The sequence below is a fragment of the Galleria mellonella genome, unplaced genomic scaffold (genome assembly GCF_026898425.1).
Source record: "Galleria mellonella isolate WM207_F2 unplaced genomic scaffold, CSIRO_AGI_GalMel_v1 utg117, whole genome shotgun sequence".
Classification (NCBI taxonomy): domain Eukaryota; kingdom Metazoa; phylum Arthropoda; class Insecta; order Lepidoptera; family Pyralidae; genus Galleria; species Galleria mellonella.
In genome coordinates this window covers 1739406-2302760 of record NW_026441980.1, presented here as the reverse complement: position 1 = coordinate 2302760, position 563355 = coordinate 1739406, and the positions used below count along the sequence as shown (strand labels likewise).

General features: G+C 33.8%; 2 protein-coding genes across 4 annotated transcripts; both read left to right on the top strand.

Annotated features, from left to right (window-relative positions):
* Positions 1 to 86272: 86272 nt before the first annotated feature.
* On the top strand, positions 86273 to 551357 carry LOC113523102 (glutamate receptor-interacting protein 2). 3 transcript variants are annotated; one of them, XM_052894828.1, is made up of 18 exons: positions 86273 to 86345; positions 227233 to 227448; positions 282566 to 282685; positions 505287 to 505496; positions 508382 to 508626; positions 511552 to 511844; positions 517416 to 517591; positions 531805 to 531906; positions 535799 to 535955; positions 536572 to 536798; positions 538396 to 538541; positions 539356 to 539716; positions 539788 to 539943; positions 540581 to 540709; positions 540792 to 541307; positions 541817 to 542016; positions 545748 to 545855; positions 548615 to 551357. In XM_052894828.1, exons 2-18 carry the CDS (start codon positions 227343 to 227345, stop codon positions 548684 to 548686), a joined length of 3324 nt encoding a protein of 1107 aa, XP_052750788.1. In that variant the 5' UTR covers positions 86273 to 86345; positions 227233 to 227342; the 3' UTR covers positions 548687 to 551357. The 3 variants fall into 3 exon arrangements, with proteins under 3 accessions (XP_052750788.1, XP_052750783.1, XP_052750796.1); XM_052894823.1 differs by lacking the exon at positions 86273 to 86345 and adding an exon at positions 111636 to 111830; XM_052894836.1 differs by lacking the exons at positions 86273 to 86345; positions 227233 to 227448; positions 282566 to 282685 and adding an exon at positions 454601 to 455291.
* LOC128201201 (uncharacterized protein K02A2.6-like) lies at positions 216671 to 218557 on the top strand. Its single transcript, XM_052897433.1, has one exon. The coding sequence runs from the start codon at positions 216671 to 216673 to the stop codon at positions 218555 to 218557; it is 1887 nt and encodes a 628-aa protein (XP_052753393.1).
* Positions 551358 to 563355: the final 11998 nt, after the last annotated feature.

Here is a 563355-nt window from a genome sequence, read left to right as displayed (position 1 = left end):
TTGTTTTCGTAAAACTGGCTCACTAATGTAATTTATATTTGTAAATCACCGTGTCTTGGTAATCTATTATGGACTCCCGCGATACAGGTTCGTCTAGTGCGGGGTCCAATGTACTCGCCGTTGTAAATTTCTTGTATTTAATAAATAAATAGATGAAGATTTTTAAATTATATAATACTTACGTATCGAAATCTAGCTATGTACCTAAACACAGAGGTCGATTCTCCAAACGTATCTCTGAAATTTAAATTCCAATTAGTGACGACCTGTATCTTTCTTTCCTGTTTTCTTTCAATTTACAGTCTTGGGATCCTTTTAAACGAATGGGCGAAATACGAGCATACAGTTTACCTGATAGTAAATGAACACCACAGCCCATGGACTCTAAAGACGTCAGGGGAGTCACTAAAAGAAAATAAAATGGAAAGAAGTACAAAAGAAGCGTGAAAAGTAGCTAATAAGCCGATATAGTGAAGACAAGCGGTGAGTTAGGTACACCTAGTTTTCCCTTTGATTCTGTTCATGGATTATGCACCGACTCTTGCTTCCGCAGACATTTGTTGCATCATCATATGTCAATATGTTATAATATATGGTCGTCATCAGCTCAGCCATTATCTGTCCACTGCCGAACATAAAATCAAAGCCACTTCGGTTTGATTCTACTTCGGGCTAGCTCAGTAACTTTGGTTCTTTTGCGGATATCCTTATTTCCGATTCTGTCACGTAAAGAAACTCTAATCATATCGCTTCCCATAGTTCACGGAGTAATTTAAAGCTTTTGTATACGGGCAATCATGTAGGAGCATGTTTCTGTTCCAAAAGTCATCACTGGGAACACGCATCTTCGTCTTCAAACTGAGGTAATTTGGTTGAGAAAGTGTGGCGTAGTTTTCCGAACGCTACCGAGCGGGGTTAGATTCATCGGTTGACCTCTCGATCAAAATTGGACTTACCTAGTCGGACAAGTTGTCCCAGGTATACATGATCGTCGACAACTTTTTAATATAGTGTTACAACCGGTATAGGTGTGTCATGAACATTAAACATGATTTTAATTTTGTCCATGTTATTAGGACCTACCTATTAACGAGTTGTTATAATATATACGTCTCATAGCAAAATTTTTATTGTAACAACAAATATGAACTAATTTTCTAATAGGTTTAAATCAAAATTACTATAGTTTTAGTTAATCATCATTATCATCATATTAGCCCCTAATCGTCCACTGCTGAGCATAAGCCTTCCCCTTGGGGTGTTTTGCCAGTAGTTGCCATACTTGGTAGGTGGAATGGCAACCGTAGTCAGGCTTTAGAGATTTTTAAAGAGAATCGCTGCTGTTCATCCCTCGCCCATCTTTAATTGGCTCTTACGACACCCATGGTAAAGAAAAGGGTAGCCTTTTCTATGCTGGGACCATACAGCAATAGTTTAAGTTAATGATGGTCGTTTTTTAATTTTATTTAACTCCAATATTAAATTAATATTAAATATTAAGTTAGAGATATGGCACCTCAGAATTGGTCCTACATAAAGGAAGTCGTATTGCTTTAGCTGCGCAAGGTCTCGTATTGCAAATTCATTGCTCTTTAAAAGTATTTACTGTTGCTAATTAATTCAAAGTTTAATGGGTTCACAATATAATTAAATTACTTATAGTTTAATAATATATTTTTTTTCATATAATACGCCTGAGGTAGCGATACAAACATACGCTCCACCTGATGGTAAGCGGTTACCGTAGCTTATAAACGCCTGCAATACCTGGGGTATTAAGCGTGAAGAACCTTTTTATCCCTTTTTTAAGAACCTCATACTCAACCTCTCAAATCTCGACAAGGAGCTCATTCCGTAGCTTGAACGTTCTTGGCAGGAAACATTTCTGAAACCGTGACCATCCAGGCTTTAAGGTTTGGGGTAAACTCCCTGTCAATATATATATATATATATCATCATCATCGTCATCATTTCAATTATTACCCGTCCACTGCTGGACATAGGCCTCCCCCACAGACTGCCATAAGGAACGGTCCTGAGCCCCCAGCATTTACTGACTTCCTATAACGCATTTGTGGTCGCCACTCCATCTAGTAGGGGATCGTCCTACACTGTGTTAGCTCGTACGGGGTCGCAAACAAGAACATTTCTTCCCCATCGATCGTCGGTTCTTCGAGCTATGTCGATTGACACTTCAGCTTGCTTATCCTTCGAACTGTGCTGGTTATTTTAATTCTTTTGCGGAATATATATTACAAAATATATTATTTGAGTAACAAACAATTATGCCTTGAGAAATAAAATACGTACCAAATTATTGATAAAGGCTTATCCACACATATCAGTGACGGTACGTAATACTGTTGTAACAATTAATATCGGTGAAAAATATTATTGTGTCATAGATACATTTTACATGGCTGTGCTCATATTTATACTTTACAATATCAATGAGGAAAGATATGTCAAAATTTTTTGTCACGCACCGTGAACATGATTGCTTGGGTACCTCTGTCCCATTCATGCTTCTACCGTGAAGCAGTTTTTTTTTTTATACAACTTAGAATGGTAAACAAGCTGACGGCCCACCTGATGGAAAGTCACCGTCGCCTATAGACATGAGCAGTACCATGGACATAACAGACTATACTGTTTCGCCCATGTTACCCCCCATTGCCATTCCTGAGGACTCAGATGTTATTCCTCTGTACCCTGTAAATTCACGCCATATCCCACCCTTCAAACCGAAACACAGCCGTGCAAACACAACTGCTTCACGGTAGAAACACAAAAGGAACAGAGGTACCCAAGCGATCGACTTTTGTACAAAGTCTCCCTCTGGTAAAGACATATGACATTCTGATCAATACGATATTGACCAGCAGGTCTACTCTTGAATCCAATTCCAATATCAATCCAATCTATTGCCAATGACAATTTGATATTGCACTTATGGAGCAACAATTGGAGATTAGGCGAGTATTGTAATCAGTTTGAATTGGCAATTTACACTGTTATCCATGTATTTTTTTTAATGGATGATAATGCTATCCTAAGGGTACTTTTTTTTTTTATTGGATGAAAATAGAGTGATAACCCCGCCTGCGCTAATGGGATACGCTGGCGGGGCACCAGTGAAGGGTGATCGATGAGGATGAAAACAGGCCAATTAGCCCATCATGATGAATTCATCAGGAATTAATCATGATAGTTTCCAGGGGGAACCGCGAGGAGGTCGACCTGGTTGGATATATTGCTAGCAATGGGATTCTCAGTCTCCATTACTAACAATCCCTTTCCCCCTCCTAAGGGTATTTGCGGACCGTCCAGACAGCCAGTATTTGAATCATTGCAGAATGATTCATATACTGGCTAACATACAAAAAAAATGTAGGTTAAGTCAATGTTTTTTTATAAAATGTATTTATAAATGTAAAAAAAAGTAATTTAAAAATTGATTTAATATTTTATATTGTTGGTGCAAATTAATATTGTTAAAATTTTGTGGGCCCTGGTTGCCTTTATTAAAGAATTATTATTATTATAATGGAATGGTAACCCCTCCTGCGCTAACGGTATACACTGGCGGGGCACCAGTTAGGCATAATAGATGAGAATGAAAAGGCAAGTCTGTTGGCCCATTGTGATTAATACACCAGGAATTCAGCACAATGATTTAAAGGGGGGACCACGTGGAGGTCGACCTGTTAGGGTATATTGCTAGCAATGGACTGGTTAGGATGGATTGGATGGGATTGTTAGTAACACGGACGTGTTACTAACAATCCCTCCCCCCAATATCCATCTATCAGAACAATATGGAACCATTATGTCGCTAGTAGCAATTCAAGAGGGCAAAACGTCTCAATTACAATATCGATCTGTTGAAATTTATTTCAAGAGTAATTCAATTGATCTATGTATATCAGGGGTTACCAACCTTTTTTTGGTTAGGAACCATTTTTATATTATTCTTGTTAGTATTTTTTTTACAACATAGGGGGCAAACGAGCATGCGGCTCACCTGATGGTAAGTGACTACCGCCGCCCAAGTAGGGACCACTGTGTAGGTATAATAAAAATACACTGTAATAATCAAATTGAAAACTCAATAGGAAATTAAATAATAAGAAATAACTCATTGCACGGCGACCAACGTCTAACCGCCAGCTAAATTTAAAATCATTCGCGGACCACATTTTAGCTTCTGCTAACCACTAGTGGTCCATGGACCACTGGTCGGGAACCACTAATGTATATAGAGCTTCAATTATTTAGTTATTTTTAAACATGTTAGTCAAACATTATCTTTCACCTTTATCTACAATTAGTTCCTTTTTATTCGAGTTATTAATATCATTGTCAATGCGAGTAACGAGATATATTTAGACATAACAAGGACTTCAACAATTACTTTATTAAACGTTATTTGTTTTAGCATAAAACTAATTTAGAACACTGCCAAATTTTTAATTTAATCACTTCGAGTTTTGTCAAACAGTGTACATAACAATTTTAGATTATAATAGATAGAGTGATAGATTTACAACAATTACTTTAATAAACATTATTGGTTTTAGCATAAAAATAATTTAGAAACACTGCCAAATTTTTAATTAATCACTTCGAGTTTTGTCAAACAGTGTACATAACAATTTTAGATTATAATAGAATGATAGATTTACAACAATTACTTTAATAAATATTATTGGTTTTAGCATAAAACTAATTTAGAACACTGCCAAATTTTTTATTTAATCACTAACTAATTTTTATTTTAATCAATAACAGTGTACACAACAATTTTAGATTATAATAGATAGAATGTCTCCATACAAATATTTCGAGAAAAAAAGGTCGACTTTTTCATACAATTTTGCTTGATAAAAAGTTATGAGTGTTTTCTTTATAACTTCTATATTTATTTTGTTTTATAATTTTTACATCTTTTTAATGCGTAAAAACTCTATTTATTAAATATTTGATTATAGATACGTCAAGATACATTGTGTGCGTAAGTATATAGAAAACTGATTAAAAAAACGAGTTAGCTAATTTGACAATTAGCTGACAAAAAGTTGACTTGTTTTTAAGACTCGATGCTCTATCTATAATATATATATCTAGACAACAACGTACAAAATACCAAGACATTCCACTTGAGCTTGGTTATCTTTCGGACTATCCTTTGGCTACACAATTCGAAGAACCGATAACCGATGGGGAAGAAAAGTTCTTGAGTGGCCACCCTGTATGGAAATGAGTTACGACCTCAAATACATTGTAGGGAGTCAGTGGACGCAGGTGGCTTAGGATCATTCCTTATGGCTATCTAAGGGTGAAGCCTATGTTTATTAGTGGACAGATAACGTCTAATATGATGAAGACGATGATCATAATGACCTTAGTCCATTTAAGAAATATTACTTTATAAAATTCATTTATCAATAGTAGATTTCTTTTGTCTATGCTTACCTAAATAAATATCGATACTGCAGCGTATAATAAAATAAAAAAAATCTTTATACGTCTAGGTTGTTACAAAACGTTTACGCAACAAAATTCAACAGCAAAAAATGCAAGTCATTTCATTGAGTAGCCCGGGTCGTCAACATGCGGTATTTATTATTTAGTATTTACAATTCCGCCGTCGTGTACTTGATAAATATTTTGTAGATGGTTAAACTAGTCAACGAATCATCGTATTTAAAATTATGGAAAGAACTTTATTTTAGGGTCTAGTGAGAAAATCTCATAATAATATACTGCATAAAATATTTGTTGCAAACAATATTTTATATATAAAGCAACTACAATATTAAAAACAATTACCACTACATGAATTTTATATATATATATATATATATATATATATATATATATATATATAAAATTTATAGGTGGTAGAGCCACGCTGTAATACCATATGGTATTGCAGCATGAATGGGCCGGCTCGACCGGGGAAGTACCACACCCTCACAGAATACCGACGCTAAGTGGCCGCACTTTTAGTGCGACCACATTCCGTATGGTGAGTGAGGGAGTCCGGAGGCCCATCCTATACCCATCCCCTTCCTTATCCTAAAATCCTCCCCCAACTCCGTCCCCCCATCTTTCAATACCATGGCAGTGGAATTTAAAAAAAATAACGTACCCCAGGGAGGTACCAGCAGCCATGTTGCTGGAGAATCCTCCCTCGAGCAACCACGCTCGGGCTGCCCTGCGTGTTCTGGGGGGGGCAAAATTCCGCTCTATGGGACCAAGGGCAAACAGAGCAAGACTTCTGCGGCATCCCCTTTGCTCAATGTGAGCCTCTGTAATATTAGGGGAATTCATTCAAACCTGAACGCTGTCCACCACCACCTAGAAACGGCGCGGCCGGCATTCACGGAGACACAGATATCCCCTCCTAACGAAACATCATACCTGACCTACCCGGGGTATAAGCTTGAACATTGTTTTGTTTCGCGTGCCGGTGTATGTGCGTATGTCAGAGAGGATATCTGCTGTCGACGCCTTGGGACTCTTGAAGGTACGGACCTGTCCATTCTATGGCTGCGCGTAGATTGCAATGACCATCCCCGCATCTATGCGTGCCTATACAGGTCCCACAGCGGTAACACTGAAACCGACCAACTTATTGAGCACGTCCAAATGGCTACAGATTCCCTGCTTGAGCAGATTCCTTCCGCTGAAGTCGTGATTGTTGGCGACTTTAATGCCCACCATGCCGAATGGCTTGGTTCGCGTACAACCGACTATGCGGGAAGATCTGTTCATGACTTTGCTTTGGCTTATGGTCTGACACAGCTTGTTTCCTCGCCTACGCGAATCCCTGATGTGTTGGACCATTCACCTTCACTGCTGGACCTTCTGCTGACCACCCACCCAGACAACTATGTGATCTCCGTCGAAGCCCCGCTTGGATCGTCGGATCACTGTTTGGTGCGGAGCGAAGTGCCTCTTACGAGTCCGACTCCACCTCGTTCTACGGGTAGACGTCGCATTTGGCACTACAGGTCGGCAGATTGGGATGAGATGCGGATTTTTTTCGCATCTTACCCATGGAGGCAGGTTTGCTTCACACTGGATGATCCCGACGCCATTGCCGATTCCATTGCTGATGTGGTGCTTCAGGGAATGGAATTATTTATTCCTAACTCTGTGGTGCCCGTCGGCGGGAAATCCCAGCCCTGGTATGGAGCCTCCTGTAGAACAGCATCTCGTCTGAAACAGGAGTGCTTCCTAACCTGGGCTAAAGGTGTGGCGTCGTGAGATCCTAACACCAGTGCTCTTAAAAAGAAGTATAACTCTGCCTCTAGGTCCTTCAAAAGAGTTATAGCCACAGCGAAGTCAGAGCATATTAGTAGAATTGGCAAGAGATTGGCTAGTTTGCCCTCTGGGACTCGAGCTTTCTGGTCTCTTGCCAAAGCTGCACAAGGGAATTTCTGTAAGTCATCTTTTCCACCTTTGCGCAGGGAGGATGACTCGTTGGCCCAGAACGCTAAAGAAAAGGCCGATCTTCTTGGATCCATCTTTGCGTCAAACTCGACATTGGATGACGGGGAGAAACCACCACCGACCATCACGTGTTGTAGGAGCTCTATGCCTGACATTAAATTCACGCATAGCTCAGTGCGTAGAGCACTTTTCTCCCTCGAAATCCATAAGTCGAGTGGGCCTGATGGTATTCCTCCAATTGTGCTTAGGACGTGCGCACCAGAGTTGGCTCCGGTTCTTACGCGTCTTTTTCGGCTTAGCTACTCATCGGGCATAGTCCCAAAGTTTTGGAAGACTGCTCTGGTGCATCCGATTCCTAAAAAGGGAGATCGCTCAGATCCAGCTAACTATAGGCCCATAGCTATCACTTCCTTATTCTCGAAGGTTATGGAATCCATCATTAACCGTCAACTGCTCCGGTACCTAGAAGAGCACCGGCTGATCTGTGATCGCCAGTACGGCTTTCGAAAGGGACGTTCGGCCGGTGATCTTTTAGCTTACTTAACACACCGATGGGCAGTGGCAATTGAGAGTAAGGGAGAGGCCTTAGCAGTTAGTCTGGATATTGCGAAGGCCTTTGATCGGGTGTGGCATAGAGCGCTGCTTTCAAAGCTACCTTCATTTGGGTTGCCTGCGAGACTGTGCATTTGGGTCGCCAGTTTTCTCAAGGAACGTAGCATTAAGGTCGTAGTCGACGGTGCATGCTCTGATTTAAAACCTTTGAATGCTGGTGTCCCGCAAGGCTGTGTACTATCTCCGACTCTGTTTCTTCTGCATATCAATGATATGTTACAGATAAGTAATATTCATTGCTATGCGGACGACAGTACAGGAGATACATTATATACCGGTCATGCAAAGATCTCGCGGGCACATACCGATGAGTGCCGGAATAGACTTGTGTCTGAAATCGAAACTTCACTTCATCAAGTTTCGATCTGGGGTGAACAAAATCTTGTCCAATTTAACCCCAAAAAGACACAAGTCTGCGCGTTTACCGCAAAAAAGACGCCGTTTGTCGTATCTCCTCACTTTCAGGGCACTTCCCTCGATAAAAAGTCAAGTCTAGGAATTCTGGGCGTTGATATATCTTGCGACGTCCAGTTTTGCGGTCATCTGGAGGAGAAGGCTAAGATAGCTTCCAAAAAGTTAGGAGTGCTCAATAGGGTGAGACGATATTTCATGCCAGAACACCGCCTGAAATTATATAAAGCCCAAGTCAGGCCGCATATGGAATACTGTTCTCACCTGTGGGCAGGAGCGCCACAGTACCAACTCCTTCCGTTAGACCGCATTCAAAGTCGGGCGGCTCGAATTATCGATAGTCAACGCCTTACTGTCCGACTTGACCCATTGAAACTGCGCAGAGATGTTGCATCTCTGTGCATCTTCTACCGAATTTATCATGGGGAGTGTTCTGAGGAATTGTTCGGATTGATACCTGCTGCTGATTTTCACCACCGTACAACCCGCCACAAACTAAAGTTTCATCCCAATCATCTGGACGAGTGGCGGTCTTCCACCGTGCGTTTTTCAAGGCACTTTCTTCCACGCACAACCATTCTTTGGAATCAACTTCCAGCAGCAGTATTTCCGAACCGATACGACAACATAACCTTCAAGAAAAGAGTATATTCCTTTTTAAAAGGCCGGCAGCACACCTGCAATGCCGCTGGTGTTGTGGGTGATCATGGGCGGCGGTAGTCACTTACCATCAGGTGAGCCGCATGCTCGTTTGCCCCCTGTGTTGTAAAAAAAAAAAAAATATTCTTTATTGCACTTGTAAATTACATTATTAATGTATTTATAAATATTGTGAGCAAGGGTGGATTTATCTCTGACATAGATCTCTTTCAGTCAACCCAATGCAGTTAGAAAGCATCTTACTATCTGAAAAGAAAACGCAGATATAAAAAAAAACTTTCCTATCCGATTGAACACATGGATATATATCACGAATGAATTAGGTTTCTTTAGAAACCTAATTTACTTTTTATACAAATAAAAATGTTTTTTTCTTTTCTTTTTTGTCTTGAAGACAATTGAACTTATTAAATAAGGAGAGATGCTGTTAATTTTTTAATAATTTTATTTTTGTCAAAGAAAAACAATCTTCTTTTTTGGCCAAAGCGTTTAAAATGGACACTAAACTTATTGTTTTTATATAAAAAAAAAAAAGTTATAGAATTTTTTTTTATAAATTAACAATAATGTTCTTTTATAAATTCTGAACGCCACGAAAATGTTGACGATACCTGAAGTAATTTATACACACCATCAATGAACGCATGCTCGACGGGTCTGAACTATCGGTGACCTTGATATTAGATGTTTGCAAAACTTGTGCATCTAGGGGCTAACATAGAAAAATATTTGTTAATAGATTTATAATATATAAGTCCGCCTATATGTATTATATATGTATTAAATAATAAATAAATAAATAAAAATTAATGCTGAAAGTTATGTTGATACATTTTGTGAAAGGTACTTAACTAATATGCTAAATCATGATTTAAAAAAATCGTATGAAATTTTTGGAATAACGATGTAATAATATATTATACATGACATGACATAAGGTAATAAATATGATAGTTTCGAGGTAAGGTAAGAACTTTTTTTTAAAGGGTGATGATGAAGCAGGTCAGTTAGCCCATCGTGACGAATTCAACAAGAATTGTTCACGATGGTTTCCAGGGGGAGCCACGTGGAAGTCGACCTAACAGGACACATTGCCAGCAATGGGGCGGTCAAACTCCATTGCTAACAATCCCTTTCCTCCCGGTAGAACTGCGTGGAGGTCGACGTGATAAAGCATATACGAGTAGGTAGCAATTGGGCTGTTACATCTCTTTTGTAATACCAAAAGTGGGGAGTGGGAAAAGGGAACGATGACATTAAATGCATTGCAGGGAATCAGTGGATGCAGCTGGCTCAAGATAATCTCAAAGGTATTGTTGGGGAGAAAGGGATTGTTAGTAATGGAGACTAAAAATCCCATTGCTAGCAATATACCTAACCAGGTCGACCTCCACGTGGTTCCCCCTGGAAACTGTCATGATGAATTCTTCATGATGAATTCATCATGATAGGCTAATTGGCGTGTTTTCATTCTCATCGATCACCCTTCACTAGTGCTCCGCCAGCGTATCCTGTTAGTGCAGGCGGGGTTACCAATCCATTTTCATCCAACAAAAAGAAAGTCCCAAAGGTAGTCCAAGGGAGGTAGGGGGGGGGATTATATGTTCAGCAGATAAATGTTAAAACGTTGGTAATGATTTGTCCTTACCTACCAATAACAAATAAATAGACAAATTTTAACATTTATAATGCTATTTCGAGCTACTTCGATCACTTATGGATGAATGAATGAGTATACTTTATTTGCATTATACAATATAGGAAATAAGCAAGACAATTTACAAACACAACGATACAGTTGTATAAGTACAGTAAGGCGGTCTTATTGCTGAGAGCAATCTTTCAAGGCAACCTTAATCAAAACTACTATCAGTACATAAATTATCCTGTGTATTAAATTAGGATATTACGTACTTGTGTACCAAATTTCATTCAAATCCGTTCAACAGTTTTAGTGTGAAAGAGTAACAAACATTCATCTATCGTTATAAACTTTTACATTTACAATACCATCATTCTTCCACGCACAACCACTCTTTGGAATAAACTTCCAGCAGCAGTATTTCCGAACCGATACGACAACATAACCTTCAAGAAAACAGTATATTCCTTTTTAAAAAGCCGGCAGTACACCTGCAATGCCGCTGGTGTTATGGGTGATCATGGGCGGCGGTAATCACTTACCATCAGGTGAGCCGCATGCTCGTTTGCGCCCTGTGTTGTAAAAAAAATCCTCATAAAATTATATATTTCAGACTAGCTGTATCACGTGGCATAACCTGTATAAATCAATACATATAGTATCCTGTATCCTAAGTAAAGGTATAACCTAGCCATGTACCAAATTTCATTCAAAAACCACCTACGTGACTGGTATATATTTATTTACCGGGACAAAAAGTACCTTATATTCTTCTTCATTCCATACAATACATGTATACCGAATTTCACAGTGATTTGTCAAGCTGTTAAGACGCTATAAGTTAATAAACAAACAAACAGAGGAATAGTAAGTGTTGATCACGAGGATTGTTCAGATGTTCAAAACGATATTTATTTATATCTGGACGAGTGGCGATCCTCCACCGTGCGTTTTTCAAGGCACTTTCTCCCACGCACAACCACTCTTTGGAATCAACTTCCAGCAGCAGTATTTCCGAACCGATACGCCAACATAACCTTCAAGAAAAGAGCATATTCCTTTTTAAAAGGCCGGCAGCACACCTGCAATGCCGTTGGTGTTGTAGGTGATCATGGGCGGCGGTAGTCATTTACCACCAGGTGAGCCGCATGCTCGTTTGCCCCCTGTGTTGTAAAAAAATTCTTATTTATTATTTTTAAAGGCAAGCTTACGACTTATATATTTAATAATTAAATTTATGTATATGACAACAATAAACTAATTAAAAGTTATAGCATACAGTTATCTATTACAACGCATTAAGTTATATTATAATAAATTAATGACGCTGTGGTCCCAGCATAGAATAAACCGCCCCTTCCTTTCCCATGGGTGTAGTAAAAGTCGACTAAGGGATGGCGAGGGGTGGGCAACAGCGTCCCTCTTCAAACATCTCTAAAGCCTGACTGCGGTTGCCAATCCGCCTGCCAAGCGTGGCAACTTCAGACAAAACCCAATAGGGAAGATTATGTTCAGCAGTGGACAATTAAAGTCTAATATTATGATGATGATGATGATGATGATGATGATGATGATGAGGTTATATTATAAACAAAACAACAAAACTACGATTTTGCACTGTCATAATGTAAATTGTTTACAAATTAGCTCAAGGGCTCAAGGGCTTCTAGTAGAACCGGTTTGATGTTACTTCTTACCGGTTTTCTAGTATGTAAATGAGATTTAAACGTCCATTATGAGAATAGATCTTTAATTGGCTTTTTTAAATAAGCAAATATATATAATACTAGTGCTCCAGTCCGGCTTTGCACGGGTAGATATAATTTTCGATAATGAAATATATATCCTATATTACTCGCTGACAATTTTTTTTATGCAACTTAGAATGGCAAACAAGCTGACGGTCCACCTGATGGAAAGTGGTAACCGTCGCCTATAGACATGAGCAGTACCATGCACATAACAGAGTACACTGATACCCCCTATGCGTTGCCATTCCTGAGGACTCAGTTGTTATTCCTCTGTACCCTGTAAATTCACTCCCATATCCCACCCTTCAAACCGAAACACAGCCATGCAAACACAACTGCTTTACGGTTGAAACACGAATGGGGCAGAGGTGGCCAAGTAAACGACTTTTGTACAAAGTCTCCCTCTGGTAAAATAATAGTAAATATATATCAATAGTTTACAGTCATTGCGATGGTACTTTAATTTTAATTAATTAATTTTTTTTGCATTATTACATTATACAAACTATTATTATACAAACTACTACCAGAGGGAGATTTTGTAAAGTCGTTTGCTTGGGCACCTTGAGTTCGATTTGAAAGGTGGGATATGGCGTGAATTTACAGGGTACAGAGGAATAACACCTTAGTCCTTAGAAATGGCAACACAGGGAGAGGGGGTATTATAGGCGAAACACTATACTCTGTTATGTCCATGGTACTGCTCATGTCTTTTGGCGACGGTTACCACTTTCCATCAGGTGGGCCGTCAGCTTGTTTGACATTAAAAGTTGCATAAAAAATATTAATTTATACATTAATTAATAAAATACTAATTGAAATAATTTTATTATAAATTCTTTGGTCATCAGGTATACAGTGTCAGGAATACTGTCTGAACAATAGGATTACTTATTTTCATTAATCTTTCATGAAATTTTGCCTTACATTTACAGCACACCTGCAATCCCGTTAGTGTTGTGGGTAATCATGGGCGGCGGTAGTCACTTACCAACAGGTGAGCCGCATGCTCGTTTGCCCCCTGTGTTGTAAAAAAAAAAAAAAACATAAAATAGCAAAGATATCATTGATCCTGTTCTCTACGAACATGCCAGATGCACTACACCGCCATGGCAAGTTGAACATCGCTCGGAATGCGTTACTATTGCACACAAAGTGTGTTATAAGCTCTCTTCGTATAACTATACCATAATTAGCTGGTGTAGAAAGCCTGACAATAGGAATTAAACAATGTCAATATGTCTAGCTCCGAACAGTGGTTAAATTGTCTAGCCAGCAATATGCTAGAATAAAAATAGATGACTATAGAAAACATATTAACCTACATAAGGTCTAGACGAGAAACGTTAGTAAATTAATAACCGTGCAGCGAACACTTAGTAAATCAGTTATATGTAATAAATTACCTGACTGTAACTGCAGGCAAGTGGGGGGAAGGGATTGTTAGTAATGGGGTCAATGGATAATAATGGAATGGTAACCTCGCCTGCGCTATCGGTATATGCTGGCGGGCACCAGTGAGGGATGATATGTGAAGATGAAGTAGGTCAGTTAGCCCAACCTGACGGATTCAAGTAGAATTAGCTACGATGGTTTTCAGGGGGAACCACATGGAGGTCGACCTAATAGGGCATATTGCTAGCAATGGGGCTATCAAACTCCATTGCTAACAATCCCTTTCCCCCCTAGTAATGGGGTCAAATAGCCCTGTTAGGTCGACCTCCACGTGGTTCCCCCTGAAAACCATCGTAGCTAATTCTAGTTGAATTCGTCAGGTTGGACTAACTGACCTACTTTCATCCTCATCAGTCATCTATCGCTGGTGCTCCGCCAGTGTATAATTTAAATGTTAAAACCAACAGTTCATATATGGTGGGTACTTCTTTTGTATGTCAAGAGTGACCGTAACTACTTGTGGTCAATTTTAACTGCAGCGTCCCTTTAACTCATTGTGAAGTGAACGGTTGCCCTTGTAATATTAATGATAAATTGGTTTCTATATTCAACATCTTGTGATGTGACTTCTTGATGGGACGTCATTATACTGATTACATTATTAAAAATACTTATATTTAGTTCCACTGTTTTATTGCAAAATTTTCATCTGACTCCAATAAAGAGGTAGTCAATTCGGTTATATTTTTTTAGGTTTGTTACCTCATATCTCTGTCATTTGTAAACGGATTTGGAAATTTCTTTTTTTCTTAGAAAGTATATACATACAGTTTTGTTCTATAGAAGTTTTATAAAAATCGGTTTAGTAATTTAGTTTTGAAACCAAAATAACCGGTTTTACTACATTTGAAATTGGTCTTTATGTATGTCTCCAAAGATTTCAATTTTAGTTTTACGACCGGTCGCCAACCCTCCTTGACGGGAGGCAAAGGATTGTTAATAATGGGGGTTAACCCCCATTGCTTATAATATACTTTATTAGGTCATTCTCCACACGGTTCCCCCTAGAAACCATCGTGACTAATGTATCTTTGAATTCATCACGTTAGGCTAATTGACCTGCCTTTTAATCCTCACGAATCATTCCTCACTAGTGCCAGCGTATACCGATAACGCAGGTGGGGTTACCGTTCCATTATCACCCATTAAAAAATACCTCCTTGGGCATGCATTTATTGATGATATCCGCCAACTACGGTATGAAGAAAAGCATTTAGGAAAAATACGGGAGGCTTTGGGAGTGAATAAAGGGCGTTGGTAAAAAAGGAATAAAGGGTTTATGGGGAAAAGACAAAAAAGGACACTGCGGTTGCGGAGTGTATACTGTTTAGAAACTACAGTGGTTCGGACATCTCACTAGAAGACATTACCCCTGATATATAATAGCCTACGAAAAGTAACTAGCAATTGTAAATATATTGTTTTTATTGTAAACGAGCATTCCATCATATTTACATCAGACGGTCTGTCTGATGAAAAGCGGCTACCGTCGTCCATGAACACTTTTAACACGAGAGTTACTTATGCGTTGCCAGCCTTTTAATTGTTTGTAAGCAAGTTATTTGAAATCCTCTATATTATATTGTAAGGAGAAAACTAAAGATGGGAGCTCATTCCATTACCCAAATAAATAAAAAATACTTTTATTTATTAAGGGAACAGAGCAATAAATATATATTTGTTTGTCTGGTTACTATTTGTATTGATGACTAAAACACAGTCTGCACGTTCTTACCTACTTTCGTGCACAGCCATAGAAAAATCTATAAATTTTAATGACTTTGTCTGGTGATCCGAGGTAGGTATATCCGATAGAATAAAAACCGTTTCAAAATATTTTCAATTCTATCAATATTCGATTTTAATAACAGATGCCAGACAATACATAAAAATCCGAAATGACTACGAATAAAGTCGTTACATAAAATTTTATGAATCAAACACTTTGAAAGGTTTTTGCGTTCTCTGTAAAAATCCGAATCTTGTCTTATTGATATTTATTTATTTATGTATCTATTTATTTATTTACTCAATTATTAAAACGAATATAATAAAAGTGCAACTAAACGATGTCTGTACATAGAAAATATTTAAGAAAAAATAATATTTAAATAAAAATCAGCGTTCGAAAGAACATTGCATATACTCGTAGCTGAGTGACACCATTTGGTTGCTTATCCTTTTTCATTATTTTTTGTTTATTGTTAAACTTTTTTTTATTATTATGTGTGTGTTTTTAATGGGAAATTAAGCATTAAATAAATATTTCTTTCTTTCTTTCTTTCAATGAGATCAATAGATGCCGAAATATTTTTTTTTTATAAATTTTGTCTATCTCTCTATACGTATATTTATACAGGCATCACGCAAAAACTACCACACCAAATTTGTTGCAATTTTCACAGTAATGTTCCCAACGATCTATTTTAAAATCTAATATATGTTTTATATTGATACTTTAATTAAAAATAGTATATTTCATTAGTTATCCAACTTATTAAATCCAGTCGTACGAAGTAGCGGGAAAAGAGTTGGTTATTCATAATACCAGAGGGAGACTTTGTACAAAAGTCGATTGCTTGGTTACCTCTGTCCCATTCGTGTTTCAACCGTGAAGCAGTTGTGTTTGCATGGTTGTGTTTCGGTTTATTAAGGGTGGCGTGAATTTACAGGGTACAGAGGAATAACACATGAGTCCTCAGGAATGGCAACGCATGGGGGGTATCATGGGCGAAACAGTATACTCTGTTATGTCCATGGTACTGCTCATGTCTATAGGTATATATATGTCATGTATATGACAGTTACCACTTTCAATCAGGTGGGCCGTCAGCTTGTTTGCCATTCTAAGTTATATAAAAAAAAACTTATTAGTAATAACATCTATATAAGGAACAAATATTAACTTGGAATCCATAATAACATCTGGGTCACGAATCTGTGTTATTTGATTAAGAATTTTGCTCCTTTGTCCCACATAAATATTAGGTTTTGTTTTATTTTCGTTGTAAATTCTATACTAAATGTAATTGTAGAGGCAATAAAGTTTTTATTGTCATTATAGAAATAGTGATCGTACGTGGTTGTGTTTAATTTCCTACTATAATTTATAACATGACATTTATCTACATTTAAATCCGAGTACATCTAATTTTCAATGCAGTTGTAAAATTTTTTTAGATCATGTTTTATTGTTTTACAGTCACCAAGGTTAAGAAAATAAATATAGTAGCTCAAAAAAAATTATATTTGTTTTATACCACTGAGGTGGCAAACAAGCATAAGGCCCACCTGATGATAAGCGCTTACGAATATATATGCCTGCAATACCAGGGGTATTACGCGCATGTTGCCTACCCTGAAGAAACCTCTTCCCCCTTCTGAAGAACCCCATGCTGTAGGCTCTTGGGAAAACCTCGGCAGGAAGCTCATTCTTATATCATCAAAATATAATATAAAAGATTTTTATATAATATTATTAATGTCATCAAAAGAGGACCCAAGTGTGATCCCTGAGGAAACCCAGAATTATATAGTATAATATTGTGTTTTATAGCCATAAAGAATAACAGATCGAATCTTAATTTTTATATATGATTTTAATCGAAGCAAAAGTATCTCCATGTAAATCAAAGCCCGAAAATTTTTGCATTAAATCTGGATGCTAGACTTTATCGAAGCATTTTACAAATTCAATATATACCGTACTTGATTGAAAGTTATCATTCATTGCATTTAATGTGTGGATTTCAGAAGTAGGAAAAACAATTAAATAGAGAATTTCCAGATGGTATATTCAGATAAAGTCATACATCAGTTTTTATGTTAGACTTTCAGGAATACAACAATGAAAATCGCATCCAATTTTGTATAGTAGCTTTAGCGTTATATCAGAACAAATAAAAGAGAAGCAAGGTTTTGCTTTGCAAAGAAAAATTTAAATCAAGGTTTCGATCAATATGTATACATAGATAGCTAATAACGCGTGATGTTTAACGCTTATGTAAAAGCAAATTGATCGTTTTTTTTTTCCGTGAAGGTTGTCGGAAAAGCACTGCAAACATTTCGAAAATGCCGGTCATTCTTTTAAAACTGTGCTTAAACGTTTGCATTGTACTGTATTGTAGAAAACCATGTCATATCAGTTATTTACTGTCCACTGCTGAACATAAAGAACGCAGACAGTTTAGTAGGCGTCGTAGAAGGCGACTAAGGGAACTTAATGGTCGAAAAATGGGCAGCAGCACCCGTCTTAAAACAACCAAAACTTAATTGCGGTTGCGAACCCGCCTGCCAAGCATGTACTACCATATACCAACTACTTGCCAAATTGCCCAATAGAGGAAGGAATCTTGTTTAGCCGCGGACAGATAATGGCTGAAACGTAGAGAAAACATCGCGCTTTATTTACGCTCATGTATTGCTTGGGTACCTCTGTCCCATTACCACCTGAGTCCTCAGTAATGGCAACGCACGGGGAGTATCATGGGCGAAACAGTACACTCTGTTATGTCCATGGTACTGCTCATGTCTATAGGCGACGGTTATCACTTTCCATCAGGTAGACCGTCAGCTTGTTTGCCATTCTAAGTTGTATATAAAAAAAAATGTTTTTTAAAATAAAAATTTTAAAAATAAAACACATGAGGATCTTTCATATCAATTCATTGAGAATTAATAACTTTAGAATTAGAACTAATGTTAAAGTTAATCGACTCTATGGGACCAATAGACTGAAAAAAAAATATTAAAATCTAATTAAATAATTGCATATGCAATTAGGTAAATTCCCAATTCTGAATCATGACACGTCTCTAATTTGCGTATTAACAATCACCTGCTTTCGGAAGTTTTTAAAAAAAATACCTCCCAGTGCATTAAGGAGGTCGCCATTTGGTACTATTTATTCGTGCCCGCTTAGCACAATAAAATCAAACAAATTACAAACAAATAAATCGTGCGTCGAATGTGTTGTGAGTAAATTAGACTATTAGGTATTCCGTGGTAATGTACAAATATTAGTTTCAACAAATTTCTGCCAGACGTTTATGGTCAGTTCGTACTGCGTATGCGCATGGCGGCCTTGCAACTCGAAAACTAACTTTAAACCGCAAAATGGTTGAAGTTTTATGAATGAATGAATGAATTAATAAATGAAAATTTATTTCAATAATCAACCACACTTACACACCACACTTAGATTGCAAGTAATAACAATATTAAAAAAAATAGAAAAAAAGTTTACATTTATATATAAAGTTAGTTCTTTTTTTTTTTAATGAAAATGGAATGGTAACCCCACCCGCGCTATCGGTATACACCGACGAGGCTCTAGTGAAAGATGATAAGTGAAAACGAATGCAGGTCAGTTGGCCCATCATGATGAATTCGACAAGAATGAACCATGATGGTTTCAATGGGTGCTGTCAAGATCCATTGCTAACAATCCTATTCCCCTCGTTTAAATACGGTTGCCAATCTGCCTGCCAAACGTGGTAACTACTGGCAAAACCCCCCCTAAGGGGAGGCTTATGTTCAGCAGTGGACGGTTAAGGTTTGATACGATGATGATGAATGGAGTAGTAATCCCGCTTGCGCTGACAGTATAAGCTGGCGGAATACGAGTGAGGTATAATTCATTTTAATGTATGAAACTGGAATGGTAACCCTGCCTACGTTATTGGCTTACGCTGGCGGGACACCAGTGAGGGATGACAGGTGAGGATTAAGCAGTCCTGTTGGCCTATCGTGATGAATTCATCAAAAATTAACCACGATAGTTTCCCGGGAGAACCGCGTGGAGATCTACCTGTTAGGGTTTGCTAGTAAAGGGCCTATTAAATCTCGTTACTAACAATTTCTTTCCGCCATATATAAGTATATAAAATCAGGTCAATTAGTCCATCTTGATTAATTTACCTAAAGATAAACACTATAGTTTCCAGGGACGACCACTAGGAGGTTGACCTGACCGTGTTAATAGCAATGAGGTTGGTAGTCCCCATTACTAATAATTCCCATCCTACCTCCTTATGGTGTGCTGTAGTGGAAGAGAATATTTTAGAAGCAGGATTTAATGGCATCATTGCTGTCAGGTCAACCTCCACACGGTTTCCTCTAGATTACTTACTTGTATGGGCTGCTCACATGCTAATTGATGTTGCTAAGGTGCTATAATGATGTAGACCAGGCTTTTGTTACCAAACCGTTGCTTGCCTCAAACACAAATCACTGACATAAATGTTCATATATTGACACTAGTAAAATGACCACTTCACTGATAGTTAAAAGTCTAATGATATTAAGAAATGGTAGTATAACCGACTCGCGATTGGTTTTGCTTTTGACCACACCGCACGCTAGGTCAGAAGGCTCGAAGGACCAAAACGTACGGCTACTGCTGTTCGTACATTAGACGCTAATAAAATATGTTGATTTAAATGTAATAATGATGATACAAAAATAGCATGTTCACTATGCAATAAAGTGCATTAAATATATATTTCATTGCAAACCTTTTCTCAAATTACATCCGTTTGAAAAACAAAATACGATTGCGAAATTGAAATTATGCATTAATCATAATAGCAAATAATGCTGTTCTGAAAACCGCTGTCGTCTGTGCCAAGATCAGCATAATCCATTATTGCCATTTGGCTTTCATGTCCGTGTGTTTCTGGCATAGAATAGGCCACACTTTTTTCCTATGGGGGTTGTAAGAGGCAACTAAGGGAGACAGATGCAGGAGAGAAGATAGATAGATACTCTTTATTGTTTCCTCTAAAAGATTACAATAGTAAACTTATTATAAATATAAACAATTACAAGAAATAATCGCAGTGAGAAAATAATGGGCGACCTTATCACTATAAGTGATCTCTTCCAGGCAACCTTTGGATGGGGAGGAGTAATTATAAACAGTTTGATCGGAGGCACGATGAAATTCTATTATTTCTTAATATAGAGATATGATACAGAATATTTATATCTCTACTCATTATATACACTTATATATATATATATATATATATATATATATATATATATATATATATATATATATATATATATATATATATATATATATGTGTACAGACAGATACATAAAAATATATAAATACTGCTTACATGTATACATAAAACACAAAGTTATAAAATTTTTAGATATCTCAAGAAATAAGTATGCTAACCAGACAAATAAATTAAGATGACAACTTGCTCAAATAAATATCCTTAAGTTTCGTTTTAAAACTAGGCAGACATTTTATACTTCGTTTAGAGACTGATAAGGTACTTGGTAAGATACTACTCGAATCACAGATGATTTCAAATCGTCATTTGTCAACATGAAAGTTATATTATCACGATTGGGGTCATCACGTCATCATCGTGATGCCCCCAATCCAAAAATAGTGTCGTTGCAATATCGTCGTGACAAACCTAGTGTTCGCACTTTATACTACTTTCTGTAACAAGTGAAAATTGTGACTTCAGATCTTTACAGATACGCAAGCATCATTTGGTAGGAGCCATCGGCCCTTTTTACCTATACCTGAGCGGTTGCTAGTAACACTTCAGACATGTTACTCGATGCATTTTGAGTGACGTTCCTCACGTGCTTTTGAAAGTTTGAAATCTGTTGTTTTTTTTTAATGCATGATAATGAGGTAGTAACCCTGCCTGCGCTATCGGTATACATTGGCGGAGCACCAGTGAGGGCTGATTGGTGAGGATGAAAAAGCAGGTCAGTTAGCCCATCATGACGAATTCAATGATAAATTTGTCACAATGGTTTCCAGGGGGAACCGCATGGAGGTAGACCTGATAGAGTATATTGATAGCAATGGGGACTAACCTCCTCATTACTAACAGTCCCTTCCCCCCGATCGTGCTGGTTTGAATCATTATCATCATTGGCAACCGCAGTTAGGCTTTGGAGACGTTTTAAGAGGGATGTTGCTTTACATCCCTCACGATCTCTTAGTCGGCTCTTACGGCACTTACGGAAAAGGAAAGGGCGGTCTATTCTATGCCGGGACCACACGGGAATTATATCACCAGAGGGAGACTTTGTACAAAAGTCGATTGCTTGGGTACTCTGTCCCATTCGTGTTTCTACCGTAAAGCAGTTGTGTTTGCATAGCTGTGTTTCGGTTTGAAGGGTGGGATATGGCGTGAATTTACAGGGTACAGAGGAATAACACCTGAGTCCTCAGGAATGGCAACGCATGGGGGGGGGGGGGTATCATGGGCGAAACAGTATACTCTGTTATGTCCATGGTACTGCCTCATGTCTATAGACGACGGTTACCACTTTCCATCAGGTGGGCCGTCAGCTGTTTGTTTGCCATTCTAAGTTGTATAAAAAAATATCAACATTTTTTTTTTGTATAGATTGTACAAGCAGCGGTAGTCCGTACATAACTTAACATAGACATTACCACAAACTACATTACTCTTATGCCATTAACAATGCCTCTATTCTCTGTGAAGGAGGCGTTAAGGTATCCGAAATGGGCGTGCAAGCAGACGTGTTGTGAAAGTTGATGAATAATAAAGACGTTTGCAAGGCAATACAAGTACAACATTAAACACTATTTAAACAAAGCATGAATTTAACAAAACTCTGACAAAATAACTAATCTTTAGTCAGTGTAACCATTTAATTTGCAAATCTAATAGGTGTATTCATTTTTTTTTTTTTACTTTGTCTTTTATTTAACTTACATTTAAATAAAAAAAAATGTATTTTTGATTTGTATTTTTTTTTTATAAATCTATCGCCCAATACTGGAATTCAATTTCAGCTGAGAAGAACGTGCAAGAAACTCAACTGTTGCTTTTCACAAAAATTGAATGTACAGAAAAAATTTGTATGGATACAATACAATGAATATCACGAACTTCATGCACATGAAAATTACAACTAATCGCAATATTCTTGAATAGACCAGTCCCTACTAGAGGCACCCGTTCACGAGTATGACGGATGAGCCAGCCATCGTTGTGTACAACCATATCAGTGAGTCCAACGACTTGACTCAATAATATTTAATAATTAATACATTACTCGTTTTAAAGTTAAAATATCATATATATATAAACTTCAGGGATTACTAATTATTCAATTAATAAAAGTGTCACAATTTTAATAAAAAAATTACTTTAGCAATTATTCCACATTTATGTAAATTTTGTTGAACTAGAATTTATTATTTATTTACTAATATATTTTTAGCCAACTTATTAATAATTATTATTACATAAAACAAGTACTTTCTGTTAAAATGAGTTAATTTTGGTGCCATCTATCGGAACTTCCTTTAAATTTCAATGTAATGTTCATCTTCACAAAGCGTCAACTTTCAATTTGTAAAAGTTTGTCATTATTGTAATAGATGGCGCTTAATCTACAAATGTTTTAAAGTTGTATTAAATAATAAAATTAAGAAATTTTTAAACTAACTTAATATTTCAACAGCATCCATTTTAAACAATTATGATTTTATTAAAAAAGGCTTGAATGCAAATTCATCAGGAATTAACCATGATAGTTATAGAATGAGCTTCCTGCCGAGGTTTTCTCAAGAGACTACAGCATGGGATTCTTCAAAAAGGGGGTAAAGAGGTATCTTTAGGGTCGACAACGCGCGCGTAATGGTATTGCAGACGTTCATAGGGTACGGTAACCGCTTACCATCAGGTGGGCCATATACTTGTTTGCCACCTCAGTGGTATAAAAAAAAGTCTCCAGTGAGAACCGCGAGGAGGTCGACCTGGTTGGGTATATTGCTAGCAATGGGATTCTCAGTCTCCATTACTAACAATCCCTTTCCCCCCAATTTAGCTAGTTTATAATAAAATGATCCACCTGCCCCGACGTTATACGGGTGAAAATTGTGTATACAAACATTCTAAAATTATTACAGTAAAACCCGTCACAAATTTCGTTGCATGGTTTAGAAGATATAAGTGAAGAAACATGCAGACACCGGCAGCGACTTCGTTTTAAACTATTTATAGATTTGTTTGTATGTCTTTTATCAGACATCGACCAAAGTAACTTGATAGAAACAAGCGTTATTACTCGTATATATTACAAGACAAAGCATTCTACCCCGTTCTTCTAAATAATATTAAAAGATTAATAAAAAATAAATGTTATTAAAAGATTTTAATTTTTTTGTTTGTAATAGCTAAATTCAAAAAATACTTTAGTAATTTTAAAAAGTCTGTCATTTATATCAAGTTATATACATAAGAAAGATGGGAGTTATTAAAAAAAGAACTGCGCAGAGGTGAGTCGGGTCGCTAGTTATAATGTAATTGTAAATATGCAATTTACATAAGTACATTATAAAGAATATATTAAAGTGAAAAGATCTAATTGTATACTTGATAAACTCAAAAAACAACTGATTTTATCCATTGAAAGCTAAATTAGGCTGTTGCAATTTAAAAACTGAAAATCTCTATAAAAAAAGTTATAATAATGTGATCCATGTAAAGTATATATTTCTTTTGCGCAAAAAAAAAAAAAATAAGTATTGGAACACATCAACGATTATGTTTAGAATTATTTTAACGCCTGATATTTTACGAATAGCAATAAATTTTGTAGTCACAAATAGCAACCCATTTGGGGGCAGGCGTCGACACGTAAAATCTAGTTTAATAGCACGTTATGTACCATTTGTACACTGAAATCGCGAATACATTAAAATGAATTGCTTGAATTTAATTTCGCAGTACTCTGCGGGTGTAGAACTGAAATTAGTAGCTTTGATTAAGAGTTGTTTATTTGAATTTACCAGGCGTTGGGTTTCAACTTTTCCACGGCGCTTTAGTTACGAGTCAGCTAGAGTAATTTGGAGTGGAGAGTATATACCTACATTAAATAGAGTCAAGTAAATAATGTAACCAGGGTATGGTATACTTGTATTGTAATATATAATATGTATTTTTTTTTTGATGGGTGAAAACGGTATGGTAGCCGCCTGCGCTAACGGGATACGCTGGTGGAGCACCAGTAAAGGGTGATCGATGAGAATGAAAACAAGCCAGTTAGCCCATCATGATGAATTCATCAGGAATTAACCATGATAGTTTCCAGGGAGAACCGCGAGGAGGTCGATCTGGTTGGGTATATTGCTAGCAATAGCAATCCTCCATTACTAACAATCCCTTTCCCCAGTTATAACATGTATTTCGTCTGAAATTTGTGCCATTATTCCAAATCAATTTTCACTATTCCTTTTGCTAACAATGTTTAGTTTACTGCGGTGTTGGTCGTATTTTAATTTTGTACCGATTGTAATCACTTTTTTTCTGCGAAGTAAAATATTAAACCATAATAAAGACGGTATCATAATTAGCATAGCTTTGTATAGATGTAAGACGTGGACATTAACTCAGAAGGAAATGGATAAACTTTGCCTTTGAAATGTGGTGCTGGAGAAGGATGGAGAAAATTAGCTGGAGGGATCGAATTAGCAATGAGGAGGTCCTGCTTAGGGTTAAGGAAAAAAGACAAAAGGGGAAAAATGTTGGGACACTTGATACGACACGACGAACTTATGAACATTATAATAGAAGGTAAGATAGAAGGAAGGAGGGGAAGAGGGAGACTGAGACATAGTTACATCAGGCAGATCAAGGAAGGAGTTGGTGTCGTGTCGTATCAAGAGGTGAAGAGACAAGCTGAAAATCGTAGTGAGTGGCAAGAGCTCCACCGACAAGAGCGCAGCTCTTAAGTAGAATAGATAGATAGATCATAATTAGCACATAACTGAAAAACAGCTATGTTTTTCAGTTTGTAAGGTGGAATATGGCAGTAAAAATACAGGGTACAGAGGCATAACATCTTAGTCCTCAGCAATGGCAACGCATGGGGGGCATCATGGGCGAGACCAGTATACTCTGTTATGTGCACGATACCGTTCATGTCTATAGGCGATAGTTACCATTTTCCATAAGGTTGCTATTTTAAGTTGTATAAAAAAATCTACACTCTCGTGAATATACTCAGTATTCATATATTTAACATCTGACTTAAGTTCAAGAAGAATTTATATTTTACATTTACTGGTACCACAGTGTAAGGAGTTGCTATAAAGTAATTTTCCGCCCATAGAAATCTGTAAATCATGCCACATTCGTCTTTTTTGTCAAACTCCAGAATATATGTTTTATACACCATTCACACAAAGCTGTCATCATTATAATTTCAGCCACTATCCGTCCACTGTTGGACATAGGCCTACCCCATAGCCTCCCATAAGGAACGATCCCGAGTCACCTGCATTTACTGACTCCCTGTAATGTAATTGGAGTCGTCACTCCATCTGTGACGGAGTCGTCCAACATTGCATATATACACCGAAAATGTTCAAAATAATAACATAGTTAAATAGTAAAATTCAAAAGTATTAATTTGGTGGGTACCGAACGAATGTACGGCAGTTTGGTACTCCCTCGCCCCCCGGTTCTCCTCAAAAATTACCTTATATAGATTCCTTCGTGAAACTACTGTATGAGAAGTAGTTTCTTTACACTGTGGTGGTACACATTTGAAAAATCTGATCCAGTAGACATTTCCAGCGTAGAATTTAAGTGCTAAAAGCATTGCAATAGTACATTTCGAGTAGCGGACGTGATTCTATGTTCGCACTTAACAATTCTAGAATAGTGCTAAGGGAAACAGAAAAACATTTGTCTAAAATAAGATTTGGGATTACAAAGGCCTACTCTAGCCGTGCCATTACCCGGAATGATTTATCGATTCCTAGTATAACGGGATCCATCTTGTGAAGGTAGGTATAAGCTATTATGATTATACTTATGGAAATACGACGATACGATACGATAGTCCAAGAAATAGTTTGGAGTAAGTTTTTTTTCGGTGATTTATTACACGGTCCATTAATAATTTTGGTCTATTTAAGCCGGACTGGCAGATTATCAATCGGTTTTTTAACCTTCTGACCGCTCGACTTCGTGGCAGTTGCTATGTTCTTGTGTCTCTAGTGCTTGTCTCAAAAAAGCAACTTTAAGCTGTAGGTACTTGGTTTTTTTTTAATTAATACACCGTCCACCGCTGGTCCAATGTAGGGAGTTTTGCCAGTAGTAGTTCTGCTGTTAGTAGAGAAAGTGTTTTTATATATTTATTTATTTTATTAGTTTTTTTAATGGGTAATAATAGAATAGTAACCCCGCCTGCTCTATCGGTATGAGCTGGCGAGGCACCAGTGAGGGATGATAGGTGACGATGAAAGCAGGTCAGTTAGCGCATCGTGATGAATTCCACTAGAATTAACCACGAAGGTTTCCAGGTGGAACTACGTGGAGGTCGACCAGATAGGATGTATTTTTGGTAATGGGTCAGTTAGACCTCATTACTGACAATCTCTTTCCCCTCCTATTTGATTAGTTTATTTAATTAACATTAGCATAAAAATACAAAATAAGTTTACAATAAATGCACCAGCACAGAATGGGCTATTGCTTACTTTCTCATAGGTGTCGTAAGAGACTAAGGGAACTTAATGACCGAGTGATAGGTAGCCCCTCTTAAATCATCACGTAGGCCAAACTGCGATTTTCAACCCGTGTAAGCAACTACTGCAAAATCCCCCAATAATGGGAAACCTATATTCACCAGTGGGCAGTTAACGGTGTAATGATGATGATGACGATATTAAATGATTAAATATTTTGCTCCCCAAAAATAAATGGAGATTTTAAACGTGACGAAAAGATCAATCCTCTATAATTATTAAAATATTATAAAAAAAATTATAATAATAATCCTTCCTAAAATCTTAACAAATTCAAAATATATCTCGTTGAATCACTTTTTAAAATTTTACATGTAACATTACATTATCCGTTTATCCATTGTGTTCATGTAATATCGGCAGCTTTTGTTTCACGTTTGACGTTGTATTACCTACGTTTATGCCATAAACCATTGTAAGAAAGTTCCAGATTGTTCCCGAAACTCAATATCAGAGTTGGACCCAATGATGGCAATCGATTCCCCACAAAAGGCTTTAGACTGGATCTGAGATTAAAGAGCTAAATATAGAAATGTTTATAAAACATAGTACTTAACTGGTTTATGGCTTAGTTAAATTATCAATTTCCATCCAACCAGTGTAACCACTTACCATCAGGTGGGCCGTATGCCTGTTTGCCACCTCAGTGGTATAAAAAAAAAATATATAAAAACCAACCGAGTACAATTTTGCGTGATAAATTATTATACCTAAGTGGTTCCTTTATAACTTCTATATTTATTTTGTCTTACAAATTCTGCATCTTTTTAATGCGTAAACACCCATTTTATTTATTAAATAACATGTCAATTTACATTTTATGCGTAAATACGTATGGAATACTGATAGAAACGAGTCAACTAATTTGACAATTACTACGACGACTAAGGGAACTTAATAGTCAAGGATCTGGTAGCAGCGTTCCTTTCTCACAAAAGTTTCTATATCACGAAATATCACACAAATATCACGTTCTATATCACAAAAGCCTAGCTATGGTTGCCAATCCACCTACCGAGTGTGGCAATTACTGGCAACCCCCCCCCCCCCTTCGTATGGGGGAGGTTTATGTTCAACAGTGGGCAATTTTTTTTTTTTGATGGATGAAAATGGTATGGTAACCCTGCCTGCGCTAACGGCATACGCTGGCGGAGCACCAGTGAAGGGTGATAGATGAGAATGAAAACAGGCCAGTTAGCCCATCTCATAATGAATTCATCAGGAATTAACCATGATAGTTTCCAGGGAGAACCGCGAGGAGGTCGACCTGGTTGGGTATATTGCTAGCAATGGGATTCTCAGTCTCCATTACTAACAATCCCTTTCCCCCAACAGTGGGCAGTTAACCAGTGATAAGATCTGCTGATACGATATTAGGTAATATGGCTGTATGGATTTTTCTACTAAGAAATAATAAATATGCTTACCTAAATACAAATTAACTTGTATACTTACATTCAAAATACATACATATCTGTATATAATATGTAGTATATACATACACGAACATGCTCTTTTAAATTAAAATATTCAGCGATAGATATTCGTGAAGGTGTAGTGGAAGATTATATATATATATATATATATTATGTAAAATAAATACAATTATGTAAATTAGCATTTTAATATATTAGTTTCAAGATACATTTCTGTTTGGTATGCATCGCCTCCTTCGTATTTGATGCTACGACGCCTGATTGTTTGCGATGAGTGGGATATTCGTATCCGAGCGAATTGCCAATCGAATAGTATCGAATGGGACTCGATTTATTTAGGCACTTACGAGCGACTCGGTTACAGGGCTGTTCAATTTCGGTGTAGAATAATTGCACTGAGCCCTGTGAGTTTTGCTAAAGTCAATGAAGGCTTACAAACTCTGTCGCATTTCAGTGGCGAACTATGTAGTTATGGCATGTTATTTTGTATGAACTCTCTGATAGATTTTTTTTTTGAACGGAAAAAAAAAATCTATCAGAGAAATGAACGGAAAACCTACGTGTGTTTTGCAATGTTATATATTATTATGTCATCTGTTAATTGCCAACTGCAACTCGGCAGTTGCCACGCTTGGCGAGCGGATTTTCAACCGCTATTAATATAGGAAAAGGGAATACCTCGGCAGAAGCTCTACAGCCTAAGAGTTCGCGGTAGGAAACTCCCTCTGAAATCGCACTGTACGCGACCATTTAGGTTTTAGCAAATCAAAAGGTTTACGTACTCCTATATGACTGTGAAATTACATGGTATTTGTGACGGTTCGCCTATAGTACAATAGGTTTAATACCATAAGTACATAAAAGAAACAGGGGTTCCTATGGGTGACCGCTACGAAAACTGAGCTATTTAATATAAACAAACTTTAAAGTCAAGGTTCACAATAGCGTACAGAGAAGACGTTACCATGTATGAAATATTGACACAGAAAGGAAACTCCTTTGATGTGTTTCCAAAGTGTAGTGGATGTCACAAGAAAATTTAATAAATTAAACAAAAATATATTATATTTTATATATAACTAAATTATAGTTTACCTTTTATCATCAGATGTAAAAAAGGATGCATACAACACAGTTTAATAAGGTTTATGAGAGCCTTTAAAGTTTTATAAATTCGATAATCAATTTAATATAAAATACCAAAATACGTTAACATATAATTAAATTGAATTTAAAGAAAAGTTCAGTTCGAATAATAGGCTAAATCTGATTATTGAAATATCTACCCTTCGGTGACATAATCTATGACGTTATTAGAGAAAGAATAGAGAAAAAAAAAAAAAAAGGAGAGCCGGGAGATCGGCGGACGCGCGGGAGTCGCTTTTTAGGAATTGCGCAGTAAAAAAAAAAAAAAAAAAAAAAAATGAAAAGGAAGAAAAAAAAAAATGGCGCGGGAGTCGTGTTTTAGGAACTGCGCAATAAAATAAAAAAGATAACTGGGATAGAGAGCTAGGAGTGACTGGATCTATGAAGGGGTTTAAGATCTTAGTGTATCACTATCGATTAAGTGTGTGAAAAGAGTCAATGGAAGACTGGAGAATCCGGTGAGCTTGTTCCATTTATTACTACGTAGTTAGATTTTTGACTGTGATCACAGGCAAAGTTTATACTTAATATTTTTCCCAACAACTATTAAAATACGTATTTAATCGAGTCCATATACCTTTAGGTAATGCGTATATAGTTAAATGCAATCACATTTGAACAAAGATCTACATCAATATAATTTACGTAATAATAATACATACTTACGTTATTCTACTCATATACAAAATTCAATTATATGGCTGTTTGATAGAAATTCATCGATTTGACTCAATATTCTAATTGTCCAGTTTTGGCAAATACTTATTGAATCATCTATAAAACTATTATAATACTAACTAAATTCATATCTAGTTACTATAAATTATTTATTTATTGAGGATAAATAGACTGAGGTGGCTGTGGTCTGGTCTCATTGCTGGGGAAACAACCATTGATGAGACAGAGGGGTTATTGAGTGGCGACTCTGTATATGCAAGTGTGGTGAGGGCTGCCTCCATTGGTTGGAGTGACTGTTTTATGTGTATTATGGAGACTCGGTGGGTGCAGGAGTTTGGGGCCGTTCCTATTGGCAGTCTATGGGGAATTGCCTGTGTTCAGTCGTGGATTGGTGATGGTTGAGACGATGATGATGATGGAATAGTTGTATTTATTACACTATTACAGTGTTGATTTGGAACACCTGCTCATGCTTAACGTCTCATGGTAAAGTGTTTTCATACCATTGCTCGGTCAACTGTACTAATGATTCTTTTGTATACTTTTAATTACCCATGATTACATGTGGGAATTTGTTTTACACCAGATGTACAGAGAAACAGCTTAGCTGTTGCAGGTGATTTTATGTGAATGTATTACTTTAATACATTATTGTGTTAGTAGATAAATTCATGTAACGGTGGGATGTTTTGGTAAACAAGCCTGTATTGTTTAAGTAGATATTTTGTCTTGATTTATTATAAACTTTAATATTGATTTTATTGTAGTGAGCAAGCTGACAATAACAACTCTTTGTATATTACTGCTTTTAATAATATTTAATTATATTGATATTATAGGTGTGGATTTATTTACTAATGGTAATAAAAGTACTACAAGATTCTCTGACTATAGTTACTCTTAACTAGGTATGAGGTTCAGTATAAAATTGGTACTGTATGACACTTGTGAAGCTATGTATTTTACTCATATTTAGAAAGGAAGTTGTCCTGGCGATAAGGTTTGTGTGTTGTTTGTTCATGTTGTATTGACTAGACAAGTTCAGACAGGGTTAATATTAGTGAATATTTACTGGATTTATATTTAATATACATGTTTTGAATATTTTATGGGAATAGTATGGAGATATACAAGTAGTAAATATAATATTAGTATTTTATAAATTTAATTATTGAGTTATATGTTTATGTCGAACTGTATCCAAGGAGATATTATCCTATTAATATCAAGTTAGGACAATTAATTTAGATATTAATAAAGCAAACATTAACACTGATTATTCACTTCTTTAATAAATTTACATTAGTGGTTAGAAATCAAATAGATAGCATATTGGGAAAATCTTCACCACACATGTATTTGAGGAATGTTCTTGATAATTAGTACTGTATGTATGTATTATTGCAGGTACAATTGCAATAAGAATGTTAAACTTCTAATCTTCTGTTCATTCTTGAATGTGAGAGTAAGCTTGGCTACTGATATCAATATAAAACTGCAGCATTACTGGATACTATTAATTATTTCTGGTGTAAACCATGATTATTTATATCACTGATAATTTAGTTGTATATTACGGTTGATATATGATGATTTTATATTTAATTATATTAAACAAATACAAATAAACAAACTTGCTAGTATTTGTTACGTTGACAGTTGTGATAGATAATCAAAATTCAATTCAATACATCAATACGTCATTCAATACGTCATTAATGTGACAGATGTCAAACAAAAGGAGATTATACACGTTATGATTCTATATCTAAGTCTATAGAAAATTTATATAATTTTCTGTTATTTTATAATAACTGTAGGGGAAATATTGGAATTATTTATATGAGAAATTTCACTTAAATGATATGATAATTATTTAAAGACCTAATTTCTTAGGGATTTAATCATGATGATTTAAACATTAAAACACTTGTTTATCTGAGAAATCCTCTTAGTAAATAGGTTTACTAAGACACTAAAAGGAAGTAGATATAGTATAACTATAGTACAACTACAATAATTGTATGGGACTTACTGTCCTTTCTATACAAATATATATTTAATCTATATCTTTCACATTATAATTATGCAATATATTGCCTCTACTACTACAACATACACAAATAGGACTTATTGTCCTTCCTATATACCTATATATAATAATTGACCTGGCACTTTAATGTGTAATTTATCAGTACTTATGACAACAACCAATTAGGACTTATAGTCCTCTCTATAAAGCTACATAATTATTTAATCTGATTATTTCACAATGTGATTAATCAAACCTCTACAAATATTACAAAAGATCTCTATTACTCTCAACACAATAATAGCTTGTTGGACTTAGTGTCCTCAAACTTATAGAAAACCCAACTGGTTATTTCACGAGACGTTGTTAACTTGTGATTAATCAGTGTCTTTTAAAGGACTTATAGTTCCTTTAGATATATCTCTCTGAATAAATAATTGGTTAATTCACAATGTGGTTAATCAACAATAATATTATATATATTTGACTGGACTTATAGTTCATTCAATAGCACTCATTACTTTTAGTAGCTCTCGACCTATGGGTTGGACTACTCATTCTTAGGCTCCGGCCTAATCAACAGATTTAACTTGAACCTTGAGTATTCTTGGTATTAAGTAAATAATATTAAATTGACAATGCTATGTTATGATATAGCAATTATCAACATTATATGGCTTGGCCAATTCCAGGGTGTGGAAGGTATCCCCTATCACACAAATCTTCATCTCTATCGGACTGTCTTCACAGGTGATCTCTAATGTCACATTATAGAGCCGAAGGGTTATGTCCCAACAAAGTAAGTTCTGGTGTCTGGGTGATCTCGCTTCTTGGTCTGATCTCTTGTGGAGCCAAAGGGAAACCCCCATTGAGTAAGCTCATAACAGGGTGACGCTGGGAAACAGTTTCGTACTGTTAGTGGGTGATCTCTATGTCGCCATATAGGACTGAAAGGGTCATCGCCCATGAGTAAGCTCTCGTGTCGGAGTGATCCTGGGATTTCAGTTCCGATCTTTTTGCCTCTGGCAAACACCAATTTATACTGGAAGCATCGTGGGGCTGGTGGAGCCACTGTAATGTTGAAGTAAATGTACTTATGTTTGGTTTGGAACTGAGAATACTCATTCCCTTATTACCATCAGAGTGCATTAATAAATAGTAATACCCTTCCCTACCTTTTTGGAGGAAGAGTTATAGATAGTTGGAAAGTCTTCCACTGGTCCGGGCGTGTGAGGGGCCCGACCGCTCCCCATTTTTTTATCATTACAGTTATTCTGTAAATTTACTATTAAATTAATATATTATATTAACATAACTTCCTTGTTACATGAATTATAAGTATAATTCATTAATTATTCTTAATCCTTAAAGATTTATCAATCATCTTCATTATTTAACTCCTATCATATACCAATTAAAGAACCTTTTGGTTATTACACACACAACGGGTCCTACATTACCAGACGATCACACATTTATTTATCTGGCCAGATGATCAAGTGTTCTACTATAAGATCTGTTCAATATTATGTGTTTATTGTAAGGGTTTATATGATTCATAAGGGTGTTTGGGGTATATAAGGCAATATAGGTATGGGGTTATATTGAGGGTGTTAGGCCATTCCTTAGGGTAAGTTTCATTAGATTTTCATGAGTTTTCTTTAGGTTAAGCCTTCGTAGGCTTTTCTTAGGCTTTGTAGGTTTTCCATGTGTAGCTTAGTTTAGAGGGTTATTATTATAAGGGGTGCAAAGGGGGGGAACATCACAATTGGTGCCGTGACCAGGATATAATTGGTTCATGGCTATTTACATATCAGATCAATAAGAACACTTGGTCACAATTGGAGCTTGTGACTTCAGGGATTGGTTATTAAAATATGAAGGAGTATAAAGTTAAACAGTAATATCTGTTAATAGTATAACTCAAAACAACTTTGATGATTATGACTAAATAATTATACCGTCATAGATCTAGGATTTGGACCTAATTTCATGATTTCATGTCTATAGGTAAATAGCCTGTTTAACTGTTATCTCATGTTCTTAGGATTTAATTTACCAAATTCATTCAGTGGTTACCTATTGTAGTCGATTATACAACCAATTTACATGATTTGGTTTATATTTTATTTTACTCTATATCAATTGAGTAAATAATATTAAGTATTACACTCATAGGTACATAACAATAGCAGCAAGGATAGTTTGCTAGGTTATATTCAGTTCACATTGATCTAAGTTTATGCTATAGGACACATTTATTATTCTTTTGCTTCATTAATTCTCAATACTTACTGAACTATTAATTTAACATTATATTAAATTTATAAACAATAATTATCCTATAATGACTTATACATAAAATTTATTAATCTCATTTTATCATTAAAGAAATAATTTAAGATGAATTAATGACATTATTTATTTATGAGAAAATGTCCAATTGACTTTTATTTCATAAACTTTTATGATGCAGTGAAAAAAAAAAAATATATGATTTGATTTTGATCTAGGATGTTTAAATAGCTTATATAATGTTTTATAGGGGGTTTCAAATTGAAAGTTAGACGTTTCATAAAATATCATTAAGGTTAATTAGGGCCTTTAGTTACTATATATGATTACCTAAGTTTGAAAATTTAATTAGGTGTTTTCATGTTGTTAAATTTAATTCCAACAATTTATTAGGATGCTATTATAATATTTTATTTATGGTTCTATACATAATTTCTTTATTCCACTTTACAATTATATTTCAGATTTTATTTGATTATTCGCTTATTTTGACTTAGACACTTATTATAAAAAAAAAAAAAAAAAAAAACTTTATACTTATATCACAGGGAGATTTTGTAGGTTATTTATACATATACACTCTTTACATGCCTAAGCATTTTACATACTTAGATGTTGCGCACACTTAGTTTATTTTGCTCTTTGTAATTGCACATAACACAAGACATTTGTATCTTTTTAAATGATAATTTATTGTACAAAATAAATTAATTGATGTATCTAATATAGTTGGTTGTATTTATGTTGGGTTTGCTGTTGTGATCTTTTGGAGGAGGCGATGGGGGGTGTCTATCTACCTATCTAATGGGGTTACATAATATTTTATTATAAAACTTATTGATCATGTTATTTCTGAGAGTATTAAGAAATAGTCATTGGTAATTTAAGTATATTAAAGGAATTTCTTATAATAAGAGTTTTAAACTATGGGGGCCGTTTGTATTATTTTATGCAACATATTTATAGGAGTCTTAAAATTGGGGGGCCGTGCAAAATTTGTCAGACAGATAAGAGTTTTAAACTATGGGGGCCGTTTGTATTATTTTATGCAACATATTTATAGGAGTCTTAAAATTGGGGGGCCGTACAAAATTTGTCAGACAGGGGGCCGGTGGTGATAAATTATTATTTATATAAACTTTACGTCTATGATTAAAATTAATAAATAAAATTAAATTTATTTGAATTTTCTTAGGGACTGTTATATTTTTTATTATTATTCAATGAATACTAGGTTTATTTCTTAGATAAAATATGTATTCATATTGCTTAAATTTATTTTAATAAATTTATTTGAACATCTTCACTTTAATATTTAATTATGTGTCATTAAATAATTAAAATATTTTCAACTATTGGAATATTCTAGATATGCTTAGTTACATAGCAATTATCTTTCAATTGAATATATGTATTTGGGATTTTATCTAATAACTTATTTACACTTAGACAATTATTTTAGGATTCGTTTTTTTTGTATTTATTACATTTTAATGCTTAGATTCTTTCACTTCATTTCGCTTTAGGTTTTTTTACTTAGGCTCTTTCGCTTGTTGATATGTTATACTCATACATTTAAGCTTTTAATTATGAACTTCCATTTAGATGTTTTAACTCGTATCTTTTAAATAGATACTTTATCTAAATTTACTGATACAAATAACGTATCTATTAGGTTCTTTACTTGAAGCTCTTCACATATTTAGGTTTTATACATTTAGACTCCTCACATACTTAGGCTTTTCATACATTTAGGTTTTATAGACTCCTTTACACACATTTAGGATTGTATTCATTTATGCTGTTTATGACATTGTAATTACATGCATTGAATTTATTACATATAAATAAACGAGTATAAAAATTTTAATTATAAAATTTAATGGATTCACTCTATCATTACAGCGTATGCAAATTAATTATAAATAATTATTTACAAATCTATTCATAAATAAATATTATGCTTAATTATTAATATATTGAGTAGAAATTTTAAGGCTATTCATACACATAACATTCAACAACACATAACTTCGGGTTTAAAGATCTTTTTAATACTTTTATTGTTTTGAGTCTTAAGAATGTCAGAGTGTTAGGCTAGTATCGATGAATCAATGAAAAATTTAAATGATGATCTTAAGCTCTGTAAAGTTAAATTATATACACATATGTGAAGTACATTTTTAGGGTTGGAAAAAAAAATTGTAACAATAAACTTATCTTGTTATAATTATCAATCCGGTAAACTCCTTGATAATTAGGGGGCCGGATGTGACGGTTCGCCTATAGTACAATAGGTTTAATACCATAAGTACATAAAAGAAACAGGGGTTCCTATGGGTGACCGCTACGAAAACTGAGCTATTTAATATAAACAAACTTTAAAGTCAAGGTTCACAATAGCGTACAGAGAAGACGTTACCATGTATGAAATATTGACACAGAAAGGAAACTCCTTTGATGTGTTTCCAAAGTGTAGTGGATGTCACAAGAAAATTTAATAAATTAAACAAAAATATATTATATTTTATATATAACTAAATTATAGTTTACCTTTTATCATCAGATGTAAAAAAGGATGCATACAACACAGTTTAATAAGGTTTATGAGAGCCTTTAAAGTTTTATAAATTCGATAATCAATTTAATATAAAATACCAAAATACGTTAACATATAATTAAATTGAATTTAAAGAAAAGTTCAGTTCGAATAATAGGCTAAATCTGATTATTGAAATATCTACCCTTCGGTGACATAATCTATGACGTTATTAGAGAAAGAATAGAGAGAAAAAAAAAAAAAAAGGAGAGCCGGGAGATCGGCGGACGCGCGGGAGTCGCTTTTTAGGAATTGCGCAGTAAAAAAAAAAAAAAAAAAAAAAAAAAATGAAAAGGAACAAAAAAAAAAATGGCGCGGGAGTCGTGTTTTAGGAACTGCGCAATAAAATAAAAAAGATAACTGGGATAGAGAGCTAGGAGTGACTGGATCTATGAAGGGGTTTAAGATCTTAGTGTATCACTATCGATTAAGTGTGTGAAAAGAGTCAATGGAAGACTGGAGAATCCGGTGAGCTTGTTCCATTTATTACTACGTAGTTAGATTTTTGACTGTGATCACAGGCAAAGTTTATACTTAATATTTTTCCCAACAACTATTAAAATACGTATTTAATCGAGTCCATATACCTTTAGGTAATGCGTATATAGTTAAATGCAATCACATTTGAACAAAGATCTACATCAATATAATTTACGTAATAATAATACATACTTACGTTATTCTACTCATATACAAAATTCAATTATATGGCTGTTTGATAGAAATTCATCGATTTGACTCAATATTCTAATTGTCCAGTTTTGGCAAATACTTATTGAATCATCTATAAAACTATTATAATACTAACTAAATTCATATCTAGTTACTATAAATTATTTATTTATTGAGGATAAATAGACTGAGGTGGCTGTGGTCTGGTCTCATTGCTGGGGAAACAACCATTGATGAGACAGAGGGGTTATTGAGTGGCGACTCTGTATATGCAAGTGTGGTGAGGGCTGCCTCCATTGGTTGGAGTGACTGTTTTATGTGTATTATGGAGACTCGGTGGGTGCAGGAGTTTGGGGCCGTTCCTATTGGCAGTCTATGGGGAATTGCCTGTGTTCAGTCGTGGATTGGTGATGGTTGAGACGATGATGATGATGGAATAGTTGTATTTATTACACTATTACAGTGTTGATTTGGAACACCTGCTCATGCTTAACGTCTCATGGTAAAGTGTTTTCATACCATTGCTCGGTCAACTGTACTAATGATTCTTTTGTATACTTTTAATTACCCATGATTACATGTGGGAATTTGTTTTACACCAGATGTACAGAGAAACAGCTTAGCTGTTGCAGGTGATTTTATGTGAATGTATTACTTTAATACATTATTGTGTTAGTAGATAAATTCATGTAACGGTGGGATGTTTTGGTAAACAAGCCTGTATTGTTTAAGTAGATATTTTGTCTTGATTTATTATAAACTTTAATATTGATTTTATTGTAGTGAGCAAGCTGACAATAACAACTCTTTGTATATTACTGCTTTTAATAATATTTAATTATATTGATATTATAGGTGTGGATTTATTTACTAATGGTAATAAAAGTACTACAAGATTCTCTGACTATAGTTACTCTTAACTAGGTATGAGGTTCAGTATAAAATTGGTACTGTATGACACTTGTGAAGCTATGTATTTTACTCATATTTAGAAAGGAAGTTGTCCTGGCGATAAGGTTTGTGTGTTGTTTGTTCATGTTGTATTGACTAGACAAGTTCAGACAGGGTTAATATTAGTGAATATTTACTGGATTTATATTTAATATACATGTTTTGAATATTTTATGGGAATAGTATGGAGATATACAAGTAGTAAATATAATATTAGTATTTTATAAATTTAATTATTGAGTTATATGTTTATGTCGAACTGTATCCAAGGAGATATTATCCTATTAATATCAAGTTAGGACAATTAATTTAGATATTAATAAAGCAAACATTAACACTGATTATTCACTTCTTTAATAAATTTACATTAGTGGTTAGAAATCAAATAGATAGCATATTGGGAAAATCTTCACCACACATGTATTTGAGGAATGTTCTTGATAATTAGTACTGTATGTATGTATTATTGCAGGTACAATTGCAATAAGAATGTTAAACTTCTAATCTTCTGTTCATTCTTGAATGTGAGAGTAAGCTTGGCTACTGATATCAATATAAAACTGCAGCATTACTGGATACTATTAATTATTTCTGGTGTAAACCATGATTATTTATATCACTGATAATTTAGTTGTATATTACGGTTGATATATGATGATTTTATATTTAATTATATTAAACAAATACAAATAAACAAACTTGCTAGTATTTGTTACGTTGACAGTTGTGATAGATAATCAAAATTCAATTCAATACATCAATACGTCATTCAATACGTCATTAATGTGACAGATGTCAAACAAAAGGAGATTATACACGTTATGATTCTATATCTAAGTCTATAGAAAATTTATATAATTTTCTGTTATTTTATAATAACTGTAGGGGAAATATTGGAATTATTTATATGAGAAATTTCACTTAAATGATATGATAATTATTTAAAGACCTAATTTCTTAGGGATTTAATCATGATGATTTAAACATTAAAACACTTGTTTATCTGAGAAATCCTCTTAGTAAATAGGTTTACTAAGACACTAAAAGGAAGTAGATATAGTATAACTATAGTACAACTACAATAATTGTATGGGACTTACTGTCCTTTCTATACAAATATATATTTAATCTATATCTTTCACATTATAATTATGCAATATATTGCCTCTACTACTACAACATACACAAATAGGACTTATTGTCCTTCCTATATACCTATATATAATAATTGACCTGGCACTTTAATGTGTAATTTATCAGTACTTATGACAACAACCAATTAGGACTTATAGTCCTCTCTATAAAGCTACATAATTATTTAATCTGATTATTTCACAATGTGATTAATCAAACCTCTACAAATATTACAAAAGATCTCTATTACTCTCAACACAATAATAGCTTGTTGGACTTAGTGTCCTCAAACTTATAGAAAACCCAACTGGTTATTTCACGAGACGTTGTTAACTTGTGATTAATCAGTGTCTTTTAAAGGACTTATAGTTCCTTTAGATATATCTCTCTGAATAAATAATTGGTTAATTCACAATGTGGTTAATCAACAATAATATTATATATATTTGACTGGACTTATAGTTCATTCAATAGCACTCATTACTTTTAGTAGCTCTCGACCTATGGGTTGGACTACTCATTCTTAGGCTCCGGCCTAATCAACAGATTTAACTTGAACCTTGAGTATTCTTGGTATTAAGTAAATAATATTAAATTGACAATGCTATGTTATGATATAGCAATTATCAACATTATATGGCTTGGCCAATTCCAGGGTGTGGAAGGTATCCCCTATCACACAAATCTTCATCTCTATCGGACTGTCTTCACAGGTGATCTCTAATGTCACATTATAGAGCCGAAGGGTTATGTCCCAACAAAGTAAGTTCTGGTGTCTGGGTGATCTCGCTTCTTGGTCTGATCTCTTGTGGAGCCGAAGGGAAACCCCATTGAGTAAGCTCATAACAGGGTGACGCTGGGAAACAGTTTCGTACTGTTAGTGGGTGATCTCTATGTCGCCATATAGGACTGAAAGGGTCATCGCCCATGAGTAAGCTCTCGTGTCGGAGTGATCCTGGGATTTCAGTTCCGATCTTTTTGCCTCTGGCAAACACCAATTTATACTGGAAGCATCGTGGGGCTGGTGGAGCCACTGTAATGTTGAAGTAAATGTACTTATGTTTGGTTTGGAACTGAGAATACTCATTCCCTTATTACCATCAGAGTGCATTAATAAATAGTAATACCCTTCCCTACCTTTTTGGAGGAAGAGTTATAGATAGTTGGAAAGTCTTCCACTGGTCCGGGCGTGTGAGGGGCCCGACCGCTCCCCCATTTTTTTATCATTACAGTTATTCTGTAAATTTACTATTAAATTAATATATTATATTAACATAACTTCCTTGTTACATGAATTATAAGTATAATTCATTAATTATTCTTAATCCTTAAAGATTTATCAATCATCTTCATTATTTAACTCCTATCATATACCAATTAAAGAACCTTTTGGTTATTACACACACAACGGGTCCTACATTACTAGACGATCACACATTTATTTATCTGGCCAGATGATCAAGTGTTCTACTATAAGATCTGTTCAATATTATGTGTTTATTGTAAGGGTTTATATGATTCATAAGGGTGTTTGGGGTATATAAGGCAATATAGGTATGGGGTTATATTGAGGGTGTTAGGCCATTCCTTAGGGTAAGTTTCATTAGATTTTCATGAGTTTTCTTTAGGTTAAGCCTTCGTAGGCTTTTCTTAGGCTTTGTAGGTTTTCCATGTGTAGCTTAGTTTAGAGGGTTATTATTATAAGGGGTGCAAAGGGGGGGAACATCACATATTGAAGCATAACATAATAGTCCTCAGGAACGCGCTAGAGGTACCGTGGTATTACAGGATTTTCTGTTATGTCCATGGTACTATTCATGTCTATAGGCGACGATTACCACTATATATTTGGTGGGCCATCAACTTATTTATTATATACTATTACTAAAAAAGTACAGGTGCTAAGCTAGTTATTATTTTTGTAAGTTTTCGTATATATATATATCTAATTATGGGTGTAAGTTTAAGCAATGCCAGAAGACCAAAATCAATAGTTTGGAATTCTTAGAAGTAACTAACAAGCAAATAACTTTAGCAAGTTTAACAATTTGAACTGTCATCAACATTTGAACGCTAAGCAAGACATCGATAAATTGAAATTTCCCAGTAAATAATTTCACTAATAACAAATAAGTTTTATCATAAAGTTATAGAATCTACGAATTTGTATTAACTGCTCCAGTTATTTCTTATAGCCTATGATGATATATGTGAACTAATATTATAATGTGGAAAGATTTGATTTTTTATTTGTTTGGACCATCATCGTCATTTCAACTATAAACAGTCCACTGCTGAGGGCCTACCATGAAATGTTTTCCGAAATTTCGGAGCCAAACGAAACACAAATTTGATGTTAAAATTACATAATACATGCCGTTTAGAAATATTAAAAATGTTAAAATATTGTTCCTTTTGACTTTTATGATAGGACATATGACGAACGAAATGTTAAACTCCATTTATTGGTCCGATTTTGGTATAAACATAAACACGAAATTGAGTCCAAAATTTCGGAATTTCATTTCATGGTAGACCCGCTGAGCATAAGGCTTTCCTATAAGAGTTTTGCCAGTAATGATCACGCTTGGCAGGCGGGTTTGCAACCGCAGTTACGCTTTTAGAGGTGTTTTAATAGGGACGCTGCTACTCATCCCTGTAGCATTAAGTTCTCTTAGTCGCCTCTTACGACACCCACGTGAAAGGAAGGTGGCCTATTCTATGCCGGGACCACACGGCAATTGTTGTTTGTTTGTAAAGGATAAATTAAATCCTAACATTAGAATTCGCTTTAATTCAGGCCTCCCATTGTTTTCTCAGTGTGAATATTTCTTGAAATTGATCTATTTATAATAACTCCATTACTCTAATCTTATGGAGGAAACAATAAAGATTATCTATTTATCTATTTTTTTATGCAACTTCGAATGGCAAACAAGCTGACGACCCAACTAATGAAAAGTGGTAACCGTCGCCTATAGACATGAGCAGTACCGTGGACATAACAGGGTATATTGTTTTGTCCATTATACCTCCCATGCGTTGTTATTCCTGAGAACTCAGTTGTTATTCCTTTGTACCCTGTAAATTCACTGCCATATCAAACCGAAACACGGTCATGTAAATACAACTGCTTCACTGTAAAAAACCGAATGGGACAGAGGTGTCCAAGCAAACGACTTTTGTATAAAGTCTTCCTTTGGCAGATCCATCTTCTCCGTCATGTGCTTCCTTCTACATATAATCCTGCGGCATTTAAGCAGGGCGTTCGATAGGGATCGCTAACAGAGTATAAATTGCTGTGATGGCAACTCGCACTGCATTACCTGCTTACCATCAGGCGGTGTGAGGTCATTTTGACGAACCCCTTTAAAAAACTTCAAGAAACACACAACCGACTTTAAAACATCTTTTACCTATAGAAAATTACATTATCAGCGAGTAACGTGGGCTGTAGGAGGAGGGGGGGGGGAGATTGTTATCAATGAAGACTGAAGAGTCCCATTGCTAGCAATATATCTAATCAGGTCGACCTCAACGTAGTCCCCCCTGGAAATCTTCGTTCTGAATCCCAGATACATATATTTATTACGATGGGCTAATTTATTTGCCATTTCATCATCACCTTTCATCCCACACTGGAGTTCCGCCGGCGTATACCGTTGGCTCGGGTCATTTCATTCCATTAGCATTGGCATTTATTAAAAAATGTCGACTGTTTTTATTTGAAAATCACCGTGCAAAGTCGGGGCGGGTCGCTAGTCAGTTATAAGTTCAGAAGATTTCTTTCTTCATTGAGTCATGTTCGCGGTCGCAACGCTTACTATTTTTTTGGCAAACAAGCATTCGGCCCACCTGATGGTGAACAACTACCGTAGTCTATAAACGCCTGCAATACCAGGGGCATTACGCGCGCATTGCCGATCCTGAAGAAACCTCTTTACCGCTTTTGAAGAACCCCATACTGTAGTCTTGCCAGCTCGTGTTACTGACAAATTCAATATGCCTCAAACATATTAATCATCGGAAACATTGTATATTACGTTACCCGATATTGTTTCCAAGTTAACGGCCAGCTATCATAAATATCTTGCAAGAATATTTGATCAATCGCGTGTCGACATAAGTTATGGGACGATCTGCTGGGCTCTACAAATGGGGTCGGCGAGCCAATGCATACAGATCCAGTGTGTTACGGACGAGATATACGTGCTACTGGAAATGGTATCTTGTATTAGAGATTAAAAAAGGTAAGGCTCCAGTGAGGATAAAGTCTGATTATTTAGCCCATCGTAATGTATCCTCTAGGAGTTAACCAGGAGGGTTTCCAGAAAGAACTCGTGGGCGTCGACCTGACAGAGTAAATTAGCAATGGAGTTATTAGTCTCGGCTGCTATTAGATTGACCTTGTGGCCTCGTTATAGAATGGGTCACCTCTTACTTTCTCATTCTTGTCGTAAGAAGCTACTAAGGGAACATAATGGTCGAGATATGGACAGCAGCGTTCCTCTTAAAACATCACTAAAGCTTAACTGCGAAATACCATACTGGTTGTCAAGCCTAGCAACTACTGGCAAAACCTCTCAATAGGGAAAGTCTCATGTTCAGCAATGGACAGTTAAGGTCTTAAGAAGAATTTGGAAAAGACTAAACTTTTCCATATTCTTCTTAAGACCTACCTGTTGCGAAACACTATCGAAGTCATTGAGCATAGTATTCAAGTCCTCCAGCTTTTCCACCAATATTATTTTTTTCATTGACAAATCAAAGGTGAATAATGTATTCGCCATTGATGTTTTTACCATATCTTTTTCAGTGCAAGACTTTGAACATATCTTTCAATTCGGCTGTGAAGAGATTCACGGATATGACGTCATCCTGTCTTACACCTTTCTGTACTAGGGTGGGTTTCGTTCTTTGGTTTTGTACTCAGAGAAACATCGCAGCTTTATTGTATATACTTACTTTAATATTTCGATATACTTATAGCCAATAAGGCGCAGGACTACTAGGAGGGCAGATCCCAAATAAACTGAGATAATAGCCAGGAGAAAGAAGAAAAGGCAGAACAATCTTGCACCGCTGGAGGGACTATAATACTCAGAGGTTCAAATATCGATGATTAAATATTTCTCTGGCCACATCTAGACTATTCGAGGTTGACATGCGGTTGCTCTTGGATGGTAATATATTATTACGGCCAATTGTGGTATCAATCTTGGACCTCCTTCTCGATGCGTATTTGCGTAAATAAAATAAGAAAAAGATAGATACACTATATTCACTTTGTATATTATTCACGTTCCTTTTTTGAAAGGTTTCATGCCAATTTCTACTGAGTAAGATACTGTATCCAACCAATGTTATAAATATGACAGTATGTCATATATGTTTGTATATTGTTTTTTTATTTAATTTGTTACACAATCACATTTTTTTTTTAACACAGGGGGCAAAAGAGCATGCGATTTTTTTATATTTATTTATTTACATTCATAGTCAAATATGGAACAAATTGGCATATAAATACCTTTTAGGCACTGTTATGGACGCGAGAGAGATAGACACCTATTAGGACAAGACTAAAGGCTTTTATCACTAAGAAAATATTTTAAATTGTAATAGGTCTTATTTTGTAGAAGAGTTTTTAATAATCTATCATATTTACCAAATTTATTTAAATATATGATGGTAGTTTATTATAAATTAATACCGACATTGAATAAGAGTCGAAATTGTGTATTACTAAATTGGACTTTAATTTGACCAAATTGTTTTTATAAAACACAAACTATATGGGTTTAAAACTATTTAAATATAAGTGAAAAAGTAATATTAAACAAGAAATGCGGGTAAAATTTACATTACATCAGCTTAACTCTTATAACTTAACAAAGGGTACAACTTAGACAATGTAGGTGGGCCGGAAACCTATTTCAAGCAACTTCTAACGTATCAAAGTTATGTAAATTGACTAAGAGACGGTAAAATATAACTTGGAAGTTATGTCGTTCTCAGTTTGTATGGGATTTTTTTTTCTAACTGGTCGTTTCATGATGGGTACAATATATGGATTGTTGTAATATTTATTTATAACTATATGACCCCGCATTACAATTAAATAAGTCAATATGGACTTCAAAGCCTAACTACTGTTGCTTATCCACTTGCTAAGCATGGCAACTACTGGTAAAATCTGTATTCAGCAGTGAAGATCTGATGACTAATACAATAATGTGAAAGAAAAGGTATTGTTAGTAATGGTTTCCAATAACCCCATTGCTAGCAATATACCCAGGCTGACCTCCACGTGGTTTCCCGGTAAAACATCGTGATTATCTCTTGTTAAATTCTTCACGATGAGCCAAATGACCTGCATTCATCCTCATCAATCATCTATCACTGATGCACCGCCAGTGTATACCGATATCATAGGCGTAGTTACCATTCCATTTTCACCTATTAAAAAATTAAAAATAAATACGGTGAAGTTGATGGTATATAGTATAAATTTAGTATAATTTTTAATATTTATTATTACTGTTCTTTTTTAAGAGACTAAAACTTAAATTGAGCTCTAACCACTATTTTAATAAGCTTATGTGCTAGATAAAAACCAACGCTGTCTGCAGCTAATGCTAATCTCGCCTGAATCTAGTGTTTATCTTGTATTTTATATAACACTGCTGTGATACCGCTATAAGAGACGGTAGGTATATTTCCTGCCAAATATACTGATATTTTTTTATTGTTGCTCCTTTTAATTGTAATAATTATTATTGTGTTTGTGTAATTAATATTGGGTGTGTGTAATTATTACTGTCTGTAATTATTATTGTGTGTGTGTGTGTGTGCGTGTGTGTGCTTGTGTGTGCTTGCATGCGTACGTGTGTCCGTGCGTGTGTGCGTGCGTGCGTGCGTGCGTGCGTGTGTGCGTGCGTGCGTGCGTGCGTGCGTGCGTGCGTGCGTGCGTGCGTGGGTGCGTGCGTACGTGCGTGCGTGCGTGCGTGCGTGCGTGCGTGCGTGCGTGCGTGCCTACCTAGCGTGGAAACTACAGGTAACACCCCCTCCCCCTCCTTATGGGGGAGGTTTGTGTTTAGCAGTGGACAGTGGAAATATCCCTCGCTCTCCTTTAGTTCTTCCTTACGACACCCACGGGAAAGGAAGGGGTGGCCTAATTTATGCCGGGACTATACAGCAATATGGCATCGTAAAAAACGTAATTTTCTTAATATGGTTGTAATTTTTTCTCTCTAAAGTCAGTTAAAAAATTATCAGTAAGAGATAGTGAGTAACATACATTCAAACATCTGTACAAACTCACATTTATCAGTACAATTAGTAGGATTTATACGCTGTAAGGGTACATTGCAGTGTTTATTCAGTATTACGAGTAAGACGTTGCTTCCATTTCAGTGAAGCAAACTAAATGTAGGCTAAACAGTAGCTGAAGAAGTTTGTCGGCTCTCTCACAGTTTCTGGCGTTTCAAGGTGGAAGCGGCATGAACCATTTGCAAGTAATATCTGTGTCGAGAATTACAGGATGGAAGTTTCTCGATGCGCCTATAATCTTTTTGATATTATAACTAACAACTTGCTACGGCTTTGCGCAGTTTTGTGTAAATAATTTAAGATTATGTTCCACAAACTTTAAGTCAACTTAAATTAACGTATTAAAACCAATTATTTTGTATACAAATCTAAACTCAGACAGATTTTTATAATTTTTTATCGAACCAATCTGTAAGTATATCCTTTTAGATAAAAAAAAATTAATATCATTTCATAATTAACTGAGTTATATATATTACTTTATAATTAATAACTAACAAATTAAAGCAACTTATACAATAATTGATTCACGGCAAAAACGTGAATAGTACAGAGGTGCCCAAGCAGACGATTTCTGTACAAAATCTCTCCCTCTGCTTTGTTTTTTTCTTCTTCTTATAATGGCAAACAAGCTGACGGACTATCTGATGGGAAGTGGTAACCGTCGCCTATAGACATGAGCAGTACCATGGACATAAAAGAACATACTGTTTCGCCCATGATACCCCCCATGCGTTGCTATTCCTGAGGACTTAGGTGTTATTCTCTGTACCCTTTAAATTCACTGCCATATCCCACCCTTCAAACCGAAACATAGACATGCAAACACAACTGTTTCACGGTAAAAACACGAATGGGACAGAGGCGCCCAAGCAAACGACTTTTTTACAGTCTCCTTCTGATATTTACTCCAGGTATAAGACAAAAACGATCAAACTTCATAGTTTGTAAAATACCGTTTTTTAGTATTCAAAATGGCACTTCTTTTGTCACAAAGGTGGATTCCGTTGAAAAAATTCAATAAAGTCTTTTGAGGGAGCAGTAAACGGGTGAAATTAAACGTTCCTACGTCGCTCTTTAATTATGCCAATTTTCCGACTGCTATTTCACAGATTGTATAACAGAAGTCTGCAGTACAATTATAAAGAATTTTTAATAAAATTCAAATTTACTCTTCTTTGAAAATAAAATATATATATATATATATACGGTAATAGACGGAGCGTTTTTACAAGCCGTTTGCATAGATTCCTCCGTTCTACAAGTATTCTACCGTCGTGCACTTTTGCTAGCATCGCAATTTCGTAGACATTTTTCCTATAATTTTACTTATTTATTTTTATTAAAAAAATTAAATTAATTAAATATAATGTAATTAATTTAATTTTGTCTAGTTTCTTTGTTTAAAAATTGTCACAATATTGTACACTGCTTTACCCGCTGATATTGATGCTCCTTTCCACTTTGGGTGTTGCTGGAAGAGAACTCTATTAAAGTTAAGCTCGCCTTTGTACATTTACTTACCTATGTCATATTGTTATTAATAACTGGAGTGTACAATAAGTAATTAAATAAAATAAATTAAAAACAAAATAAAAATTTGGTAGTTTTACTAAATTTAAATTAGCAACACTCTCAAAAAAAATTTATCCAACGAACGAGTCGACTCGATATTAATAGTCGGACGACATTAGTAGTTAGCTAACATTAGTATTTGGATGAATAAATGTAGTAGTCGAATGATTTGAACATCATTTGAATAATCCGAATGATATGCTCAGTCGAATAATTAGCAATCGGATTAGTAAAGTCGCGCATCGCTACTCACCAATCTACGTTACTTTGTTTAAACATAAAACACATTTATAAATACTGTACTGCAATATACATTAAAACGCTTGCAATTGCTGGAAATCTCCCTCATAATTTATATTCATGTTATGTACCAAAAAGAACATGAATAACGACTCATGGCTGTGGCCAAAATAAATAACAAGGCTTCGGTTTGCTAAGCACCTATATTATTTGCTAACTCTGACATTTATTAGGCGCCTGCCAACTACTTAATTCATCGGGTGAATAATATAAATGACCTTTTATTGAAATATTCTCATTACCAAAATACCACATATGTATATATATATATATATATATATATATATATATATATATATTCTATGTATTTAGTTAAGTATATATTAATAACTTAAAATGTACATTTATTTGTTCACATTATTGTTCGTAAGCATATCTCTATATTTTAAAAAGGAACAGAGTTTCGTGCCTCTAGACAAACTGTTTATAATTACTCTTCTCCATCCAAAGGTTGCCTGGAAGAGATCGCTCTTAAGAATAAGATCTTTAAGATAAGGCCATCCATTGTTTTCTCAGTGTAATATTTTCTCGTAATTGTTTGTATCTATAATAAGTTTACTATTGTAATCTTATGGAGGAAAAAATAGTATTTTTTTCTTTCTATACACGTATTTGAAATAGCATCGTACGAGGGATAGGTAGGGGCTTCGAGGCGGACCTGTTTGCCCTGGCTTCTACTCCGGGGGCGACTATCCTCGAATCATTGGGTGGATAGTAACGGCTGATCTCGTCATCATCATATTCTAAAGAGTCGTAGAAACTAATTCAAATCCCATATTATTTTACGATTTGACACATATGTATGTATGTCAACTAAAAAGCAGGAGACAGCTGTAAACCTTCGTACAATTATCAATTGACACGTGTTAGACACGCATGAAGGAATATGAAAAAAAAATATAAGAAAAAAGTTTAGAAAAAATCATTTATACAAAGTGGGTATTAGCCACACATGTTGTGCCGCCAATGTGTTACTTCTTTTTAAAGTAAGACGCCCTTAGAATTGTTTTTGAAACAAACATTTTGATAGTTTTAAGGTGTACGTTTGTTATTATAGTTTAGTGCATGCAACGATGCGGCAATAGTTAGAGACATATCATATTTTTTACTTTGAACTTGAAGATAGTGACTTCTTGTTCGTCAAGCAGAGTTTAGACAGATTTGTATATATATACTCGTATATATATATATATATATATATATACGAGTATATTACGTAGAATGGCAAACAAGTTGACGGGCCACCTGATGGAAAGTGGTAACCGTCGCCTATGGACATGTGCAGTACCATGGACATAACAGAGTATACTGTTTCGCTCATGATACCTCCCATGCGTTGCCATTCCTGAGGACTCAGGTATTATTCCTCTGTACCCAGTAAATTCACGCCATATCCCACCCTTCAAACCGAAATACAGCTATGCAAACACAATTGCTTCACGGTAGAAACACGAATGGGACAGAGGTACCCAAGCAATCGACTTTTGTACAAAGTCTCCCTCTGGTAAAATATATAATGTATACTCATTTAGGATGACAGAAAGGGGTTGTTATTATTGGGGATCTAACAGCTTCATTGTTAGCAAAACACCATTTCACACCAATTTACCTGTTTTAACTTCATTGTACAGGGGGGATTGTTAGTAATGGGACCTAACAGCCCCATTGCTATCAGGAACATCTCCCCCTGGAAACCATCTTGATTAATTCTTTATGAATTTATTACTATAAGCCAAATGACCTATGTTATCCCATCTGTCATCTATCCTTCTTGTCCCGCCAGTGTATATCGATAGCAAACAGGGTACCATTCCTTTACCATTCAATAAAAATTAACTCATTTAGGATTGTCATTATGAGCATTTTTTTTTTATTTTAACTTACTGATATTTTCCACATTTAATCAAATGTCTGATTTAGTCCAGAGTGAGACTTCGTACAAAAGTCGATTGCTTGGGTACCTCTGTCCCATTCGTGTTTCAACCGTGAAGCAGTTGTGTTTGCATGGCTGTGTTTCGGTTTGAAGGGTGGGATATGGCGTAAATTTACTGGGTACAGATTAATAACGTCTGAGTTCTTAGTACACAGTTAGACAGTATTCTCTATTATGTCCATGGTACTGCTCATGTCTATAGGCGACGGTAACCACTTACCATTAGGTGGGCCGTCAGCTTGTTTGCCATTCTAAGTTGTATAAAAAAAAAAGTTTACAACTTAGAATGGCAAGCAAGCTGACGGCCCACCTGATGGAAAGTGGGTTCACTTGTACATAGATAAAATAAAGTATCTATCTGATAAGAAATATTCACATCGTACTTAAGGGTGCTCAATACAGTTAGAAGTGGTTATAAATCACATCCAACTACCCAACAAATCTTGAAATCAACCGACAAAAACCCGAAATGGCTACAATATGAACACCTAAAATCATATTCGCGTAATAAACTTGCAAATATGTGTGTTTGTGTACGCTCCATTGACTGTAACGACCGTGGTTTCCTCGCCGTGTTGGATTCTAGTATTTATCTTTTATAATACCGCATATATATATATATATATATATATATATATGGATACTAAACTATTTCTAGAGCTATTAAAATAAATGTTATAGTAATTTTAACTTTATTACAATGGTATAGAGTGCTAATTAATTTCGCGACATCATTACGTCTGCTGTGTTGCTGTAAGGAATCATAGTTGAATTGAGCGCGCAATGTACTACTGCTTATTATTTGGCACAAAAACAAATGAGGTTACTGTTAAAGTTTAAAGTGCTGTAAATTGTTCGGGGAGTTCTCCAAGTATGAACGTTTTAGTGAATGGCTTTTTTGGTAAGTAGAGATCATGTTAGATGCTTAATGGTACGATAAAGTAACATGTGTATTGATATATAATCTAATATGAAAGACTAATAGTTTTTTTTTGGCTTTGTTTGCGTAAATCACTACACAATATAAGACAAAGTTCTGCTGTCTAAAATGTATATACAAATTATGTAGAGCTTGGAAAGCTATTTAACTGGATACAAAAGTAATATTATTTTATATAAGCGATATTAATCAATCCACACGGACAGCACATTGTTTCTACATTGCACCCATGCGAAGCCGCAGCGAGTCACTAGTCCTGATAGTACCTGATGGAAAGTGGTAACCGTCGCCTATAGACAGATATAACAGAGTATATTGTTTCGCCCATGATACCCCCCATGCGTTGCCATTCCTGAGGACTCAGGTATTATTTCTCTGTACCCTGTAAATTCACGCCATATACCACCATTCAAACTGAAACACAGCCATGCAGACACAACTGCTTTACGGTTGAAACACGAATGGGACAGAGGTACTCAAGCAATCGACTTTTGTACAAAGTCTCCCTCTGGTAATCTTAAGATTTTAATTTTTAAATCAAAATTTTTATGCTATAATTATAGTTTGCTTTTGGAGAACACAATGTTTACATATCTATTTGTTTAAACACTACAATTTGATTACAAATCTTAAGATCTTTTTGTTTGAAAAATTTTACCCACCGACAGTTCAAATAGATAAAATCCAAACCCGCATTTAAGACGTTACATATCTCGACCTAGTAAGTTTTAGATTCACAGATGTAGAGTTAATAATTCTAATACTTTCAACCGAGTACAAAAAGGGCCTCCATCTTTCGTTCACATTTTAGTGGTATTTTTCTTATCTTTATGTTTGTTACCTTATTACTTTGTCATTTATAAACTGATTTTTTTTTTATCACAAAGGATATACTTTTAGATTGGTCTTTTAGATATTATTTACTTATTCGTGGAATACTTCACGATGGGCTAACTGATTTGCTTACATTCTCACCAGGGGCACAAATAATATAAAACTATACTCCTAAGTTTACCATTCCATTTTCATCCATTAAAAAAAGAACACTTCACATAAATAATTACTATTTATGTGTATTATACGTTTCATACTGAACAAAAAAATATTATTTCTGAATTATATTTTCATATATCGTATCGCAGTCTCGACCATGAACCAAACATATTATTAGAGTCCACTACCTTTTACAGCAATCGTAAAAATATCTGGACTTATTCTCACTTTATTTCATCATTTGACAGATAGTGTAGGAAACATTGTTCTATTCGCAAACTTATATTTCCACCTAGCAGATTATTCTGCCGTGCGATTTTCAACCCTAAGGGTAGGGTCATTAAAATTTTTAAGTGAAATTTTCACACTCGGTCTACTGTCGTTATATGTTTGCCGTGTAATAGTTGGTATTCCGACCACGTACGCTTGGCATAGCTCCTGAATAGATATCTTACGAAATGATACGGCCCTCTCGATGCCAATAAAGCTTGATTTATATAAAACGCTTGCAAATCCAAGAGAATTGTCTAAATTTCCACACTGTTTTATGATAGGTGATCTGATCTGATTGCATTCGAGGTTTAATGTATCTTTATTGGTTTTAAAGAATCTATATTGACCGTTTTAACGACTTTGATTAATATTATATATATATATATATATATATATATATATATATATATATATATATTCAATATATATTATTGACTTACTTAAAAAAAATGATAATCTCATTTCGGTTGTATTTTTTTTTTTATAATTGAATGTTTCACTATGATTGTGTACAATAAAAAAGAGATATTAAAAAAAAAATCGATGCCAGAATTCTTAACTAGATCAATAGAAGCTAAAACTATAATTTTCACAAATTTATTTATTTAAACTTTATGCACAGTAAAAAGCATTAAGCAGTAGTTGATATATTTATATAATATAAACATATAATTAGACTAATATATATATATATATATATATATATATATATATATATATATATATATATATATATATATATATATATAAATAAATATATATTCATACAATAAATACATACATAAAAATTATAATATAAAACAACTGTAATAGAAGAGCAAATAGCAATCTATAACTCAATCAGTGTAACCAGCAGGAGAAGTTTAAATTTATTTTAAAAAATAATGTATATTTAATAAGTGTAACATAAAAATTGTAATTAGAAATAGCTAAAAATATAACGCAAGGATAGTAGTTGGGAGGCGATAGAATTTTCTCAATGTTTAGATATCAAATGTTCGTATTTATATAAGACGTCTAATTTATACATAACTATAAGAATTCATGTTACAATAAAATGATGATGAAGATGATGACAGGATACAACCGTTTAATGAACGTCATATTCATATCGCGAAGTCGTAGAACTTGTTCAGTTTCCACATTTCACAGTTCAAGTCACTGTGAAATGAAGGAATAAAATGAGATATGTTACATCCGTCAATCCAATATATGTACATCAAAAGATTTCAAATAAACTATATGTTTGTGTATTTTTTATACTATCGAGATGGCAAGCAAGCATATGGATACGAGATTGAGTTAAAACGTCTTCATTCTTTACTAGTTGTATCACCTCTGCCTACTTGAATTTCTAGGTACATTTACTCATGTTATGGAATAAGCTCCCTGCCGAGGTTTTCCCAAGAGACTACATCATGGGGCTCTTCAAAAGGGGGGTAAAGAGGTTTCTTCGGTTTCGTCGGCAACGCGCGCGTAATACCTCTGGTATTGCAGGCGTTCATAGGCTACGGTAAATGCTTACCATCAGGTGGGCCGTATGCTTGATTGCCACCTCAGTGGTATAAAAAAAAAGGTACATAAAGTACCTTATTTTTTATTATTATTAAATGTCCACTGGTGAACATAAGCCTTCCTCATAAGGGGAATTTTGCCAGTAGTTGCCACGCTTGGCAGGTGGTTTGGCAACCGCAGTTAGGCTTTTAAATATGTTTTAAGAGGGACGCTGCTGCCCATCCCTCGCCCTCCCTTAGTCGCCTCTTACGACACCCATGGGAAAGGAAGGAGTGGCCTATTCTATGCCCGGATCACATGGCAATAAAGAATCCTATACTCGTAAACATTTATTCATTTACTAGCTTTAAACGCTATAACTGTGATACGTTTACTAAATAAAAATACGTTAAAAATCAACCTATATCCTTCTTTGTCCAATAAAGGATGTATATACTAAAGTTTGTAGTGACTGATTAAGCCTTTATGGTGCTATAAGGTAAGAAACCTGATGATGTATACCTATGAAAAAAGTCACAAGTCCTTATGTGTATACCCAAGATCTACAGATATCTAAATCTATCTGATATATAGATAAATATAGATCTAATATAGTCTTGAAGTTACAGGGAGTTGGTTCTTTTTGGTAAAACCTTCACTAAACGAAAGTTATTTCCTATAGAACAACATAGGGTTTAAAATTGGGGCCTTCAAAAAAAATGGGCACAAGTAACGGGTTGCCATCTATAAATTTGGTTAACTACCTAAGCAGGCAATCTAGGTGCGTTTTATTATATTTTCGCTCATATTTAATTTAAACCAAGCTTCATTATAAAGTTTTTATATGCAGAATTCAGCGACAGAATCTTAGGCTATCGTTTGTTATTCTCTTCTTTAGTTTTTGTCTTTTATTTTTATATTTACAGCGCCATCTAGGTCAACAATAGGGTAATACATACCACTAAAAGCATGAACTTAAATGAATTAAAAATAATTTAATTCCCTTTAACGATATAAAAATATCCCGTAGTTCATACGAATGACAAACACTTGCTGATCTTAAAGCTGGCATATTTTCTCTTCTTCTATAGCCCTATCTATTGGTGTTAACTAATGGAAAAGTTACCTTAACTCTTGTCAATAAAGATCAAACTTATTCGCATTATGACCACTGAACATTATATCAATGCAGAAAATATTGAGATCATGTACAATAAGCAAAGCGATAAATTAATTATTATATAAGTATATATATTTTTTTAATTTTCTAATATTATAAAGAAAAAAGATTGAATAGTTTGTCTGTTTGCAATGGCTTTACTCAAAAACTACTCAATCGATTTAAAAAATTCTTTCACGTATAGAAAACTACATTATCACCGAGTAATATAAGGTACATATTATTAAAAAAAAATACAAATCCCTATGAAAATTACAGTATTAAAAAATTTACTTATTAAAACTAATATAAAACACTGAGTTATCTTTCTATCTGTCTACCCGTGCGAAGCCCTTATTAATATTATTAATGCAAAAATATGTTTGTTCGTTTACCTCTCAGTATTGAATTAACAAATCACAATTTTTTTATACACGTGATAGAAAGGATGGATAAGGGCATAGTGCCAGTGAAAATCCAACAGTGCGTAAGTCAAAACTTGACACTTTACAGGCGACCAAAAATACTGAATAAATCTAATAAAATTTTGTTTTTATTATTATATTTATTAATTGTTTATTATATTTACCAAATAAGACAGCTTTACAGTTTATCAGTTCGCTCCCTTAGCAATCACAAAATTTAATTATTGGACGCTTTCTAAATAATTTATTGCTATTATTCTGCGAAACTCAATAAGTTTAGAAGTCAATATATCCGGAGGGGGAGGGGGAAGGGATTAGTAATTAAATTTAAAAGCCTTATTAGTACCTGTCAGGTCGACTTCCACGCGGTTCACCCTGAAAACCACAGGGTTCAATTGTTGTTCAATTAGTCTCTATGGGCCAACTGACCTACCTTTATCCTCACCACTCACTGGTACTCCGCAAATACCGATAGCGCAGGCAGGGTTACCATTCCATCTTCACTCATTAAAAAAGCCAGAGCAGAGTCTAGTGGAAGAGGAGCCTGTTTTGCTAGTTCTATTCTTCTCAGCAGAACATGAAAAATGTCCTTTCGAAAATTCATTTCATTTAAAATCTCTTAACAATTCAAATTTAAACATGAAAACGGGCAAAATTGGTTTACTTACGCACTGTTAGATCTTCACTGATGATAGGCTGTATACTAATCGACATATTTCAGTTAGGCGGACAAAGTCGCATGTAAAAGCTAGTTTATAATATTAGTAAGGATATGTGATCATTGCTCATAACTATACACTCTCCGTTCATCACTAAAGCCCCTCAGTAACTTAGTGACAGTTTGAGATCAAGTATGATAGCAATTTCCTGGACGCATCGAGTTTTAATATAAACGTTGTATCGAAAGGGGGTCGCTGTGAGCCACACTAGTACATTAGTATACAGCGGTCGGATGAGTTTGATATTTTTAAAAAAATAATTTATAAAAGTGGTATTTTTAAAATAAGCTAATATTATACATACATATCTGTCACACCTGTTTCGCCTTGGGGTAGGCAGAAAAAATGGAACGCTGAATGATTTGAATCGCCACTTCTTACCAGAGGGAGACTTTGTACAAAAGTCGTTTGCTTGGGTACCTCTGTCCCATTAATGTTTCTAGCGTGAAGCAATTATGTTTGCATGGCTGTGTTTCGGTTTAAAGGATGGGATATGGCAGTAAATTTACAGGGTACAGAGGAATAACACATTTGAGTCCTTAGGAATGGCAACGCATGGGGAGTATCTTGGGCGAAGCAGTATACTTTGTTATGTCCATGGCACTGCTCATATCTATAGGCGACGGTTACCACTTTCCATCAGGTGGGCCGTCAGCTTGTTTGCCATTTTAAGTTGCATAAAAAAATCACCTAAGATTTTTTATTAGCCGCAACTTGGTCCTGTTATTCGGTAGACCGGGATATGTTTACTGATCGAGATAAAAAGTGGATTTTATAGTGATTGTTTAAGCCGTTAAGTAAGGCGTTGTAAGGAGACAAACAAACTAAATCACTTTCACATTTATAAGTAAGGATTTATATATTTTATAGTTTAACAAAAAGATCCACACCAATACTTTTTTTATGTTTACAAGTTTAAATTAATTATTACCTTATAGCCGTAATTTAACTTAATAGTACAGTATGGTCGAACAATGTGACTGTTCGATACCTAAATTATTTTCCACAAAAAAGACTTTAATTGTCAATAAACAACTTATTTAGATTTAAAAATTAAATTACTAAAGCCGATTTTGATAAAATTTTTATGGAATCAACCTGTAAAAGTAATTTTCTAAATCGATTTACACCTAACGGAGTTATGAGTTATAAACATTAAAAAAAAAAACAACCGAATTGAGAATTTCTATTGTTATCTTCTAGTGTTTGTAATATATAGTGATCTATAAACATTTGCGCATGTTCAGAAGTTGCTTATTTATAGAATAGTGAGAACCATTCCCAAGGATCACTTCGTTATTTTATATACGAAACGAGGTCGGAATAAAAAATCCTATATTCTATAAAGTATCAAGACCATATAAAATTAGATCGGCATTATTGTCGACTCACGAGCTTGCAATACCACATTCATACCAACAAAGGGATGCTCATCCGTAGAGTGGTCCATTTATAATAAAAATAGTGGAACAATTCTTTATTTAATTTTACTTATTGCTTTTAGAAACTTTTTTTTATTGTAATTTAATAGAATGTATTTAGTAAAATAAAAAAAAAAAAACTAACTGTGCAAAAAGTTAATCAAATGGCTAAAAGTTGCCAGATCTGAACAAAAAGTGGCTAAGTTAGCACATTATGTCTGAAGACATCGATTGATCTTGATATAAGTTACAACATTAGAGGGCTGATCTTTGACTTAGAGCTTTCATAACGTAGTGGGGCTTTAAAAACAGTTTAACAATTTTCAATGTCTGTGTCAATTAATGATTGTTTAAAAAGTATTCTGAGAGCAAAGTAAATAGTTTGATTAAGGTTATAATTAAAGTTAGATAACTTTAATTATAGAATACGTTGCATATAAATTTAGTATTAAAAACTATGCACTTACTTCATATTCTGTTCTGGAATTTTCCACATAGTTTTTTGTTAACAAAATTCAACTTTTCAGCTACATTTGAGAAAATAGTTATATTATTGCATGATGAACGTTTTAGTTTGCTTTTAGAGCACTTTAAAAATAATCAGGCATAAATATTGAAAATCATTAGTTTTTTAAAATTTACAGGTACTGGTTATTTGATTATAATTATTTTGTTTAATCAACTATTTGTGTGCCAACATTCAAAGATTGACTACTATTACTATAAGCTCTACAACTTTCAATCTCCGACTACTAACGAGGCGTCAAACTACGTTCTTTTTATTTCGAATCCCTAGAATCGTATGTTTTGTTTTGTCCAATGCTGGTACGAGTATATCATCCCTTGTGTTTGAGTAGTTTTTTGTCCAACATTTATTTATAAATTATTTTTTTTTTTTATTAATTATTCCTGTCTACGCACGACTGGTAGATAACGTCATATGGTGTTAAGTCTGCTATTTACACTATGTAGATGTATTAAACAAATAAATAATATTGAGAGATAATAGTGTCGTTGCAATACTTTGTTCAGTTAAAATTATAAACGCTCATAATCGAATTGGGACCATATTTAAATCATGTACATCTTTATCTCTATGATATCTAATGTATATGTTTATCTCAAATCGATTGCATTCGATTTGTTCGAGTCGGCATGTTATTTTCAGAGGTATCTACAATAATTCCCGATCGGTTGTACGACTAAATAGTTGGATTTGATATCGTCGTCCACGTGTAATCCTGGGTGTTAAAAAGTCTACTTTATATAAAACATGATAAGGATCGATTTGCATTTTTTACAACAACCTATACGTTATATTCATTGCCCATTGCTGTACATACACAGGTTTGCCTCAAGTTATACTTCAAAGTATCTTGAGATCATCATTCCATATCTCAGGGGGAGGTCGCCTAACACTGTGCTTGGGGGGAAAGGGATTGTTAGTAATGGAGACTGATAATCCCATTGCTAGCAATATACCCAACCAGGTTGACCTCCTCGCAGTTCCCCCTGGAAACTATCATGGTTAATTCCTGATGAATTCATCATGATGGGCTAACTGGCCTGTTTTCATTCTCATCTATCACCCTTCACTGGTGCTCTGTCAGCGTATCCCGTTAGCGCAGGCGGGGTTATCATACCATTTTCACTCATAAAAAAAACACTGCTTGTCTGTACGAGATCATTATTCAATAACCTTTCTTCTCCATTGTTATCGATTGCTCGATCTTTGTGGTCAGTTCATTGCCTCTTGCCAACATTGCTTTACATGACCTTCCCCAAATATGAAATAAATAAGCGATTATCTTTTTATTTAAAAATTGAGGTGATGTAATTAAGATAATTGCAAACGGGATCTCGTAAAACTCGACCGTCCGAACAAGAGTGAAAGATTCAATTTAAAACTTTACCAGTCATTCTAAACTAAGTTAGAGTGCTTAGAAATTTGTTGCTGGTTTACAAAATCCTTCGCGGAAATTTCCAGTTAAAGGTAAAATAATTTTGTGAGTTGTGCAGGCGTCTAAATCTAATTTCGTTAAGTGTGACCAGCGTTGCTAATAAGAAATTATAGAATATAAGAAGTTATAGTGGATGCATCTTTCGTCTTTTTGTCTCCAAAAATATCGGACTAAAAGTATGTATGACCAGAGGGAGACTTTGTGCAAAAGTCGATTGCTTGGGTACCTCTGTCCCATTCGTGTTTTAACAGTGAAGCAGCTGTGTTTCGGTTTGAAGGGTGGGATATGGCGTAAATTTACTGGGTGCAGAGGAATAACACCTGGGTCCTCAGGAATGGCAACGCATGGGGGGTGTAATGAGCGAAACAGTATACTCTGTTATGTCCATGGTACTGCTCATGTCTATAGGCGACGGTTACCACTTTCCATCAGGTGGACCGTCAGCTTGTTTGCCATTCTAAGTTGTATAAAAAAAATTGTATAAGAATTTATTTGTCATTCAAAGTATATAGTATATTTCAATAAAACTTCATAAAAATGTAAACAAATTTTCATAGAATTATTAAAAAAAAAACACTAAATAAAATCAGTAACAAATCATAATATTTCAATAATTAATATGTTTTTATTTGTTTACCATTGCAAATCAGCAGACTGTCTCGTGATCGGATTGTTTGTTACATTTTTCTATTGAGCCAGGATTTGGTGTTCGTCATTCTCCTCCTATCCTCACGATTTCTTGCCATCTCTCTCTCTGTTGGTTACCAGTATTAATTATTGTATGTAATTTGAGTATGTATGTATTTAAAAATGATAGAATTTTTATCGTGCCTCTGACCAAACTGTTTATAATTACTCCTCCCCACCCAAAGGTTGCCTTAAAGAGATAAGACCGCACACTGTTTTTATTATATCACTTAGGTGGCACACAAGCACACGGCCCAAATGATAGTAATCGGTGACCGTAGCCAATGAACGCCAACTAGGGACATTACGTGCACGTTATCGAAGAAACTCCTTTATCCATTTATTGAACAATCCCATGCTGTAGTCTCATGGAGAAACCTCGACAAGGACCTCCCTCCATAACCTGAGCGTTCATCGTAGAAAACGTCTCTGAAACTGTGCTGTACGTGACATTACAAGAATAATTTATTACCAAATTCGGTGTAATAACAATTTTAATACTTTATTATGTTTAAAAAGTAGTTACTTTGATTTTTATTAATAAATGTAGGTACACATTTTGACACAAGATGTTTAAGAAAATTAATATAATTTAAAATAAATATCTAACACACGCAACGGATGTCTGAAACTTTGTTGACGGTAATAAATAATTATTTCAGTATCGTATTAGACAACCATATATTTGCGGCCATGTTTTCCGTGATATAGTGTGTACTCTTGTAATATTAAACTAAAATTTGCATGCAATATGTATTATTCATAATACGTTATTTGCAAGGCAAATCTGGTATATGTGGTTAGCGAATTTGCGATCAAATGTTTACGAAGTGGCTGCTTTAAGGCTGGTATCCACTATCACGCTGAGTTGCCGCAATGGGATCGTGATCGTAAAATCAAAAAGGGTGTAATAAACTTTTTTAAGGGTTTGCAATGCGCACGTGACATCCTTGGTTTACCATCTCCAAATATGGCCTACATACAGCCATACATATATCATACATACACATCAAAAATGCGTTGTACGTTTGTTTGCAATTAGCAGAGGGAGGCTTAGTACAAAAGTCGATTGCTTGGATACCTCTTTCCCATTCGTGTTTCAACCGTGAAGCAGTTGTGTTTGCATGGCTGTGTTTCGGTTTGAAGGGAGGGATATAGCGTGAATTTACTGGGTACAGAGGAATAACAGCCGAGTCCTCAGGAATGGCAACGCATGGGGGGTATAATGGGCGAAACAGTACACTCTGTTATGTCTATGGTACTGCTCATGTCTATAGGCGACGGTTCCCACTTTCCATGAGGTGGGCCGTCAAGAAAAAAGATCGAATCGAAATCACGTCCAATTGACGTTTTTCGTCATTATTCATTATCAGATCGTACACTTTTTTAAATACACACAAATAATGAAAATATGCTATTCAGATGGTTATTTAACCAAAAAGCTTTCTTTTGTTTTATATTAATTAATTTCTTTAATATTAACAACAGTTTTATTTTTATGAAAAACATCTTTAATTAATTAACATTACTTGCTTTCATTTTAACGAGAAGATACAGTAACTATGTCGGAGTGTGTACATACCCTATTAATATGAGTTACATACTTTGATTCGTACAGGGTTGTTATGTGTCGATTTTGAAAGTATCTTTCTATATTATATTTGGTGCTTCAAAAAAGATATATTAAGGTTTGTTCAGGATCAGCAACGTGTATGTGACACACCTAGTGTTGCAGGCGTTCATAGGCTACAGTGACCTATACTATCAGACGGGCCGTATGTTTTTTTGCCACCTTTGTGGTATACCAGAGGGAGACTTTGTACAAAAGCTTGGGTACCTCTGCCCCATTCTTGTTTCAACCGTGAAGCAGTTGTGTTTGCATGGCTATGTTTCGGTTTGAAGGGTGGGATATGGCGTGAATTTACAGAGTACAGAGGAATAACACCTGAGTCCTCAGGAATGGCAACGCATGGGGGGTATAATGGGCGAAACAGTATACTCTGTTATGTCCATGGTACTGCTCGTGTCTATAGGCGACGGCTACCACTTTCCATCAGATGGACCGTCAGCTTGTTTGTCATTTTAAGTTGCATAAAAAAAAATCTTCTAGTTATTATTCATTACTTTGACAATTAGGTTCACGTAGCTACCATTCGAGAATCTTTATTACAATATTATAAATGTGTAAGTAAATTTGTTCGGTATTGTACTGAGCTATGCAGTCCTGGCATAGAATGGGATACCCATTTGTTCCCGTGGGTGTCGTAAGAGGCATCTAAGGGAACTTAATAGTAGAGGGATGGGCAGCAGTGTCTATCTTAAAACATCACTGAAAGCCTAACTGCGGTTGACAATCCGCCTGCCAAGCATGGTAACATCTCGTAAATATTATTATTTCTTTATATTACAACAGAATATCATAGATTACATGATTTTAAACGAAAAATTAAAAACAGGTATAGGATATATAGTATGAATAGGTAATAGGTAATTAACGTTTTTAATTTGTTGTCAAAGAGTTCTTTTTTATATATTTTTTTTTTTTTAGTATACAGTCAGAAGGCTTATTTTTTCCTAATTTTTTTATTCTAAATTATTATAAATTTTTTTTAATGGTTATACAGGTATTATTTTCATATACCTAATGTGTTTTTCTGAAAAAATGTTTTATTAACTTCTGAGTATTATTATTGACAATCTTGCTGTAGTTTTCAATAGTATTTGTTTGTTTAATTTTGTTTATATTTGTTTAATTTAGTATTGTCTAAGTTTGTGTTTCGTTTACTTGTATTTTATTTTGTGCAAATTCTAGTGGCTACCAAATTACTATTTCTGTATATAATTATTTGAGCTGTTTGTTTGTCTTAAATAAATAAATAAATAATAAATATAAAATAAAAATATATAGTATATTCATAACAATAATCCCTATCACTTCAGAATGGATTATAGGCATGAACGTGTCATTTTATTTATTTATACTTTATTAAACTATTTAAAAAATAATAAGTACAATTAACTTGAATAAGAAAAAAGGGGGCCTTATCGCTAAGCAATCTCTTCCAGACAACCTTTGAGTAGAGGATATTGAGAAAAAAAATACATCCCACGTTCTTTTAAGGGTTCAAAAGCATTTTTTTGATGGGTGAAAATGGTATGGTAACCCCGCCTGCGTTAACGGGATACGCTGGTGGAGCACCAGTGAAGGGTGATAGATGAGAATGAAAACAGGCCAGTTAGCCCATCATGATGAATTCATCGGGAATTAACCATGATAGTTTTCAGGGAGAACCGCGAGGAGGTCGACCTGGTTGGGTATATTGCTAGCAATGGGATTCTCAGTCTCCATTACTAACAATCCCTTTCCCGCCTAATTCAAAAGCATTTATCGACTGTTGCTGTTATGGTGAATGAATACAACACGTCACGACCACAATGCACCGTGCGTTATTAGCCAACGTGGTAGGATGCGATTGTACCGCCACCTCTCGGATTAAACGGTAATTAAACTTTTTGATAATATCGCTCAACATTAATTATGATGGGTATTCTTAATTTGTTTCAAACAAATTTATTTTCCACGAACAAGAACAGCTCGTTAACAATATTTATATTGTAAAATATACACTCGCGAGCAACCAAATCGACTCGACCCTTGTCGGCGCACATATGCATTGATTTCACTAAAACGACAAATGTCAATTACGGGGGGGAAAGGGATTGTTAGCAATGGAGTTTGACAGCCCCATTGCCAGCAATATGCCTTATTAGGTCGACCTCCACGTGGTTCCCCCTGGAAACCATCGTGAACAATTCTTGTTGAATTCGTCACGATGGGCTAACTGACCTGCTTCATATTCATCTATCATCCTTCACTGGTGCACCGCCGGTGTATACCGATAGCGCGGCCGGGGTTACTATTCCATTATCATCCAATAAAAAAAAAATTACAATTACGAATGTCAACTTGGGCGGCTTCTTCTGGTGTGGTATCCATGGTTTCACGAAAACAAGGAATGGAATTTACTGAGATGTGTACCGGTCAACTTGTGTTCAGCGAGTCGATTTGGTTGCTCGCGAGTGTAGATTAACAGGTGAATATAATTTCACGTCCTACACACATATATATCCAGCCTTTGATTAAAGAGATATATAATTATATTTCCGTATAATGAAATAAGCTGCGAGTGCAAAATTTAATTTATACATGCTACTAAAAGTAATGAACATTATAATAGAAGGTAAGATAGAAGGAAGAAGGGGGAGAGGGAGACCGAGACATAGTTACATCAGGCAGATCAAGCAAGGAGTTGGTTTCGTGTCGTGTCGTATCAAGAGGTGAAGAGACTCGCTGAAAATCGTAGTGAGTGGCAAGAGCTCCACCGACAAGAGCGCAGCTCTTAAATAGGATAGATAGATAGATAGACTAAAAGTAATTTAAATCGTCATCACATCAGCTGTTAAATATCCATTGATGGACATAAGCCTCTTTTTATTGGTATTGGGGAGGGTTTTCCAGTAGTTTCCACGCTTGGCAGTATCCTCAAAGAAATGTGAAAAAAGTTATCTGTCTTAGAAATAGTGTATTTTTTTCTATACGACTTAGAATGACAAACAAGCTGACGGCCCAACTAATAGAAAATGGTAACCATCGCCTATAGACATGAGCAGTATCATGGACATTACAGAGTATACTGTTTTGCTCATGCGTTACCATTCCTGAATACTCAGTTGTCATTCCTCTGTACCCAGTAAATTCACGCTATATCTCACCCCTCAAACCAAAACACAGCCATGCAAACACAACTGCTTCACGGTTGAAACACGAATGGGACAGAGGTACTCAAGCAATCGACTTTTGTAGTCTCCCTCTGGTAAAATTATATATATGTAAATAAATAAATTGGCTATGTGGTCCCGGCATAGAACTAGTTTTAGCCTTGCATGTACACTATCTTTGTATTATTTATGTATATTATATATTAGTATGTTTTATTCATTTATTTGATGATGATGATGATATCAGCCGTTAACTGTCTACTGCTGAACATAGGCTTCCACTATAAGGTAAGTTTGCTAGTAGTTGCCACGCTTGGCAGGCGAGTTGGCAATCGCTTTGGCAAGGCTTTAGTGATATTTTAAGAGGAACGATGCTCCCTATTCTTCAACTATTCAGTTTCCTTTGACTAGATGTCTCTTACGACACCCATGGGAAAAGAAGGGGTGGTCCATTCTATGCCGGGACCACAAGCTAATACTGCTTACTAGTAAATGTTAAGTAAGACAAACAATTCTCTTTCACATTTACAAAATTGGTAAGATTTAAAATGATTATGTTCGCAAAATCTACCTTCAAAGTTTCGACACATTTTTGAGGCGAAACCCGTGGAAAATTTACTAACAAGCTGACTGTACTAAAAGTTCAGACGGTACTGTTCACGTTGGATCGCTTTATTCACATATTCCAGCTGTTTTTAAAAACTCCTTTATGTATTATGATGTTTGATGGAGTTACGGTAGTTTTTAGGATTTAATGGGAGCATATATTTATTTATTTATTTAAGGAACACCAACTGCATATTGCATTATAACATATAGGTATATCAAACATTAAATATAATACAATATTAATGCACATGCCTATTATAGGTAAATATATATATGTATGTGTATATATGTGTTACCAGAGGAAAACTTTGTACAAAACTCGTTTGCTTGGTTACCTCTGTCGCATTCGTGTTTCAACCGTGAAGCAGTTGTGTTTGCATGGCTGTGTTTCGGTTTGAAGGGTGGGTTATGGCAGTGAATTTATAGGGTATAGAGGAATAACATCTGAGTCCTTAGGAATGGCAACGCATGGGGAATATCATGGACGAAACAGTGTACTCTGTTATGTCCATGGTACTGCACATGTCACAGGCGACGGTTACCACTTTCCATCAGCTAGGCCGTCAGCTTGTCTGTCATTCTAAGTTGTTGTTAAAGATATATAATTAAATATAATACAATTAATTATATTTGCCTAGTTCTTTTATTATGTTATTTAATAAATAAATAAAATAAATATGTTCATAAATATATCTATGGCAGTGACAAATTGTGTTTGAATAATGAAAAGTTGTCCTGAATCTCAAGCGAAACACGCCAGTAATACTCAGCAGAACACGAATTTAAATGCGAGAACAGCGTAAAAGCATTGAAGTTATTTATCTAAGGAGCAACGGTGCTAACTTTTTTCATTACACCAAATGAGTAGACCTCAGCGTCAGCTGGCTAGCACACGAGTAGATTATACTTTTGTTTGAGGAACGTTGACTTTTTCGAATTTTAAATTAAGGACGTTATAATGATTCATTTTAAGTAGAGACTTTGTACAAAAGCCGCCTGTTAGTGAACGGGGTTACCGTAATCTATAATATAGTATTAATTACTATCACACACACACACACACACACACACACACACACACACACACACACACACACACACACACACACACACACACACACACACACACATATATATATATATATATATATATATATATATATATATATATATATATATATATATATATATCATATATATCTATGTATCTATGTATGGTTACATTTTTTTAAACTACGCAACAGATTTTGAAGTTTATCTTCCGCAGCATTCCTCTTTAAACATCAACAAAATCCAACTGCGGTTGCCAACCCGCCTGCCAAGCATGGCAACTACTGGCAAAATTCCCCTTATAGGTAATGCCTATGTTCAGAGGTGGACAGTTAACGACAGTTACGATGACGATAATTCTAAGTTAGTTAAATTTCCTATTTAACGATAAGGCCCACCCGTTGCTGCCTTTTTACCTTGCTTCCTATAATGCTGTTTTTTTTTTCTACATTTTTTATGTAATAAATTTTTTTTTGAGGGAAAAAATAAAGATGCAAGTTTTCATTAATTCATTCGACATATATATATATATATATATATATATATATATATATATATATATATATATATATATATATATATTCTTTATTCTTCTATCGTACACAAAACATACTGTTAATCACTATTCATTATAAACATAATGTACAAAGGCGAGCTTATCTCTAATAAGAGATTTCTTCCAGCAAAACCTTTCCATGTTAATTGTTTTATTATTTTGTTTATCTTTTTCTATATTATAAACCCGTGACTTTATATAAAAAGTTACATAATATTTACGGCACTTACTTTTTGAAAAAGAAGGAGTTTTTCAATTTGGATGTATTTTTTTTATGTCTGTTACTTCATCACTCCGTTAATTGCAAATCGATTTGAAAAATTCTTTGTTTTTATGGAAAGATATACTTACGGATTGGTCCCACAGGATTTTTATCAAAATCGGTTCTGTAGTTTAGTTTTTAATTTAAAATAACTGGAATTGAAGCCTTTTTTTTGTAGAACTGTCATTGACGGAGAGTTCACCCCCAAACCTTAGAACCTAGAGGATCGTGTACAGCGCGGTTTCAGAGACGTTTCCTTTACGAAAGCTCAGGTTATGGAATGAACTCTTGTTGAGGATTTTTCAAGAGATTACAGGGATAAAGAGGTTCCTTCAGGGTTAGTAACGCGTACGTAATGCCTCTAGTATTGCAGGAGTTTATGCGGTAACCGCTTACCATCAGGCGGGCGGTATGCTTGTTTGCCATTTTAGTGGTATAAAAAAAAACACAATTTAATGCTTCGAGTATTAAGGCATGAAAATCAATGTCTACAATTTTTGTATTGTATTGTAAAATATTATGTTGGGGAGTATGATGAATTTCCCAGTTTTATGGTGAATGATAAATAAATCCTTAAAAGGCCGGCAGCGCACCTATGGTGTTGTGGGTGACCATGGGCGGCGGTAGTCACTTACCATCAGGTGAGCATTAGCTCGTTTGCCCCCTGTGTTGTAAAAAAAATGTATAATTTTTTTATCAAATATACGGAAGCAATTTATATTAAAATATTCTACTCAATCGACATATCCCGGTCACTAGACAAGTTTAACTTTCACAAAGGCCCAAAAACTAGTCAATAAATAACTTTTGGGTGTTATGTTGGTAGCGATATACTCAGTTTTCATATACATAAGTTGAGACACTTGCGACATCTACAACCATCTACGTCTGTGGTTAGAATAAATGAAGTTTCTAAACACTATCTGGAGCCAGCTTGTTGAATGCAACTATATTAACTGACTGACCTCGAAACGTCAGCGGCAGTAGTTGGAAAGTTTTTAGATATTGTCAACTAACTTAATCTCGTGGTTTTGTCTGCATAAATTAATAAATACATAAAATATCGTATGTGCTAAATTAGGGTATAACAATCCGAGTACTAATTATCATTCAAAACCATTTAGCAGTTTTTGCGTGAAAGAGTAACAAACATGCATCTATTTATCCTTACAAATTTTCGCATTTATAACATTAACTAGCTTTACACGTGACTTCGTCTGCATCACAAAGTTGTGCTAGCTGACCAGGAGAAAAGGTAGCTTCTAACTGTCTCTAGGATCTTATCTGTATAAAATATATCAACCGTAGCAAATTTCATCAAAATCGATTCAGCGATTTAGACGTTAAAGCGTAACAAACAAAATCACTTTCACATTTATAATATTAGGTAAGGATAGGATAAATAACCCATGACATATATCACAGATGCATTTAGTATAAAAAAAACAGAGTTTGCACTGTTTTACTAGGCAGCTAATAAAAATATTATATATATAAAATATTTATATCAATGTAAACAAACACATTAGTGTATTTTGTAAAAATTGAGGTTGAGAATCGTATCCGCTACCATCAGAAAGTAAATATTAACTTTAAAACTTTTAAAACCTAACCTACTGGTTATTCAAAGCTTTTTGAGTCATAGATTGTTTTATTTGCTCGTATAATACAGTTAATTGTTTGTTATAGTAATATTTTATGTTTTGATAATACATAATGTAATAATACATTTGATACACATAATATATTTAATATATTATGTGTATAAGTCTATTTATATATTTATATGTATTTGATATTTTTGTGCATTACAGGTTTTTCATATTTTATGCACGAAAAATTATTAATTCACTCTCGCGCCACCTGCCTATTTCTATCTGTTCTCGTTTAACCAAAGGTTGTCTGTAAGAGATTGCCCTAGCGATTAGACCGCCTTTTGTACCTTTATGTGTATATTTCAATCTGTATTTATGTTACTGTATTTCACTTGAATTATTCACTTGTCATTGTATATTTTTATTTATGGTACAATAAAGAGTTAAATAAGAAGGAAAGATACTGGGCAAAAGAGGAAGAGGAAGACCGAGGATTAACTACATGGGACAGATAAAGGAAACACTAGGCGTCATGTCGTATAGGGAGATAAAGGATATGGCCTGGGATAGAGCTGGCTGGAGGAAGATGCATGAATTAGTTGCACCGACAAGAGGAAACTCTTAAATGAAAATGAAAAAGAGTTAAATAAATAAATAAATAAAGCATATGAATATATTAGGGACTATTTTATGTTTCCTCAATTCGTGAATGCACCACCTACTAATGTTTGCTCAATGGATGAATGGCAGAAAACACCGTCTGGAGTTAAATCCGCCAAATGTACATAAAATTTCACTATGCATATAACTTTAAATAAATAAATAAATTAAATAAAAACGTTAAACCGTTAACTTTTATTTTAATTAAATTAAAATTACTAATGTCGTTAAAATCAAAATAATATATTTGTTTAAATACCATTATTTATAGCTTGAACAAGATAGAGCAAAAGAATATTGTATATTTAAATTTAAAGAAAATGCAATGATAAAGAAATATTTTCGAATGTTAATTTATATACAAAGAATTCTAACGGAATCTATTTACTCATCATTTAATTAAGACCAGAGTGTTTTCCACTTTTTTCATGATTTTGCAGACACATTACATGTTACGTCTCAACTATTGCCTCTGTTGTATCTCCCATTCGCTGCTCCAATTTATTTCATCCGTCCTCTTCTATCTGTATTTATTTCTCTCTTATATCTACTTATTATGTTGCACATAATGAATACGTCCTCAAAATGGACTGATTCTGAGAAACATAATAAATGTAAAGGGCAACGCGAATGTCTTCCTTTGGTATTCCTTTTGGATCGCAGTCTTGATGCTTTTAGAATATATTACAAAAAAGACAACGTTCAGAAAGGAAATATTCATTTCATACAGGTAATCATTATATTAGCCTTTTAATTGTCCATAAGCTTCATCCTTGTGAGAGTGTTGCCAGTAATTGCCACGTTTGACAGGTGAATTAGCAACCGCAGTTAGGGTTTTTTAATGGGTGATAATGGAATGGTAATCTCGCCTGCACTGGCGGAATACCACTGACGGATGATAAGTGTCAATGAAAGCAGGTCAGTTAGCCCATCATGATGAATTTCACTAGAATTAACCATGATGGTTTTCAGGGGGAATCGCGTTGGGGTCGACCTGATAGTGTGTATTGCTGGCAATGTTTCAGCTAGACTTTATTACTAACAATCCTCGCCCTTTTTTAGTCGCCTTTTACGACACAGGAAAGGTGGGGTGGCCTATTCTATGCCGGGACCACACGGTAAACAGGTAATAAACGAATAAAAAAACTATTATATATATATATATATATATCGATTTGTAAAAATAATTTATCGTTTCATAATCCAATTATTTGCATGTGTAGAAAATATAACACACTGTATAAGGAACTTGATATCTTCCAACGATCTTTGCAATGTTATATTAAAACTGGCGAATTTTTTATGCAACATAGAATGGCAAGCAAGCTGACGGCCCACCTCATGGAAAGTGGTAACTGTTGCCTATAGACATTAACAGTGCCATGAACATAACAGAGTATACCTCTCATGCGTTGTCATTATTGAGGACTCGGGTATTATTCCTGTGTGCCTCGTCAATTCACTGCTATATCCCACCCTTCAAACCGAAACACAGCCATGCAAACACAACTGTTTCACGGTAGAAACACGAAAGGTACAGAGGTGCCCAAGCAAACGACTTTTGTACAATGTCTTCCTCTGGTAAGTAATAATTTAAATCTTTAATCACTTTTATTCTAATGTTTATAATATTGAATTGTTATGCAGAGTAGTTATTGGAGTATAAATTTGATGCTGTTTTATGTAATATTTATTTTGAATTGGTCAATGTAGTGTTTTCATTCATCGTATTCTGTTACTTTTAGCGTAGGCGGGGTATCAATAAATAAATATATTGAATATGCAGAGTACAAATTTGATTTTTTATTTAATATTTATTTTACTAATGTATTGATATGTACTTGTATTCTGTTACTTTGCTATAAATTAATAAATAAATATTCCTATTTTTTTTAAGGCGCCACCTATTTCTGCTTTAATTCTTTCTACCCAGAGGTTGTCTGGAAGAGATTGCTTAACAATAAGAAAGCCTTTTGTACTACAATATATTTATTGAAAAATGTTCAACAAATCCTGTTATGTTGGTGCAATAAAATGTTAAATAAATAAAAAAAAATCCTAATTAATCTGTATTTTTTTATCTACTTCAATATAATTATTATTGTTATTCTTATGTTTCTCTTTTGGTAACATTATGTATATTTTTTCTATATTTTTATTTATTTAATGTGCCAGTTATTTGTAGAAACTTTCTGATTTATATTATTGTTATATTTATTATTTATATGTTCTAGGAATTGTATGTTTCCCTATTAAAGTTAAATAATACAAAATAATATAGCAAATAAGTTTGTTTTGAACGCTCAAACTTTAGTTACCAAAAAAGAAAAGGATTAGAAAAATTGTTTTTCGAATTTGATAGCTCATTACTCGAGGAAAGTAATAGGCTTAATTAATATTACGACACCACCACAGGCAAAGCTTTTTTTTATACTACTTAGAATGGCAAACAACCTGACTGCCCACCTGATGGAAAGTGGTAACCGTTGCCTATAAACATGAGCAGTACCATAGACATAACAGAGTATATTGTTTCGCCCATGATATCCCCCATGCATTGCCATTCCTGAGGACTCAGGTGTTATTCTTCTGTACCCAGTAAATTCACGCCATATCCCACCCTTCAAACCGAAACACAGCCATACAAACACAACTGCTTCACGGTAGAAACACGAATGGAACAGAGGTACCCAAGCAATTGACTTTTGTACAAAGTCTCCCTCTGTTGAAGGTTAATTTAATAATTAAAGTTAGTTAAAAGAAGAAAAAGTTGAGGGGTATAGTTAGTATGGTATAAATTGCTTGCATGGCCAATCTCAACCGGTTTTAATCATTCTTTTTACAATCGATAGGGATCGCTACCGCGTTGATCCTTGTAATTTTATCATGATTTGCTTAACGGACAATAATGCTAATTGCGAAGAGAAATCTATTTTTAAACATGATTCACCACATTTTGAATCTTAATATGTTTAATGTAATATATTTATAAAATATACCAATGATATATTTTATTTATTTCAAAATATAAAATGTAAAATTACCAATCGATATTAATTTTGTCTAAAAATTTTTTTTTTTACAACACAGGGGGCAAACGAGGATGCGGCTCACCTGATTGTAAGTGACTACCGCCGCCCATGATCACTCACAACACCAGCGGTATTGCAGGTGTGCTGCCGGCCTTTTAAAAAGGAATATACTCTTTTCTTGAATGTTATATTGTCGTATCGGTTCGGAAATACGAGTACTGTTGCTGGAAGTTGATTCCAAAGAATGGATGTGCGTGGAAGAAAGTGCCTTGAAAAACGCACGGTGGAAGATCGTCTATAAATACGGGAGATTAATAAACTCACTGTGTTTTTGTCATTTCTGACAATTGTTACGACTTCATTCGGAAGTCTTCTTCAGGGAGCGTTTAGTACTATGCGTCACAGCATTTCGTATCGCACTGCGAGTCGTAGCAGAATCAGTAGTCGATTTTTTACCTCTTAGAGCCTTGATGGCTTAACTAATCACTATGAAAAGTGGTATATATTTTTTTTTTATTTTATTTTATTGACACATAATGTTTTATCTGTGATCACAATCATAAAAAAACTTAAATAGTAGTTATATTTGTGATTCGACTTGGTTATAATCCAATTACATTATGTGCACAGCTTGAATAATTCATGTAAAGCAAACACATAAAATAAAGAAAATATATAAAATGATGAAACTATATATATATATATATCTTATATATAAAATTCTAGTGTCACGGTGTTTGTTACCAAACTCCTCCGAAACGGCTTTACCGATTTTTATGAAATTTTGTGTGCATATTGGGTAGGTCTGAGAATCGGCCAACATCTATTTTTCATATCTCTCAATGATAAGGGTGACCCTCCCCAATTTTTTTTTTTAATTTTTTAAACAAATTTTTTCATTTTTATTTTATTATGATTTAGCATTGAAAAATACATATAACTTTAAATTTTCATCGTTTTACGATCAACCCCTGTCTTTTTATCGCGATTTTTATGTTTCGCAATAAGTGGTAAAACAACGTTTCATAATTTTTTCAATCATATTTTACAAAATAGAAAACAAATTTTTCCTAAACAGTAAATATTTTGGACTGTCCGCTGCTGCTGCTGCTGTCTGCTGCTTGACCACAGATCCATCGACATATTGTTGATGGATCTGTGATCGAGCAGTAAGTCGTTATAATGACGACACATCCTTACCACAGGATTGTAATAAGAAGTGTTATTTCTGTAGACTTGTAATGTAAACAATTTATGAGTTATATTACATGCTTTGTATCTCGTATTAAAATTCAAATGAAGCTGTAGAGATGGCGTATCTGTTACATTATGAATGATTTTGTACAGACATAGTATGTCACTATGTATATATATATATATATATATATATATATATATATATATATATATATATATATATATATATATATATACTATATGGTGTGAAGACATAGACATAGGCTATATTTTATCTCGGTCAGTGAACATGTCCTGGCCAAAGTCGCGGGTGAAAGATAGTAATGTAACAGGCATCGATGGGTAAACTGGCAAAATATCCTGTTACAAACTCGACAGGAGCGAAACTCTTAACATTGTAGTGCTATCCAGTTTTCAACTTTACTTTCACTCTGAACCCTTCTCTGCCTTTTACTGGACTCCCGAAAACTTTTTGTGGCAAATATGTTTTTCGCAGCCGACACGGTGTGGGGAAACTTGTAGGAATGTATTTATGTTCTACGTAATATGCATATGTCTGGGATTGTTAGTAATGTGGACGGTAAGGCCCATTTTATTATAAAATACATCGTGATGCATATCCTGATGTATGTATTTACAGGTTTCTATTTTGCAGCTTCATGCCATTATATGCTGTAATTTAGTTATCTTCAGAAGACCGAGAGAGAATAAACCGGATTTACTTATTGTCGATTTAGTTTAGAAAAAAAATACATCATAAGACATTATAATACGCACAAAAAGGGGGGAAAGGGATTGTTAGTAATGGAGACTGAAAATCCCAATGATAGCAATATACCTAACCACGTCGACCTCCTCGCGGTTCTTCCTGGAAACTATCATGGTTAATTTCTGATGAATTCATCATGATGGGCTAACTGGCCTGTTTTCATTCTTATCCATCACCCTTTACTGGTGCTCCGGTGGTTATTATTATTTACTGGGTACAGAGGAATAACACCTGAGTCCTCAGGAATGGTAACGCACGGGGGGTATCATGAGCGAAACAGTATACTCTGTTATGTCCATGGTACTGCTCATGTCTATAGGCGACGGTTACCACTTTCCATCAGGTGGACCGTCAGCTTGTTTGCCATTCTAAGTTGTATAAAAAAAAACTATAAAAGTGTATTGAAGTGAAACGAAATTTACGGACAATGATTTTACGATTGATCATCTTCGTGCAGACTACGAGGGTTCAATGTGAGCGAGTTCCCGACATCTTGTAACTCGAGTTACTTACGTATAAATAAACAAAAACTTTTTGTCGTTATGTTTTATTTTCGGCCAAACGTCCCCAGATGTGAGCTTTAGAGGAACATTTCCGAGGCAAGAACTTAGAGGCGAAATTACACAAGTTCCAACCATTTGGGAATGAATTATGATCTAGACTGTTAGCCTAATAGCAACAAATACTCGAGTACTAGTGCTCTTGATGGCAAATTGATATTGACTCTTTCGCTTCGTATTGGAATCTACTTTGGAAATATTAAGGGCTTTAGTTACAAGCAAATAGTAAATAAAATTACTAATATTAAAAATCTAAAAGTTATATTTTAATGTAAGTATATTCGGATTGACTTAAGCGTATTTTACTCAAGAATGCTTGACTAGTTTAAGTAAGTAACATGTAAGTAAATTCGAGTACTCTTACATCGAACTTACGAAATTTTATTTTTTAATTTTCGACTTTCACGTTGCACGGTTTATGGTTTATAAGATATGGGACTTAACGAGATCATTTAGGTAAATTATAATAATTTAAAATTTTGTAAAAGTTCGTATTTTGTAATTAGATTAAGATGGAATGGCATATATTTTTTTACAATACAATAATCACTTGATGGTAAGTGACTACCGCCGCCTATGATCACCCACATCACCAACGGCATTGAAGGTTGTCGTATCGATTCGGAAATACTGCTGCTAGAAGTTGATTCCAAAGAGTGGTTGTGCGTGGAAGAAAATGCCTTAAAAAACGGACGGTGGAAGACCGCCACTCGTCCAGATGGTTGGGATGAAATTTTAGTTTATGGTGGGTTGTACGATGGTGAAAATCAGCAGCATGTATCAATCAGAACAATTCCTCAGAGCACTCCCCATGATAAATTCGGTAGAAGATGCACAGAGATGCAACATCTCTGCGCAGTTTCAGTGGGCCGAGTCGGACAGTAAGGCGCCAATCGTCAACAATTTGAGCTGCCCGATTTTGAATGTGGTCTAACGGACCGATAACGGCAGGATAATAGTGGAGAATAAAAACAGTTGACTCATGGTGGCGATTATGGTTTTCAGAGCGACTGTTAGATGACCCAGTCCAGCAATGGGGATCAACGATTCAATTAATGCCAATCACTTCCTGCTTTCTCCCATGTGTGGATGTAAGTTATTTAAATTGTTCAATTACACTGATGTAAATGAATTGGTAATATTAGCTACTAGTTTATGTTCTATTCTAGTGAGGGATGATAGGTGAGGACGAAGTCATGTCAGTTGGCCCGTCGTAACGTATTAGGAATTAACCGTAACAATTTCTAGGTAGACCGCATGGAGGTTGCTGTAACACAATATTATATTACTGGTACTGTGACTCCTAGCCTATATTACTAACAAATCTTCCTCTCTAATTTAACTTTAAATACCTGAACGCATTTAATACGTAAATTTGGTACGTAAATGAATAAACCTATATATAAACCACAGTTTCATACACATCTTAAGTCGGATAATTTTGGTAAAATGACGGATAAAGCGATAGGCTACTACTTTTTTTTTTTTTATTTTGGGTTAAAATGGTATGGTAACCCCGCCTGCGCTAACGGGATACGCTGAGCACCAGTGAAGGGTGATAGATGAGAATGAAAACAGGCCAGTTAGCCCATCATGATGAATTCATCAGGAATTAACTATGATAGTTTCCAGGGGAACCGCGAGGAGGTCGACCTGGTTGGGTATATTGCTGGCAATGGGATTCTCAGTTTCCATTGCTAACAATCCCTTTCCCCCCAATAGGCTACTACTAGTAATATTACTGATATCAAAGTCTGTAAGCATATGTATATATGGATACCAAAGATACTTGGATGTTTGTTACTCAATCACATTTAAACGGTTGAATGGATTTGAATTGAATTTGGCATACAGAAGGATCATAATTCTCAGTATACGCTTTATCACCGTTAAGGCATATAAAATCGATTGTAAGACAAAAATCAATAAAGTATTGCAATAATAATATTGAGAATATATATTTCTGCGTAAAAAAGAACAAACAAGACTGATTGAAAAATCACTTAGACATTTCGTAGACACATATGGAAAGAAAAGAAAATGTTACTTGTTTTATATTTTTTTCTTTCTTTCTTTTTGTGCATATCTACTTATGTATATGCAAATACACTATATGTATCTATCTAGATACTTTATATTGTAAAAATCGTATGTTTACATAGATTTTGCTTCGAATCAAGCAGTTTTTGCTCCGCAAAGTTAAACAGCAGATTCAATCGTCACAAAATTAAAATGGCACCAACAATAAAAGAGTAAACCATATCAAAAAAAAAAATAGAGAGAAAAGGAAGAAAAAAGTAAAAAAAAAATCGCGAAAATAGATCTGCAATCGCGTAATGTAATAGCAAAAAAATCGAACGAATTGAAAACTTCCATGCTTTGAAAGTTGTTTTAAAACTGAGAATAATTTTTGTGTGAATTTTCCACGATACATCCGATACGAATTTGTAAAGAGAGAAAAATTTGACAAAAACTTATGACCTCAACATGTGTGCACAGAATAATAAGGGCGGACCCTTTCTATTGTATTATAATATTCTTTTCGTACTTTCGTGAGATGTTCTTTTGCTCTTTCTGTTAATGTTTCTTTGACTTTACTGCTTAACTGACTTGATAACATTTTCCGAGTTCTTTTCATAAGATACAGATATTTTTACGTTAGTATTCATCATATCAGCTTTTAACTGTCCACTGCTTTTAACTAAACCTCACCTTAGGAAGTTACCACACTTGGCAGGCGGATTGGCAACCGCAGTTAAGCTTTGTTTTGTTTGAGATGTTTTAAGAGGGACGCTGCTGCTCATCTCTCGCCCTTCCTTAGTCGCCTCATACGATGCCCACGGGTAAGAAAGTGGTGGCCTATTCTATGCCAGGATCACACGGCATTATTTGTTCGTTTGTTCGTTAGTATGTAGATCTACGAAACTACTTATAATTAAACCATAATTTTAACATCAATATTTCAAAATAATACACAGATCTGTGCCTATTACAAAATATTAGGCATACAGGAGTAGTACGAAAACAATTTTTTTATATGTAACACAGGAGGCAAATTAGCATGCGTCTCACCTGATGGTAAGTGACTGTCGCCGCCCATGAGCACTCACACCAGAGGCCTTGCAGGTATGCTGCCAGCCTTTTAAAAAGGAATATGCGCTTTACTTGAAGGTTATGAATATAGGAAAATATGTAAATAAAATTGTGTTCAAAAAATCGATTTCACTTATGACAATACCAGTTATTTTGATTTAAAATATAAACTGTACAATTTGTATGTATGTACTATGTATATAAACTGTAAGTATATCCTTTTAGATAATAAAAGAAATTTCCGAATCGGTTTACAACTAGCGGAGTTATGAAGTAACAAGTATTAAAAAAAAATATAAAACCGAATTGAGAAGTTTCTTCTTTTTAAAGTCGTTTGAAGAAGCATCGACTTCAAAAAGATGCGGTCGATTTTGAGACAACATTTTTTTAAAACCCTCTCTAAAATTAAAATTTGATTTCATAGTGACATTTGTATTCTAAAGACCAATATGAAATAAAATTCTAATAAGTTTACATGGTAAGTATTATATATAAGTAGGTTACATCGTCACTTAGCACGTAGAATACTTTATGCATGGTTTAATAAGGGCGAATAAGTTGCTAAGAAACTTTTTCATTTTGGTAATATTGTACCTACTGAAGTTTCATTATGATATTATTTCACCTACTGAATTGTGTGCTCTGTGGCTAAACCAGATTAATGTTACATTGCTAATCGTATAATTCATACATATTCGTTAGAAATAGATATTAATATATTATTAATGGTTAAATGACCCGACACAAGGTGTTCTATTGTTCTTGTTTTCTTCTTTTGCATTTAAACTTGTAGTGTTATTTGTTTTTTTTTTTTTTATACCACAAAAATGGCAAACAAGCATACCGTAAAATGGTAAACGATTACTGTAGATTAGATTAGATTTGTTTATTTGCCAGAACATTGTTTTTACACACTTTAATCTATTGTGAAGTAAAAATGTTCGCCTTATACTCTAAAGCATGCAAAATTATTAATGGTACAAGATACATTACATTTAATAAATACATATAATATAAGTGACTTAACATTACATCAACTATTTATTCAAGTAATTCTCTCCCTGAGGCTCTGAACCTCGACCGACTGTGCTTCTGCCGGGGGTTAGTTGCCATCTCCTCTCCTTAAGAGGGGAGATGAGAATTTTAGTAAAATAAAAATAAAATTAAATAGTATGTTAAAAAATGAATCAATAACAATACATTAGATTCAGTTCAATGTCAGTAGTCTATAATTTGTCTCTTATAATCTTAATACAAGCAGTAATGTTGTCACTATATACATGTATATAGTGACAACGTTACATATAGATGAGTAGATTTTTAACTTAACAAATAATTTTGAAATTTAGTTTGCACGTACTATGTGGAATCGAAAAGGACATAGGCTACTTTTTACTTCGGTCAACAAACAAATCCTGAGTTTGGGGTTTTTAATTTTATAATCAATAATTGTCGCAATATTATTTTATTACTCATAAAAACTGATTTCAATTTTATTATAGAAGTTAGTATAGAATAAATATATACATACAAAATTCTACCGTAGAATTTAAATGCTCTTTTTTAAATAGATTATAACAAGTCAAACCAAGGAAGCCAAAACAACAATAGATCTGTAAATGTAAGGGAGAGAGGCAAAGTGAAAACGCAAATTCCACTCAAGTTCAAGTAAATCCATCATTGGTTATCTTAAGGCGAAATTACTTTGTGAATAATGGAGTTTTGGAGCGATCTTGGTGTTGGTACAAATGGCCTGCAGGTCGGGGGTGCATTTGTTTATTAATTCCTTATAGACTAGCGACGTCCGATGCTGCCGGGGCCTGAAGATATAATACCAATTCCTTCGACATTTTACCGACTGTTTTGACTTATTTTGTCTTTGCTGTAAGGTAAAAGTAGTTTTAAACAGGAGAAGATTCTCAATTTCTCTATATTTATTTTTATCTATCTTCGATATACGGTTTTCGGGTATTCTGAATTGATTTTGATACAGATATCAATCTACAAGCATTCTTTCTGCAACCGCGAGGGTTTTTATATTGCTCTCATTTTAATATGGTCTCGATATCAATATATATATATATTTGAACCGATTTTGATCCCAATAATTGATGGAATTTACTCCCAAATTACTTTTGTCTTTCAAATCAAATAGGTGAATAAGAACTATGTAACTTCTATGTTATATAATTTTTATTTACTTATGTAAATTCTTACACTACAAAAGTAGAACTTTATTTATATAAAGTCACTCGCTGTAAGTTTTAAGTGCTTTGTGCAGATTTACAGTGCATAGCACCTCTAACGATCGATATAGAAGCGTACAGATATTGCAGTTTATCTAGCAATATATTTGGTTGAAACATTTTAGTGGTACTTGTAGGATCTGTTCATAGAAGTATAAAAGTGATCGATACAGCCCGAAGGATATGCAAGCTGAAGTAGTGATGGGCCGGTCAAAAAGATCGAAGTACTGACAACAAATGTTAAAAAGTTTTTGAGTGTCGATTCTGAACAAACATAGTGTGGGATGAATCTCAAGTAGATGAAAGGACAATCTCGAATATGTTGCAATGAGGTAATAGGTAGTTCAGGACTAATAGATAGATTTCCATGGAGGAGGTTTATGTTCAGCAGTGGACAGTTAACAGCAAAAATGATGACAATTGATGATTGGAAGCAAGATCTTCACAAAAAGTACGAGTATATTCACAGTACTTAAAGAATAGTCTCCATACTGAGGAGATAAAGAAAATTGCTGGTAGAAATATATTAAAATTCTTGTCACAAACATAAGCAGTGAAACCTAATACCAAGCAAAATGAAAGGTAAACCTTAAAAGTCACACTTCATATACTGTGTATGTGTCTGTGTGTGTGTTTACAGATTATACCGAAAATATCGTAGAACTAGCCAACTATTTTGTTTTTTGAAGGGCATGTTATTCCATTTTTTAGTAATCCAGAGGAAGATTTTGTACAAAAGTCATTTGCTTGGGCATCTTAGTTCCATTGATGTTTTAACCGTGAAGCAATTATGTTTGCATAGCTGTTCGTTTTGAATGATGGCATATGGCAGTGAATTTATTGGGTACAAAGAAATAACACCTGAGTCCTCAGGAATGGCAACGCATAGGCGTATCATGGGCGAGACAGTATACTCTGTTATGTCCATAATACTGCTCATTTCTATAGGCGATGGGTACTTTCCATCAGGTGGGTCGTCAGCTTGCTTGCCATTCTAAGTGGCATAAAAAATCCAGGTCAGAGACATTCATGTGTAACAAAAGTGACTTATTTTACCATATTTTTTGTGGCTCACCATCAGAGGGCAACAACCTTAAAAGAATACAACATTGTATTAATATTATATTAATATTACATTATTAGTTAGCTAGCAACTCTGAAAATAAAAAGGATTAACGGCCTTTATAACTTTTATTGAATAGGAACAATAAGTTTCCTACAAAAGACTTTCCGAGTTAAAGTAAAAATATAGAGAAAGCAGTACATTGCCTTTAATAGTTGAAAGTTCAAACTCTTGCCAGTGCAAGAGTTGCATTTTTATGGTTTGTATCAGGCTAGTTGAATTTTTCCCATTTATTTTATAGTTGTTGAAACTTTTAAGCGCCGTGTTCATCTTTAACGTCAAAGTCGTTTTTGTCTACAACCACTTCAACTAACTTTAGAAAATTCATTTATTAGACATTCAATGAGTATATCCAATAAATAAATAGCCCTGGACATTTTTATTCCAAAACTAAGCAAAGTTTTAAATAAATTTATTTGCAAACCATCGTATCAGCTGTTACCTGTCCACTGTTGAACATATGCCTCCTCCATGGACAGCCATAAGGAACGAGAAGTGACGTTGTATTTGCAAATCTCCATACTCTCTACCCAATTATCTCTGGGGAAAACTTTGACAGGAATCATTCGGAATGATGCCCGTGACCACCTGGTTGCGGGCATCATTTCGAACAGTTCAATCCCATCAGAAGTAAATGTAGTAAATGCATATAGACTAGTACGTCAGAAGTGTTTCTTACTTCTCTCGAGATCTCGAGATCTATATTCAGCGGATACAAAAGATTACTTCTATAAATTTATCTACACTTAACCAAACGGACGAATCGTGCTAAACTCTTAATCATCAGCTTAAGTGAATGTGTACATATAATTCAAACACTTCCTTACACCAAAGATATCTATTATAAGCCCCAATGGCTTGCGGTGGACAAGACGAATGTCCGAGTCTGTCAATATCACAGCGTCGATAGATGGGGATACTGTCGAGTCTGTTGTCCTAATGGGATGAAATTAGGGAACGGTCTGTTTTTTAGATATGCTATCGATGGAAACAAATTTTAGAAACTTTATAGGTAATTCGGACTGGATAATTGGAGATATTTTTTGCAATAATTTATTTCAATGTTAGACGATGAAGTTTTATCGAATATTAAAAAACAAAAAGATTTAAAATACAAAACTCAGTGTGTACAAAAAAAAATTAAAACTTGACCAATTTATATAAATGGAATATTTCAATTTATTAGTAATTTCATATAGAGAGTACCTCTGTTTCATTTAATTGTATTGAAACAGTTTATAGCTATTGGTTTAATATTTTATGTTACAGCAGTGCAGTTATTATAGTCGTTATTTTCTTCAATGTGAATGTGAGTTTGTTTGTTGTACCACCTAACAGCTTAACCAGGGAAGGGATCGTTAGTAACGCGGACTACTAGTCCAAGTGCTAGCAATATACCCTATCAGGTCGACCTCCACGTGGTCCCCCCTGGAAATATTTCTTCATCATTATAGTCATCAATCTCTGACTATTATTTAGAGTTGCACGTACGCTAATTGTAGCGGAATTAAACAAAATAATTCTAATTAACTAACCAGTATATTCCGAAAGTTGCGGAAGTCCGCGAAATAACATTTATTTCAATAAAAATATTTTTCCCGGAAACATGTAACACGAAAATTTTGAAGCTCTTTGAACACGGCACGTTCTCTAGAACTAGTAAGTGAAGTTCAAAAATTTTAATCGATTTTTTACCTATATTTCTTTGAGTACAAGGTTCAGTTTCGCTCGCACCGTTCTATAGGGATTCGAATGACTCCGATTTTAATATCTGTATTCGTGTGAAGTCCAAAAATTTTAATCGATTTTTTACTCATATTTCTTTGAGTACAAGGTTCAGTTTCGCTCGCACAGTTCTATGGGGATTCGCATGACTTCGATTTTTATAACTGTACTCGTTATTCGCATATACTCGAATACGTGTGTATTACTTACAGGTAAAATCAACATCATTCATCAATCAGTCAATAACATTATAGAAATAAGGAAGTCGTGTAAGCCTGTGATAAGCTTGTGTTTCTTATTCATCAATGTTTTACCCTAGTATAGCCAAGTCGACACGAGGCTCATCCTCCGTGCCTCCACTCGTACATGGAGAATAAATATACTGAATAGAAGTGACACTCATATCCTTTTTTCTGTAGATAGATATATAATTTATTTGCATTAGTTAGATTACAGAAATAACTACAGATATTGTACGATATGTATATTATAAATTATTATTTTAAAATTCTCATCTCCCCTTTTAAGGAGAGGAGATGGTAAACTAACCCCCGGCAGAAACACAGTCGGTCGGGGTTCAGGGCCCCAGGGAGAGAAACCGGCGTACAATGCGGGCAGAATCTAAGAGCACCGCTTTCTGCATCTTTCCCGAAATTGAGCCGCCTCGGAATCCCAACCGTCGGAGATGTTGTTCCAGACTGGTTGGGATAAGACCGTTCACCGACAAAACGATTGGAATGATTTCGGTAGACGCCACCCCCCACATTTCGGTCACCTCGTGAGCCAGGTCGAGATATTTTCTCTTTTTCTCAGTTTCGGCTTTCACGAGGTTCTCGTCATGCAGTGTGGTGACATCCACCAAAAACACCCTCGAAAGTGCCCGATCCATCACCACGATATCAGGTTTGTTCGCAAGAACGGTCCTGTCCGTGATGACGGATTGGTCCCAGTAGAGCCTGACGCTTATTATTATTTTTTAAATTTCACTAAAATTCTCATCTCCCCTCTTAAGGAGAGGAGATGGCAACTAACCCCCGGCAGAAGCACAGTCGGCCGGGGTTCAGGGCCCCAGGGAGAGAAACCGGCGTACAATGCGGGCAGAATCTAAGAGCACCGCTTTCTGCATCTTTCCCGGGAGTGAGCCGCCTCGGAATCCCAACCGTCTGAGATGTTGTTCCAGACTGGTTGGGATAAGACCGTTCACCGACATAACGATTGGGATGATTTCAGTAGATGTCACCCCCCACATTTCGGTCACCTCGTGAGCCAGGTCGAGATATTTTCTCTTCTTCTCGGTTTCGGCTTTCACGAGGTTCTCGTCATGCGGTATGGTGACATCCACCAAAAACACCCTCGAGAGTGCCCGATCCATCACCACGATATCAGGTTTGTTCGCAAGAACAGTCCTGTCCGTGATGATGGATCGGTCCCAGTAGAGCCTTACGCTGTCGCTTTCGAGGACCGGCTGGGGCTCGTACTTATAGTACGGCAACCTCTCATTCGCGAGGCCGTACTTCAGAGCTAGCTCTTGATGGAGTATTTTGGCTACCTGGTTGTGTCTGTGCAAGTACTCAGTGTTGGCAAGAGCTGAACAACCCGAAAGCACATGTCTGAGTGACTCTCCGGGATGGCGACATGCCCGACAGATGTCCTCAGTGCCATCCTTCAGAATGTGCTTTCGGTAATTGTTCGTCTTAACCACCTGATCCTGTATTGCACAGACAAAACCCTCGGTCTCTCCGAAGAGATCACCGAACTGTAGCCAGTGCACGGAGGTCTTCGTGTTTACGTACGGCCCGTGAAGGGCTTTGAAGAACCTTCCGTGCAACTCCTTCTCTTTCCATACGGCCTCCCGCTGAGAGGTACCCAAAACTTCGGGTTTTCGCCAGTCCTCTTTAGCCAGAGAAAGAGGGGTGAATCCTTTGTCACATTCTATGACCTCTCTATGCAAACCCTCGTCTATTTTCTCCAGAAAATATGTCCTGAGGCTGTCAACCTCGCGGTTGTGCATGGTCTTAACACTTAACAAGCCTCGACCACCAGCCTTCCGCGGGATATACAGCCTCATGACTGACGATTTCGGGTGATGCATTCTATGGAGGGTCATAGTTGTGCGGACTTTCCGATCCAGGGCTTCGAGATCGGTTTGAGACCATCTGAGCACGCCAAAAGTGTAAAGGAGTACGGGTATGACCCAGCCGTTATAAGCTCGGATTTTATTGGCGCCCGACAAAGAACTTTTCAGTACTCTTGTAAGGCGCGCAAAAAATTCCTCGCGGACTGACTGTTTCATATCCGTCTCCTTCACACCGATGTTTTGTGACATGCCCAGATACCGGTATGTTTCAGCCTCGGAGAGGGTTTTAATATTAGAGGGATCTGTGGCGATCCCTTCAGTTTGAGTGACCCGTCCCCTCTGCATATGGAGGACCGCGCACTTGTCTATTCCGAGCGCCATCCTAATAGAGCTGCTATAATCGTTTACGATATTTAGCAGCTCCGTCAGGCGTTCGACGCTCGGAGCTAGCAGTTTCAAGTCATCCATGTACAGAAGGTGAGACACTCGTGTACCTCCTCTCCGATACTGAAATCCAGTCCCCGAATTCTCCAGTAAAGTACTGAGTGGATTCAGGGACAGGCAAAACCAAAGTGGACTCAAACAATCGCCCTGGAATATTCCCCTCTTTATCTCTATCCGGTCAGCGGTATCCGTCAATCGCTCGCCCTGGATAGTCAGGATCGTCGTCCACTGCCCCATGCATGCCTCCAAGAACACTCGAACTGTACCGTCGATCTTGTACAGCTCGAGTATCCTCCGGAGCCATGAATGGGGCACGGAATCGAACGCCTTTTTATAATCTATCCAGGCGGCGGAGAAATTCCGACGGTTCCGCTTGACCACGTGGCCAGCGACAGCATCAATGAGGAGCAGCTCCTTCGATCCGCGGCTACCGCCCCTGCATCCGTTCTGAGCGCTAGATAGGATCTTATTCTCGTACACATGACGAGAGATCTTAGCGCTCAGAACGGATGTTAACGTCTTATATATTGTCGTAAGACAAGTGATGGGGCGATATTTAGATGGATCCGCGGTATCGTCCGTCTTAGGAGCTAAATAAGTGATCCCGGTTGTAAGGAAGTTCGGGAGCGTCCTGTTTTCGAGGGCACTCTGGAATTGCACGGCTAAGGTCGCATGGCTGGCCGAGAACGCCTTTAACCAGTAGTGCTGCAATCCGTCGATCCCCGGACTTTTCCAGTTCGGAGCCCGACGGATCGCGGCAACCACGTCTTCCTCCGTAATGGCAATGGCGTTCATCGGCGTTATTCGAGCACATGCTTCCTCAACATCGTGCATCCATGCGCCCTCCTCATGTTCCACAGGTACAGACCACAGCTGTCTCCAGAAGGCGACGAAATTGGCTGTTTCGGGTCTTTGTCCTGTGGGCTGTAGTTTTGGGCGCTCCAAGTTCCTATAAAACTTCCGTTGATCACTCATAAAGAGGCGATTCTGTTGATACCTCTCAACCCTCTCAGAGTACCGTCGGAGTCGCTTCCCCCATGCAGCGATCTTCTGCTTCAGTTCATCTATGCGCTCCGTAAGTTTGTGCCCGAAGTCCGGCTGGAACAGACGTACACCTGTCCCAGCAAAGGCCTCTTTTATGGAGCGCATAATTCTCGGGCGTGTGTTGCCCTCCCTGAAGCAGAGCAGTCTACCAATGAGAACTCTGGCCTGGGCGATCCGTCGTTCAATCCTTCTTTTCCAGGCTGGTTTCATATTATCCCTTTGGATATTACGTCCAGCCCGGGGCATTTTTGCGCCGGTATATCGGCATACTGCCAACGCAGCGCCAAACAGGATTGAACTCGTCTCTCCTAGGTCACCGCTGCCCTCAAGGTACTGAGGCAGCAGTCCATTTGTGGCCTCAATGGCATCCCGCGTCGCCACATTTAGATATATCCGGGGAAGCTTCGGTCTCTCTTCGAGGGGAGTTCTTCGGATCTCTAGAATCGCCTCGTCTAGTATGCTCCTCATATGCTCTATATCCTGGGAAGTTGTTCCGTCCGCATCCGCTTCTGAAAGCGTTTCGGCAACCACCTCTACGCTAGGTAGCACGTCTGAGATGGGTTGCTCTACGGTCGCGGAGTTTGCTTCTGGAACAACTTCACTTCGCAATCGTTCGAGTTCGGTCGCGCTAAACATACCAGAGCGCTGTATGTACCGAACTCTGTCGGCTAGGTTCTGTTCCGAGACGGTTAGATCCGGTAAAAGACGCAGAAACTCGCGGTGCATTACTGCCCGGTATCCTGTTCTGCCTGTTTCTGTCCCTGTAGCCCTGAAGAACGCACGCATGAGGTCCTCATTCATGGCTCTTGTCCACCTCATGCGACGTGTACCACCAGTGGCGGGCACCGATTGCTGGGCCTGTGACGGCCCTGCCGGCGCCAAGCCAGCTGATGTCGATGGCGAGGGGTCGGACCGGCCAGGTGGTGGGGCCGGTCGGCTGGCTCGCATTCTGCCGCGCCTACCGCCAGTTGTAGACGCGCCCCGGCGACCCCCGGGCAGCGACCCTATACTGTCTCCATTATAATTATTCACCATCTTTATTTTTGCCATTGCCCCTTTAGCCGCGTAGGTTTTATTTATACGCGTGACCGCCTTCCACGTGAGCTAGATGGTGAGCTCGGACGCGGGGTTGGACTTTGGAAGGCTTATTATTATTATATTATTAGTATTATCAATGCAAGAGCGTTACGACCGCTCATTTACTAACATAGGTTAAGTAATTTATAACTAACAAAATGGGCCTTATGTAGTCTGATTAAATAAATATTATTATACACAAAAAATAAATGGATACATACATACTCGTATATGTATATACAAAAAAAGGAAAATACATAAAAGAAGTAACATAATTTTTCATTTCGTGAGTGTGCCACAGTAACACAAAATTTTGATACAGCTAAGTTTTTTGCTTTGCCCTCAAAAGAGCAAAACACTGGTATTTTGTTGTAAATTGTAATTCGCTTTTAGCTAAAAGCAATTCAATACAGCAAATAACATTCCGAACCCAATAGTAAAATCATAAAAGATTACGATTTAAAGCTTGTAAACAAGTTTATTTTTGTTATACTCGTACAACTTAAAATGACAAACAAGCTGACGCTCCACCTGATGGAAAGTGGTAACTATCGCCTATAGACATGAGCAGTACTATGGACTTAACAGAGTATACTGTTTTCTTCCATGATAACCCCATGCATTGCTAGTTCTGAGGACAGTCCTTTGTACCCTGTAAAGTCAAACTAAAACACAGCCATGCAAAAATAACTGCCTCACGGTAGAAATACAAAAGGTACAGAGGTGGCCAAACAAACGACTTTTGTACAAAATCTCCTTTTGGTAAAAAATAAAGACGTGTTTGAATCAAGATGATTTTAAATCCGAATTGAATTCATGTCGTGTCGATTCTACCCGATAATTTACTCTTTGCCTCTACATCGTACTTCCACACCGTGATTAGAGGGTGGCCGACATGGCGTTTGATTGATGAGTGAGCGAATGTCACTCGATCGGAACAAATGACAGCCCAATCGAATGATCGATAATGTCGCCTCTAGACCACTATGCATATGTAGTAATGCTAATGTTGAATGTACAAAATGTAATTGTAATGGGTACAGTGTATTACATAGTATTTGTTTAATGTATAATTAATTAATTTTATTTAACTTTGTACAGTCATAATAATGATATGTATGACGAAATTTTGATGTACATGCAAACTTATGTTTGATTTTCAAACACAGATATCATTATTTATCCATACCTAGGTATGTTTGAAGAACTATCAAACAAATAGTTTCTGCTTCGCTCAACTAATGAGTATGTCATTTCAGACAGTATTAATTAATAATATTACCAATTTGAATAAAAAAATAATAATAAAATGCAATAACGAATGATAAATTGTTTCAATTAATAGATGCAATACATTTTAAAATATTAGAATTTAGAACGCAAAATTCAGTATCACAAATAGCGTGCATTGCATTTGATGTCGTCACTGCGTCTAATGGGGGATCCTACACTGCTCGTACGGAGTCGTTACTCAAGAATCTTTCTTCCCCATCGGTTGTCAGTTCTTCGAGCTATGTGATTAGCTCATTGCCAATTTAGTTTGCTTATGCTTCGGGCTAGACGGTAATTTTAGTTCTTTTGTCGACACCTTCATTTTGGATTTTGTCACGCAAAGAAACTCCGAGCATAGCCCTGTCTATAGTTAGTTGAGTATTTTGAAGCTATTGCATATGGGCAACCGTGTAGGATGAGAATAAATCGTATACACTACACTGTTAGTGCCTTGACTGGTTTGGATCGTTTCCTAACCGCATAAAGCGATGACCGCGCCGTTTATGTGCGCCACTTTTACAGCGCGAATAAAAATAATGCTCCGTATATGTCAAGTGCCGCCATAACCGTTAACTTAACGACGATAAATATTCAAGAAGGGGAATAACTTAGCTGAATTTCTACAGGACGTGATTCTTTGTCCGAAATATTTAATATTCGCGGACTCCAATCTGGGTTAATCATATTATCTTTACTTGCTGGATCTTTGTTATCTTCAGGCTCGTGATGAATAGATGAACAATGAATAAAACGCGTGAGGAATGCTTAAAATAAAGCTATGTATAAGAGTTTGTAAGATTTAGTCTTCTTTTCATTTAAAAGTTTTCTCTTGTCGGTGCAACTAATTCATGCATTTTCTTCCAGCCAGCTTTATTCCAAGCCATATTTTAAATAAAAAACTGTGAAAGCAGTTCATCATCGTCTTCATCATCATAACCTTTGAGCTCAATCGTTAGTTTATTGGTATTTGTAGTATTTGGTATTGATAGTAATATATATATATATATATATATATATATATATATATATTTAAATTTGTATTATGATTCAATTGCCAATCCGTCTGGCAACCGTAGCAACTATTGGCAAATCCCCTACGTGGAAGCTTATGTACAGTAGTGGACAATTAAAGGCTGATCATCATGAATTACATTTCTTTTTTGGCAAAGATTGACTTAGAGAGAATGCTATGTAGCATTAAGTTCGTGTTTTATACTAATAACTAAATAAATAGTTAGTTTATCTTAATTTAAATTATTTTTCCTTCAGTATCATGCCGTAGTTAGTAGTTACAACGTTTATACGTCATCTGTAACATGGATTTCATATAATAAACACTTACTTTAAGTCGATAAAGTAAAATTGATGTCCATCTTTATTGGATATCCGAACGTGATTTATTTATTACGGATCGCGTCACTTCGTGATATCGATATGGAAAATTGTATCACACGCCCAGTGATTATTGCGTACTGTCAAATACATACACAGTAGTGCGTGATGGAAAACATGATCGATAAACTATTACGATCTATTCGGTAAAACTTACTGAAAACATGTCCTAGTTTAGTTGAATTTATCTTGTTTTATGCAGCTTAGAATGGCAAACAAGCTGACGGCCCACCTGCTGGAAAGGGGTAATCGTCGCCTATAGACATGAGCAGTACCATGGATACAACATAGTATACTATTTCGCCCATGATATTTCGCAAGCGTTGCCATTCCCTCAGGTGTTATTCCTCTGTATCCTGTAAATTCACTGCCACATACATATTGTATAAATACTCTCTTTTTTATATACATATACCACGAATGTGGCAAATAAATATACATCCCGTCTGATGGTAAACGGTTACCATCGCCTATGAACGTCTGCAACACTAAGGATGTCACGTGTGCGTTGCCGATCCTAAAGAAACCTTAATATATCCTTTTTAAAGAGCCTTATGAAAAACCTCTACAGGGAGCTCATTCTACAACCTGAGCGTTCGCGGGAGAAAATTCCTTTGAAACCGCACTGTACGTGACCATTTAGGTTCAAGAGCGTGTCTCTAAATGGAATTAATAATAAATAGAAACATTCAATCATACATATCTGTCACGCCCGTCTCCCATTGTGGTAGACAGAAACAATGGAATGACAAATACTTCGATTCAAATAGACCTTTCTCGCTTCTTTTTGAATATGATTTGTAGTACTATTGGACATTACTTTTTTGCTTGTTTACATTTTCATTAAATTCTATTAAAATGGACTATACTATTATTCGTGTGAATCATCACCATCGGATGAAGAATTAGATTTAATACAAAAAACGATATTTTGTTTTCTAACTTTATGGAATGTAATTTTTTATATCATCATCATGTCAGCCCTTGACCGTTTACTGCTGAATATAAGCCTCCTCTTGGGAGATTTTGCCAGTAGTTGCCATGCTTGGCGGGCGGATTGGCAACCACAGTTAGGAATTAGAGATGTTTGAAGAGAAACGCTGCTGTCCATCCCTCACCTTTCTTTAGTCGCTTCTTATGACATCTACGGAGAAAAAGAAGTGTCCTATTTTATGCCGGGACCATACCACCATTTTCAATACTAATTTCAACAATGAAAAAAATAAAAGTTTATTACGTTTCATGTTAATAAACAATATGTACCCGTGTGATCTCGGAATAGAATGGAACCACCCTTTCCTTTCCTGTAGTTGTCGTAAGAGACGACTAACGGAACTTAATAGTCGAGGCATGGGCAGCAACGTCCCTCTTAAAATACCTCTGTCCCATTCGTGTTTCAACCGTGAAGCAGTTGTGTTTGCATGGCTGTGTTTCGGTTTGAAGAGTGGGATATGGCGTGAATTTACTGGGTACAGAGGAATAACACCTGAGTCCTCAGGAATGGCAACGCGTGGGGGGTATCATGGGCGAAACAGTATACTCTGTTATGTCCATGGTACTACTCATGTCTGTAGGCGACAGTTACCACTTTCCATCAGGTGGACCATTAGCTTGTTTGCTTAACTTTAAGTTGTATAAAAAAAAACTACCAAATACTAACTGCGGTTGCAACTACTGGCAAAACTCCCTTTAGACGGACATCTATGTTCAGCAATGGATAGTTAAAGGTTGATATTATGATTATATACATATATATCACATATATCATATATTTATGTTAATATGGAAAATAATATAGATTTAAATAGAACACAAACAACTGTGATATTGTTATTTTATTATCAACACGTATAGTGGATAAGAAAAAATAAATACCTACAATCCCTAACACAAATATTTCTCTTGTAAATAAAAATATCTCGCCCTTAGATCAAACCCCATACTTTAAGATAGAGAGTGCTCACTGTGGGAAGGGTCACAAGTATTATATCAAGAAAATTTTATGTATCGTATTCTGATGTTATACTTATTCACTACACTCGTAGCGGAGGGCTTGCTTCCCCTTGTAAAATCATCACCCCATGGACAAATATCAATCATAAAAATACACTAATGAGGCAGTTGTTACAGAGTATACGCTATAAAATTCACCGAAATAATGTGTATTTATTTCTGTTTTGCACTACTGTTTCTCTCTCACTTACTACTTTCTGTGTTGTGTCTTTCTTTTAAAACTATATAAACTATGAAATAATATTATAGATCTAGTAAATACTACACGAAGCACCCAGGCATGGTGAGTTTCAGCGCAAATGGGTTTATGTTTATAAATTGGCATCGATATACGAAAAGCAACTTACGGGAGATCCGCTACGTATATCAAGTAGAGATAGCAAAATGAACCAGCAATATGCTCTTGCATATTTGTTTTTAAAAAGAACTGTTATACAATGAATTACTACGAAATAATCAGGTAACTTTCCAAAGGAGACTGTATGGAGTTGGACTTGGTTGAGATTTAGTGCCTCTTCCTCACGTCACCAGCTGTAATTAGTAATCAAAATTAATATTAGCGTGCCTGCGTAGCAATAATTAAATAGTAGTCTAACCTAATTAATTGTTCTCCAACTTTTTCATCGAGATGCATACCGTCTACACCCATCATTTCAAACCAATCCATTGTACTAGTCACTTATTTTCTTCCTACACTTCGTATATCCAATCACCCGTATTAAATAGCAAGTACGGAATTAGTAAACCAAATGTCGTTAAAAAGAGATGCTGTCCATACCTTTTCCTAGAGACTAAAGTATAGGATTCTTTAAATACACCCTGTATTAAGGTTTCATCAGGATCGGTAACGCGCAACTGACATCCCTATTTTTGCAGGCGTCTGTAGATGTTTGTACGATTGTTTATGCCTTCGTCGTATAAAAAAAATCTATAGACAATGGTTACAAGTTTTGTCAAGCGAACTGTCAGTAAATTTGTCATATTGCATAAAAAATCATATTATGTAAAATACTGTGTTTGCTTTCGCTGCTGACGCTACAGCCAACCTTAATGATTGGCTACGTTCAAGTTCCACGCCACTGGCTTCAACTTGTATCGTATATCCGTCAGTTGGTGTCCATCACAAATAATGAGGAAATAAGTAATATAGCGATTATTAGGTATATTGTAAAAATTAATATCAATACATATATTTCTTTATGATACATAGATTTAATGGGAAGTAGCTACTATCGTCTTTAAACATAAATAGTACCATGAAAATCGTAATATGATGCTCACGGTTGCTATTCCCGAGGACTATGGTGTTATTTCTTCATACCCTGAAAATTTTCACTGCCTGCCTTAGAGAAAATGGAAAGAAAATGTAATGAAATAAATTACAAAGAACTAACGATTAGCGCTTGAATAAAAACCTAAGCGCTACAGTATTGTGCTTTGTGGTAAGTAAAAAGTGTAAGAATCATTAATCTTAGAACACATTCCGCTCCTTTTATAATATCGAACTACTTGAGTACCTGTAAAGCTACAGTTTGACTTTATGGTACAAAGCGATTTTTGTCAGGTATTTATGAGCATTCATAAATTTAGTTTACCGAATTGTGTCAACATCGCAATTATCTGGCAATTAAAAAAAAAGTCAATTTAACAATTTTTAATGTTTCTAAAATGCAGTGCTCTGACAGAAGAACTAAAACGTTAATCATGGAATACGTTGCATATAATAAGTTCATTAAATTAACGATCATTTCGGTCCAGGTAAGAACAAATGATTTAAAAGCGTTTATACCACAAAATAATTACTATATCTAATATCTGTAATTCATACTGAAGTTAAGAATAAAACCGTAGAAATATAATGAACCATTGACTGTTATATAAATACCAAATAATAGGTAGATAGAATATTATGAATGATGTATAAAAATGTTGCATGCCAAATTGGCTGAATGTGCAAACAATTTTTTATTGTTAATTCTGTCCCATTATGTATCACATTCACAGCAAATAAATCATCATCATCATCAGCAAATAAATATTTCTCAAACATGCTTGGAAATGTGAGCATTATTTTGACAGTCTTCTTCGAGATAAATCAAAATTGCCGTACTGGCCAGATACATGCGGGCAGTGGCCGGCAAAAGTTGTATGAAAATCCATATCTGTCGTGTTTTGCAGCCAGATAAATTACTATGTAAACTCATATCTGTCCTATAATTTAAAAATGGAATGATCTTTTACTTCGAAACATGGCTACCAAGGAGGTAGCTAACAAAAGGTTTTATTTAAATTTCGAACTGGCTTGCAAATAGAAAGCTGTTTATTGAAAAAAAAACAAAGGAACATTATGGCGCGTGAAAAATTATTATTGTTCGTTATTCGTCATTGAACTTAAAAAGTAAAATTGTGTTTTTGATTTTCGCGCATTGTTTGAGAAAAGTACTATACAAACCTTGGCCACAACTAGGCATTGATGGACTCACGTATGTGTGCTTCGGCTACGCCTCGGCCTACATTTGCAAGTTCGTCGCATCAATGCCTCAGTTGCTGGCCGCTGCAGTAATGTACTATAATTTCATAATTTAATTTGATTTCATTTAGTTTAATTTCATTGTAATGTAATGTTGGAATTCCTGTTAATTTAAAAAAATATATACAATTTAATAATATATTATATTTCTGATTGATTAATTAAAAGGTGTTGTGATAGCGAACTATAACATTTACTATAGAATATATAACATACAAATGTACTTCTAATAATACACATATGTTCAAGAAAGTCACATTATGGGGGAAAAGTAGTTAGTAATATTATAGCAAAACAACGTTTAATTGGCTGGTAATTTCTAACATGGACAAAATTTTGCAGGTATCATCGAAAATATCCTTACATCAAATTTAATCCAAATAAGACAAAAAAATATTGGTTTCAACATAATGTCAAGGCACTTTCTTCCATGCACAACCACTCTTTGGAATCAACTTCCAGCAGCAGTATTTCCGAACCGATACGACAACATAACCTTCAAGAAAAGAGTATATTCCTTTTTAAAAGGCCGGCAGCACACCTGCAATGCCGTTGGTGTTGTGGGTGATCTTGGGCGGCGGTAGACACTTACCATCAGGTGAGCCGCATGCTCGTTTGCCCCCTGTGTTGTAAAAAGAAAAAGTATATCAGCCATTATTTGTCCACTATTGAACACAGATCTCCTTCATAGACTGTCATAATGAACAGTTTGGAGCCACCTGCACCCATTGCTTCCCTACAATACATTTGAGGCCGTCACTCCAACTAATAGCGGGTCGTCCTAAATTGCGTTTTTCCATACGGAATTGTCATTCAAGTAACCTTTCTATCGACTGTTAGTTCTTCGAGCTATGTGATCAAATGTTTTATTTTTTAGGTTACAACATATTTTTTTATGAATATGTCGAGGTGAAATTATTTCCCTATGTAATACATAAATGGCGATAAAGAAGTAAATAAAACTGTTCACAAATATTTTATAAATGTTAGCTAGAAAGTTTTGGTAGTTAAACGTAGAAAAGCTTTCCGCTGGCATTCGAACCGAATCTCGGCTACGGCCTCCTGTCGAAGTGTCGATACCGGCCGACGGATTCGAGTGGTCTCTTGATAACTCCACAACAAGAAGCTAATTTAAACTTAGATTACAATCGACACTAGTTATGGTCTGTGATAATTCTGTTATTGAACTAGGAAGTACCATTGACTTTGTACTCCTAGATCTATTATGCACTACTGGTAATCGTATGGCTTGAGTTGGTTTTTGGAAGTTTTGTTTAACTTACAATTATATTATTTATTTTGCTTTAATTTTAACGATCTGGTACTTAACTACTACAGTTTGTATTTACACAAATTCACTTATTGTGAATGTATATGATACATAAATTGAATGTATGTGATAAATAATTGTAATTGTTATATAATGTAGACTTAAAATCATTTTAACATTTGCGTACCTCTGCGGGGTGCTGCATGTTATGTGCCTGTATATGTATGTAGCTTCTTATTTTACCATGTAGCAAGCGAATAAATATGATTTGATTTGATTTAAATTAACACTTATAAAATTCTGTTTTTTTTTTTTCTCATAGAAAAGCAACTTTTCAGCCGTTCTTCTTAACTTGAATTTCAAATGGGTGGTAGAATTATAAAAAATGAATACTTGAATGAAAATATTTTTCTTTCTTTCTTTCCAGTATCGTAAGATGAATTAAAACTAAATGCTTCCGAGTTCTTTTGCTAATCTTTAACAAAATGGCCGCCACAATGCTATATATTTTGTCAAACTTATTAGTCATCATCTTCCTACTTTTGTCCCATTTATATAAATTTTGGAGTCCGTGTAATATGTTTTTTTTATTCTATATTACTCAAAGTTTGGGGGTTCTATGTTATTTAGTTAAAATAACTAAAATATAATATATGTTTAAGTTGCAGCCAATAATTAACACTATCTGAATTATTTTCATGAGATAAAAATTAAAATCATTGTGGATATTTTATTGGTCACCTCTAATAAATAAATATAGTAAAATAAAATTATGGTAAATGCTTCTAAAAAAGTGGATCAAGTTTTACATACAATTTTGCCTGACAAATAGTTATGAGTAATTCCTTTATAACTTCTATATTTATTATGTCTTATCAGTTTTGACTTTTTTAATGCGCAAAAGCTCATTTTATTTATTAAATAATTAAATATAGATATAAATCAAGGTATATTATGCTCGCAAATATATGGGACACAAATAAAAAAAACTAGTCAGCTAATTATAAAGACAAAAAGATGACCCATTCTTCAGGCTCGATGCTCTATCTTTTATACGTATATCTATTAACGTATTAATAGATATACGTATCCTATCCACCCTTTAAACCGAAACATACACACAGGGGGAAAGGGATTGTTAGTAATGGAGACTGAGAATCCCATTGCTAGCAATATACCCAACCAGGTCGACCTCCTCGCGGTTCCCCCTGGAAACTATCATGGTTAATTCCTGATGAATTCATCATGATGGGCTAACTGGCCTGTTTTCATTCTCATCTATCACCCTTCACTGGTGCTCCGCCAGCGTATCCCGTTAGCGCAGGCGGGGTTACCATACCATTTTCACCCATCAAAAAAACACACACACCCACAGCCACGCGCGTCAAACACGAGTGAGTCAGAGGTACGTGTGTTGACGTGTTTCAGATGAAAACTTGATTGCCGCAGCTGCATGTAAAAGAAATGTAATAGAAAAAGCCAAATATAGAAAATGTATATTTATTATTCAGAAAAAAACACTGAAAGGTTGCTACAGAACTGAACACTTTCATCTCCATCCGAAAAGAGGAGCCTACGCACGAATAAAACATGGTACACCGTGTTAAATGAATGTCGGCTCACCACATAGAATATGTATGAGTGATACATTGAACGTCATATAAAAAACATACAGATAATTTGTGCCCTGTCATACATCGCGTGATTTGCCACGGATATCATAACGGTCGGTCGCTTCTGATCAATATTGACCGTACGGTTTATTGAGACCACGAACACTGCGGAGTTGTGTTATTTTATGTACGTATTTTACAAAGTTTTTAGTTCTCAAATGACAATAAATGCAGTTTGATAATTTAAAATATATTACAAATATTTTGAGATTTTGTTATACAAAAAACAGACTGACTGTAGCAAATCGGTTATTTTATTTTAAAAAGCAAGCTACTGAACTGATTTTGATAAAATTTCTATAAGAGCGATCTGAAAATGTATCTATTGTTTAAGAAAAAAAAAAGAATTCTATATCATTTTAAAATTGACGAACATATGAGGTATTAAACATAAAAAATACCGATTTAAAAACCTTCTCTTTTTCGAAATCGGTTAAAAAAGAGTCATTTGTATTATTTGAAATCTGAGGTATTGTAATTCTTTAATATATTTTTTTAATGTCATTGATAGGTATGTTGTATAAACCAACGATACTAAAAATATACCTATATACTAATCTTTATTCCTTTACTAATCCAATAACAGGGTACAGAGGAATAACACCTGAGTCCTCGGGAATGGCAACGCATGGGGGGTGTCATGATTGAAACAGTATACTCTCTTATGTCCATGGCACTGCTCATGTTTATAGGCGACGGTTACCACTTTCCTTACTACTTACTTTATTAATTATATATTCTAGTATTGTTCTCTCTGTCTACTCTGCACAATATATTCATTTCAAATTAATATAAGAAAACCATTTTGCAAATTACAGAAATAAACTGGAATAATACATACATACATACATACATATCTGTCACGCCTGTCTCCCATTAGGGTAGGCAGAAACAATGAAATGCCAAATGCTTCGATTCAAACAAACCTCTTTCGCTTCTTCCACATTCATCAATCTTTTCATACACGCTCGCCGGTTACGGGTACTTTTAATTTGGCCCTTCTTCAGCACGTCGCCTATTTGGTCAAATATAGGTATGCGATATTAGTTGAAAAAATTAATAAATAAAGAGATTCTTTTTTACAAGAAAAAATATAAATTATAATTTTATTAAAAAGACCACCCTTTTCTTTCCCGTGGGTGATGTAAGAGGTGACTAAAGAAACTTAATGGTCAAGGAAAGGGCAGAAGTGTCTCTATTAAAACATAAACAAAATGTAACTGCGTTTGCCAACATGCCTGCCAAGAATGGCAACTACGGGCTAAATTCTTCTTATAGAGTAAGCCTATTTTCTGCAGTGAACAGGTAACGGCTGATATAATAGTAAAACAATAATTAAAATTTGCACAAAATTTTAAATCCGCATACTTTACCGCAGTTTTTCTCAATAATTATATTATGTATATAATAGTAAAATATGTATATATATAAAAATGGTATATGAAGACCCTTAGATTATATAGATAGAGTGTCTCCATACAATCGCTCCGAGAAAAAAAGGATCAACTTTTTCATACAATTTTGCGTGATAAATAGTTATGAGTGTTTCCTTTATAACTTCTATATTTAGTTTGTTTTATAATTTTTGGGCCTTTTTAATGCGTAAAAACGCATTTTATTAAATAAATAACTAAATATAAATACGCCAAGATACATTATGTGCGTAAACATATGGAACAGTGATGAAAAAACAAGTCTGCTGATTTGACAATTAGCTGACAAAAAGTTGATCTGTTTTTGAGACTCGATGCTCTATGAATCTATCTATATAATCTAAGAAAGAAAACTTATTATACTCTATTTGGCTTCTTCAGATTCAGCTACACTCACGTGATACCCCTGTGTTGCAGGCGTCCATAGGCTACAGTGACCGTTTATTTATTATCAGACGGATTGTATACTGGTGGCTGTGGGCTGTATTTTTATTGTACAAAAAAAAAAATATAAATACATACATAGATACAGAACAACTAGGTACCGTGAGTCAAAAATCTGCTATCGATGGTGTCAAATAAAACAACCACAATTCAGTAGGAATGATAGAAAAGTTTGATTAATTCTCTGTAAGGGCAGATCATCAAAACACAGGAAAACCTTAACAGCGAATTTTACATTGGTAACAACGCTATCTAGTATGTGTTTTCAAACTAAATTTTTGATATGAATATAGATAGATAGATAGATACTCTTTATTGTTTCCTCCAAAAGATTACAATAGTAAACTTATTATAAATACAAACAATTACAAAAAATAATCACAATGAGAAAACAATGGGCGACCTTATCGCTAAGAGCGATTTCTTCCAGGCAACCTTTGGATGGAGAGGAGTAATTATAAACAATTTGGTGGGAGGCACAATGAAAAATTTTGTTAGTTCTAAATATGGGAGATACATTTCTTAAACTTATACTATATATCAATATTAATACATATATTGAAATTGAAATTGAAATAATTTATTTGCTGGAATAAGGTACATTTTTAGGTGTTACTTTACAAGAAAAATAGTCCAGTCTTATTCTGCCACACTGTGCGAGGCGTGCAAATATAAAAACTTATTAAACAAAACATTAAAATAATTTTATCATAATAACATAAATATTTGCAATAATATTTTGTCACTTTTTGTATCTATTCTTGTCAATTCATTGTAATATAAAATCATTATACACAAAACAAAGTGAACACATAACATATCTAATCATTTATAATTATTTTATCATTTAAAAACTCATTTACTGAGTTTATATATTAACACATAGACGTTAACAAACGCGATCAAAGCTGTCAGATACAGTTAGTAATTAAAACAGATAGATTAGGGCATTTATCCAGTATACAAGACATGGTAACGTTGTAATACAATATATTAGAAGCACAATAGGATATTTTGTATTAAACTAGAAGAACGATTGGATTGTTTGTCAGCATTCCTAAAGATAAACAGCTGTAGAACTTGTTATCAAGCACACTACTTCCAGTTTGTAGTTGTTTTGTTTGAAAACTACGTCGCTTCAATACTCTATTAAAGTGCTAATTTCTTAGTGTTATTACTATCTCTTAGATTATATAGACAGAGCATCGAGCCTCAGAAACAGGTTGACTTTTTGTCAGCTAATTGTCAAATTAGCTGACTCGCTTTTGTATCAGTATTCTATTTATTCACGCATAAAATATATCTTAACTTTTTTTTTCTTTTTTTATATGACTTAGAATGGCAAACAAGCTAACGGCCCACTTGATGGAAAGTGGTAACCGTCACCTATAGATATGAGCAGTAACATGGACATAACAGGGTATATTGTTTCGCTCATGATACCCCCCATGCGTTGCCATTCCTGAGGACTCAGATGTTATTCCTCTGTACCCTGTAAATTCACGCCATATCCCACCTTTCAAACTGAAACACAGCCATGCAAACACAACTGGTTCACGGTAGAAACACGAATAGGACAGAGGTACCCAAGCAATCGACTTTTGTACAAAGTCTCCCTCTGATAAAATACAATTTTGAGTGATAAGTACCTAGTTATGAATGATTCCTTTATAACTTCTTTTTACTGTGTAAACACTTATTTTATTTATTAAATAGTATTATTTAATAAATAACCTGTTTTTCTCGAAGCATTTGTTGTCTCCATACAAATGCTAAAATAAAAGATAAGCACATATAGAAAATATTTAAGAAAAAGATATATGAGAAGTCTTCTATATATAAACACTATCTTATATATATATATATATATATATATATGTATATATATATATATATATATATATACATAACATGTTCTGTAATTCATTATGGATACATAACCTGCTAATACTATGCCGGTGGAGGGAGAAAGGATTGTTAGTAACGGGGATTAGTAGCCCTATTGCCAACAATATACCCTGTCAGGTCGACCTCCTCGTGGTTCCCCCTGGAAACCATCGTGATGGATTTATTGTTAGATTCGTCACGGTGGGCTAACTGACCTGCTTCATTCTCAACTACTCGTATCATCTCTCACTGGTGCCCCGCCTGTGTATACCGATAGCGCAGGCGGGGTTACCATTCCATTATCATCCATAATAAAAAATACTATGCCGGTGGGGGGAGGGGATTGTTGACAATGCGGACTACCAGTCCCATTGCTATCAATATACCCTGTCAAGTCGACCTCCACGCGGTTCCCTTGGAAGCCATCGTGCTGAATTCTAAATGTATTCATCACGATGGGCTAACTGACCTGTATTTTCGTCCCTCACTGGTGCCCTGCCAGCGTATACCGTTAGCGCAGGCGGGGTTACCATTCCATTATCACCCATTAAAAAAAAACCCGTAACAAAATCTGAAGCGTAGTTTAGAAATAACCATAGAAACAGACATACGATGGTAGTGGCTTTATTTTATTCAATTTAGAGATATTTCATGCCATTGTACCTACCACATGTTACGTTAATTGCATATATTTGTACAAGCGACGGCGGTATGCATTTCATTATCTTGGTGTATTTAGTTGATTATTTGCATCTGTTACCTCACCTTAGAGTGCAGTAACTCATCACAGAATAGTGTATTTAGTTGTATACAACTATTGCTAACATGTACTATAATGTTTGGTAAGTTAATATATATCGGGAGGGGGGAGGGATTGTTAGTAATGGGGTCTAACTGCCCCATTGCTAGCAATATACCCTATCAGTTCGATCTCCACGTGGTTCCCCCTGGAAACCATCGTGGTTAATTCTAGTGCAATTCATTCTGATGGGCTAACTGACCTGCTTTCATCGTCACCTATCATCCCTCACTGGTGCCCCGCCAGCGTATACCGTTAGCGCAGGCGGGGTTACCATTCCATTATCTTCCATTAAACAAAAAAAGTTAATATATCTAAATTATACGGATTTTTACCTATCTATATAATAATAATAGTTATTGAATCCAAAAATACATGTCACAACTTTACATTTGTTCCCAGGACTTCACACTACAGAATATCACTGTTTTGCTCTTTTGAGGGCAAAGCAATAAACTGAGTTGTGACCATTTTGTGTTACTGTGACACACGCATGATAAAAGGAAATTGTTGTGTCATATATTTTGCTTTTTGTTTTTTTTTTCGTTGCTTTTTTGTTTTTCATTTTTTTATCTCTTTTACTGTGTATGTCTGTATTATGTGTATGTTTGTATTGTAATTTGTGTGCTGTAAGTAATGCAAATAAATTACCTATCTATCTATCTAGTAATCCCTGTGACGTGAAGTCATGGTCCCTCTTCAGCTTATAAAACTTATTAACTAATATATAAACTTTAGATACATAATCAGTTATCTTATAACATATACATTTAATCTTATACACATATACATTTACAAAAATTACGTATTGGTACATATTCACATATAAATATAAGAGCTAATTGTAATATATATATATATATATATATATATATATATATATATATATATATATATATATATAGTTAATAAGTTTTATAAGCTGAAGAGGGACCATGACTTCACGTCACAGGGATTACTAGATAGATAGATAGGTAATTTATTTGCATTACTTACAGCACACAAATTACAATACAAACATACACATAATACAGACATACACAGTAAAAGAGATAAAAAAATGAAAAACAAAAAAGCAACGAAAAAAAAAACAAAAAGCAAAATATATGACACAACAATTTCCTTTTATCATGCGTGTGTCACAGTAACACAAAATGGTCACAACTCAGTTTATTGCTTTGCCCTCAAAAGAGCAAAACAGTGATATTCTGTAGTGTGAAGTCCTGGGAACAAATGTAAAGTTGTGACATGTATTTTTGGATTCAATAACTATTATTATTATATAGATAGGTAAAAATCCGTATAATTTAGATATATTAACTTTTTTTGTTTAATGGAAGATAATGGAATGGTAACCCCGCCTGCGCTAACGGTATACGCTGGCGGGGCACCAGTGAGGGATGATAGGTGACGATGAAAGCAGGTCAGTTAGCCCATCAGAATGAATTGCACTAGAATTAACCACGATGGTTTCCAGGGGGAACCACGTGGAGATCGAACTGATAGGGTATATTGCTAGCAATGGGGCAGTTAGACCCCATTACTAACAATCCCTCCCCCCTCCCGATATATATTAACTTACCAAACATTATAGTACATGTTAGCAATAGTTGTATACAACTAAATACACTATTCTGTGATGAGTTACTGCACTCTAAGGTGAGGTAACAGATGCAAATAATCAACTAAATACACCAAGATAATGAAATGCATACCGCCGTCGCTTGTACAAATATATGCAATTAACGTAACATGTGGTAGGTACAATGGCATGAAATATCTCTAAATTGAATAAAATAAAGCCACTACCATCGTATGTCTGTTTCTATGGTTATTTCTAAACTACGCTTCAGATTTTGTTACGGGTTTTTTTTTAATGGGTGATAATGGAATGATAACCCCGCCTGCGCTAACGGTATACGCTGGCAGGGCACCAGTGAGGGACGAAAATACAGGTCAGTTAGCCCATCGTGATGAATACATTTAGAATTCAGCACGATGGCTTCAAGGGAACCGCGTGGAGGTCGACTTGATAGGGTATATTGATAGCAATGGGACTGGTAGTCCGCATTGTCAACAATCCCCTCCCCCCACCGGCATAGTATTTTTTATTATGGATGATAATGGAATGGTAACCCCGCCTGCGCTATCGGTATACACAGGCGGGGCACCAGTGAGAGATGATACGAGTAGTTGAGAATGAAGCAGGTCAGTTAGCCCACCGTGACGAATCTAACAATAAATCCATCACGATGGTTTCCAGGGGGAACCACGAGGAGGTCGACCTGACAGGGTATATTGTTGGCAATAGGGCTACTAATCCCCGTTACTAACAATCCTTTCTCACATATACATTTACAAAAATTACGTATTGGTACATATTCACATATAAATATAAGAGCTATATATATATATATATATATATATATATATATATATATATATATATATATATATATATATATATATATATACAATTAGCTCTTATATTTATATGTGAATATGTACTAAAAAATGTGTATAAATCTAATTGATTATGTATCTAAAGTTTATATATTAGTTAATAAATTATTGCTTCACGTATTGTAATTTGGCGCACTTATGGTTTATATAGAGAAGGTGTGCAGATAGCTATTTTTTTTAAATGCGCATTAAAAATACATTAAATAAAAAAATATAATACACACACCACCATGTATTTGACACACACAGCAATATATACTGTTTTGTTTATTGCTAAGAAAAAGGAATTACATAGAATGAATGATAAAATTGTCAGTTCATAGCAGGCTAGTGTATACAAAATGTTATACGGCCATATAAGCCCACCAAATTCAGATACAACCTGATTGCATACTTTCTACACAAACTGTGTCAAATATATAATCTAGTAATGTAAAATTTGTCATTAACGAATAATTGACATATCAAACATTTTTTATACACTAGCCTACCATGAATTAAGAAAAATAACAACTGATGGTGTATCTTTAGTCCTCTTTTTACTAATTATATTTGCATAAGAAAAAAAAAGACAACCATATGATTCACAGTTTTTATTTTATCATTCCTTCTATATAATCCCTTGTTCGTAGGTTTATTGTTAAGGTCTGTGGTCAAATCGAGAATAGATTAATAATGTGTTGATTAAATATCGTACTATAATAAAAAGAAAAAAGTTTCTAGTGTATTTAGAGTGACATAAGCAGGGAAAATTATTCCTCTTTGTTGAGTAAGTTTGTGAGTGACCGAATTACAAGGGTCCTTTGATAACAGAGTCTGATTTCGTTAAGTTGGCCCGCACGTATAGCTATATCGCCCTTAAGGCCGATATTCGTTTATTTTTATTACAATTCTTCACTTTCATTGCAATTTTTCCTTTGAGGCCACATTCGCTGATAGTTTCGCTTTGTAAGGAAAAAAGAGACAACGTCAGTGAATTACATATATTTATCTATTAAAAAAATATATACTAGAGTCATGATTGAATTAATTAATAAGTAATAATAACAGTAAATAACACTGGATATTTAGACAGTGTCATCTTGTGACCACCAATTCCTTTCCCGTGGGTTTTGTAAGAAATAAAAAAGAATTTTATGTTTTCGTCATTCTATTATTGTTTAGTTATTCTGCTATTCGGTATGGTGCCAAATTTAATAATTCAAAAACCATTAAAATCGGTGCAATCGTTCTCGCGTTATAAGTGTTCGAACAACCCCGAATATATGGGGGGAAAGGAATTGTTAGTAACGGAGACTGAGAATCCCATTGCTAGCAATATACCCAACCAGGTCGACCTCCTCGCGGTTCTCCCTGGAAACTATCATGGTTAATTCCTGATGAATTCATCATGATGGGCTAACTGGCCTGTTTTCACTCTCATCTATCACCCTTCACTGGTGCTCCGCCAGCGTATCCCGTTAGCGCGGGCGGGGTTACCATACCATTTTCACCCATTAAAAAAAAAACCCGAATATATATAATAATATAATTTACATCATTTCAAAATTTAAATTTTTGACACAAATTTAAGGAAATCGTCACTATTATATATCAACTAAATATATTAATTTAAAAGAATTTTAATAATACCATCTCTTAATATATTTACCACAACTTTGTATCTTAGTGTTTTATCTTGAATCTTTAGATAAATAAAATTTCCCCTTCGTACATTTATTTGTAACTCCAATACAGCAGAAGGTACGTAAATAAAAACAACTTCAGCAATAAAAGGAGAATCCGTCACTGACACGACGAGTCAATACCCTCAAGTTTTGTATAGTCCGCTTATACTGTGTCGCTGCATATTAGTCAGAGATGGAAAAGTAAACATGATAGAATAGGGTAATTTCCAAATTATTAGTCTTTTAAAAAGATGCTAATGATTTCAAATTCGACCTTGTCCGACCAAAAATAGAGTTTAGAACGGTTTATTCAGTAAACATTACAGTACAGAGCTTATCAATAATAGCATCGATTAGATTTAGCTAAATTGTCCATTTTATTTGTATGTTGGTCCAAATTTGAATGGCACCTTGAAACCGTAATGGCAAATGTTTGAACAAAGTGCGGGATCTGGCTAGCCGCCAATACACATGAATCATCGCACTCGACGCAAACCACCAGAGATTTGTCAGCATTACAAGACTCGGGACGCGACATACATCCAGTGTATGGCTGAAGTTACTTAAAATATATCATTTAATTTTATTAATGAATTAGCTGACTCGGTTTAAGTTTCGCCCTCTACCGCCATCTACCGGTTTTAGTTTTTCATATAGTGATAAAAAGTATCAAGTTGAAACAAACAATACTCTTTCATAAAATTTCATTAAAATCAATTCAGCCGAAGTTTTTTTTATACCACTGAGGTGGCAAACAAGCATATGACCTATCTGATGGTATGCGGTTACCGTAGTCTATGAACGCCTGCAATACCAGAGGTATTACGCGCGCGTTGCTGACCCTGAAGAAACTTTTTACCCCCCTTTTGAAAAACCCCACGCTGTAGTCTCTTGGGAAAACCTCTTATTCCATAACCAGTTTTCTTTAATGGTGAAGATGGAATTGTGTACCTGCCTATACTAACGGTAAACAACAGCAGAGAATTAGTGGAGGATGAAGCAGTGAGGATGCCAATGAGATAGGTTCACTGCAGGTCAGTCGGTACGCTAGTCCAACTGACCAGCTGTTGGCATATCAACGATAGTTTACAGGGGGACAATAATGGGCGGCCTTATCGCTAAATAGCGTTCTCTTCCAAGAAATCTTTTTACCAGAGGGAGACTTTGTACAAAAGTCTTTTGCTTGGGTACCTCTTCTATCCCATAGGTATTTCAACCGTAAAGCAGTTGTGTTTGCATGGCTGTGTTTCGGTTTGGAGGGTAGAATATGGCAGTGAATTTACAGGGTACAAATGAATAACATCAGCAAAGCATGGGAGGTATTATGGGCGAAACAGTATACTCTGTTATGTTCATGGTACTGCTCATATCTATAGGCGACGGTTACCACTTTCCATCAGGAGAACCTACGGCTTTTTTGCCATTTTAAGTGGCTTAAAAAATCACAAATGACAAATAACAATAATAATACAGAATCTACAACAAATAAATTCGTCTCAATACCAAACTACTTTTCTTCCAATTTCACACGTCCATTTTCTGTTTGGAAAACTAGGATAGTTACTTCCAAGTATACTATTACGTGTGTTTAGTTTCTACTTGTTCCTATTTATCGGGGCCCTCAATGACCTCTGTAAGGTCACAGGGGTCAGAATAAAGGATAATGAATTCCCTACGACCCCCGGGACGAAGATAGGATAACCTTACCCTTTGCAATTTATCACTGAGTAACTCGGATTTTTTCCATGTCACTTCTCATTGTAATTTTATTTTTTGAAAGTTGTAATAATTGGCAACTAAGTAACTTAAGCAGTTAATAACAGTTTGTAGACAAACTTCAGATCAAAATTTTCCTTTTGCAGACACAATTATTTTCTTTGCAAAACTGATAGATATACAAGAAAGTTTGATAGAAAATTTTCCGCTTGAATAAATTTAAACGCTTCTTTGAAAATATCGTGGAACGCGAACTAAAAGTTACTTTTACATAGATTTTTTTCACTAATGTATAATAATTTGTACATTTTATATTAATTACACTTATAGTTTCTTTTTTATGCAAATTATAATGGCAAATAAGCTGACGGCCCACCTGATGGAAAGTGGTAAACGTCGCCTATGGACACGAGCAGTACCACGGACATAACAGAGTATACCGTTTCGCCTATGATACCCTCCATACGTTGCCATTCCTGAGAACTCAGGTGTTATTCCTCTGTACCCTGTAAATTCACTGCCCCTACTCTTCAAACCGAAACACAGCCATACAAACACAACTGCTTCACGGTAGTGACACGAATGGGCCAGAGGTGCCCAAGCAAACGACTTTTGTACAAAATCTCCCTCTGATAAAAAAACACTTATAGTGTTTAAGTTCTAGTGTTTAAAAATAATAATTATTAAAAAAAATTCTAACATAAAAAGACATATATTTATTATATATGTTACAATTTATTACATTCATCTTAAAGAATTTTTATGCATTTTTCGTCAGTTTGCGGTGTTATATTAACAAATAAATTTATATTTTAATATAATAACTACTGGTTTAACTTACGTGTAATTAGATCGAAAAAAACTCGACCAGTTAAGGAATCATTAATCCGACTGAAAAAAATAATATGCGCTTACGAAACGTTTAACAGTTAAAGTAAAAATAAAAATTGATAATTTGATAATTTTTACTATTAAAAATTTTATTATTAAATTTATAAAATTTTAACAAAAAAATACGATGTTTTTTTTTTAAATTAAATGTCAAATTTTTAATATGCGTATAAGAGTTAAATAAACAACATTGTTTATTATTTAATATATATTTACAATTAAAAAAAAATCATTTATTGTAAATAAATAGATTAAACTCATTGTAAACAATTGAATTAGTAACTAAACACTATAAATGTTTACATAAACATATTCATCCATTACAGTGTTATCATATTCATTAAATTAAATCAACATCCACAGATCAGAGTTCGTCACACTAGAAATGTGCCCGTATGACCTCAGATTTATGGCATTATCCTGTTTATGCCTCAATGATTTTGATACTTGACTGAACAGGCGCGGGATCTTTATTTCTGTGCAACAGTAACGCACAAAACAACCACGCCAGACATGTCGTGGTAGTGCCAACTGCCAAGCCAAAAGAGCACCTAAGCGAAATATGATTGTAGTAACGCGCTGGCCGTCGACATAGGCGGACGTGTGCGTGACGTTTCTCGCTGTAACGAAGTTGAACTACGTAATTATTACCGTGCGTTACGCTCTTACAAACGTTATACGAGTGACGACTGTGAGTGCTTGTGGTAACTGTGATTTTTAAAGTTCGAATCAAATGAGATTGTAATTGGTTGTTTGGAAAAGAGGATTTTTGTGTGCCGGTGAGTAATTACTTTGAAATAAGATTGTCTATCAAAATATTTTTTTATTTCATTGAGAAAATTTCTGCGTAAAATTATAGATCCATTATGTGAATTATTATATGTATTTATAGATAGAATATTCTCATTGTTTAAAGTAAATAGAAAAAATACAAAAAACTTATATATTAACAAAATTATCATGAAACCAACATGCAGGCAAAATTTTTTAATAGGGTACATAAAAAATTAAAAGGAAATTAAAAATATTTTTTAGAATTTGGTTGAAAAAATAAATACTTGTAATTTCAACTTGTAGAAGAAAAATGGTAATGTAAAATATTTTCATATTTATTTCATAAAGGTATAAGATTAAATTTATAAAGTTAAAAAAAAAACAACAAAAAATAAATAAAAATTTTAGAAAAAATAATTATACCGTCTTTCAGATGTTGTATCGACACTGCAGTACATAGTCTTATTCCAATTTTAAATATTAACATCAAATCTATGATTTTTTTGTACATAAAAACAAATATAGTCAATAAATCAAGAGTTCCAATGAATTCAAACAACGTGAATATATATTTTATTGAAGATTTTAACAATGTTAGCGAAATATTTTTTTTCTTCTGACACCTTTTCTACGGTAAATTACATGAAATTGACATGCAAATAAAAATGTCAGTGGGAGAAAAAATGTGATCAAAAGAGGCGAGCGACCCTTCCGGAAAGTTCAAGGATCAAGACTATTATAATTATGTTCTCGTTTTATCCTAAAATTTGATGTGACAACCTAAGTGTAATTACAGGACTTCTTTGACATTTTAAAGGGCATTTTATCTTAATTTAGTGTTTCCTTTTAACAGTACGAGTACATATAATAAAATCGTAACTGGTCTCTGTCTGTACATGGAAGATATACAAAAAAAACTATTATACGGGGGCTTTATGAATACAATAGAAACCAAAACAATGATTTTTAGAATTTTTGTCTGTATGTTTGTGCACGTTAATTTCAGAAACGGCTTAACTGATTTGAATGCGGTTTTCACTAATACGTTGCGGCTTGTTGAGCTCAGCATTTAGTGTATGTTTTATTTCAATCGTTTCAGAAATAGAAAAAAAAATAAATCTAAAGAATCACATATAAAATGCTATAAAATAACTGATCAGTTGAATTGGCTGAAACTATTTTTATTGTATTTGTTGATGTTCGAAAATTTTGACTACTCGTGCGAAGCCGGGTCGGATGGCTAGTGTTATAATAATTACTTTATTTATTTTCTGTATATATTTCTTTATTAATATTATTTATTCAATATACTTCTACCCAAAGGTTGTCTGGTAGAGATTGCTTACCAATAAGACCTCCTTTTGTACTACACTATACTTATCGAAAATTGTTCAACAAATCCTGTTATTTATTGTACCAACCTTGGTACAATAAATTGTTAAATAAATAAAAAATAAATAAATACTGAAATAATATACATTATATATATATATATATATATATATATATATATATCTTTATTCAATATACTGAAATCTAGTGTATTTTTTACACAATTATTTATACAAACACACAGATAGTTAAAGGGTAATAAGTAATAAACACTAATTAAAGTATGTAACAAATGTCATATATATTTATATGTAAAAACATGTTAAAATTATGACTTACTCTTGGAAGTAAAACTTAATAAAAAGCATTTTTTAGTTAGACACACACACAATGCAAACACACACACAAAGTTTCGGCGCGGCCGAAAATTTCGGCAAGTTTTTGGCCGAAACCTAAACTAAGGCCGAAAGTGAAATTTCTGACCGAAACTAGCAGAAACCGAAACCGAAATCGAAAGTTCGGTCGGACACCAGTAATTATGCGGTGAAAAAATTTGAAAATTGTTACCAGATAAACAATTATTATTAGTTTTCTTGGACAATAAAAACTACTCATTGCACGTACATTTTATGAGACCCGATAAAGTGACGTACAAAAACATCCCTTTCACACAAACCGGGAATACATTCGCACTTTGTTTTTGCACCATTTCACTGCGCGCTCAAGGGCTTGAGTGCTGGCGGTGCGGTGGTGTCAATACGGGAATGACAAAGCTTTCCACTATTTTTTCCCCGTATTTTGCTTGAGTACAGTTTAGTTCCATCAGTTGATGTTGGCGAGTTCAATGAGAGTAAATATTATACGGTTAAGATTGAATATATTCTCTGGCGAATAGTTTTTGTTTTTATTTTTTTTTTTGTCACTAGCGACCCGCCCCGGCTTCGCACACTACATCATTACATCACGTCACATTAGAAACCCCTAAATTTATCAGTGTTTCTCTACAATACTATGCATGTATTATACATATAAACCTTCCTTTTGAATCACTTTATCTATTAAAAAATGAACCGCTTCAATAACCGTTGCGTAGTTTTAAAAACTTAAGCATACATAGGGACGGACAGATAGCGACAGCGTCTTTGTTTTATACTATGTAGTGATTATTAAAAATATATAAATTTTATATATATAAATTTTTTTATATATAAATTTTTATATACCTTAACCTATACGAGAAATGTTCAAGGTTGTCTGTAAGAGATTACTCCAGCAATAAGATCGCTTTTTATATCTTTATGTATATATTTTAATCTGTACTTTATGCTAGTGTATTTCACTTGAATTGTTTATTTGTCATTGTTTATTTTTATATTTCTGATGCAATAAAGAGTTAAATAAATTAATAATACTAAAAAAAACTTTCAAAAGATTAATGCGTATTAGATGGGTCGTTTATTTAACTTACTACCGACTTCAAAAAGAAGGACTTTCAAATTTGGTTGTACTTTTTAATGTTTGATACCTCATGACTCCGTCAGTTGTTAATATACAGTTTTATCGTTTTGTGTATTTCTATATTTGCAAGTTTGGCACTGGTTAGATTATAGCTTATATATATATATATATATATATTCGTTTCTTTATAATGTTAAAGATAATTAATATGTACTTGTATATTCCATAAACTTTCCATATTTAGGACTTATTCCTGGGCACAGAAGCCTACTCAACCTTACGTATGCCACAGAAGACTTAATTATTTAAGGTTATACAATTATTTAACTATTTGCTTACGATATAATTATCGAATGCATGTTATTTATTACTACATATATTTACAATTGTTTAGGTTTTCTAATTTTTATATACATAAGTCGCAAATCCTTATCTTAACTAGCTGTATACCGCGACTCCACCCACCTAAATCAGTACATAAGGTATCCTATATGCTAAGTTAGTACATAACGTACTCGTGTACCAAATTTCATTCAATTCCGTTAAATAATTTTTGCGTAAAAAAGTATCAAATCACACCCATCCATGCAATCTTTCTCTTTTATATTAATAATAATGATAAAAAAAGACACATTAATACAAAATATGTGAGGGAAAACATGAAAATATGTCGATAAAGTAAAAATGTACACTCAAACCACTCAAACGCTATCTGTTTAACATAAAATTGAAGAATATTCCGTTACTTTGTAACGTTATATTTCACTGTACTCATTTCGTCAGCTTTTATGTGATGAAACGTCTTTACGTACTCGGAGCAAAGTGGAGATGTTTCAGTGAAATTATTTCTACCTATATTCTGAATAAACATGTTACGTTTACAATTTGACAAATTTACAATTATACAGAGTATAATTATAAATAAATAAATAAATAAATCTTTATTTTACTTATTGTTACAATAAGTTGTTAAGTCCCTAACTCCCGAGATAGGTATGAAAAAAACCTGTGTTTCAGAAGTTAGTGCCCTCTTCCATATGTTGATATATTAAATTTTTAATGAAACAAACAATATGAAACAGAGTAGTGCTAAATACAAAAAACAAAAATTACAAAGGAGCCTATAGTTTTAGAGAAGCAATAATTTATGGGTTCAATGGAATTGTGTGTTTTTTTTTTTTTTTTAAATGGATGATAATGCAATGGTAACCCCACCCGCGCTATCGGTATACACCGGCGGGGCACCAGTGAAGGATGATAGATGAGGATGAAGTAGGTCAGTTAGCCCATCGTGACGAATTCAACAAGAATTGTTCACGATGGTTTCCAGGGGGAACCACGTGGAGGTCGACCTAATAAGGTATATTGCTAGCAATGGGGCTGTCAAACTCCATCGCTAACAATCCTTTTCCCCCCTGGAATTGTGTGTGATGGAAATATGTATGAGTGTTTGTGTGGGTGTGTACACATGTAGTAATGACATGTGAATAGGAAATGTAAAAGTGTATGTATGTGTGAGAGAAGATGGATGAGTAGGAGTGTATGTATGTAAATTTAATAATAAGTTGAAAAAAAAAACAACGAAATAATATATAAAGAAATAATCAAAATTACTAGGTTTAGTAGCATAAAAAGCACTATGGTTTTTATATAATGGATAAATCATAAGGAGATAATAATATTATATATGCAACTAAATTCTTAGATTCTTAAGATAGAATCATCATTATTATGTCAATCATAATCAGTCCATTGCTGAGCATAGGCCTCCATAGACTGTCATAAGGAACGGTCCCAAATCACCTACATCCACACCTCTAAAAGAATCGTCAGGGGCATTTGTTGATTGCCTTTGTGGTGTACGTAAAACTCTGCATACCCACATTTCGCCTAGCATATTATTAACTAACTTTGCCGTGTGATCCCGGCATAGAATATACCACCCCTTCCTTTCCAACTAAGTAAGACCCGGGATGGACAACAAGGACCCTTTAAACATCTTTAGACTACGGTTGCCAAGCGTGGCAACTACTGGCAAAACCCCCTAACGGTAAGGCTTGTGATCAGCAGTGGACAGTTAAAGGCTGAAATGATGACGATGATTATTAAATAATGTTTCAATTGGGCGAGTTTACTGCCGTTACTCACAGTAATTTGGTTTGATAATATTTGCTCGTTTGTTTCAGTATTTTTTGTTTACACTTCACAGAAGACTTAGTCGGAAATTTAAATTGACACACAAAATTTATGGTGTCTGCCAGATTTAAACTTACGACCATTGCAGTCTATAAATCAGGGTAGTAAATTGCGCCATGATACTCTCATTTCGTAAGCTCTGACTTCTGCATAGATAAAGCTACTGGAGTAGCTAGTACTGAAACTCTTGACAAAGTCATCTGTGTGAGGCTTTAAATGAAGTTGACAGCTCTTAATGAGGCCAATTTAGATAAAGAAGAAACTTTAGGTTGATTAATCATACAATGTCATTCACATAGAATTGAAACAATAAAAAAAATAGGTAAACAGGTAAGATAAAACAAAGCAAGTAGTACTTTACAAGAGTTCGACAAAAAAAGAACAAGAAATAATGATACATACAGCAGTCACAATGTAATGCGTAATAGTGCTAGATTTTTAATGTATATTTGTAAGTGCTTTCGAATGCAAAGATGTGTATTTTAAAATATCTGCAGAGGATATTTTACAATTGATCTTAACAAAATCTTTAAGGCAGAGTAGGACTACGTTCACACGAGTGCTTTTTAACGCATTAACGCGAGGTATTTTTAACGTCTTAAAGGGCTTTATAACTTCTTTCGGGTGTTCGCACGTGAGCGCTTTTTTACGTTGAGGGATTATTATCAGCCATTCTCAATTTTAGAAAAAGTGCGCAAAGCGCTGAATGCGACCAAGATCAATACGATGTGGGAAAATATATGATGATATTTGCACGAACGCTTTTAAAATCGTCGAATGCGTCACACACACCAGTTTCACATAAACATTATATCAATGTAAAACCAACTTTTTACAGGTGGCATTGCCAAACTCATGTTTGTGTATTGGAATATTATTTTGGAGCCAAAAATAGGCAGTAATAGTAGTACTAGTTTTAAATTTTTCTTATATTGGTCTTTCAATCTTTATTAGGTGAATCCAAAACTTGTCTTTTCTTTTTCTTCTATCTTATAGGAAGTCCGTAAGCAAAGTTTTAAGTTGACATTCATATTTGAATTATTTAAAAATGATTACCTCCTGATTTTTACTTTAAAGTGCACTAGAGAGTAGTAATAGCACAATGTGATAATTACAACACTCCTTTAAATGATCCTAATTGTTCAGGAGCAAAATGTAAAAAAAAAAACACTCAACGCGATGCTATTTTAAATTTCCACGTGAACAAAAATTCAAAGCAGGAAAAGCACAAAAAAGATTTCAATTGTATCGAAGTACGGAAAAAGTTTCTAAACTTAGAAGCAGAATATATAGGATAGAACTTTACATAGATAATACTGTGTAATTTTTGATTAAAAATTGCCTTCACGTAGATTTAGTACGAGTAATTGTATTACTAAATTACTGGTTTATTCGTCTGTTACATTACAAAATCTAATAGATGCCATATATACATATGATTTTAATATCATAAAATATCCCAAATATAACGTAATTATACATATTTCATAAAGTACATCATCGTCATCATCTTCCTATTCTTATTCCAATTATTATTTGGGGTCGGCGTAATACGTTTTTTATTTCTCATAAAGAACATTATCAGAAAATCGAAGTACGTATCGCATTTTTGCTAGCTAAGTAAAATTTCTACTGTATGATTTTCTTTCCGGTTTGTACGCGACGTTAAATTATGGTAACGAAGTTATATCGCCCTTGTTGGCGATATTGGCATCTTACTGGATCTCCAGATGGATTCAGTTTTAAAGTCTTTTGTCAAATAATTCATTTGGAGTTGCAAAACTTGAAACTTTACAAAAGGAAATCTTGAGTAAGGAGATAATTTTTTAAGTTACTTATCCTTAGTATCGAGTTTAAGATTGGGATTGTCTCATTTTTAAATTGTTGATTAATATTTTATTAAGAGAAATTATTTATATGATCCATTACTAAAATTCATGGTGTTCAAATCTATGAGCGATTATTGTTACTCGCAAGTCTACGTCTTTCAGAATTAATAAGTATAATTTTTATTTGCGAACACGTGTGTTTCAAAATATCGATAACCAGCACGTGTCTACGTCTCAATGGATACTAGCAAACTAAACTCGCAAGGAGCAATGCAATTCCACCGCTGGACTATCGCATCTAAACTTTTTTTTTTATAATAAAACTACGAAGTTTGAGCACGTCGCTGACAAACATTATAATTTGAAAATTTGAAGCCATTTGCGTCTTTGATATTTGATCTCAAATAAGCATGTAACGTAAAAATATATTTTATATAATGTAACAAATATTTTATATCAATGTTTACAAAACAAACATAATAATAGGCAGTTCCTTTGCATCCGCGTTCCCTTTACCGATTGAATAAAGAGTACAAAAATTACAATACGCATCTAACTCCATCGGTATCGATTGAACGGTTATAAAGTTACAAAGAAAGAGCTCTGTGCTCACAATAACGAGAGTTCTTTTTGAAGTCAGCAATCGTTGAAGACTTCTGAACCGTATCCGATCGACTTGTTCCTTTGGATGACTCGTTACGTGTTGAAATTTTTTGATGTTACACGATATTCAAAAAAATATTTTGAAATTATACTCGTATTATAACAGCTTATAAAATATCGCTTCAGGTTGAGCATTTCCATAATTTGCTGTATCATGATCTTATACCGTACTATAATAAAACTCATGGTAAACTGTATTTTACAGTTATAGAAAAAAGAATAAAATTTAAAAGCAAATAATTTGGCTTCACTGACATGTAACAAGATATTTCTCATTGCAGTGGATTTTACTAAAAAAATCTACGTTATTAAATGCATATCCATTAATTTTTGCTGTAGCTTAATTTCTAGATTTCATGTTTGTTTTAGAGGATCACATTTATTCGTCTCTTAGTTATCATTTTCGTTAATTAACGTAATAATTTGTATATTAACATCTAAGTTGGAAACTAATTTAATTCTAGCATCGTCTAGACCTTGAGTTTTCATTAATTATCCTTAAAGTATTTTCTTCATGCTTGGAAATTTTGTTAGCGTTAAGACCGCTAAGACCTACGTTTTAGAGGAACAAATATTTAAGCATATTATCTGGTACGCATAGTGTCGTATTGTCAACCCTTGTCAGATAAAGTGGTTTAAGGTATGAAGGAGAAGCTTTTAATAACTACTTAACTGATTACGAATTTAACATAAAAGAGTTATTTGCATATTATAATAAGATGAGAGGATATTGTCGTTAATTATAAATGTAATATTAATTTTAAAATGTATGATAATTTTTTACTACATTTTCATTAATTTACAATACATGTCATTTCCAACAATTATTTCAAACTTCGTCTAGAAGTCTTCTTCTGGATGAAATTTGAATTAAGAAGAGATTCTATATAAGATATATGAGATATAAGAGATGCTATGCACGCTATGACGGCTTTTCTCATTCTTACGACGCCGTACGCGGCTAATAGAAGGAGAGCTGTATAAGTGTGACCAAAATCGTTCAGCGAAACGCGAATGGAGCTGAATAAGTGTGAGTAGTCCCTTAAGGTTTCTTTAGGCTGGGCAACGCACACGTTACACTCCTAGTTTTGCGAGCGTCCATAGATTGTAGTGACCGTTTACTATTATACGGACTGGCTGCTTGTTTGCCTTCATTGTGGTATAAAAAACAATATTTCACGTCACGATTGAAGTCGTTGTTTTGTGCAAAAATCCCGCTCGCTCGTCACTTGTACTGTCTTATTGAACACTAGCCTACCCTTATAAAGTGGGCCCAAGCACAAAAACCTTGTGAAATGTTAGGAGCTCAAATGACATCGCGTAAAGGGCGAAACTACGTGTTTTAATAATTGAAGGGACACTTGTTTTTCTATCTTGAAAAAGGTCAACGGTGATGTTTACACGTACTGTACAGCATACATAATATCCAACGGATTGTCGACGTTCCCACATAAAAGGAAAGTTTAGATTTTAGAATTACAATTTTATTTTTCTTGTATAAAATAATTAAGATTGTGTTCCAGTAAGAAACCAGAGGGAGACTTTGTACCAAAATTGTTTACTTGGCCACCTCTATCCCATTCGTGTTTCTACCGTTAAGCAGTTGTGTTTGCATGGCTGTGTTTTGGTTTAAAGTGTGGGATATGACAGTGAATTTACAGGGTACAGAGGAATAACACCTGAGTTCTCAGGAATGGCAACGCATGGTGTGTATGGCGAAACAGTATATTCTGTTATGTCCATGGTACTGCTCATGTCTATAGGCGACGGTTACCACTTTTCATCAGGTGGGCCGTCAGCTTGTTTACCTTTCTAAGTTGCATAAAAAAAAAGATATTTGCAGGCAAATTTTTGATCGCTGTTCGGAGCCTAGTGTTGATCGTTCAGCAAGCAAATTGCGACGACATTACGCAAGTAAACAAAAAAATTCTAAACAAATAACCAGTGATATGGACTTCCGCAAGATAACACCTAGTTCAGTATAATATATAGATATATAACAATGGATGATAGTCGGCAGAAGTATTGTTCTTAGAAAATAAAAGGTGAGTTTGTTACAAGGAAAAAAAAATACAGGATACGTTATGAGTACATTTCGTGCCCTGATTTATTATATCTGGCGCGTATTTCTCAGAATATGAATATATCATTACATACTCCAAGTGTATGTTGACATTACTAAGAAAAATGTCTTTTAACCAACTATTAAACATATATACCTAAGCAACAACAACAATTAACACATAGAAAGGCCATGTAGGACAATAATTTTCGACACTTGTGTATGTATGTGTGTGGGTATGTGTGTGTGGGTATGTGTGAGTGGGTATGTGTGTGTGTATATGTGTGTGTGTGTGTGTGTGTGTTTAGTGTATATAAATTAAGCATTTTAATCTCTGAAAGTTAGGCTTTTAGAGATGTTTTAAAAGGAACGCTATTCCCTCTACTATTAAGTTTCTTTACTCGCCTCTTACAACACCTACAGGAAGGAGGGAAAGGGATTGTTAGTAACGAAGACTAAGAATCCCATTGCTAGCAATATACCCAACCAGGTCGACCTCCTCGCGGTTCTCCCTGGAAACTGTCATGGTTAATTCCTAATGAATTCATCATGATGTGCTAACTGGCCTATTTTCATTCTAACAATCACCCTTCACTGGTGCTCCGCCAGCGTATTACCATTCCATTTTCACACATAAAAAAAAACATTTACAGGAAAGGAAGAGGTGGCCTATTCTATGCTGGGACCTCACGGCCAATCTCAAAGGTTCACAGTTAGAGAATGCTACATGCATTAAATCCGCCCTTTGTATCATATTATCATTTAATTGAAAAAATTAAATAAATAAATAATATTGTATTACTCGTAGCTAGAAACCAATTGATCAAACACCTTTGGATTTGGATTCATAGACTGTTTGTATGTATTTATATTGATATTAAGTCTACATTTTACGCAAGCAAAACTAAAGGGAAATCCCTCTAGTTTTTACTCTGGTTTTCAGTAATTGACTTTTTTATACAACTTAGAATGGCAAACAAGCTGACGGCTCACCTGATGGAAAGTGGTAACTGTCGCCTATAGACACGAGCAGTACCATGGACATAAGGGAGTATACTGTTTCATCCATGATACCTCCATGCGTTGCTATTCTTGAGAACGCAAGTGTTATTCCTCTGTATCCTGTAAATTCACTGCCACATCCCACCCTTCAAACCGAAACATAGCCATGCAAACACAATTGCTTCACCGTAGAAACAACGTTTTTCTTTATTTCTTTTACTATAGCTTCTATCGCTTTATGTGCGTTGAACTAATTTATTGTATTACTATTTGTGAGAACCAATTAGTGGCTTAGTTTGTAATGTTTGACCAGGGGTGCTCAAACTTGATCTATGTACCTTAATATTGTTAGATTACGATCGATCGACTCTGGGAGGCTGCAGGTATATGTGATGTAGGATTGTCGTCTAGGTAGAATGTATCGTGGTATAGATATTAATTTTTTGCACAATATACATTTTTTAGTCAAGGTCAAACTGTTTATCGACAAGTTGATAGCGATCGACACTTTGAGCACCGCTGTGCTAGACTATATCTGCTTCTACTAGTGTAACCATAGTTTTGCTTTTATAAATAAATAGATACAATATAGAATTATACATCTTTATTTATATGTAAATTCAAATCTATTCATGTAGTTTGACAGTATTTTTCTAGTAACTCTTACACCCTGTCAGTTTTATTGAATTCCAAAACAGAGAATCGAGTGAAACGGCATACATTTTAATCAATTAACAAGTGTGTACCAGTGTAACGTGCTCACGAAACAGAATGCGTAATTAATTTACAATTTAAGAGATTTTGGCGCGTCGCAAAACATACACTCTTAATTAAGTTTTACGTTTGCAGCGCGCTTGAGTTCCTTAGAAACGACTACAAGAATTTATTATCAAAGCCAAAACAAATGTTATTTTACGTCGTGTTTCGTTAAGATGATTCTCACTCGTTATCGCACGGAAATCTAATGTGGACGATAATTACGACTATATTTAGACATATTGGTACCTAGAAATTAAATATCAATAGAAAAAAAATTATAATGTAATTTTCTTCAATTAATTTTACTCAAATTTTATTTATTTATTTATTCATTAGTATAAATATGTGCACATGGCGGACTTAATGCTAAAAGCATTCTCTCCCAGTCACCCATAGGGAAGTGTCAGAATACTCGAATGCGGTACTACTAATTATTGATATACACACATACTAAAATTACATATATAAACGAATAAATATATATGAATAACAAATATACTTACACATGTATGATATATACTATATTATACACGAATTTGGGAATAATATAAAGCACTTACTTACTTTATTTTATTTTTAAGAAACTTTAACATGATACTTATTTCGCGCTACACTTATTAAAAAATTAAAACAGTAAATATTAATAATACCGTATATTATATTATGTTGTTAGTTGACCTAATAAATTTGCATCCAAAAGAGGAAGGTCCCATTTTATTGCAGTTAAATTGGTACAGATTTGAATTTTCTCAAAAGGTTCACTTATTACAGTCACTTAAAAATTAGACACACACAAAATCGTACGCACATACTTATTCATACACGCATAAACACAAACACACACACAGGTACGCACGCATACATTCACGCACATACACGCACACTCACAAAAAGAGATAAAGAGAGATAACCTCATGTTAATCTCCAAAACCACTGTACTCATTTTAATGAAATTTTATAATAGCGTATTGTTTGCTCCAATTTAAGAGACGACATAGTTTTTTTTATCCAGATAAGAAAAAAACTACCCCAATAAGTAGTGGTATGGGGCAAAACAATTTTTTGCTGGTACAGCCAGTGTTATATAAGTTCACCACGTCGCCTACATTCACGATATAAATGTATATTATACTCCCGATGTACTGAATGCATTTCAGTTTTCTCAATATTGTATTTCAGTCACTTTTATTAAATTCCTATTGTTGTCTCCTACAATGGGCGAGTGTACAATGATGTTCGAGAAAATGTTTTGTTATGCGGAACTGCTCAGTCTTCGGTAGGTCATTCTTTGGTCTTATCCTTGCTATTCAACCAGCAATAATCTGATCCGTGTGTAATATGCATAATATATATTTATACTGGCTGGATACTGCAGCTTTACCTGCTTGAATCCCTATAATTATTCCTAAAATTTTTATACTACAGGGAGATTTTATACAAAAGTCGTTTACTTGGGTACCACTGTTTCATTCGTGTTTCAACTGTAAAGCAGGTGTGTTTACATAGCTGTGTTTCGGTTTGAAGGATGGGATATGCCAGTGAATTTACAGTGCATAGAGTAATAACACCTGAGTCCTCAGGAATGGCAACGCATGAGCGCAACAGTAGACTCTGTTATGTTCATGGTACTGTTCATGTCTATAGACGACGGGTACCGCTTACCATCAGGTGGGCCATCAGATTGTTTGCCATTTTAAGTTGCATAAAAAATATATAAATGTGACAATAAATTTGTTTGTTACCTTACTTGCCTTAAGTTGCTTTCATCAAGGTCGCGATATTTAGAATACATATTTGGAGAAGGACATAGGGTACTTTTTGTCACTGTTGAATAATATATCCTGATCAAAGGGATGATATGGAAGAGAACTCTTACAGCGTTAAGCTCGCCTGTTGTACATCTTTACTTAATATATATGTTTGTATTTTTTTGTGTACAATAAAGTATAAATAAATAAATAAATATTTCGAGTAAAAACTAGTAAAAAAATCTATTGATTATATATTATTACGCAGCGCCATCTAGTTGCAAACCAAGTAGACGTCTAACAGAAAAAATCTCATACACTTATCAATTATCAACCTTTTCTTCGATTATTCCCATTCGTCCAGAATTTTAGAATTCTCTAACATTAATTTTGTTTATTAAAATATATTAATTAGATTTTCCCATAGAAATTGGAGGTCAGGTAAGAGCAATTTGTTCTATGGTGTTTACTCTCCCCTTGTGGTTGCCACTCATAATTTTCTCATTTGTAATAATACTAGTAATTGCACAAGTATTTGCTTTTCCTCTGCCGGCACTTGACTCTCACTCGTCTTTAAGAGGGTATGTTAATATATTATACTTAATATAATAAATGATCTCTCCTTCGTGCCCTCCCTAACAATCCACACTAATGTTACACACATATTAGATGCATATAGTTAATTTGTATATATTTACGTTTAAAAAATAATTATGTATAAAAAAATACATCAATTTTATGGTTAATATAAAATTGTTCGATCAAAAACAATTACCATATTTGTTAATATTATTGTATGTATTTTATTATAAAAATAAATATTATTATTAGTATGATGAGTATTGCTTTTAATACATATTTTTTTATACCATTGAGGTGACAAATAAGCATACAGCTCACCAGATATTAAGCGATTACCGTAGCCAATGAACGCCTACACCAGGGGCATAACGCGCGCGTTGCCGACCCTGAAGAAATCTCTTTACCCCTTTTTTGAAGAACTCTTATAGAAAACCTTTATTTTTTATCAAAATATTAGACTGCAAATAAACCAGCAATGTCCTAAAAGTAAACTCTTTTTATTAAAAAATAATCATTTCAATCGAACTAAAGATTTTTGAGGAATCTGTGTATTTAGACATGAAAGAATCAAAATTAATATCCACCATTTTACTGAACTTACCTCTTGTTTTAAAATCGGTAAAATGTAACTGAAAACTAACTAAAACTACATTAGTCCCAACTTGGATCTAATAAAGATTTGATGCGTATATAATGAAGATCAATATGATAAGACCGCACGAAAGAGATTCCTACAGAAGGGATGCGGCATACATAAAGTTCACTTATCCCTTATGTCCCACGGCACAAAGTCCCAAATCCAATAACGAATTCGTAAACCTCTGTCGATGAGGTTTTAAAATATTCATAAGGAAAAAACTGATGTTTGCTTTTAGTTTGAATGTTATAAGATTTTTTCTGAGCATCAGAAAATAGGGTGATATTTCGCAACTGGAATTATTGAGGTCAAACGTGTTACAGTCAATACGTATTTTATGGAAGATAATTTCTTTATGGGAATATTAAAGGGACTTTCAAAACGGAGGTATCTCTTATTTCATCTGTAATTCATTTATGTATATATTTTATGCTATATTTTTTATATACATGTGACCACACCATCCTGACATAAGAACAGGATAGTCCATGAATGCAATCAAGCGAAAAGAAATGACAATTCTTCTGTCAACGATGGCTGCACTTTGCTGGCCCACTAAGCGCTTTTTCACGCTACGTTTGAAAGATCCTCAGTTATAGGTTATATTACACTGCCAATTCTGAATCTATCTTCATAATTATTATTGTAATCGATGTCGGTTTACTTCCGTATTGGTTCATATTAATATTGTTACCAAGCAAACTCTAGTTTGTTAACATACGACTCCGCGTTCCGCGTTTAAATAAAGCTTATAAGATATTGGGTCTCAATTTTCGTCAATATTCAGCTTTTAGGGATATAAATACATATCTAATTTTATACAATTCATTTCTAAGAAGTCATATTCTATGAGTGAGAGTATAATATGGAATTCTAAATATAAGGATCAATTAGAGAAAGTTCAGGGCAGATTTCTTCCTGGATATAAGTTTAGGAGTGATATATTTGTACCTCAGTTAATTTCTTTACAACTCTACCGGGAGCACAGGGATCAAATATTTTATTATAACATCATTTATCACGGATTCGCCGTCTCTGTTGGAGAATATTTTGTTTAAATGTCCCAGACTGAGTGCTCGTTCGGAATCCATTTTTTTTAATTCCAATTTGTAAAAACAATTATACCAATTTCTTCGTGGACTGAGATATAAATTTAGAAATGATGTACTTGTACTTCAGTTAATTTCTTCAGAACTCCTCCGGGAGCACAGGGTTCAAATATTTTTATATAACATCATTTATCACGGATTCGCCGTCTCTGTTGGAGAATATTTCGTTTGAATGTCCTAGATTGAGTACTCGTTCCAAACTCGTTTGTTCAATTCCAATTTCTAAAAATTAATTTTTCCAAAAATCGTACCCTAGTTAGAGTCTGTAACATGCATAACAATCATTATTGTCATATTGACTTACTGAATTGTAGTCTTGGTGTTTATATTGTATCTGTTAAAAAGGTTCATCATGACTTGGTTGTTTGAAATTTGGTGTGGTTGCATTATTGCTTTAATTTTCAATAATAGTATTTCTTTTCGTGTTTTCTTCATTTGCACAAACCTTATTGGCTGATGTATTTTTTAATGTTAAAGCTGCATGTTTGCCTTAAATAAATAAATATTTTGAATCTAACATGTCGTCGAAATAGTTCTTCTCCATTGGTTATATTGGTAATCATAATCAGTAGCATACAGTTACGCCAATTGCCTGGTTCCCAATCAAAGATACTCATAATATCTGATACAAGTATCTCACAAATTAAAAGATACTAAACAGCAAACATCTGAGGACACAATCTAGAATACCCAGATCCGGGCCAATTCAGAAAAGTTTAGACCCCTATTCATAATAATTAATCCTACAAGCCTATTTTAACTATTACAGTGTTTTGTTACTAACTTTCAAATTGATAAATTAGTGCAAAAGAATAAGTCAAAATGGTTCAATAGCTAAAATAAATTTATAAGAGGTTTGACATTTTCAAGAATAATTTTTAATAAGAGTAGTGAAGTTATTAGCATGTGCAATGAACAAAGATGAAAATAATCTTCTTAACCTCACACAATTAGGGAACGTGCTGTTAACTATCAATTTTCTTAAGCAATTTTTAATAAAACACACATCAGTTTTTAAGTTATGTCTTGATAAGGACTGTTCTGCCTTGATAGCGGTGTAGTCCCGGCATAGAATGAGCTACCCCTTCCTTTTCCGAGGTTGTCGTAAAAAGCGACTGAGGGAACTTCATGATCTCTTAAAATATCACCAAAGTCTAACTGCAGTTGCCATTCCGCATGTTAAATCTGACAACTACTTGCAAAATTTCCAAATAGGAGGAGGCCTATGTTCAGCACTTAACAATTAACAGCTGATATAGTATGGTATACTTATTTATTTATTTATAGGATTACCAACATAAGATACAGCTAAACATTTCAATACAATACACTGGTAGATTAGATCTTACTGTTCTTACATTTATAGACAACCACAGCATGCCTTGTATTTGATAAACATTAAACATTACAGTATACGCATCAGTTTCTAAGTTTTGTCTCGATAAATTAACTGCCATTAACTCTGATTGGAACTATATCGGTCGCTCTATTTTCTTTACGTATATTCAGTATCTGGACTTTATCACTCAGTGAAACTCCAAACATTGTCCTCTCCATAGCTCGAAGAATAACTTGGAGCGTTGTGTGTGTTGCAGTTCTACGAGAGATTATTAGCAATGTTAGAAACTAATATTAATTTATTTTATTTGTATCTGACAACTAGGAACTTAGAAATTAATATATTAATTTGTATATGGCAACACTACAACTTAACCTGTAACCGTGTCTCAATTAAAATTGCAATTAATCACTCCATTAACGTCTTTAAATTTTGCAGTTCTTTTTTGATGAAGAGCCCTGGGACTTTTACAAGCTCATATTACACAAATCATAGTAAAATTTTCTCTGTGTAATTCTCCGAGTTTAATATACCTCTTACAGTAAGGGTGTAATATTAACAGACTAGATTATTTACATCGATGGGTTATGCAAAACTAATCCTTTTATGTATGATTCGTGTACAATGAAGTTTTAAGCCTCCTGGCAGAGTTTCCCGAATATTGTCTAGCTGAGTCGAATTTGTCAACTACATTGTCGCTAGATCGGGTACATTTTTCATAACTGTGGATAAATAAAATAGTGTTTGAGAAATTTTGGAGAAAAGAAGTAGTTAGAGAAATGTATGGAAAAAATGAAATGGATGTGAAGAAATTGGTTTATACTTTTACTTGAATCCAATTTGAATTTAAATATCAAAAAGTAAAAAAATCTGCGGGAAAACAGTATAAAAAATCGTCATCTTACAACATACCATTGAAAATATGAACATGGAAGACGTAGAAGAAGGCTTTTTTTTGTCGTTTGCATAATATGTAGTTACATGTATAACCGTATTGGAAACTGACACAAGTAAATGATTAATTAAACAATTAGAAGTAGAAAAAAAGAAAATTATACTAATATGGAAATAAAATATTTGGCATTTGGGTAAAAATAAAAAAAAAATGCATTTAGTAACCGTGGTCGACGATTTACAACCTACGCTTACATAATATTTATAAATACTGCACGAAACAAAACCTCTCAAGTCGCTCGATTTTTAAAATGAGAATTCTCCAGCCACTATGGTCGCCTGGCTGAGTGGCACGGCGACATACGCTTTATTAAACCGCGCTCCGTTCAAGTAGCGTCGTGAGCTCGCTAGCTTGTAAGTAAAATACTCGAAGTAGTTGCATGAACTCGAATAACTATTTTCTCTGGTTACAACGTAAACTGTAACGTTCACTGGAAATTTAGTCACGTAACTGTTCAGAAGTTTATTAAAACTTATATGATATGTTGACTTTGACTTTACTTAATTAGTAATATAACAATTTTGTAATTTAAAATTTCTTAGAAACTTACTGACAATATAGAAGACAAGTGACAGAATAGAACAGAAATAAACTTTATTCAAATAGAATTGTTTACAAGCTCTTTAAGCACTTAATGTACAAAGCTTATTACACTCTAAACGATTACTTAAATGATAAGCGTGCATGGTGTTAGTCGATCTTGCATGGGCTTTTTAATTATCATGTAATTTTAGACATAGTACATTTAAATAAATACGCATAATGTTAACAGATATTTAAAAGATTAACTGTTGAGTTTCTTGCGAGCTCTTCTCAACTGATAATAACTTTTCGAACCTTGCAATAGGCTTAAAAAATGACTATTTAAAAGTGCTTGTAAACAAGTGTATTTGAATAAAGATGGTTTGAATTTTGAATTTGAATTCTTCAAATTTTAATTTGCATGTCTTCTACACGATCATATAGGCAATTCATTATACAATTAGGTACTTGTACCGTGGCCGCCTATTGATTTTATAATAAAGTAGCGTCTTTGCACGTGTAGTCTCGTATTTCTCCTTTAAGTTGAAATTTTCAAAAATCTTTTCTTAGCAGACTTGCTTTATAAAGTAAATCGATGTTCAAAATATTAGTTTTAGCCTTACCCCCTTATTCACAAAAACTAAAACCTGCTACATATCTATTTTAGTTATTACAGTATTTTGTCACTGTCTTTCAAATTGAGAAATCAATGTAAAAGAAAAAGATAGAACACTTGAGAAATAAGAGGTTTTATGTTTTTATGAATAAAAGGGTTGTTAGTTTTGAAAGTCGATTGGGTTCAACAATTTTATACGTATATATTAAAGGCTGCTACATTTCTTTGCGAAGCAGAAAAATTGTTTATTGCATGGCAATATTGGCTTATAGACTCACGAATCTGCGTTCCAAATTAAAATATTTTCATTAGAATATTTCCACGAAACATCTCGATATTCGTCGTGTGTTTTTCTACGATCGAACATGTTATATTCTTACAGAACAAAATATACTTTATTTTTTTTTATTATTTTTCACTTTGTACAAATGGCGAGGTTAATGCCATATGGCATTTATATGTTCTCTTATATTCTTAAGATTTATATTTTTCAAATAGCTATTAACTGCAACTTTGCATGCGTGTTATCATTCTGACGTCATCCTCTTCGCAGTTAAAAGTTGAAATTTTCAAAAATACTTTCTTAGCCGGTGCGTAGGTTATAAAATAAACTTACGATTCGCAGTTTGGGCGCCGAACGGTTAACACTAGGCTCCGAGCAACGATGTATAAATTTACCTGAAGATGCTTTGTGTAGAGGTGAAACACAGAAACCAGAGGGAGATTTTGTACAAAAGTCGATTGCTTGGGTACTTCTATCGCATTCGTGTTTCAACTGTGAAGCAGTTTTGTTTGCATGACTGTGGGTTTGGAGGATATGGCGTGAAATTACTGGGTACGGAGGAATAACATCTTAACCCTTAGAAATGGCAACGCATGTGGGGTATCATGGGCGAAACAGTATACCCTGTTATGTCCATGGTACTGCTCATGTCTATAGACGACGGTTACCACTTTCCATCAGGTGGGCCGTCAGCTTGTTTGCCATTCTAAGTTGAATAAAAAGAAAGATATTGCAAAATGTGTGTGGACGAAATGGTAGTCGGAGATTGATGGCTAATATGGGAGGTTGTGGAACTTTAGGTAATGATAATGGTGATCAATATTCGAGTTAAATAATTCTAATCAAATAACCAATGATATGGAGTTCCTCAAAATAAGAAGAGGTGAAGAGACTCGCTGAAAATCGTAGTGAGTAACAAGAGCTCTACAGACAAGAGCGCAGCTCTTAAATAAGATAGATAGATAGAATTCCTCAAAATAACACCTAGTACAATAAAATATAAAGCTATATTCCAAATTTCAGATTTCTAGACTTAGTAATTTTCAAACTTCCTTCCCACATACAAGAGAGTCCCTCTATTACCTCTTTCAAGAAGAGGTTAAAATCACATTTTCTTTCCCTTGAGTAATTTTTTTTTTTGTATTTTTCTAATTGAACTCTCAAATCTTAAAATCATTAAACGAAATTTCTAATGTAAGTAGTATATTAATTTATTTTAACATATATTTTATAAGTAGGTAGGTATTGTATGTATTTATAGTGTATGTATTTATGTAATATTTTATTATATATTTTAATATTTTATTTAACTGTATATTTGTTGATGTATTAATAGTTGAAGCACTTTAGTTGCCCGCTAATGAAATGCTTTCTTACTGTACTGGGTTGACTGGAAGAGATCTCTGTCAGAGATAAGTCCACCCTTGCTCACAACATTTATAAATAAATTATTTTATATGTAACTTACAAGTGCAATAAAGAATATATATATATATATATATATATATATATATATAATTTTTGCTGTGCGTTAATAGGCAGTCAAGACAAATGATCTTTATAGTATAGATGGTCACTGTTTACACAAATATATTTAAAAGGTTATGGGACATATCCAGCGCAACAGAGTCAATGTTCCTGCCAAGTTCCCAGCGGACGATTTCCTGCTATTGCATGTGAAGTTGAATAAAACATGGAACTAGTTTTATCACGCTTTGTATTCCTTTTCACTTGATGTTTACTCGGAAAATAGCTGGTTTCCATTTAAAATGAACTTATTATTGTATTTACATTTGTAATAACGTTGTACGATCAAACATAATAATATATTTACCAGAGGGAGACTTTGTACAAAAGTCTTTGTACGGAGGAATAACATCTGAGTCCTTAGAAATGGCAACGCATGGGGGGTATCATGGGCGAAACAGTATACTCTGTTATGTCCGTGATACTGCTCATGTCTATAGGCGACGGTTACCACTTTCCATCAGGTGGGCCGTCAGCTTGTTTGCCATTCTAAGTTGTATAAAAAAAAGAAAAAAAAAACCAAACTACTGAAGTGAGTAGGTTGTAAAGTATTGGGAGAATCAACTTTTTGAAGTCTCACTCTTATTATATCTAATAAACCCATATATATATATATATATATATATATATATATATATATATGGGATATGGGTAGCAGCGTCCTTCTTAAGTCATCGTCATAGGGTTGGCAACTACTGGCAAAACTCACCTTTTTGGAAGAGGCTTATAGTTAGCAGTGGACAGTTAACGGCTGACATGAAGTAAATGAATCGATGTTTTTTTAAACTGACAACAACTGAAATTGGTGATATTTAACGAGTAATCAAATTAGAAATGCCTAAAATCAAAGAACTATGTATTAACGTTTGGAAAAGTGGATAAATAAATATTATTTTAATAAAATTATATTATAACTAAATTACTATATTAATGTAAATAAATGAATGTTGCGTTGGTTTTGGATATTTGGAGAGGACGGATGAAAGAGGATTTACGAAAGAGATTTATTGAGCATGATTGAATGGGAGATGTTGGTAGGGGGCGTTCTAAACAGACTTAGGTTGACTAAATAAGCAACTTTTTGAAGAAGGGTCAAATTAAAAGTACCCATAACTAGCAAGGGACTTTAACTCGAAGCATTTAGCTTTCCATTGTTTCTCTATAACCCAATAGAAGGCAGGCGTGACAGATATATGTTGTATATAAGCAAATAGATGATTGATACTCATAGATAGGCGACGCATTACCCAGTTAAGTAAGTAGCAATCTGTTCTATCACCAAAGCGCAAAAGGCGTGATAATATAATTGAGATATTACTTGAATTCATAAGTACAGATACAGAGAGGAAAGGGATTGTTAGTAATGAGGTCTAATTTCTCCATTACTAGCAATACACCCTATCAGGTCGACCTCCGCGCGGTTCCTCCTGGAAACTATCGTGGTTAATTCTAGTGGAATTCATCACCTCTTTTATCGTGACCCCTCACTGGTGCCCCGCCAGTTAATACCGATAGCGCAGGCGGGGTTACCTTTTCATTATCACTCATTAAAAAAAAACTGTAGATACATTAGTACCGTTTTTAAATTAAACGGAATCATGAAAAGATTAATAAAAATAATATTATACATATTATTTAATAAGTTACACAGATATATTAGGTAAATGGATGCGATCAATCCTTGTCACAGAGAACAATACGTCTTTCGGATACCTGCGATATAATTACTCGACCTACAATCTGAGACTAAATAAGTTATAAATACAATAATGAAAAGAAGAAAATCTAAAATGGTCGTTGAATTTATCAATACTTATTTTAAAAAGAACTGTATTTGTTATCATAATATTGTATTATGTCAGACTTTTTAAACATCTTCGACAGTTTTTGATTTCACAAAATTTTTTTTTTTTAAATAGGTTCAGAATATATGAAGATATAGCGTACAAAAATATAACAATAAAAATGAATTGGGATTTCTTCCATTTTGAAATCACTTAAAATGTAAAAGGTTTTTAATTCGCCGATTAATACTTTTGGTTCAATTGCAAGCTTAATTGTAAATGGTAAAGCTCAGATATGCTTATAACGAAATAAATAAAACTAATTTGAAATAAGACCCCACTAAGTGAGATGTTATTATTTTGGGGTATCTACCAGAATTATAATTGATCCATGTACGCAGTACAGTCTTAACAATAAATCTTTGTTAGGTTTTAAACCTCTTATTTCCAAATCATTTAGATTACTGTAACAAATTTTACAACTTCTTAACCAAGTGCACAATAAAGTGATGTATGAGATCGTACGGGGTGGCTATTAGATAAAGCTAGGGTTTGGGTGCCGAACGGTGGAAAGATTGATCGTATAGATATACAAGGGACAAAAATAGCCAGGATAAAGCGAAAATCAGACAACGGATGCTAGCAATTGGTTTGAATAAAAATAATAAATCATATGTATTGTGTTAAAAATAATATATTTATTATAGAAAAAAAGATAAAGATAAATTTATTTGCAAACATGTGTACATAGTAAGTGCAAAGACATACTTGTTGTTCATTGTAGGATTTGTATAGTCCTAACATGTTTTGCTAACATTAGCGTGCAAAATATTATTTCAAGGACAGTGGCAATTTCAAGTGCCTTACAAAGCAAATCCATGCCTTCTATCTATCCATGCCTTACAAAACATATTAATATTTTGTAAAGATTAAAAAAACTGTATTATAAGACATTTTGTAGACATATAATCATACATAGTATCAATCTTGTAAAAAGAGCAGCTCTCTTTTTTAAAACTACTAGCTATTTCCTATGGCCTCTTTCGTGTGATATAAATTATTCTGTATTCTAAGTTCGATGTAAAATAACATAAACAAGTTTTTTGTTGTTGTATTCTTGTATTTCTAGTGTTAGCTTTTAAGTATTATATAATTTATTATATATACATATGTGTGTATACCATTGCCCATTTGAAGCGTTCGTTTTATATCTATTTCTTATTATAATTTATATTTACTGTTTAAAAGCTATTGGTCTTCTAAATGAATAAATAACCTGTCCATGTACCAAATTTCATTCAAATTTGTTGAGTAGATTTCGTGTGAGAGTAATCCACTATCCATCCATCTTCACAAATTGTCGCATTTAGAAAATTAGTAAGATAATAAAGTATTCAAAGTTAATCTTAAAATTACTAGAACAAGTACAGTATTATCATGTCTATGCTAAAATTATAAAGAGGTAGGATTTTATTGATTGTTTCATAATCATCATCATATCAGCCTTTAACTGTCCACTGCTGAACATAAACCACCCCTTTGGGGGGTTTTGCCAGTAGTTGCCATGCTTTGCAGGCGGATTGGTGACCGCAATTAGGCTTTAGAGATATTTTAAGAGAGACGCTGCTGGCCATCCCTCGCTCTCTCGGTCGCCTCTTATGTCACTTACGGGAAAGAAAGGGGTAGCCTATTCTATGCAGGGACCAAACAGCTAAAATAGATTGTTTGTTTATAATAAATTAACTTAAAAACTATTCAATTGATTTTAAAAGAAATTCTTTCACCTATAGAAAACTAATTTATCAGCCAGTAACATAGGCTACATATTATATTTGGAAAAAGGTGCGAAGTCAGCCCAGAGCACTAGTCTATAACAAAATTATACTTGACAGCATTCGAATTGCCCTCTAACAGTCTTGCTAATAAATTGTTTATTATCTCTTAGAATCTTAACATCCTAACTAATTACTATGAAATTAGATATATAGATACTATAAGGGCTGCAGAAGAACATTGGCTACATTTTATCCCGGTCACGTGAACGTGGTCGCGGGTAAAAGGTAGTCTGTGATAAGGTCATGCTTTATTATATTAGGCAGGATTCGAATTTGTATGTATTACTATTGAAAGACAGACTTTTTTCAGATAAAAAACCTGTGACACTGTGACCTTTCTCTAATCATTTGAGCTCGCCCTTTTTTAAAGTTCGCTGCTAATTCCTATCAGTGATAAGAATTTTTAAATGTTTTTTTTTTTTTTTTTGTAGCTATGTTTTTAATCTACTCAGGTCGTAAAGCGTATTTTTCAAAGGAGATATATTGTCTATTTATGAGTGGGCTACAACCACAAAGTGCTGCGGTGATTCTCCTTATGTATCATTGTATGTTTTTTTTTTATTAATTAATAAATTTTTTTTGCTTCTCTATTAACGTGGTAACAAAAAATTTTTCGAGGTAAACGTTCGTAGAACAGTTCTGTTTCATAAATTCACTTCAAATTTCGTCGTCCACAATTAATAAGACATTAAGGCCGCAGCTTACTAGTGGAAACAATTCTTAAATTAGAAATTAAGTTGACAGCCCCCGGCTTTCTCTAAACTCGGATTAGGCTCGGCGAAGAGAAAGAATTAATTATAGTGAACGGTTCTTGGAAAAAAATGTGTAATCTAATATTTGGTGTAAAGTTTTATTAATTTTTAAGTAGTCAAGTACTAATAGCTTTCTAATTGACTTCAAAAAGTAGGAAATAAGTAATTCGCCTCCTTTTTTTTTGGTATGTTACGTAATATCTTGGACATTCATTTGATAGGGTTTATTCTTGTTTTGATTTCATATTAATTTTAGAACGATCCGAGTAGCTGTTTTATTTCCCGGAAAAAATTGCTTTTATACAACTCTGTTCATTGATAAGATAGAACGTTCTAAATTTAAATGTTTAAATTAAAAAAAATATAATTTTATTTAGTTTTTTTTTATCTGATTTTTTTTTATTTAAGCTTTATTTTTTAACTTCTAAATAGAAGTTTATATGAAATTCCTTGTAAATAAAAATAAGTTAATAAGTATGCTTACGACTATATCTTCTTATGGAGTATTAAGAAATATTTGTCAGATTTTACTGTTAAATGCTCAACATATAAATTATGATTCCGTTGCCTAATTTTTGCATGTTAAGGCTTTTTGATGTAACTTAGAATTAACAGAATTTTCCATCATGCCTCCGACCAAATTATTTATAATTACTCCTCTCCATTCAAAGGTTGCCTGGAAGAGATCTGGTCGCTTTTAGCAATAAAGTCGCCCATTGTTTTCTCACTGTGATTATTTCTTGTAATTTTTGTATTTATAATAAGTTTACTATTGTAATCTTTTGGAGGAAACAATAAAGAGTATCTATCTATCTATCTTGAGGATTAAATCAATGAATCTGTTGCTATGTTTTATTAATTCTCCTTACTAATAATATGAATGGGAAATGGAATTTGTTTGTTTATTTGTCACCTTTTAGTGCCTTAACATTTTAATCACTATGAAATTTGGTATGCAAATACAATATAGGATGGAGAAAGACATAGGCTACTTTGATCCTGTAAAAATGACAGGCAAAGTTGCGGGTAAAAGCCAGTAATGAAATAAAATATTGTACCAGCGTCTATTGTAATACTGTACTGAGCTATATTATCTCTACTTTGACCGTAGTTTCTTTAACAATAACTGAAGTGTTTTCTAATACTCCCGATAGTCGAGTATTATTGTGTGTAAACTGTCACATACACGAATCGTTTATGTTATATCAATATTGAAGTATGTTGTACTTCAGTCTTGTGTTCTTGTCTTGTCTTGTCTTTTGTAACTTTTTTAGTTTTGTGTGGTTCCTAAATTTTATCTGATACCAATATTATCCCAAAGATGGTTGACGTCAGGCAGGCGACCGGTCGTAAAACTAAAAACCAAATCTTTTGTAATATGGATAAAAACATCACACCGACCCCATACAAAATTGGGATAAGGGTAGGAAGATGATGATCAATATTATTCTGGTGTGTTGAGCTATGGATATAGCTGTAAATAAAACTTAAGAGCAGCAATCCAAAATTATTTTATATTGGTCTTTACGAATTTGATACTAGAAAGTCAATATATGTCTGCACTCTAGTACAACTCGAATAGAAGTGAGGCGGCAAAAGTTTTTTTGTATGCAACTTAAAATGGCATACAAGCTGACGGCTCACCTAATGGAAAGTGGTAACTGTTGCCTGTAGACATGAGCAGTACTACGGACATAATAGAGTATACTGTTACGCCCATGATACCCCCATGCGTTGCCATTCCTGAGGCCTCAGGTGGTATTTCTCTGTACCCTGTAAATTCACTGCCATATCCTACCATCACTACTGCGTCCAGAAGTTTCACAACCTTCCATTTCAGCCATCAATCTTCGATTGACATTTTATTCGCGTACATATTGCGTATTTTACTTCTGAACTAAGTATCTTTAGGCAAATTATTAGATTATTACTCGGAGCCTTGTATTAACCGTTTGGCTGTCTGTTCTGCAGTTCAGTACCGAAAGGTTAACACTAGGCTTCGAGTAGAAAAAAATAACAGTCGTAGATTGATGGCTAAAATGGAAGGTCGTGGAACATTTGAAACTAATAGTGGGGGTCAATTTTCAAGTGTTGGCAGTCACACACATACTAATGGTAGCGGAATTAAACAAAATAGTTCTAATCAAATAACTAGTGATATTATCTTTCACTTAAAATAGGTTTGAAGGAGCTTTTAATTTTCATGAATAACAGGAAGTTATATCTGAATATACAGAAATGCCGTGACACGCTAATGTTGTTCACGCTAATCCCCGAAACCGCTAAACTGATTTTAATGAAATTATGTAAATGTGTATTATTTATTCCAACTCAAGATATTAAGATAGTTTATATGCGATTATAAATGCAAATTTAAATCATCTTTATTCAGACATACTTGTTTATGAGCATACTTATAAGTAGTGATTAAATTGATATAGAATAATTTTTGCAGGAGGTAAAACGATATTTGCAGAGTTATTTAGTATTTTTAAATTAAATATTTATGACATACGATTAGTGCATATATATATATATATATATATATATATATATATATATATATATCTGGGTATATGATTACAATTATTTTATTTAATTATAGCATAAACGATCCCCAATTAGATGGAGTGACGACCAAAAATGCATTGCAGGGAGTACTGACTCCTGCATCATCATCCACCTGCATCCACTGGGATGTAGGTGGCTAAGGACTATTCTTTATGGCAGTCTATAGGCTTATGTCTAGCAGTGGATGAATAATGGCTGAAATGGTGATGATGGTAGCAAAAATATCCAGTGATATGGACCTTCCGCAAAATAATAACTATTTCAGTAAAATATTTATATATCTCTTATGGTTTCATGTTCTCACGGGAACTTGATCTAATCTTCTTATTCTCATCATTATATTAGCCGTTATTTGTCTCCCCCATAAATTGGGAGGTTTTACCAATAGCTTCGACGCTTAGCTTCTCGGGGGAAAAGGAAATATTAGTAATGGGATCTACCAGTCCTATTGCTAGCAACATACTCTATCTGATCGATCTCCACGCGGTTCCCCTTTGAAAACATCGTGGTTAATTCTTATTAAATTCGTCACGATGGGCTAACTGACCTGCTTTATCCGATACCCCGCCTGCGTATACCGATAGCGCAGGCGGTGTTACCATTCCATTATCATTCATAAAAAAAACTTGGCTTAGCTTGACTACTTATCCTCGAAGGCGATGCGAAAGTTTCTCTCTGGTAAAAGTTCTTTTAATATAACATAAGATAATCATCCATTTCTCCTAAATTCTATTGTTCGATACTTTATCCATATATAGAAATATACTAAGTAAAGCTCGGATACATTTCGTCTGCTATAATTGTATATGTCACAACAAACATTCTCAAACCTGCATTCCGGAAACGAATTCCGGAATGCCACTCAGCCGGCCGGTGGGTCATTAATCTATGTCTTCTGGTTTTGCGAAACCTGTGTTGCCGCTGTATATAAGAACCTATGCGAAACGAAAGCACTCTGTAATTTAGATAAGGTACAGCAGTACAGGGTGGAAATGAAAATATTACTTCATATTTGACTGAACTAGATGTTATCTTGCGGATGTCCATCTCACTGGTTTTTATATAATTATTTTGTTTAATTTGAATAGAATTATTTTGTTTAATTCCGCTACCATTAATGTGTGTGACTGCCAACACTAAAAAATTGACAACCACTATTTTTACCAGAAGTTCTATAGCCTTCCATATTTTTTCCTCTTTTCCCCGAGCATCATCTATTTGGTTGGCATACGTCTATCAAGGGTGATCCCCTACCGATATTTCCACGCATTCGAAATCTTTCGTAATTTTCCTTTCATCTATTCTTTCCACACGATTGAGCCAACGTACCTAATGTTTTCAATCTTTGACATTATGTTTTGCTGTTTCTTTATTATGTATTTTTTTAATATTACACATAACTGTTTATTTTTAAATATATATTTTTTTATTGCAGTAATAAATTATATAGAAAATATATAAATACTGTGGGCAAGGGTGAACTTATCTCTGAAAGAGATCTCTTCCAGCTAACCCAATACGGTGGGAAAGCATGTCGTTAGCGGGCAGCTAAAGTGCACGAGTGCTGTACGAAAAAACATTAATACTAATCAATACATAAATTACAAATAAAGAGTTAAATAATATGTTAAAATATATCATAATATTACATTGTAATCGATTTCTATAAAGTGGGATTTTATATACATAAGTTCAGAGAAAAAAATGCACGTGAAGACTAAACAATATCTGTGTCTCCTTTACTTCCAACTATAAAAACCGCATCCAATTTGGTGAAGTAATTTTTGCGTGATACGAAACAAACATACGAACAAAATATTGAAAAATTACAATTTTATTATATTAATTAGCTTTCGCCCGCGGCTTCGCTCGTATTGTTGTTCAATTTCTGGCTCAAAAGATTTCATATGTGTAACATTTAAGTTATTGAAATTCCATACAAATTTTCAACGCATTGTTTTACCTTTTTAGCGGTTGCATTTTCAAAATTCCTTTAATATTATTCGCCTACGTTATATAAAGAAACTATCTGCAAAATATAAATATTCTAGTTCTAGCGGTTTTACTTGTGCGTTGATATATGAATTAGTCAATTAATCAGCATCTTCTTTTACATCATCATCATCATACCAGCTATCATCTATCCACTGATGAACATAGACCTCTATCATAGATTGCCATACGGAACGGTTCTGAGCCACCTGCATCCACTGACTCCCTGCAATGGATTTGATATCGTTATCTCGTCCAGAGTATGATCATCCTACAATGCGTTTGCCTATCGTCATTCAAGAGCCTTTTTTCCCCATCGGTTATCGGTTCTTCGATCTTTGAAGTTAGCTTGCGTTTTCTACTATTATGTATACGAGTATAAATAACATGAGATATATAATTATCTAAGATAGCAAATCAAATAGCAAAATAGCAAATAATCAATATATTCAAAATTCAAATTCAAATTCAAATCGTTACTAAATTTACTATATTCAAGATAAAAAAAAGTGAAATTAATGAATAGCATTATCTGAGCTGTTGCTGTTGGGCCAGAATTTAATTTGTTTTTCTACTTTGTTGAACTGTCGGTTGTAGTTGCGAACTGTCTAAGCTCGGCAATTTTCTTTTGTACTAATTTGATTGAAACACTCCTTTTAATATACAGGGTACTGACCGGACAGATGGAAAAATCGATGTTGTTAAGGCGGAGTTAGATTAAGAATAATCTTTGTTCTTTTCGAAGACTTCGAAATGGAGACGGTTTGTATTGAAATATATATATATATATATATATATATATATATATATATATATATATATATATATATATATATATATATATATATATATATATATATATATATATATATATATAGCATGTATATAACTTCGTAATGGAGTATAATATATGTGTTTTATTTTATTTTATACGACTTAGAATGGCCAACAAGCTGACAGTCCACCTGATTGAAAGTGGTAACCGTCGCCTATAGACATAAGCAGTACCATGGACAACAAAGTATACTGTTTCACCCAAGATACCCCCTATGCGTTGCCTGAGGACTGAGCTATTATTCCTCTGTACCTTGTAAATTCACTGCCATATCCCACCCTTTATACAGAAACACAGCCATGTAAACACAACTGCTTCACGGTAGAAACACGATTGGGACAGATGTATCTAAACAAATAACTTTTGTACAAATTTTCACTCTTTTTTTATAATACAAAAGTGGCAAACAAGCGTATAGCCCGTCTGATGGTAAACGCTCACTGTAGCCTACGGACGCCTACAATACTAGGGGTGTCACGTGCGCGTTACCGTTCCTGAAGAAACTCTTTTTGAAGAATTTTCTGGTTAAATCAACATTTACTTTTAAACTTTCGCGTTCTTTACACATATTTTAAATACACAATGGGGACTCAATGCGATGTCGTACCCACGACGCTGTGCAATCCACGTCGAAACGTCGGCAATAATGAAGCAAGCGTGTGTTGTGGGTCATCAAGGTAGTCACTTACCATCAAGTGAGCCGCATGCTCCTTTGCCCCCTGTGTTGTGAAAAAAAGTATGTAAGTACTATTTACCTGCAAAGATTTTTTATCACGTTATTTTCTGATTGTGTATTTAAAATAATTAACATTTATTAGTCAATAGTCACTTACCATCAGGTGAGCTGCATGCTCGTTTGCCCCCTGTGTTGTAAAAAAAAAGTATGTAAATACTATTTACCTGCAACAATTTTTTATTGCGTTATGTTCTGATTGTGTATTTAAAATAATCGACATTTATCTTTAAAAGTTTCACATTAAACTCATTTTGTTGTACGGATATTTTCGCTCCACGAGCGAAATCGAAAATAATTTTCGACAGTGAATACTCGTTCGATGGGTAGCAATAACGGATAACAAATGGTGATCTGTCCGAACATCGCGCACTGACGAATCCATTTGTGACTTTTTTTTCGGTACAAATATGTTCGACTCCTTTCAATTATCGGAATAAAAATATTTCAATAAATGGAATTCGTTCGTCAGAAATTAATTAATTTCTGTTATACGTTTATACTGGTGTAGCTTTTTACCCATTACTTCGCGTGTGTGGATTTCGGAAGTAGGAAAAATAATTAAATGAAAGGTCAAGGAAAATGAAAAGGTTTATCCTTCTAGATGGCATATCAAAAGAAAACATATACCAAACTTTAGATTTTTTTTTTGATGGGTGAAGTGAAGGTGATAGATAAGAATGAAAACAGGTCAGTTAGCCCATCATAATGAATTCATCAGGAATTAACCATGATAGTTTCCAGGGGGAGCCGCGAGGAGGTCGACCTGGTTGGGTATATTGCTAGCAATGGGATTCTCAGTCTCCATTACTAAAAATCCTTTCTCCCCCCAAACTTTAGGTTAAACCTTTAGAAATACTACTATGAAAACTGCATCGAATTTGGTGCAATGCGAGTAATTTTTGCGTGATTTGAACATTTCTAAAAAATATTATTTGTCATATATTGGTCTTATTAAGACCCTTCATATTTTTTTTATACAACTTAGAATGGCAAACAAGCTGACGGCCCACCTGATGGAAAATGGTAACCGTCGCCTATAGATATGAGCAGTACCATGCACATAACAGAGTATACTGTTTCGCCCATGATACCCCCCATGCGTTGCCATTCCTGAGGAATCAGGTGTTATTTCTCTGTACCCTGTAAATTCACGCCATATCCCACCCTTCAAACCAAAACCCAGCAAACAACTGCTTTACGGTTGAAACACGAATGGAACAGAGGTATCCAAGCGACTTTTGTACAAAGTCTCCCTCTAGTGGTCATATCAATTTTTCTTGAATATCTCCCATGTACATTGCTGTGTGGTCCCGACATTGTATGGGTCATCTCTTCCTTTCACGTAGGTGTTGTAAGAGGCGACTAAGGGAGGAGTATCAGCGTTCCTTTTAAACTATCACCAAAGTCTAACTACAACTGCCAACCCGCCTGCCAAGCGTGGCAACTACTGGCCAACCCCTTCTTATGGGAGAGACTTATGTTCAATAGTGGACAGTTAACGATTGATATAACCGTTACAGATATCGCCTAGAAATAATATCGCAAATGTAATATACTTTTATTAGTAAAATATGTACATTTTGAGCGAGAATTATTACGCTTGACTACGCTTCGGAAATCCGGTTCGAATCTCAGCTTTATTTGGATGATTAGTCGAGCCGTCAGAGGCAAGTGCTAAGAGTAAACAAAAAAAAAAGAAAACAAGCAAACTCATTTTCTCATTTACAATATACTAGTCTTTACCTACAACTTTATCTTCGTGATTCGTCTTGGGGGTCTACCATTAAAATGAAATTCCAAATTTTCGGACTCAATTTCGTGTTGTACATACCGAATTCCGCTTAATAAATGGCGCTTAGCATTTCGTCAATCATGAATACTACCATAAAAGTCCGAAGGACAGACATTTTTAATTCTTTTAAGTTGTTATGTATCATATATTTTTAATATCAAATTTGTGTTTCGTTCGATATCGAAATTTCGGAAAACAGTTCGTGGTAGACCCTCTGATTACTGTGTTAATTGTCTGAAGAACTTAACTGAACAAAGAAATAAGCACTTAAAGGTAACAAAATAACAAATCTATATGTAAGTATGGATTTGTGAAGAAAAATTCTTGTTTTCGGGTTTTTTGTTTCTAATTTTTTTTTTATCTGTTCTTATCCTAGCCGGGAGCAAAATAATTACGATAGGAAATATACTGGAAGGTAAATCATATCCTTGAGCATAAATGTTAGTATTGTAATAACTACTAGCTTTCTAATCCAAGACAAGTTACTTTCTGTAATTGTGAAGCAATTAAGATTTGCTCACGAAAATGCCCTCTAAAAAAAAGAAAAGTATTTCCCGTAACGTGGTCTTTTTATATAACTACTAGCTGACCCCGTAAACGTTGTTTTACCACTTATTGCGAAATATAAAAATCGTGATTAAAAGACAGGGTTGATCGTAAAACCATGAAAATTTAAAGTTGTGTGTATTTTTCAATGCTAAATCATAATAAAATAAAAATGGAAAAAATTGTTAAAAAAATAAAAAAAAAACACCAAGTCACTCTTATTATTGAGGGGTATGAAAAATAGATGTTGGCTGATTCTCAGACCTACCTAATATGCACACAAAATTTCATAAAAATCGGTAAAGCCGTTTCGGAGGAGTTTGGTAACAAACACCGTGACACGAGAATTTTATATATAAGATATTATATATAACTATACAACTATATTATATATAACTATATTATATATAACTTGTTATATAACTAGGTTTGACAGGTTTACCATGAGTCATAAAACGAAAGGCAGAAAAAAACGAGCATCCGTTTACCTTCGTCTTATTCCATCGATTGTTTTGCTACCTTTTATTTATATCGTCATAGTCGTAGAATACTGACGGATCTTTATATGTAATCTTTGTCAGATCCGTCAGTATTCTACGACTATGACGATATATTGTATATATCGCTATACTGTTTGCTGTGTGGTCCCTGCATAGAATAGGCCACCCCTTCCTTTTCCTTGGCTGTTTTAAGAGGCGACTAAGAGAGGGCGAGGGATAGGCAGCAGCGTACCTCTGAGATAGTTTATATATCTAAAGCCTAATTGCGGTTGTAAATCCGCCTGCCAAACATGGCAACTACTGGCAAAACCTCACTTATATCATTATCACAGATATTGTCAAGTTCTAGTTTTATTATATATTTTTTTAATCATCTCCAGATAATGAAATGGTAACCCCGCCTGCGTTATTGGTATACACTGACGAGGTACCAGTGAGGGATAATTGGTGAGGATGAAAAGGCAGGTCAGTTAGCCGTTAGTAATTAAATCAGTCACGATAGTTTCCAGCGGGGACCGCGTGGAGGTCGATCCAATAGATTATACGAGGTCTGTCCGGAAAGTTCGTATAAAAGTGTTCTGGAATGCGAGAAAGAGGAGTGGGGAGGCCAGGTAAGCGCAGGACCCCTTCCTTATGTCCCTAACAATGCTTCAGTTCTGGTCTGACCGCCGTGCGGTGCGAACTGGCTTGTCACGCCATCTGTGAAGTTACCTCTTAACGAAACCCCGTCGGCATGGAGCCCGCTTCCGTTGAAGAGCAGCGCGTCGTAATCAAGTTTCTCTCGAAACTCGGCAAGAATGGCCGTGAAATTTTTGCCGATCTCAGAACAGTTTATGGGGATGATGCTGTGAAGGAACCAACCGTCCACAAGTGGCTAAAAAGATTCAGAGAGGGCCGAGACAATGTTGATTGTTTTTTTCGATGTTCGGGGGATTGTCCATCAAGAATTCGTCCCTCCAGGCCAGACAGTTGATGGAAAATTCTACGTCGATGTGCTCAAACGCCTCAAAGCTCGTGTGGCACGAGTTCGTCCAGAATTGGCGCGAGAGGGGCGTTGGATTCTTCACCACGACAATGCCCCTGCCCACACCTCTCTTGTTGTCCGTGAGTTTTTGAGTAAAAATTCCATTACGGTGACCGAACACCCCCCTATTCGCCGGATTTGGCCCCGTGTGACTTCTTCTTGTTCCCAAAAACCAAATTGGTACTTCGGGGGCGGCATTTGGGGGACATAAATGAGATAAAAAAAGCTACGACGGGGCAGCTGAGAAACCTACAACCAGAGGACTTTCAAGGAGCCTTCTCACAGTGGAAACGGCGTTGGCACAAGTGCATTATGTCACAGGGGGAGTACTTTGAAGGGGATAAAATTGATTTACCTGAATAATTGTAAAATAAAATTTTTAAAAAACTTTTATACGTACTTTCCGGACAAACCTCGTATTAATCCTGCAATAGATATAGACAATCCTGCAACTCTTAGCCGTTGTTCTTTGTAAGCACCCCAACGCTTCATGCGATTGCGTGCTTGTCGACCACTATCGGCACCGCCGGTTCGCACCTGTACTGCTCAGTTTGCTCCCACTTATCAGGCTATTTCTCTGCTCAATTCTCTGATTGTTCAGCAGCCAGATATTGATATATTTAATGACAAAATAGATAAATTTTTTAGAATGTTGTACAAAATTTGTAAGTTTGTAAAATAAACCTGTGGCTCACTACACGTTTTGGGAGACTGTAAGTGTGGTGAGTAATTTTCAAATAAATAAATATTGATAACAATAGGGACTAGTCTCCCCATTACTAACAATCCCTTCGCCCAGTTTTGGGACAGAGGTACCCAAGCAATCGACTTTTGTACAAAGTCTCCCTCTGGTATAACAGACGACTTTTGTATAAAGTCTCTCTCTGGTATTTTTAATAATATTACTTAGCAATTAATAAACATCTAAGTGTCTAATTGTAAATTAATCTGTAATGGTGAGAATATTTAATTTATTAATGAATTAATGAATATCACTAATGAAAAAACTAATGAAGTTCTATAATATTATCTACATTAACTTACGTTTATAATAGAATAGCTTAATTATTATTATTATATGAGCCATTAACTATCCACTGCTGAACATAAGGCTCCCCCATAAAAGCAGTCCCCCGTAAAAACAATCCCTTCGCCCAGTTTTATTATATTAGTAACATTTAACACGCAAATATATTTCAAATGCCTTTTAAATTTTTAAATTCACTATTTACTCTCTTAATGGATCACGTCCTACAAGTATAGTCCTGATAGTGCAACTTGGGGCGGATTTGGTAGACAATTGAAGTGGATTTTAAAGTTTTTACATGAGTTCGAGTTTCAGTACTTAGTTGTTTGTTTTTGGCGTTTCCTCGCTAATGTTGTATGCGGGTGGAATGATAACCGGCTCTCGTATTATTCACATTGTTTTTAAACTGTCAAGATAAATGTAGAAGAAACAATGTAGTTGTAATGCTCTTCTCGTAGTTTTGGCATAATTAGTTCACGACTTACGGTTGTGTATTGGTTCTTTCTATTATTTGTATATATTTTTTTATACAACTCAGAATGGCAAATAAGCTGACGGACCACCCGATGGAAAGTGGTAACCGTCGCCTATAGATATGAGCAGTACCATGGACATAACAGAGTATACTGTTTCGCCCATGATACCTTCCATGCGTTGCCATTCCTGAGAACTCAGGTGTTATGCCTCTGTACCCAGTAAATTCACGCCATATCCCACCCTTCAAACCGAAACACAGCCATGCAAACACAACTGCTTCACGGTTGAAACACGAATGGGACAGAGGTACCCAAGAAATCGACTTTTGATAGATATTTGAAGTATTATGAGTTACTACCTTATTATTAGTAATAAAGAGCATTAAATTACTCCTCTCCATCCAAAGCTTGTCTGGAAGAGATCGCTCTTAGCGATAAGGTCGCCCATTGTTTTCTCATTGTGATTATTTCTTGTAATTGTTTATATCTAGAATAAGTTTACTATTGTAATATTTTGGAGGAAACTAAAGAGTATCTATCTATCTATTTAAATTTGATATTAAAAATAACATTTTTTGAAGTCTTTTAAAATGTTTTCAATTCTGTTGTATTTTTTTATATATTTATTTATTTATACTTTATTACACTTATTAATAATATATAAAAAATATGACAGATATAAACAAATTTGCCAAGGCTAGTTTGACTTATAGTTTATATATATATATATATATTTTTTTTTAAAAAGAATTATTCAAATTATATGACTATATTCATATAATTTGAATAATTCTTTTTAAAATCACTAGAATTTATACCGCTGTTGGTATAATGAAAGTAATGGAAGTTTAAACATTATTAACGTTTTTGTCTGTCTATCTGTATATTTGTTACGGCATCACGCAAAAACTATTGCATCAAATTGCATACGATTTTCACTATTGTAGTCCTGCAAGTTGAAGTTAACGTTTATTGTATATTTTATTACCTTCTAAGATCTACGCGTACAAAGTCGCTGAAACTATAATTCGAGTGACAACGATCTCTAGCATCCATTCACTATACATATTACATTATGTATCTTGTGCGTAAATATTGTAAATCTATACTTAAAATAAATCTGTAGAGAGGTCAATTTTGTACATGAAATGTATTTCCAAAATAACTATCAGGGGGTGATTAGTGATCGATACTGATGCCAAAAATGCAATCAGTAAAATTTTTGTCTGTCTCTCTGTATGTTCGTATAGAAATAAAAACTACTCGAGGGATTTTAACGAAACTTGGTGCAATTAATCTTCATACTCCTGGGCAGGTTATAGTATACTTTGCATCACGCTACGATCAATAGGAGCAGAGCAGTGAAGGGAAATGTTGGTAAAACGGGAGAAGTTACTCCATTTTTAAGCTTCCATCGCGTGTGCAGCCTTAATGGCCACTTTTTAAAATGTAAAAATGTCCACCCGTGCGAAGCCGGGATGGGTCGCTAGTATTATAATATAATTCGGGGACCCACTGTCTGACCGATCGTCTACACAAACCGCAAAGGCTAATCTGGATATAAAATGGGCATATTCATAAATTCATTTTGATTTGGAAAGTGGTTCACCTTGGGACCGTTGTGGTCGTCCGTATACATAGGCGGTCGTAAGGGATTTATCTAAAATAAATTATAAGCCATTTCACAATTCTAATACTTGTAGAGGACGTTTGATTTATTCAAGCGTATTTTTTTTTCATTCACGAACGAAGATAACGTCGGATTGCTATGAGAATTCGTGATCAGATTTTTATACCATCTTACGAGATTTGATATAAAAAAAATATATTGTTAAGATGTTGTATTAAGTTACTAAATATATAATAATGAGTAGGGATAATTTTTATATTATTATATGTATTACATCTCCCATATCTAGAACTAACAAAATTTTTCATCGTGCCTCCTACCAAATTGTTTATAATTACTCCTCTCCATCCAAAGGTTGCCTGGAAGAGATCGCTCTTAGCGATAAGGTCGCCCATTGTTTTCTCATTGTGATTATTTTTTGTAATTATTTATATTTATAATAAGTTGACTATTGTAATCTTTTGGAGGAAACAATAAAGAGTATCTATCTATCTAAATATACTATAGACGTTTGTTGATATTTTAGATTCAATTCCACGAGTGCTGCTGTTTTTGTATATTTCAAAATCATAATATTTAATTAAAAATAAGTTATTTAATTAACTCTCCATCTGTATTGTATTGTATTATAAAATCTTTATTGTACATAATTTATGTTGGATACATTAAAAGATTTAATATACAATGGCGGACTTATCCCGTAAAGGGATCACTTACAGTCAACCTTTGAGAAGCTGAAAGAAAACTTTAGAATGTACGAGGGTAACAACCGTACAGCTAAAGAAACAAAATAAAGGAGAACATAACTATCGGTAGTATCTGATCCTCAGTATGATATTTTACTTATGTGTGTATGTATATGGATATATGTATATGGATAAATGTGAGTGTATAATATATATAAATATTCACAATCACTAACCTAATAATTATCAGAATTGGATTTATTTTATGCAACTCAGAATGTCAATCAACTAGCGGCCCTATAGGGGGGAAGGGATTACACCCTATCAGGTCGACTTCCACGCAGTTTCCCTTGGAAACCATCGTGACTAATTTATCGTTGAATTCGTCACGTCGTCACTAACTGACCTGCCTTTTCATACTCACCTATCATCCCTCTTTGGTGCCCCGTCAGCATATACCGTAAGCGCAGGCGAGGTTACCATTCCAGTATCATCCATTATAAAAAAAACCTGGCCTATAGACATGCACGTAAAAGTATACTGTTTCGCCCATGATACCCCCCATGCGTCGCCATTCCTGAGGACTAAGGTATTATTCCTCTGTACCCAGTAAATTCACGCCATATCCTACCCTTCAAACCGAAACACAGCCATGCAAACACAACTGCTTCACGGTTAAAACACGAATGGGACAGAGGTACCCAAGCAATCGACTTTTGTACAAAGTCTCCCTCTGGTATAACAGACGACTTTTGTATGAAGTCTCTCTCTGGTATTTTTAATAATATTACTTAGCAATTAATAAACATCTAAGTGTCTAATTGTAAATTAATCTGTAATGGTGAGAATATTTAATTTATTAATGAATTAATGAATATCACTAATGAAAAAATGAAGTTCTATAATATTATCTACATTAATTTACATTTATTACATTACATTAGCTTAATTATTATTATTATATGAGCCATTAACTGTCCACTGCTGAACATAAGGCTCCCCCATAAAAGCAGGCTTTGCCAATACTTCCCACGCTTGGCAGTCGAATTGGCAACCGCAGTTAGGCTTTGACGATATTTTAAGAGGGGCGCTGCTGCCCATCGACCATTAAGTTCCCTTAGTCGCCTCTTACGTTACTTACGGGAAAGGAGTGGGTGACCCATAGTAGTAATGGGAGTTAATATCGCTATTGCAGGGGAAAAGGGATTGTTAGTAATGTGGATTAACATTCCTTTTGCTAGCAATATACCCTATCAGGTCGACCTCCACGTGCCCCCCCCCCCTGAAAACCATCATGTTGAATTCCAAGTGTATTCATCACGATGGGTTAATTGACCCGCCTTTTCATAGTCACCTATCATCCTTTACTGGTGCCCCGCCATCGTAAAGGATTACCTTTCCATTATCATCTACTAGCGCGGGTGCAATGCTGCACAGCTATGCCCCTGTATTTTAAATCTGTAATATCTTCGGAAAAAGGCATTTAAATTACATGCTGTAATTAATCTATATTAAATGGACAATGTATTTAAGGTACTTAATTGGATAAAAATTAATCCTGTATTGCTTAAAATCACTTCGTAAAAAAGCCATTTTTTCCCGTAAAATGTAAAGGATAAAAAATGTTTATTGTGGGTTATCCTTAAGAGATAGACATATACCATCGCGGACTTTTTTGTTGACCTTTTTAATATGTACAATATTGTAGTACATTATTTTGATTTATCTCGTGAGGTTCAGCCAACGTTTGCAATGTAAGCGCAAAAAATGAGTTTATTTACGATATCATATTAGAAACCTCTAAATTTATCTGTTTTTCTACAATATTATACATGTATTATACATATAAACCGCTTCAAAATCCGTTGCGTAGTTTTAAAGATTTAAGCATACAGAGAGACGGACAGACAACGACGGCGACTTTGTTTTATACTATATAGTGATTAAAAAAATATATAACTATTTCTATATATATTGTTTATTGTAACATGATATAAAGCTGTTGTTAAAACTTGCTCCACACACACAACCCATAAAACTTCGGAATTGTTCAAAAACATTTCGCAACTTCAAACGTTTTACAAGTACCCATAAAAACAATGGTCCGGAACAATGAATCCGATAGCCAGTTTTACTGTCACCGTATTATGCAATAACTCAAGTGGAGAATGCAAGTGTTGGAAAACTTTAAACTCCAACTACAGTGTAAAGTTTCCAAGTTGAACGTTAGTCGTTCGTCGTACGTTCGTGACTTGCGACCGGCCGTTCGAATTTCCAACGGAATGAAGTAATTTCAACAAAGTTACCAGTATAAAGTCTCGTCGTTGTAGTATAACTATTCGGAGTTTAACCCTCCAAATTATCTGATATGCTAACGAATCTTTAACCTGATATTAGCTGAGGGACGGATAAATAAAATAAAGAAGATTAACGCATAGTCTGTTTCAACAGAATTTAATGTAACCTAATATTATGAATAAAAAAGCCTTGATTTTTTGTTTGTAATAGAGACACTTATGGTATAAATTTTATACCATGTGGTCTCATATAGAATAGGCCATAACTTCTTTTCCCATAAATGCCGTAAGAAGCGACTATTTTCGACCCAATACGACAACATAACCTTCAAGAAAAGAGCATATCCCTTTTTAAAAGGCCGGTAGCACACCTGCAATGCCGTAGGTGTTGTGGGTGACCATGGGCGGCGGTAGTCACTTACCATCAGGTGAGCCGCATGCTCGTTTGCCCCCTGTGTTGTAAAAAAAAAAGGGAACTTAATAGTCGAGGGATGGGTAGCAGTGTCCCTCATAAAACATCACCAAAACCAATTTGCGGTTCCAAATCGCTTGTCAAGCGTGACAATTACTGGCAAATTAAGATAGATCGCTAGTAAACGTGTAAACGAACAAAATTGATACTTATTATAGTCTAACATAGTCTTGTAGGGGAGAAAGGGATTGTTAGTAATTTGGTCGAATAGCCCCGTTACTAGCAATATACCCTGTTAGGTCGACCTCCACGCGGTTCCCCTTGGAAACCATCATGGGTAATTCTTGTCAAATTCATCATGGTGGGCCAACTGACCTGCATTCATTCTCACCTATCATCTTCCACTGGTGTCTCGTCGGTGTATACCGATAGCGTGGGCGAGATTACGATTCCATTTTCACCCATTAAAAAAAAACATAGCCTTGTATGATCTAGGATAGTCCGGTAAAGTCCATTGTTAGATTAAATGTTTCGGTTGGTTACCAATTTAAATTTAAAGAACGTTTTTGTAATAATTTCAAAAACTCTCTACTAATTTGATTAATTTCTATTGAAATAAACTGCAGAGGCAAATGCAGTCTTGTTCAGTGTTCCGTTTAATACAGCAATGAACTCATTTTATTTTTCAAGATGGACGCTACTGACTCAAGACTGTAATTACGACTGAAATAATGGTCAGGATAATTAAAATATATTATTAAGATAACTAAAACTGTTTCATTACACATTAACATCGTTACAGACAGTTAACAACTCAGAAGAGAAGAGTCCCAAGGATTCTAATTAGCAAGTTAAATGTATTTATAATTTATCTTTATAATTTATCATGGAGAGTGCTCTGAGGAATTGTTTAGATTGATACTGGCTGCTGATTTTCACCACCGTACAACCTGTCACAAACTAGGTCCATCCCAACCATTTAGACTAGTAGCATTCTTCCACTGTGCGTTATTCAAGGCACTTTCTTCTACGCACAACCACTCTTTGGAATCAACTTCCAGCAGCAGTATTTCTGAACCGATACGACATCATAACCTTCAAGAAAACAGCATATTCCTCTTTAAAATGCCAAAAGCACACCTGCAATGCCTCTGATGCAGGCTCGTTTGCCTCATGTTAAAAAAATTTATACATAGGAATAAGTTATTTTTACTGTCACTGATATTGTTTATAATGTAAAATACATATACAAATACATAATATATATATATATATATATATATATATTGCCACTAATTAGTCTATTAATTTTTTTTTGTTTCTAAGCACCTAATTATAAGTGTAATGACTGTTTTTGCCACAATAAAAGAAATTCCAACCCTCCCAAGATCATGTAAGTGTCGTGTTGTCAGAAAATGTCTAACATTATAAAAGACATCATATTTGAGTGATAACCTAATGTTATGTGGAAAACAGAAGTCAACACGTAACGTAGAAAGAAAAAATATGAATAAATCATGTTGAGTATCATACTAAACTGTCCTGTTTTCCATCAGCAATATTTACGACTAACTTTTTTTATACAACTTAGAATGGCAAAGAAACTGATGGCCCACCTGATGGATAGTGGTAATCGTCACCTATAGATATGAGCAGTACCATGGACATAACAGAGTGTACAGTTTCGTCCATGATACCACCCATGCGTTGCCATTCCTGAGGATACAGGTGTTATTCCTCTGTACGCATTTTTGCGTGATACCAAAACAAATATACAGACAGACTACCAGAGGGAGACTGTACAAAAGTCGTTTGCTTGGTCGGTCCCATTCGTGTTTCTACGATGAAGCAGTTGTATTTGCATGGCTGTGTTTGTCGGTTTAAAGGGTGAGATATGGCGTGAATTTACAGGATACAGAGGAATAACACCTGAGTCCTTAAGAATGGCAACGCATGGGCGAAACGGTATACTCTGTTATGTCCATGGTACTGCCCATGTCTATAGGCAACGGTTACCACTTTTCGTCAGATTGTTTGCCATTCTAAGTTGTATAAAAAAAGACAGACAAATAAACAAAAATACTAAAATTGTTTTGTCTTCTATTGTCCTTATTAAGACCTCTCATATATTTAGTTTTCTTAAATATCTCCTATTTAAAGACATTGTTTAGTTACAATTTCATTACATTATTAAAATAAGATCTAAAAATAAATCGTATTAGTTTATATAATTTATATAAAAAAAAGAAATATTGTAATCGAATTAAAAATAAATTAAAAGAAAAATTGGAAATCTGTAATTACATTTTCTTTTAATATTCTGACTTTTTTATTGTAAATAACTAAGTCATTCCTCATGAGAATACAGAAAATAACAATTTTATCCGTAAGAAAAATACTACGAATAAAATAAATCTAGACAATTGAAGGTTGGAAATAATTACTCATAAATTATAGTAATTGTAATAAAAATATATATATATGTTATTTATAAAATTTATAAGGCAATTGAGCGGAAAACCTAATATGCCTATTTGAAATTCCAAGTTAACAAACAATCTCATATTTCTTACTGAATAATATTTCCAACTCTGTTTCCCGTAACACAGATTATGAAATAAAAGGAACGTAATTTGTAAGCCTTCGTATCTATTTGGTATCTTTTTAATATTACCGCCGCATCTGATTCGTTGTAATTTAATAATATTACCATGAAATTGAAAACGATTTCAAGGATGAAATAAAAGTAAGCGTTATCTATAAAAATGTGTAATATTGTTCCGGAGAAAAGCGAGTTATATTATAAACACACCATATATACCAACAAATGGCGATATTTCGCAGTTTGTATATCGAACCGTTAATATTAGGTTTCCAGCAGCGGTTTACTAATTTGTCTGAAGATGCCTCGTTTAGAGATGAAATGCGTTTCGCAAACCCTGCGTGGACTGAATAGCGGTCGGAGATTGATAGCTTATATGAAAGGTTGTTGAACTACTTCTGGCAATGATAATAATAGTAGTCAATCTTCTATTGCTAACAGTGGCACATATGACAATAACAATGTTACTAATGGTAGCGGAATAAAACAAAATAATTGTAATAAATTATGAAGTCGCATAAATTTTCACAAAATAACACATTCGTTAAATTGATGATATATCTATTTTATAAATATGTTATAGAATGTGAAATGATATATTTACATATAGACTTTACTTCGCAACACGCAGTTTTTTGCTCCTCAAATTTAAGGGAAACAATAAAAGTTACATACAAATATATACAAAGTCCCTCGATGCGTTCAAGTGACAAGTGAAAGATTATCTTTTCTCTATCTGATTGGTTCTTTATTTGATAAATTGGTATTCTTTATTTATCTATTTATATAATTATTTATTTTATGTTAATTTGTTTTCCTTATACCTATAATTATCTATATTTTCTAATATTAGGTACATATTTAACATGTCTGGGATTATATATTATATATAGTTATTCACTTTATTATATTTTTTTTAATTTGACTATTATACTTATATATATATTTAATACTTATAATTATTTTCCTTAGTGTTTTATTCTGTTAATTTTCTTAATTATACAATACCCACTTGTACAACAATTAGTCCATTATCCTAAGGTTGTCTTGAAAAGATCGCTCTCAGCAATAAGACCGCCTTACTGTACTTATACTATTGTATCGTTATATTTATTAATTTTCTTGCTTATTTCTTATATTGTATAATGCAAATAAAGTATACTCATTCATTCAAATATATTTTTTATATTAAAATAATTTCTACGGGCATCCAATCCATAAACAGAAGTAAAAGACTTCCAAAGAAATTAGAAATACCGATACAGAGACTTGACATGTTTCAAAGGAATTGTTAATGCATAACTCTTAAAATATATCATAAATTATCTGATAATATTAAAAGGTTTAATCTATGCACAATTTAAAAGAAAACTATTTTACTATTTAATTAAAAATTGAAATTTAAAGTCATCAATTTTGTTAATGTTATTTCTTGATATTATGTTTTTATTATATTATTAATTGTAAAAAAAAAAACAGTTTCACACCTATGTGACGGTAAATATTGCTGAACAATTGTAATAAATTTTAAGATCTGCTACTGTAGCAATCACCAATATTTAGTAAATCAAATTTATTCATTCTTTTATTCAATCATCTTTTATTCATGAATTTATTCATTCTTTTATTCATCAATGTTTATCTTTTATTTTTCTTCCTTAATATTTTATTTTTTAAAAGTACACATGTATGTTTTAAATTAATACTCGTAAGTATCTAGATATAATTGATTTATATTAATACTAATAAATACGTAATAAATTATAATTTTATTACGTATTTTATAATAGTATTAATCTTGCAATTAATGAATTTTATCACATAAACAATCATTTTATACATTTATATTTACAGTTTTATTATTGAATTAATTTAATTTTTGAATGAAATTTTCTTTGTAAAATCTGAAAAAAGATTTGCAATCTCAGTATAAAAATAGTCATCAACAAAGTAAGATGAGCTGTATTCAAAGGTATTCAGTTTTATACTCACTGACACTTTCTACTGCTGAACAGCTCACCATTGATAGGAAGTTCATCCTCTTACCTTAGAGCCTAGGTGGTCGCGTACTTCGCACTTTCAGAGATGTTTACTTCCTCAAACGATCAAGTTATAGAATGAATTCTCAGTCGAGATTTTTTCAAAAGACTGGGGTTCTTCAAATAAGAGATAAAGAGGTTCCTTTAGGGTCGGCAACGCGCCTTTGGTATTGTAGGCATTTATAAGCAACGATAATTGCTTACCATCAAGAGGTTCGTTGTTTGCCATCTCAGTGGTATAAAACAAAAAGGTTTTTTTTTTATTTTGATGCTCTATCTTAATAGAGGTATGTTTTAAGAAATAAACTACATTTATATCAATGAAAATATGTGGTTTGGAACTTTTCAAGTAAAACGCTGTTTCATAGAAATGGAATGACGCAACAGTTATGAATTATTAAATGATTATTTAAAAACACGACACCCTTACTTCCTCCTTGAGGATCTTTGGCGTTCTAATTAAAGTTAATAAAATCTCTTTGTTACGGAGCTAAGAGATATTTTAAGCTATGCCAGTCAGATTTAAAGAAAGCATTATGAAGGCAGTGAATTTATTTAATAAAAGATGGAGAATTTTAATTAATTGCTACATAATTAGAATTTAGAAACACAGAAATTAAATTAAAAGCAACAGTGAAATTAAAAGATAATTCGCTAGTAAATTGAAAATACAAAATATAAAAATGAGAAGAAAGAATAACAATCGTTTATTGTTATATGAGTATATATATATAAATAATTTGCAATGTGGTCCCGGCATAGAAAAGGCCACTCTTTTTTTTCCCATGGGTGTCTTATCGACTTAGGGACGTTACTGGTCATCCATCACTTTCCCTTAGTCGCCTCTTACGACATTCACGGGAATGGAAGTGGTGACCCATTCTATGCCGGGACCACACAGCGTAAGTATTGTACAATATATTTATTAATTACTAATCTAACACACGAATGTTGTATAAAAAAATCTTTTGTTCCGATTGGTTTAGCAAACAAAACCGTACCGAGGGAATGCCAACCCTCTCCCCAAGATTATCTACGTCCCTATCGCACTGAAGGGACACAACCCGATGTCAATACTCTGATTTATAGTTTCCAGATACAATTCCCATTATCTCGCCGGTTGAATTCCTAGATTGCCTTTTGGACTAATCCTTGTATTTGGCACATTTCTTTTTTAATTCCCCTTATATTACTGTTTATAATATAACACTCGTAATAATTTGAATATGAATCGATTACATTTATTTTTGTAATTCGATTTTATTTTATTTGTCATAGAGGTTTGTTTGAATCGAAGCATTTGGCGTTCCATTGTTTCTGCCTACCCTAATGGGAGACAGGCGTGACAGATATGTATATATGTATGTATGTTTATTTGTCATACGACTTGAGAAGCAGAAGGAGGTATCTGAATTTGGATGTATTTTTTTAAGTTTTTTACTTCATAACTCCATCAGTTGTAAATCGATGTGGAAAATTCTCTTTTTTATCTGAAAGAATATACTGGCACCATAGGAATTTCTTTAGTGATAGGATCGCCTTTTGTACTTCATTTAGTTCTTGAATCAAATTAACTAGTTTTGTCATAATTGAACACTATTTTTTTTTACACAATCTTTGATTAGAAATCATTTGTACAATCGTAATCAATTATTTAAATAGTAAGAAATATTAAAATAATGCCACTTAGCCTTGCCACCAAACGTGACAACGACTGGCTAAACTCCCCAAGGGGGATAATTTGCATTTTTCTTAAAACATCACCAAAAGCCTAACTGCGGTTGCCGTTCCATCTGCCAAGCCTTGCAACTATTGGCAAAGCCTCTCTTATAGAGAAGGATTATATTCTGCAGTGGTCAGTTAAAGGCTGATGATGATTAAAATAATGAAATACTTTATTTTGTTAATTGTTGTTTAGTTGAAGTCAAAAGCTATTATATATAACAATATATGTATAACAGTTTGTTTTAGTCTAAGATCTCGCTGCTGATTTCTGCAGATATAAATCAATTTAGTAAAACGAGTGAAAAGTTGAAAGAAAATACAATACACCCAGTGCACCAAATGCACCAGTGAGGAATGATAGGTGAGAACCGAAAAAAATAGGTCAGTTAGGCCATCGTGATGAATCCACTTGGAATTAAGCATGATGATTTCTAAAGAGGACCGCGAGGAAGTCGATCCGACAACGTATATTGCTAGTAATAGGGCTAATCCCTATTACTAACAATTGCTTTCCAGCCTGCTCTCAACCTCAAACCCCATCTTGTCTTATATATTTTATGTATGTATGCGCGACCACTGAAAAGTGAAGTGGTATGTTTAACCGCTAAACCACAAATGTCTTACGAAAATCTCACGATATCGCAATGTGTTACGGTACATTATAAAAGTGGTCAATACAATAGCATTTCCTTTCAATGAAAACTATCTATAAGAGAATTCGCATTTATCAAAATACCCTACAATATCATAAATACACAAGGACACACCGGCATTCTACAGTTTAATGCAATATCGACAATAAAAAAATTCCATTCCCGCTCTCGGAACGGTGGTCTTTGTAAATACAGAGACAAAATACGTATTGAGTTTTTGACTGACTTCAGTAAAATAGGATTACTCAATTTGAATAAGTTAATTTTTGTGTGTAATATTTTCATCATTTATGAATCGATTCTTGAATGATTCTTTCTTTTTTAGTTGACAACGATTATTCTCTTTTCGTTCTATAGTAATTCTGTCACAATGCTTTCTACTGTTGTGTAATTAGGTTCCGGGTTCGAGTCCTGGTCGGGCCAATTTAGGAAACGAATTTTTCTAAATTGGTTCGAGTCTTGGTGTTCTGGACTCCAGAAGTTTGTTGGCTGGCTTCTCATAACATAAAGTATCTTAACTTGACGTCCAGGCGAGCGATGTGATTATGTAGAAAAAAAATTGAGCTTTCGCTCGCTTAATACAAACCAACTTTATAATTCAAACTCTGACTAGCTTCACAACCTTTCTAAGTTCTATCACTCCCTTTAGTACTATTTTCTTGTATTCTTTCTTTTATTTTCTCCTCATTCTCTTCTGTTGTATGTGTGCTATTAAGTATGTGTATGTTTATGTATATATTTGTTTATATATTAGTATCTATATAATAGTGTGCCACCTACCCTTTGTCTTTTTTCACAGTGCCCTCACTCGAAGTTTGTCTGAATGAGATTGAATAGCGATAAGACCGCATTTTGTATCACTTCTTATTAAAATTTACTGTAATTAATATTTTTATAAATTCTGCAATAGAATGTAAATAAATAAATAAAATAAATAATTCAGATCAATATAAGTTTTTAGTACTTATGTAATATTCTAGGGTGGATACACAATAAAACTGATATATTCCTTTTCTGTATTATCGGAATGTCAACACCGCAAATTGTGTGCCGACATTTTATATCGCCCACATTAAAGGCATTTACAGCTTGGGGGGAACAAAATATTTCCAACATTTGGTTTTATCGACCCAACCTATATGATATGCGCCATAAATAAAACAAACCATTAAAATACACACAATATTCCTTTTGCTGAGCAAAAAAAAAATATATTTCAATCATAATGATTCACGGGCACATTAGATTGAATATTTGAATTTAGAATGGGGAATTATGTACCTATGTTGGTGTGGCAACCCTAGGTTACGGCAAACTGTAGTAGGCAACCATTCATTCATTGTATTATATTTTCGCTCATTATTAATTTTAACAAATTTTATTAAAAGTTTTAAGACTGCAGAAATCTGCAGCGGGATCTAAGCCTATAAATATACATTTTGATTTGCAACCGCTTCTTCTCCATCTGTGAATATTTTAGACCAAAAATCCTTATTAATATTATAAAAATGAAAGTGAGTTTGTTTGCTCGTCAATATCTTGGGACTTAACAGCTCAACTTAAATTTAATGACGGTCGTATCATAAAATTTGATATATAAGTACCTACTATTTGGGATGGTGAAGCTTACAGGCTATATTTATCTCAGTTAATCGACATATCCCTATCACGGAGACGAAGTCACGGGTAAACACTAGTAATAAAATAAATATACTCCCGACTATAATCCGTAACGAGGTAATTAGAGGCATTTGTCGAATGTGTTGTGGTGAACGTAACGCTTGGCATGGTTACATTTTGTCAAAAAATTTGGGACCAAAAAAAAAGAACTTTATTATGCGACTGCTCAAAAAAGGAATGCAATGTTCTCAGGGTTCATTAATGTCTATGTATATGTACTTATGTAACGGGAATTTTATGAATTTACTATATTTTTTGTTTCTGACAATTCTCTCTCTCTCTTCGTCCTCTTCATTACTGAAGATCGTGTCCTTGAAAGGTGTCTGTTGCCTCTCTTATGATGTTATTCCATTTTGCACAGTCTTCAGCTTCTCGCAGGGCAGCTGCAATTGACAGTCCCGTAACGCGATTACTTAGTCCGACCATCGATCGATTAGGCAATCGTCCGCGTGGTCTTTAGGCCTCTTGCCTATAACCTTTAGTTTGTCCAGATTGTCGGACTGTCGTCGAGCAACATGACCGAGGTATCTAAGAATCCTTCGATAGCAGACTGTCGAGAGCCTATCTTTTATGCGGAGTTGCGTCAAGATAGATATCTTCGTGCGCTTTGCTGTCCAAGGAATTCTCAGCATCCTTCGCCAGCACCACATCTCGAGAGCATCAATCTTTTTTCGCTCCTTTGCTCTTATTGTCCATGACTCGACTCCATACAAAAATATCGAGAAAATCAGAGTACGGACTAGTCTTTCTGACAATTATTTCATCTGAAAATCTTCACTGGGAGTACAGCGCTTTGCACCGCAGCCTTGCTTCGTACTGCGGGTTGCAGCTCGTAGAGCCTGTAAAGACGTCAGTGAGGGTAGCAAAAGAGAACTATGCAATCGGAGAAGAATGGTTATGTATTATGTGTTTCGGACACAGCCATGCAAACACAACTGCTTCACGGCAGAAACACGAATAGGACAGAGGTGTCCAAGCAAACGACTTTTGTACAAAGTCTCCCTCTGGACGGAAAATGTTCTTGTAGTATTTTTATCTATACAACACTTGTATTACTTATATCTATTAACGAGTTTAATACCTTGTGATAATGGAATCGCTAACAAAATAACTCATACCGTTCGACTCATAGGTTGGACAAAACTGTTCTGAACTGTTAACTAACCCACAGCTTCCAGTTAGGTGGATTGTTATGGAAAGTTCGCTCCGTTTGTTGCCTGCTTTGTTTGCTTTGATGATTATAATTAGCATTTCTAATTAAATAAACTTGGTTTTCGACAGAAACTGCAGCATGGGATTCTTCAAAAAGAGCGTATTGAAATTTTTTAAGGGTCGGTAAAGCGCGCATTGTCATTCTTATTGTTACAGGCGTCCATAGGTTACTGTAACCCCATTTACCATCAGCCGGGCTTGTTTGCTATTATAATAGTAGGTATAAAAAATCTAATAAATACTTATTTTTTTTATTTATATTTTATTATATACAAAGATTAGATTGTTATAATTTATTTTGAACTAGCGGCCGGTCCCGGCGTCGCACAGGTGGACATTTTTACATTTTAAAAAGTAGCCATTAAGGCTGCACACGTGACGGAAGCTTAAAAATGGAATAACTTTTCCCGTTTTCCTAACAAATCCCTTCACTGCTCTGCTCCTATTGATCGTAGCGTGATGAAAAGTATACTATAACCTGCCCACGAGTATGAAGAATAATTGTACCAAGTTTCGTCAAAATCCGTCGAGTAGTTTTTGTTTCTATACGAACATACAGACAGACAGACAAAATTTTTCTGATTGCAATTTTGGCATCAGTATCGATCACTAATCACCCCCTGATAGTTATTTTGGAAATATATTTCATGTACAGAATTGACCTCTCTACAGATTTATTATAAGTATAGATAAAGATGTAGTAACAGGTAAGTTTAACTCTGTAAGATTTCTCTTCCAGCAAATCTTGAGTGGAAGGGAGTATTAATTACCAGTAAGCAGTGTGCGTATACTAAAATAAATAAACTCCAATGTTTGATTAATTTTTAGTTGATTTAAAAATATATGAATTTTTTACTGCACCAGCTAATAGTTAATGAAATATATAAATATATATTATTATTTATTATATAGCTGTTAACTGTCCACTGCTGAACATAGGTCTTTCCAAAAAAGGGATGTTTTATCAGTACTTGTTGGCTGGCGGGTTGGTAACCTCAGTTAGGTCTTAATAATATTTTAAGAAGGACGCTGCTCCCCATCCCTCGATCATTCAGTTCCCTTAGTTGCCTCGTACGACACCCATGGAAAAGGAACGGGTGGTCCCATCTAGGACCACACGGCATATATACTATTATATTGATTGTCAATTGTTTTGTATTATTATCGTCGTAAAATGTTTTCCAGAAAGCTATTTCAGAGACTGGCTTTCAGAAAATTGATTTTTTAATGTTATTTTATCGACTGGAATAGAATTCTTACACTGGAATCTTTTTGACTTTACTTACTACACTACTGAACTATGACGTTCTGTATACATAAACAATAAACAAAGATTATTTGACACAAAATGTAAACATAATTTCATCTGAAATATAAACAAAAGCGTTCGAACACAAATCATGAAAGTTACTATTTTTTTTAATGGGTGATAATGGAATGGTAACTTCGCCTGCGCTGTCGGTATACACTGGCGAGGTACCAGTGAGAGATGATAGGTGACGATAAAAGCAGAGGGTCTACCATGAAATATTTTCCGAAATATCGTCCCCGAAATTACAAATTAAATTACATAATACATGCCGTTTAAAATTATTAAAAATATTAAAATATCGTTCCTCTGGACTACTAGGATAGTATTTATGATGAACGAAACGTTAAGTTCCATTTACTGGGTCGATTTAGGTACGAACAAAAACACGAAATTAAGCCCGAAAATTCGGAATTTCATTTCATGGTAGGCCCCTAGGTCAGTTAGCCCACCATGATGAATTCCACTAGAATTAATCACGATGTTTTCCAGGGGGAACCGCGTTGAGGTCGACCTGATGGGTGTATTGCTAGCAATGGGTCAGTTAAACCCCATCACTTTTCCCCCTATAAAAGTTACTTGTGAATATAAAAACTGAGTTATCTTCACTGGTTTTGCAGTTTTTTATAAACATACAGTCGTTCTTACTTGCTGAAAATGTTTCGATTTGTCGATATGTGTGATATGATGTGTATCGATTTTGATGAAATTTCTATCTGACATTATTTGTAAATATATCTTTTAGTTAAAAAAGGTTTATAACTGACAGAATTTAGAAGTAACAATATACAATGAATTGAATACCTCTTTTTTTTTTAATCTGTTCAGAATCATTTTTTTTTTATATATAACTTAGAACGGCAAACAAGCTGACAGCCCACCTGATGGAAAGTGTTAACGGTCGCTTATATACATGAGCAGTACCACGGACACAACAGAGTATAACACTTCGCCCATGATAACCCCCATGCGTTGCCATTCCTGAGGACTCAGGTATTATTCCTCTGTACCCTGTAAATTCACGCCATATTCCACCCTTCAAACCGAAACACAGCCATGCAAACACAACTGCTTCACGGTAGAAACACGCATGGGATAGAGGTGTCCAAGCAATCGACTTTTGTATAAAGTCTCCCTCTGGCTATCCTTTGACTATTAAGTTTACCATTATAAATATTAGTTTAGTTTAAAAGTAAACACAATTTCATTTCAAACAAACAATATCATCAGAATGCAAATCATAAAAGTTACTAGTAAATATGAAACACTATAAAAGATTTCCTTGTTATTCTATTGCCCACACTGTTATTGTTTAAGGGCGTACAATTTGGGGTGCACAGCGTTTAATTCGGGGATGTCGGAAGAAAAGAGGGGATGACTTGAGGGGCGGACGTTTACTCTAAATCAGATCCCATCGGGCTCTTTAATGAATCAATTTCCGCAGTTACTTTTCTTGCAGTCTATCTACTTAGTTTATAGAAAAACTAGCTTTTCCCGGGTTTTGGATTTGTTCTCCGACCTAGGTAAATAGTAGCCTATGCCCTTGTCCTTTCTATATGTATCCGAAACAAAATATGTATATGTATACCAAATACTTAAATTATATACATCGAGTCTCAAAATCGGGTCAACTTGTTGTCAGCTAATTGTCAAATTAGCTGACTCGTTTTTGTTTTTTACCAGTGTTCTATATACCTACGCATACAATGTATTTTGACGTATTATTAAATAAAAAAAAATCAGTATCAGCACAATAAAAAGGTGCAGAATTTATAAGACAAAATAAATATAGAAGTAATAAAGAAATCACTCATAACTACTCAATGGATTATAAAAATTCTTACATCCATAGAAAGCTTCATTACCAGTGAATAACAGAGGTTATATATATTTTTTTATACAACTTAGAATGGCAAACAAGCTGACGGTCCACTTGATGGAAAGTGGTAACCGTCGCCTATAGACATGAGCAGTACCATGGACATAACACAGTATACTGTTTCGCCCATGATATCCTCCATGCGTTGCCATTCCTGAGGACTCAGGTGTTATTCCTCTGTACCCAGTAAATTCACCCATAAATATTTTTTTTTTCTAAACTTCTATCTACGCATGCGAAGCTGGGCCGGATCGCTAGTATGAAATATAGCCACAATAGAATACAGAAGAATTGTGTACCTCTTTCTTTTGTAAGTCGTTTAAAAATGAACTTGGTAACGAAACGTCCATTACTACCTAATTATAATTAGAAAACACTTTTCAGTTCTTTAGCGCCGTTGTTTTCTCTCGACTAATTTATATTAAATTAATGATTTTTTCATTAGTCCCGACGTCTCCTTGCAAACGAGTTCTTTTCACGAATAAAACTCTTTGTTCTAATTACATTTTAATCACTTTTCTCTTTTTTAGAGTTCCGCACCCTTAAAAAAAAATTAAACCCTTCATCACTTCGTAGTCCGTCTGTTAAGACTCTTTCTCAGGAACGCGTGGCGGTATCAAGTTGAAATTAATATCAAATACTCAAGTCTGCAATATTTTATAGCAGTGAAAAAATCAAGTTACTAAATCGACGCAATCAAAAGATACGGCCGTTTATGTTCCATTTATATCGCATATTTTGACATTTGTAAAGAGAATCAATACCTATTATAGGGTACTTTCAGTTGACCTAGAATCATAAAATTTGCCAAGAAATAATGTCACGTAGCACAAATAAAGGAAATAAATCCGAAAATCGTAAATATGTAGTTATTTTATAAAAAATAAATTTAATCTTGTTGATTCTGTACGGAACCCTCGTTACGCGAGTCCGACTCGCACTTGATCGGCTTTTTTTCTTGAACCTCGCCACGCGGCGGTACTCCGTTGCTTTTGAGCGTTCTTTTAAAAAAAATACATCAATCATTATATCGAACTGCTTAGTTACGAGGAATGGAAATATAAAACTTAGTTTTTTTCAGAACTCAAATTTCTTTTTTATAACACAGGGGGCAAACGAGCATGCGGCTCACCTGATGATAAGTGACGACATGATGACACCCACAACACCAAAGGCATTGCAGGTGTGCTGCCGACTTTTAAAAAGGAATATGCTTTTTTTTTAAAAGGTTATGATGTCGTTTCTGTTCGGAAATACTGCTACTGACTACTGCTGAAAAAAAAATGACAATAATATAATAATTATTTTTAGTTTTTTTTTCTGTGTAATATATTAATTAAAATTTATCATACATAATTATAATAAATTTTATATAAATATAAATTTGAGGAGATTCTTACCATCTATTCTTCTTAGATACCAGAGGGAGACTTTGTACAAAAGTCGATTGCTTGGGTACCTCTGTCCCATTCGTGTTGCAACCGTGAAGCAGTTGTGTTTGTATGGCTGTGTTTCGGTTTGAAGGGTGGGATATGGCGTGAATTTACTGGGTACAGAGGAATAACACCTGAATTCTCAGGAATGGTAACGCAGGGGGGTATCATGGGCGAAACAGTGTACTCTGTTATGTCCATTGTACTGGTCATGTCTATAGGCGACAGTTACCACTTTCCATCAGGTGAGTCGTCAGCTTGTTTGCCATTCTAAGTTGTATAAAAAAATCTGATGAAGTCTAAACAATTGTCAGAAATGATAGGTACAGGTAGATTATTAACCTACCCGTGGCTCTGGCTAAATACATAAAGTGTCCTAGGATAGGATATATTCTAACTTAGCACATAGGATATTTTATCAATACATAAAATATTCTATAGGAAACTTAATGTACTAATTCACATGGGCCAAGCCGCAGGATACAGCTAGTATTGTATAAATAACATTTAACTGTGCCTATATTATTTATGTATCGAGTAAATATTTTACAGTACATAAAATAAATTACACACGTTCATTTATGACGAAGGGTCATAACATTATCAACTTCGTACTTTCCCAAAGGGATGTTCTTGATACTTTACAAGATCAGATTGGGTATTTATTGACTTCGAAAGATCAATGTTTCGAATTTACTTTGAGATCGTAAAACTTTAATCACTTTATATGTATATACTTATAGAGTAGAATTGAAATTATCAACATTATTTTAAAGAGTTTTCTACTAATGAAAAATATACTTTTTTCTAAAGAAGCGTGAATTAGATAGTTAGTTTGATAAACACTTTATTACAGTTATTTAGGACACACGCAAATTAAAAACTGAATTCATATAATCAATTGAATTACATAATTATAAAAATTAAAATTAAAGATAAAATACAAAAATATGTTTTCGCCATGTGTGTCGCAGTGACCCAAATAGGTCACAGCTCAGTGATAGTTTTGCTTGCTGATTTTCAGCTGTATCTAATAATAAAATAATTAAAAAAAAAACATTGTATAAAACTTGAGTTGAAAAAATATTTTTTTTACGAGCATCTATTTCAATACCATACAAAAAAATTCAAACTTTATTAGTTTGTTACCAGATGGCGCTATTTGTTTATTTATACATTAATAAAGTCATAAATTCAGACGCTTTATTTTCAATATAAAAAACCAATGCATGAGAAAGAGAATTGGAAATAGAACCTAATACGAAGCTACTTGACCATCGTCTGACGACTTGAAAGATGGAATAGACAGAACTTAGGAGAAAAAATCACTCTTTAGCTATTCCAATAAGAAATAAAGTTTGAAAGAGGAAAGAGATTAATAGCAAAGGGGTGTTAGAGCTCCTTTAGTAGTAATATAAGTACCTTAACGATTACGATACGATAACAGGCGAGAGATGGACAGCAACGACCCCCTTAAAACTTCTCTAAAGCCTGACTGCGATTGCCAACTCGCCTGCCAAGCATGGTAACTACTGGCAAAACTCCCCTTATGGAGAAGGCTTATGTCCAGCAGTGGACAGTTTTTTTTTATAAATGATAATGGAATGGTAACCCCGCTTGCGCTATCGGTATACACTGGCGGGGCACCAGTGAGAGATGATAGGTGAGAATGAAAACAGACCAATTAGCCCATCATGATGAATTCATCAGGAATTAACCATGATAGTTTCCAGGGAGAACCGCGAGGAGGTCGACCTGGTTGGGTATATTGCTAGCAATAGGAGTCTCAGTCTCCATTACTAACAATCCCTTTCCCCCCAGCAGCGGACAGTTAACGGCTGAAATAATAAAAAAAAAATACCTTAACACGTCGACTTTCACATGATTTCTCCCGTTAATTGTTGTGGAATTCATTACTGACTGATTTACTTTTATCTTCACCCATCATCTCACACTGGTGTCGACGAAAAAACGAAAAGTCTATATCTCGTACAAAGTAGTAATACTGTTCTAATTATATTAACAGACGAACGTTGCACATCATATTAGAAAAGGAAGCAATAATCTGTTGCTCTTAATTAACTTTACATTTGCACTCAATGTGTTCTGGGGGTTTACCATCTGTTATAACTGTTTTCCTTCCTTTCCTTCTCTAACGCTTATATATCTACCAGAGGATAAGGAAAAGGTTGGCCAAAGAGCTCATATATTGCATCTCTTTTTCTTTTTTGCACTATGGTCTTGTAATTTTTTATTTACAAATTTCGTCTTTATATTTAGGAGGTTAAAGTTAACATTTTGTGACAGACAATGTTTGTAATGTTTGTAAATAGTGCAATAAATTTTAGACATCCAGAGCCAATATCTTAACTCTGCTGGGGGTTATGAATGCATTAAAGTCCTTAAGAACGGATACCTTCTACAAGAGGAGAGTTCTGAAGTGAAACAGAAGTTTTGAAGTTAGCGAGAGTTCGAACTACATAAACAGAGCCACTGAATGTGACTAGTACGATAGAATGAATAGATGAAGAACTAGATTTACAAAATAAATCAGCCGTGATACTTGCAATCGACAAAATCTGAGAGAGCGATTTATGGCTTCACTAAACAGGCTAGTTTCTCTCCACCAATTGATGGCACTCGACGTTTGGAAAAGGGGCAAATACGTATGACGTTTGTATTTGTATAAAAAAACATTGAAGAAATTTTGCTGAACTTGGTTTTATTTGGCCTAAGTTTATATCACTGGTTAGTAAAATAGAATTATTTTGTTTAATTTTACTACCATTAATGTGCGTGTGACTGGTATTTATAATTACACTTCCAGATTGGTAACAAGTCTCAAAGAACAAAGCAAACTCTCAAAATAAATAGCTTTTTATATAACTCCTTATTTTTGTCAAAATTCGTTTTGAATTTTGTCGTCACTAGTTACCACTTTCTATCAGGTGGATCGTCGGCATTGCTTTTGCACTATTCTTTTAATTACAAGATACCTAGCTATGTTTTGAGGGAAAGGGATTGTTAGTCAGATGGGGATCTAATAGCAGCATTGCTAGCAATGCACCTTATCAGGTTCGCCCTAGAAACTGTATTGTTTTAAAATTGTGGCCTACTTGGGGGGAAGGGATAAGGAGTTATTAGTAATGGGATTTAATTGCCCCCTTGTTAGCTCTCCACACAGCTTCTTCCCCCCTGGAAACTAACATTCTTAATAATTGTTGAATTCGTCACGATGGCCCAACTGACCCGTATTCATCCTTACCTGTCATCTCTCATTGGTGCCCCACCAGTGTATACCAATAGCGCAGGTCGGCTCACTATATCATTTCCACCAATAAAAAAAAAAAACTGGTCTGCTTTTATCCTCACGAATTAAACCTCACTGGTGCCCAGCGTAAAACTATGGTGCAGGCGGTGTTACCTACCCATTATCTATAAAAAAAATTGTATTTAAGCATTTGTTCAGTGTCCTTTGTTATCTAATTTTAATCACACACTAAATCCACCTTTAAAAGAACATCTGTCATACAAAACTACTAAGGTATCTACTACGACTGATCTAGTAAAATTTCCAAGTATTTAATCAACTTTACCGAAACCCATTGGCTTTGAAGACGTCACTCTCAAAACAACCTTTTGTTCTTACCGACAATGCTTTAATTACTAAAACAGTTCATACGTAGAACCAGTATAGACAATACAACAATATTGATACTGCGACTGTCAGAGAACTTCGGAACTTACCGTATAGTATACAGAGTTCAATTCGTATTTTTCTTTGTTGAAAGTTATTTTTATTGACAGCACATCCATGGATCTATTTGTAGCAAACATTGTAGCTATTGTAACTAAAGGGAGAAGTATTTTATTTTCAGTTCTTTGTTGTATATTTGGTTATATTTGTTCAGTATTACTGATATTTATTGTAATACTGACGAATCCAATTCGGCTGAGCAGCGTTCGGAAAACTACGCCACGCCTTCACATCCAAAATACCTCAAAGTTTGAAAACGAAAGTCTTTAAGTGCGTGTTGCCAGTGACGACCTACAGAATCGAAACATGGTCTTATACAGTTGCTCGTATGCAAAAGCTTGAAATTACTCAGCGATCTATGGAGAGGGCTGCGTTTTGTTTCAAGTGAGTTACTTTGAATGACAGAATCCGAAATGAGGATGTCCGCAAAAGGACCAAAGTGGCCGACATAGGCCGAAGGATAAAAAAGCCGAAATAGCAATGGGCTGATCACATAGCTCCGTTCCTTATGTCGGAAGTCCTATATTCAACAGTAGAAAGATAGCGGCTGATATGATAATGATGATGATTAATGATGTTAATATATTTAACGGTATTTTACCAGAGGGAGACTTTGTACAAAAGTCGATTGCTTGGGTACCTCTGTCCCATTCGTGTTTCAACCGTGAAGCAGTTGTGTTTGCATGGCTGTGTTTCGGTTTGAAGAGTGGGATATGGCGTGAATTTACTGGGTACAGAGGAATAACACCTGAGTCCTCAGGAATGGCAGCGCATGGGGGGTATCATGGGCGAAACAGTATAATCTGTTATGTCCATGGTACTGCTCATGTCTATAGGCGACGGTTACCACTTTCCATCAGGTGGGCCGTCAGCTTGTTTGCCTTCTAAGTTGTATAAAAAAAAAAAAAAAAAAAAAAAAAAAATTTAAAAACAAGTATTAATGTCATGGAAGAATTCATGTGTTTCACCATTTCATAAAGCAATCAATTCTAGCTCCATAGGATATTGTAATATCATTGTAAATCAATGTGTTTCATATTATTTATTATAGTAGTTATAATAAAATGGTAACGAAGCCAAATCTGAATAATAAAATAATAATTTATTTGACTGTAGGCTTGTCAGTTAATAAGCAAGTAAGCAAATAATCGATTTTTTAATTGCTCCTTCATCTTCGTGACCTAGATATCACTGATCAGGATAAAAAAGTCTATGACTTTCTCCGTCTCATACAGTAAGTGTATACCAATTTTCATAGTGATTGGTCAAGTCGTTAAGGCGCTAAGACGTAACAAACAAACGTCAGCATTTCATGTAAAAATGGGTGGCCTGGTTCTGAGGAAATTTTCTTAATATGTTGAGCTATATATAGATTAACATATAGATACTAGAAAGTAAAAAAAAATATTCTTTAAACTTATTAAGCTTTTTTTTTATACAACATAGAATAGCAAACAAGCTGACGACCCACCTGATGGAAAGTGGTAACCGTCGCCTATAGACATGAGCAGTACCATAGACATAACAGAGTATTCTGTTTCGCCCATAGTACCCCCCATGCGTTGCCATTCCTGAGGACTTAGCTGTGTATTCCTCTGTACCCTGTAAATTCACGCCATATCCCACCCTTCAAATCGAAACACAGCCATGCAAACACAACTGCTTTTCGGTTGAAACACGAATGGGACACAGGTATTCATGCAAACGACTTTTGCACAAAGTCTCCCTCTGCTATAGGTAACATTATATATGTATATTATATGTAGCTGACTCTATTTAACAATTTTTTATTATTATTTCAGCCGTTAACTATTCATTGTTGAACATAGGTCTCCCCCATAAGGGAGGTTTTGCCAGTAGTTGTCATGTTTGGCAACGGGTTGACAACCACAGTTAGACTTTGGTGCTATTTAAGAAAGACGCTGCTACCATTCACTTAGTCGTCTGTTGCGACACCCACAAGAAAGGAAGGGTAGTCCATTCTAAGTCGGGATCATACGGCAATATTTGGCAATAGACAGCGTAAAAAATAAAAGTGTGAAAACATTCTGTATGAAATTGTAATTTACGTTTACGAGTATTACAATATACGCTAAGTCACGGGTATATTTAGTATAAAATATAATACACAACCCGTTCCCGGCAGCAAAATTTCCAAATCACTGCAATTGCTTGAGATTATATTCTTGTGGGTAAACACTATTACAATAAAATCTCACACATGACTGCTGACCGCAAAACGGTGTCGTCGTTTTAGTCCTTATTTCGAATGGAATAAAGACTATTTTTCTACAAGTGGCCGTTAAGAATATATTGGTACTAGGAAAAGACACGTCACGCACGGTCAGAGTGCTATGCTTCAGCGGCTTTAGTGCCCGCAATCTTCCTTTGGGAGACATTGTTTTGGTGCAGACTGTACTTTTGTAATAAATATGTTGCAATACGCTTGTTCGTTGTTATATTTCAAGAGAGTCGTTATAAAGTAATTGTTCTATGGGCAAGGAGAATTTTATTATCCACTGCGGTTGATTCTGTCACAATTATTAAATATGCCAATAAATTTACCAATTTCATTTGAAATGTCATATGAGAGTAATAGAATGAAAACAAGAGTTTACATTAATTTTGGAATACGTTATACGAATTGCGAGTGTTTCAAACTTAATCCGGGTAAATAACTTTAGTAGGGAAATAATTTATTTATAGAATAGAGGAATGAAGTTGATTATTCAAGCTAATTATAATAAACTGCAATACGTAATTTAATAGAAAATGCATAATCATTTCAGCCGTTAACTGCCCACTGCTGAACATAAGTCTTTCCCATAAAGGGAGTTTTGCCAGTAGTTGCCACGCTTGGCGGGTTGGCTACCGCAGTTAAGGTTTTAGAGATATTTTAAAAGAGACACTGTTGCCAATCTCTCTATTATTAATATCCTTTAGTAGCTTCTTACGACGCCCACAGGAAAGGAAAGGGTGGCCTATTCTATGCCGGGACTACACGGAGGCATACAATTCTACCAATTTCAATTTACAAGCTTTGACTTAGATTATTAAAGGTCTAATTGTAAAAAAATCTGTAGACAAGTAAACTACCCTCCACAGTTATATCCATAGTCATACATACAAACAGATAGCTAACTACTATTAGACAAGATGGTGGAGAATACATACATCCAATTGATTGATTTTCATCAAGCACGATTGCTGTTTAATCAATGGCATTTTTTGGTTTCGAGTCTTCAAAAAAGTCGATGTCTCCAAACAGAGTTTCATAAAATGCTCCCTTCTATATTTCAGAGATATCGGATTTTCCAAGGGCTCGAAATTGAAAGTACAGTTGAACGATTCTCCAAATTCAAATAGAAGACACACTTGCTGAAAATCATCAAATTAAATTTTTTGTTGCTCAAAACAAAACCTAGGCAATCAAATTGTTACATTTGATTTCAATCCCTTTTATTTTCCCACAATAAAACTTTAAGTGTCTAAAACTGGCACCGAGCGAGATTGCGGATTGGAAAAAAATCCGTTAGCGAAATTAAACTCTCTTCCTGAATTATTTGCAAATAAATTGCTTTGTAGCAAATCGGGCATCCAATTCACTGGCTCAATTTTCTAATTCAAATCAGTGGACGGTCTTATCTTGAGCTTAAACAAAGCTTGCTTCGGGTTAAGGATATACCTTAGAGGAAAAACGCCTCGAGATAACGTAGGGTCAACAATTTGTCCTTGTAACATTACTCATTTAGCGTAAGTGTGGGTGCGAGCGGAGTGCTTGCAGCAAAAGGACTCCAGTACTAAATTGGATTTAGAAGAACAGATACGAAATATTTGGTAGCAAATTCCTTTTCCTTAAACAAACATCCGACATGTCTTCATATACAAAATCCTGTGTTTATTTATGCTGAACTCCAAAAACTGATTTTAATGTTTCTTAAGTGGGTGTTATTTGCTTAGGTGTTTTTATCTCGATAAGAAACAATTAATTTAGTTTTGCTCTAACAAAATGTTTTGAACTCTAGCTCAAAACATTTCGCTGCAAACGTACTTAATTGTTTTATATATCAATCTATAACAAACGCATCGAAAACACGCCATGTAATATTAGAAGTTTAATAGAACTGAAATATTGTTAATTGACGCTTCAAATAAACGGAGAATGAAATAAATGCTGTTACATATAGTTCTTCACCGTTTAGTCCCGGTATAGAATAGGCCATCCCTTGATTTTCCGTGGATTTCAAATTAACTCTATTTATTTTGCTAATAATTTATTTGATTTGATTTAAATATACCTATTTTTATTTACAACAGAAAAAACCTATTTGTATTTCTATTTTTATGATATATACTATTATTAAAAAGAGAAAAGATTTATTTAATTGTTTTTTTGTGATAGATAAACCCAAAAGTTAATTAAGCGGTTTTACAAACTACTTCACCTATAGGTAGCAACATTTTTTTAATAAAATACAGCCTAGGTATTAAAAAACAATTTCAAATATAGTTAATACAATATGACTACAAAACATATCATTGGTTATCCGTGTGTTTTATCATGATTGAAATTCTTTTTTTTGTGGAACGAAATCTCACAGCGGAAACAGAAAATAAAAATAAGTCAGCAGTCGGTAACAACTATTTCTATCGCAAACATCCCGTTATAACATTAAGCCTGTTTTAGAATCAATATATCATGGATTAAGTGGGATTCAACGGTTAGGACTAGTGCACATTATGTTGAAATGAATTTAATTCCTATAAAAAAAAAAATCACATTGACTATTAGCAAATGGAAAACACGCTAGTAATGAATTTTTGTACAATGCAATGCAATTAATTCGCTTTTACGATCTATTACGTACGCCAAATGAATTAATCCTGATAGAATTTATTTTTAGTTGTACAAGCCGATTAAGAAATATTAAATTTTCCATTTTGCAATATGAATTTTCAGGTACGAAATATGTTTGAAAATTGAACAGTTACTGTTTTGTTGTAACTACAGCGACCGCGTCAAAAATCTTGGCATTTATTTTGATTTTACATTCTTCTGGTAGCAGAAGGGTGTTTGGACTGGATCACTTAACAGGTTGCGTAAGTTCTTCCTACGTACACCAAAACTGCGCTTGCTCATACATTGCTCATCTCCATCTTTAATTATGCAGACTGTTATTATTCAAATGTCACTGAAGAGCAGTTTATTTATTTATTTATATAATTTATAAACTTGAGCGTCTTCAGAATTTATACATATGTGTATGCGTGTATGTGTATTGTACATATATGTATTTACAAAAAACAAAGTATCTCTGTGAGTTGTCTAGTAGCCATAGAGCAAGCTCTGCTTAGTTAGAATATATAATATAATAGTATTTAATAGAACTAGATGGCGCTGTGAAATATGTCAAAGGGTATATATTTATTTAAATCTCAACCTTCAAACCAATAATGTTTGTTCGGTGTACAGAATGGGCAAGTCAGGCCCAAAGAGGTAATGGCAGTACAATTGACGTTTAAAATGGTGGCAAATATCTACTATGTTATCTGTGCAATAAGGATAGTAAAATTGAGGGTAGACTAACAATGAAAAAAGGGCGGCAAGGATTAGTAATATATATATTAGATTTTTCAAACAACTTCAAAAAAAGGAATTGTATTTTTTATTACGTTTGATGTTATAACTCCGTGAGCTTCAAATGGACTAAGAAAATTATTTTTTTTACCTAAAAGGATATACTTATAGATTAATTGATCCTAAAGATAGATCCTAGTTTAGTTTTTAGATAAAAATAACTGGTTTTGTTACGATTGAAGGGGTTTTTATGGGACACACTCTTGTTCTTTCAAATATCTTTATGAGAATTTTGTATCATTTTTATTTTTCAACCATATAATACAATTTCTCCCATATACTCGTACAGAGTAATAAATACACATTATGGTAACCCCATTAACACACACACACACACATACATAGATAAAATAGGTGACCTGTTTTGGGTGAAACATTTATATAGAGACACTTTATCTACATAATGTAAGGTTGTATCATATAAAATTATACAATAATAAATATGCTTAACGACCAATTAGTGTGAACTGAGCCTATGGCATCGTAAATTTGGTTTTAGTAAAGCTAAATATTGCGTATCATCGATGCTTGTAACAGGAATTAGGGCGTATTTACGATGACACTGCTTTATTACTATTTGTTATATTTGAAAGTATTGATAGTAAATTGGATAGGCCTTAGTCCCACTAGTGGGGTCTTAATAGATTACGATAGACTGTTGACACATTTTGTTATTTCATGTTAATATATATGATTAGCGGGTACCTTTTTACCAGAGACAGTGCGTATTCAACCTCCACTTGTTTCACTCATCGCTTTGTGTCGCATATCTAATACATGTGTAAATAAAGCTTATCAATTTCTAAATCAATCAATCAACATTAAATTTGTTTCTAAAATACAAAACGATGTCCAGGGGGAACCGCGTAGAGGTCGATCTGATAGGCTATATATTATAGCTAGCAATGAAGCTGTTAGACTCCATCACTAACAATCCCTGTCTCCTAACCATCGTAGTCAGTTCTTATTTGTCACGATGGACAAATTGACCTCACCTATTGTCTCTCATAGGTGTCCCGCCAGAGTCTGCTGACAGCGCAGGCGCAGTTATCACACCATTTTAATTGTTTAAAAAAAATCGTATAAAAAAATAAATTGTATAAAAGTCACAATGGTATTACACATTGTATTTACACTGTTATCATATATACGTACGTACATATACATATATAAATAAAAAGTACAAATTCCGATCTCATAATAATTGGATTTAATATATAAATAAAACATTTGCACGCACGTCTCCCTTTCAAGTCTATCGATCAACGTGATTCTGTATTGCTCGCGTGTTGAGATGCTTACCATATGCTTATATTTGGGTGCTGTTCACTAAAATCATTCATACATTTTCAGTGACTGAATATTGTAATACACAGATTAAGTTGTTTGGTTTGTTATTTTATTTTTTATTAAGAAAAAAACAACAGCTAGAAAATTTCATAATAAAAATGCATTTTTTATGTAACTTAGAATGGCAAACTAGCTGACGGCGCACCTGATGGAAAGTGGTAACTGTTGCCTATAGACATGAGCAGTATCATGGACATAATAGAGTTTACAGTTTCGCCCATAATACCGCCCATGCATTGCCATTCCTGACGACTCAGATGTTATTCCTCTGTACCCTGTAACCGAAACACAGCCATGCAAACACAACTGCTTCACGGTAGAAACACGAATGGGACAGAGGTACCCAAGCAATCGACTTTTGTACAAAGTCTAAATACTTACATAAAAGAGATAATTATACATATTAAAGATTTAGTAATTAAAAATTCAAAGATTCCTTTAATGTTTTGAAACATAAAATCCAATATTTAAATCGCATTCCAACATTGAACTAGTTTTCTCTGTACTTTATACGTTTTAGATCTATTTTAACATATCCTAATAAAAAGCGACCAGTTCCTGTACCTTATTAACGATGTTTACGTAATAAAACTAACAAACAACCCCTTGAAATGAGCGAGAAGCGAGAAGCAATAAAGTCTTTAATTCCATGTAGGTGCTTATATAGGTAAAAATAAACCAAAGTCGAAAATCTGTGGGCTTGTGGGTAGGGGCGCCGCTCCCTGAGGCACAGATGAGGTTACCGCTCAAAGAAACTTTTGAAATAAATGTTTGAACGCTTCTTAAGTTTAATTGGAGTTATTTGGCACTTCGTTGCCATTTAACTGGCAATTATTTTTCAAGTTCGCTTACGTTTAGCAACATTCATCAATTCAACGAAACTTGACGGATGCGGGCGCGTTCGAAATTCCAAACTTTTGGAATACAGTGATTGGTTTGAAAATTTGATTGACTTCTTCAATTGGTGTACTAAAAATGTAAGTAGATTTTTAAGATATCTCGCTCAATACAATACAAGTCCTCAGATGTAGACGAAAAGAAGAATTCAAAATTGGAATACTCAAATGGCGGGAGAAGAGTATCAAAGAAGAATTCTATCAGTTTACCTTTATATTTTTGTGCGTTACACAACATCTCCGTTAGTGATTATGGTTGGTTTTAATATTTTTTTTTATCAATAATAGACTTAATCCCTATGTCGGTCTAATAAAATGTTTACTTTGTTTGGTTTAAATTCAGATTTTCTATATTCCAACTTACTATGTATAGTTTTTTCAGTTATCACTATGTGATCTTAAATGATTGTTATCGATTACATTTTAACAAACTTTTAGTTTTAGTATTTTCAACTAAATTTACTTTAAGTAAATAATTTTAATTTAGTATTTTCTTTCTTTTATCCGCTATTAAATAAATACTAATTTTATTTTTAACTATTCTCTTTATACAGATTTCAAAACCAGATTTCTTAGTTCTTAGAAAGTTCATTGTCCTTTATGAAGACCTGTTGTTTGAAATTATAAAACTTGTTGAAACTTAATTGAAAGAACACTCTCTCGGGGGCTGTCTTGATTAGAATAAATTGAGTTTTATTTTATTGGAAGAATTTGCATGGAAATTTAATAATTCATGACTCCGGATTACGAACGCTTTTTTTATTATTATTTTAATTTTAATATACCTGTATAATGTTGTTTAATCTTTTACATAATCATATAAATCCCGTTTATAAAAAATGGAATTATAATTTTTCCTACTCTGTGTATAAATTTTAAAGGGAACGCTACATATTCATGTCGCTCGCTGAAACTTCTGGAACTCTGCGGCAATTAAATAAAAAATAAAAAAACGCACATATTAAATTCTATACTAAAACCAATTTCAATAAAATTCAATTAAATTTAAACATTTAAAATTTAAAAACTATAGACACTCATTTTTAAATTTCAAATGTAAATTAATTTTACTGTAAACTAATGTACGCTAAAATTTTTTAAATGTGCCAAATTTCATGATAGTCAAGCATTAAGATTAACAACAAGCCCATTAAATCAATATTTTCATTGTACAGTAAAATTTTAATGATGAATTAATATCGGTAAAGGTAAGGTAAGTATAAATTAATATTAATATCGGCTGAAAGAGTAAGAATCCCACAGTAACGTTATATTAAACTCACAGGCATAATTTAGAAATTACGTAAAAAATACTGTACCAAATCGGGTGCAGTTTTTACAGTTGTGTTACACAGTTCTAACTTTAAATCTTGTGTATCTTTTATGCCGATAATCTATTTATAATTTATCCGATCCGATCAAACTATAATTACTCCTCTCCATCCAAAGGTTGCCTGGAAGAGATCACTTCTAGTAATAAGGTCGCCCATTGTTTTCTCACTGTGATCATATCTTGTAATTGTTTATATTTATAATAAGTATACTACTGTAGTCTTTTGGAGGAAACAATAAAGAGTATATATATATATATATATATATATATATATATATATATATATATATATATATATATATATATATATATATGTTACTTATTGTTTTATTGATTTTCTTCTAACACGAGGACTGTGATCAACAATTTCCAAATCCCACGCGTACAAAGTCGCGGCCAAAAGCTAATATTAAATAAAATGTGAAGAAAAAACTTATCTGCAAAAGCCATTTAAATTGATAGTCTGCTGAGTCCGAAGATTTTCAAGATAAAATACTCAGCGGGGTGCCTTAAGCCCCTGATACACGTTCTAATGAAAAAAACGTCTGTGAGATATGCGCTAGGTGCTTTTAAGTTCCGCACATATATCTTCATATTTTATTTGAAAGATGGCCTTTTATTATTACTAAACGTTCTCGCAACTCCTCTGGTGCCTTAGACTAAAAGGAAGAGAAGTCTGTTATTCTTTTTTCTTCTATTTTTTTTTATAACGCAGAGGGTAAACGAGCATATGGCTCACCTGGTGGTAAGTGACTACCGTCGCTCTTAATCATCAGACGAATTACAAATGTATTGATACTCTTTCAAAAAGGAATATGTTCTTTTCTTTAAGTTTACTATGTTGTCTCCGTTCGAAAATACTATTTTCTCCTATATTCATCTAATTTCATATTTATTTCATCATTTCAGCCATTATCCGTCTACTGCTGGACATAAGCCTCCCCCATAGACTACCATAAAGAACGGTCCTGAGTCACCTGTATCCACTGACTCCCTGCAATGCATTTCAGGTCGTCACTCCATCTAGTAGGCGACCCACTCGGTAGTCCTACGTTACAAGGTTGCCACTCAAGAACCTTTCTTCCCTATCGGTTGTCAGTTCTTCGAGCTATGTAACCAGCCCATTGCTACTTCAGCTTACTTATCCGTTGGCCTATGTCGGTTATTTGGATTATTTTGCGGATATCCTCGTTTTGGATTCTATCACGCAAAGAGACTCCGAGTATAGCCCTAGCGATAAGACCGCCTTTTGTACCTTTATGTATATTTCAATCTGTATTTATTGTATGTAATCTGTAGTGATAATTATTTTGTAAATATATTTAATGTACAGAATTGATCTCTTCACAGATTTATTATAAGTAGATATAGATTATAATCCCATTATTGAGAAAAAGTTGAATTTTATAATTTGATAAAGTATCTCAATTGAGAAGAATTTACGAAAAAATAATTATTCTTCTTCGTTGTCCATTATTTAAATTTTTGAATGATTAATTAAAATTACATCTTTTGATTTGCTAAAGATTTTAATGGAGTGTGCTCCCGTGTTGGTTCTAAAATGAGCATGAAATTGTATATTAAATATTGAAATATTACTAGCTAATACCCGTGACATCGTTTGCGTGATAGAAATATATTTACTGACCACGTAATACGTATATATTGTATAATTATTGATACAGATTTTAAGAAACATAATAATAATAATAAACTCTTTATTGCGCACAATAGAGATGTACACAAGCAGTATTTATACAGAATGTGCATATACAAAAGGCGGCCTTATCGCTAAAAGCAATCTCTTACAGACAACCTGGCATAAATAGTAGAATAAGTACAGAGAGAAAAGTAGATGGCGCAAGTCAGACATAGTAAATTAAAAAGAAAGTAAATATTCTAAATATCAATTACCTACATCTACACTAATATTATAAAGAGGAAAGTTTTGTATTTTGTGTGTATGTTTGTAATGAATAAACTCAAAAACTACTTTGCTGATTTCAAAAATTCTTTCACCATTAGAAAGCTACATTCACCCTGAGTAATATAGGCTATATTTATTGCTAGAAAATATTAGGGATCCTTACTAAAACTTTAGTAATGTAACTCGAGGTGTAAAAAAAATGCTAAAAAATATCTTTCATCGCGTGCGCTGCGGAAACTATTGGTGATAGAACAAAAGTATGTTCTGCAATATTGAAGAAAATATCAATTACTACAAAAAACTTTGCGATACTATATGCCCAACTATTAATGTTATGTCACAATAATCACTTTTTAAAATGTCGTAAAAATGTCCACCAGACTAAACTTCATATATATATATATATATATATATATATATAATAGTACATAAACATAAAAATATACTAAATATACAAACATACACACTTTCACATCTATAAGTAGGAATGAACAAATAGACATATTATCATATATAATACTGCCCTCTCTACGGAACCCTAATCGCCAGCAAATAGATACCGGAAGTTATGAAACCGATCTTTATTGGGAATATAACGATAGAAGTGATACGAACGTGCTATTAGACAACAGCTGTTCTGGAAACGAGGGCTTTTCCATTGAAAAACATTGGGAGATTTTGTACAAAAGTCGATTGCTTGGGTACCTCTGTCCCATTCGTGATTCTACTGTGAAGCAGTTGTGTTTGCATGGCTGTGTTTCGGATTGAAGAGTGGGATATAGCGTGAATTTACAGGGTACAGAGGAATAACACCTGAGTCCTCAGGAATGGCAACGCATGGGAGGTATCATGGGCGAAATAGTATACTCTGTTATGTCCATGCTACTGCTCATGTCTATAGGCGACGGTTACCACTTTACATCAGGTGGGTCGTCAGCTATATATGGAATAGACCTATATTCCAGACTCTTATGATGTGTCAAATCTACCGTCGGTTCGGAATGATTTCGAGATGAGAAGAACTGACAAGAAACTCAGCTCGTATTCTTTTCAAATAAATTTTATACATTTTTTTTTATACAACTTAGAATGACAAACAAGCTGACGACCCAACTGATGGAAAATGGTAACCGTCGCCTATAGACATGAGCAGTACCATAGACATAACAGAGTATACTGTTTCATTCATGATACCTCCCATGCGTATTACTTTTTTAATAGTTGTAAATAAATAATGAATGTGTGAACGTTCATAAGTGTATTCATAACAATTCACTTCTTTTTTGTATAATTGTGTAATCAGATTTTATTTCTTGTTTCAGGTACGAAATTTTATATAAATAATATAATTCACTGAGAACTACAAATGTAAGGTAAAGTGGCAATGGGTTAGTCACACAGCTCGAAGAACCGACAACCGATGGGGAAGAAAAGTTCTTGAGTGGCGACTTCGTACGAGCAAGTGCAATGTGGGACGACCCCCCCACTAGATGGAGTGACGACCTGAATTGTATTGCAGCATCAGTGGATGCAGGTAGCTCTGGATCTTTATTTATGGCAGCCTATGGGGGAGGCTTATGTCCAGCAATGGACTGACAATGGCTGAAATGATGATGATGGTATGGTATGGTAATCACAAATAATTTAATGATTAATTAACATTTATTTAACTAAATCAATACAAATCCTAATCAATACATTATGTACTTGCATGTTATAATTTAAGTTTGTATTTGAAAACTTCTGTTATGTGCGCCTAATAAATAAAATAAAATAAAAATAAATTACACGTAAAAATCCATGTGTTACAATGGTATTAATATATTTGTAACACATATATAGTTGTAATTATGTTATTATATTAAACATTTTCTATAGTTGGACATAAATTTAAAATCTTATTCAATTAAAAGTTTTGCCGTATCAAAATCCAAATCGTAAATCAGAGGACAAATCCCCTATCAATGTACCAGTGTGTGGCGCAGTTAACCAATTTGTATAGATTACCGGATTCGCTGCACACTGGGGTATTATTTGAAAAATGGTTTTTAATTTATATCCACCATGCTGGCGGAATGGACTCGGTAATCCTGCAAAATATAGCGTGATAGCTGAAAATTACTTTCTTCTGCTTTATTCAAGAAGAAGTATTAGAATTCGTTTTATTTCACTTAAAACATTTCAAAAAGGTGCAGGCTTAAACGGATGAACGGATCTGTGGGTAACATGGAATATAAACGAAGCGAATTATTCCAAATTGAAATTAAAGCTTTTCATTATTGGCAACTTTTTATTTGTTTTTTTTTTATTTTAATTATAATATTTATGTCAACAATATATTGGTAGCCATCAAACTATTTGGCTACGTGATCCCGGCATGGAATAGGCCACCCCTTCCTTTCCTGTGGGTGTCGTAAGAGGCGACTAAGGACTAACTTAATGATAAAGGGATAGGCAGCAATGTCCCTTTTAAAACGTCTTTAAAAGCTTAACTGCGCTTGCCAACTAGCCTGCCAAGCGTGGCAACTATTAGCAAAAGCCCCCTTATGGAGGAGGATATGTTCACCCGTAGACAGTTAACGGTTGATACAACAACTTATGGAAACAATACATTAATAGCCAACAAACTACGTAGCAGTTTTACACTTTTGGAACTAAATATATTTTAAAAGTATATATATATATATATATATATATATATATATATATATATATATATATATATATATAGTCTATGACTAGCAATATAACCTAACAGGTTAACTCTACCTCCACGAGATTCCCCCTAGAAACCATTGTGCTTAAGTTTTGATGAATTCATCATGATATGCCAACCTACATTTTGCTTTGCTTTATCTACACCTATTATTTTTCACTGGTGAGTTGCCAGTGTAACCCAATAGGACAGGCGGAGTTATTATTCCATATTTTTGCATAAAAAAAAAGTTAAGTTAAAGTTATCATACATATAATATAAGTACAATTTCTTCAATTGCACGATGGCATGCAGACGAGTGTTTATTAAACAGTAACTGGTATTTAATTAATTAAAGATTTTTATTTAATTGGGTATCTATTCCATACTGACGAATTTTAGTAGAACTTTTTAGTATTATTATTTTTCTGTTACGCCTTGACTAGACGCAATTTCAATTATTGCTCTCCATCCTACAGTTGTCTGGAAGAGATCGCTGTGTAGCGTTAAGATCGCCCATTATTGACTTTTTACCTTGCTTTTATGTAATCAATTATTCATATTTTTTGTGTGTATATTGTTAATCTTTATAATCTGTATCATTAAAAAATAAAAAGTTTGCATACGGCTCACCCGATGTGATTCAATTTACGAAATCAGTCCTTCACAATATTTCTGCCTCCTCATTTAATAAGTTAAATAATAACAGGGAAATTCAAAACGTTTAATTTCTCTGTTAAGTATATAAATTTCACAACCAACGCATCCTTTACGTAACTTTAATCCTTTCCACGGTCCGTTTATTAAGACAAACTGGTGTAAACAAGCTTCAGAGTTTCCATCCAAGCTGATAAAGCAATTAAGTCGACTTTAGAAGTGTATAAGGAGCTGAAGTTGAAGTTATTTATTTGAAACATAAATAAAAAAAAAATGCCACTTGCACTGTTACGGACCCTCGTCTATTAGATTAAAAAAAAAATGTTATAATCGGTTTTATTTAGGAGGAAACTTTTAAATTAGTTTTAATATCTTTTGCGTAATCTGAACCCTGAACTGATTTTATTTGTCCTTTTTTTTTTTAATTAATAATAAAAAAATACATAAAGAGGGAAATAAACAAGTAGACTGACCACCTGATGGAAAAATTAAAAAGAGTCACTAAGACTTCAAGTCGTATATTATAATTCCTTGGAACTATTGGTTTACTCGATGGTCCAATATTAATGTTATCACGAATGAAATTACTGCTTTTAATAGCAGAGCAAAATCCTGCTCATTGCAGTGCAAAGTTTGCTATTACAAAAGACTATGGTAAAATTAAACGATGAGCAAAATATGGGCTAATTAAAGAAAGGTTCACGAAACGAAACAAACACTCAGGTTGTGGAATGAGCTCCCTGCCGAGGTTTTCCCAAGAGACTACAGCATGGGGTTCTTCAAAAAGGGGGTAATGAAGTTTCTTCAGGGTCAGCAACGCACGCGTAATACCTCTAGTATTGCAGATGTTCATATGCTACGGTAGCCACTTATCATCAGATGGGCCGTATGCTTGTTTGCCACCTCAGGGGTATAAAGAAAAAAGTAAAATTTTATGATAATTTGTAATTCATATTCAGTATAAAAGATTAAGTTGTAAGGTTTAAGAGAGTCAATTTACCTGTGTCTGACAATAAGTTTTCTTATATACTTTGTCTCGCTTTTGAAAGATGAGTAGGATAGAGGAATTACTGGGTATGGAAATGTAATGACTTCATATGACAAGGTTCGTTAACGTGCTCTCGCTCTGTTATACTGGGACAACCGCTATCAAACAAGTTGTATATTTGTTAGTTACCTTAATGGTTTAAAAAAATATTCTATGATTATTTGTCAAATCTAGATAGTATTTTTTTTATCGTAGCTTGTAATTTCAACCGCTAGGAAAGTAGATTCTCTATTAGGTTTATTTTTTTTTATGTATTGAGATAACAAACCTCATAGCTACGTCAGTTTTGTGTTTGCATGGCTGTGTTTTGGTTAGAAGGGTGGGATATGGCGTGAATTTTCTGGATACGGAGAAATAACACCTGAGTCCTTAGGAATGGCCACGCATGGAGGATATCATGGGCAAAACAGTATACTCTGTTATGTCCATGGTACTGCTCATGTCTATAGGCGACAGTTACCACTTTCCATCAGGTGGGCCGTCAGCTTGTTTGCCATTCTAAGTTGTATAAAAAAAAACTAATTTAGAATTTTTTTATCTGATAGAACATACTTACAGATTTCCTCCACAGAAATTTTATCAAAAACAGTTCAGTAGTTTAGTTTTAAATAAAATATCTAGTTTTGCCATAATTGAAGTCGGTTTTTTTTAACACAATCTTAGTTATATATATATAATAGAAAAAAATATAAAACAATATAGTTGCAATAAGTAGTTATACAAAGATTCCCCTCCCAACATTTCAGTCTGAAGAAATAACTCTTGCCCAAATTCCCAGAACCTCTGTCCGTCAAACAAATGAAGTGAAAAACCGGCCCGCGCCAGTTCGAACCGGTATGGTTCGCTACAAGAGCACGCGGTAGGTATCCAATTTGTCCGGATTACGTATTTACGGTATCGGGACGGACGATGCGATACGATATTTAAAGCCACCGGTTTTTAGATGGTAATTTATTTATTTGGGTAAAATCCACGCTAGTGAAATACACCCTTTTGTTTCGGGCCGTTTGTTTCAAAAGGCTTTTGAGATTCTGTGACAAACTAAAACCTTTTTAATAATGCAAGTTAAGATATATATATATATATATATATATATATATATATATATATATTTTTTTTTTTTTTTCTTCAATGTATTTTAAATTTTGCATGCGAAGTTGTGGCGAAATTCTATGACGAAAATGTTGACTCGCTTTTTTTCGGGACATTTGTGTGTAGACACTCTGTCTATATAATCTAATACTAGACCAATTAAATTATAAAATCGACCATTTAATTTAATTTCAAACTGTTTATAATTACTTCTCTCCATCCAAAGGTTGCCTGGAAGAAATCGCTTTTAGCGATAAGGTCACCCATTTGTTTTCTCACTGTGATTATTTCTTGTAATTTGTTTGTACCTATAAAAAAAATACTATTGTAATCTTTTGAAGGAAACAATAAAGAGTATCTATCTATCTAATATATTCTTTCTTTTTTTCTTCTTACACTCTCATGGTTTCTCTCCCTTGAATATTTATTACTATTTTGTCAGCCTTGTTCACTGCTGAACATAAGCCTTCGCCATATAGGGAGTTTTGCTAGTAGTTGCCACGCTTGGCAGGTAGATTGGCAACCGCAGATAGCCTTTGGTGATGTTTTAAGAGGAATACTGCTGCTTATCTCTCGACCATTAAGTTCTCTTAGTCGTCCTTTATGACACCCATGGGAAAGGAAGGGGTGGCTCATTCTATATCGGGACCACACCACATTTTCTAGAATATGCTGGATGGGTAGAAATAAGGTGGCTCTTAATCAAATTAATCTTATGGGAATTCCAAAAAATATTCCATAGCTAATTGGATAGCCATTATAAGATAGAGTCCTTGCATAAATTCTTTAAATCTTTTTCAAATTTCCAATGTGAAAAGCCTTTATGTATAACTATCTGTCTGTGATATCGTAACTATCACATGTAGATAAATACATATACAATTAAACAGAAAATACGTAACTACCTATCATGAAACAATTTCATTTTTTTTTATACCACTTAGGTGACATACTAGCATATGGCCAACCTGATGGTAAGCGGTTATCGTAGTCTATAAACGCCTACCATACCAGGAGCATTACGTGCGCATTGTCGACCTGAACAAATCTCTTTATTCTTTTTTTGAAGAACCCCATGCTGTAGTCTCTTGCAAAAAACTTAATGATTGAATAATATTGTAATAAACTTATAACTATTTCTGAAGTAAAAAAGGTTGTCCTCCGCTCTCTTACTTGCTGTACCCAACAGGGTTCATAATTAAAGTTGCTTTATGTTTTTACCAACTAAATTATGAAATGCAATAAGAAATAAATAAACTTCTATATTGATAACAAACAAATTTTTTTTTATGCAACTTAGAATGGCAAACAAGCTGACGGCTCACCTGACGAAAAGTGGTAACCGTCGCCTATAAACATGAACAGTGCTATGGACATAACAGAGTTTACTGTTTCGCCTATGATATCCAGATGCGTTGCCATTCCTAAGGACTCAGGTGTTATTCCTCTGTACCCTGTAAATTCACTGTCATATTCCACGCTTCAAATCGAAACACAGCCATGCAAACACAAAACTGACGTAGTTATGAGGTTTGTTATCTCAATACATAAAACTTTTATACAAAATCTCCTTCTGGACATACATACAAAAAATAATATCTTTTCTCTTTATTATTATTTTTTTTTGGTGGATGATAATTGAATGGTAACCCCGCCTGCGCTATCGGTATACACTGGCGGGGCACCAGTGAGAGATGATAGGTGAGAATGAAAACAGGCCAGTTATCCCATCATGATGAATTCATCAGGAATTAACCATGATAGTTTCCAGGGGGAACCACGAGGAGGTCGACCTGGTTGAGTATATTGCTAGCAATGGGATTATCAGTCTCCATTACTAACAATCCCTTTCCCCCCTCTTTATTAGTTTAGATTAGTTTTGTATTCTATTTTTGATTACATTCAGACTTATTTTAATACATATGTGAGCTTACATAATTCTCATTTCTAAAACGTTATTTCCAAAATCGTATTAACTGAAAAAGGACAACGCAATACAGTGGAGTTTAATAAAAGTTTTTCGCTAGATCGCATCGGATCTCGGTATTTGGCCTCGGGCGATGTCCGTCCGACAGATACATTGTATGCATAAAACATGGATTGAAATCTTAAGTCTCTGTCACGTGTAAGCTTGAGATAACAAGAATAGTTCTTTGTCTATCAGAATAAATAGGAACTCTGTGACGCAGCGCAGGGAACTTGTTTTAGAAAATATTTTGCAATCGACTTCAAAATGAAGGAGTTTTACAGTTCGGTACGTATTTTTATTACGTTTATTACCTCATAACTTAGTCACTTGTAAACCGATTTAAAAAATTCTTTTCTTATCTGAAAGGATATACTTACAAATTGGTTCCGTAGAAATTTTATCAAAGTAGTATTATAATTTATAATTTTTTATTATATATACCAGAGGGAGACTTTGTACGAAAGTCGATTGCTTGGGTACCTCTGTCCTATTCGTGTTTCTACCGTGAAGCAGTTGTGTTTACATGGCTGTGTTTCAGTTTGAAGGGTGGGATATGGCGTGAATTTACTGGGTACAGAGGAATAACACCTGAGTCCTCAGGAATGGCAACGCATGGGGGTTATCATGGGCGAAACAGTATACTCTGTTATGTCCATGGCACTGCTCATGTCTATAGGCGACGATTACCACTTTCCATAAGGTGGGCCGTCAGCTTGTCTGCCATTCTAAGTTGTATAAAAAAAAAATAGTAGTTTAGTTCTTAAATTAAAATAACTGGTTTTGCCAGAATTGATATTGATTTTTAATAGTGGAATACAATGTTATTTATCTTCTATACTTATAATAAATCTGTAGAGAGGTCAATTTTGTACATGAAATATATTTCCAAAATAACTATCAGGGGGTGATTAGTAATCGATACTGATGCCAAAAATGCAATCAGTAAATTTTTTGTCTGTCTGTATATTCGTTATAGAAACAAAAACTACTTGACGGATTTTAACGAAACTTGGTAGAATTATTCTTCATACTCTTGGGCAGGTTATAGTATAGTTTTCATCACGCTACGATCAATAGGAGCAGAGCAGTGAAGGGAAATGTGTCTGTTACATCAAAACCACCGAACCGTGAGGAAGGACATAGGCTACTTATTTTACGAAAAACGACGGAAACGCGGACGAAGTCACGGGCAACAGCTAGTAATTAATAAATTAATAAAGATTTCATCATGCTACGATCAATAGGAGCAGAGCAGTGAAGGGAAATGTTGGAAAAACAGGAGAAATTACTCCATTTTTAATCTTTAAAAAATGTCAACCCGTGCGAAGCCGGGACGGGCCGCTAGTTATTTTAATATAATAAAATAGTATGTTACTAGGTACATTCCTTTTTTAAATATATCATCATATATGTATGTAATGTATTTTCACCAGCAGTGACTTTGTAGAACAGTTAACCTTTGTCCAATTTTACACGTTCACCGCGCCATGTAATATTCCAGTCACGTCACGCTACCTGCCTGTTAGAAGAACTCTGTTACTCGGTGCAAGTTAGAGATTTCAACTCTCTTTTACCTTTGTAATGTTTTTAAATTAATGAAATCAAAACGTAATTAATTGAAGATTATTTGGTAACTGAATATTAAATAACTGGATTTATTTTAAAAAGAAATCTTTTTTTATTAAGTTTAGAATTTTAAATTTCGAATGTTAACCGTCGTTTTGAGACGGCCATGGTCTCTACATTTTTATATGAAACAAGCTTTGTTTACTCGTATGAAATGAGAAGACCGTTTTTTTTTTTTAAATAATTTAGAATATTGAAGATTGTGTCCTATAAAAAAACAGACTTGAAGTCGGTTGAAAATCTAGTTGATCTCCCAGGCATATCTTAGACATTTTTTTTAAGATGAAAGCAAATGTTCTAAGTTACATGAAAAATGGGATTTTTGCGGTCCAACGAAGAACTTCAAACGTAAATCTAGATTTATTAATTTTCTTAGATCTTATCCTTTCGCTGTCCATATAGAAAATGATATATCGTACTATTGCTTCAGTTCCATTAATACCTTTGAAGTTGTTGATATTTCTACTTTCTCAACGGAGAAATCCTTTTAGTTGTTAATTGGAGTGAGGTCTGACGTATATAATGTGTCTAATTAATTTATTACTACGAAAATATATTTGCTTTTGCCCACAACTTCACTCATATATGGTTTTTGATTTCTCGCGTGTTTTGTTTTGAACCAAGCCTAAAATTTGACGTGTCTTATTTCTAAACCGGCCAAATTCCATACAAACTTTCATCCCCCGTATTACCCTCTTAGGGGTGCAATTTTCAAAATTACCTTCTTAGTGCTTATTTACGCTACATAAAGAGCCTATTTGCAAAATTTCAAGTTTCTAAATTCAGCAGCTTCGGCTGTGCGTTGATATATAGGTCAGTCATTCGTCACTCGTCATTCTTTTATATATATATATATATATATATATATATATATATATATATATATATATATATATATATATATATATATATATATATATATATATATATATATATATATATATATCGTCAGACCAGTTGTGAGTAGAAAAGTGAGTTTTTTGTTTGTGTATTTGTTTATTATTTTTGACGACATTCGTGGCTCAGGGATGGGCACGTCGTTTTGCGTAATGAGATCCCGCGTTTCTGGGATGGTTTGGCTCAGGTCAATTTAGGAAAATAACATTTCAAATTTGGCTCATCAAGGCTGGGTGTTTTGAGTTGTGGCTCCAAATATTTGTTGTCTGGATTTCATAGCTAAGGTTATCTTAGCTTGGGGATCAGGCGATTGGTGAGATTGTGTGGAACTTATTTTTTTATTTTTAGCGTGTTCTTCATTTGAATTGAATGAAAACGAAATTTGAAAATTTCGTTCGGAAGTCCGAAAAGAATTTTTTTTTACAACACAGAGGGCAAACGAGCATGCGGCCTACCTAATTGTAAGTGACTACCGCCGCCCATGATCACCCACAACACCAGCGGCATTGCAGGTATGCTGCCGGCCTTTTAAAAAGGCATATACTCTTTTCTTGAAGGTTATGTTGCCGTATCGGTTCGGAAATACTGCTGCTGGAAGTTGATTCCAAAGAATGGTTGTGCGTGGAAGAAAGTGCCTTGAAAAACGCACGGTGAAAGACCGCCACCCGTCCAGATGATTGGAATGAAACTTTAGTGTAGTTTAGTAGTTAGTTTAGTTAATTGCATTTCGGACTTCCGAACGAAATATACGAATGTAATATTTTTTTAATTATGATGATATCCATTCCATTATGACCCGTTCCATTATGATCCATTTCATTATAATCCATTCACAAACGCTGTCAGTGTACACTGACGGGGCGCTAATGAGAGATGACAAGTGAAGATGAAAGCAGGTCAATTGGTAAGTGCTAAAGCGAACCCATGTCTCCAACATAAGGCACCTCGAGGGTATATCGTCTGGTTTTAGGTGGGTACACTCCCGCCTTACGAGGGGCTTCCCACAGTACCCATTCATCTCACACAAGGTGTATGGGTCTGCATAAAGCATTTTCCAGACGTTAAAAAAAAGGTCAATTTGTATATCATGATGAATTTAACAAGGATCAACCATTATATTTTTTAAGGGAAACTGCTTGGAAATCAACCTGATAGAATAAATGATGGTTTTTAAGGGATATTGAGACTGCGTCGAGATCAATCCGATAAGATATATAGCAACAGGGCCCTTTGCCCCCTTTACTAACTACCCCTTTACTCTACATTGTAATATTTTAAAATAAAGAACAAAAAATATAGGATACTTTTTGTCTTGATCAGCAATATATTCCATTATTTTGGAATAAATTACAGAAACAGCTAGTTTTCATATAATTTTGTCACTTACTAAAAAAACAAAAGTACAGCCGATTCGGGGAGTCACTTTCTTTCGAAGTTAGTTGAAAATGCGGTTTAAATCCGGATATAGACGTAAGTCATGACTCGTTCGCAGTGTTTCGCGGTAAGGTACTGAAGACCATGTCGATTTGATGATATTGCCTAGTCTTTCTTTATATTTGTATTTATGTAATTTTGTAATGAAAAATATGTAATTATAAATTTAATTTATTACATTAATTATATTATGATATTGATATGCATGTAATCAGTAATCAGTGTTGTGTACGCCTGCTATAGGTATGCATATCAGCGTGCTACACAAAAAATGTTATTTAATTTATGTGTAACTAGCGATCCGCCCCGGCTTCGCATTACATCACATCACATTAGAAACATCTAAATTTATCAGTGTTTCTCTACAATATTATGCATGTATTACACATAAAAACCGCTTCTAAATCGGTTGCGTAGTTTTAAAGATTTAAGCATTCATAGGGACGGACAGGCAGCGACAGCGACTTTGTTTTATATTATGCAGTGATATGTACCTTATATTGTTGGTGTGCTTAATTCGAAATAAATAAAATAAAATATACTTTTTGTTGATTAGTCCTTAATCTGTTATAGATCTAAAAATACAAATTACTAAAGTGTGAGCAGGACAACATGATATCTAATGACACGCCGCCGTTCTGTACACGTGATGCGACATCCTGACTTTATTTTTATAACTTCTTTGAATTGCCGTTTATCGTACTTGAGAGTTGTACAGTCAGCATCAAAGGTTCCAAAACAAGATTTTTAATACCCTCATCTACCATATACAATTCGGTGCATATATTTTACTATTTTTAACTTTTTACTTTGATCGTATAATTCTAACGCTAATCTCGTTATGCATCTTGTATATACAACGATGTTTTGCGGGCTTCGAATTCTTTACATATACATCGATTTTTGGTTCTGACTGTAACGAATTATGTTCTTAGAACTTTTATGGGTGACTCTGAATACCGAGACTTTTGGATTTCGTTGTATGTGTAAAGGAATACTATATGAAACATACGGATAAAATTATAACACTACTAGATACACTGCTCTATCCGTTGACATTGATGCTCCTTTCCACTTTGGGTTTGCTGGAAGAAAACTCTATTAGAGTTAAGCTCGCCTTTGTACCTTTAATTACCTCTGTCATATTTTTATAACTGGTGTGTACAATAAAGAATTAAATAAAAAATAAATATATTTAGTATATGGATTTTGAGAACATTACACTTTTTGACAGTTGCAAATTGGAAATTTTAATCTGTACAGATTATCTATGTTTATTTGTCTGTATTTGTCGTTGAAATTATTTTCAGCTATTGTGCATTATGTAAATTTTAATATAGCTATATTAATATTTCTATTATCTGCATTGCAGGCTTGCAGTCTTAGTGTTCCAACTATCTACTGTACCAGTATTTTGGAGCACAGTGTAACTTTGTGTACATTAAATTTATACGTTTTCACCAACCTAAGTTTGGAATTTTCGTAAATTGTTGGAACTAGTTCCTGTGAGAATATAAGGTGGCGTTATTGAGTAAATTTGACTTGACTGCTCCTATTTTAAACCGACTTTGTAAAGAAGGCGCTTCTCAATTAGGCTGCACATTTTTTTACGTTTGTTGCTTCATAACTCCGTCAGTTGTAAATTTATTTGGAAAATTGTTATTTTATCTGAGGTTCGTAGAAATTTTAATAAAATCTGTTTAATAGTTTACCTAATTTTGTCACTTTAGAAATCTTTTTTTTTTTTGTAAAACACAATTTTTTATTATAATTTATAGTGATGTTTCAATAAGAATATAAAAAAAAATTGTTGCAAAATTTAAATATTAATTTCTATTAAAAAAAAGTAGATTATTGAATATATATAAACTCTTTATTATGCCTTTTGAAGAAAAATGCAACTGCATAAAATATGTGAACAAGAATAAAAAATAGAGTTACAAAAAGCAAGATAACAGACGACGATGTAATGTTAGAGGTCAAAATTAAAAAAAAATGTCTTAAGTTCGTCGAATAATAGGCACCACAAGTTTTTGGGTAAAGTAGTTTCAAATGCCACTATTAAATTTGGAACCAAAATGCAAAACTATTCTTTATAATACCGACTTTGCAACACATCTTCAATGTAACAAAGGCTTCATATATTTTAGCTGTTCTTACGAATGGTCCACAAAAGAAAAAGTTTTTCTTTGATAGAATCCGAGATAGAAGCATATGTGAACGTTTCATAGTCTTAAAAGTTTTACACGGCGTACCTATTCAAACAATGTATTATTGCAATTTTGGTAACTTGTTATTTGGAGGGAAATTCTCTTTCTTCGGCAAATATACGTTTTAGATATTTCGCTTTGTCTGACGCTGGTATTTCCCTTCTATTTGAGTGATTTTTCGTCTGACATTATTTATTATTATATAACATCTAGCCATATAGTTTCGGCATAGAATGGACCACCATTTACTTTCCTGTGGGTATCGTAAAAGGTGACTAAAAGAACTAAATTATCGAAGGATGGACAATAGAATCCCTTTTAAAACATCACCAGTCCAACTGCAGACTGCTCGTCTGACAAGACATGGCAAATACTAGGAATATACATGGCAAAATCCCCTTTATAGGGGAGGATTTGTTCAGCAGAGAATAAAAATCGTATAAAATGAGCTAAATATGAATTTAAAAAATCACAGGTTTAGGTTGAGTTATATTTTAGGATTTCTGGTAAACAGTTAAGGGTTATCAAATGAAACTGTCACCGTTAATACGGACGTAGGCACAAGGCGTGCGTGCGTGCGAGCATGCGTGCGTGCGTGCGTGTGTGCGCACATTTTTGTGTGAATTGATTTTTATGATTACATGTATGATTAACATGAGTATGCTTTCAAACATCATCTTAGTTTATAGTTTTCAGATCTTTACTTATATTACAGCAGAAATTTCGTTAATGTGTAGAGTATCGTATTTACAGATCAAACATCTGCGAAAGTAAACAAAATTAAAAACAAGTCTCTTTTGATTTAAAACCGTTACTTGTAAGTAAACAATCACGAAAGAGTATTTCTAGAAATAAACATTTCTGAAAAGGATAACGTTTCAGCAATCTGATCTTTATTTTTCTAGGAGCCGAAAACAATAACGCCTCCACACTATCTGGACCTTACCAATGTTTTACTATTGTTCGTTAATTTTATTATTTTTTATTATTACATCAGCCGTAAACTGTCCACTCTTGAATATAGACCTACCATATAAGGGAGGTTTTACCTTTTATTCAGTCTGTGTGGTCCTGGCATAGAAAAGGTCACCCGTTCCTATCCCGTGGGTGTCGTAAGAGGCGACTAAAGGAGCGCGAGCGATGGGCAGCAGCGTTTCTCTTAAAACAATAGCGGTCCTCCACTGTGCGTTTTTCAAAGCACTTTCTTCCACGCACAACCACTCTTTGGAATCAACATCCAGCAGCAGTAGGTATTTTCGAACCGATACGACAACATAACCTTCAAGAAAAGAGCATATTTCTTTTTAAAAGGCCGGCAGCACACCTGCAATGCCTTTAGTGTTGTGGGTGCTCATGGGCAGCGGTAGTCACTTACCACCAGGTGAGCCGTATGCTCGTTTGCCCCCTGTGTTGTAAAAAAAAACACCTCTAAGCCTGCGGTTGTCAATCCGCCTGCCAAGCGTAGCAACTAATGTCAAAACCCCCCAAGGAGGAGGCATATGTTCAGCAGTTGACAGTTAAAGGCTGACATGATGATCATGATTCTTTTATTCCCTGCCCTATTTTAATATTAACTAAATATAGAACTGTTTACTTATTCAATAAGAACTATTCAAACCAAATAAAGTATTCTATTGTATTCTATTGCAAGTAACAGTAAGCTCTTTTAATGAGAGGTGGTATAGAAAACCTCCTTTTAGATGTTGCTTAAAAATAGTCTACCGGAGCGGACGCCATTTTGTTTCCCAAATTAAGTAATGAACCATCAAAGTGATCAGTACCCCACATATTGCACGGAATGACTCGCTTTCAATTGAGTCGAGATGGGGGTCAATTGTTCTATGAAGCGATCTATCTGAACTATCAAACGATTTTGAACTCTACGCAAAGGTAATACGGTATATTGTTATTATATTGCGTTGGAATCTTCATAACATAATCTTCCATATTGACGTACTTAGATTAATGTTAAATTATTTTTTTATTAATACAACTACAATATAATTACATTATTATGTTTTTATTGGAACGAATGTGTAAGGGTGCCGATTGTAATTACGGTCCGTGACCGAAGGGTTAAATTGGAAACCCTTCTAATTTTATTATCAGTTCCCCTATTTCGTAGCTAGTTAGCTTTTTCTCATGGCTTTGCTTTCGTGAAAATTGTGGGTCTTCAAACTACACTTATATGTATATCTTAAACAAGTTATTTTTTTTTTTATTTATTATCAATTGGTTGACGAATAAAGAAAGTACTTAAATTAAAAAATAAAATAAAGCAGTTAACTATTGTTGCCTCAGTCTTCTTTGAGACGTTATTCCTGAATTATTTTAAAGTATAAACTTGAGATAAAAATGTATGTTTATTTTAGATATTTAAACAATGACTTGTAAATATTCGTGAAATTATTTTCATTATCATCTGTATATATAAATTAAAAAATATATATACTACATTTTATTTGCGAAAAAAAATATGTTAATACATATTAATCTCTAATTGGAGGAAAAAGGATTTATAACGAGGTTTAAAAGCTCCATTGCCAGCAACATACCCTAACAGGCCGATCTCCACGTGGTTTCCCTGTATCCGTCCTGGTTATTTTTTATTGAATTTGTCACGATGGGCAACAGGCCCGCTTTCATCCTCACTTATTGTCATTCAATAGTGTCCCGCCAGCATTAACCGATAACGCAAACAGCGTTATCATTCCACTCTCACCTATAAAAAAAATCAAATTGGTTATAAAATTGATAATATTAGTTGACCAGGGGAAGAGATAATGTCAACATGGGAGAAAAGAAGGGAGTGTCCAAATCCATTGAACTAACTGTGTTAACCATCATACAGCGTTTATATTATCATTTTTATCATTTCAGTCGTTAATTGTCCACTGCTGAACATAAACCTTCCCCATAAGGGAAGTTTTATCAGTACTTGCCAAGCTTGGCAAGCGGGTTGGCAACGGCAGTTAGGCTTTTAGAGACGTTTTAAGAGGGACGCCGCTGCTATCCCTCTACCATTAAGTTCTTTTAATTGCTTTTTACGACACCCACAGGAAAGGAAGGGGTGGCCTATCCTATGCTGGGACCAGAAGGACTGTGTTATTATTATTAGAATAGAATAGAAGAGAATAGAAAATATTTATTGCCAGAAAAACACAATTACAACAGAAAATACGAATAAAATATATAATAAGTGTTTCATATTAGGCAAGAGGAACTTGCTCAGCTGATGGTGCGAGTGTCCCAGTGCAATGTGTACAGCTGCACAGCGCTGGTGCTCAGCCAGGCTCTCTCTTAATAAAATATTATTATTATTTATTCTTTATTGCACAACAAATTGTACAAAATTTGTACAAGTGGCGAGCTTAATGTCATATGGCATTCTCTACTAGCTCACCACGTTGTTACTATGTTCTTTATTAATTAATTAACGCAACCACAATCTGATTCCTGTGTGGGGAAAAGGATTGTTAGTAATGGGATCTAATGAACCCATTGCTAGCAATATACCCTTTTCAAAAAAAACGGCAGTATACCTGCAATACCATTAGTGTTTTGGGAGATCATGGGCGGCGGTAGTCACTTGTCATGAGACGAGCCGCATATTCGTTTGCCCCCTGTGTTATAAAAAAAAACATCCTAATAGGTTTACCACCAGGCGATGCCCTGCTTTCATCGTCACCTGTAGTATCCCACTGGTGCCCCGCGAGGGTATACCGATAGCGCAGGCATGGTTACCATTCCATTATCACCCATTAAAAAAATCTGATTCCTGCACAAGGAGTCAATGTCCTTCATATTTAAAGGCACATTAATGGATCCAATTAATATATTAGTAAATAATTAATTGAACACGCACATCCGTCATATTATGCTAAGCGAGGCAAGGGCACTGACATTATTAATTAAAGCCTCGGAATCCTGTGTCAAGATTAACCATAATTACATGCTTGTATGCAAAACTTGATAATTGAGACTTGTATATAATTAAAGCATCCCTCTCGCGGATTGAAGAATCCATGTATTGTAACATCGTAATATTACAGTAATAGACGATATTTGACAGGTTATGGGAGTCCATATCAAAACAGTACAAAAGAAACTTTATGGTGCGACTTTACCCATCTCTCGGTCAGTCTGTTGCACCGCTTTATCTCGACTATTACAAATGCTGTAGATTTTAAACTCGGTATGTTTTTTATATATCATTAGACCACAAGTATTATAAGGAAGTAATGAAAAATAATATTATTAGTATAATGTTATTTTACTGTAGTATGCATACATAATTTGTTAGTCTCATATATAATTCTAATAAAAGTTTCAGAATTATCGTTTTATAAAATTATATTTTATTAGCCGTCACCGTCACTTGGTCCCCGTGACCGGATTATCCTCACTGACCAGGATAAAAAGTCTAGCCTAGAAGCTTATGTTTTTCTTCGCCCCATATAGTATATTTATACTAAATTTCATAGTGATTTATTAAGACGTCAAGGAGCTATGAGTTAGCAAACCAACAAACTTACTTTCATATTTATAATATTGCTAAGAATATAGAATCTTTAAAAGCAAAACAAAAACAAAAAAGAATACCAAGAAACACGAAGAAAATAAAATAAAATTAACATTCACAGTGTTTAGGTACTAAGCCACTAATTTAGTTTCAGGTCCTAAAACTTTCCAAACGAAGTAACCGAGTTTACTGCTTTCGCATATTGATAGAAAATTTTAGTAAAAAGCATTTATTTAGTTTCGACAATTAAATACTAGATAGTACGAAAAACATTAAAAAATAGGACACTTTTTTAAATGTATGATACTGTAATGGTAACCCCACCTTCGCTAGCGTGTTTCGGTTTGAAGGGTGGGATATGGCAGTGAATTTACTGGGTACAGAGGAATAACACCTGAGTCCTCAGGAATGCCAACGCATGGGGGGTATCATGGGCGAAACAGTCCATGGTACTGCTCATGCCTATAGGCAACGGTTACCACTTTCGATCAGGTGGGCCGTCAACTTGTTTGCCATTCTAAGTTGTATAAAGAAAGAAAGTATACGCTGGCGGGACACTAGTGAGGGATAATATGTGAGAATGAAAGGGCAGGTCAGTTTGTATAAATAGTGATGAATTGAAGCTCAAAAAATAAAGTAAAATTTTTGGGATCAACGATATTACATGTACAAAAATCCTTTTTACAGATACCGTCAACAACTTTGTTTGCATGTCCAAAGTGAATAAAAACATGATAGATTGCTACAAACTTTTTGGGATGATTGTATCTTTTATTGATCGATCGGTGTGTAAAGTTAAAAAAATATATATTCCTGTATATATTATGTAACGAATGGATTTAATATCATTTTATTAAGGATTCCATAACTATAGGCATGAGTTTCTGCCCAGAAGTGAAGAAAATTTACCTACAACATTGTTATTAGTTAGCCATATAACTTGATATTTTTTTGAATGGATGATAATGGAATGATAATCCCTGGAGGTGTACCACTGAGAGATGGTAGGTGAAGATGAATGCAAGTCAGTTGATCCATCATGATCAATAACAATCCTTTCTTCCCGAAGACTTAGTATTGGGTTTATTTCCTTATTTTGTATTCATGTATTTTGCTTTGTCTTTCCAATTATTTTAACACATATCCTGAATATAAAAAATAAGCATTAGTATTGTGACGGTTTATAAACAAATAAAAAAAATTAAATTTCGAACCCTTCAAATATTACATGAAAAATACTTCCTAAACCGGCATCGTGCAGTCAACCTTTGAGAGTAGAACGTTCTCTTTTCGGTTGGTCGTATTCATGGAACATCTTATCTCTGTGTCCGCTCAAGATGATGTGGTCACATGTCGTGCTATATTAAAAAGATACGTCTAAATATACTGTGACATCATCAATAGACATACACTCTCTCCGACTGTAAAGATCATGGCTGGAATGGAATAGAATTGACAGATAAGAATAAGAATAACCTGCGATACAATATTACTATGTCCCTGCGCAAAGCAAGAAAGACAGTGGTACGGTAAACAGAGTCAATTTAAGATATTTTATATAGATTGTTATGAGATTCCAACAAATAGGCTACTCTTTCCTTTTCCGTAGGTGTCGTAACTCAGTGGTTGAGGGATGAGCAACAGTGTCCCTCTTAAAACATCACCAAAGCCTAACTGCGGTTGACAACCCGCTTGCCAAGCGTGGCAGTTACAATTAAGACCCCCCCCCCCTATGGGAGAATCTTATGTTTTTTTATACAACTTAGAATGGCAAACAAGCTGACGGTTCACCTGATGGAAAGTGGTAACCGTCGCCTATAGACATGAGTAGTACCATGGACATAACAGAGTATACTATTTCGCCCATGATACCCCCCATGCGTTGCCATTCCTGAGGACTCAGGTGTTATTCCTCTGTACCCAGTAAATTCACGCTATATCCCACCCTTCAAACCGAAGCACAGCCATGTAAACACAGCTGCTTCACGGTTGAAACACGAATGGGACAGAGGTACCCAAGCAATCGACTTTTGTACAAAGTCTCCCTCTGGTAAAATGTTGACCAATGGGCAGTTAACGATTGATGTTATGATGATGATTTTAACTACATGCACTGATTCTTACGTAATAATTACCAGACCATGATTGTACCGAGAATGAACCGTGATTGGCCTTAAAGTATGAATCTTGTTTAAAAATAATTATTATATTCCAATAAATTTCGCATCCTGTATCCCCCTACCCTACCAATATAATTAATCATTTACCTAAGAATACTTCGACAAATTAATCATCGCATATTCTATTATCTTTTTATTCATCGATCAATTCTCTTATCTTGTTACTACTACTCTATCTATTATCTGGAATAAAGGAGGGATTAAGCTAATTACCCATTTCGTATATCTTGATGTAGTTAATTACCTTATTGTTGGAATTTTCCGTATATTCTCCTTAACGACACAGCTCTGATCAGTGAGAGCTAGGAATGGGGAATAGTTAATTATCATATATAGTTGCAATATCTATATATTGTCTTATTTCAGATAACTATATATTGAATAATACAATAACTATTTAATAATTAGATTAATATAACAATATTAATCCAATAACTCTTTTCTCGTTAACAAAACCTAGAAGATTTAATATGGTTATCTGATTTACCCCCCTAGACACGTGGTAAATGATCTATGAATGAGACAAGATATTTATAACGTTGCTATTTTATCTCATAGATTTGCTAGCGAAAACAATTCTATCGTTATATTCATTTGCACTTTTTCTAAGGGGTCAGGTTTGAATGAGAACCGTTCAAGTCATTAACTTTGTTGTAATACTAACTTAGACCCTGCATAAGATGGGATGATGACATCAGGGAAGTGGCTGGAAAAATGTGGGACAGAGTGGCTTAGGATAGGCGAGAGTGGAAACGGTTGGAGGAGGCCTTTGCCAAATGGCAAACAGATCTTCAAAAAATAAGTAAGAAACAATTATTAGAATAAGTTATTTTAAAATTTTATGTTTGTTTTTAATATACTAATTAAAATTTATCTGAATAAAGGCTATATTATTATTAATACTAACTTAGACTTTTGCATTTCATTGTTTGTGATTTCTGTATATGACAGTAAATAACGTAATCCTATAGGGAAATTACATATAGATTACGTGGGTTATCTTGACGTTTCGACCAGTAATCTATTCGTGTCGGTCGGTGTAACCTGGTGGAAACGTCGAGATAACCCACGAAAATTATTATAGTTAACATAAATGATCACATTAATTCCCATCTCGTCAGCCTATTGAAACTGCGTAGAAATGTTGCATCTCTGTGCTTCTTTTATCGAATATATCATGGGTAGTGCTCCGAGAAATTGTCCGGATTGATACCTGCTGCTGATTTTCACCAATGTACAACCCGCGACAAACTAAAGTTTCATCTCAACCATCTAGATAAATGGCGGTCTTCCACCGTGCGTTTTTCAAGGCATTGTCTTCCACATACAACCACTCTTTGGAATCAACTTCCAGCAGTACTATTTCCAAAACGACAAGACATCATAATCTTTAAGAAAAAAACATATTCCTTTTGAAAAGGCCAGTAGCACACCTGCAATTCCTCTGGTGTTGTCTGGTGTGTCACAGGCGGCTTATTTACCCCCTGTATTATAAAAAAAAAAAACTTTGAATCCATAACATTTATCTCAGGTCGTAACATTCTATCTAAATATATTGAAATAAATAGTTACCATATATTAAAATCCGATATATAGTTATTATTCGATATCGCGCATATCTGATATTGATATTACCCATGCCTAGTGAGAGTAATCAATTATTGTGACGTACCTACAGGTTTCTTTTTATTTCTGTTCATTTTGGAGCTTTTTTCTTGATGTAATTCTATTATCTAGTGTGTACTCGTGTTTTCTATTTTCTTGAACGTTTCTAAATCTTGGGCATTGAAAGCGTCTGATAGAATTAAGATAATGTACGAATAGCACAAAACTAGCCTCAATTATGGTAAAACCAGTTAATTTGATTTAAGAACTAAATTCTTGAAGCAATTTTAATAAAATTTCTATGGAAATAATCTAAAATATACTTTCAGATAAATAAATAATTTTTCAAATCATAATTTTCAAAATATAAACGACGAAGATTTAAAATTACAGACACAAAAAAGTACAATCGAATTGAGAACCTACTTCTTCTTGAAGTTGGTTGAAAATAAATTGACGCCTATAACATGTGATACTTAAATAAAATGCTGAATATGAGATAAAATACATGTCGCAAAACGTGCGTAGACGACATGGCATTCGGAATGTGATGTGGAAGGTTGTAAAACTTTTGGTAGTTTTAATGGTAGACAATTCTCTAGTGTTGGTAGCCACACACATACTAATGGTAGCAGAATTAAAAGAAATAGGTGCTAATCAAATAACCAGTGATATTAACTTACGTAAGACAACACCTATTTCAGTAAAAGATTAAGTATGGCATTTCAAATACAACGTTTATATTACAAGTTGATTGCACAAACTAAAAAGATGACATTATAATTATGCTGCAATTAGCAGCCGTTCACAAACCACATCTTGTTGTTGCATCTGACGCGACTTCGAAGCTATCGAACCCGCATGACACATTATCTCCAAGCGAGAACAATAAACGACAATATCTAAAATGATAATACACTTCTTATCTCCGGGGATAAAGCGTTAATAAGTAATGATGTTAATTCCTCGAGGATTCTCCCATACATATGTATAGGTCTAATCCAATTCTGAGCGGAAATTACGGCCCGATATTATCTCGTGTTAAGGGAGCTCATCCATTATCTGTTATTAGGGTTGGAGCAGGCGATCGTTTTGATTATGAGATGACACGATTTGGATCGTTTGTCGCATTTATCGTGATTTGGTCTGCAAATCTCTTTTCAATGTTTATTGGGAAAATCTCGTGGTTTATACTTAAAGAACACAGTTGAGCAATTAAAGAAAATTTTGAATGATTTCTATTAAATTTAATTTATATTGAATTGTCGTGTGGTCCTGATATCAAATGAGCTATCCTTACCTTTCCTGTGGGTGTTGTAAAAGTGAACTAAAAGATAATTTAATGGTCGAAGAATAGGCAGCAGCGTCTCTCATAAAACATCATCAAAGCCTAATTGAGGTTGGCAATCTACCTGTTACTAATGGCAAGGACTAGGTCTATGTTCAGCAGTGAACAGTTAATGGCTGATTCTTAATGATGACATTTTCTATTAAATACCACTTTCCAACAGATAGTCCATCAGCTTATTGGTCATTGTGAGTAATATAAAAAAAAATAGTTTCCCTTAACAAACTTAACGACGGAATACATCGCATTTATCTCGTATTGAAGCCTCCAATTTTTTGTCGTCTCTTGACCTACATTTCTTTGGGGTAAAAATAGTAGTAGTTTAGTAGTATGTGCAGATGTCTTCAACAGACGGTAGTGTGGTCAATTTGATAAAAAAGATGCTTGATTTTTTGACTTTATTTGACAAATATTAGAAATTACAAGTAGATAAAAAACTATTGCTTTGACTCAATACAATTTTAAAGTCGTCTATTGACGCACAAAAAAAGCTTTTTTCAAAGTAAGTGAAATGACCGATCCTTAGGTGACCAAACCTTCGGTGTTGCCATCTATCGTTTCATGCTATAAGTGATACTTTCATTAGTAAAATACTCCATAAAATAATGCTATTGGACGATTTTCAGCAACTTCTATATCTATCTAATTTCAATGAACTTTTTTGGTTTCATGCCTTTGGAAAAGTTAGTGTCCCCAGAAAGTATTTTAAAAAATGCTTCCTTCTATACTTTGGGGACATCAGCTTCTCTGGGAATTTGAAGTTGAAAGCACAGTTAAAAGGCCCACCAATGTTGGACAGGGTTATCATTTTGTGGAAATATTTTTTTTAACCCAGCGCAAACAATAAAAATTTTGGGGAGGGTCACTCTTATCATTGAGGGGTATGAAAAATAGATGTTGGCTAATTCTCAGACCTACCCAATATGCACACAAAATTTCATAAAAATCGGTAAAGCCGTTTCGGAGGAGTTTGGTAACAAACACCGTGACACGAGAATTTTATATATAAGATAAGTACATCGCGGTCACCCAAATTATTGACATGGAAACCTCCAGTCAAGGTCTTCAGTATATGAATTCGGAGCATTGAGACCTTCCCCGAGGATAACAAATTTAGACTAAGTCTAGACGGTGTCTTGTTATATTGAAGTGATTGTTGCTGGGGCTTTTGTCTATATAACAATACCTACTAAGATTTTATAATTCTCTTATTACGTGATTTCATCGAAGTTGATAGGTACAAGAAAATCTGATACCATCTAAACTCATTCGTTTCACTCATTCAGCAGTATATTCATTCTAGATTGTTTAAAAATCTATTTATATATACCTATATATTCTTTATTGTACATAAAAGGTTATTTAAATGTAAAAACAAACATAATAGTGCACAAAGTCGAGCTTATCTCCAATAGAGATTTCTTCCAGCAAACCCAATATGAGAAAACTGACAGTTCATTAGTAGTTACAGTCACACATGTGTACCAATCGACTTAAACGTTATAGTTAAAAATAAATAAATAAAAATATATATAAGTAAATACATATAAATAGATAGATATATATTATATATAATACACAAATATAATAAGTACGTACATCAGCATATATTCGAAAAACTTCTTTCCAGTTCAGGTATTTAAAAACCGGTCAAGAATGAATATAACAGAGACCTCTCCCTAATGAGGGGATTATGTCAGTAGCTGCAATGCTTGGCCAGGCAGGTTGACAACCGCAGTTAGGCCTTAGAGATATTTTAAGAGGGACGCTGTCTATCCCTCAACTATTAAGTTCCCATAGTTGCCTCTTACAACGTCCACGGGATAAAAAGGGATAACCCCATTATATATTAGGACTACACGGCGAAGTTAACATTACATCACGATAAAAGGTACTTTCTGAAAATTACAAAGTTTTACCCATATATTAGAAGAATTTTTTTTCTTCATAACATCGTTATAAATGTCTGATGCGTTGTTAGTAACGCGTATCATGTTAGATAACCACATGTATGAACACATTACCTCTGTCACTCGTCACTTCGCCCCTAATTTCGTCACGCACCTTACGCCACAGCGAGAATATAATGATTTCCTCATTATAAGTGTAAATTATGACACTCTCCCACTAAGACGAATTTTTGTTTTTTACTTTTACAAGTCGATCATTATCCAGTTATGTTGTAGTACTTTTTGACAGATTTGTTTCACTTTGTTTTAAATAGTTGAATGTATTGCCGGTGGCCGGTGTGCCGCCGGTGTATACCGATAACGCGGGTAGGGTTATCATTCCATTATCACCCACAAAAAAACTGCAGTTTGACTTATGGTGATATTATAAGAGAGGCGATGTTGCCCATCCCTTGACTACTAAATAGAATAGAATAGAATAGAATTTTATTGCTAACTGTGTACATACATATAGCAGTAACTATTGCTTTGAATTTGACATCAGTTCAACAGTTATACCCTATCGTGTGCAACAATTTAAGAACAGAGAGAACATTCAATACTATTACCATTACTTGATTACAAATAAATATGAAATATTATACAATACAATTAACAAGACAAAGAATAATCATAACCAAATTAAAATAAAATAAACATAATTTCGCTTACATGTCAATTACATTTAAATTATAAAAAACATTATCAAAAACCAGGCTTTGAGTTTAATTTTAAATATATGCTTATTCTGACATTTAATGTTTAAGGGAAGATGATTAAATACTTTAATACCCATTACAATTAAATACTTTAATACTTTTACAATACACACGGAAAGGACAAGGTGGTCCATTCTATTCCGGGACCATCCGTCAATAGAAATGTATACAAATAAATAACTGACTAGATCATAAAACAGTCTGCTATTGTTCATTAGTAGTTTAAATAAAAAACATCAAATAATTAATTCAATATTTTGATTTATTAATAAATTAATTTAGAGAGCGTCTCTGTGATAATTTCAACATAATTTGATTAACTTATTCATTAAGTTCCATACAAACGAGCTATGCTTCTCAATCTGTGAACATTAAATGTAACGCAAGATAACGTTCACTTGACATCTTTTTAATGTAATTTGAATTGATCTCAATTATATGTCATCAAAAGTCACTCCTAATCATCGTTAGATAAGTATAAAGTTACTTGCTGCGTTTATTTGTCAGTTATTCTGTCTGTACTGGCAGGTCTCAGAAATTCTTGTAATAATTTAGATTTTTATTTTTACCAGAGGGAGACTTTGTACAAAAGTCGATTGCTTGGGTACCTCTGTCTCATTCGTATTTCAACCATGAAGCAGTTGTGTTTGCATGCGTTGCCATTCCTGAGGACTCAGGTGTTATTCCTCTGTACCCAGTAAATTCACGCTACATCCCACCCTTCAAACCGAAACACAGCCATACAATCGACTTTTGTACAAAGTCTCTCTCTGATAAACTTCTGATAGTAAACGGTCACTGTAGCCTATCGGTGCCTGTAACTTTTCGGGTGTCTCGTGCACGTTGCCAATCCTGAAGAAATCTTAATACATCCTTTTTGAAGAACCCCACACTGTAGTCTCTAAGGAAATATGAAAATAAAGTAAATATGTACATATATATCGTTCATATCAATAAATATTAAAATATACTACGGCATATAGGTAAATATTATTTCAATTCGCTAAATGGATCATCAATCAATCAGCAATGCTTTTATGTTATTTAAAAAGCTTTGATAACACGATTTTTTTAAGTCAATATATTTTTATATATTATTAATAAAAGTTAATAATATAATTTAAAAAAATAAATATATAAAAATTATATAATTAATAAAAAGTTCAGATATTTATTTATTTCATCTTACGGTGGGATGGAATAGTGTAGTTGCATGTCATGTTTTAATTAAAAAATAATCAGAAATTATGTCTGACAGTATGTTTATTTGGATATCAGGCACGTTGCATTCCTGAAGGTTTAATTTATAATGTGGTATATTATACGCCAACTATAAAAAAAAAATATTTTACTGATTTTCCTTCATCTGTAAATTCATACGTAAGAAGTAGAGGGTAAGAAACTAGTTTGCTCTTATAAAGTCGTTTAGCCTTACAGACTATCAAAGCACAGCTAAAACTAAACACTAAGTCTAAAAAGTCCAAATTTCAAACTTACATTTACTTTATAGAAGTATAAATTTTCAAAAATCCTTTGATCCAAACGCTTACCTGGTAAGAAAAAAACTTATTTCCTAAGAAAACATAAAACTTTAATTCTAAACACACTACTCTTAGACACTACGAATTGAAAACCGCGGGCAACAACTAGTTAATGTATAATTCTTCATTTTCATCGAAACAGAAATAATGAAACAATTAAGTTGTGAATAAATTAACAAGCCATACACGGGTCATTAACATTATTCATAATAAATGTATTTCTCATGATAACAAATTGAAAGTTAATTTTAAAATACATTTCCATTGGCTCAACTCCAGAACATGAATCACGGACTTTTGGTACTGGACAATTTGTTACATTCAAAGTACTTCGGGGCTTATACATTGATATATTGACTTAAAAACCCCTATTTTTACAATGCATAACTAAGTTATCTATTTAATTTATATATGTTTTAGTCAATAATACTTTTGACTAAAATAACGGTTAAAAGTAACTAACCTAATCTAACCTAACTGCAAATTTGCTTGGGGGGAAAGGGATTGTTAAACTATCATGATTAATTCCAGATGAATTCATGATTAATTCCAGATGAATTAATCGTGATAGGCTAACTGGCCTGTTTTCATCTTCATAGATCACCTTTCACTGGTGGCCGGCAGCGTATCCCGTTAGCGCAGGCGGGGTTACCACTCCATTTTCATCCAATAAAAAAAAGTGCAAATTTGCAGTCAAAAGTACTAATAACTAATAATTTTCAGTCAAAACCACTTTTGACCAACCTGTTCTTATCTTCCTAATACTTCTCAAATATTGCATCTAAATTGCGCCCACCAAGTACCCTCTTGTATAGGCATTCCGTCACCCGTACCCAATAGCGAGGACGGGATGCCTTAAATACTGTATCGCTAACCACAAAAAAAGTACTTTTAATGATTTTGCTAGTCAATAGTACTTTTGATTGGTTAAGAGTTTTGAATGCAACATATATACTGTATTGTTCACACAAATGAAACATAAAAATATGACAGAAGTAAGCAAATATACAAAAGAGAGCTTAACTTTAACTGATCTAGTAAAGCTTGATCATACTCTGTAAAATATTCAACAAAATAAGTCTCACAGTGTATGGTGAAATAGTCATATATATATATATATATATATATATATATATATTGTAGATAAATATAGTTAGTTACCTTGTAAGTTTTATTTGTTTGCTTTTTAACACCTTATGACTTAAACAATCACTATGAAATTTGTTATACACCTATTATATAGGCTACTTTTTATCTGTACCAGTGAATATCCCATTCACATGAACAAAGTCGCGGGTAAACGTTAGTTTTGTATTAAAATAACCAGTGTTGAACCGTTAAAAGCATATTTGAAATAATAAGAGACAAAGGTCTAGTTCGCAATTTAAAGGAAATTTTATACATAAAATTCTTGGACGTATCTCCTCTCACTAAATTCATTCAAGTCACAAGAATTCAGTGTCATTAGAAAGTGCCTTTTCAGTATATTTTGCCTTATGGCCTTAATAGATTAGATTAGAGTAGTAAACAATTAGGCTAGGATACCGTCATTAAAATTTTAATTAAATATGAAAATCTTAATTAATTATTAAATTTTTAATATAACTGTTTATAAGTAACTATTAATTTATTTTACTGGCTACAAAATACAAGGAGGTTTTCAATTCAATTGGTTTTTTTTATATTCGTTACCTAATAACTCCACCTTTTAAAAATGGTTTTGAAAAATCTTTCTTATCTGAAAAGAGATATTTGCAGATTAGTTTTAAAAATATTTTATCAAAATCGTTATAGTAGTTTAGTTTTTAAATCAAAATTAAATCAAAATTTATAATTGAAGTCAGTTTTTTTTCGTGGAACACAATTTTATTTTGGTTGATTGGTAGAGAATGTCATCAGGTATTAAGTCCGCCCTTTAGACATATTATAATGTGTGCAAAAGTATAAATAGATAAATAAATATCAAATTATTGTAATGCCAAAGATTTTACAGAATAAGTACAGATAAATAAACGACAGAGGTCTCTTATTTTTATATAGTACGTATTTGCGCAATTTTATTATTGGTGTATTAAATGCACGTAGTTTTGGACTTTTGATTGCTTTCCTAAATAGTAGATATTCGATTTTATTGATAGATAGATAGATAGATACTCTTTATTGTTTCCTCCAAAAGATAACAATAGTAAACATATTTTAGATATAAACAATTACAAGAAATAATCATAATAAAAAAAACAATGGGCGACCTTATCGCTAAAAGCGATCTTTTCCAGGTAAACTTTGGATGGAGAGGAGTAATTATAAACAGTTTGATTATTGTTGCTTTTTTAATGGTTGAATTTTTCTTTTTTCATTTATTTAGAATATCAATAGATTTTTTTGTGCATCTTACAATGGCAAACAAACTGACGGCCCACCTGACGGCCCACCTGACGGCCCACCTGACGGAAAGTGGTAAACGTCGCCTATAGACATGAACAGTATCATGGATATAACAGAGTGTACTCCATGCGTTGCCATTCCTGAGGAGTAAGATGTAAAGTCTCTGTATCCTGTAAAATGAATGCTAATCAAATAATCCAATTCAATCAAATACATGCTACAAATATAAAAAAGCTAAACAAAAACCCATTTGCCATTATCCGTCAATGTCCGAATAAATTTTCTCTCACAGCAAATAAAGGATTTATTTTGTAAATAGTGGGACTTTATAATTTTTTTTTTTTATATTTTTGTAAATTATTATATGTGTTGTCACAAACATTCGCAGGCGATCCATTTAATATTTTTTGTTACATACTCATATATTCCCAAGTGCGTTTCTCATATCCATTATTAAATTTAGGCAGAACATATTAAGCTATATTAAAAATCTTAGTTTATCTGTATTTTCACTGTATATTATTGTCTATTTTCACTTTTCTATATTTAACTATTTCAAGGAGACTTCATTTTATTATGTGTACCTATATATATGTGTGTGTGTTGTTACCATGTGGTCCTAGTATAGAATAGGCCACACTCACCTTTCCCGTGGATGTAGTAAGAGGCGACTAAGAGAATTTGATGGTCGAAGAATAGGCAGCGGCGTTTTTCTTAAAACATCACTAAAAAACTAATTGCGTTTGCCAACTGGTCCCCCAAATGTGAAAATTACTGGCAAAACCCCTCAAAGGTAAACGTAGCTTGAAGAACCGACAACCGATAGATAAAAAAGATTTCTAAGTGGCGACCTCTACGGGCAAATACATCCCCCCTAGATGTAGTGACGATCTTAAACGCACTGCAGGAGTCTGGATGCAGGTGGATGAGGACCGTTCTTTAAGGCAGTCTATGGGGAGATCTATGATTAGTAAATGGCTGACATGATATGGGTGTATGTGTTTGCGTAGATGCGTACGTGACAGCGTGCGTGTAACAAAAGACTTTAATGATGATTTTATTGTCGTTTTTGACAATTGTTTCGACTTCATTGTATATATATATATATATATATATATATATATATATATATATATATATATATATATATATATATATATATATATATATATAAGTGAAAGAGAGTGTGAGAGAGAGGGATTATCTTTCTGTATGTATGTAGTATGTATTACCTTTCTGCTGTATCATTGTATTATGGAAAACATTACGATTTAGAAAAACGAGTTATAAAGACGAATATTTGTTAAAACAAAAATAGTTCTTTTAAAAAAATGTTTTACGAAATATAGCGATCCCACATATACATTTGTATATATGTGGTGTATATACTCGTATATTTGTTTACTTAAAAAGTGAATTAATTAGCTGAAATATTAATCATGTAATAATAGAGGCCAGAGTTCAAATAGTAATAATTATTCACCTTTATTGTAGGTGAATATTGAATATTAACATCATGTTAGCTACATGCTTATTTTTTTTCATGCAGTATCAAACGACTTTGAACGTAAACATTTACGTTCACATATTAAAATAAAGCCGTTAATCCGCGAAACAAATGAGGGTCTCCTAGTCGCATTAAATGACACATAATTATTTTAATGATAAGCCGTCTGAGGGTGTAACAAAATTCCTGATACCGTCACATTCACCTTTATTGCCATTCCCCCTTTTCTATTGTTCTAACTGTTACTTGATTTTTTACTTAGAATTCTTTTATTTTTATTTATTTGACTTTAATAAAAAATACGTAAGAACTCTATTTATAGTCTTACCGATAACAACATACTATATATTTTTGTAATAAACAAGCAAATAAAAAGATTAATAAGACAGATGACTTATGTCTATGTCGTGTGTGCGTGTGAGCGTGTGCGTGCGTGCGTGTATGCACGGGTGATTGAACTGAATTTGAGAATACATTTTACAATATTTTAATATATATATATTTTGATCCCATTTATATCTAGTATATTTAAATTGCATCGCAATAGAATCTGCTATATATATATATCGCTAGTTCGATTTTTATATATGTGATATATATATATATATATATATATATATATATATATATATATATATATATATATTATCAAGACTTCAATCACTTCAAGAAACATTACGAAAATTACAAGAAATTCAACACGAAATAGAAACAGAATCACCAGAGGAACAACTTAATGAAGAAATAGAAACAAGGTACGACTTTGAAGAGAAATGTACAATTTTAAAGACCAAACTTTTGATACTACAAAACAGAAATCACGAACCCACCGCAGCACTACAGCTATCCCCATCACCTTCGAGCACCAATTCACGTATATAACCATTTCAAGATTTTTTAACAGTATATTTCTTATTAAACAACATTGAAGACCCTAAAATTAAATATATATATTAATATTCATGAAAAGTTACACGACCTATGCTCTCCTGAGGATCCAATTAATATGAACTTTATAGAACTTACTCGTACACTAGATGACCACATAGATCCAAAACCGAGTGTATGGGCATTACAACATAAATTTATTACACGGGTACAAAAAGAGGATGAAACAGTAGCAATGTACGCCTCCGAATTAAAGAAATTGTCCAACAACTGTGTTCAAATGTCAAAACTGCCATAAACCAACCTTAGAAAGCTTCATATCACTGCAATTTATCCGAGTATTGAAGGACAGTGATATAAGAATAAGAATCCTACAAGACCGAGAAACTCCACCTTTTACGAGATTGGTACAATATATAAATGGGAAAATCGGAAAACATACGAATGTCTACAGACATCCACAGATATTCAATAGAATAACAAATAAAAATAATTATGCTAATACATCACCATCTCAAATACAAAATCGAAGACTACCAATAACAATAAAAGAATTGAAAGGAAAATGCTACCGATGTGGAAAAAATGACCACCAGTCTAAAGAATGTGGTGCCCTAAAATCCATTTGCATGAAGTGCAACAAAACGGGTCATCTAGCGCGTGTTTGTTTACAAAGAAACCTAAATATGAATAAATTAGATGACACGACAAGTAATACGAGTGATGACAACACGGAGGATATTAATCTCATGAAAAGTGAAATATCAGAAAAATACATGATCCCAATAAAAATTGAGAACATACCAATCAATATGGAATTTGACACTGGAGCAACATTGTCATCAATATCCCTGAAACAATTCAAGAAATTGAATATCAGAAACCGAATATTCAAAACTGATATGAGATTAAGAACATACACTGGAGAAATTATTAAACCCTCAGGAGTTGCTTACGTCAAATATGCATACAAAGATCAGACCTTTAATGGAAAATTATATATAATCAACCAAGATGTTGACGCAATTTTTGGCAGAAGCTGGATGAAAGAACTTACAATAAAATTATCAGATATCAATATAATACGAAATTCAGAACCATCTACGAATCTTGATCAATTATTAGAAGAATATACGAACACTGTATTTAGAACCGACTTAGGAAAAATACCAAATTACCAAGCTCATCTGAATCTCAAGGATAATATACAACCTATATTTATTAAACCTCGTCGTATACCGTATGCTTTATAGGAAAAAGTTGATGTAGAGATAGAGCGACTATGTTCAGAAGGAATCTTAACTAAAGTGGACCATGCGGAATGGGGAACTCCAATCGTACCGATCATAAAACCTAACGGCACTATCCGTTTATGCGCAGACTATAAGGTAACCCTTAACAAATGTATCAAGGATGAACAATACCCAATCCCCATAATTGAAGACATATTCGCAGAAATGAATGGAGGGAAATACTTCTGTACCTTAGATATCAAACAAGCCTACCTAAATTTAGAAATGGATGAAGAAAGCGCCCTTCTACAAACGTTAAGCACACACAAGGGAACTTATAAAGTAAATCGATTGATGTTCGGTGTTAATAGCACCTAGCCTATGGCAAAAATTTATGGATCAATTACTTCAGGGACTAGATGGAGTCAAATGCTTTTTTGATGACATTATTATTCAAGGAACCTCAGAAGATCAACTCCTATCACGACTGAGACAAGTTCTTCAGAAACTCAAAGAGAGTAACCTGCGCGTCAATAGAGAAAAATGCAACTTTTTTAAGCGAAGTATTAATTACCTAGGACATATAATAGATGAAGATGGACTACATAAAAATAAAGACAAAGTGAAGGCCATTATGAAAACAGAGAGACCGAAAAACGTAAATGAATTAAGAACTTTTCTTGGTATGGCGAATTATTACAATAAATTTATACCCAATTTAGCCTCAATAACAAATCCCCTAAATGAATTACTAAAGAAAGAAAAGGAATTTCAATGGTCCTCCAAATTGCTTGCTCCAAAGAGCTTGTCTCACAGCTTTAATAAAATTAAACAGGAGATATTGAGTGAAAGAGTACTCATTCATTTCGATCCCAAAAAACCATTGATAATAGCCACGGATGCTTCTCCAACAGGATTAGGAGTTGTTTTATCTCATAAACTAAAGGATGGATCTGAAAGGCCAATCGCATTTGCTTCTCGATCACTTTCAACTAGCGAAAAGAAATATAGTCAAATCGATAAAGAAGCTACAGCCATCTTTTGGGGTATAAAAAAATTTTTTCACTACTGCTACGGTCGGAAGTTCACACTGATAACTGACCAAAAGCCTCTTACCTCAATCTTTCACCCACACCACACACTTCCAGCCCTAAGCACAATGAGACTGTTCCATTACGCACATTTTCTATCAGGATTTGATTACGATGTAGAATACAGACCGGCATCAAAACATTCAAATGCTGATTATTTATCAAGATTTCCAGTGGAATATGTAAAAGAAAATTCTAGAGATCAACACTGCACATTCCAACAACAACAAATTAATACGCTTGATGTCCGACCAGAACTTATAGCTAGAGAAACAAAAATAGATGAAGAACTTAAAATATTATTGGAAGCACTAAAAACTGGTCACTCAGTACGACAACATGGCTATAACGATAACGAACTTACACTTCAAGACAATTGCATTTTGAAAGGAACCCGAGTTGTAATACCGCACAGCCTACGTAGCCGTGTTCTTGACGAACTACACGAAGGACATATTGGTATTCTTAAAATGAAATTATTAGCACGCAGTTACATATATTGGAAAAATATAGACACAGATATTGAAAACAAGGTAAAATCTTGCAGAGCATGTCGATTACAACAGAATGAACCCCCAAAAGCGCCACTACACCATTGGGAGCAACCTACAGAACCCTGGCAACGACTGCATATCGACTTTGCCGGACCTGTACAGGGTTACCAACTTTTAGTTGTCGTAGATGCCTTCACAAAGTGGGTTGAAATCTACCCTACTAAGATTACTACAAGTTCGTGGTGTATTACTAAACTGAAAGAACTGTTCACTATATTTGGAATACCACATACATTAGTATCAGATAACGGACGACAGTTTATATCTCAAGAATTCGAATGTTACCTTTCCAACTGTGGTATAAAACACTCAAAATCAGCTCCCTACCATCCAGCGACTAATGGCCAAGCGGAGCGCTATATACAAACAATAAAAAGGGCGCTACGTGCAATGGAGGGGGAGAGGGGTGACCTTAATGATAAACTTCTGACCATTAAGACACGACTCAGACGTACCCCGACCTCCAATGGTCGAACACCATATCAGCTTCTGTTCAATCGAGACATTAGAACCAAGCTCCATGTCATGTTCCGTACCACACCACCACTAGCGGTAGCTGAATTGAACAACAGGCCTCCTGTCAAACAAATGTATATAACAGGTGACCGGGTCCAGGCTAGAAGCTCTTCAATATAGTAAATAGACTGGGACGATTGCACTACGAAGTACAGACCGACCAGGGAGCTGTGTGGCGTAGGCACGTGGAGCAGTTGCTACCGGCTCCAGGAGTCCAGCAGTGCAGAATAGCGGCGGAGGACTGTTATATACTGGCCACCAGTCGCTAGTTCGAATTTTTATATATGTGAAATATCTATTGACATGTGTCACAATTATTCTTTTCTAATAAAATAACTTATGTAGATATACGTATTTTATAGTAATATTAAATTATTTATGATTCCTATAAAACTCGAAAAAAAATTTACTCCCCTGTTAGTCCTATACATATTTAACATTTAAAACAAAAATAAAAAACAATAAAACATAATCATAAGGGCGTTTCTTATTACATTAAGAGCGGGCTCATATTCAGGTTATGGGCACATATCGCCCCTCTAAAAACGTCGTTTAATTCAAGTGACAGTGGCGCCGCTCATCCGATGACGATTAGCGTGAAATTAAATTTTCACCAGCCATTGTGAACGCCACCTATCATTTGTCATTATGTGCGAGCAATAAAAGGCTTTACTAATGTGCTGTTAAATTGTATAAAAGCTAATGTGTAATTTTAATTTCTTTTAGATGGTTTTTAAATATTATTAATATTGTTAATTTATTTATTATATGCCGTTAATTGTTTATTGCTACATATAGGTCTTCCCCATATAGGAAGTGTTATCAGTATTTGCCACGCTTGGCAGGCGGGAGCGCAACCGCAGGCTTTGGAAAAGTTGTAAAAGGGACGCTGCTGTCAACCCCTCGATATTAAGTTTTCTTAGTCGCCTTTTACGATACACACAAAAAAGAAAAGGGTAGTCGTTTCTATGCCGGGACAGTACTGCTTGTTTATTTATTTATATGCTTTTGGGCATTTTAATATAAATATTAGGTTATAATAAATATGTACACAGGCGGGCATATTCTTTAAAGGGATTTCTTCCAGTCAACTTTGAGAATTTGAAAGGAAAAAGTGTCTATAGGGTTGGTAACAACTTTATATTATAGGTGTGTGCCTCGGCATAGAATGGGCCACCCCTTCCTTTCCCATGGGTGTCATAAGAGGCGACTGAGGGAGGGCGAGAGATAAACAGCAGCGTCTCTCTTAAAATATCTCTGAAAGCCTAATTGCTGTTGCCAACCCGCCTGCCAAACGTAGCAACTACTGGCAAAACTCCCCTTATAGAAAGTCTATATTCAGCAGTGGAGAGTAAACATCTGATATGACGATAACAACATTATAAGAACATAACTTTCAAATTTTATGTGCCATAATTATGGAAATTCGACCGAAAAAGTCCAAATGGATTTCCGTTATCACCTGCCTTTAATGGATCAAGCCGACAGATGTGGCAGACACGAAACTTTTCAAATTTGTCTCCGCAAGCAATTATAAGTTAGATTCTCGGTCCTACCTTGGTCCAGTTAATAACCGCGGCTGATTACGTTGAACAAGAAAATTATAAAAAGCGCCCTCGAACGCTCGCGAAATACATTTTCTGGTTGACTAATGATTAAAAAGTAAGTTTTACATTTTCTATCAGAGTCCATGCTAATCTGTGGATCGAAGAGAAGGAATATTTACTTTAGAAGTGTTTCTGAATTGATACGACATCGTGACCTTCAAGAAAAGAGCGTATTCTTTTTTAAAAGGCCGACAGCATGCCTGCAATTCCTCAGGTGTTACGGGTATTCATAGGTGACGGTAGTCACTTACCTTCAGTTAAGACACATGTTCCTTTGACCCTTTGTGGTTTAAAAAAACTTTTATAAGGCACTGGCTAATCCTACAAACGTTGTTTTGTCCCCTACCACTACTTACTGGCCCCATTTTTTCTAATCGGGATAAAGACTCTAAAATTGAAATACGTGTAATATTTTAAACCATGTGTTATTTTATAGAAGTCGATATCACTGGTTAGTTGATTAAAATTATTTTACACGTTTCGCAAAAAGTGCGTGGATGGAATGGCGGTCAGAGATTGATGGTTAACCATCAATCTCTGTCCACCATTATTCCATATTAATATGGAAGGTTGTAGAACTTCTGGTAATAATAATAGTTGTCAATCTTCGAGTGCTGGCAGCCGCACGCATACTAACGGTAGTGGAATTAAATAAAATAATTCTAATTAACTAATCTTTTATATAACTAATATATATTAATTAATAATATATACATATAAATGTTGGATAATAAATTATATAAAAACAAACCGAGGAATATAGCGATCTCACATTAAGTATTTTATTGTAAATACTTCATAATTATTAGTAAATTATAATAAAATTGTACTCTACCAAAATTGCTAACTACATCCTAGAAGTCTATCTATTCTATTTAAGAGCTGCGCTCTTGTCGGTGGAGCTCTTGCCACTTACTATGATTTTCAGCGATTCTCTTCGCCTCTTGATACGACACGACACCAAATCCTTCCTTGATCTGCCTGATGTAACTATGTCTCGGTCTCCCTCTTCCCCTCCTTCCTTCTATCTTACCTTCTATTATAATGTTCATAAGTTCGTCGTGTCGTATCAAGTGTCCCAACATTTTTCTCCTTCTGTCCTCAATAGTTCTATTAATTTGTCTTTTTTCCTTAACCCTAATCAGGACCTCCTCATTGCTAATTCGATCCCTCCAGCTAATTTTCTCCATCCTTGTTCACACATCTTTCAGCACATGCTGAGTGGTGACCACGTTGGCAATAATAAATGTAAAGTTTTTTTGTTTTTTAATTCATAATTTATGTAACTTTTTGTTGTTGTCAATAAATGTTTTCTTTCTTTCTTTCTTTCTTTCTTTCTCCAGTACCCTAGAAGTAGGGTTTATAAAATAAATAAGTAAATAAAAATGTCTTACAAATTTCATAAAACTAATTGAGTGGTTTTGTTCGAAATTATCTTCACTGAACATCGTGCCACAGCATTTTTATATATTAAGATTTATTATATAGAATTACTATTTTTATTTGAATTTTTCTTCTATCCTCCCTCTTATACGTTCTTCGTGGATTTTTTTTCCGATTTCTATTTTATTTTAATTCGATTAGACAACCTGTCTCGTGCTATTAATTTCGTAAACCTGTGCTGTGAACTTTACAAAAGGAGTAAAGGACTATAATTTTGAATTCAAAGACAGTCTTAATCAATATTCTGGCGTACCTATGTAGCTAAAGCAAACGATTCATTACTGGTTCTATCAACTAAGACGTTATTCATCTGCTCAACTTGATGAGTCAGCGTCGCCTAGTTGGTATCTCGAGTTTATTTGAACTAGTGTTGCGTAAATATTGTTAGAATAAACATTGAGTATCGATTTATTAATAGTTAGTTTTTTTATCCAACTGATGGCTCAGATGGGATGGCAAACAAGCTGATGGCGATTATAATATAATAATTAATTATTATAATCAACTATGATATTATCAATAAATCGATATTATTGATAATACGATATACTATACTATAATGTAAAGAAAGATTTATATTATATTAATTAAAATAAATAACGTGATTAATTCCATAATCATTATCATCATCATTTCAGCCAATACTGGTCCATTGCTTTACATAATTTTCCTATGAACTACTGTAAGAATGCGAATGATTATGAGCTACCAGTATTCATTAACTCCTTAATATGCATTTCAGGTCGTTATTTCTTTTATTAAAATCTATTAATGCAATGTAGTAAAGAAAAGTTTCATTATATTCAATAAAATTATGCAAAATTTCATACCGACTCTATAAATTTAATCGATATTAACGATAATCCATTCGACATTAATGATAATCCAATCGATATTAAAATTATACCGATTGAACACTGTATGTAAGTTAATAATCGATTTTCAAACAACACTAGTCTAAACGAGTACTGAAATGAGACTTTGCAAGTCATTCGCAGACGGATAGTGTGACTTGTTTCAGTTTAAACAAATTCACTTTGAGATGAAACCTCTGTCAGCGCAATGGTTTTCATTGAAAATATTAAAAGGTACTGTGTAAATAAGACGGTTTATTTATTTAGGACAAATGATATTATTTTGTTACATTTATATTTAGAATTATTTGAAGTGAAATGTAAACTTAAATATTTATTTTGTTTTTACTATTTTTTTTTTGTTATTGATAGGGTCCCGCAAGGAAATCACGACTTCAGATGATAGAAAGCTATGATGTGGTCTAAGATGGGACTTACAGGCCCATAGCCTATTCACATTTGCCTATAATTGGTCCAGATTATATTTAGGTGGAAAAACATAAGCAGGGAGAGAGTTCCACTCCTTGGTTGTACGTATAATGAAGGAAAATGCAAAGCGCTTCGTGCGTATAAATGGTATGTCTACGACGTGAGGGTTTGAGGCTTTTGCCTCGTCTGGTCGTCCGATATCAAAAGGATGAAGTGAAAATAAAATATTTTTGAGACTTCACACGCGGCAATAGGCAAATAGTATCTATGTACTTCCATACATACCTTTTTTTTATCTAGGGGAAAGTCTTCGAAAGAGACCCATCTGCCGGCGGGTCAACGAATAAGTAGTGTGAGATTCTTACCCACTAAAAACCACTAAATTCCTCGCACCAATGGCCGGTAACGATCACAGACGGCACAGTCTCCTTGACAGGGCTTACATTAAGTGGTGCCCGAAAAACGCGGGTACCAACCTACGACTTCAACGAGAGTATCTTCATAAAAATGCTTCGCTAAAATAGGTTAACTTTTTACCTATATTTGTGTGAATAGGGTTGCTACATTCTACTCGGTATATGAGAAAAAATATATTGTAAATTGAAATTGAAAAATAAAAATGTAGTAAAATTCTTACAAATATATTAAAAAAAAACTGTAATAATTCATAAAGATTATTATTTTTATTGATGAATACTTTGATCGATTTTTCTGAGTATAGACATAAAATATGTTTGTTATTAAATCACTGAAAATGGCCACCAATGTTATTAATGCATGTATATTAATTTGTAAGTAATAAATACATGCCGTGTGGTCCCAGCATAGAATGGACCACCCTTTTCTTTCCTGTTAGTGTCGTAAGAGGCGACTAAGGGAACTTAATCGTCAAGGGATTGGCAGTAGCGTCCCTTTTAAAATATCTGTTATTATATATATATATATATATATATATATATATATATATATATATATATATATATATCTGTCTGTCTGTTAAGCCTAGCAACTACTGGCAAATACCCCAATCGTGGGAAGCCTATGTTTAACAGTGGACAGTAAACGGCTGATATGGAGTCGCGGGTATATTTATTCATAGTAACATTTTAAGTTTTTCTTTTGCATATGCCAACAACACATAATCTTTAGAAAATTAATATAAACACAATTTTGCGATCGCCCTCTTTGTGAAGCGTTTTACTTTTTTTTTGACGTCATTTCTGAGGGCAAGCTTGGCAAAGGAAATTAACTGTACAGAGCCGGGTCCGTTGTCTATTCTGGTTAACAAAACATTATAGTATATTATAATAAGTGTATTTTTTCCTTTTCACCGAGCTTATAGTTTACGTATCTCTGGGTTTTGTTCAAGTTACATTTTATTTTATAACAATGGCGAGTAGATTTATTTACTTACTACATTTTACTGGGGGATAGGAATTGTTAGTAATGCGAACTACAAATCCCATTATTATCAATATACCCCTTTTTTTACACCACTGAGGTAGCAAACAAGCATATGGCCCACCTGATGGTAAGCGGTTATCGTAGCCTATGAACGCCTGCAATACCAGAGGTATTACGCGCGCGTTGCCGACCCTGAAGAAACCTCTTTACCCCCCTTTTGAAGAACCCCATGCTGTAGTCTCTTGGGAAAACCTCGGCAGGGAGCTCATTCCATAACCTGAGTGTTCGTGGGAGAAAACATCTCTGAAACCGCGTTGTACGCGACCATTTAGGCTGTAAAGTATGAGGGTGAACTCCCTGTCGATGGCGAGCCGTACGATGGTAGAAAGTGGCTGTGGGCATCATATTGAACAAGTCCTCTGAGCACAATCCGTTGCACAAGCGGTAGAACACGCAGAGTGAGGCAAAATCTCTCCTAAGACTTAATATTATTTTTAAATACACAATCGTCCTGTCGTGCCCTCAGCTTGTTTGCCATTCTAAGTTGTGTAAAAAAAAAATAATAATAAATGTTTTCTTGTTAATGCATTCATAATTGTAGTAACTTTTTCAGGAAACGAGGACAAGAAAAAATTACTCATAATAATAATTCTTATTACTTCTTTTGAATTCCAACCATTAATATATTAAAACTGAAACTGTTTCTTTTTTTACAACACGCTCCACTACACAGCATCTCAATATCATTTTATATTCATGGAACTATGTCAAGAGCCATTAAAATGTTAAAAATTGCTCGCCCATTGTTCGCACGGAGCGTATCGATTCGCTTGATTTATGGCGTGCTTGTGCCCCGTGGCGGACATTGCAACATGCGTTTCTACCTAATTACCGCCATTAAATACTTATAATGTGTATTATAGTACCATAGATAAATATTTTTCTATGGTTTTACTTTTGTACTGGTAGTTTTAAGTGCCTGTGAATTTATCCGCATGACTGTCTAATTGACGGATTGACGGTCCGTATTCTATTTATTTACGCATAAAATGTTACGTGACGTATTTATTATTCAATAAATAAAACGAGTGTTTACACATTAAAAAGATGCAGAATTTATAAGACAAAATAAATATAGTAGTTATAAAGAAATAACTTACGAATATAACTTTTTATTACATGAAACTGTATGAAAAAGTTGAGCCGTTTTTCTCGAAGCATTTGTAGACACTTTGTCTATATAATCTAAGAACACTCATATATACAGTATGTACTTCGTAATATCCGATACGTAAGACCCATTACATTACAAAAGCAGATCGAATCGATTCAATTTAATAAATTGACTTGAGGTCGATCCTCATGATCCAAAATGGATATTACGTGCAGTAGCTATGCCAGTAATAAACTATTACCAATTGGTTTAATTAAGAACAACTACTGTAACTTAAGTTTATCACTTTTGTGAGATCTTTATTTTTTTTTTATTTTATCTCTATTTGGTCTCCCAGCATTTGTTACACTGTCTATTTATACTTAGTGTACAAACATTTTAAAGGAAACACTGCATGCTAATTAACAAATAAACAATAATATGGTACAATACTCTTGAGGGGGGGGGAAGGGATTGTTAGTAATGGAGACTGAGAATCCCGTTGCTAGAAATATACCCAACCAGGTCGACCTCCTCGCGGTTCTCCCAGGAAACAATCATGGTTAATTCCTGATGAATTCATCATGATGGGCTAACTGGCCTGTTTTCACTCTCATCTATCACCCTTCACTGGTGCTCCGGCAGCGTATCCCGTTAGCGCAGGCAGGGTTACCATACCATTTTCACTCATAAAAAAAATACTCTTGAGGTATTTGACATAGGTATAGTTTTTTAGATTCAATAAATTATTGTTAGTCTAGAGAGATCTTGTAGTAGAATGATTAAATTACGTAATCTTCTTACCAACACAAGGAGGTTCCCAATTCATCTGATTTTTTATGCGGGTTTCATAGCCAGTTGGACTAATTTGCATAATTCTTTTCAGCCCAGAGAGTTTATTTCCGTGTTGGTCCTACACGTAGAAAGAGAATGCCAACCGCAGTTTTTATCCTTAATCTAAGACCCTACGTGAATTTTGTGAAATTTCAAAGTAACTTCTAAACTAGCGACCCGCCCCGGCTTCGTACGAAACAAAAGTACAGCCGAGTTGGGGAGTCACTTTCTTTTTGAAGTCAGTAGAAAAATTTTTTTTAGATCCGGATTTTTTCCGGTGTAGATCCGGATATAGACGTAAGTCATGACTCATTCGTAGTGTTTCGCGGTAAGGTACTGAAGACAATGTAGATTTGATGGTATTGCCTAGTCTTGCTTTATATTTGTATTGAATTTTGTAATGAAAAATATGTAATTATAAATTTAATTTATTACATTAATTATATTATGACATTTATATGCATGTAATCAGTAATCAGTGTTGTGTACGCCTGCTATAGGTATGCATATCAGCATGTTACACAAAATATGTTATTTATTTTATGTGTAACTAGCGATCCGCCCCGGCTTCGTACGGTTACACATTACATCATATTAGTGACCTTTAAAATTATCAGTGTTTTTCTATTATATTACGCATATATTAAATATATAAATCTTCCTCTTGAATCACTCTATGTACACTCTGTTTACTCTTGAATCAATCACCGCATTAAAATTCGTTGCGTAGTTCTAAAGATTTAAGCATACATAGGAACAGACAGACAGGAAGCGACTTCATTTTATACTATGTAGTGATTATTTATTTAGAGAAAAATCTACTTAATACAGGATGAAATTGATATCATTAGCGTAATTCTAAGAAAGTGTTCTACCAACAAAAGTAAACATTTTCGCTAAAGAAATATACCCTTATTAAGTTATCATATATCAATTTTCTTAAATATCTTCCGCTTATAGACAATCTCTATTTATAATTATATTATACGATGGATATTGTTTGAAGAGTTTTTTTTTTTCAAGTAGTTATATATCTATAATAAGTTCTAAGTTGTCCTTTCTCCATTTCAGATACCAACCGCGAACTGTCAAAGTGACAGTGACAGTGTCAGTGTGACAAGTGATGTGTAACTGACAGTTCGCGTTGACAGTGCACGTCAGTTGACAAATATGTCGACAAGATGAAGCTGTGGAAGAGTTTGAAGATATCAATAGGCACAAGGAATGATCCAAAATCGTATCCTCACGACTTACCGCAGTGGGCTGGACAAGGCTATGAGTTAGATGGTATGTAATCTTTTATTGGTATAACTATAACTACCTACATACTTGGTAATAAATAGAAGCCTTATTAGTAATAATTAACCCTCTTATTCATATAAACTTAAACTTTCCAGAAATTTATTATAATTGTTACGCTGTTTTGTCCCTTTAATAATGAAAAAAGATACATGTACACAAGATACAGTTACACAGTGAAGAAAGATAAAAAAGAGTACAAAAAATAAAAAAAAAAACAAAAACAAAATGCATAAAATTAGTAACAATTTTTTTTATTGTCATTTTACTGAAAATTAGGTATTAAATCAAATTATAAAAGAGTATCATAAATTTAATATGTTTTTCACAAAACAATCTATAATTAAAGAAATAAATAAATATTATTAAAAAATAAAAATATTAATGAGAGTGAATAATTACTAATTCAAAAAATGTGCGGTTAGATTCCTTGTTTTTGGATTGTCTCTCAGGTGCTTAGTACCTTCTAAGTATATATATAATTATATAAAAAAAAAACAATTCCACTGTTTTCAAGAGCTAAGCAAAGATTACTATGAATGGATATTATTTAATTTCTATTTGTGACAGAAGATTTAATTATTGGAAATACAACAAGCAATATTAAATATATTAGAAATAGAAATATAGGTATATTATCCTTTACAAATCAAAGTCCATTCCGAATTCATATTTCCCATTTACGCGACCTAATCTAACTGCTCTAACCAAAACTCAGAACACCAAAACGTGAAATAAGAATTCGCGTAAAATTTTCCACCGCTGTTCATCTTAATTAAGTTTTGTTATTTTTTTACTCACAGTACAAGCGAGAAGTGTTTTATTTTTTTTATTCGGGATGCTGTTTTTTAAATGTTTTTTTTTTTTTTTACTGACTTTAAAAAGAAGAGGATTCTTATTTATTTATTTATACTTTATTTTACAGAAAAATTACAGTTTTAATTTATTTTGAATGAAATTGGTTTTTATTAGTTTTTTTTTTTTATTTTTTACTGACTTTAAAAAGAAGAGAATTCTTATTTATTTATTTATACTTTATTTTTCAGAAAGATTACAGTTATAATTTATTTTAAGAATTAATGAATGAATTCTATTTTCGTATTAGAGGCATGCGATGTCTTCATTCACAAATCAAAGATTTGGATACTTAGATTTTGATCGTTTATACAGAGAAATTTTATATTTATTATAAAATCTTGAGTATTTTACAATCTTTTAGAGTTCCGAGAAAAAAATGTTTTAGTTCTTTTGATAAAGGCTTCTTTTATTTTCATAACAGATTATTATCAATATATTTTTCATCGTTTATGTTTATTTATATATCCTTATATATATTTATACTATTGTATGTATCTCTATATATATTTAAATATAACAGAATTTTCATCGTGCCTGCGATCACGATCGAACTGTTTATAACTCTTCTCCAATGAAAGGCTGCCTGAAAGAAATAGTTTTTAGCAATAAAGCCACCTATTATTTTCTCAGTGTTAAAATTTCTTGTCATTGTTTGTATTTTATATTGGTATCTTTTCGAGGAAACAATAAAGAGTACCTGTCTTTTTATGCCGCAAAAATATTTTTGTCCCGCAAAAAATAGTGACTTGCATTGCATCAAAATAAATAGGCAATCAATACGGAATCAATCCCTATTGACTGCAAAACGAACAAACAAAATCGCTTCAGAACTGGCCAGTATATCGCGTAATAAACAAATTAAAAAATAAATGCGAATATAGAACGTTCTCTTTTTAAAATCGCTGAGACTGGCGTAATAAACAAATTTATTTATTTATTAGAAACCAACGGCGTTACAGTTAAGATTTACATACTAGTATTTAAAATATTAAGGCTAATAACAGGTTTCTTATTATTATAAAACTACAAATTTGGTTTGCGCAAAAAAGGAAAAGTACAATGCAGACATTCAATCATAAGACACTCAAATACAAATATTTACCAATGCATGTATGTTACAGTATATTCAGTACTGCTATATTTATTTTATACATAAATACAAAAGAGTTTGCATGAATACACTAATTAAAAAATAAATGCGATTAAAGAACGTTCTCTTTTTAAAATCGCTGAGAAAATTTAAATTATTTTAAAGTGTAAAAAGAAAGAATATTACGGTGAGAAGATTATGTTATAAATGTAAAGCGTAATATGATGTTAGTGAGTGGCATTCAACGCATTAAGGTTTTATGTTTGTATATGACGTTTTATGAACGAAATCTGTTCTCTCAACGCCGGCTAAAATTATTTTGGTGCGGTTGGTGAAATTGTAATTAGGTGGGAAACTAGACGTTAGTTTTGCATAGCTTTTGCGCTAGATAATTAACACGTAGCGTATTTATCGTTTATTTCAATAGAATATAATATATATATTTAATACCAAGTAGGAATATATGTACATTTATACTATTGCGTATATTTTATCTCTATATGTATTTAAAATAACAAAATTTTCATCGTGCTTCCTATAAAAATTTTTTATAACTACTACTCTCCATCCAAAGGATGCTTGAAAGAGATCGCTTTTAGCGATAAGGCCGCCCATTGTTTTCTCATTGTGATTATTTCTTGTAATTGTTTATATTTATAATAAGTTTATTATTGTAATCTTTTGGAGGAAACAATAAAGGGTATCTATCTATTTATCTATTAACATTATTGTTTTTCTTTTTTTAATAGTTACACAGCTATCGTCTTTTTTCTTTCTCCTCTACCCAAAGGTTGTCTGGAAGAGATTGCCTTATCCATAAGACCGCCTTATGTACTCCATAAATTATATCTATTTATCTTTGTTTTATTCCTTAAATGGTGCAATAAAGAGTACATAAATAAATAAAAATAATACATTATCCGGTATGATATTAATTATTTTCCATTTATATAATTAGGTATTTTTTTATCTAATATATAAATCTATTCTAATGCTATTTGTATGTTAATATCTCATTTATGATGTGATACTGCCTAGTAGTTTGTTGAATTCAAGTTTTTGGAAAAAAGCAACAGCCAAGTGTTCTATACGTTCTTCTTAGCTGAAACTGGATTCCGAACAGGTGATATAATAAAAAAAAATAATAATAATAACTAATCAAAAAATGTTTAAATTAAAATTTACTTGAATAAAAATACTTCTTTCTTTCTCTCTATAATGTTTTGTAGCTTGTAACTATAGATAAATGAAACAATTCATCAGAATACACTAATATAAAATCGGATAGACAAATGGTAGAATACATAAATAGAAGCAAAGTTTGAAGGTTGGCAATACTTTGATTTATATTATATAAAGAAAATTATACCAATTTTGATAATATCCTAAATCAATTATATAATATAGGTGATTGTCTAAAAAGTAAATGCGAATCGAAGACTTAAGCGGCCCCGCAACATTGCCATAGAATCCAATATCTCCTTATTGGCTTACTCCCCGCGTCTCACATTGCAATGATTTGGCAATTTTGTTCAAGACTCCTCCGAATACTCCCGTTCTATTGTGAAATCAAACGCGGAATACGATTTTGTTTCTTATCGTAATGCAAACGGAATATGTAAATTTCATTAAATTGTTGTGACGCTGAGTAGAATTTCAATATAATTTAGTATTTAAAAATGGAATAGTATTGAAACAATTTTTTTTATCAGATGTTATTACCATTTATGTATCAATATTTTATTTAATGATGGTATTTGTTTACAAATGATTTGTTTCGGGTAATTTATTTGAATTTTGTTCAACCAGATTCAGAATGAACTTTGGTAATATGTAAAAATAAGCGTAGTAAGACTCGCGCTAATGTCACAGCCGCTTATGACTAATGGTCCCGGATGCTCACGAAACTAGTCGAACACTCGACTAAAATATATAAAAGTGATGGAATTATAAGAGTTTACAAAAAGTGTGGTTATTTTGATGAATAATAATAAAGAGGTATAAAAATATAGAGATATATGTAATTTTATTATTTCTGTTTTATTTTATTTTGTTCTTTTTTTTACACATTTAAAAATACACAATAATTTCTTCATGGTGGGCAACGCGCGTGTAATGCCCCTGTGCAGTCGTCCATAGGCTACGGTATCTGTTTACCATTAGGTAGGCCGTATGCTTGTTTGCCACCTCAGTGATACAAAAGAAAATGCAATTATTTTAAATATATATACCATTAAAGCTTTGTAATAATGTTATTATCAGAATAAATTGTATCAGTTATTAAATATTAATTTATTATGCATTTTGTTACTTATTTATGAATTTATAGGATATATTTTATTAATAAAATACAAATTATTTTAAATAATCACGTCATTAAGGCTTCGTAATGACCACATTATGGGAAGATTAATATTTAATTAATAGTAATATTTGTATGACATTTTCACGCAGTGATACATACTTACCATATTCCAATAAAAAAAAAAATGGCCATATTTTTTACAAACAGTTTTTGTTATTGTATCAGCCATTGACTGTCCACTGCCGAACATTGTCTTTCCCATAGGGGGATTTTCCAGTAGTTGCCATGCTTGGCAAGCGGGTTGACAACCGAAATTAGATTTTTGGTAATGTTTTAAGAGAGACGCTGTTGCCAATTTCTTCATAATAAGCTCCCTCAGTCGCCTGTTACGACATCCACAGGAAAGGAAGGGCTGGCCTATACTATGTCAGTAATTATCAGATGTCTATATCAATTGGTCACATAATCTTAAAAATAATTAATTTTATTTTACTGAACTAGGTTGTATTTTGCGAAAGTCCATATCACTAGTTAGTTGATTTTTTTTTTGATGGGTGAAAATGGTATAGTAGCCCCGCCTGCGCTAACGGAATACGCTGGCGGAGCACCAGTGAAGGGTGATAGATGGGAATGAAAACAGGCCAGTTAGCCCATCATGATGAATTCATCAGGAATTAACCACGATAGTTTCCAGGGAGAACCGCGAGGAGGTCGACTTGGTTGGGTATATTGCTAGCAATGGGATTCTCAATCTCTATTACTAACAATCCCTTTCCCCCCTAGTTAGTTGATTAGAATTATTTTGTTTAATTCCGCTACCATCAGTTTGTGTGTGATTGCCAACACTCGAAGATTGACCACCAATATTACTACCAAAAGTTCTAAAAGTTTCCATATTAGCAATCAATCTCCGATTACCATTATGTTCACGCACGTTTTGCGACACGTGTTTCACCACTAAACGAAGCATCTTCAGGCAAATTAGATCGCTGCTCGTAGCCGTCCCTATCAACTGTTCGGCAGACAAACTGCGAAAGCAAAAAAAAAAAATAAACCAAGAACAATTCAATGCTAAGACTAATTCAATTTCTCAGGACGTCTACAGTAATTAGTTTTAGAGTTTAAAATGTTTTCATGAATCTTAACTTGCTCAAGTCTTTAGGCAGTTATAATTAGTATAATTACAGAACAAGTGTAGGCGAGAGTATTTTATTTATCTTGGAACGCGAAACGCTGGATAATTCAGTTCTTATTCTCCGAAGAGGCGTCGCTTACACATTTCCTTAATTTGTAAACGACGTGCTAATAATATGGCGTAATGTAACATTAACTTTAATTGCTACTGATATTATAAATGTGAAAGTAAATTTATAAATAACTAGCGGCCCGGTACGTGCTTCGCTACGTATAAAGTGAAATAATAAAAAAAAATATTTTTACATCAAATTCATTTATTCAAACAAAAAAAAAACTGTCAACATTGAAAAAAGAATCAATTTGACCGCACAATCCCTATCTTAAAAAAAGTTTGAATTTGACATAAAAATTCCCATTAGCAAAATGATCTGCCATTTATTGAATTCATTTGTTACAAAATGTGATAAATGAAGAACCGCTCGACCGATTTTGTGCAAACTTCACATAAACTATCTACTAAATAGTCCGAACAAAACCTAAACATTTGGTTTGGATAGGTGAGCCCGTTCTTGAGTTATAAAATTACAACGAAAAGTGGCATTAATTTTTATATATATAGATAATACAAGTAAATCCAAAGATACTAAGTGACAGCCTACAAATACTCAATATTCATACTAAGCAAACATACCTATTAAAAGGACATAATCTTAAATATCTGCCACAGAGGGGGCGGGAATTGTTAGTAAACTACCAGTCCCATTGCTAATATATACCATGTCAGGTCGATCTTCAAGTGGTCCTCCTGGATTCCACTGTGATGAATTCCAAGTGTATTCATCACGATGGGCTAACTGACCTGCCTTTTCATTCTCCCCTTAACATCTCTCACTGGTATACCGTTACTGTTAGCGCAGGTGTTAGCGTAGTCCGAGGGGAGGGGGGCTACCATTCCATTATCGTCCATTAAAAAAAAAATACCTGCCACATCTCCAGAAACTTTCTCACCTCCTTTATCATTATATCTTCCTTCCTTGAAACCTCTCTCACGCTTGGTTAAAACCCGTGTGGGTGAGTTAACCTTCTACACACAAAGAGAAAAAAAAAACAAAAACAGTAATAAAAACGTAAAAGTAATATATATAAAGGGTTGGATCAACTTCCTGTTTCCTAATGGTTTTTGGGATGGATTTTTCGAGAAAGCCAGCAAATTAGCCGAGAATAAAGTAAAATTATATATGTGATAAATAAATGTTTATTTTCTACAATGACACTTCATTTTACTTTTTACAAAACAGAAAATACAAAGTTTGCTATTGGGTTTGGACAGAATCAGTACTAGGATACCGCGTGTTACGACAATATTGCTTGTTTCCTTAGAACCTGTCAGTGCCTTAACGGTTTAACCAATCACTATGAAATTTGGTATACATGTACTGTATGGAATGAAGAAGGGTACAGACTAGTTTTTTCTTAGTTAGTTAATATATTACGCAGATAAAGTCAGGTAAACGCTAGTTACAAGTAAATTCTTTTTTAAACGACTTTCAAGAGAAGGATTAGTCAGAATTTTTGGGGACCATGTTATGCGATTATACCGCTAATTTCTGAATCGATTTGCACAATTTTTATTATAATCAGTTCTGTTATGTGTTGGTCTATTATTTATTGTATGACAACTGAAGCTACCGTCTTATGTAGAACAAAAATCTGCTTTTTTTGAAAATCTATATCATAGAATACATTGTAACGCTAGAGATACCATTCATGCGTTCTTAAGGATTATGGTTTTAAGTTTCCAAAAATTACAAGGTAATTTTACTGCGATATCTCACTCTTCAAATTTAAACACAGCCACGACAACTAATTTATGGCAAAGACATGAGCCATATAGAAATACACGCCGGATGGTCTCGATGTAGAATTGGCCACCCCTTCCTTCCCCGTGAGTGTTGCAAGAGCCGATTAAGGAACTTAACGGTCGATGGATGGCGTCCTTCTTAAAACATCACCAAAACCTAACTACAGTTGTAAACCCGCCTACCAAACATAGCAACTACTAACAAAACCCTCAATAGGAGGCCTATGTTCAGCAGTGGACAGTTAAGGGCTGATCTCACCCTTCAAATTGAAATAGTTATAAAAGCACAGCTAATTTACGACAGAAATACCTATGAAAATAGCACATTGCACAAAGTTCTCTTCTTGTAAAATGTCACAGAGTAAGTGCAGTGGTTTATCGGAAGACACGTAGCGTGTTTATTTTAAAATTGAAGGAAAACGATGGCGCCAAAGCTTACGCTCGCGAGTGGTTCAAGCAAAATGTTTGCGACAAAACAGTGCACTTTGCATGGATTTCCTGCGCCTTAATTACCATTCTTTGACGGGACAATTTCAAAGGGCGAACGACAAAAGCACACCACAAAGGAATGATTTGTTTACGTCGCTGCCCTTCTTTGTTGGTGCCACGTAAAAAACTGAAAGCCCCCGGATGAAAATGTCGGCTGTTGCTGAGTGAATTTAATTGTTCGTGGGAGTCTTCCTTTTTTTTTACTCTTTTATTTTTATTTACACAGTTCGCGCTGTTCGCGTATCGTTTTAAATGATAAATTGAATGTGGTTAGGAGAACGTGAGGTTTTTGTGATGCCAAGAGAAATGTCGGTGCCGCTTCGTGTTGCTGGCCATTTTTCATTTGTGCGTAATGTAAGTACATTAGCAATTATATTAAAAAAAAAAAACCCTAGCTGTTACCGTCGGCTTCTTCGACGCAGAACTTTTTATCGCTCACGTGGGAAATCTGGGTAACTCTGCTTCTTGTTTAGGCGTGTTGTATCTTAATAGCTTTTACCCGCGACTTCGTCTGCGTGACCGGAATATGTTCATTGACCGAGATAGAAATTAATCTATATTCTTCTTCTTGTATAGTACGTGTAAACCAAATTTTATAGTGACTGATTAAGCTATTAAGGAGCTAAAAGGTAACAATGGTAAAGAGACAAGTCTCTTACCATGACTTTTGGGCTTACGGATAAAGTTGGAACAATTGTTAGAAACAATAAACATAATTCATTGATTACATTTATCTTTTTTTTAACTAAGTACGTGTAATAGGTTTCTAGTTTTTTTGTACAATATTTTATTTTTTATACAGCAATGTAAATTTCTAAAAGAATTATTTCAAAATTATCGAAGATTTCGTATACTTTATATATAAAAATATAGACCAATTTAAATTTGTTTCCATTTGAAATCGCTTAAAAAGTTGAAATATTATTGCAGATTACGGAGAAAATCTTGGAGTAGGAAGTGCACGAACACAATAGATCGCTTGATTCAATAGTACTTCACTCGTAATCGAGTTTGTGGCGTAATTGAGTAAATATTGATGGTAATTCTGGCGACCATGTTGCTTTACGTAAAGTCCCCAGATCGATATCCGCCCTGTAATTGGATAACATGAAATTATCCACGGTACTGTATTTAAAAATATTTTTCATAGATTTACGAGGTTTCAAGTATCGTAAGAAAGAAACTACACAATCGAGACGGTTGGACAAGTTTTTTTTTCCTATAATTTCGCCTAAAGATGAACTAATGAGTTTGACTGAAGAAGCATGAAAGTAAGATGCTGTAGAGATGAGAGCTCTGAGAAGTATGTGTAGTATTATATTAAAAAATAGAGTAAGAAAGAGTATGATTAGAGAGAACTGTGTACTGAAAAACGATGTAGTGACAAAAACCGAAAAAGGAATGTTGCGTTGGTTTGACCATTTGGAGAGGACGGATGAAAGAAGAAGAAGACGGACGTATATCGACCAAAATAAGCGACGTGCTGAGGAAGGGCCAAATTAAAAGTACCCTGTAACCAGCAAGCGTGTATGAAACGATTGATGAATGTGGAGGAAGCGAAAGAGGTTTGTTTAAATCGAAGCATTTGGCGTTCTATTGTTTTTGCTTACCCTAATGGGAGACAGGTGTAACAGATATATATATAAGATAGTAGGTTTATTTTATAACGTAAGCAAAGCTACGGAAAATAGCTCATTTACAATATCAATAATGATTCTTTTTATATACGAATGTGGCAAACAAGCGTATAGTCCGTCTGATAGTAAACGGTCACTGCAGCCTATGGACGCCTTCTACACTATCTATCGCGTATATCACTGATTCTAAAGAAATTTTAAAATACATTTTTTGATAAATCCCATATTGTCTCTCTCTCTCTTCAGTCGTACACTCTTGACAGAGTGGTCGTGGTTTTTATAATGACAGTGGATTTTTGATGAGGCTCTCCTTCGCAACTGAGGTCCTCGCAATGCATCTCCATCTACTTCTGCTCATAGCCGAGCGAGAGCATTCAACAATAGACTGCTGTGTGGACGTTTTGATGAGGTCAGTCCATCGCGTTGGTGATGTACCCCGAGAACGCTTGCCTTGTACCGACGCTTGGATAATTATACGCTCCCATATTGTAGTCTCTAGGAAAAACCTCAGCAGGGAGCTTATTCCACAACCTGGAAGTTCGCCGGAAAATCCTCTCCCTCCTCTGAAACCGCACTGTTACTTTGGCAAGTTATTTTAGCCCATAATATTATTCTATTAATTATAATTACATGATAATTATGGTTAACTAAATAATTAGAAGTGTTTAAACCAACATTCTCGGAAGCCTCCAGTATGCTTATTCAGTAAATTTGGTTTACACATTTAATTTTGCAATGTTATCAATTGACGATGGAATTAATTGATTTGAGTAAACAAATGTTGTTTGTGCAGCTTACATTCGATTCTGAATTACAGATTTCGTATTAATTGTTATATAAGTATTCAAATATATTCAAGATGTTATTAGAAATTTAAACAACATACTATGAAATCTTGTATCGTCATTTCAGCCATTAACTGTCCACTGCTGAACGTAGGCGCAGAAAAATTATGCTTGGATTTATGTTTTTTTTTTAATAATTTCTTTCTTTTATATATTTTGCTTTTTGTTTTTTTTTTTGTTGCTTTTTTTATCTTCATTCTTTTATCTCTTTTAATGTGTATTATGCGTATGTTTGTGTTGTTATTTGTGTGCTGTATCTATATATATATATATATATATATATATATATATATATATATAAACAGATAGATAATTTAAATACTCTCTTATAGGTCTCCCCTATAAGAGTGTAAAATGTTCTAGACTAGCATATAATATATGCTAGTCTTTTAGTCTTTTATCTAAATGTAAGAATCAAAATATCTTCTTAATAATAATTTAAATTGAAAAATGTTTGTAATTCGTTCTGGAAGGAAATTGTGTGAGATTTTATAATAAAGCGAGGAAAATTTATTCTGATCTAATCAGGATATATTTTGGCGAAAGAATTGAAGCTAAGAAGGGAAAACTGATTAGCATTATTATAGTAGGCGAAAAGGGATTGTTGGTAATGGTTGGTAATGAGTATAAGTCTCATTGCTAGCAATATACCTTATCAGGTCGACTTCCACGCGGTTCCGCCTGGTAAGTATTAGTTAATTTGTCACGATAGACCAATTAACCTGATTTCATCCTTACCTGCTTTTATCCTTCACTGGTGCTCTGTCAGCGTAAAGCTATGGCGAAGATGGGGATACCGTTCTGTTTCTATGCATAAAAAAAAACTTTATTATTGTTTCTCAGAGTAATGTTACATACATATGTTTTAACTATAAATTTATAATGTTTACTAGCTTTTACTCGCGACTTCGTCCGCGTGGCCGGGGTTTGTTGACTAACTGGATCAAAAAGTAGTCTATATCCTTCTCCATCCCATATAGGACGTGTATACTAAATTTTATAGTGATTAGTTAAGTCTTTAAGGCGCTATAAGGTACTCCGTTTCATATTTATAATATTAGGAAGGATTTAAACGAAATACTTTATTTAGGATTATATATTAATAAACTACTGTAATTATTTTCATTATAAGTACAGCGGTTGAAATTGCTAATTTTTTACGAAATAAAATTTTCCGACCGTAACTGAAATAAAAATTAAAAAAAACTAAATTTCTTACAAAAAAGCCGTGTAACAAAATCAGTTGTTTTGTGCTAAATACTAAACTACCATCCCTGTTTAAACTTTCCCAATATGCTCAATAGGGTGAGACGGTATTTCACGCCAGAAAACCGCCTGAAACTGTATAAAGCTCAAGTGAGGCCACACATGGAATACTGTTCTCACCTGTGGGCAGGAGCGCCACAGTACCAACTCCTTCCGTTAGACCGCATTCAAAGTCGGGCAGCTCGAATTGTTGACGATCGGTGTCTTACTGTCCGGCTCGAACTGAAGCTGCGTAGAGATGTTGCATCTCTGTGCATCTTCTACCGAATTTATCATGGGGAGTGCTCTGAAGAATTGTTCGGATTGATACCTGCTGCAGATTTTCACCATCGTACAACCCGCCATAAACTAAAATTTCATCCCAACCATCTGGACGAGTGGAGGTCCTCCACCGTGCGTTTTTCAAGGCACTTTCTTCCACGCACAACCACTCTTTGGAATCAACTTCCAGCAGCAGTATTTCCGAACCGATACGACAACATAACCTTCAAGAAAAGAGCATATTCCTTTTTAAAAGGCCGGCAGCACACCTGCAATGCCGTAGGTGTTGTGGGTGACCATGGGCGGCGGTAGTCACTTACCATCAGGTGAGCCGCATGCTCGTTTGCCCCCTGTGTTGTAAAAAAAAAAAAAAAAAACTATTGGCAAGGCCCCCCAATTGGGGGAGGTCTATATTCATCAGCGGACAGTTGACAACTGGTATGATGATGATATGATGACTAAACTAATGAACCGATTTTGATAGAATTTCAATGGGGCTAATCCGTAAGTATATCCTTTAGGATATGAAAAGAATGTTCTAAATCTGTTTACAATTGATGGAGTTATGAGGTAACAAACATGACAAAAAATACGATCGAATTGAGAACTCACTTCTTTTTGAAGTGGCTAACCCACTTTAAATAAAATACAATTCTGTACAATTTCAAATAAAATAAAAACGGATGAATTATCAGTAAAAGACAATGATGTCTATTCAGCTGATTTGCACAAACCACTTTTGTCTCACGTCGTATTATTAGTTTCCACTTCCGCAATCAGCACAATGATTCTAATTAGCGTTGCGGTTTGTAAGCATACAAGTGTTTGCTCCAGCCCCTATCTCGACGACAAAGGCCATTCTGACTTGCCATTCGCCTTGAACGTTTGTAGAATAACAACTTCTCTAAAGATAAAAGGAATAACAATCCTCTAACGTCCCAGTGTTGGGCATTGAGTCTTATTTAAATGTAAGGATATTATATACTAGTCGTACACATGAATTTCAGAAGTTGGAAGATCAATGAAACAGACTATTTTTAGATGGCGTATTAAGATCAGAATTACGCCAGCTGTTAAGTAAACATACGGAATCTAAATATGAAAACCGTATCTAATTTAGTGCAAAAGTTTTTGCGTAATACTAGAACACTGACCGTGTGGTCCCGGCATAGAATAGGCACTCATTTCTTTCCCGTGGGTGTCGTAAGAGGCAACTAAGAGAGGGCGAGGGTTGGGTAGCAGCATATCTCTTAAAACAAGTCCAAGGCCAAACTGCGGTTGCCAAACGGACTGCCACTGCAAGCTTGGCAACTGCTGGCAAAACTCCTCAAAAGGGGAACTTATGTTTAGCAGTTAGAAGCTGATATGATGATGAGAATACTGGAACAAACATACAGATAGAAAGACAAAATGTCTAAATATTGTTGTTTTAGCTTCTATTGCCCTTATGAAGACCGCTCATGTTAATTTTTCTCAAATATCTTCCATGTACAAACAATTATATTATATTAATAGAATAAAAAATAAATAAATAAGGTAACCTACTTTTATTCTTAGAATTCCAATGAGAATATCTGGCAGCTTTTTTATATTCCATTTATAATTTTTGGAATAAACAGATTCTATTTTTAACTTTTGTTTCACTTATGTAACTGTGCTCTGACCAAATGTACGTCTTAAAATAATATTTTTTTCTATTATTCTTTTTCTTAGTTTAAAAATCTTTCGAAATACTTTTATCATGCTACTCAGACGGCTTAGTTATGGTTATAGTTTTCCTTCTCTTTTCTGTTAACGTATGTGCTTCGTTCCCTCAATTGCTTCTTCTTCATTATTATACCAATTGATTCAATCAATCAATATAAATGGATATTATATATGAACATAATACATACGCTGTGGTATATGTGTATGTATATGTATGTGTGTATATATATGTATATTTATATATGATTATCCATGTGTTTGTATATTTACATTTATAGTTGTTAATGTGTAAGTTAAATAATTTTTTGTTGTATAAATTATATTCTGTTTACATTCTTGTTTAGCTGTGTGTTTATGTTTTGATCATGCTGTGTAAGCATATTTTTGGAGGGTTAGCTTGAACAAAATATTATTGTACTGTACAAATTAATATAACATTGTTAATTCTCTGTGATGTGTACCTATTGAAATAAAATAAAAATAAAATCGTTAACTGTCCACTGTTGAACATAGGCCTCCCCCAAAGACTGCCATAAGGAACGGGCTCGAACCATCTGTATACACTAACTTGTAATTCATCTGAGGTTATCTAATAGGATCAGATGTATCCGTGTGAATCAGAATATGAAATATGTATTAAATAATATAACAAATCATGTATCATATTTCATTTAAATCAGTTCACTTGTTTAACCGTGATTGAGTAACAAACACTCCAACATATGAAGATCTTTAACGAACTTTCAAATTTATAATACATAATACTTATTGCTCGGTTTACCCAGTATTTGACTGGTGGAGAAGGCGTCCGAAGTTACGTCCGCCAAAAGTACATAGAATTTTACTGTCTATTTTTAGTTTAAAGATAATTCCAAAAGCGGTCTTAATGCCATAGACAATATCTGCCAGGCAGCCTTTTCAAATTAAGTTTACTAGTATATATGATAAAATACTTTGCAATATAAACTGCTAATGTAATAACCTTTAGTTTGCTTGGCCATGTTCGAATAAAAATTTAGTTTTCTCAGACGAGAAATACTTAACTAACTTGGACCTGAGCCAACTTTAAAGTAATCTTACTAATACGTAACTTTGTTAGTTTAAGTCAGCGCAAGTTGATTTATATCGTGCTGAAAGTTATAACCAAGTTATAATCAATAGCCGCAAATTCTTTATTTGCGTAATCGTAAGTTTTGATTTAGTATAATTCATTTAGCAATTTATTGCGCATAGAGGGGAATAGTTTAACAGTTAGTTCTCTTAGTTTGTAATTGCTGAATAGAACTCTGAACCAATATTTTATCGTTTTTTTATGCTACTTTGTAACGTAAATAGGCTGATGTCCAAATTGAAAATCAAACTATCGACGCATGACCTTCACCGCGCGCTATCCGCAGCGGGTTACCCGCGGCGGACTACTAGCGGTGGGTTGCCTGCGGCGGGCGGCCGAAGCCGCGCATTTACGTAGTCCTCTACTGCAAATGGCGTCTTCGAATCCGACCGCCACTGACACTGGCTTGCTATCTTATGACAGCGTCTGTTTTAAGACATAAATATCTCCAATATACTAATTAGAACGAAATAGGTGAAAATAATAGTAGGTATAGAAATTTCGTAAATACGACTATGGTATCTACGTTATCATGGTTGTATTTATATGATTTCCACTATCGAACACAGTGATGTTTTAAGAGAGACGTTGCTGTCCATTCTTTGACCATTAAAGTAAACTACTAAAAATCCCTAAGTCACCTCTTACGACGCCCACGAGAACGGAAAGGGGTATGGCGGGACCACACGGTCAATTAAAAATTACAATTTATACTTATAATAAATCTGTAGAGAGGGGTATAAGTGATCGATACTGATGCCAGAAATGCAATCAGTAAAAATTTTGTCTATCTGTGTGTTATAGAAACAAAAACTACTCGACTGGGCTTAAACTGGCAAAAACTGGGCAGGTTATAGTATACTTTTCATTACGCTACGACCAATAGGAGCAGAGTAGTGAAGGGAAATGTTGAGAAAACGGGAGAAGTTACTCCATTTTTAAGCTTCCGTCGCGTGTACAGCCTTAATGGCCACTTTTTAAAATGTAAAAATGTCCACCCGTACGACGCCGGGACGGGCTGCTAGTCAATAATAATCTAAGAGTGTATTCCATAAAAAAGAGCCTATTCAATTCTAGTAAGACCAGTTATTTTATTTATATATTTATTTAAGGAACACCAACAGCATATTGCATTATAACATATAGCTATAACAAACATTAAATATAATACAATATTAATGCACATGCCTATTATAAGTATTCACAGCATTTACTTTAACATTATTTTAATTTAAAAACTAAATCTATTGAACCTGAAACATTTCCATGGGATCAATTTGTAATTGATACTTTTTAAATAAAAAAGAGTTTTCCAAATCAGTTTATAAGTGACGAAGTCATAGAGAAACGATATAAAAAATTAGAAGCCGAATTGAGAACAACTTTCTTTATGAAGTCGATTAACTAAAGTTTTATTTAAGTCTTTCAGGACACCATCATTATCGGCTACTGTCATAAACATTGCAGAACTATAGATATCGCAGAATACAACTGATGCAACACCCGAACCGGATAATTTCACTGCAATATCTCTTTCAATCGAAACACAGCTGTGCAACTCTGCGAACGACAGAAATACAACCGAAGCAAAATACCTCTGCAGACAACTTTTGCACAAAATCTCCCTCTGTATTATATATTTATATATAATTACATTTAATATTTTTTCAAACGTTGATTGGGAGAGAATGCTATATATCATTAAGTCCGCCTTCCAATCATTGTATTTGTACTGTGGTCAATAAAGAATATATATATATATATATATATATATATATATATATATATATTCTTTATTGCACTTGTAAGTTACATATAAAATAATATATTTATAAATGTTGTGAGCAAGGGTGGACTTATCTCTAACAGAGATAGAAAATGAGAAAGCATGTCGTTAGCGGGCAGCTGAAGTGCTACAACTATTAATACATAAACAAATACACAGTTAAATAAAATATTAAAATATATGATAAAATATTACATAAATACATACACTATAAATACATATAATAAATATATGCTAGAGAGAGACAATAACAGTAAAATTTTGTAGGATTATGTAATTTTCTTTTTCCTTTCATAAACCTATAACCTAATTTAATTTTCTATATGCACAGGTCGATAAATTTTAAGAGGGGACACGCTTCAAGGTACTTCATGAATTAATTATTATACCCTTATAGCATTTTATAAGAACTCTTCAGCTGCGAGCACTTGCCTCATCATTTGACGAGATGTAATAATTTTTATTATTCGAAAATTTAATATATTATAAAGTCTAAGTATTAATAAAAAAAATTGAAATATCTCATAATATCTTCTTATAAAATTTATAAAATGTAACACAAAAGAAAATCGGTTTTAAAAATGGATTATAATAGAATGGTAACTCTTTCTGTACTGTTGCTGAGTACCATCCATCAAATAGCTGTATTTCAATTTGAAAGGTAGGCCCATCATCATATCAGCTGTTAGCTGTTCACTCTTGGGGGAAAGGGATTATTAGTAATGGGGTCTAATTTCCCTATTGCTAGCAATACACCCTGTCAAGTCGACCTCCACGTGGTACTCCCTGGAAACCATCATGGTTAATTCTAGTGCAATTTGTCACGATGGGCTAACTGATTTTCTTTCATCGTCACCTATCATCCCTCATTGGTTCCCCGCCAGCGTATACCATTTTATTATTGCCCTATCTATCTATCCTATTTAAGAGCTGCGCTCTTGTTGGTCGAGCTCTTGCCACTCACTACGATTTTCATCGAGTCTCTTCACCTCTTGATACGACACGACACCAACTCCTTCCTTGATCTGCCTGATGAAACTATGTCTCGGTCTTCCTCTCCTCCTCCTTCCTTTTATCTTACCTTCTATTATAATGTTCATAAGTTCGTCATGTCGAATCAAGTGTCCCAACACTTTTCCCCTTCTGTTCTCAATAGTTCTAATAATTTGTCTTTTTTCCTTAACTCTAAGCAGGACCTCCTCATTGCTAATTCGATCCCTCCAGCTAATTATCTCAATTCTCATAAAAAAAAAAAATGTCCAATTCTAAACATAGGCCACCTCTTTGGAGAATTTTGCTATTAGTTAGTTAGTAACCGCATTTAGACTTTGGTGACATTTTAAGAGGGACGCTGCTGCCCAAACTCTCAGTCCTACATAGTCTTTCATAAGGAACGGTTTCGTTCTTTATAGCAGTCTATTAAGGAGACCTATGTTCAGCAGTGGACAGATAAGATATGATAATGATGGAAATAAACCATAATTATACAAAAGATTTGCAAGTTATAAATCACTATTTATAAAGGAGTTTTTTTTTTTTATATTACGAAAAAATGATGTATCTACAGTCACTTTTAATGAAAACCGTAACGTATGTTCTACGGAACCCTATTATAATATATTCAATACACTTGACTGGTTTTCCAAGACTCCCACAACGCAGCGATAAGGCACGTGGTGAAGCGTGTCGATTAAAAAAAATATCTTTTTATTTTTTAAAAATTTCGCTAGGCATCTTAAGCATGTATTGAATCTTCGGTTAGGTTTCTCAAACACACAGTAAGTATTTTTTTAATGGCTGACAATGGAATGGCAACCCCACTTACGCCAGCGGTATACACTGGCAGGGCACCAGTGAGGGAAGATAGGTGGATAATGAAAAAGCAGGTCAGTCCATCGTAATGAATACACCTGGAATTCAGTACGATGGTTTCTAGGGTGGAACGCGTGGAGGTCAACCTGACAGGGTATATTGCTAGCAATGGGATTCTGCACTACTAACAATACCTTTTTCCCCAAGACGTAGTATCTGCAAACAGCAAAAGTTACCAGAGGGAGACTTTGTACAAAAGTCATTTGCTTGGACACCTCTGTCCCATTCGTGTTTCTACCGTGAAGCAGCTGTGTTTGCATGGCTGTGTTTCGATTTGAAGGGTGGGATATGGCGTGAATTTACTGGATATAAAGGAATAACACCTGAGTCCTCAGGAATGGAAACGCATTGGTGGTATTATGGGCAAAACAGTACAGGACGACCCTCCACTAACGGAATGCAATGCAGGACGACCCCCCACTAACGGAAATGCAATGCGACTCCGCAATGCATGGGGAGTATCATGGGTGAAACAGTATACTCTGTTATGTCCATGGTACTGCTCATGTCTATAGGCGACAGTTACCACTTTCCATCAGGTAGGCCCTCAGCTTGTTTGTCATTTTAAGTTGCTAGAAAAAAAATGTGTAGTGTGACTTAAGAGTAGTATTATTATTATCTGATAATATTAAGTTCCTTTAAAAAAATCGATTTTAATTGTGTCAAAACCGGTTATTTCGATTTAAAATCTAAATTACTGAATCTATTTTGATAAAATTTCCATGGTAATCATATTCTTTAAATCTGTAAGCATATCCTTTCAGATAAAAAGAAAAATTTTCCAAATCGGTTTACAAATGACGGTGTTATAAAGTAACAAAAACAAAAAAATTACAACCGATTTTAGAATCTTTTTTTATTTGAAGTCGGTTCAAAAGGAATTTACTAGTACCTACTTTGACTTTGTTTTTGAGAGAAAGGTTACTTCAATTTAGTTTAATCACGAGCTACTTACAACGTCAGTACCTTCGCTTTACAGGAGACGTTTACTTGCAGACAATAAAGTTCAATTTGTGATACAAAAATAACATACGAGTTATTTCTTTGTCTCAATTTATTAAGTCTAATTTACTGTAAATTGTGGACCTACACATATTAGATATTTCATATATATTGTTTATTTTAGGCAATTCAAAATGACAAACAAGCTGACGGCCTACCTGATAGAAAGTGGTAACAATCGCTTATAGATATGAACAGTGGCATGAATATAACAGAGTATACTGTTTCGCCCATGATATCTGGTGATTTTTTACCAGAGGGAGACTTTGTACAAAAGTCAATTGCTTGGCTACCTCTGTCCCATTAGTGTTTCTACCGTGAAGCCGTTGTGTTTGCATGGCTGTGTTTGGGTTTGAAGGGTGGGATATGGCGTGACTTTACAGGGTACAGAGGAATAACACCTGAGTCCTCAGGAATGGCAACGCATGGGGGTATCATGGGCGAAACAGTATACTCTGTTATGTACATGGTACTGCTCATGTCTATAGGTGACGGTTACCACTTTCCATCAGGTGGGCCGTCAGCTTGTTTGCCATTCTAAGTTGTATAAAAAAAAATCCTTATGTACCATGTAATTTCATTACTATATTCCACTGTTCAAATCAATACACAGCCAAGTCACTACTACATTAATAGATGATGTCTGTGCATGTGAAAATGTGTGTATGTTATAAGATTTTGCTATTTTTTCTTTATTTTATAAATTATGATAAAATGTGTGATAAATAGAAATTTTGGCAATTACCTACGGAAAAATAAGAGGTGGCCTATTCTATGCCGGGACCATACGATACATCTCATATAGTATGTGTAAACTAAATTTCATAGTTATTGGTTAAGTCGTTAGCGACATAAAAGGTAACAAACAAATTTATTATTACTTTTATAATATTAAGTAAATATTATTATAACGTTTCTTGCATATATATTGCACTTTTTCATTCAAACATAGGCACTTCTGCGACTAGGAAATCCTCAAAATGAGGACATTAAAAGTTTTCCGCGGCCCGTGCAAAATTACGAGTTTCCGAGGTCAGGACACGGAGAACTTTACAACTCGGTGGAGTTTTTTTTCGAATATTAACCAAGTATTTTAAAACTGGCCGAGTGATGTTGAAAATAAAAAAAAAATCGCCAAAATACTCGCTTTTCTGTCGTTGGAACGTTTCAATTCATATTTCTTTGATGACAATTTATGTATTATTGTTTTTTTTTCTTACAATTTTTACCAAAGGGAGACTTTGTACAAAAGTCGATTGCTTGGGTACCTCTGTCCCATTCGTGTTTCAACCGTAAAGCAGTTGTGTTTGCATGGCTGCGTTTCAGTTTGAAGGGTGGGATATGGCGTGAATTTACTGGGTACAGGGGAATAACACCCGAGTCCTCAGGAATGGCAACGCATGAGAGGTATCATGGGCAAAACAGTATACTCGGTTATGTCCATGCTACTGCTCATGTCTATAGGCGACGGTTATCACTTTCCATCAGGTGGAATGTCAGCTTGTTTGCTATTCTAAGTTGTATAAAAAAAATATTATAAATGTGAAAATAAGTCAGTCAACTTTAAAAAAGAAGAAAGTTCTTCAATCAATCATCAAACATTCATATACAGAGTGATACCGAAACATCAGCAGCATCTTTAAAGGAGTTTTTTCGCTGTAAAACTAAATGTTTTTCTCTGAAAAAACAGAGTTAGATAAAAAAAATTCAACCTGTCGTACTAACTTAACTTTTCAATTCGATTGTATTTTCTTTAAGTTTGTTACCTCATAACTCCGTCAGTTCTAAACTGATTAGTAAAATTCTTTTTATCTCATAATACGTACTTACAAATTAATTTCATAGAGCATTTACCAAAATCTATTTAATAGTTTAGTTTATAAATAAAAGTAACTGATTTTGTCACATTTAAAGTAGTTTTTTTTTTTTGTGGCACATAATCTTTTATTATTTGTTTATTACCACTTAGAGCAGCCTTTCCCAAAGTGGGACGATAACGCCCCCTTATGGGCGCTGCGGGCCTAAAGGGGGGCGGTAAGAGACCCAAAAAAATGGAGGCGTTGTGTAGAGGCTTTGGGGTGATTTGTTGATCTTGAAGTAATAGTGGTTTTTTAGTAGGTGAAAGGCCTTACTCATAAAGGGAATTTTGCCAGTAGTTGTCACGATTGGCAAGCGGCTTGGCAACCTCAATCAGGCCTATAGACCCTGCTGTCTATTCCTAGAACAGAAGTTCCTTTAGTCGCCTCTAACGACACCCAGAGGAAATGAAAGGGTGCATTTGTACCGGGACCTATACGACGAATGGTGAGGGATACAAGATTTTTATCAAAATCAGTAAACAGAACATGGTCACGCAGACGATGTCGCGGATAAAAGCTAGTAATGCAACAAAGTACAAGAGAACCATCTCAGGGGCACGATAAATTCGAGATGACCTGTTGGTAACATAAAAATGAATTATTTTATCACATTATCCTCCGAGGTACATGCTCTAAATGTAGGCACCCAATTTATTAAAGACGCCGTGCTCCTTATACCCATAAAAATGGCAATAAAATTATTATAACATCATTTCAAGCAGGTATATTTAAGTTATAAGGGTAAGTGTAAATTTATTGTAAAGCCCTCATTACTCTAAGTAGCAGCTAAGTAATAATTTAATTAACTAACTGTAACTAAGTCAATTAACAAACGGGCGTGCGTGTGCTTCTGTTAAAAATATTGTATTCGTAGATTATAAAAGAAAAATAAGGTCATTGACCTTGGGGGTACAGTGTTTCAACCGTGAAGCAGTTGTGTTTGCATAGCTGTGTTTCGGTTTGAAGGGTGGGATATGGCGTTAAGATATAGGTGTAAGCAATGTATAGAAATATTTATATATTTAAGTGTATTTAAATCTGTATATTGGCCTAATTAAGAAAATGTTAATCTGTTTTCCAAAAATTAATATTGGATTACAGACTTTTAACATATTCGAAAATAGATATCGGACAGATATGGGTAATATAGAAAAAGATGACCTTTTTTTCCAATATCTATAGGAATCCAATATTAAATCGGTATCCATATTACTAATGCCTAGTAATATATCGACTCGGGGGAAAGGGATTATTAGTAATAGGATCTAATAGGAAGAAGGGATTGTTAGTAATGTAGAATACCAATCGCATTGCTAGAAATATACCCTGTTAGGTCGACCTTCAAGTAGTGCCCCCTGTAATTTATCGTGAATTTCAGGTATATTCATCATGATGGGCTAACCTGACTTTTCATTCTAACCTCCTCACTGGTGCCCCGCCAATATACCGTCAGCACAGACGAGGTTTATCATATATACCATTGCATTATCATCCATTAAAATAAACAGCACCGTTGATAGTTTTTCCCCAGGGGGACCACGCGCAGTTCGACCTGAGACCCGGGTATATTGCTAGCAATGGGGATTAACGTACCCATTACTAACAATCTTTCTCCCCTCGATTCCCAAGGTAAAGCGGTAACTTACCGCTTCGGGAAAAGGCATTATTAGTGATAAAGTCTAAAAGCACCATTGATAGTAAGTTAGTAGATGATATACGAGTAGATAGATAGATAGATGCTTAGAGGTAACAAACAAACTAACTGGGGGGAAATAGATTGTTAGTTAATGGGGTCTAATTGCCCTATTACTAGCAATAAACCCTATCAGGTCGACCTCCACGTAGTTCCCCCTGGAAACCATCGTGGTTAATTCTAGTGCAATTCGTCACGATGGGCTAACTGACTTGCTTTCATCGTCACTTATCATCCTTCACTGGTGCCCCATTAGCATATACCGTTAGCGCGGGCGGGGTGACCGTTTCATTATCACTCATTAAAAAAAAAAAATTCACTTCACATTAATTTTTTTTTTATACAACTTAGAATGGCAAACAAGCTGACGGCCCACCTGATGGAAAGTGGTAACCGACGCCTATAGATATGAGCAGTACCATGGACATAACAGAGTATACTGTTTCACCCATGATACTCCCCATGCATTGCGGAGTCGCAATTATTTGTACCAGAGGGAGACTTTGTACAAAAGTCGTTTGCTTGGGTACCTCTGTCCCATTCGTGTTTCAACCATGAAGCAGTTGTGTTTGCATGGCTGTGTTTCGGTTTGAAGGGTAAGACATGGCGTGAATTTACAGAGTACAGAGGAATAACACCTGAGTCCTCAGGAATGGGACAGAGGTACCCAAGCAATGGACTAAACAAAGGCAGTCAAAAAATAAGTCTGATTCTTTTGAACTCAGTTAAAAACCTTTTAAGTGAAACAATTTAGTTTAATATCAAACAATATACTCTCTTTCTCTCTGTGCATTCACTTCCCTTCCCTTGCCTTCTATATAAATCAGGCTTAGCTTGGATTAGTCTATAATGAATCAAATGAGAATTGAATTTACAATGACAAATCGAATAAGTTATGATTGGTGTTGTAAAATTAATTGGATTCCACTGTATTTTCTATCAGCTTTCTGTTACTTTGTTCCTATTTCGTGAATTAATACAAGAACTTGTATATTTGGCTTTATTCATATACACAGTTCTTGTAATATCCATGGAAATAAAAGGGAGCGGTATTAAATGTAATATGTATTCTAAATTTATCACCATATAGAAAAAATATATATTATTTGCATGAAATGAATACCATTTTCGAAAGTCTTAAAAAAGGGAAATTTTTAAAATTAAGAATTTTTTAATTCATTGCCCCAGAATTTCGTCATTTATAAACAGATTTGAAAAAATCTTTTTTTATCTAAAAGGATATACTTTCACATTACTCCCATAGAAATTTTATCAAAAACAGTTTAGTACTGTAGTTTTTAAATCAATACTACCGATTTTTCCACGATTGAAGTCGTTATTTTTGTAAAAAAAAAATTAAATTATTCAGTGATTTTCAAGAGAAGCAACTTCTTGACTCGCCCGAATTTTCTCTTATTTTCTCTTATTATAATAGGCAATTACGTCGCGTATACGTAAACGTCGTGGTAAGGGTCAGCTAATATAAATATGTAATATTTACAACATGATATACATGTTTAGAAGACATCTAGTAGTTTGTCATTGTATATGTGTGTTTACGATTGAAACAGCATTTTTTTCCACTTGTTTCTATGTGATATCACATTCTGCTTTCAGAAAATAAATTTAATTAAAATTTCGATATATTATTCGATAAATTTTAGCCTAGATTCTAGAATCTTAAGCCTACGAATAAGATGGATCAAATACCTAAAATTAATTAATAAATTAATCCTTTAGCTGGATCTATTGGAATCTAGACGGTTAAAGGTTACCAGAATTTAATATTCGTATTCTTATGAATGTAGTAATTAAAAATTGTGTCCCACAAAAAAAATCATTTCAGTTGTGACAAAACCAATTTTCTTTTGATTTTAAAAAACTTAACTAATGAATTTTAATAAAATTTCTATGAAGGCAATCTGTAAGCATAACCTGCAAAATAACAAAAATCAGAATCGGTTTACAAATGCCGGAGTTATGAGTTTTTTTTTTATGTTTGTCAACACACCAGAGGGAGACTTTGTACAAAAGTCGTTTGCTTGGGTACCTCTGTCCCATTCGTGTTTCTATCGTAAAGCAGTTGTGTTTGAAAGGAGAGATATGGCAGTGAATTTACAGAGTGCAGAGGAATATCACCTGAGTCCACAGGAATGGTAACGCATGGGGGGTATCATGGGCGAAACAGTATACTCTGTTATGTCTATAGTACTGTTCATGTCTATAGGCGACGCTTACCATTTACCATCAGGTGGGCCATCAGCTCGTTTGCTATTCTAAGTCGCACAAAACTCTCCACCACTGAACATATAATTAATAATATTAAATACGTTAATAAGATAAAATTCATCTCTGTTCGTGTACAAGTTTACTTCGCATTTAGAACTGATCAAACATTGCTAATTAGAATCACATTACAACTCTCGGGCGAAACAAACTGTCGGTGTCAACGGCTGCGTCGCGCACCCTACTCGAATATCTTATATTCAGACATGGCATGGTGAAAGAAACGCTGCAGTAGTTCAGCGTGTAACTTTATTTACTAGCGGTCCGTCCCGTCGTCGCACGGGTGGACATTTTTAACATTTCCCTTCACTGCTCTGCTCCTATTGATCGTAGCGTGATGAAAAATATACTATAACTTGCCCAGGAGTATGAAGGTTAATTGTACCAAGTTTCGTTAAAATCCATCAAGTAGTTTTTGTTTCTATAACGAACATACAGACAGACAAAAATTTTACTGATTGCATTTTTGGCATCAGTATCGATCACTAATCACCCCCTGATAGTTGTTTTGGAAATATATTTCATATACAGAATTGACCTCTCTACAGATTTATTATAAGTGTAGATAGGTTTACTGTTTATTGCGCCACATAAAGAATAATATAAAGTATATGTATATAAGCGTGGCAAGTACTGGAAAAACCCCCCAAAAGGGAGGCTTATCTTTAGCAGTGGATAGTTAAAAACTGATATGATGACAATAATGATAATATTTAAGAAGAAAAAAGGCGGTATTATCGCTAAAGTAATCTCTTCCAAACAATTTTTGGATAGAGGAAAAAAAGACAGTAGCTATTTGGTGCAACAACTGTAAATATTAAAAAAAGAAATTATAGCTTTTTTAATCTTACCTTTAACCAATTAGGTTAGGTTTATACAATGTGGATGGTTGAAAGAAGAATTAGGAAAGAAATTTATTGAACACAAATGAATGGAGATGTCAGTAGGGGCCGGCCTAGACGGACGTACGTTGAACAAATAGACGGCCGATTGAAAAAGAAGGGCCAAATTAAAAATAGCCGTAACCGGCGAATGTGTATGAAAAGATTAATGAATGTGTAGGAAGCGAAAGAGATCTGTTTAAATCGAAGCATTTGGCGTTTCATTGTTTCTGTCTATCTCAACAGGAGACAGACATGATAAATATATATGAATGTATGTATTAATATAATAAGATTGTAATTGGACGTTCAGACGTACATAGATTTTAAAGAATAGTTTGAAAAGTGTATTAAAAGACCCATAAAAACTATAACAATATATTTTATTGTATGATAATTTGTCATAAGCTACATTTCCGGCCGCTACTTTATATGCGAGGGTTTCAGAAGTAAGAAAATCAACAAAATAGATATACCAGATACCAGATTTTAAGTTAAATCTTTCAGAATACAACTGCAAAATCGTATACAATTTATGTAGCAATTCTTACATGATATAGGAACGAACATAGAGATAAATAGATAGACTTGCTAAAAATTATTATTTTGCTATATTGCTCTCACTAAGACCCATTGTATAAATTTTTCTTAAATATCTTCCATGTACAGACATCGTCCAGTTACAGATTTATTATATTGTAATAATCAGATACTTTTAATTGAGTGTTATCTGCCAAAAATTATAAAATAACATAATTTGCTCGAACTACTGGTCTTCCAATTGTGGACGCGTCATAATGAATGATTCACGAACATTGTAGACTAATTATAGAAGGAAGGGTCTGAACTCTGCTTTATAGATGACTGTTCATAATTTTGTCGCCTCTTGTGATATCTAAGAAACAAAAAAAAAAAAACTATTAGAAAAAAAAACTATATTTTATATTTATTGCTCAAAATGTATTGCTTTATATAGTAATATTATCTATGAATAAAAAAAAAAGTGAATCGAATTAAGTATAAAGTAACTACAATATGTTGCTATACATTACTCACCCTTACTATCGCTTCAATTGCTAGTAATATAGGATATTTGCAATAGAACAAAAGTAGCCGACATAGTCCGAAGGGTAAGCAATCTGAAGCGGCAATGGGCTAGTCACATGGCTCAAATAATCGATCGATGAGGAGGAAAGGTTCTTGAATGGTGAGTCTGTACGGGCAAACGCAGGACGACACCCCACTAGAGGGAGTGACAACCTCAAATGGGTTGCGGGGAGTTAATAGATGCAAGTGGTTGAGGACCGTTCCTTATGCTAGTCATTTCTATGTCCAGCAGTGGACGAATAATAGTTGAAATGGTGATGATGCTGATACTCTTCAGGTCAATATTCACTAAGCCTCGCAGAAAACCTCTTAGTAAATTACTAATGAATCCACACAATATATATTACATAACGTAGGCGGGGTTGCCATTTTATGTTCATCCCAAAAAAAAGCATTCGAACTTTCACATTTGCAATATTAATAGATTCTTGTTGTCTGTTTCCACTCATTATTGGATGATTTAATAGTTTAGCAATGACAAGCACTTATTTTATTTCTCAATATATACGAAGTAAATTAATACTCATACGCCTACAACGCATTTCTTAGTTGAATCGAACCAACGAAATACAAAGGCCAGTGGCAGCTCGAAATAGAAATAAACTAGCTAAATATAGACACCATTGAAGTTAATGCGGTATCTTACGATTTGTCGAAGAAGGAATGTATATATTTTTTTTATACCACTGAGGTGGCAAACAAGCATACAGCCCACCTGATGGTAAGCGGTTACCGTAGCCAGAAGAAGACTTTGTACAAAAGTCGATTGCTTGGGTACCTCTGTTCCATTCGTGTTTCAACCGTGAAGCAATTGTGTTTGCATAACTGTGTTTCGGTTTGAAGGGTGGGATATAGCGTGAATTTACTAGGTACACCTGAGTCCTCAGGAATGGCAATGCATGGGGGGTATCATGGGCGAAACAGTATACTCTGTTATGTCCATGGTACTGCTCATGTCTATAGGCGACGGTTACCACTTTCCATCAGGTGGGCCGTTAGCTTATTTGCCATTCTAAGTTGTTAAAAAAAAAGCCTATGAACGCCTGCAATACCAGAGGTATCGCGCGTGCGTTACCGACCCTGAAGAAATCTCTTTACCCCCCTTTTGAGGTGCCCCATGCTGTAGTCTCTTGGAGAATCCTCGGCAGGGAGCTCATTCCACAGCCTAAGTATTCGTGGGAGAAAACATCTTTGAAACCGCTTTGTACGCGACTATAGATTGTAGATAGATAGATAGACACTTTTTATTCGTTTCCTCCAAAAGATTACAGTAGTAAACTTATTATCATCATTAATTAGCATATCGGCCTTTAACTGTCCGCTGCTGAACATAAGTCTCCTCCTTGGGGAGTTTTACCAGTAGTCGCCACGCTTGGCAGGCGGAGTGCTCCCTTACTCGCCTTTATGACATCCACAGGAAAGGAGGGGTGGCCTATTCTACGCCGGGACCTACACGGCTGTATAGATTAGATAAAGACTATGCATAGGTAATATGGATACCAATCCAATGTCTATATGTTGGGTTCCTCTGGACACTCAAACCGGAAAAAAGTCATTACTCATTTCGAATTCGCCCCTATATATGGAAAGTGGTAACCGTCGCCTATAGACATAAGCAGTTCCATGGACATAACAGAGTCTACTGTTTCGCCCATGATACCCCCATGCGTTGCCATTCCTGAGGACTCAGGTGTTATTTCTCTGTATCCTGTAAATTAACGCCATATCCCACCCTTCAAACCGAAACACAGCCATGCAAACACAACTACTTCACGGTAGAAACACGAATGAGACAGAGGTACCCAAGCAATCGACTTTTGTACAAAGCCTCCCTCTGGGAGAATATGTTAAAAGTCTATTATCCAAGATTATTTTTTGGATAACAGATTTTTAGCATATTCGTTATTAAACCAGTATATACCTAGCCATAAGTTCTGTTACAAATGAAAATGTATTTTTTTTAAGTACTGTTATATTACTAAAATTTATACCTACATATTTATTCAAGTTTCAGCAAAAAATTTAAAAAAAAAATTCTATTAGAAGTGGCCACCTTTGGCCAGGCTTTTTATACGCGACAAAAAATACGTAATTGCTTATTTGAGAGTCGAGTTTCCCACATGGTAATGTTAAACACCAAATATAGGACTGAATTTCACTGAAAGTTCAATCTGAATTAAGATTTATTCTTAATTTCGTGTATAATATAGTATATATCATATATGTGTAAGTATATTTGTTATTCATATATATTTATTCGTTTATATATGTTATTTTAGTATGTATGTATATCAGTAATTAGTAGTACCGCATTCGAGTATTCTGACACTTCCCTATGGTTGACTGGAAGAGAAAGCTTTTACCATTAAGTCCGCCATGTACACATATTTGTACTAATGAGTAAATAAATAAATAAATAAGATTGAAATTAAGCAAAATTTCTCAGAGAATTGATACTATTTGCTCTAAAAACTAAGAACACTCATCATACTGATGAAAATAACATTTATCTATTACTTCTTTGTATTTATGTTTGAATAAAATAGCTTATTTATACTATTCCTTAATATCAAGACTATCTTGATATTAAGGGATTCGCCGTATTATAAAAATTCTAATAGGGGCACGTGGAGTCATAAGTTTGAGGAACCCTGCTATAAAATAGACCTAAGAAACAAAAAATTCCAGAATCGTACCCAAACATTGTATACCGTAGAACTAACTAATAGCATCATCTTTCAAGTTGATAGCCCTAAAAACATTGATGGAATTCGGCCACTTTCTAGCACTACAAAAGGTTACACGAATATTGATTGGCTTGTTAGATGGTTTTTGTTTGAGATCGTTTCTTTTCTTAGTTTATAATGTATATAGTTTGGCAGTATGAAAGAGAGAGAACTTAACAACATAAATGTTAGAGTGAGATAGACAAGTGAGAGACTTACCTACACAATATAAGCTCGAAGCTGATTTGACAGGTATATGAACAAGTTATACTTATTTTTACATTTTGCAGTGGAAATAGTTTTAAGTAAATATAGTTAGAATTAAGTGTGGTGTGCCCAAATATTGCATAAATTATATATATATAACGCAAAATTGCACATTTTTATTTAATTACAATTTATCTCTCTAAAATATGTACTAAAATCTCTTTAAAATATATACTAAAGAGAAGTCAAAAATTAAACAGGATATTCCTTTTTATTTGAACTTGTCCCTTTTAAAACAACTGTAAAACCTAACAGCGGTTGCTAATCCACATGCCAAGCGTGGCAACTACTGGCAGAACTCCCCAAGGGGAGCTCTTGTTTAGCATTGAACAGTTAAAGCCTAATATGGCGGTACACTGTGACTGATACATGTTAATCATTACGTTATGTCTAATTAGTTACATAATTACACAATGTCTTATTAATACATATCAGTGAGCAATTTCATGCTCTTAAATATATATATATTCTTTATTGCACTTGCAAAATACATTGTTAATACATTTATAAATATTGTGAGCAAGGGTAGACTTATCTCTGACAGAGATCTCTTCCAGTCAACCCAATGCAGTTAGAAAGCATGTCGTTAGCAGGCAGCTGAAGTTCTACAACTATAAATATTTAAAGTACATAAACAAATATACAGTTAAATAAAATATTAAAATATCTAATAAAATATTACATAAATACATATACTATAAATACATATAATACCTACTTACTTATACAATAGATGTTAAAATAAATGAATTTACTATCTACAATAGAAATTTAGTTAAATGATTTTAAGGTTTGACAGTTCAATTAGAAAAATGAAAAATTAAGATTAAATAAATATTATAGAAAAAAGTAATTAAAAAAAAAACGTACGTACATATATACATACATACATACGTACATATCAGTCACGCTTGTCTCCCATTAGTGTAGGGAAAATAAAAAAAAACGTTATTATATGATATTAGTATAGATGGATTTTCCTTTATTTAAAAAATGCCCCATCGATTAACGTACACCCTTATTAAGGGATGCGCTAATGGAATACCGGGGATTTTAATTAAATCAGAAAAACCCGGGGCCCGCTCACGTAAACCCATAAACCTAGTAATGGGGCAAGATGGTGAGACTTTATAGCTCGTACCTGCATTTACATTTTATTCGATGACCCGGATCATACAGCTGTGAGTAAAATGAAAATAAATTGGCAAGCACGAGTCGAATTCACGCACCGATGGTTCCGTATCAGTTATTGGTGATACAATCTTTAGTTTACATTTTAATGCTGCCAAGTTGCGAATGTTATAGACATTCTTGTGTATTATAATGAGGAAAGATCTGATAGTTTGTTTATATATATTGTTTGTATTAAATAAATTCAAAAACTACTCAACCGATTTTTATAATTCTTTTACCTTTTTTTATATTACGAAGGTGGCAAACATACAGTTCGTCTGATGGTAAAAGGTAACGATAGCTTACGGACGCCCGCAACGACACACTTTCTTGCACTAAAATAATACGATTTCTTGATGAATTTTTTTATTACAACAAGCTAAAAGAGGAATAACACCTGAGGAATGACAACGCATGGGGGGTATCATGGGCGAAACAGTATACTCTGTTATGTCCATGGTATTGCTCATGTCTATAGGCGACGGTTACCACTTTCCATCAGGTGGGCCGTCAGCTTGTTTGACATTCTAAATTATAAAGAAAAAAAGAAAACCGTTCGTGTAATCAGACCCTTAGTTCCATAAAGTCATCAGTAAAATTCTTGCAAGTATAATAAATCAAACACAAAGATTGTTTGTACAAAGTTTTCGAGCCACATTTATCATTTACAAAAAACTTGCCCCGCAAAAAGCGTGTTGTAAATATATTTCAGAAGTTGCATTAAACTATTACACTACATATTTCTAAATAACTTATGTTATATATAAGTTATAACTAGTATTTAATTATTATTAAGTCATAATAGATAGACAGATAGATACTCTTTATTGTTTCCTCCAAAAGATTACAATAGTAAACTTATTCTAGATACAAATAATTACCAGAAATGATCACAATGAGAAAACAATGGGCGACCTTATCGCTAAAAGCGATCTCTTCCAAGCAAACTTTGGATGGAGAGGAGTTATTATAAGCAGTTTGATTGAAGGAGATTGATATAAGTCATATTTTACTGAATTAAGTTGTCTTGCGAAAATTCATTTTTTTTATGATTGATAAACGATATTTTGGAAAGTGAACCGTCGTCTATAGACATGAGCAGTACCATGGACATAACAGAAAATTCATATTCACTGGTTATTCCTCTGTACCCAGTAAATTCCATATTTCACCCTTCAAACCGAAACACACCATCATATCACGAATGGGACAGAGGTACCCAAGCAATCGACTTTTGTACAAAGTCTCCCTCTGGTAACTATAATATATATATATATATATATATAATATATATGGTCCACTGGTTCTGAATATAATATAAGCCTCCATCTTGGGGGGATTTTGCCAGTAGTTGTCACGCTTGGCAGACGGATTGGCAACCGCAGTTAGGCTTTGGAGATTTTCTAAGAGAGGCGTTGCTGTCCATCCGTCGCTCTACCTTAGTAGTCTCATACGACACCCACGGGAAAGGAAGGGATTGCCTATCCTTTGCCAGGACCATCCGGCCTTATCACTGGTTATTTAATTAGAACTATTTTGTTTAATGTTTAATTCTGCTACCATTAGTATGTGTATTATTCGAATGTTGGCAGTCACACACATACTAATGGTAGCGGAATTAAACAAAATAATCAAATAACTAGTAAGTTATAATAAACTTTCTTTATGCATAGTCTAATTCTGACGAAAATTTAGATAAACAGCTACTCCTTGTCCCGTTTTCGAGCAGATCTCATCCCTTCTATATAAACAATGTTTTAAACAAAAAAAAAAAAAACATATTTTTTATTTATTTTTAATTCGTAGGTTATCTTATTATTGTAATTAAATTATACCTAAACGATTTCTGTACATGAGAAATATTTAAGAGTAATAGAAACCAAAAAAAATATTTTTTGTAAATTTTCTCTGTTTGTATATTTGTTTCGGAATCTTACGTAATTCTAAAAAACAATGTCTCGAAAAATAAAAAAAAATCTAATTTCATTTAGTTTTCATAGTTCTGTTCCTGAAAATGTAACTTAAAAACTGCTTTATTTATGTATTTTAAAATGTATATTGACAGTGTAAAGACAGATATTAATTTTAATTGAATTGGAATCTTCCATTTACACTAATTACAGATGCACACAACATTTTTTTAAAACAGCGATTTCATATTTATGTAATTGACACTAACAAAACAATGAAAACATTATGACATACAACATATTGGTTTATGCTTTATCTTAATAGAAAGAAAGAAAACACCATCTTGAATTGGTCTATACTACTTATACTATGCTATTGTTTTTATTATTTTTTCTTTCTTTTGTTCTTGTTTTGTGTGCTACTGTATGAGTCGAATGATTCTTTGAATAAATTATTACTTTCTTCTTTCTTTCTTTCTTCTATTTAATTGTTTTCTTGCATTTGTTACATTTATGTTATCTCGCTTTTTATGTTTATCTATATATGTTGTAATTTGTGTGCTGTAAGTAATGCAAATAAATTATCTATCTATCTATTTGAAATCCACCCAAAGTAGCGGGTAAAAAGTTAGTCTGCTTAGTACATATAATAGTAATGCACATGCCATTTTTTTATGAGGTGTAATTTTGAGACTTATATATTCTTGGAAAGTACCTAGAGCTTTATATCTTTAGAGACCGCTATTCTGAGTTAGAGTATAAATATTCTCTTTGAGTATAGAAGATTCCGATACAGCTAATGCAAATTTCAATGCAAGAATTCTCAATTCACTTAATTTCAGGTGAACTGCATGCTCATTACCACCCTTTCATTAAAAAATGTATATATATCAGCATACTCCTTAGAAGTGTTGATTTCTATGATATAGGCAACCTACCTTCTGTGATATTCATGACCTATAGACCTAGTATAATGTGCTAATATACTTAATCTAAGGTATAACCAATACCTATTTTTTATACCACGAATGTCGCCAACAAGCCTGCAACACTAGTGCGCGTTGCTAAAACTTAAAAAAAACCTTTATACATCCTTTTCAAAAAATCCCATACTTTAGTATATATTATCCATAAACCTTAAAATAAATCAAATAGAATACAATGGAATATAACAGAACAGAAAGGAACGGAACAGAATGGAGTAGAACGGAATAGAATAGAATACGATAGAAAATATCTATTGGCCATAAAATAATTTCACAAGAAATACGTATATAACCATTATTACATAAGGAAAGAAAAGATCAGACGCTCCCTACCTCAGCTTTAAACCATCAACAGCGGGCACATTACCCACTGTTGGTAACACAGATATTCTGATAACTCCCATGGCGGTATCACGGATACCATAACGTGACCATAAATAATTAAATTTGTATTACGTGATATCTACTATCGCTCCTAAGTTACACCACAGTCATAAATATGATATGATACAGCGAACTACACCTCTTATGACGTCACGGGGTATCTTTTTCTTTTCGGATTACACGACTTTTGCATTAAGCTTTATAATATATTCATGCCAGCGTCTATCATCAGTATTCCACTATCTATTGATGTATAAGTAATGGAAAATATCTTACTTTGTACACAAAAACTATTAAGTACAAAGGCGCTCACCAGAGCTCCCTCTGGTGGTGGTAAATTTTTTTTTTTTTCATCAACTGAGCGAGTTTTAAAGTTTTCCGATACGCTCACTCAGGAAAGCCTCAGTACAGTAACACATATGTATAATGAAATGGAATAATATTAATTATATTTAAATAATATAATAATAACAACATCTTTATCTTAAATCTCTTAACAGAGGAATAACACCCGAGTCCTCAAGAATGGCAACGCATGATGGGTATCATGGGCGAAACAGTATACTCTGTTATGCCCACGGTACCGTTCATATAGGCGACGGTTATCACTTTCCGTCAGCTTATTTGCCATTCTAAGTTGTATAAAAAAAAAAAAGAACAAAAACTGTAAAAAATGTAAGAAGAAACGTCGCTGTCATATCTGCACGGCCGGTTAAAAAGGAAGAGGTTGTTGTGGTATAACTATATATATATTCTTTATTGCACTTGTAAATTACAATGTTAATGCATTTATAAATATTGTGAGCAAGGGTGGACTTATCTCTGACAGAGATCTCTTCCAGTTAACCCAATGCAGTTAGAAAACATGTTGCTAGCGGGCAGCTGAAGTGCTACAACTATTAATATTTAGTGTACATAAACAAATATACAGTTAAATAAAATATTAAGATACATAATAATATATTACATAAATACATATACTATAAATAAATATAATATCTACCTACTTATACAGTGGATGTTAAAATAAATGAATATACTACCTAGAATAGAAATTTAGTTCAATGATTTTAAAGTTTGACAGTTCAATTATAAAAATAAATAAATTAAGATTATGACTTAAAGGAAAGAAAATGTAACTTCAACCTTTTCTTGAAAGAGGTAATTGAAGGGCTCTCTTGTATGTGGGAAGGGAGTTTGTTCCATAATTGGGCAGCTCGATACGAGAAAGAGTTGCCCATAAAATGTGTTCTACACAAAGGTAGGTCGAGAATCCTGGACTGAACTTGACAGGAGCGTTTAGGACGGATTGTATGTGAACTATGTACAATGTAATTAACCTATTTGATGGAAAATAAAGTAATAAGAAGTATGTTTACGAGTGGTTATGAGATGGACATCTCACTGTTTCAAAATTTCGTCTAATCTAGTCCCACTTAAAACTTTACCAAAGTGGTTGCCAACCCGCCTGCCAAGCGTAGCAACTACTGGAAAAACCCTCTTTATGGAGGAGGTCTATGTTCAGCAGTGGACAGTTAACGGCTGATGTGATGATGATGATGATGATGAAATGAATACGTACATTATTCACTTACAGACGCCACATATATATATATATATATATATATATATATATATATATATATATATATATATACGAGGTTTGTCCGGAAAGTACGTATAAAAGTTTTTTAAAAATTTTATTTTACAATTATTCAGGTAAATCAATTTTATCCCCTTCAAAGTACTCCCCCTGTGACATAATGCACTTGTGCCAACGCCGTTTCCATATAAAGTCCTCTGGTTGTAGGTTTCTCATCGTAGCTTTTTTTATCTCATTTATGTCCCCCAAATGCCGCCCCCGAAGTACCAATTTGGTTTTTGGGAACAAGAAGAAGTCACACGGGGCCAAATCCGGCGAATAGGGGGGGTGTTCGGTCACCGTAATGGAATTTTTACTCAAAAACTCACGGACAACAAGAGAGGTGTGGGCAGGGGCATTGTCGTGGTGAAGAATCCAACGCCCCTCTCGCGCCAATTCTGGACGAACTCGTGCCACACGAGCTTTGAGGCGTCTGAGCACATCGACGTATTTTCCATGTCTGGCCTGGAGGGACGAATTCTTAATGGACAATCCCCCGAACATCGAAAAAAACAATCAACATTGTCTTGACATTTGAGCGGGATTTTCTTGATTTTTTTGTTCGTGGTTCCCCGGATATATTTCGAGAGATTCATTACGACGCGCTAACGGAAGCGGGCTATATATATATATATATATATATATATATATATATATATATATATATATATATATATATATATATATATATATAAAGTTGTAGTTAAATACAGATTATAATAAAAACCTATTAATAATTTAAATGTGAAAGTAATACGTATAGTATGTACATATACCAATACAAGTGGATATGAATGTTTGTATTATACGAAAATTGAAACTGTGACCATCGGAAAGTAAGGTAGTGTGGTAAACTATAGCATCAAGATCGTCAAAATTATTTAATATGGCAACAAGACAGAAACAAATAAGATGTTGTTACAAAGTTTTCAATCCAATATTTCCAAAATATCGTTTATTTCTGTGAAAATGTACTTAAACTTATTTCTATACAAAACTTATAAAATATAAGAAATCTTATACCACTGATAAATTGAAAATCTCAATTTAGACTCTATTATTAAAACGATTTTAAAAGTATTCCATATTTAAATGTCGAAATTGTTTTAGTACGGAGCTTAGTGGTTGACGTAATAATAATTAATACATTTATCAATATTTAAATTTGAGTCTTATTGTGTTGATATTAAAATCTATCTGAACTTAAACTTAGAGACTCTAAGACCTAAACTTTATAAAATTAATAAAAAAATCTTAGATTATATAGATAGAGTATCGAACGTCAAAAACGGGTCAACTTTTTGTCAGCTAATTGTCAAATTAGCTGATTAATTTTTTTTCATCCGTGTTCTATATACTTACGCATACAATGTATCTTGACTTATTATTTAATAAATAAAGTGTTTACGTATTAAAAAGTAGCGAAAATTATAATACAAAATAAATATAGAAGTTGTAAAGGAATCACTCATAACTATTTATCACGTAAAATTGTATGAAAAAATTGACCCGCTTTTTTCGAAGCATATGTATGGAAACACTCTGTCTATACGAGTATAATCTAAAAAAGAAATATATATTGTGGTAATATTATGAAAAATTCTATTAATACGCATTTCGTAGTCTTTACAATTTCGTACCCAATGTATATCAGTATGGAGTTGAAAGTTAATGTCAATGCTGTCAATTCCTAGATTAAAGAATGTTGTCAAATTGACATCTGTCATGTGACAGTTGAGTGGTGACAGCAGGTCCTCATACAATGTATTCAAAATTATGTATCACCTCTAATTAGATATCTGGGAAGTCCGTGGCTACTACGTGGACCGGTGCTGAACGGTCTAATTCCATGCCATCAGATAGTTGAAACGTAAAGCAACCATATATAGTAAAATAAAACATATCAAGAAAATTAGCTATTTATGTATGAATCAATGAGGAAAGACGTAAATAAAGGCCAGTTCACATCATCCGAAAGAGACACGCATCCTATTTAGAGACTGACCATTTTATATTTCCTCTTTACATACTAAACTAGCTATACACGACTTTGCACGCGTGTTGTTGTGATTCTCCCATTAGTTGGTATTTTCAAAAATCCTTTCTTAGTAGATGCTTATATTATAAAATAAACTTTTGTCCCAAAGTACAACCTTTTAGACTTAGTAATGTTGGCTGTGTTAATATACTGTTATATTTAACTATATATATATATATATATATATATATATATATATATATATAAGCTAATAAAGTGGTAAGTTTCGCGTTGTATTTATTATATATATATTTTTGTGGCAGTAATGATGTAAAAAAATGTTTTAAAAAATATATTAAACATAGAAAATCAGAAAAAGAAAAATTTATATATAGGTAAAAAGGATTATCACCAACAAGGAGAATAATGCAAAGTAAAATAAATTAATTTAAACTTTTTTTATGGTATATGACTTCAACATTAATTTTATATTGTCCTCATATACATCTTAAGCTAGATTTATATTAAAAATCCGGTTTGGTCCGTTTTTAGACTAAACAACTGGATATCGTGAGTCAAAAATCTGCTACCGATGGTGTCGAATGAAACAACGACAATACAGTAGGAATGATGGTGTTTTATAATAATACTCTCTAAGGGCAGGTCATCAAAATACAGGAAACGTTAACAGCGACTTTTAAATTGTCAACAACGCCATCTAGTATCTGTTTTTAAACTAAATTTTCGATATGAAAAATACATTTCTTAAACATAGCCCAATCTCGGTCTGATAAAACATTATGAAGTAATAACAGGCATCATATATAGGGCAGGCACCATTGATTTCGATTTAATTCCAATCCGATTAAATGCAATGTCATCTAGCCAGTTTACACTTGTCGTATTAGTCAATTAGGTATTTAGACATTGGAATTACCGCCACCTCTTATGAATTGTTCTAGAAAAGAAGTAGAAGGTAAATAAAATTACGGCCGAGTTCACACCGACGGAAAGAGTCACGCGCGCCGACGTAATGGATTACGTGACTCGTGCACCATGCACTACACATCGGATAACGCCTCAAACTGGAATAATGAGCACGGATACTCTATAAATACTTCCCGACTATTGTACGGGCCTTTTTCTTTTCGCTCATGTACCTAAGATAAATAGGTCTGTATTCTATTTTTTTTTTTTCAATGGCAATCGGTCGTTCTTTTGTGTCTGTTTCGACTGTCATCTTTATAAGGCATGCGCAATAGACAGTGTTGCCAGATCGAAGACTGTCATAGTCTAAGAATAAGGAATTACGTAGAAGGAATGATAAAATAAAAACTGTAAATCATATCATGTTGTCATCAATCATATCTGATTGCCTCTTTTCTTCTTATGCAAATATAATTAGTAAAAAAAGGACGAAAGATACACCATCAGTTGCTATTTTTATCAATTCATAGTAGGTTAGTGTATAGAAAATCTTATACGGCCATATAACCCTGCCAAAATCAGATACCTGCTTGCATATTTTCTACATAAACGTCATAGTCGAAACTTGGTCGAAAGGAACTTTATAAGAAATATCCAATAGACAGCATTGTCAGATTGAATATATTTTCGCACTTTTGGGTAAAATTTTACCGTTACCAAAATTTTGGTAAATTAAATTATTAGGGAAATTTAGTTAATTTTTATTTAAATTGTTTTTTTAAATATTGTACTTATAAATTATAAATTCATATTTATAATTTTTATACATTTTTTTGTATAGTGGCATATAATATATATGAATGAAGATAGTAAAATAGATGATGGGATTAGCCAAAATTAGAAATATACGAAAGCGCGTTTTTTTTTTTATTATGTCCTTAATTAATTTTACGATACATGGAAAAACTTAGTGAAAATCTCCACAAGGTTGTGATTAGGTAAGAGTAAAAGAAATCGTAACGAATCGGAGAAAAATATTAGACATTTGGGTAAAAATAAAAAAATGCGTCTGACAACCCTATCAGGGTTGTCATGGTTAATTATATAGAGACTTTATAAAAATATAATGATGTATTCATTAACTCAATTTCAATAGACAAGCTCTAAAGGGCTAGAACCCATTGCTGTAAAAACCATTATAAAAAAAGGAGAGAAATGTATTCAAACTTCCAAGCAGCGTACTTGCATAGCTGTGTTTCTGTTTTAAGGCTGTTTTATTGCAAAAACAATTTCTTCTAGACAATCTTTGGGTAGAGGAAAAAAAATATGGTAGCTATTTGGCGCAACAAATATATCTAATAAAAAAAAAAGCTCGTATTATATAAAAAAACATGTAAATAATAACATGAATACCACATATACACCAAAGTACTTATAATAGTATATATTAAATATGTATGTTGTATATTTTATCCTAAAGTACAGGACCTTACCTATTTTTAACTTTACTTTACCTATTTAGGGAGCAAGGTTTTACCTATATTTAAAATGTAACATTTATTTTGAAATAAATTATTATTATTATTTTATAAATAAATATATAAAATATACAACATACATTTACATATATACATATTGTAACATTATTCATTATTATCTCTGGTAATAACAACCTATTTGAAAACGAAGTAATCTAAATTGTGTACACAAAGGAAAATTATATATTAATAACATTATCCGATATTAATATCTTAATCAAACTTCAATTTAACAATCTTATATCTTAAATTCATATTAAAAGAGGAGATTAAAAAGAAATTTTAATTAGACGTTGAAAATAAAAAGAAATGTTTAGATTCCTAAAGCAGACTGAAAATACCTTCACGCCACATAACGGGCAGCACACACGGCGCACCAGACTGGATGTGCTATTTTTTTTTTTGGTTTGGTGCTACTGTTAGCGAGTGTCTACGCTGAAGCGATAGTAAAATATAAATTTATTTTTATGCAACCTGAATGAATAAGAACTATTGTGTAACCTATGAATTTCAAACAAGTTGGGGTGTGCCATCAGATTGTATGCCATTTCGATTGAAAGATTGAGATGATTCTAATACAATTACAATTACGATAATTTTTTACGTATTTAGAGTTTCGCATTACATAATTAATAAAAGACGGATATATAAGTTTCTGTGTACTTTCATATAATAAAACTATAAACGATAATTAAGAATTATGAAATGTTTTGTGACAGCTTTTCACAAAAGCATAGAGATCACTTATGTATCACCATTTTTAAATCAACCTCTGCCTAAGATTCTTGTATTAAAAACTAAAACTAACTTCAGAATTATAAATAATATTATACAGATATATTTTTTGTATTAATTTCATCATATTGACTCTCAGATGATGAAAAATATTGATGACAAACCAAATTCTAATTCGAATAATGATGGTATGATCACCCCCTGTTATGTTGAATTGCCGAAAGATGGGCGTATTGAGTTTTACGCTTACCTCAAAAGCATCAACCAACAATTAACCTTAAGGGTCATTTACTTATATATAAGTTTTTTTTTATACAACTTAGAATGGCAAACAAGCTGACGGTCCACCTGATGGAAAGTGGTAACCGTCGCCTATAGACATGAGCAGTACCATGGACATAACAGAGTATACTGTTTCGCCCATGATACCCCTCATGCGTTGCCATTCCTGAGGACTCAGGTGTTATTCCTCTGTACCCTGTAAATTCACGCCATATCCTACCCTTCAAACCGAAACACAGCCATGCAAACACAACTGCTTGACGGTTGAAACACGAATGGGACAGAGGTACCCAAGCAAACGACTTTTGTACAAAGTCTCCCTCTGGTATAGATATAAGTCGTAGATGTTAGCGTATTTATTTATTTGATTTTCATAAAAAATGAAAGAAATTTATTTTTATTATACATTTCACTGTAAGTAATGTCAAACATCAACTATTATGTTCTTAGATGTAGAACATTAGCGTCGCTAGTAACGGGAATAAACCAAATTACTTTTGACGCGAAAGTGCCATAAATTATGACTTTGACACAATATGAAGGCTGTATATTAGTGACAAATATTCCCCAAACTGTCGTTAAATATTTTACGACTGTTGTTCATATTGGTTTTTGTTATTCGTTAAATTAAGGAATAGTTCTGACCGAACCGAATATTGTGAGCATTCTTGCCATATCTTTGTGCTCCTGAAAGTCTATTTATTAGCTTTTATATTTTATCTGTATTTAGGTATATACTTGTATATTATATCGAGGATGGCAACGCATGGGGTATTTTTGGGCGAAACAGTTTATTCTGTTATGTCCATGTTACTGTTCAGGTCTATAAGCGACGGTTACCACTTTACATCAGGTGGGCCGTCAGCTTGTTTGCCATTTTAAGATGCATAAAAATACTATAATATTTCTAACAATTATAATAGCCTATCAGTAACTAAGTGGAAAGTTTGTGAAGATGCTGAATTTACATATAATTGTGACTTTAAATATATTTATCTTTATAGAAAGACAGACAAATTCTTTATTTGCTCACATAGATTGTGAAAATGGTAACAAAAAAAATTTAACTTTATTTATATACCTTAGAATGACGGATAAGCTAACGCTTCACCTGATGGAAAGTGATTAACTTTGCTTATATACACAATATGTAAAATGGTAAAATATGTACACACAGTTATGCAAAAAGATTTATTTGCTTATAAGCAAACCGCTGATTTTCAGTTACGTTTTGAAAAACTTGCCAGAGTCACGTATAAAGATGCTACTGTATCTACTTACCAATGACGTTTAAAATTATATATCCAGGATTTATAAGAATAAGCTCCCTGCCAAGGTTTTCCCAAGTGTCTACAGCATGGGGTTCTTAAAAAGGGGTGTAAAGAGGTAAGGTTTATTCAGGGTCGCCAACGCATGCGTAATACCTCTGGTATTGCAGGTGTTCATAGGCTACGGTAATCACTTACCATCAAGTGGGCCGTATGCTTGTTTGCCACCTCAGTGGTATAAAAGAAAGAGTATAAATAAATAACTACAACTGGCAATCTCATTCCTAACAATAAAGGGGAACTTGACTTTTATACGATCTCTTCATCTTGGCAACTATTGGTGAATTCGATAATGGTGATGGTGATGATAAGCCAACTGACCTGTAATTGACTTGTAAGTTGAAACAATTTTTCGAAACGACAAGCATAATAAGTTTATAAAATTACAGTAATTTATGTATACATATGTACATCGTTAGAAAATGAACGTAAGTTTTTAAAATAATATGACCTGACTTAATCCTCGGTTATCATTCTTCATTGATACCTCGACAATATAAATACTATTTTATATTCATCCGTTAAGAAAGATTTAGCCATGAAATGTCTATCAAAAGTATCCAATTCCCGCTTTCACTGGCGCCCGACCTAACTAGCAGATTTAACGAGAACTCGCAATTTACTCATGTTTATACTTCTTATTTCGCTCTCTTGATAAATGATTCCTCGCGGAATGTTGGCTAATTTCTGATTTTACGGGGCAAGATTGTTTTTCTTTTCCATTTATACTCGTACTTATAAATGTATAGGGGTATTTTTTTTTTTTTTTTTTTTTTTATAGAACTTAGAATGGCAAACAAGCTGACGGCCCACCTGATGGAAAGTGGTAACCGTCGCCTATACACATGAGCAGTACCGTGGACATAACAGAGTATACTGTTTCGCCCATGATACCCCCCATGCGTTGCCATTCCTGAGGACTTAGGTGTTATTCCTCTGTACCCAGTAAATTCACGCCATATCCCACCCTTCAAACCGAAACACAGCCATGCAAACACAACTGCTTCACGGTTGAAACACGAATGGGACAGAGGTACCCAAGCAATCGACTTTTGTACAAAGTCTCCCTCTGGTAAATCTGGGTATCCGTCAACGCTATAGAAAGGAAATTAACAGATTGCTCTCAAATATTTAACATCGGGACAATTCAATGTTTGTGTTGTAACTTCCTGATGGAATTAATACCAGAGGGAGACTTTGTACAAAAGTCGATTGCTTGGGTACCTCTGTCCCATTCGTGTTTTAACAGTGAAGCAGTTGTGTTTGCATGGCTGTGTTTCGGTTTCAAGGGTGGGATATGGTGTGAATTTACTGGGTACAGAGGAATAACATCTGAGTCCTCAGGAATGGCAACGCATGGGGGGTATTATGGGCGAAACAGTATACTCTGTTATGTCCATGGTACTGCTCATGTCTATAGGCGGCGGTTACCACTTTCCATCAGGTGGGCCGTCAGCTTGTTTGCCATTCTAAGTTGGATAAAAAAAAATAAAAAAAAAAACATTATATTAAGTATACGATATTTTATATACGAATAATAAATACTTTTTTTTTTAAATTATACCAGCCGTTAACTCTCCACTGCTGAACATAGGCCTTCGGGGAAGATTTTTTTTTTGATGGGTGAAAATAAAATGGTAACCCTGTGCTAACGGTATACGTTGGCGGGATACCAGTGTAGGGTGATCGGTGAGCATGAAAACAGGGCAGTTAGTCGATCATGATGAATTCATCAGGAATTAACTATAATAGTTTTTAGGGAGAACCGCGAGGCGGTCGACCTAGTTGAGTATATTGCTGGCAATGGATTGTTAGTCTCTATTACTAACAATCCCTTTCCTCCTTTTTTTTTAAAAGGGGGACAGTTAGGCTACGGTGATGTCTTAAGTGAGACTCTGCTGTTCATCCCTCGACTATTAAGTTAGTCGCCTGTAACAACACCCACGGGAAAGGAATGGGTGGCCCATTCTATGACGGGACCACATGGTAATTTTTTTTTAATATCACGTTTTTATTGAATAGGTATGTCGTAAATTATAGAAGGTGGTATGGATTTTAAAGATTAGTATCCGTTTATACTATTTACATGAAAATATACTACGAAGGGTAAATTTTAAAATTAATTAATATAAAACGCACCCTTATTCTTTATTCCACTGTTTCGAAGGAGCTTCCATGTTGAAAAGGATGTTCACAGATTGATAATTGGCATGCTTTTTTATCGTTATTTTATCGTTAGTTATGCAATTTCATCGCCAATTCTGAACTGATTTTCATAATACAGTTTGCAGTGAAGAAAGTCAATTTTATAAAATATTTTTTGTGTGATACCGGAATAAACAAACAGTGTCAACATTTCTTAACTTTTTTTGTTTTAATTTCTATTGTCCTTATTAAGAATCGCATATCAGTTTTTTTTTTTTTAATATCTCTATACGTTACTCTCTCTCTTCGTCCTCTTCATTATTGAAGGTCGTGTCCTTGAAAGGTGTCTGTTGCCTCTCTTATGATGTTACTCCATTTCGCACGGCCTTCAGCCTCTCGCAGGGCAGCTGCAATTGACAGTCCCGTAACGGCGTTTACTTGGTCCGACCATCGACTAGGCGATCGTCCACGTTGCCTGTTCCCCACTATCTTGCCTACAACCATTAGCTTGTCCAAATTGTCGGACTGTCGTCGAGCAATATGACCAAAGTATCCAAGAATCCTCCGATAGCAGACTGTCGAGAGCCTATCTTTTATGCGGAGTTGCTTCAGGATAGATATATTCGTGCACTTTGCTGTCCAGGGAATTCGCAGCATCCTTCGCCAGCACCACATCTCTATACGTTAGTATGCCCTTATTAAAAATCTTTAATATTTCTACTATCTATGGGTAAGTAAGATAAGATGAGACAAGGAATTGTGACAGAACATATTGAAACAGAACGCCATTCTTTAAACTAACTAAAGTGTAATTAATGCAGTGTCAAATTTAATTTCGACCGTTACTGAACTTGTTACATAGCAGCAGTAGGAAAGTACGAACTAACAAACTTTAAAAGCAATCGAATCTATATTGAATCCACCAACTTGGTAATGCTGAATTGGGAAACACTTTCCTACATAGTATAAAACATTAAATTATATAGATAGAGTCTTCAGTCTTAAATGCGGGTCTTTTGTAAGCTAATTGTCAAATTAATTGACGCGTTTTTTTTTATCAGTGTTCTATATACTTACGCATACAATGTATCTTGACCTATTATTTAATAAATAAAAAGAGTGTTTACGCATTAAAGAGATGTAGACTTTGTACAAAAGTCGATTGCTTGGGTACCTCTGTCCCATTCGTGTTTGCATTTGAAAACCATGAAAAAAAAACCCCAAGAGGTAGGCTTATGTTCAGCAGTGGACAGTTAAAGGCTGATATGACGATGATATGTTGAACTAAATATCTATGTTACGTCTATGCTAATAAATAATTGACTTGACTTTACATTCATTATTTGACGAACATCCATCAAATATTACTTCCACGAACAGGAACGAAGTAGCACAATATTTCTCCTTTATACACTGATTATTTCCTTCTAATCAACTTACTCGAAATAAATAGCTACAAAATAATAATTAACGGTGGCACTTTGCCCTTATAATTGATTTTAGGAGGGCAAAATTCAATTCTAACATAGGAACGGTAGACTGTCAGATGAATTACTGCTAGTCCACTGGGAGCATAGAGTAATAACATTGATTAAACGTGATGTTTGTTATCGATGTTTACTATTAAATAAGTCACTTGATTTGAAGTAGGTGGAGATAGTAAAGCCAAATATTCGTTATGTATCGATTTGTATCGATTGACTGGAGTCACTATTCTATCGATACTTTGATTATTAGTGAATAATCCAACAATCGATTTTGTAATAGCATTTCAATAGGATCGATTATAAAAATAAATAGATTAGATATGTTCGATTAATTGATATTATTGCTACAGATAATGTATTACTATGCTAGTACTATTAATAAACAATATTTATTGCATCAATCAATAATTTATTTTTGCAACATAGGTGGAAATAAATCGTTAAAATACATACATATCAAAATATATATATATCTAATCTCATCCATCCATCTTCATGTAGAGGAGAATAGAAAGAAATCGATAGCTATTGGCACAAGAAATATATGTGAAAAAAATCGCTTACGTACATTTTCATTACAGATTAATGAACATTTTGAAAATTTAGAATAGATTATTACGTTATATATCGATACTAACTATCGGCCAATCGATTATTCTGAGTGGACATAATCGATTAGTTGATTATTCATTACAAGGCAGCACTAGTACATGAGTCACAAGGGAAATCACTGTCGACGTAGAGGTAGTGACAACGTCAATAATAAAGACAAAATAGTTTTTTGTACGTAATTATATTTGTATTTGTTCATACATATAAATCTCATTAGAAGTCGGAGATATAAGTCGATTGTTTCCTTTGTAGAAAACATAGTAATCTTACACTTTACTATATATACAGTATGAAATCGATATTTAGAAGGTCAGCCCCCGTACTATGTATCTTTAGGATATTTTTATACAATTTTCAACCGACTTCAAAAAAAGAGGTTCTCAATTAGTTTTTTTTATATTTGTTACCTCATAACTCCATTAGTTGTAAACTGATTGGAAAATTTCTTTTTTTTTCTTACCTTTTTCTCTGTACTTATCTACTATTTATGTGGTTATATGTGGCCAGGTTGTGTGTAAGAGATTGCTTTTAACGATAAGGCCGCCTTTTGTATATGCACATTCTGTATAAATACTAAAATAAAGTCCGCACTGTAGACATTTTTCAAAGTATAAATAAATAAATAAAATAAATAAATAAATAAAATAAATAAATAAATAAAATAAATAAATAAATAAAATACTCCTTGTATACATCTCTCTTGCGTGAAGTGAAAAAATAAAATATTAGAAAAAAAAAACTCATTTAAACACAACATAAAATCTATACTACGATTAATTAATAATGTAATTAAACCAATTAATCATTTTTATTATATTTTTCATAACAAGATAAAGACCTATTCTGCGGCGACAAAAAGTTTCCCTCTCAAAATTAGGGCCGGATTAAAAGCAATCCTTCTTTTTCAAAATGAAATGTCAAGTTTTACTAACGACCTGCGGCCAACGGCGGACTACAAACAACAGTATAATTCTCTATGGGCGTGGTGCAAGTGATAAAATATGCGCAACTTCGCTTTCTATTCCAAGTTTCTTAAAAAAAAAGAAAAATATAGGCTAACTGCCTTTTTGCCCCCCACTTCGTATATGCTGGTATTTTAAAAAACAGGAAAACAATAGTTTTTTTTTTTTTTAATTTAGGTCTTAAAAAATATAACAGTGAAATTCTATTTGTATAAATATATTCTATTTGATGCAGTAGTTCTTGAGTGATGCCGTAACAAAATTTCCATAAATTATTGTTTTGGCTTCTATAAAGTTCTCTGATATATTTTTTTAATCCCCCCATATACAGACATTATCTATTTACAATTTTATTGTATAAATAATATAAGATAATTATTTATATTTTTTGTGTACATATTTATAGATAACTTATGTAATTTGTATCATTCTTTGAAAAAATATATAAAGAGTTTTTTTTTTTCAAAAGTAATTAATTCATTCATTAATCGCGATATATTGCAAATTGTAAAGCAAATTTTACAGCAGTCAGCAAACCAGTGATAACATTTGTGAAAATAAAGGTGTTCCCCTCAGGATTAGTTATTATCAATAGATAGATCAATAACGGTCAGCTTTATTACCATTCCAAGTTATAAGCCATTTTATTCCTCAAAAGACCGAGATTTTGAAATTATAATTTGAAACGCGGAATTGTATCTCTAAAAGTAATTATATCTTCATCTCAGACATTATCTGTCTGCCTGGCCCATAGACTGCCATAAGGAACGGTCCTGACCAACTTGCATCAACTGAATCCCTGCAATGCATTTGAGATCGTCACTCCATCTAGTGGGAACGAGTCCTATGCTGCGTTTGCCTATATAGGGTCGCCACACAAGAACCTGTCTTCCTTTTAAAGTAATTATTGTATTATTTCAATAAATAATCATCCACTGCTGTACGTTGTCTGGCTCTCTGCCGATTGCTGTAGCCTTGTAGTGCATCGTAAAATATCTTTTATATATATATATACCCTACGTATCGTCGATTGACGACGAAGCTTCTGATATTACCAGAGTTTATGGTCTGTGGTAACCACTACATTATGGAGTATTCATCAGACGAATCGCATGTTAAATTCCATTAAAAAAAAAGTAAGATTAGCAAATTTATGTTTGCAATATTCGTCATTTCCGCGAACAGTTCGTAACTTGTATTCGCGTCTCGTACAATATCGCGCGGGCTTTCATTTCCACTTTGAAAAAATGCTGACCAAAGTGGTGGGTTAAACTCGAGATGTTAATGTTGCGACGTTTACAGCAATAAGTCTTGTCGATATTAATATTAAAATATCTGTAAATCTGTACGTGTTTCCTTATCATGAATAGATAACATGATAATATAATTATAATGATGTTATAATGATTGAAATAAATAAATTACCAACGCTTAATACTTTTGTTATTGAACGAGGTAAATAGCATAGGTTCTTCTCCAAATAAACTACTATATCTTCATCATCATTTCAGCCTTTAACTGTCTACTGAACATAGATTTCCCCCTTAAGGAGTTTTACCAGTAGTTGCCACGCTTGGCAGGCGAATTGGCAGCCGCAATTAGGTTTTAGAGATGTTTTAATAGAGACGCTGCTGCCCATCCCTAGTTCTCCCTTAGTGGTCTCTTACGACATGCATGGGAAAGGAAGGGGTGGTCTAATCTATGCCGGGACCATACGGCATTACTATATATTTATAGTAATGCCGATGAGTTCGTTTGTTTGTTATCTCTTGGTACTTTAACGACTTTACCAATCATTTAATTGATTAAATATTATATACTGCTGATAATAAGCCTTCCCCATGAGGGGAGTTTTGCCAGTAGTTGCCACGCTTGGCAGGCAGGTTGCCAACCGCAGTTAGGCTTTTACAAATGTTTTAAGAGGGACACTGCTGCCCATTCCTGCACCATATGCTCCTTTAGTCGCCTCTTACGACACCCATGGGAAAGGAAGGGGTGGTCCATTCTATGCCGGGACCTACACGTATATACCTACATATATATATATAGCGCGCAGGCTGGCTCATCCGTCATACTCGTGAACGGGTGCTGCTTGTAGGGACTGGTCTGCTCTAATCACTATGACTGATTTCCTCTTATTAATTGTTTAACCAGTTGGTTATGTATTCAATATTTTTTCTTTTTGAGTATTTAATTGAATTAGTGCTAATTGGTGGTTTGTATTCACACACTTAAACTTAAAAATGTAAAGTAATAATAAAATTATTTAAAAGAGCAACACGCAAGTTTGTTGCTCGTTCTTCTTGTGATGAGACAGCTTTCCGAACGAGCGGTAGATTAAAAAAAATGTAATGACTATTCAAAAGTGCTTCAATGTAAGTTTATTTGAATAAATGATTTTCTGTTCTATTCTATTCTATATATACACATATTATTACTATTTGGTATGAAAGAAAACATGCTAAATTTGATCCCACTCATTCAATACATCCTTTACGTGAACGAAGTCGCCTACGAAAGTAGTATAAATAAAATATCAAATAAAATGTCTATTTCTAACGTTAAAAATAACAACGTAATCAAAACAGTCTCGTATTGTTAATTAAAGTTGGCCTCCACCATGTTTTTTTATTAAAACTAGAAGTCGATTCCATTAAAGAAATAGAGAATTTACAATTTATTATTCATGTTATTTGTACTCGAATAATAATAAATTGTAAAATAAATACGACTAATACTAAAAATAATAGCACAATCAAACAAGAGATTGTTAATACACTTTCAAGTTTCGATGTTACAACGAAAATTGGCGAAGTTAATCCATTTAAGCAAATAGAACATTGAAACGTTTAAAATGCCCACAAATAAACGTTACAACGTATCAGCGAACACGTTTAGACGGTTTTGATTCTATGCGAAAGAGTAGTTATCGACATAGTTACAACACTACTATTATTTTAGTAGATGCTTACCAGTTTACAACTGCAGTAACAGTAAAAGTCGATGCTAACGACCGAACACCACAGCGTTTCCAATGTAATGTGTATTTGTTAGTTACACATACATAAATACAGATATATATATATATATATACAAAATACTTCATTATGGCAGGACATAAGATTTGTTACTTTTTTTTTAATGCACTCGTTAGATATTTATTTTAAATTATATTAATTTTCTTAAATATCTTATGTCAAAATGTGTACCTACATTTATTCATAAAAATCAGACTAACTACTTTAAATATAATAAAACGTTAAAATGGTTATTATACCGAAGTTGGTAATAAATTATTCTTATAACGTATATAGAACACTAATTTATATTTTGATTGATTTTATAATTATTTATTGTCATGATACTTGAATAAAAAGTAATTAAATTGTAAGAACACGTGGTCTCGCTGACTTGTTCACTCGAATTCGGCCGTGTGGATATAAAAGATTGTTATTTGGACGGGAAGACACTTCTTGTCCAACCGTTGAACAGAGCGGAGCTCCCTGTCGTATCAAGAGTAAACAAGTATAGCAAACCACGTGGTCTTTATATAAAATATATCACAATTAATGTTGATGGAAGTTCTAAAGAGGCTATAGTTAAATAAGTGTTAATGGATTAACCGAAGTTGGGTATTTATGTTATATTATTTGTTATATATTAAATACAAAGTAAAACAAGTAAATATATGATTTAATAGTACGATATCTAAATTAAATGAACTAAGTGAACTTGTGCTTCATTTCTATTTATTACTAAGAGGCTTACAACCTTTATATTGCTAAAGAATATATCATATACTTATAAAGATAGGATTACATAATTGAATTACTATATAAATCTATTATCCCACAGTTATTTTTTTTTTAATTTGATACGCTCAATGAATTTATTCATTTGCTAATAATTCTTTAATATAATTATTTTTGCTACAGATTTGACATTATACAATTAATGATTGATGTATATTTCAGATAAACTAACTTAATTGATTGTTCCATTAAGAAATTGCGATTCTGACTAAATTCGGAGCACACCAGAATAATAGTTAATTTTTTCGACTTTAAAAATAATTATCGAAAGCGGAGCGGAATTAGAGAAAAACCTTATTTTAAGCAATATGTCATGTAATATTAAAAATCGAACGCAATATAAATAATTTAAATTATATCCACAATTGAAAAAAGAAAATACATTTTTACTTTTTTACGTGATATGTATATTTCTTTAAAAAATATTGAATTGGATTAAAAACTTACTATTTTTTTAAAGCAATCCCCATAATGTTACTGTAGAAGGGTAAATTTCAGACTTACACTTTTTTTCTAAAATACCATTTAATAATCGTTGCAATACCGTATAGCTTGTAATAAAAATTGGTGATGAAAAATTGATGCTTCTTTCTATTTCGGGTATGCTAGAAGAGAACTCTTGCAGATTTAAGCTCGTCTTTGTACATTTGCTTACCTCTGACATAGTTTTTATTTACTATATTACATATTAGTGTGCAAAATAAAGTATTAATAAATAAACAAAAGTATCTGTTACTGCATAATCTATGGTTGATGCAAGGATCGTGAAGTGTGGAGCAAATTGCGATGACCTACCAATCAGCAGCTACATTCACGTCATTCGTCATATTTTACTGGATTATATATACCGTCACCTCTTTTCATGTATACAAAATATATTATAAATTTATATATTTCATTGCTTGCGTATTAAAATCATATTTGAATCAAAAACAAATTCGTTATTATAAATTATAAAGTAAACTTGCAATAACCCAATCTTCAAGGGCAAACCAACACACACTCTGTACCAGAGGGAGACTTTGTATAAAGTATTCGTGTTTCTAGCGTGAAGCAGTTGTGTTTGCATGGCTGTGTTTCAGTTAGAAGGGTAGAATATGGCGTGAATTTACAGGATACACAGGAATAACACCTGAGTCCTCAGGAATAGCAACGCATGGGGTATCATGGGCGAAACAGTATACTCTGTTATGTCCATGGTACTGCTCATGTCTATAGACGACGGTTACCACTTTCCATCAGATGGGCCGTCAACTTGTTTGCCATTCTAAGTTGTATAAAAAAAATAGTATCAAATACAGAAGTCTGTAATAAAAGTAACAAATGCAGATGTAAAAGATAATCTTATTTGTATAAATGTTTTGATATAATTAGAGAGTCGCATACATTATCATTTCAACAAACAAAACTGTAAGAAGGCTTTATAAAGATTGCGACGGTGTAAATCTTGCTTGCTTCTAATTTGCGAGTTGTTGCTCGTAAAATTTAATTGTGTGACGTGAGTAGAGTTCAAATTACCTTTTTAAAATGCTAAAGGCATTAAATATATTTACAATTTAAAATACATGTTTTGTTTTATGTTTTATACAACTTAGAATGGCAAACAAGCTGACGGCCCACCTGATGGAAAGTGGTAACCGTCGCCTATAGACATGAGCAGTACCATGGACATAACGGAGTATACTGTTACATATATAAATTCTGCAAATATCTCAACTGTTAACTTTTGTAATTTATTAAATGAATTTAAATTGGTGCCTGAGGATTATTTGAAAATATAAAGTCGAGCTAAATCACAACTCCCAAACTTACACCAAATCCTATCCTATTATAATGCAAGCTGCTTGATTTTGGAATTCCCTCCCAAATGACACCAGAATGGCACAGACCGTTCATGCTTTCAAAATTCAACCAAAAAGTTTTTCAATACAATTGACAGTTGAGGTATTTATATGTATAATACGTTTATATAAATTATTTATATTTATATGTGTGTGTGTTTGGTCCCGACATAGAATAGGCCTACTAATATAATATATATATATATATATATATATATATATATATATACAGTATTACAAGTTTTATTTATGCACTATATATGTTATGTTTTATATACAAACCTATAAATACTTTCTCCTTTCGGGTTCTCAAGGTTGACTGGAAGAAATCCCTTGTAAAGGAATAAGTTCACCTGTGTACATATTGGTAGATCTATAAGTATTGTACAAAAGCAATGTATAAATAAATAAATAAAATCTTACACATAATCTACACTCCCATTGTGTTTTGTGAAAATTCAATAAAAGTGCTGAATACTGAAAACTTCGAAAGGTGTTCAAACTTCTTGTTTTCAATGCTCGAGTTTTTTCTAAATTGATTTTGATAGATTTTACATTGGATACAGTTCACTTACGAGTTAGTTTTATAATGACTTCGTCTTTTGTGTAGTGTATTGTGTATAAGTAGCTTTTTTGTGGGGCAAAACCTTAGTTTTATATTTAGTACGACATATGGTCACATCATCTTGAGTGAACACAGGAAAAATAAAGTTAACTGTTTTTTTTTTTGATACAACTTAGAATGGCAAACAAACTGACGGCCCACCTGATGGAAAGTGGTAACCGTCGCCTATAGACATTAGCAGTACCATGGACATAACAGAGTATACTGTTTCGCCTATGATACCCACCATGCGTTGCCATTCCTGAGGACTCAGGTGTTATTCCTCTGTACCCAGTAAATTTACGCCATATCCCACCCTTCAAACCGAAACACAGCCATGCAAACACAACTGCTTCACGGTTGAAACACGAATGGGACAGAGGTACCCAAGCAATCGACTTTTGTACAAAGTCTCCCTCTGGTAACTAACTGTTCACTGCTGAAGCTTCCTCCTTGGGAATGTTTGCCAATAGTTGCCACGCAGGCGGATTGGCGACTGTAGTTAGGCACTGGATATATTTTAAAAGGAACGCTGCTACCCATTTCTGCCCTCCCTTAGGCGCTTTTTACGACATCCACGGGAAAGTAAAGGATGGCCTATTCTATGCCGGGACCACACAGCGTTATTATTATTATTTTTAGTTAATTACTTACTTGTTGCAATGTTTTTGATATTATTTGTATTTTTCATATTTATTTTCTTGTTGTTGCAGTGTTCAAGTCACAAACGTCATTATCCACTGACTCGGGTCTGTGCACTGAGAGAGGATTGCGCCGCACCCACATAGAACTTGCGAAGCCACCTGGTAAACGAATAGGCCTTAAACTGGCAGGTATGTACTTTTTTGTCGTCTTTGACACATAGTTTTCCTTTCTCTCTTTTTTTTTTCTACATGATTGAAGCGATATTTTTGACAAAATGCTCCTTTGTTTCATGGATATATAATAATGTACAATGAGGGTGAATTGTTGATATCGCCATAGTCCCACTGGTTGTAAAATTTTAATTATCCTCAATGGTCGCGTACTGCGCGGTTTCAGAGATGTTTCCTCCCACGAGGACTCAGGTTGTGGAATGAGCTCCCTGCCGAGGTTTTCCCAAGAGACTACAGCATTGGGTTCTTCAAAAGGGGGGTAAAGAGGTTTCTTCAGGGTCGGCAACGCACGCGTAATACCTCTGGTATTGCAGGTGTTCATAGGCTACGGTAACCACTTGCCATCAGGTGGGCCGTATGCTTGTTTGCCATTCTAAGTTGTATAAAAAACCTCAGTTGTATAAAAAAAAAGTAGTTCATCATTAGTTTATATCAGTAGTGCAGACAGGGTTACTACTTAACTTTCATCTGGTGAAAAAAAAAATACTTAATATATTTCATTTAAATTACCAATCAATCAACATTCCATCGGTCAAAAATCATTTGGAATATGATATTCATGTTTAATCAATATTTTTAATTCAAATAATATTTATTACCTTGAAAGATCCTGTTATGAATTATAAATACAGACGCCAGATATGAATGTATTAAACATTTTATATTAAAATTAATGTAATTAACTTTAATTATTATACTAACAAGAGTTGCAAGAACACATTTTCCATTTCAACTAAATTCTATTTTATTGCAGCATAATTTAACAAATAAAATTTAGAAATAAATAGATGTTAGAAACACTATACCTACTTAAAAAGACAACAGGTAGTCTTACAGTCGTATTACTTTGCACAAAGGATCAGTTTAACGATCCAAACAGGTAATGCTGTCAGTATTTCACTTGAATTATTCAGTTGTCATTGTATATTTTTATTTATGGTGCAATAAAAAGTTAAATAAATAAATACATATTTTGGGTAACCTGACTCGGTGTGGTGCATTGGGAGACTATTTATAATTAATTGTAAAAGTCGTTTTGGATTAATTTGGTGTAAATACAAATTTTAATGATTAAAAGGTAATAATAGTTACCTAATTTTAAACAGTCCTGTCGTGACCACGACGTGGTGCCACGTCGAAACGTCGGCAATAAAGAAGCAGGTAGGTACTATTTACCTGTAATTACATCGCGTTAAATCCCGATTGTGTATTTCAAATAAAAGATAACAAGCTTCAAAAATCTCTTTTTGATTTAATATATATTGTTTATTGAGTTATTTATCGATTAACTATTTCTAGAAATAATATAACCTAACAAATCCTTTAAGAATTTTCATGTTGAAATATCAAAGGTAACGTTCTGTGTTCAGCGATGCGTGTACGGGCAACTTGACAAATCCCACGTTTCGCGTGCCTTTAAAAACAGACCCTCGGTCTCGAGCCGACATTGGATATTAGCAATTGTGTCGGTAATCCCATTTCAATTTTATAAATGTGCACGTTTCTAAAGGTGTTTGAATATTTCGGTAAATTGAACATTTATTTGTGGATTAAAATCTGAAAACAAAGTTAAAGTAATGTTTAGCAGGAATGTATTAAAATTTTCAATCGCTCAATATTATTACAATTGCCAAGTTTTCTAAGAAAGGTTAACGTTAGCCGATTGGCTGGTCGTAAAACTAAAAGTTAAAAACTAAACCTTGGGTAATATGGGTAAAAACATAATACCTCGAGCCTAAATAACTAAGGAAGAAAGCAGGAAGTTGATGATGATTGAGCGATTGAAAATGTAAATTGTCAAGTATCTAAAATTAAATAAAAATGTTTAAATTTTAATATAATAATGAAGAATATAAAATTTGGAGGAAATAACAAATAGTATAATTTTTATTCATTCATACCAGCTGTGAACTTCACTGGTGAATATAGGCCTCCCGCAAAAGAAAGGGTTTGCCACTACCACGCTGGAACTGGCCAGTGCCAGTGGAAGATGGGTTGGCAACCGCAGTTACGCTTTTCATGATGTTTTAAGAGGGACAAGGGAGGGAGGAGGGCATATGGCACCAGATTAAGATAGACTAAAGATCAGTATAATTGTTGCAAACTCCTTAGTTCTTTTATAGATTTTATTTTTATTGTATTTTTTACTTTTTTATTTTTACAATTGTCACTTTGTTATTTTTTGCTGTCGTAATCTGTCTTCCGTAGTTTTCTTATAGTTTATTATAGTTATTTTCCTATAAACCTACTGTTTAATTACATCGTATTCATCAATATACAGTCCATAATATCACCTACAATAATACTATTCTTTCAAGAAGTAACAACACGAACGGAAAATATATTATATAGAAAACTTTAAGTTTTGCTAGTTGTATAATAATGGTTGGGTTGGTCACATAGCACTAAGAAATAACAACCGATAGGGAAGAAAGATTCTTGAGTGATGACCCCACACAGGCAAATGCAGTGTAGGACGATCCTCAACTAAAAGGAGAGATGATCTTAAATGCATTGCAAAAAGATATGGATGCAGGTGGCTCAGGACCGTTCCTTATGGCAGTCTATGTAAGAGGTCTATGTTCAGCGGTGAACAGTTAACGGCTGCTACCATTATTATCATCATATGATGATAAAGTACGTTAAATGTGTATATTTTTAATATTAGGGGTCGCAAACCAATGTGGCTCACATAAATCTAACAGAGGCCATAAATCGAATAACCGCGGAATTTTTTCGGCTCTCCGAAATTAAAAGCATAATTTTTGAGGTGTGAAATCGCAGTAATACTGAAAATATATTGGATTTTGATATTTGGGTAGAGCTTTTTTATTATGATCTTGAGAAACGGTACGAGCAACTGGAGTACGAGTTCAGTTTATTTGTATTTACAATAAATTGCAAAAAAGATTGAGGTTTAAAATTTGGTGCTTCTTTTTTTTTCTGTTTGAAACCTCACAACTCCATCATATAAATGAAGATAAAAAAGTCTTAAAGGATATAGTTTTGAATTATTTCCAAAAAAATAATATGGAAATCGATTTAGTAGTTTAGTTTTTAAATAAAAAAATAAATGAACTAGATTTGCTACAATCGAAGTTGTGTTTTTATACTGTGTCACCAATGATACCTTTATTGCGTTGCCATTCCTAAATTCCTAAAGTTATGCCTCTGTACTCTGTAATTTCATTGCCATATCTCACTCTTTAAACCGAAACATACCTGAAGACATGTAAAAATAACTATTTCACAAAAGAAATACGAATGTAAAAGAGGTGTATGTATATTATGCGATTTTCTCCAAATTTGATGGTTCATATTGGTTCCATATTTTTTTTTTACATTTAACTGTTGTTTTTTTTTTTTGCGATATATTAATATGCAATATACGAGTACTCAGTAATTTAACATTATTGTTCACTTGTCACTGTTAAAAGCTAATTTTAAATATCATCAGATAAATTGAAAATTGTTTATTTTTTTAATTGATAGGTATTAATAAATATCCAAATGTTGTCAAATTTTGATGATGATGCTGATACAGCCATTACTTGTCCACTGCTGAACATAGGCTTGGACAATTTTACCAGTTGTTGTCACGCTTGGCAAGCAGGTTGGCAACCACAGTCAGGCTTCGGTGATGTTTTAAAAGGGACCGTGCTGCCTATACTTCGACTAAGTTCCCTTAGTTATCTCTTATGATACTCACGGGAAAGAAAGGAATGACTCATTCTATACCGGAAGTAGATAGCAAATTTCAAGATATATCCTTGAATATTTTACTTTGATATCCACAACAGGTACAAAAAGCAAACTTTCTTTTGAGGTTGTCGGTCGACGGTTAGAGAGCTCGTGATTTTTAAATCTCTCCGCTGCATATATAAGCACAATGATAATACGACTGCATCAACAATTCAGACCAGCGTCGGTAGCAAAGTCAGAATTGACTTTTAAATTCACTACGACTCGGTGTTGCATCTGAAGTTTAAAACAGAAATTCTACTATTTATTTCCACTACAATAATTGAAGAGCCTTCAAAATCAAAATTGCATATTAATTTTCATACATTTATCAGTTAAAATAATACAATGGAATAAATCACGCCAACGGATAATTTCACAACTGGTTTAAAAAAAAAGAAATTTTTAATTCGGTTGTTTTTTTTTTTCATGTTTGTTACATTATAACTCCGTCAGTTGTAAACCGGTTTAAATGAGAATCAATAGTACATTACTGCAGCGGCCAGCAACTGAGGCATTGATGGACGAACGTGCAAATGTGGGCCGAAGCGTAGCCGAGGCACACATACGTGAGTCCATCAGTGCCTAGTTGTGGCCAAGGCTTGTATAGTACTTTTCTCAAACAATGCGCGGAAATCAAAAACACAACTATACTTTTTAAGTTCAATGACGAATAACGATCAATAATAATTTTTCATGCGCCATAATGTTCCTTTGTTTTTTTTTTTTTCAATAAACAGCTTTCTATTTGCAAGCCAGTTCGAAATTTATATAAAACCTTTTATTAGTAACCTCCTTGGTAGCCATGTTTCGAAGTAAAGGATGATTCCATTTTTAAATTACAGGACAGATATGAGTTAACATAGTAATTTATCTGGCCACAAAACACGACAGATATGGATTTTCATACAACTTTTACCGACCGCTGCCCGCATGTATCTGGCCAGTACAGCAATTTTGATTTATCTCGAAGAACATTGTCAAAATAATGCTCACATTTCCAAGCATGTTTGAGAAAAATATATTTTCTTACTTCTTAATATATTTTAACTGAATGAAATAAAGTTGCGATAAACGATATTTATTTTTACAGATCGAAGACGTTATTAAAATCAAACAAAACAGTACAAAGTTGATTACGGCGAGACCGTCGCCGCAAAGAGAACTTGCAAGCGTCGGAATTCTTTTGTAGGGGTTAATCCAAATTTACATATTTATTGGTATTCAGGGGACAGATGCGAAATTCTGTTCATCGATCATTTCCTCAAATTTTCTGGCTATTAAAAATGTTAATTTTTACAAGTCGACTCGGAAGTCGACCGTTTTCGGCTAAATCTTTACTAATTATTATGAATCTGAAAGTGAGTTTATTTATTTGTTACCTCTTTATGTTTTAATTACTTGGTCTGTTGTCATAAAATTTTGTGTATATACAAAATAGGGCTAGAAAAAGGCATAGGCTACTTTTTATTTCAGTTAATAAATATATTTATTTATTTATATGCTTTTATACATTCACTTATATTATAGATATTAGGTTATAACGAAATATATACGTATATACTCGATATATTATTAAAAATGATATTTCCAAATTAGTTTATAAATAATGAAGTTCTACGGTAACTAAACATAAAAAATTACAACTGCATTTAGACCTCCATCTTTTTTGAAGTCAGTTAAATATACACTATTATATGAATAACATCATATATTTTATTAAGTCTACAAAGATAATTGGTTTCTAAAAATGTTATATTTTACAACATAATTATTATGTAATATATACATACTACATATAATTTTATACATGTGTACTGTAGTTAAATAAATAAATAATTGTAATTTACTTTTAAAATTATTAATTGTTAAATAAAATTGAAAGTTTCGAGTTTCGATTCACAATCGTATACAGAATCGATAAATCATCTAATGATTGAATGTACATGGTACAGTACTGTTTAACACCAATTTACACAAAAGAAATTGTGGGTGAAAGTTATTAAGTGATCACGCTAAACAAGGGTTATGGTTTCGACTCTAGTTTAATAGTTGTAGATATAATAAGAATTAGTATAACTATTTGTATTAATTTGGACGTTTTGTGTGTATATATATATACTTTGTGTGTGTGTGTGTGTACCGCATAGAAGTACAGTCTTATCGCTGTATATGCCTCTCAAACTACTTTTTGGTGGAAACTTAGTACAAAGTGCTAAGAATAACAAAATTAACAAAAAAATAATATAAAAAACATATTGTATAATGCAAATAAAGTATACTCATTCATTCATAAGTACTTAATAAGTGAAATGAAAAGTTATAAAGTTTTGTTTTAAATAAATATTTAAAATTTATTATTTTATTAATATTAATATAAAATTACTGAAACATAAATATATCTAACTATTTTATAAAAGTATTTATTTATATTTACTTCATTTTAAATTTGAAACATGTTATAAAATGTCGTGCTTATTATTTGAAGTCAGATCTACTTTTAAACACATAAGTATGATAAAGGCAGTATTTTAAAAGCTGTTTACATTTATCGAATGATTTGGCGAACTATTACAAACAATACCGTTCAATTATGACCACAATTGCCTATGATTACAGTATCACGGATTAATGCTTGCCGAATTTGGATTTGCATTTGGCATTCATATTGTATTTAACCGCTGAGTGTTTTGATTCGGCCATTGATATTGGTTTATTATTAACGCATTGGTGTTTCATTAAAACGTTTAGAATTTATATAGGTATACCCTTTTAACGGTAATGGTCGAATGCTCGGTTCCCACAATGAAAACCGCAACTTGGTTTTTGGAACAATTCGTGTCCTCAACATTGAATGATACCGATTCAAAAGTCGTAAAATCTAGGCATGGATATTACATAAGTTGGCTGTTAAATTTCACAGCTTAAAATCACTGTGAAATGTAAAATAATTTATCTTAATGATAACGAATTAAAAGTAACAATTATATCCATACATATATCGTAATGTAATTTATTTCGTTTTAATTATTTAGTTTATATTTTTTGTATATTTTTTAGTTTATTAAGAATTGACAATATATTTTTAAAATAGAACTTAATACAAAAAAAAATGTATGTAAAAAAAAAATAACTAGATTTTTAGCACACTCAATTGACAAGTATTTTGTTTTACAATTTAGTATAATTTTATTACAAACAAGCGATTCATCCTGACTTCGCTCGGGTCGATAGATAGAAAAATAAACATTTTATTATATTAGCTTTAATAGGCAATTCTTTTTTTATATTTTGTGTTACATTATAGTAACTTTCATAGGGATTTAAAACTTCTTGAAAATAATACATAGTCTGCGCTAGTCGCTGATAATGAGCTTTCTAAACATGAAAAAAAAAATCAAAACCAGTTTAGCAATTTTTAAATTTATCTATTACAAACAAAGAAATAATTTTATCTTTATAATATTAATATAGATAAGAGATTTACATCATTAAGCCAAAAATATTCTTCTATTTAAACTAAACATTTTTCCTAAAGGAACATGAGTGGAAAAACGCTAAGAAACTTTGGCCTTCCCATACTTACATAATAGCTAAATGCGCCGCCTTATTTTGGAGGACTTTCTTGTTTTCGATTCTCCTGTCACTTTTGATTTCACTCTATAGATAGTACTACAATAAGAGTACAATGGCGTGCATTTTTATAACAGAGAGCGGAGTTAATTCAGTCCAAACGAGATTTACGGTGTAATTGACGCGTCAAAGGAAACCACTGCTAAATCTGTACATAGAATGCGGCTCGCATGTGTACCGCCTAGTGTTGCCATATTGGCTATTTTTTCACAATTTTGTGTAAAAGCTTTTATGTTAGTGTCATTTTGGAAAAATCAAATTGATGGTGAAAAATAAAATGGATATGCACCAATTTGGTTAGGTAATTATTAAAAAAAAAAATCGATATTTGTAAACCATATAAATCCACAGAATATATCAATAAAATTGAAATATTGCGAGTGATAACGTCAACTCAAAAATCTTTGTCTTTTTTTTGCGTTGACGTTATCACTTTTGTCTTTCTCGTAGTGATAACACGGTAAAAAGCAGTGATAATCGATACAAGTTTGTCATGAAGTAAAAGTGAAAAAAGTAGAAATAAAATAATTAGAATTTAGATAGAAATAAAATACCGCATCTGGCAACACTGGTACCGCCCGCGATGCAATGTCGACCAACAGAAATATGTGATACATGGCACTATGTGTAAATGCCTATTCGAATTATGGTTGTGACAGTTTATTGGTGCACTGGGTATTAGGCAGAATGACAGGATGCAGCCGTGTATTTGATTTGTTTATATTCGAGCTAAATAGACGTCCGGGTAATTTGTTATTCCGGTCCAAAAAAAAAAAACTTTGCATCGTGACAGAGTTACAGTCTTTATATTAAAAGATGTTTATTATTAAGCATTAAACTTAATTAATTAAACTTCTTTGTTGATAAACAAAATAAAACGCCGTTAAATTGGGAAATTTAATTGAAGTCTTTTTGAAATTGCTTAAAAATGAGATAAGTACGACTAAAACTCAACGTCATTCTCGAACACCTTACTCACTGTAAACTATTGTTTTTCAACCGGGGAGGTCGCGACCTTTGGAGGGGTTACGTTTGTTATGTTATGTTTGTTATGCTATGTTTGTTATGCTATGTTGTAAAGAAGGTCGTAGTCTATTAAAAAGTAAGACCTGTAAAATTTGTATTTTGTTTTTCTTTTTTATATGTCTATAGGCGACGGTTACCACTTTCCATCAGGTGGGCCGTCAGCTTGTTTGCCATTCTAAGTCGTATAAAAAAAAAAAAAAATTTAAATAAATTATTAATTTTAAACTGTCTTCAAAAACAAAAATTTTTATCTGAGCAGTAAGTATTATCTATATTTCTCATTTTCGTGTAAAATATAGTATATATACCTATATGTGTAAGTATATTTGATTAAATATGTATTTCTTTGTTTATATATGTAAATTTTGTGTGTATATATATATATATATATATATATATATATATATATATATATATATATATATATATATATATATATATATATATATCAATTATTACCAGTAGCGCATTCAAGTATTTTAACACTTCCCTCAGATTGACTGGGAGAGAATGCTTTTAGTATTAAGTCCGTCCTATACACATACATGTACTAATGTATAAATAAATAAATTTCCTTCGCATTACATTAAAATAACTTATATTTATATTAAAATAAGATAATTAAATTAAATTTAAATAGTCGTAATTCATAAACAGAGACGTGCAAGTACGAAAAGGCGAGGACAGATTTAAACCGTCAATTAGTACCACGCGACCACTACGAGTGACTAAATTTGAACTCTAGAGGGGAACAAAAATAGTTTCATGGCTCCAAGTGAAGATATATCTCAGCTGGATGCGCGAGTGCAAGAGCGAAGTTGATAGTGGCCATAAATAGTGAAGTTCCATTAAAAAGTGTTTTTTTTTTTAATAAAAGAAGATTTCAGTAAGGGAGGATTGGTGGTACTTACAAAAATCTTATAAATATTGTAAACTAGCTATATCGTGCGACTTCATTCGTTTGAATTAGTATATGTTACAATCCTTGCTAATACTATAAATGTGAAAATGTGTTTGATAGCTTATTAGCGCTTTAACAGCTTAACTGATCACAATAAAATTTGCTATACACGTACTATATGGAATGAAGAGGGATAGAAGCTACTTTTTATCCTGGTTAGTAAACATATCCTTATATATAAAATATAAAATCTAGTAATGTATAAATTATCCTATATGCCAAGTTAGAACGTAACCCACCTATGGATGTGTATATATGTATATATATATATATATATATATATATATATATATATATATATATATAATGTCTTTATGTATGTATGTATGTATGTATCTATATATGTTTGTATATGATAATATTTATAGAATAGTGCGCCACCTACTCTTTGTCTTTTTCTCAATGTCCTCTACCCAAAGGTTGTCTGGAAGAGATTGCTTAGCAATAAGGCCGCCTTTTGTATCAGTTCTCATTAATATTACTGTATTTGTTATTTCTCTTTTTACTTGGTGCAATAAAGTGTAAATAAATAAATAAATAAACCATCGTGAAAAATTCTTGTTGAATTCATCATGATGGGCCAACTGACCTGCTTCATCCTCACCTATCATCCTTCACTGGTGGGCAGTGCGGGTGGTGTTACCATTCCATTAAAAAAAACTAACAAATATCCACCCATCCATCTTTATAAACTTGGTGCAATGAAAAGGTAAATAAAAAAGGATATATTATCAGGAGTCTCTCAACGACCAACTTTCAGGTAGTAATTGCGTGTTATTTTAATATAAAGTACAGAAATAGGAGCACCAATTACATTTCCGAGTTAATTCTACTCATATCTCTTAATGACATCACAATGGTCCGGTAGTTCAACGCAATCCCTCTGATTGACGGACGTGGACCCTTTGTTAATAGTGTGTTCCGGAATGAATCCAGTAAAACCAAAACAATAATAATATTACAGCAATATGAACATTGAATAAGGAAAACGTACAATATTGATTTATATAGGAAATAGGTAAGGATTTGTTCCCATTATATGGGGTCGGTGCAATACGTTTTTCTATTCCATTGATTTCATTAAGAAATCACAGTCCAGTGTTGAAAGTAATAAACTCTCTCGATGAATAGTATTTGACTTTATTAATACACTATATTAATTTGCAAAAGATAAAAATAGGGAAATAATAGTTTTAGTAGAAGAAATATGGAATTTGAATGGTTTTTCTTTTTATTTAATAAGTGATAACGGAATAGTCACCCCGCCTGCTCAATCTATATATGATGTCAGGATACCAGTGAATTTAAATAGGTGAGAATTTAAGCCATTCAGTTGGCCTATTCTAAAGAATTTATGAAAAATCAACCACATTTGTTCTCAGGGAAGACTGCGTGGAAGTCGATCTTATGGAGTCGCAAATTCCTGTTACCAAAAATCCTTTCCCTCTTGTAAGAATGGACTAAGGGCATTACAGGATCCGACATATATAATTTCCGATTTTATATTTATATAAAATACATATAGATAACACCTGAGTCCTCAGGAATGGCAATGCATGGGGGGTATCATGGGCGAAACAGTATATTCTGTTATGTCCATGGTACTGCTCATGTCTATAGGCGACGGTTACCACTTTCCATCAGGTGGGCCGTTAGCTTGTTTGCTATTCTAAGTTGTATAAAAAAAAAAAGAAAAGCCTATCTCCTTCTACATTCCATATTCTACGTGTATATTAAATTTTATAGTGATTGATCAAATCATTAAGATGCTAAACTGTATCAGATAAAGTCACTTCCACATTTATAATATTTAGTAACAATAATGAGGATTGGATTTGAAAAATGTTTTGTCTAAAACTTGCAGTTCAATCCATCTTTTCATTAGTCGTCCCCTCCATACATTAATCCATGTCCACATTTGACACCTATAAATCATATATTTCAATTCTCTGCATGATGTAACAAAAGTTATGATGATGATGTCTTCCTGTTATCCATCGTCAGGCAACAATATGGCTCGAAGAAGGGACTTTCATTTATCATGAATTTGTGCGGTATGCTTCAGATCATTCCAGCAAAAACTAATCGACGTAGCCTCTTTTCTTAATTAAACTTACTAAGCTATTATAAATACATAAATTGTATGGGTAACATATTTATGGACTGGAACAATAAACTAAGAGAATCTCCTTCTTTTTGAAGTCGATAGAAAAATAGTCAATATTAACAGTGGGTTATATACAGCAATATCTATATATTGCAGTTACAATATCTATACATGTTTTGGCCCAATAACAGATATATTAACTATAGGTTATCCAATATATAATATCAAAAATAACAACCCTCTCGTAATGAATATAGATATTCGACTAGTATGGACGTTTCGCAATGGGTGGTCATCAATGTCCAGAATAACTCAATATATAGGTATCAGATATTACCTATCTTTAGTTAATATTCATTACTATATTAAATACTACGTGTATACCAAATTTCATGACGACTGGTTGAGCTTCTAAAGCCCCAAGAGTGAACAAACAGAAAACAAACTCTTTTTCACATTTCTACATAACAAGTTCTACTTCTGTGTATTGAGTTAAAAAAAAATCCAATATCTTATAATATCAAATACCCTCTGGTAATTCGTATCTAGTAGTTTTATCTCCCTGTCTTCCAGTTAACACCACACAGCTGTCGAGATGTTTCTACTTGGGTTTTAATATTTAGTTTTACTGGGCGAAAAATACGGCGCGGGCAGCGCTCGTAAAGCAGACCATTCCGCGTTACAGTCCTGTTTAAGACTTTCCGTTGCCGACTGAAATGCTTTATATGTAGACTGTACTCACGTTGGTAATGGCGAATTTTCATAACGTTGAAGACTTGTACTATGTATACACAGGGTGAAATCAAAATTGTTAGATTCTTTTTAAAAAAGTTTTCTACAAGTCTGGGCTATTCTTAGCCTGTTTGACGGCTCTAGACAAGTTTTTGATGGGATCTCCTAACGACGAAAAAATAACATAGCCACCATACTTTCTGAGATGGTCTGGATAAAATTTCTATTGCGCTCGGGGCCCCCAAACAAATACGATGAAAAAGTAAGGTCAATAGGAATTTGCGCTATTCATTGAAACCTTTAATTGATATTAAATCTTGACGCCCTTTTTTGTGACTTTGGAGTATGTACTCTTTTAGTCTCTGCACTCCCAGTTTGATGGAAAGTGGTAACTATTAATTTAATACATGGAAAGCACCTTAAATATCACAAAATACTAAATAATATCTACGATACTTATGCCTTGTCATTCCTAAGGACCATGATGTTATATTATCCCTGGTTACACATCCACACAGCCCATTTAATTGGTTTTATGATTAACTAACTTTTGCTATAACTTCATTCATAGGACTAGAAAATCTTTACTGATCAGTATATAAAGCATTAGCCCATATTCTATTTCGTCCCGTATATGTAGTACGTGTATAGAAAATGTTATAGTGATTGGTTAAACTGTAAGGCGCTAAAATGTAGCAAACGAACTCACTTTCATATTTATAATATTAATAAGGATCAATTGTATTCTGCTGTTTTGTTCTTGCATGTCACTAATACCTTTTTAGTACAGAATGTAGTGCATCTGTGCATCAAATTAGGTTTAAATCCATTGAGCACACAAACATCTACTAGGATTTCCCAAGTTGAAGAGCGGAATTTAAAGACTATTCATATCATTAAGTGCAGCCATTTATGTAAGCTAAAAAACGCACTGCAGATGCAATAACAACAGCGAGCATTGTTTTGTGCAAGCTCTATGCATGCATTCTTTGACTATTTAGTGAAAAATCCATTGTTATCTAGCATAAACGCTATTAGGTAATTTAGATTGCCTTTGATCATATTTCAATCGATGATCGAAAATACAGAGGGAAATTTAAAATGAGATGAGTGAATTATATGCAAGATCATAAGGTTAGAAGCGAAGTGAAAACAGAGATAATTTTAAACAGAGATAAAAGAAAGAGAGAAAAAACATTACATTTTCTAATAGATAAGGTATAAGAGCAAGAAGACGATAACGTCTTATTTCAGAACATAAATTTATTATCTTTTGGAGCCTTAACGGCTCTACCAAATATCATAAATTTTGGTATACATATAATATGTATTTAAGATGAAGAAACATATAAGCTACCTTTTAATTCATTTCATCAACACGTCCTTGTCTCGCAAACAATATCACTGACAAAAACAAGTATACTATAAGAGTACAGTGTTCACTGAAATAGCACAGTGACCGATCACCAGCGTATGTAACGAATAATGCCCGAGAAAAGGTAATGGCTTCGAATCACACGAATATATACACGTATGTTATAGATTTTGACCTACTCTTACCAATCTTAGTTTTGCTAGTGGTAATTTACTCTCTACTATAACACTACAAAAGTATTCAGTATAAAGAAGTACATAGGACTTTTTTCAGTATAAGCCAATTTATAATGTTCAGCCACAACTAATGTTCCAAAAATATTTGAATTTAACAGGAGAAATCACGTGACTACAAGAAAAGACCACAAAATCTAAGAAATCCCATGGCATCATCACTTATCCTTCATCATTAACAACTCTCCCGGAAAGTTCGATGCGAATTGATTCACCACTCGAGTGGCAGTGGTTGACCGCAATTGATTATATTGATTAAACCGAATTGGGTTTAAGCCGTTCGGTAATGAAACACTTGAAATAACTACTTGTAAACGCATTCATCCGATCCTACGAATAAACCCGATCAGTAATTTTTTACGAATATGAAAATCTAAAAGGATTTTGTTATTTAAAATCACGCCTATTCCACTAAAAGGATTTTAACAAGTACTTGGTATTTTATTTATATAGTATTTGCTTTTGTCTACAATTAAGTATGAGTGAATTTAAGTAGCTACGTCTATTTTTAAATGGCGTATCGAGATAAAACTTATACCAAATTTTAAATCAAGACCTTCAGAAATAGAAATGGTAACCGCATTCAATTTGATGTATTTAATAGTTTTTACACGATACTTTGAATATTAGAAAAAGAAGAAGAAGAAGAGTACAATATATGTAATACTGTATACTTATACACATAGAAAAACAGACAAACAAAGAAATAAACAAACAAACGTTCTTAATTTGGAAATTATTGATTTGGTTTCAAATTAGTCTTATTAACCTCTGACCTTATAATTTTTTTTTTAAATAATCTATTCACAATAATAATCTAATCACAATTTTATTAAGTAAGTAAGATTTATTGATCCGTTGCTCGTCTGACAAACTCATGCGTATTGACTTTCCGTCAATACAGCCACTCTGAAATAAACCAGCCTAAAATTCCTACCCCATCTGTCAGCCGCCAGCGACACTGTCTGTAACGAAATTAACATGACGTGCCAGCACATTTCTGTCCAAACATAACGGTTAATGTTTCAATTTGCACGACCTCGCTTTTAGAGTCACTATTAACGGTCGAATTTTATGCGCCGAGCAAAATTAATATGACAAGCGTAAAAATTAGATTCACGGAAATGAATTTGCACTGAAACTCAATTTTAATTTTTATATCGTGGCCAGACCGTTGTTAGAATGACGGAAAAGACTTTTTGTTTATGTACAATTTGAAATAGCGAACAAGCTGCAAACTCATATTCAGGATTGTGAAGATAACTTTTAGAGACTTTAATAGACGATGTAAATGTTAATTATTTTTATATAAAACAGACTTCAATCACAAAAGCCCATCTGGGTTTTTCAAATCAATTGCTTATCGACTAAGACCTTACTGTTTTCTTATCTTAATACTGCTAAAAATAATTAATTTAAGAGTGCTCTCGTAGTAAACAAGATATGAATCCATTCACGACATTAGATGTAAACTTTTTGCAGTTGACTTGCTCAGCAGAATATGAGCAATTTGTTTTAGTTACAAGTCAACCAATTCCCATTGACTCGAAAAAAAAAACATTGTAAATATCAGTAACTGTCCCGTTTGGCATTACAATTGTAAGTTTTTATATATATGTGGTATATTGAAATAAGTCTATAATTACATAAACATATTTTGCAGTTCCGAAAGGTCGAAGAAAATTGAATTTATAAAGTTAACGGCAAAAGTTTTGCAGCTCGTGTTCAGGTCCAAGTTATTAAATTAAAGCTGTTTTTGAGAGATGAGGAAACTTAGTTTTCCTAATATGATACGGTCGATACTATCTTACTAGTATTAGAAATGTGGAAGTTTGTAAAGATATTTGATACTCAGAATGCTTAGGTTAGTAGTGTTTTAAAGATGTATATAGGTGAATACCCTTTTCTTGCCCGAAAATCTAAATTTCTAAAAAGACGACTAAGGAAATTTAATAGTCAAGGGACTCTTAAAACATCACCAACCTCCCTTATGGGTAAGATCTTTGCTCAGCAGTGGACAGTTAAAGACTGATATGATAATGTTATAGATGAACCAATACTTATTAACCAAATTAGGGAAAGCAAAACTTTTTTTTGTAAACTAGAATATCAAAGAAATTTACTGCCCACCTGATGGAAACTGGTAACTTTTAAACTATACCATGAATATCTCAGAATACACGATGACAACCATTGCACCGCATATGTTTTGCTATTCATAAAGATTAATATGTTATTTCTCTAGCTCTATAATTTTACTATTATATCTTTTGAATCCAAAATAAAGCCATGCAATCATAACTGTTTAATGGCAGGACCACAAGAGGGACAAAGATACGTCTCATTTCATCCAAGTGACAATACAAAGTCTCCTTCTAGTTTAAAATAGTTATATTATTATTAAACTTTTCAAGTCTTTTCTGTAAATATAAAATAAGATTTTCTCCTCGATATTTTTTTTAAATCAGCATATGGTTACAAAAAACAATACGTTATCTTTCAACGAGAAGGAAAACTAAATATATTCCGCCTCGCCTGTGTGTTGTACTGGGTTGCTCACCATTTGTTTCGCGACCCGCATTCCACTAACACACTCCCTTTTTTAGCCCTTGTGACCCGGCAATATAGTCAGTGTTGCATAACTTCACTGAATGCAACAATTTTCCTTTACACAATAGCTAGTACATTGAATGTTTAGTTTTATATCCGAACCAATTAGACCCTGTTACAATTTCCACATTCATTAAACGAACGTAAATGGGAGCGTTTATTTAATTAGTGGATTACAGCAGGGACCTACACGACAAATATGTTAGTCCCTTGGACTTACCTTTCTGGGTTTCGTCTTATTTGTTTGGGTTTCGTCCTTTTTTGAAGGGTAATGGTCAGTGAATAGATATAGAAGTCTGCCTGAATAGGTACTAAGATAGAAAGGCTGGAACATGCCCTTTCTATTTCGGCTTCCATTCATAGCTACTTAAGTTGTTGTTTCCCGCTCGGTTCTCAGTTAATAACAGTTGTGATCTCAATAGATAGAGTATCAAAAGGCTTAAATAAATAACCTTACTAACTACAGGATCATATATTTATTCTTACACTTCAATATACATTAATAATATGAAAATATATGTGTATATTTTACTCTAAAGAAACAGCGAATTCAGTGGTAATAAAATTAATATGTTATTATTTTCAAATAAATAAAAAAAAAATAAGTGCAGAAACTAAAATCTAATTATTGAAAAGTCAGGTTCTAAAAAGTATCAATAAAGGAAATAATTTCAACAGAAATTGTTATGAAAATGCAGTGGATGCAGGTAGCTCAAGACCGTTTTATATGGCATATCTATGGGTGAGGCTACTATACATAGTATGCATCGTTTAATGTGTATTTATTTAAATGTTATTATTTCTAATTATCTCTGACATAGTTATTTAAATATTTAAAATCCCATATATCATTTACTAATACCGATATTGTTTGTCATCTAAATATTAGTTACAGTGTACAGTTACAGAGCAAGCAATAAAATGTACCACTGGGTTTGCGCAGCTTTGACTCAATGCCCTATAAAACATACATAATAAAGTAACCCCGACTCATAGTATAATGTTACACAAAACATAATGCAATAGAGCAACGTTCATATCCAATTATATTACATATAGTTTCTCTTTGAATTTGCTCACTCTTATCAAATATTGAAATAGTTGCGTATATCGGCGACCGGCGCTCGAGTATTTGAACAGGACTTGTGGATTATTGTCTGCGTAAGTAACTTCCGAGATCTGAGAATATGTTATATTGTATTGTTCATTTCTTGCTGCAATCGTTTTTAAATTATTTCTAAATCCTTTATTGCAGACTGACTGTATTTTATTAAGTACAATACATAAATTATCCTATTTACTAAATGAGGATGTAACTTACCAGAGGGAGACTTTGTGCAAAAGTCGTTTGCTTGTGCGCATCTGTCTAATTCGTGTTTCTACCGTGAAGCAGTTGTGTTTGCATGGCTGCGTTTCGGTTTGAAGGGTGCGATATGGCAGTGAATTTACAGGGTATAGAGGAATAACACCTGAGTCCTCAGGAATGGCAAAGCATGGGGGGTATCATGGGCGAAACAGTATACTCTGTTATATCCATGGTACTGCTCATGTCTATAGGCGACGGTTACTACTTTCCATCACGTGGGCCGTCAGCTTGTTTGCCATTCTAAGTTAAGTAAAAAAAAGTATACGAAATTTTATTCAAATCCATTCAGTAGTTTTAATGTATAACAAACATTCACCTATTCCTCCATCATTACAAACTTTCACAGTTGTTATGGTAACTAGCCTTTACTCGCGACTTCGTTCGCATAACCGGGTATGATATGTTTATTGACAGTAATAAAAAGTTACTTATATCCTTCTTTATCCCGTGTAGTACGTATATATTAAATTTCATAGCGATTGATTAAGCTATTAAAGCGCTACAAGGTAACAAACGAACTCACTTTCGCATTTATAATATTAGTACGAATTAGTATTTATTTAAAAAAAAAGCGTTTTTTAATAATGACAAATTTAATCATCATCAACATCATAATAGCCGTTGCTAAACATGAGCCCCCATAAGGGGAATTTTTTTTTTTTATAATACTGGGGGCAAACGAGCATGCGGCTCACCTGATGGTAAATGACTACCGCCGCCCATGGTCACCCACAACACCTACGGCATTGCAGGTGTGCTGCTGGCCTTTTAAAAAGGAATATGCTCTTTTCTTGAAGGTTATGTTGTCGTATCGGTTCGGAAATACTGCTGCTAGAAGTTGATTCCAAAGAGTGGTTGTTCGTGGGAGAAAGTGCCTTGAAAAACGCACGGTGGAGGACCGCCACTCGTCCAGATGGTTGGGATGAAATTTTAGTTTATGGTTTTTGCCAGTAGTTGCCAAGCTTAACAGCTAGGTTGACAACTGCATAAATAAAATGCTGTATAAATAAAATCCGTTAATGACTGTATTCATATGAGACTTAGCATGTAGATTGTGTTTTTAAGAGCTGTGGATTTTTATATAAAATAAATAAATAAATATAGAATATTTATAAAATAGAAATTATATAAATAAAATATGAGTGTTGGCAGTCACATACATACTAATGGTAGCGGAATTAAAAAAAATAATTCTAATGAAATAACCAGTGATATGGACTTCCGTAAGATAACACCTAGTTCATAAAAATATTAAAAAAATGTAGTCTCCCATACTAACTGAAAAGCTGGACGCGTTAATAAAGCTAAATTTTTTTTATATTTTTTGATTCATGTTTTTTTGGTAAAAATGTTTTAGCTGGTCCATACTCGCTTTAAAGGATAGTAACGATTTTTATTTCACCTCTATATTGAAAGTATTTGAATTTAAAACGTGGAATTGTGTATAAAGGAAAACTTTGCTTTACAGCAATCAGACTGTCGTTTTTAAGAAAAGTACTGGCTTTAATTAATATATAACCTATGTGGAAGTAAACTCTGTCGATTACTGAAAAGGCCATAATCATTATAATAATAAAAAAAAAATATATTATTTATTTATTCTTTATTGTACAATAAAACTTTGCACAAGTGGCGAGCTTAATGCCATATGGCATTCTCTACCAGCTAACTATTAGGTAAAAACAGAAAGCGTATGAAGGGCAGATGTGGTGAAAAATATGTGACATAACTATAACAACATACTGAAATAATTATACATAATAATACATAAGAACTCTCACTGACTGGTCACTGCCCCATAAGGGGAGTTTTCCCAGTAGTTGCCACGCTAGTCAAGCGAGTTGGCAACCGCAGTTAGGCTTTTACAAATGTTTTAAGATGGACGCTGCTGCTCAAACCTCTACCATATGCTCTCTTAGTCGCCTCTTACGACACCCACTGGAAAGGAAGGGGTGGTCCATTCTACGCCGGGACCTACACAGCGACAAAATAGATAGACAAAGTATTTTGGTACAGAATGAGCAATACAAAAATCGCTAAAAGCAATCTTTCAGACAACCTTAAATAAATTATTATGTAAGTACAGTGAAAAGGTACATATGTAACACAAGTCAGATACTGTAAATACTAAAAAAATAAACAAATAAAATCATCGTCATCTTCCTACCCTTATCTCAGTTATTTGGGGTCAATATAATATGTTTTTACAAGGTTTTGACTTTTGGTTTTACGACCGGCCACTTCTCTGACGTCAACCCTCCTTGGGAATACATTTCTTGGTAGTATCTAGCCAGCTACAGTATTGTACTGTAATATTGAATAATATTGAATCTATATCATTTTTTTTTTTTATTTATGTATGCTCATTTTTATTCGATGGACTGTTTCATCGTCATCATCAAATCAGCTTTTAACTGTCCACTGCTGAACATAAGCCTCCCTCTTAGGGGGTTGCCACGCTTAGCAGGCGGATTGGCACCTGCAGTTAAACTTTGGAGATGTTTTAAGAGAAACGCTGCTGCCCATTTCTCGCCTTCCCTAAGTAGCCTCTAATGACACCCGCAAGAAAAAAGGGGTGGCTTATTCTATGCCGGGACCACACGGCCATGTCATGACGTCTATATAAATACGGGAAATTAATGAAATAACTGTGTTTTTGTCGTTTCCAACAATTGTTTCAACTTCATCTGGAAGTCTTTTTGAGGGGCGTTTAGCGCTTTACGTCAGCGAGACGTTGTAATGTAGACGCTGAAACCAAAACACTGAGTTAAATAATTTCCCGTATGTGTATAGACTAAAAAAATAATCTAACTTAATAATAAATATACTTTAGAAAGAAAGAAAGAAGAAAGAAAACATTTATTGACAACAACAAATTGTTACATAAATTATGAATTAAAAAAAAAACTTTACATTTATTATTGCCAACGTGGTCACCACTCAGCATGTGCTGCAGCAATTTAATTGCTACAGCGCTGATATTGTGGTGCCCATACGTGACATTACATTACTTTCTATTTAACTTTTATTCTTTTTTTTCTTCTTCAAAGCCACTAGATAGTTTATCACTTTACTGACACGACTTCTATAAATCGCGAGTAAAAAAATCGTTGTGCGAAACTCCGCGGTCCCCAAGAGTAAAAGTCCGAGAATTTTATTTATTGCTGAAATGTTTCTTGAAATACTGTGCAATTTCGATAGGGGAAATCGACTCTTTTATATTTTGTTTATTTAGGACGGTGTCAGAAACATCAATTCTTCCATCAACATATATTGTCAGTTCAATCGTGATTGACTTTTATTCTAAATACATTTCAATTAATCTGATACGATGACTCAATTACTGTTCTATTTACAAAATCTGTGACTCCGGCCTGCATAGCTCGGATATATTGATTGACCCAGACAAAAGAAAAGTTTGCGTGTTTGTTTGAACGCAAATTTTTGGAATAAGCATATGAATTTGAAAGATTCTCTTTGCATTTAATAGCAATTTTTTAGGAAAGCTTTGCGCTACCATAATACGACTATGAGAGAAGCCGCGAGAAACAGCTAATGTACAATCTTTAGCATCAATAAACTGAGTGAGACTGTGAATGGGCAACAGTGCCCCTCACAAAACAACTCTAAAAGCCTGACTCCGGTTGCCAACCTGGCCGCTTAGCGTGGCAACTACTAGCAAAACTTCCCTTATGGGAAAGACTTATATCCAGCAGTGTACAGTTAATGGCTGAAATAATAATAAAACATTTAATTCTGGCTGAAATCGTAATGTTGTCTACATAACAAAGCATTGATAGATTAAGATAAATAATAGCCCATGTACTTTTCTATGTCAAATGTCATATTGATTGATTGAACGTTAACGTAGCAAGGGTTGACGTAAATCGAACAATATTTTAATATATATTTTAATATTTTATTTATTTATATATTTCTTTATGTATTAATAGTTATAGCACTTCAGCTGCCCGCTAACGAAATGCTTTCACTGTATTGGATTGACTGGAAGAGATCTCTGGCAGAGATAAGTCCACCCTTAATTATATGTAACTTATAAGTGCAAACAAGAATAAGTAAGAGTTTTACCAGAAGGGGACCGTGCAAGTCGTTTGCATGGATACCATTGTCCTTATTGTGTTGCGTTCGCATGACTATGTTTTCAATAGTGAAATAGGGCAGTGAAATTACAGGGCACGCAGGCATAAAACCATAGTCATCGGGAAAGGGCGTCATTGAATGCTGCTCACGTCTATAGGCAACATTTATCAGTTTACATCAGTTTATTTTTAATTTTTTTTTTTTAATTGGAAATTTTTAGCGTTTAAGGGAACTTAATAGTCGATAGATGAGCAGCAAGGTGAGGGACCCTGCTGCTCATCCATCGACTATTAAGTTAAAGGATTATTAAACTATCTCCACGGAGGCGGCATGTGCGATGGCGGGCTCGCCGCCCTGGGAGTTGGAGGCCAATGCCTGTGCGTCGGTCTACGAGTGGCGTGCGGAGCGGAGGCGTCAAGCCTTCCAGCCTGGAAGTTGCGCTGCGGAAGTCCCACGTTCGACGGGTCCTGCAGAGAACAGCGGCTGGTCGAGCCATCGGCCGGCCGGAGGACGTCGAGGCCCGTCCACTTAAGAAGTGGATGGATAGGCGGCGAAGGCCGCTGACCTTCAGGATGACACAGATACTGTCCGGGCATGGGTGCTTTGGGCGATATCTGTGTCATATCGCGCGCAGGGAGCCGACGGAGGAGTGCCATGCCTGTGGAGCGGACCAGGACAAGCATACGCTGGAGGAGTGCCCAGCGTATGCCGATGAGCGTCGTGACTTGTCCGCGGTAGGGGGACCGATATCTCGCTGCCCGCCGTAGTCCGGCGGATGGTGAGCAGTGAGAGATCGTGGGAAAATGCTCGTCTTCTGCGATGCCGTCATGTCGTATAGCGGAAAGGGAGCGGGAGAGTGCCACTACCGTCAATCCGCCGCAGACGAGTCAGACGCAGAAGATAATAAAAAAATGATACCTGTGGGAAGGTATTGTCCCAATGGTCCTGGGGGATGTGCTTATATACCGGCGCATCCCCCGAGTGGTAGGGTGAGCACGCCATTCACCCTATCTTGAGAGAGGAGACCTGCTCTTACCATCAAGGGGCGGGTCGCTGCCGTCGGAGATGTGGTGAGTGCGAAAGCGAACCCATGTCTCCGACATATGGCATCGAGGGTATATCGTCTGGTTTTTGGTGGGTACACCCCCACCTTACGGGGGACTCCCACAGTACCCATACACCTCCCACAAGGTGTATGGGTCTGCATAAAGCATTTTCCAGACGTTAAAAAAAAAAAAAAAAAAAAAAAAAAAAAAAAAAAAAAAAAAAAAAAAAAAAGGGGGCAATCGAGCATGCGGCTCACCTGATGGTAAGTGACTACCGCCGCCCATGATCACCCACAACACCAGCGGCATTTTAAAAAGGAATATACTCTTTTCTTGAAGGTTATGTTGTCGTATCGGTTCAGAAATACTGCTGCTGGAAGTTGATTCCAAAGAATGGTTGTGCGTGGAAGAAAGTGCCTTGAAAAACGCACGGTGGAAGACCGCCACTCGTCCAGATGATTGGGATGAAACTTTAGTTTGTGGCGGGTTGTACGGTGGTGAAAATCAGCAGCAGGTATCAATCCGAGCAATTCCTCAGAACACTCCCCATGATAAATTCGGTAGAAGATTGCAACATCTCTGCGCAGTTTCAATGGGTCAAGTCGGACAGTAAGGCGTTGACTATCGATAATTCGAGCCGCCCGACTTTGAATGCGGTCTAACGGAAGGAGTTGGTACTGTGGCGCTCCTGCCCACAGGTGAGAACAGTATTCCATATGCGGCCTGACTTGGGCTTTATATAATTTCAGGCGGTGTTCTGGCATGAAATATCGTCTCACCCTATTGAGCACTCCTAACTTTTTGGATATCATACTTCATAGCGATTCATTAAGGCGTTATAACCTAACAAATACATTTTCTGAATTATAATATTAATAAGGATTAATATACTTATATAAAATATACTAATTCGTTATTTCAAAATAAACTAAGACGTATTGTCTTCTGGCCATCTACTCAAAAAAATAAATTTTGGACTTTGGAAAAAGAAATTAAATCTACCAATATGTTCAAAGAATAATCAAAATTAAATAAATATCATATATTCGTAGGTACGCTCTATATAATTTCGTTCTTGTTCAACCAAACAATATCTCAGGTATCATCTGTATACACAATGGGTGCCTATTACGAACATTTCTATAGGAAAAACAATAAAATTCCTCGGCCATTTGTCGATATAGTGGCGAATACCCGGCGGTCCCTACATACGCAATGGAAAGATTAATCGAGCGAGCGAAAAATGAAAGAGCGACGCTACCTTACGAACGTGTCGTCATTTATTATGCCAGCTTTCTATTATTATTTGGGACACACGGCCGATGAAAATGTCGAACAAGTCCGTTCGCGTAAGGGTTATTAACCTTAGTAATATTATGAATATGAAAATGAGTTTATTTCTTTTTAGTGCTTAAACGGCTTTTCTTAAAATTATGGTATACATGTACACTATGGGATGGAGAAAGATACAGGCTACTTTATCACGGTCAAGTCTCAAATAAAGGGGGGAAAGGGATTGTTGGTGACGGAGACTGAGAATCCCATTGCTAGTTATATACCCAACTAGGTCGACTTCGCGGTTTCCCCTGGAAACTATCATGGTTAATTCCTGATGAATTCATCATGATGTCAACTGGCCCGTTTTCAATCTCATCTATCACCCTTCACTGGTGCTCCGCCAGCGTATCCCGTTAGCGCAGGCGGGGTTACCATTCCATTTTCACCTATCAAAAAAAAAGTCTCAAATAAAAGCTGGGTATTATTAATAATAACAAATAGCTTTACTTGTAAAATTATGGGTAAAGTTTGCGAGTAAAGCTAGGTTTTCCATCCTGGAATCAAACACGAAACCTCATTTACGCAAAGCAATATGCCGACTACTACGCCATACTACAATAAAAATATCTTAAGATACATATATACATATCTGTTACGCCTGTCTTTCATTAGGATAGGCAGAAACAGTGGAATACCAAATGCTTCGATTCAAACAAACCTCTTATGCTTCTTCCATATTCAGCAATCTTTCCATACACGCTCGCCGGTTACGGGTACTTTTAATTTGACCCTTCTTCTGCACGTCACCTATTTGATCAACATATGCCAAATTACATCTTAAGATTATTTATATAATGATTTGTTACAGTGTCTCTTCTGGTGTGCTGTTTTTAAGCCATCTATGTTGTACTTTTTTTTTAATGAATGATATTGGAATATGGTAACCCCGCCTGCTCTAACGGTATATGCTGGCGGGGCACCACATTGTACTGTTGTACACGAAAACTCAGGATAATAGAGGATTTTAAGTTCAATATTATACTACTACGTGAGTGGATAGCATCTTTTGACATCTGGTTTTTCTAGAATTCTAGCTCATTTTTATGTTGATATGAAGACCTTTAACGTCGCTTACTGGACAATGATTTTACGTACCGTTCGAAGTATGAAGCATGTAAAGTGATTTTTGTTTAATGACTAAAATGAAGAAATATGATCGCTATAGATTACCATCGAAATAATAAAAATATTTACTTTTTAAATTACTACGATTACTAGCATATTTTATTTACTTTATAATATTGTAATATATATGTAATACTATATTACGCTAGCATTTTCCCGAAACTTCGTCGGCGTGAATGGCAAACACGCTGACGGCCCACCTGATGGAAAGTGGTAATCGTCGCTTATAGACATGAGCAGTACCATGGACATAACAAAGTATACTGTTTAAATCCTTCTACATCCCATGTATTGTATATATATTAAATTTCATAATATTTGGTTTAGCTGTTATTGCGATATAAGGTAACAAACAAACTCGCTTTCTTATTTATAGTGTTAGTAATAACTATAACAGTATTTAGTAGTATAATATAATCGTATTACAGAGTGTGTTTTTCTCTATATTTTTATATCTATACCTTTTCTTCAACAAGTCCTCGAATTCACTTCGCAACAATTGAGGTTATCTCGCCATCTCTCCCGGGGCTAATCCTCCACGGTGACGTTATCTTCTTGGAAGTCAATTTATCGTGACAATTTAAAACGTTACTAATTGTTTGGTAATTGTACTTGTGATATTTCTACGCAGAAATCTGTAATACTAGGTATAAATAATATTAAAGTTTTTTTTCATATATAGATATTTAAAAACCTTTAGAAATGGTGATAGAAAAATGGAAACACAACTATTACTTAAAATTTCTTGTAAATATATCTCTTTAGATATTACTAGCTATATTCCTTGACCTCGTCCACGTGAATTTGTACATAAAGTATCTTATGTGCTAAGTTAGGATATAATTTACTCGTATACCTAATTTCATTCAAATCCATTCAGTAGCTTTTGCGTGAAAGACTAATAAACATCTATCTACATCCATCCATTTGTTCTCACAAACTTTCACATTTATTATATTAATAAGATATACATTGATATAATTTATTACTACATAAAAGATAAGTAATAATAACCATAAAAATTATAAAAATACTTGTAATGCCTCCTAATGGCTGAGTTATTACTCAGCCAGTCATCATTTAATTTAGTATAAATGTACTATTTATGATATAGAAGAATATAGGCTACTATTTGTCCTGGTCAGTCTACATAATTGTACATTTAGATCACAATTTTTTTTTATTGTAAATTCTTACTAATGTTATGTGAAAATGAGATTGTTTTTTACCTGTTAACGTCTTAACGAATCGTCCAACCATGATGTAATTTGAAATATATGTAGTTTTTGTGATTAAGAAGGGCATAGATTATTATTTATCCCGATCTATCAACATATCTTGATTATACGGACGTAGTCGCAAGTAAAAGCTAGTATAAATATATTTAAATGTGATAATTGTTCTTGATGTGATATGATGATTCTAAATAAATAAATATTTAGTTGATGAATGAAAATCTAATGATCAAATCCTGAATCTGAGCATCAAATATTAATTAAACAGCAACTAACAATTTATAACGCAGCGTTAACTAATCCATGCACAACTGATGTCTTAATGAATCAGCTTCCGATACTTGTCGGCAAAACTCAGCTGCTTGCGTTTAGAATTGGCTGAGATCCAAGTTACTTGTTTACCCATCTCGAACCTTGTTGCATTATAAAAACGACAAAACTTTACGCTAAGTGGTCAAATATTTTAGTCAAGTTATTTTGACATTAGCATTAATAAAAAAATATCTTAATTTTCTATTTATTTTCTTCACTCTCGGCGTCTTGGTAGGACTAGCTAGTAAGTTTTTTTATGCAACTTAGAATGGCAAACAAAGTCTTATCAGAGGGAAATTTACCAGAGGGAGATTGTGTACCACAAGTCGTTTGCTTGGACTAGGGTACCTTTGTCCCATTCGTGTTTCTACCGTGAAGCAGTTGTGTTTGCATGACTGTTTGAAGGGTGGGATATGACTGTGAATTTATAGAGTATCGAGGAATAACACTTGAGTCTTCAGGAATGGTAACACATTGGCGAAACAGTATATTCTGTTATGTTTATGGTACTGCTCATGTCTATAGGCGACGGTTACATTTTCCATCAGGTGGGCCGTCAGCTTATCTACTGTTCAAAGTTTCATAAAAAAAAGTTTCCTAAATTTTCTCGAGCGAGAGCTTGCGCGTCGTTCGGTAGACCCGTGTGTATCGTATAGAAAACTCGCATTCCTTTCCATACCACGCAAGAAAGGAACAAAGGTGGATATAAATTCACACTAATATTCTCCGAGTCTATCGTCGCTCTGTAGTGGGTAATATCGGACTGTTATTATGCTTGTACTTTGTTTTATTGCAAGCATTTCACATTGAACATATGAAATGGACATTTAATAATAATAATAGATAGATAGATATATACTCTTTATTGTTTCCTCCAAAAGATTACAATAGTACACTTATTATAAATATAAAATTTACTTCTCATTAAAATATGTATATATATATATAATGTCGCAATAAAATGTAAATAAATAAATATAATAATAGTGCTGTGTTCTCCCAGCATAGAATGGGCCACCCCTTTTTTTCCCGTGGGTGGTTAAATGTCGAGGGATGGGCAGCAACGTCCCTTTTAAAACATCACCAAAACCCTGGCTGCAGTTGCTAACCTGTCTGCCAAGTATGGTAACTACTGGGAAAATCCTCCATTATAGGGGAATCCTATGTTTAACAATGGACAATTAAAAGCTAATATGATTATGACGATACTAATACATAATATATTATATTTATTACATGTGACAAATTATATACACCACATCAACATGCATTATATATATATATATATATATATATATATATATATATATATATATATATATATATATATATATATATAAAGAAACCAATAAATACATTCTTACAGTTTTATATTATACCATGAGTAAGTATTAAATTTATTTAATAGTAGCTTTAAAAAGTTATACCAGTATGCCATAAAATACTGAATATTTTTGCCTTTTATGTACTTCATTTTAAGAAGTTATAGATGGGTTTAAAATGCAACAGTATTATACGATATCTGAGTAAATTTTGAACCAATATTAATTATTCTTTTTGCAATCTATACAGATTATTGACATGTTGGTCACATACATTTATTACTTTATTTTAAGATTGCAAACTTTTAAGTTATTTTTTACAGTGATTTCATTTTAAAACGTCACATAAAACCAGTATATAAATAAAATAAAATAAAAACAAGCGAACATGACAAAAACGTGACATAGCCGACTATTAAAGTTGTTCAAGACCGTTTATGACCGTCATATTCTGTTTATGGTGTCATTTTGTAGCTTGGAGTGTTCCCAAATGAATCCAACAATACTCAATTTATTAAAATCTATTAAACAGTCTCAGATCTAACAAGGAATTACATAGAAGGAATGATAAAATGGTCAATTTATAGCAGGCTAGTATACAGAAAATGTTATACGGCCGTATAACCCTACCAAATTCAGATACAACCTGCTTGCATACTTTCTACCTAAACTGTGTCAAATATCAATAATCTAGTAATGTAAAATTTGTTACTGTCAAATAATTGACATATCAAACATTTTCTATACACTAGCCTGCTATGAATTGAGAAAAATAACAACTGATGATGTATCTTTCCTCCTCTTTTTACTAATTATATTTGTATAAGAAGAAAGAAGGCGACCATATGATTTACAGTTTTTATTTTATCATTCCTTCTATGTAATTGCTTGTTCTTAGCTTCAGATACACGACGTGACAAAATTCTGTACATACTAGAATGAATGAAGAATGAATGAATGAATGAATGAATGAATGAATGGATGGATGAATGAATGGATGAATGAATGAATGGATGAATGGATGAATGGATGAATGGATGAATGGATGGATAGATGAATAGATGAATGGATGAATGAATGAATGAATGAATGAATGAATGAATGAACGAATGGATGAATGAATGAATGAATGAATGAATGAATAAATGAAAACTATAGTTAAAACTATAGTTAAATATTAACAATATGTACACAAACAAAAATCCCGTACCAGATGTAGTGACGATCTCAAATATATTGTAGGGAATCAGTGAACGCAGGTGGTAAAAAAAATTGTTTTAGAATTCAAATTATGTTTCTGTATAATTTTTAGCTATCATTAACTCGGCTGCTTTTGTGACAAATAAATAAATAAATATTTAATAAGATCTTGCAATTTTGAAAGTAAAGGTATAAAAAGAAGACAGTATATATACAAATATGGAGAAATCGAATAAACGAAATTATACATATTCATATGAGATAGTATCTGTGTACCAAATAAATAATCTTTTTAGTCGTTAAGCGTAATAAATATCTGATCACCCCAATATCTTTATAATCTTCTGTAGGAAAAACTTAAGGTGAAAAAACCTTACGAAGAATCTGCAAAGGAATTTAACCGCAAACCTATTACAAATATCAAAGAAGAGTCTCTTGTTATCTCGCAAATGTAATTTAATCTAACCTTTGAACTACATACACCCTGTATTTTTATTCTGACCCTTCTTAGTCTAGACTAATTTAATAACTTGAACTGTAACTAATTATACAATATAATATAAAATATACTTCTGAAAGGTACAATGAACTCAGACATACCGGGCAGGGGGGAAGGGATTGTTAGTAATGCGGACTACCAGTCTTTTTGCCAACCATCTGGACGAGTGGCAGTCCTCCACCGTGCGTTTTTCAAGGCACTTTCTTCCACGCACAACCATTCTTTGGAATTAACTTCCAGCAACAGTATTTCCGAACCGATACGACAACATAACCTTCAAGAAAAGAGTATATTCCTTTTTAAAAGGCCGGCAGCATACCTGCAATGCCGCTGGGGTTGTGGGTGATCATGGGCGGCGGTAGTCACTTACCATCAGGTGAGCCGCATGCGCGTCTGCCCCCTGTGTTGTAAAAAAAAACAATTTAACCTCCCGGCAGCCCCCCCTGGAAAACATCGTGTCTAATTCCTTGTGTATTCTTCACGATGGGCTAATCGACCTGCCTTTTCATTCTCATCTATCTATCCTCACTGGTGCTCCGTCAGCGTATACCGTTAGCGTGGGCGGGATTACCATTCCATTATCATCCATTAAAAAAACCCAGACTTACAATATCAGCCGTTAACTATTCACTGCTGAACATAGCCCCCCTCCATAGGGAGGTTTCTTTCATTTCAGATTAGAATCCCAAAATAAAACAAGTAATAAGAATTATTGCGACAATTTATTATTATAGCCCTGTTTCAGAGATGTTTTCTCCCACGAACACTTAGGTTATGGAATGAGCTCTCTGCCGAGGTTTTCCCAAGAGATTACAGCATGGGGTTCTTCAAAAGGGGGGTAAAAAGGTTTCTTCAGGATCGGCAACGCGCATTATACCTCTGTTATTGCAGGTGTTCATAGATTACGATAACCACTTACCATCAAATCGGCCGTATGCTTGTTTGCCACCTCAGTGGTATAAAAAAATTGTTATATTTAATTTATAAACTTATAAATTAACTTATAAATTACACCTAATTTATAAACGTGAAGGTATAGTGCTCTAAAAAAAGCGCTCCGTAGGGAGAAGTGGTAATAAATGTCCATTCATCTCTACCAGTGGCGATAAGTGGAATAAAATTCCAATGGGGAAACGTTGGTAGGGAGAAGTGGAACCGACTATTTATATAAGCTATACTTAATTTTTAGATATGTAAGTAGATACACGATTCTACATTCTAAATTCAATGTACATGCACACGTCACAATCACGTCGTTTATCAGTTTTTTTTTTAATATTGAAATTGGTCTATTTTTAGTATCTCGTACAAGAAAAAACGGAACCCCTGAACGTGGAAGTATCAAGTCGAAATTAATATCTTATCAGGTCTGCAATCTCTTACAGCAGTGAAAAAATCAAACTTCTAAATTTACGCCATCAAAAGATACGGCCGTTTATGTTCCATACATCAAACCTATAGGGTACTTCCTGTTGATCTAAAACCATGAAATTTGGCAACAAGCAATGTCATGGAAAAATCCAAAAACCGTAAATTTATAGTTATATCGTCGATTTTGTACGGAACCCTCATTGAATAAGTCCGACTCGCACTCGACCGCATTTTTTTTGCTGAGCAATATATACTTATATCATGGGAGAAAGATCCCTTGAAAGAAATTATGATAATACTCTTTACTATGTAGATCCTTGGGTTTTTCAACTTCTGTTATAATTTGATTTAGATTTAGCAGTTTAGCCCCAAAAACGTAACAAACGGAGACAATTTTTGTTTATTGTAAATATTTCTGTCAACTTCCATGGTGCAATGGTGGGTATATTGTTTTACATACGTGAAGTTTCAGGTTCGATTCCCAGCAGATCATTTAAGAAACCAACTTTTCTGATTTAGCTCGAGTTTAGGTGTTATGGGTTGTATTCCTAAATGTTTGTTACTTGCTTCCATGTGACAGAACTTTTCTGAATTGGCTCGTATTTAGGTATTCTCGATTATACCCCCAGATGTACGTTATTTGGTTTCGTGTAACAGAACTTACCTGAATTAGTTCGAGTCTAGATGTTCTGGGTTATACTCACAAATGTTTGTTACTTGGTTTCATGTAACAGAACTTTTCTGAATTGGCTTATGTCTAGGTATTCTCGATTATACTCGTACTCCTAGATAGACGTTACTTGGTTCCGTGTAACAGAACTTATCTGAATTAGTTCGAGTCTAGATGTTCTGGGTTATACTCACAAATGTTTGTTACTTGGTTTCATGTAACAGAACTTTTCTGAATTGGCTCGAATCTAGGTGCACTGGGTTGTACCCCAGATGTACGTTACTTAGTTTCATGTAACAGAAAATAGGTAATAGTTGGGATTGCGTAGCAAGTTTTTCAATATACAATTAAGGATAATAAACCAGTTAACAGATTGTTTGATGTAAAGTAATAACTATTAATTACACACATGTACAGTACCATGTACTAAGGATGGATAATATCAATACCGTTCCGATATTTATATATTGGGTTCTTCTGGACATCTACGGCAGTATAAAGGTCATCACATATTTCGGTATCGCCCAAATCAGTCGGATATCTTTATTCATTTCAATCAGGATTCATTTATTCGTTATTAGGTCAATATATATTTAATAGTTGCTATATGTTATCATCTCTACTATGTACACAGAATAATCCATGACTTTCCTGGTAGCCATGGGATTCACGACACAAATACACGTGCGGTATATTTAGTAAGAATTTCCCGAAATGTAGTAACATTTAGGGGCAATTTAATTAATCAAACGGCTCAGTCACAAACAACGCTCATGGCCTCAATCGATCTTTGATTGATAATAATTAAGTGAGTAATTAATTACAGAGGCCCTGAAAACGAAGTTCTAGTCTAAACGCTTGTAGTCTATATTTGGAATCTATATGCCTTATATTTAGTGGGTTCATCTTTCGAATAAATAGAGGTTCTCACTTCCAGAGACCACAGCTGTCACTATCGTATCCCATATCCTTTCAAGTGACATCCTATTCTTTCTTCTAAACTCCTTCAAAAATTCATTCAAGAATCCACCCAAATATCCTTCCAAAAATTCTAGTCATCAACCTTTTTGTTCAGCATATTGATTTATGGCCATAAACTCCCCAATGAAAAGGACCAATATTGTATTGCCCCCTGCACGAAAAGAGATGCCTTCCAATATGTTGGAAGGCATTGGATAAGGCCTATCCAACAGTGGATAGATACTGACTGACACGATTTCTTTTATCTTTTTTTTAAGCAACTTAGAATGGCAAACAAGCTGACGGCTCCCAATATATAAGTATACCGCAGGAAAATCAGAATATGAGGAATATTATACAATAATAGGGAATGGCCTTTTCTGTGACTTGTTCATCCTTCGTCCTATAACATGGGATTCTTCAAAAGTAGCATAAAATAGCATTTAGTGAGCTAGCATAGTGCGGCCTACTGTTGGAAGTAGAACTCTCTTTTCGATTGAACGCATTCATGAACCATGTTATCTCCGTGCTCACCCAGGATGATGTTGTTGTCGTTGAAGTTGCACGTGTCACGTAGAAGAATGAAAGCCATCATCTAGTCCCAAACTCAGCAGACTCTGTATTATGGATACTAAACAACTGATAGAAATGTATTGTGCAATGTGCATGAAAATTGGTAATTATTACTATCCCTTTCCTCTCATCCTAGACAGTTATGTTAATGATAGATTGTCCACTGCTGAGATTAAGACTCCCTCTAGAGGGGTTTTACCATTAGTTGCCATGCTTAGCAGCCGGTCAGCAACCGCAGTTAGGCTTTTAGTGATGTTTTAAGAGGGACGCTGCTGCCCATCCTCCGACTATCAAGTTCCCTTAATCGCCTTGAGAAGTATACCACACTTATAACACCCATGGAAATGTATTCTACTATAATGTAACTCAGAGCAAATGAGTAAGTAAGAAGGTTAGATAGAAAGAAGGAAATAAGGGGGAGACCAAGACATAATTAGATCAGGTAGATCAAGGAAAAAGTTGGTGTCGTGTCGTATAAAGAGGTGAAGAGGTTCGCAGAAAATCATAATGAGTTGCAAGAGCTCCACCGAGAAGAGCACAGCTCTTAAATAGGACTCAGAGTGTAAAATATTCGGTTATAAAAGCTGACATAAAATATTGTTTATCTTTCTATCTATTTACACTCACGAGAAAGGAAGGGGTGGCCCGTTCTATACAGGGACAACACGGTGTGTCTTATAGTTGGGTCAATAAAATTATTAATTTGTTTACATTCTCAATAAGGTTTATTGAAACGGACTATAATATCACGTAAACACCGTTACATTCGCGATAAAAACAACCGTATTCTGAAATCACTCGCCTCATTAATTCTGAAAGCAACCGAAATTAAACGCACGCAAAAAAGTGAGAGAAACATTACTTGCGTTATCAACGTAACGTGTCCCCATTTATCAAGCGTGTGAGGTATTACGTATTATTCGTAGACAATATCACGTTAAAGTGGGGCAAGTAACAAGCAGTAGCGTGGCGGGAAATTTAATCGTGTCCGTGGACGCTTGTGGCTTAGAACTGTTTCTATTGATTGCTTATAAGAGAAGGTCAATATTCAGCAATAGAAGGTAATGACTAAAATGATGATGATGGTAGCAGGATAGGTATGTTTGAGTATAAATAGTTGTAAACGACAAAGAAATGCTTTGTAGCTATGTAAGACTTTCTAGTATTATACAATAGAGTACGCGAATTGACAAGCGTAGTGTTCTAAGTATATTTATATAATCATATTCTGTATTAGTTCTCCATATATAGGTATATTATATAATTTTGTTTTAATATACATTCGTAACTACATATTTATCCACAACAATTTCCAATATTTATGCATTTCTGCTCCTCCAAAGGTGGCCTGGAAGAGAAAGTACTCTCAAGTCTGCTTTTTGTACTAAACATTTTTTGGTAAAAAAAAAAGAAATATATAATAAACTAGATAGCTGGAAATACCCGAAAAAACCTATTGTCTAGTTTAATAGCGTTTTCTATATTTTTAAGTATTATATATATAATATTTAAAGATAATACAAATACATAAATTATGTGTGTAGTGTTTTTTAAGTACATAAAATATTATTTTATATACAAGAATATCTTGTTTATACTAAACTTACGTTTTTTTTTTGCATCAAATTTCGTGTAAACCGCTGACTCTTATAACTTAATACACGACCCTACAAAGAACTAAAGTAACGTAAGAGTAATGTGACCAAACGATATGTAATATTAAGTATAATATATCAAAAGTGAGTAGAAGGCATCTTGGTTGTATTGTTTGAGGATTCATGTTATTTGACCGTGACTTCTTTGGTGGATGTCGAATGTACGTGATTTTATTATCAGCCGACTTCAAAAAAAAGTACGGTCTTGATTCAGTTGTATTTTTTTCATGTTTTTTACCTCATAACTTTGTTTGTTCTAAGCTGATTTGAAAAATTATACTTCCAGATACGTATTATAGAACTTTTATCAAAAACTCCTTAGTGGTTTAGTTTCGAAATCAAAATAACAGGTTTTGCCACAGTTGAAGCCGGTTTTTTTAAAGGACACATTCATGTTTATTTTATTCCTAATATTAATCAAAGAAAATTGCATTCGTATAATTATACAAGTTTTTATCCTCAGCTTTATATATTTTTATGTAACTTAGAATGGTAAATAAACTGGCGGCCCACCTGATGAAAAGTAGTAATCGTCGCTTATACACATGAGCAGTACCATGGACATATCAGAGTATACTGTTTCGCCCATGATACCCCCCTATACGTTACCATTCCTGAGGCCTCAGGTGTAATTCCTCTGTACTCTGTAAATTCACTGCCATACCCCACCCTTCAAACCGAAACACAGTCATGCAAACACAACTGCTTCACGTTAGAAACACGAATGGGACAGAGGTACCTAAGCAAAGGACTTTTGTACAAAGTCTCCCTCTGGTGGCCTTTTCAAACTTAATCAACTGTGTTTTAACTAGATTTTAAAATCAAAAGGAAACCTCTTGTTAACTTAAAGTTACGTCGACAACTGTTAATTCAACTATTGTCTAGTGAAATTGTATCTCACATGGACAAAAAGTCACCTGAATCCAAAATGTAAACGAAATAGACCTTTATGCTCTCTGACATAGGGGTTACGTTTTGGCGAACAAAGCTCGGAATACAATACTAGTTTTTGTTCCGTTACACTAACGACCTCACTTCAAACCTTATATGCGGAAACATGTTTCAAGCAGAATAGGGTGTCTTTTTTTGATCACTTTAACAGGATTGTGTTTTTAATTAGTAATATTTTACTAAATTAGGTGTTATTTTCTAAAAGACTGTACACTAGTGTAACATCATCATGTCAGCCTCTAGCTGTCCACTGCTGAACATACGCCTCCACCTTGGGGAGTTTTGCCAGTAGTTTCCACAGTTGGTAGGCAGATTGGCAACCGCAGTTAGGATTTGAAGATGTTTTAAAAGAGTCAAATCTGCCCATCTCTCGCCCTCCCTTAGTCACCTCTTACGACACCCACGGGTAAGGAAGGGGTGGCCTATTCTATGCCGGGACCACACGGCCGATATTATTGGTTAATTGATTAGAATTATTTTAATTCCATTGCTATTAACATGTTTGCGACTGCCAATATTTGCAGATGGACAAAGGATTGTTAATGGAGATTAGCACTCCCATTGCTAGGAATATACCCTACTAGGTCGGCCTCCACGCGGTTCCCTCTGGAGACCATCGTGATTGATTTCTTGTTGAATTCGTCACGATAGGCCAACTAACCTGCTTTATCATCATCTATCATCCCTTACTGGTACTCCGTCAATGTATATCGACAACGCAGGTGGGGTTACCATTCCATTGTTATACATTACAAAAATTATTAAGTTTATTATTAAGTTCAACGACTTTCCCTATTAATCTCTAACCGTTATTCTGTCCATGCACATATTGTAACGCGTATTTCACTTTGAGGCATCTTCAGGCAATTAATAGATCGATTGCGAAACGAATTGATGTCAAATTACCTGTCAAAATATGATAATAGTTTTGAAGTTATGACGGAACAGATGAACATACATATACACGGTTAAAATCATAACTCTTTTTTTAGTATCGTTCTAGCCAGGTAATAAAGTCGTTATCCGCATCTGTCCGTTCCTATGTTTTTTTTTCCTTAACCGCACAATATTTTTTTATGTTTTTACTGTTATTTACTGATAGTACTACAAAACGTGTGTATCTACAACACCATATATATATATATATATATATATATATATATATATATATATATATATATATATATATATATATATATATATATATATATATATATCCTCTCTTATAGGGGAGTTTTTCCACGTTTGATAAACGGGTTGGCAATGCTTTGTTGATGGTTTAAAACAGGCGCTGCTGCCTACCTCTCGACTATTTAGTTCCTCTAGTAGTCTTCTCTAGTCCTCTTACAACATCTACGGGAAAGGAAGACGTGGCCCATATATATATGTATAGGAGGAGAAATTTGTTTATAATGGAAACTGAGAGAATTATGAGGTAACAACTATAAAAAGATTACAACCGAATTGCGGAACTTCTTCTTTCTATGTCGGTGAATAAGGCCAATTCCAATCATACTGAACCTAATTTACTATTCAGTACTAAATAGGAAACCTATAAAATAATATCTAATAACCAAATCACGTATTCGATTAGGTACCGATGCTTATTATAACTTGTATTCGATTAGGTATCGATATTTGTAACTCGTGCTAGATACGTGATACAAACAGCTCAGCATTATTATCGTTTATTAAGAGCAATTCGATTATCCCAGGTTATAAATGAAAGCTCATATCGTCTGACAATATAACGTCTCATTGTTTCAGTCTAGACTTTCTTTATTAATTACAAGCAACCAGCTTTATGTTCTCAAGTGTTCTCTTTATGTTACCTACTAATAATGTAGCTTTCTATAAGTCTTACCAGAGGGAGACTTTGTACAAAAGTCGATTGCTTGGGTACCTCTGTGCCATTCGTGTTTCAACCGTGAAGCAGTTGTGTTCGCATGGCTGTGTTTCGGTTTGAAGGGTGGGTTATGGCGTGAATTTACTGGGTACAGAGGAATAACACTTGAGTCCTCAGGAATGGCAACGCATGGGGGGTATCATGGGCGAAACAGTATAGTCTGTTATGTCCATGGTACTGCTCATGTTTAAAGGCGACGGTTACTACTTTCCATCAGGTGGGCCGTCAGCTTGTTTGCCATTCTAAGTTGTATAAAAAAAAGTAAAAGAATTTTTATAATCAGTTTTTGAGTGTATCTATTACAAAGAAGCAACCTAAGATTATATAGATAGAGCATCGATTTTCAAAAATGGGTCACTTTTTGTCAGCTAATTATTAAATTAGCTGACTCTTTTTTTATCGGTATTCTATATATTTACGCACACAATGTATCTTGACGTATCTATATTTAATTATTTAATAAATAAAATCAGTATTTACGCATTAAAAAGGTGCAGAAATTATAAGACAAAATAAATATAGATGTTATAAAGGAATCACTCATAACTATTTATCACGAAAAATTTTTATGAAAATTTTGACCCGTTTTTCTCGAAGCATTTTTATAGAGACAATCTAAATATATACGAGTAATCCAAGGAAATAACATGCAAAAAAATCAAATAATTTCTCTTATCAATATTTTATATTAATAGAGATATAGTTATATAAAAATCATAGATTTAAATTTTTTAAGAAGGTATTTTTAAAATAATAATTAATTAATTAATTAATTGTAAACTCTTTTGTTTTGAAAAAGGGTGAATTAGAAAAGAACATTAATAAAAACAGCAGAAAATAGAAGAGGCAAAACGCTGGGCCCCTTTATACGACATGACGATTTTTTAAAGAGCATAGTAGAGGGAAAAATAGAGGGCAAAAGAAGAAGAAGAAGTCTGAGGAATAACTACATGGGGTAGATAAAGGAAACACTAGGTGTCATATCGTATAGAGAGATCAAAAATAAAGCCTGTGATAGAGTTGGATGGAAGAAAATGCATGAATTAGTAGCACCGATAAGAGATAACTCTTTAAATGAAAAGAGACAGAGACTTACAAATTTATTATATTTGTACAATAAAATAACTATAAACTTCTGCTGTCGAAAGTCGCTTAAAGATCACAACCCTCATTTCTCTCGACGTAACCGCGTAATTATAACACATTCACACTCTCACACTTTGGTGACAGCCTTTGATGTAACGCAATCTCTCTTTTATCTGATCCCTTTGGTATGTTCTCTTAACTTTGTTACTGTATACCAACATTTTTGGATGTGAATACTGAATTATAAGTCCTATCATCATGTGTTACGGTTTAAATTTAGTTTACGTACTGGTTTAAGTAATATTTGTCGCTCAGTACTGGCAGATCATTATAATAAAGCTATCTTCATGCTATGGATAGATACAGTAAGCTATATACTGTGTTGACTCATAGTACATTCATACCTACGTGTACAAACAACAATTAGTCCGTTACCTTAAGGTTGTCATGAAAAGATTGCTCTCAGCAATAAGACCGCCTTACTGTACTTATACAATTGTATCGTTGTGTTTGTAAATTGTCTTGTTTATTTCCTATATTGTATAATGCAAATAAAGTATACTCATTCATTAATTCATACTTTTTTAATCGGTGATAATGGTATGGTAACCCCCACTGCGCTATCGATATACACTAGCGAGGCACCAGTGATAGATGACTGATGAGAATGAAAGCAAATTCAACTAGACTTAACCACAATGGTTTCCAGAGGGGACCACGTGGAGGTCGACCTGGCAGGGTATATTGCTAGTAATGGGGCTATTTGACCCCATTACTAACAATTCTTTTTCCTTCGACTCATTACTATTCAAATATTGTGCATAAGCGGTGATATGTAGATCAGTAGCAAAACTCTTGTTTTTTGATGCGGTGGTCACAACTTCAATTCACAGACTAAACCTTTAAATATATACAAATTCATGTTTGGATCACTTAATCATTTTTTTATTTATTTTTTATTGTAAAATAGCACGTGACCACACCATCCTAAGCGAACACAGAGACTGCATGATACATGAATACGACCACCTGAAAAGGAATGTTCCGTTCTCAGCGGTTAGCCGCGCTATGCCACCTTATTAAGGCCTAATTAGTAATGTAATAATAAACTTAGAATAACAAACAGTACCGGGAGCGTCACAGAATACACTGCGATGCCCATTACTAAAATTTACATATACAAATGAATATAGATAAATAACAAATATAATATCCAATTGATTGGCGGGTAAGCTCGTTTGCCTTTCTAAATTGCATGAAAATATAATACTCGTATTGTTAATTTTTTCTCACAAAATGTAACCACTCCAACTAATGATATAACTCGAGCTATATTTATTTCATAAGCGGTTTACCCATTATCTTATAATTATTGGATATCCCGCACCGCGATATGGTTTCCTTGAACACGATGAGATTTTTCAGACAGTTTGGTTAATAAAAATATGTAACAACCCTAAAATACTTATATATATATATATATATATATATATATATATATATATATATATATATATATATATATATATATATATATATATATATATATATACACATATATATACATATATTGGGGATATTGTTCTAATATTGAAATTATACATATTCTTTTTATTAAAAATACAAAAAAAAAAATTAAAAAGAAAGTGTATTTTCCCGTCAGAAAGTGTATGGTTCCGGTATAGAACGGGCCACTTGTTCCTTTCAAATAGGTATCGTAAAGGCGATTAAGGGAACTTAGTAGAGCGGTAGCGTCCCTCTTTAATCATCATCAGAGACCTAACTACAATTAACAACTCGCCTGCCAAGCATGGCAACTACTGGCAAAACAAATTGTTAACGATTGACATAATAAACTTGATAAACGTGCCGTATCAATGCGAGAAGTTCAACATTTTTTTTTATCCTGTTATTGATTTATATTTTTTTTTATGCAACTTAGAATGGAAAACAAGCTGACGGCCCACCTGATGGAAAGTGGTAACCGTTGCCTATAGACATGAGCAGTACCATGGACATAACAGAGTATACTGTTACATAATATCTTATAAAAAAATGTTATAAAATACTGTTATCTTATATAATATTCCGTATGCCTGTTTGCTACCATTATCATTATTAGCCTTTAACTGTCCACTGCTGAACACATGCCTCCCCCTAGAAGGGATTTTGCTAGTAGTTACCAGCAGGCGGGTTGGCAATCGCTGTTAGGCTTTGGAGATGTTTTAAGAAAAACGCTGCTACCTATCCCTCGCTCTCCCTTAGTCGCCTCTTACTACACCCATAGAAAAGGTTTGCTACCATAATACTATAAAAAAAATTCACCAGAGGGAGACTTTGTACAAAAGTCGATTACTTGGATACCTCTGTCTCATTCGTTTTTCTACCGTGAAGCAGTTGTGTTTGCATGGCTGTGTTTCGGTTTGAAGGGTGGGATATGGCGTGAATTTACTGGGTACAGAGGAATAACACCTGAGTCCTCAGGAATGGCAACGCATGGGGGGCGAATGGGCGAAAAAGTATACTCCGTTATGTCCATGGTACTGCTCATGTCTATAGGCGACGGTTACCACTTTCCATCAGGTGGCCCGTCAGCTTGTTTGCCATTCTAAGTTGAATAAATAAAAAAAATATTTCTAAAAGAGAAAAGTTTATCAACCTACTCATCATTTCTAGATTTTTCCAAAGAATACCTAATTTGTGGTGGACCATTCAAATTTACAACTTTATTAAATTTACTTTAATTTTAGTATAATTAGTTTGTACCCAGACATGAACATTTTAATTATAAATCCTATTCATAACTTACAAAGAAATAAATTCTATTGTTAAATAAAATAACTTGGATAGCTTAATGTCTAGAACTCGAAGAGATCTCAAAGGCATATTATTTTCACTGACTAAGAAAAACAAGACTTAACATATCGAATTATAAACCAGTCTTATTTCTTAGTGGCTTCAGTTTGTAATTATCAGAAAATATTCTCGAAGTTTTATTTTTATTACTGGCGATGTTAATTTTGAAGTAATAGATTTAAAAGAAATTGAAATTTTACCGAACGTATATCAAATAGCTTTTTATTGAATGAAATGAATTAAGTGGATGAAACGGATGAAGTGGATGAAGTGGACGAAGTGGACGAAGTGGATGAAGTTGATGAAGTGGATGAAGCGGATGAAGTGGATGAAGTGGATGAAGCGGATGAAGTGGATGAAGTGGGTGAAGCTGATGAAGTGAACGAAGTGAACGAAGTGTATGAAGCGGATGAAGCAGATGAAGCGGATGAAGTGGACGAAGTGGATGAAGCGGATGAAGTGGACGAAGTGGATGAAGCGGATGAACCGGACGAAGTGAATGAAATGAATAAAATGAAATTAGTTTATTTGCATAGTGGATAGCAAATAAGCTGACGACCCACCTCAAGGATAGTGACAACTGTCACCTATATACATAGCCATGAACAACACCATGGGCATCACAGAATATACTGTACGTCCTTATATTAAATTATATGATTCGATATCTATTTGATTCCAATTCTGAATCAAATCAAATCGATATGATATCTATTTGAATCCGATTCGATTGCATTAAATTCACTCGTATATACATGTAATAATGTATTTTTATATGGTAAAAAGTAAATCCAATTATTGGCTCGGTATAAATACATATCTATGTATTTAAATTGATCTATATACTCTGTTTTTGTTGTCGGTAAAGATGTTTCATCTTATCTTACGATTTAATACACCCACATGATCGCAACACACTTAATACATGCTTGTATCTTCAAAGAATAAATATTTTTATTGCCTTTTCGTTCCACATTCTATATAAATCTAATAATGACGAAGTAAAATTCTTTATCAAACGAACACTGAAACAACGCACAAATATATTAAGTCTATTTTGAAAACACGCTACGAATCTCAGGCCGAGATAAAATTAAAGGAAAGTCCTCAAAGTGTAATAAATATGAGGCAGCACGAAACCAAATAAATTACCAACCGCGCCCACCAAATTTCCAATTCTAATCTCGCCAACATCGTTAACAAACAAAGAAACTTTTCACTTAACACTTGTAATGAGAGATATCTTGGACCCGTCATTGTATCTAGTTTTTGAAAATGGAATCCGAACCATAGACAAAGTATGTACTGGCAGAAAATAAATAACACAGGCGAGAGCAGAAACCACAGATAAAATTTTATATATTATAATATAATACACAAATGTATATATAATCTGTATTTGCAGGGAATTCTAAGAACAAGGAATTACATAGAAGGAGTAATAAAATTGTCAATTCATAGCAGGCTAGTGTATAGAAAATGTTATACGGCCGTATAACCCTACCAAATTCAGATACAACCTGCTTGCATACTTTCTACATAATCTGTGTCAAATATATAATCTAGTGATGTAAAATTTGTTATTGACAAATAATTGACATATCAAACACTTTCTATACACTAGCCTGCTATGAATTGAGAAAAATAGCAACTGATGATGTATCTTTCGTCCTCTTTTTTACTAATTATATTTGCATAATAAGAAAGGAGGCAACCATATGATTTACAGTTTTTATTTTATCATTCCTTCTATGTAATTCCTTTTTCTTAGAGGGAATTTAAGTTAAAAAATAGTAAATAATCACGTGTTTTTTATTATTTGAATTCCAATTTATCGGCAGTGACTACTTTAGATGGATCAAATGTATGTATAATATGTATTATGAATTAAAATTTTTTTCTACAACGCAGGGGGCAAACGAGCATGCGGCTCACCTGATGGTAAGTGACTACCGCCGCCCAAAAATAGATAGAAATTTATTCCTTCATAACTCCCACCATTCTTCTACATACCGCCCTCTTGCGCGTATGCAAGTGACCTACCTACCTGTCTAGCTCTAATATAAACGTTTTTCCTCTTTTATTTATGACAATGACGATGATGATACATCCGTTAACTGTCCACTGCTGAACATAGGCCTCCCCTTAGGGGATTTTGCCGGTAGTTGCCACGCTTAGCAGGCGGGTTGGCAACCGCAGTTAGCCACTTTGGGGTTATTGTAAGAGGGGCGTTGCTATTAATGGGAGGCGCTGCGCTCTCGACCATTAAATTTCCTTAGTCGTCTATTACGACATCCACTGTAATGAAAACTGTAGTTTTTTCTATGCCGGGACCACACAGTTTTTATGTACGTTACAAATGTGTTTAGTATTTTAATTAGTAATTGTTTTTACTTTAATTTGTTTCGAAGTTATGGAAGAGTACAACCATTTAGCGCGCGCTCGCACACAGCCGCTCCTGATTAAGGATTACGAATCGATCCCGAAACTAGTCGAGCTTTCTAGTTCTAATTACTTATAAGTTAAACTGGTAGTAATTACATCAAAATATAATGTGTGCTTACGAAAAAATTAACAATACAATTTCTTTAATATATTCTTAATCTCAAATATAATACGACAGCCATCTTTCTACGCTGTATGTTACTTTTTTCCGCGGGAAACGTCCACTTTGATCAATAAGTACTCAATTGGAAGACGTCAAAAGACTGAGTTGGCGAGACGTCCCGTCGTATGATCAAGGGCCCTCAAGTTCTCGACTTGTGATGTCAAATCTAAGGCCTCGTGACGTTCGCTCGGCCTCAAAACGTCCTCGTCAGCCTTTATACCCTGATACTTTTACCGTCGCCAGTTAACGTGCTGACATTGTTGTTCTTAAGCGACTTTTAAAAGGAGGTTATTGGTTGATAACGATATTTTTTTGTTGTGGTAATATTAAGCGACTTTGCATTTACTCATGAAATACACCATTATACTATTTTGAAATATAAAGTAATATGTCTTTCTCCATCTATATGTATCTATCTATCTATACTATTTAAGAGCTGCGCTCTTATCGGTGGTGTTCTTGCCATTCACTACGATTTTCAGCGAGTCTCTTCACCTCTTGATACAACACGACACCAACTCCTTCCTTCCTTCTATATGTATAGTGACTGTATATCAAATTTTATAGTGTTTTTTTAAACCATCAAAGACGTATGAGATAAGTAAATTTTGGGCAACAATGTCCCTCTTAAAACATCACATAACTGCGGTACCAACCCGTCTACCAAGCGTAACAATTAGTACAGTAAAGTAGGCAAATCCCCGTCATGGGGGAGGTCTATGTTCAGTAATAAAAATATATAGATGTAAAAATTACGTACATATATATATGTATATAGACCTACGTAATTTCTCCAAACTTTGACATTAAGACAAATTATACACGGTGGACCGCTTGAGAAATGACACCTGGAAATTGCTAGAGGTACCTGTTCAGAATTTATATTAAAGTAAAATCAAATTCATTATATTTATTACAAATCCCTCGTGTCTAACTTGAGAGACATCAATCGAGTTATTAATGGTTTATTAATTTACTATTTTATTTATAATTAATTTGTATTAAGGAAATTACGAGTAATATTATTAATTTATTATTCCCGGGATCGCTTAACATTTTGTAGGTCAACTCGTGAGCTGAGTATTTGAAATACATGAAAAGCGAATTATTTTCAATCGATTTCAAAGAGATGAACATTCCCAATGAAATTGTAATTTTTTTTATCTGTGTTACTTCATTATTACGTCATTTAGTAATATTGCATTTCTGTGCATCATCTACCGAATTTATCATGGAGAAAGCTCTGGGGAATTTTTCGGATTGATACATGTTGCTGATTTTTACCACCGTACAACCAGCTATAAATAAAAATTTTATCCCAACCATCCAGACGAGTGGCGATCTTCCACCGTGCGTTTTTCAAGGCACTTTCTTCCACGCACAACCATTCTTTGGAATCAACTTTCAGCAGTAGTATTTCCAAACCAATACAATATCATAACCTTCAAGAAAAGAGCATATTCCTTTTTAAAAGGCCGGCAGCACACCTACAATGCCGTTGGTGTTGCGGGTGATCATGGGCGGTGGTAGTCATTTACCTTCCGGTGAGCCTCATGCTCCTTTGCTACCTGTGTCGTAAAAAAAAATACAAACCATTTTGGAAAATTCTTTTTTTGTATTGGTCTCATAGAAATTTTATAAAAATAAATTCAGTAGTTTAATTTTTAAATCGATATAAATGATTTTGCAATAATTGAAGGTATTTTTTTTAAAAACACAATCTTAAATTATTAGTATTGTTAACTAGCTTTTGTTCGTGACTTTGTAAGTGTAGATTTCTAATGTCAAAAAATTACGAGTGATTAAATGAAAATAGCGTGTCAAGATGGAACAAACCCAAAATTTTATGTTTGTCTTTCAGATGTACTCATACGTACTACGAAAACCGCATTCAATATAGTGCAATAGGTTTTGTATGGCATTTAAGTAAACATACAGATAAATATCCTAAAAATATTAATAATTAATTATATTCATTATTAAATAACAATGCTCCTTTCCACTTTGGGTGTTGCTGGAAGAAATCTCTATTAGAGTTAAGCTCGCCTTTGTACATTTGATTACCACTGTCATATTCTTATAACTGGTGTGTACAATAAACAATTAAATAAATAAACATATAACAATGCATGAACAAATAGAGACTTTGTACAAAAGTCGATTGCTTAGGTACCTCTGTCCCATTCGTGTTTCAACCGTGAAGCAGATGTATCTGCATAGCTCTGTCTCGGTTTGAAGGGTGGGTTATGGCGTGAATTTACTGGGTACAGAGGAATAACACCTGAGTCCTCAGGAATGGCATGGGGGTATCATGGGCGAAACAGTATACTCTGATATATCCATGGTACTGCTCGTGTCTATAGGTGACGGGCCACTTTTCATCAGGTGACCCGTTAGGTTGTTATTCTAAGTTGCATAAAAAAACTGTACTTGCGCATATTTTTAAACGCATAAGGAACATTGTGTTTCTGAAAAAAATTTCACGTCAAAAATTCTCAATGTAAATAACAATGGCGTCCCATCATAATAAAATTTCTAAAATTGCATTCTACAGAGGGAAATTTCGTCCGCAGATTAAATCATCCATCGTTTTGTGTAATGCAAATAAAGCGTATTCGATTTGCAATTAGAATATTTAATCCCATACATTCATTTGATTTTTAATCGATTTAAAAAAAAAAAAGAAGAAGGTTCTCATTTCGGATGTATTTTTATTTTATATTTGTTACCTCAGAATTACGTCATTTATAAACCAATCTGGATTTATTTTTTATCTGAAAGGATATAATTTCACCAATGTGACTATATTTATACATAGTTTTTTTTTTCAAAATCGATTACATTTATAAAATATTTTTTTTAATTAAAAGGACACACTTTTAGATTGGCCTCACAGAAATTTTATGGAAGTCGATATAGTAGTTTGTATTTAAATTAAAATTACCGCTTTTATCATTATTAATATCAGTTTTTGTTGGAACAAAATCTATTTAATTGTAACAATGTTTCAATATTTATTATTGCGTAACAGTTTTAAATTAAGTAGCTACATAGATAGATCATAGGATTTTATGAACTCACACTTTGGGAGTGCATTAGTGATAGTAAATAATAATAGTAAAAAATAATAAAATAAACAAAAGCAGTTTCCTTTAATATCAACAGTTTCTAGATATGTAATTTAATTAAGTCGGATCTCCACTACAATGCCGGACTCGAAACGCTTCGAGTTTGAGATTGATTGAAGCGAGGTTAGATTGTACTCGTAGTGTGAATTCACTACGAATTTTAAGGCACCATTTAATAATGAAATAAATAAATAAATTTATCTTTTTTTATTATTATTATCACAATAAATACAAAGTTACAGAAATTATGTAAACCTATCTATGAAATCCAATTTTGAATTTTTTTTTTATTCTACTTATAATGGCAAACAAGCTAACGGCCCACCTGATGGAAAGTGGTAACCGTCGCCTATAGACATGAGCAGTACCATGGACATAACAGAGTATACTGTTTCACCCATGATACCCCCCATGCGTTGCCATTCCTGAGGACTCAGGTGTTATTCCTCTGTACCCCGTAAATTCACGCCATATCCCATCTTTCAAATCGAAACACAGCCATGCAAACAACTGCTTCACCGTAGAAACACGAATGGGACAGAGGTACCCAAGCAATTTGATATCACAACAAAATTTTTATTGTAAGAATCGATATGAACTAATTTTCTAATAGATTTAAATAAAAATTGTTATAATTTTAATTTATGATTATCTATAAAACAGTAATTTACCGAAATAATAACAAAATATTTGGTTTAAAAATATATTTAGAGAAATGGCGCATTAAAGTTGACCCCTTTGTTGTTGTTTCTTACGTTATCGAACCGAAAGTGGATCGAGATTGTACCGAGATCGGTAATATCAAGTGGAACGAACCTTACTAAATGACGACTTTACACGCCATCTAATTTACAAGTTTTCTTTTACAAGTTTATTATGGCATTTATTACTATTGTAATCTTATCTTTTTTTACATAAAGATTACCATTTATATTCTGTTTTATTAGTCTATTAATGAAGCATTGTTATTTTGTTTCAGGTAAGGATTCCAGACAACAATGTTTGCTGGTAACAAATTTTTACTAATATTTTCTTCAATGTTATAATCATAGTATATAATTCATTACCATCGTGTCAACTGTGAACTATCCATTGCTGAACATAGGCCTCCCTCTTGGGGGGTTTTGCTAGTAGTTGCCATGCTTGGCAAGTGTATTTCCGTGGGTGTCATTGTTGGCCGCAATTAGTATTTTAAGAAGGATACTGCTGCACAGCAGTGTCCTTCTTAAAATACTAACTGCAGCTGCCAACCAGCTTGCTAAACTTGGCAATTTTTTTTTATAGAACTTAGAATGGCAAATAAGCTGACGGCCCACCTGATGGAAAGTGGTAACCGTTACCTATAGACATGAGCAGTACCATGGACATAACAGAGTATACTGTTTCGCCCATGATACCCCCCAGATGCATTGCCATTCCTGAGGACTCAGGTGTTATTCCTCTGTACCCAGTAAATTCACGCCATATCCCACCCTTCAAACCGAAACACAGCCATGCAAACACGACTGCTTCACGGTTGAAACACGAATGGGACAGAGGTATCCAAGCAATCGACTCTTGTACAAAGTCTCCCTCTGGTGCAATTACAAGCAAACACCTCCCAAGTGGGAGGCCTATGTTCAAGAGTGGACAGTTAACAGCTGATGTGATGGTGATGATTCATATATTATATCTATAACATTCCACACGGCTTATATGTATGTATATTATATATATATATATTTTTTTATACCACTGAGGTGGCAAACAAGCATACGGCCCACCTGATGGTAAGCGGTTACTGTAGCCTAATATAATTAGTAATTATAAATTCACTGTTTTGTGTTCTTAAATTATGACTTGTTAATGGAACTTCATTATAACAATTATATTATATTATTGAAAATAATTGTACTTTGTTAAAATGTTCTGTGACATTTGAACAAACGAAATTTCAACAGTGGAACAAAGTTCAAGTTTTCTGAATAATAATATTATATCCTAACTATCGATTAACATATAACAAATATTAATCCATAGACAGTTTTATTGTTTCCTTTATTATATTTTTAATTGTTTTTTTTACGTTCATAGTAATTTAAATTTAAAAAATAATACATTTATTAAATTGGCTGTTATTACTTAAGTAGCTATTTTTAATGTCTTCAGATGATAATAATAATATATAAAAGCCAACTTTTTCTGTCCTATTCAGCACTCCTAATATTTCTAAACAGATTTATTTTTTTAATAAGGTGTAAAATACAGATACATCTATGTTAAATTGATATTTATCTATTTTTTTTAATGAGAACGATCACTTTATGTCTACGTAGTATCTTAATCATCAAATAATTTAAAATAATATTAATATTTAATTGACATTTATTATAATTAAAGTATCTCCTCGCAGTAATTTTAGATCGAGTAAAATGAAACCATTGGCTACAAAATTAAAAGCCAAGTAATTTACTAAGACAGAATTAATTCGATGAATTTAATTGATAAAGGCTTGAAAGGCACCCTCCCTAGAAATAAATCCCACAGCTAACTCGAGTCTAATCAAATTTTATGAGTGTTCAATCAAATATTATGAACATTACCACTTACAGTCTGATGCTAATGAAACAATAAATATCTTATGTTTATATAGAAATCAAAACTCATTGCATGTTGGTGGTAACCCTGAATTTATAAAAAAGAACACAGAATATATTTAATATTCGCACCGAAAGTCAATTGTCATCTGAGAGGACAAAATTAAATACCTATTTAAGGAAATACGCTATAAAAATTATTTTCTGCAAACTGAATTTATATCTTAATGTTATTTACAGTTAGATAATTAATTAATTAATTAATATTTTATATTTATATTGAAATAAAGACTATTATTGCATGTGAATGACAACTTTAAAAAAATGTGGCATAGATGATAGTAGTATTAGTACAGAAGATCGAATTGTCTCTTGTGATATAAAGGTATTGAATTACAGTATACTTCAAACCAGATGAGTGGTTTGTTTATATAATATCACTCACTTGAACAAATTAATTATATATTATATATATTATACACCAGAAGGAGACTTTGTACAAAAGTCGATTGCTTGGGTACCTCTGTCCCATTCGTGTTTCTACCGTGAAGCAGTTGTGTTTGCATGGCTGTGTTTCGGTTTGAAGGGTGGAATATGGCGTGAATTTAATGGGTACAGAGGAATAACACCTGAGTCCTTAGGAATAGCAACGCAAGGGGGGTATCATGGGCGAAACAGTATACTTTGTTATGTCCATAGTACTGCTCATGTCTATAAGCGACGGTCACCACTTTCCATCAGGTGGGCCGTCAGCTTGTTTGCCATTCTAAGTAGTATAAAAAAATATTATTATTTATATATTAGAACACACTTGTACTAATATCACAGATTATAAATACACCATCGAGACATAACACCATGCAATTGCAGGTAAATAGTACCTACGTAACTAATTTTTAATGTGTACTTTTCACTCACTTTAGTCCTTTCGTGACCACGACGTGATGCAATCCACGTCGAAAAGGCGGCAATAAAAATCAGGCATGTAGGTACTATTTACCTGCGTTCATAAATTTTAAATACACTATCGGGTCTTAATGCTATGCAATTTCAGGTAAATAATACCCACATATTCGGTTTTTAATGCGGATACTTCACTCACTTTAGTCCTTTCGTGACCACGACGTGATGCAATCCACGTCGAAACGTCGCCAATAAAAATCAGTAATGAAAGTACCATTTACTGCAACTGTGTCTCATAAAGTCTAGATAGTGTATTTCGAATACTTTCACAGATCAAGTACCGTCAATCTCTAACATCGAGAGAATTGAAATGAAAATTATTTTAAAATTTAAACAATATTAAACTTTATGCCTGTAGACATAATATCCAATCACTCTTATAAAATATCTTATGTGCCTCCTATTTTCTCGAGGGCTTCACGACGCGCGACGCCCCTAACAAACTGACTTCACGAGACTCTTCAATATTTGACGTCAGTACATTTCGAACAGTACTCGAACATGTCAAGTGGCCTAATACTTGAGCTATTGAAGTATAACGGATAGATATTGAACGGACGGCACTAACGATCCCCCCTATCCCCCTGTGTATAAGTGAAAATATTTCTTTATACGAGCAACATGAAGTTCTTGAGATAACGACCTTTTTGTATTACCATCATTTACTGTATACTCTCTAGTGACTCGTCGTCGTAATTTGAAGTCATAATTAATTTTAATTCAATTTAAAACACAATTTGTTTATTTGTTTAACTGGTTAAAAAATTATGTCGTTATTTATTATAGGCGTCAATAATTCTATTAAAAATAAAAAAAATAATAAATAAAATGGTTTCACTCTAATTACATGGTATCATATATCATGGTGTCGGTATATAAAAACAAATGGTCGAATATTTACATAACTTGGGCATAATTACAGAATAGATAAATATGTTTGGTTAATTATTTTTTTTCATAGTGTTTTTAAAAAGAAATTATTAACGCCGACAACTTAAACATTAAAATTCAAAATTACATTTGTAAAAAAAACAACGTGTATAAGTTATATATATATATATATATATATATATATATATATATATATATATATATATATAGGCAGATATCACGCTACGATCAATACGAGTAGAGCAGTGAAGAGAAATGTGTCTGTTACATCAAAACCACTAAACCGTGAGGAAGGACATAGGCTACTTATTTTATGAAAAACGACAGAAACGCAGATGAAGTCGCGGGCTACTGCTAACACGTGATTATAATTGTAATGTAATCTTTTATCTCTTTTTTATGTATATCTATTTATATCCGTTGTTATTTTCGTATTGATAAATACTGTGTAATGCAAATAAATGATCCATTTATCAACATATATTTCTAATACAATAAGCACTTTATTTCCTATATTGTATAATGCTATTAAAAACTAACCCTTTTATTATTTTTATTTATTTATTTATTCATAGGAAAACCAGGGTTACACTACAGCAAATAGTTTCAGTTTTAGCATAACAAAATAAGCCACTAATAAGTTTTCACAAGTAGCAACAATATAGATATAAGGCGCTTTACACAAAGCAACAAAAATATGAGTTAACAAAAAAAAGTGAACAAACAAGAGAGAATTATGAAAAACATCAAACCTTTTATAAGCCTAATTTAGCTATTGAACTCTTTTGTTTACTTCTTTTAAACTCCCAATTTGACAGAAAGTACCAAAACAGTATAATAGATAAAGTAGATTTGTAGGTTTTAGTTTATTTAAAATAAGGGAGTAATTCTATTATAATTTCGTCCCCAATTTAGATGGTAAAAAAACCGCCAGACATTCCATTATATGAGCCCATTTGGTGGGATATTAAAAACAATGTCTCGCAAAGCTAGGCGAGCGAAACAACGGTAATCGCGTCTAACGCTCTGGGGCTGACCTGTAAAATATTGTAATAATTACACACGCTGCCAGCACTGCGAGATTGGATCTCGTTTCGTATTTTCCAGATTGTTTTGTGGATCTAGCCGAACTAATTTTAAGGTTGTAGCGTTGACGTAGTCGGTAATTTTCGATTAAGGCACAGTTTAATTAAGTTTTATGCAAGATTAGTAACAAATTCAGTAGTTTAGGTATTAAATAATGGTATTTTATAGTCTTTTACAAATATATTCGTCGTGTAGTCAAGGATATAGAATGGGCCATCTCTTCTTTACTCTTAGGTGTCGTAAGAGATGACTAAGGAATTTTATTGATCGAAATATAGACAGTATCGTCTCGTATCGTGGTAACTACTAGCAAAACCTCCCAATGGGAATGCTTATGTTTAGCAGTGAACAGCTAAAGGCTGCTATAATGATGGTGATTATACAATTATGGTTTACAATTAAATATCCCATCAAATCTAATTCATCATCATCATCATTTCAGCCATTATCCGTCCACTGCTGGACATAAGCCTCCCCCATAGACTGCCATAAAGAACGGTCCTGAGTCACCTGTATCCACTAACTCCCTGCAGCGCACTTGAGGTCACTCCATCTGGTGGGGAGCTATCCTAAACTGCCTTTGTTCATACGGTGTTGCCACTCAAGAGCCTTTCTTCCCCATCAGTTGTCGGTTATTGGTGCTATTTGACCAGCCCATTGCCACTTCACTTGCATCCACTAACTCCCTGTAATATATTTCAGGTTGTTACTCCATCTAAGGGGGAGGGGGTCGTCCTACACTGCTTCAGACCGAATTGTTGGATGATATTTTTTTCTGCCAATTATTTAGGATTCCGGAATACAGGGTCACGAATTTTAAAATATTCAAACAGGGTTATAACTTTTGGAAATATTAATTATAAAGCCTTTGACTCTTGAATTCTTGATGATAAAATTTGGTACTCCATTATAAATTACGACACCATATTAGCAGTTATTGGGGGTTTTTCCAGTAATTGCCACGCTTGGCAGATGGGTTGGCAACTGCAGATATACCATAACATATCAACTGTTAACTGTCCACTGCCGAACATAGGCCTCCTCTTAGGTAAAGTGATTCTTTGCCAGTAGTTGCCACTCTTGACAGACGGGTTAGTAACCGCAGTTGGGCTTTAGTGACGTTTTGAGTAATGTTCATGTAAATCTGCGGGAAAGGAATTAGTGGTCCATTCTATGCTGGGACCATATGGACAGGTATGAATGAATGAATGGTTTATTTTCTCTTCACAAAAGGTAGTATAAAGTGACAACTTGAGGTACAATTTGATATGAAGACCAATTTTGTGAGAGACTTCGTGTTTCAACCGTAAAGCAGTTGTTTGCATGGTTGTGTTTCGGTTTGAAGGGTGGGATATGGCGTGAATTTACTGGGTACAGAGGAATAATACCTGAGTCCTCAGGAATGGCAACCCATGGGGGGTATCATGGGTAAAACAGTATACTCTGTTATGTCCATGGCACTGCTCGTGTCTATAGGCGACGGTTACCACTTTCCATCAGGTGGGCTAAAAAACCTGTGTTACAAGTTACCAGTGCCCCATCTCCATGGACTTAAAGCGAAATGATATTAAGAGAGAATAATATTTGTAGAATGTATAATGTAAACGTTTATTAATACAGTAATAATAATAATATAATAGTAAAGAAGGAGAACAATAGAAAATATAAAAAAGGTATAATATTAAGACGTTAAGTATGTGCCGTGGCGCCAACAACAACATTCCTTTCATATACGCATGCGCGGCCTGCGCGCGCAACCCGAAGTCGCCAAGCGCCTGCGCGTCCTGCGCGCGCATAGGTACATCAAACAAGCTGCGTGCGCGACCGACCGTATTACATATATATATAAAATATTTACGCTTGTCTGCGTGTTTTTACAAAATAAATAAAATATATAATTTTATAAGTATGCTACATCACCCCCTCCAGAGACCGTCTCACGGGCGATAATATTTAGGGAAGTGAACAGTACGACCTGATCTCGTCTTGCGGATATCATTTCTTCCAGTTTTGTTTGTCGTAGTGTGTTGTGGCGAATTTGTGGAAGAAGTGTTTGTATTGTGTGTTGTGTTATGATTGTTTTGTGTGTGATTGCTTGATGATTGATTACTAGATGTGTGTGTGTCTGGTGTGGTTGTATTCGTGTATGTGTTAATGTCATGAAATATGTAAGCTGGTTTTATTCGGTCTATAGATACTGTGACAGGGTTATTACGTAAAAGTATTTTGAAGACTTTGTCTGTTCTTTCTAGTACTTCGTGTGGGCCAGTGTAAGCAGGTGTTAGAGGGCTGCGACAAGTATCGTCCCGAAGAAATACGTGTGTGGCTGTTTTGAGGTCTTTATACACAAAAACAGATCTTTTGCCATGACACGATGTGGCTGTGGGCTGTAACCTTTTAGCGAATGAACGTATTCGTGACAAATAATCAGTTACATTTGGGATGGTACTTTCCTCGTATTGGAAGAAATCTCCTGGTAGCCTAAGTGTTTCTCCGTATGTAAGTTCGGCTGATGAAGCATGAAGATCCTCCTTGTAAGCATTCCTAATCCCAAGCAGTACCAAAGGGAGAGATTCCACCCAATTAGAATTGGCATGACAAGTAATTGCTGCCTTTAATTGTCTATGGAACCTTTCTATAAGGCCGTTGCATGAAGGGTGATAGGCGGTCGTTCTTCTATGTTGGAAACCGATGAGTTCAGATAATTTTTTGAACAGGCATGACTCAAACTGTGCACCCCTGTCGGTGACAATAGTATGAGGACAGCCAAATCGAGAAATCCATCCATTTAGTAGAGCCTTGGCCACTGCTTCAGCTGTGATTTCCTGGAGTGGTATTGCCTCAGGCCAGCGAGTGAACCTGTCGATGGCTGTAAGGCAGTATCGATATCCTTGTGACAGTGGCAGGGGTCCAATAAGATCAATGTGAATATTACTGAATCTCGATTTTGGAAGCTTGAATGTACCCAGAGGTGAAGAGACATGACGAGTGACTTTTGATCTTTGGCAAGCCAAACAAGTCCTTGTGAATTTTCGACAGTCTTTTTTTATCCCTGGCCAGACGTATCTCTCTGCCACCAGTTTGGAGGTAGCATTTGCTCCTGGATGACTGAGCGAATGAAGAGTTTCGAATATTCGCCGGCGATATTCCATTGGGACATAAGGTCTCACAGCATTGTCTTTCTCATCGCAATACAGTTCAGACAGTGTACCTGGCAGTTTAATCTTTTTTAGATGTAGTGATGTGTTGCTGTTCAGTAGCAGCTGTAGTTCTGGATCGGATTGTTGTGCTTTCGCTAACAGCTCTAAGTCCACTGGTTGAACTATTTCTTCTACACGTGAAAGAGTATCAGCTACTACGTTATTCTTACCTGAAATGTGCCTGATATCTGTTGAAAACTGCGAAATGAAGTCTAAGTGTCTGAACTGTCTTGGAGAGCAATTTTCCTTTCTTGAGTGAAAAGCGAAACATAAGGGTTTATGGTCTGTATAAATAATAAAGTCACGTGCTTCTACCATGTGCCTGAAATATTTGATTGTTTCGTATATCGCCAACAACTCCCGATCATATGGAGAATATTTTTGTTGGGTTGAATTTAATTTTTTAGAAAAGAATGCCAGAGGTTGCCATCCTTCATTTTCTTTGTATTGCTGTAGCACTGCACCTATTGCTGTGTCAGATGCATCTGTAACGATTGCTAACTTAGTCTGACAGTCTGGGTGTGCTAACAGAGCTGCTTCACAGAGTCCCTTCTTACAGGCCGTGAATGCTTCGAGTTCCTTTGGAGAGAATGTGACAGGATGAGACCCTTTTACCGAGCCTACTAATAAAGAATTTAAGGGGTCTTGGTGTTGGGCAGCATCAGGAACGAATCTCCTATAAAAATTAAGCATATCCAAGAATCTCCTTAGTTCCCGTATTGTTTTTGGCACCGGAAAGTTCTGTATAGCTTCGACCTTGGAGGGAAGCGGCTTAGTACCATCAGCAGAAATGAGGTATCCTAAAAACTTTACCTCGGTAGCACCAAACACGCATTTCGAGGTGTTAATTACCATACCGTATTCGCGTAGTCTAGTAAACAGCTGTCTTAGATGGTGCTTGTGCTCCTCTTCATCTTTCGAGAAGACTAGGAAGTCGTCCAAATAAGCGAATGTAAAATCAAGTCCTCTCAGCATCTCGTCCACGAAACGTTGAAACGTCTGTCCGGCATTACGAAGTCCGAACGTCATGAACGGAAATTCATAAAGACCGAACGGCGTCGTGATCGCGGTTTTCTTGATATCCCCGGCGCTTACAGGGATTTGATGGTAAGCTTTTACCAAATCAATGGTAGAGAACACTTTGCAGCCTGAGAGATTATGGGCAAAGTCCTGGATATGACGTATAGGATATTTGTCAGGTATTGTTCGTGCGTTTAACATTCTATAGTCGCCACATGGACGCCAGCCATTATCTTTTTTAGGTACAAGATGGAGTGGTGAGGACCAGGACGACTCGGAAGGTGTACATATACCATTCTTAAGCATTTCAGCAAATTCCTGTTTAGCTATTTTTAATTTGTCAGGAGCTAACCTGCGTGGTGTTGATGTAACTGGCGGGCCAGGAGTTGTACGTATGTGGTGTACAGTGTTGTGAGTGGGGATGCGGTGTGTACCATGTGGACGAGTAATGTCAGTATATTCCCTAAGTATACTGTGATAGATAGACTCACCCATGATACTTTTTACCGAAGAAATGATATCACAAGACTGAGCAGGCGAAGCCGGGGTCGCGAGGGTTGTATTGTTATCGATCAAGCGTTGGTTCCTGCAATCAACAACAATATTAAAATATGACAAAAAATCGACACCGATTATCGCCCTTGTTACGTCCGCAACAACAAATCCCCAAGCGAAGTCACGACGCAGGCCTAGGTTTAATACTAAATGTACATAACCATATGTTGCAATTGTAGTGCCGTTTGCTGCACATAATTGATAATCTGATTTTGGTCGACGTTCTTTTAGATAAGTACGAGGGAAAACACAGAGGTCACTACCCGTGTCCACTAGAAATTGCGTCTTCGTTTTCTTATCTGTTACAAATAGGCGACCATTTGTAGTGCAATCGTTGGCCGCCATTACCGATTGCCCGTTGCGTTTCCCGCCAAAAAATCGCAGGGTTGAATGCATTTTCCAGCTTGATCACCGAATTTGACATGGTACCAGCAATTGGGGTACTTCTTATGGTTTGAAGCTGATCTTGATCGAGATTGTGATCTTTTTCGCAATCGGTTAAATGGTTGACGTTCGCTATTACGAGATATTCTGTCTAACCTTGTAGTGAGAGCGGAGACTTGTTTTGTGAGCTCTTCTATTTGCTGGTTTAGGTGATTAATACACATACCAGAAGATGTTGCTACCGATGTGGATGCTACTTGCAGAATTGGAGGTACAACGTCATGTATTCTGTCTGCCAACTCGGCTAGTTCTTCTAGTGAGGCTTTCGGTTGTGATGCAATAATTGTCTGTGTACTTGCTGGTAGACGACTGGTCCATATAGTACGTAAAAACTCTTCCGGCACCCCAGGCCCAGCAAGATTCTGGAGATGTCTGACGAACTGAGAAGGTTTTCGATCACCAAGCTCTTCATGAATGAGGAGTTGTTTAACCTTCTTCTCTCTCGATGCTGACAATCGTTTAATAAGTTCAGTTTTAAGTCTGTCGTATTTGTTAGCCATCGGTGGGTTTGTGATGACATCTTCTACTTCCGCTGCATATTGTGGTTCCAATTGGCTTATAGCGTAGTAAAACTTCGTGGAGTCTGCAGTAATGGTGGCTAGTTGAAATTGCCCCTCTAATTGTGCAAACCACAAAACAGGTTTTTCAGGGTAGAATGGAGGTACCCTGACTCCCACACGGCAGGATTCCATGTTCTGTGCGCCTGGCTCCACGCTCATCTTGATAATCGTGAACAGTTTGGGGTCACCAGTAAAGCGAAATGATATTAAGAGAGAATAATATTTGTAGAATGTATAATGTAAACGTTTATTAATACAGTAATAATAATAATATAATAGTAAAGAAGGAGAACAATAGAAAATATAAAAAAGGTATAATATTAAGACGTTAAGTATGTGCCGTGGCGCCAACAACAACATTCCTTTCATATACGCATGCGCGGCCTGCGCGCGCAACCCGAAGTCGCCAAGCGCCTGCGCGTCCTGCGCGCGCATAGGTACATCAAACAAGCTGCGTGCGCGACCGACCGTATTACATATATATATAAAATATTTACGCTTGTCTGCGTGTTTTTACAAAATAAATAAAATATATAATTTTATAAGTATGCTACAGACTACACAAATACAAGGCAACCATGTAGTGTTATAATATATTATAGATATAAGATACCTAAAAACAAATGGAAATTTCATTTTAGTTATCATTCATTGTTGTTGCCATCAACAAAAGATGGTCAGAACGTTATTCCGTTAGTTATCTATACTAATATGTAAAATAGAAGAGTTTGTTTGTTTGTTTGTTTGTTTGTACACGCAAATTTTTTGGAACTACCAGTCAGATTTGTAAAATTCTTTTGCACTTAACATGTTATTTCTTGAAGAAGATTATTTAACATCAGGATATGGTCACGGGAAAATCTATGGGATACAACATGAGAAGCTTCACAAGTTAATTTATTTTCTTAACGCTGTTTGCCATCGCTGAACAATTAGTCGTAATTTTAAATTTACACACTAATCTCCTTACTCATAAAAATTATAAACCTCTCAAAAATCCATTTTAGCTATTAAATTATATTGTCTATTTCTTTTATTCTAAATTCCCAATTTGAAAGAAAGTGACAAAATAGTATAATAGTTAAAATTAGTTCGTACAAGATTTAAGTTTTTATAAATACGACGATTCTTTAGTGTCGGCCATATTTGAATTCTCTTAATTACAAGCATTAATAATACGTACAATTTGTACAAATGTTTCAATAAAACCGACTGTTTAAGATTCAGCATGCTAAATATAATAACAATATCAATGAAAAACAAACATCCTCACATATCCAGTTATTGCGAAACACTGAATTAGCTAAACGCTAAAATAAACGCTATATAACGCCAAAAATCTCGCAAATATTGAAAGCGATTCAATTAAGATCCTTCAGATAGATTTTTACGAGGCAATTTTTTCACGCGTGTGTATAGGCACGCGCATATAGACGTTCGTGTTGAGTCAGTACTCGTTGTACATCGATTATTAATCGATTATTCGATTGAATCTACTAATAATATATTCCATGTAATCGTCAATACAATATAATTAATTATTAAGAAATAAATCGATTTTTGATTAATATTATCACCTACGGTCGTTAACTTTTTATTGCTGAACACAGGCCTCCCCTGTAAAGAGGGTTTTGTCGATAGTTGCCACGTTTGACAGGCAGGTTGGCAATTACAGTTAGCGATTGGTAATGTCTTAAAAGGGACGCTGCTGTCCATCCCTCAGCCATTAATGAGATATGTTGGAAGTTTTTTTATGCAACTTACAATGGCAAACAAGCTGCCGACCCACCTGATGAAAAGTGGTAACCGTCGCCTATAGACATGAGCAGTACCATAAACATAATAAAGTATATTATTTCGCCCATGATATCCCCATGCGTTGCCATTCCTGAGGACTCAAGTGTCATTCCTCTGTACCCTGTAAATTCACTGCCATATCCCACCCTTCAAACCAAAACACAACCATGCAAATACAACTGCTTCACAGTTGAAACACGAATGGGACAGAGGTGCTTAAGCAAACGACTTTTATACAAAGTCTCCCTCTAGTAAAGAAGAAGTCTGGAAGTTGCTTCATCGCGACAAATTCACTAGGAATTTACTATTAATTTTAATAGGAATCACGTAAACCACGAGGAAATTAACCTCCTTGGTAGCCGTAGTAAAAGGTCATTTCATTTTTAAATTACAGGACAGATATTTTTTTTTAGTAGTAGAGTTTATATAGTAATTTATTTGGCCGCAAAACACGACAGATATGGATTTTCATACATCTTTTGCCGGCCGCTGCCTGCATGTATCTGGCCAGTATGGCAATTTTAATTTATCTCTAAGAAGATTGTCAAAATAATGCTCATATTTCCAAGCATGTTTGAGAAAAATATATTTATTTTTTAAAATAGCTCAATTGAAAATTAATTAAAATATAGGTACGATAATCACCATCTTAATAACTTAGCACGTTAAATTAACAGCTATAAAAATTATGATGAAAATATTTCTTCGTAATATATTATTATCTACTCTAAAGTAATCCCGGATTAAAGGTATGATTAATGGCCAGTGTCAATGAAGAGACACTTTGATGATATGGCGCAAGTGAGGGGATAAAGCGATTTCTACTAAGATTGATGCCTGAAACCCATAGAATTATACAGCACAGTGATACAACATTTTAATATTCTGGCATGTGTGGTATCATAGGAGTGATAATGTATTTTTTGGTACACTTGACTGTTTATAGACGACGCTTGTCACTTCCATTAGGTCAGCTTGTTTGCCTTCCCAAGGTACTGTAAAAGTAGGACTTCCTTTTTTATATGTTACTAGAAATCCGGCCTGATTTTGCATGAGTGGATAGAATTTTCGAAAATAATAAAGACTGTTACTCGCTGATTATGTAGCTATCAATTAAAGAAAGTATTTTTAAAAATCAGTCAAACAAATAAACAATCATATACTTCCTACTTATAATATTAGTTTTTATTTAAATAAATTCTGTTAATTATTTTTACAATCGATAAAATTTGCTCTCATTTATTTATTTTAAATGTATTTTTTTTTTTGTTTAAAATATTAAATGCAACTGAATAGAAAATATATCAATGGAGAAAATCGCCTATAGGAAAGCGTCACCTATACGTATGTTTACCATTATAGACGTAATAAAATACACTATGACGCCCACGAAAGTCCATATCCTGTAATTTCCCTGGCATATCTCATCTTTCAATACGAAACAACATACAAATACGACTGCTTTGCGGCGAGTGGAACAGATATACTCTTACAGACGAGATTTGTACTAAGTTTTCTGTTAGTTTTTATGAAGGAATACCATCTGCTTCGGTTTATTATTTATGACTATCACTTGTATCACACTTCGGAATTTTGGTGTTTTCGTATATATCGAGGCAAACCTTGAAACTTTAGATACCAGAGGGCGCTATTTACGTACAAGTAGTAATCCTTACTATCTTGTACTAGCGGCTTAAAAGCTTATCAAATCACAATAATATTGATTATACAGGTAGTATATGGCATGAAGAAGGATAAAGGCTATTTTTTATGCTATTTAGTAAACAGATACCGCTTACGCTGACAAAATCGCGGGTAAAAGCTAATACATAAAATACTAGAAGCTTATAACTTGTACTGGCTCCTTGATTCTGCGCGAAAGGTGCCAACAACTAATCATTCGGTTCATCCAAGTCGCAATAAAGGCCTGCTGGGAAATAAAAAATTGTTAAGTATCCTCTCTTATTCTGTTAGTTCAATTTTATGATAGCGTTTTATCATCGTTATATGTAATTAATAAAGATGGAGGACTCACTCAACCGTGCGTATAATTTCGTTGGCGAACTCTTTGAAGAAAACAAACATGGCGCGTTTATGTTCACGACGTGAAAATATTATAAAATCTATTTTATGTGTTTATTACGATTGAAGTTTTTTATACTTAAAAAAAGAGAAGTGTAGTAGAAGAATATCTAAAAATATCCATTAATATTATATATATATATATTTGCTATGTATATAAAAAATTTATTACTAATAATTATACTGTTATAAGCTGTTGTTTACCTAAATAAATTATAAAAAAATATTTAAATATTGTAATATTTTTTTAAACTGTCACTCCAATTTTGAACATTAATGGTAATAAAATATTAAAATTAAGAAGTCGCTACAAAATTTTATATATATATATATATATATATATATATATATATATATATGTTAGAAGGAAAAACAATCTGACGAATCGATGGCTTACTTGATGGAAAGAACGAACAAATAGCCTATATCTTTCTCTGTCTCACATAGTATATGTGTACTAAATTAAAAAAAAACAGTTAATTAAACCGTTAAGAAACTATGAGGTAAAGAAACTTTCTGAATAAAATGAATAAATAATTAATAAAATTAAATATGAATATAGATTTCATAACACAAGACCTATTTTTCTGAACAGCGAGACCGCATTTTATCTTATTAACTCGTAGCAAATCTGCGAAGAACTTTCAAGCGTGCCCTAAGATGTCGACAACAAGGGAACGGCTGACTAAGCATAAAACGTGGAAGCAGAAAACGTCACGTGCAAACCGCCTACATTATGACCTCATTTCGGGTCTCGCCATGAACATCCGAAGTGTATTGTGTTCAATTTTGCAGAGTTGCCAATAATATAAAACGTGGGATTAGGCTATTTTGTTTTTTAGATACACCCGTTCTGTTTTTATAGAGCCTCATCGCGTAGTGGATTTTTTTTATTATACTTTTATGAACTCAACAATTTAGCCTCCATCAAAAATATTATGTATCAATTGAAATTATGACTTTTTTTTAAGAAACACATTGACTTCTATCGTGTAAAAAGTTATTTTGACCAGTTTCACTATTCTTATTTTAAAATTAATCTCTTAAAATTTAATATTTTTTAATTTAATTATAAATTTAATTTTTTATTTTAATAATTAAGATTGTGTAATCAAGCACACAACAAAAAATTTGTTCAATTGTGAAAAAACCAGTTAAAATGATTTAAAAATTAAACTAGTGAAATGATTTCAATAGAATTTCTATTTTTATTTATTACGACCAATCTGTAAGTATAATCCTTTCAGAATAAAAAAAAAATACAAATCAGTTTACAATTGACAAGAGGCAACGAAGATAAAAAATACAAGGAATTTGAGAACCTCCTTTTTTCAAGTCGGTTGAAAATTAAAATATACATGATTATAATAACCAATAGATGACTAAAACAAAGAATGTTAGGTTTAAAATATTTAAACTTAAACATTTAAATAAATAAGTGAATAAATAAATATATTTGAACAATACTTCTTGCATGATTTTAATACAAGTTAAACAGTTTTAATGCATTTATTTAGCATTAATATTTACTACGTGGTTTCTGAATGCTAATGTAAACATACTTTCTATAATTCAGTATTTTTTTGATAAAAAAAATTATAAAAAAAAGAAAATTCGTAATCGTATGTTAATAAGTAGATTTTACTCTAAAAAATATAATATAACACGTAAAAGTTTAAATAACTAATACGAGACCAACACAGAAGTGAACGTTATCAATTGCTTAAAAAAAACATTAAAAATAGTCCAATAATGGCGTCTACATCATGATATACCGAGTGCAGCCGGGGTCAATAACCTTTGGGGGAGTCACTATTTCATTTTCACCTCTTAAAACAAATCTTTGGCTGGGTTGAAGGGACGCAGGTAGTACCACCAGGAAGACTGTTCACTAACCATGCTGGTTCAACATCCCGAGCGTTTACAAAAGTAATTATGATATTAATAGTCTATCAAAGTATTCAGACAGCGCGCGATAGTTGAAAGCTCTTCGTAAAGTCACTTTGTGGATAACAAATTACTAATTAAGTTGTTCGGAGCACTTGTAAAACCGAATTCAATTTAAATGATTTATTTATCACAAGAGAAAGTTGCTAGCTTTCTTATAGAAGATGGTAATCTAGTTTAGTAACTTTACAATTGGATGGTCTGGTAATCTATACTTATAATAAATCTGTAGAGAGGTCTATAACCTGCCCAGGAGTATGAAGAATAAAGAATAATTGTACCAAGTTTCTTTAAAATCCGTCTAGTAGTTTTTGTTTCTATGACGAATTGCATTTTTAGCATCAGTATCGATCACTAATCACCCCCTGATAGTTATTTTGGAATCTGTCCCATTCGTGTTTCAACCGTGAAGAAGTTGTATTTTCATGGCTGTGTTTCGGTTTGAAAGGCGGGATATGACGTGAATTTACAGGGTACAGAGGAATAACACCTGAGTCCTCAGGAATGGCAACGCATGGGGAGTATCATGGGCGAAACAGTATACCCTGTTATGTGCATGGTACTGCTCATGTCTATAGGCGACGATTACCACTTTCCGTCAGGTGGACCGTCAGCTTGTTTGCCATTATAAGTTGTATAAAAAATAAAGGTAGGTAAATTGGCAACAGTAGTTAGGCTTTTGGTGATGTTTAAAGATGGATGCTACTATTTAAACTTCAATCATTAAGTTCCCTTAGTCACCTCTTAGGACACCTAAGCGAAAAGAAGGGGTGGCCCGTTCTATGTTGGGATCACACGGTATCTTAATACAAATAAAAAATCCACTAGAAACTACCTTAGTTAATTTCTTGGGAAATTGAACTAAATGATCCAAATTCAGCCTTACCTATAACCCTTCGTTGGTTCCCTGCCAGCGTATACCGGTATTTCAGACGGCATTAGCATTCCATTTTCATCTTATTATATATTATTATATTTAAAAACCCCTCCTTTTATTATACAACTTAGAATGGCAAACAAGCTGACGGCCCACCTGATGAAAAGTGGTAACCGTCGCCTATAGACATGAGCAGTACCATGGACATAACAGTACACACACATACTGTTTGGGGGGTATCCCCATGCGTTGCCATTCCTGAGGACTCAGGTGTTATTTGCATGTGCCCTGTAAATTCACGCCATATCCCTTCAAACCGAAACACAACCATGCAAACACTACTGCTTCACGGTAGAAACATGAATGGGACGGAGGTAACCAAGCAATCGACTTATTATATATACCTGAGGGAGACTTTGTACAAAAGTAATTTTAATATTATATTTCGTTAACAATAGTTAACTTTCAGACGGAATTACGCCAGTACTCATATTTTTTTAAATAGATGACAATGTAACGGTAACGCACGCACACATGCACCCGTAGGCACGTTCGCACAAACACCCACACGCACACACACGCCCTCACTCACTGTTCACTCACTGTTCACTCACCCTCTCACTTAACTAGTACATTCACGTAGCATATACATTTTACTATTTTATTTACATACTTGTACTTACCTTAACAAATCAAGTACAATTAATGTCCTTAAGTTGGGAGCCTGGTGATCTGTAAGACAGATTATCGTAGTACAGGACAGTAGTTTCTCAAAAAGATTGTTTTAATTTGTAATCTATATAGCTGACTTTCACATTTATAATATTAATATAGACAATTAATTATAACAACATAATTTTTATGTATAATAAAGTATAAATAAATAAATTAGACGTATTAAAATTAAACCTAAGTCAATACCGTAATTTGTTTTTTACATAAAATATTGTTATAAAATAATAAATGTGTACTTACAAAACTAACTAAAAAGATACCTTATATATATAAATATAAAACTAAATATTAGCATTATAAATGTGAAATGTATAATGTTAATATTTGTCTAATGTACGTAGCAATAACAAATAAAAATGGTAATTGAATATTTTTAGTGTATCTGTAAATTCTTGTTTGCTCTCATTCCACCTTCGCCGTTTTAATATGGCCGCCATATTGTTTACATTCACCGTGGGATCGCGATAGCATCACGAGATAAATTGCCCCCGAGCACTGAGAATGTATATTCTGCGTTATTATTTGGAAAAAATAGCACTTCACCATAGACAAAACATTCTACACTTTAACTTTGACATAATTTGTTTTTTATGCGACCTAACATGGTAAACAAGCTGACGGCCTATCCGATTGGAAATGGTCTTAGATTACATAGATAGAGCATCGAATCCCAATAACGGGTCAAATTTTTGTCAGCTTAGCTGATATTGTCAAATTAGCTGACTCGTTATGTTTATCAGTGTTCTACTATATTATACTTACACACATAACGTATTTAAATTTGATGATTTAATAAATAAAATGTGTATTTCGCATTAAAAAGATGCAAAAATTGTTAAAACAAAATAAATATTGAAGTTATAAAGGTCTCATAACTACATATTTATCACGTAAAATTGTATGAAATAATTGTCCCGCTTTTCTCGAAACTTTTATATGGAGACACTCTATCTATATAATGTAAGGAAATGGTATACCATTATCGTATGTTCTGTTTGCATGGCTGTGTTTCGGTTTGAAGGGTGGGATATGGCGTGAATTTACTGGGTACAGAGGAATAACACCCGAATCCTCAGGAATGGCAACGCATGGGGGGTATCATCTACACTAATATTATAAAGAGGAAAGATTTGTATTTTTGTGTGTAGGTTTGTAATGAATAAACTCAAAAACTACTTTGCTGATTTCAAAAATTCTTTCACCATTAAAAAGCTACGTTCATCCTGAGTAACATAGGCTATATTTGTTGCTAGAAAAGATTAGAAATCCTTACTAAAACTTTAGTAACGAAACTCAAGATGAAAAAATGCTACAAAATATCTTTCGTCGCGTGCACTGCGGAAACTATTGGTGATAGAACAAGAGTATGTTCTACAATATTGAAGAATATATAAATAACTACAAAAAACTTCGCAATTACTATATGTCCAACTATTACCGTTATGTCACAATAAGCACTTTTTGAAATGTTGTAAAAATATCCACCCGTGCGAAGCCAGGACGGGCCGCTAGTACGTAATAATACGGATGGTGTATACGGGTGTGTACGTCGTCTATAGATCTGAACAGGACCGTGGATGCTCTAATACTGGTATCCCTGTTCATGCATATATGAATGAATAATTTAGACTGTTTTACAACCTACTTCAAAAAAATAGGATCTCAATTCAGTTGTGTCTCTTGTTTGTTACTTCATAACCCGGATTTTTTTTTATTGATGATAATGGTATTCATTCCATTAAACCGCCTGCGCTAACGGTATACACTGGCGGGGCACCAGTGAGGGATGATAGGTGAGGATGAAAAGGAAGGTCAGTTATCATCCATCCACCGTGATGAATACACCTAAAATTCAGCAAGATGACTTCCGGGGGGGGGGGGGACACGTGGAGGTTGACTTTAAAAGGTACATTGCTAGCAATAGGACTAATAATCCGCATTACTAACAATCTCTTCCCCCAACTCAGTCAGTTGATCGTTTTGGAATTAATTTTTTATTTTAATGGATATATTTACAGATTGGTCCTACAGAAATTATCAAAAATGGTTCAGTTTTGAAATTAAAATAACTGACTTTACAACAATTGAAGTTGATTATTTAGTGGAACACAATTTTAAATTATGTATTGAGTCACTCCATCTATATAAAGTAAGTAATAAACATCTTAAATTTGCATTCAAGATTACTCCTATACTTGATATAGATTTATTATTGAAAAACAGCGCTGTGGTGCTTAAAACACTGCAGCAATATGCCGAATACAGCCTTATTTTACATTACAACACACATGCACGCACGCACGCACGCACGCATGCACGCACGCACACACACACGCACGCGCGCACACACACACGAGTACTCTTTTGCGCTTATTACATATTATCATTTGTTTATTTTTGTTTTTAATTATATTGGTTTACTTAATTTTTTCATTTATACCACTGTGTAAGTCGCATGATTCTGTGAATAAATTCTTTTTTTCTTTCTTATTACAAGCCTTAATTCTGTACAAGAAACCATCGTCAATTTTACACTAAAGACACCAATTGTAACACTTACCACGTACGACATAGTAAAATGGGGTAAAATAATAAAAAACAATGTAACATAAACGTATAGGGCAACTCTGGGTAATGTTATAACATTATATTTTATTGGCGACGCGCCAATGGGGAGTCAGTTGCACGTTTAGGACGGTCCTTCGAGCCGGATCCCGAATTTCGATGGCTTGTAAGTTAGTGTTGTCTCTTTATCGTTGGGTATCGATTTTATCAGTCAATAGTTCAATTACGAATTCAAACAATCTAATTATTAATTATGTAATGGATAATTCGATATAATTGGTTACTATCAATTAAATGAGTATGATTGATACTACTGATTAATCGATGATTAGGTATTACTACTGTTAATCAAATTTAATCAACTAAGACATTATTGATTAATAAATAATATATATTTTTTATTAGCAATTATCACACAGATTCGTTTTGAAACGATATAGTTATCAATATAATAGATACACAATGATATTGTTAGTTTGTAATCGATTAAATTGTACATATCGTCGTCTATAGGTCATTCGATATGTAAATGTACTTTGACGAACGCATTTGGATTTAAATTAATCGATTATTAGATTTATCGATTATTGGTCAACACTATCGTGAATGCCAGGAGCATTACCACACTTATGACACTGGCGGTGAAAGGTTATTGTGGCAATGTGGGAATAGTTTTATGCAACTTAAGTTTTACGCGCGACTTTGTTTAAGTACGTGAATAGAAATCAGATTCAGACATTTAGTGGTTTTAGTTGATTTTAAAATTATACATTTTTTTACATTAATTTTAAATTTGTTTTAATTGTTTTCTTTCAAGTACCAATGCCTTTTTAAATGGCGTACAATTTAAAGCGAAAATTTATTTTTGGAGATATAAAGAACTGGAACGGTTTAAGTAGATTAAATAATTTTGGAAAAAATTACAAACATATATGTGTATATATATATATATATATATATATAAACACACACACACACACACACACACACACACACACATATATATATATATATATATATATATATATATATATATATATATATATAATAGTAATTTAATTTAAAAATTTAATTAATTTAATGTGTTTTACTAATGTTATAATGCCTGTTGTCATTATACAGTGAAGTTTTTTTCATAGTTTAGTTAGAATCAACTATTGACGTAGTAATAACTAGTAAAATTTGAGATTGTATAGAAATGAAGAAATTTATGTTTGTATTAAAAAAAAGTTTGCGTAATTTGATTAAAAATAAAATAAAACGTTTTGATTAATGCGGGATTAAATCCAATCGATTAAAAAAAAGAAAACATACAAAAAAGTACAACCAAATTGAAATGTCGTTTAAAAATGGAATTCATTACCATAGATAATATATTATTTATGTTTTTTTATTGTAAGTAACAAAAGAATATAAATATTCATATTTTATATTGTAATATTATGCGTATTTATTTTCGCTTTACCTTGGGGAATTTTTTACCCTTTTGCGGAAATTATTTAACCATACGTACGCTGACGTGGGAGCATTCAAATGTGTTTCATGATGCATATAAGATATAAAGTAATTAAATCATATTATATTCGTTTTGTATACAATATATTTCAAAAGCAATTATTCCTTTTGTTGTTTTTATATAACTGTATAAAAAAAATATTAGAATTATATAATCTTTATATATACACACCTATAGTTATGTACGTGACCGCACTAATCCGAAACGACTCGACCGATTTGTTATGATTTCTTTTTGTGGATCCTTGGTGTTTACGAGAATACGGTTGAAACACGAATGGGGCAGAGGTACCCAAGCAAACGACTTTCGTACAAAGTCTCCCTCTGGGGTTCTTTAAAAAAGGGCGTAAAGAGGATTCTTCAAGGTCATTGTGCGCGTATGCATCCCTGATATTGCAGGCCCTTATAGGTATCCGCTTATCATTAGGTAGACCGTTGTTTGTCACCTCAGGGGTATAAAAAAGAAGCCATTTTTTTTGTCCACAATTGTGTAAAACATACCTAATCTGGCAATACTAGTAATATGTCACTGACTATCCTGTAAAGGATTACAGTCGTGAATTATTTTATTGTAAGGGCGTGTAGACTGTAACATGTGAATTTTTGTTACAAATAACATGGTTACAGTGCTAAGTGGGTTTGGTGTGATACCGTAACGTAGTTTCTAATGGATACTTATTGAGTTAAAGCCAGTCACGTGCAAAATGTATGAGACTAAGTTAGACGAAGGTAGAGTGCACTCCAGTTGGCGAGTACACACGATCTTGGATCGTCGTACTATTGTTATAAAGTTTAAAATTGCAAATTTCGACAAGTGAGTTTTGTTCCAAGTGTTATATTTCATAGTTTGTAGGTTGAAGAGATGTTGAGAATTGGAATAATATTAAAAAAATAAAATCTTTTTAAGTTTCACAAAATTTCAATAAAAAGGACAGAAGAGCTTCGAAAGAATTCAACGATAGAGAAAAAGAGAAAGACAAAGAATGACATATATATTCCATACAATGTAGCTCCAATGAAATTTACAGTGAAAATAGATACATATACTCATACTGCTTTTGATTTGTAAGTAAACTGGTCAAAACGTCGAGGTACATTATCATATCGTTCGTTATCTATCCACTGCTGAACATAAGCTTCCCCAATAGACTGCCATAAAAACGGTCCCGAGCCACCTGCATCCACTAACTGCCTGAATGCGTTTGAGTTCGTCACTCCATCTAGTAAGGGGCGTCTGCCATCTACCGGGTCGTCACTCAAGAATCTTTCTTCCCCATTGGTTAAAATATAACAGAACATGTTGTCGGTTCTTCGAGCTATGTAAACCAACCCATTACCGCCTCAACTTGCTTATCTGCGAACTATGTTAGTCACTTCGGTTCTTCTTTGGACATTCTCATTTTGGATCCTATCATGCAAACAAACTCAGAACACAGCCATCTCCATAGCTTGCTGAATAACTTGAAGCTATTGTATATGAGCAACCATTTAGGTTCAAACCACGTCATCATAATCATCATCATATCAGCCTTTAACTGTCTACTGCTGATCATAAGCCTTCCCCTTGGGGGGTTTTAGTAGTTGGCAGGCCACACTTGGCAGGCGGACTGGCAACCGCAGTTAGGCTTTGTAGATGTTTTAAGAGGGATGCTGCTGCCCATCTCTCGCCCTCGCTTAGTCGCCTCTTACGCCACCTATGGGAAAGGAAGGGGTGGCCTATTCTATGGCGAAACCATACGGTGTTAAACCACATATTTTTATGTAAACCCCATCTTATAACGGGCCCAAAATAATTCTGCACTCCACACACAATAAAGTTGACAATAATGATCGTAATTTATTCGTGAGCGCATATAAATTAACACAGGAAGTCATTATCGGCCTCGAGAGATGACAGCGAGGCACATTAAAGTCTGGAATTGCACAAAACTAATTACCGTTAAGACCATTTGTAAGGGCTCTAGTTGGATAAAGTTATTATTAAGCGTGGATAAACACGCGTTCACGTTGACTGCAGACGCGATGCGACCAAGTTGCACGTTAGTTTGCACGTTAGAATCGCTCTTTAGTTATCTTGGCACATAATTGCAAAATAATATTCCTATGTCGTAATAGTAAATAATCCTGGTTATATTATAAATATATAAGCTGTGCTGTGGTCCCTACATAGAATAGGCCGACCATTTCTTTCCAGTGAGTGCCATATCCTACTACACTTCAAATAAAAACAAAAGCATGTAAACGTAGTTGATTCACGGCAGGAAAATGAGTTATTCCATTATCGTCATTTGCTTCTTACAACATTCTGAGGATAAATAAGATTTAAATAAAGGGTCCTAAAGCAATAAATAGCATAAGATCCTGCCGCTGACATTTGCTGGTACAATTTCACTGCCATATCCTACCCTTCAAACTCGTCGCTGACCCTGTGTCGCAAGAGGCGACTAAGGCTAATTTAATGGCGATGGGCAGCAGCGTCCTTCTTAAAATGTTACTAAAATAACGACATCGAAGCCTAACTGAGATTGCCAACTTGCTTGCTAAGCGTGGCAACTACTAGCAAAACCACTCAAGACGAAGGTCTATGATCAGTCATACAGTCAGATCATAACAGTGGTCAGTTAACGGCTGATATTAATTTATATAAATGTGACAATAACTATATTTGTTTGTTTATGGAAAGTTGAACGAAGTCACAGGTAAAACTAGTATTCCTATGAAATAATTTGATCAATATAAACAAGTATATAATAAACCCAAATCTAAATGTAGTACAAATAAACAATCGATTAAATTATTAAATAATAAATATAAATAATAATATATATATATATACGGACAAATCACACAGATTGAGCTAGCCCCAAAGTAAGTTCGAGACTTGTGTTATGGGATACTAACTCAACGATACTATATTAACAATAGATACATATATAGATAAACATCCAAGACCCAGGCCAATCAGGAAAAGATCGTTTTCAATCATGACCTGGCCGGGGATCGAACCCGGGGCCTCCACATCGCAGGCAGACGTGTTGACCGCTGCGCCAAAGTAAGTTCGAGACTTGTGTTATGGGATACTAACTCAACGATACTATATTAACAATAGATACATATATAGATAAACATCCAATACCCAGGCCAATCAGGAAAAGATCGTTTTCCATCATGACCTGGCCGGGGATCGAACCCGGGGCCTCCACATCGCAGGCAGACGTGTTGACCGCTGCGCCAAAGTAAGTTCGAGACTTGTGTTATGGGATACTAACTCAACGATACTATATTAACAATAGATACATATATAGATAAACATCCAAGACCCAGGCCAATCAGGAAAAGATCGTTTTCCATCATGACCTGGCCGGGGATCGAACCCGGGGCCTCCACATCGCAGGCAGACGTGTTGACCGCTGCGCCAAAGTAAGTTCGAGACTTGTGTTATGGGATACTAACTCAACGATACTATATTAACAATAGATACATATATAGATAAACATCCAAGACCCAGGCCAATCAGGAAAAGATCGTTTTCCATCATGACCTGGCCGGGGATCAACCCGGGGCCTCCACGTCGCAGGCAGGCGTGTTGACCGCTGCGCCACGGAGGACGACGAAATGTCAATGTAATTACTACCAGTTTACCTTATGTGTAATTAGATCAAAAGCTCATCTGGAAAATAGTTTCGGGACTAATTCGGGACCCTTAATCATGAGCGGTTGTGACTCGAGCGAGATTCTAAATGCGCGCCCCGGCCCGCTGAGCGCGAGCTGTATGCGTTCGTCTCACCGTCACAGATAATAAAGAGGTTACATTCAAATATAATGTGTGCTTACAATACTTAATAGTAACTTATTAAATATTATAAATCACAAATCAGGACTTAACGCGATGAAAAAACCTTTACGGGTAAATAGTACCTACATGTATGTAGGTATGTATACCTGTTTCTTTATAGCCGATGTTTGTGTATTTAAAGCATGTATAAACAAAGCGAAATATTAAAATTAACTAAAATTATTAAATGTTTCGATTTGTTACTAATTTCATATAAAGTATTTTTTTTTTATATACAAAAAAAATGCTCACCGTTTCAATAAGCTATATTGAAACAGTAATTTTAATTTTTCGCTAATAATTAATGACGATAATATTGGGAAATAAGAAATTTTTAATTTTGATAAAAACTATCGCAGCTTACCAAACGTATCGTTAGTATGCGGGCACCCTAATTGTAACTTCGATTTATATACACCAACCAACGGTGTTCAAGCATGACAACTCGATGATTCACGGCCCCTTTGAACTTCAGTTGCTAAGGAAAACCGTACACTCTCGATTATAACCGGCTGCTAATAGTGCTGGGTGACGAATCGCAGCCGTTCCTAGTCTCTGATCTTTATTATATATATTAGATACGGTACGCTCAAGCAAGTTAGAATAGTGTTTTTTTTTATTACATTATTTTTTAATTTATGATAATGGAATGGTTACTCTACTTGCGCTGACGGTATACACTGGCGGAGCAGTAGTGAGGGGTGATAGGTGAGAATGAAAATGCAGGACAGTTCGCCCATCATGATGAATACACCAGGAATTCAGCACGATGGTTTCCAGGCGGACCACGTGGAGGTCGACCTTATGGCATATTGCTATCAATAGGACTGTGTAGTCCGCATTACTAACAACCCTCCTCATCTTATAGAATCTTCAGATTGAAACGCTTTTAATAAAATTTCTATTACTGTAAATATTTCTATGACCCTGTAAACGCAAACATAGTGTAGGATGACCCCTCCCCACTAGACGGAGTGCCGACATCAAATGCATTGCAGAGAGTCAGTGAATGCAGGTGGTTCAGGACCGTTCCTTATGGTATCCTTAAGTCTATGGGAGAGGCCTAGATCCAGCAGTGGACGGATAATGGCTGAAATGAAAATAAATAAATATACTTTTAAATTGGTCCATGGACATTGCAAAAAAATCGTTTCAATAGTTTGATTTATAAATAAAATTAATTGGTTTTTTCACGATTAAAGTCGATATATTATTTTTAGGGAAAAAAATCTACTTAATATTGGTAAACTATTCCCTTAAATAGATATTGAATTAAGAGTATATATAAAAGCCACCCTGTATATATCCTTAATGAATTGGCCCTCCGTGACCTCCTGCACGACGCAAATGCTATATGTGTGGGCATATACTAGTATGAATTATATATTATTATTCGAAGTCTTATCATGTAAGTTGCCCAAGGGATTTTCCGGTGTACAGTCTACATATATGGCCTTTTTTAAGCCGGATTTGGGTCTACGGGAAGTAACTACGGGATATTCCGGTCTTCCATTAATTATGCACCGTACAGTATGCATCTTCGGTATCATTAATTTATCACCTATTTGTGGAGTAAATATTGAATTTATTTTATTTTACCATCATCAACCAGAGGGAGACATTCTACAAAAGTCGATTGCTTGAGTACCTCTGTCCCATTCGTGTTTCAACTGTGAAGCAGTTGTGGTGGGTGGGATATGGCGTGAATTTACTGGGTACAGAGGAGTGACACCTGAGTCCTCAGGAATGGCAACGCATGGGGGGTATCATAGGCGAAACAGTACTATGTTATGTCCATGGTACTGCTCATGTCTGTAGACGACGGTTACCACTTTCCATCAGGTGGGCCGTCAGCTTGTTTGCCATTCTAAGTTGTATATAAAAAAAATCTTCCTACCCTTATCCCAATTATTATATGTGGTCAGTGTAATATGTTTTTTTTTACCATATTACAAAAATATTTGGCTTAGTTTTACAATCGCCTATTTGACGTCAGCCCTCTTTGAGAATGCATTTGTTGGTGGTTTCCGCCACCTACGGTATGGAGGAAAGGTTTGAGGAAAAAAGGAAGGGAACGTTGGAAATGCGTAATTTGGTAAATAAGAGAAATAAGGGACTTATATGTGTATTCAATAAAATCAGATATACAGAAATAAATTGAAACATTAATTTTTGTAAATATATTAATAAAATATTTGCACCAATAAATTAAAATGATAACATTCGTTTCATTAATACTGGCAATTAAATTTTTTAAAGAAAATTTTAAATTCGAAATTCGAACATCATTCAGAGAGGATAAATATGGACGACGGGATTGTGTTCACAGAAATCGTTGAATACATTTAAAATTAAACAATGTACTGTCGAATAAATAAGAAAATTTAATTAAGTGACTTATCAGCTGCAACTATTTACCATCATATGATGATTATCATCGTAGTTAATTTTAAACTTTCACGTTGTTTACACATATTTTAAATATACAATCGGGACTTAATGCGATGTACGAGAGCGTAATGATTTTTACAGGTAAACGATGTTTCACTGTTGGGTAGAGTGCTACAACAGTGTCCTGAAGACAATTGCTGATAAAATGGGCTGTCTTTATTGGGTGGGACATAAACATATAGTCATTTACTAACATTTAACCTATGTTAGTAAATTTATAACTAATGAAATGGGCCTTATGTTGTCTGATTAAATAAATATTATTATTATTACCTACATACCTGCTTCTTTACATAATAACATAGTACAGTACGAAGGGAGGTCAAAAAGTTCGCGGAATAAAGGTGTGCCAGTAGTTGGGTCTAACTGCGTGTGCCAACCTTGGCGGTTGGGGGAAATAGATTGTTAGTAATAGACTTTGGCAGCCCCATTGCTAGCAATATGCCCTATCAGGTCGACCTCCACGTGGTTCCTCCTGGAAACCATCGTGAAAAATTCTTGTTGAATTCATCACGATTGGCTAACTGACCTGCATCCATCCTCACTTATCATCCTTCACTGGTGCCCCGCCAGTGTATACCGATAGCGCGGGTGGGGTTACTATTCTATTATCACCCATAAAAAAACCTTGGCGGTTTGTAGGCAGGTTGGCAAACGCAGTTAGGCCTTGGTGATCTTTTAAGAGAGATGCTGCTACTCATCCCTCGACCATTATGTTACCTCAATCGCCTCTTACGACACCCACAGAAAAGGAAGGGGTGGTCCATTCTATGCCGGGACCACACGTCAACGATGTATCAGGATAATTATTACTACAAATTATTATTTTGCTATTATAATTAATATTAAACTATTTCTTATCCACGTCTTTGTCTGCTTAGAAATATTTACTTTTTGTTTGTAATAATTTTAATTACCATTCACTACAGGGAGACTTTGTACAAAAGTTGATTTCTTGGGCACCTCTGTCCCATTCGTGTTTCTACCGTGAAGCAGTTGTGTTTGCATGGCTGTGTTTCGGTTTGAAGGGTGGGATATGGCGTGAATTTACAGAGTATAAAGGAATAACATCTGAGTTCTCAGGAATGGCAACGCATGAGGGGTATCATGGGTGAAACAGTATACTCTGTTATGTCCATAGTACTGCTCATATCTATAGGCGACGGTTACCACTTTCCATCAAGTAAGCCGTCAGCTTGTTTGCCATTCTAAGTTATATAAAAAAAATTTTTTGCCTGTAATCCTACTGATATTGTAAACTTGAAAATTTATAACGGAGGATGGACATTTGTTTGTTATTTTTTCACACAAAATATACTGAACGGATTTGAGTGAAATTTGGTACACCGATAGGTTATATCCTAACTTAGCATATAGGATAATTTATTTACGAATTCACGTGGGCGAAGTCGCGAGATACTATTACTATTTAATAAACAGAATTACAGATTACATATAAACTATTGGGTCGTAAGCTCCCAAGTCACGACACTACATCTACTTACAGATCCCAAAGGTCGTGTCGTGAGTTCCACTTTGGTCGTGTCCAAAAACCTTTAGCACTCAACAATTACTGTATTATTAAACTATTGATAGATATAGTGGTTTTATAATTACATTGGGGAGTTTAGTCCCCCTTTATAGCAATATACCCTATCAGGTCGACCTCCACGCGGTTCCCCCTGGAAACTATCGTGACCAATTTATCATTGAATTCGTCACAACGGGCTAAATGACTTGCCTTTTTCATCCTCACCTATCACCGCTCGCTGGTACCCCTTTAGTGTATACCGATAGCGCAGGCAGGGTAACCATGCCATTTTCACAAATAAAAAAAATACATTTCTCTAGGTACAGCAGTGACAGCTCTAATAACCGGTATTGTCACAACTGAAGATTGTTACTTTTTCTGGAACACATTTTATATATAATAACCATTGTCCACGTTGTTAAACATACAAATGAACACGAAACAAAACTTTAATATAAACCGCACTACAGCAAAACTAACTTCTAAAATCTACTTGACGCAAATAGCATCATAATTCGAGTTAACCACCGGAAGCAACTAGAAAACAGCCACTCGCAACTCAGTACCCTGGCTTTTAGAATCAGGGCCCTGTATAGCGGACGCTGCAAAAAGTTGCAACGCCAAACTTCTGCCACTTACCCTGGCTAATAATTGTAAACTATAAATTGCCAGAGAAAATTCTAAAGTATCAAATCAAGTTAAAATGTTAGAGTGACAATGCTTTTGTGAAATTAGGGATATTATTTTTCTAATATAAACAAATTGTAACTAGACGATATTTGGACATGGGAGATAGTTAAAATTAATATGAGTGGTCTTAGTACTTTTTTTTTGATAGATGAAAATAGAATGGTAATCCCACCTGCGCTAACGGGATACGCTGGCGGAGCACCAGTGAAGGGTGATAGATGAGAATAAAAACAGGCCAGTTAGCCCATCATGATGAATTCATCAAGAATTAACCATGATAGTTTCCAGGGAGAACTGCGAGGAGGTCGATCTGGTTGGGTATATTGCTAGCAATGGGATTCTCAGTCTCCATTACTAACAATCCCTTTCCCCCCTGGTCTTGGTACTTAAACAAATAAATACCAATTTATGTTATCAACATAATTATATTGTCTAACGTCTGAAAGTCGCTGTAGCCTACAATGGCCACTTTTTATTTCCTGCCCCTAAAACTAATACATTAATTTTTGAAGAAATCTTAGAGAAAGTTCTTGCATCAACGGACAAACTCACTGACGGCCCAACTATTTAGAGAATGTTTTACAAATCATAGTAAACATTGGCACTTCCAGCTTTATACATCCATACCAAGTGCACAGCAAGATGAAAATATTGCATTTTTATTCACTGCATTCCGTTTAAAGCCGAATGTTTGCAATTTCTGCTATGCAGCGATAGGCTACAGGCTACAGGCTACTGACAGATTTTATAAAATATCACTATTTTCCCTTACAGAAATGTACATGATGTTAAATGAACCGCCACAGAATGTAAGCTGACATACAATTATTATGTATTCTATTTTATTGGGCGTCTTTTTATGTTCTAGATTTGTTTTTTTAATCATTACAACATTAAGCGTTTGATCAAACGCATGTTGTAATAAAAAAAATAAACTATACATCGCCTAAAATGATCTATCTATCTATAAACATCATGGTTATTTTCTGATGAATTCATCATGATGGGCTAACTGGCCTGTTTTCATTCACATCAATCACCCTTCACTGGTGCTCCGCCAGCGTATCTCATTAGCGCAGGCGTGTACTTTTTTCACCCATAAAAAAATACTATAATATAAATGCAATATTTTCATCTTGCTGTGCACTATCAGTATGGATGTATAAAGCTTCAAGTTGTCAAGTTTACCAATTTGTAAAAATGTAGACCCCGTAGTTTAACCCGTGAAAGTATTCTGCTAAATTCTAGGTGTGTTTATTTATCACGATAAAAAGTGGCCTACCTTTTCACTTTTCAAATGATCCTACTATGGTGTACGCCGGAATATAGGGATTATTAGCAATGGAGGCTAATAATTTTTATTGTAATCCATTAAAAAAACTACGTGTATATCATATTTCATAACGTTTGAATGAGTCGTTGAGGCACCAAGAGGTAAACAACAAATAGATAAACAAACTAACTTTCATTTCATGTTTTTATTATTAGTAAGGAAAGCATTTGAAGTCTAGTTCCATACTCAAATTTCTTTTTTTTTTCAAATAAAATGATGGGTTTAATAACTGATGATTATATCATATAATATACAAACAACGGCACACCAAAAAGGACAAAAACATACATATGAACAATTGTTGAACCGATGTTGACTTTTGTCTTATTTAAGTAATTATAAAAAAAAAAATATTTTTTTTTTATATAATTTTTATTACACAATTATATCGCTCATTCTAGTTGTATTTATCACGATTAGGTAACTGATTTATCGATACCTTTTCATTTTATAACAATTATCATCGCTGTCATTCAAGTCATTCAAAATCATAATGTCACTATTAGCACGGGCGGGCTAATAATTTTTATTGTAATCCATTTTTTATGTAAAAAAACTATGAATCGTCTCGTATATCATATTTTTAACTTTTTTGAGTCGTTGAGGCAAATAGGTAAACAACAAATAGATAAACAAACTAACTTTCATTTCATGTTTTTATTATTAGTAAGGAAAGCATTTGAAGTCTAGTTCCATACTCAAATTTCTTTTTTTTTTCAAATTACACTAGTTTGATATTGCCGAACGGGGAACGTTTTGATTCGGTGGTTTTATTCTGATTGCCTTGTAGTTTTCATTTTAGCTTCAATTTCCCATCACAGTTTTAGTTTCAATTTTTTTTTTTTTTATGATTTCGTTTTAAAATATTTCAAATAATTGATAAACTTGTTGTTCAGACATATTTTAAATTCACTATCGGGACTTAGTGAGACGCAGTTTGAGGTAAATACTATTTACTTACCTATTCATTTATTTACACTTTATTGCATAATTTAAATAACAATAAATACAATTTTTAATAATAAATCACAAAAAAAGCGACCTTATCGCTAAGAAATCTCTTCCACACTACCTTTCGGTAGAGAACATTGAGACAAAAGACAAAGGGTAGGTGGCGTAATTAGATTATATAGAAAGAGCATCGAACCTCAAAAACGGGTCAACTTTTTGTCAGCTAATTGTTAAATTAGATAATTCGTCTTTTCATCAGTGTTCTATTTACTTAAGCACATGATGTATCTTGATATCTATATTTAATTATTTAATGAATAAAATGATTTTTTACGCATTAAAAAGATGCAAAAATTATAAAACAATATAAGGGAAATACTCGTAACTATTTATTACGCAAAATTGTAATCGTATGAAAAAGTTGATCCGCTTTTCTGGAAGCATCTCTATGAGGATACTCTATCTATATATTGATATATTTAATGACAAAATAGATATGTTTTTAAAATGTTGTACAAAATTTGTAAGTTTGTAAAATAAACCTATTACTCACTACACGTTTTGGGAGACTCGGAGTTCTGGGAGGAGAAAATTACGTTACCTATTCGTGATTTTTATTACCTACGTTTCTCTGCACTGTATGTATGGGTTCAAATACAGACCTATTTTGTGTAAATTTTAATTGGGTATCTAGGTTTAATAATACGTTCGTATCAAATGTCGCCGATGAATTGTTCTCTCGTCTAACAATAAGTCAACGATCACCCACACCGTGAATAATAAATGAGGATTGTTGGTATTTGAAATTCATACCGAGAAGCATACAACTCCTCAACCACAAAGCTATAGGGTGGCAACGCGTTGATGTTTAGTCGGGATGTTTCCTGAATTATGTACCTACTAACCGTTACACGTTAGTTTCTCTGCGTAAGCAGTATAATATTGATTAATTAGGACAAAAAGTATTCTTTGTCCTTTTCAATTGTAAATATATGGTATTTACTAAATTAAACATACTAAATTTCAACGATAATTAGAGCCGAGAACTAACAAACAAACATTTTGTTTATTTCACATTTATAGTTTTTCTTGTGATCGGAATATGTCTTTTTCTATCCCATGTAATACATGAATACGGAGTTTTATGATAATAAATTTAGCTATTAATAATCAAATGGGAAATTCATTTGAACTATGTATAAAATATAGCGTACCAGAGACTACTGTACTGTACACGAGTCGTTTGCATAGACACCTCTGTCCCATTTGTGTTTCTACCGTGAAGCAGTTGTGTTTGCATGGCTGTGTTTCGATTTGAAGGGTGGTATATGGTAATGAATTTAAAGGGTACAAAGGAATAACACCTGAGTCCTCAGGAATGGCAACGTATGAAAGGTATCATGGGTAAAACAGTATACTCTGTTATGTCTATGATACTGCTCATATCTATAGGCGACGGTTACCATTTTCCATCAGGTGGGCTATCAGCTTGTTTGCCGTTTTAAGTTGCATAAAAAAACACGCCATGTCACGAGTTAAACCTAGTATATTATATATAATGAATTCGTAATTCTCTACTATTGCAGGTCGTAATATTGTAAGATGTCAGAATTCTTCATGCCAAATATCTATTCCATTTTTAAGTAAATTATCTAATAATGTTTTAGATACCTTAACTCAGTCTGAAAATATACTAGAATTTTATTCTAGACATACATAAAATATGATTTTTATATCTTTATTGACTTGTTGTTATTTGCGGTTAAAGAAAATAAAGCAGCAAAAAAACATAATATTAAATGTACTCGTGTAAATCGAAATAAAACAATTCTGTTTTTATTCACACTGCGAGCTCGTACTCACTCACTGTTATCTAAGCCTACGGGCATAAAACAAAACTTCTGTTTTCATATGTACTTTGTTTCGTGTAATATCAATTATATTTACGAGTACAAACCAAGCACAGAATATATTAAACGTGTTAAAGTACGTTAATAGAAGAAAGTATTTAAAATATCTGTTAGGAATATAAAATATATTTGATAAAAGTTTTGGCGTTATGTATAATTTAATTTCGATATTTTATATTACATTTCAGTTTGATCATTTTTAAGGTATTCGAGTTTTTTGTAAACATAATCATAATAATTCTAAATACTTGTCACAGCGCCATCTAGATTTGAACAAAGCTTGAATGATAAACATAATATTTTAATATTTGTCATCAACATGATATAAATAATAATAATAAGTTTCATAACTAAAATAATTATTCTAATTTGACAGATAACTTTCATATTTTCATTATTATGAAATAAATAGTTATTACTTAATTGCAAAAAATAACAATAGCTACATAGATCAATCCAACACAGAATAAGCCTCTTCCTTTCCCATGAATGTACTAAGAGGCGACTAAAGGAACTTATGATGGAGGGATAGGCAGCAGCGTCCCTCTTAAAATATTTAAAACATCACTAAAAGACAAACTGCTGTTGCCAGTCCACCTGCCAATCGTGGCAACTATTGGCGAAATCTATTAGAAGACTGTTTAGCAGTGGATAGTTTACGATTGATACAATAACCAAGGATAGCAAGGAAGTGACACAGCAATATGTTTGTTTATGCTTTGGCAGACACAAAAAGACGTCGACCGATAAGCCACGTTATAGACCTTTGTATAAAAGGAAGGTGGTCTAAAAACTCTTAGCACTAAAGGATGACACCCTTATACGAATAACAGTACTAATATTGCCAAGATTAGGGTATATAAATTTTGAGGTAACATTTTAGGAAATCTCAGTCTGCACACAAATTTTGGTGACCCTACAGATACAAATTTAATTTGCACATTTTAATTTTAAGTAGAGTAATATTTACTAAATAGATTTCTGAAATATGTTACAATGACAATAATGAAAAATAAACAATGTACACGTATTTTTTTTATACGACTTAGAAAGGCAAACAAGCTGACGGCCCACCTGATGGAAAGTGGTAACCGTCGCCTATAGATATGAGCAGTACTATGTACATAACAGAGTATACTGAGAAACATAAATAGTACATTCCTGAAAAATGAGGTGTTATTCCTCTGTACCCTGTAAATTCACTGCCCTTCAAACCGAAATTCACAGCTATGCAAACACAACTGCTTCACGGTAGAAACACGAATGGGACAGAGGTGGCCAAGCAAACAACTTTTGTACAAAGTTGCCCTCTGGTGAAGTTTACCCATATATAATAATTAAAGATTGTATTACATAAAAAAACCGACATCAATTGTGGCAAAACCTGTTATTTTGATTTAACTGCTGAACCGATTTTAATAAAATTTCTATAATCTGTAAGTATATAAAAAGAATTTTCAGACTCGGTTTAGAACTGACGAAGTTATGAGGTAGAAAAATAATAAAAATTTACAAGCGAATTTAGAACCTCCTTTTTTCTGAAGTCGGTTAAAAAGAACTATCGAACTTGCTAGAAGTGACGTCGTAATCGCATTATATACTTAAAAAAAAAGTCCTTTTAGAAGCCGCTTAAAATAAGTCAAACTGACATAAAAAGGTTTCTAAATAATTTATTTACTAGCGGGTAAAAAGAGAAACTGCTTAGGTATTTTGTTCCTACCATGAAGTAACTTACTCAATAGTTGGATCTCACGCACTATCAATATATTTACGTCAAATAGACGTCAGAATCTTAAGGGTAGCATGTCTGAGTAAAAGGCACGTACGGCCTACAGTAACATAAGTACCGACCCACAGGGACGGATCACTTAGAGCGATCGTGTTCAATCTGCACAGGAATGACGCTTGTTCAATTCTATTCCGAATACGAAGTTCCTATTTACCAGCTCAACTTAATATTAAGGTAAGGATCTAATTTTGAACTGTAATGTGTATACCTTATCAGGCATTAACTGTCCCCTACTGAACATAAACCTTCCACTATTGGGGAGTGATCTATATTCAGGTCTAAGGTCTCTTTTAATCTATTCATTTTAGATTAATTTTGATTTGCTAAAAACGAAACGTTTTATAAAAATTGGTTAACTAATATTTGCAATGCTTATTTCATAATCACTGTTTATACCAGTAATATTGTGAACTGCTAGTTAAATGTAACGCTGATACACCGATTTTTGTACTGTTCATTTTTATAATTCTGTATTCATATATTACTAAAAATGGACAATAATATATATAATAAGAATTCTTCTCTAATTTTTTTTTATTGTTATTACTGCATTTATTAGTTTTTTTTTATATACAACTTATAAAGGCAAACAAACTGACGGCCCACCTGATGGAAAGTGGTAACCGTCGCCTATAGACATGAGCAGTACCATGGACATAACAGAGTGTACTGTTTCGCCCATGATACCCCCTATGCGTTGCCATTCCTGAGGACTCAGATGTTATTCCTCTGTACCCTGTAAATTCACGGCATATCCCACCCTTCAAACCGAAACCCAGCCATGCGAATACAACTGCTTCACGGTAGAAACACGAATGGGACAAAGGCAATCGACTTTTGTATAAAGTCTCCCTCTGATAAAGTCTCTGGTTTACTTCCCTATCAGTTTGTTCATTGCGAAGCAAAACAGTAATATTATTTGACCGCTCTAATCGTACAGTTAAGTGGCATTGAACCTCTTTGGAGTTCGGATGTTAACATATGAGGATATCTCCTGCTGCCATATTAAAATTTATGAGATCCTAGTTTTGTGCCGCTAAATTATACTTTAGCGAAAAGTGGGTCAGATTTTTTTTGTGAAAAACATCTTTGACCGGCTTCTTTCGTATTCGCTCCATCGCATAACATCCGTATTCAGTATTCTTTATTCATCTCAAATTGCATTTATAATTGAATCGATTGCATAATTTCAAATTAAATAATTATAATCGAATGTACTATACACAACGCCATCTAGTCCCAAATTAGGTGAAAATTAATTTTTTTACTAGCTTCTAACCGCGACTTCGTCCGCATGACTGAGATAAAAGTAACCTATATTCTTCTCCAACCCATATAGTACGTGCCTACTGAATTTCATAGTCATTGATCGAGCCGTTAAGGTGCTATAAGGTAACAAACAAACAAACTCACTTTTGCATTTATAATATTAGTAAAGATGAAAGGATGGCAGGTCACAAGGTCGTTTTATTTAAATTTTAATTTATATAAATCTAAGAAGATAAATTATATATATATATATATATATATATATATATATATATATATATATATATATATATATATATATATATATATATATATATATATATATATAATACAAGGTGTAAGGGGCAGATTGGCAGAATCTGAAACACTGAATTCAGACTATTATTCTAAACTGCAAATCAGTGGTATTTTTTTTTTTGGAAAAATAATTTTTATTTTCTTGTTTTATTCATTTAAAATTATGTAATCTATGATGTTATGTAATAATATGAAGAAAAAAATAATATTTTGTATAGACGCCGTTAATAAATAAACATAAGTTTTATAAATAAAAAATAATACATTCACAAATAATATATTTTTATATTTTTTATTTTCACATTTAAAATTAAATTCTATTTTTGTAAGTCCGCAAACGCGATCTCAAGGAAAAATCCAGGGATTTTAAGCGCGCTGCCGCCATATTATTGGTTTACCAAACCCCTTCCAATACAATTTCGTTTGCCGACACGATTCTGTTCGGTATTAAATATAAATTACACTTTTCATTAAATTTGCTCCCCATTCCATAAATTTACGCACGGGGCACGTATTTACGCACTTGAAAGTATTTTTACTAAGGGCGTAAACATCTGGTATGTAAATTGGATTATATCGTTCGATAATATCGGAAGAGATTGTTAGCAATTCTATCAGTCCCATTGCTAGCAATATACCATGTCAGGTCGACCTCCACGTGGTCCCCCCTGGAAACCATCGTGCCGAATTCCGTGTGTATTCATCACGATGGACTGACTGACTTGTCTTTTCATTCTCACCTATCCATGTCTCACTGGTGCCCCGCCAGCGTATACCGTTAGCGCAGGCGGGTTTACCATTACATTTTTTTTTAATTTTTTTTATACAACTTAGAATGGCAAACAAGCTGACGGCCCACCTGATGGAAAGTGGTAACCGTCGCCTATAGACATAACAGAGTATACTGTTTCGCCCATGATACCCCCCATGCATTGCCATTCCTGAGGACTCAGGTGTTATTCCTCTGTACCCTGTAAATTCAAGCCATATCCCACATTATCATCCATTAAAAAAATATCGTTCGATAGACGAAAGACCTTACATGATTACTATTTATTTTTTATTTATATTTATATTTTTTCAATACATTTATTCCATACATAGAACAATTATGTACCGTGCCAAAAACCCTCACAGGGTTTATTTAGACATCATCGAGTCATTTACATTCATACTATTATATCGTCATAGTCGTAGAATACTGACGGATCTTTATATGTAATATTTGTCAGATCCGTCAGTATTTCTTTGATGGATGAAAATTGAATGGTAACCCCGACTGCGCTAACGGGATACGCTGGCGGAGCACCAGTGAAGGATGATAGATGAGAATGAAAACAGGCCAGTTAGCCCATCATGATGAATTCATCAGGAATTAACCATGATAGTTTCCAGGGGGAACCGCGAGGAGGTCGACCCGGTTGGGTATATTGCTGGCAATGGGATTCTCAGTCTCCGTTACTAACAATCCCTTTCCCCCTGATCCGTCAGTATTCTACGACTATGACTATATGGTTAATACAATGATGAGTATAATATATACGTTAATTAGTAGAAAAGTTATTAAATTAATTATTTACTGAATTTATACTCTTAAATGTTTCAGTACATTGTAAGTAATATTTTTAGCATTCTCCTTAAACGTATTCTATAGTTCTATAAGCAATAGATAGACGGATATTTGTTAGTCTTTCACGAAAAACTATTGAATGGATTTTATTTTATTTTATTTTAATATTACGTCTAGAATCAACAGCTTATATCTAGAATAATTAAAAATATTATGTTTACACCATACATTAGTCAATTACAGATTCCCAATTTGTAACCAGACTTATGCTTATTTTTGGAAAGTAGGAAATTAAATAAAATAAGAAAATGGAAATTTTAATAGAATTTGGTATAAGGGTAGTTTAAATAGGACACTTTATTTACTGATTTACACGGATAAAGCCACGAGAAGTAACTAGTACTAAATTAATGATTGAAGTATCAGTGAGGAATAATGAGACTGCAGTCAAGTAAGTTGAACTATTCAGAAAAAATCATCAAGATTAAACCACAGTGGTTTCCAGAGGCGCGTGGAGATTAATTTGACTGGATAAAAATATATATGTGGTAATGGGATCACTGTACCCTGTTACTAACTCGTTTAAGGGGTTTAAAAGCCATAATCAAAAGCAGGCAAGCAAATGAGCAAAGTGTCTAATACTTATAATGCTAATAGGCAATACTACGCGAGCCCTGGGGGGTAATGACGTTGCCCGAGGGACGGGTTTATGGTAATAGAAGGGTTAAAAGTTACCAACGAATTATATTTACCTACATCAAAGAGTTATTAAAACCTAACAGGAATGAAGCGGCTATAACCAACACCTGAGTTCGAAAATTCTTGTTGAAAATTCACAATTCTTACTTCCTAATTAATATGATTAATATAGTATATTATATCACATATAATATAATGTATCACATTATTTTTATACAACTTAGAATGGCAAACAAGCTGACGGTCCACCTGATGGAAAGTGGTAACCGTCGCCTATAGACATGAGCAGTACCATGGACATAACAGAGTATACTGTTTCGCTCATGATACCCCCCATGCGTTGCCATTTCTGAGGACTCAGGTATTATTCCTCTGTACCCAGTAAATTCACGCCATAACCCACCCTTCAAACCGAAACACAGCCATACAAACACAGCCGCTTCACGGTTGAAACACGAATGGGACAGAGGTACCCAAGCAACCGACTTTTGTACAAAGTTTTCTATGTTTTAGAAATAATAGGATTTCATCGTGTCTCCGATCAAACTGATTTATTACTTTATTTATTTATAATTACTCCTCTCCATCCAAAGGTAGCCTGGAAGAGATCGCTTTTAGCGATAAGGTCGCCCATTGTTTTCTCATTGTGATTATTTCTTGTAATTATTTATATTTATAATAAGTTTACTATTGTAATCTTTTAGAGGAAACAATAAAGAGTATCTATCTATCCATATGAACTGTGCAGATTATTACTAATATAAATGTGAAAGTGAGTTTGTTTTGTTATCATCTCTTAGCATTTTAACGGCTTAATCAATCACTATGAAATTTGAGACTTTTTTATTTTTGGTACAGTCAGTCAGTCAAAAAAAATATAACATATATCTTAGTGTTATATAAAAATAGACATAGATTACCGAAATATATACAATAGTAGAAGTTTACATAGGTATAATAGAGGATGGAAAAGTATATAGGTAGTCTATATCCTTTGTTTGTTTACCCCGTATAAACAACATCATCCGGTCACGCGGATAAAGTTGTTGGAAAAAACTTCCTGCTCATATTATAAATAAGAAAGTGAGTTTGTATATTTATGTGAATGAATAAATGAGTGAAACTATTTACCAGAGCGATACTTTGTACAAAACTCGTTTGCTTGGACACCTCTATCCCATTCGTGTTTCTACCGTGAAGCTGTTGTGTCTGCATGGGTGTGTTTCGGTTTGAATGGTGGGATATAGCAGTGAATTTATAGGGTACAGAGGAATAACACCTGAGTCCTCAGGAATAGTAACATATGGGGCGTATCATTGGTGTAACAGTATACTCTGTTATGTCTATGATACTGCTCATGTCTATAGGCGACGGTTATCAGTTTCCATCAGGTAGACCGTAAGCTTGTTTGCCATTCTAGGTTGCATAACAAACCTAAATGTTTTTACCTGCAATTTCATTCGTGTAACAAAAATATCTTGATAATTCGTAATAGATAGTGGTCCATGATATTTTAACTAAGTTTCGTGACAATTGAATAAGTGTTTAGGTTGTCTGTAAGAGATTGCTTTTAGCAATAAGGCCGCTTTTGTATATGCACATTCTGTATAAATACTCCTTGACATCTCTATTGTGCGCAATAAAGAGTTTATTATTATTTAAAGTGCTAAGAGGTAACGGACAGAAACAATTTTAACATGTATATTGTTAATGGATATTTCCTTTACCAATGCGTTGACTTGAAGTATATCTCTTTTAGAGGTAACTTTAACGATTGTATGTAATTATTATTATATTATTGCCGTGTGTGTCCCGGCATAGAATAGGTCACCCCTTCCTTTCCCGTGGGTGTCGTAAGAGGCGACTAAGGGAGAGCGAGGGATGGGCAGCAGAGTCCCTCTTAAAACATCTCTAAAAGTCTAACTGCAGTTGCCAACCCGCCTGCCAAGCGTGGAAACTACTGGCAAAACTCCCCATATGGAGAAGGCTTGTGTTCAACAGTGGACAGCTCACGGCTGAAATAATGATAAAATTATTTATATATTTATTTATGTACATTCACTTATAGTATAGATAGGTTATAGCAAAAATGTACATAATATATATGGTATAAATATACAGTATTGGGAGAGAGGGATTGTTAGTAATGGAGACTGAGAATCCCATTGCTAGCAATATACCCAACCAAGTCGACCTCCTCGCGGTTCCCCCTGGAAACTATCTTGATTAATTTCAGATGAATTCATCATGATGGGCTAACTAGCCTGTTTACATTCTCATCTATCACCCTTTACTGGTGCTCTGCCAACGTATCCCGTTAGCGCAGGCGGGGTAACTATTCCATTTTCACCCATCAAAAAAAAAAATACTATTTAATGAAGAGTATTCAAACAAAGGGAAAAAGGAATTTAGAAAAGTTTATAAGAACGTGAACAGTGTTTCTAAACATTAAAAATTTAATTATAATAATGAATTTTTACTTTACGACACAGCTCGGTATATTAAATTAGCGTTGCTCTGGTATACCAATAAACTTGTTTTGTTAAATTGCTATCACCACATCAAAGTTCCCCGGGGAATCGCGGCGCATTTGAAATTCAGATGTGGTTTTCTTGTTTGTGACAGTAAGAGCGCCACTGGAGAATGTACCTTCGTATAATTTTAGGCTTTTGTTAAGTGGATGAGAAATCTTATACTGACTGGGCGGCGGAACTTTGAGAAGTATTGGAAATTAATTAGCTAAGTAGTTCTAAACCGTATTATGTTTATTTAGATATGATTTTGAAGATTATGTATAATATAATATAATGTATAATATAATATAATGTATAATATAATATAAAGATCTTCATCGTGCCTCCGATCAAACTGTTTATAATTACTCCTCTCCATCCAAAGGTTACCTGGAAGAGATCGCTTTTAGCGATAAGGCCAACCGTTATTTTCTCACTGTGATTATTTCTTGTAATTGTTTATATCTAGAATAAATTTACTGTTGTAATCTTTTGGAGGAAACAATAAAGAGTATCTATCTATCTATGTATCTCATGACGAATGTAAATTCAGTCATATTGCCATAGTCACTGGCGAGAAACTGTATGCAGTTTCTCATAATCTCAATTAATCATAAACGCAGTTGTTTTTGTATAAGCTGTTAACTGTCCACTGTTGAACATAACCTCCCTCATAAGGAGATTTGCCAATAGCTGCCACGTTTAGCAGGCGGGCTGGTAACCGCAGTTTTGCTTTTGGTGATATTTTAAGATGGACACCGTAAGCTCTTTTAATCGTCTCTTACGACGCCCACATCCCAGAAGTCGCAAATATAATGAAAAATAATTACGTAGCTAAATATGTAGGTCCTGAAGTAATGCACTTACATACATTCGGTAATAATTTTTGTAAAACATAGATATAATTGCTTTGTCATTCAGACAGTTCGCCTGGGGAACTCATTACCTGCAAAAATGCATACAATTATATATATATATATATATATATATATATATATATATATATAATTGTATGCATTTTTTTATACAACTTAGAATGGCAAACAAGCTGACGGCCCACCTGATGGAAAATGGTAACCGTCGCCTAGATGTCGCATATATGTTTTTTATATTTTTTGTAATGAGTGATATGGTAACCCTGTTTGCGCTATCGGTATACACTGACGGGGCACCAGTGGGAGATGATAGATGAGGATGAAAGCAGGTCAATTAGCCCATCGTGACTAATTCAACTAGAATTTACAACTATAGTTTCCAGGGGGAACCATGTGGAGGTCGACCTGACAGCGTATATTGCTAGTAATGGGGCTATTTTACCCCATTACTAACAACCCCTTTCCCCTCTGTTTTTTATAACATTATCTATATAATAGCTCGCCATCCTTTGTCTTTTTTCTCAATGCCCTCTACCCAAAGGTTATCTAGAAGAGATTGCTTAGCGATATGGTCGTCTGCCGTATCACTTCTCATTAAAATTTACTGTATTTATTATTCTCTTAAATCATCATCATCTTCCTACCCTTATCCCAATCATTATTTATTAGGTCGGCGTAATATGTTTTTATCCATATTACAAAAAGATTTGGCTTTTAGTTTTACGACTGGCCGCCTGCCTGACATCGACCCTCTTTGGGAAATGAAATAAATAAATAAATAAATTCTCTTAAATGGTGCAATAAAATGTAAATAAATTAATAATTTTGAGATATGTAAATTTATTTTCTATAATAATTTCTCTAAATCGTGCTAAATAGTATGCACCTATTTACAACTGAATACTTCGTTATGTAAACCGCATCCCTGTGGTTTTTCCGCTGAGGTACGAAGCAATCTGGATTTAGTGGTCAGCTGTGAAACGCTATGCAATTGCTCCATGGCGTTTTAAAGTTAGTTTTGCTGTGCTTGTTTTTATTGTCAACGTTGGATAAATTGCCAAAATGGACGTTTTATGGACGAGAGTGACTGTCGTTTTCCAGTTGTAGATGTTATTGCATTTTGGTGCTGCATAGAGTTGGATATAACTTAATTTTGAAAAAAGTTACAATATTTTTAGAAATACTTTAAAAGAAAGAAATAGAGTTTTCAATTTGACTGTATTTTTATGGTTAATTAATATACGAATCAATATAGGAATAACAGCTGAGTCTTCAGAAATGGCAACACATGGGAGAGTGTCATAGGCAAAACAGTATACTCTGTTATGTCCATGGTACTGCTCATGTTTACAGGTGACGGTTATCACTATTCATCAGGTGGGCCGTTAGCTTTGCCATTCAATTCAAGTTGCATAAAAAAAAACGACAAATGATGAAGTTTTTATAAAAAAATTACATAGAAAACATGAGTAGACTTGATTGCTTAATTATACTAATATTGTATAGCTCGCCATCGACAGGGAGTTAACTCCCATACCTTAGAGCTGAGATGGTCGCATACAACGCCGTTACAGAGATGTTTTCTCTACTCAGGTTACGGAATTGGCTTACTGTCGAGGTTTTTCCAAGAAACTACAGACGGGGTTCTCCAAAAAAGGGATAAAGAGGGTTCTTCAGGGTCGGCAACTGGCCCTGAAACTGAACTGGCCTGGTATTGTGGGCATTTATAGGCTACCGTAATCGCTTACCACTATCAGTTTTTACCACCTCAATGGTATAAAAAAAATCAAGTAAAAAATATATATTAATAAAGATTGTTTTTTCAATAATAATAATAAATATTTATTTGCGTAAAACATGGTATACAGTGATGTTATAATTATATTTAAGAGTGCACATGTCCTGCTAAAGTCATATAGCATGCAAATTAAGTTTCCTATTATCAATCATTGTTAGATATACAATAATTTTTGTTAATAACAAATGTCAAAAACGTCTACCAAGGTAATCTTTTATATCATAAAAATTCTGTTCCTTTAGCCATGTTTGTATGTTTATTTATAACTAGACCCTGTAAACTTAGTATCTTCTTAATTTCATCTATTAAAAATATTTCAAAGTAACGATTTCCATACAAAACCACCAGTAAAACTTGACCAGTAAAATCCTTTAGTAGTTGCCTCTTACGACACCTACGGGAAAGGAAGGGGTGGCCTATTCTATGCCGGGACCACCCGGCGCTTTATAGGTATATAAATAATAAACAACATAGGGTGGGAAATGGATTGTTAGCAATGGAGTTTGACAGCCCCATTGCTAGCAATATGCCTTATTAGGTCGACCTCCACCATGTGGTTCCCCTGGAAACTATCGTGAACAATTATTGTTGAATTCGTCACGATGGGCTAACTGACCTATCATCCTTCACTGGTGCCCAGCTGTATACCGATAGGGCGGGTGGGGTTACCGTTCCATTATCATCCGTTAAAAAAATATACAACATATGTAAATAATATCCAACAATTCAAAACAGTAGCCTTATATAAAAAAGAAAATTACGCATAATGGAATAAGAGGCATTAAAATATGTCTTCGTATGAAATAAGTGGTTGGAAACATTGTCACATTAGAATTTCAAATGTAGTTTGAACGCGGTTCGCTTTGTTTGCTCTGCGGCGTGGAGAACCTATACCGCGATGGTATGAATTATGGGATCCTCGTGTTTTCACACTGTATACCACTATGGTTTGAATAACCTAAATTCAAAGAGCAAATTTCAATAAACCCTTTCAGATCACAGTGTAAAATTAAATCATGGGGCCTTCTTCGACCGACTTCAAATAGAAGGGGTTTTGTCACTAGTTGCCACACTATAGACGAGTTGGCAACCTCAGTTAGATTGTTGGTGATGCCTTAGGAGGGACGCTGCTGCATATTCCTCGACTATTAAGTTTCCTTAGTCGTCTTTTTTTTTTATACAACTTAGAATGGCAAACAAGCTGATGGCCCACCTGATGTAAAGTGCTAACCGTCGCCTATAGACATGAGCAGCACCATGGACATAACAGAGTATACTGTTTCGCCCATGATACCCCCCATGCGTTGCCATTCCTGAGGACTCAGGTGTTATTCCTCTGTACCCAGTAAATTCACGCCTCTTACGACACCTATGCCGAAATCACATGGCATCATATATCAAAGGCTTTTATTAATATGGATTGTCGACTCTTAACACAAATTATGAATACGTAAATACTAAGAAGGGATTATTTGAAATGCCCATTTGAATTATAGAGATTATATAATATATAATTATATCGAATCCACGGGATATGTCATGTTTTAAAATTATGATAAGCTGGATAAGTTACTATCAAAATAAAATAATTTAAAAACCATATTCTAATGAAGCTTTTCTTTTTAATTCATAGCTCTCTAAAATATATTGGACAATTCCTAAATACCTACTAGTATTTTACTAGGCCCATTTTTTGTTATTTGAAAACAAAAACTACCCTATCTGTCAAGTTGAAGTAAACAATGTACATTTACAAAATTTCATTAAAATCAGTCTCAAAGGTCAACGCTAAGGAACATCATGATATTGGATTTTTATATAATTAAGATTTATTTGAGATGATTGTATGCTGAAACGAAATAGTAATACATAAATACACTGTGCAGAAATGGGACAGAATGCTTCCAATATAATCAGAAACGTGGGTCGAGACGAGAAAAACGCTACCATATGTTTCGAATCTCAATTGCTCGGTAAGTGGGTAAACATTTTTACATTTAGGGAACGATAACAGCATTGGTATGTTAGCACTCCGATCGCGACCTAATCTGAAATTCTGATAGTCTTGTCCACTTGGGAACGGTGGAGGTAAAAATCTTGTGTACACAGACATACATTTACATAGATGTCGCACAATATTACATACTTTTAATAAACATACTGTGATTAAGTAAAAATATGCTGATTGATATATTCTGTTAGATTTAAATCAAATTTGGTACATTTATGGTTTAACTCATTAGATACAAATCCGTAAATTTATATTTTTTTAATTTTTATATCCTATTTAGGAGTTGTGCTCCTGTCGGTGGGGTTCTTGCCACTCACAACGACTATAAGCGAGTCTCTTCACCTCTTAACACTTTTTCCTTGATCTGCCTGTTGTAACTATACCTTGTTCTCCCATTTCCATTCCTTCTTTCTACCTTACCTTTCGTTACAATGTTTCTTAATTCCTCTTGTCAAGTGTCCCAATTTTTTTTTCCTTTCTGACCTCAATATTTTTTATAACTTATCTCTTTTCTTTAACTCTAGTAATATTTATACAATTATAGTTTCATCATTAATTTATAAAAGCTCGCTAATCTCCGGTTTATCTCAGAGTTTTTATATGAATACATCATACATTTAAAATTTAAATGAAATGAACAAAATTATGATCTATCGTATATAAAAACTTTATCAAAATTGATACATAATTGGCAAACATATCGCGTAGCATAGACTCAAAAAATTTTTGTAACTATTAAATTAAACTATGAATATATTTTTAACTATAACTAATTATTAATATACTACTAACTATGAAATAATAAAAATAACTATGAATTAAAAAAATAACTAAAAGAATGATCATGTTTCTGATCATACAAACGTTCATGGTAAATGGCATGCCAGTATTTATCATCAGACGAACCTTACACTTGTACCTTATACTTATCTTAAAAGAGACGCTGCTGCAGATTCCTCCACCATTCAGTTCGCCTAGTTACCTCTCACGATACTGACAGAAGGAAGGGGTGGCCTATTCTATGCTGGGACCACATAATTTTCTATGCTTGATTGATATTCTGGTTTTTTAAAAGAAAATAAATACGTGACACTAATAGACATAGTCTATTTGACTATGTCTTTGATTATTTGAAGAAAAATATTTATTTAACTCTTTATTGCACCATAAACAAAAATATACAATGACAATTGAACAATTATTAAAATATGTTAGTATATCAAGACCTGCTCGTAAATAAATTTCTATTGTCAATAGAATAGAATAGAATAGAATTTTATTGCTAACTGTGTACATACATATAGCAGTAACTATTGCTTTGAATTTTGACATCAGTATCAACAGTTATACCCTACCGGGTATGCAACAATTTAAGAACAGGTAATTATATTAACATCGAAACATTCAAATACTATTACCATTACTTGATTACAAATAAATATGAAATATTATACAATACAATTAACAAGACAAAGAATAATTATAACCAAATTAAAATCAATCTGTCTCTCGACTTGATCGATCCATCACGATCCATGATTTCAAAACGAAGGAGGTTTTTTATTTGGTTGTGTTTTTTTTTAAGTTTGGGAATTTTTTTTTATCTAAAATTTTTTTTTTACAGATTGGTGCCATAGAAATTTTATTAAAATCAGTTCTGTAGTTTCATTTTTAAATTAAAATAACTGCTGTTGTCACAATTGATGTCTGTTATTTTTTTTTTTTGTTAAATACAATATAATTATTACTACAAAATATCGACTTACTATTACTAATTTATATTATCAGGAAATACTATTTATTCTTTCATATAGAAACAACCATGCAATTGATTGATACTGTAAAGGTATAAAAGAAAATAAATCAAAGGCAATATTGATGCTTTGTTTATTTTAAGGTAAATATATTTTATGTCTCACTCAGTAAGTCTAGACTCTTCTCTCTATCCCTCAAATTCGACATGATTGATCAATCTAAAAGTTATTTTAAGTACAATATATCAAGTACGAAAATGTCGCTACATATTTGCATTAGCGGCAACGTTATTTCGCCTTTGAGACAAAAACACAAGAAACAATCAAGAAAGAAAATGAGACGAATTTGTAGTCCCGCGAAACTTCAAAGTGATCCTGCTTTGATGTGCTGAAGATAAAATTTCATATGCAAAATAAAATTAGAGGGAGTAGGGAACGTACACGCTAAACGTGGCGTGTCGTGGGTAATAAGCGTGGAAAAAGAGATGCCACTTTAAAGAGATGTTGTTTGATACCAGTGGAACTCGATCGGAGCTCGAGAATGTTTTCGTTTCGTACTTTTACATTTGAAACACGATTCCGCAGTTTTAAATTCAAATATGACTCGTGTCGCCGTCTGTCGGTGTAATTTATTTATTTAAAACTACCACCTCGGCTTTGCATGAATGTACTAATGAAGAAACTGAGATCAAATCTTCCGTCTCGCTTAATCATTCACTGTCAAAACAGTGATGATGTAGATTTGAATGCATGGAGATTTTTTAACTAATTAATAATAATTAACCTAAATTCTTCACTTTTCCGTGTCTTCCGATTTCTCAAATATTTCATTTCATACAAACCTTGTCCTGACAATTACAAACACTACATTCTGTCCCATTCGTGTTTCTACCGTAAAGAAGTTTTGTTTGCATGGCTGTGTTTTGGTGTGAAGGATGAGATATAACAGTGAATGAATGGCAACGCATGGGGTGTATCTTAAGCGAAACTGTATACTCTGTTATGTCCATGGTACTGCTCATTTCTATTGGAGACGGTTACCAGTTTTCATCAGATGGACCATCAGCTTGTTTGCCATTCTAAGTTGCATAAAAAAATACTACAAAGAAAGAATTAGCTAAACAGATGCAGCTGTTCTGAAGTGATGCACTTAATTTTTTTTAAAAGGCCGGCAGTATGATTCCTATGCCGTTGGTGTTGTGGGTGATCATAGGCGGCGGAAGTCACTTACCATCTAGTTAGTCGCATGCTCGTTTGCCCCCTGTGTGGTAAAAAAAAATACACACGGGCATTATTTTTTATTTATATACATAGATAACAATAGTGCGATTATTAATCTTTACTATACTAAGTATTTTATGATAATTCCAGTTTTTTAAGGTGTAATTCCTTAACTACTCTGTAAACATATATCGATTCATCATCATCATCATATCAGCCGCTAACTATGCACTGCTGTATGTAAACCTTTCCCATAATTTTGCTAGTAGTTGCCACACTTGGCACGCGAATTGGCAACCGCAAGTGATCTTTTACGTGGGATGCTGTTCCCATCCTTCTATCTCCCTTTTGATTCATCATATCAGCCTTTAACTATCCACTGTTGAACATAAGCCTCCCCCTTAGAGGGTTTTGCCAGTAGTTGCCATGCTTGGCAGGCGGATTGGCAACTGTAGTCAGGCTTTAGAGAGGTTTTAAGATAGATGCTGCTGCCAATCCCTCGCCACCCCTTAGTCGACTTTCACGAAACCTTTTTTAGATAAAATTTTGATGGCGTTTTGTTAAACACAGTTTAAATAAACGTTGTTTTAAATTATTTTTATTACAAGAACATCAGTGTTTCTATCTCATAAAATTTAAATGTGACAAATTTCATCAATTAATACTCTATAACTTTAGACATGTACAAATTGAGTCCTCCGTACTGGCATTCCATTGAAAAAGAGATATCGGACATAAATATAGCAGAATGCAAAGTGAAATATTAACAACAGTCCAAAATGCGACGATGAAAAGGAAATTTCGAAATTTAATTTAATTCTGAATTTAAGCCGTCTGAAAGTCGTATTCACACTTTTACATAACCAAGCTCTCTAATTAAACAGTTACGGTTTTTGGCAAACACATTTTAAAGTTAAAATATCGATATTGTTTGTCGACATTGGTCTGGTAATAACTGAGGTTCCTTTTTTTATCGAACAATTATTGGATTAATTGTATAAATTATCAAACATTTTAATTATTTAGTTACGCTTTTAATATGTTTTGAATTCGGGGATTCTGATGCGAATCACGTTAATAAATAAGCGCTCATAATGAATTTGAAACTAGTCAGGCGTACCCGAATTTAAAACGCCAGTAAATTCGACAAAAATAACTGTATTGTACAGTATGACTCACGATAACTGGCTGTGTGTTGCATAGAATAGGCTACCCCGTCCTATTTCGTGGGTGTCGTAAGAACCGATTAAGAGAGAGCGAGAAATGGGCGGCAGCGCCCCTCTTAAAACGTCTGTAAAGCTTGACTGCGGTTGCCAATCCGCCTCCCAAGCGTGGCAAAACCCCTCGAGAGGAAGGCTTATGTTTGACAGTGGATAGTTAAAAGACTTAAATGATGGTAATGACTCACAATAGTTAATATTTCAAATTAAAACTCATACGAAACAAAAACTTAAAATTTTATACGACAAAAACAGATTTTAAACCGGAATATGGTAGCATGTCGCAGTAATGAGATTATATTCGCTTCGAGAATGTTACTCGTGGTAAGTGCTCATAATGTTTTTGGCTCGTGAAATATGTAAAAGAATTCATATTTCTGTATTACATACTTCTTGTCACGATTTGTACATTTAGTTGAACTATTTTGAACGTACTCAGATAGCGGAGTAGTTTTAAAGATGGAATGTAATTTGCTAATGAGTTTGTAATTATGTAATGAAAAAATCGTGCTTTTTTTTTTATATCATGAAGGTGATAAATAAGTATACAGACTATTTGATGGTAAACTGTCACTGTAGTCTATGGACGCCTGCAACACTATAGGTGTCAGGTGTGCATTTCCGACCCTGAAGAATCCTTAATCTCTTTTTGAAGAATCCCATAATGTTGTCTCTAGGGAGAATCTAAAATACTGTAAAATTTTCGAGAGAGGCTTTAAAACAAATATTTAAGAAGTCGGTTAATTGTAATAAATTATGAATTTATCTAAATAGTAATAATTTATGTAAAACATAAGTTAATTTCATGAGAATACCATATAGATGACGCTCATGTTAGGCTTAATAATGTTTGAAATGTAGAGAATGCAAACTGATAGTTTTCCTTTTAAGTAAGACGTGGGTTTGAATCCTGTCTAATCAAGCTGTTTGAACATTTTTAATCCTCTGTATAGGATTTTGGAATGCAAGTATACACGTCTATTTATTTTTTTTTTTTTTGGAAAACGTACAATTGAATGACATATATATATATATATATATATATATATATATATATATATATATATATATATATATATATATATATATATATATATATATAGCCATTCATAGATATATATTTGATTATAGATTCAATAGAAACAAAAAAGTTTAAACAATTTTACATGTCTGTCTGTGTATCTATCTATCCTATTTAAAAGCTGCGCTCTTGTCGGTGGAGCTCTTGCCACTCACTATGATTTTCAGCGAGCCTCTTCACCTCTTGATACGACACGACACCAACTCCTTCCTTGTTATGCCTGATGTAACTATGTCTCGGTCTCCTCTCTGCATGTAATATGTGTGAATTCCATTATTGAACAAAAATTACAACACAGTTGTGTTTCTGAAGTTTTAATTTAGTTCTAATTTGGTGTATTTTATATCTCGAGCATAATCATCGTGTGATCATTTCTTGTAATTGTTTGTATCTATAATAAATTTATTGTTGTTATCTTTTGCAGGAAATAATACAGTATTTATCTATCTTTATTGGCTTTATTCCAATTATTTATTTAGTCTTGCATTTATCTCTATCCGTAATCATTTCCGCATCCACTCCCATTCTGGCCATATCATCTGTCATACAGTCCCTTCATGTCTTTTTACGTCTTCCTCTACCCTTATAGCCATACATATTCATGCTTAATCATAATTTTCCTGCCCCTGTTCCAATTATTTAGAGTCTGTGTAATATAATTTTATTCATATTACACAAATATGCATTGCAGGGAGTCAATGGGTGCAAGTGGCTCAGGACCGTCCCTTATGGCAGTCTATGGGGGAGGCCTATGTCCAGCAGTGGACGGATAATGGCTAAAATGATGATGAATGATGACACAAATATTCATGTTTAATTAAAAAAAATTCACTTTAGCTATTGTTTTATCCTAATACGTCATCTAAAAGTGATTCTATTAGTTCTTCTACTTCCATAATCTATGTACTTACATTAGTTGTTAACTATCCACTGCTAAACAAAGTCCTCCCCTTGGGAGATTTCGCCAGTAGTTGTCACAAGGCGAGTTGGCAACCGCAGTTAGACTTTAGTGATGTTTTAAGAGGGACGCTCCTACCCATCCCTCGGCCATTAAGTTCGCTTAGTCACCTCTTACAACGCTCACGGGAAAGAAAGGGACGGCATATTCTATGCCGGGAGCACACGCCTAAATTTATGTATACAAAGTTAGTTTTAAAATGTTTCAGAATGTTTTATACCTTATTTAATTACTTAAAAGATTTAAAAATTTTATTTAATAAAAAATATTTACACTTCAAATAATAGACACTAGACATGAACACACACAGAGACATTACACACACATCGTAATACTGCATACAATGACATTTGACATTAATGACATCTGACATATATGACATCTGACACTTTTCCGTTTTACGTATACATCACAAAATATCTAATAATCTACTAATATATAAAAGCGTCATATCAACTCGTGGAATGCTAAAAAATGAGCTAACTTCTGACTACACAGCGACGAACATTTTTCCAAGCACTTAATTCTAATTCTGCTGCAAAGTATCTACTTACTTTGCAGCTTTTAAGAAACTTGGGGGTCGTAAAAAGCAAAGATGAACTCCGTTTTTACGGTTCCCTAAAAATAGATAATGTCAGCTGTAGAATTTGGAAGTGTTTTGTTGTTTTAGTTGTTTTGTTTTTGGAGAAAAATCTATCGACCTAAATAGAATTTAGAAACCCATACTGATAGTGAATTGTTTTTTGTACTTTACATGTCAATTTTTAGTCTTACATTTAGCTTGATAGACTCTAATTTACTCCACAATAAAATGTAATTCGGAATTTTTGCATATACTTCAAAAAATTTTTTTTTATCTGAAAGAATGTTCTTACAATTTGATTTCATAGAAATTTTACTACAATCAGTTTAGTAGTTTATTTTTAAATGAAAATAACTAGTCTTGCCACAATTGAAGTCGATTTTCTGTGAATCTCAATCTTAATTATAAAAAATTTAATGCAATCGAGGATTAGTTAGTACATAAAAAACATTAAGAAGTTAAAATACCAAAATATATTTCGGACCTTTTTTTATGAAATCTAACAAGTGACGACACAGTCTGTAAAATTTTTAAAATCCCTACATACTCATTATGGCTAACCTGCAGTAAAAAAACATTACGCAAAACTGAAAAGAACAGTCAACCTCAACAGACGTCGTTTACCTCTTATTGCCACCATAAATTCTATAGCTAAATGGCGCGGGGATAACGGGTTCTCAGAAATTGAGTTTTTATGTAAAACACAGGGTAAATCAACGTAACACACACGCAAACTCATAAAACTGTTTATACGTCATAATTCCACAACGTGAGCCGACAGATTCATGAATTTTCAGGGAAATAAATACGGGATAAGGCAACCACCCGGCCCGATCAAAATTCGACGGCTCATGCATACAAATGCGTTTGAAATTCAAAATATATAAACGATCGAGCCTAACGTGATTGCTGGGGCTGTGTTTGTTATATTTCGGTTGAAAAATGTTAAAGGAAAGGGTGGGGATTTTAATATATTCTTTAGTCTTTTAGCATATGCGATCGGTGATTGTATTGCTTTTCACAAGGCAATGAATTAAACGGAATGCAACATCGATACAGATAAAAAATTGCGGTGTTTGATGCTGATGTATATATGTAAAAGTGAGTTTATTTGTTACCTCTTATCTTCTTAATAGCTTAACCAACCACTACTATTTTTAGTTTACACCTACTACGTATGAGATGGAGAAGAAGATAGGTTTTTTTTTGATGGGTGAAAATGGTATGGTAACCCCGCCTGCGCTATCGGGATACGCTGGCGGAGCACCAGTGAAGGATGATAGATGAGAATGAAAACAGGCCAGTTAGCCCATCATGATGAATTCATCAGTAATTAACCATGATAGTTTCCAGGGAGAACCGCGAGGAGGTCGACCTAGTTGGGTATATTGCTAGCAATGGGATTCTCAGTCTCCATTACTAACAATCCCTTTCCCCCCAAAGAACATAGGTTAGTAGGTAGGAAAGGGATTGTTAGTACAGTTGGTCTAATTTAGTTGGTAGTTAGTTATCTCCATTGCTAGCAATGTATCCTATCAGGTCGACCTCCACGCGGTTCCCCCTCGAAACCATCGTTTGGTCGTTAAATCAACCCATTAATTCTCGTGGAATTCTTCACGATGGGCTGACTGACTTGCTTTCGTCCTCAACTATCATCTCTCACTGGTGCTCTGCCAGTGTATACTAATAGCGCAAGTGGGGTTACCATTCCATTTTTACCCATTAAAAAAAATATACGCTAGTTACCTATAAACTTTTGTGCCGGTTAGTAAACATATCCCAATCATGCGGTCGAAGTCGCGGGTAAATGCTAGTCATTTAATATTTGATTATTTAAAAGTTCTTATTCGGTACCCCTAAATATATGATATTGTCAGAATGTGACATTTAGAAATGATGTCGTACATTTTCCCGCTCGATACTATTTCCTTGTAGTGTATAACAAGTGTCTAAGGATGCTAAAGAATAACAAAGTAAGTAATACATACATTGACCTTGAACGACGGTGGTGGGGTGAGCGTTCTTTAGGGAATATATTTTATATAGAAATTTTAGTTTCCAAAATAGATACTAGCTGGCGTTATTAAATATTTATATGTCGCTCTTAAGATTTTCTTGTATTTGATGACATATGGTACCCTAAGAAACAATTATCTGAAATTATAAAGTTGTCTTTTTGTCCTACGTCATCGATAGCATATTTTTGATTCTCCGTATCTAGTTGTTCCATGAGCTTCAGCATAATAATGAAAATAAAAAAAATAATAATTTCTTATTTATTTTATTTATTTAATACTTTATTGTACACATTAGTTATAAAAATATGACAGAGGTAAACAAAAATACAGAGGCGAGATTCACTCTGATAGAGTTTTCTTCCAGCAACACCCAAAGTGGAAAGGAGCATCAATGTCAGCGGATACAGCAGTGTACAATTATTAAACAGCCAAAATTAAAATAATTACAATTTCTTATTATTATTGTTTTTTACAAATTTGTTTCTGACCTACTTCTGTTTTTTAACTAAAACCTTCCCTCATTTGATTTTTATCGGTGTAATTAAACCACTTATATAATTTATTATAATTTTCATAAGGTAATATCTCTGTCAGAGATAAGTCTACCCTTGTTCACAATATTTATAAATGCGTTATATTACAAGTAATTTACAAGTGCAATAAAGAATATTATGTCTTAAATGTTTAACTTCACAAAATAAAATAAGTAAATACTTATTTTAGTAATTTATTCTACTTATAAATATAACGTTGTTCAAAATCGTCACAGTCGTAGAATACTGACGGATCTGACAAATATTACATATAAAGATCCGTCAGTATTCTACGACTATGACGAAATGTGCACAGTTTATATCGAATGTACAATAAATAAAGTTGTTAATGTGAGTATAGATACACGAAAATATAATTTTGCACAGTTTTTATGCTCATAACTTGCACAGTAATAATTTTGCATACACAAAAGCGTGCACTGTATTGGCTTTATGATCTATGGATTTGTACATATTGTTTGCTGCCATTGTATTTATGTATTGCTTAATATGAATTCTATACCAATGAATTAAAAGAAAAAGTTTAAGATTTTACGACTTCCTGATAGTTTAATTCAAATACATTATGTATTGTTTTTTTTATAATGAGTGTAATTATTTCATATCTACTATTAAACATTTTTATGTCTTTACGATTACCAACGTACGAGTAATACCACTAAAGTTGGTAACTTTAATATACGAGTAGAATTACAACTATTAGGCGTTTTAAGAATAGAGTAATAAAGGATAGAGTGATTTAAAATATCTATTCCAAAGAATGTTTGTCTTAAAATCGTTTCTATTTGATATTCTTGTACCTATTTAGAGAAGTCGTGAAAAGAACATATCTGTATTTCCGGGCTTGCGAGTGCTCATAGGCAGCGGTAGTCACTTACTATCAGGTAAGCAACGTGCTCGTTTGCCCCGGTACTATAAAAAAAGGCGTGTGTTTTTATTTTAATTATTATAAAATCTATAATCTATCCATTAAATATCAGCCATTAGCAAGCATCGTTTAGAGGTAAAATTGTGAAAAGGACAGAAATATCCATGCAAACGGCATTTATACTACATCTCTCTCTCACAGTACTTACATATAGCCGAAAAACATTACGTTATTCCTCGAAGATCATATAGAAAAAGAAAAAGTCCGAAAGGCATAATACAACAAAGGCTGCCATATATCGACTCTACATACTTAGCACACCTATATTTTTAGACCATTGTGAGAAACTACACTATACGGTCACAGAATAGAAAATACCCAGAATTAAAGCTCTTTTGATATGCCAACAAATTTGTGAGGGTTGCCGTAAGAGAATTAAATATTTTTTTTTAAAACACAGGGGGCAAACGTGCATGTGGCTCACCTGGTGGTAAGTGACTACCGCCGCCCATGGTCACCCACAACACATTTGGGAAAAGATGTTATTTTTTATCATAATCCAAACATAGTTTAATTTTTGAGTCATTAAAGTAGTCAAAAACGATACTTATATAAAAAAAAATGGAGAATTTTAATAACTATATTTTTTTGTAAAATCCACTAATACTTACAGCTTGATCTTTATAATAAATCGTGCAGTATTCATAGTAGTATGTATGTAGTGTTTTTATGTATATCTAAGTCTACGTTCAAGTCTAAATCTACATCTATGCTATGCTTGGGTACCTCTGTCCCATTCGTGTTCCAACCGTGTAGCAGTTCTGTTTGCATGGCTGTGTCTCGGTTTGAAGGGTGGGATATGGCGTGAATTTACTGGGTACAGAGAAATAACACCTGAGTCCTCAGGAATGGCAACGCATGGGGGGTATCATGGGCGAAACAGTATACTCGGTTATGTCCATGGTACTCCTCATGTCTATAGGCGACGGTTACCACTTTCCATCAGGTGGGCCGTCAGCTTGTTTGCCATTCTAAGTTGTATAAAAAAAAGTTTATTAAATTTATTTAATTAAATGAATAAAAAAAAAACTACTAAAAACTTTAATAGATAAGCTACACATAAGTAAACACATAAGCATAGGTAGCTACATTCATGTAGTGAATTTGTCTTGTTCCGTTCTAAGCATACGAACCTACTTACTTTATTATTATTACTTGTAATAAATATATTGTAATAATGTATTCAAATATAATATTATATAATTAATTACCTAGTGAAGTTTTATGGATATTTAAAAAAAGCTATATTTTAATTATTGTTCTCACACACTGTATAGTGCATTAGAAAATTTTATTCCAACAGTCGTGCGTTAATCCCTCAATTAGCGGGGCGGAAGGGATTGTTAGTAATCGGGAGGTTAGTCTCCATTGCTACCAATATACCCTATCAGGTCGACCTCCAAGCTGTTCTCCCTGGAAACTATCGTGACTAATTTACCGTTGAAATCATCACGATGGACTAACTGACCTACTTCTTCTTCACCTGTCACCTGTCACTGGTACCCCGCCAGTGTATACCGATAGCGCGGGCGGGATTTCCATGCCACTTTCATGCATTAAAAAAAACCCAATTTGCGGTTCTGTGGCAGCCAGTTTAAACGGGATTATTCCAAAAGGGCATGTATACGAATATATGTAACGGGCGATTAGTGACTTACGCCCACAAGCATAACTTGTAGTGGTACTCTTGTCTCAGTATATTCCCTAATACTTTGTCTTCTGGGTATTCTCTATTCTGTGACACGACTAAGTTCTATATGTTAAATGAAAATGCGGTCTGTCCAAGCGCCTCACCAATTACTAGCACCGCACTTCCATTGGCGTCGACTCTATTGTAACCTAATAAAGTGCATTTTCCCTTATCTCGTTACCTTGATGTTATTCAGTTAGACGTCCCACATCTGAAATTCAGATGGCGCTTTTTTCAGGGCCAGTTTGGGTAAGAGCCAACGTTTGGTCGAGTTTGTTTTCAGCTAATTTGGTATTGCGATTTACTGTTTTATATCAAGTAAGTCTTACTTGCTTTTAGGTGAGTGAACTTTGTTACTGGAACAAGGATTTATATGAAATAGTATAGAAAATAAATTATTTCAATATTTCCAAACCGATAGGACAACGTAACCTTCAAGAAAAGAGCATATTCCTTTTTAAAAGGCCGGCAGCAAACCTGCAATGCCGCTGGTGTTGTGGGTGATCATGGGCGGCGGTAGTCACTTGCCATCAGGTGAGGTGCATGTTCGTTTGCCCCCGTGTTGTAAAAAAAAATTAAATAAAGTACTTCGATAGCTTTTTTAGACCGTAATTTTTTTGCAATTCTGTTGCTGGGTTGAAAGTGTTGTTATTTATAGAGAAAAATTTGCAAGAATTCAATAATTTCAATTTAAATAAATTTTTAATTAGATATATGAATGAATGAATGAACAAATCTCTTTATATTTCCATTCAATGAAAGACTAATGAACACTAGCTGTTCTCCGCGACTTCGCCCGCGTTTCCGTCGTTTTTCATAAAATAAGTAGCCTATGTCCTTCCTCACGGTTCAGTGGTTTTGATGTAACAGATACATTTCCCTTCACTGCTCTGCCCCTATTGATCATAGCGTGAAGAAAAGTATACTATAACCTGCCCAGGAGTATAAAGAATAATTATACCAAGTTTCGTTAAAATCAGTAGTTTTTGTTTCTATAACGAACATACAGATAGACAGACAAAAATTTTACTGATTGCATTTTTGGCATCAGTATCGATCACTAATAACACCTGATAGTTATTTTGGAAATATATTTCATGTAAAGAATTGACCTCTCTACAGATTTATTATAAGTATAGAAGAAGAAGCAGTCTACTTAATAATATAATGAAAGTGATTAAAATTTCTAAAATGAGATTATCTCTCTCTCCTCGTCCTCTTCATTATCGAAGGTCGTGTCCTTGAAAGGTGTCTGTTGCCTCTCTTATGATGTTACTCCATTTCGCACGGTCTTCAGCCTCTCGCAGGGCAGCTGCAATTGACAGTCCCGTAACGGTGGTTGCTTGGTCCGACCATCGACTAGGTGATCGTCCACGTCGCCTTTTTCCCTCTATCTTGCCTACAACCATTAGCCTGTCCAGATTATCGGACTGTCGACGAGCAGTATGACCAAAATATCTAAGAATCCTCCGATAGCAGACTGTCGAGAGCCTATCTTTCATGCAGAGTTTGTGACGGTTCGCCTATGGGGAAATAGATGTAATATGGTAATGTCAAAAAGGGAGGGGAGCACAACAGAATATTTGTAATTATCAATCCGATAAACTCCTTGATAATTAGGGGGCCGGATGTGACGGTTCGCCTATAGTACAATAGGTTTAATACCATAAGTACATAAAAGAAACAGGGGTTCCTATGGGTGACCGCTGCGAAAGCTGAGCTATTTAATATAAACAAACTTTAAAGTCAAGGTTCACAATAGTGTACAGAGAAGACGTTACCATATATGAAATATTGACACAGAAGGGAAACTCCTTTGATGTGTTTCCAGAGTGTAGTGGACGTCACAAGAAAATTAAATAAATTAAACAAAAATATATTATATTTTATATTAACCAAATTATAGTTTACCTTTTTCTCATCAGGTGTAAAAAAGATGCATATAACACAGTTTAATAAGGTTTATGAGAGCCTTTAAAGTTTTATAAATTCGATAATCAATTTAATATAAAATACCAAAATACGTTAACATATAATTAAATTGAATTTAAAGAAAAGTTCAGTTCGAATAATAGGCTAAATCCGATTATTGAAATATCTACCCTTCGGTCACATAATCTATGACGTTACTAGGTGAGAAAAAAAAAATAGAAAGAAAAGGAGAGACGGCAGATCGGCGGGCGCGCGGGAGTCGCTTTTTAGGAATTGCGCAATAAAGAAAAAAAGAAAAAAAAAATGGCGCGGGAGTCGTGTTTTAGGGATTGCGCAATAAAATAAAGAAAATAACTGGGATATAGATCCAATTGTGATGGTCCCCCCCTTTGCAACCCTGTGTACCCCTTTATATAATAAATACCCTCTAAACTAACCTACACATGGAAAAACTACAAAGCCTAAGAAAAGCCTACGAAGGCTTAACCTAATGAAATCTATGAAAATCTAATGAAAACCTACCCTAAAGAAAGGCCTAACACCCTCAATATAGCCCATACCTATATTACCTTATACACCCTAAACATCTTATGAATCTTAAAAAACCTTACAATAAACACATAATATTGAACAGATCTTTAGTAGAACACTTGATCATCTGGCCAGATAAATAAATGTGTGATCGTCTAGTAATGTAGGACCCGTTGTGTGTGTAATAACCAAAAGGTTCTTTAATTGGTATATGATAGGAGTTAAATAATGAAGATGATTGAGAAATATTTAAGGATTAAGAATAATTAATGAATTATACTCATAATTCATGTAACTAGGAAGTTAGAATATAATATATTAATTTAATAGTAAATTACAGAATAACTGTAATAATAAAAAAAATGGGGGAGCGGTCGGGCCCCTCACACGCCCGGACCAGTGGAAGACTTTCCAACTATCTATAACTCTTCCTCCAAAAGGTAGGGAAGGGTATTACTATTTATTAATGCACTCTGATGGTAATAAGGGAATGAGTATTCTCAGTTCCAAACCAAACATAAGTACATTTACTTCAACATTACAGTGGTTCCACCAGCCCCACGATGCTTCTAGTATAAATTAGTGTTTGCCAGAGGCAAACGGATCGGAACTGAAATCCCAGGATCACTCCGACACGAGAGCTTACTCATGGGCGATGACCCTTTCAGTCCTATATGGCGACATAGAGATCACCCACTAACAGTACGAAACTGTTTCCCAGCGTCACCCTGTTACGAGCTTACTCAATGGGGGTTTCCCTTCGGCTCCACAAGAGATCAGACCAAGAAGCGAGATCACCCAGATACCAGAACCTACTTTGATGGGACATAACCCTTCGGCCCTATAATGTGACATTAGAGATCACCTGTGAAGACAGTCCGATAGAGATAAAGATTTGTGTGATAGGGGATACCTTCCACACCCTGGAATTGGCCAAGCCATATAATGTTGATAATTGCTATATCATAACATAGCATTGTCAATTTAATATTATTTACTTAATACCAAGAATACTCAAGGTTCAAGTTAAATCTGTTGATTAGGCCGGAGCCTAAAAACGAGTAGTCCAACCCATAGGTCGAGAGCTACTAAAAGTAATGAGTGCTATTGAATGAACTATAAGTCCAGTCAATTATATATAATATTGTTGTTGATTAACCACATTGTGAATTAACCAATTATTTATTCAGAGAGATATATCTAAAGGAACTATAAGTCCTTTAAAAGACACTGATTAATCACAAGTTAACAACGTCTCGTGAAATAACCAGTTGGGTTTTCTATAAATTTGAGGACACTAAGTCCAACAAGCTATTATTGTGTTGAGAGTAATAGAGATCTTTTGTAATATTTGTAGAGGTTTGACTAATCACATTGTGAAATAATCAGATTAAATAATTATGTAGCTTTATAGAGAGGACTATAAGTCCTAATTGGTTGTTGTCATAAGTACTGATAAATTACACATTAAAGTGCCAGGTCAATTATTATATATAGGTATATAGGAAGGACAATAAGTCCTATTTGTGTATGTTGTAGTAGTAGAGGCAATATATTGCATAATTATAATGTGAAAGATATAGATTAAATATATATTTGTATAGAAAGGACAGTAAGTCCCATACAATTATTGTAGCTGTACTATAGTTATACTATATCTACTTCCTTTTAGTGTCTTAGTAAACCTATTTACTAAGAAGATTTCTCAGATAAACAAGTGTTTTAATGTTTAAATCATCATGATTAAATCCCTAAGAAATTAGGTCTTTAAATAATTATCATATCATTTAAGTGAAATTTCTCATATAAATAATTCCAATATTTCCCCTACAGTTATTATAAAATAACAGAAAATTATATAAATTTTCTATAGACTTAGATATAGAATCATAACGTGTATAATCTCCTTTTGTTTGACATCTGTCACATTAATGACGTATTGAATGACGTATTGATGTATTGAATTGAATTTTGATTATCTATCACAACTGTCAACGTAACAAATACTAGCAAGTTTGTTTATTTGTATTTGTTTAATATAATTAAATATAAAATCATCATATATCAACCGTAATATACAACTAAATTATCAGTGACATAAATAATCATGGTTTACACCAGAAATAATTAATAGTATCCAGTAATGCTGCAATTTTATATTCATATCAGTAGCCAAGCTTACTTTCAAATTCAAGAATGAACAGAAGATTAGAAGTTTAACATTCTTATTGCAATTGTACTTGCAATAATATATACATACAGTACTAATTATCAAGAACATTCCTCAAATACATGTGTGGTGAAGATTTCCCAATATGCTATCTATTTGATTTCTAACCTCTAATGTAAATTTATTAAAGAAGTGAATAATCAGTGTTAGTGTTTGCTTTATTAATATTTAAAGTAATTGTCCTAACTTGATATTAATAGGTTCATATCTCTTTGGATACAGCCAACATACTCGTATACAACTAACTCGATAATGAAATTTATAAAATACTAATATTATATTTTACTACTTGTATATCTCCATTCTATTCCCATAAATATTCAAAATATGTATATTAAATATAAATCCAATAAAGTTTCACTAATATTAACCCTGTCTGAACTTGTCTAGTCAATATAGCATGAACAAACAACACACATACAAACCTTATCGCCATGACAACTTTCTTCCTAAATATGAATAAAATAATATAATAAATAATAAATAACTCACACTTGTCATTTAATACTAATTTTATACTGTACCTCATACCTAGTTAAGAGTAACTATAGTCAGAGAATCCTTTAGTACATTTATTACCATTAGGAAATAAATCCACACCTATAATATCAATATAATTAAATGTTATTAAAAGCAGTAATATACAAAGAGTTGTTATTGTCAGCTTGCTCACTACAATAAAATCAATATTAAAGTTTATAATAAATCAAGACAAAATATCTATTTAAACAATACAGGCTTGTTTACCATAAACACCCCACAGTCACATGAATTTATTTAGTAACACAATTAATAATGTATTAAAAGTATTACACTATATTCACATAATATCACTTGCAACAGTTAAGCTGTCTCTTTGTACATCTGGTGTAAAACAAATCCCCACATGTAGTCATGGATAATCAAATATAGACTAAGAATCATTAATCTGGTCGACCGAGTAATGGTATAAAAACACTTCACCATGAAGCGTTAAGTATGAACAGATATTCCAAACCAACACTGTAATAGTGTAATAAATACAAATATTTCATCATCATCATCGTCCCAACCATCACCAACCCACGACTGAACACAGGCAATTTCCACCGACTGACACAAGGAACGGCCCCACAATACACATAAAACAGTCACTCCAAACAATGGAGGTAGCCCACACCGCACTTGCATTTACAGGGTCGCCACTCAACAACCCCTCTCTCTCATCAATGGCTGTTTCCCCAGCAATGAGACCAGACCATAGTCACTTTAGTCTATTATCCTCAATAAATAAATACTTTATAATAACTAGATATGAAACTAGTTAGTATTGCAATAGTTCAATAGTTGATTCAATAAGTATTTTCCAAAACTGGACAATTAGAACATTGAATCAAATTGATGAAGTTCTATCAAACGACCATATAATTGGATTTTGTATATGAGTAGAATAACGTAAGTACGTAAATTATATTGATGTAAACTTTGTTCAAATGTGATTGCATTTAACGATATACGCATTACCTAAAGGTATATGGACTCGACTAAATACGTATTTTAATAGTTGTTGGGAAAAATATTAAGTGTAGACTTTGCCTGTGATCACAGTCAAAAATCTAACTACGTAGTAATAAATGGAACAAGCTCACCGGATTCTCCAGTCTTCTATTGATTAATTTCACACACTTAATCCATAGTGATACACTAAGATCTCAAACCCCTTCATCGAACCAGTCCCTCCTCGATCTATATCCCAGTTTTTTTTTTATTTTATTGCGCAATCCCTAAAACACGACTCCCGCGCCATTTTTTTTTTTTTTTTTTTTTTTTTATTGCGAAATTCCTAAAAAGCGACTCCCGCGCGCCCGCCGATCTGCCGTCTCTCCTTTTTTTTTTTCTTTTTTTTTTTCTTCTTTTTTTTTTTTTTTTTTTATCCTCCCCTCGTAACGTCATAGATTATGTGACCGAAGGGTAGATATTTCAATAATCGGATTTAGCCTATTATTCGAACTGAACTTTTCTTTAAATTCAATTTAATTATATGTTAACGTATTTTGGTATTTTATATTAAATTGATTATCGAATTTATAAAACTTTAAAGGCTCTCATAAACCTTATTAAACTGTGTTATATGCATCTTTTTTACACCTGATGAGAAAAAGGTAAACTATAATTTGGTTAATATAAAATATAATATATTTTTGTTTAATTTATTTAATTTTCTTGTGACGTCCACTACACTCTGGAAACACATCAAAGGAGTTTCCCTTCTGTGTCAATATTTCATATATGGTAACGTCTTCTCTGTACACTATTGTGAACCTTGACTTTAAAGTTTGTTTATATTAAATAGCTCAGCTTTCGCAGCGGTCACCCATAGGAACCCCTGTTTCTTTTATGTACTTATGGTATTAAACCTATTGTACTATAGGCGAACCGTCACAAGTTGCGTCAGGATATGTTCGTGCACTTTAAAATAGGATTATAGTAAGAACATTAATTTTGATTGTATTGTATACAAGCTGTATCGCGCGGCTTAACCCGCGTGAATTGGTATATCCCTTTCAGTCCTGAACGATACGGGCGTAAGTTGTAACTTTAAAAAATTCTTAAACCGCGCGCAATTAATTTTTACGCACGAAGCTGAAATAACATGATAGTAAGATTCTAAACCAGCCAATAAGAAATAATTTTAGCGGTTAGGTGGTGCAGTAGTCTCGGGCGTGCCGGCAAGATATTTAATCTGAAAGAAAAAAAAATCTTGGGTCTGAAAGGGATATAAAGTATTCTATATACTAAGGTAGAACATAACCTAATCGTGTACTAAGTTTCATTAAAATCCGTTAAGCAGTTTTTGCGTGAAAGAGTAACAAACGTCCACCTATCCATACATCTATTTATCCATCTACAGTTACAAACTTTTGCATTTATTATAATAATAGGATTTAAAATTAGATATTTTAATTGTAACCCTTTATAATTACTAATTAAAATTACTATATTCCCGTTGTGTAAATTTATAATAATGTTTTTTTTTTTATTTCAGGTAAGTTAACACATAAAGACGTAGCTTTTGTAAGAAGAAAGTATAAAGAGATAAGTAAGAGATAAAGAAGAGGTAAGTGAGAGAGATAGGTAAGTGAAGTTTGTTTTATTATTGCAATAATTTACATTGTAATAACTATTATTACGACTTTAAAGAAAAAGAACTAACGAGTAAGTAAAATACTCTGACTGTTTACAGAGAAACTCTGTAAACAGTCAGAGTATTTTAAGTTACAAAACAGTAAAATATAAAAGTCGTCTAGATATTTTTTTTTTGTAATTCCCCGGCCGTAAAAATAATGTCGCACGTGGAAAAGGCGCAGTTTTTCCCATCGTAGACATATGAAATAATAATTTTACAACCCTTCGGCTCCCGAGTGCCCTAAATCAATCAATCTCCAATTTTGCCTCAACACTCTCACACCTACATATATATTGGAAAAATATTTGTACTTATCTCTTTTCATGTTTACCTCTTTATTTACTTTTTTCTTTTTTTTCCGGACGGTTTTTCCATAATTTTCATTTCATAATATCATAACAGCCGAATTCATTTGTTTCTTTTTTTATATTTTTATTTAACCGAAAATAAAAATTACTTGCTTTTGTAAATATATCGGAAAATGTTAAGATTCGAATATGTTTTCTTTAGAGGCGACTAAGGTAATTTATTGTTGAGGGATAGGCGGCAGCGTCCCTCTTAAAATATGTCTGAAAGTCTCCTCTTCTCTTTTTCTCTTCTCTTCTCTTCTCTTCTGAACTCCCCTTATATGGAAGGTTTATATTCAACAATGGTCAGGGAAATAATAATAATATGTATATACCTGAAATAAAAATATCTTATTTATTTATTTGATATTATTACTAAGGATGCGTTTATAAAATACCTCATAAAGTTTTTAATTTTATTTCCACCTCAAATTTTATGCCCGGATTATATTGAACCTTTTTGCGCTAACGAAGTTTTTATCCAATCTCGTTTATAAGCCCACAGTTCGTTGGAATACATGGGAAGTAAAAATTTTTAGGCAGAGTAAAAACTCTTGTGGCCAAGTTCAATAGAGTTTTCTCAAAAGTTTTTTTTTTTATAAAATAATATTATTATATAATATATAAAATAGCTTTTTTTTTTCATAAATTTCTGTAGTATCTGATTTCATTTATATGATCATATTTATAAGGATTATCACATTGCTGTACACGTATTTCTAATGGTGACTGAATTTTTAGTATCAATTATTGAATTGAAACTATTGAGTTTCAGTAACTATTCTATATAATATAAATACTAGTTGTATTCTACAGTTTTCTTCCGCGGTTATTCAAAATTACCATATAACCTTTACTCATGGCCAAAAATAATCTTTCCCAAGAAATAAGCTATCAAATGCAAAAACGTTTTTTTAAAACCGACCAAAGATTAACAACGTACCAAAGATTAACAAGTTCAAACAAATAAACAAACACACTTTCTCACTTTATATATTAGTGTATCTAACAAACCAACTGTTCTCAAAATTTGGAATATACATACTATATGAGATTGTGAAAGACATAAGAGACTTTTATCCTTATGTGCTTACTAACCTATTTTATTGGATATTTCTCGCATTAAATGGTTGAATAGAGAATTGATATTCCTTGATCTACTTGTATATTACTTTGTAGATCAAATTTACACAGCCGCTATTCTGTGAGTCTACAGAAAATCGTATTAGGATATTCATTTCTATGATTTTCTAAAAATAATTTTCCTAGGTACCTAGTTTGCATGTTACTTGGCCCGTCCACTGCCGTGCATACGCATATTATTTTATGGAACGGGCGAAATCTGTTTAGCCGCTGTTGTGGCGGTAAACGGAAAAGCGTATTAGGAAATTAAGATTTCCTGTGAATTTGTTACGCGCAAAAATATCATAATAAAAATGTAGGTCGGGGAAAAAAATTTTTTGTTTGACAACAAATCATGATGATTATTTTTTAAGCAATTCCCAAAAGGGGATCGGTTTGTGTGTATTTTTTTTTTATAAATATTACGCGATTTCCTCAATCACGAGTCGATTTTCATAATTAATTTTGCAATCGATAGGTTTTACTCTCGTGTTCGTACCGTATTTATTTTTATTTGTGTGAAAGATAAAAATGGCTTGTTGTAAAGCAAAATCTTCTTACATGTAAATACGCGATTATGCGTTCTAAATTCAAATATATTCAATATAACGTATCCACGAAACATATTGCGGTTTATTCACATGAATTCTATTCACAATTGAAATCTCTTGATTTCAATACACTTCTTGATTCAACTGACTTTAAAGAATGGAGGTTCTGAATTCGGTCGTATTTTTGTAATGTTTGTTACCTCATAACATCATTAGTTATAAACCGATGTGGAAACTTCTTTTTTGTCTGAAAAGATATACTTACAGATTGGTTCTATAGAAATTTTATCAAAATCGGTTCAGTGGTTTATTTTTTAAGTCAAATTAACTGGGTTTCCTACAATTAAAGTTTTTTTTTGTGGAATATGATCTTAAATTATTTCAAATCAAAATGTACTTATAGGTATTATAAATAATTTAAGAAAAAGGTTGTATATTACATGGAATTTGTTGGACTTTGTACAAATGAATGGACTTTGTACAAAAGTCGATTGCTTGGGTACCTCTGTCCCATTCGTGTTTCTACTGTGAAGCAGTTGTGTTTGCATGGCTGTGTTTCAGTCTGAAGGGTGGGATATGGCGTGAATTTACTGGGTACAGAGGAATAACAACCGAGTCCTCAGGAATGGCAACGCATGGGGGGTATCATGGGCGAAAGAGTATACTCTGTTATGTCCATGGTATTGCTCATGTCTATAGGCGATGGTTACCACTTTCCATCAGGTGGGCCGTCAGCTTGTTTGCCATTCTAAGTTGTATAAAAAAAAATATTATATTGTATTATATCAGCCATTAACAGCCCATTGATGAACATAAATCTCTCCCATAAGGAGGGATTTTCCAGTAGCCTCGTTTGGCAGATAGGTTGGCAACCGCTGTTAGGCTTTAGTAATATTTTAAGAGAGTCGTTGCTGCCGATTCCTCTATATACTTACTATATCATCTATATACTTACCATGTTTCTTGAAAATATTCAGATATTCATACCTATATTATTTATGTCTACTATATAACTTGTCAGAGCGACCTCCACACGGTCCTTTTAGAACGCATCGCAGTGGACTTCCAATCAAATCATCACAATAGCCCAACTGACCTTTTTTATCCTCACCTATCGTCCCACATTGGTAAACCAGCGGACAGGGTTAGAATTCCATTTTTCTCCATTAAAAAGCAATTTCGCAGGTCGTACGTATTAAAAACGAATTACAATTTTATAATTTTAACACGTAACACACGTTCAGAAATCTCTCACTGAATTTCTAGTGTCCAAAGGTAACGAACCGTTTAGGCAGAATTTAAAAACAAAAGTTCATTGGAGCCCCCGAAAATGTTTCCACGAATCCGCCGTACCTGATGGAATTCGCCGGTATTACCGTCACGCACAGAGAAAAAGTAGAAAAAAAAAACAATCAAGTGCGAATTTGACTATATAATGAAGGTTCCCTATGTAAAATTGTCTGTAAGTTTTTGATATCTGTAATTGAAAATTAATTTTAATTTTCTATACATATTAGATGAATTAATCTTATATACAGAAGTCATTATATACAATAATGCTTATTGTATGTTTCATCATACACTTAAATAACCAGACCAGTTAAGCAATGTTATTAAAATTAAGAAAAAGGCCATCAACAAAAAGAGCATATCCTATTAAAAACATAAATGTGAAATAAGAGCCAAGTTCAATATTATATGCTTCGGTTGTTGACTTCAACGACAAAAGAAGTAAATCTAAACGGATGCCAAGTTCAATGATCAGTCCTAAAATTTATTTATAACAATGTAAAATATTTTATAACAACTTAAAATATCATTTCTTCTTATAACTTAGGATCTAAAACAGTAATAGTAGAAATAAATTAGAATTAGATGGAAGAATTATACTATAACCTACGTAAGTTCTAAATCTGTAAGTTTTTATTTTCATCTTTCAAAAGTTTGGTTTGCTAACTAGATAGAATAGAAACTAGCTATGGAATATAGGGCTCTTCCCTTTTTACTTGATCTTTTTGATTTGGCTATTATAACGTAATATTACACACGGTACTGCTCGTCAGTTCTGTTAGCTTGACTTGGTTTGACACGCTACCGCGTATCTTGATTCTCTTCCAAAAGGTCGACGATACACTTGCAATTTCTCTGATGTTGCGGGTACCTATGGTGGATTTAATCACTTACCATCAGGCAAACTGCATCTTTTTTACCCCTATTTCATAAAAAAATAAATCTTTGATTTGGGCTATAACTGTGTTTTAAAAAACAAACCATATATTCGAGTTTATTTCTGAAGATTTTTTTGATAATTTAATAAAAATTACTGCGCTAATTAGGTGACATATAATTATATATATATATATATATATATATATATATATATATAGAATTTTATAACTGTTGAACATAGTTCGCCCTGTTGGGGGGCTTTTCCAGTAGTTGCCACGTTTGGCAGGCGGGTTGGTAACCGCAGATGGGCTTCGGTATTTTTTAATAAGGGACGCTGCTGCCCATTCCTCTGCTGTCAAGTTCTCTTAACCATCTCTAACGACACCCACGGGAAGGGAAGTGATGGCCGATTCTATACCAAAACCACACACACGGTATAAAATCAATAATATTAATAACATTAATTGCTGAGGTAGACATATGTATAAATGGAAAAAGTCACATCATATAGATCCATTGTACTATTTTGGTAATGATCCCTAAAATAAAAAAAAAAAACGGTGTGAAACAGTAATTCTGTAACGAACTTACTCGGTAAGGCGACGTAAATGGACTACTAATTTATGGTAACAACGAAAATTGCTTTCGAAAAAGCCGGAGCAATGCTATGAATAAAATTTCAGTTATCCAACCGCCACTTCGCCTGGCACGATTTAAATATTTAATACTGAACGCACGGTTCCTAGACTTAATCATCCGGTTATAGGGCATTAAGGTGTAGTAATTGTCTTTGCATTTATTTTATAACTAATTGTTTGCCCACTACTTCGTATGCGTGAATTTCAAAATCCAGAGAGAGACTTTGTACAAAAGTCGATTGCTTGGGTACCTCTGTCCCATTCGTGTTTCAACCGTGAAGTAGTTGTGTTTGCATGGCTGCGTTTCAGTTTGAAGAGTGGGATATGGCGTGAATTTACTGGGTACAGAGGAATAACACCTGAGTCCTCAGGAATTTCAATGCATGGGGGTATCATGGGCGAAACAGTATACTCTGTTATGTCCATGGTACTGCTCATGTCTATAGGTGACGGTTACCACTTTCCATCAGGTGGGCCGTTAGCTTGTTTGCCATTCTAAGTTGTATAAAAAAAAAATTAGGAAATGCAATCACATGCACCATTTCAAGATGGCGCATCAACATAAAACATACACCAGATTTAAAATTAGACCTTCAACAACTGTGAAACTATATAGTTTAGTATATAGTTTCACAGTGTTAGTGCACAGGTTGTTGCGTGATACCGAAACAAACATACAGACAAAGAGAGAGACAAGTTTTCTAAAAAAATCATTTTGGCTTCTATTGTCTTTATAAAGTCTCCTCATATTATTTTTTCTTAAATATCTCACATTTTCAGACATCATATCTTTAAAATTTCATTATAGTAGTAAGATAGTAAAATTTGTCTTCTGCTTGAGCACTTTTATCTTTCACGTATTTCTACTGTGAATTTGTGTTTACATAGTTATGTTTCGGATTGAAGGATATGATATGGCAGAGAAATTGCTGAGTACAGAGGTGCAATACCTTTATCGTCATCTTAGCAGCCGATAACTATTCACTGGTGAAAAAAGCCTTCGTAAAGAGGGTTTTACCAGTGGCTTCCACGCTTAGCAGATGGAAAGGCAACCGTAGTTAGGCTTAGTTAGTTATGTTTTAAGAGGAACGCTGCTACTTATCTCTCGACTATTTAAGTCATAGATAGGCAACTTAAGATATTCACATCTATCTTGCCTGATATATGTAATTAAACTAAAGAGCATGTTCCTTTTAAAAGGCCGGCAGCACACCTGCAATGCCTCTAGTGTCGTGTAACCTACCACTAACATCCCAACCGACGAGTGGCGGTCTCCACTGTGTGTTTTTCAAAGCACTTTCTTCCACGCACAACCACTCTTTGGAATCAACTTCCAGCAGCGGTATTTCCGTATCGATACGACATAACCTTCAAGAAAAGAACATATTTGTTTTTAAAAGGCCAGCAATGTCTCTAGTGTTGTGGATGATCATGGACGGCGGTAGTCACTTACCATCAGACGCATCAGACGCAGAGCCGAATGCTTGTTTGCCCCCTGTGTTGTAAAAAATAAGTAAAGTAACAACCTTCAAGGTAAAATAGATAAGAGAGAATGGATTCTATTCCAATGAGCAATAAAACTATATCACCTAGTGTGCTTATAACTGGATCCCTATAAAGGAAATCACCGGTCAAGTACTCAAAATTTCTCCATTATTTGGCGTCAATGAAACCCTTTAGATTTATAGCGAGGTCGAGCCTATGACTTCAGTTAGAACACTTTTACATTTATTATCTAGTTACTTATATTACGCGAGATGAATTTAAATATCATTTCATTTGGGTGTCAAGAAAAATATATTTAAATCCATTTCAGGTATTTAAGAATGCCGTTAGGTAAATTCGATTAGATACTTAAGTTTTCGATAAGTACTTAAGGTATATTAAAACCATTGTAAGAGTAGTAGCAGAAAGTTCTACCAACTCTTAACAATTGACAACTATTAAAACTGTTTCATATTCTGTATTTTTTTCCAGTTAAAATTATATTATTGGTTCATTTGGCTCCAAGTTCTTCAAATTAATTGGAGTCTGCGAGAAAGGATTTTTATTTCCTAAATAGAAGATTAATAATTAAACTTCATCAGTGCTCTTCAATTAATTTTAAATCCGTTGCATCCATTTTTTATGTTTTAGCATCAGTCATTGTCACTTATGTTAAAATACTGGATACTTTTGCAAGAACCCCAAAAAACTCTACAACATCCTAAAATTAATATTCTGCTGGAGTTTTCTATAAGACAAAGGATCCTCTTCGAATGAGTACTGCACTCTTAACCATCTCTAGACAAACCACAAACAAGACTATCGACAGAATCGTTTCAGTTAGTTAATAATACACGTCTATCCTGTGGACTTGATAGCGATTACTATCAAGTTCATGAGAGAAATGTAGTGTCTGATTTATAATCTAATTTACTACTTATCTAGGGGGAAAAGGGTTGATTTTTAATTAGTGAAATAAATCTTTTTAACTTCAGAATATTTTTCTTATGTCTTTCAACTTATTACTTAGCTACAGACTTCTAAATTTTTCTACAATATTCTGAGGTTCTTCCATAGTCGAAAAACTGCGGTTTTTAAGTGGAAAAATAAACATTTTGAACCTGAAAGATCTCTAAATTTTTAGCTACTTTCTCCCACGCACAACTACTCTTTAGAATCAACTTTCAGCAGCAGTATTTCCGAACCGATACGACAACATAACCTCCAAGAAAAGAGCATATTCCATTTTAAAAGGCCGGCAGCACACCTGCAATTCCGTAGATGTTGTGGGTGACCATGGGCTGCGGTAGTCACTTACCATCAGGTGAGCCTCATGCTCGTTTGCTCCCTGTGTTATAGAAGAAAAAACTTAAGTCTTCTGTAAGATTATATAAAATAAATCCAGATTTCCACTTTAAATTTTCAATCTATCCTCTTAAATTGTTGTTATATTTAAATTCCAATTTAACAATTATTAAACCAATTAAACGGACCCACGCCGAAGATGGAACGAAAGTAATGAGAAAATTTATGGTCAATAGAGACAAAATCGCGTACAATTCGGCCCTATTTCTTAGCTATAAACCCCAAATTACGGACAACCGTAGATTGCTTAATTAAAACAATTTGATTGTGCATAAACAATACTCTAAACTAAACCCTTCTGTGATGGGCAACATGGCCACAACTGTTTTGAGTGAATTAGGTCTCAGGTTCAAATTCTGGTTATGTCGATTTTGGAAACGAACTTTTCTGAATTGACTCAGATCTAGATATTCTGGATTCTGTCTTGGATTTTTATGATCTGGTTCTTAGAGTTTTCTAGCTTGAGAATAAGATGATTGGTTTGATTGGATGTAGTCTTATCATTATTATTATACTAATTCTACTAAAGTGGGTATTTATAATACCTCTAATAAAACCAAGACTAAATTTTCCCAAAGAAACATGATAGCTATTAGCTAGTAATTACGTCTTAGTTTTATTTTTTCCTTTTTCCTATCTTTTGATTCATACTTCTGTGGAATTTATATTCAGTTTTAATAATGAAATACACTCTTGTAAATAATTATAAATAAATATGTTTTATAAAAAAAGAATATTCCGATACATTTCAAGAACCTATAATAAATATTCCACAAGCCTGTTGCCTCCTTAAAGCTTACGACAGTGAAGTTACGACCGTCCAAGAACTTCAATACTCCGATTAGGTTTTGTCGCAAATTTTATAGTAGGATTAGAGTGCGGACAGACTCGACCCATGGAATTTTTAAGAAACAGTAACTTTTTATGTTAGCACATTTTGTAAAATAAAATATCTAATTTGATGGTTTACTAGCCGATTTTTTAACTACCTTTCTAGATTTTTTTTATACGACTTAGAATGGCAAACAAGCTCACGGCCCACCTGATGGAAAGTTGTATTCGTCGCCTATAGATATGAGCAGTACCATGGACATAACGGAGTATACTGTTTCGCCCATGATACCGCCCAAGCGTTGTCATTCCAGAGGATTCGGGTGTCATTTCTCTGTACACTGTAAATTCACTGCCATTACCCAAATAAGTAGAAAACGAAAATGTTTATAGAATATTCTAGAAACAACTAAAATCTTGTAATAAAATACTAAATGTCAAAGTTTATATTGAGTTATCATCGTTTATATTAAATAAAAAGGCTATAAATAGACATGAAAGTAATCAGTCAATTTCAGAATTCACATCTGTCTATATAGGTATATATACTTATAATGAGAAAATTATTAATAGACTAGTAAAAAAATGTTTTTATGATATATAAATGGCAAACAAGTTAACGGCCTACGTTATGAAAAATGGTAACCATCGTTTACAGATGGCGGGCCATGTTTCCACTCTTCTCTCTGCGGTATACTAATTGAGAAGTTCATGTACTAATATAAAATTTCTTCGGTGCGCTTAATCTCTCGCTAGCTTCAAAACCTCTGTTCAATCCTATTATCTCTCCCTTTAAGTAGTATTTCCCGTTTTCTATCTTCATCTTCTAGTTTCACTCTCTCCTGTTGTATGTTTGCTTTTAAGTTTGTGTATGTTTATGTATATATTTGTTTATATGTATGCGTGTATATATAAACATCTTTGTATGTATTTGTTTATATATAATAGTGTGCCATTTACCCTTTGTCTTATTATATTATAAATGGTGCAATAAAGTGTAAAATAAATATATAAATCTATATGTAATCGCAAAAAGCAGGTCAAGTGCAGCGGATCAAGTACAAGTGGAAGTCGTCAACGAGAGTACCCTATAGATTTTGATTCCCTTTGCGAATATCAAAATATGTGATATAAATGCAACATAAACGGCCGTATCTTTTGATTGCGTCGATTTAAAAGCTTGATTTTTTCACTGCTTTAAGAGATTGCTGACCTGAGTATATGATATTAATTTTAACTTGATATTTTTACGTATTCCTAAGAATAAGGTTCTTGGCAGACAAACGGACGGACGGACGGCCATATCTTTAGATTGCGTCGATTTAAACGCTTGATTTTTTCACTGCTTTAAGAGATTTCACTGAGTCCTCAGGAATGGCAATGCATGGGGGGTATCATGGATGAAACAGTATGTGTATGTACTGTTATGTCCATGGTACTGCTCATGTCTATAGGCGACGGTTACCACTTTCCATCAGGTGGGCCGTCAGCTTGTTTGCCATTCTAAGTTGTATAAAAAAAAAAGAAAAAGATTGCAGACAGTATGTGATATTAATTTTAATTTGATACTTTCACGTATTCCTAAGAAAAAAGATCTTGGCGTACAGACGGACGGACCACGAAATGATCCTGTAAGTGTCCCGTTTTTCCTTCGGAGGTACGGAACCTTAAAAAATAGTTATGACACATTCAGTTTCAGTTACACCGTGTAACAATATCAATGTGTCAAAAAGAAAATCTACAAAAAATCTGTGACACAAATTGTTGAAGTTACTCGCTCTTCCCCATTACGCGGGCGCGGCCTACAGATATAGCGTTCCATCACTTTTATAACACGCATTTGTTACTTTCTTTTTACTTTTTATTGCCATTTTGTGGCACATTAAAAAGTAAGTGACATGTTTTTATTTTGCTCCCCCCATTGCGAGCCACGAGGAAGTATTCGAATGTTTAATGCCCTAGTAGATTGTTGAGGTGAAATTAATTGTATGCAATTTGTATATTCTTTTGACTTCCAGCCTTAATGAGGTATGGTGTACGCTTTAATTGATCGTACTCTGTTAACAAGCAGTCATAATTTATCATGTGAATCGTGGAAAATTTTAAAATTACAACGTTATTCCTTCTTCATACAAGTAGCTTATAAAAGTTTACTAATTCATTTCGTTTATATACTTGTATACATATCTTAAAAAATCAAGTAAAATAGTTGTCCTTGAGTTTGGGAGCCTATATATATATATATATATATATATATATATATATATATATATATATATATATATATATAACTTTTAGGTGCATTATAAAATCCATACTTATAGATACCCATAGACTGCCATAATGAACAGTCCTGAGCCACCTGCATCCACTGACTCCTAATTTTAATGAAATTTGATACACAGATAAGTTTTTTTTTTTTTTTTTTTTTTTTATACTACTTAGAATGGCAAACAAGCTGACGGCCCATGATGGAAAGTAGTAACCGTCGCCTATAGACATGAGCAGTACCATGGACATAATAGAGTATACTGTTTCGCCCATGATATTTTAATTCCTGAGGACTCAGGTGTTATTCCTCTGTACCCAGTAAATTCACGCCATTAGCAGCATCCTATCTTAAAGATAGCATATTTTGTATATTGATTTACGTGAACAAAACCGCGGCATACAGCTACTAAAGTATGTACATAGTCGCAAAAAAGAACTCTGGTTCTGAATAGCTGGTTCAAAATTCCTTTTATATATTTTTTATTCACATAATGTTGTAAATCCAGTTTACATATAGTAATACTTGAAAGAATCTCATTTGTTCCTATTACCATAACCACGCTATGTGAAATAGTAAACTAACATCCTTTGTTTTCGAAGTTGGCTAGCTGGGAACAAAGCAATATACGCTAGCTGTCAAGGCATAAGCTTCAGGGATATCCTTTCGACTTCCTAATAACATTTTAATAATAAACTCGCGTGCTCCACACAACAAAGAGGAAAGTTCATATACTGTGGCACAAAATGTAAGCGTATAGCGGCGTACTGTCATCACGTATCATTGTTCCATTACAAACCAAAAATAAATCATATCTGTTTGCTACTATTATTGTTGTTAGAGTTATTATACTACCAAATAAAGGTGTATCTAAGTTACTGTGACTTAAAGTATAATTCTGAAATTATGTAATATCTCTATATAAGAATATATCAGCCGTTGTTCCTTGTTAGCACCCCAACGCTGCATACGATTGTATGCGTGTCGACTACTATCGGCACCGCCGGTTCGCACCTGTATTGTTCAGTTTGCTCCCACTTATCATGCTATTTCTATACTCAGTAGCCAGATACTGATATTTTTAATGACAAGTTTTATAAATGTTATATAATTTTTTTTAAGTTTTTAAATGAACCTATGAGTCACTACACGTTTTGAGAAACTTTAAGTGAAGTGAACAATTTCTAAATAAATAAATAATCACTCATTTAAATTTAATTCATTAAGAATTGTTTATAAATAGTGCAAGATATTTTTTTTTTTTTATATTTTACCGATATTAAAAAAATCATCAAATGTTTCTCAGAGCTACTAAGATCAATTAATTAATTAGACATAATCTAACCGTATAATGGAATTTGATACAATAGATCCTGGAAATTATTTATTCTATCATTATCCGTGGTAATAGGTGGATGTCATATATGTTAATTTGTAAAATTTTTATTATGTAATGTTAATATTTATTAATTCGCGCCCGACACCATCTACCACCTTATCTGTCTATAATTATAAGTAAGTATCCGAAATGATCCGAAAACATAAATATATAATACATTGTCAAATAACAGCAAAAATAATTATTAATGACTTAAGAAAAAATACCTAAATTTAATAACATAATAAAATAACATATATACAAACAAATATATTAAATAATAATAGTTATACATTATTATTACATGAGTGTTAATATTATAATGTAATTATCTAAATATCGCTACAGTTTATCACTCAGGCCAACATACGAGTACAAGACAAGAAAAAAGGCAAAAAGAAAGATTTATAGTGGATTCCAGCGCTACAAATCAAGTGAACCTGTCTGAATTTGTAAAAATTCAACATAGTACGTGCACGTTTTTTACTTCTACCACTTCTTCTCTATGCAGCAGTTAATTATTTCCCTCTTCAAGTGAAATGTAAGGGCCACTTAAAAACGAATGCTGCGGAAATTTTTCAAATTCTAATTTTAAAATATTTATTTTATTTCACACTAACGACCTGCTCCGGCTTTACACAAATTCAATTTTAAAAAAAGAAACATTAAATTCATCCACTTATACAATAGATTAATTGACATCGGTACATACAAGGCTATTACAAATAAAATTTATATTAATAAAAAAAAAATAGTAAATCTCTCCTCATGGGAAAAGCTTCTGTTCGGTAATGAAGCAGCAGTAATAATTAAAAAAAATAGCCTGCGTCTCTGTCGAAATAGTACGTGTTGGCAAACCTTTCTTTTAATTAGCACGGATTAAGTTACTAGGCCACTCGACTTAGATTAGCGCTTGCGAAGAAAAAACTGGATATCCGAGGCCTCCTTCAACTTACAAGTATTTGCTCAGGGATAAACTGTCTGAATGAGATAAGGATGTATATAAATGGCAGATTATGCTTAGTATTGAATACTAAAAGCCTTTTCGAGTGAATTTTTTACTCTTATAAGGATTTGTAAAAAATATTTTTTACTAAAAGTAGATTAATTTTCAGTCGACTTCACCAGAAGGAGACTGTACAAAAGTCGATTGCTTGTGTACCTCTGTCCCATTCGTGTTTCTACCGTGAAGCAGTTGTGTTTACATGGTTGTGTTTCGTTTAGAAGGGTGGGCTATGGCGTAAATTTACAGGGTACAGAGGAATAATACATGGGGGGTATCATGGGCGAAGAGATAGAGAGAGAGATATTGGCTGAAGAGATTTGAATGTAATTTGGTGCACTTTTGGATAGGTGTCAATTTAACAAAACTTCATCATCACATCAGTCTTTAACTATCCAATGCTGAATATATACCTCCCCCTTAGGTTTTGCTAGTAGTTGCCACATTTAGCAGGCGGACTGGTAACCTCAGTTAGGTGTTGGTGATATTTTAAAATAATTTAATATATTACTTACTTTATATACTGATTGACACGAGCAAAGTCACAGGGAACAGCTAGTAGTACATTTATAACTTTGAATAGTAGGTAAAATATAAAAAAAGATCATTATCTAATTATTGTAGTTCAAACAATTATAACGCCTTTTTTATATTTTTTTTTTTTACAAAATGAAGACATAACCAATGCCTTCATTTTGTAAAAAATAAATGTGGGACGTGATTCCTAATAAATCTATTACAGCAACAGACAACGCTTTGTCGCTAAGACCTACGTAAACAAAGTTGTTCACAATATTTTTTCTATATTTTTCTCTTGAGTCCAGGTTTTTAAATCCGACCAGAGACATTACTTAATGGAAGTACAGAGAGGAAAATTCCTGCGTACTACAAAATTTAATAAGTCTATATAAAAACATTAAAAAAAAAATGTTTTTATGAACCTTAGTTTAGGCTTTATTATTAGACTGTAGGCTTGATACAGGGTTACACTTTTTATCAAGACAAATCAAACGAGCCTAATAACGGATTACTCATGTGCAGTTTACCAGTTCTTGTGGCCACCAGAAATAGATGGAGATGCCTTTGCTTCCCTTTGTGTATTCTACCGCTTATACAATGGATTGTATTCAGAGGAATTGTTTGAAATGACGTTCACAGATACCTTTTATCATGTCACCGCTTGCCATCGACAGGGAATTCATCCTTAAACGCTTGCACCTAAATAGTCGCGTACAGTGCGGTTTTAAAGGATTTTTTTTTTCCAGAACACTCACTTCTTCTTGCCGAGGTTTTACCTAGAGACTATACTATGGGGTTCTTCAAAAGGGTTTCTTCAAGGTCGCCATTGCACACGTAAGACCCTAATGCTGCAGGCGTCCATAGGCTACAGTGACCGTGTATCATCAGACGAGCTGTTTGCTTGGTTATCATTTTCGTGGTATAAAAAAAGATACATTGCAAGGGTCTTTATCTCACTCATCGACAATGCACTATAGTGATGAAAACCACAGTCATTCTCTCAAGAGTGTTCGTCTCTCTCTTACGACTAAAGAGAAAGAAAGAGAGAGATGCCCATGTTTTGCCTTTATCATCAGGCCAGCTTGATAGTACCATACTTATCGAATTATCACCGAACTTACATAAAAGGTATAAAATTTCAGCACAATCGGACGCCTGCAAGTAGTTTAAAAATAAAAGACAAATTTTGAATGGAAACACTTAAATACATAAAAAATGTGTCATTTATCTTGATCTATTTAGTATATTTATGTTTATGTATTATTATTTATATTATACATATATGTTTATGTATTGTAATCTTATTTTATATTTAGAATATTTTGCATTTTGTTTGATTCCTTTTATGTATTTACTGTGTCTGACTTGCGACATCTACCTTCGTCTCTGTACTTATTCTACTATTTATGCCAGGTTGTCTGTAAGAGATTACTTTTAGCGATAAGACCGCCTTTTGTATATGCACATCTTGTATAAATACTCCTTGTATACATCTTTACTGTGCGCAATAAAGAGTTTATTAATATTATTAAAAGTCTTGCATTAACAAAGACCTTGACGTACATGAAAGAAGTGTCCATTGTACTATTTATATTTATTATTCAACTATTACCACATTCCATCAGGCGGGTCGTCAGCTTGTTACCGTTTCAAGTGCTTTTTTTTTTTCTAATTAAAACTGTTTACATCGGGATCAACTTTCTGCTGATAAGTAATCCGGGTCTTCATTCAGATAGTAGAATTTACAAAACAACATTCTGTAAAGCGTTAATGAAATTAAACTTACTTTTTTCCTTCTCGGAAGATATAAAAAGTTTTCCAATTAAATAGACCTAAGTACGGTTGTTTTTTTTTTTTTTGTTTATTTACATTTTTTTACGATTTCCATTAGATTTTTTACGATTTTTTGACGGGGCCGTGGCCCGGTTATTCTCCTTTGACCTACACCGACATGTGTCGAGTTACACTTTAGCGGATGGACAAACAGCGTTTTTTTGACAGCATTGCCCAAATTGAATATGTTTTCGTAATTTTCCATATTTTTTTTTCCGTTTGCAAAATTTTAGAGAAATGAAATTCTTGGTGACATTTTTGGAGAAAAGTGGAATTGGTTTACAGAAATTTGGATTATTTTTTCGGACAGCTTTGGTAATTGTAAAATGTAAAAAGATAACAAAACAGAGGAAGGGATAATGGAGAGAATAAGATAAGCTACAAGTAGGAAGGAATAGCCTTTTTTTATCGTTAATTTTATTGTGACATAGAAAAATGTAGTGAAAATATATATAACTTTGTAATATGGTTAAATTCCTGGAAGTTGTATCGATTTGGAGAAAATGTATTATATTTGACGTTTGTGTAAAATTCAAAATTTGCATTGGGTAATCCTGATCGAAAACCAGCAATTTCAAAGCTTCAATCAATTTAATTAATACTTTTATACAGTGGCCCTGTAGTCCCGGCACAGAGTGGGCCACTCCTTCCTTTTCAGTGGGTGTCTTAATGGTCGAGGGTTGAGTAGCAATGTTCCTTTTAAAACATCACTAAAGCCTAACTGCAGTTGCCAACCTGCCTGCCAAGCGTAGCAACTACTGGCAAAACTCTCTTTATGGAGATAACCTATGTTCAGCAGTGACCATTAAACGGCTAGTATAATAATAATAATAAATTTTACTGAAATTATAACAGAAATATTCTCTAAATGAAATTAATAACAAATGAAAACATTTAAATATTCATTCTATTAATATATTTTTTTATTTCTACCACTATCAGACTTCAGTACACTGTCATGAAGTCGAATCATTTTTTCTATGCAACTTAGAATGGCAAACAAGCTGACGGCCCACCTGATGGAAAGTGGTAACCATTGCCTATAGACATAAGCAGCTCCATGGACAACAGAGTATAATACTGTTTCGCCCATGTGTTGTACCTTATAAATTCATTGTCATATCCCACCCTTCAAACCGAAACGATTGCTTTACGATAGAAACCGAATGGGATAGAGGTACCCGAGCAAATTACTTTTGTAGAAAATTTCCCTCTTCTTTCATTTTTATTTATTCGTTACTTTCCATTTTCATCAAGTTTTATTAAAAAAATACCGTTATTAAACAGTGACTGATATTGGACACGTAATTTATAACAATCGATAGATCGTAAGCAATACTGTTCGTTTCGAGCAAAGATATTGCACTGGTTTTTTTTTTTAAAGTACCCGCTTTATGTGTTTGAAATTTTTTTTATACAACTCAGAATGACAAACAAGCAGACAGCCCACCTGATGGAAAGTGGTAACCGTCGCCTATAGACATGGGCAGTACCATGAATATAACAGAGTATACTGTTTCATCCATGATACCCACCATGCGTTGCCATACCTGAGAACTCAGGTGTTATTCCTCTGTACCCTGTAAATTCACACCACATCCCACCCTTCAAACCGAAACACAGCCAAGCAAATACAACTGCTTCACGATTGAAACACGACTGGAACAGAGGTACCCAAGCAAACGACTTTTGTACAAAGTCTCCCACTGGTGAATATCTGTCTTATTTCTTCGTGAATTATTAACGTAAATAAATACGCGTCTAGATTATCAAGTGAAAGGATTACGCTTAGATAAGGTAGTGGTGCATCCGAAGTTGCTTCGCTTCGTTAATATTCATTATCATTCTTAGCGTTGTCGTCCCGACTCCCTCGGGGGCTGCTTTCCTAACCAGAGGGATAAACCGTGAATGAAAACGACCCACCTTAGCGTCTTGTGAGGTACGGTAGACCCATCTCAAACTGGATCAGTTAGAATAATACTGTTATTCATAATCCATAGTTTATGCTGTATTACTAGAGTTAAACCCTAGAGGCTTTTATACAAAATACCCGCTATATACGAGTACAAACAAACATTTACCGTTCAGATGCTTTATCATATTTTTATAAATTACTAGTCTTTAACCGTGACTTTATTCGCGTATCCAGGATATGTCGATAGACCGGGATAATAGCCTATATCACTTTCACCCTTTCAGCTATTTTTGTTAATGGGTGATAACCCCGTCTGCGCTACTGGTATACACTGGCGGGACACCAGTGATAGATGATTGATGAGAATAAAAGCAGGTCAGTTAGCCCATCCTTATGAATTCAATTCATCCTAGAATTAGCCACGATGGTTTCAAGGAGGAACCACGTGGAGGTTGACCTGACAGTGTATATTGCTAGTAATGGAGCTATTTGACCCCATTACTAACAATCCCTTTCCCCCTCCCTTTCATCTATTAACTGTCCACTGAACATAAACCTTCCCCATAAGGGAGTTCTGCCAGTAGTAGCCACGCTTGGCAGACAAGTTAGCAACCGGAGTTAGGCTTTTAGAGACGTTTTAAGAGGGACGCTGCTGCCCATTCCTCTACATTTAAGTTCCTTTAGTCGCCACTTAGGACACCCACAAGAAAGGAAGGGCTGGCCTATTCTTTGTTGGGACAACACGAATCGAGTAACCTATATCCATCATCTCAAATACCATATGTACATATATTAAATTTCATGATTATTGGTTGCTGAAGTATCAAGAAATGATTGTACAAACACATACATATTTACATTTATAATATTAGTAAGGACTATAGGTAATCTGTGTATAAATATTTTCATGCTTTTAATACATAAAGCGATGTTTTTTTTTTATGCAACATACAATCACAAACAAGGTGACGGCGCATCTGATAGAAAGGGGTAACCGTCGTCTATAAACATGAGCAGTACCACGGACATAATAGAGTATACTGTTTCGCCCATGATACCCCCCATTGCGTTGCCATTCCTGAGGACTTAGGTGTTATTTCTCTGTACCCTGTAAATTCACTGCCATACCCCACCCTTCAAACTGAAACACAGGACACAGATGTACACTCCTTTTCAAAAAAAGGCTTTAATTTTTAAAACTACGAACTGAGTATTTTTATTCTATTTTATATTGCCATTTATGACACTGTGTATTTGTATTTGTTTTTTTTTCTGACAAGTAGTTTATAATTACTACTATATTATTATATATTCAAAATCAGTTTTAGTCAATTATGAGCTTTCATCATCATCATATCTGATAACTGGCCACTGATGAACATAGGCCTCCTCCATAAGAAGGATTTTGCCTGTAGTTGCTACAATTGGTGGCAGTAAAGAGCATTAATTTTTGTTAACTAATTTAACAGTCTTCGTGTGAAAACCTTTTTTTTTGTTCCATTTTGAACCATTTTTAGTAATTATATCCTGTTTATAATAATATTTAATTACTCTCTGATAAAATTCACTAAACTTTTCATTTTAAAGTAACTCCGGCGCCAAAACAAAGCGAAATAACAAGTCGCGAGCACAGAAACGAGAGGAAAAATCACATCAGCGGAATTAATTCAGCGCCTTAATCACAGGCGACGTTCGTCTCAGTCGCTTAATCGGTTTAATAACAAAGTCGGTCTTATGTCAGGTAGAGTGAGCAAACGGCTGCAGAGCCAAGATAATTCGCCGCTAATATTTACAGGCGTGTCCCGTTCGCGTGGCCTGACTTGTATACGTAATTAGGCGATGTGCTGCGATGTACAGCAGGGTGACTTCCGACGCTGTCAAATTGGGATCGAATGGAAATCATACTGAATAGTCGATTGGACGTTTTAGTGTCTTATTTTATTGTAATATTTATTTCTTTAGAGGACTAATATTTTTTTTTTCAACAATGATAGTAAGTATTAATTACAGTAAGAGACATTTAGCCAATAATAGATATCCATGCATAGTTATGGAATATAAAACAAAGGCCTGAAATGGGCAACAGTACAGTAGTAGAAATACAAAGATTGACAGCAAAATTATGCTTGGCATTATATATATATATATGAATGTATATGATATGTAGAAAGAAAAAATAGGCCAATTAAAGATTTTTATATGAAAAATTCTTAACTTAACACTCCTCTCGCTACTGTCACATTATTAGCCTACAATATCCCACTGCTGGGCAAAGATGTCCCCGATCTCCTTTCAAAAGTTCCTGTTCATACCCCTTAAGGTGATCATGTGATGTAAAGTGTAAAATGTAAAAGTAAACCTTTCGACATTACAAAAGATTATGTTCCACAAAAAAAACCGTTGGTTATTTTAAATTAAAAACTAAATATCTAAACCTATGCTTTTGGACAAAAAGAACTTTTCAATTTGTTTATAATGAACGAAGGTATGTGGTGAGGAACATGATAAATATATAACCATATAGTGAATCTCCTTCTTTTTGAAGTCGGTTCAAAAGAATTTTTTTATGCGACTTAGAATGGCAAACAAGCTGACGGCCCTCCTGATGGAAAGTAGTAACCGTCGCCTATAGACGTGAGTAGTACCATGAACATAACAGAGTAAACTGTTCCGCCCATGATACCCCCCATGCATTGCCATTCCTGAGGACTCAGGTATTATTCCTCTGTACCCAGTAAATTCACGCCATATCCCACCCTTCAAACCGAAACACAGCTATGCAAACACAACTGCTTTACGGTTGAAACACGACTGGGACAGAGGTAGCCAAGCAATCGACTTTTGTACAAAGTCTATTGTATGTTGCTGTAAATGTACTCTCGTGGACTGATTTGTACACGTGATTATATCATGTGCTGTGACATTCAGCGTTACGACTTTTGGCGCAATCGAATAAGAATCGAATCGAAATCTTCTTGAATAGTGAAATGGACATTACAAAAAAAAATGTGCTGATGACTATAATCCACCATAGTCTACAGGATTAGACATAGGCATTTTGTCGATTTTACTATTAGAATGTACATAATCATGTGTCCTTGTATTAATTTATATAGTGTAATCTACAGCGGAGTGACTTGAAGTAATCGATTTGGGATCGAATTGAAAACACACCGAATAATCCATTGGATGTCGCAAAAAAATATTGTTAGAAATATAATCTCTAATGGACTAGATATTTTTCGCTGTTGGATGTTTTTCATCGATAAATCAAATGAAACTTACCTCGTTTCACGTTTGATGTCTACTCGGTATGATTTCGATTTCGATCATATTCGATTATCAATTAGCCAATTATTGATTGGTGACTAATTTTAAAAACATAAAATCGGCATATCTTGTCTCTGTTTATCAATGTTAATCTACCAAATATTCAAATCGATAGTACAGCACTCCAAACTACATGGTAAGCATGTCGTATTTGATATTTCTTTTAATTATTATTTTATTATCTATCTATCCTCTTTAAGAGCTGCGCTCTTGTCGGTGGAGCTCTTGCCACTCACTATAATTTTTAGCGAATCTCTTTTCCATACATCCATACAGAGCTGTACTCCAGATATAGGTTTTGATAAGCCGCTTTCTAAAATATTTTGTTATCTTAGCCTGTAAAAGGTGTTTTTTGTTATTGAAGGCTTGTTTGGCCATGGCTATTCTCGTGACTATATCCGGCCTAAATATTATTGTTAATTTTTACAGTATTATTTTGTTAAGGTTTAGTTTTAGCTGTTGTCATTATTTTATTAATAAAAAAAAATTATAAAATTAATTTACCTTTACTTCGGAATATACTTAACACGTGTCAAAAGTTGTAAAAATACTCGGTCGAAACACTCCGTCAGATTGACGCGTTTGGTGGTTTTGAAAAGGGTGGAGGGCCATCATTAAACGAGATCAGGGTTGCCATCTGTATAATAAAATAAAAAGAGTGATAAGAGAAACTAATTGAAAAATAGTTTTAAAATACATATAACTAGTAATCTGCAGTTGTGTTTGTTTGTCATTATTATCATTACATTTGAAGTCGACCGTGTACTTTTTAGAGTTTAAATCTGAGTTAAGGATAAGTAGTACAGAACTGAGTGCTGATTCTTAAATAAACCTAACTAAATTAAATCTTTTATATTTTAAAAATATTCTGATAAAAGTGCTCTAGTAAATATGCAACTTTTTTTTTATTTACAACTTATTTAGAAACTTTACAGTATAAATAATTACTAGTTATATCACGAATTATGTAAAATATTAAAAACAATGGTACTAATCCCTTTAACTTTAAATACAAAATAATAATGATGTTAAAGATACAGTATTAGCCTTGAGCAACTACCTATGCAAGAATAAGTTATTACTTCTTGAGGATAAAGTTAATTTACTCATAGAAATTAATTCGTATTATCAATTATTATTTTTTATATTTTTTTCTAATGCAACTTAGAATGGCAAACAAGCTGACGGCCCACCTGATGGAAAGTGGTAACTGTCGACTATAGACATGAGCAGTACCATGGACATAATTGAGTATACTGTTCCACCCATGCCTTTACCAGAGGGAGACTTTGTACAAAAGTCGATTGCTTGGCTACCTCTGTCCCATTCGTGTTTCATCCGTGAAGCAGTTGTGTTTGCATGGCTATGTTTCGGTTTGAAGGGTGGGCTATGGCGTGAATTTACTGGGTACAGGGGAATACGACCTGAGTCCTCAGGAATGGCAACGCATGGGGGGTATCATGGGCGAAACAGTATGTTCTGTTATGTCCATGGTACTGCTCATGTCTATAGGCAACGGTTATCACTTTCCATCAGGTGGGCCGTCAGCTCGTTTGTCATTTTAAGTTGTATAAAAAAAAAATGCGTTGCTATTCCTAAGTATTAAGGTACTATGCTTGTGTATTCTGTAATTTCACTGCCATATCACACCCTTCGAACCAAAACACAGCCATGCAAACACAACTGCTTCTCGGTAGAAACACAAATGGGACAGAGATACCCAAGCAAACGACTTTTGTACAAAGTGTCCCTCTGGTGAGCTTCTTTCTATTATGCTTTTTTATCTTTTTATCTATAAACAACCTCATTTTTACTTTAACCTGGCGATATTTAAACGATAATAAATTCGGAGTTATAAATTCGCCTGACAGTTGACAACCCTAAATGAGAGCGTCGCGACGTCAGTTCGATTGGCGTCAGCTTCTATGGACCTCTGATGATAGACCCTTTGATGTTATTGAGTTATGTCAAGTGAGTGCCGAATACCCGTTAAATTGGGATGTATTAAAAATACTTGATTGATTTTGTCGTCATAATTGTATATTATGCTGCCTTTGAAGTTATTTTGCAAGGATATATATTTTTTTTATTTTTATAAAGATGGTAACAAACACCATTACTATAATTTATCATTTCTAAACGCCTGAAACTCAAAAGAAGCACATACGCTTTGCCAACCCTAAAGAAATCTTTTCATTGAGTTCTGTGGAAACAGATTATAAAACTGCATAGTAGTACAGTAAAAGTACTAAAGTACAGTACTTAGATTTCTCTAGGTCTGGTCTGTCATAGGGCAGTCTGCTGATATCCAAACTATCTATCTATCTATTTAAGAGCTGCGCTCTTGTCGGTGGAGCTCTTGCCACTCACTACGATTATCAGCGATTCTCTTCACCTCTTGATACGACACGACACCAACTCCTTCCTTGATCTGCCTGATGTAACTATGTCTCGGTCTCCCTCTCCCCCTTCTTCCTTCTATCTTACTTTCTATTATAATGTTCATAAGTTCGTCGTGTCGTATCATCCCAACATTTTTCCCCTTCTGTCCTCAATAGTTCTAATAATTTGTCTTTTTTCCTTAACCCTAAGCAGGACCTCCTCATTGTTAATTCGATATCCAATAGCAAATCACAAATTAATTAGTTGATTAAATATTTTGATCTATTGTAAATTTCATTTAAAGAGTATTTCAGTTATAATCGCAAAAAAATGGATTACCTTAACAACCAATTTAAAAAGGAGAGATATTTTTTGTTCTTTTTTTTATATTTATTACCTTACAACTCCGTCATTTATGAACAAATTTGGAAAATTATTCTTTTATCTGAAAGGATATATTTTCAGAGCAGTTTCATAGAAATTTCATCAAAATCGATTCATTAGTTTGATTATTAAATCAAATTGACCAGTTCTACCACGATTGAAGTGGTTATTCCTTATTCGTGGAACCAAATCTATTATTTCGTTTTGTTGAAACAAGAAGCTAGAACATTATTTTAATGAACATAAAGGAGTGCTAACTTAGTAAATTCGTATCCTAAACTAATCCAACAGAGAATCGAACCTGAGCCTCCTTTGTGCAAAGCACTGTCCTCACCACAACGATAGAAAGAGATGTATAAATATTTGAATTCACCTTTTCGCATATTCCCATCGCATATTTGTTAAAACGCGATATAGAATAAACGGAAACTGAAATCCGGTTCGATAAATTCGAATTTCCCTTAACATCACAGGCAGAAGAAATCGGTGTCATAACAATAAAATATTATGAGGATTTTTTGCATCGACTTGCAATATTCAGGGGGATATGTGATATAAGGGCACCATTACACGAACACTTTATTAGGTTTGCAGTGACGCGACGCGTCATTGTTCTGTAAATGGATATTGACTTACGCCCAATGATTTGTTTAGGAAAATTGTGTATACAAATAATTTGTTATTTTAGAAACACGCATAAGAATTGTTTTTTTTTTTTTATACCACTGAGCTGGCAAACAAGCATACGGCCCACCTGATGGTAAGTGGTTACCGTAGCCTATGAACATCTGCAATACTAGAGGTATATTACGCGTGTGTTGCCGACCCTGAAGAAACCTCTTTATCTCCCTTTTGAAGAACCCCATGCTGTAGCCTCTTGGAAAAACCTCGGCAGGGAGCTCATTCTACAACCTGAGTGTTTGTGGGAGGAAACATCTGTGAAACCGCGCAGTACGCGACCATTGAGGCTGTAGGACATGAGGATGAACTCTCTGTCGATGGCGAGCCGTACGATGGTAAAAAGTGGCTGCGGACATCATATTAAACAATTCCTCTAAGCACAATCCATTGTACAGGCGGTAGAACACGCAGAGTGAGGAATGAATATCGTCAGCATCTTTACCATCATCATCATAATTTCAGCCATTGCTCATCTACTGCTGAACATAGGACTCCCATATAGACTGTCATAAAGAACGGTCCTGAACCACCTGCATCCACTGACTCCTTGCCATATCTTTGAGGTCATCACTCCGTCTAGTGGGGGTGACCCTGCACTACATTTACCACTCAAGAACTTTTCTTCCCCATCGTTTGTTGATTCTTCGAGCTATATGACCAGCCTATTGCCACTTCAGCTTGCTTATCCTTTGGGCTATGTCAGTGACTTTTGTGGATTTGTGTCAGAGATTCTTTTGTGGATGTCATTTCGGATTCTATCATGCAGAGAAACTCCGAGCATAGCCCTCTCCATAGCCCGCTAAGTAACTTGTAGCTTTTGCATACGGGCATTCGTGTAGGACCGTGTTTCGGTTCCATAAGTCATCACTGACAACAAGCATTGGTTAATTGGCTTTCGTCTTCAAACTTTGAGGTGTTCTTGGATGGTATGAATATAATTTAGTTGAATAACAATTATCGTGAATAATATTGAATTTTTTATATCGTTTTTTTTCTATTATTATAACAAGTCATGTGACCACATCATCCTCAGCGAATACAAATAGATTATTTTTGAAATAACATACAATTTACATGAAAAGGTTTTGCTGGAAAAAATCTCTTATTAGAGATAAGCTCGCCTTTGTACATTATGTTTCAAATAAATTGTGGTTAACATTATATTTTGTGTACAATAAAGAATAGATTATGATCCATGAAATTAACCGAAAAAAGAACAATTTACTCTATTCCTTCTAATTTTTTTTTTTACTCTCTACATAATTTTAATTATTATTTAATGTAAATCTCCAATGATCGATTTATCAGACTAATCTTTACAAACATAATTTAGCGATTAGATGTATTATGATAATCTTATAGATTACTGGTTTTTCACCGCGACTTCGTCTGCATTACAGAGGTACATTGATTATTTATTTATTTATACTTTATTGATTACATTACAAAAACAAATGTTAGGTTTGTACCTAAGTTTTAAATTTAATTTTTAAGTTTGTAAAAAAAAAATAACAAACATAAAAGAAAGAAAGAGTTATTTTTTTTCTTTTTTTTTTCAAAATAAAACGAATTTAATTAATTATTATTTGAATAAACGTAATGAAAAGAAGCTTATGTCCTTATCCATCTCATACCAAATTTCGTGAGAACTGATCGAGCTATTAAAGCCTCTATAAGAGATAACAAACGAACAAAGTCGCTTTCGATTTTATAATATTAATAAAAAAGTAATAATGCCTATATTTGCACTATTAAACGAGCAATTGCTTTCTCGTAAATAACCGTAAGCGAGTTCGGCGAAATTTCATCAACGGGAGTTTCTGGGAGCCATATCGGGAAAAATAAATAAATTTGCCGTCGCGACTAAACAAAATCGAGCGATGCTTGGACGCCCACGTTACGATGGTGATCGCACACTTGTCAGCGCCATCTGTAGGAATCCAATTTTAGAATTAATCTTATAAAGTCTTATACACTTTTCTACGCCGAATCGCACGAATCGCTGGTAAAATTGACAAAAAATAATCAAAGGTTCAAGGTCCATTCTTTCAGTGCGGATAAGTGGGCGATCATCTTTTGAATCAACCTAAAGATAAACCAATAATATTTATTTATTTATTTAATGCTTTATTGTACATAATAATTATACATAAACATGTGACGTAGGTAAGCAAATGTCTTTGTACATTTGCTTACCTCTGTCACATGTTTATGTCACATGTTTGCGAGCTTAACTCTACAAGAGTTCTCCTTCAGCAAACCTATAATGGAATGGAGCGTCGATATCATCGGGTAGAACGATGTATAATATTGTGACAATTTACATTCTTACTAATATTATGATTATTAATATAATAATTACTCCTCTCCGTCCAAAGTTTGCCTGGAAGAGATCGCTTTTAGCGATAAGGTCGCCCATTGTTTTCTCATTGTGATTATTTCTTGTAATTGTTTATATTTATAATAAGTTTACTGTTGTAATCTTTTGGAGGAAACAATAAAGAGTATCTATCTATCTATTATAAATGTGAAAATGAGTTTGTTTGTTTGTTACATTACCATATAGCGTCTTAACGGCTTAAACAATCTCTATGAAATTTAGTATACATATACTATGAGGGATGAAAAAAGTATAGCCTTTTTTATCGCGGTCCGTAAACATATTCCGGTCACGTGGACGACGTCACGTGTAAATGCTAGTAAGTATAAAATATTAATCTCTGCTTTTAAGCACACTTATAAAGTTAAATGTAAATATCTTGTTTATATTTTTTTATTATAGCATAACATATGACGATACCATCCTGAGCTAACACAGAGACGACATGGTCCATTAATACGAGCGACCGAAACGAAGAGAACGTTCCACTCTCAAGGAACGCCCCCCAGTAAAGTTACAGGGTACGGAGGTATAACATTTAAATTCTTGAAAATAGTAACGCATGAAGGCAATCACGGGTTAATACCCATGACGGGGGGGGGGAAGGGATTGTTAGTAATGGGGTTAGCAACCCCACTACTAGCAATATACCCTATCAGATCGACCTCCTCTTGGTTCCCCTGGAAAACATCGTGACTAATTCCAGTTGAATTTGTCACGATGGGCTAACTGACTTGCTTCCATCCTTATCAGTCATCTATCACTAGTGTATACCGATAGCGCAGACGGGGTTACCATACCATTATCATCCATTAAAAAAAATAAACCGATATATTAACTTTACAGTAGATACTACCAGAGGGAGACTTTGTATAAAAGTCGATTGCTTGGGTACCTCTGTCCCATTCGTATTTCTACCGTGAAGCAGTTGTGTTTGCATGACTGTGTTTCGGTTTGAAGGGTGGGATATGGCGTGAATTTACTGGGTACAGAGGGATAACATCTAAGCCCTCAGGAATGACAACGCATGGGGGGTATCATGGGCGAAACAGTATACTCTGTTATGTCCATGGTACTGTTCATGTCTATAGGCGACGGTTACCACTTTCCATCAGGTGGGCCGTCAGCTTGTTTGCCATTCTAGTATAAAAAAAAGATAGATAGATAGATAATTTATTTTTTATTATTTATTACATTAGTTTTATTAACTCTCCACTGCTGAAGATAGGTCTTCCCCATAATGAAAGTTTTGCTCGTAGTTGCTACGCCGTAGTACCGGGCGGAGACGGGTTGCCTAAATAATACATAGTTTACGCAACAATAAACTTTATGTGAATAGTTATACGAGCGTCGGTACTAGAGAGAGTCAATTTCAGCGTTATTTATGGCTACTGCGTTGCAGTGTTGCAATAAATTTAAAAAATAAAGTTAAAAGTAAAAAAATATTTTTAAAAAGATATTTTTAATAAGCTTTAAGTAAATTAACGAAAGTCATTCAGTGACTTAAACAATTAATTCGAAAACAGAAAATTAATATAAACCTAACGTCGGTCACGTACAGTGCGGTTTCAAAGGAATTTTCTCCCGCGAACGCTCAAGCTGTAGAATGGTCTCCCTGCCGAGGTTTTCCCTAGAAACTACAATGATGAAGATGATATTAATGTGCCTGCTATATGAGATGGAGAAGGACATTGGCTATTTTTTATCCCGGTCAATGAATAAATCCCGGTCACGCGAGCAAAGTCGCGGGTAAAAGCTAATAAACTATATTTAGAAAAATATTTTATGTACAGTTTTGGCCTAGTTACAATTATATAAATAAACAATTTTCTTAGATCATTGCAAACAGACAAAAGCTCGGTTTAGGTTAAAAACAATGTAAATCAACGTCAAATAGCGCGATATAGTTCCAAGGAAGTTTGTGAATAAATCTATTGAAATTTTTGGCGTGCCAACCACTATGAAACTGTTTGGATGTAGTTTAAATGGTAACGATCCAGTTATGATAGCAGTGTCACATTTTATATTCACATAAAGGAATTGTTAACATTTTTTTTAAGTCAACTGTAGAAAGGTGGGTAAATAGATTGACGAACGCTTTATTTGAAACATTTGTGACACACGTACATATAAATTAACAAATGAGTTCATAGAATTAAATTAATTACAGTTTTTTAAATATAAAACAAAAGATAAAATACGAAAACAGTGACAGTTTTGCTTAAAAGCAAAGCACTGATTTATTTATTCTTTTTTTTCAAAAAATTACCGATACAAAAGGCTGACTTAATACTATATGTCTCCCAGTCAACCTTTAGCAAAACAGAAATGTAATTATGCGATGAAAAATTGATTTTTTTTATATTTTTTATATATATGAACTACATCTACATAATTTATGACATGATTAAGAAAACTGAATATTATTAAAGATTTCGTTTTACAAAAAGTAACTAAATACAATCTTGATTAAATTGTATTAGGCTAAAACAAGAGCGTCTTCTATCGATCCATCAAAGAACTGTAATTACCAAATATATTGCGTAACATATACACAAAAACTCCACCTCCATTTCATATTGTCGATCAAAATAAACTTTTATAAAGAATATGAATTTCCATTTATGATTTCATTAATTAACAGCACGGATAAAATATAATTAAACAATTGAAACGTGCGCACCAATTTGTTTGCATTAAAAACAATATAAACAATCTGTGAGCGAGTGTATTGTTTGCGAGTCGAAATTATATTATTTTGTACAATTTTATAAATTATTTGTTTTGTTATAATTGTTTAAAATTCTTTGCTGCAAAAAGAAATTCACTACATGAGGAAATACACTGTAGATACAAGTACACAGACGTCTAATCTTTACGATATCCATTCAGCAAAATACGAAAGAAAAAAAAATAAAAAAAATATTCAAGTAAACTCATATTTAAACATCTTTGAATGGTATTTTTTAATTACCACCCATTGGAACAAGAAGAATCGGCAAGAAACTCGGCACTGTATATATTATCAAAAAAATCTGTTGCAGTGACCAGGGCAGACCAGTCCCTACATGCAGCATACGTTCACGACTATGACAGAAGAGTCAGCCATTATTGCGCTAAACCATATTTTAGGGAACTCAATAATCCGGCCCACCATGCCACCATCTGTCAGGATATTTTAGTGAGCATGACTTACTCAAAAAAGGTACTGATTGAAAACGTAAATTTTCAATCAACGCGTGTTACCAATAATGACATACGCTACTAAGACGTGAACACTGACGGTGGGACTAGTACATAAGCTGAAAGTCGCTCAGTGAGTAATAGAGAGGACTATACTCTGTCTTTCTTCGAGAGATCAAATTCAAAACAATATATAATAATTCATCAAAGAACTAGAGTCTTCGACAGCCGATTAGTATATTGTAATGGGCTGGTCCTATTTGTCGCAAAAACCACAACTATTCATGCAAAAGTTTTATGGACTACAGACCGCGTTTGGGTAGACGTAATATGGGACCCCTCTAGTAATAATATTTTGCGGAAAATCGTTGAGAACCAGTAAAACTTGTAAAACACTAAAACGTACAGCCTATGATCAAGAATGGACTGATAAAAATTATGTTATCTGTATACAGACGGACTCATCCCAAATAGAAATACCATCCAGTCAACTTATCGAGTATTTGAAAGAAGTTTACACTAGAACTTTGTTGTTATTGTTTCATAGTTTTTAATAAATATTTTTTAATTAATTATTTAGCTTGTAAAATGTAATACTGTGGCAGATAAAAAGAAAAATTGTTATAATAAAATTCTCCTATATTTTTTGTATATATATATATATATATATATATATATTTACCAGAGGGAGACTTTGTACAAAAGTCGATTGCTCGGGTACCTGTGTCCCATTCGTGTTTCAACCGTGAAGCAGTTGTGTTTGCATGGCTGTGTTTCAGTTTCAAGGGTGGGATATGGGATATGGTGAATTTACAGGGTACAGAGGAATAACACCTGAGTCCTCAGGAATGGCAACGCATTGGGGGTGTCATGGGCGAAACAGTATACTCTGTTATGTCCATGATACTGCTCATGTCTATAGGCGACGGTTATCACTTTCCATCAGGTGTGTCGTCAGCTTGTTTGCCATTCTAAGTTATATAAAAAAAAATATTAAGCATAGAATATCTTCATTATTAAGTATATATATAAATAAATTTTAATTATTAAAAAAAAATAGTTTTTTTTTTTATAATTATTTCTGAAAGCAATAGCGTTTAGTTCTGTGATTCCATCATAATATTATCATTATGAGATGCTGTATTTACATTTTTCTAAAAAGAAATATCCAACAATCGATAACTGATGGGGAGTAAAAATTCTTCTAGCGCATAATAAAATGTTTGTTGATCGAACATCTCAAATATACTCATAATATAATATATTATCCCATGTGACATACTAACCTGACGTATATGTTACATACGTGTATGGCACACAAATATTGTAAGCTTATTACTGATACGGGAACGGCAATGTTTGCTGAGATTATTCCGGATTACAGAATGAAGTATAACGTGCTTTGTAATAATAAATCGATAAGGGGAATTCTGTGCTTACAGTACACTATTTGTTGACTCTGACTTCACTCATGTCGCATTCTGTTTCTTTGCAATACGTTATTGGCTGTTCATGTAGGAATTTTTATATCAAGCACATTATGGTACACCTCAAGTGAATTTATGACCATCATATTTTTGTAGAAAATTCCTGTTTTTTTTTTTTGTATGCACCTAAATTCTTTTCAATGCAAGCTGCTAGACTTTGAAATTGCTATTTTTGTAGAAAATTCCTGTTTTTTTTTTGTATGCACCTAAATTCTTTTCAATGCAAGCTGCTAGACTTTGACTTTGCCTCGTAATCGATATCATAATAGAGCAGACCGTTTATGCCTTCAAAGCTCAAAGAAAGATTTTACAATGCATTTGACGTTATATATATATATATATATATATATATATATATATATATATATATATATATATATATATATATATATATATATATATATATATTAGTCTCGAATGTTCATGATGCCCCTCATGCGATGTCCTTCCTGAGGACTATGATGTTACGCCTTTGTATCTTGTAGTTTAATTGTCATATCCCCCCACTATTCAGACCTAAACACAGCCACACAACTGCCTCAAGACACGAGTGCAAAGCAAACGACTTTTGTACAAAGTCTTCCTCCTGTAAATGATGTCTACATTCAGTTACTAATTATATACCTTTTAATAATATACTTTATTTATTATTTATCATATTATTTTTGCACTATATATATTATGCTTTATATACAAATTCTATAGATACTTTCCCCTTTCGCGTTCTCAAAGTCGACTGGAAGAAATCCCTTCAAGGGATAAGTTCGTCCACATTTTCGTTATAATATATTAAAAGTAAATATACAAAAGCATATGAATAAATAAATGTAATATTACTTTCTTTTTGGTTATAAATATTTTCTTTCTTTCAATAATATGTTTCTATCGATTTAAAATTCACTCTGTAGGTACACTCGAAAAACCCATTATTCTTTTTTTTTGCAGTGGGATAAAAATTCACTTAACTATTAAAAGTGAATGTAAAAAAGCGAATGAATAAATAAATACAATATTACTTTCTTTTTTGGTAATAAACATTTCCTTTCTTTTAATATTTTTATCGATTTAAAATTCACTCTGTAGGTACACACGGAAAACACGTTACTCTTTTTTTGCAGTCGGATAAAAATTCACTTAATTAAGCCACTGAAGCTTACTGAGTTTATTCCAAATTACAAATAGTGACTTAGGAATAATATTGTAAATAAGTACAGCGACGTAACGACTTGCGGACGGAAATCGTGTGTCATGTCGAACTGACAGCCTGTACCATATACAAGAATAAGTAAACAAAGATATGACAAAAATATTATGTGAGTGTGTGTACAAAAAAATAATAAATGCATTAAGGCCCTTGTTTACCGATTTCTTTATTTATAATGTTAATTATAGAACATATCTTTGTAATAAATGTTATAAAAGTAACTGAAGAAATATAAAGAGGCGATTAAAAGAACGTCAAGCAGCTGTGTTTGCATGGCTGTGTTTCGGTTTGAAGGGTGGGATATGGCGTGAATTTACTGGGTACAGGGGAATAACACCTGAGTCCTCAGGAATGGCAACGCATTGGGGGTATCATGGGCGAAACAGTATACTCTGTTACGTCCATGGTACAGCTCATGTCTATAGGCGACGGTTACCACTTTGCATCAGGTGGGCTGTCAGCTTGTTTGCCATTCTAAGTTGTATAAAAAAAAAATAATGATCGAAGATTGAACAGCAGCATCTCTCTTAAAACATATTACCAAAGCCTATCTGTAGTTACCGACGCCTGCTAAGCGTGGCAACTACTGGCAAAACTCCTCTTATGAGGGAAACTTATGTCCAGCAGTGGACAGTTAACGGCTGATATCATAATAATAGTGAATTTTGTTATATAAGTATGTATTTTTCTTTATAAAGTAAATTATTTTAAAGTAGATGTATTCTGAAGTGAAGATTACGAATCAGCAAGCGTAGTGTAGGGCGACTGGTTAGGCGGAGCGACGACCTACCTAGGATGGCTGGTAAAAAATGAAAGCTAAGCGCCGAAAATCGTGTTTTCTTGGAAGACCCACGTCCAGCAGTAGACTACAGGAGGATAATTATCATGATGATGATGAAATTACATTGAAATGAATAAACTATGACTATCAATGGAGTTACAGTCTTTTCTGAAATTCTCATAGTAATGTTAATGATTATTTCTAGACAACAATTACCATTTACCAACAGGTGGCAGCATGACTTTCATAAAAAAGAGCTATTTTGTATGAATAATAAAATAGGAAACAAACTGATAGCCATTGTTACGTTTAAACTTTCGCGTTGTTTACACATATTTTAAAAACACAATAGTGTCATTGCATTTTAGTCCTTTTAAAAAAAGTCTTTTATTTCATATTAGTATACTATTATAATAACAATACCAATAGCATAGCAGCTTAAGCGTATAACGGAGGTAGACCTTTAAGCGGTTACGCAATGCCAATGGTCCGTATCATATACAAGTAAAGTAAATATGGCCGCCGGAAGTGGGTCGTAAGTCACGCCACTAGTTTCCGTTCGCATCCTGCGCCGCCAGCGCCGCGCTTGATTCTCAGACGAGGCTAGACGTCCTTTGTCATGTGGCCTTTAAAATTAATGCGAGTTGAGCTAATGTAACTATTCGTGAAAATGTATAATTTTCTGATAATGGTAATTTAATTATCTATTTAATTCAAATTAGAAAATAAACATACAAAGAACATAGCCAGCCTATTAAGGTGTAACCCAGAGATCCGGGGTAGTTGTCCCCAGAGACGAATTCGAGGTAAAGGAGTTATCCCCAATTCCGCTATCTGTACTCCCTTCGGAGCACACAGATTATCAATGATAACATTATACATGAATGCCTCTAATGTGATTTACACAACTGTTTTGAAAAAGTTTCAAATTGTCAACTCTATTACAGTTGTATAAAGAAGTTTGTAGATCTTTTAAGTTATTAGTAATATAGTACTAAAATATAGCCATCTGTTGTGTAATACTATACTGATTTCTTTTGCACATTTAGTACCAAAGGGAAAATTGTACAAAATTGTTTGCATCAGTATTTGTATCTGCCATCTATTTTTAAAATCAAGCAGTTTGCTTATATCCTATGTCCTGCTTTAAAGAATGAGCTAATGATAGTTAAATTACTTCCTTTTATGTCTCTAAGTCTTCATATATCGATCAACAACGAACGTAATATTTTTTTGATATTATAAGTATTCCTGATCAGAGATAGTCGCTTACTATCAGAAAGATTGCATTACATTTTTAACGTGGAGAAATCCGTCACGAAATCCCACTAACTCCAGAAAAGATACGTGGATACTACCTGACTTCTAGTGGCTAAAATTCCATTATATTTCACATTTTCGCCTTAAATCGAGACTTCGCTCTCACAGTTTACTGCAAAGACCGCGTATCTGACTAGCATTCGAAAATCCATTTTACAAAAATCTTTCAAACCTGTTAATTATCTAAAGTGTAGATATTCCAATATAGTGGCACATTGCTTTTGATAGTTCCAATAGCGAACTAAATATTGAGCGAACATTCTAGAAACTTCAAGTCCTTCGCTGTATACAATACGCGTACCAAACGAGGTTAATCCCTTGAGGGCGGTTACTGCACCGCGCTGCATTGTACTCCATCGTTTCAATAATATTACTGGCCGGTTCAAATTGGAACTAATAATTTCTGCTCTCGTGGGAAATAAGTTCATTTATACTGTTTCTGTAATGCACGAGTGTTGTCGGTTTAGTGTTTGTTTGCAGCTGCAGTGGTATTAAGTTGTTTATGCGTTCACTTTGTTACAATACCATATATTGTTTATTTATCGTTTGCACACCAAGATTGTCATATAAAAAATGGATTTTCTGCTTCATGTACCTTATTATTATTTTTAAGTATGTTATAAGGTAGCATTTTAAGAGCTGCTAGATGACAGTAATTTCTTTGGTAAATATGATCTTATTTCATCTACAATAGTCCACCATATAAAAAGAAGAAAATATTAAAAATTTGCAAAGTGTGAGTTAAGGATATGGAGACAATGCTGGGATCTTAAATTGAAGAATACTGTAAGATCCTACACTTACTCGTTCTTTCATCAGGTTTACTAAATTCTGTTTTGGGTCTAATTACTTAATCTTACATCTGCAAACTTCCTTGCTGTCCACTTCTTCCAAAAATTGACTGTTCTTCTCTAACGTCGAACCTTCCTACAGTTTATTACATAAATATCACAACCTGTGAGCCTGTACTCTAATCATCCTAACTTGTTAGCATTGCTATTTGATTACGTGTCAACGGTTCTTCTGAAATATATTTAACCATTTTTAATCAACGAACATAGAATTCACCTGATCGTAAGTTACTACCGCCACCAATGATCACCTGTAACACTAGTGATATTGCAGGTCTGATACTGGCCTTTTAAAAAGGAATATGCGCTTTGAAGGTAATGAACGTAATTTTTGCAGATTATCTACATACCTGTTTACAAAACTTTTTAACTACAGTACATCTAGATTCTAATTCATTGACTGCAGTACATATACCTCTAATAAATCACATTATCTTTCAGTCCTGATAGCTACAGTTAGAACAATACCATTTAGCTTTGCAATATTACTTCTTTTTATTTTTATTTATTAATAATTTTAATTCTATTTTACTTCTTCCGAGTTTTGTATTAAAATTAGAATCTTTTTATATTAGATTCTGCAATAAGTAGGTTCGAATAATTTTATATGGATTTTGACTAAATTTCAATTAGAAATTTCCAAAAAAGAGTTTATATATAGTTGAAAATACCCCCAAAAGCTGGATATAACCAGTTTTTCACAGACCAACTGTTATTTTTTTGAATCAATTATAATTAGGATAGGCGATTTACATTGTGTTTATGTACCAGCTATAAAAATAATAACGCATAAATTGCTTCACTTGGTAATTCAGCCCGGCATAATATATCGGTATGCTCCAAAGGGCCTTAATAACTTTTTGATAATGATATATAACAGGGCTTTCGGCCCTTTATGTGTTGAAAGTTAACCAAATTTACGAGTTTTCGTAAAACGTTTTATTTAGTAGCGATACGTGTGGGGCGATAACGGAGCATCAGCTGAGGTTAATGAAAACATTTGTAATTTATAGTTCACGTAGTTACATCCTATTTAAGAAGATATTTTTTTAAACCATCATGTCAGCCGTTAACTGTTCAGTGCTAAACATAACTACTGTAGTAACTACTTGCAAAACTCTCCCTATGGGGAGACTTCCCACATAAAGAAGGTTTTGGCAGTAGTTGCTACGCTTGGCTGACAGGTTGGTAACCGTATTTATGCTTTGGTAAAATTTTAAGAGAGACGCTACTGCCCATCTTTCAATCATTAAGTTCCTTTAGTGACCTCTTATGACATCCACGGGAAAGGAAGGTGTAGCCAATACTGTTTCGGGACCACACGGCTATTTCTAATTTTGTATATAATAATTTTAAAAGATTTGTTGAGTTTCTTGCTGGTTCTTCTCAGCAGATTATAATAATCTGAATCCAATAGCGGAACGAAAAAAATTAATATACTAAAAAGTTCGTAAATAAGTAAGTCTATTTGAATAACGATTATTTCTATTCTATTCTACCGATTTGAAAAAAAAAATAACATTTTGGTAAAAATAAAACATCGCATCTGGCAACCCAGAATAATCGTTAATAATAATATCATGATTGTGATGAGATTTTAAATCCTCTGCATTTTTGAAGAATGAGTGAGAATTCTTGCGAACTTAAGTATTACTCACTTTAAATGGGTACATAATTATCGTAATATTATAGTAATAATAAAATATATTATAGTAATTATAAAAATTATAATGTGTTATTTTAAAACTATTTCTTTTTTGTTTCAGGTATGAGCTATATGATTTGAAATCAATATAGAATCATAAATGAGTAAGTACTTTCGTAATGGTGATTATATCACTATCTTCACCTTGAAGTCAAATTTGGTACGTTAATAAAAAAATATTAAGTATAAACATACTCTGAGATACAAGTTATCAGACTAATATAATTATTAGTTTGAAAGTAGACAGAATTAATAGAAGAGGAAAACCAAAAAAACATATACGATACGACAACATAACCTTCAAGAAAAGAGTTTTTTTTTTCCTTTTTAAAAGACCGGCAGCACACCTGCAATGCCGCTGGTGTTGTGGGTGATCATGGGCGGCGGTAATCATTTACCATCAGGTGAGCCGCATGCTCGTTTGCCTCCTGTGTTGTAAAAAAGATTTATATAACATATGGGATAAATAATTTAAGATCACTAAAAATAATAATGACTATAAACTATTATATATAGTCATAGTTAAAAAAAACAACAATCTCCTCCAAAATTACAATACAGCTATTTTCTTTCTCACTCACAAAATAAGAACACGTCGCGTAAAAAATGTCATTCTGTACCTCATACTCTATAGAGCGATATAAAAATCGATCTTTCTTTTTTATATGTAAAGTACAAAAAAAAACAAAAGAGCATCCACATTTATTACGAACATAAGCGCGAGAGCATAAGTGTCAGTGTAAAAATGGGAAAAGATGAACACACTAGATAAGGCTTATTCGAGCACTTGGAAAGAATATCAGATGAATAGAAAACGAAACAAATATTGAGAGGAACATGCACTGATGTATTATAATAGGGTAGACTGTATATGCTCTCTAAAAAAGGAATAAATAATACGTTAACAGCATGGTTACAATTTATATAGTACGCATTTAAGTCCTTTATCCTTTAGACTTTCTCGCTGCACGTTTTATATCTTATAAGAGACTTTGTTTACACACACACACACACACACACTTATCACACACACACACACACACACACACACACACACACACACACACACACACACACACACACACACACACACACACACACACACACACACACACACACACACACACACACACACACACACACACACACACACACACACACACACACACACACACACACACACACACACACACACACACACACACACACACACACACACACACACACACACACACACACACACACACACACACACACACACACACACACACACACACACACACACACACACACACACACACACACACACACACACACACACACACACACACACACACACACACACACACACACACACACACACACACACACACACACACACACACACACACACACACACACACACACACACACACACACACACACACACACACACACACACACACACACACAACACACACACACACACACACACACACACACACACACACACACACACACACACACACACACACACACACACACACACACACACACACACACACACACACACACACACACACACACACACACACACACACACACACACACACACACACACACACACACACACACACACACACACACACACACACACACACACACACACACACACACACACACACACACACACACACACACACACACACACACACACACACACACACACACACACACACACACACACACACACACACACACACACACACACACACACACACACACACACACACACACACACACACACACACACACACACACACACACACACACACACACACACACACACACACACACACACACACACACACACACACACACACACACACACACACACACACACACACACACACACACACACACACACACACACACACACACACACACACACACACACACACACACACACACACCACACACACACACACACACACACACACACACACACACACACACACACACACACACACACACACACACACACACACACACACACACACACACACACACACACACACACACACACACACACACACACACATATAAATACATATCTTCCCTGTAAATGACTCATTACGGGGATATATGGAGACGCCTGCCCTCTGGTGTGAGTGCCGTGCAACAACGCCAGTATGTGACTTTGACCCGGGAACAAACATCGACCTCCACGCCAGTTATTGAAAATATTAACAATCTTCGGTTATTTGGGGTGAGTTTAGGTTATTATTTATTATTTTTATTGTTTATATATGCATACATATAAATCGAGGAAAAATAGACAACGATAAGCGAATTACTGGAGCCCTGAACCAGCACCCTAAGTGTGAGATGAAGTAGGTGTTGAAAGTCAATATTTCACCGAAATTCCTCTATAATATAATAGACTTTGATTTTTTTTTAATGGGTGAAAATGGAATGCTAACTGCACCCATGCTAACGGTATACCCTAGCGGGGCACCAGTGAAGGATGACAGGTGAAATTGAAAAGGCATGTTAGTCCATCGTGATGAATACACCTGGGTTTCAGCACAATATTTTCCAGGAGGGACCACGTGGAGTTCGGCCTGGGATTTGTAGTCCACATTACTAACAATGTCTCCCCCCCCCCCTCCCGACTTATATGGTTATTCTGACGTATGTAATTAGTTTACCTATTGAAAAACTTTTTAAGGTGTACAATACTGTAGTATATTATTTTGATTTATCTCGTGGGGTTCAGCCAGCGTTTGCAATGTAAGCGCAAAAAAATGTGTTTATTTACGACATCACATTAGAAACTTCTAAATTTATCAGTGTTTCTCTGCAATATTATGCATGTATTATATATAAAAACCTTTCTCTTGAATCACTATATCTATTAAAAAAAAAAACGCATAAAAATCCGTTGGGTAGTTTTAAAGATACTTAAGGACGGACAGACAGCGACAGCGACTTTGTTTTATACTATGTAGTGATGATACGAATTAAGACGTGTCAATCTCAATGAGATTGTTATCCAACAAACATCTAAGTATCTCCATAAAGTTTCATATAATCCTATGAGCGAGCAATGCCAATATTGAAGACTGTATTGAAATATCAAAGCTCGTTATCAATTCATAATGAACATTATATTCATTGTTTCACGACCCACATTCACTTGCCCTAACTCATATTTATTTTGCATATGACTAACATTAATTATTATAACTATGTTGAGCATACTGCAATATATCACCAAGGAAATATATGTAAATGTGCCACATTGAACTGGGAAACTTGGCTTCTAGTGCGTATTATACACATAAATCAGGTTTATGTAAACGGGTCTTAGGGGTAAAAAGGGGAAGTCGACAGGCTGATATGAAAAAAACAATGTTTTTCCAGTTCTTTACGAGATAAAAAAAAAAAAAAACTTAAAACACGTCGTCGCGTAAGAATGTGGTCGGGGCTTAACCTGCGTTGTAAATTGTAAAGTTTCTTCCTTAACTTAGAGTTACAGTCTTGGCAACAAATTAACAGAAAGCTACTAAAAGTGTACGCTTAATATTATTAATGGAGTAAGTTTGAGACAAAATCAGATAGACTTCGTGCCTAAGGAGACATGGCACGATCATCTTTGTAGCGTCAACAATAAAGTCTAACAATAGTTATTTTAAATATTTATATCTTTAGTGTTATAAGATTAAGTATTTCCAAATTAACTTCTGGTTTCGCATTGAACCTTCTTATCTCTTCTGTTAAGTTTAAAACTTATACATCGGATAAATCATCAATTGATTATACTAGTTAGAGAAAATACTGCTGGCACCAGCAAAACTGTAATACTCTGCCATTATTTATTTACTCAATATGCATCTAATATATATATATATATATATATATATATATATATATATATATATATATATATATATATATATATACAGAAGAGAATGAAAGTAGAAGATGAAGAGAGAACAAAGGAAAATAGTAAACTAGCGAGAGATTAATTACATAAAACCTAATTTTTAAACTACGATAACTAGTTATTTGTTTAGAATTATTTTGTTTAATTCCGCTATCATTAGTATGCGTGCGACTGCCAACACTCGAAGATTGACTACTATTATAATTACCAGAAGTTCTATAACTTTCCATATTAGCTTAACACCTCTCTCCGATCTTGTTAACCTAACACTAGTTTCCGAGCAGCGATCTATTAATTTGCCTAAAGTTTATTTATATGTAGGTAAAACACGTGTAGCAAGACGTGCGTGAACTGAATAGTGGTCGGAGAGTGATGGTTGATATAGAAAGTTATCAAGCTTCTGATAATTATAATAGCAGTCAATCTTCGAGTGTGACAGTCGCACACTTACTAATGGTAGCGGAATTAAACAAAATAATTCTAATGAACAAAGTGATATGGAATTCCGCAAAATAACATCTACCATTTACTAGAGGAAGACTTTGTACAGAAGTCGTTTGCTTGGACACCTTTGTCCCATTCGTGTTTCTACCATGAAGCAGATGCGTTTGCATGGCTGTGTTTCAATTTAAAGGGTGAGATATGGCAGTGAACTTACAGGGTACAGAGGAATAACACCTGAGTCCTCAGGAATGCCAACCCATGAGGATACCCCCCATTGGCGAAACATCATACTCTGTTATGTCCACGGTACTGCTCATGTCTTTAGGCGACAGTTACCACTTTCCATCAGGTAGGCCATCAGTTTGTTTGCCATTCTGAGTTGCATAAAAATATCTAATTCAGTAAAAGCAAACAACTTACTGAGATATTGCCTTTTTGCATTAGTGTGATACATATATTGCATTTTCATATATTATTGTTATATAAAAAAAATTTCACTGTTTTTTTTTCTGTTACTATTGTCACAATTTTTGTGTATATTCTGATGCAAATAAAGGGTTTATCTATCTATCTATCTATTTAAAAATAAGATAACTTAAAGACGTGTATCGAATACAATTTCCTAAATATACAATTTCATTTGGAACAGCAAACATTTTCAAAAGGACACTGTTACAAAAACAACTCATTCAATCGGCTATAGAGCGCAAAACTTGATTCTTTCATATTAGTTATCGCCATAAAGGGAACAGACATTTCATGGTGCCATCATTTTATTGCAATTCGGCCACGGAAAAGTCGTCCCAATTGCTTTAGTGTTACAGTTTAAACGACACGAATGGTTATGTTTGCCGGCAGATTTTATCATGCACGCTCGAAGTGGTTGTCGTTGGCAAATGTTGTAAATTTTTTCCGCCACTCCAGTTTTTTGAGATGTTGTGTAAACAAACGCTTATTTTGTTAGAAGTTCCTTTAATACTCTCGCACAACTTTCACATTACACATTCGTATTATTCTTGTATAATGTGGAGTCGCTGTTTTTGGCAAATCTATGAATATATTAATATATGAAGATATTCTTAGTTCATGTATACTTGTGATCATACTAGTGTTTCCCGCGACTTCGCTTATGTAACCGGTATATGTTCAGTGACCGAAATAAAAATGACAATGACCTACCTATATAGTATGTTTTTTATGCAACTTACAAGCTGACGGCTCACCTGATGGAAAGTGGTAACTGCCGCCTATAGATATGAGCAGTACCATGTACATAACAGAGTATACTGTTCCGTCCATGATACCTCCCACGCGTTGCCATTCCTGAGGACTTGGATGTTATTCCTCTATACCCTGTAAATTCACTGCCATATCCCACCATTCAAACCGAAACACAGCCATGCAAACACAATTGCTTCACGGTAGAAACACGAATGGAACAGAGGTGCCCAAGCAAATGATCTTATTACAAAGTCTTCCTCTGGTAAGTACATACTCATACTTGCAATAAATCTGAAAGAAATTTTATTTCTTTGTTACTTTATAGCATATTAATCAATCTCGAAGAAATTTCGTTATAAAATTTATTCTATACATACTATAATGGATGCAGAAGGATAAGCTTCTTTTTATCGTGATTAGTAAACATATCCCGGTCACGTGGACGAAGTCACGGGTTTAAACTAGTAACAAACAACGATATATCAATGTAGAAACCAATATGAATTCATCAGTGGATAGCAGCAGCTTTCTTCAATGGAAGCGAGTGAAAATATAAAAACCATTTTCGAATCGTTCATATTGAATCGTTTTCGTGAAAGCATTTTTGTGATGAATCATATTTTCTTATTTGAATCAAATAGATCATTCTTATATAAAGATTTTGATCTTAAAAACGCTATCCAATTCTAGTAAATACGTCATTTATTTTATGGACTGTTTAATATTAATTAGATTAAAATGCTTTGGCTTATAATTTGGCGCTGTATTTTGCATGTAGATGTATATGATAAAATGGTTTTTATGCAACTTAGAATAGCAAACAAGCGAACGGTCTACCTGATGGAAAGTGGTAAGCGTTGCCTATAGACATAAGCAGTACCATGGACATAACAGAGTATACTGTTTCACCTATGATACCCTTGATGATACATTACCATTCCTGAGGACTCAGGTGTTATTCCTCTGTACCCTGTAAATTCACTGTCATATCCTACCCTTCAAACCGAAACACAGCCATGCAAACACAACTGCTTCACGGTTGAAACACGAATGGGACAGAGGTGCTCAAGCAAACGACTTTTGTACAAAGTCTCCCTCTGGTAAATGGTAGGTGTTATTTTGCGGGTAGGTATCTTTAATGTATGGTGGTACTAACTTTTATCTACGACTTTGTCCGCGAACTGGGATATGTTTACTGAGCGGGATAAAAAGAAACTTATATCATTCTACATTCCATATAGTACGTACATACTAAATTTCATAGTGATTGGTTAAAGCATTAAAGCGCTATACGGTAACAAACTCACTTTCACATTTATAATATTAGTAAGGATTAGATAAATAAAATCTAGCCGTGTGGTCCCGGCATAGAATAGGCCACCTCTTCCTTTCCCGTGGGTGTCGTAAGATGCGACTAAGGGAGGACGAGGGCTGGGCAGCAGCGTCCCTCTTAAAACATCACCAAATCCTAACTACAGTTGCTAATCCACCTGCCAACCGTGGCAACTACTGGCAAAATCTTCCAGTAGAGGAGGCTTATGTTCAGCAGTGAACAGTTAAAGGTGGATATGATGATGAAGATGAATAAAAGCATACTTATAATGCTGTAGATAAATAAGACAAAGAAATGCCCATTATCGTAACTTATGGGAGACTATAAAAGCGTAACAATAAAACTAATACCGAGATCAAATAGAAGGACTTGTGTTGCGTTATAAGAGAATCTAGAAAAAAAAAACAGTGTCACTCCGAGAGTGCAGACAGAAGTGAAAACTTCAACAATTACGTGTGTATTTTTTTTTTTGAATCATCAGAGGTATCTGTCACGATAACGATAACAGTGTCTCGTTTCGGTGGTTTGTTTCTATCTCAAAAATTGCCCACATGCATTAGTATCTATGTATACATAATATACTCATATGTAGATACTTATATACAGAAGTGTCGATTGTAACGGTAACAGTGTCGCGAGTTTAACGCGTTGAGCATTTTTTGAGATAGTTTATTCCCATATCAAAAAATGCCCAGAGCGCCTTAAGAAACTCTTCAAAAAATATGTTTATTTATTTATTAAACCTTATTACACCTAGATAGTGTAAATGGCGGATTTAGCAGCATGTATGTACCATACATGAGCTGAACGTAAAAGGGGACTAAAGGAACTTAATGCTCAGGGGATGGGCAACAGCGTCTCTCTTAAAACATCTCCAAGGACTAACTGCGATTGCCAATCTGCCTATTAAGTATTGCAAACTACTTGTAAAACCTCAATAGGGGGAGACAATTAATGGCTTATATGGTATGGTATCTCACCCTTCAAACTGAAACACAGCTATGCAAGCACAACTGCTTTGCGGCAGAAACACGAGTGGGATAGAAGTACCTAAGCAGATGACTTCTGTACAAAGTCTCCTACTGATATATGCGGAATAAAGTTTTCTTTTTCTGATTTTAAAATAGGTTTCCAAAACAGAGGGATTAATAATAACAAGAGAATTTTTCATCTTTGTTGGTTGATTGCATCGTTCAGCTTCTTATGCGACTAAAAGGAATTATATTTATAACGTTTTGTAATATAAGCACGAGCTTGGGCCTTACATTGCTTTCAACAATGTATTAGATAATCTCAGCAATAATGCTTCACAAAGTGGGCTGTATGAACCGAGATTCAATCTCATACCAACATTGTAATATATTATAATATTTCCTGTGCTACCTTGTTTACTCACAATCTAGATAATATGTTTTGATATTAACATTTCAGCGTTTAATTATGTTGTTATTTTATTTAAATATTTTTTTTCTTTTCCATTTAATAAAACTGAAGAGAAAAGACTTAATTTTTTGTTTGCATTGGATAAACTCAAGAAAATAAATACTTAGCTGATTTTAAAACTTCTTTCGTCGAGTAACATAGGCTATATCGCTAGCTTGCAATAAATGGGAAATTCAACCTTTCTAGAGGACTCGAATCAAAAGTTCGTTAATAATAATAATAATAATAATTTATTTATTTGCTAGAAATGTGGTAATAATAATGGTCTTAAATATAATAGATCTACACATTTCGCCTTATCTAAAGGCATGCAAATTTAGTATTATAATTTAGTGGCTTACGTATATTAATAGCCTAGTAGGATCAATCCATAAATATTGGCAGCCGCAAACATACTAGTGGTAGCAGACTAAACAAATACAAATACAAACTAAACAAAAACAAATACATAACAAGTCAATAATATAACAAATGTCATACAATACAAATGAAATTACACATTTACATACATTCATTTAATTTTTTAAAAAGTCATTTATTAAATAAAAATTGCATTCCAGTAACCATTTTTTTAACCGTAATTTAAAGTGACTTACTGGTAGTTCTCTTATTGATTTTGGTATTTTATTATATATTTTAATAGTCATTATATCACAGTTTTGTTGATACAGTGTGGTTCTGCAGATGGGCAGTTTCAACATTGTGGGATCTCTTGATGTGACTTCATTCATATTTGAAAGTTTTGTAAAAAGTTGTGGGTTTTGTTTAACAAATATTCCTACTTCATAAATATACATGGATGTAAGTGTTAATATTTTTAGTTTTTTAAATAATGGTCTACATGTATCTGTTGGTTTTACACCACAGATAGCTCTTACGCATTTTTTCTGTGCTATAAAGACCTTTTTCGACATTATAGAATTTCCCCAAAGCAGAAGCCCATATCTTAAAATTGAACCCACATAACCATGATACGCTATCAGTGCGGTTTGTTCATTGGCCTCTCTTTTTAATCGCCTAAGAGCATATACAAAACTATTTAAACGTTTCCTTACGTAGTTAGTATGAGCTTTCCAGTTACAATTTTTATCCAAGGTAAATCCTAAAAATTTAATTTCATTACATTCAGTCACTTTTTCATTTTTACATTTTATAACAATATTTTTTGGTGGCATGGAATAATTAGAAAATTGCAAAAATTTGGTCTTAGATATGTTAACATTTAAGTCATTATCCTGAAGCCAAGATACTATACTTTTCACTGTGTTATTGATTACAATTTCATAGTCACTTAATGTTTTTTCATCGTCTGGAATAAGAACAGATAAATCGTCAGCAAACAAAGTACATCGATATTTTGTTATATCAGGCAAATCATTTATATACAAAAGGAACAGCAATGGACCTAAAATGCTGCCTTGAGGAACTCCTGATAAAGTACAACGATAATTTGATGTAAATGATCTAGTCATACATATATTATTAATGCGATTTATCTGGACGCACTGTCTTCTATCTGTAATATAACTTGCTATCCAGTCTAAAGCACGACCCCTAATACCATATCGTTCACATTTGTTTAACAATACTCTATGATTTACATTGTCAAAAGCCTTTGTCATATCAAAGAAAATTCCAGTTATTCGTTTTTTACTGTCAATAAATTTTGTTACGTTACGGATGACAGAAAAGGCAGCCAAAGTAGTTGATTTATTTCTTTGGAATCCATTCTGTTCTTCTTTAATTATATTAAATTTATTGATAAAGTCGATTAATCTTTTATACATTAATTTTTCAAATACTTTAGAAAATATTGAGTTCAGTGTTATTGGCCTATAATTTTTTAATTTATTTTTGTCATCTTTTTTATGTAATGGTTTTATAATAGAATGTTTTAGACGTTTCGGGAATTTTCCTTGTGTAAAAGAAGAATTTATAAGATAAGTCAACACCGGTGCAATTTTTTGAGCAACCAATTTTAATATAAGTGTTGAAATATCATCAAATCCCACCGAGCGAGTATTTTTCAAGGACTTTATTACTTTTATTATTTCATCTTCACTGCAAGGTATTATAAATATGGATGAACATAAATTTTTTATACTTTTATGTTGATTATAACTTTTTGATGTATTTATACCAGTGATAGAGATAAAGTAGTCGTTGAATGCATTAGCAATTTCTTGAGGGTTGTTTATTTTTTTATTTTCGACCTCAATGCATCTTATGTCTTGTCTGTTTATAATATTACATTCCTTTCTACTTATTACATCCCAAGTAGCCTTGCATTTATTCCTTGAATATTTAATAAATCTACTGTTATTTATTCTTTTTGAACAATTAATACATTTGTTTAACATTTTTGCATATTTTAAATATTGTTTTTTATTGTAGCCTTTATTTTTTTTATAAATATTATATCTGAGTTTTCTTTTATATATACATGATAGTTTTATTCCCTTTGTGATCCATTTTACTTTATTACTTCTTTCCTTTATTTTGACTCTTTGTATTGGAAAGCAAAGATTATACATTAAACAGAACATGTCATGAAATGAATCAAATGCATTATTTATGTTTGTTTCACTTAACACTTCTATCCAAGATAAACTACTTAAGACATCTATGAATTTTCGTATATTGTCTTCATTAAAGTCTCTTTTAATTATATAATGATAACGTAGTATAGGTTTTTGAATATGTAATTTAAATGTCAAAGTTTGACCCGTATTATGATCTGACAAGAAAAGTTCATGAACCCTACCTTCAGCTGATGAAATATTGCTAAAAATGTGATCTATGCACGTGTTATGTCTTGTAGGGTTATTTATATGCATTTGTAAATTATAATTAAGAAGAACTTCCTTTAAATAGCAAGAATTTTTGTCATTTATAAGAGTATTAATATTAATATCCCCTGCAATAATAATTTTTTTGTTGCTTCTAAAAGATATTTTGTGTAATATATTTTCAAAATTTTCAAAAAATACATTATTATTAGTACCAGGTATTTTGTATATACAGATAACAATGCAGTTCCATAATGGTATTTCTACTCCACAACATTCAAAATATTTTTCAATTGAGAGATCATTAAGAAATGGAATGTGTTTATATTCTATATATCTTTTTAAAAGAATACATACCCCACCGCGTTTTTCATTTAATCGAGAAAAAGAAGTAGCCAATTTAAAATTATTTAAGACAATATTATTTTCATCTCCATTTCTAACAAAAGTTTCCGATAAGCAAACAATATCAGGGAATATATCCTTTTCCTTTAATTCATTTAAACACAACTCTAACATGTCTAGTTTATTTATAAGTCCTGCTATATTCTGATGGAACAATGTTAATGTAGTTGGATCTTTTTTATTATTTACGAAAAAGCTCATTTCCTTCATTTTTCGGAGGAAAATAATTGTTACCATTTTTTAGATTATTCTCATATATTGAGCTATGTTTACTTACACTAGGAAAGTAGTAAGGTATAGTACCTTTATGGGGCTTTTTAAAATCGTTAGAGCTGGCTTTTTTAGGTAATATACGACTTTTTATTTTATTATAGCATAAATAGTGTTTTTTGTAAAATTCGAAATCAACAATAACATTAAGTTTTAAACACAGTTCCGAAAGGAATTTTCTTTTGCCACCCTTATTGTCTACTTTTAGAAACTGACAATTTTGAAAATTTCTACATACATTTGAAATAAGTGTGTTTAACATATATTCATTTAAAAACTTGCTACTGTTTATTCCCAATACAATTATCTTTATATTCTTAAACCTTGTCAATAAATTTACAAATTCAATCATTACTTTTGTCGGATTCTTGTCATTTTCTCCGGCACATAAAATAATATAATTGTCTTTTGAATCTTCGATCTGATAACATTCTTGAATTATATCTTGACATAAAGCATTTGGCTTTATAATAGAATAAATTTGATATTTTTGGTAACCAGATTCCAATCTTGAATAAATAAGTTTTGATGCTAGACCTGTACATTGCTGCGAACCAGTTATTAACATTTTGGGAATATTTGTTTGATTAGTAAAATCACTTTTTTTCCAAGAATTTATGTTCTCTTTGTCGTCTGTTTTTTGTGGTATACTCGTTGTTTTCTGTAATATTGTCTTCTTATTAGGTTGAGAATTGTCGTCTGAATTACGGTTTGAGTCAATATTTTCTATGTCAGTCTGGTTTTCTGTATTAATTGATAATTCAAAATCTGGATGTTCTATTTCATTATAACTATGATTTTTTAAATCAAAAAGTCTTTTCTTTTGTAATTTGACTGTTTCATCTTTCTTAACATCCCCTCTTTTCTTTTTAATACTCGATGAACTCGAGTATATTTTTGTGAGGTGTGTAATTTTATAATTTTGTTTTGACAATTGTTTTTTCAAAGTACTATTTTCTATTAACAAATCATCTATTTCGGCTTTTGCAGTTTCTAACTGGGTTTTAAGATTATTTATTTCTATTTTTAGGTCGTCTACGATGTCATCACGAGTAGATAAATCAGGCAGACTTTTTGTTGAATAAATAGATTCTGTTGACTCAGATGTAGAACTTTCTGATAAACTCGATACAATTCTTTTAGTACGCCTCATTGTAATATAATTCGTCTGATCCATTTGTCTATAGTACAGATTCGCTAACTTAATTTTTTTTACATACAAAAAGTGAATTTCGTTGGCAGGAACCGATCGCAGACACTTACGCAAGAGTCATTCAAACCGTGCTTGAAACCAGTGTACCACAATCGCAGTTACTTGTTGATTCGAAATTATGGATTATATGTTAACTGAACTTAGATTTTGTTCGTTAAAATTTTCATAAATTTCTATTAATACCCACATTCAATTTCTGTAACTTTTAGTGAACCACAATTTATGTTTAATATATTATGCAGTCTATATCACCTATATTTTGTAAACCTTGGCTTATTATTTTATTAAGAAGTAAGTCGCACTCACTTTATTCTGATATTTGTTACTTATAAATGAAAAAAAAAAAAATACTGTTTCACTTCATGAGTTTGTTGGTCAAATTTAATTGTCTTTATAATTATGTATTACTTGTATATTATATTAAAATAACAGTGTCACTAAATATTTACACTACTTTCTACGATTTAAATAAATTATAACGATTAATACTGTCCCAAATTAAATTAAAATAATAAAATATGTTAGAGCTGATATGCACTTCATGACAGCTGTCATGACAATCGTTGAACTCATTTTAGGGTTTCGTCTCGTTTGTATTTTTATTTGTACTCATGTAATTAATTGCGTAAATTACGCCTTTAATACTGGTACGATTACCGTCATTCTTTTTGAAATTGATAAAATGTTTGAGTTTTTTTGTTTAAAAATCTACGTTGGTCCGATATCAATTTAAACATTTGTAATTTCTCGGTACAAATTAAATTCTTTATACATATAATTGCTCGTTATATATTTTTTCTTTGTATACCCCGAAGGTAGTAAACAAGCATACATCCCGTCTGATGGTAAACAGCTACTGTAGCCCATAGACCGGCCGCAACACTAGCATTGCCGACCCTGATAAAATCTATAATATATCCTTTTTGAAGAACCCCTCTGTAGGAAAAACCTGGGTAGGGAGCTCATTCCATAGGCTGAGTGTTTGCAGAAGAAAATTCCTTTGAAATCATATTATACGTGACCATTTAGGTTCAAGCGTATGAAGATGAATTCCCTGTCGAAAAGTGAGCGGTGGGATGATAAAAGGTGGCTATAAGCATCATTTCAAACAATTCCTAATTTAAATTTTTTAACCTTTTTTTACCCATTGGTTATCGTTTGTCGTTTCTTCGAGCTATGTGACCAACCCATTACCACTTCAGCTTGCTTATTTTTTAGGCTATGTTGGCCACTTTAGTTATTTTTCGGATATCCTCGTTGTAGATTCTATCATACAAAGAAACTCCAAGCATATCCCTCTCCATAGCTCGCTGAGTAACTTGGAACTTCTGTATATTGCCAACTATGTAGAACTATGTTTCGGGTCCGTAGATCATCACTGGCGACACGCACTGGTTGAAGACCTTCGTCTTCGAACTTTGAGGTATTTCGGATAAGAAGGTGTAGCGTAATTTTCCGAATTATATAAATATTATATATTTATAATTACTATAAATATAATTTATCTAAGAAACAGCTCGCCGTTAAACTATATGTTGGGCCAAAATTGAAGCTGCTATTTTTGAACGAAGTAGAATATTCTTGTATCCTTTCTATCTATCCTAAATTCTAGGATCAAGTGTAAATATCCAGCTATAAGACATGTAATAATTCCATTTCGTGTTACTAGGTTTGTGATATGCTTTCCAACGTAATAACTTTCTAGGAGTTAATTAAACTTGTCTCCCAGGATTTGGTTCAGTGATTTACTATGCTCTGATGGCATAGAAACAGCTCTAGTTTTGGAATTAATCTGAAGAGTTAAGATTATTGGATGGTGTGTTGAAAATGACACTTCTTGTTATTAACTATATGCCTAATAAAAGACTATCCTTAAAATAAAATTATAAATAAAACCTACATGAAATACTGTATTGTTCACCAATATTTTTTTTGGAATGAAGACCTGAATTATCTATCGTTACTTAAATACGCTGTTCAATTGTCGAAACGCAATCTACATTTGAGGGCTACTAGATAGTATTGAGCGATATAAACTGTTAATCTATGATTATAGCAGTAGTATAGCTTAGCCCTGAGGACTGATATCAGAGGTTAGATAACTTCCTTTGAGCCTTTCTTTCCTGTCTTTTTATTTAATAAATGATAATTTAAGATTGCATTCCACGAAATAAACCGTCTTTAATTGGGTCAAAACCGGTTATTTTAATTCAGAAACTAAACTAATATCTAGATTTTGGAAAAAATTTAATAAACCAATCTGAAAGTATATTCTATCTCGGTTTATAACTGATGAAGTTATGAGATAACAAAAAAAAAATTAAAAAAATTGAGAATCTCCTATTTTTTGAAGTCAGTCAAAAATAGAAATGTAATACTACCTGCGCTATTGGCTGCTGGCGGAATACCAATGAGGAACGACAGTTAAGAGTTGCAGTTTGCACGTTGCTGTGAAATGACTGATTTGTTCATTTTATTAAGAATTCACTGGAAAGTAATCGTAGTTTCCAAGTACCTCATACAGATCGACTGTACGTGGTATACTGCTATCAAATTTTAGTTACTAACAATCCTTTCCCTCCGAAAAACTAATAAACTACCAACATTATCACCAGAATAACCCATTACCGGCAAGGGAAGAAGGGATTGTTAGTAATGGGGATTTAGTAGTCCCATTGCTTGCAATATACCCTATCAGGTCGACCTCCACGCGGTTCCCCCTGGAAACCATCGTGGTTAATTCTAGTGGAATTCGTCAGGATGGGCTAACTGACCTGCTTCATCCTCATCTATCATCCTTCACTGGTGCTCCACCAGTGTATACCGATAGCACAGGCGGGGTTACCATTCCATTATCATCCAATAAAACAAAAACTCAGTTAAATTGTCCTTCTCCATCTCATATGCAGGTAGTACGTATATGCCAAATTTTATGGTGATTAGTAAAATTATTGAGGTGATAAGATGTAACAAACAAACTCACTTTGACATTTTTAATATTACTAAGAATTATATTAGGGTCACCCAATACATAAATTAATATTAACATTTCCCTTATGTGATTAAAAAATTTAATAGCTTGCTTATGCACAAACAATAAGGCTTAATTTCTGTTGTCTTCCACTTTAACTGCTGAGCATCCGGACATTAAGGTTGTTTCATTATCCGGAACATAACGGCCACCCTGTATAATAACGTGGTCGAACTAAGTTAATGCCGGCCAATGTCGGAAGGTGCTACATTGTGCAAACACACGGGATGCTATCTCGTATTTCACGTTTAAATAATTAAACGAATTAAGTGTTTTTTTAATGGGTGAAAAAGGCATGGTAACCCTCGCCTGCGCTATCGGTATACACTGGCGGGGTACCAGTGAGAGGTGATAGATGAGGACGAAAAGGCAGGTCAGTTAACTAATCGTGACGAATTCAACGATAAGTTAGTCACGATAGTTTCCAGGAGAAACCGCGTGAAGGTCGACCTAATAGGATATATTGGTAGCAATGAGGACTAATCTCTCCATTACTAACAACCCCCCCCCCCTAATTAAGCGAATAAGACCTAGATTGCAAAATTTTCACTTGCAACAGGTCGATTCGATGGATTTTTTTTATTATGGTGAACACACTCCAATAGGCAGAGGCCTATGTTTATTAGTGAACAGCGAAAGGCTGGATTTAGAAAGAAATTCTCAGGAATGGCAAAGTATGGGGGGGATCATGGGCGAAACAGCATACTCTGTTATGTCCACAGTACTGCTCACTACTAACTAGCACCAGGTGTTATTCCTCTGTACCCTGTAAATTCGTTGCCATAGTTCATTCGGTTTGTAGGGTGGGAACCCTTCAAACCGAAACACAGCCATGCAGACACAATTGCTTCACTGTAGAAACATGAATGAATTAATAAAAAATTATGTATTTAATATCTCCAGTCGGTTCCACATTTTCTATCTGTATGTTTCATATTTTAACACTGACTACTGGGGGCAGGTACTAACAGACTGGGGAGACCGAAAATGGACTCGGCCCGTACGTGCGGTACGCTTTAATTACGCACTTAACGAGAGCCTAATGCTGTCTCGTTATTGCCGAAGTACTGTGTATTGTGCTAGTTTGAACTACTGAAACTTCCAATTGCGCGTTTGGTTCGGACTGTGGTCATGTTCGATATTTAAATATTTGATTTTTTTTATGTGGTTTAGAATGGCAAACAAGCTGAGAGCCTACTGATATAAAGTAGTAACCGTCGTGTATAGATATTAATAATACTATGGATATAATAAAATACACTATGTCACCAATGATGTCCTTCATGAGTTGCCATTCCTGAGGATTAAAGTTTTGATTTTTTTTTGTATATTTTTATTATACTAAGGAAACCAAGCTGACGGAGGGTAACATATTTAATTAATATGGTAGTTAAGAACTTAAAGGAACCTAAATAATATTTTTAATATAATTTTATCGACTGCTTGGGTACCTCTGTCCCATTCGTGTTTCTACCGTGAAGCAGTTGTGTTTGCATAGTTGTGTTTCGGTTTGAAAGGTGGGATATGGCGTGAATTTGCAGGGTACAAACACCCGAAAGAAGAAGGAATAACACCCGAGTCCTCAGGAATGGCAACGCATGGGGGGTATCATGGGCGAAACAGTATACTCAGTTATGTCCATGGTACTGCTCATGTCTATAGGCGACGGTTACCACTTTCCATCAGGTGGGCCGTCAGCTTGTTTGCCATTGTAAGTTGTATAAAAGATTTTTTTTTTGTATTTTTAATTGATGTATTTAATTTTTACAAGGAGGGTTGACGTCAGGCAGGTGGTCGGCCGTAAAACCAATAAGCATATACATTTTGTAATATGAATAACCTTCCTACCCTTATCCCAATTATGCCTATAATTGAGTAGAAAGGTGATGATTTTTAATGGATAAGAGAAACGATATTTTTACTCTAATATCTTTTATAAATATTTTAATTGAATTGGAGAATCAATATTTTAAACAAATATTTCCGTTAAATTATTATTCATTACTTTTTAGCGAATAAATAATTTCAAACGTTATATCTAAGTCCTTAATACTTCATCGTCATCATCATACCAAGCGATAACTGAATTTATTGGGGGGGGAAGGGATTGTTAGTAATGGAGACTGAGAATCCCATTGCTAGCAATATACCCAACCAGGTCGACCTCCTCGCGGTTCTCCCTGGAAACTATCATGGTTAATTCCTGATGAATTCATCATGATGGGCTAACTGGCCTGTTTTCATTCTCATCTATCACCCTTCACTGGTGCTCCGCCAGCGTATCCCGTTTGTGCGGACTGGATTACCATACCATTTTCACTCATAAAAAAAAAAAAACAAAACTACAAATTAAGTTTACAATAAAACAATTATGAATGGATAAAATGACTATCACAAACATCGTATTTATAAAAGTGAACAAAAAAGAGCTACCAAGCTATAATCAATTACTGTATTCTTGAACAGACCAGTTCCTACTAGAAGCACTCGTTCACGAGTATGACGAATTAGGTGTAGAATTATTTCAAACACTAAAACTTTCATTTAATATCTACATATAAAATATTAGTCTTAACTATAAATATCTTCAGTATATAATATACAAGTTATTGTATATAAAAAAAAACATTTCTATTCGTCTATTTTCGTCTCGCGTCGGTTTCCGTTTGTGAGTCGCCCGCTTCGTGATTATTTTCAGTTTGTTTTTCCACACTTCGTGGAAGATCCACTTTGTGTAGAGCCCTCGTGTTATTTTATTCAGATCTCATTTGACATTGAATCTATTCGCTCCGTTTACAAAGTTTGCTTTCATTTGCGACAAATAGTCTCAATGGAGCATGCCGAATTAGAGGCTTCAAAGAAGCATCGTTTAATCTTATCATCGTAACTTCAATCTCGATTCTCAATACACAAAGATCATTTCCCTGTAAATTAATAATTTGTTTCGCAATCTCAAAGTATGTACGTGTGTAGTTTGAATGTAAACTCATTTGACACGCGTGTGCAACTTTCAAATTAAACGAGAACGATCGATCAAGCCAAGATAAAACGCGCGTCTGTGTACACTGCACTATTTACGTTTTATTACCGGTAATATTTGTATCGGGTTTTATTTATTAATTTAGATATTAAAACGAGCGCGGCGTTAGTATACGCCGATCTATATTTACACGGGCGCGTGCACACAAAACAACCCATAGAATCGTGAAAGCGCGGCGCGCGCGCACGTTCCGTCGCGTGGCCATATCAATGGATCGATTATGACAAAACACAGGACGTGTGAAGTGCAGTGCGCTCAGTGATGTACAGTGGAAATGTTTACCAACCTGAAGCTGCCGTTGTTGAAACAGAAAGGGGCAAAGGAGGAGCCCCTGTACTGCTATAGAAGTGTCAAAACTAAACCACCTAAAACCCCTACACTGTCGCGGGCGAAACGCCATCAAAGACGTAAGTTCGTTATTCGGCTTATGTTTGTTTATGCGAAAATAAACAGAACTTAATGAGGTGCGGCCCGTTCGACTGTTTGTACGTACCTAACTCCGGAATTAGATGTTTCTGGTAATGGGATGCATGGAGATCGTTCGCCCCGGATAGACTAGGGCGTGTGTACTTCTAGCAAATTAAAGCGGTACAAATCTGCCTCGGTGAAGTCGAGTGTAGGATTATTCCTGTATCAATCTCGGAGTCGTCTGTGATATGTTATTACTGCCTCTGTAACGACATGCTCATATCTAACATGTTATTAGTCGAGTATACAAGTAGTTCATTAGCTTATTATTAATTTAATTTTACATGCAAAAAGGATACTTGTACATGGGTTTACATACATACATATCTGTCACGCCTGTCTCCCATTAGGGTATGCAGAAACAATGGAACGCCAAATGCTTCGACTCAAACAAACCTCTTTCTCTTCTTCCACATTCATCAACCTTTTCATACACGCTCGCCGGTTACGGGTACTTTTAATTTGGCCCTTCTTCAGCACGTCGCCTATTAAGTCAAGATACGCCTGTCTAGGGCGGCCTCTCTCTCAGAATTACAAAAATCTCTTTTGTAATTCTTTCTTCCTAAATGTCCATTCTCTCTAAATGGCCAAACCAATGCAATATTCCTTTTTCAATTTTTGTCTATTTCATTAGTTTTATTTATTTATAAACTTCAATATTGTAGTGTAAATGGTGAATATATGGCGTTATCTACCAGTCGACCGTAGACAGGAATAACAGAAAATATAAATAAAACAATATTAAATAAAAACAGTAATTTAATAATAATATACGTTTAATATAATACTCATATTATCTACAAATAGTTACATTATACACGCACATGCACACACACACACACGCGCGCGCGCACACGCACACGCACACACGCAATCACGCACAGGCACACACGTACACACATACACATATATATTATAATAATAAATAATATCGGACAGAGAACTACTCTGATACAAGGGAAAGACCAGCATCAGAAAAAACCATAGTGTCTAAAACGTATTATAATTCTATAAATTCTAATTAAAAAGAACTTTTTAATTTTTAGCAAATTTTGCTACTTTTGAATTCCACGCGTGCGAAGTAGCGCGCAATGAGCTAGTTTAAATAATTCAATTTCTGTGCAATATCTTGTGTCTACAATTGGACTAATTTAACCACAGGCTTTATCATGAAATTAATGTGGAACTATACATATATAGTATTATAAAAATATAGTTATATAAATATATAACTATGACATATTATTTACTGGATATACAGACCTAACAATACCTTCAGGGAGGAAAGGATTGTTAGTAATGTAGATTACCAGTTCCATTGCCACCCTATAAGGTCGACCTCCACATGGTCGCTCCTGTAAATCATCGTGCTAAATTCCAGGTGTATTTATCACGATTCGCCAACTGACTTGCTATTTCATTATCACCTGTCATCCCTCACTGATATACCGTTAGCGCCAGTGTATACCGTTAGCGCAGGCGGGGTCACCATTCCATTATCATCCATTAGAAAAAACCTTCATGCTAGCAATATATTCTATCAAGTCGACCTCCACGCGGTTCCTCCTGATAACCATCCTACTTAATTCTTGTCCAATTCTTTACAATGGACCAACTGATTGATTCTCACCTATAATCTATCACTGGTGCCCCGCCAGTGTATACAAATAGCATAGGCCTACCATTCCATTTTCACACATAAAAAAAAAACAATACTTTTAATAATCTGTTACATTGTTGTCAATTGTGTTTGTTTATCCGTATGTCTCTACACGAATCATAACATCATAAATTTATAATAAAAAAAGAGTGCCCTGTTGAACACAGTGAAAATTTAATGAGCAAAATCTATCATCAGCAAAATAAATGTACGTGAACTGAAACGGCATTTATTCTCGCATTTTACTCTCGTATAAAAATAAGCTTAAAGCATAAGGCCATAAAGTGTATTATGCAAACACACTCGACAATAACAAACATACTTTGAAAATGACACATGAAATGTTGCAATAATTCTGGAAAAAAGTGTAATTTTGTCACGATGGAAATCTTTTTTGCAGAGCAAAATCAAATTGTACTGTGATATCCTTCATCATCATTAAGATATCAGCCGTTAACTGCTGAAAGTTATTTATTGAAAAAAAAACAAAGGAACATTATGGCGCGTAAAATTATTAATGTTCGTTATTCGTCATTGAACTTAAAAAGTAAAATTGTGTTTTTGATTTCCGCGCATTGTTTGAGAAAAGTACTATACAAGTCTTGGCCACAACTAGGCATTGATAGACTCACGTATGTGTTCCTCGGCTACGCCTCGGCCCACATTTGCACGTTTGTCCATCAGTGCCTCAGTTGCTGGCCGCTGCAGTAATGTACTAATATATGAATAAATGGATGACTATTTATTTTCAATATCTAAAGAGAAATTTTATGAACTTACTATATTGGTCATTTCTGACAATTTTTTCGACTCTATTCGGAAGTCTTCTTCAGGGGGTGTACGGCGCTTTGCTTCAAAGCGTCTCACCTTGCACAAAAAAAAAACATATATTATAATCTTTCATAAAATTTTCCATTAAACATAGACATCATTAAAAAATGGACATAAGTTTTAAAAATAATACACAACCATTGTCTTTAAGCGTTAATTTCGACAACTATAGCGACGAAGTTGCAAACACATTTAATATTTTAATTATTTTAATAATATCAGTAAAGCATATAATATTACTTTAAATTGGAGCATAGCGACAGATATTTCGACGTTGCTAACATAGAGAAATATTAATTTGCATCAAACACTAATGAGAAAGCAAGCAAATACAATGGGCTTCGTACCGTAAAGGGTATTTACGTCAAGTGTAAAATATAACTGAGCTATTTTGTGATACAATATAAATTCAGTAAATGCTCGACTGTTTTTAGCATGTACTCATGGTATACTGTAATATGAATTTATATCGAACTGATCTATCTAAACTTCATCTCAAATCTGGACTAAAAAATCCGTCTATCTAAATTTGCTTCTAAAAGATTTTTTTACAAATAATTTACTTTAAAATAGTGCTGAACATAATCCTTTCCCAGAAGAGGAGTTTTACTAGTAGTTGTCATGCTTGGCAGGTGGGTTGACAACCGCAGTTAGGCTTTAGTGGTATTTTAAAAGAGACACTGCTGTCCAGCCCTTGACCATTAAGTTCCCTTAGTCGCCTTTTATACCAATCAGGGGAAAGAAAGGGGCGGGCTATCCTATGCCAGAACCAAATAGACAAAAAAAGAACTTATAAGGTAAAAAATATAAAAGCAATACAATCGAAATAAACATCTTCTTCTTTTTAGAAGTCGGTTGATAAAAAATATTAAAACTGAACATGTATAATAAAAATAGTATCATAAAAACTTATTTCTCTTTTGCCAAAGATTGTATTAAGTAATTATGTCAGTACAAAATTTTTGATTGCAAAAGGTAAACCTTTTCTTACTTTTGTTCGTGCAATCTTTTGTTTACATGCTCCGTTTACATTGTGTGTATCCCTTTAATCACTGGTCTCTTTAACCTGAAAACAAATGCCACCATAAATTTAACATCAAGTTTGTAATTAACGTCTCTGAACTAGATCTGGACGGTTATAAATAGTACAGTTTGTAAACAAAATCTGTTTTATTGGGACAGCATACGTACACTGTGGTGTTTGGACAACCAATTGTAAGGTGCATACCAGTATATCTGTTGCAGCCGTAAACAAGGACTTCCTATTCCGACCAGCGACAAGCTTCACATAGTTGAGGTGCGATTCGTAGAAAACCTTTGTTATAATGTGGGTAACATTATAGTTTTACACGTAACTCGAATGATGATAGAGATTGATGGAAAAATGTATGCTACTTGTTTTATTACCAGGATGTCATAAAAGGTGATGGAAGAAACAGGAATACTAAGAAAGGTAAATAGCAAAGCACTATAACCTGAGACATGGTGATCTGTAACTATACTGAATATATGATAGGCCTTTTTTTCAAATACGAGTACAACGTCTTTTTCGTACACAAAACGTCATGAAGGGCGACTAAAAGAACGCTTGTGCAAGAGAAAGAATCTTCGAAGTGAAATCTTATTCCAAATCCTTGGCTAATGTGGTAATAACTAATATCAAACCTCAACTAAAAGTGTCTTACGTCCAATAGTAGAATATTATGAGGTTATTAAGTATTAATGAAGGTGTAATGGCCAAAACGATAAGGTTTCCGTTACCGTTTATATTTATAATGATATCATTAAATTATTAACAGTAGCAAAATGTAAAATGGATTCTAAATTGTATTTACATTTTACCTTTACGATAGAAAGTAGTAATCATCGCTTATGGACACGAACAGCTTCATCTTGAGAACTAACGTAGTACAATTCCATTCTCTGCAACTACTGATGTCCCTTCCTTTCCAATGGATGTCCTAAGAGGCGTCTAAGAGAATTTAATAGGCGAGAATTGGAAAGCAGCGTCCCTCTGAAAACATCACCAAAGCCTAACGGCAATTACCAACCCACCTGCCAAGCGTGGCAACTAGTGACCAAATCCGGCTTTATGGACGAGACCTATTTTCAACTATGGACAGTTAAAGGCTAATAATGATAATGATCCCTTTTTTCAAACCGGAACCAAATTACAAAATCGACTTGGCATCTAAAACTCGAGTGGCATAATGGCACCTTACATTCACTGCCCATAAAGAATCTACACTAAACTTCAATCATATAAACTCATCAATTGAAACATTCAATTCAGCATTAACCAATTATATAGCATTACCAATATCTAAACGCACACAGGGATTTCTTTGATTTTAAACCACACGGTATCTGTTACCGTCTGTCAGACGTCGAAGCTCTCCCATTGAGAGGGCCGGATATATTTAGAGTATTGCGTAAAGTAGGCTGACCTTAATTATGGACTCTTTGGACATTCGCCACGCGACGTCTTCTGGAGGAAGTTATGACGGGGACTTTTTTAAATTGGTAAATATGCCGGATGGAAACTCTGAGAAATGCGTCTGCCGTTGCGTGTTGTAACTGCTAATAGATTCAGCTCTTAGATTATACAGATATAGTGTCTCCATACAAATGCTTAGAGAAACGCGTGTCAACTTTTTCATACAATTTGGCCTGATGAATAGTTATGAATGATTCCTTTTTAACTTCTATATTTATTTTGTCTTATAAGTTTTGCACCTTTTTAATAAATATTTTAATTTAATACTATTCAAAGTCTTCATGGGAAAATATCAGTGAAATGGGAGTCTGATTGATTACTTTTCTGTAAAACTACGTGTGAGTGATGGATCACTAGAAAACAAACGAAGTTGTATTTTTACAAACGTAATGCATTACGTGAAAACGTAAAAGATTGATGGTGTTGATTGTTGGCGCTTGATAGGATTTCCGGTTCATATGTATTGTGAAAAAAAAAAAACAATAAAAATTTATATTTTTTTTATATTTTACAAAACATTATTATTATGAAACAGTTTTGGAAGGAGTAGAGGGAGATCATTGCTGTACAGTGGAGCATCGTGGACTTTGAATAGAATTGTAGTGTTATATGTACATAGTTCGTTCTCTATAGTTCTATGAAAATATAATAAGGCAAAACTTATAGGGTCCTTATCGTTATCATTACTAATATTATAAATGTGAAAGTATGTTTGTTTGTCATCAGTAGCGCCCCAAGCGCTGCAGCAATACGCTTAGCACGGACCTACTTCACAGAGCGTGGCGATACACACACGCACACGAGTACACATTTACACATACCTGCATATTTTTAAATTTAGACTTCATTTGAATAGAAAACGGGAGACGTTTTTTTTTATATTGTATACTAATGTTTTTTTCTTTTGTTCTTGTTTTTACGCTACTGTGTGAGTCGCATGATTCTTTGAATAAATTTATTCTATCTTTCTTTTATTTTTGTTTTTAATTGTTAACGGATACCATGAATCGATTTGAAACCCTCATCCTTTTTTTTAAGTCGGTGAATGAAATCTTAAACAAAAACGGTAATAATGAAAAATAACTTTATTGTTATGTAAACAGTCCGTGTTTGAAGCGAGCCCTCAAAACACCAAGGCGGGCCACTTGACCCGTGACTAACGCGCCATCTAGGCACGTGCGCACTAAGCCTCCGGTTTGTTCAAGTAAATTTTCCTAACCGATTTTATAGTTCGCCTAGTTTCTCGCATCGACACCTCTACAAGATCAAATACTTCGACCCTCCGTGCCAATAATCCTGATTTACTATGTGGCCTTTGTTTTCCTCTTTATTACCCTTATTTGGTTTATTATTATTGTTATTTTAGCCGTTAACTCTCCACTGCTGCTTTCCCCATAAGGAGAGTTTTGCCAGTAGTTGCCACATTTGGCAGGCGGGTTGGCAACCGCAGTTAGGCTTTTAGAGACGTTTTAAGACGGACGCTGCTGTCCATCTTTCGCCCTCCCATAGTTGCCTCTTACGACATCCACGGGATAGTAAGGAGTGGTCCATTCTATGTCGGGCCACACACTTATTTAGTTACTGAATTTTAATTAAAAAGAAATAAAATGATTCTTTATTCAAGTACATTTGAAAATCATTATTTTTTAAAAATCTACCATCAAAGCTTCGAGATTTTTTTCAACAAAGTTCTCTAACAGAAAGTTTAACGGGCAACGTAACTATTCAATACGAATGGTAATACTAAACGTTTATTTTGCAATCAAACCCTTTTACAAGTCATTAGTACGTGGTGAAGAGTGTTTAATTACCTATTTGTATTAAATAAAATAGACAAGTACCGTTGGGTATACTACGTAGTATCAACTAATTTCGAACGAAGCTTGTACGGTGAACATTGAACATACATATTTTCTGGCTTTTGCTTCTTTATTTATTTACAAATCGTATTGAAAACATTATAAATTATTTCTAAAAATGTATTTATAACGTATTAGTATATAAAGATTTACATTTTCTTTTATCAAATTGTTACGATTATTTATTTTTATTTAAATATTTTTAGCCTAATAAGTAATCAACGAATTGTCTATCGAATCGTAATATAAAACAAAATTTTATGACACTTACAATGGTGTATTTAATAAAGGACTTTATCGACAACAAAGCTACTCGAATGCCGATTTTACGATTGCGTAAATTTTTTATGACCACATTCGATTTTAACGGCTTTCAAACGTGTAACAAATTCAGAATACCTAATATATTCAGTACAACTATAAATTAACTTATACAAATGTTTATTATTTAATTATCCGGTCCGAAGGACCAGAAATAAAGTATTTCGAGACATGATCTATTTATTTGTTAAATAAATAAATAAAATAAAAAAATTCGTATATTAAAAAAAATATTGTTTATAGGGAGCCTAATTTTTATTTTTCAATATTTCGGGGCCGAAAAAACGCCTGATACTTAAAATATTAAGATATATATTAAATACTATCAAAATAGTACAATTAAGATCGCTCAAACATATTATTATGGAATTTATGTCAAACACAGTATCTCTATCTATCTTTTGACCTAATTTCGATATTGTTCACATTTCGTCGTACGCACGAAATTTGGGTCCGAAACTTCGTAATAAGATTTCACAGTAGACCCCCAAACCACACATCGTCGCGTTCGAAATTCAAATCTTACGTCCCATTCTTTGCTTATACTTCTATCCTTCTCATACATCATATTCTAATTCATGCGTACAACGTTCAGTAAATTCGTTTACAATTTAAATAACACTTTTAAATTTAAACAGAATACGAAATAATATTTTTATTTATTTCATAATGTTAAAGTAAATTAAACTAAAAGCAACTGGAACTATTTAAACAGCTTTATTTTTGCCGTTAAACTACTGAAAGACGTCCAGACATCCACTACTTTACGTAAGTAAATCACAGCTAAGTTGGGAGGATACAATTATTCATTCTCTTCGCATTTATAAAAATAACTCATTCCCATTTTTAGTTATCTCGTTCTTTTAAATTTAGTTAAGCATTTAAATCTTAATAATATTGTACTTTTGTGTTATGTATTATAGTAGTTATACTTATAAAACTATAAACTTTTACACGCAGCTTCGTCCGCGTAACCATATCCCACCCTTCAAACCGAAACACAGCCATGCAAACACAACTGCTTCACGGTTGAAACACGAATGGGACAGAGGTACCCCAGCAAGTCGGTTAAAAAAGTTAAGTCAGTTAAGTCAGTTGAAAATTAGCGAATGTGGTTATCTGGTATGCTGTTTATTAATCAGAGTTCAGAACATCCAAACATACTAACAACCTACGACATAAAAGCCATCCGTTAATACTACAACTGTGTCGAACATGGAACGATATCTTTTTTTTTTATTTCAAACCTCTAAACCAGCAATCATATCCCGCTGACTTGGCAAATATCCCAATTCCCAATTTTTTCTGTTGCGAAATAAAATTCGACGCTGTCGTAGAGTACGGGCGTGTAGCTGTAAAATCTTAAAATTGTACATATATTTCGGATTTAGCTTGGTTTTTTTTTTTTTTTTTTATTGTTTATATCAATTTACAGGATTCAAATATTGATTTAATTTTAAACAAAGTTAAATAAATAACTTTTTGCCTCTAATTTGCTTTGAATGTTACTATGGGTGATTTACCTTGATCTGTTTAATATATTAACATACGTATGTTTATATAATTTAGTGATATTTTTATATAAATGATATTAAAAATAATATGAATTTTATTAGGTTACTTTTTGGTATTTACTGTGTCTGACTAACGCCATCTACCTTTCTTACTGTTTTTATGTGCTATTTATGCCAGGTTGTCTGTAAAAGATTGCTTTTAACGATACAGCAGATTTTTGTATATACGCATTCTGTACTTTTTTTGTCTTTCTATCTATTTTTCTTTCTATTTTTTTTACTAACTATAGATACTTCCCTATTCAGCCAGTGCTAATTTTTTTTTTAAATTATAAAAGATATAACATAATCATATAGTTTTTTTTACAAAACTTATTGTTAAAAAACTACAATATTCTTTATACTGAATTTGTTCCTCTCTCTCTCTTAGCCAATCCGAGCGTTACGTAATAAAGATCAATCAAAATAAAATTATAATATTATTAAGCTGTAGAGAGTTTAGAAAATTAACTCCCAGAAGGGTAAAATTCCAATATAAAGTTTGGGTGTCAATTACCCAATCGTGCATAAATAAAAGCCTGAATGGATTTCGATCCCATGAGAACGTATTACGGGGGTTTTCCAGTATTCCGGTAACATACTGTTTAATTGGATTTTTATACTGTCTTACGTGTGGTTTTTTTTGTGCCACTTAGAATGGAAATAAGGTAATAGACCACCTGATGGAACAAGGTAATCCCAGCCTATAGACGTGAACAGTACCAATTTATTATGTCTATGTATGTATATGTACGTATTTTGTATATAAAGAAATATTTTATGTTTATGTATATATGTATATGTATTATTGTATACAGATATGTATTTATTTTGATTTTAATTGTATGAGTTACTTATATATGTATGTCAACATATTTATTATTTTTTTAATAGAGACATCTATAATGTTTCCTTCTATTATTGTACGCATACTGCCCGCTAATAATTAATGCTCCTTTCCACTCAGGGTTTGCTGGAAGAGAACTCTTACAGAGTTAATCTCGCCTGTTGTACATCTTTATTTTATATATATTATATGTTGTAATTTTTTGTGTACAATAAAAAAAAATAAAAAAATGAACGTTATAGAATACACTGTGACGCTTATATTATTCTTCACGAGAAATCCTGAAGGTGCACATAATAATCTAGTAGTATACCATTGACTTACTTAAATGTGATGTCGTCCCGGCATAGAATGGCCTACCTTTCCTTGTCGTAGGTATCGTTAGAGATAACTAAGGAAACATAATGGTAGAAAGATGAGCAGCAGCGCTCCTTTTAAAATATCACCAAAGCCTAACTGCGGTTGTCAACCAGCCTGCCAAGCATGACAGAGGGAGACTTTATACAAAAGTCGATTGCTTGGGTACCTCTGTCCCATTCGTGTTTCAACCGTGAAGCAGTTGTGTTTGCATGGCTGTGTTTCGGTTTGATGGGTGGGATATGGCGTGAATTTACAGGGTACAGAGGAATAACACCTGAGTCCTCAGGAATGGCAACGCGTGGGGGGTATCATGGACGAAACAGTATATATTTTGTTATGTCCATGGTACTGCTCATATCTATAGGTTACGGTTACCACTTTCCCTCAGGTGGGCCGTCAGCTTGTTTGCCATTATAAGTTGTATAAAAAAAATGACAACTATTGGCAAAACCCCATTATGGGAGAGGCTTATGTTCAGCAGTGACTTACAAACCGAAAAGGTCGCGAGTTCGAGTCTGGTCGATATCAAAATCTAATTTGAAGTTTTTATCGATGAGGAGGTAGGAAGAGGGAGGGAGTGGGGGGGTTAATTGCAACATTTCAAGATAGTTGTTCAAAATAATTGAACATAACAAAGAAATGTCTTTGAACATCAAATTACGGACGTAATCGTAAATACATTTTTGATACAGGCCTAAACTATCCTCCAGACTCACGGGACCCAAAAATAAAAAAAGGGTTTAGTAAATAAATTATTCAATTGACCGGCCTCTTGGAATCTTACGTTTATTGTCGGTTTACGAACTTGGCATCGTAAAAGAATAGGATAATACTGCGGGAACATATATTGTTCCTTTAACTGACCCCGTATTCAAGACCTACACACATTAGGGACGACCCTTGAAGTTCATTTTGTTTGTCATGACACCATACCATAATAAACAATTAACGTCAAGAGGGGAGTATTAGTAATGAGTTCTAATAGCTGTATTGATAGCAATATCAAGTCCACCTGCGTGTTGTCTACCTTGGAATCCATTATGGTTAACTTCTGTGAATTCGTCACAATTTTTTTTTATACAACTTAGAATGCCAAACAAGCTGACGGCCCATCTGATGGAAAGTGGTAACCGTCGCCTATAAACATGAGCAATACCATGAATATAACAGAGTATACTGTTTCGCCCATGATACCCACCATGTGTTACCGTTCCTGAGTACTCAGGTATTATTCTTCTGTACGCTGAAAATTCACCCCACCGACTGACTTAATTTCATCCTATCATCTCTCATTGGTACCCTGCCAGCGTATGCTGATAGCACAGGCGGGATTGCCCTTTCATTTCCATCCTATTAAATAAACCATCAACACCCCAATATTGGGTCTCTTACCATATGAAGAAGATCATCATTATTTAGTGCTCACTGATTTCTTGCTACTTATTTAAGGTCACTTGATATGTGCTTGTTTCTTGACTCTAATATTGTTTGTAAAACTCTACTTTTGAATAAAGCAACAGCTGAATTACCCATTCTTCGCAGTTAAAATTGTATTCCGAATTGGAGGGAAGAATCAAAAATAATATTTTTAAAAATAATTAATAGAATTACTTTGTTTATTTCCGCTATTATCATTAAGCGTGCGACTGCTAATATTGGAGAATTGACTATTATTATTATTAGTAGAAGTCCTACAAAATTTCCATATTAGTATTAAATCTCCGACCGTTATTAAGTCCTCGCACATGTTGCGATATGTGTTTTACCACTAAACGAGACATCTTCAGGCAAATTAATAATCGCTGCTAAATAATAATAATAACGCTTACTAATGATAGCGGAATTAAACAAAATAATTCTAATCGACTAACTAATATGGACTTCCACAAAATAATACATAGTTTATAAATGTTTAAAATTAAGTTTACTCAAATAAATTATATTCTATTCTTAATATTAACGTGTTTATATGACGATTATTTATTTATTTAATAATAAAGATAACAGCGAAAATCTGAAATGTTTTAATCTATTTTATTCGTTTGCACAGGCCATAACACAGCCCAGCGGGGGCATACGTCACAATTTGAAGTTACGACATTTTCGCGTGATTCGGACAACGGCGCGACTATAAATGGATTATTCATTTGATTATTGGCGCAGTCGTGGTGGAATTCAATTTTGGGCTGAGCGAAATGACATTTCTGAAACCTCCTTTTCTCTGAAGCAAATAAATTTACAGCTTGGAAAATAGGTTAGCTACATTCAGTTAAAGACTAGCGAATGGGGGCGCTCGATCAATTTTGCTCTTTTTCCGTTTGTGTTTCGGGTGTAATATTGAGTATTGGAGTGTATTGATATCTCTAATAACATTAATTTATATAAATATAAGATTTATATAAATGTATGTTACTAGAGATTTGAATATACTAATGATATTTATATTTGGCATTAGATTTTACTATGTAGTTTTGAAGGAACTTCTCAGTTCTTCAAACTGGCACCTATAGATATGAATAGTACCAGAGATATAACTATATCTCTGGTACTATCAGTAGAGAGATATCAATATACTCTGTTATGTCTCTAGTATTATTTAGGATATCATAGGGACGCTGTATCGCCCATGATATCTTCATGTATTGTTATAAAGGACTAAAGTGTTATGCTTATGCAGCCTGTACCGCAACTGCTCCACTGCAGAAACACGAATAAAACAGACGTACCTAAGCAAACGACTTTTGTACAGAAACTCCCTCTGATAAATTTTATCTCTCTATCGTAAAATTTAAGGTTCAAAATGAAATTAGTATAAAAGAACCAATTACGTGTCAATCGGAATTGGATGGTGCGGATCGTATAATTGGTTATTTGGTTTGAATTATTTTGTTTAATTCTGCTACCGTTGGCATGTGTGTGACCGAGGTCTCGTATAATTATACTCCTTGATTAAAATTGACGTATTTGACAGTCTATGGCCAGAATTGAACCCATCAAGTCAAATCAACGAATGATATACCTAGAGGGTTCAACTGAAATTCTCATAACGAATGTAATCGTGTATTTTTGTTTACCTACATCATATTTTTCGGTATTAATCCGAGGGAATTAGGTTAGGGTTAATAAATTTATTTAACGCTTATGAATTCTGTTCGGTCTCTGATTCTATATAAAACCATTCTTCATACGATCCTAGTGCCTTTTACGACACCCACGGGAAAGAAAGTGGTGGCCTATTCTATGCCGGGACCGTACTATATTTGTATGTTTAAACACTAGGTTTTTGACAGCTACTTAGTACGCATGGATTTTAGAAGTAGAAACACCAATAAGCTATTCCTTCAGGAATACAGTTGTGAAAAAACATACCGACACACAGATAAAGAATTCTAAAAAATATTGTTTTGAATGAGATGTTTATCTGGTAGAGAATGTTTTTTTTTTATACAACTTAGAATGGCAAACGAGCTGACGGCCCACCTGATGTAAAGTGGTAACCGTCGCCTATAGATATGAGCAGTACCATGGACATAACTGAGTATACTGTTTCGCCCATGATACACTCCATGCGTTGCCATTCCTGAGGACTCAGGTGTTATTCCTCTGTACTCAGTTAATACACGCTATATCCCACACTGTCATGTCATACGGTATTAAGCTCGCCATTTGTGCAAAGTTTTATTGTGCAATAAAGAATAAATAAATAAATAAATATTTTACTCTTATTATTAACTTTTAGACTTACACACAGCATTTTTTGTGGTTTATAAACCATAAAAATGCTGTGCGAGTTTTTTTACAACACAGGGGGCAAACGAGCATGCGGCTCACCTGATGGTAAGTGACTACCGCCGCCCATGATCACCCACAACACCAACGGCACTGCAGGTGTGCTGCCGGCCTTTTAAAAAGGGATAATATACTCTTTTCTTGAAGGTTATGATATCGTATCGGTTCGGAAATTCTGCTTTTGTAAGTTGATTCCAAAGTGTGGTTGTGCGTGGAAGAAAGTACCTTGAAAAATGCACGGTGGATAACCGCCACTCGTCCAGATGTCCACTTTGAAGATTCTTATAAGAAATTGATATTTCAGCGATTATTTAGATAAATTATGATAATTTATCTGAATTACCTTGACGCTTCGGTCCAGTTACAGTGGCCGTGGTCATGAGGAGACTGATGTAACGCTGCCATGTTTTCTTTTCCGACCCAGAAATTTTTCTTCTACCCACTCATTATCTTACATCACACAACGTTTTACCTATACATTATCATCATCATCGCAATGTCAGTTGTTAACTATCTATTGTTGAACATAGGCCTATCCCATAGGGAGGAGAGGAGCGACAGTAGTCGCTTCCGACAGACTTATTACTAGCAATGAACCCTAACAGGTCAACCTCCACGTGGTTCCCCCTGAAAACCATCGTGATTAATTTTTGATGAATTCATCACGATGGGCCAACTGATCTGCTTCTTCTTCACTTATCATCCCTTACTGGTGCCCCACCAGCATATCCCGATAGCGCAGGTGGGGCTACCATTCCATTTTCGTCCATAAAAAAAGATAGTAGTCGCTACGTTTGGCAGGCAGACTGGTAACCGCAGTTAAACATTTGGTGATATTTTAAGAGGGACGCTGCAGCCCATCCCTCGACCATTAAGATCCCTTAGTCGCTTTTTATGATACTCACGGGAAAGAAAGGTGTAATCCTTTTCTATGCTGGGACCACATGGCTTCTAAAGATAATTTAAGATTAATTATCAAGTTAAATAATCATCTGGTTTCAATTATATACATATAATAACATTAATACAATATAACAACAGTAAATTGTTGTAATTAGAAATGGTTCTCCCTAAAACTTCGTGTCAAGTGATATTTCCAGAAATGAGACTGCCCTTCAAAAACTTTTGAGTGGTTTTAAAATTCAATTTCTCAGAACGTTAATATCCATATAAAAGTGAATGGCCGTAAGAAAGTCGTTTCGCCGCAGAATAAAATGAATAGAGATAAAATCTTGAAAATATACTAAAATTACTTATAAAAAAAAAGATGCTGACTGTACGGTTACTTAATACGACAATAATTTCAAATCTTAATAAAAATAGAGACTAATTCAATCAAGACAAAAAATAGATGGCACTAGTGAGGTGGCTTTATCAATACCTTTGTCAATTTTGATCTTATTTGTATTATTATTGTGTTGATCCCATTAAATTTTATCAAAAAAATTTTTAGTGACTTTAAAATACCATTCCAGGCTTGTTCATTACATAAAAATAACCATTTGAGAATTTATTTTTAATTTTATTTATTACATCATACCAAATGAGATGTCGTTAAACAAAATTTGTTGAATGCAATCAAAAATATATCACGAGGTTTTGATTAGGTTGCCATTTTCGGAAGATACAGGCCACCGAAGCGTCGCAAAATTGGAAAACTTTTTGTTTACCATTTGTACCGAACTGCAAATGTGGCGGGCTACGGAAATCCACTCGCGCGTGCCCGACACACACTTGGCTGGTTTTATTATAAATTTGCGCGTTAATTATGGCACAAAATCTATATATGATAGACAGATAGATATTTTTCTTCATTCTAGGTTTTTTTATTATTATATCAACTTTTAACTGTCCACTGTTGGGCATAGACTTCCTCCATAATGAGGGCTTTGCCAATAGTCGCCACGCTTGACAGGCGAATTGCAACAGGAGTTAAACTCTGATGAAGAGAAACTGCTACCCATCTCTAGATCTATATGTTCCTTTAGTCTCCTCTTACGACACCTACAGGAAAGGAAGGAGTGACCCATTTTATACCGGGACCATAAGATAACATATTTAATTGTAAATTTAATTACTTGTCTCCATTCTAACATTGTCTAGAATAGACCGCTAAATGTTATCGATTATTGTCTCTATACCTTACTTCTTTTACTGCTGATTTTTTTTATCTCTATGTATTATATAATTTATTTTTGAGAGAAACAATAGAATATCCATTCGTCTTTTCCAACTTTTCGTAAGAAAACTAAGAGCTTCAATTGAATCTCCCTTCCACTCAGAAGTGTCCGAAACAGATGAAAATTAACATTATCCTAAACTTTTCTATACAAATTAATGCTGTTGACAGATTTTCACGTCGTCTCATCTCGTCCCGTCTCGAAATTAATATCAGTATTATAATTATTTATTTATTTATTTCTGTGATACATCAACAGATTAGAAACAAAACTTTTTCCAATTGAATACAACAAAAGCATTATAAGTTTGCAATCCAATTATAGTGGGCGAAAAGGGATTGTTAGCAATGGAGTTTGACAGCCCCATTGCTAGCAATATACCTTATTAGGTCGACCTCCACGTAGTTCCCCCTGGAAACCATCGTGAACAATTCTTGTTGAATTCGTCGCGATGGGCTAACTGACCTATTTCATCCTCACCTATCATCCTTCACTGGTGCTCCGCCGGTGTATACCGATAGCGCGGATGGGGTTACCATTCCATTATCATCCATTAAAAAAAAAAACAATTATAGTTGTACTCAACATTCACAGAGATAAAACAGCATACGTGTAAGTACCTTCTATACTGTTTTATCTTAGTATTTTAGCATATTGTTATAATACGTTCAACCTTGTGTATAACTGGAAATCTTACTTCTTAGTTAATATAATAAATTTGTAACTATACGTTGTCTATACAGACATATATGTGGAAAATATTTAAGAACAATAAATATTAGGATTCTTACTAAGAGCAATAGAAGTCATAACAATAATTTCTAGGAATTCTAGTTCGTTTTTATGTTTGTATCGGCATTACGCAAAAACTATTGCACTACATTGGATGCGGTTTTTACAGTTGTGTTCTTAAATATCAAACTGAAAAGCTTATTCCATTTAGAAAATGTCTATTCCATTAGTTTTTATACGTTTGAAATCGTCTTGTGCGAAGTAGCGTGCAAAAAGCTGGTAAATATAATAAAATATTCACTCAGCGCCCTCTAGTCTTGACTACATACAGTTTGTTCTGTGAGCAACCTACATAATAACCTTTATACAAACTTTAATACATTGCCTCCAAATGATAATATACTCTTAATTATGCTTGTAATTATTTATATTTATAATAAGTTTACTATTGTAATCTTTTGGAGGAAACAATGAAGAGTATCTATCTATTAATAATTAAAACATAAATTTCTAAACTGTCATACTTATCATCATTTGTATTTATTAGATATTGCTTTTTCAATAATAACTGTACTTATAAATGATACTATTTATTAAAAAAAAAAAAGTTATAAAAAACTAACAAAAAAATACTTAACTTACGGCTGAAGCAAAGTTTATAAATAAAAAGCAAAAGAAAAGAAGAGAAAAAAGGGAAAAGAGATTTAAAAATATATGTTACAATTAAAATTTCTGCAGGAAGTGAACCTGTAGTTTAAATTTAAAAGTAGATTTGTTTTTAATAGATTTAATGTTACAAGGCAGCGCATTCCAGTGTTTAATGGCGTGAGTGGCGAAGGAATAAGAAATGGAACGAATGCGCTGGGCTGGAATGTATAAAAGTAGTCATCTGTATCCACGAAGGCAACGAGAAGAATTGTCCCATGGAATAGAACTTTAGATTTCAAATAATCTTATTGTATTCGCTTTAACAATTTCAAATTTCAAATCCAAAAACCAAAAATGGTCCTGGCATAAAATAGGCCACCCCTTCCTTTTCCATGAGTGTCGTAAGAGGCAGTTAAAGGATCATAATAGTTCAGTAATAAACAGCAGCGTCCCTCTAAAATATCACTAAAACCTGACTGCGGTTGCCAATCTACCTACCAAGTGTGGCAACTATTAGCAACTATTAGCCTGTGTTCAGCAGTGGTATACGGCTGATATAATTTGATGATTCGATTCCACAATATAAATTTTTTATCTATAATATAATATAATAAAACGATCAAAATTCCCATATAGATTCATGGAAGTTCGCGTGCGAAACTGCTAAACAAAATAGTCAATTAGTTCGAGTTAATAAATTGGACAATAGGACATTCGAATGCAGGATAGTTTTAACAACGAAACCTCTCTCGGCCATTTGAATAAGAATTTAATTACAATTTTCAAAGTTTCCAACAACTGGCCCTTTAATCCGAGGTCTGCTGGACCCTTATCACCTTTTGAACCACGAGCAGAAATATTTATAGCCAATAGCGTTCCTCCCTCGACAGTTCCAACATTCATTGTTAAATTCGCTTTGTGAAGTACTATTGGACTCTGCAAGATATTTAGATATTTACTCCAATATCTGAATGATTTGTCATACGATTTTTGTTTTTCATACGACCTCAAATACCTCTTCATTTTAATGACTAGCTATTTACCTGCTAATATATCGACCCTATATATTGATTGTACAAGGTAGGGGGAGCATAAAAGATAACCAACAGATCGACATGCAATGGATTAGCTGACCCCATACACGAATTCAAAATGAAATGCCCATTTATGTGTATTAGTTATTTGCCCGTTACTTAGTACTCCTGAATTTTAGAAATAGAAAAACCAACGAAGTAAATCACTACTAGATGATATATTAAGATTTTTTAGTTAAACTTTCAGGAAGTGTGTAAACCGCATCCAATTTAGTGCAGTAACTTTTGCAGTAATAGTTCTAATAGTCCCACTAAGATCTACTATATTTTACGGGATTGTTCCCAAAATCCCAAATGACAAAGGCAACGGGTCGTTACACATACACAACCACTTTTTGTAATCAACTTCCAGCATCAGTATTTCCAAACCGATACGACAACATAACCTTCAAGAAAAGAGCATATTCCTTTTTAAAAGGCCGGCAGCAAACCTGCAATGCCGTAGGTGCTGTGGGTGACCATGGGCGGCGGTAGTCACTTACCATCAGGTGAGCCGCATGCTCGTTTGCCCCCTGTGTTGTAAAAAAAAATACAATTACAATAATTATATATAATTATAATAATTTTTGATTGACCATTGATGCAAAAAATAAAATTATGTCATCGTTGATCAATTGTAATACAAGATGTTAATCTAATTCTTATTTTAACTTTCTACGAAATACTTTTTTCAACAAAAATTAAAAATTTAGAATACAAGGAGCCCTTTTTATTATGCAACTTAGAATGGCAATCAAGCTGAAAGGCCACCTGATAGAAAGTGGTAACCGTCGCCTATAGACATGAGCAGTACCATGCACATAACAGAGTATACTGTTTCGCTCATGATACCACCTATACGTTGCTATTCCAGAGGACTCAGGTGTTATTTCTCTGTACCCTGTAAATTGACTGCCATATCCCATCCTTTAAACCGAAACACAGCAAACACAACTGCTTCACAGTAGAAACACGAGTGGGACAGATGTGCCCAAGCAAACGACTTTTGTAGTCTCCCTCTGGTAGTTTATTATAGCCTAAGTTAGGTTAAGCGCTGTAATCCATGCAAATTATTACCAAATTTTAAATAAAAATAATAACAAGTATTGTGAACTAAATAGCATGAGAACATTTTAAAAGAAAGTGCTTTACAAAAGAGATCTTATCACTGAAAGCAATCTCTTATAGATAGGTCATTATCGTATACATAAAACGCTCAGAGCGATACAAAGAGATATATTAATGCATACAAATGTATGTATTATGCGGGGATCGAACCTACGACCAGCAGATACCACCGGGGTCGGCAACATGGATGTAAATACGGGAACACGACTACATAGTGATAATATGTACCATATGGCCTGCTCCAACACTTGGTTTATTTGCCAAATTCCATTTAAATTTGTTCAGCTGTTCAAACGAGTTTTGCTTTACTTTACTAACAATTATATAAATACTAAAATAAACTTTCAAATCTCCAATGTCTACTTTTGTTTATATATTCATTATATTATATACTAGTTATATCCCGCGGCTTTGCACGCATAATAATTATATCGGATTTATTTCCTCTTCACAATTCATCAGAGTGACATACAATGGGACATGATTATATTTAAGTAATCAAATTCTAAATATAATTGTGAGAGACTGGTGCCTGAGATATGTAGGTATAAAAATACCTATATTATAGGTCACCAGGGCCTCACTCCGCAGGGTTACTTATTATGTACTTATAATATTATATGTGCATTCAGTTTTTTTTTTATACAACTTAGAATGGCAAACAAGCTGACGGCCCACCTGACAGAAAGTGGTAACCGTCGCCTATAGACATGAGCAGTACCATGGACATAACAGAGTGTACTGTTTCGCCCATGATACCCCCCATGCATTGCCATTCCTGAGGACTCAGGTGTTATTCCTCTGTACCCAGTAAATTCAAGCCATATCCCACCTTTCAAACCGAAACACAGCCATGCAAACACAACTACTTCACGGTTAAAACACGAATGGGACAGAGGTACCCAAGCAATCGACTTTTGTACAAAGACAACTGTACTTCCTCTGGTAAATATAAAATATCCTATTTGCCAAGTTAGTATATAACCTTAGATTATATCGATAGAGTGTCTCCATACAAATACTTCAAGAAAAGCGGGTCAACTTTTTCATACAATTTTGCGGGATCATTAGTTTTGAGTGTTTACTTTTTAACTTCTATATTTCATTAGTTTTATAATTTTTGTATCTTTCTAATCGTAAAAAGACATTTTATTTATTAAATAATTAAATATAAATACCTTAATTGATTATATAGTCAGATAGATAGATATCAATACCAAAATGGATAATTAGCTGACAAAAAGTTGACCCGTTTTTGATACTCGAGGCTTTATATATAATCTAAGGATATAACCTACTCGTGTACCAAATTTTCTTCAAATCCATTTAGTAATTTTTGTATGACAAAGTAACAAACTTCCATCTATCCATTCGTCCATAGTTAGTCCATACCAGAGGGAGACTTTGTACAAAAGTCGATTGCTTGGGTACCTCTCTCCCATTCGTGTTTCAACCGTGAAGCAGTTATGTTTGCATGGTTGTGTTTCGGTTTGAAGAGTGGGATATGGCGTGAATTTACTGGGTACGGAGGAATAACACCTGAGTCCTCAGGAACAGCAATGCATGGAAGGTATCATGGGCGAAACAGTATACTCTGTTATGTCCATGGTACTGCTCATGTCTATAGTCGACGGTTATCACTTTCCATCAGGTGGGCCGTCAGCTTGTTTGCCATTCTAAGTTGTATAAAAAAAAAATAAAAAATTTTGTATTTATTATATTAATAGAATAGTAACACAGGCATAGTCGAAGATAAATAATTAGTTCTAACTGTTGTAAAATCTAAAACAATGCAGATATTTCGACGTTTATTATTCAAGCATGATTTAAACAGCAGTAGGGATATATATTTACATTATTACATATATCACATCTCTATATTTAGAAGTAATAGAATTTCATCGTTCCTCATATCAAACTGTTTATAATTACTCCTCTCTATCTAAAGGTTGCCTGGAAGAGATCGCTCTTAGCGATATGGTCGCCCATTGTTTTCTCATTGTGATTATTTCTTGTAATTGTTTATATTTATAATAAGTTTACTGTTGTAATCTTTTGGAGGAAACAATAAAGAGTATCTATCTATCTAAAATAATAATCCACTGCTGAACATAGGTCTCTCACGTTGCAGTCGCCACGCTTGGCAAACGGGTTTGCATCCGAAGTAAGGCTTTGGTTTTAAAAGCGATGCAGCTGCCCATTTTTCGACCATGAATTTCCTTTAGTCGCCTCTTATGACACCCACTAGAAAGGAAAAGTTGTTTTATGCCATATTTAATCTTATAATGGGAATTAAATAAAAATTATATAAAGGGAATGACTACTTCCCATTATATATGTTTTTAATAAATGCATTGTAGGTGATAGGAAGTTTCATCGGGTCAGCTAGAACTATATAAAGTGAACCGAAGGTAGGATCAAATTCGTCCTTTATTCCCCTGAGGATGGTATACCGGATTCCAGAGTAGGTTAGCCACCCTTACAACGTGATACATTGTTACATTTTGCAATATCTTGTTACCAGAATATCATTGCATTCATTGAGGTTGTATATCGTGCATGCATTGAAGTTGATACAGATTTGAATCCCATCTGTATAAATATTAGAAAGAAGGGGGAAAGGGACTGTTAGTAATGGAGACTGAGAATCCTATTGCTAGCAATATACCCAACCAGGTCGACCTCCTCGCGGTTCGGTTAATTCCTGATGAATTCATCATGATAGGCTACCTGGCCTGTTTTTATTCTCATCTATCATTCTTCACTGGTGCTCCACCAGAAAAAAGGTCATCAACTATTTCGGTATCGCGTATATATATATATATATATATATATATATATATATATATATATATATATATATATATATATATATATATATATATATATATAGAAAGTATATATAATAATTAATGGGTTTAGATCAATAGGATCTTTCATGACGAATTCTCTATGAATTTATCGTGATGGTTTGTATTGGGTGCCGTGTGGAGGTCGACCTGACAAGTATTCCTTGCAGGAGACTAGCGTCCTAATTACTCTTAAAAGATTTTAATTACATGAACCCAAGTCAGAAATTTTTGAACATCTGTAAACCTAAATTATTGATATCCAGTAATTCTTCTCTTTCCGTGAATAGTGAAAGTACATGAAACTTTATATGAGGGAGGGAGACATTGTACAAAAGTCGATTGCTTGGGTACCTCTGTACCATTCGTGTTTCAACCGTGAATCAGTTGTGTTTGCATGGCTGTGTTTCAGTTTGAACGGTGGGATATGGCGTGAATTTACTGGGTACAGAAGAATAACACGGTAGTCCTCAGGAATGGCAACGCATGGGGGGGATCATGGGCGAAACAGTATACCTCTGTTATGCCCATGGTACTGCTCATGTCTAGCGATGGTTACCACTTTCCATCAGGTGGGCCGTCAGCATGTTTGCCATTCTAAGTTGTTAAAAAAAAATATGAGAAATCAGTTCTGGGTACGATAGGGCTGTGATATATCTGAAGAAAGTTAAAGACCTTTAAATTAAAAAAAAAGAAGCAAAAATAATCACACTTTCCATGAACTGTCGAGAACAGACACAAACACAGCCAGTACTGAAATAGGCAAAGAAATTATTAGACTATTTACAATAAAAAACAAATTTAAAGACGTTCCCCTTTTTTTCAAGCAAATATTTATAAAAGCGATTCCTGTTTTGATTAAACAACTATATTTACCACGAGAATAGTCTTCGCCGAATGACATGTTCCAGATAACAACAATTTACGAATCGTACAATTAAGCAGAGTTTTTTTTAAATAGATGATAATGGAATGGTAACCCCGCCTGCGCTAACAGTATACGCTGGCGAGACACCAGTGAGGGATGATAGGTGAGAATGAAAAGGCAGGTCAGTCAACCCATCTTGATGAATACACCTGGAATTCAGCACGATAGTTTCCAGGGGGACCCACGTGGAGGTCGACCTGATAGGGTATATTGCTAGCAATGGGACTGATAGCATTGCTAACAATCCCTTCTCCACAATTAAACAGAGTATAACTAATTGTTACTGTATGGTTCCGACAGAATGGGTCATCACTTCTTTTCCCATGGGTGTCGAAACAGGCGACTAAGGGAACCTAATAGTCGAAGGCGAAGTCGAAGTAGCGGCATCCCTCGTAGAACATCACCAAAGTCTAACTGCAATTGCCAACCTACCTGCCAAGCGTGGCAACTACTAGCAAAACCTCTGAATAAAGGAAACCATATGTTCAGCAGTGGACAGTTAACTGTTGATATGAATATAATATAGGCCTTCTCCTTCCCAAAGAGGGTTGATGTCAAGCAGGTGGCGGGTCGTAAAACTAAAAACCAAATCTTTTTGTAATATGGATAAAATCATATTACACCGACCCCAAATGATTAGGATATGGGTAGGAAGATGATGGTGATAGGCCTTCTCCTTGGGGTGAGGGAGTTGCCAATAGTTACCATGCTTGGCAGATGAGTTGGCAACCGTAGTTAGGCCCTGATGGCGTTTCAAGAGGGACGTTACTGGCCATCCCTCGACCATTAAATCTCTTAGTCGCCTCTTACGACAATTATAGGAAAGGAAGTGGTGGCCTAATCTATGCCGGGATTACATGGGTAGCATTTCTATCTATCTATCTATCCATTTAAGAGCTGCGCTCTTGTCGGTTGAGCTCTTGCATGTGTGCATCATTCCTATAGGAAATAAAAATGCCTGTATCTATTTTTTTAATACTATAAAGGTGGCAAACAAGCATACAGCGAGTCTAATGGTAAACGATCACTGTAGCCTGTGAACTATATATATATATATATATATATATATATATATATATATATATATATATATATATATATATATATATATATATTACTACATTTTTAACGTCAAGACATTAAATTGATATCTTCTATTCACCGAAGTTCCCCTGAAGCATTAAATTACATAGACAGATGTCTAAACTATTTGTATTTATTTGTGAAAAGTTTATAGTCATCAACGTCAAAAGCAACGGCCGTCTGTCCAACTTGGTAATTTTACCATTCAATCTTCAAGTGAACAATAATTAGTTACAAGATAGAGACAGTATTGCTATATATGAAAATACATTAAAAGGAAAAAATATTTAAAATGTAATTGTGATTATTTATAAATTAGAAACATATAGTTATAACTATATACTGGTATTATCATCTCACTAGATGATATTTTATATTTTATTAAAGTTTTAACAGCTTAAGTATTTGGGTACACGAACCGAGATACAATGTTTTATATAAGTTCATTTAAAATAACGGTTCATCTATGGTACTGTTCATATTTATAGGCAACGTTTACAACTTTACCAGAGAAAGGCTTTGTACAAAAGTCGATTGCTTGTGTACCTCTGTCCCATTCGTGTTTCAATCGTAAAGCAGTTGTGTTTGCATGGCTGTGTTTCGGTTTGAAGGTGGGATATGGTGTGAATTTACTGGGTACGGAGGTATAACACTTGAGTCCTCAGAAATGGCAACGCATGGGGGGTATCATGAGCGAAACAGTATACTCTGTTATGTCCACTATACTGTTCATGTCTATAGGCGACGGTTACCACTTTCCATCAGGTGGGCCGTTAGCTAGTTTGCCATTCTAAGTTGTATAAAAAAAAAGAACTTTTTTATGAAGTCGGTTAAAAATATTTTAACAAAGTCATCGCATTTTGCTACTTATTTTCTACAAACTGTGAGACATGGTTAATTCTTTACGTTATGGCTGCATTGCGCTTGGCTTTATTAGTAACCGTATTACAGTCCTAAACTCTAGTTACGATCTCTTGTTACTAAAATCGCCTCGTAGCAGCTGTCTCTGTTGTGTCGTAGCCGCGAGATTATTATAGGTACCTACCTCTAAAGGTGCATTCACACCAAACGAAGAGAGAGCACAGAGTGAGGACTTCTTCGACATTATTCTTTCTCTACAAAACTTATAAGTAGCAACAATAAGTACTCTTAGTACAGAAGCAATAAGGATTCTTTCATCATCATCATCATCATCATCATCATCATCATCACCATCATATCAGCTGTTAACTGTCCGCTACTAAAAGAAAACCTTTCAGTTTCTACACTAAATTTGCGAACAATTTTTTAAATTTTAACCTCTTTCGTTTTTAACACATATTATGAGTACTCTATCGGGACTTAACGCGACGCGATTGTACGTAAATATTATAAAATATCGGCAATTAAAATCAGTTATGCAGTTTTTTTCATACTACTGAGGTAGCAAACAAGTATACGGCCCACTTGATGGTAAGCGGTTACCGTAGCCCATGAACGCCTACAATACCAAGAGAATTACACGTGCATTGCCAATCCTGAAGAAACCTCTTTACCCCTTTTTTTAAAAACCCCATGCTATAATCTTTTGGAAAAACCTTATTTAACTTCATTTATATTTTTACTTGTTCTTATTATTTTTATTTGTATTTATTACTTTTTTTTACTGAAGGTACTATTTACCTACAGTAAAGTCGCATTATACCCCGATAGTTTATTTTAAATATTCTAGAATGATCTAAGAACAGCTGATATGATGACAATAATGGGTATAATACAATAAAATATAGAGCCACTATCGTCGCTGAAAATAGGTCTCCCCATAAAGGGAGTTTTGCCAGTTGTTACTACGCCTAGCAGGCGGATTGGCAACCGCATTTAGACTTTGGTGATGTTTAAAGTGGGACGCTGCTGTCCATCCCTCGACCGTTAAGTTCTCTTAGTCGCTAAAACACAGAGTACCGCTCAAAAAATACAAGAGCATTCTAGTAAACAACAGAATCGCTTTGATATATTTTAAATCTTATTTGGGCTCTTTGCTCTTTCGTTCCTAGCCTACACCTTTTATGTTCTAGCTCAAAGACTACTATAGCTCTCACGCTATGCTCTTTGTTTGTTCAATGTAAATGCACCTTAATATAAACGCCTCAGTCCGTCCGTTCTTTTATTCTGATGAAAGTATCTACTTGGCTATGGGCGGAACTGTAATTGAGTTTTTAACTAACATAAAAAAATGGTTATTTGTTAACAATTAGTATGGATTTTTTAATATTCGTATAATTATAAGAATACATTAACAATTCATTATTAGGCACAGGATGTGTATCATATATAGCAGTAACGTATTTACAATGTCTGTATATTGGCACAATAACTAGTATATTATTATTAAATCTTTATTTTAAAACTTTTTGTTTTACATATACATGTGAGCAGTATTTATTTATTTTTTGGCAGCAGCGTCCCTCTTAAAATATCTCTAAGGTCTAACTGCGGTTGCCAATCCGTCTGCCAAGCGTGGCAACTACTGGCAAAACCCTCAAAAGGGAGACTTACTTAAACCCTCAGAAGGGGACAGTTAAAGGCTGATTGATAAATACAAAAATATAACCAACTTAAAAAACCTACTTTTTAAATATAGTTAGAAAAACTCGTAATAACCATTTTTAAAGTCAAATTAACAAGAATGGACTAAAAGAACTAATTTTGATTTACTATCTGGAATATTTTAAAGTTTTTTTTTTTCCTTTTATCCGCCGTCTCAGCTTTAACTGCTTTAGTAGGCAAAATCTCGACTAGGAAGCGATTAAATCGATTCATTGGTCGGCTAACGACATCGGTAATCGTCTCTAACTATGAGAACTAGGGATGGGTGCTGATTTATAATGCAACCGACTTTGTGAATTGTGAACTGTTACAATTGATTATTGAATATTTGGAAGCTCGATTAATCGGAATTCCAATATTGAAATTTGTAGCAGAACTCGAAATGGATTTCAATTAATAAAATGAACGCGTTCTTTATTTTTTTTTATTTCAGTCATATTTTTTAAATATAGTAGTGTTGTACCATATCGATCCTAGTGACGGCGGTAGGTTCGCTCACTGCCACGTTGGATTCCAATATGCTCGGTGACATTTGGGCATGTCGAATGTTACTTTAACCATAATAAGAGTCAAAAAATGCCTCTAACTATCCAATAGAGTTTAATAAATCGTAAGCATATTTGTTCTAATATTAGGTACATATTTAATACACATCTATGCATTTATATATTATACGTTTATAGGTATATACACATAAATTTAATAATTTTGATTTTAAATTCAATAATAGGTACTTTTAAATGTTTTCTTTAATGTTTTATGCTGTTATTCTAAACTTGCTTAATTATACAATATTATCATACCTACTTGTACAACAATTAGTCCATTACCCTAAGGTTGTCTTGAAAAGATTGCTCTCAGCAATACGACCGCCTTACTGTACTTATACAACTGTATCGTTATATTTATTAATTGTCTTGCTTATTATTGTATAAGGTAGAGCAAAGTATATTCGTTCTTTGTATTTTATTTTTAGTCTTGAGAATATAGATGTAAGATTGTGTATATATATATATATATATATATATATATATATATATATATATATATATATATATATAACAATTACAATAATCGCAGTGAGAAATAAATGGGCGGACAAAAACCTTGTTGTTAAAAGCGATCGCTTCCAAGGCCTATTCAATGAGATATTCTCGTCAATTGTTAACTGATATTAATATTTCTTTATTTTTTTTTTTGTTTAAAAACATCAATCTACACAATTCCATGACAAATAACTGATTCGCCGGGCAAAACCAAAAGCACCAGTTAGTTCATTAAAGAACATGAGTCATATTTACTAAGAATAAAAACTCCTTGAAATAACAGACAGACAGACATAAAATCAGTCGCGACACGCTATATTAATAATGCTAATGACATGGGTAGTAAGCGACGTTTGACTTTAAAATGAGTTTTGTTCCATTTAGTATTCAAATGCACCCTAACCATTGGGCAAATATTGGCCAAACAATATCTGTTACATTCACGTATGGAATAAATCTTAATAAATAAATAGATAGATTGATAAATAATTTATTTGTTGAAGTGCAACACACAGATAGGGACAGATATACATAAACGAAAATAGAGAAAAAAAATTAATAAAAAAAAAGGAAATAATAACAGAGAAATACATAAAAAGTAATATGTTGCATCAGCCGTTAACTGTCCACTGCTGAACATAGTCTCCCCCATAAGGGGAACTTGCCAGTAGTTTCCACGCTTGCAAGCAGGCTGATAACCGTAATTTTATAAAATGACCACAACTTAGTTTATAGCTTTACCCATAAAAGGGCAAAGCACTGATTTTATAATTTTCTGATAGTCCTTACGTTACTAATATATTATAGTAAAATTATAGCTAAACAATGTCTGTACATTGAAGGTATTTAAGAAAAATATATAAGGTACCTTAATGGAGAAAATTGAAGTCAAAATAATATTATTTTTTATTTTTATTAATAAATTATATATATATATATATATATATATATATATATATATATATATATATATATATATATATATATATATAACATTACGCTACTGTACCAAATTAAATACGATTTTAACAGTTGTATTTCAGAGTATCTAATTTAATAAAAAAATACTTTCAAAAATACAACCTTCGCCCTGATTTCATTTAATTCTCACTTCATCACTGCAAAAACTATAATGTATATTCCATCTTGATACACCATCGAGAGGTGGTTACCTACTTCAAAAATCCACACGCACGTATTTTCAGGGAAAAACTAATATTAAACATATTATTAATAATAAGAAAGATTTGTTTTTATATACTCATATTATTTTAGAAAATTCTATCTACTCGTACGAAGTCAGACCAGAAGGCCTACTCTTAAATCTAATGTCGTTGTTAATCTAATGTCAATAACAATTTTGTACTGCACTCTGAAACAGTTTGGAATTAAGCTTAAATTGGTGTCGGTTTGCAATAGTTTGCATTGACAAGCGCATTAATATTTATGTCCTAATATTATGGACCCATTATATCGATAGAATTGCAATTAGAGAGTGTGAAATGTTTCAATTCCAATATCAATCTCTCTCTCTCTCTTCGTCCTCTTCATTACTGAAGGTCGTGTCCTTGAAAGGTGTCTGTTGCCTCTGTTATGATGTTATTCCATTTTGCACGGTCTTCAGCCTCTCGCAGGGCAGCTGCAATTGACAGTCCCGTAACGGCGGTTACTTGGTCCGACCATCGATTAGGCGATCGTCCACGTGGTCTTTTTCCCTCTATCTTGCCTACATCTATTAGTTTGTCCAGATTGTCGGACTGTCGTCGAGCAACATGCCCGAAGTATCCAAGAATCCTTCGATAGCAGACTGTCGAGAGCCTATCTTTTATGCGGAGTTGCGGGTAACTGTTAAAATAAATATCAATCTATTGAAATTTATTATATAATCATAAGTAATATAGTAATATAATATACTAGAGGGAGATTTTGTACAAAAGTCGTTTGCTTGAGTACCTCTGTTCCAATAGTGTTTCTACCGTGAATCAGTTGTGTTTGCATGGCTGTGTTTCGGATTGAAGGGTGGGATATGGCGTGAATTTACTGGGTACAGAGGAATAACACCTGAGTCCTCAGGAATGGCAACGCATGAGGGGTATCATGGGCGAAACAGTATACTCTGTTATGTCCATTGTACTGCTCATGTCTATAGGCGACGGTTACCACTTTCCATCAGGTAGGCCGTCAACTTAGTTGCTATTTTAAGTTGCATAAAAAAATATTATAACAAGGAATGGTATAGTTTTCTATATATGTTTGTTTGTAATGGATAAACTCAAAAATTACTCAACCGATTTTAAAAAATCTTTCACATATAGAAGTTTACATTATCAGCAAATAATATAGGCTATATATTGTTTTAAAAAATTCTATCTAAAAATTCGAGACCGGCTTGAATAGCTATTTTGGAATAAAAATTTAGCATGTTGGCTCATTAAGTTTGGCCAATAGTTGGCGCCTTAACATGTCATGCAGGGGCGCGAAATGAGTCAGAGACGTCACGCACATGCATGAGTCAGTAGACGTTTTAAGTTGATAGGTCAGAATTTAAATGCACCGGCGAGGGAAGGGTTATGTGGGGCCAGGTCGTAGGGTTGCCAACTGTCGTGATTAAATCAACATAATTGCTATTTATGCACTGTTTTTGCGATTTTTTAATACATTATCAATTCCATTAAGGGTGTCTAAAAGATATCGCTATTAAGCGATAAGGCAGCCCATTGTTGTATCTTTATCTTGCTTATATATGATTGAGTTTGAGTACATTTACAGGATACAGAAAAATAACACCTGAGCCCTCAGGAATGGCAACACATGGGGGGTATCATGGACGAAACAGTATACTCTGTTATGTCCATGGTACTGCTCATGTCTATAGGCGACGATTACCACTTTCCATCGGGTGGGCCGACAGCTTGTTTGCCATTTTAAGTTGTATAAAAAAAAATTTAATTAATTATTAATTTATTTTTGTGTATATATTATTAATCTTTATAAACTTTATTATTCTTTAAAGGAGATAATAAAGAGTTTTCATTTATAAAATCATGCATCCATTACATGCATGCATTTATAAAATATAACAAAATGATACACGTATATCTATTTACACCTATTTAGTATAGTTTTTAACTGACAAAATGACTAAATGCAAATAGAGGTTCTTTTTATATTTGTTGAAATAAAATATTTATTTTTGTAATAATTATAATTTATTTTATATATCTTCTTCCTTTTATAATATTATTAAAGAAAGTTCTGGTTTATTCAATAGGACGCTATGACCATGAGCGAATCTAGCGAGTATACATGAGAATTATCTTAAACAGTAATTTTGTGATGCAGACAAATCTACAAAATTATAATACTTTTATTACGATACTAGCGGCCCATCCCGGCGTTCAACGAGTGGACATTTTTACATTTTAAAAAGTGGCCATTAAGGCTGCACGCGCGACGGAAGCTTAAAAATGGAGTAACTTCTCCCGTTTTCCCAACATTTCCCTTCACTGTTCTGATCGTAGCGTGATGAAAAGTATACTATAACCTGCCCAGGAGTATGAAGAATAATAGTTATTGTTTCTATAACGAACATACAGACAGATAGACAAAAATTTTACTGATTGCATGTTTGGCATCAGCGTCGATCACTAATCATGCCCTGATAGTTATTTTGGAAATATATTTCATGTACAGAATTGACCTCTCTACAGATTTGTTATAAGTATAGATTATGATATTTTTTTTATTTTTGTTTTTAAAGCCAAGCTAGAGTCAAAGACCTCTATTATCTCTTTCTTCATACAATTAATAATATAATAATTCTTTATTGCACCACAAACATAAAAATGTACAATGTTATTTTGAAAACTGAAGTGAGATGCAGTTACATAGAGTACAATTTACAATTTTTTAAAATTATTTTGAAAGAGGAAATGTCTGCATTACCATCAATCCCCAAACTAGGCCAGATCTGTATCTTGGGGACTAAATAATTAAATAAATACTAAATAATTATAATGATTTCTTTTCATGCATGTGCACTCACCACCTGGTTCCAGAGACTCTTGAATTTTTTCAAAATGTCTGATTCATCTATATATCCAATACGATATACTAGTCTAGGTTTTCTCCCCCATCTGCATCTTTCCATTCGCAATATGTTACAAAAATGTACAAGCAACTTTAAAAATTTGGTATTCAAATATTCGTTTCTTTTATTGTCCCACTGTGACCGCATATATCTTTAGAAAATTTGCATTCAAGTACCATAAAATGATCTTAGAAATGTGCCAGCTTCAGAGTGGAACATAGAAAATGTTATAAAAATTCTAAAGCTGGCATTAGCGTAATATAAAGCAAAAGTTTTTGAAAAACCAAAAGTCCGCAGTAATATCAGCAACCTTAATCGTAACAGAATTATAATTTATTTATTTATTTAACTCTTTATTGCGCCAGAAACATAAAAATAAACAATGACATATAAACAGTTCAAGTGAAATACAGTAGCGTAAAGTACAGAATAAAATATATACATAAAGGTACAAAAGGCGGTTTTATCGCTAGGACAATCTCTTACAGACAACCTTTGGTTAAGGAAGAGCATTTAGAAGTAGGTAGATGGTGCAAGAGTGAATTAATAATATACAAAAACCTCAAATAATATTTTTTTTAAACTACTAACAAATAATATAAACTACATATAAATACACATAAAAATATATAAATGTGCTATTTATAATACACAAGGAAATATGACAAATACAGTAAAATATTACAGAAGAAAGAAATAGAGTAACCACAGTAAAGGAGATGTGATTTGACATGTACTTTAAACGAAGCTAAGGACTCGGCGCCATATTGTACAATATTGTCTTAACATTTCATAATTTTTATTTTAAAATTTTATTTCTTGCCCGCAACTTAATACGCATGCATTGCAGAAATAGGAAAATCCTTTAAGTAGGCCATTGCTAGATAATGTATCAAGATGAAACATACACCAGAATTTAAGTGAAATCTTCAGAAAAACTTTTTATATATACAACTTAGAATGGCAAACAAGCTGACGGGCCACCTGATGGAAAGTGATAACCGTCGCCTATACACATGAGCAGTACCATGGACATAACAGAGTATACTGTTTCACTCATGATACCCCCATGCGTTGCCATTCCTGAGGACTCAGGTGTTATTCCTCTGTACCCTGTAAATTCACTGCCATATCCCACCCTTCAAATCGAAACACAGCCATGCAAACACAACTGCATCATGGTTGAAATACGAATTGAACAGAGGTGCCCAAACAAACGAATTTTGTACGAAGTCTCCCTCTGGTACATGCCGGATAAACATACAGAAAAAAAATCTAAAAATTATTGTTTTGACATCTACTCATCATATCGTATCGGCCTTTAACTATCCACTGCCGAACATAAGTCTCCCCTTTGGGGGGTTTTGCCAGTTGCCACGCTTGGCAAACGGATTGGCAAGCGCAATTCGGCTTTGAAGATGTTTCAAGAGGAACGCTGCTGCCCATCCCCCGCCCCAATTATAAACATAAATTATTTTTGTTTATAATTTCTTAAAGGAAATAAACTATTTCTTTTTTGTAACTCAATAAAACTATTTCGTATTTTTCTATATAAAATAATCTGTAATGTATTGTGAGTCAAGACCGAGTAAAACAACTGATGGTTTTCCTAAAATTGTTGTGAATAAAAAAGGATAAAGAACAAAACATGGTAAAAATCGCAGTTTGAGCCAACCTAATTCCTACTTATATTTATTTTCTTATGAAATTATAAAATATATGTTGAGTTAGAGATGAAAGCGTATGATAGAAACACGGCATAAATTAAAAGCGGCAGCGTAATAAAAATAAACATATTGAACAATATTTTTATTTATTTATATTTTTTGTTAATCTACAATATGTTATATATTAAACAAGGATATAATTTCCAATATCACTATGTAGTATAAAATAAAGTCACTTTCCATCTGTCTGCCTCTATGTTTGCTTAGATCTTTAAAACTACGCAACGGATTTTGATGCGGCTTTTTTAATAGAGTGATTCAAGAGGAAGACTTATATGTTTATGTACATGCATAATATAGTAAAGAAATACTGAGAATTTTAGAGGTTTCTACTGAGCCGGTAACGCTATTTCGTATTAACATTTCACCCGTGCGAAGCCAGGGCGGGTCGCTAGTTTATTGTAACTCTTCATTTGTAACATGTTACAGCAGAAAGTGAATCTAACATGGTCTCAACAAATAGTGAGAACGATGATAATTCCTTCACTTCAGTGATTATACTGTGGTTACTAGTATTAGGAGAAACTGATGCTTAATTTCTACGGTATCGTACTAGTTTTTTTTTTTTTTTTTATAAAATAGAAACCTAAAATTTGTTAAATTAAATTTACAATATTTTATCTCACATACAATAATGTGAATTTCATAAACTAATTGTTTTATTTTTCATTTCTATGAGCAGCAATTACTGATTATATTAATTAAAAAATAAAACAATTATAAAAAAAAACATAGATAATTGTTGATATAATCTTTAAAAATATATGTTAATAATAACATAAAGCAACACAATATCTTGAAAATAGAAACGTGTCTTCTACAGCAATTTAAATAATATGAAAAGATTTTTAAATGCATGCATCTGTAACCTTGAATTGTTTAAAATATAATATATATAAAATAGTGAAACAGTAATAATTTAAATGTAGTAATCCACCACTTTGTAACAGACCAGTGCAATATCTTAAAGACAGATACAATCTCCTATAGCAATCTCAATATTTTAAAACATTTTTAAACGAATATAGAACTGTATTTTATATAAAGAGCTGTAATAATTTAAATGTAGTAATCCACCACCGCTCCGCTTTTATCTCGGGTACCATTCGAATGGTAGTGCTGTGCCCAGTGATTCGAGTTGACTCGAGTAAAGACTCGACTGTAATACGTAATAAATACCCGTGTACCTAATGAAGCCATTTCTCCTAATCTAAAATTTTAATTTGATAGTTTCACGAAATTACTGTTTTATGGAGCATCGTTAACTAAATTTACAATAATTTCGACTTAAATCTATTAGGAATATAGTTCATATTAGTCTTTGGAATAAAGATTTCTCTGTAATATCAAATAGAAAATTATAGAGATAAGTTTAAAGCGCGCGTGATACTAATGTGCAGAAATCAGTTAAGTATATGACATTCGACTTCAAATTTTGAGTACAAGTTTCGAGTATTTATGACACTGTAATAATAGTCTCGTATTTATCGTAAGTTTTTATGTTATAATTTTATTATTTTATTTATTTTTTCCATAATTACTAATTTTTTTTATACCACTGAGGTGGCAAACGTCGATACGGCCCACCTGATGGTAAATAATTACCGCAGCCTATGAATGCTTGCTATACCAGGGGCATTGACACTGAAGAAACATCTTTATCCCTTTTTTGAAGAACCCCATACTGCTCCAATTACTAATTAACTATTTTATTATATTATATATAAATAAGTACATAAATAAAATTTATTATCTTCATTAAAAATTTCAGAAATCAATTAAAAAAGTTGTTGATTATGATTATTGTACTTGATTTAATATTCAACGCCTCAAATTCGAGTTTGATATAGATTCTTCTTTTAACGAATACCAATACCAAAATACTCGAATACGAAAAACGACAGAGCACATCACTATTGAAGAGCGGCTTTGGCTTACGTTACTCTGAGCTGTTGAATTAAAGATAGCACACGTAGTGGAACTGACTAGTGATGATTCAGAACGCGCCTGACTCACTAGCTCCACGTAAACCATTCTGCATCTATCGTAGACAGCAGAATTTACAATGCATCGACAAATTCTTTAAAGAGCCATCGAATCTAAGCCGTATTGCTAGTTTTTTACGGTCACATTTTCCTTGACTATAATCTGAATTATCTTTTAAAACGCTCGCATGACAGATGCCTTTATCCGATCGCCGAAAGAGGTTAATGTTTTCGGATGTATATAAGTAAGTATGACAGGTCCTTTGATGCAATGTGCAACTTAAACTGGTAAAAAAGAGTTTTCCAAATGTTAACCTAATATTAAAAAGGATAAAATTATTATAATGTAAAATTAATATGGATGCTATAAACTTTATAAAACAATTTTTTCTATTATAAATTGTGTTTTTATGACTATATTAAATTCCCCAAACATACAGTCAATTAATCATTTATTTACATAAACATAGGTATATTTATAAGTTTAATGTTGTAGAAATGTAGGGCGTTATGTTTCACCATCATAAGGTATACAAATTATTAATTATTTAGATAGATAGATACTCTTTATTGTTTCCTCCAAAAGATTACAATAGTAAACTGATTATAAATATAAACAATTACAAGAAATAATCACAATGAGAAAACAATGGGCGACCTTATCGCTAAAAGCGATCTCTTCCAGGCAACCGTTGGATGGAGAGGAGTAATTATAAACAGTTTGATCGGAGGCAATAAAACATTAATTGAAGACAATAATAAGTTTATAAAATACAATTATATTATAGAAAAAAAACATAACAATTATTCAGGCAACAATTGCAATGATAAAATTAGTACTCTATTAAGTATACAATAAGTATTTAAATTTACATTCAAAAATTACATATATATTCTCATAATTAAATACATATCAACTACATACATATATGTATATTACTAAATGTTAACTTAACTAGTATAAAATTAGTCAAATGATTCAAGTAGTTGCAAAATGTAACATAGAGTCAATGGATTAACGTGTGAAGCCGACTGTTCCATATTTAAATTTTTGTAACAAAAAAGTTAATGTATTACGTGTCTCCTACTTTCAGTAGTTTGTTAATAAATTTCATGGGCATGTTTCTAATAAAAAATATTTCGCTGGTTATTTGATTAGAATTATTTCGTTTAATTACGTTATCATTAGTATGTGTGTGACTGCCAACATTTGAAGATTGACCACAATTATTACTATTAGAAGTTCCACAACCTTATTATTACCTTTCTTCTTATAATCACTTCATATTTTTTATACCTTTCCAAGATCTTTTGTGCTCGCCCCTTTTTAAAGTTCGCTGCTAATTCCTAACAATGATAGGAATTTTAAGACGATATTTTTTTATCACCTCAGGATATAGTGTGTTTTCCAAAGGAAATATATCGTTTATGTATGAGTGGGCTACAACCACAAATTAAGTGCTGCGGCGTTTCTTCTTCATTGTGACAAAATCTGCAAACAGTTTTTGAGCATCAACCTAGTTGGGCTATATGCTTGTTTAGTTTGCAGGGTCCAGTGAGGGCCCTTGTTAATACATGTATATTATTTTTACTTTTTTTAAACCAACGTAACATATCCTTTCACATTTTTATATCAATTCTTCAATCAACTCGCTAGATCATGAATTTCTCCAGCAATAAGATGGTGTTACACAAATGAAAACTATTCCCCTCCTTTAATTTGACCTTCCTTAAGTACACAACGGGCATAGTCGCCGTTTACAACCGGTATTAACACAGACATTCAAAGTTACGTCTCGGGCGAAACAGCTGCTATGTCCTTCATACAGAAAGTAGTGTTTATTTCCAGAGATAAATTCGCTGTCCCCAGAACCATTACTCATAGAGACCATTCTACATCAGCCGTTGTAGAATTTACAATTATATTTTATTTTATTCATGTATATTTTTATAATGTAGCACATGCACGAATAGTTTGGTAATATATGATAGTGGATATATATATATATATATATATATATATATATATATATATATATATATATATATATATATATATATATATATATATATATATATGAGTCAGCTATCATTGCGCTTAACCATATTTTAGAAAACTCAATAACCCAGTCACGTTATAGCCAAATTAAAATAATCTCATGCTACTGCATGTATATACTATGTATGCATTCACAATTAAAGTCAGTTTTTCGAGGAACTATTATTATAATTTTAACATATACTCGTATGCAATAGTAAAATATTATAGTATAATATTTACTTTGACGCGATATGTCTAAACATCTCTAATGAATTTTAACAGATGGCCATTATATTCGCTTTAATTATTAGGCAACATGATGACAGTATAAAATTAAGATGGCGGTCATAAACTATGTTAGGAGATATTTCAAAGTCTAGGCCCAGTAAATGTACACCATACGAGAAAAACAAACCTTAAACATATTCAAATTTAACAAACAGTTTCTTGGAATTTTGCTTCCTTTCTGACACAAAGTAAATTCAAAATTCAAGAACTGCAACACAAATTCACACATGGTGGAACATCAACGTAATTTTGATTGACGTTAGTTGACACTGACATACGAAAATCGCTACACAGCTGTCAAACACATGGGATGGTCTGATTATGTCATTCGCGTTTTGAAATTCATTCTTTTGACTTGAGCAATTTATTAATATTCAACGTCAATATCTTATTTCGTAATTTTTTTATCAATAAAATAACAATTTCCGTAATGTATAAAGATTAAATTACTGCCAAAGGCAGAAAAAAAAATTTCGCTGTTGACTTTCGTCTTATTTCCCTTTTTTACGTATGGCAATTTATGTGACGTGACAAACAAAGAGCGTGAAATCTTTTGTACCAACAAACTGTTTATTAAATTAATTTCGTTCCAATTTGTTAATTAACATTTAATTATTCTTCATTTATACTTTATACTTTATATATTTTTATTCAATTTTATTTTAATTTTATATCGTATAATGATTAGAATGGACTCAGAATATGACTGGATTTCGAAAATAAATTGTCTTTGTAAATTTTATTTATTATTTAACAGTATAGTGTTTTGTGACTACCATATCTATTCACTAGGTATGATATACAAATATATTTAGAAGTTCAAATTGAAAATTCTCTTTATTTTTTTTTTACTGCCCAGAGTAAATTACAAGTTAAGGCATTGACACAAAATACATTTTACAACAAACTTTAAACAGTGAATCGATATAGATAAATAGATAGATACTATTTATAATTTCCTCCATAAGCTTACAACAGTAAACTTATTATAAATGTAAATAATTACAAGAAAATATTACACTAAGAAAATAATGGGCGATCTTATCATTAAGAGCGATCTCTTCCAGGCAACCTTTATGAACTTTTGGAGAGAGACATGCCTAATATAAACGTAGGCGCTTTCCGTAATATGGCTGTATATAATAACTTTCTATATTTAGATTTATAAATTATCTGGGAGTAGTTAATATGGATATCTGTACTACATATAATAAACTCATAAATAAGTAAAATGTAATCATGGAGGTACCGCGTGGAAGTCGACCTTATAAGGTATATTGTTAGCTATGGGGACTCTAGTTCCATTACTAACAATCCCGTCCCCCCATTATGTAAAAGTTGTTATATTTGCATGTCTGTCTGACAGTTATTTTATGATCTAGCTTTGCTTAGTGGTTTTAACCATACAAATTAATAATTTATAGAATTCAACTTTTTAAATCAACAGCTGAGACTTTTGTCCGTTAAACTGAAATTGCTTTTTGAATGGGCAGTAGAAACATAAAAAAAATAATCTTTAAAACTGCTTAAATTTAACTTTACTAAAGATAAAGTGGTAACCGACGCCTATAGACATGAGCAGTACCACGGACATAACAGAGTATACTGTTTCGCCCATGATACCCCCATGCGTTGCCATTAGGTAAAAGTAATGTACAACAGGAATCAATCAATCAGTCATATGTTTACATAAATACATGAAACATCTGATAATTATATTAAGATGATGCAATACATATAAAAACTGCATAATAGTCGCTGAAAAAAATGCATATCTTTCAGTCAGAAGTTTTAAACGAATTCTGCATTTTTGTTAACCGCGAAGTTTCGTAACGACTCGACCGAAGTTAGTTAAAAAATCTATGCATATTTTATTAAGAACCAGGTCAAAGTTCGGACGTTATAAGTTTTTATGCGTTCAAGTTTAATGTTGTAGTTATAATCTATGAGAATTAAAAAAAAAGTAAATTGAAAAATGATAATTAATGAAAAATTATAATTCTTTATTTTTTAACCGACTTCAAAAAAGGAGATTCTCAATTCTGTTTTGTATTTGCAACCTCACAACTCCACCAGTTGTAAACCAATTTGGATTTTTTTTTTTATACCTGAAGGGGTATGCTTACAGTTTGGTCCAATAGAAATTTATCAAAATTAATTCAGCAGTTTGGTGTTTAAATCAAAGTAACTGGTTTTGCTACAATTAAAGTTTTTTTTTTTTGTGGAATTGTGTTTTGTGAGACACTAATTATTGCTAATTTTTGTTATTTAAAAATAATGCAAAGTCTATACAAATGATGGAATATTTCCAATAAATATACTTACAACTATATATATATATATATATATATATATATATATATATATATATATATATATATATATATATATATATATATATATATATATATATAGTTATAAGTATATTTATACGGCAAAAACACCTATGGGACAGAAGTATCCGAGCAAATGACTTATATATAAAGTCTCCCTATACTATATCTATTATATTTAGATATTTGTCCAGTCGGTTTATATATAAATATATATATATTGAAAATATCAATTCAGTGAATACAGCAGTATAAGTTCATTTGTCACATTTATATTCGTAATTCCAATCATAAAAGAAGTGTCATTATCTATTATGAACAAAATACGCAAATTAAATTATAATACATTACAGTGAATATAGCGCCAAAACAGTACGTACGTAAGTACTGAATATAGTGCTAAAATAGTTAGGTATCTTTTAAATGTTACATTTTCACGAATGAGTATGACGCATGTAAGTGCTCGTTGCATAAAACGTTTTACATATATTCACTCACATTGTAAACGCAGATCACAAGTTAGGACTGTCGCTTGAAATCCTATGAATTAAACATGGCTTACCCTCGATACTGGCAATGGGACACTTTGCAGTTTTAAGTCACTAGTAATGTTCTCATACATATATATTCGAACTACATTGTCTTTCAGATGGATTGATGTAAGTAGAACTTACAAAATGTTTCTAGGAAATTTGATATAGTAGCCATATAGGTTTTACCCGTGGCTTCGTTTACGTAACTGAGATAGAAAGCCTATGCTCTTCCTCATCCTATGTAGTACCAGTATACCAAAATTCAAAGGGATTGGTTAAACATATAAGGTGCTAATAGGTCACAAACAAACTCCTTTCCACATTCATAATGTTAGTAAATAGGGGGAAAGGGATTGTTAGTAATGGAGACTTAGAATCCGATTGCTAGCAATATACCCAAGCAGGTCGACCTCCTCGCGGTTCTCCCTGGAAACTATCATGGATAATTCCTAATGAATGCATCATGATGGGCTGACTGGTCTGTTTTCATTTTCATCTATCACTCTTCACTGGTGCCCAGCGTATCCCGTTAGCGCAGGCGGGATTACCATTAATATATGGGTTAAAATACCATTTTCAACCATCAAAAAAAAATGTTAGTAAATAATGGAAAGTTGACAAATAATATTATTACGATTTTTTTTTTATACAACTTAGAATGGCAAACAAGCTGATGGCCCACCTGATGGAAAGTGGTAACCGTCGCCTATAGACATGAGCAGTAACATGGAAATAACAGAGTATACTGTTTTGCCCATGATACCCCCCATGCGTTGCCATTCCTCAAGAGTCGGGTGTTATTCCGCTGCACCCTGTAAATTCACTGCCATATTCCACCCTTCAAACTAAAACACAGCCATGCAAACACAACTACTTCACGTTAGAAACACGAATGGGACAGAGGTGTCCAAACAAACAACTGGTGATTGTTATTGTTTATATATATATATATTGTTATATATATATATATATTCTTTATTGCACTAAAACATAAGTTAATAACAATGTTAGCATATATTTATATGTACATATGTTTGTATTTACTATTTATTCTACCATAGTGTCTAAAGTACTCATCCAATTTTGATTAAAGTGATATTGATCATTTTTTTTATTTAATTTACATTTTGTATGAATAAAATCAATACGATGGTTTCTTACTTTTTTTGTTTATTAATTTATTTTCTTTATTTTAGTAAGGTCAAAAGGTCTAAAGTTTCTTTCCCCTTTATTTTTATTTCTTTCACAGTCAGGGTATGGCATTAAACGTTTATTTTTTTTTTTATTAAATATAAATCTTACTACACGATCAAAATGAATCCTAAAAATCAAACCAACCAAAAGATAGCCAGTGAACTTACGCAACTCAAATTTATAGCATATGCTAATACAAGCCACATAACAGCATATAAGCCGTTTTATTTGCTGCAACGTAGTGTTTGCGGTCTGAACGACTCTGCCGAATGCCTTAACTGTTTGAAACACGTCCAAATAGCTACTACATCAGATTCGATATACGGTAATGGACGATTTTAACGGGATAGTAAAGATCAAATGTGACGCCGAGTCGTATAATATAATCCAGTGCCGGGGATATTGTTGCAAAAGTTTAATGTTTTCTGCATTAGTAATGATAGAAATTAAACGTCTTATTCGTAATAATTAAAATCTCATAGAAATCTACTTTCAATTATCATTTTAATTATAAATAGGAAAGTTTATCTACGAGAGACTTTGTAAGTAAAGTGCCTTTGTCCCAGCCGTAAAGCAACTTCCATGGCTGTGTTTCGGCTTGATGAGTTGGAATATACTCTCCAATTATCTTTTCCCTCTCACCGTACTGGTTACGTTTCAAACTCTTTTCTCCTACATTCTTCACGACTCTGGAACGCGCTTCCCGATGCCATTAAGAGACTACCGACTAAACCGTCTTTCAAAAAAAGCGTTCACGCTCACATTTTATCTTTATCCGAGCAATAAGTGCTTTATATTATTCCCAAATTCGTGTATAATATAGTATATATCATATATGTGTAAGTATATTTGTTATTCATATATATTTATTCGTTTATATAATGTAATTTTAGTATGTATGTATATCAATAATTAGTAGTACCGCATTCGAGTATTCTGACACTTCCCTATGGTTGACTGGGAGAGAATGCTTTTAGCATTAAGTCCGCCATGTACACATATTTGTACTAATGAATAAGTAAATAAATATAGTCCGCTCATAACTCAAATGGTTCACCATTCCTAACCGCAAAGACCTACGTATTTCTTTTCACACTGTTATCTTTCATCAATAATCCTTCCTCTTCCATTTATTTGAAAGTCAGATTTCAATTCTTCAAAGACTCCTATTCCCATAATCTTTGATCATCTCACGATCTCCTCCTCGTAACCCCATCACACCATTCCGGATTTATGGTACCGTCACTGATAGAGAATGCCATATAGCATTAAGCTCGCCACTTATACAAAGTTTTATTGTGCATTAAAGAATAAATAAATAAAGAAATAAATATGGCTATGAAATTATGGGATCCAGAGGTATAACTTCATAGTTTTCAAGAATGACAACACACGAGGAGTCGTAGTATTTTACAATATGTTCTGTGATGTGCATGATGCTGTTCATGTTAATAAGCAGGTGATCATTAGCTTCAGCTATAAAAAAAAAACTGTAAAGATAGTTTGTTACTCGACTTCTCTTGTGTTTAAACGGATACAATTTTCTTAGTTTTATTTTAATTCGTGCAGCAAATCGTAAACCGCTTTGCTTTCAGTATTACTAGCTTATACCCGCTACTTTTTCCGCGTTATCGTGATATATTTACTGACTGAGATAAAAGTTGCTTTCCCGTGGGTGGCGTAAGTAACTAAAGAAATTTAGTACTCGGAGGATGAGCAGCAGCGCCTTTCTTAAAACATCACCAAATCGTAACTGCAGTTGCTAACCTGCCTACCAAGCGTAGCAACTATTACCAAAGCCCATCTGACGAAGATGGTTTATCTTCAGCAGTGGACAGTTAATGACTGATATGATGGTAATGAGATAAAATAAATCTATATCTTTCTCCATCCTATATTTGCTTTTACAACAACATATGCTGGTGGTCACTCTATTCTTCCAAATTTGAATTTTAAAATAAATCTGTATTATTGTAAACAAATATAAAATTTATTTGAAAAGAATACGAGCTGAGTTTCTTGTCAATTCCTCTCATCTCGAAATCATTCCGAACTGACGGTAGATTTGACACATCATAAGAGTCTGGAATAGACCTACATGAATAAAGATATTTTGAAATTTAATTTGAATATAGTACGTGTATACCAAAATCGTAATAATTTGTTATAGCGTCAAGATGTTGTGAGGTAACAAACAAACTCACTTTCACATTTATAATATTGGTAAGGATTGCCAAGTTATGCTATTAAATCACTTTGTACACAACACAGTTTCCCAATATTTCACTTTGATTAACAAAGACCAGGACATCGGGAATCCCTTATAAAGACAATTAGATTAGAAATCTGAGCAAAAACACTTGTCTTACCCTCATCACGAACCCTAAGATTGCGTTCAGATGAAATTCGGCAACACCACAACTGGTGTTGCTGAGATATTGGATGAAAATCTGAAACTAGAAATAACCATAAACCATAGTTATAATAGTGAACTTTGGAAATTGATTTATCACGATAAAGAATATTTTCTTGTGCACATATTTTTATATCAAATTCAAATTCAAAATATCTTTATTCACGTAAGTCTATTCCAGACTCACATGATATGTCAAATCTACCGTCAGTTCGGAATGAGAAAATTTCGAGATTAGAAGAACTGACAAGAAACTCAGCTATTGCTTATGCATCTATGGTTCAATGATCTTATATGTTAGAGGAATGTAATACATTAACTGTGCCCTTTTTTAATGGATGATAATGGAATGGTAGTGCCGCCTGCACTAACGATATAAGCTGGCGGGGTACCACTGAGTGATGATAGGTGAGAATGAAAAGGCAGATCAGTTAGCTCGCTGTGATTCTTGAAATTTTCCACAATGACTTCCCTGGGGGGGTCACATGGAGGTTGACCTGACAGGGTCTATTGCTAGCAATAGGACTGGTATTCCTTTGTAAATGCATACATACTGAAAATAGAACAAATACATACTGGAATCAACTTCCAGCAGCAGTATTTCCGAACCGATACGACAACATAACCTTCAAGAAAAGAGCATATTCCCTTTTAAAAGGCCGGCAGTACACCTGCAATGCCGTTGGTGTTGTGGGTGATCATGGGCGACGGTAGTCACTTACCATCAGGTGAGCTGCATGCTCGTTTGTCCCCTGTGTTGTAAAATAAAATTTATCGATACAAAAAGACATACTCATCGATGCAAATATCTGTAATGTGCTGGAACCGAACCCACTACTAAAGGCAAGCTAGTGCGTTAAACTGCTACACCATTAAAATCGTCAAAACACTTTCAAGTTATAAAATAAGACGAGCACCACTCAATTTTATTTATTAAATCCCATTTCCGACATAAGTGCCCTTTGACACTATCGCTGAAAAGCAAATTACTGTTTACAGCCTAACACTAATCCAGTAAATGACCGCTTGAGTGAAGTACCGTTTCATATTTACGAGCCATTTCGATACTTTTATGAAGATCCCACTTTGGCCTGACTGACAGCGGGAAGCGTTGTCGTCACAAGTTAATATCATTATTAGTGCTTTCAGTAGGTACAATTAAAGCCATTTTACGAATAAAATAAATAATATATTAGTAAAATAAATAACAAATAATTGTTGGTAAACATGAATAGATAAATAAAATAAGAAAATCAAATATATCAATAAAAAATAATAAAAGGTTGTCTATAAGAGATTGCTTTGATATTAATCTGTATTTTATGGTACTGTAGTTCACTAGAATTGTTCAATTATCATTGTATATTTATATGTTTCTGGTGCAATAAAGAGCTAAATAAATAAATAATATTCTAAAAGTGTGATCATTAATTATACACAACTCAATGAGTGTGAATAAAAAAATTAGATAAAGCCTCCTTCCAATAGAGTAAATTGCTGCCAGGGCGAAGTACCGTTTCATATGACGCGCTATTTCGATACTTTTATTAAGATCTGACTGACAGCGACTAGCGTTATCATCACGAAAAATTAATTTCATTATTACTGCTGTCAATATTATTTGCAGCCATGTTGTGAACGCAATATATAATTTTAAAAAACATTAAATTAAGTATATTTTGTCACGATTGAGTTATCTGCAAAGAAAAATATTGGTCCACGGTTTTTCCACGTATTTTATATTCCATGTCATATTAAATGGAAACGTCTCAAATTGTATTTGCATGGCTGTGTATCGGTTTGAAGGTTGGGATATGCATGAATTTACTAGGTACAGAGGAATAACACCTGAGTCCTCAGGAATGGCAATGCATGGGGAGTATCATGGGCGAAACGGTATACTCTGTTATGTCCATGGTACTGCTCATGTCTATAGGCGACGGTTACCACTTTCCATCAGGTGGGCCGTCATCTTGTTTGCCATTCTAAGTTGTATAAAAAAAATATAGTGTTACCAGCTATGCTGACGAAAGTCGTGAAATGTGTCCATGAAAAAGGGACATATTGTTTAACCAGGATAAAATATATTCTATATCCTTGATGCCAAGTGCTACGCGTGTGATAAATTTTATGACGATCGGTTGAGTCGTTACGGTGTGAAAACGTAACAAACTCACTTTCATATTTATAATATTATTAAAGATTATTAAGACTCGCTTTCCGCTCTCAACAAGACAGTAACTCCCAATCCTATAGTTTATAGCATTGTTAGCGCCGGCCAGCCTGTACTTCAACACTTCAAAGTCAAACACGACTTTGTAGTAGGATGAGATATGATGACACACCCTTATAGTTTTCAATCTAGTTTTATGTTGTTTTGCTTGGTACGGACCCAGTTTATAGGGCTCCATAGACGTGTGAAAGTCATTAAGTATATCCGATTGTTTTCCCGCTACGTAATATTTCTCGTTTCCTGTAAAATTGTTATATGTGCTTAGACAGCTAACAATTTTACAAATTTAATTGAGTTGCTTTATAAATTGGCATTTAAAAGCATAGTTAAAACAAGCCATAATTTAGTCACGTGACCTAAATCTGTGAAATGTTTAAATGTTTGTGATAAGTCCGCTGGTGTTTTTATTTTTTAATTGGTGATAATGGAATGGTAACAGCACCTACCTATATGGTATGCTGATGGGACACCAGTGAGAGATGAAAGAAAATCGGTTAGCCCATCGTGAAGAATTTTACAAGAATTAACCAAGACTGTTTCCAGGTGAAACCGTGGGAAGTCGACCTGATTGACTCTGTTACTAGCAGTTCCTTCCCCCCTGGTAGTATATATTATAGCCTGTTAATTTCGTACTCAGAACTCCTGTGAAGTGATATGTACGACTAGGGAATCGTCTACTAACACAGACTAGAGGGAAAGGAATTGTTAGCAATGGAGTTTGACAACCCCATTGCTAGCAATATGGACATATTAAGTCGACCACCACGTGGTTCCCCCTGGAAATCATCGTGAAAAATTCTTGTTGTAACGAATTCCGTCATAATGGGCTAACTGACCTGCTTCATCTTCATCTATCATTCTTCACTGGTGCCCTGCCGGTGTATACTAATAGCACGGGTGGGGTAACTATCCCATTATTACCCATAAAAAAAAAATTATCACTGCTATCTCATAGTTTCGGCATACTTCTAGAGTTCAACTTGTATGTAACTGATGACAAAAATAACTTTTCATAGTTTGAGAATAAACTTCTTTAAATTTATTCTTTTATATATACGTTTTAGTTTTTTAATATAGAATTTAGTTTTTTTTATAAAAATCAACTGAAATAGAATTGAGTCAGAGACAAATAGAATTTTCCCTTTGAGATTTCGAAACTTCTCCGACATAAACTACCAGGGTAACAGAAGTGGCGAAGACAAAGCAAAAAGCCACAGTATGGCAATTAGACAAACTAACTATTAACACCGTCGTCTTTAAATTCAAGACACTAGTACAATCACCCCGGTTGATTGGCTCAGCAACTGCAGTTAGCTGCAGCCGAGGACCTACTCACAGACGTGTTTTGTATTCTGATTGTAATGTAAGAACACTGAGGTTGTGATTCTCGTTCTAATATTATCTTTCCATTTCAAATGTTATTGAACAATATAGAAGAAGTACAATAATGCTAGAGTACAAAAAATAAATAAGATGGAATTATATTTTAATAAAGTAATAATAACTCACAATGATAATCTAAGAGTTATGGAACTAGTATGATATAAACTATGATATGTTGACCAAATAGGCGACGTGCTGAAGAAGGGCCAAATTAAAAGTACCCGTAACCGGCGAGCGTGTATGAAAAGATTGATGAATATGGAAGAAGAGAAAGAGGTTTGTTTGAATCGAAGTATTTGGCGTTCCATTGTTTCTGCCTACCCTAATGGGAGAGAGGCGTGACAGATATGTATATGTATGTATGTATGTATATGGATGCAGTAAATGATGTTAAGTAAATAACATTGTTTTGTACAGTTTTATATTTTATACTGTATCTAGCTTTTGGCTGCGATTTTATACGCGTGGATTTTGGAGGTTTTATCTCCTTATGGATTGTATTTTCAAAAATACTTTCTTATTGTTCATCTACACAATATAAAAAACTTACCTGCAAAATTTCAAGATTCTAGATTCAGCGGTTTCAGCTGTGCGTTGACATATGTGTTAGTCAGTCAGTTACTCAGCATCCTCTTTCATACACATATATATATATTATTGAAATTTTAAAATCTTCTAACTACTTGAAAGTATATTAAATAACAATAAATAAAAGTTATGTACGAAAGTATTTTCACTAACAAAATTATTTTTACTATCTCAAGACTTCCACTAAATACAAAAGTTTCTTGGCAATAAAACCGAAGAACGATCCAAAAATAATCTAACCAATTCACAATGAATAAAAAAGTGATGTTATACAAAATTCGAAGATATGAAAATAATAAGGTGCCTTACTAACTGAACGATAGGTTGATAAATATATATTGTTGGGAATAAGTCGACTATAAATCAAACGCACACGTAACTCCCAGATCTAATTTAGAATAAATCATCTCTTTTAACAAATATATAATTTGTTAGAAGAGATGATTTATTACATTAAATACACATACTATATTATAAGTACATTTTTTTTTTCTAGCAACTTAGAATGGCAAACAAGCTGACGGCCCACCTGATGGAAAGTGGTAACCGTCGCCTACAGACATGAGCAGTACCATGGACATAACAGAGTATACTGTTTCGCCCATGATACCCCCCACGCGTTGCCATTCCTGAGGACTCAGGTGTTATTCCTCTGTACCCTGTAAATGCACGCCATGTCCCACCCTTCAAACCGAAACACAGCCATGCAAACACAACTGCTTCACGGTTGAAACATGAATGGGACAGAGGTACCCAAACAATCGACTTTTGTACAAAGTCTCCCTCTGGAGATAATGCACATATTATGCATTATAAAGGGTACTATGGACATTATAAAGCATTTTATAATGTCTGTGGTGTTGTTCCTATTTATAGGCGATGATTACCACTTCATCAGGTCCACTGTCAACTCATTTGACCTTTTATTTCACATAAAAAAACTGCAAATGTGTTTATTATTCGAATATACTGCGACATGTGCTTCATCTATAAACGAGGTATCTTTTTTAAACATTTCATAGATTGTTCGCGGAATCATACGTCCATGACCTATACTTTTAGAGTTCACTAAACAGCGTCACGATTCTTAGATTCAGACTGGCCGTTCAATCAACAGTATCAATATTTAAAATTTGCAAATTTCCTTTGTCCACAGGTCGGTCGGAACCTGGCATCGTACCTTCGATTGTAGGATTTACAAAGGACTCCGTGGCCCACGAATCCGATCGACTAGCACCTGGTGACAGGATTTGCAGCGTGAACGGAATATCCACAGCTCGTCTCACAAATGATGAGGTCCTCAGGCTACTGGACAATGTCGAGGAAAGGGCTTCTTTGGAGGTCGAATATTATATGCCTAATTATGGTAAGTTTATTTTTACAGGTCAAACTTTGTGTAAAAATTGTATGTTTAGAGACCTCTTTTGCACTTGGGAAGCAACTGTATTCAAGTAGCTATTGTTTCAATTTAAAGGTTAGGATATTGCAATGAAATGAAATATAAAAAGCCTATGATATCACACATGTGATGATCACGTTGCATAAGCGACGGTTTTTTTTAATGGATGGTAATGGAATGGCAACCCCACCCGCACTATTGGCGAGGCACCAGTGAAGGATGATAGGTGAGGATGAAGTAGGTCAGTTAGCCCATCGTGACGAATTCAACAAGAATTGTTCACGATGGTTTTTTTAGGGGGAATCACTTGGAGGTCGACATTATAACGCATATTGCTAGCAATGGGGCTGTCAAACTCCATTGCTAACAATCCCTTTTCCCCCCATAAGCGACGGTTTAACTATTTTCCGTGGACAGGGGAGAAATTGTTAAATAATTGGAGTATCGATCCATTGCTAACAATATACCCTACCTGTTTTTCCCAATCTATCATCCTCCATTGGCTACGAACCTGCCAAGCGTGGCAATTACTGATAACAACCCCAAATAGAGAAGCCTATGTTCACCACTGAACAATTAACAGCTGATAGAATAATGATATAACCTTCGATGATTAAATTCTTTAGTCGCCTCTTACGACACCCACATTTTATTTAAGCAACGAATGATTGAACCCTTTTTTGCATAATGGTAGAAATTACCATTATAACTTCAAATGCTCAAAAATTATATAAAATAAACAAGTTCACTTTAAGTTGATCGAGTCGGGATACCTTTTTATTGTCTATTGCAAAAAAAAAAACATAGCTGTCAAATTTATTTTTTTATCCATTTTTCCTTAAATTTTGAACATGAATTATATCATCTTGATTTATTTCACCAATAAAATAAAAACATGCAAAGAAGGGTTAATCATTTTTTCTAGAACATATTCATTACCTTTTTTTTACGTGTTTAGTTTCAAGTATAAAGTTCTGGTTTCCATTGAACAATAAAAGAAAGTCAGAATAGTATGACGAAGCTTTAATAAATGTGTCACCAAAATTCCCCTTTATCGATAGTTCCCAGTATAATTCGACTCAGATAGAATGACACGTGTCAAACCCCCTTCAAATTATAAAGTTTTGTGGACAATCCAAATCAGTATTATAAAGCTTGAAAAAATATTATTTTTATTTTAAATAGAATGCGTTTGCAAAATAAGTACGCAATGAATTAAATCTTCAATATAAAGATGGTAAAATTAATAAACTTAAATTATTATTAATAGCTGTTTTTTTTATTTTCTAGATAAATGAGACTATATCATAAATGCAGATAACCATAGTGAATATTTTCTATTTAAATTCAGAATTCTATTATAAACATTTATATATATATATATATATATATATATATATATATATATATATATATATATATATATATATATATATATATATATATATTCATGTATTATAGTATTTATTATAATTTAAGTTAAAAACATTTTAAAATCAAGCGGTACCATAATTATAAACGAATAGTCAAATACAAAATCTACTATTTCGATCATTAAACAAATTTAAAAAGTGCACTGAAGAATAAAGTTTTTTTATTAATTGAATGTATATTGCCGTACAATTGCTAAGTCATTATAGTTATTATAGAAAGAAAGATGTCTAACACTGATACAGTCTTCCATAGACTACTAATTAAAAACATTTTAAAACTCACTTAATTTTAAACGAGATTCCAATACAATTTTTTGTAGTAAAAGAACTAAAAAGTTGCGAAGATTAAATTTTTTTAATTTTATATATATTGATAGGTATAAATTTTTTTATACTTTTTTGGTGGCAAAAAAAAGATGTCTTATATTGATACAGTCTTTCATGATCGTAATTGGTGTCTGATAGTAAATAGATACATCAAAGTTGTAGAGAACTGGTGCCTGAACTGGGTATCCTTTAGATTTTTTTTTGTTTTTGATCACAAGGCACCAGGACCTCTCCTGATCCCTGGCATGAAACATTTTATGGTAATACATACAAGCAGAGAACACAAAAGTTGTTAGGCGTAGCAGATACAATACGAACACATGAAAATACATACACACACATTTATTTATTTATTTGTTTGTTATAAATTACAATAACAGTTTGCAAACAGAAATGAACCATTAAAAAGAATACAATACAAAAATTTATCAATACGCAGTTTGCCAACCTTACATTGTAAATATCATTTAACACTAAGTTATAAGTAAACGTTATAACATTTTTATAGATGTACATTATATTACTGATTACAATTATGAACTTATTCTATCAAAAAAATACAAACTCGTTCCATCTCAAAACCATACAACGACCTCTTAAACCCAATGAAACAACTATATTATTTAATTCATATTTTACTTGTGCCTTTAGTAACCTCTGATAAAAGATATCGAATCCTTCGCTAATTTTGTTATACAAGTGACATCCGATGAATGGGATTATTATGTGAGACATTATTATTGGTAGATGGAGTACTGAACAGTCGAGGATGTCTAAAAGAATGCTTACACGCACATAGATATACAATATTTAAAAGTTTAAATAACAATCAGTCAAACTGGATATAAATTAGCAAATGGTGTTCCCACAGCTTATGGATGCCTGTAACACCAAGTGTGACCCTTAAGAAACCTTAATACGCCCTTTTTGTAGTGCCCCATACTGTAGTATCTAGAGAAAGCCTTGGCAGGAATATCATTCCACAACCTGAGTGTTCGCGGAAGGAATCTCCTCTGAAACCGAACTATGCGTGACTATTCTAGTTGTAAGATTTTTTGACATGTGAAATATTTTTAATATTTTCTCTTACAGCATCCCAAAACTCTTTGTACATCACAACCAAGCTAGCAGAAGTGCCTGTCGAAAAAATAAATGGCTCCCTCGGAATCACGATCCGCGGTGGCCTACCAGACAACTCCGCGCCGAGTGCCGACCTGGTGTTGAACAGCAGGTCTCTAGATGCCCAGCCACTGGTAGTCACACATGTCAGGCCTGGTGGTGCCGCCTATAATACGTCCAGAATCAAACCTGGGGATAGACTTTTGAAAGTAGATCATGTAAGTACATTGACCTTTTATCTAATTTTACTTGTGCCTTTAGTTATTTTATTTCTATAGAAATATACACTGTATGAATGAAAACTAAGTCACACCTAGTCTAAAATACCTCCAAGCTTGAAGATGAAGGTCTTTATCCAGTACGTGTATATCCTATGGAACTGAAACATGATCTTACACGGTTGTTTGCATATGGACAGCTTCAAGTTACTGAGCGAGTTTTGGAGAGGGCTATACACAAAGTTTCTTTGCGTGATAGAATCCGACATGAGGATATTTGCAGAAGAACCAAAATGACCGACATAGCCCGAAGAATGATAATAACAAAATTGATTAAATAGGAAGAACCGATAGTGAGTAAGAAATGTTCTTGATTTGAACCGCCAAACGATGTAATGAAGAAAGATACTCTATAAAGTGACAGTCTCAAAATGCATTCCTGGAAGACAGTGGATGCAATTGTCTCAGGATCATTTCTTATGGCAGTATATAGGGAAGAACTGTGTTCAGCATTGTACAGCTGATATAATAATACACACGTGCACGCACACATACACGCACTGCACACACACATACTCAAACACATACAAAAATATTTATTCCTATTTAGGTACAGTGTATAGAACTTTTTGCTTGTACATTAACGAAGAAAAATTGCCTCTGTTTATTTTAGGTGAAAAAAATATTAGGCACACAGTAATATCAACTTATTGGTACGACTAACGATGACTTATGTTTAGTTCGTTACAGTAGTACCTAAGTGAATTAACGTGATTTCGCGTGACAAAATAACTAAATAGCTAATATTATGTTTCACTTCCATGTACACTTACATTGCTAATAATTAAAAGGCTTTTTTTATACAACTTAGAATGGCAAACAAGCTGACGGCCCACCTGATGGAAAGTGGTAACCGTCGCTTATAGACATGAGCAGTACCATGGACATAACAAAGTATACTGTTTCGCCCATGATACCCCTCATGCGTTGCCATTCCTGAGGACTCAGGTGTTATTCCTCTGTACCCAGTAAATTCACGCCATATCCTACCCTTCAAACCGAAATACAGCCATGCAAACATAGCTGCTTTACGGTTGAAACACGAATGGGACAGAGGTATCCAAGCAATCGACTTTTGTACAAGTCTCCCTCTGGCTTCAAAATTATTCAGTAATTTGGAATCTAAGATTTAACATTTTATATCTATATAATAGTAATATTTTTTCAGTAATGAAAAAGGTGAAAATTCTGATGCATTTTTAGATTAAAGCGGAATAACAGAATGGTTTATAAAAATTGTTTTAGATAAACATAGAATTTCACAAGTTCATATAAAAATTTCGTGTCATAATGTTTGTTTACGCTAATCTCCGAAATCGCTCAACCAAATTAAATGAAATCTTTTACATGTATATTGCTTGCCAAAACTTGAAAAATAGCGTAGTTTTTATACAGTTAAGAAAAATGGATCATTTTTTTCCAATGATCCCTCATTAATGCAATGGTAGCCTTACCTGTGCTACCGATATACGTCGGCGAGGTATTAATGGAAATGATAGGTGAAGATGAAAAGTTAAGTCAGTTGACCTATCGTGATGAATTACCAAGAAGCAGGATAGTTTCCAAGAGGGACCGCGTGGAGGTCGACCTGGCCAAATAAATTGCAGTGTGGTTAATAGTCATAATTACTAACAATCCGTCCCTCCTTCCCAAATAGATTTATGGAATGAAAATCTTGCCTACGTTATCGATATAAAAACACTGACAAAATTTAAGAACACACTGTACAAATGGCTTTTGGACAAATGTTATTACTCAATTAAGAACTTGTTGGACTTAAGAATAATTCTACTTTATAAGCACATAAATAATATTTTGTTAATAGTATTTGAAAAGAAGTTACCATAAATATTAAAATTTTGCACGCCATTGTTTTGGCAAAACACGCGTGTTTCTAACATATTTTTACTACCATCTGTATACCGTGTTTTTCAGCAAATATATTGTTATTATTATATTATATGCTTGTATTAGATATATTTTTTTAATTATATTAATTTTCCAAACTTAAGAAATAAAGGAAATTAAGTCTTATAGATATTGTACTGTGATATATTATGTACTTCGAGAGCGAAGTACATTTCAGAATGGCCGTGTTAGATATTTATTTTCAATTATATTAATTTCCTTAACATCTTGTGTTAAAATGTGTACCTACATTTATTAATAAAAATCAGACTAACTACTTTAAATATAATAAAACGTTAAAATTGTTATTGTACCAAATTTGATAATAAATTATTCTTGTAATGTATATAGAACACTAATTTATATTTTAATTAATTTTATAATTATTTATTGTCATGATACTTGAATAAAAAGTAATGAAATTGTAAGAACACGTGGTCTCGCTGACTTGTTCACTCGAATTCGGCCCTGTAGATATAAAAGATTGTTATTTGGGTGGGGAGACACTTCTTGTCCAACCGTTGAACAGAACGGAGCTCCCTGCTGTATCAAGAGTGAACAAGTATAGTTAACTATGTGGTCTTTATATAAAATATATCACAATTATTGTTGATGGAAGTCCTAAAGAAGCTATAATTAAATAAGTGTGGTGGTGGTAATACTTCTTGTGGAATAAATACCCAACTTCTGATAATCCATTCATTATCAGAAGTTGGGTATTTATTCCACAAGAAGTAACTGTGATGGCTTTCAGGCGGAACAGCGTGGAACTTGACTTGATAGGGTATATTGCTAGCAATTGGGCTATTAGACCCCGTTACTAGCAATCTCTTTCTCTCCATAGCTTTGCCTGGTTGGATAGAGGTCAGCTAGTTAATAGGAGTTCTTAAAGAGGAATCATAAATGAAAAAGGAAGTTTTAGATCAGGCAATAATAAAATGACGTATTTCTTTCCAGATATCACTAACAAACAAAACACTCTCTGAAGTCCATCAGATACTGCAGAACTGCCCTCAACTTACCAGCCTCACGATAGAATACGATGTTTCAATTATGGAATCCGTGAAACTCGCCACTGGACCCTTACTAATAGAGATTGAAAGACCTTGCAATGAGGACTTGGGACTGTTTCTTAGTAACCAGAGGTACTCAGACGAAGTCTACAGTTCAGGGTCCGATACGTACCAGAGAGTGGGGAGCTGTAACGCTATTTACATAGATAGTATCCTGCCGGCTAGTATAAGTGACAGGTAAGTCGAAGATTTCATCTTATTATTTAACATTTAAGAAAGGTTCTTGAGTGGCAAAACGTATGACCACACATAGTGTAGGTCCCAACTAGATGGATTGACAACCTCAAATGTAGGAAGTCAGTGGATGCAGGTGGCTCAGGACCATTTTTTATGATAATCTAATATATAAAATTCTCGTGTCGCGGTGTTTGTTACCAAACTCCTCCGAAACGGCTTTACAATTTTTTATGAAATTTTGTGTGCATATCGGGTAGGTCTGAGAATCGGCCAACATCTATTTTTCATACCTCTCAATGATAAGGGCGGCCCACCCCTAGATATTTATTTTTATTTTTTTAACAAAATTTTCAGCTTTTATTTTATTATGGTTTAGCATAGAAAAATACATACAACTCCAAATTTTCACCCTTTTACGATCAACCCCTATTTTTTAATCGCGATTTTTATAGTCTGCAATGGGTTTGCAAAATGGCACTCGAATATAATAATTATAGTACAATAAATGTTCATGTATAGTTCTAGAAATAATGTATATAGTAAAACAACGTTTACCGAGTCAGCTAGTATTCCTTATAATAGTCTGTGGGAAAGACCTATGTTTAGTAGTTAGTAGAAATTAAGAGTGATGAAAATGATGGAATATTTCACAAGTCACAAATGGAATTTCATTTGCTACGCCAAATCACACGTCATTATAGCTACGTCGATATACAAAGAGTATAACAAATCATTCTAAATTAAATCGCAGATAGTCGCTGCATTCGGATTTATTTGTGGGTCATCGGCCACGTTAATGTGTATTCGCTCGTTCTTATTATAAAAATTATAATTTATATTTTACTTTCAATAGCAAAGAGTAGAAATTGCGACTTAGTGATTGCGAGCGAATGTCACTGATTTTTTTGATGGGTGAATATGGTATGGTTACCCCGCCTGCGCTAACGGGATACGCTGGCGGAGCACCAGTGAATGGTGATAGATGAGAATGAAAACAGACCAGTTAGCCCATCATGATGAATTCATCAGGAATTAACCATGATAGTTTCCAGGGAGAACCGCGAGGAGGTCGACCTGGTTGGGTATATTGCTAGCAATAGGATTTTCAGTCTCTGTTACTAACAATCCCTTTCCCCCCACTCTCTATGATTTGTCACTGGTGATATGTATGTGAATAAAAATGATAATTTCACAATATATTTATGAGCTTAATGTAGCTACAATTTCCATGCCTAATTGTAACATAATATTATAGAATTTAATCTCGAAAGGATATCGCAAAATTGAATTTAATTTATTACATTATAACAGAACGTTTAATTCCAAAAACACCAGACAACTGGAATGGAATTTTTCATTCTGAATTTTCCTAAAGATGCTTTACTTTTTTCCGATGTTTAATTAAAAGCCTTTTTTTTACTACAAAACTAGAAGAATGTGATGGGAACAGTCATTGTAACAATATATTTTATATCGATTTAATCTATATAGCCTGGTCCCGTTTTTTCTGGAGGTTTATGCACTAAAAGTGTCGATGACAAGCCCAACGTATCTGTAAAAAAAATTGTGACTTTCGGTTTTAATTTGCGTTTATAACACAATTAAACGAGTTTTGTGTGGAAAGTTTTTTTTATACAACTTAGAATGGCAAACAAGCTGACGACTCACCTGATGGAAAGTAGTAACCGTCGCCTATAGACATGAGGAGTATCATGGACATAACAGAGTGTACTGTTTCGCCCATGATACTCCCCCAATGTGTTGCCATTCCTGAAAACTCGGGTGATTTTCCTCTGTACCCCATAAATTCACTGCCATATCTCACCCTTAAAATCGAAACACAGCCATACACACAACTGCTTCATAATGGAAACACGAATGGGATAGAGGTGCCCAAGCAAACGACTTTTGTACAAAGTCTTTCTCTGGTAAAAGAAGCGAAGTGTGTGAATAATATTTAAATATTATGTACCATCATGTTTACCACTTTTAAAATAAAACCATTTATATTTGTATTAATATACCTGTTTTATACATAGAATATAGTATGAGAAATACCCATACATTATATTATTTTATTAATTTACACAGTAATTATTTAATGCGAGACAATATAATATTTTAGCTAAATCTGAGATTGGTTCTCCTATTATATACTATGGAATGTACTTGTATCTAATATACAGTTAAATGAATATCCTCTAGAGTTACAATAAGCTTGTACATATACAAGTGTCACGAAGCCTTGAAATATATTATATCGTAAATTCTATCCCCATTAGGGTATCGGATAACTCCAGCATGTATCAGTAATAATTCTTAACCGCTATCAAGCTTCCACAGTTTCGCTAGCTTGGATCGGATTATTCTAGTATAGTATTATATATTTCTATAACTATTTCATATAAAAATTAGGTGTCATTTATATACTATAGGGAGACTTTGTACAAAAGTCGTTTGCTTGTGCACCTCTGTCCCATTCGTGTTTCTACCGTGAAGCAGTTGTTTGCATGGCTGTGTTTCAATTTGAAGGGTGGGATATTGCGTGAATTTACAGGGTACAGAGGAATAACACCTGATGAGTCCTCAGGAATGGCAACGCATGAGGGTATCATGGGCGAAACAGTATACTCTGTTATGTCCATGGTACTGCTCATGTCTATAGGCGACCGTTACCACTTTCCATCAGGTGGGCCGTCAGCTTGTTTGCCATTCTAAGTTGTATAAAAAACAAAAAACCATAAATTTCTTTATTTATTTATTTCTATCACAAAACGACATAATAAAATTTACAGCTATATAGGTTAGAATTTAAAAACAGTCTTTATGAGAGACTGGTATCGGTACTAGGATTACCCGTCTTACAGATCACCAGGCTCCCAAACTCAAGGGCATCTATTTTACTTGATCTATAAAGGTAAGAGTATACAAGTTCATAAATGAAATTAGGAAAATTTTATAATCTACGTGTATGTATTAGTATGGGTGAGAGAACAAGCGAAATGTGAACATATATAGACAAATATATACTTGATAAAACCAGCGTAGAAAAAGCATTACACACAAAGTAATTCAGCAGAATTTGAAGTCTGTTTTTATTTTAAAAATGTTTTTAAGGGGTTCACCTTTGAAAAGATTTTAAAAATTCATCAACACATTTCTCAAGTTTAATTTTACGTACACATTTATTTTTTTTTTAATTTTCACCTTGTGTTTTATTAATATTTTCTGCGAATGGAGATTACCGTCCCAAGTTGTTGAGAACATCCGAAGAAACCCTCATTTCAAGAATCGTTAATAGCCCTGAATTGTTCTTTTATCAGACCAAAAGCCTATAGAAAGCGAACACTTAAAAAAAAAAAGAAATCGCTGTTAATTACAAAGTTTGTACGTTCAAGGGTGTTGAATGCGATTCTTTTTCTCTGTTAGACCCATCTAGAACAATGTAATTGTTATTGCTTTGTCCAATGAATTTTAACTCCAATTCTTTTGTAAATATGGTGTCTTTTCCAATTTTCTTTTATAGCTTACACTTTCATGGAATACGTGTTATCATTATCATTTCGCCATTATTCTGAGTCATCCAAATCCATTGACTGTAATGTTCGAATTATATAACTTTAAAAAGTAATTTCAACAAGTAGAAGCGGCAATGTCATAAAAACAGACCGAAATTTCTAAACTCAAATAATTTTCCCTCTAAGATAGTTTATGACTACCATTTTTTTGTAGTGTTATCGTGTATATTAAGGCTCTCGTGCTTATCTTTCATAAAAAATATGGATCTAATGTTATCCCATTTATTATTAGCTACAAACTTAGTTTTATCTTTATGTTGCAACATATCCAAATGTATTTACATAAATATCATCAGAAACAAATCCCCCAAACTGCGGGGAAGGGATTGTTATTAATGAGGAGGTTAGTCCTTATTGCTGTCAATATATCCTATCAGGTCGACCTCCACGCGGTTCCTCTTGGAAACTCGTGACTAATGTATCATTGAATTCGTCACGATGGATTAGCTGACCTTTCTTTTCATCCTCACCTATCACCTCTCACTGGTACCCCGCCAGTGTATACTGATAGCGCAGGCATGGCATTCTCACCCATTAAAAAAAAAAAACAATCTATGTATTTCTAATAACTTACCTACTTATTCTATTTAACATAGTTTCACTGCTCTTGAAGGATTTTAAGTAATATAATTCTCCCTCCCCTATAAGTCTCCCTCTGGTAAAACTCTATACTTGTAACGTAGTATTACAGACTGGCAATGCAATTACAAAAATGAGACAAGAAAATTATTACACTAGTGTGTGTTTTGTAAAATGTGTGTATATGACAGGTTAGAATTTATATGGAATTAATGTTGCAAAAATAGGAAAAATTCACGCATTCAATTTTAATTTTAATTCGTGGTTGTTGCAATAGAATTGTATTATATTTAAATGTATATAATATATATATATATATATATATATATATATATATATATATATATATAATTTTTTTTGTATATATTTTGTATAATTTATCTATATATCCAGTTACAACACGCTTAATTCTAACCAACTATATTTATTTAAAACTAATTCTACTTCAAAATATTAAAATAATTAAAACTTCTTTTGTTCGTATTCCCGCCAAATCAGCTTCGAGCTTATATTGTCCAAGTCAATGCCCTATTTGTCTATCTTTCTCTAATATATGTATAATTATGTTTTTGTCTTTTACATTGACAATCTACTCATTCGTTTAAAACAAAATAACATTTGTTTCCTCATATATTTGCTTTTATCCGCGACTTATTGCAATCTGAAATAATGCTCATTGACCGAAATAAAAAGTAACCTATGTCCTTCTTCATTAAATATAGTAGGTACGTATGTACGTGCTTACAAAATTTCATCACGATTGCTGAAAAACAAATACTTTCTTATTTATATATACAATTGATGATCTAGTGATCCAACCTGGTTTTGCACAGGTAGATAAAATCAAGCTTTCTATATCTTTAAACTAAGTTGAGTAATTTTTAAGTCTATTCATTCATTATTATTTTATTTTTATGTAAGTCTTCATTGCACCAAAAACATAAAATTATTAAATATATAAAACAGAAAATATATATACTACGTAAAATAAAGTCATGACCAACAATCAAATCTCTCCTCCTTGTAATGTTAGTACAAATTTGTAAGGACTAATTTACAACAATTATCTTGCTTTATTTGTTTATATATTTATTTATTTTTTTCTAAATGTTATTCATTATCGGTAGTTGCCACGGTTGGCAGATAGGTTGGTAGCCGCAGTTACGCTTTGGTGATGGTTTAAGAGGAATGCTGCTGCTCATCCCTCGACTATAAAGTTCCCTTAGTGACCTCTAAAACTCACTGGAAAGGAACGGGTGGTCTATTCTATGCTGGAACCGTACCGCAATTCTAATACCCTCATTAAGAAGGAGGCCTATGTTCACCAGTGAACAGTTGACGGCTCATATAATAATGATGACCGGGCTATTGATTGATTGAAAACATGAATTTTCAAAGTACATAATAATTTCAGATGTGGCGCCTTACATCCGGGAGACCAATTGCTCGCGTTCGATGACCATGTGATTGATGGGAACAACTATACTGCCGAAGAAGTCATGTGTTATTTGGAGAACAGTGAAGGTGGCTTCACGAGACTGCACGTCGCACCCAGACACGTTCTTGCACACGGCGGAAGGTATACTAGAGGTAAGTTCTATTTTGTTACTTTTAAAATATAAAAATACTAGCTTTTACCCGTGACTTTGTCCGTGTGAACGAGTTTACTGATTGGAATAAAATGTAGCCTATAACGTTCCACATCCTATGTAGTAAGTGCATGCAATTTCATAGTGATTGATTAAGCCTTTAATCAGCCCCACTCTTTAAGATTATGTTATGATGCGGCTGACATATCCTTATAAGATAAAAGGCTCTAAATAAAAAAGATAAAAAAATAAAAAGCTCTTAAGGCATTATAAATTAACAAACAAACACACATTCACGTTTATAATATTAGTAAATATAAAGACTTTTTTTTCATTATTCAACAATCTATGTTTTGTAGATAAATTTAATTGAAAATATTTCAATTAGAACGCGGTATCGCGTGTATTCGACTAAATTTTGTTTCGCTGCAAGTACTTCTTTGTCTACAAAGAAAAACAGGTTCAATCATTGGAGTAAACTCTATTGACTGCAAAAATAATGATAATAAAAATCTATTCATAATTAGCCAAGCTATAGTGAAACATCGCCACAAAAATTGGCACTTTTTCCATTATAGACCATTTAGTATGTGGCATCATTTATAATTTTGTAACCACTATTTTATTGTTAACTGTCTGCAGCTTCACCTGTATGAATCAGTGTATAAAGTATTCTATGTATTAAATTAGGAATTGTGTACCATATTTGCTCCAATTCCATTTAGTAATTTTTGTATGAATTAGTTAGAAGAAACATTCGCTCATTAATTCATCCAATCATCGTTACGAACTTTCGTATTTAAATAAGATTTCCAGTATTACTTTAATTATGTAATAATAATTATATTACGTAACGATAACATGAAATAATTAAGTCCTAACAGTAATATGAAGTAATTAAAATACGATACTGTTTAGCTACATGATCAACATTGAGTGTGAAACATTCTCTTTTCGGTTGGTTACATTCATGGAACATATCGTCTCTGTCTTTGCTTAGGATGGTATAGTCACATATCGTGCTGTAATAAAAAAAATAGGGTCCCATTAATAAGATTTGTTTTTGTCAAAGTAATCATTTAAAATGTGCCATTCCCATGAGTCCTACTTAAATCAAAATTAAAATAACAGCAACCAAGTAAAGAAGTTTGTAAACAAGCAACGCTGACCATAACGTCTCGGTAGATCTAAGAATAAAAGTGTTTAGACAGCTGTTTCTTACCACACGAGGAAGTCTTCGCGGTTTAATCATGAACATTTCATATATGTTGCCCATCACTGAACACAGTCTCACTCTGTCACTCACATTTCATCACTTCATGTATTTTACGTCTCTGGATGCCTTGGATCTTGATCCTTTAAAGATCTACATTATTGATGGTACACTTCTTTACCATGGTGTCTTAATTAATTACTATGAAATTTGATATTCACATACTATCTATATAGTATGTGTATGCCAAATTTCATTTCTAAAAATAGCCTGTATCCTTCTTTATTCCAGGATAAAGAAGGATATAGACTACTTTCTATCCCGGCCGGTAAAAATATCGCAGTCGTGTGACTGCAGTCGCAAATAAAAGCTACTAAAAAATAATTTCGCTTAACGATAATTAATTAAATGTTTACTATTATAATTCATTTAAATATATTGCCACGCCTACACTATAAGATGTTTATGAAGATACTGTATACGGCTAGTATACGGATATATATCAAAAATATAAATCCGAAAATTTGCAAGAATAGATAGAATAATCGACAAGGGACTAAACCTACTCGTATTGATTTCACAATAGATAATCATAATCAGTTTAGAATTGGCAAAGATATCGTGTTAAAAATTAGTAGTATAGGAAGTTATTTGAAATGCTTGCAAAGCACCTAACTTTAATTAAATTTCTAATCGATTCAATAAATCATTAGTGTTACTTGTGTATCTACATTCATTATATGAATTTCTAGTGCTTCGTTACGTTTGAGTAGTGATCTATACGAGATTAATAATAGATTATGTATTAGAATTAATGGAGTATGTATAGGTGCCTACAATTAATTTACTCAAAGCTACCCTGTATTTGATCAAATGGGTAAGTACAAATAAGTTGAAAATTGTTCCTTTCTAATTATAAATTGTATCAACGGACGAAAAGTTTAATTATAAAGCACCCAACCTGAAAATATAATTGTATAAGAAACAGAGATTACAAACTTTTTCAAATTTCGGTTACAAGTCTTGACAACTTTAAATATTTTTAATTTCATTTAACGTTTTCAAGACTTGTGATCGAAATTTTTTATTTGTACGCAAATGCCAATTATCTCTTCTCCAGATCGATACAATTTCCTTCTCTTTTCCCCAATCACAAACTTGTGTTGATTTTCACTACGTTTGGCCAGTAATCACGAAAAAATAACAACGCTCTTCCTTATGTTTAATTTGTCTTAACCTGTGCTATTACAAATACTAAAACTATGAACAAAAATTACCCAAATTTCTCCAGGTCTATTTCGCCTTTCTCCAAACATTTTTCCAAGAAATCTAATTCTCCAAAATTTCGCGATCAAAATTTTTTACCGAAACTTGCGAAAAAATGGCCAATCTGGCAACACTGGCCACTATATTGGTAATTTTTTTAGAAATATTAACATAAATTACCTAGATTTAATATGTTAATTACTTCACATCGTAAATATTGGTTTAGTGCTAGCTCTAATATTTACAAAATATGTTTATCTTTTTATATGGGCATTAGGACTTTTCCACTTTTATCATATTGCCTTAGATGACTAAATCATCATCATTTTAACATTATGAACTGATTTTTTGTACTAACTATAAAGATATTTTTTGTTATTTAAAGTAATTAATTAGTTGGGATTTGTTAATTATTTCATATTGCATAGCAAGCCATCTACTAATTCGTTAAAAGTATCATAAGTATTCTTATAAATAGAGCTATAAGGTTTTGGGTTACTACTGAAATTTTCACAATTGGATGCAATTGCGCTGAAAGGCTGCTTCAATCATCATCAGGTTTATGACTTCGCAAGTCTACACTTGCAAAGTTTCCCATATTTATTGCCCATCAAAGCTGAACGCTTCAGAGAAAGTTGAATTATACGACTAGCTATCTTAATGACGAGTTCTTATGGATATCGTAATCATGATTGTGATTGAGATAATTTTAGTAGAATTATAATAAAATTATACTAGACAGGTAGTTATAATAAATATAATGCAATCATACCAGTGACCCCCAAGCTAGAATACCCGGTATAAAGGGAAATCAGGCTACGAACATCTTAGAGTACAACTCAGAATGCCCAAACAAATTCAACCAAGACTTATGATCGAATCCAACCTAATGCAGGAAAATTGATTTCCTAAATTTACTCGATCAGGTATCGAAGCCGGTGCCTCATTTACGTAAAACGATGTGCTCAATATATAAACTCATTTTTTAGTAAAAACAAACTATTATGTTATCTGTCATATATCCATAATACCTGTCAGATACAATGACATGACTTTAAACACTTAAGGCTCTTATTTCATTAAATGGGCACTCAATCAAACGAATATTTCAACACCAAATATTTTCAATTGAGTAGACGAACTTAATTTTTTTAATTGATATCTAGAAATATCCATAACATCTAATCTTTTTGATGCTATACAAAATTGACAAACATAAGTACAAGCAGATAAGCACAATAATAAATATGACGGTTTCTTCGTACTAGCTATGAGATGCTGAATTAAAGTAAATATGACTGAGAAACATCGAAGGAAAACGAGACACGTTTCCAATTCAGCGTCATCATTATAGTTTAGTATTATCATCGTAACGATGTTTCCAGTTTCAAATAGAAAATCGGAATATTTACCAAGAATATTATCCTTACAATTTCTCTCGTGCACACTTTGTTACGCGAATATACGTTTGTCAAGATTCCTAAGGAGATCGTGTAACGTAGTGGGTAGATAGATAAAATTTCTCCAATATCAGCTTACATTCCACGGATATATACTTAATGATCACAGAGTTAATTCTTATTCAGCCCGAGGCGAACTTGTTCTGAATAGTCCAACTCGAAAGCAAACTAAACATATCTGAGGAACAAGTCACAAGATTTAGCAGATACGAAATTAATGCTTTTGCAGGAACATCTTCCAAAACTTCTCTAGTAGAATATTGTTCATACTTGTGGATTGTAGATAGTAATCACTTTTGACTTTTTTTTTCTAATTAGTAACTGTTTATTTGGGACGATAACAACTTGCATGCTAGAAACTTAGAATGGCAAACAAGCTGACGGTTCACCTGATGGAAAGTGGTAACCGTGTATCCATCTATCATCTGGTATAGACATAAACTATTCCATACTACCCCTTCTGCCTGATCATTCTTGAGGATTTTCTTTTTTTAAAGCTCCATTAAAAGATAAGTAGTTTTTATTTCGCCTATTTTTTTTTTGTATATGAATCAGTAGTATCGCATATACTTCCGATACCTATGTCAAAAATGTATTTTGAAATCTTTAGGGTTCACTCTCCATCTAGATATTATATTAAATTTGTTACAATTTAAGTCAATTTTTATGGACCGAAATGTTATTTACTTATATTATTATTTAATTAACTAAAATTGCAATGAATTTCGAATTTAAGACCACCTCCACATAAAGGAGGTTTTGCTAGTAGTTGACACGCTTGGCAAGTGGGTTGGAAGTCTTCATTGAATACGTAAAATTGGAAAACCGTTAATAAGTAAAACTTCATATTTTTTATATTTATATTATACTGGATTAATAAATATAAAATAATACGTAATAGCAAAGAGATCAAAATGACAAATCATAGACACTATCAAAGAAATTACATTATCAAAGGCACAATATACTGGGTCGATAAAAATAATTACTCCGGTGAATGACATCCAATCGTATCTCTTTGTAACTAAAGTCTCTTATCTTTTGTATCATTAGCAAAGCGTTGAACATATAATTATGAAGATCAAACTTCGCCCGTATAATTCAAAAGGCTGAAGTTCTGGTGTTTGTTATGTGCTTCTATTCTACTGCTTATATCGCTCGAATAGTTTAATTTAAATTCAAATTGCACTGATATACCTGACATGTTTATAGGCCTTTTATATGTGGTTTCGTTCGTGTAATCCAGATAAAAATTAGCTTACGTTTTTCCCCATCTTATTCAGTACATTTATATTACATTTTATGATATTCGATTGAGCCATTTAGGTGCAAAAAGGTAACAAAAGAATAAACAAAAACACATTCACATTTACAATATTAGTAGAGGATTTAAATTATTATTTTTCTACTAGTTCTTATCTGCGTCTTCAATCGTGATAATGGCTTGTATAGAGTGTCTGAGACAAAAAGTAGCCTATGTCCTTCTGCATCCAAAATACTATATGTATTCTAAAACTGCGTCTAAATTTGTTAAGCAGTATTTGCTTCAAGTAGTAACGTCACATGTCGCAATAGTGTTAAGAACTAGCTTTTACTCGCGACTTCGTTCCCATGATTAGTTTTATATAAATTAGCTAAGAAATAAACAGCCGATATCCTTCTTCATCCAAGGTGCAGTGTGTATATCAAATTACATGACAATTAATTGTTAAAAATGAACTTTTGAAAATGTTATATTTATCTTAATACCAGAGGGAGACTTTGTACAAAAGTCGATTGCTTGGGTACCTCTGTCCCATTCGTGTTTCAACCGTGAAGCAGTTGTGTTTGCATGGCTGTGTTTCGGTTTGAAGGGTGGGATATAGCGTAAATTTACTAGGTATAGAGGAATAACACCTGAGTCCTCAGGAATGGCAACGCATGGGGGGCATCATGGGCAAAACAGTATACTCTGTTATTTCCATGGTACTGCTCATGTCTATAGGCGACGGTTACCACTTGCCATGTGGTGGGCCGTCAGCTTGTTTGCCATTCTAAGTTGTATAAAAAAAAATCTAAACAAAATAAACATATTTGTTTAATATATTAACAAAACTATAAACAGAAACTGTCTTCATCACCTTAACCATAGACTGTCATAAGGAACGGTCCTGATCCACCTGCATCCACTAACTCCCTGCAAAGCATTTGAGGTCGTCACTCCATCATATGAAGGATCGTCCTTCACTCCAAAGAGAGACTATATTATATATATTTTATAATACACTTTTATAATATATTTTACGATTCACACACATATATCAAAAACTATACAATAACCTGAGATTCAATACCCTTTTAAACTTTAATAGAGAATTGAAGTTATCGCTCGGTAAAGGTTGAACAACACAATAATATTTCACTAAAATTGCTTTAGATATTAAGAAAATAGCTTTTGAAATTGGGATGTATTGTAGTTGCTTAGTCTTTGTCGATGTTTTTGAAAAATATCAAGTTTATTACATTCGTGCAGGTTCATTATATTTTTATCCATATAGTGTATAATATAAATTTTTTTTAATGGATAATAAAATGGTAACCCCGCCTACGCTATCGGTATACACTGGCAGGGTACCAGTGAGTGATGATAGGTGACAATGAAGCAGGTCAGTTGGCCCATCGTGGGGAATTTAATAATAAATCAATCACGATGGTTTTCAGGAGGAACCGTGGAGAGGTAGTGTGATGGTCCCTCCCTTTTGCACCCCTCATATAATAACTACCCTCTAAACTAAGCTACACATGGAAAACCTACAAAGCCTAAGAAACACCTACGAAGGCTTTACCTAATGAAATCTATGAAAATATAATGAAAATCTACCCTAAAGAAAGGCCTAACACCCTCAATATAGCCCATACCTATATTACCTTATACACCCTAAACATCTTATAAATCTTAAAAAACCTTACAATAAACACATAATATTGAACAGATCTTTAGTAGAACACTTGATCATCTGGCCAGATAAATAAATGTGTGATCGTCTAGTAATGTAGGACCCATTGTGTGTGTAATAACCAAAAGGTTCTTTAATTGGTATATGATAGGAGTTAAATAATGAAGATGATTGATAAATCTTTAAGGATTAAGAATAATTAATGAATAATACTCATAATTCATGTAACTAGGAAGTTATGTTAATTTAATAGTAAATTTATTTACTATTAAATTAACATAACTATACTATATATACATATACTACATGACTGTATATAATATCATAACATAGCATTGTCAATTTAATATTATTTACTTAATACCAAGAATACTCAAGGTTCAAGTTAAATCTGTTGATTAGGCCGGAGCCTAAAAACGAGTAGTCCAACCCATAGGTCGAGAGCTACTAAAAGTAATGAGTGCTATTGAATGAACTATAAGTCCAGTCAATTATATATAATATTATTGTTGATTAACCACATTGTGAATTAACCAATTATTTATTCAGAGAGATATATCTAAAGGAACTATAAGTCCTTTAAAAGACACTGATTAATCACAAGTTAACAACGTCTCGTGAAATAACCAGTTGGGTTTTCTATAAGTTTGAGGACACTAAATCCAACAAGCTATTATTGTGTTGAGAGTAATAGAGATCTTTTGTAATATTTGTAGAGGTTTGATTAATCACATTGTGAAATAATCAGATTAAATAATTATGTAGCTTTATAGAGAGGACTACGAGGTTTGTCCGGAAAGTACGTATAAAAGTTTTTTAAAAATTTTATTTTACAATTATTCAGGTAAATCAATTTTATCCCCTTCAAAGTACTCCCCCTGTGACATAATGCACTTGTGCCAACGCCGTTTCCACTGTGAGAAGGCTCCTTGAAAGTCCTCTGGTTGTAGGTTTCTCAGCTGCCCCGTCGTAGCTTTTTTTATCTCATTTATGTCCCCCAAATGCCGCCCCCGAAGTACCAATTTGGTTTTTGGGAACAAGAAGAAGTCACACGGGGCCAAATCCGGCGAATAGGGGGGTGTTCGGTCACCGTAATGGAATTTTTACTCAAAAACTCACGGAACGATCTTGGCGCAAATTTTTTTCATTTGAAGTTCGTTTCTTAGAATTTCGTGGACCACGGTTTTGCCCAAATTAAGCTCTTCAGCCACCTGTCTGACCGTTAAACGACGGTCCCCATTAACACAAGTTCGAATTCTTTCCACGTTTTCGTCGGAATGTGAAGTGGAAGGACGTCCTGAACGTGGGTCATCTTGAACGCTTTCTCGGCCCTCTCTGAATCTTTTTAGCCACTTGTGGACGGTTGGTTCCTTCACAGCATCATCCCCATAAACTGTTCTGAGATCGGCAAAAATTTCACGGCCATTCTTGCCGAGTTTCGAGAGAAACTTGATTACGACGCGCTGCTCTTCAACGGAAGCGGGCTCCATGCCGACGGGGTTTCGTTAAGAGGTAACTTCACAGATGGCGTGACAAGCCAGTTCGCACCGCAGAACTCGCAGACCAGAACTGAAGCATTGTTAGGGACATAAGGAAGGGGTCCTGCGCTTACCTGGCCTCCCCACTCCTCTTTCTCGCATTCCAGAACACTTTTATACGAACTTTCCGGACAGACCTCGTATAAGTCCTAATAGGTTGTTGTCATAAGTACTGATAAATTACACATTAAAGTGCCAGGTCAATTATTATATATAGGTATATAGGAAGGACAATAAGTCCTATTTGTGTATGTTGTAGTAGTAGAGGCAATATATTGCATAATTATAATGTGAAAGATATAGATTAAATATATATTTGTATAGAAAGGCCAGTAAGTCCCATACAATTATTGTAGCTGTACTATAGTTATTCTATATCTACTTCCTTTTAGTGTCTTAGTAAACCTATTTACTAAGAGGATTTCTCAGATAAACAAGTGTTTTAGTGTTTAAATCATCATGATTAAATCCCTAAGAAATTAGGTCTTTAAATAATTATCATATCATTTAAGTGAAATTTCTCATATAAATAATTCCAATATTTCCCCTACAGTTATTATAAAATAACAGAAAATTATATAAATTTTCTATAGACTTTGATATAGAATCATAACGTGTATAATCTCCTTTTGTTTGACATCTGTCACATTAATGACGTATTGAATGACGTATTGATGTATTGAATTGAATTTTGATTATCTATCACAACTGTCAACGTAACAAATACTAGCAAGTTTGTTTATTTGTATTTGTTTAATATAATTAAATATAAAATCATCATATATCAACCGTAATATACAACTAAATTATCAGTGACATAAATAATCATGGTTTACACCAGAAATAATTAATAGTATCCAGTAATGCTGCAGTTTTATATTCATATCAGTAGCCAAGCTTACTTTCAAATTCAAGAATGAACAGAAGATTAGAAGTTTAACATTCTTATTGCAATTGTATTTGCAATAATATATACATACAGTACTAATTATCAAGAACATTCCTCAAATACATGTGTGGTGAAGATTTCCTAATATGCTATCTATTTGATTCCTAACCTCTAATGTAAATTTATTAAAGAAGTGAATAATCAGTGTTAGTGTTTGCTTTATTAATATTTAAAGTAATTGTCCTAACTTGATATTAATAGGATAATATCTCCTTGGATACAGTCGGACATAAACATATAACTCAATAATTAAATTTATAAAATACTAATATTATATTTTACTACTTGTATATCTCCATACTATTCCCATAAAATATTCAAAACATGTATATTAAATATAAATCCAGTAAATATTCACTAATATTAACCCTGTCCGAACTTGTCTAGTCAATATAACATGAACAAACAACATACATACAAACCCCATCGCCAGGACAACTTCCTTTCTAAATATGAGCAAAATACATAGCCTCACAAATGTCATACAGTACCAATTTTATACTGAACCTCATACCTAGTTAAGAGTAACTATAGTCAGAGAATCTTTTAGTACTTTTATTACCATTAGGAAATAAATCCACACCTATAATATCAGCATAATTAAATATTATTAGTAATCAGTAATACACACAGAATTGTTATTATCAGCTTGCTTACTACAACAAAATCAATATTAAAGTTTATAATAAATCAAGACAAAATATCTATTTAAACAATACAGGCTTGTTTACCATAAACACCCCACAGTCACATGAATTTATCTAGTAACACAATTAATAATGTATTAAAAGTATTACATTCACATAATATCACTTGCAACAGTTAAGCTGTCTCTTTGTACATCTGGTGTAAAACAAATTCCCACATGTAGTCATGGATAATCAAATATAGACTAAGAATCATTAATCTGGTCGACCGAGTAGTGGTATAAAAACACTTCACCATGAAGCGTTAAGTATGAACAGATATTCTAAACCAACACTGTAATAGTGTAATAAATACAAATATTTCATCATCATCATCGTCTCAACCATCACCAACCCACGACTGAACACAGGCAATTTCCACCGACTGACACAAGGAACGGCCCCACAATACACATAAAACAGTCACTCCAAACAATGGAGGTAGCCTACACCGCACTTGCATTTACAGGGTCGCCACTCAATAACCCCTCTCTCTTATCAATGGCTGTTTCCCCAGCAATGAGACCAGACCATAGTCACTTTAGTCTATTATCCTCAATAAATAAATACTTTATAATAACTAGGTATGAAACTAGTTAGTATTGTAATAGTTCAATAGTTGATTCAATAAGTATTTTCCAAAACTGGACAATTAGAACATTGAATCAAATTGATGAAGTTCTATCAAACGACCATATAATTGGATTTTGTATATGAGTAGAATAACGTAAGTACGTAAATTATATTGATGTAAACTTTGTTCAAATGTGATTGCATTTAACGATATACGCATTACCTAAAGGTATATGGACTCGACTAAATACGTATTTTAATAGTTGTTGGGAAAAATATTAAGTATAGACTTTGCCTGTGATCACAGTCAAAAATCTAACTACGTAGTAATAAATGGAACAAGCTCACCGGATTCTCCAGTCTTCTATTGATTAATTTCACACACTTAATCCATAGTGATACACTAAGATCTCAAACCCCTTCATCGAACCAGTCCCTCCTAAATCTATATCCTAGTTATTTTTTTATTTTATTGCGCAGTTCCTTAAAACACGACTCCCGCGCCATTTTCCGTCCTTTTTTTTTTTTTTTTTTTTTTTTTTTTTTTTTTTGCGCATTTCCTAAAAAGCGACTCCCGCGCGCCCGCCGATCTGCCGTCTCTCCTTTTTTTTTTTTTTTTTTCTATTCTTTCTCTAATAACGTCATAGATTATGTCACCGAAGGGTAGATATTTCAATAATCAGATTTAGCCTATTATTCGAACTGAACTTTTCTTTAAATTCAATTTAATTATATGTTAACGTATTTTGGTATTTTATATTAAATTGATTATCGAATTTATAAAACTTTAAAGACTCTCATAAACCTTATTAAACTGTGTTGTATGTATCTTTTTTTTACACCTGATGATAAAAAGGTAAACTATAATTTGGTTATATATAAAATATAATATATTTTTGTTTAATTTATTTAATTTTCTTGTGACATCCACTACACTTTGGAAACACATCAAAGGAGTTTCCCTTCTGTGTCAATATTTCATATATGGTAACGTCTTCTCTGTACGCTATTGTGAACCTTGACTTTAAAGTTTGTTTATATTAAATAGCTCAGCTTTCGCAGCGGTCACCTATAGGAATCCCTGTTTCTTTTATGTACTTTTGGTATTAAACCTATTGTACTATAGGCGAACCGTCACAGTAGACCTAGTATGGTATATTGCTAGCAATGAGACAGTTAGACTTCATTACTAGCAATCTTCCCCCCCCCCCCATATGGTGGCATTAGGTCCCGGCATAGAATGGGCCACACCTTTTTCTGTGGGTGTCATAAGAGGCGACTAAGAAAACATAATAGTCGAGGAATGGGCAGCAGCGTCTCTGTTTAGATATCACTAAAACGTAACTGTAATGGCAAATAAGCTGACGGCCCGCCTGATGGAAAGTGATAACCGTCGCCTATAGACATGGGCAATAACAGGGATATAACAGAGTATACTGTTTCGTCCATGATACCCCCCATGCGTTGCCATTCCTGAGGACTCAAGTGTTATTCCTCTGGACCCTGTAAATTCACTACCATATCACACGCTTCTTAACCAAAACACAGCCATGTTAACACAACTGCTTCACGGTAGAAACACGAATGGAAGAGGTGCAACGACTTTTGTATAAAGTCTCCCTCTGGTACCTGTGGCCAATAGTCTTATAGTGTTAAAATAATGACAACTCTATTGACTACGTCTTTAATATACAAATAAGCCTCTATTTAATAAACTGAGGGAGACCAGAGGGAGACTTTGTATTTACCAGAAGAAGACTTTGTACAAAAGTCGATTGCTTGGGTACCTCTGTCCCATTTGTGTTTCAACCGTAAAGCAGTTGTTTGCATAGCTGTGTTTCAGTTTGAAGGGTGGGATATGACGTGAATTTACTGGGTACGGGGGAATAACACCTGAGTCCTCAGGAATGGCAACGCATGGGGGGTATCATGGGCGAAACAGTATATTCTGTTATGTCCACGGTACTGCTCATGTCTATAGGCGACTGTTACCACTTTCCATCAGGTAGGCCGTCAGCTTGTTTGCCATTCTAAGTTGTATAAAAAAAAAGCTTTTGTAAATATACATTATTTAATTCAACTTGAGAGATTGGACCGTTACAATGATAAGTAAAAATGAACCCGGTAGGTGGCGATAGTGGTCAAAGTAACGTTTGCTGGTTCGGCCAGAATTTTATAAGATTTTTAATACTCAATATAACTGCTATTTAAACGTAGTGTACTATTCAACTATAAGACTCCACATTTTAAATATAAAAATTGTTAAAGTAAAATTCATACGAGAAAATCCTTAGACAGACAATGCGCAACAAAGCATAGTCTAAATTGTTAAAACTTAAGCAGTGGAATTTTCTTTGTGTGCTCCGTATACGAATTCTAAAATAATAAATGCTCCTTCATATTGAGTAAAAGATTATACCAAAAACTAATATTTACAGTACAAATATGCTGTAATAATATTTTGTCCCATATGGTACCGACATAGAATAGGCCACCCCTTCCTTTCCCCTGGGTATTATAAGAGGCGACTCGGGGAGAGCAAGTGATGGTCAGCAGCGTCCCTTTTAAAACATCTACAAGGCCTTACTGCGGTTGCCATTATTTAATGTACCTGTCTTGGTGGCGGGGCACCAGTGATAGATGTCTGATGAGGATGAAAGCAGGTCAGTTAGCCCATCCTGACCAATTCAACTAGAATTAACCACGATGGTTTCCAGGGGAAACCACGTAGAGGTCAATCTGGCAGGGTTGTTAGTAAATGGGCTATTTGACCCTATTACTAACAATCCTTTTCCCCCCATACAATAGTTGGTAGGTAGATAAAGACTTCCTAACTGTTTGCAAACTGATAGTCGTTAACTACTAATAAGAAACCAAAACCAGTGAAAGCCGAGTCGAATTAAGACTTACAATTCTGTTCAGGAAGAACAGAAGGCGTATCCGGTGAAGCTATTATTAGTATATCTATATTCATTTCCACACCAGATCCCTTCCGGAATAAATATAAAGAACTAAGTGGCAACAATCTATCCTTCGATACACATCTGCTTGATCTAATGCTGTTTAAATATATATTCGTTGATTACATCATTTCCTTTAATATAGATATTCAAAGTATTTTTTTATGCAACTTAGAATGGCAAACAAGCTGACGGCCTAACTGATGGAAAATGGTAACCGTCGCCTATAGACATTACCATAACAGTATCATGGCATAATAGAGTATATTGTTTCGCCCATGATACCCCCCATGCGTTGTCATTCCGGAAGATACAGGTGCTATTCCTCTGTACCTTGTAAATTCACTGCCATATCCCACCCTTCAAACCGAAACACAGCCATGCAAACACAACTGCTTCACGGTTGAAACACGAATGGGACAGAGGTACCCAAGCAATCGACTTATGGACAAAGTCTCCCTCTGGTTTTACATGGCTTTAACTTTACATGGTCTTCTAAATAGTTACCATCAAAACTAAAAATAAAATATATTTATTCTTTTTATTATCTATCATATATTATATGTCATAAAGAGATTTCTCTTTATAACCAAAACTAAACATTTATCAGACTATTTCTTTTGTTTGTTTCAGAAAACTCAGTATCAGGCACGTCAACGCTTAACACCAAAAAGCATCGACAGAGGAACTACAGGCAAAGCTCTATGCCCAAACTGGGCTTACAAGACGATTACGGTAAGGGATCGACTCGACAAATCCGATAAATAACTGCTACTATTATGGGATTTGATGGGATTCTTCGACCGACTGTTACTTGTGATTGCATAGACCCTTTGTATAGTTCTTTGCAGAAATAATATTTACTACCACTATTACGTTGTAAAAATAACCGAATATCAAAGAAATTCTATCAAGCACCCCGTATATTAAATTATTGTAACATCTTTATAAGATTTCTTGTTATCAAGTGTGTGACTTAAGACTTAGTTTAAGTCAAAACAAACAAAATCGAATCTACACTAATATTATAAAGAGGAAAGATTTATATTTTTGTGTGTATATATATTTGTTATGAATAAACTCAAAAACTACTTTGCCGATTTCAAAAAATCTTTCACCATTAAATAGCTACATTCACCCTGAGTATTATAGGCTATATTTATTGCTAGAAAAGTTTAGGGATCTTTACTAAAACTTTAGTAACGTAACTCAAGTTGTAAAAAAACTCCCCAAAGGGGGAGGCTTATGTCCAGCAGTGGACAGTTAAAAGCTGATATGATGATAAATAGAATAATAATAATAATATTTTTATTGAGACCATAAAGACATGTAACACTTATACATTCTTTTTTTCAAGACTTCACACTGGGAGAGGATTCACTATATTATAAAATCATGGGCCCATTTCATCAAATTTAAATCATTTTCAATCAAACAGACTTGCCTACAGACACTTTTAAATCGTCATTTTTAATGAATGTAAAGTTCAGAAAATTGTTATCTGCTGAAAAGAACCCGTAAGAAACTCAACAGACAGAAAAATCTCTATTAATTATGTATTTATTTAAATGTATTGTCTAAAATTACTGGTCATTAATAATCCCGTGCATGATCAATTAATGCAGTGGGCAATTAACGGCTGATATGGTATGATACGATAGTATTTTTGGTTTTCACCTTCTCGACTTATGTCGGCTTAAAAACATACCCCATCCTGCAACCCACAGGACAAAAGGTACATATGCCCCAGTTTTTTTTTATGTCCGTCTTTTACCTCGCTTTCTGTTTTGAGTGTATACTGAATTTGTGAGTGATCGTGTGTTTGGTGTATGAATTGTGTTGGATGAATCTGGTGTGTTTGTTGAGTGTTGTGTGTGATATTATATGATATGATATGGTATGATATGATATGCTATGATATATGATATGATATGGTATGATATATGATATGGTATGATATGATATGGTATGATATGATATGATATATATATGATATGATAGCAAATATCAGTAGAAAGAGTACTTTTATTTTCTGTCTTTGATTTTTATCACCAACATGAAGTTATAACTGGAAAATAAAAACCGCATAAAGCTTGAGAGCTTGTAATGAGTTACAGTAACACCATAATAGTTAATTCCCCTTAGTGCCAAACATTGAACTCTCTGTTAGATGTTATCGGTGTAATGGGAAGCACTTAGCATAATCCCAACGAGCGTCTATGTTTTTGTGATTACCAACTGTGATCGGAATAGCTAAGTTCTTGGTAAATTCTATCGTTACTATTCAATGTGCTTTGTTGAAATTATTTCGTGTTTTTTTTTTTTTTATTTGATGTGTTAGTTTTCTTTTTTTTATTCAAACAGCAAAACTAATGTACGCTTTACATGTGGTTATCATAAGTTATTCTACGAATGCAATAAATATGACTGTGGACGACATAGGAAATCAGGAATGAGAATTATAAATATTTTTATTTAAAATACTTATTTTTTTATAAGTTCTTGCCCAAAATGACAACGTTTAACATATATAATACCTCTGATTATATAATATATATGCTTTTACATAGTATTCTAATAATAAAATAATGACCCTTTTATTGTGCTACTTAGAATGGCAAATAATCTGGCGACCCACTTAATGAAAAATGGTAACCGTCGCCTGTATGTATATGACCAGTATCATGGACATAAAAGAGTATACTATTTCGCCAATAATACCCCCTGTGTTGCCATTCCTGTGGACTAAGGTGTTATTCCTCTGTACCCTGTAAATTCACTGCCATATCCCACCATTCAAACCAAAACACAGCCATGCAAACACAACTGCTTCACCATTGAAACATCCAAACTGTGATTCTTTTTTATATATTTGCCATATATCTAATCTATTTCAATAGTCTTGTACGAAATAATATATTGTTCTACCTCTTTTAGTATGACTCCTATCATTCCGGTTGGCTGGGTTATCAATTTTTGCTCCACTAAACTGTAATTATCTATCATACAGACAAATTTCACTATATAATATTAGTGTAGTTTAATTAACGTTGCATTTAATTTAAATATATTTGTACGTAAATTAATAAATAATTATTGCATTAATATTGCATTGATTGATTAATATTGCATAATTATTGCGTTGAATCCATGCGTACGAAGTTGCGGGTAGAAGCTAGTGTTTTCTGACTACATTTTCAGCAATTAAATGATAATTAGTCGCTTATCGTTCGAACTTATTGGAACACTAGTTTCTACCCGCATCTTCGTACGTATAGATTCTTAAACATAACGACTTTATACATCAAAACTTGAGTTAGGACTTTAGGAATATAACTGCAAAAACCGTTTTAAATTTTATGCAGTAGTTTTTGTGTTATGTCAAACCAAACATACAGACAAAAAAAAACTCTAAACCTGATTATTTTGACTTTGATTACTGTTATTAGAAAAGCAATACAAATTCAAAATATTATATTGATTTCCTTAAACGTTTGTTTAAGAATTATTATTATTATTATTAATTTTGTTATATTAGTAAGTGAAGACTAGGCAGCATGGTCTCCGACCTTAGCCTGTTCCACAACGGAACAAACGTACTTAAAAAAAATATTATCTTGTAAGTAAGTAAATAAAAGTGTAACTGTTGAATTTCTTACAAGTTCTTCTCAGCAGATAACAACATTCCGTTCCTAGCGATTCTTATGAGTAAAAAATTAAATGATGGTCCCGTCTGTGCTGTCTATATACCTATCGTGATGCATACACCTGGAATTCAGCACGATGGTTTCCAGGAGGACCGCGTGGAGGTTGACCTGATAGGGTTTATTGCTAACAATAGGACTGTTAAACCTCATTACTTACGGGGTACTAGAAAAACATGATAAGTGAGGATAAAGCAGATCTTTTGGCCCATTGTGATGAATTTAACGACAATTAACCACGATGGTTTTTAGGAGGAATCGCGTGGAAGTTAACCTGATGAGGTGTATTTTCTATCAATGGGACTATTAAACCTCATTATTTATCCTATTAATTAATCCCTTTCCTCGCGATTCTAGTAGTGGAATGATTAGATTTAAAAGATCTTATAAACAAATCTATTTGAACAAAGATTATTTCTATTCCATTCTAATGCCCTTACTTGGGGGGGAAAGGGATTGTTAGCAATGGAGTTTGACAGCTCCATTGCTAGCAATATGCCTTATTAGGTCGACCTCCACGTAGTTCCCCCTGGAAACCATCGTGAACAATTCTTGTTGAATTCGTCACGATGGGCTAACTGACCTGCTTCATCCTCACCTATCATCCTTCACTGGTGCCCCGCCGGTGTATACCGATAGCGCGGGTGGGGTTACCATTCCATTTTCATCCATTAAAAAAAAATTGAATTAATTGCAGCAATAGAACACCGTTTATTCGTTTTCCAGGTGACATTTTGGTCGTAAGGGCAAAACTATAGCAGGTTACGACTCAATAAGAGCAAAAGAATGTATCCTCTAAACAAAGGGAACAAGGCCAAATGGCCTTCGGATTTACGACCACGGCTGTTTGTTTAGGATAGTTCCTATCCTTTCAGTTTCCACTCTGCCAATGTAAATATACAATTTGTTAATTAACTCCACAGATAGTCAACAAAATTACACAAGTATGGGTGTTTGTCGGACGGAGTCGCTGAATATTCAGCTAGAAATACCACCGGGACAAAGCAGTGGATTGGCAGTACACGAAGAAAATGCGACATTAATAATATCACATTTGGCTACACAGTCGCCAGCCTACAGGTATATTTTATCTTAATATAACAAAATTCTCCGTGTGGTCCTGGCATAGAATAGGCCACCCCTTCCTTTCCAGTGGGTGTCGTAAGAGGATACTGAGGGCAAGAGATGAGCAGCAGCGTCCCTCTTAAAACATCTTGGGTTGCCAATCTGCCTGCCAAGCTTGGTAACTACTGGCAAAACCCTTTCAAGGGAAAGGCTTATGTTCAACAGTTGGACAGTTAAAAGCTAATATGATGACAAAATAGTACCTTGCCAATGTCCGTACATGGAAGATATTTAATTCTATTAACATAATAAAATTGTATATTATATTGCCATGTGGTCACGGCATAGAATGGGACACCCCTTCCTTTCCCATAGGTGTCGTAAGAGGCGACTAAGAGAACTTAATTATCGAGGAATGGCCAGCAACACCCCACACTGACAAAATTCTCCCCCATGGGGAAGGTCTATGTTCAGAAGTGGCTAATTAACAGCTGGTATGATGATGGGCTTTGGAGATGTTTTAGAGGGGTGCTGCTGATCATTCCTGGTTTCCTCCCTTAGTTGACTCTTACGACTCCCACGGGATAGATTACCCTATTATGGAATATTTTATTATCCATACATCTTTCAGATCTGGGTGCATACAAATAAGAGATAGAGTAATGTCCATCAATGGACACGAAAACTTGACAGTGGACGTTGCCAATGAAATATTGCAAAGAAGAAACGACTCCCACAATCCTAAGTACCTGACGCTGAACGTCGAGTTCAGTATGGCTAATACGATAGAAGCATCCAGCGGCGTGTTCAATGTGAAATTAGCCAAAACTACGGCAGGCCTTGGAGTTACTATCACAGGTAATATGCTATTTGTTTTTTTTTTTTTTTATTTTATTTAATGGATGATAATGGAGTGGTAACCCTGCCTGTGCTAACGGTATACGCTGGAGGGGCGCCAGTGAGGGATGATAGGTGAGGAGAAAAAGGCAGGTCAATTAGCCCATTGTGATGAATACACCTGGAATTCAGCACGATGGTTTCCAGGGGGAACCACTTGGAGATCAACCTGACAGGTTATATTGCTAGCAACAACTGACTGGGAGACAGCATTACTATCAATCCCTTCCCCCCACCGGTAATGTGTTCTGAAATAAAATTTTAAAATATACGTTACTGTGAGCATTGAATTACAGGGTCCACTAGCTATTTTCAACAAACTTCAAAAAGTAGCAGTTTCTCAATTCAATCGTATTCTCATTTTTTACGTTTCTTACCTCATACCTTCGTCAGTTATAGACAGATTTCGAAATTTCTTTCTTTATTTTAAAGGATATACTTACAGATTGCTCTTAAAGAATTTTTATCAAAACCAGTTTAGTGGTTTACTTTTTAAATCAAAATTACTGTTTTTTATATACTCTGTCTATAATTTTTCCTAAAATGTCTTATATAATCACTTATAAGTGTTTTATATTTTTTATTCACTGGGGAATTTGGCGTAAATATTTATTTATTTATTTATTTATTTATTTATTTATTGGAAAACCAACAGCTTACAATTTATAGCTTAAAACAATAACAAATTATCCATATAAAAGGCCAATAACAGTTTTTCATTGACTTAGCGATATAAATTTGTCGTGGCTAGAGTAATTATAAAATTTAGAAGTAAATAAAAATAAAAAACTACACTATAGTATATCATAACAATAGTTACTAGATTGTGTGTGTGTGTGTGTGTGTGTGTGTGTGTGTATGTGTGTGTGTGTGTGTGTGTAGATTTGGTAATGAGGTGACCATATACAACTAGAATATTCCAAAATGCTACGTACATAAGCAAAATATATAGACTTCAAACACTGTATATTATCAAAATGTTCACAAACACGTTTTATAAAACCTAAGTGTTTGAATGCTTTAGTCACAACAATATCCACATGTTTGTCCATTAAGAATTTGTCATCAAAATATACACCGAGATCACGTACAAGATTGACACGATGGACAGGGACATTATCTATGGCATAATGAAATACAATAGTATCTAGTGAAACTATAACTTGACATTTGTTATTTATAGTTATTTTATTTCTTTTATAGAAATTACTTAGCGAAATCAGGTCATTTTGCAATTTATAACAATCCGAAGTATTTTTTATAACACGGTAAATTTTTTTATCATCGGCATATAATAAATGTTCAGAATTATTAACACATGTGTAAATATCGTAAAGATAGGCATTGTAAAATAAGGGTCCCGTAATATAGATTTATATTACGTTTTATATTATTTATATATACGTCATTTAAGTCACTTGTATGTTAAGTAAAGAGAACCGAAGGTCATAGACCTCTACTCGTATCTTACATACTAACTTAACATGCTTCCTGGAAATTTATCAGAGAAATATTACTTGCATAAGATGTAGCAAAATATTTTATTTGCCTTTTGTAGGATGTAAACAAAAATTGCTGAGTAACGAAGAGCCAATGGTGATATCAGATATTAAGCCAGGGTCGGTAGCGCACCGTAGTGGAGCGCTAGCCCCGGGAGACCAGTTACTGGCGATCAATGGCCAGCCATTACATAATTTATCACTGGTAAGTGCTAGACAATTTACTATCGCAGCCTAATGAGGTTTCTATTATACAGTGAATTAACCACTACAACTGTAAGTGATGTTCAATAAATACTCATATTTATTGGCATTTTGTTTACAATATTATCAAAGTATTAAATAACTTATGAAGATTTTTTACACTGTGATATTACTAAGGCTAATATCATCTAATATTGTAAAGGGAAAATGTTTATTTGTGCGTGTTCATATATAGTTAAACAGAAAAACTATTACATTCATTCCTAATAATTAACATAAAACTCCAATGAGATATTTCCTATTTTTTTAATTATAATATATATACAAAATTATATATTTTTTAATTTCTTGTTTTTTTTTTATACAACTTAGAACGGCAATCAAGCTGACGGCCTACCTGATGGTAAGTGGTAATCGTCGTCTACAGACATGAGCAGTATAATGGACATAACAGAGTATATTGTTTCGCCCATGATACCCCCCATGCGTTGCCATTCCTGAGGACCCTGAGTCCTGGACTTATTATGGGAAATAAAAATTAAGGTGTAATAGTAGACAATATCTCATTATGCTAAATGCTATAATATTTTTATTATGCTAAAACCTTTCAGTTACTAGAAAAAGTATTATATTTTGATATATCCGGGAGTTAGAAATATCTAGGCACATTTACATGGTTTATTCGTCTAAATTGTGTTTTTAATAAATTATAAACTATTCAAGTACACTTAAACAAATACCTTCTATTCTTAAAACTTAATAATTGTGTAATAATCATTTAAGTAACTTAAATTTCAAATTAGATATGTTTTCAGGATACAGCATTTAATATTCTACAAAATTCACCAGACGACATAATAACACTTAAAATTCGAAAGCGTGATCTAACAGAGGATTGGTCAAATATACACAAGCACAACGCCAAACTAACATTACAAAGTTTCAGTAATATAGAAATTAAAGCTGTAGTACATAGCGGCGAGGATTCCGGCCATCATACAGAGAGTCCTAATAACAGTGCAAAAGAAAGCGAACGTAGTCACGGTAGCAATGAAAATGGTAATACGGCTGTTTTCACTGTCGAGTTAATTAAACAAGAGAATGGGCCCTTGGGATTAACAATCGCTGGTAGTGAGGATGTAACGCAGCCTATTTTGTTAAGTGGTCTAGTGGAGGGTAAGGATAAGGAATTGTATGAGTTGTTAAATGAATGATCCGAATATGTCTTAATTATACATGTATTTCAGGGGGTGTAGCAGAAAAATGTGGAAAATTATCTATAGGAGATGAATTACTAAGTATCAATGGTGAGAGTGTTCTCAGCAAACCATTATCTGAAGCTATCAAACTTCTGCAACAGAGCGGTCAAAGAATTCAGTTACAGCTTTGCAGAAAAGTTGCAGGTGATATTTATATATTTTTTTTTATAATTTTTATTATAGGAAACGATACAACGCTTCCTAAAATACGAAAATAAATTAATATTTTAATATTAATATTAATAAAACATTAATTTATTATTATAATTATCTATTAACTGAATATTAATTTATAGCGTACTTTCACTAATAAAATACTTAGTAATATTATAAATGCAAAAGTGAGTTTGTTTGTTACGTCTTATAGGTTACCTCATAAAAAATATATATGGAATATTTTATTATATATATGAAATGAAGTAGGAAATAGTGTCAATGAAGTTTTGTTAAAACTTAACCGTAACTAAAAATTTAGCACTTTACATAAAAAAAAATTAACTAATTTGAATGTTTATCCCTGTTTCTATTGTATTATTTAAAAAAAAAGCAATATAAAGTAAATATTTAAAATCCAGATTTCTAATTAAATTAGATGTTTTCCACTTAATAATCGAATCAAATCAAAACATAAGAACTGTAAAAGAAATTACTTATGTATTGTTAGAACTTCATTGACGATAGGTTCCTTTTCATTTTGCTCAAACAATTTACCCGAAGTCACAAGAATATAGTCGCGGATAAAAGTTTATCAATCATAAATTATTTGTACTTTTATACACAGGATCATTAGAAAGTGCTGAATGTAGTGCGAGAGATTCTAGTCATTCCACATCGAGCCCCGGTCTCTCTAACGATAGTGCGGTTGAATCTTGGGATCAGAATACACCTGTCAGAACAAGTGCTAACTGTGGTAAGTATCTTTAATAATAGTTTTATTCCAATGTCATATTCTCAGGTAAATAAAATTAATCTTGATTACTGCTATATTTTAGGTAACTCAGACGTAATAGAATATGCAGTACCAGATAAAACAAGAATAACGGATAAACAACCATACTCTCCAACGGACGAAGATAAACTAATGGCGTCGAATTTCAATTCAGCTGCACCGTATAGCGTTAATGACTTGCCACTACCAAATTATTCTTTGAACAATTCCCTAAAGACTTTCCACTATGAAAACACTTGTATAATTCCTGAGAACACGTTGAAAAATAAACAAAATATTACAAGAGAGGACGATGTTCAACAAATTGAAATATTGACGTCAAACATGAAGGAATGTCAGTTACATAATATGGAGAGGTCGTCGTGTAAATGTGAATATGTACAAATGGGACCATATGGGATGGTGTCACCGAAGATTAGACGGCCTAATTGGGATAACGATTATTTGAATAATGGCATATATACAGTGACAACACCGCAAAAGTCGCCACATAAACCCAGTGTGCCTGGTACAAGTTTTCAGTTTTCCACGAGTCCAGTTTACGAAAACGATGTTCCAGGTAATTAAGTTATACGCAAAAATACACAAAGCGAGATATATTCTGTCAATTTAAATACAAATTATTTATTCACAGCCTCTTTCATTATAATTTTATTTATTTATTAGTCTCGTGAAAGCTAGGTAATGGCTTCTATATGATATCCTAAAGTCCAAATATTATTTTAGTCTAGATAAATATAAAAAAAAAGAAAATATTTATTTTGCGATTTGTTTTCTTTAATAGTATTATATATTGTAAAGTGATGTCTGTTACAGTCACATTTAGTTACTTGATTGTAAATTGGTATGGCTTACAATATTTAATAATAACACACAGAATATTTTTTATCCCGATTCACGTGGGCAAATTTATGAAGTGCAGCTAGTAAAGTATAACGTTTCTACTGACACAACACATTTTTTTATCGTTAGATAGCATTTCATTGAGAATTTCTACAAAACTCGATTAACTTTTTATTAATTCTATTAAAACAGTGTGTAGTTCCTAAACTGTTAATTTATTTTTAGGCCTTTACAACAATGAAACAGCATCGCCAGCGCGAGGTTCAATACACCACGTCATTTTATACAAGGACGCGATCTACGATGACTATGGCTTCTCAGTATCTGATGGATTGTACGAGCGTGGAGTATACATCAATCGCATAAGGAAGGGCGGCCCTGCTGACATTGTGGGCTTATTGAGGCCTTACGACAGAATTTTGCAGGTTAGACAATTTTTGACGGCCAAATTTATTGTGCTGGAGTTACTCTGCGAATTTGTGTGGTGACGCAAAATTTTTATGTACGTTCCGATATAGCTGGATGATTGCGCATTTAAAAGACAGTGATGATTATCATCATACGAGTAGGACACAATGTGTGTCAAGATTGAAATTGATTCTTTTGGCACGCAGTTTAAAATGCAATAATTGAAAAAGAAAATTAATAATACAACTGCCCTGCCCAAAAACGAAATTCTAAAATTTTATATCTAATATTACTCAAGTTGATGATCCTTAGGATAACCCATACGTTCAATTATGTTTAGATAGTAAAAATAGAAGTTAAGAGGAACAAAAAGACTCGCATACAGACATCTTTCTTGTTATTTCATATTTATGTTTATATTATATTATACACGTATTAGCTTTTCGCTCGCTTCATATGCGTGGATTTTAGAAGTAGGAGAATCAATTAAAATGGATCACTTTTAGAAGTCATATCAGGATAAAATATACATCGAGTTTATGAATTAGATCTTCAGTAACACAACTATCTAAATTGCATCTAATTTGGTGCAGTAGTTTTTGCGTAATATAAGAACAAACATATAAACGGAATTTTTTTTTGAAAATTATTGTTTTATCTTTAAGTACTCTTATAAAGCTCCCTCATATTATTTCTTAAATATCTCCCATGTATGTTTGTTTTATTTATTTATTTTATATTTATATTGTTTTATTATATTAGTAAGATACTGCTGTAAATTTTTGGAGGATTTGGAACAATAAAGAATATCTGTTAATATAATTGCTGTTCTTAAATTGTTGCAAAATATTACATGTCAAATATTTTTTTATGTACACAGTAGCCAAAATGTAAATATTCTACCTCAAAATATTACACTATTCTTTTCTGTAGCCATGTATTAATATTACGCAGTTATTTAAACACCGTAACAATAACATTTGAATTGTGTTTGTTCAAGTTGAAAAAAATCCTGTTTATTGAATGGTTCATATTTAAACAACCAATAGAAAATATTTATCAGGCAATGACGCGCCTTTTAATGTCTCGAATCGATTTCCAATTGTACTTGTACCTAAATAAACATAAACTCAAACCTTTTTAGCAGAGACAGAGTAAATTAGATATTTCTGATACAACTGGATTTCTGCACGTTGATAATTCAGGACTAGCTCGTTGGTTTAGGGTATACTTCTGATTTGATTTATCTTTAAATTACACCTGGAATTTGATCGACAAGGTTCACACCCTTGACAATTTTTTTTTTATTAATTTCTAAATATTATTAAGTTTTATCTTTAGCTGTACGGTTTTTACTCTGGAACATTCTATAGTTTTCTTTCAACTTCTCAAAGGTTGACTGTAAGAAATTTTTCTGTGGGATAAGTAAACTAGGTTTTAAACATATGTTGCGCTCCTATTTAAAAAAAAAAAGTTATTTATAAACTTTATTCCATATTTTAAAGGGTAAGTGAAGAAATCTCTTTTTGGTTTAAATATATAATATTAGATATAACAGAAACTAGTTTTTACCCACTACTTCGGACGCGTGGATTTCCGAAATAGGAAACCCAATGAAATAAACTTCTTCAAGTTGATATAAATAAATTTAATTTTTATCCATAAACACATAAATTTTTTTTAAACAACTTTACCTTTATTTTTTATTATGTCAAGATAAAACATACATCTTATTTTAATTTATCCCATCATGAATACAACTTTAAAAGTCACATCCAATTTGATGCAGTAGTTTTTACGTGATACCAGAATAAACATATAGATAGACAAACTAACAGAAAAACATCAAGAAAATATTGTTTTAGCATTTATTACTCTTATTAAGACCAATCATATAAATTTTTCTTAAATACCTCCAATGAAATGAGGATATCCGTAAAAGAACCCAAAATAAACGGTATAGCCCAAAGGATAAGCAATGAGCTGGTCATATAGCTTGAAGAACCGACAACTGATGGGGACGAAAGGTTCTTGAGTGGCAAGCCTGTACGGGTACAGTGTAAGACAACTCCCCACTAGATGGAGCGACGACCTCAAATACATTGCAGGGCATCAGTGAATGCAGGTGGCCTAGGACCGTTCCTTATGGCAGTCTGGGGGGGAAGTCTATGTTCAGTAATGAACAGATGATAGCTGAGATGTTGATGATGATCTCTCATAAACAGACAAAACTTAATTATAATTTTATTATATTAGTAAGTTTTCTGGAAGGGAACTCTTACAGAATTAAGCTTGCCAGTTGTCTGTCATCTTTATTTCATATAAATTATATGAATGTAAATTTTGTGTACAATAAAGTATAAATAAATAAATATTAATAATTTATTAATAAATATTAATTTTAGTATATTTATATTTAAAATTTAAATAATGCTAGGTTTAGATATAGATAAATAGATAGATAGATAGATAATTTATTTGCATTACTTACTTACAGCACACAAATTACAACATACATATACACAAAAAAGCAAGATAACATAAATGATAAAAAAAAAATACACAAAGCTAAATACAATTTTCGTTTGTGAGTGTGCCATAGCATTACATAATGGTACTACAGGACCGACCCCTCAAACACTAGAGCATTCATTGCAACCTGTAAAATGCATAGAATAGCAAACTCTTTAAATATTTTATGATGTGACTGAGAAAAGACATTCCGCTTATATACACATATGTTACTAACATTACAGTATTCTTATATTATTTTTAAAATATTCCTTTTCAAAATAAACTTTTTTGTTTATGTAATTTAAAATGGCAAACAGGCTGACGGCCCACCTGATGGAAAGTGGTAACCGTCGCCTATAGACATAAGCAGTACCATAGACATAAGCAGTACCATGGACATAACAGAGTATACTGTTTCGCTCATGATACCCCCCATGCGCTGCCATTCCTGAGGACTCGGGTGTTATTCCTCTGTAACCTGTAAATTCACTGCCATATCCCATCCTTCAAACCGAAACATAGCCATGCAAACACAACTGCTTCATGGTAGAAACACAAGTGGGATAAGTCCAGGCATACGACTTTTATACAAAGTCTCCATCTTCTTTTAAATCTTAAATTCATTTCCAACCGACTTTAAAAAGAAGGAGATTCGCAAATCGTTTTATACGTTGTATTTTTATGTATGTTGACTCATAACTCCATGAGTTGTAAACAGATTCAGAAAATTCTTTGTTTTTATCTGAAAGACTATTACGTATTGGTCCCATAGAAAGTCTGAAATAGAACGCTTAGCAATAACACCGCCTTTTGTACTACACTATACTTATTGAAAATTTTTCAACAACTCCTGTAATATTAGTGCAATAAAGTGTTAAATAAATAAAAAATAAATAAAGCTAGTCAAAAATTACAAATTTTGTTAGAATCAAAGTTAGTTTTTTTATGGTGTACAACCTTAATTTAATTTTAACATTTATTTATTTATTTATAAATTACTCACCATACTTACAGTATCCCAAAACGTGTAGTGAGCCATAGGTTTATTTTACAAACTTACAAATTTTAAACAACATTTTAAAAATATATCTATTTTGTCATTAAATATATCAATATCTGGCTGCTGAGCGATCAGAGAATTGAGCAGCCATGTTTTATGGAACATGCTTTAGAGCATATTAACATGTCACAAGAGGCTGTACGATTTTATTTTAAATTTTTCTTCCTCATACAGGTAAATGGTACCAGGACGGTGGACTACGACTGCTGTTTAACAGTACCATTGATAGCATCTGCCGGTGACCGTCTAGAAATCGTCGTACAGAGGCTTGCCACGTCCAGGGTAAGTTATAAATGTACCATTTTTATTTTATTGTTAAAAGTTTCGTATGCATACAGTTCTTATATATTTTAATGTAATAACTACTGTGTAATCAGGCTCGTGCTGTGTCACAACCGCTCATGCTTAAGGATCACGAATTGGTCCCGAAACTAGTCGATCTTTGTCGATCTAATTACAAGTTAAACCAGTAGTTATTACATTAAGATACCTCTTTTTTCCTGGAGAAATAGTGAATGATGAAGAGGTAAATGAAAAGATCACTTTCTATCAGGAAAAGCAAGACCAAGCACGAATCCATCATTTAACAAACAGAAAACAGTCTAGTCCACTAAAATTATTCCATTATATTATATATTTTAAGAAAAAATAGTAATGAATCTACTATAGATATATAGAATATGTATAAATGTTCCTTAAATACGTATAAGTAATAATTAAAAAAGTTTTTTCAAATGATATAGTAAAATTATATTTAAAAAATTATTGTCGAATCTCTTGAAAGCTTCAACTTTGTGAACAACACTGGAATTACATTAAGACAATGTTCTTATAAACTATTTAGACGAACAAGCTAACAATTTGTATAATGGTAAACGGTCACTGTAGCCTATGGACGCCTACAATACTAGGGACAACTGCAACATTCAAATCCGTTCAGTAGTTTTTGCGTGAAAGAGTAACAAACATCTATTCATTCGTCAATCGTTATAAACTAACGCATTTATTATATTATACTCGTAATAGGATACTTATAAATTTTACAAGTGCTTATAGGTAGAATAAAACGTTTATTTCAAAGGATGAAACATAAAACAAAAGTATAAAATAACGGCGCACCGTCTTCCAAAGGGAAAGTCAAGAAAATATTACTTATGTAAAATTGAGCAAGAAACCAATAAAGTACCATTTTTTATGTACGAGCAACTTTGTCGTTTTTTTTTTTCTCATGTTACCCTCATTGTAAATTTATTCCGTTTCGATAAAGAAAATTATGTTATATGACATTCCATTTTCAAGTTCGTAACTCGAGGAAGTATTGTGTAAGTCTGACGCCGTGAAAATAACTGTCTTATGTTTGTTACACAAAAGTAGGCTGCTGATAACTTTTAATGATTTTGTTGTTTAAATTGTACGTAGATGAGTGAAGCAGATCTTCTTTGAGTCAGTTAATGATGAGTTTTACGTAACTGCAAATTTACAATACTATTATATTATACATTGCTTAGATTGTATAGTTAGAGAATCGAGTCACAAAAACGGCCTAACTTTGTGTCAGCTAATTCTCTAATTAGCTGACTTCTTTTTTCTATCAGTGTTCTTATACTTATACATACAATGTATCTAGATGTATTTAATAAATAAAATGAGTATTTAGGCATTTAAAAGATGCAGAAATTATAAGACAAAATAAATATAGAAATTATAAGGGATTCACCGATAACTTTGTTATATATATATATATATAAAAAATAATATTTTTTTTTTTTCTATAACACAAACAAAAACTATAATTTGGTTGTAATTTTTTTATTACCTCATAACCCCGTCAGTTGTAAACCGATTTGAAAAATTATTTTTTATCAGAAAGAAGGTATATAGTGTTTTAGTTTATAAATGAAAATAACTAGTTTTGCCACAACTGAAGTCGATTTTTTAGTTCAATCTTATTCTAGTTATTATACTTATATTTCATTCTATTTAACTATTTCAATGACATTTAACAAGGTGGTATTTTACTATAAATGCTACCCATTAAAGCTATGAATGATATCCTTAAATAATAGGTATTAAATTCATGTAGAAAAATATAACCCAAACCGCCTGCCAAGCGTGGCAACTACTTGCAAAACACCTCTTATGGGAGAGGCCCATATCCAGCAGTCAACAGTAAACGACTAATATAATAATAAAAAAAAAAAAAAATACTTGTAACATTTTTTCTTTGTAATTTCATAATACGGAGTATTATACCAGACTTTTACCTAAGAAATATAAAAGTTTAATTATTAATTAACAAAGTATTGTATTAACAATACCAGCTTAATTATTCCTAATATAATGAATAAAATAGTGTTTTATCATGTCTGAAAGTTCATTAATTAAAATTTTAATCCAGAAATTATTATTAAAAAGGTTGTAAAACTAAAACTTTTATACAATATTACTAACTCGCCTTAGCTTTCTTTTAATTTTTCTTTCTATTTAGCTGTAAAATTATAATGAAGTTGAAATATTAATTAATATCCCATAGTAGATAAATTATACATTTAGCACTAAATTTTACCTTTAATATAATAACCATTTAAAATAAACCATCGTACGTATTGTATTTTTTTATACAACATAGAATGTCAAACAAGCTGACGGCCCACCTGATGGAAAGTGGTAACCGTCGCCTATAGACATGAACAGTACCATACCATGGACATAACAGAGTATACTGTTTCGCCCATGATACCCCCCATGCGTTGCCATTCCTGAGGACTCACGTGTTATTCCTCTGTACCCAGTAAATTCACGCCACATTCCACCCTTCAAACCGAAACATAGCCATGCAAACACAACTGCTTCACGGTTGAAACACGAATGGAACAGAGGTATCCAAGCAATCGACTTTTATATAAAATCTCCTTCTGGTAAATAACTGTATGTGTGCTTCTTTTTGTGGAAAAGAATCTTAAATTGTAGAGTACTAAAAATGTAATAAATAGCTAGACTTTTTCTTCATTTGCTTTATTAAGTAATTTTTGTATTTTCAGGATCTGAAGAATCAGAGATTGGATGACAATTCAAGCCCGAGCGACAGTAACATAGTGACAAAAACTATTTAGTGCATAACCCGACTTTAGTGAAATAACACCAAAGACTAAAAAGTTTAGTGTTAATATAGAAAGTACTATTCGATTGTACTTAAATTTAGACTACGTAATTAATGAACTGTGAATGAAAAATGAAATAATTATGATTTTGTTAATAAATAATAATAGTAAAGTATTAAAATTTGTATTTGAAATAAACTTATTAGGAAACGCTACTAATGTTAAATTAACTTTAAATTATACAATTCATTTTGTACATAATACGATGTATTTAGGTTATATTCGATTTTGTACACATAATATGTACTTATATATATTAAAATATGAAATAAGAAGAATACAGAATGAAATTTCCAATATAATATAGTAGAAAATCATATAGAAATGTTACCGGTATTAATGTTATAGATACAATAGAATTGTGCAAGTTTACCGTCTTAAATTATGATCCTACGTAAAGTAATGACAATTATGAACTAGATGTTTAAAAGATGAACTTTCATGAAATGAATAGTAAAATGGTTATAGAATAATAATAGATAGTGATAAACCATTGTAATAATGTGAGTGTAATGAAAAACGCCAGGGTTTCAACGTTGAAATATATAGAATATACTAAAACTGTAGTAACGATTAAAATTTGTCATAGTATAATAGTTAAAATATTAAACTATTTAATAACTATAAATATTACCATTCTAACTGATGATGTAAACACAGAAAATGAAGTTATAATTGATAGGGATGAATTGGATATTATGATAATGTTGCAAATATTACTTTGTTTAAGTCAATGTTTAATAATCCCAAAATGTGCCTATATGTTGTGCATAGTTAATTAGGAATATAGCATTGTATTATTAAATTAATAATTTAATAAACTGGATAGCAATGAATAAATTCTAGACTTGAGTGTTAAAATTAACTGGAGTTTATTTGTTAAATTCATCTAATTGAAATACATAGTCGGTTATTTTGCATTTGATGTTAACATATTATTAAGAAGTAATATTTACTTAGTAGAAAAACATGTAATGTACCTACATATGTCCGAAAACTCAAAAATTCATTAATATTTTTCTATCATCACGATTTTTTTCTGTTTCAACGAAACTACAATTAAAGTCCTTTTAATTAATGGCAAGTTTTTATTTCATTATTCTATAAATATACAAACTTGAAACTTGTATAATTTATAGTGAAACAGTTGTTTGCTTATTTTGTAAATTGGAATCAGCAAATTTCGGTCCATTTATTGTTTGAACGCGAGCCAAAATATTTTTCTCATTCTAAATTTCACATCCTTTCGCACGGTTTGGGAGTTTTGCTACTTAAATGTATGTTTATGTTTCTGTGTTTGCTGGTGTTTCTACTCGAATTTTTAAAGCGCAAAAGTGTAATCCTATTTCAATTTTATTTCAACTGAATAATGTTGAGTTTCGAACAGCATTATAATTGACTCGTGAATACTTATTTGAAATATTCCGTATCACACGATGTTTTTAATTACTTACCGACAGATAAATGTAATATGACTATCCCAATTATGATGTAAATAATTTAATAACCAAGATTTAGTAGTGATATTGTTGATACATCAGACTGATAGGAAATGTAATAGCTTAGAAATTCTGTATATTAATATAATAGTGTGATTTATATGATGTCGTTTTTCAAAACCATGATGCATTGTATTTAACATTGGACACTTTAATAAGTTTAACTAGAATACAGAATGACTTTGAGTGTTACAATATAGCTAATAGTGACGGTTTGTTGTAGATAGTGAAAGATAAACTATTAACAATTCGAATATTTTCTTTGGGCAATATTTTGTAATAATAAAATCGAAATTTGAAAATTTCTAAATTGTTGTTATTTGACAATAATTTTACTTTTGAAAAGTTAAAATGTAATATCAACCGCTTTAGGGTTGACTATAAAAAAATATTTTAAATAAATAAAAAATAGTTTATTTCCAAAACATTATTACACTTACAAAAAAGGTTAATACAGAGTAAAATAACATATATTGAAGGAGAAAGTGTTACGCAATGTTTGCCAAAATGGTCCCCGCTCAGCGTTATGCCGCAGTCGAAGAGCTACAGCGTTGATTTTGATATATATTTGAATCAAATAAGCATATATAAAATACTAGTCTACGTGAATATTACACACTTATTACGTAATCTAATGCTCTAAAATAACAATAATGTTTTTTTTTATATACATTTTAAATCTCTCTTCTTACTTTTATTTAATGTTTATCAAAATTTATACAAAAATTAATAATATTCAACAAAATTAAATATTATATCAAAGAGATTTAATTTGCAAATCTGATATTTCTTGTTACAAAGAATAACTTTTTACTGTCAACCCTAAGCAGATGAAATATGGTACGTTTTTATGTTGGGAATTATTATGTCAGGATATTGTTATATCCTTACTTTATTTAATAGCAGTACTGATGAAAAATACTGATGGAAAATATAATATCAGTACTCGGAATTTATTTTGTTCATTTTTAAACTCACGATTAAGATATTTATTTACTTCGTATATATTTATTAAAGAATAATTAAGTCATAGTACTGTTTGAAATACCAAAAATGTTTTTCTAGCTTTTTGTTTTATTCATTACATTAATGAAAGATTTTTGAATGGAATGTTTGTTTTTTTTTTAAATAAATTATTAAATCCGTTTTTTATAAACGTAAAAATCGTGTTTCGATCAATCTTCAGCAGCGAGACGGTCAACATTCGCCCATATTTATATATAGGTAGTAATTTTTTACATTTTATTTTTGTACCCTTAACTGTAAGACTAATTTACATTATTGTCAATTAATGTGTCATTAATTGAGAAATAGCAGTGAGCATAGATGCTACATTCGAATTAATAAAATGATATGCGTGATTGAACCTTAGTTTCTTTTTTTCTATACATATGTGTATATTTATCTTCATATGTGTATCGTGTAAGTGGTCCTAAAATAGAATAGGCCATCCATTCCTTTCCTGTGGATGTTGTAAGAGTCGACTAAGGGAGGGCGAGAGAGGCAACAGCGTCCCTCTTAAAATATCTCCAAAGCCTAACTGCGTTTGCCTATCCGCCTGCCAAGCGTGGCAGCTATTGGCAAAACTCCCCTTATGGGAATGGCTTATGTTCAGCAGTGGCTAATTAGTGGCTGAAATAATAAAAAATAATATGTATCTTATTATACTTACCTATGTATTTTCATCTTAGATTATATAGATAGAGTATCTCCATACAAATACTTCGAGAAAAACGGGTCAACTTTTTATACAATTTTGTGTGATATAAGTTATGAGTGATTCCTTTATAAATTCTATATTTATTTTGTTTTATAAATTCTGCACTTTTTCATTTTACTTATTAAATAATTAAATATAGATAAGTCAAGATGCATTGTTTGCGTAAATACAAAGAACATTAGTAAAAAAAAGGAGCTAGCTAATTTGACAATTAGCTGACAAAAAGTTGACCTAACTAATTCTAACTGCGATTGCCTATCCGCCTGCCAAGCGTGGCAACTACTGGCAAAACACTCCAAGGGGGAGACTTATGTTCAGCAGTGGACAGTTAAACGCTGACGATCATGATGATAGCGAAGCAGATAACACAGCAGTACAAGTTACTTAATGCGCCCCGGCTCAATTTGGAGCGCAAAAGTCGGCGCTTTCAAATGAGTCTGAAGTTACTGAGCTGACGCAAGAAAAATCGTTGAGTTACCCATCCCTAAAAAAGAGACACACGAACAGCTCAACTGACGGTAAGTAATCACAATAATCCCTAGACACTAACAACACCAGAAGACTTTCCTGTATATTAAAAAGGCCGGCCTTTTAAAAGGCGTACATTATAACGAAATAGTACATTATACTGCAGCGGCCAGCAACTGAGGCATTGATGGACGAACGCGCAAATGTGAGCCGAGGCGTAGCCGAGGCACACATATGTGAGTCCATCAATGCCTAGTTGTGGCCAAAGCTTGTATAGTACTTTTCTCAAACAATACGCGGAAATTAAAAACACAATTTTACTTTAATAATTTTTCGCGCCATAATGTTCCTTTGTTTTTTTTTTCAATAAACAGCTTTCTATTTGCAAGCCAGTTCGGAATTTAAATGAAACTTTTTATTAGTTACCTCCTTGGTACCCATGTTTCGAAGTAAAAGGTCATTCCATTTTTAAATTACAGGACAGATATGAGTTTACATAGTAATTTATCTGGCCGCAAAACACGAAAGATATAGATTTTCATACAACTTTTGCCGGCCGCTTCCCGCATGTATCTGGCCAGTACGGCAATTTTGATTTATCTCTGAGAAGAATGTCAAAATAATGCTCCCATTTCCAAGCATGTTTGAGAAATAATTATTTATTGAAATTAATTAGAACAACAATGTGTATAATTAAATATAATTACATCACACCGGAAAAACAATTATTGTGCAATTCAGATAAATTAGAACCGTTAAAATCCACCAAAACATTAACGAGCCAACCTCTAAAATACACAAATCCCGCCCCGAACAACACAGCCCTGTAAATACAGATTATTCACACTACGAATTTAGCGCGCCGTGATAAAACCCATTGAAATCTCCATTAATCCACCCTATATAGCAACTGGGAATCGAAAGAGTGATTTTGTTAATATTATTGGTACGGAATCGCTGATTGGTAAATTGACTTTAATCTAATACGAAGTATAATCAATAAATATACAATAAATATCTTGTGGTGATTTGTGAGGAAGAGATTGGACTGTATATATGTATATTGGTGATATTAATTAAAGATATACTCAAGTTCCAAGTACGAACAGTATCTACGTTTTGTGGTGAAAAATTTGATGATAGATTGATGGTAATGATGACAGTTTATTTAATTTAACTAAATTTTCAACGCCTTATTGTGGTGAAATATTAGGGAGATATTGGACGATAAATTGATTGTAAAAATGATTACGATTATAATCATCACTACATAGTATAAATCAAAGTGGCTGTCGCTGTCTGTCCGTCCTTATGTATGGTTAAATCTTTAAAATTACGCAACAGATTTTGAAGTGTTTTTTTTTTTATAGATAGAGTGAAGAGGAAGTCAAGAGGAAGGTTTATATGTATAATACATGCATAATATCGTGAGAAATACTGATAATTTTAAAGGTTTCTAATGTGATGTGATGTAAAATATATACTGAAGTTCGATTTATGAACTATATCTATATTTTGTGGTGAAAAATTTGATGATAGATTGATTGTCATGATGATGATGATAATTAAAGTTTTATTCAAGTTTGTTGTATTAAAATTTTCAACAGCATATTGTGGTGAAATATTTATTGATTGTAAGAATGATGATGATGGTCATTAAAGTTGTACTCAAGTTAGATCTATTAACAATATCTACATCACATTGTGGTGAAATATTAAGGAGAGATTAGACAATAGATTGATTGAAACATTGATATGTTAAGCCTATTAATGTAGCTGAAAGTTAAATGGGTCGTAATGACGATTATGAAGGACAATGTTATATTGAAGTTTGACAAGCTAACTACTCACCTGATGGAAAGTGGTAACCGTCGCCTATAGATATGAACAGTACCATGGACATAACAGAGTATACTGTTTTGCCCATGATACCCCCCATGCGTTGCCATTCCTGAGTACTATGGTGTTATTCTTCCATATCCTGTAAATTCACTGCCATATACCAACCTTCAAACCGAAACACAGCCATGCAAACAACTGATTCACGATAGAAACATGAATTGGACAGAAGCACCAAAGCAAACAACTTTTATACAAAGTCTCCCTCTGGTAAATAAATTGTGTGATTACCAACCTATGTATTTGATCTATATTTCTTTCTTTTTTATTATTTTTTTTTTAGTGGTATTTCGCGGCTCACTTTTGGCCACAACAGATTATCAGTGTTTTGCTCTTTTTAGGGCAAAGCAAAAAGCTGAGTTGTGGCCATTTTGCATTACTGTGGCACACGCATGAAGAAGAAAAATTTTATTATGCATTCTGATTTTGTTTTTGGTTTTTTTTTTTTTAATCTTTTGTACATGTATCTTTTTTATCTTTTTTCACATTGCTTTTGTGTCTTTTGTTTGTGTGCTGTAAGTTATGCAAATAAATTATCTATCTATCTATCTATCTATCTAACCATTGTACTAATACTAGTTTATATTATTTTGTAATACTATCTTACGATCTAGTGTGGCTACTAAGCCGTACTACTAAGTTACTATTAATACTTATCTATTATTTGTAATCGTATATTGTCATTGTAAATACTAAATTGTTATTTTAAGCAATTCTGATTCACTAACACACTGACACTATTATATAGACTCTACAGTAATATATACACATACTATACCTGCACAAATAGTGTAAGAACAATTCGAAATAATCTTAAGATCATTTCAAATTGTTTAAAAAAAAAAATGGGTAAAAAACCTGTTTGCGCGTACCCTTATTTTTATATATTTTTAAGTAAAATGAATATAAATTTATTCTTATTTATAGACATTCCAAAAACACATGGCTTTGGCCCGTGTCTAAAACTACCTCTAAATGAGAGATATAACAAATTAAATAAAAATAATAATAATAATCGGTACCTAGTGCTAAATTCATTTCCCTTGATCCTATCCTATCTAATCACCGTCATCGTCTTTACCTCCGAGTTACAATGTGACCTCCGCAATCGACGAGCAACTACGTAGAAAAAAATATTAATAACATTGTTGTACTGTAAATGTGGTTACCGCTTTAATAATTTGAAGTGCTGTGTTTGTAGACAATATTGTGTGTGTACATTGGTGATAAAGTGACGGAAGGAATCAAGGCGCCCGCACAGGACGTCATATAATAGCTAACGACAAGACGGTGAGTCCTTATATCCTTTCGTTATCTTTGTCACACCTAAATTTGTTTCCTATAAAACCCATCAAAACCATAAAACATAAAACAAAAAAAGAATGAAGATTATAGTTACGTTTTAAACACATGCTATATAGAGAATCTTAAAATGTAAATGATTCTATATTTTAAAATAAGCGTCCTGAATTATAATCCGAACCTTTCATTTGAACGGCGAAATTCACTTGAAATACTTATATATTCTGTTAGTGAACATAATATATTAATAAATCATAACATATTAATAAATCATAAGCATGCCCTCACAGTCAGAATTAATGTCCCAATTCTATATGCTGGTAGGAAACATTTGTAGCTAATTTTATTAGCAATTATAATTTCGTATCTCGGTATAATTACCTAATGATTTATATCCTGCGAACTAATAAAATCAAACGTCATTATTCAGTTGAGCAATGACGCGTGTTAAATGATTCTCATATATTTTAACTAACATTTATTTAGTTACAAAAGTTATTTTTAATTTTTGACTAGCATTATTCTCTCTTACTAACGTACGCTACTTTGTACACGAAATATTCAGAAGTAGTAAAACCAATGGACTATTTCTAAATGACGTATAATAAAAAAGTACACCAGATTTTAAGTTAAAATTTTAAGAACACATGTAAAAACTGTATCCAATTTGATGCAGCAGTTTTTTGTGTATAATGACTAATAATAAACTTTATAATATAATGATAAGACGTTAGTATGTTTTTTCAATCGTCTTTGAAAAGAAGAATGTTCTCGATACAGTTGTATTTTTTTTTTATTTATTACCTCATACTCCGTCAGTTGTAAACTGATTTGGAAAAAATATTTTTTAACAGTTTGGTCCTATAGAAGTTTTATTCAAATCGATTTTGTAGTTTAGATTTTAAATCAAAATAACTGGTTTTGTCAAAATTTAAGCATGTATTGTTTTGTGAAACACAATCTTAATTATTATGTAGTATTTACCAGTATCTATTGTACTTATTAAATACTTCTGTCATCTTTAACGTTTTACCAGGGGGAGACTTTGTACAAAAGACGTTTGCTTGGTTACCTCTGTTCCGTTCGTGTTTCAACCGTAAAGCAGTTGTGTTTGCATGGCTGTTTCGATTTTAAGGGTTATAGCGTGAATTTAGAGGGTACAGAGAAATAACACCTGAGTCCTCAGGAATGGCAATGCATGGCGGGTATCATGGGCGAAACAGTATACTATGTTAATTCCATGGTACTGCTCATGTCTATAGACGACGGTTACCACTTTCCATTAGGTGGGTCGTCAGCTTGTTTGCCATTCTAAATTGTAAAAAAAAAGAAAAAACTTTACTTTCCTCTTCAATTAATAGACGGAACAGTTCCAAGCGACTTACATTCACTGACTCACTGGAATACATTTGAGGTCATCGCTCTATATAATCTTTTAGAACTTTAAGAAAATAAATTATACGATCCACATGAGGGCACACAGAGAAAGCTTAATAAAGTCGTACATAAGCAAATGGAAGCACGCGTTAAACACAGGCGAAGTTAGATGAATGTTTTGCTGAAGTGGCGACCTGAAATTATTTATTCACCAAAACTCACTCGTGCACGATTAAGCGTAGTTGTGTCCAAGTTCAAATAGCCTGTTTCATCACCACTACACATAAAGTTTCAGACAAAAGACTATTTCTAGCATGAAATTAACAGATAATATATAATTATACTTCAAACACAACGGCAGCGTGAATTTTGGAGAAATGAAAATGGTAAGTGTAATGTATTTGTAAACTCTACAGCATTATTTAAATTCATAGGACATACCAATTTTTAACATGGGATACAAAAACTAACGTAGCCATGGACGTTGGACTTTTTTTCCTTATCCACGTAATGATTACATGGAAAAATGCAACAAAAACTAACACAAATTTATTATTGAGTAAAAGTTAACCGTAGCAATTTGTAAAAAAAATTTGATATTTAGATAAAAATAAAAAAAAAAACTGCATCGATTCTCGATCAAAACCTCTTGGATTCAATTTAAAGGTTCAATATTTAAAAATTGTATAAGTAACATAGTTTAAGTCAATTGTTACTAACAAAAATGGAACTTAGTAATCCGTAAATAAAGAAAATATTATATTATTATATTATTATTATAATATTTTTCTGTTTTTTTTTTTCATTCTTCGTCTGCGTTTCTCCTCTGATTTCTTCAAATAAATCTAGTATAGCGACAAATTTAATTAATATAATATGAAATAGGAAATTGGATAAACCCATGACATTCCTAATTATTTGTAATTTATAGACGTTTATTCTCTTTGAGGTTACAACATTTTAAACTAAATTGTCAATTGTCAACAGTTTACTTGATGAAAATGAGTATAGACTGTTGATAGAACTTACTGAAAATGTATACAAACAAATAAGTGATCTGACCATAAGACAGTTTATTGATATCCAACAGTAATATAAATAAAAAATCGATAAAATGATTGATCATTGGATTTGTCAGCAGTATGCTTTAAAGAATGTTGCCGTTTGATCCTGTCATAGAATGGACCATCTCTTCGGTTCCCGTAAGTGTTGTAAAAGGCAACTAAAGGAACTCGATGGTCGAGTGATGGGCAGTAGCGTCCCTCTTAAAACATCACCAAAGCCCAATTGCGGTTGCAAACCTACCCGTCAAGCATCGCAACTATCGGTAAAATTCCCCAGTAATGAAATATGTTCAGAAGTGGACAGTTAATGACTAATAAATAATGATAATGATGATTTAAAGATTATTTCTATATTCATTTCAACAAAACTTGGCTACCTTTAAACCTTTTTATCTTTAAATTCTATTAAAACATCTTATGGAAAGATCTTACGTCTACTATTAGCAATCCGTGCTTCACACCAAAATGTTTCTCGTATAGTTAATTTTCGTAGATCAAAAAATATATTTTATTTGTTGGAAAACAAATTTACTAGATAACCTTTAAACATATTTTGAACTACCTGGCACGCTCCAACCGTAGCACCTTATCAATAAATCTGCGATGCTCATTAAAAACGCTTCAAATATTCACGTCACGTCCCGTGCGGCTGTCCACCGGCCGTTTGCTTTCATCAACCCCATCTATCATATCATTGGCGACTTTATCATGATGTCGTATAAACTATTTTGCTATAAATCCTTCTGCAACGTCTATTTTTATACCAGCACTATCTTGCTGGCGCACCGTGGCAGTGCCGGCGGCTGCACAAAATTCCCATTTTCCACACGATTCCCCACAAATTAATGCGCCGAATCCGTCGGCGCCTCGGCAATTTATGAACGGATTTGCATCTAACAAACTTAAGTTCTTCTCGGTCGAACGATGATTGCAATTTAATAATAAGTCTAAGGAGTAACGAGAACTTAAAGGTGATTGGTTTACATATCAAATAATATATAAATAAAAATAGTTATTGGTTAGTAAGCGCATAGTTTAAGAAAATCTGGGACGTTTTGGCTAATTTTTAGTTTAATGTGTTCGTAATATAAAAGAAACATTAGAATTTGACAATTAGCTGACAAAAAGTTGACCCATTTTTGAGACTCGAAATAGAGCACTATTTATATAATCTTTATATATAAGCTTCACCAATCTAATATATTTATTATTAGATTGGTGAAGCTTATATATTTAGTGTATAAGCTTTACCAATCTATATTTATTTACAGTATAACCAGCTTAACAAATAGTTAATGTTATTCTCCGACTTCTATTTCACTTAATGTGGATTACTAATAAATTAGCTAGCTAGATGTGATTTAACCTTAAGCCTATCTCGGGATTAAGGTATTTATACATATACAGGGAGTGTAACTAAAACAAGATTTACCTTGAGGTACGACGGTAACGCAGTTACTATGTTTACAGGTGAGGATAAATAGAAAGAGATAGGTCGCCGCAGTGAAATAGGTGCTGGAAATGATATTATATGTATTTTACTAAAATTGGTGTTAATTTTACGGAAATCTGTATCACTGATTAATGATTTAATTAGAATTATCTTGTTTAATTCCGCCACTATAAGGCGTGCGACTGCCAACAATTGAGGCTAACTACAATTGATAGAGGTTTCCTACTAGTTATCAATATCTAGCCGTTATTCAGTCTACACACATGTTTCAACATGTGTTTGACCTCTAAACGAGACATAATCAAACAATTAATCGATCTAAACTGAAACTGTAGAGATTTGACTCAATAATTCTAATCAACTATGTAGCAATATTATTTGACAAAGAAAACGATAAAACGATAAAAATAAAGAAAAATATTTTACGAATATTTATTTAATATTAAATAAGTGAGGGAATATAATTCACCGTGTGTGTCCCGATATAGAATGGGCCAACCCTTCCTTTCCCGTAGGTGTCATAAGAGGCGACTAAGGGAGAGCGAGGGATGAGCAACAACGTCCCTCTTAAAACATCTCTAAAAGCCAAACTGCGGTTGCTAACCCGCCTGCCAAGGGTGGCAAATACTGGCAAATCTTCCCTTATGGGTAAGTCTTATGTCCAGCAGTAGACAGTTAACGGCTGAATTGATAAATAATAAAAAATAAGTGGAGAAGTAATCGTTAGTAACACTATACCCGGTCAGGCCAATCACCTTGCCGTCTGAAATCATCGTGTATAAGTCCAAGTGAATTCATCTCGTTGGTTTAATTAACTCGCCTTTTTTTATCTCACCTATCACCCGTCACTGGTTTTCCACCAGCGTATACCGTTAACGCCCATTAAAAAAATACTAGACAAATTGTGAATAAATAACGACTAAAAACGATAATTCTAAATTCTCAAAAATTATTCGTTTCGAATCATCATTAATACCCATTTATCTTATCCCACTAAATCATTAACATTTTTAAGAGACTGGGTGTCCCTTAAAAGATGTTAATGAACACTAAATACTTGACACTCGCGAATCTTCATTCCCCGTTGTTTATTAATACAAGTTCTATTAACATATAAACAAATAAATAAATAAATAAACATATTAATCAAGCTTTTGTTTGCGAAACATTGGAGTACGTAAAATATTATTAAAGTCCAAAATACATTAACAAAATTTATATTACAAATTTAAACATCTGAATATAGCCCATTTGAAGTTAGCTGTATAATGTTTTTGTCTGATAAAAAAAAGAAAAAATTGGTTATTATAAATAGGGATTATATTATTCAAACATTATTTCTTGCGAAACTAAGTCAAGGGATTAATCTTCAGAATTCCTCTGAACATCCCACGTAATAAGCCAGGCCCGGGCAATATAGATAAAATAGACAAAAACCGGCCTAGGTTAATTTTTATTTAATTTAGGTTTTATGACGCATCCAGTTATTTTACGGGTCTCGTAAGAGGCTTACTTTGCGGAGGTGTAAGTTAGTACAGATAATTAGAAAGGAAACGGTAAAGTCGTGGGGGAAACTTAGCGATCAATGCAGGGAAAACTCTTCAACATACTCATCAAATTAGATTCCGATGGAATACTAATGTATTATTTATAAAACAGCTTGGTTGTGTCTGTTGTAAATCTTTACTGTACATATTTCGCTTTGGACACATTTGCGGAATCAATGGAATCTTTGACAATTTACTTTTTTTTTATAACACAGGGAGTAAACGAGCATGCGCCTCACCTGATGGTAAGTGACTACCGCCGCCCATGATCACTCACAACACTAACGGCATTGCAGATGTGCTGCTAGCCTTTTAAAAAGGAATATGCTCTTTTTTTGAAGGCTATGGTGTCGTATCGGTTCGGAAATACTGCTGTTGAAAGTTGAGTCCAAAAAGTGGTAGTGCGTGAAAGAAAGTGTCTTGAAAAACGCACGGGGTAGAACCGCCATTCATCCAGGTAGTTGGGATGGAACTTTAGTTTGTGGCGGGTTGTACGATGGTGAATATCTGCAACAGGTATCAATTCGAACAAGTCCTCAGAACATTATCCATGATATATTCGATTTTTATTTGGATGCCATCTTAGTTTTTTCCTCCAGATGATCAAAAAGCTGAACGAATCCCTTAAAGTCTTCTAATGTATTGGAATGATATTGAGGTGAAAATACTGTTAGTAATGAGGTTATGGACACCATTAATATAATACGCCCTATTAGGTTAATCTCCTTGGGATTCCTCTTAGAAACCATTGTGGTAGATATCAAGATAATTCATTAGTGAATCCATGAAAAACCAACTGATTTGTTTTCATCCTCACCTTTTATCAAATATAAATTTGATAGACTAGATAACATGCGAGAATTTCTTATTATTATTATTATAATTAATTCAAAACTGTGATAAATCTTTATTTAATATTATAAATATTTTACTTAACTAGACGTCCTGTCTAAATTCACATCACTGGTCAGTTCTTTAGAATAATTTTTCATTCAATAATAAATATATACATATGCACCAATACACAAATATACGCATACACATACACATACATACATACATATACGTATACACACACATACACACACGCACGCACGCACGCACGCACGCACGCACGCACGCACGCACGCACGCACGCACACACACACACACACACACACACACACACACACACACACACACACACACACACACACACACCACACACACACACACACACACACACACACAGCTAAATCAGCTCATAAAAGAAGTTAAGAAGATATTAAGTTTACTTGACGTAACGTTACGTTTAAAAAATATGCAGAAAAGCTCAATAATATATCAAAAGCAAGTCATTGGCTTACAATTTGAATAACCCCTTTTCTATAGGCTGTTTTTGTACAATTGAATATATCCATTAGACCGAATGACGCATTATATGCACAAGTTATATTGTATACAATATATATTGTATATAAATAACAAATATACTTACACATATATGACATATACTATGTTATATACGAAATTGAGAACATTACACTGAACTGAACATGTTAATATGTTCAGTTTCTATATTATGATCGATAACTGTGGTCTATACAGGGCCCAAATCACATTATTTTTTAAGTAAAACCTCCTCATTAATGCCCCCGTCTTACTCTCTAATCGTTTAACAGACTTTTTCTACTAATGATTAATATTTTTACTCATCATCTTCATGTCGTAATATCTTCATATCATATATGGCGTGAATTTACTGGGTACAAAGGAATAACACCTGAGTCCTCAGGAATGGCAACGCATGGGGGGTATCATGGGCGAAACAGTATACTCTGTTATGTCCATAGTACTGCTCATGTCTATAGGCGACGGTTACCACTTTCCATCAGGTGGGCCGTCAGCTTGTTTGCCATTCTAAGTTGTATAAAAAAAAATATCAGCCGTTAACTTTCCTCTGCTGAATATAAGCTTCCTTCAGTGAGATTTCTTAGTCGTCTTTTACTACACCCACAAGAAAAGAAGGCGTGACCCATTTTATGACAGAACCACAAAGCATAAATGGGCTACCCCTTTCTATTCTCACTCACAGTGTACCATAAATGCAAAATAAAACATAATTGTTTTAAAAAAAATGTTATAATAAAATGTGTAAGTATTTTTTTACATTCATGGGAGATGTAGGTTTTCCAACATCTCGTGTCTCTTAAACTATTTACAGTACCCTGGTCCACTTCCACTCTTCACGAACTCTCTTGGGAATATATGGAAGATCAACGGTCTCACATTTAAATTAATAAAAATATTTTC

Coding starts and splice junctions, on each gene's coding strand:
- LOC128201201 (XM_052897433.1), top strand. CDS start 216,671: ATGGATCAATTACTTCAGGGACTAGATGGAGTCAAATGCTTTTTTGAT.
- LOC113523102 (XM_052894828.1), top strand. CDS start 227,343: ATGAAGCTGTGGAAGAGTTTGAAGATATCAATAGGCACAAGGAATGAT. Junction 535,956..536,571: donor ACACAGTCGCCAGCCTACAG/GTATATTTTATC, acceptor TACATCTTTCAG/ATCTGGGTGCATACAAATAA. Junction 538,542..539,355: donor CATTACATAATTTATCACTG/GTAAGTGCTAGA, acceptor ATATGTTTTCAG/GATACAGCATTTAATATTCT.